A 576,716-nucleotide genomic window follows, 5' to 3' on the forward strand; every position below is an offset into this window, starting at 1 on the left:
TTAGGCCATGCCCGTTGAAAAGTACCTGGGCCCAGCAGGGATCTCTATTGCCCTGGCTGGGAGCCATGCCATGCTCTTCTGAGTGGGTGCTTCTCATATGCTAGAAATGCCCCAAAAGAGGTGTGGCCATTCCCCCAGCATGCTGTGGTCACCCGCCGGCCACGGGGAGCAGGGAGGCCCAGGAAGTTTTTGTACCCGGGCCCAGGATTTCTCTTGGCAGCCCTGTATGTGTGTTTACTATTACAAAGGCGGGTTCATTAATGACTGTGTTATGCAAGCTCCGCCCAGCAGTGCCTGTTAAAGCTATTATACCTGTTTCCGCAACTCACCTGCCTATTGTTATTGCTGGTTATAAGAGACTGTGCTATTGTAAAGACAACGCCAGCTTGCTTACCTGTTCCCGCAACTCACCTGTCTATTGTTATTGCTGGTAATACAAGACTGTGCTATTATAAAACAACGCCAGCTTATACCGAAGTTTTCTTTCCTGTTGTGTAGGTAAACAGAGTTCTAAATGTAAATGTTACATATTCTGTCACTGTCACCTTGAGCATATTAAAATAAAATGGATTTGGATCCTGATTTGTGTATTGTTATTGTGTCTGAGGGGTAAAGCAGGTCTGCCTCTCTGATCTTAACCGAACCAGGTTTATTTAATACCCACATGTAGTTTAGGTTCCGGCACCGTATTTGTGGGCGTTACACATGACTTACAGTACAGGACATCGCAGGACATGGACTCACAGCAGGATATCAGAATCCAAGGGTTAGGTGCCATTGTAGGCAGTAGGAAGTAGCTGATGGTATCAGTAAGGGAAAGAATAGCCCTGCTAAGAAATCCCTACTTGAGAGAATTTACTGTCTAAAATAGTTGAGGAATTGGTGAGGACTTTTTAAGTGAGTGTGAGAAGGTTGAATTGGGTTCTGAAATGGAAGGGGAACCAGTGTAGGGCTTGTAGTTAAGGGGTGTAGGGCAGATGTAGTACGTTTGGAGAGAAAGATGAAAGGATGTTACAGTAGTCCGATCTGGAGATGACAAATGAGTTAATGAGGGCCTTATTTGCTTACAGGGTGAGAAAGGGTCTGATCCTAGAGATATTTAAGAGATAGAAATGGCAGGACTGCAAAATGTAATGAATGTGTGGTTTGAAGAAGAGAGAGGAGTCAAGGATAACTCCAAGACAACACTTGGTGGTGCTATCAATAGATAATGAAATTGTGAGAATTGAGGTTCTTCATGAGGGTGAGAAAATGATCAGCTCAGTCTTAGACATATTAAGTTTAAGAAAGCGCTAGGGCATCCAGGAATTAGTAGCAGAGAGACAAATGGAGATATGAGTGAGGAGAGGTAGATCTAAGTGTCGTCAGTTTAGAGATGATATTGAAGGCCAAAAGAGCAGCTAAACTCACCTAAAGAGTATGTATAGAGGGAGAATAGGAGAGTTCCAATAACAGAACCTTGTCAGACACCTAATGATATAGGAAGTGGTGTAAAGTGGAGTCATGTGAGGAGACAGAGAAAGAATGGTCAGAGAGATAGGAGGAGATATAGGAGAGGGCAGTAATAGCGATATAAGCAGGGCGATTGTAACAATGTAATATATGTTTTGCAACAATTAAATGTTGCCAATGCTTTAGTGCAATACCTGTAGAAAAAAAGGGTTAGTTTAAAAGTTTACAGCCCTTTTGCTTTTTTGCAGTCCTTGTTATTTGTAAGGGTTCCAATGTTGCCGTTTTCAGGAGAAATGCTCTGCAAATGAGTTCAAGACCTAACTGTCCCTATTCTACCCACCTTGTTCTCACGGGCGGTGGGACGTTGACTTGTCTCCAAGCGGCTAGGTTCCCTCCTCGCAATGCCGCTCACTCCGGCCACGTCTCCCGTGTGCCGTGCTGTGCGCTGTAGCTGCTCGGGATCTCGGCTGAAGTGACGGCTTCTTCAGTGTGCTCTATATGAAAGAGTACACTCGGACTGTAGATCTGCTTCTGCGGGAAGCAGATCTACAGGTATTGCACTAAAGCATTGGCAACATTTAATTGTTGCAAAACATATATTACATTGTTACAAGCGCCCTGCTTATATCGCTATTAGTATCCATTTCTTTTTTCAGGGCTGCTCAAACACTCAAATCCTGGCTATAGCGCGGTCTTTCTTTTTTTTTTAATAGGAGAGGGCAGTATCATGCAGACTGACAGAGAGAAAGATTTGCAAAAGGAGAGGGTGGTCCACAGTCTTAAAGGCAGCTAAGAAGTTGTGGAGAATGAGCGGAGAGTAGTGGCCCTTGGATTTGGCAGCAAGGAGGTCATTGCTAACTTTAGTTAGGACAATTTCTGAGGAGTGGAGAGGACGAAAGCCAGACTGAAATAAGTCAAGCAGGGAGTGGGAGAGAATAAAATGTAGTACGGTGGTTGTAGACAATATGTTCAAGGAGTTTGGAGGCAAATGGAATGAGAGAGATGGGTCAGTAGTTGCAGAGCGTGTCAGAATAAAGGGTAGGTTTTTTTATGAATGGTGAGACAAGGGGAGATGTGGAAGGGAGGTAGGATCAGATTATGGCCATAACATCATCTCCAGATACTGGGGATTATGAAGTCAGAGTTGGTCAAATAGATGCAGTGGGGTAGTGTGGGGAAGGAGGGGATGGGATGCTGTGGGTCTGGTGCCATGTGATATCCCAATGTATGGAGTCAATTTTAGAATTGAAGTGGGTGGCAAAGAGTGAGACAGGGAGGCAAAGGGTGGGGCAGAAGAGGGAGTTAAAAGTGGCGAAGAGATGAAGGGAGTTGGAGGATCGGGACAGATAAGAGTCTTTAAAAATCAGTGATTATAGAGGTAAAGTGGAGTACTGTAGGTTGAGGACATAAAATTGAAATGGAGGAAGTTTGCATTGGAGCGCATTTTCCTCCACTTTCTCTTGGCGGTTCAAGAACATTGACTTGGTCAGGTCAGGAGAGAGAGACAGTGGGGGGGGGGGGAAAGAAGTGGTTTGAGCAGAAAGGATAAGGATACGATGTCGATAGCTTCAAGGTTACATTCAGTAATGGTAGCCTTATGAGGCCGTGGTACAGAATGAGCGAGGAACAAATTAAAAGTGACAAGATTATGGTCAAAGAGGGGTGATGAGAAATTGGTGAAATATCAGATATGATAATAATGTGAAGATAAGGCATTTAGAGGCAGAGGGGTCATCCTAAGGGACATTGAAGTCTCTTAAAATGAGGCAGGGAAGGTCTAAAGAGAGGAGGTGGGGTAGCCAGGAAGCAAAGTTGTCAAGCAATTTGGAAATGGGGCTAGGGGGAAGATAGATGACAGCTACATTAAGGTATACAGGATGGAAGAGGCGAATAGCATGAACCTCAATGTATAGAATGAAAAGGATGGTTCTGAGGGTATGGGTTGGTAGGAGTAACTGTAGGATAGAAGGACCACAACTACATTACCATGGCGACCCCTGGGTGGGGGGTGGGGGTTAGAAAATGTGAGGTCCCCATAAGTTTTGCCAATGGCTAGGAGACCCAGGGAGTTGGAGATTAATAGTAGTTAATGGGAGACATAGCTGTAGCATGAAGGTGAGATTAATTTAGAGGATAGAGATGAAGATAGTGTAGTGTAGTGATGGTGTGGGCTCTTAAGGTAGAAAGGAAAACTGCAGGCTGTGGGCAACAGACACAAAGGGATAGAGAGACAGCAGGGGGCTAGAGATACTGCAGGGCTAGAGAGACACTGCATTGTTGGAGAGATACTGCAGGGCTGAAGAGACACTGTGGAGGCTGAAGCTGCAGAAGACTGAAGGGGTTGAAGAGACAATAGGTCTGGAAAGACAGAATTGGATTGGAGAGACAATCTGGGCTGAAAAGACAATGCAGGCTCTTTTTGTAGAAGACAGAAGTGTGCTGGAGAGACACAAAAGGGCTGTAGAAACAGAAGGATGCTGTAAGAGACAAAAGGAGACTGCAGAGACACCAAGAGGTTGAAACTGAAGAAATCAAAACGGGTCAGAAGGGACATAAGGGGCTGGTGCAACACTAAAAGGGCTGGAGAGAAACAAGGGTGCTGGAGTTGTAGAGAAGGCAGAATGAGGCTGGAGAGACATGGGAACTGGAGAGACACAGCAAGGCTGGAGCTACAGAGATATGAGGTAATGAGGCTGGAAGACACAAGGGGGCCGGAAAGACCCAAGGAGGGATGAGGTTAAAGAGAAAATAGTGGCTGGAGATTATCCACAATTGGCAGGATTACAAGGAAAAAGGTTGGTGACAATAATCTTTATTAAGGCACCAATTCTAAAAAAGAATTACTGCAATTAGCAAATACAGTTTAATAATCTAAAATTGTTTGATCAGGGAAGTTCACATTTTGCCCTTCACCAAAACTTCTGAACTTCTGTTACTGTGTATTAGCTGGGCAAACCTTTGTTGGATGATACGTAGAGGCCCTTACAAGCTCTTGCCATGGGTCTTAGATTATATCTAGTTATGCCCCTGGACCTGCTCATTGTAATGTTGTATAAAGTGAACTGGAAGGCATTATAATGTCACATAATCAGGGGCGGATTGGCCATAGTGTCACCAGGAAGATTTCTGGTAGGCTTCACTCTGACATCCAGCGAAGCTGCCATGGCTACACAGTATGTTATAACTCTTGTGCTGATCATGTCGGGTCACTTCTACAAAATTTTACAGAGCCATTTTTAATTCCCATTCCACCCCTGGTCTCAGATACAACTTCAACAAAAGACACAACGAAGGCCCCAATTACAATCAGGCCCTGTGAGGAAGGATCCCACCAGCCTCAACAGACCACACGCCCTCATCAGATTTCATCCCCATTAGGGCTGCTTCCATAAATTTCCCATGCTGGTTTACCATCCCAATCCGCCCCTGCACATAATATGAAGTGGTGAGGCATAATATGAACTTGGGACACTGTTTGTAATAGTGTAAATTGGGAGCACTGTGTTATATGATGTGTACTAGCAGCCCTACAATGTGACATAACATGATCTAGGGCACTACAGTACTACATAAAGTAAACTAGGGCACTATTATGGGGCATAACATTAACTAAGGCACTGCTATGGTTGAGAAAATGAACTAGGATGTTATTATGGGTCATAAAATTACCAACTGCTATGGAAAAGTGTCTCTAGAAGCATTGGGACAGAGGCCCCTGCAAAATGTTGCTATGGGGTTCAGAAAGTTCTGGCTACACTCCATGTTAGATCCTATGCAAACAGGCATCTTCTGGACAATGTGTTCTCCTATGTGAATAGTGAATACCGCCTGAAGTCACCATCTGCCCACAGCGGAACAATTTCTTCAGGGGTTCCCCACTGCAGAGAAACCACATATGGGTAAGGCAGATACACAAGCAACTGGCCTGTACCTGCCAGTAACTGTGTTCCTGTTATGCTCCAAGTGTCAGCCATAAATACTGAGCACTTTCATAGTCTCCAGTGTGTTACTGCTGTGCTCCAAGTATCAGCAATTGCTACTGAGTGCAACTTTAAAGTCTCCAGTGTACCCTTGTGACAATCTAAGTACCATTACTACTATTGGGTGCCTTCTTCAGTTTCCAGTGTGTTTCTGTTATTTATCCAGCACCAGTCATTACTGTTGGGCATTCTACGATATTCCCCTGGGTACCTTCAGCAATAGTTCCACTCTATTGACACTCTACAAAAGTTGCTATACAGTATACAGCATGGTGCTGCGTTACTATTATCCAGAGTGACACCTGAATACCCACTGGCTACTATGCTACGATCAGCCATTATTTATCCTCAGAGACTTTCTATGTTTAATGTGTACTGGCCACTCTCTGCAGGTCCCTGTGTTGATCATATTCGCCAGTCCCTAGTGGTAATCAGTGACTGTATCATTGTGCCGTATCTCTACCTGTTCTGCCAGTATCAATAAACAAATTCCATTTAATCTATGAGGAGAAACCTTATTAAACCTTCTAGTTTTCATTACATTATTGTATTACCTAAAACAGGAAAGGACCCTAATCTCCCTGAGTCGTATAGACCCATTTCACTTTTGACAACGGATGTGAAGATAATCGCTAAGATATTAGCGATGCGGCTAAATTCAGTAATACTGTCAATTATTCATCCTGATCAAACGGGCTTTATGCCAGGGAAATCTACAACGCAGAACCTGCGTAGACTGTTTTCTCACTTACAGGGATGCGATGTAGAAGGGTCAGGAGCAGTGGTAATATCACTTGATGTGGCCAAAGCCTTTGACTCAGTAGAGTGGGGATATTTATGGGCAGTATTAGTATTAGAAAAAATTTCATTTGGGCCCAGGTTTATAAAATGGGTCCAAATATTGTATGCCCTACCAACAGCACGGGTATCCATTAATGGATATATGTCAGAACCTTTTCCCCTGTTCAGGGGTACACGCCAAGGGTGCCCAATGTCACCTGCATTATTTGCATTGGCAATTGAGCCCCTTGCCTGCTCTATAAGAACAAACGCAGGAATTTGTGGCATTAGGCTGGGACAGAGGGAGGATGTGATAGCATTATGGGGGTCATTCCGAGTTGATCGCTCGCTAGCAGTTTTTAGCAGCCGTGCAAACTCTATGCCGCCGTCCACTAAGAGTGTATTTTAGCTTAGCAGAAGTGCGAACCCATGTGCAGGATCAAAAACAGTTTGTGCAGTTTCAGAGTAGCTCTGAACCTACTCAGCGCTTGCGATCACTTCAGACTAGTCGTGTCCGGATTTGACGTCATATACCCGCCCAGCGAACACCCAGCCACGCCTGCGTTTTTTCAGACACGCCTGCCAGTTGACACCTTGAAACGCCCCCTTCCTGTCAATCTTCTTGCAGCCGTCAGTGCGACTGAAAACTTCGCTAGAACCTGAGAACAACCACAAAGGGCTTTGTACCCGTATGTCGTGCGTGCGCATTGCGGGGCATATGCATGCGCAGAAATGCTGTTTTTTCAACTGATCGTTGCACTGCAAAATTCGGCAGCGAGCGATAAATTAGGAATGACACCCTATATGCGGATGACGTTGCTATTTTTGAAAGATCCAGAGAGCTTGTTAGAAAACACGTTAAAAACGGTGAATACATTTGGGGCTTTTTCTGGCCTACTAACATTGGGAAAAGTCAACTATCTTCCCTATTTCAGGTCTTATACCGGAGAAGCGGCAGGATCATTGCCTGCTGTGGTGGACAGTAAGATTTAAATATCTCGGTATATGGATTACACCCCAGTCCATAGAAAATGTGCGGCAAAATATTGATCCAGTGACAATATACTTTAGAGCAAAGGCTCATGTGTGGAAAAAGTTACCGTTGTCAGTGATGGGGCGTATTAATTTGTTCAAAATGTGTATTCAGCCAAAGTATGTATATGCATTACAGCATGCCCCTGTGTATGTCCCAAAAAAGGTGTTTACAATAATTGAGAGTATAGTATCATCATTTATATGGGGAGAAAGATCAGCTAGAGTATCTATAAAAACACTGTACAGGGACAAGACTATAGGAGGGTTGGGGTTACCCAATTTGAGGCTGTATTATGTGGCTGCACAGTTGGCTTAAATAGGGGAGTGGACTGCTGATCCAACAGGACCAGCACTACATGGCCTATTGGCTGAACATATGGGGGTTGCCTCTAAGCCATTAAGGTTCCTATTGTCAGGGATAACGGATAAGAGTTTACCTCATTTGCTCCGACAAGCATTATTGGTTTGGCGATTCGCGCATATGCTGTTTGAATGGTCAGATATAGATGCAGAGTCACCACTGTGGTTTAATAAGGCTTATCCCGAGTTGCTTAAAATATCATGCGACAATATATGGTCACTGAGGGGGTTATGCACGATGGAACAACTGTATGAAGAAGGCATATTTAAAATGTTTCAACAACTGCAGAATGAATTCAATGTACCAAGGAATGCATTCTTTAGGTACCTACAGATGTGCCATGCTGTGCAAGCCCGGTTTCAAGAAATACCAGCAATATCGGCCTCTCCAATTAAAATGTTACTGGCTAAATTGAAACCTAAGGGTCGGATGTCTGCTGTGTATGCTGCTTTAAATGACAGATTGTTGCATGAGTTAATGGGACAGCTAAAAATAAAGTGGGAGGAGGATATAGACTGGATTCCAGATGAACAATGGGAACAGGTCTTGAGCTCAATAAAAATAGCTACAACATCTGTGAGGTATCAACAGGTGCATTTCTATGTGCTACATGGGGTCTATTATACTCCTTTGAATATGCAACTGGCAGGTTTACGGGACAACTCAATGTGCCCTAGATGCCAAGCTGACAATGCAGGATTTTGGCATTTATTATGGGAATGTCCACTGGTCTACTCCTTTTAGGATCAAGTTTGGAGGGATATTCAATATTCGGTTCCATCATTGCCGGGGATAAAGCCACAAATATGCCTATATGGAATGGGTGTGGTGGACACTCACTCGTATAGAATTTATAGCTATATAATAAGTCTCTCCACATTGGGGAAAGTAATTATAGTGCGCGGATGGTTCTCATGCAATCCACCAGAAATAGGTAGATGGAGGGTACTGGTTAATGAAACAATTAGGCATGAGAGGTTTATGTTTGCATCCAGGAATGCTTGGATAAATTCAATGACAAATCGGGTAGGTGGAGATACTCAAGGCTTGGCAAATTAGAGGAGTAAAATATGGATAAATAATTGCATGATGTGATCTCTATGTTGGAGAAGAGGAGGAGGAGAGAGTTTTAATTATTATTATTTTTCCTTTTTTTTTTTTTTTCTTCTTTCTTTCATTGTTTTGTGGTAGAGTTAAGGTGCATGCAAAATACACTGAAAATTAAATGATTATAAGAAACATATTAGAATGGATCAAGCAAAGAAAAGCTCAATGGAAAAAGCTGCACAGATCAGAAGAGAATAGGCATAAGGGTTTTTTTTTTTTGCACATAGTAAAGATTGCACTATAATTTATAATAATAAGGGGGAGGGAAGGGTAAGGGAGGGGAAAAGAAAGGTAGATGGGGAAGGGAAAGGCTGGTGAAGAGGGCAGGAGAATTATGTAAGATTAAGGAGTAAACAAGGACATATAAAATAATCAATGAAAATTTAAAAATAGCACTTGGATGGAATAGAAATACGCACAAGATCACTATAGATAGTTCATTTGCCTAGGATAGGCAGGTATGTAGAAGAATATGTCACCTGAACACAGGGAGGTAGGTGGATAAGGTGACGAGGCAAAGGTAGATGTTAGATGTACGGCTATTCTCTTTCCCTAGCATATATGGTAACTGATCAGTGCAAAGCAGCAAGAAATTAATAGTATGTAGAGCAATTGAGCATAATAGAAGTGCACAATCTGTCAGGTTGCTAAGAAATGCAGTATATATTCAGTGTATAGTATGAATGATTATAGGGAGAATGTATTGTAATTGTAAGGGTATAATGTTTGTCTATTATACAGTATGTATTGCAAATTGAAAATGTATAAATAAAACTCAATAAAAAAAAAACCTTCTAGTTTTCAATATACTACCTCTGGTCCTACTCCAAGTCCAGATAACTCACACATGGCGGGTTGTACTAAAGGGAAAATACGGCCAAAACCCCATTTTCGGACATAGGCTTTTCCCATATGCATACAGCATTTCCCATATACGGCAATCCAGGCTTCGGTGCACTGTGCACTGGTAAACGCTATATTTGGGTGGCACTGCGCTATTAAATCCTATGGGCTTTTTTCCACTTTGAGAGGGATCCAATTGGATCCCTCCCAGCACTCCACTGTAGCCGCTCTGTCCCAAAAACCGGACAGTATAGCTCTTATTGGAAGCACTGTCCTTTGCATTACTAATCGCATATGTTGTGTACATATGCGATTAGTATGAATGCAAATTGTGGAGGAATGTACCGCCATAGGTTAGTATATCCATCCCACATTCTGACAGTCAGGAGATTAAACTGTATACTGTGGTTGATGGCATAGCCATATTAAGGGGGGGATGCAGGGCATACGGTACCCCGGGCCCTTCTCTGTCAGGGGGGCCCCTGACTGGAGCACAGTGACATCATTAGCTCTCCTTATTGTGCAGCAGCAGAACCAGGCAGCCAGAATGTGAGGTGGACAGTATGCAGTGCAGGCAGAGACACATGAGCATCAGGTTTCATGAGCTACCAATGGAGCTTCCCAACCAAAAGCAGAGCTAGAAGGGAGGAGAGAGCTGTAAGTGAGCAAAGCGTCCTTACTTCTCCTCCCCACATGGGTCCTGTATAACCTGTTATCTAATGATAGCATTTGGGTTCAGAGAAAGACACACATACTGGTAGATTTACTAAGATGGGAGTTTTTTTTAGAACTGGTGATGTTGCCCATAGCAACCAATCAGATTGTACTTAACATTTACCTAGCTGCTTCTAGAAGATAATAGATAGAATCTGATTGGTTGCTATTGGCAACATCACCAGTTCTAAAAAAACTTCCACCTTAGTAAATTTACCCCTTATTCCTGTCCCAGTGTGTAAGTAGTACAGAGGCTGCTGCTATTCTTGCATGCGACTTGATAGTTAATAGAATTTATTTTTGTATGTGTATTTTAAGGTTGTTTAAGTTGTCTTTGTTGCACTATAAAAAAAAACTTTATAAAATAGTTGTCTCTCAATTAGATGGAGCTATAAGCAGCACCCAGGCATTGTTAAACTATTACTGTAAATTAAATCTGTTATACACCATTGATTATATTTAATTTACATAATCCATACATCCCAACATCACCCATTCAAGGAGGGACAAAATACTCTCTACTTGGTCTTCCCTCTTAATTTCTGATTGCAATCACTTGTGTTGAAATACCTTTCTTATCAATAGGTGAAACAGGTGACGCCAATCATGTATTAAAAGGAAAGTCCAGATAGAGAGCATTTTGTCCCTCCTGAAATGGGTCATGTTGGGCATTATGCACAATCTAATATATAATCCCCCATCCATTAGGTCCCACCTGTCTAAAGTACCCCGGGCTCCCAAAAGGCTTAATTCAGCCCTGGTTGTTGGAGAGTCACCAACTCAGTTTTCAGAGTTCTGAGGGGTCCTTGGTATGCGCCATTGTCTATGGAGGAGAGAATTGCCTGTTCTTGCAGAAGTGTAACTGTAACTGGGAGATAACTAAGAAAGTATTGCACTGATGAATATTATGACATTTTTGTCTCTTCCGAGATAGCAATGTGCTTTCTCATATAAGTACTTTCAAAAAATGCTAACACAAAATATGTTTTCACCTGTAATAGGGCATCCTTTCACAAACAGACTTCATTTTATATTTTTTACACATATATAGGAAACAGAAATGTTCCTCTTGCTGTGTATAGTCGGTGAGTGGAATTCGCATGGAGTTAGTTATTACTCATGTGGGTCCTTGGACTTTGAAATACGTTTGCTACATGTCTGTTCCGTCAGATACTTCTGACATATCCTAGTAAGAGGAAAACTACAGCTAGAATGCAGCTTATTCCAAGGACAAAGAGCAGTCTCCACATATCACACTGTTTTACTGTATATTGTTGTGGTTAAAGGAAAAGTTTAATTAAAATACTTGTTTTACAATGTTATGAAAAATGGAATTAAGTTGATGTTGCAATATCAGAGGAAATACATCATTTAGTTTCACAATAATACATCATAATTATAAGGCTCCTCTCTTTAACTTATACATTATTATTATTATTATTATTATTATTATTATTATTATAATTAGTAGAAGGGTCTGAGGTTTTTAATGAAATCTGTAAATGGGGTCATAGGTCACTTTTATCAAAAGGTGTAAGCAGGGCCGTCTTAACAGCAGTGTAGCACTGTGTAGGCCCCTGGGCACAGCAATGCACTGGGCCCCCTACCCATCCTCCAAGGTAGGGGTGGGCGGTGCTATCAGCGGAAGCTTTGATGTCCCGCGGGCAGTAGGGGGTGTTCTATCTTCCGCTCAGCATGTAGGACCTGGAGCAGTAATTCTGCTAACTACTCCTTTAGTACACAGATGGGGCTAAACAGTAGAAGGAGGCATTGGGCTGAATGAAGAAGCCCTGGTACATGACTTCCAGGGTGGTAGTTTCATATGTAGGGGAGGGGTGGATAGTGGAGTCGGCTTAATATTTATCATTTTCCGGTGGGAGGGCAGCTTGCTCGACTGCAGATATCTCAAGTTCCTAAAAATATATTTCTTAGCTTTGAATGGGATAAAAAAAACTAGAGAGTCCCACCTTCCAGAAGGTTCTGGGGACTTGGGGATCACAGTTCAAGAGCCAAAGCAATTCACCAATGAAAATCTAAAACTGCATATTAGGTGTATGGAGCTGGAGCAGGTTAATAAACGCACGTTATTGTGGCTGTAGCTGGTAAGTTTCAGGTGTCCACTGGAAAATGAAGTCTTTCAAAATAAGTAAACTTATTCCAGCACAATGGCAAATCCAGAGCAATTGGTTTACATAGAAATGCCCACACATCATCAGCGCCAATCTCGAGTGACGTGCAGTATTGCCCCCGCTGTTCACTGGTGTATTTATAATGGGTGCAGTATGTGCGGTGCACATGGGCCCCCGGGGGTCAAGGGGGGCCCACACCGCACACCCTTCACCCATTAATTGAAATAGTTACCCTGAAATAGGCTCGCGGCGAAGCATTAGCGATGCCAAAATCACTGGGAAAATGGTACGGCACCATTTTCCAGTGATTTAGGCATGCACAGTAGGAAAATCACTGGGAAAATGGCCATTGCGCCATTTTCCTGGAGATCTGGCATGAGCTGTAGACTCTGTAGACTGTGGGCACCATGGACCCCTAGGAACCCTAGTGCCCAGAGTCTACACAGCGCTGCTGGCTAGAGAGGAGGGGGCCCAGCCAGAGCCTGCACACGGGCCTCCTCCTCTCTAGAAAAGCCCCTGCCATCGTTGCTTCCGGTATCAGTAAGTGTGTATGCAGTTGCCGATGCCGCACTGCCCCCCCCCCTCCCCCCCACGCCGGGTCCCGTCGCCAGCGATGTCGCGGGGCACACATATCATGTAGTGTACACCCAGCTTTAAAATGTAACTTGTATGTGGATTATTAAATATTTTTAGGTGTTTGAGGCATATACCAGACTATTTATTTGACATTAGATATTGGTGATTTAAGGGCCCTATACACTAGAACGATATGTCTAGAGGCTGAAGTCGGGGCGATTTTCCTTGAACTCTCTAGGGAGCTTCCCGGGAGTGTTTACACACGATTCCAAACGATTTGGTACAATTTAAATTTTTTGAGAATGCCATACATCGCATACAATATGTCAAGTGCTTACATATTGCATGGAATGTATAGCATGCATTCAAAGGTACCATCAGATACATCTGATGGGCTGGATTAGGGTGCTTCAAACTTCCTACTATAGATCGCATGCGATATATCGTGAGCACAAAAACCACACTTTTTTTCCGTTTGATTCCATATAATTCCATTTGATCACGACAAATAACGTGTGCAGCACCAACGACCTGGAGGAGTCAACCCGACGCTCACGGGACCACGCATCGGATCGGATTGGATCGGATGCACAGCGAAAATGCACGATATCCCCCTATACATCTGCCGAATGACCGAATTGAGATGAAATTTAGCAAAATCGTTCTAGTGTATGGGGCCCTTTACAGACACAGGTCAGGCTAATTGCCTGTTTTTCTTTTTTTCTCTTACGTCCTAGAGGATGCTGGGGTCCACATTAGTACCATGGGGTATAGACGGGTCCACCAGGAGCCATTGGCACTTTAACAGTTTGAGAGTGTGGGCTGGCTCCTCCCTCTTTGCCCCTCCTACCAGACTCAGTTTAGAAAATGTGCCCGGAGGAGCCAGTCACAGCTAGGGGAGCTCTCCAGAGTTTTCCAAGTAAAAAGTTTTGTTAGAGTTTTTTATTTTACAGGGAGGCTGCTGGCCCCTACACTGGTCCAGAAGCCTGTCGGGGTCCTCGGATCTCAGCCAGCACTAATTCCTCAGGCCAGTATAATCCATGAAGAGAGCGGGAAGACAGCGCCATTAAGGGGGCGGAGCTTCTCCTCAGAGCAGACCCAGCAGCGTTTCAGTGCCATTTTCCTGCCTGCACAGCGCTGAGAAGGAGAATCAGGTCCCTCCTTAGCAACTCCAGCTATATGAAACGGTACCAGGGGGTTGTAGAAGGAGGGGAGAGGCTGTAATATGACTGTGTGTCCTATTAAGGTGCACAGTCAGCACTAAGAAGTCTCCCTTTGGTAAAAGCGCTGTGTGTGGGTTGGCTCCAATCTCTGTGTCTCTCTTGCCATTCTTGGGGGGGGGAAACTCTGTCTGCCCTCACGTGTGTGTGTGTGTGTGTGTGTGTGTGTGTGTGTGTGTGTGTGTGTGTGTGTGTGGAGTGTTTGCTGATCCCATTCCATGTAATCAGGATAGCACTGGTTTAGCACAGATACCAGCAAGGGAGCCTGAGTGGTTTTCCTCTATCAAATCTTGTATTTCTCAAATTTCTGACAGGGTTGCAAGTAATGAATCTGCAACCCAGGTATTACAGAACTCTATGGCAGTATGGCCGGTTTCTGGTACCTCAGGACGCTCCGCTATATACCCCCATAAGTGTGCGCTTGTGCATGTCACACAAGACGACACGGGTACTGATTCTGACACCACAGACGGTGATGGGGATGTGTCGCGGGGTCTGCATCTCTTGCAGAAGGGGTGCAATTGATGATAGAGGGATGTGTTGACTATTAATGCTACCACACCTGACAAGGTTGAGGAGGCCTTTTTCACTGAAAGTAAAATGGCCTCACTAACCTTCCCTGCGTCAAAGGAATTGAATGCTATATTTGAGAAAGCATGGGAAAACCCTGAGAAAAAATTCCAGATCCCTAAACGGGTACAGGTGGCGTTTCCTTTCCCTGAGGAGTATAGGAAAAAAAGGGAAAACACGCCGATTGTTGACGCATCTTTGTCCAGACTCTCAAAGAAGGTGGTTTTACCTGTTCCAGGATCTACCGCCTTAAAGGACCCGGCTGATCGGAAAATTGATAACACACTTAAATCAATATACACTGCTTCAGGGGCCATATTACGTCCCACTATTGCTAGTGCATGGATTGCAAAGGCTATAGCAAAGTGGTCGGCTACCTTACTTGAGGATTTGGATACGATGGAAAAGGATGATGTTGCATTATTTTTACGCAACATACATGATTCAGCAGGTTTTATGGTAGAATCCATGAAAGACCTGGGTTTCATGGCTGCGCAAATATCTTCCATGTCTGTTTCAGCTCGTCGGGAACTGTGGCTGCGTCAGTGGTCGGCCGACGCGGAATTCAGAAAAAGTGTGGAGTCCCCACCCTATACAAGTCAGGCTCCCTTTGGGGAAGCTCTAGACGCATGGATATCCACGGCTACAGCTGGTAAGTCTCCGTTTCTTCCCTCAGCAGCACCTGCTCTGAAGAAATCCTTCTCTTCATCTGCAACACAGTCCTTTCGGCCTAACAAGCCTAGAAAGGCCAGACTGAACAACACCTTCTGTAGGGTAGGTCGAGTTAAGTCCAAGAAACCTGCCGCTGCAGGTTCCCAGGAACAAAAGCCTGCTTCAGGTATGCCAAAGTTCTCAGTATGACGGTGGACCCACGGCCTGGAGGTGGGGCCAATGGGAGCGAGACTCAGACAATTCAGTCACGTCTGGGTATCGTCCAGCCTGGATCCCTGGGTGATAGATATTGTATCCCGGGGATACAGGCTGCAATTTCAAAGTCTCCCTCCTCATCGTTTTTTCAAATCAGGCTTACCAGCTCTGTTGGCAGGCAGCACTGTATTACAAGAAGCTGTCCAAAAGCTGGTGGAGGCACAGGTCATTGTGCCAGTTCCTCCTCCTGCTTAGGCCACAGGTTACTATTCGAACCTTTTCGTGGTACCGAAACTGGATGGTTCGGTCAGGCCCATTCTGAACCTAATATCATTGAATCCCTTTCTAAAGGAGTTCAAGTTCAAGATGGAGTCTCTCAGGGCGGTGATATCAGGTCTGGAAGAAGGGGAATTCCCGGTATCCCTGGATATCAAGGATGCGTACCTCCACATTCCGATATGGGGCCGCATCAGGCTCATCTCCGTTTCGCATTGCTGGACTGTCATTTCCAGTTCCAGGCCCTGCCATTCGGCCTCTCCACAGCACCGAGGGAGTCATGGTTGGATTCTGAACCTTCCAAAGTCACATTTGGAACCAACCCAGAGGTTGTCCTTTCTGGGAATGATCCTGGACACGGAAGTGCAGAAGGTGTTTCTTTCACAGGAAAAGGCATTGGTAATACAGGCTATGGTCCAGCATGTTCTGAAGCCAGCCCGGGTGTCGGTTCATCAATGCATTCGCCTGTTAGGAAAGATGGTGGCCTCTTACGAGGCTCTCCAGTACAGGAGGTTCCACGCTCGGACCTTCCAACTGGATCTTCTGGACGAGTGGTCGGAATCTCATCTCCACATGCACCAGAGAATTTGTCTGTGCCGAAGGCCAGGATTTCTCTCTGGTGGTTATAATTACCTCACCTTCTGGAGGGCCGCAGGTTCGGGATTCAGGAATGGGTCCTTCTAACCACGGATGCAAGCCTTCAGGGCTGGGGAGCAGTCACTCAAGGAGTAACTTTCCAAGGACAGTGGTCAAGCCTGGAAGCCGGCCTGCCCATCAACATCCTGGAACTAAGAGCTGTCTACGACGGTCTTCTTCAGGCGGCCCCTCTTCTAAGAAATCGAGCCATTCAGGTGCAGTCGGACAACGTAACAACAGTGGCTTACATAAACCTACAGGGCAGAATGAAGAGCAAAGCGGCAATTTCAGAGGTGACAAGAATACTCCTCTGGACAGAAAAACACACATTGGCGCTGTCATCCATCTTCATTCCGGGACTAGACAACTGGGAAGCAGACTTCCTCAGCAGACACAATCTCCATCCAGGGGAGTGGGGTCTCCTTCCGGAGGTGTTCAAGGAAATAACAGACCTTTGGGATTACCCCAAATAGACATGATGGCCTCTCGTCTCAACAAGAAGCTTCGGCGTTATTGTTCCAGGTCAAGGGACCCACAAGCAGTGGCAGTGGACGCCCTGGTGTCTCCGTGGGTGTTCGAGTCAGTGTACCTGTTTCCACCACTCCCACTCATCCCAAGAATCCTAAAGCTCATAAGGAGAACAAGGGTTCAATCGATCCTCATTGCTCCAGACTGGCCGAGAAGGACTTGGTACGCGGACCTTCTGAACCTACTGCAAGAAGAACAGAGGCCTCTTCCTTTCCAGGAGGACCTGCTGCAGCAGGCACCGTTCGCCTATCAAGACTTACCGTGGCTACGTTTGACGGCATGGAAGTTGAGCACCTGATACTTGCTCGGAAGGGCATTCCGAAGAAGGTCATTCCTACCCTGATACAGGCTAGGAAAGGGGTAACGTCTAAACATTACCATCGTATTTGGAAGAAATACGTCTCTTTCCTACGGTGGAGTTTCAACTCGGACGTTTTCTCCTCTTCCTGCAAGCAGGTGTGGATATGGGCCTGAGGTTGGGATCTGTGAAGGTCCAGATTTCGGCCCTATCCATTTTCTTCTAGAAACAATTGGTTGCCCTCCCTGAGGTTCAGACTTTTTTGAAGGGAGTTATGCACATCCAACCTCCCTTTGTACCGCGGCACCTTGGGACCTTAACGTTGTGCTGCAGTTCCTCCAGTCAGATTGGTTTGAGCCTCTACAGGAGGTTGTGGTCAAATTTCTTACATGGAAGGCGGTCACGTTGTTGGCCTTAGCTTCTGATAGACATGTGTCCGAATTGAGGGCTTTATCCTGTAAAAACCCATTACTTGATCTTCCACGAAGATAGAGCTGAGCTCCAGACTTGTCAGCAGTTTCTTCCGAAGGTTGTGTCTGCATTTCATATCTATGAGGAAGCTTCAATTGGAAGCGAAACGCGTCAGTTTAGTGCCCTATGTGTGACCCAGTTGACACCATTTGTTGGTCCATATTGATGTGCAGCGCTGCCTGAGATTGACAAGCGGGAGACGGGAGGACGCTATATGCGGCGGCTTGAAGACGGGAGCACATTCAGCTGTCTAGCGCCTGCGGTGTGCAGAGCTCCGGGAGCCGGACTGATATCTCTCTCTCAAAGCCAATAAAGGTGTGTGCACGGGAGCCAGCTATAGTGGGAGACGGAGGACGCCATTCGTGGTAATTGGAAAACGGGAGCTTCTTTCTACAGGTGCTTGCGGTGCACTGAGCCCAGGGTGTTATATCAATTCCTCCATGATTTCTGGACATCTCTCCCATGAGTAAAGAACCATCCGTTTTTTGTGAGCATCCGGATAAGTTCATCAATTGGTAAAAAAGGCTCCATTTATACCACACTATATGATATCTAATTCATGAAATATTTATAAGCACATCTAATGGGACTGTCCTATTTGGGAACAAAAGTAAGGACATCATCAATTTTATATGAGTATTGAGTAGCCTACTGTGGTCACTATTAGATACATGATCCACCTCTTATGCTCAATTAGTATTATTATTTTATTTTGATTGAGGTTTTATCTATATGCGCATATCAATTATTTCAATTTTGTGATGTGGTTTTTTTTGTGTTCTTATATGATTGATTTTATAGATATTAAAACTATCTTAAAACCACTATATTGACTTTATTCATGTCCTGTTGCCTCAAATTAAGTATATTAGCGCAAGGGGTAATAGAGTTTGCATTTCATATCAACCAACCTATTGTGGTGCCAGTGGCTACTGACTCCTCAATTACATCAAAGTCCTTGGATGTTGTAAGAGCTCTGAAGATATATGTGAGGAGAACTTCTCGTCACAGAAAGTCCGACTCTCTGTTTGTCCTATATGATCCCAAGAAAATTGGGTATCCTGCTTCTAAGCAGACTATTCTCGCTGGATTCGGTTCACTATCCAGCACGCTTATTCTACGGCAGGACTGCCGTGTCCAAAATCTGTTAAGGCCCACCCTACTCGTAAGGTGGGTCTTTCTGGGCGGCTGCCCGGGGTGTCTCGGCAGTACAACTTTGCCGAGCTGACACTTGGTCTTGGTCGAACACGTTTGCAAAGTTTTACAAGTTCGATACTTTGGCCTCTGAGGACCTGAAGTTTAGTCAATCAGTTCTGCAGGAGCCGCCGCGCTCTCCCTCCCGTTCTGGGAGCTTTGGTACATCCCCATGGTATTAATGTGGACCCCAGCATCCTCTAGGACGTAAGAGAAAATAGGATTTTGGTTAGCTACCAGTAAATCCTTTTCTCATAGTCCGGGGATGCTGGGCGCCCGCCCAGCGCTTCATTTTCCTGCAACCATTATCTGGTTCAGTACAACTTTGTTTAGTTATGTACTGCATTGTTACTTGGTAAGTAATGTTTCAGCAGTTGCTGAGTTTTTTAAGCTGGTTAGCTTGATGTGCCTTGTATGTGTGAGCTAGTATGAATCTCGCCACTATCTGTGTTAAATCCTTCTCTCGAAGATGTCCGTCTCCTCGGGCACAGTTTCTAGACTGAGTCTGGTAGGAGGGGCAAAGAGGGAGGAGCCAGCCCACACTCTCAAACTCTTAAAGTGCCCATGGCTCCTGGTGGACCCATCTATACCCCATGGTACTAATGTGGACCCCAGCATCCTCTACGGACTACGAGAAAAGGATTTACCGGTAGGTAACCAAAATCCTATTATTTCAGCATAATGGCATTAAGAGTCATGGTGTAACTGTAAACACAATACATTATACTTAACCTACTTTATATTTCTCCTATCCTGGAGAAGCCGGGCTCTGAAATCAAGCCCCCACCTTAGGGAAACACTGCAATTTGCAGGTCCGCGTGAAAGGAGCAGGGCTAAAATTATGCATTTCTCTACGGTTTAGTCTCTCCTCCCCACGGCCTCTGATTAACTGCATCTCGCCCACTTTACTAGGGTACAGGCAGGATGCAGGAGATCTGCCTGCTCTTCTGGGTGTGCGGGGGGCTTCCCAAAAATCGAGAGTAACTTCCAGGAGAGTAGGCAATTATCCAATACATACATGTAGGCTTACCATACTATTCCTTTAAACCGAGACACTCATGAATTACACAGATTATATGGTTAATTTAAACCAGGGGAAATGCTGACTTGAATTAAGACAGCCACAGAACCTCTGTAATTCATGAGTGTCCCAATTTAAAGGGAACGTATGGTAAGCCTACAAACAAGTAAAATGTTTAAGTAACATTACAATAGTAATAAGTTATGCACAACACTGTGCTAAAATGAACATACACACAACAACATACATACCTAAAGAAAAGTGTTATTTTGGGCTTCCGGTTATGGCTCTCCCACAGCTCCTGGTCCCCCTGTCCGCTATATGGACAGGTTTTTGGTCCCCCAGATGACGTCCGGGAAGAACTGCCAGCAAAAGGAGAAGCACAGCACTGACGCCAAAATGGAACAGGGCGCAGCCGCGGTCTCCTTTCCCTCTGCCTCCAGAGCGCATTGCAAGGAGCCTCCTCTCCGTTCCTCTCGGTGGGGACCCTCTGTGTTGAGTATATATATGTGTGTGCCAGTCCACCGGCGGTAACCATAAGAAGCAAAAAATGTGTTGTTTCTAGCTAAACTACTAGAGCCCTAAATGCCCTTATTAGAGCCCAATATGAAGAGGTTGAAGTGAGCCTGAACGGGGTAGAACTGCGATCCATCAGTTCCAATTGGAGACAGAATGTGAGCCCGGAGCCGCATGGAGATGCCGGGCGCCCACTGAGGTTGTGTTACTAGTGGGCGCTGGCACCTTCCCCTCAGCGGTAGCCGGAGCTAACACCTGAGCTCCAGCTTCCGGCTGTGTGCGGCGCTATGGGAGAGACGTCATGATGTCTCTCCCATACATCCGAGGAGCAGGCGGCCAGGCGGAGGTCAGCGGCCCGGAAGCAGGATCGGGGCTGGTGAGTATTGTGTTTTTTCTTGTTTCTTTTTTTGTGTGTGTGTGTGATGCGGCGCTACTAGGGGGCATCTGAACTGGGGACAGCTTCTACTGGGGGCATCTCACTGGGGGCATAACTACAGTGGGCATCTGTACTGGGGGCATAACTACAGGGAGCATCTGTACTGGGACATAACTACAGGGAGCATCTGTACTGGGGGCATAACTACAGGAGCATCTGTACTGGGGACATCTCAACTGGGGGCATAACTACAGGGGGCCTCTGTACTGAGGGCAGCTCTACAGGGGGCCTCTGTACTGAGGGCAGCTCTACAGGGGGCAGCTGTACTGGGGGCATCTGTACTGGGGGCATCTGTACTGGGGCATAATTACAGGGGGCAGCTCTACAGTGGGCAGCTGTACTGGGGGCATCTGTACTGGTGGCAGCTGTACTGGGAGCATCTGTACAGGGGGCATAACTACAGGGGGCAGCTGTACTGGGAGCATCTCTACAGGGGGCATAACTACAGGGGGCATCTGCACTGGGGGCATAACTACAGGGGGCATCTGTACTGGGGGCAGCTTCTACTGGGGCATGTGTACTGGGGGCATCTGCACTGGGGGACATAACTACAGGGGGGCATCTCTACTGGGGGCATAACTACAGGGGGCATCTCTACTGGGGGCATAACTACAGGGGGCATCTGTGCTGAGGGCAGCTCTACAGGGGGCATCTGTACTGGGGGCATAACTACAGGGGGCATCTCTACAGGGGCAGCTGTACTGGGGGCATCTCTACAGGGGGCATAACTACAGGGCACAAAACTACAGGGGCATCTCTACTGTGGGCATCTTTATAGGGGGCATAACTACGGGGCGATACTACACGGGGCATTACCAACAGGGGCATATCTACTGGGGGCACTACTGATGAGGGCATTGCATAGGGGGCTCTTAACAAAGGGAATCACTCCTGGGGACATAAGGGGCACTACTACTGGGGGCACTGTATAAGGGGCACTAATACCATGGGCTCTACATAAGGGGCACTACAACTATGGGCACTACCACTGCAGTGGGCATTGCATAAGGAGCACTACTACTGAGGGCATTGTATAAGGGGTGCTACTGCTGTGGTCATGTGTATTAGGGGTGCTACTACTGTGGGAATTATGTGTATTAGGGGTGCTAATACTGTGGGCTTTGTGTATAAGGGGCACTAATGTGTGTCATAACATGAATAAGGGACATTACTATGTGGTGTAATGTGAATAAGATTGTGCTACTGTGCGGCGTAATATAAATTGGGGATACTATTGGATGACCACGCCCCTTTCTTTTTTAAACCACGCCCCTTTTTTAGCCACGCGCTTACGGTGTGCACAATCCCTTTAGAGATGTGGGGGGGGGGGGGATGTGAGTTCCACCACCTCTCCAGGACCACTTTAAGCACTGCCTATATGTCACATATTGTATGCCAGTGATGGACTAACCATGGCTTTACAGGCAAGAAAAAAACATTTAACAAGTATCAAGGTGGCACTTGTGCCACTGCAATACGTTACATTACCTTGCAATTATTCACACTGTGCATACTCCGTAGCTGAGCAGACGCATCTACAGGTGATTGAGAAGAACCACTCGCTTCTCAGTCACAACTCTATATGTGGCTGAATTGGCGTTACTGGGTTATTCAGGGTGTGCAGATATTTAGGCGATTATCGTTGGTCTGCACACTACACATGTACTATGATGGTCCTGTGATGACAGTCGCAGTGAAGATTTATTCACAAAGCATACCTCCCAACTTTTATTGTAGGTGAATCGGGACTGTTCTGCGCGACGAAGCCGCGCCCACTCGTAATGGGGATGTGGCCGTGGGGAAAGGGGGCACATGCGCACAGCGTCTATTCTCTGGCGCTGCTCTGTTAAGAGCAGCAGTGACAGAAGCCTCCCAACTGCCCCTTCCCCCCACCTAGGCACACTATAGCCCGCGGGTGGGACAGTAACAAATAAAAATTTGACTGTCCCGCGCAAATCTGGAGAGTTGGGAGATATGCACAAAGTGAATGACAGTCATGGACCATTTGTGGGAGATAACGAGATCGGAGGCTAAAGACCAGGCATATTGAAACCATGTTTGTGGCATGTCGCAAAAGTAGTTGCGGTCTTATAAGCAGACAAAATGGCCACAGTGTTTCAGTTCCGTTAACCATTCTGTGTGGAAAAAGGCTTACTCAGAAGCTCAATGTTCACCTGTCCTACGACCAATGGCTGTGTCTCTGTACGAAAGCAGCGGATCTGAGACGCTGTCAGTGGGTGTCTCATTACAGATCCCAGCTGTGATATTTGCAAATTTTCACACATTAGCTGTGTACCAGCTGCAACTGCTATAGTGTACATCTCTGAATCAGGACCTGTGTTGACTTGTGCATATATAGAGCTCTACCAGATTTCACACAGGGCATATGTAAGTGTGCACTGATAGAGATGATGGCTGTTTCCAGAAGCAGATGAATAGGGGCAGCGCCATCACAATTCTGCACATCCCCATTTAGGCCCTCATTCCGCTTTTAGCAGCATTGCGCAACGCTAGGCCGCCGCCCTCTGGGAGTGTATCTTAGCTTAGCAGAATAGCGAACGAAAGATTAGCAGAACTGCTACTAAATAATTTGCTGCAGTTTCTGAGTAGCTCCAGACCTACTCCTAGACTGCGATCACCTCAGTCCGTTTAGTTCCTGGTTTGACGTCACAAACATGCCCTGCGTTCAGCCAGCCACTCCCCCGTTTCTCCAGCCACTCCTGCGTTTTTTAGCACACTCCCTGAAAACGGGCAGTTTCTGCCCAGAAAGACCCACTTCTTGTCAATCACACTACGATCATTCGAGCGATTAAAAAACGTCGCTCGAGCTTGTGTAAATCTACAAAGTTTTGTGTGAAAGTACTTAGCGCATGCGCGCTGCGTACCATGCGCAGGCACATTTTTGCCATTTTTTCACTTGATCGCTACACTGCGAAAATCGTCAGCGAGTGAACAACTCGGAATGACCACCTTAGTTCTGTGCACACAGTGGGGTCAATTTACTAACATAGGAGTTCTATTTAAGATGAGATGTTGCCCATAGCAACCAATCAGATTCTACTTCTAATTTATCTAGCACCTTCTAGAAGATAATACTTGGAATCTGATAGGTTGATATGGGAAACATTCCACCTTAAATAGAACTCCCATCTTAGTAAATTTACCCCAGTGAGAGACCAATTGGGGTTGTGGCTGGTCATGAAGTGGGGGGGGGGGAAATTCCAGCTAGTTAATAAATGTGATATTTTCTGATATACTCAGAGCTATTTACTAACATTGCTCAAAGGTGAAACACACTAAACAGATAAAATCTAGTTTTCTGACTGGTTGATAATGCTTTTACTGCAGATATGCACCTCTGAGCAATGTTTGTAAATCACACTCAATGTACTTAGGCCCAGATTTATCAAGCCTTGAAGAGTGATAAATTGCACAGTGATAAATTAACAACACACAGCTCCTTACTGTTATTTTTCAAACCCAGCCTGTAACATGGCAGGTTGGAGCTGGTTGGTTGATACTTTATCACCGTGCAATTTATCACGCTCCAAGGCTTCATAAATCTGGGTCTAAATCTAATAAAAAATACAATTTAAAACTGTTTTTTTTTCGTGTGTGTGTGTGTGTGTATATATATATATATATATATCCAAGATAGTCCTGCACTCACATCTACATTAATACAACGATGGGGGTGCGCCCAGTGGATTCCACCAAACGTCAGTGGGTCCACAAATATATACACACAGTTCCAGTAGTCCTGGGGGGCACTCTCCTAGACGAATAAAGTCCAATCAAGGTCTCATGTAGTCATAATTGGCTTTTAATTGGTCGACGTTTCAACTCAAAATCCAGAGCCTTTCTCAAGACAAGCCACAAATCGTTTTCAGAAGTTGAAATTCAGTCAAGCAGTCATTTACTGCTCAATTAATTAAAAAAAAAAGAAATACAATAATTACAATCAGCCTCACGGGCCCAAAAAGGATACAGCCACCAGTGTGGTATTGGAAATACATAAGTATAATTAATAATGGACTAGTGTAGACACCCAGTGGGGCACAAATATGTATAGGTATAAGAACCAACACCAACACAGTTATACCAATCACCTCTAGGTCAAATGACCATACTCACTAATGCAAAGTTCATGCAGCTCCACAGTATATTACTGTGATGGAAAGGACTAACATAACAGCCAAAGCTTACCCTTGTTTATAGGACTCTTTGGCTGTTATGTTAGTCCGTCGACCAATTAAATGCAGATTATGACTACCTTGATTGGACTTTATTCGTCTAGGAGAGTGCCCCCCAGGACTACTGGAACTGTGTATGTATATATATATATATATATATATTAGAGATGAGCGGGTTCGGTTCGTCGAGATCCGAACCCCCCCGAACTTCACGTATTTTACACGGGTTCGAGGCAGCCTCGGATCTTCCCGCCTTGCTCGGTTAACCCGAACGAGGCCGAACGTCATCATCTCGCTGTCGGATTCTCGCGAGATTCGTATTCCATATAAAGAACCGCGCGTCGTCGCCATTTTCACTCGTGCATTGGAGATTGAGCGGAGAGGACGTGGCTGTGTTCTCTGCCTGAAAAGCTCAATATCTGTGCTCAGTGTGCTGCAAATATCTGTGCTCAGTGTGCTGCATTGTGGTGACCACCAGTATATTATAGTAGTACAGTACAGTAGGCCATTGCTGTATCTTGAAGCCCCGTGTCAGACTCAATTCTAGTATCCTGATCAGTGCTCAATATCTGCTGTTGTGTGACCAGTATATACTACAGTATATAGTAGTACAGTGCAGCATTTTGGTGACCACCAGTATATAGTAGTACAGTACAGTAGGCCATTGCTGTATCTTGCTGCTCTGTGTCACTTCTAGTATCCTGATCAGTGCTTAATATCTGTGCTCAGTGTCTTTGCTGCATTGTGGTGACCAGTATACTACAGTACAATAGTCCAGTGCTGTTCTCGCTGCTCAGTGTCAGTTCTCCGTAGTATCATCAGTGATCAGTATAATCAGTGCTCAGTAAAATCAGTGCTCAGTATAATCAGTGATCAGTATAATCAGTACGCTGTTAGACGTGCGCCCGTTTTCCGCCATTAGTGCATTGGGATTTAGACAGTTGATGAAGTTATTGTGTCCCCGGTACAAAATCCCATCTAGATTCCACTTCACTAGGCAGGCGATAGCGAGATTTTACCAATTAATATCAGTGATTTATAATTAATTATTAATTACAGTGATCTTGCCAAATGATTCCAGTGATTTTGTCATTTTCTTCCAGTGATTTGGACCAATAATACCATTGATTAGAACGAATAATTCCTGTGATTTTGTCATTTTCTTCCAGTGATTTGGACCAATAATACCATTGATTAGAACTAATAATTCCTGTGATATTGAGGTGTTTGTGTCGCTTAGCTTAGCCGTCCAGCGACCACAGTGCACCTCTTTTTCTGTTTTCTTTGCATCATGTGCTGTTTGGGGCCAATTTTTTTAACTGCCATCCTGTCTGCCACTGCAGTGCCACTCCTAGATGGGCCAGGTGTTTGTGCTGCCCTCTTGGGTCGCTTTGCTTAGTCATCCAGCGACCTCGGTGCAAATTTTAGGACTAAAAAATAGGATATGAATACCTACCGGTAAATCCTTTTCTCTTAGTCCATAGAGGCTGCTGGGGACTCCAAAAGGACCATGGGGTATAGACGGGATCCGCAGGAGACATGGGCACACTATAAGACTTTGAATTGGTGTGAACTGGCTCCTCCCTCTATGCCCCTCCTCCAGACCTCAGTTATAGGAACATACCAGCTCACACCACACCACACCGTACAACATGGCATTTAATTAAACTCAGTTAACAGTGTGAACTAAAACAGATCAGCAACAGCCTGACCCTTACCAAACACAACCTTGTGTAACTTAAGCAATAACTATATACAAGTACTGCAGATAGAGTCCGCACTGGGACGGGCGCCCAGTATCCTCTACGGACTAAGGGGGTCATTCCGAGTTGTTCGCTCGGTAAATTGATTCGCATCGCAGCGATTTTCCGCTTAGTGCGCATGCGCAATGTCCGCACTGCGACTGCACCAAGTAAATTTGCTATGCAGTTAGGAATTTTACTCACGGTTTTTTCTTCGTTCTGGTGATCGTAATGTGATTGACAGGAAGTGGGTGTTTCTGGGCGGAAACTGGCCGTTTTATGGGTGTGTGCGAAAAAACGCTACCGTTTCTGGGAAAAACGCGGGAGTGGCTGGAGAAACGGAGGAGTGTCTGGGCGAACGCTGGGTGTGTTTATGACGTCAAACCAGGAACGACAAGCACTGAACTGATCGCAGATGCCGAGTAAGTCTCGAGCTACTCAGAAACTGCACAGAGATGTCTTTTCGCTATATTGCGAATCTTTCGTTCGCAATTTTAAGAAGCTAAGATTCACTCCCAGTAGGCGGCGGCTTAGCGTGTGTAAAGCTGCTAAAAGCAGCTTGCGAGCGAACAACTCGGAATGAGGGCCTAAGAGAAAAGGATTTACCAGTAGTTATTAAAATCCTATTTTCTCCTTCGTCCTAGAGGATGCTGGGGACTCCAAAAGGACCATTGGGTGTATACCAAATCTCCAAACCGGGTGGGAGAGTGCGGATGACTCTGCAGCACCAATTTAGTAAACATGAGGTCCTCATCAGCCAGGGTATCAAACTTGTAGAACTTTGTAAAAGTGTTTGACCCCGACCAAGTAGCTGCTCGGCAAAGCTGTAATGCCGAGACGCCTTGGGCAGGCGCCCACGATGAGCCCTCCTTCCTTGTGGAATGACTTCTGCTCCTGGGAGCCTGCCACAGCCGGCAATCTTTTTCCTCTACCCTTACCTCTTGCCGCAAGGAAAGATGACCCACGTCCTTTCCGGAATTTCTGCGACCGAAAGGACTGCATCTGATATGGGGGCGTTTTCTTTTGCTGTGGAGGAACAAAAGGCAGAAAAGAGGACTTACCCACGGTAGCTGTAGAAACCAGGTCTGCGAGGCCTTCACCAAACAAAACTCCACCCTTGTAGGGGAGAGCCTCCATAGCCTTCTTAGAATCAGCATCACCATTCCATTGATGAGTCCACAACGCCCTTCTAGCCGAGACCGCCATGGCATTGGCCCTTGATCCCAAAAGGCCAATATCTCTTGCCGTCTCTTTTAGATAGACTGCAGCGTCCCTGATATGACCCAGTGTCAAAAGCACGCTATCCCGATCCAGGGTGTCTATATCCGATGACAAGTTATCTGCCCACTTTTTAATCGCGTTACTCACCCACGCCGAAGCCACAGCCGGCCTGAGCAGTGTACCTGTCGTGACATAAATAGATTTCAAGGTAGCTTCCTGCCTCCGATCAGCAGGATCTTTAAGGGTTGCCATTTCAGGAGACGGTAGCGCCACTTTCTTGGACAATCGCGCTAGAGGGTTGTCTACCGTGGGTGTTGCCTCAACCCTATCCTGAGAAGGAAACGGGTATGCCATAGCAATTCTCCTGGGAATGTGCCACCTTTTGTCTGGCGTTTCCCAGGCTTTTTCAAAAAGGGCATTCAGTTCATGAGAGGGAGTAAATGTTACCTCTGGTTTCTTGCCCTTATACATACAGACCCTTGTCTCAGGGACAGCGGGGTCTTCCGTAATATGCAACACGTCTTTTATAGCCACAATCATGTACTGAATACTCTTAGCCACCTTAGGATGCAACTTTGCATCATTATAGTCGGCAGTCAGAATCCGTGTCGGTATCAGTGTCTGCTACCTGGGTAAATGGACGTTTATGGGACCCCGAGTGGGCCTGAGTGTGTGGTACCACCTCTCCCATGGATTGCCTCCATGCTTGGTTCTGAGACTCAGATTTGTCCAACCTCTTATGTAACAAAGCCACACTGTTATTCAACACATTCCACATGTCAACCCCAGTGCCGTTTCTTGCGGCGGGCGAGCTGTGCAACCGCACGGGGCGCCCGCCGCGGCACTTCCTGAGCACTTTCAAACCCCCCTCCCCTCTCCTCCCGAGTGCCCAGCTCGGGGGGCGGGATTTCGCAGAATGACGCGTTTGCGTCGTGACGTCACGACGCAATCGCGTCATTCCGCGAAACCCTGCCCCCCGAGCTGGGCACTCGGGAGGAGGGAGAAGGGGGAGCCAAGACGGCCAGCGCTGCGCAGACGAGGGAGAGGCGGCTGAAGAGCGGGAAGAACCGCTTCAAATGTAAGTCAGCCCCTCTCCCTCTCTCCCTCCCCCCCCCCCAACACCTGCCGTACTGTGTAAAATGGGGAGCCAAGACGGCCAGCGCTGCGCAGAAGAGGGAGAGGCGGCTGAAGAGCGGGAAGAACCGCTTCAAATGTAAGTCAGCCCCTCTCCCTCTCTCCCTCCCCCCCCCCCCCCAACACCTGCCGTACTGTGTAAAATGGGGACACTTGTCTGCCGGAATGTGTGAAATAGGGACACTTGTCTGCCGGAATGTGTAAAATAGGGACACTTGCCTGCCGTAATGTGTAAAATGGGGACACCTGTCTGCCGGAATGTGTAAAATGGGGACACTTGCCTGCCGGAATGTGTAAAATGGGGACACTTGCCTGCCGGAATGTGTAAAATGGGGGCACGTGCCTGCCGCAATGTGTAAAATGGGGACACTTGCCTACCATGCTGTGTAAAATATGAACACTTGCCTGCCGTACTGTGTAAAATGGGGGCACGTGCCTGCCGCAATGTGTAAAATGGGGACACTTTCCTGCCGCAATGTGTAAAATGGGGACACTTTCCTGCCGCAATGTGTAAAATGTGAACACTTGCCTGCCGTACTGTATAAAATGGGGGCACGTGCCTGCCGCAATGTGTAAAATGGGGACACTTTCCTGCTGCAATGTGTAAAATGGGGACACTTTCCTGCCGCAATGTGTAAAATGGGGGCACGTGCCCGCCGCAATGTGGAAAATGGGGACACTTGCCTACCGTGCAAAATGGGGACACTTGCCTACCGTGCTGTGTAAAATGGGGACACTTGCCTGCCGTGCTGTGTAAAATGGGGTCGCGTTTTTTTATCGCGTGGTGGCCGTGATGATGAGATCAGATGAGGCCACACCCATCTTAACAAAGCCACGCCCATTTTAACGAGGCCACACACCCTTTGGCGCGCGCATACTTTTCCTCTTTATATCTATGGGGGGGGGCACATTTTTTCTTATGTGAATGGGGGGGGGGGAGCGCATTTTTAAATCTCGCACTGGGAGCCAAATTGGCTAGAAACGGCCCTGGTCAACCCAATCAGCAGTCAGCGGTGCCGACAGAGTCACACCTTCATTCTGCTCAGCTCTCACACTAACCTCCTCCTGGGAAGAGCATTCAGTTTCTGCCATGTCGACACACACATACCGACACCCCCAAACACACTGGGCTAAAGGGGACAGACCCACAGCAAGGCCTTTCAGAGAGACAGAGAAGGAGTTTGCCAGCTCACACCCAGCGCCACACTTGTCTGAAAAGCACAATGCCCGAGACCTATCAGCGCTTGTAATATAATACAACCAACACCAAAATTAAGTGCCCCCCCTTTGTCTTCAACACCCTGTTACTTGTGACAGCAGTGGAAGGGCAAGGAGCAGAGTCTCTGCTGCAAGCTGTGGAGAGAAAATGGCGCTGGTCAGAGCTGAGGAGGAAGCCCTGCCCCCTAAAAGGCGCGCTTCGGTCCCGCTGAGATTATACTGGCGGGGGTCACAAATAATGCCTATGCACCTTAAAACAGCCAGATAGTGTATAAAAACGTTTTTTATTGCAGCCCAGGGCGCCCCCCCTGCACCCTGCACCCATGCAGTGCCTGTGTGAGCGGGAGCAATGGCGCGCAGCGCGACCGCTGCGCAGTACCTCAGGAAGACTGAAGTCTTCTGCCGCCTTCCGATGTCTTCTTTGCTTCGGTTACTCACCTGTCTTTGATCTTCTGGCTCTGTGAGGGGGACGGCGGTGCGGCTCCGGGATCGAGCAGCTAGGCGACCCAAGTGATCGGACCCTCTGGAGCTAATGGTGTCCAGTCCCCGAATCCGACAAAAAAATTTAAGGGAGGTTTTGATAAAAAACGCGTCTGATTCCAAAACACGGCCGCGGAACCGAATCCAAAACCAAAACACAAAACCCGAAAAATTTCCGGTGCACATCTCTCTCTCTATATATATATATATATATATATATATATATATATATATATAATAAGATTTTACTCACCGGTAAATCTATTTCTCGTAGTCCGTAGTGGATGCTGGGACTCCGTAAGGACCATGGGGAATAGCGGCTCCGCAGGAGACTGGGCACAACTAAAGAAAGCTTTAGGACTACCTGGTATGCACTGGCTCCTCCCACTATGACCCTCCTCCAGACCTCAGTTAGGATACTGTGCCCGGAAGAGCTGACACAATAAGGAAGGATTTTGAATCCCGGGTAAGACTCATACCAGCCACACCAATCACACCGTATAACTCGTGATACTATACCCAGTTAACAGTATGAAATATAACTGAGCCTCTCAACAGATGGCTCAACAATAACCCTTTAGTTAAACAATAACTATATACAAGTATTGCAGACAATCCGCACTTGGGATGGGCGCCCAGCATCCACTACGGACTACGAGAAATAGATTTACCGGTGAGTAAAATCTTATTTTCTCTGACGTCCTAAGTGGATGCTGGGACTCCGTAAGGACCATGGGGATTATACCAAAGCTCCCAAACGGGCGGGAGAGTGCGGATGACTCTGCAGCACCGAATGGGCAAACTCTAGGTCCTCCTCAGCCAGGGTGTCAAACTTGTAGAATTTAGCAAATGTGTTTGACCCCGACCAAGTAGCTGCTCGGCAAAGTTGTAAAGCCGAGACCCCTCGGGCAGCCGCCCAAGAAGAGCCCACCTTCCTCGTGGAATGGGCTTTCACTGATTTAGGATGCGGCAGTCCAGCCGCAGAATGTGCAAGCTGAATCGTACTACAGATCCAGCGAGCAATAGTCTGCTTTGAAGCAGGAGCACCCAGTTTGTTGGGTGCATACAGGATAAATAGCGAGTCAATTTTCCTGACACTAGCCGTCCTGGAAACATAAATTTTCAGGGCCCTGACTACGTCCAACAACTTGGAATCCTCCAAGTCTTTAGTAGCCGCAGGCACCACGATAGGTTGGTTCAAATGAAAGGCTGATACCACCTTAGGGAGAAACTGGGGACGAGTCCTCAATTCTGTCCTATCCATATGGAAAATTAGATAAGGGCTTTTACATGACAAAGCCGCCAATTCTGACCCACGCCAGGCCGAAGCCAAGGCCAACAGCATGACCACTTTCCACGTGAGATATTTTAATTCCGCGGTTTTAAGTGGCTCAAACCAATGTGACTTTAAGAAATCCAACACCACGTTGAGATCCCAAGGTGCCACTGGAGGCACAAAAGGGGGCTGAATATGCAGCACTCCATTAACAAAAGTCTGAACTTCAGGTAGTGAAGCCAGTTCTCTCTGGAAGAAAATCGATAGAGCCGAAATCTGGACCTTAATGGAACCCAATTTTAGGCCCATAGTCACCCCTGACTGTAGGAAGTGCAGAAAACGGCCCAGCTGAAATTCCTCCGTTGGGGCCTTCCTGGCCTCACACCATGCAACATATTTTCGCCAAATGCGGTGATAATGGTTTGCGGTCACTTCTTTCCTAGCTTTAATCAGCGTAGGAATGACTTCCTCCGGAATGCCCTTTTCCTTCAGGATCCGGTGTTCAACCGCCATGCCGTCAAACGCAGCCGCGGTAAGTCTTGGAACAGACAGGGCCCCTGCTGCAGCAGGTCCTGTCTGAGCGGCAGAGGCCATGGGTCCTCTGCGATCATTTCTTGAAGTTCCGGGTACCAAGCTCTTCTTGGCCAATCCGGAACAATGAGTATAGTTCTTACTCCTCTTCTCCTTATTATCCTCAGTACCTTGGGTATGAGAGGAAGAGGAGGGAACACATAAACCGACCGGTACACCCACGGTGTCACTAGAGCGTCCACAGCTATCGCCTGAGGGTCTCTTGACCTGGCGCAATATCTTTCTAGCTTTTTGTTTAGGCGGGACGCCATCATGTCCACCTGTGGCCTTTCCCAATGGTTTACAATCAGTTGGAAGACTTCTGGATGAAGTCCCCACTCTCCCGGGTGGAGATCGTGCCTGCTGAGGAAGTCTGCTTCCCAGTTGTCCACTCCCGGAATGAACACTGCTGACAGTGCTAACACGTGATTTTCCGCCCATCGGAGAATCCTTGTGGCTTCTGCCATCGCCGTCCTGCTTCTTGTGCCGCCCTGTCGGTTTACATGGGCGACTGCCGTGATGTTGTCTGACTGGATCAGTACCGGCTGGTTTTGAAGCAGGGGTTTTGCCTGACTTAGGGCATTGAAAATGGCCCTCAGTTCCAGAATATTTATGTGTAGGGAAGTATCCTGACTTGACCATAGTCCTTGGAAGTTTCTTCCCTGTGTGACTGCCCCCCAGCCTCGAAGGCTGGCATCCGTGGTCACCAGGACCCAGTCCTGTATGCCGAATCTGCGGCCCTCTTGAAGATGAGCACTTTGCAGCCACCACAGCAGAGACACCCTGGTCCTTGGAGACAGGGTTATCAGCCGATGCATCTGAAGATGCGATCTGGACCACTTGTCCAACAGGTCCCACTGAAAAGTCCTTGCATGGAACCTGCCGAATGGAATTGCTTCGTAGGAAGCTACCATTTTTCCCAGGACTCGCGTGCAGTGATGCACCGACACCTGTTTTGGTTTTAGGAGGCCTCTGACTAGAGACGACAGCTCCTTGGCCTTCTCCTCCGGGAGAAACACTTTTTTCTGTTCTGTGTCCAGAACCATCCCCAGGAACAGTAGACGTGTCGTAGGGACCAGCTGTGACTTTGGAATATTTAGAATCCAACCGTGCTGTTGTAGCACCTCCCGTGCTACCTCGACCAACAACTGCTCCCTGGACCTCGCCTTTATCAGGAGATCGTCCAAGTACGGGATAATTAAAACTCCCTTTTTTCGAAGGAGTATCATCATTTCGGCCATTACCTTGGTAAATACCCCGGTGCCGTGGACAGACCAAACGGCAACGTCTGGAATTGGTAATGACAATCCTGTACCACAAATCAGAGGTACTCCTGGTGAGGATGGTAAATGGGGACATGCAGGTAAGCATCCTTGATGTCCAGTGATACCATGTAATCCCCCTCGTCCAGGCTTGCAATAACCGCCCTGAGCGATTCCATCTTGAACTTGAATTTTTTTATATATGTGTTCAAGGATTTCAAATTTAAAATGGGTCTCACCGAACCGTCCAGTTTCGGTACCACAAACATTGTGGAATAGTAACCCCGTCCTTGTTGAAGGAGGGGCACCTTGACTATCACCTGCTGGGAATACAGCTTGTGAATTGCCTCTAGCACTGCCTCCCTGCCTGAGGGAGTTGTTGGCAAGGCAGATTTGAGGAAACGGCGGGGGGGAGACGTCTCGAATTCCAGCTTGTACCCCTGAGATACTACTTGAAGGATCCAGGGATCCACCCGTGAGCGAGCCCACTGATTGCTGAAGTTTTTGAGACGGGCCCCCACCGTACCTGGCTCCGCCTGTGGAGCCCCAGCGTCATGCGGTGGACTTGGAGGAAGCGGGGGAGGACTTTTGCTCCTGGGAACTGGCTGTATGCTGCAGCTTTTTCCCTCTACCTCTGCCTCTGGGCAGAAAGGACGCGCCTTTAACCCGCTTGCCCTTATGGGGCTGAAAGGACTGTACCTGATAATACGGTGCTTTCTTTGGCTGTGACGGAACATGGGGTAAAAATGCTGACTTCCCAGCTGTTGCTGTGGAAACGAGGTCCGAGAGACCATCCCCGAACAACTCCTCACCCTTATAAGGCAAAACTTCCATGTGCCTTTTAGAATCTGCATCACCTGTCCACTGCCGAGTCCATAACCCTCTCCTGGCAGAAATGGACATTGCACTTATTTTAAATGCCAGCCGGCAAATATCCCTCTGTGCATCTCTCATGTATAAGACTGCGTCTTTAATATGCTCCACGGTTAGCAATATAGTGTCCCTGTCTAGGGTATCAATATTTTCCGACAGGGAATCTGACCACGCAGCTGCAGCACTGCACATCCATGCTGAAGCAATAGCTGGTCTCAGTATAATACCTGTGTGTGTATATACAGACTTCAGGATAGCCTCCTGCTTCCTATCAGCAGGCTCCTTTAGGGCGGCCGTATCCGGAGACGGTAGTGCCACCTTTTTTGACAAGCGTGTGAGCGCTTTATCCACCCTAGGGGATGTTTCCCAACGTGACCTATCCTCTGGCGGGAAAGGGTACGTCATTAGTAACCTTTTAGAAATTACCAGTTTCTTATCGGGGGAAGCCCACGCTTCTTCACACACTTCATTTAATTCCTCAGATGGAGGAAAAACTACTGGTAGTGTTCTCTCTCCAAACATAATACCCTTTTTTGTGGTTCCTGGGGTAACATCAGAAATGTGCAACACATTTTTCATTGCCTCAATCATGTAACGTGTGGCCCTATTGGAAGTTACATTAGTCTCATCGTCGTCGACACTGGAGTCAGTATCCGTGTCGACATCTGTGTCTGCCATCTGAGGTAGCGGGCGTTTTAGAGCCCCTGATGGCTTTTGAGACGCCTGGGCAGGCACAGGCTGAGAAGCCGGCTGTCCCATATTTGGTATGTCGTCAAACCTTTTATGTAAGGAGTCGACACTGTCGCGTAATTCCTTCCATATAACCATCCACTCAGGTGTCGACCCCGCAGGGGGTGACATCACATTTATCGGCATCTGCTCCGCCTCCACATAAGCCTCCTCAAACATGTCGACACAGCCGTACCGACACACCGCACACACACAGGGAATGCTCTGACAGAGGACAGGACCCCACAAAGCCCTTTGGGGAGACAGAGAGAGAGTATGCCAGCACACACCAGAGCGCTATATAACACAGGGATGAACACTATAACTTAGTGATTTTCCCTTATAGCTACTTATATATATATATATACTGCTGCGCCTAAATTTAGTGCCCCCCCTCTCTTTTTTACCCTTTGTAGTCTTGAAACTGCAGGGGAGAGCCAGCGGAGCTGTGAGGGAAAAATGGCGCCAGTGTGCTGAGGGAGATAGCCCCGCCCCTTTTCCGGCGGACTTTCTCCCGCTTTTTTATGGATCCTGGCAGGGGTATTTTATCACATATATAGCCTCTAGGACTATATATTGTGAATATTTTGCCAGCCAAGGTGTTAATATTGCTGCTCAGGGCGCCCCCCCCAGCGCCCTGCACCCATCAGTGACCGGAGTGTGAGGTGTGCATGAGGAGCAATGGCGCACAGCTGCAGTGCTGTGCGCTACCTTGTTGAAGACCGAAGTCTTCTGCCGCCGATTTTCAGGACCATCTTCATGCTTCTGGCTCTGTAAGGGGGACGGCGGCGCGGCTCCGGGACCGGACGATCGAGGTCGGGTCCTGTGTTCGATCCCTCTGGAGCTAATGGTGTCCAGTAGCCTAAGAAGCCCAAACTAGCTGCAAGCAGGTAGGTTCGCTTCTTCTCCCCTTAGTCCCTCGTAGCAGTGAGTCTGTTGCCAGCAGATCTCACTGAAAATAAAAAACCTAAAATATACTTTCTTTTCTAGGAGCTCAGGAGAGCCCCTAGTGTGCATCCAGCTCAGCCGGGCACAAGATTCTAACTGAGGTCTGGAGGAGGGTCATAGTGGGATGAGCCAGTGCACACCAGGTAGTCCTAAAGCTTTCTTTAGTTGTGCCCAGTCTCCTGCGGAGCCGCTATTCCCCATGGTCCTTACGGAGTCCCAGCATCCACTTAGGACGTCAGAGAAATATATATATATATATTTATATATATATATATATATATATATATACTGTATTTTAAAGTACCTTGCATAACGCTATGGATTTCCAATATGTGCGCCATACTTGCCAACTTTTGAAAAAGCATTTCAGGGAGATGTGAAAGTATCACCTATCAGTGCGGACGTGTACTGCTACATCTGAGAGGTGTGTCATACAAATGACTTATATCTAAATGTAAATGAGCCCCAAAGTTAGTAAGATCTACTTGTTGAAGAAAAACAGGATTTTAATACCTACCGGTAAATCCTTTTCTCCTAGTGCGTAGAGGATGCTGGGGTCCACTTCATGACCATGGGGTATAGACGGTTCCACAGGAGCCATGGGCACTCTTAAGACTTTTCAATGGGTGTGAACTGGCTCCTCCCTCTATGCCCCTCCTCCAGACCTCAGTTATAGGAACTGTGCCCAGGGAGACGGACATTTCGAGGAAAGGATTTACTTTAAACTAGTGGTGAGATACATACCAGCTCACACTTCAACCATGCCGCACAACATGGCATTCAACAGAACACACGCCAACAGGCATGAATCAATTACAGCAACATGCTGAAACTAATATAACACAACTTGTGTAACTCTAATAACAAAAACTGCAGGTAAAGTACGCACTGGGACGGGCGCCCAGCATCCTCTATGGACTAGGAGAAAAGGATTTACCGGTAGGTATTAAAATCCTGTTTTCTCATACGTCCTAGAGGATGATGGGGTCCACTTCATGACCATGGGGTTTATACCAAAGCTCCAGTACGGGCGGGAGATGACCCTGCAGCACCGATTGACCGAACTTGAGGTCTTCATCGGCCAAGGTGTCAAACTTGTAGAATTTTGCAAATGTGTTTGACCCCGACCAAGTAGCTGCTCGGCAAAGTTGCAATGCCGAGACCCCCCAGGCAGCCGCCCAGGATGAGCCCACCTTCCTAGTGGAATGGGCCTTCACCGACGACGGTAACGGCAATCCAGCCGTAGTATGAGCGTGCTGAATCGTACCTCTGATCCAACGCGCAATAGTTTGCTTGGAAGCAGGACACCCAATCTTGTTGGGAGCATACAGGACAAACAAAGACTCTGTTTTCCGTATTCAAGCTGTTCTAGCGACATAAATCTTCAAAGCCCTAACCACATCTAGAGACTTTGACTCAGTGAACGTGTCAGTAACTACTGGCACCACAATAGGTTGGTTTATGTGGAAATATGAAACCACCTTTGGAAGAAAATGTTGACGAGTTCTCAACTCTGCCCTATCTTCATGGAAGATCAGGTAAGGGCTCTTGTGAGACAAGGCCCCCAATTCAGACACCCGTCGTGCGGATGCCAATGCCAAAAGCATCACCACTTTCCAAGTAAGAAACTTCAACTCTATCTCTTGTAGAGGCTCAAACCAATCCGATTGAAGGAACTGCAACACCACATTAAGGTTCCATGGTGCCACTGGAGGCACAAATGGAGGCTGGATGTGCAGAACCCCTTTCACAAAGGTCTGAACCTCTGGAAGAGAGGCCAAGTGTTTTTAGAAGAGCACTGACAAGGCCGAAATCTGGACCTTGATTGACCCCAATCGGAGGCCCGCTTCCACACCAGCCTGCAGAAAATGGAGAAAACATCCCAACTGAAACTCTTCCGTAGGAGCCTTCTTGGATTCACACCAAGACACATATTTTCTCCAAATACAGTGGGAATGTTTTGACGTTACTCCTTTCCTGGCCTGAATAAGGGTGGGGATGACTTCCTTGGGAATACCCTTTCGGGCTGGGATCCGGCGCTCAACAGCCATGCCGTCAAACGTAGCTGCGGTAAGTCTTGATACATGCACGGCCCCTGCTGCAGGTCCTCGCGAAGAGGAAGAGGCCGAGGATCTTCTATGAGCAACTCCTGAAGATCTGGGTACCAAGCCCTCCTTGGCTAGCCTGGGGCAATGAAGATTGCTCGAACTCTTGTTCTCCTTATGATCCTGAGCACTTTTGGGATCAGCGGAAGTGGAGGGAAGACATACACCGACCGGAACACCCACTGGGTCACTAGCGCATCCACTGCTATTGCTTGAGGGTCTCTCGACCTGGAACAATATCTCTGAAGCTTCTTGTTGAGACGAGATGCCATCATGTCTACTTGAGGAACTCCCCAAAGACTTGTCACCTCTGCGAAGACTTCTTGGTGGAGGCCCGACTCTCCTGGATGGAGATCGTGTCTGCTGAGGAAGTCTGCTTCCCAGTTGTCTACTACCGGAATGAAAATTGCCGACAGAGCCTTTACATGTCTTTCTGCCCAGAGGATGATCTTCGTCACCTCTGCCATTGCCGCCCTGCTTTTCATTTCGCCCTGCCTGTTTATGTACGCGACTGCTGTTACTTTGTCCGACTGGATCTGTACGGGATGATCTTGAAGAAGATGTACCGCTTGTTGAAGGCCGTTGTAAATGGCTCTCAATTCCAGCACGTTTATGTGAAGGCAGGCTTCATGACTTGACCATTTTCCTTGGAAGCTTTCCCCCTGAGTGACAGCTCCCCAGCCTCGGAGACTTGCATCCGTGGTTACCAGGACCCAGTCCTGAATCCCGAGCCTGCGTCCCTCTAGTAGGTGAGAACTGTGTAGCCAGCACAGGAGCGAAATCCTGGTTTTTGACGACAGGATTATCTTCCGGTGCATGTGTAGGTGGGATCCCAACCACTTGTCCAACAGGTCCCACTGGAATACCCTGGCATGGAACCTGCCAAACTGTATGGCCTCGTAGGCCGCCACCAACTTCCCCAACAACCGAATGCACTGATGGATCGACACACTTGATGGTTTCAATATCTGTTTTACCATTTTCTGGATTTCCAGAGCCTTTTCCACCGGAAGAAATACTCTCTGAACTTCTGTGTCCAGAATCATACCGAGAAAAGACAATCTTGTCATCGGTTCCAACTGTGACTTTGGATAATTTATGATCCAACCGTGTTGTTGGAGTATTGACAGGGAGAGTGTGATGTTTTGTAACAACTGCTCCCTGGATCTCGCCTTTATCAGGAGATCGTCTAGATAAGGAATTATATTGACTCTTTTTTGACGCAGGAGAACCATCATCTCCGCCATCACCTTGGTGAATACCCTCGGCGCCGTGAAGAGACCGAAAGGTAACGGCTGGAATTGATAATGGCAATCCTGAACCGCGAATCTCAGATAAGCCTGATGAGGAGGATACATGGGAACATGCAGGTAAGCATCCTTTATGTCTACAGACACTATGTAGTCCACCTCCTCCAAACTGGAAATCACTGCCCCCAGTGATTCCATTTTGAACTTGAATCGTTTCATGTAGAGATTCAGATTTTTTATGTTTAGGATCGGTCTGACCGAGCCATCCGGCTTCGGAACTACAAAAAGGCTTGAATAAAACCCCTACCCTTGTTGTGACAAAGGTACCAGGACTATGACCTGATCCTGACAATTTTTGGATTGCCGCTGTTACTGCTTCCCTTTCTGGAAGAGAAGCTGGCAAGGTCGATTTGAAAAATCGGCATGGGGGAACATCTTTAAACTCCAGCTTATATCCCTGGGACACTATTTGCAATACCCAGGGATCCAGGCCAGACAGAATCCAACCTTGGCTGAACAGTTTGAGACGTGCCCCCACCCGAGCGGCCCCCCCTTAAAGGAGCCCCAGCGTCATGCTGAAGATTTGGCAGAAGTAGGGGTAGACTTCTGCTCCTGGGAACCTGAAGCCGCTGTGGACTTCTTTCCCTTTCCCCTTCCCCTACCTGCAAAGAAGGGGGAACCTCTTGCTTTTTTGTATTTATTGGGCCTAAAGGACTGCATGTGCCGGTGATATGTCTTTTTTGCCGGTGCAGGCGCAGAGGGCAAAAATGTCGTCTTACCTGCAGTAGCCGCCGAGACTAACGCATCCAGTCCATTGCCAAATAAGGCCTCACCTTTATATGGGAGAGCCTCCATATTTCTTTTGGAATCTGCATCCGCGTTCCACTGGCGAATCCACAACGCCCGCCGAGCCGATACTGCCATGGTAGCGGCTAGTGAACTCAAAAGTCCAATATCTTTCATCGCTTCTAGCATGTATGCGGCAGCGTCTTTGATATTCCCTAACTTAAGGAGTATCTCATCTTTATCAATCGTGTCAATTTCTGACGACACGCTTTCTGACCATTTTTCAATAGCGCGACTCACCCACCAGCAAGCAATTGTGGGCCTGAGCAGCATACCATTGGCAACATAAATGGATTTCAATGTAGTTTCCATCTTTCGGTCTGCCGGCTCTTTTAGTGAAGCCGTGCCAGGTGCAGGGAGAATTACCTTCTTTGTCAACCTGGACAGTGCACTGTCTAACACAGGGGGTGACTCCCATTTTTTCCTGTCCTCCACCGGGAAAGGAAAAGCTATCTGAATTCTCTTGGGAATACGAAATTTCTTTTCGGGATTCACCCACATCCCTTCAAAGAGAGTATTAAGCTCATGGGAAGGAGGGAAAGTGACCTTAGATTTCTTTTCTTTATAGAAATAGGACTTCTCCTGAGGTACAGGAGTGGCTTCCGTGACTTCCAGAACTTCCCTTATAGCTACAATCATATATTGTATATTATTTGCCAATTTATTATCTATTTCTCTGGAGTCACTATCGTCGACACAAGAATCAGTGTCCGTGTCGGTATGAGTATTCACAATATTCGCAAATGATCTATTATGTGACCCAGAGGGGTCGCCTGCGGATGGAAGAACAGAGCCCTGAAAAATCACATCCTCCACAGATTTTCTCCAGCACTCAGCATGAGATTCAGACTTATCTAATCTCCTACTGATATGATGCATACTATCACGTATTTCTTTCACCCATGCAGGCTCTTGGTGTGCCGGCAGCGCGACCACATTACACTTCTGTGTCCCTAAAATGGCTTCCTCCGGGGAGGAACTCCCTGCCTCTAACATGTCTTACACACGTGTACAACACACACACAGACACACTGGGACTTATAGGGGACAGACCCACAGTAAAATCTGTCAGAGGGACACAGTTTAGGAGCAGCCAGTTCACAACCCCAGCGCCAGTATCTAATGCCTGTGAACACAGAATGCCCACTGACATGCAACGCTTTTTACACAGTAAAACACACTTGTAAAGCATCAAATTCGCATGTGCCCCCCCCCCCCCCCCGCCCCCGTTTTGCACCCTGATACTTGTAGTCAGAAGTGAAGGAGGACCAGCGGTGTCTCTGCAGCATGAGGAGAGAGAAAATGGTGCTGAGCAGTGTGCTGCTGCCTGAGGAAGAAGCTCCGCCACCACAATGGCGCGTTTTTACCTCAGAAACTTTTCATAATATTTATACTGGCAGGGGTAGGGCTGTGCTTTTTGCCAGTTTATAGAGGTGTTTTTGCTGCCCCCCCCCTCCCCCCGCGCGCCCTGCACCCTGCAGTGCCTTTGTGTGTGGGCAGCAATGGCGCGCTCCCACCAGCCGCGCTGTACCTCAGCCATCACTTTTCTTGATAGAAGATCTGTCTTCTTCTACTCACCTGTCTTCTGACTTCTGGCTCTGTGAGGGGGGTGACGGCGTGCTGTGGGAGTGAGCATCTAGACACGGCTAGCGTTTAGTACCCTTCAGGAGCTAATGGTGTCCTGTCAGCCAGAAGCAGAGCCATGAAACTCTTCAGGAAGTTGGTTCCTACTTCTGCCCCCTCAGTCCCACGAAGCAGGGAGACTGTTGCCAGCAGTTCTCCATGAAAATAAAAAACCTAACATAAGTCTTTTCAGAGAAGCTCGGTAGAGCTCCCCTAGAGTGCATCCAGTCTGCCTGGGCACATTTCTAAAACTGAGGTCTGGAGGAGGGGCATAGAGGGAGGAGCCAGTTCACACCCATTGAAAAGTCTTAAGAGTGCCCATGGCTCCTGCGGAACCGTCTATACACCATGGTCATGAAGTGGACCCCAGCATCCTCTAGGACGTATGAGAAAGACACTTATATTTTGCAGAAATTGTTTGTGTATTGTGCTTTAAAAAAAGAGGTTCCATATACTGTAAGTGGCCACGAGCAACTATATTTAAAATGCATGTAGCCATAGTGATCACTGGGGCAGATGAATTAACCTGGACAAGGCATAAGGAAGTGATAAACCAGTGATAGGTGCAAGGTGATAAACGCACCAGCCAGTCATCTCCTGTCAATTTGCATATTGGAGCTGAATGGCTGGTGCGTTTATCACCTTGCACTTATCACTGGTTTATCACTTCCTTATGCCTACCAGGTTAATACATCTGCCCCAATGTGCCTTATAACCAATGCAGGGAAATGGCACTGATGTTTCCATTTGAATATGTGTATCTGTGATTTATTTGTTTCCCCCAAGAATGTAACAGCGGCATAATGGGGTTAAGGTGCAATCAGGGAGATTGCTGGACTATTCAGGGAGTGAGGGAGATTGCTACTATATCAGGGAGTCTCCTGCAGAATGAGGGAGGGTAGGCAACTATGATGTACGTAGCTTCATCCCAATATAAACAATTATTTAATTAGTTAGCTCTATGTGTATCGTGCAGAGCAACTAGAAAACATCTAGATTCGGACTGAGACCTCCCGCTGCCACCTACTCATCCTGGTGATACGTGTCTTACTGCAACACGGCCACGCTCTCACCTTGGCAGCTACAAGCGTCATGTGAGTATACTGAACCCGAGGACGCTCGGTGTTCACACTAACACAGGATTCAAATAACTTTGCTACACTACATAATATTGTTCCTTACAGGAGCTTCCGAAGGTGTTACTTTTTATCTATTAACAGACTTACAAATTAACCCAATCGGGTCTGTGGCAATAAACTATTGTGATTATATAGTAACAAAATAGGAATGTTATAACTGCACACGGAAGGATTATTCCAGTCCATGGATTTTTATTTTATTTTGCTGTCGTCAGCTTTTTTATTTTTTTATTTTTCATTATTTTCTGTAGGTGAATATTAATTGTTTTGATACATTTATAATTGTATTTTTACTGTGTTCAGTTTTCCGGGCTCTTCTGACTGACACATTGTATTATAAGTGTGATGTTTATTGGTCCTATGAGCGCTTCTATTTCTTTTGTAATGTGTACAGTATCATAGTCTAATGAGGAGTAGACTACAAGCCCTCTATAGAGGCGAACGTGGGTCCAACACCACACTTTAATAATTTTTTATTCTAATTAGGTATTAATAATAGATACAGGCGCCTCAATTGCTCTTTTTATCCAACTAGAAAACTGGAAGGCGCCCCCTCCACCCTCCCCTCACAGCTCTCACTGAATATCTGCAGGGCAGTCATGCGTGCGCCTCAAGCAAACCATCATGCAGTCCAAAATTTAAATAGGGGAGCCACACCACCTGAACACCAACATTCCACCAATGCTGCCAAACATCACTGGCCAAGACACACTGTTAGAGTGGTCACCAGGAAGTAGCAGCAATAGACAGGTCATCAGATCGTCAGCCCGCCCCCTAGCCTCCATAGCCAACAAACTTGTATTGGTTAGCTAACTTTCTCCCTTCCCTATCTATAACACGTGCCTGGAACTGCAACTGCTTGCACCCCTTTTCACCCCACCACTAGGGGGCTCATGAGTCAGCAATCACGTTTCAGCACCACCCACAATACCACCCATATTCTCCCCCCACACACACACACACACTTACAGCCAGATCTGATACTGCGTGCTAGGGCTAAAATATGAGGGTGGTGGCTAGGGCTAAGACCCAGGGGGTGATGACTAGGGCTAAGACTCAGAGGGTTGGTGGCTACAGCTAATCCCCCCTTCTAGTGCCTAACCCCGACAACGGTTCCTAACCCTAAGGGCATTTATATTCCAACTGATTCAAAAAGTTAAATTCAACACATTATTGTAGGGACATATCTCTGGATACAATACCATAGGCAAACGCAGGGGGGGGGGTTCTGGTTGCCTGGAAACCACCCTCCTCTTGGCAAGTGGCTCAAATTATAACAATAGCAATGGTATATAATATGAAGGTAGCTGCCAGGAAGAAGAGACAGGAGCCTTTCCATGAGGTGGGAGAATGTGTGCTTAGAAAGTGCACTTCTGTCTACTACTGGTTCTATTATGTTTGTTTGTTTGTTTGTTTAATTAGTATGGCATGTGTAATCTTTTCCTGACCACTTATCTTATTTATATTGTTTAAATATGTTTGATACTGCCTATACTATAGACAATCTATAGCGTTAAATATTAATACTGTATTCCATACAGTATCAAATGTATAAAAAGTACCAATGTTCAGGGTCATTACTAGGTTCTTCTACCGCTCCCCCAGACTCGTGCACTTGCTCCGCAGAGTGGGAGATTATGGATTGCATTTTGGAAAACCCCCTCTAGAAATCCTGCGTTTGCCACTGAATACTAATGCAAGGTTAAGGTCAATTCACAACAGGCTTACTTGTTATTACCCCAGGGCCATATATGACAAATAACCATGTTTACCTGCAATATGAGGCAAGGGCAATTAATGATGTTATGAGGTCTGAAGGCATGGAATTAACTGCCTTGAGTGGTGCAGTTATCGTACAGATGACCAGGTCAATAAAGGTTATAAGCAGTGAGTGGGATTTCTTCAAATGCAGAGAATTCCAGCCAGGCAATATAAGAGTTGTTGTTGTTGTTGTTTAGTTCAAGGTCTGTTCATTTCTGTTTAAATTTAATGTAATCGTACCTCACTACCGTATGTCCCCTTTTTATATTGTTATGCAGATACTGTTATTACATTGAGGAATGAGGAATGGAGGGGTGCTGCGTATGCATATTGGATTAACTCTGCACATGGTAATATAACTTTTCTGTGCTAATATATAATATGGGAAACACACACACACACACACACACACACAGACACACACACAGACACACACACACACACACACACACACACACACACACATTCCATATAATGTTGGCAGCTGTCATGACAGAGGCCACAGAGATAGCCAATGGAGTAGGGATGGCAGCAGCAATGACAGTTGAACTCACTGGGTCCAACAGCAGAACTGAGATGATTTCAGTAGTTACCCCAAATGGGTTGGGTATGGGTGACCGGCACTTGGGATCCCGCTGGTCACCATACCGATGCCGGGTTCCAAGGGATTAGAATGCCAGCAGGGGGGTGGTGGAGCGAGCGCAACGATGCGCTCACCACAGGTTATATTCCCACTCTATGGGTGTCGTGGACACCCACGAGTGGAATAGTCCATGATAGTCGGCATACCGTCTGTCGGGATTCTGAGCCACCAGGCTGTAGTCGGAGGTATTGTGACAGGCGGTTTTTTGACCGCCGGTCACATAACTACATCCCCCAAATCACCCCGTTCTCGGTATAATTACTCCTCAGCACTAACATGTCATTTCCCACTAATTATTCACTGATGTCCTACTTGTATCACTGTGTAATCTCAGTGGGAAGATTATGCTAATGCCATCAGCAATGGCCATCACCAACTGCCGCCCACATGTCACATTTGAATTCTCCATGGCATAAAACCCCGGTGCACAGCAATGTCACTGGCATTTCTTGAGTTGAAGAAGCTGTTGCTGATGTATGAGAAAGAGCCTCCCAAAAGAGATCACGTTTGCTATCTAGAATTGGCTGCCAGCGATTCACCATTGACCGTTTCTCTGCGCACAATCACATCTGTGTGTTTTTGTTTTTTTTACAGCTACTGTCACCTGCTGCAATGAGCCGAAGGGAGTTAGCCCAGCTGCTTGGAAATGGCTGAAGAAACCATAACATCAATGAGACATGGCTGAGGTCAGGACGCCGCAGACCATCCAATGGAGGACCATCATCAGTAAGAGGAACAGCTAGCCCATCATCTGGAAAAACCTCACCATTATTGGGAAGAGAAAGTGCTGGACGGTCAGGAGATGCTGGTCGTCAGAAAGAAGGGGGGGGGAGCTACAAGTGAATGTAATTAAAACAGATAATTGACAAGTGCTGCCAACAGAGCCCCCTATCCTGCATTGCTGTGTGCAGTGGCATACTCCGCATACACCGAGTTACGTCCCTGGGTCCTGCAAATTAACATCTCCTGTATCCCCCATACCCAGAGGGGTCTTAAAATTTGGCACCTTCCATACCCCATTCTCCCTGCAGGTGAAGGGTCATCCCTGGATATGTTTGTCCACAAAACTGTCCCTATTATGTAGCTTTTACTATGTATTATTATGCTGACAAGACAAAGTGTGATTCTGCCACTCTGCCTGATCGTCCAGTTATATACATAAAAAGGGCAATTCCATTGTGCTCAATATCTTGTCTAAACTGACGGGAGATCAAGGTGGGATAGTCAATTGTTTTTAATTTTTTATTATTATTGCGCTGACCATGCCTAGCCAGGTTTAGATGTGTAAAATGGCTAAACCTGACCAAAGTGTTGGGTGCAATGCAAAAAATATGATTTTTTCTTGTAGTCCACAGAGGATACTGGGGTTCCATTTAGTACCATGGGGTATAGACTGGTCCACTAGGAGCCATGGGCACTTTAAGAATTTGATAGTGTGGGCTGGCTCCTCCCTCTATGCCCCTCCTACCAGACTCAGTCTAGGAAACTGTGCCCGAGGAGACGGACATACTTTGAGAGAAGGATAGATAAGGAAAGTGGTGAGATTCTGAACCAGCACACACAATAAGAGGAAAGCCAAGCTACCCAAACTTGAAACAGGAACAGCAACGGATGAACCAACATTACTTAACTAAGTAACAGTGCAGGAAAAACGAAGCACCGGGCAGGCGCCCAGTATCCTCTACGGGCTACAAGAAAAGGATTTACCTGTAGGTAATTAAAATCCTATTTTCTCTTACGTCCTAGAGGATACTGGGGATCCATTTAGTACCATGGGGATGTACCAAAGCTCCCAAACCGGGTGGAAGAGTGCTGAGTTTCAAGCAGAACTGATTGACCAAATTGAAGGTCCTCAGAGGCCAAAGTATCGAACTTGTAGAACTTAGCTCACATGTTCAAACCTCACCAAGTAGCTGCTCAGCAGAGCTGCAGAGCCGAGACACCCCGGGCAGCCACCCAGGAAGAACCCACTGACCTAGTAGAGTGGGCCTGTACAGATTTTGGAACCGGCAAACCTGCCGTGGAATAAGCATGCTGGATAGTGAGTCTGCTTTGAAGCAGGACACCCAATTTTATTGGCATCATAAAGAACAAAGAGCGAGTCCTACTTTCTGTGACGAGCTGTTCGCTTTACATACACCTCCAAAGCCCTCCCAACATCCAAAGACTTTGAAGTAGCAGAGGTGTCGGTAACAACCGGAACCACAAATGGTTGGTTGATGTGAAACACAGACACCACTTTAGAAAGAAATTGCTTTTGAGTTCTGAGTTCAGCTCTGTCCTCATGGAGAATTAAATAGGGACTTTTGTGACACAAAGCTCCCATCTCCGACACACGTCTTGCTGAAGCCAAGGCCAACAGTGTGACGGTCTTCCGCGTAACATATTTTACGTCCACCTCCTGTAACGGTTCAAACCAGTCCAATTGGAGGAACTGCAGCACCACATTGAGATCCCAAGGTGCTGTGGGAGGCACAAAGGGAGGTTGGATGTGAAGAACGCCTTTCAAGAAAGTCTGGACCTCAGGGAGAGAAGCCAATTGTCTTTGAAAGAAAATGGACAAGGCCGAAATCTGGACTTTTATGGAGCCCAGATGTAGGCCCACATCCACACTTGCCTACAGAAAAAGCATGAAACGTCCCGGATGAAATTCCACCGCAGAATAATTTCTGCTCTCAAACCAAGAGACGTATTTCTTCCAAATACGATGGTAAAGCTTAGATGTTACCCCCTTCCTGGCTTGGATCATAGTCGGGATAACCTTGTTAGGGATCCCTTTCCTGGCTAGAATCAGCCGTTCAACTTCCATGCTGTCAAACGTAGCCGCGGTAAGTTCTGATAGGTGAACGGGCCCTGTTGAGGAGCATCTCCAGAAGGTCCGCATAACAGGCCCTTCTTGGCCAGTCCAGAGCAATGAGTATTGCTTGAACTTTTTCCCTTTTTATTCGCTTTAGAATTCTTGGGATCAGAGGAAGTGGAGGAAACACATACACCATCTGATAGACCCATGGAGTCATCAGGGCGTCTACCGCCACTGCCTTTGGGTCTCTCGACCTGGAACAATACCGCCTGAGCTTCTTGTTGAGACAAGAGGCCATCATGTCGATCTGTGGATATCCCCATCGATGTGTCAAGCACCTGAACACTTCCGGGTGAAGACCCACTCCCCCGGGTGCAGGTCGTGTCTGCTGAGGAAGTCTGCTTCCCAGTTGTCTACTCCCAGAATGAAGACCGCTGACAATGCCACAACGTTTTTTTCTGCGCAGAGGAAAATTCTTGACACCTCCGACATTTCTGCTCTGCTTTTCGTTCTGCCCTGTCGGTTTATGTACATTACTGCCATCCCATTGTCCGACTGGACCTGAATGGCCCGATCTTGAAGAAGATGTGCGGCCTGCAGAAGGCCGTTGTATATGGCCCTGAGTTCCAGAATGTTGATTGGAAGGATGACTTCCTGACTTGGCCATCTTTCTTGAAACTGCACCCCCTGAGTGACTGCTCCCCAACCTCGGAGGCTTGCGTCTGTGGTTAACAGAATCCAGTTCTGAATTCTGAACCTGCGACCGTCGACCAGGTGAGATGTCTGTAGCCACCACAGAAGGTGTTAGGCGCGGCGGTCTTCAGCCGTGCCCTGACTGAGCAGCGGTCACGGCCGCCGCGCCTCTCTCCTTCCCTGTCCCCCGCACGGCGCCTAGCAACGCCAGGACGCCGTGCGCACTATAGCCGCCGGGTCCCTGGCAACGCAGGACGCCGTGCGTGCAGGGCCGCCGGGTGCATAGCAACGGGGACGCCACAGGTGGACCGCGTTCCCCGTTGCTAATAGTTAATTAGGTTGCTCGTGCAGCAGGGCAGCTGCATGGCAACTAGTAATTAGGGTCTGGGGGCTGGTCCTGCTGGCCCTCCTGTTATTGGCCAGCAGGGCCTTTTTATGTGAGCCAGCACACTGCAGCCCCGTCGGTGATAGCTTCTTGTATGCTGTTCCTGCCTTGCAGAACTCTGTTCCTGTCAGCCGTGTTTGGTGGATCTTGCTCCCTGCCCTTTGGTACTTTGGAGGTCCGAAGCCGGTCCTGGGAATCCTTCTAGTCCTTGCGAACCTGTTTGTCATCTGGGGTTCTCGCCCGGTTTCGTGAGTAGCGGCTTCTGCCGCGTGTTGCAGCCTATGCCGCTTAGTGTTTACTGTACTGTGAATTGGTGCATTTGCGGAGGTTTCCGCTTTCACTATCCTCCCCGGAACTCGGCGGTGCCGTGTAGGGGAGTGGACAGTGGTTTCTTTGTAGTTCTTTTTCCTTTGGCGGCGTGCCGCACATACGTTTAGTTTTTAGGTAGTTTATAGCCCCTAGCGTGGTTGTTTCAGTTAGAGGTCCCCTTGTTATTACCCTGTCTCAGTTCACGCCTTGTCTCTCTTTAAGACCTGAGGGGGCATCGGAGTTGGGCAGACCTAATCCGCCCTTCAAACGCGGCTGCCATGGGCCCAAGAAACCATAGTCGTTCAGGCGTGAATTGATAACACGGGTAAGACAACGGAGGTAGGGTGCTAGGGGCTATTTCCTTCCCATTTCCCAATCCCAGCATTCCATCTTGGTGCGCAGGACTCACTACATAAGATCACCCCTGTCCTGAGCATCAGGATCGTAACAGAAGGGAGATCCTGGCTTTTGCCGACAGACGGATCCTCTGGTGCATGTGAAGATGCGATCTGGACTATTTGTCCAACAGATCAAGCTGGAAGGGTCTTGCGTGAAACCTTCCGTATTAAATCACCTCATAAGAGGCCACCATTTTCCCCAGAAGGCGAATGCATAGATGCACCGATATCCAGGTTGGCTTCAGGACATCCCGAACCATCGACTGGATTACCAATACCTTTTCCAATGGAAGGAACACTTTCTGCGAATCTGTGTCCAGTATCATTCCCAGGAATGGAAGCCTCTGTGTTGGCTCCAGGTGAGATTTCGGAAGGTTCAGAATCCACCCATGATCCTGGAGGAGTTTGGTTGAGAGGCCAATGCTGTCCAGCAACCTTTTCCTGGACGGTGCTTTTATCAGGAGATCGTCCAGGTACGGAATTATGTTCACTCCCTGTTTGCGGAGTAGAAACATCATCTCTGCCATCACCTTGGTGAACACCCTTGGTGCCGTAGAGAGACCAAATGACAGGGCCTGGAACTGGTAGTGAAAGTCCTGCATAGCAAACCGTAGCTAAGCCTGATGAGGTGGCCAGATCGGAATGTGAAGATATGCATCCTTGATATCCAGGGACACTAGGAATTCCCCCTCCTCCAGACCTGAGATTTATGCTCTCAGAGACTCCATCTTGAATTTGAACACTCATAAGTACGGTTTCAACGACTTGAGGTTCAGAATCGGCCTTGCCGAAATGTCCGGCATCGGTACTCAGTGCCGTAACTACGTGTGGGCCAACGGTGCGTTGCCCACAGCGCATCTGCGCTGTAGGCGCATCCGCTGACCCACACATGTCGCACAGGGCTGCGCCGCAGAAGAGAAACCGATGTGCAGCCGACAAGCTGCAGCGCCCGGCAACCTTGTCAGTCTGTAATATAGACTGGTTGCCGGGCGCTGTAGCTTGTTGTCTCCATGCTGTGGTCTCCCTGGCACTGTTGAAGGACGGCGTAGCTGCTCCCCCGCTCCCCCTTCCCAGATGCTGTTTTCTCACGGCGCAGGCATCTAGGAGCAGAGAGGTGACTTTCTCCGCGCTGTGGACTCCCAGGAAGAGTGGAGTCCCCCCCCCCCCCCACTCTCTACGCTCCCTCTGCCTGTGTACAAAAAAAAAAATGGGGGACTGCCTGTTTAATGTCTAAAAAAGGGGAACTGCCTGTCTAATGTTTAAAAAAGGAGGACTGCCTGTCTAATGTGTAAAAAAGGGGGACTGCCTGTCTAATGTCTAAAAAGGGGGACTGCCTGTCTAATGTGTAAAAAGGGGGATTGCCTGTCTAATGTGTAAAAAGGGGGACTGCCTGACTGTGTATAAATGGGGATTCTGCCTGTCTAGTGTGTAAAAAAGGGGACTCTGCCTGCCTACAGTGCGCACTGGCACCATTTTGTATGGGGGGGGGGGGGTTATGCTGTGTCTTGCACACAGCGTTAAAATGTCTAGTTACGGCACTGTTGGTACTACAAACAGGTTGGAATAGTACCCCTTGTTTTGCAGATGAGGTGGAACTGGATCAATGACTTGAGTCTGTACCAGTTTTTGGATGGCATGCTGTAAAGTTATACTTGCCTCTTGTAAAACTGGTAAGCCTGATTTGCAGAATCTGTGAGGTGGGAGCTCTTGGAACTCCAGTCTGTAGCCCTGGGAAATAAGATCCATGACCCAGGTATCCTGGCATGAACGTGACCAGATTTGACTGAAGAATCGTAGTCGGGCTCCCACCTGACAGCCTTCCAGGCATTGCGGTCCACCGTTATGCTGAAGGCTTTGAGAAAACAGAGCCTGAGCCCTGTTCCTGAGCGCCTGCAGCTACTGGTGGTTTGCGTGGTTTACCTCTTGCACCGCTGGAGGACGCAGAAACACCTCTGGATTTGCCCTTGAACCTGGCCATCCGAAATGACTGCAAGTTAGAAGCTGAATAAGTCTTCTTGGTTGGGGGGTTGCGGAAGGAAGATATGTAGACTTACCCGCAGTAGCTTTGGAGATCCATTTGTCTAGTTCATCTCCAAACAAGGCCTCTCCTGTGAATGGTAGACCTTCCACGCCTTTCCTGGAGTCCGCATCAGCAGTCAACTGGCGTAGCCACAAGCCTACTCGTGCCGACACTGCCATAGCGGTGGTGCGTGCATTAAGCAAGCCTATCTCTTTTATGGCCTCCACCATAAAGTTCGCAGAGTCCTGAATATGCTGCAGGAGTAAAACAACATCCCCACTAGACAAGGAATCTAACCCCTCAATTAGGTTACCTGACCATTTAGCAACGGCTTTTGTGATCCACGCACATGTAATAGTGGGTCTTTGGGCCACCCCAGCAGCTGTGTACAATGACTTGAGTGTAGTCCCAATTTTACAATCAGCCATGTCATTTAGGGAGGCTGCACCAGAGACAGGCAATACAATCTTTCGTGACAGCCTAGAGACTGATGCATCCACTATGGGCGGATTTTCCCATTTTTTCCTATCTTCCAAAGGAAAAGTAAAGATGAGAGCAACATTTAGGGATGTGAAATTTCTTATCAGGATTAACCCACGGTTCTTCAGAGTATTCAATTCCTTTGATGCAGGAAAAGTGACTGAGGACTTCTTTTTTACATTAAAATAAGATTCCTCACACTCCTCTGACACCTTATCAGGAATATGCAGAACATCTCTGATAGTCTCTATCAGAGCCTCTATTCCCTGTGACAGAGCTGCAAGCCCCCCCCCCCCCCCCCCCCCCCCCCCATCCCTGAGTCCACATCCCCCTCCTCTATGTCTGACCTGTCAGCGTCAGAGTTAGACTGCAGGATATGGGCCAAAGATCGCTTTTGCAGACAAATGGGAGGAGATCGAGACGCTGTTTTAGGGACTGAGTCTCTGTTCATACACTCATCCACAGTCTGTTTTAAGTATTGCATGTCTTTCTCATTGCAGTACAATTTTGTAGAAAGAGTGGAGATCATTGCTTTAAGAGAATTAACCCACTCCGGTTCAGCCCTGCTATTCTGGGAAGGTGTACTGCCCTGAGTATCCAGTAGTGAGCCCTCTGTGATTAAATACACTCTGCTGTACATGAAACACACTCTTTGCCTGACATAATGTAAATATGACAGCACACACACACAGGAAAAGGTTAAGCACAATTAACCCACAAAGAGCCCTTCAGGGAGACACAGAGTTGTTGGAGCCAGCCCCCACCGAACCCTCACTGCTAATGCCAAGCTTAGCTGGGTCGCAGACTAAGTACCCTGATAGGGGACTTAGTACACTAATAGATGCCCACCCCCTGCTATGACTCCCTGGTACCGCTGAGGTAATCTGGAGTCTCTCCGGAGGAGCTGCGCGTCCCTGTCAGTCAGCGTCTGTGTCTACTGCAGAGGGAAAATGGTGCTGGTGAGCTGCGGGATCTTCTCATAGTGAAGCCCCGCCCCTTCAATGGCATGCAGTCTTCACGCTTTTTTTATACTGGCTGAGGTCATTTTTGTGCGCAGCAGCTTAAACATGTGTTTGCAAACATGTGTAAACTAATTCTCTGAATTTCTATTACCAGATAGGTTCAGGTATGGTTACAGGTAATTTTTTAGTGTGCTGAAGGGAAATGTAGTGATGGGATTTGCAACCCCTCCCCTCTCTGTCTGTTTGTCTGTGACCCCTCCCCCTTTCCAGCACCTGAAACATAATTATCTCCAGGAATGATCGAGCATTTACCATTGTCTGTCTGCTAGACTGGCACTGTGCCAGAGTCTACCGCGCATGCACATGTCTCTGAGTAAGGCGCCATTTTTACAGCAATTGCTCTATTAGCTAGGTAGCGACTAGAACCCTTTACTGAATGTAGGCTCTGATGTCATCAGACCACGTGACCTATGGGACATACCATTTTACCCACGATGGCAGAGGTATCCATGTCACTATCTGTTCCCTTTAGTAACCTGGTGTCGAGTGAATAGGAGCGATCCACTGAGCCCGAATCGTGGTGAGCAAAGCAAATCCGCGAGGGTACACTTTGGGTCCAATGTTACACTTTGGGTGCCATGTTGTGCACCTTGATCCTCCCCTACCATCGCAGTTTACATGTTATGTCCCATGGTTTAAGTGGTCTGATTCCCTCTGAGGCTACGTTTACTGAAGGGGAGATAGACACAACCATTATGCATATGTCTGGGAAAATGGTGCTAGCGACATTTTTCCTGAAACACAGAAAGTAAGTACACTGAATGGGTGCAGGTTGAAGCCAGGAGCACACCCTGCACCCACTACAGATCCGTCACTGATGCTCCCATTCCTCCTTTCCTGAAGATTTCTGTACAGCCTTGCATGTGCAGTTAGTAAGCCCCATAAGTGTAATGATATAACTGTTGCTTTCAATGTACTGAGACTTTTCACTAGAACAGCACCTTACCGGATGCACTATCCCTGCTAGTTTCTTTTTTTTGCATCAATAGTTTTTTTTTTTTTAAATTGCGTATTTTTTATTGAAAGTTTTAAATGAACATCCCAAAAAGAATAATATGAAATAAAAAAAATAAAAAGTATACATATAAAACAAACAATACCGGCAGGTATAGTAAAGTATGCAGGATGCAATCAGAAGTACGGTCAGACAGGAGACACAGAATATAACTGCAGTACACATCTAATAATACAGGATATACAATACGCCCCACATTATAGCAATAAGCAGTAAGAGTAAGAGCCCACAGGCGCCATGTGAGCTCACACATTGAGGATAAAATGATAAAATAAAATAAAAAAAGACTGACCCATGAGGCGTAGAAAAATACAAAAGTATTGGCACTGCAAACTATAGATAAAACACCTGCCTGAGTATACAGAAAAAAAAAGATAAGAAATAATTAAAATCCTAAGACCTCTGCTGCTCATAGAGATAAAACAAAAATCCCTACAATACAGAACAAAAAACAAAACCCCCCCCAAAACAAACCACCTCAAAACCCCCCACCCTGTATAGCCTATCCCCAACCTAGGTATATCTGGATCCCCAAACCCCCCCACCCCCACCCCCCATTAAACTACGTGACCTAACTGTCTAACACCCCCCTCCCTCCCTTCCCTAATACCAGAATAAATGAAAAAAATAAGTGACTGGGGCAAATAAAAAAAATAAAAAATATGGACAAACAGTAAATAGAGTAGATCTCCCTCATATGAGAATTAAAAATAAAAAATGAATATGCAAATATGGAGATTTGATAAGCGACCTGGAAATATAAGGAATAGTGCTGGTAGCACCCTACAGATACAACAGTATATATGGATATGTAACCCTTAAATAAGCGATGGTCAAATAAAACATATCTTAGAACCATCAAATAACGAAATTTTATCAATGGTAAGACATACAAAAAACAGAATAGAACATAGTATTTAAGAAAGTATCAACAATAAAATAGAACACAGCCAAGGACCGGTAACCAGTGAGGTATTATACAGACTTGGAAAGAAAGAAAATCAGTCCGGAGGATAAGCCCACTCTGGAATTAAGTCATTTAGCGGTACACGAACAGTAGTCAGGAAGGTAGTGGAGCCAGCAACCATAATGCACAGCATTAGCCAGATAGATAAGAGGATAGGCCACAGTTCTACGGTAAATGTAGAATGGAGAACCATCCCTCTCCCAAACATCACAATTAACTGCGAAATGATACAATACCGTTCTCCCCCATTATCAAGGAGGTCACACTGCGGACCCTCAAAGAAAATTGCAATGGAGGTCCATACAGTCACCAACGATGAGACGGAGGCAGTCACCGACATCCCACGCGCCATCACCCACTGCAAATAACGGTGAATATGCGCAGGAAGAATCCGCAACTCCCCCATTTTGTTCACAGTGCGTTCGTCGGAAGAACCTCCAGCATTAAGCATCGACTGTAGCAGAGCGGCAGGCCCCACAGATACAAGCTCCCCCAAAGGTTCCGAGGGTAGCAGCACCGGCGGGCAGGTGGACCCCACAGGAGAACCAGTTACTGCAACAGTCTCTACTCCAAACATATTAAGAACCCTTTGCTCGGATTCCGCGATAGCCTTCAGGATGATTGAGACCGAATGTCCAGAAATATGAACAGGATTAAACATGGCTGCAGGGAGAAGAAGCAATATACTGTAGGAGCAAGAGGAAGATCCACTGGTAGAAAGGGAGCAGAGTTATACACACAGGAGCTCGGCTCATCCAAAGAACACAGGCGTGTGAGTCCAGCAAATGTGTTCTAGAGGTGAGAGGGAGCCAGGCATACAGTGCTCTTCCCTGCACTACGGTTATAGTTAAAGCTCTGTCCCAAATTCACAGGGAGTGTTGTCTCTATAATACTATGTGCTCAGTAATATCCGCACCAGGGGAGAAGGGGACAGGCAGTGGAATGTGTGCTGTGTATAATACAAGCTCACCAGCCCTGAGCACACTGGCCTCAGCAACTGAGTGAGGGCAGAGCTGCAGCGGGAGCAACAGCCACACTGAGAGCAGAGTCTGCCTCAGGATCCAGTCACAAACTTCACCAGCCAGTAAGTTAGGACTCTTGGCACAGAGGATCCCCAAATTCACACTGCAGGAGCAGAGGGGAGCACTGCACTCTTGCAGAAATTTTCAGCCACAGAACACCAGGGAAACAGGAGATAGATCAGGATATTAGCAGGAGCTCTGGCAGGAAGCTGCCTAGACCATGCTGTGTCAAGCCACGCCCCCAGCATCAATAGTTTTTATTAAAAAACAACAACAAAGAAATATGTTTGTCAAAAGGGTACACAAAAGGAAAGGAAAGGAAAAAGAGGCAGGGGGGGGGGGGGGGGGTTTACAAATATTAGGAACAAGTATACACCCTTCCATTAGCATATATAAAATTACCGTACAATCATGATTGGTTATACATACAATAGGATCAGAATGCATACGATTCAAACAAACAAAAGGAGGGTTCAGTCACTTTAGGAAGAGTCAGACACTCTTTCGTTAAGACTGAATGGCATAGGGTCAGATTGGGAAGCTTTAGGGAAGCACAGGGCTACATCTCCTTCCGTAATAAATTCATGCCAAGATGACCAAAGCACTAAGGGAGATGAGGCCGAGTACGAATAAGGTAGATAGATATGTCGTCTCCATAGTGAAATGGAACTGGATTTTATGTATAACCTTCAATAAAGGAGAAGTTGATAGTTGCCATAGTAATATTTATGCCAAGATACTTAATTGAATCAGACTGCCAATTATACGGATAGCTAGCCTGTAAGGAGGAGGACATGTTAGCAAGATTTATAGGGTGAGGGCGTACATTTTTGTTGTTTTTAATTTATAATAGGAGGCCTTGCTGTAGTCATCTAAAATTAAGTGAAGATGTGGAAGAGTAGTAGAGGGGTTCGACACGAATAGAAGAACGTCATCCGCAAATAAACATAGTTTATGATGCTATTCACCAACAACTATCCTTGAAAAATTATCATCATGATGGATCGTAACTGCTAGGGGTTCAATAACTAGAACAAAAATTATGGGGGATAAGGGATAGACCTGCCTAGTTCCATTAGATATTGGAAAGACATCTGATAAAAAATCATTGCTGAACACAGAGGCCAAGGGGGCAGTATATAATGAAAAAATAGATGTTAAAATTTGATTACGAAATCCAAACTTATCAAGGACGTCTCTCATATATGACCAATTTAGACGGTCAAAAGTTTTTTTCTGCTTCAAGGGACAGCAGAAGAAGGCCTTGCTCCTGGACCAGGCAGTCTATTAAATTGAACACTCTCCGAGTGTTATCGGATTTTTGCCTGCCAGGAACGAACCCAGCCTGTTCCATGTGAATCGGCAAGGGCAAATAGGAATTAACAAGAGTGGCTATGAGCTTCACATAAAGTTTAATATCGCCATTCAATAAGGCTATGGATCAATAATTTTGGCAGTAGGAGGGTTTTTTCCTGGTTTGGGAAGGGTTACTATTTGTGACTCTAGCATTTCTTTGGGAAGAGTACCTAATGTAGAGATCGTATTAAAAAACTTAGTCAAGGAAGGAGTCAAAGTTTACCAAATTGATATGTAGAAATCGTTAATGAAGCCATCAGGACCAGGGGCCTTACCTTTGTGCAAAGATTTTATAGCTTCATTAACTTTTAAATTAGTCCAGGAAGCATTCAATGCTTCTAATTGATCATTAGTAAGAGACTGTAAATGTATCTTGTCTAAAAAAGAAGATATAGAAACCGGAGAAGGTTGAAAGGTAGAAGTATCTTGAGAAAGATTGTAAAGCTGAGAGTAATAAGTAGCGATTTGATTAGCTATGTCTTTGGGGTTTAGAATCTTAGCATTATGGGGGGAAAAAATATGCCTAATCCTGTTCTTTGCTTGTTGCATTCTTAGTTTTCGGGCCAACATTTTGCCCGACCTATTCCCGAATAAGTAAAACTTCTGACGAAGTCTATTTAAAGCTGACTGGGTTTGTGCCATGAGTAACATTTGTAATTGGCTACAAATATCGGATAGTTCTTTACGTAAAAACTTAGTAGGCTAGGTTTTATTCCTATCTTTCAGGTCTTTCAGCTTATTCTCTAAGTCAGACTGGCGTTGGATATTCTGTTTTTTAAGGGTAGCGCCCGCTTGTATAGCAGAAACTTGAATGACAGATTTAATGTAGATGTGTCTTGAGGAGCATTTGTGTCCATATAATACACTATGCTATCCGAGATAATTTCTTTTTGTCATGGCGTCAGATAAAAGGTGAGGAGAGAGATGCCAAGGGCATGGTGGAAATTCATGCGGAGTAAGTTCACAACACCATAGCAATGGGGCATGGTCCGACCATGTGATAGGGAGGATGTCAAGTGACTTAGAGTGTTGCAAAGACCACTTATTATCCAGAATCAGGTCGATCCTGGAGTATGTGTTATGAATAGGGGAATAAAATGTATAATCTCATCCGGATGGGTTTTGTGTTCTCCATATACTGTAAAGATCAAATTCAGCTTGTAAATTTCGAAACACGACAGAGGGGCGTGAGGTAACTAAGGCGGTGGACGATTTTACAGAAGTTGCCTTGAGGGTTTTGTCTAATTTCGGGTTCAAAACCAAATTAAAGTCACCCATAACAATTAATGAGCCCTTAGAAAACCTATGAATCAGTAGAAAAAGTTTACGAAGGAAGGGGCCTTGATTAGAATTTGGAGAGTATATGGATACCAATGTAACTAATTTGTTATTAAGAAGACCTGTCCGGATCAAGTAACTGCCATTTTGACAGAAATCTGGGAGTGGAGAACAAATGATGTTTCGCTACTAAAAAAGATAGCCACTCCATTACGTTTAAAGGGGCCATTGGCATAGTACCCAAGAGGATATTTACGGTCTTTAAACACGGGGGGACATAAGGAAGGGAAGTGTGTCTCCTGTAATGCTACAACCGTGGCTTTTTGCTTGGTAACAAAAGAAAGAGCTAACCTACGATTATTAGGAAAATTCAGCCCCTTAACATTCATCGATAAAACTCTGGTCATGATGTCTTAATATGGGCATATGATAGACAGACATAATGATACATTCTGAAGAATAGATTACAGTCAATAAGCCATAATAAAGGAACACGCTTTGGATTTGAGAACAGGGAGAATAAAAGAGAGGGAAAGACAAAATTAAAGAGGGAAACCAGAAAAAATAGGGAAGAGAAGAAAAATTTTAAAAAACAAAATTACCCAGTATATTGGGCCTGCATAACTACTGCAGAAACTTAACAACCATGATGTAGTATTGGAAGAACAGGGTTTTTTGTGGCCTAGCGCCACCACCCATATAACAGATATAGTAAGCAAGAACGGATGGATATATAAACCCACATAACTTATGATACTATCACATATATTAAAAAAAAAAAAAACAAGTCAAACATTATATGAAAATGATAAGAGCATCAAATATCTATGAAGGCACTTAAGCTGCAGTATATCAATATGCCCTAGTAAGAAGCAGAAAGCATAAAATGAGGTAGAGAAGAAAACCATGGCAATCAATACTTATCAACTCGCCCAGCACACAGTAACTGGGAGATAGTGCTTTATAGGAGTCCAGCTCACAGCAAACGGGAAGAAGATCACCAAGAAAGACATAGGGTCTCAAGTAGTAGACCATTCTACAGAGGGAGCAGGATTCTGCTTGGTGCCGGTTGTCCGTTTGACCGAGATGTTCCAATCCATTAACAACTTAATCCCAGCATCCAGTGAGAAGATGGTATAAGAGGAATCCTCATACGAGACTATGAGCTTCACTGAAAAACCCCACCGGTAGGTAATGTCATGGGCTCAGAGAGCCGTAGTGATTGGGGCAAATTATCTTCTTTTAGCTATAGTAAGGGTGGAAAAGTCTGGAAGATCTGTAGGCCTCCCAAAACATCCGAGTCTCGTCCGCGCAGCCCTAAGGATGCGTTCTTTGGTTGTGAAGAAGTGTACTCGAAGCAATGTGTCCCTCGGTAGTGAGGACGAGACTGTTCGAGGTCTGGGGAGACGGTGGATGCGGTCAATCAGTAGGACCCTCTCATCTGCTTTAGGCAATAGCTCTCGAAAGAGGTTCAACACATAATCCTCCAATTCGGAATTGGAGACAGAGTCCGGAATGCCTCTGATTTTTATATTATTTTTTCTCAACCTTTCCTCAAGATCCACTGTTTTGTTCTTGAGTGCTTCTAATTCGTTTTGCATTTGGTTGTGAGAAGAAATTTAATCGTTATGAGATGTCACCAATTCCTACACTTTTCATTCTAGATGGTCTGTGCGATCACCTATGGCCACCAACTCAGTTTTGACTTCTCGGATTGTGGATGTTAAGTCTTTAGTTAAATCAGCTTTGAATGCCGAGAGGATCTGGCATAATGATTTGACCGCGAGCATGGCCTCTGATTCGCAGTCAACTCCCGTGGCAGAGAAGGCACTCGTAGGGCAGCTTAAAGGTATAGTGTCAGGCAAGTGAGAGGCTGATACACCAGATAAAGGAGAGGCCTTGGAAGGTTTCTTCTGCGCAGGGAAGGACACACGGGGCGAGGGGGGGGGGGGGGGAGGACCCCTTTAGGATTTAGGAGGCAAACTATCAATGAACTCTGTCCAGAGAGCAATTACTGAACAATTAATGGACTGCAACACCCTAGAGCTGATGTAAATGAGTTGAATCTTGATCAAAAAGGCATACTGTATGTGGGTATGCGTTACATGGGTGGTAGATCTGGAGACATACCGTTACATTGTAGATATAGTGGAAGCCGGAAGGAAGCTGCACTATGACTGAGGGTCAGAACCAAGCCCTAATATGGAGAATTAAATGCTACAGTATATTATCCACCGAGATTGGATGAGCTGGTAGAAATCAGGTTAAATATCCGGTAAATATGAAGTAACTGTATAAGTCACTAGGAGGTGCATTTGCAGCTGTGACCACATGGTTAACAATGAGGTATATGAAAAAAAAATAAGATTTTACTCACCGGTAAATCTATTTCTCGTAGTCCGTAGTGGATGCTGGGAACTCCGTAAGGACCATGGGGGAATAGACGGCTCCGCAGGAGACTGGGCACAACTAAAGAAAGATTCAGGACTATCTGGTGTGCACTGGCTCCTCCCCCTATGACCCTCCTCCAGACCTCAGTTAAGATACTGTGCCCGGAAGAGCTGACACAATAAGGAAGGATTTAGAATCCCGGGTAAGACTCATACCAGCCACACCAATCACACCGTACAACTCGTGATATGAACCCCGGTTAACAGTATGATAACAACGGAGCCTCTGAACAGATGGCTCGCTATAACAACCCGATTTGTGGAACAATAACTATTTACAAGTATTGCAGACAATCCGCACTTGGGATGGGCGCCCAGCATCCACTACGGACTACGAGAAATAGATTTACCGGTGAGTAAAATCTTATTTTCTCTGACGTCCTAGTGGATGCTGGGAACTCCGTAAGGACCATGGGGATTATACCAAAGCTCCCAAACGGGCGGGAGAGTGCGGATGACTCTGCAGCACCGAATGAGAGAACTCAAGGTCCTCCTCAGCCAGGGTATCAAATTTGTAGAATTTAGCAAACGTGTTTGCCCCTGACCAAGTTGCAGCTCGGCAAAGTTGTAAAGCCGAGACCCCTCGGGCAGCCGCCCAAGATGAGCCCACTTTCCTTGTGGAATGGGCTTTTACTGATTTAGGATGCGGCAATCCAGCCGCAGAATGCGCCAGCTGAATTGTGCTACAAATCCAGCGAGCAATAGTCTGCTTAGAAGCAGGAGCACCTAGTTTATTGGGTGCATACAGGATAAGAAGCGAGTCAGTTTTCCTGACTCCAGCCGTCCTGGAAACATAAATTTACAAGGCCCTGACTACGTCCAGTAACTTGGAATCTTCCAAGTCCCTAGTAGCCGCAGGCACTACAATAGGTTGGTTCAAGTGAAAAGCTGATACCACCTTAGGGAGAAACTGGGGACGAGTCCTCAATTCTGCCCTATCCATATGGAAAATCAGATAAGGGCTTTTACATGACAAAGCCGCCAATTCTGACACACGCTGTTACGATTCCAGTACTTCTGACCAGAGGAGATCTTATGACAAAGGCCAGAGTACTGGAAGGGAATGCTGGTTACGGGAGCAGGAAAGCCTAGTAACCCCTGGCGCCCTAACTCCGTTGTCTCGCCCGTGTTATCAGATATCCCCTGCGAGACTATGGTTGCTTGAGCCCATGGCAGCCGCGTTTGAAGGGCGGATTATGTCTGCCCAACTCCGATGCCCCCTCAGGTCTTAATGGGAGACAAAGGGAAATCCGAGACAGGGTGATAACAAGGGGCCCTCTGACTAAACAACCAGGCCAGGGGCTACAAGCTAACTAGACTTAAACCAGAAGTATGTGCGGACAACCGCCAGGGAAAAGGACAACCAAAATCCACTAATCCGTTACTCCTACCCAGCACCGCTGGATACCAGAGTGGATTTGTGGGAGCGGAATCCTCCGCAAAAGCTCCGAGACTCAATATAACAAATAATAAATAGTAAGCGGTCAAGCCGCAACACACGGCTACGCCGCGACTCACGAACACCACAGGATGTTAAAGGTGCTCGGTCAGGACTCCAGGAACAGATGACAACTTCCGAGTACTGGACCACTGAGGACAGGAACGACCGGATAGAGCAGGACTGGAAACACTCTCTGCAACAGATACAGCAAACAGGAAACTCAGGAACTAGCAGGAACCAAGCTCAGAACTCAAGCAGACTGGAAAGCTAGAAATATCACCAGCCTCTGTGAACTGCAATCAGCCAGCATATAACAGAGAGGCCTAATAATCCAGAGCAGCTGGCCTATTGCATGATTCCAACTGACAAGATGCAATTAGCAGCCAGGTGAGGCTGAACACATGGAACAAGCTGCAATTACACAGACTAACCAGCGGCAGCAGACAAGAGCATACTAAAACAGAGCAACAGGAAATCCTGGCATGCAAGACAACTTAATAAACATAAAATAGAAATGAACCACTACCTGTGGTTCATAACAGTATCCCCTCCTTAAGGGTGAGCTCCGAGCACCCCATGATACCCACGGGGAACATAAACAGAAGTATAACATAAAATACAGAACCAAAATGCAAAACAGGAATGAGCCACAGCCGTGGCTCATAACATTACCCCCCTCTTGAGGAGGGGTCAAAAGACCCCAAAATTCAGACTATCCAGAACAAGGGATACAAAAAAAAAAAACCTGACACATTGGTCAAACAGACACGAAAACAGAAACAAGCTGCAACCACAGCTTGTAACAGTGCCCTCCCCCTGACGGTGGCCACTGGACACAAGATAAGGAAAAAAAATCTTTTTTTTTTTTTTTTTATCAAGGCAAGAGTCAAAAATTATTTCTTTTTCTTCTTCTTCTTTTTACAAAGCTCTTTAGGTCTGACCAAGGTAATTCCCCAAACATTGTCTGAACTGATGGTACCACCCAACAAGGCTGCGTTCAAATCAGAGACAGGTTTCTTACCCTTGGGAGCTGAACTTTCTGGCAAAGTACTATTATTAGAAGAAGAAGAAGTCAGAAAAGCACATCCTGCAGTCAAAACAACGGGCTGGGACTCTTGTGCCGAGTTTACAGTATTTGGTGGAATCTCAGAAGACAAGACGGGTGACTTAGAGGAACCTGAACCAATTTCTTTGGAACCATATCTTTTAATAATTGCATCACTGAATGCTGGGGGATCCTGAAGAATGGGATCTTCAGCTTTCATTAGGCTGGTCACCCACTCAAAAGGCTCTCCTTTAAAAGAATAAATAAGATAGAGCACAAGGTTCTCTGGAGTGTTGCCCAGAAATGGTCTAGACAACATAATAATGTAATAGTGTTTGTAAAGCGCCAGAAATTGGGCTAAGTCCCCATCAAAGATTATGGATGTTGAGATATCAGAGTCAGGATCTGTTTCCTTCCCATCTGACTGACTGAAGTGCTTTGCTAGTACCTGGTCACTATTGACCTTACTTGAGGCTGAGACTCTCTGAACCCCACCCAGGGCAGTGACTCTCTGAACCCCACCCGGGGCAGTGACTTTCTGAACCCCACACGGGGCAGTGACTTTCTGAACCCCACACGGGGCAGTGACTTTCTGAACCCCACACGGGGCAGTGACTTTCTGAACCCCACCCGGGGCAGTGACTTTCTGAACCCCACCCGGGGCAGTGACTTTCTGAACCCCACCCGGGGCAGTGACTTTCTGAACCCCACCCGGGGCAGTGACTCTCTGAACCCCACCCGGGGCAGTGACTCTCTGAACCCCACCCGGGGCAGTGACTCTCTGAACCCCACCTGGGGCAGTGACCTCCGGGAACCCCGCTGGGGCAGTGGCCTCCGGGAACCCCGCTGGGGCAGTGACCTCCGGGAACCCCGCTGGGGCAGTGGCCTCCGGGAACCCCGCTGGGGTCAGCACCTCGGATTCTTTTACTGGGACCGGACCGTTGGCCTCCCTGACTGGGATCGGGCCATCGGCCTCCCTCTCTGAGTCGATAATTATCGAAAGTTCTCCCGGGACTATGACTTCCGGGACTTTTGCTGAAGCCATAACGTTCAGATCCTCCACTAATGCTATGCTTCTTAAGTTCTTTCCTGGGGAAGCGACTTCTAGACCCTTCTTTGGGGCTGCGTCTCTCGAGACCCCACTTGGGGATATTACTTCAAAGATCCCTTCTGGGGTTTTGCTTCTCGAGTTCCCTTCAAGAACTATGGTTTTAGATACCCTTTCTGGGATTGCGCTTTTCAAATCCCTACCTGGGGTAACAGCTTCTGAGACCCCTTCCGGTATGGACACCTGAACTATAATATTTGATGTCCCTCTATAAGCTAGGGCATCGGGTACCGCTCCAGCACTCTGGGCATCGGGCACCGCTCCAGCACTCTGGGCATCGGGCACCACTCCAGGACCCTGGGCATCGGGCACCACTCCAGGACCCTGGGCATCGGGCACCACTCCAGGACCCTGGGCATCGGGCACCACTCCAGGACCCTGGGCATCGGGCACCACTCCAGGACCCTGGGCATCGGGCACCACTCCAGGACCCTGGGCATAGGGCACCACTCCAGGAACCTGGGCATCGGGCACCACTCCAGGAACCTGGGCATCGGGCACCCCTCCAGGAACCTGGGCATCGGGCACCCCTCCAGGGACTTGCAACTCCGCTTCCACAGGAACCTCAAGAGAGGAGAGAAACATTCTCTTTTGATTCCTGAATCTATAATGGGGCTCCCTTGCCCAAGGACCCCAATTATAGGACAGAGAGCTTTTTTGTGTGGGTTGTGTGACAAGTACCTCTGCCACAGTAGAGACAGGAGTAGGTCTTGTATCATGACTCAACTTGGCCAGAGGGCAAGACTCGTCACCACACTTTGGCTTGCGCAACTCACAGGTCTGCAGATAATGGCCTAAACCCCCACAATATAGGCATAAGTTTAAGTTTCTGCGACGCAGACGCTCCTCTTCTGAGAGCCTGGGCCGCAGAAAACTTTTAAACCTTTTCTCTTCAATTAAACCAGAGGATTCTCTTGTCACCATACTGTGAACAAGAGTCTCTTTAGAGATAGATGTACTCTCAACGACTTCTGGCAAAATGAGCAAGATTTTAGTCAGAAGGTTTTGCAGTTGCTTTAGGGATTGCTGCCAAACTTGTAGTCGCTCTGGTCTCAAAGCACTGAATACAGAGTTCAGGGCTTCGAGAGATGCCTGCAGGGCTTGCATAGTAGACATAGGAGGACTTAAAACTAGACAAGGCAAGACTAGACAAGGCAAGACTAGACAAGGCAAGACTAGACTGGAAAAAATTTTTTTTTTTTTTTTTTTTAAACACCGGACTGGATCTCTAAACACCGGACTGGATCTCAAAACACCGGACTGGATCTCAAAACACCGGACTGGATCTCAAAACACCGGACTGGATCTCAAAACACCGGACTGGGCCAAAAAAGAAAAAAAGTGTTTTTATTTCTTTTTTGTGGTATGGCTGGTGATAATGTTACGATTCCAGTACTTCTGACCAGAGGAGATCTTATGACAAAGGCCAGAGTACTGGAAGGGAATGCTGGTTACGGGAGCAGGAAAGCCTAGTAACCCCTGGCGCCCTAACTCCGTTGTCTCGCCCGTGTTATCAGATATCCCCTGCGAGACTATGGTTGCTTGAGCCCATGGCAGCCGCGTTTGAAGGGCGGATTATGTCTGCCCAACTCCGATGCCCCCTCAGGTCTTAATGGGAGACAAAGGGAAATCCGAGACAGGGTGATAACAAGGGGCCCTCTGACTAAACAACCAGGCCAGGGGCTACAAGCTAACTAGACTTAAACCAGAAGTATGTGCGGACAACCGCCAGGGAAAAGGACAACCAAAATCCACTAATCCGTTACTCCTACCCAGCACCGCTGGATACCAGAGTGGATTTGTGGGAGCGGAATCCTCCGCAAAAGCTCCGAGACTCAATATAACAAATAATAAATAGTAAGCGGTCAAGCCGCAACACGCGGCTACGCCGCGACTCACGAACACCACAGGATGTTAAAGGTGCTCGGTCAGGACTCCAGGAACAGATGACAACTTCCGAGTACTGGACCACTGAGGACAGGAACGACCGGATAGAGCAGGACTGGAAACACTCTCTGCAACAGATACAGCAAACAGGAAACTCAGGAACTAGCAGGAACCAAGCTCAGAACTCAAGCAGACTGGAAAGCTAGAAATATCACCAGCCTCTGTGAACTGCAATCAGCCAGCATATAACAGAGAGGCCTAATTAATAATCCAGAGCAGCTGGCCTATTGCATGATTCCAACTGACAAGATGCAATTAGCAGCCAGGTGAGGCTGAACACATGGAACAAGCTGCAATTACACAGACTAACCAGCGGCAGCAGACAAGAGCATACTAAAACAGAGCAACAGGAAATCCTGGCATGCAAGACAACTTAATAAACATAAAATAGAAATGAACCACTACCTGTGGTTCATAACACACGCCTGGCCGAAGCCAAGGCCAATAACATGACCACTTTCCACGTGAGATATTTCAGATCCACAGTTTTAAGTGGCTCAAACCAATGTGATCTCAGGAAACTCAACACCACGTTGAGATCCCAAGGTGCTACAGGAGGCACAAAAGGGGGCTGAACATGTAGCACTCCCTTTACAAATGTCTGAACTTCAGGCAGTGAAGCCAGTTCTTTCTGGAAGAAAATCGACAGAGCCGAAATCTGGACCTTAATGGAACCCAATTTTAGGCCCATAGTCACTCCCGACTGTAGGAAGTGCAGAAAACGACCCAGCTGAAATTCCTCAGTAGGGGCCTTCCTGGCCTCACACCCCGCAACATATTTTCGCCAAATACGGTGATAATGGTTTGCGGTTACTTCTTTCCTGGCTTTTATCAGCGTAGGAATGACTTCCTCTGGAATGCCCTTTTCTTTTAGGATCCGGAATTCAACCGCCATGCCGTCAAACGCAGCCGCGGTAAGTCTTGGAACAGACAGGGCCCCTGCCGTAGCAGATCCTGTCTGAGCGGTAGAGGCCATGGGTCCTCTGATATAATTTCTTGAAGTTCTGGGTACCAAGCTCTTCTTGGCCAATCCGGAACCACGAGTATCGTTCTTACTCCTCGCCTTCTTATTATTCTCAGTACCTTTTGTATGAGAGGCAGAGGAGGGAACACACAAACCGACTGGTACACCCACGGTGTCACTAGAGCGTCCACAGCTATCGCCTGAGGGTCCCTTGACCTGGCGCAATATCTCTTTAGCTTTTTGTTGAGGCGGGACGCCATCATATCCACCTGTGGTCTTTCCCAACGGTTTACAATCAATCGGAAGACTTCTGGATGAAGCCCCCACTCTCCCGGGTGAAGGTCGTGTCTGCTGAGGAAGTCTGCTTCCCAGTTGTCCACACCCGGAATGAACACTGCTGACAGTGCTAGCACGTGATTTTCCGCCCATCGGAGAATCCTTGTGGCTTCTGCCATTGCCCTCCTGCTTCTTGTGCCGCCCTGTCTGTTTACATGGGCGACCGCCGTGATGTTGTCTGATTGGATCAGAACCGGTTTGTTTTGAAGCAGGGGACTTGCTTGGCATAGGGCATTGTAAATGGCTCTTAGCTCCAGGATATTTATGTGTAGTGAAATCTCCTGATTTGACTACAGCCCTTGGAAATTTCTTCCCTGTGTGACTGCTCCCCAGCCCCGAAGGCTGGCATCCGTGGTCACCAGGACCCAGTCCTGTATTCCGAATCTGCGGCCCTCTAGTAGATGAGCCCTCTGCAGCCACCACAGTAGTGACACCCTGGTCCTTGCCGACAGGGTTATCCGCTGCTGCATCTGGAGATGCGACCCGGACCATTGGTCCAACAGGTCCCACTGGAAAATCCTTGCGTGGAACCTTCCGAATGGAATTGCTTCGTATGAAGCTACCATTTTTCCCAGGACTCGCGTGCATTGATGTACCGACACCTGTCCTGGTTGTAGGAGGTTTCTGACTAGAGATGACAACTCCTCGGCTTTTTCCACTGGAAGAACACTCTTTTCTGGTCTGTGTCCAGAATCATTCCCAGGAACAGAAGACGTGTCGTCGGGACCAGCTGTGACTTTGGGATATTGGGAATCCAGCCGTGCTGCTGCAGCACTTCCCGAGAAAGTGCTACCCCCACTAACAACTGTTCCTTGGACCTCGCCTTTATCAGGAGATTGTCCAAGTACGGGATAATTAAAACCCCCTTCTTCCGAAGGAGTATCATCATTTCGGCCATTACCTTGGTAAAGACCCTCGGTGCCGTGGATAACCCAAACGGCAGCGTCTGGAACTGATAGTGACAGTCCTGTACCACAAACCTGAGGTACACCTTTTGAGGAGGGTAAATGGGGACATGCAGGTAGGCATCCTTGATGTCCAGGGAGACCATGTAATCCCCCTCGTCCAGGCTCGCAATAACCGCCCTGAGCGATTCCATCTTGAACTTGAATCTTTTGATATATGTGTTCAAGGATTATAAATTTAAGATGGGTCTCACCGAACCGTCCGGTTTCGGTACCACCAACATTGTGGAATAGTAACCCTTTCCTTGTTGAAGGAGGGGTACCTTGCCAATCACTTGCTGTGAATACAGTTTTTGGATAGCCACCAACACTGCCTCCCTGGCAGAGGGAGTTGCTGGTAAGGCAGATTTTAGGAAACGGTGGGGGGGAGACGCCTCGAATTCCAGCCTGTACCCCTGAGATACTACTTGAAGGATCCAGGGATCCACCTGTGAGAGAGCCCACTGTGCGCTGAAATTTCTGAGACGGGCCCCCACCGTACCCGGGTCCGCCTGTGAAGCCCCAGCGTCATGCTGTGGACTTACCGGACGCGGGGGAGGACTTCTGCTCTTGGGAACTGGCTGTATGCTGCAGTTTTTTCCCTCTACCTTTGCCTCTCGGCAGAAAGGATGCGCCTCTAGCCCTCTTGTTTTTATGGGGCCGAAAGGACTGTACTTGATAATACGGTGCTTTCCCCTTATAAGGCAAAACTTCCATGTGCCTTTTTTCTGGCGGCAATGGACATTGCGCTTATTTTTTATGCCAGCCGGCAAATATCCCTCTGTGCATCACGCATGTATAAGACAGCGTCTTTTATATGCTCTATTGTCAGCAAAATATTGTCCCTATCCAGAGTATCAATATTATCCGACAGGGAATCTGACCACACAGCAGCAGCACTGCACATCCATGCCGATGCAATCGCTGGTCGCAATATAATGCCCGTGTGTGTATATATAGCTTTTAGGGTAGCCTCCTGCTTTCTCTCAGCAGGTTCCTTTAGGGCGGCCGTATCCGGAGACGGTAGTGCCACCTTTTTTGATAAACGTGTAAGCGCTTTATCTACCCTAGGGGGTGTTTCCCAACGTGACCTATCCTCTGGCGGGAAAGGGTACGCTGCCAATAACCGTTTAGAAATTATCAATTTCTTATCGGGGGAAGTCCACGCTTCCTCACACACCTCATTTAATTCCTCAGATGAAGGAAAAACTACTGGTAGTTTTTTCTCACCAAACATAATACCCTTTTTTGTGGTACCTGGGGTACTATCAGAAATGTGTAATACATTTTTCATTGCTTCAATCATGTAACGGGTGGCCCTATTGGAAGGTACACTAGTCTCATCGTCGTCGACACTGGAGTCGGTATCCGTGTCAACATATGTGTCTGCCATCTGAGGTAGCGGGCGTTTTAAAGCCCCTGATGACATTTGAGACGCTTGGACAGGCACAAGCTGAGTAGCCGGCTGTCCTATGTCGTCAAACCTTTTATGTAAGGAGCTGACACTGTCACGTAATTCCTTCCATAAGTCCATCCACACAGGTGTCGACCCCGCAGGGGGTGACATCACATTCACAGGCATTTGCTCTGCCTCCACATCATTATCCTCATCATACATGTCGACACAGCAGTACCGACACACAGCACACACACAGGGAATGCTCTGACAGAGGACAGGACCCCACAAAGCCCTTTGGGGAGACAGAGGGAGAGTATGCCAGCACACACCAAAGCGCTATATAACACAGGGATATCACTATACAGAGTGTTTTCCCCTATAGCTGCTTGTATTATATATACTGCGCCTAAATTTATTGCCCCCCCCTCTCTTTCTGTAGTGCAGGACTGCAGGGGAGAGCCAGGGAGCGATCCCTCCAGCGGAGCTGTGAGGGAAAATGGCGCCAGTGTGCTGAGGAAGATGGCTCCGCCCCTTTTTCGGCGGGCTTTCTCCCGCTGTTTGTGTAAATCTGGCATGGGCAATTTACACCTATATAACCTCTAGGGCTATATATGGTGTCAGTTTTGCCAGCCAAGGTGTTAATATTGCTGCTCAGGGCGCCCCCCCCAGCGCCCTGCACCCATCAGTGACCGGAGTGTGTGGTGTGCATGAGGAGCAATGGCGCACAGCTGCAGTGCTGTGCGCTACCTTGGAGAAGACAGAAGTCTTCAGCCGCCGATTTTCCGGACACTTCTTGCTTCTGGCTCTGTAAGGGGGACGGCGGCGCGGATCCGGGAACGGACGACGAGGTCGGGTCCTGTGTGCGATCCCTCTGGAGCTAATGGTGTCCAGTAGCCTAAGAAGCCCAAGCTACCACCAGTTAGGTAGGTTCGCTTCTTCTCCCCTTAGTCCCTCGTTGCAGTGAGCCTGATGCCAGCAGGTCTCACTGTAAAATAAAAAAACTAAAATATACTTTCTTTCTAGGAGCTCAGGAGAGCCCCTAGTGTGCATCCAGCTCGGCCGGGCACAGAAATCTAACTGAGGTCTGGAGGAGGGTCATAGGGGGAGGAGCCAGTGCACACCAGATAGTCCTGAAACTTTCGTTAGTTGTGCCCAGTCTCCTGCGGAGCCGTCTATTCCCCATGGTCCTTACGGAGTTCCCAGCATCCACTAGGACGTCAGAGAAATAAAAGTAATAATAACAATCAAGTAGGAGCAGAACCCTTTGGGGAGTATGCTGTGCAGACACCTTTGGGGGGTGGAAAGAGCTGAGCTAGACAAATACTGCGGGAGTAAGAGCTGCCGAAGTACCAGGCTGGGTGGCTCCACCAGAGGCGGAACTTGCGCCAGTGCAAGCGGTGCAGTGCACTGGGACCCATAGCCGGCAGCAGTATAATGAGTCAGACTGACTCATTACACGCTGCCACCGCTGAGCTGCTGCTGCGGGTCCTAACTGATGAAGCCTGTACGCGGTCCCCGGCACCAGTGATGTGAGAAGGGTGATCTCATCACCCTTCATCTCGGCTGCAGCTCTCAGCTTCCTGGACTGACTGGAGTCACTGCATACTGGACAGGGGGGGACAGGGGGGCAGAGGGATGGAGAGGGGAGTCACGGCAGCAGTGTGTCTATACAGAAGTGTGAGGACTGAGGAGACGTCACGTCAGTGCACTCAGCCCCTGCACAGTGAGGAGCCTTGCCGGAGCCAGAGCTAGCCTAGGAGGTGGAAATTGTGCAACTTGTGGAAAATGAAAACATATGTAAAGAGTTTGTATTTTGCTGGCAATGTGTGTGTTTAGCTATGGGTGTGTGTGTGGTTCAGTGTATACTCTATATGTATTTTCCTATGTCTGTTTTGCTGTGTGCGTGTGTGTTTCTGTATATACTGTATATGTATTTTGCTATGTCTGTGTAGCTGTTTGTGTGTGTGTGTGTGTGTGTGTGTGTGTGTGTGTGTGTGTGTGTGTATGTGTGTGTGTTTAGCTATGGGTGTGTTAGTGTGTCTGTGTATATATTGTATGTGTATTTTGCTATGTCTGTTTAGCTGTGTGTGTGTGTGTGTGTGTGTGTGTGTGTGTGTGTGTATGTTTAGCTATGGGTGTGTGTGTTTCTGTGTATATACTGTATATGTATTTTGCTATGTGTGTTTAGCTGTATTTATGTGTTGTGTGTGTGTGTGTGTGTGTGTGTGTGTGTGTGTGTGTGTGTGTGTGTGTGTGTGTGTGTGTTTTCTGTGGCTGTGTCTGTGTATTTGTGTCTTGATTTGCGTATGTTTTACTGTGTGTGTGTGTGTGTGTGTGTGTGTGTGTGTATATCCATATCTATAGATGTAGCCACACTCATCCAACCCGCGATGAGTTCGCATCACGGCATGGATGGCGCGACTAGTGTGCCCATGTCTATGAAGCGCGTGTGTGTGTACGCATGCAAGCCATAGACTTCTATGGAGTGAACGGAGGCAGCGACTAGCCACAGCATGGCGTTCACTGCAGCTTGCTGTGATGCGTACGCCAGTTCCAACACATCGCGGCAACGATAAGGCTGTCTTCATCTGTATCTGTCTCACATTCCTGGTTGTAAATGTTGACGTGTGCGTTGCTCTACTGTGTGGCGTACCGTGTATAAGCCTCTCTACTGTTTGGCGTACCATGTATAAGGCTCTCTACTGTGTGGCGTACAATGTATAAGGCTCTCTACTGTGTGGCGTACCATGTATAAGGATCTCTACCTCTCTACTGTGTGGCGTACCATGTATAAGGCTCTCTACTGTATGGCGTACCGTGTATAAGCCTCTCTACTGTGTGGCGTACCATGTATAAGGCTCTCTACTGTGTGGCGTACCGTGTATAAGCCTCTCTACTGTGTGGCGTACCGTGTATAAGCCTCTCTACTGTGTGGCGCAACGTGTATAAGCCTCTCTACTGTGTGGCGTACCGTGTATAAGCCTCTCTACTGTGTGGCGCAACGTGTATAAGCCTCTCTACTGTGTGGCGTAACGTGTATAAGCCTCTCTACTTGTGGCGTAACGTGTATAAGCCTCTCTACTTGTGGCGTACCGTGTATAAGCCTCTCTACTGTGTGGCGCAACGTGTATAAGCCTCTCTACTGTGTGGCGTACCGTGTATAACCCTCTCTACTGTGTGGCGCAACGTGTATAAGCCTCTCTACTGTGTGGCGCACCGTGTATAAGCTTCTCTAATGTGTGGCGCAACGTGTATAAGCCTCTCTACTGTGTGGCGTACCATGTATAAGGCTCTCTACTGTGTAGCGTACCGTGTATAAGCTTCTCTACAGTGTGGCGCAACGTGTATAAGCCTCTACTGTGTGGCGTAACGTGTATATGCCTCTCTACTGTGTGTGGCGTAATGTGTATAAGCCTCTCTACTGTGTGGCGTAACGTGTATAAGCTTCTCTATTATGTGGGGTATTCAATTTCGGCTAGCCGAAAAAATTGTATAATTCGACCATGGGTATTTAATTGCGGGCGTTTTCGCCCATTTTTGAATCCCTTTTCGCCCATGACTTTTCACTTTTTTTGTCGAATTGGCATGGGAGAAAACAGGCCCAAAAAACGGGCAAAAATGCCTGCAAATTCGTCAAAACACATGGCTCACCAGGAAATTCACAGATCCACGTGGCATTGAATAGGGGGAATGTCATTCGCCCTAAAAATAACCAATAATTGACGATTTTTAGACTGGATGAAAAATCCGGCAATAATTGAATACCCCCCTATGTGTTGTAACATGTATAAGCTTCTCTACTGTGTGGCGCACCCTGTATAAGGATCTCTACTGTGTGGCGCACCCTGTGTAAGGCTCTCTACTGTGTGGCGTACCCTGTATAAGGCTCTCTACTGTGTGGCGTACCCTGTATAAGGCTCTCTACTGTGTGGTGCAACGTGTATAAGGCTCTTTACTGTGTGGCGAACCCTGTATAAGGCTCTCTACTGCGTGATGTACAGTGTATAAGCTTCTCTACTGTGTGGCGCAACGTGTATAAGGCGCTCTACTGTGTGGCGCAACGTGTATAAGGCGCTCTACTGTGTGGCGCAACGTGTATAAGGCTCTCTTCTGTGTGGTGTACTGTGTATAAGCTTCTCTACTGTGTGGCGTACTGTGTATAAGGCTCTCTACTGTAAATTGGGAGTACTACTGTGTGGCGACACCCCTTGTTAGTGAGATAAAACACCGTATTTTGGGCGATGCCATTTCCCTGTTTTTAATATGGGAGGGGGCCCAATGCATATTGTTGCACCTGGGCCCACCATTCTCTAGTTCCGCCACTGGGCTCCACAATATATGAGAAGGCTGCTGTGTCACACTCCACACCTCTACTGTAATGACTGCGGTCCAGCAATCAGTCTGTACACAGCAAAAGTATAAGTCTGCCAGCAGGGCTGATATAGTGTGCTTACAAGACACTGCACTAACACTGCAGAGGAGAACAGCAGCTTCCTATCCTGCTCTATATGTATATACTGATTTACTGAAGGCAAAGAGGGAGGCGCACAATAGGCACAGCGTCTCTGTGCCCAGTGATCGCAAAAACGCGCTATGGCGCGTATTTTACCCCAAAACAGCCACCTGTGACCCACGTTTAGAAGATGAGTGGGTCCCACAGGATGCGCTCATATGTATCTATGTGTCATCGCCTAGCCAGTCATCGGCACACAGGAGGTGATTGGCTGTTTACCATCCTGTAGTCTCCAGCCAATAATAGCCTGCAGTGTCTCCCTTCAATGCCCACCAATCCGGCATGCTTGGAATACTCCTCCCCGCTGTATGCTGACCCTGGGCTCTGCGGGCAGCACCATGAGACTGGCCCCACTCACCCGGCACAGCATCACCTCCTCCCCGCTGCACGCTGACCCTGGGCTCCACCGCCAGCACCAAGAGACTGGCCCCGCTCACCCGGCACAGCACCACCAGCGCCCTCCTTCGCAACGGTGAGTGCATCTGCCCTGTGCCCCCAGCGGCATGTGTGCCCGCACTGCAGCAGGCTGTGTGGGGTGGTGGATGGGCTAGCTGTAGGGGGTTCCAGCATCACTGTCTGCGGGGGACAACTGAGGGGCTGAGGCTGCAATGTGTATAGCATGCTCTACCTGGTGCACTGTGTATAACATGCTCTACCTGATGCAATGTGTATAATATGCTCTACCTGGTGCAAGATATATAAGTACTCTACCTGGTGCACTGTGTATAAGTGCTCTACCTGGTGCATTGTGTATAACGTGCTCTACCTGGTGCATAGTGTATAACGTGCTCTATCTGGCGCAATGTGTATAACATACTCTACCTGGCGCATTGTGTATAACGTGCTCTTCCTTGTGCAATGTGTATAACGTGCTCTACCTGCTGCAATGTGTATAATGTGCTCTACCTGGTGCAATGTGTATAACGTGCTCTACCTGCTGCAATGTGTATAACATGCTCTACCTGCTGCAATGTGTATAACGTGCTCTACCTGGTGCAATGTGTATAACGTGCTCTACCTGGTGCAATGTGTATAACGTGCTCTACCTGGTGCAATGCGTGTAATGTGTATAATGTGCCCTACCTGGTGCAATGTGTATAAGTCCTCTACCTGGTGCAATGTGTATAATGTCCTCTACCTGGTGCACTGTGTATAATGTCCTCTACCTGGTGCAATATGTATAATATGATCTGCCTGGTACTAAGTGTATAACGTGCTCTGCCTAGTGCAAAGTGTATAACGTGCTCTACCTGGTGTAAAGTGTATAACGTGCTCTACCTGGCGCAAAATGTATAACGTGCTCTACCTGGCTCAAAGTGTATAATGTGCTCTACCTGGCGCAAAGTGTATAACATGCTCTACCTGGCGCAGAGTGTATAACGTACTCTACCTGGCGCAAAGTGTATAACGTGCTCTACCTGGCACAAAGTGCATAACGTGCTCTACCTGGCGCAATGTGTAGAACGTGCTCTATCTGGCGCAGTGTGTATAGAAGGTTCTACCTGGTGCAATCTGTATAGGAGGTTCTACCTGGTGCCATGTGTATAAGCTGCACGACTGTGTGGTGTAATGTGAATTGGCACTATTATGTGTTCACGCCCCTTCTCCACAAAGCCACGCCCCTAGATTTTTGCTGCGCGCTTTGGGGGCGCACTGTCTATGCTTTGAAATCTAGGAGGTGGAGCACCAATTCACTTTCTGCCAAAGGGCACCAAAATCTCTAGTTACAGCTCTGGTGCAAGGTGTCCTGCATGCTACACAGCCCAGCAGCATTGTCACCACCCTCCTCCCCTTGCAACACTTTTGTAATGTTCAAATCAAGTCTGTGTTTTTATATTTGAATAATTTAATAAGATTAATAAGAACCTTCATTCCGATGGGACCCAGAAAGGACAGGTAGGACCCCAATTTTTTAAAAGTGAGGGGTCCCTGGGACCCACCTTTTTTGGGCTCAGCGTGATCACTGTGTGCTTGTACCATTAGACAGGGAACTGTCTCTCACTATGGGGCAGATGTATTAACCTGGAGATGGCATAAGGAAGTGATAAACCAGTGATATGTGCAAGGTGATAAACGCACCAGCCAATCAGCTCCTGTTAACTTGCATATTGGAGCTGATTGGCTGGTGCGTGTATCACCTTGCATTTATCACTAGTTTATCACTTTCTTATGCCATCTCCAGGTTAATACATCTGCCCCAATGGTAGCTGAGACCCAGAACGTCCAGTGCAAGTATGACAGTCCAAGAAAACCAGTGCCCCACTAGCGTGGCCCATGCACCCAGATACCGCACTCCATCTGATCCTGCAGCCACGCGTCTCCCAGCAAAGATGGGCGCCAGATGCCAAGAAGAGCTCCTGTAAGCACAGTCTCCCAGCATCCCTGTATCACCTGAGGCTTGGGCGGGTCCGGGAGGTAGCTGGGCGGCAGGGCAGGGCTCTCAGGGCCCGCAGCCGGGGTTCCGCCGGGGGTCACACGATCGGCCGCACCGGCAGCACTCGAAGCTGGGTCTCCACACACACCAGGGGAGGCCGCAACCTGCAGAGACCTGAGAGCAGGTCCCCTGGCTCCGCGACTCGCCCCTCTGTACACGGAACGGTTCAGGGAAGGCTGGGGGGTACTTCGGGAGCACGGATGGGAGGGTAAGCACCCGTAATTTATATATTAATAGGGTAGCCGGCAAGAGCTCAGGGAGAGGACGTCCTTTCGCTGAGCCTCCAGGCCACGCCCCCCCCCCCCCCCCCGCTACAGTTACTTGATGCAGTGCCCCCAATTAGAATTGGAGCTCAGAGCGTCAATAAGCATTATTATTTATTGGGGCTAGTTATATAGCCCACACAGGGTGGCCTGCAGAGCATATAGATATAACATGTGTAGAGAGAGTTAGATTTGGGTGGGGTGTGTTTAAACTGAATTCTAAATTGCAGTGTAAAAATAAAGCAGCCAGTATTTAACCTGCACAGAAACAAAATAACCCACCCAAATCTAACTCTTTCTGCAAATGTTATATCTGCCCCCCCCCCCTGCAGTGCACATGGGGGGTCATTCCGAGTTGATCGTAGCTGTGCTAAATTTAGCACAGCTACGATCACTTACACTGACATGCGGGGGGACGCCCAGTACAGGGCTAGCCCGCCCCGCATGTCTGTCCGGCCCCCCCGCACAAGTACAAAAACTTGTACTTGTTGAGTAACTCCCGGCCAGCGCAGCTCCTGCGGCTGGCTGGGAGTTGCTCATCGCAGCCCCTGGTCGCAGCGGCTGCATGTGACGTCACGCAGCCGCAGCGGCCCGCCCCCCGCATGGTCCGGCCATGCCTGCTTTAGCCAGACCACGCCCCCAAAACGGCGGCCAAACGCCGCCACCTTCTGCCCAGCGAACACCGCTGCCTGTCAATCAGGCAGAGGCGATCGCTAGGGAATGACGGCCTTAGGCCGTCCGGCATGAGCCGTCGCACTGCGGCACTGGTGCATGTGTAGTTCCGACCCGATCGCTGCGATAAACTGTAGTGAGCGATCGGGTCGGAATGGCCCCCATGGTTTTCTCATCTGCTAACAAATTTGCTGCAACGATCAGGTCTGAATTAGGCCCTATATCTACAGCACACTTCTTCGTAAGGTGATGTCCAGGAGCGGATCCAGACTTTTCTTTTAGGGGGGGCAGTTTATGAATGAATCCTGACTCCTCCCCCTGCACTCATTACTCCTCCCACTTCTCGTCCCAGAGAGAAAGAGAGAGAGATATGGGTCAGAGAGAGACAGAGAGATCAGTGGAGAGACAGACGGGTCAGAGAGAGACCAAACAAATAAACAGTGTTCTCAGCGCTGTGCAGAAGAATTCCCAAATGACCATGCATGGGCCCTCATTCCGAGTCGTTCGCTCGGTATTTTTCATCGCATCGCAGTGAAATTCCGCTTAGTGCGCATGCGCAATATTCGCACTGCGACTGCGCCAAGTATCTTTGCTATGAAGATAGTATTTTTACTCACGGCTTTTTCATCGCTCCGGCGATCGTAATGTGATTGACAGGAAATGGGTGTTACTGGGCGGAAACAGGCCGTTTTATGGGAGTGTGGCTGAAAACGCTACCGTTTCCGGAAAAAACGCAGGAGTGGCCGGAGAAACGGGGGAGTGGTTGGGCGAACGCTGGGTGTGTTTGTGACGTCAAACCAGGAACGACAAGCACTGAACTGATCGCACAGGCAGAGTAAGTCTGGAGCTACTCTAAAACTGCTAAGTAGTTTGTGAGCGCAATATTGCGAATACATCGGTCGCAATTTTAAGATGCTAAGATACACTCCCAGTAGGCGGCGGCTTAGCGTGTGTAACTCTGCTAAATTCGCCTTGCGACCGATCAACTCGGAATGAGGGCCATTATCCCGTAGTCACGGATGCCTAGATTGTGACTCTTAGAAAAAGACTTACATTCGTGTTCTCACCCGTTAGTGTATGTGGCCCTTTAAAGTGTCACTTTGTGCAGATATGCCTTTAACCTTAACTAAATGATTTAGCCAATAACCTTAAACACTGTTTTAAGATCAGATTCTATTTAGAATCCTGCTTTTACTTTAAGCTTAGCATGCATGCAACTATTGCTAGCAATTAGTTTATTATGTCCATTACAGTTAGTGCACATAGACACTTGGGGGTTTATTTACTAATATTCGTGTTTGAGTCGGTTTGTGTAGAGTTTAAACTCATTTTTTATCGGGTGCATTTTCATGCAACTTTTTGAATCTATTTACGCTAATTTACGAAGCTGTCCAGTTATTGGTTTTCGTGCTTTCCGATGTCGATGGCATTCGTATTTTTTTGGCCCATTTACGGCCGTCAATGACGTTTGCGTTCGTGTTTGTGTTGTTTTTACTTGTTTTTTTCAATGTTAAACGCGGCAGGGTTTTTTAACAACCACGGCCGCATTTTCACTTTTAGTTTCGTTTTTCATCCACGTTCGTGATTGGTTGTGTTTCAGATGTAGGAGTGTCTGTGCGCAACCATATAAATACGCCCCAAACCGTCCGCACCTCGTGGGTTTAGTTAGTGGTGAGGAGGGAGGTTGTGCTGTGGAGGTTGGTGAGTAGTTGGTTTGGTGAGGAGTTTTGTTAGCGATTTCTGAGTGTGGTATTGTGTTTGAAAGTAGTCTTGTCATTCTTGTAGTCTTGTTTTTTTTGGTTTTGGCTCATTTTTTGTCCAAGTTTTTATGCTTTATGGTCCCTTGTCAGTGTGTGTGTGTGTGTGTGTGTGTGTGTGTGTGTGTGTGTGTGTGTGTGTGTGTGTGTGTGTGTGTTGTGCAGTGGTAGTGGAGGAGTGTGTTGTTTGTCTTATTTTTTTTCTGTGTTAATTGTTGAATCACACAATTATGTCTGACTCAGAGGTGGGTGAGGTGGCTGAGGTGAGTGAGGTGGAGGGTATGAGTGAGGGGGAGGAGGTTGGTCAGGTGGAGGAGGTGAGTGAGAGTGAGGTTAGTGAGGTTGAGGAGGTGGGTTAGGTTGCTGCAGCAGCCTCAAGTGACAGTGATAGTGACAGTCAGACAGCTCCGCAGCCACGCACCACTACTAAGACTGGGCGGAATGTAAAGTTAAGTTATGCTGAAAATGTGGCATTGGTGCGGGAGCTGATGAAGTATCAGCGGCAGCTATTTGGCCCTGAGTCCACCAAGGTGCCAACATGGAAGAAGACGGTGTTGTGGGCGAAAGTTGTTGCTGCTGTAAATGGTGAGGGGGTGGTCAAGCAGACGGAGGACACGTGCCGCAAACGGTACTATGACATAAAGCGACGTGTCAAGTCCAAAATGGCCAAGGAGGCGAAGTCGGCTTGCAAAACCGGTGGTGGACAGCCCTTTATTGCCAGATATCTGGACTATGAGGAGCCCATGCGGAGTTTAATACCTCCTGAAGTAGTGTCTGCAACCCATGTCTGTGATTCCGATCGGCCCAGGAAGGATGGTGAGCATGTGTATTTGTCTAAACATTCTATTACATTACTTCTGTCTTAATGTTTTTTGTAAATGTGTGTCATGTGACGTTGCATATTACTCACATCTTAAAAGTGTGCATCAGCAAAGACATCGTTTTGGATAAGGTTTTCAACAAAAGCCAATGTCACATAGTACTTTACTGTATGTCATGTGGTAGTTTTACAGTGCATTTTCCATGTGTAGTTTGGACTTGGTGTGTCATAGAATTGTCCAGCAATAATGTTTTCTTTAGCACATTTTCCAGTTTGAAAGTAGGACTATGTTTTTTATTTCAGTTATCCATGTGCAATGTTTACAAAACAGTGGTTGACATGTTAGAGGCTGGAGTAGTGCAAAGTTAATTTGAAGCCAGTTACATGTGTAATTTAATTAGTACTGAATGTAATCTTGTTTAAGGCAAACCCACTATTTTTTGGTTCTGTTTTAGGCTGTATTTGTACCCTGACACAACACTGCAGACTTAGTTTCCTTACTATTATGATGGCAGTTTATTTGTTTTTGTTTGTTTGTTTGTTTGTTTGGCTCATATTGTGCTAATGTGTGTTTGTAGTGCCACATCATAGAGCATTTTCTATATTGCATCTTGCAATAATTACATTACATTTGAAAATGAAGATGTGTGTGTTTTTGCTTGTTAGTGTATGTATTTGTAATTGTGTCCTATGTCTGTGTCCTGTACATTCTTTCCTGTGTTGCACTTACCATAGTGCATCCGGCTATTGGGCAATGTGTGTGTTTGTATTTTTTATTTTTTTTGTGCGGAATTGTTCTTCCATAAATAAAGAACAATTTTTGTAAGATGTAATGTTTATAAACATAATGGGTGGCTGTATCAACAATAGTATGAATAAATAAGTTATTTTATTTGATTCATGATTTACAGTGTTGAAAAAAATCAGTACTGCTCATCCTACAGTCACTCCCATGACATCTGATGATGATGACGCACCGGAAGCAGGTAAAGTGTCCTTTGTAGTATAGGTTATGTTTGTAAAGGAATGGCCATAACAACATTACACTTTAAAACCTAGGTCCATCAAAAGAAGTCTTCAGCAGCAGAAGGCGGACTCCTGTACCACACCAACAAATAATACATGTGGCAACAAAGAAAGCGAGGTCTGATGTCCAATCCCAACCACAGTAGGCTACCCCGCCACGAAGATTGTCTACAGTTTCTTCGGTCCCACCACTCCAAATTTTGGACACACCTCCAAGACGCCACCCACACTCCCCTCATCTTGATTGTGAGTAAGAAACTGTAATTAAAAAAAAAATACTCATCTCGTAGTAATCCATTTAATTAGACTAATTAACTCAAAATCCAACCAAATCTGCTATACTTACCGAAAACACTAAAACATCAATTGGAATCAGAGCAAAATGGCCTTGTCCACATCCAGTAAAGAATGTATGTCCACTTCAGCCATACAGTTGCAGATTGTGTGGAAGATGCTGCAACATAAACACATGTGTAAGCTTGGCAAATAGTAAGGTTGTTTTGCACAATTTCACATGTGTATTTGTCCTAACATTGGCACCAAAATGCAAAAACATGACTATGTTTTGGTTTTAAACACTATAAGGCAACACATTATGGTTTAAAGTGTGTTTTTATGGTGGAGTATGTGTGATCTACCATACAACTCATGTGCTTGCTTTAAGAATGAAGTAACCAGACACAGTTGCCACAAACAGGAATATGACTATATTTAAGTTCTGAGTGATGATGTTACTATGCTGGATATCTGAAAGCACCATTCAAATACATGTGTTCCATGTTTATTGATTTGTATTAATTTCTCTAACATATGCCTAACTAAAGGCTAAATGATTCTAATTCCAGATTCTAGTACTGGTAGCAGCTTACCTACGCAACAGCAGCAACACAGTGACATGGATGAGACAAACATTATACAAATGCAGCCAGTAATCGAAGGAATCAGCCACCCAGCACCTGTGAGTACACCACCACAGCAAAGCACACCACCACCACAACACAGCCCAACAACACCAGTAGCACAAGGCCCTGATCAAGTGTTTTGGGACAGTTGGGCTACACAGCAGGCCACTTATCAAGATTGCCTGCGTAGGCAGACCCAATTTTTTTCAAGCCTACCATCTCACCTCAGAAGAATCAGCAGAAATATCAGTCGCCAAAATAAACCAACCACCAGAATTGCCAATACCATGGAAATCATGCGTGCAGACATTACATATGTCATGGGCAACTTACAATGCATAATGGAAGAACAGCACAGACAACAGCAAAGCTATATCAACATCTTAGAAAACAATCAAATGATCAATGAATCTATCACCAGAATTTTAGAAAATCAAAATGCTGCAACACGTGAACTCAATGCCACCCTCACTAACCTCAATGAAACACTCAGATCCCAGCACCAACAGCAACCAAGCAGCAGTTCTGGTACGACTACTCCAATTCTATCGCCAGTGTCCTCACCACCAAGGCGCTCCACCAGAGCACGCCAACACGACAGTGGTAAAGGCCAGTCCAAGCAGCCACCCAAAAAAACATAAATATTATAGACACCGATTTCTGTATAGAGAAGAAAATAAACACAGTTAGTAAGTGTAGGATTGTCAGAATATATATAACATTTAGCACCTTGTCAATTTTAACAAAATCATTAATTATAACTGTTACAAACAACAACAGGATTTTTTGCCAAACATTTATTCTTTAACATCTTTGTATTTTTTTGGAGGAGGAAAATGTTCTTTGAGCTGCAAATTGATCTTAGCATGCAGTAACAATACCACTTGATTTTTTTCAATCATTACTATTTCTTGATTCCAATCACTCTCATATCCTGCAGACAGACTAATTGGCAGCCATGCAGAATGTCTTTAGCATGCAGAAACCAGACCACTTGATTTTTTTTTAAATCATTACTTTTTCTAGATTCCAATCACTCTCATATCCTGCAGACAGACTAATTGGCAGCCATGCAGAATGTCTTTAGCATGCAGTAACAATACCACTTGATTTTTTTCAATCATTACTTTTTCTAGATTCCAATCACTCTCATATTCTGCAGACAGACTAATTGGCAGCCATGCAGAATGTCTTTAGCATGCAGTAACAATACCACTTGATTTTTTTCAATCATTACTATTTCTTGATTCCAATCACTCTCATATCCTGCAGACTAATTGGCAGCCATGCAGAATGTCTTTAGCATGCAGAAACCAGACCACTTGATTTTTTAAAATATTTACTTTTTCTAGATTCCAATCACTCTCATATCCTGCAGACAGACTAATTGGCAGCCATGCAGAATGTCTTTAGCATGCAGTAACAATACCACTTGATTTTTTTCAATCATTACTTTTTCTAGATTCCAATCACTCTCATATCCTGCAGACAGACTAATTGGCAGCCATGCAGAATGTCTTTAGCATGCAGTAACAATACCACTTGATTTTTTTCAATCATTACTTTTTCTTGATTCCAATCACTCTCATATCCTGCAGACAGGATAATTGGCAGCCATGCAGAATGTCTTTAGCATGCAGAAACCAGACCACTTGATTTTTTAAAATATTTACTTTTTCTAGATTCCAATCACTCTCATATCCTGCATACAGACTAATTGGCAGCCATGCAGATTCATCCATGAGCAATACAACTTACAATGTGAATTTTAACTCTTTTACATTTCTTCTCTAGACGACATTACAAGAATAACACAATTGAGTTGGCTAAAAGTGTCCTAATATGTTGGCAAAAAATGTAGATAATTCAGTCCCAAAATGAATTACATTATTGTTGTGCCATGTTTGTGTGTGGTAAAAATGAGTAATCAGATTCTAAAACATGATGCAGAAACAAAGAAATTGGAAATATTTGAATTGAATAAAATAATGTGTGTAATAATGGATATATGTTGAAAACTGTGTATTGACTTACAAATCTGCAAGTTTACTCCAGCAAACATAACAAAATAATTTTTTTTGGATGAGACTAACTTTGTGTCCCTTAAATACAATGGAGCATCACACATAGGGACACATGTATTCCTCAAGGCTAACATATTATATGTGGAGAAGTGTTACATTAGTTCGTTACACACATTCATAAAGTAAAAAACATACTCAATTACTATGTGGCTTATGTGTGTTTTAAAGAAATTAACAGTAAAAGTTTATTAACACTTATCCAGACTTCATGCATGTCACTCATAATCTGTTGTTTAGAAAATTTAAAGAAACACAATACACATGCTGCATTTGTTTTGCATTAAGCGAGGGTATGTTTGTATGTCTCAAGGAGACAGACACATTCTGAATAATGGTTTTTAAATGAAAAATGGGCCAACATATATTTAGGCTTACCCAACAAATGAAAGAAGCAAAAAATACTTACCTTAAAAATAACTATTTATGAGGTCTTGCCTAACCTGCCACCCTACATCTGTACTCCAAGTGTCACCAGATGTCTCTAATTCCTCTGCTTGCTGGCTGCTTTCTTCATCCTCCTCGTCATCATCAACATGTGGCAGATGTTGTTCCAAACACATGTTATGAAGAAAGCAGCAGCAGAACACAATTTGAGTCACCTTCAAGGGACTATACAACAAAAGGCCACCAGACTTATCCAGACACCGAAACCTAGATTTCAGTACACCAAAACATCTTTCTATCACATTCCGCATGGACTTATGTGCATTATTGTAATTGTGTACAGCAGGGGTATAAGAAAAGAGAAACAGCCATATCCTCCATCACATGAAAGACAGATATAGTAACATGATTCATGTTAAGATACAGCAACACCTAAGTAACACACTGTATTTGGCCAAAGTAAACACAGTTCTACACATATCAAATTACATACCCAGCAGCCATCCATCTGGCATTTGTCCGTCCTCAAACTTATCAAAGAGGGATGACTGACTGAGGATGAAGGAGTCATGGCAGCCCCCAGGGTTACCAGCAACAACACTCATTATTTTGAGATTTGCATCACAAACCACCTGCACATTTGTGGAGTGTTCGAAATGGCGATTTGTATATATGTGCTGCCTGCCCCTAGGTGGTCTCAGCTGAATGTGTGTGCAATCTATGGCTCCAAGCACATTGGGCATGCCAGCCAGCTCATAGAAATCTACCCTGACGGCATGCCACTGAGACTCCTGGGTAGGGAAGCAGATTGAGGCCTCGATGTGGGGCTGCAAAACAGCCAACACCTGTGTGTATATTTTAAAGAACAATAAACATGAGATTTTAGGACAGAACTGGCCACCGAGAAATTAAAACAAACACAAAACAGAAGAGGTAGTTAGGTATACATCACCTGTGTTAAGATTCTGGAAAATGAGGGCTGTGAGATTCCTATGACATCCCCAGACACAGCCTGAAAGCTCCCAGTAGCCATAAAGTGCAACACAGCCAGGAGTTTGTGCAGGCCTGAGATAGGGCGAGAGCGTGCTGTATCAGGGTCTAGGCCCAGTTTGACAAGGTCATACAGACGGAAAATGTTGTTACAATTTAGATGGAACATCTGTATGACCCTGTCATTGGACAATGCGTTCAAGTTTAAACGCCCCCTAAAAAACGAGGCCTGCACAGCCTCCGCGGAACCTGTACAACCTGCTGACCATGTTCAGTTTCTTGGCCCTGGTTACTTACAGGCTGATGTCTGAGTCTGAGGAATCCCACAGCACACAAAAGATCACTGGTCCACAGTCCTGCAGCCATTTCTGAGTGTAGGTTGTTTGAAATGGCCCTAAGATCATTTTATAGGCATCTTAATTCAGGTAAAAAGAATAAAGCTGGCGCTAAATGTTTCTCCAATAATAAATAACTGTGGATAAGGCAATAAAATCACATATGGTTTATTATCTAAACATCATGTACTAAAAACAAGGAATAATAATCCAAATATACACACATGAAGCTTGGGGCATAAAATGAGCTGAGAATAAAATAGTAATGGCTGCTGATAAGTGTCCACAAAGGATCCCGGACTGAAAATGTGCAAAGTTCCCTGGGGAGGAGGAAATAAGTGCAGCTGGTGTTACCCGTGACGACGGAGACTTCCAGAGGCTTGAAGATTGACAGCAAGCAAGCTGTGCCGTTTGTGTAGAAACTGGGTCTCTCCAATCGGTGCTGTAAAGTTGAAAATCCCACAGAGAAAGTTCCAAGGCAGGTTTTAAAAGTCCATATCTGGATCCTTTAGAAGGTAGAACACTTGTAGTGGTAGCAGCTTTTACACTTAACGCGTTTCCCTGGGCTCAGTCACCTAGCTTCTGATGAAGCTAGGTGACCGAGCCTAGGGAAACGCGTTAAGTGTAAAAGCTGCTACCACTACAAGTGTTCTACCTTCTAAAGGATCCAGATATGGACTTTTAAAACCTGCCTTGGAACTTTCTCTGTGGGATTTTCAACTTTACAGCACCGATTGGAGAGACCCAGTTTCTACACAAACGGCACAGCTTGCTTGCTGTCAATCTTCAAGCTTCTGGAAGTCTCCGTCGTCACGGGTAACACCAGCTGTACTTATTTCCTCCTCCCCAGGGAACTTTGCACATTTTAGGTCCGGGATCCTTTGTGGACACTTATCAGCAGCCATTACTATTTTAATCACAGCTCATTTTATGCCCCAAGCTTCATGTGTGTATATTTGGATTATTATTCCTTGTTTTTAGTACATGATGTTTAGATAATAAACCATATGTGATTTTATTGACTTATCCACAGTTATTTATTATTGGAGAAACATTTAGCGCCAGCTTTATTCTTTTTATTTCAAATTCTCTTGGGACTGACAATCCCTTGCTGGCAGCTGTGACAGCGCGTCTGGATTCGCTTCCTATCTTAATTCAGGTGTGAATGATTTGTAAGTGGCAACACATGTAAACACGCCTGAAAAAAGCAGGTCTATTTTTTTTGCTGCTTTTTTTAACGAATCACCAAAAAATACGACCGCAATTGAGCACTCAGAGACTAACACCCAAATACAAATGAATAGTGAATACCCGTGTTGTATGAAATAACAGCCGCGTTTGACCGATGGTCTATTCATTCGTATTTCTGAACTTTGCCATTAAAACCATTACGAATATCCCAAACACTGCTGAGATTTGTGCTTAGTGAATTCCCGTGTTGGGACTTAGAAAAAAAAACACAAATCGGACAAACTCGGATTATTAGTAAATATAGGCCTTGGTGCTGTCTCTTTTGACTAGTCAATAGTAATGTAATAACTGCTGATATGAGCTCTCATGTAAATGGTGACCGGGTGAAATAAAAGGCGAAAGAATGTTTTTGCTATCTTGCATCCTGCAAAAATAGGATTTTAATTACCTACTGGTAAATCCTTTTCTCATAGTCCGTAGAGGATACTGGGGTTCCATTTAGTATTATGGGGTATAGACGGGTCCACGGGCACTTTAAGAATTTGATCGTGTGGGCTGGCTCCTCCCTCTTTGCCCTTCCTTCCAGACTCAGTCTAGGAAACTGTGCCCGAGGAGACGGACATACTTTGATAGAAGGATAGATAAATATAGTGGTGAGATTCCGAACCAGCACACACAAACAGAGGAAAGCCATGCTAATCCAACTTTAAACAGGAACAGCAACAGCTGAACCAGCAATACTTAACCAAGTAACAGTGCAGGAAGAACGAAGCACAGGGCAGGCGCCCAGTATCCTCTACAGACTACGAGAAAAGGATTTACAGGTAGGTAATTAAAATCCTATTTTCTCTTACGTCCTAGAGGATACTGGGGTCCATTTAGTACCATGAAAATGTGCCAAAGCTCCCAAACCGGGTGGGAGAGTGCTGAGGTTCATGCAGAACTGATTGACCAAACTGATGGTCCTCAGGGGCCAAAGTATCGAACTTGTAGAACTTAGCAAACGTGTTCGAAACTGACCAAGTAGTCGCTCGGCAGAGCTGCAAAGCCGAAACACCCCAGGCAGCCGCCCAGGAAGAACGACCTAATAGAGTGTGCCTGTACAGATTTTGGAACCGGCAAACGTGCAGTGGAATAAGCATGCTGGATAGTGAGCCTGATCCAGCGTGCAATTGAAGCAGGACACCCAATTTTATTGGGATCATATAGAACTAACAGCGAGTCGGATTTCCTGTGACGAGCTGTCCTTTTTACATATACTTTAAAATCCCTCACAACATCCAAAGCCTCCTCAGAGGCCAAAGTATCGAACTTGTAGAACTTTGCAAACGTGTTCGACCCAGACCAAGTAGCCGCTCCGCAAAGTTGTAAAGCCGAGACACCCCGGGCAGCCACCAAGGAAGAACCCACCTTACGAGCAGAGTGGGCCTTAACAGACGTAGGACACGGCAATCCTGCCACAGAATATGCATGCTGGATAGTGAACCTGATCCAGCGAGAGATCGTCTGCTTAGAAGCAGGACACCCAAGTTTCTTGGGATCATACAGAATAAACAGAGAGTCTGATTTTCTGTGACGAGCACTCCTCTTCACATAGATTTTCAGAGCCCTTAAAACATCCAGGGACTTTGATGAAAATGAGGAGTCAGTAGCAACTGGCACCACAATAGGTTGGTTGATATGAAATGCCAACACAACCTTCGGAAGGAACTGCTGACGTGTCCGGAGCTCAGCTCTATCTTCATGGAAGATCAAGTAGGGTCTCTTACAAGACAAAGCCCCCAACTCCGACACACGTCTAGCAGAAGCTAAGGCCAACAAAGTAACAGCCTTCCACATGAGAAACATGACCTCAACCTCCTGTAGAGGATTGAACCAATCCGATTGGAGGAACTGTAACACCACGTTAAGATCCCAGGGTGCCGTAGGCGGCACAAAGGGAGGCTGGATGTGCAGAACCCCTTTCAGAAAAGTCTAAACCTCAGGGAGGGAAGCCAACTGTTTCTGGAAGAAAATGGATAGGGCCGAAATCTGGACCTTTACGGATCCCAACCTCAGGCCCATATCCACACCTGCTTGCAGGAAGAGGAGAAACCGTCTGAGTTGAAACTCCACCGTAGGAAACTTCTTGGACTCACACCAAGATACATATTTTTTCCAAATACGATGGTAATGTTTAGATGTTACTCCTTTCCTAGCCTGTATCAGGGTAGGAATAACCTTGTTCGGAATGCCCTTCCGAGCTAATATCTGGCGTTCAACCTCTATGCCGTCAAACGTAGCTGCAGTAAGTCTTGATAAGCGAACGGCCCCTGCTGCAGCAGGCCCTCCCGAAGAGGAAGAGGCCTCGGCTCTTCTAGCAGTAGATCCAGAAGATCCACATACCAAGCCCTTCTTGGCCAGTCCGGAGAAATGAGGATTGCCTGAACTCTTGTTCTCCTTATGAGTTTTAGAACTCTTGGAATGAGTGGAAGTGGAGGAAGCATGTACAACGACTGTAACACCCACGGAGTCACTAGGGCATCCACTGCCACGGCTTGTGGGTCCCTTGACCTGGAACAATACCTCCGAAGCTTCTTGTTGAGATGAGAGGCCATCATGTCTATTTAAGGTACACCCCAAAGATCTATTACCTCCGTGAACACCTCCGGATGGAGTCCCCACTCTCCTGGATGGAGATTCTGTCTGCTGAGGAAGTCCGCTTCCCAGTTGTCTACTCCCGGAATGAAGACCGCTGACAACGCCACAGCGTTTTTGTCTGCTCAGAGGAGAATTCTTGACACCTCTGACATTGCTGCTCTGCTTTTCGTTGTGCTCTGTTGGTTTATGTACATCACTGCCGTTACATTGTCCGACTGGACTTAAATGGCCCAATCCTGAAGAAGATAAGAGGCCTGCAGAAGGGCGTTGTATATGGCCCTGAGCTCTAAAATGTTGATTGGAAGGACAACTTCCTGACTTGACCATCTTCCTTGAAACTGCACCCCCTGGGCGACTGCTCCCCAACCTCGGAGGCTTACGTCCGTGGTTAACAGGATCCAGTCCTGAATTCCGAATCTCTGACCCTCGACGAGGTGTGAGGTCTGAAGCCACCACAGAAGGGAGATCCTGGCTTTTGGTGACAGGCGAATCCTCTGGTGCATGTGAAGATGTGATCCGGACCATTTGTCCAACAAATCGAGCTGGGTCTTGCGTGAAACCTTCCGTATTGAAGCGCCTCGTAAGAGGCCACCATTTTCCCCAGAAGGCGAATGTATAGATGCACCGATATCCAGGTTGGTTTCAGGACATCCCGAACCATCGACTGGATTACCAATGCCTTTTCCAATGTAAGGAACACTTTCTGCGACTCCGTGTCCAGTATCATTCCCAGGAATAAATGGGAGCCTCCGTGTTGGCTCTAGTTGATATTTTAGAAGGTTCAGAATCCACCCGTGATCCTGGAGAAGTTTGGTTGAGAGGCCCATGCTGTCCAGTAACCTCTCCCTGGATGGCGCCTTTATCAGGAGATCGTCCAGGTACGGAATTATATTCACTCCCTGCTTGCAGAGTATAAACATCATCTCTGCCATCACTTTGGTGAACACCTTCAGTGCCATGTTGAGACCAAATGGCAGGGCCTGAAACTGGTAGTGACAGTCCTGTAGTGCAAACCGTAGATAAGCCTGGTGAGGCAGCCAGATCAGAATGTGAAGGTACGCATCCTTGATATCCAGAGACACTAGGAATTCCCCCTCCTCCAGACCTGAGACCATTGCTCTCAGAGACTCCTGAACTTGGACACTCTTAAGAACGGGTTCAAGGACTTGAAGTTCAGAATCGGACGTTCCGAACTGTCCGGTTTCGGTAACACAAACAAGGACTTCAGTCTGTACCAGTTTTTGGATGGCCTGCTGTAAAGTTATACTTGCCTCTTGTGAAGCTGGCAAGCCTTATTTGAAGAATCTGTGAAGTGGGAGCTCTTGGAACTCCAGTCTGTAGCCCTGGGAAATAAGATCTATTACCCAGGGATCCTGGCATGAACTTGACCAGACGTGACTGAAAAATTGTATAAAGAACGAGATTGATTCTGCACTCATATATAATGAACTCTGAAATTAATACATATAAACCAACATTTGATGAGATACCAAGGTATAATTCCTACAGTCCCTGTGTTGGTGGTGCACCAGGAAGTCAGTAATTACTTACTGTACACTGTTATGAAGAGAGAAAAAGAAAGAAGACTCCTTTTTTGGTGCACTATTTAAACATCAATAATGTGGAAATGTTAAATTATTCATGTTAAAACATAACTTTTATTTCTCAATTAAAATAGAATGAGTTCTCCTAAACATACATGGTACATTAAAAGCTGGCAAGATGGTTGGCACAGGAAATAATTGTTTAACAATAAACTGGGTACAGGTAAATACTGCCCCGCAGAGGGGTCAAAGATTGAACCTCTAATCCAGTGGTAACACTGGGTAGTATTAATTGTTAAAAAGACCCAACAAAAGAAGGTTGGAAAGTAGACTCTTGTGTGGGAGCACTCAATTCAGAGGATTGGATATATATTAATCAATTCTGATAAACATAATTTTATTAATTCATTTTTAAAATATAATTATAGGAGTAAATTGTACGTAAAATAATGTAGCTACGCGAAAATATAACACTGTATTATGTGCAATTCAGGTGGTCTTCAATACCACAATATAAACCGGAAATCAAAAATCAAATATTTGGACTATAGGTTTTACTGAAATCACAGTAACACCTTTGTATAATATATGACCATCATTTATTCTACAGCAATCCTATTCAGGATTAATTAGTCGTAGAGAATTAAATCATAGGTCATACAGAACCGGATGCCAATTGGTATTATTGAGGATCACTCGAGATCGGGCAGAAGAATTTTTTGCAGTACCAGGGTGTTCCAGGGTGGTCTCCCATCCGAGTACTGACCCGGCCCTCCACTGCTTGGCTTCCAAGATCAGACGAGATCGGGCATCTCCAGCGGGGTATGTCCGCAATTTCTTAATCTGCCCGTTCAGTCAATCCCAATACCCGTATCGCCAGAGTTGTATATCAGAGGTGAACTGAATCAGTCGTGTGTTCAGTGTTTATATTATGCCCATAGAGATGAAATCATAGCAATATTAATCAATTGCAGTAATTATACACAGGGGCGTCCACTGTGCATATAGACAAAATTACAATGCGGACAGTTAGCATATACAAAAATTCTATGCAAGGGCGTCCACTTGCATAGCCGGGATATGATGATGATAAATAATCAGGTGACAATTATAGCAAACCTGTTGCTGTAAACACTATATAGTATGTGGCCTCTAATAATTTATATCACACACACCACAGCAGAAGATAATGCACATAGGAATAATTAAGTAGCAATTTGCTGCAAGTTTACTACCAGTAAACCTCTTTGGGATTCTTCGTGCAATAGTCTGCACCTTTTGGAGCAGTCTGAATATGTGTATGCACTATGATAATCAGATAGCTATAAACTCAGGCTTATCATTGATAGACATATAGAAACAGTGCATGGAATTGGTTACATTATGTAATGCACACACACATATGTATAGGCAGCATCTAAATATTTTTTAAGACAAATTAATAGCCTATTTGGGCTGTGATTAATAAGCTGAAAAAAATTGGTTTTTTTGGGGGGTATGTTTTCTGTGTTAATACAATACCAATCCCAAGGGGTTGCCTGTGGAGAACTGCCGTTGGTAGTTCCTGTTAATAACAGGGCTCCGGAGGTGCAGTGAAGCCGAGTTCGTATGCTGGCTTCAGTAGGTGAGGTTTGAGGCGGTTGTCAGCTATTTCCTGCCGCTGGCAAGGTCCGCTGCTCCACAGCGTGTGGTAGCTGTGTGTCTCCCGGCTCTCAGCGGCTAGCCGGCGCCGCCGTTGCCCGGGTAACCGTCCAGGAGTTCCGGTTAGTGCGATCACGTGTGCGCACCACGTGACCGCATGGGGAGATGACGTACGTTTCGCAGTGTAGCTTGATCACAGAACGTAGTGTGATCAGTAGGAGTTTCTTATTTAAGGACAGTACTGGATACTCATTGGATATTACGTTATGATGGACACTTTGTTTCACCTATCCTTGAGTTTGTAAGGACGTCAGCCAGAGTAAGGGGGGAACGTGATAGTCTGCACACAAATATATATCCCCAATGATTGACATATAATTATTCAATGAAAAAAAAATATATAATATTATATATGCCGGTTTAATAGTTAATTGTGGTTATGATATTAAATATAATGATTAGTAGAGGTGCGTATTTCTAACAACATGATAAAAGATGGTGAGATTTAAAATCTAAATGCTGATAATTTAAAAGGTTATTTATCCTGGGGGTGTTAAGGAAATAACTATGTGCATATAATTGTACATACCTATATATCAAATGGATGGGCAAGGTGATATGTTAAAATATAAATAAATATAATTATATTTAAATCCCTATATAGTGAATAAGATGTGAATTATATGAGTTATGAGTATAATTATGTATTATTAAATAAATTAATAAATATATAAATAAATAATGAATTAATAAAAGTATAATAATAATAATAATACTGATAATATATTAGAGAGGACCTATATAATTGTGATTAAAATAAAATTGGAAAGAGGAGGGGAAAATACCTGGTGGGATGAAAAATGGAGAGGGGAAGAAATGTATATATATATATATATATACACTCACACACACACATGCATTTACATATACACATACATACACACATGAACACACAGACACATATACACATACATATACACACACACACACACATACACACACACATATACATGAGCCCACACATACACCCACATATATGTGTGTGGGGGAGAGGAAAATTATGTGGAGGGGGGGGGTTTGGGAGTGGAAAAAATCTAAGTCAATATTACCCCCTCCCTCATTTTCCCCCTCCCGCACCTACCCAAATTTCCCTCCCTGCCCCGCCCCCCCTAATTTTCCACATCAACTAAATTTCCCCCTTCCCTCACCCTTTTTCCTTCCCCCCCCCCACTCCCTCACCCCTCCCTTATTTTCCCCTCCCCCACCTACCCAACAAAACCCTTTCCCCTCCCCCCTGTTTTCCACATTAACCAAATTTTCCCCCCTTTTTTCCCCCTCCCATTTTTTCCACTCCCAAACCCCCCCCCTCCACATAATTTTCCTCTCCCCCACACACATATATATGGGTGTATGTGTGGGCTTATGTATATGTGTGTGTGTATGTGTGTACATGTATGTGTATATGTGTCTGTGTGTTCATGTGTGTATGTATGTGTATATGTAAATGCATGTGTGTGTGTGAGTGTATATATATATATATATATATATATATATATAGGAATACCAGATAGGGGTTCTAAGCGACCTAAGGTGTTTGTATATGACCAAATAAAATGTGTCAATATATTTAAATATATATAAAAATTTGTTTGTAAAATTTTTTTATTTTTTTTTATTTTTTATTTCACAACACTAAAAAATATATATTAAAAAATACAGTACCAATAAGTATAACATAATAAAAATACAGTTTCTCTAAAAAATGACTGTTTTTTTAAAAAGGGAAATGGATATGAATAAAAATCTCAAGTAAAGTGCAGATATTCTGTGCAAAATACGCTATTCAAAATGTGAGAAAAGTTTTAAGAGTCTTAACTGATGTAGCAGGAGGTCTCTGGGTAAAGGCCCAACGCGTTTCGTCTCTAGGACTTCTTCATGGGGTAAGTGACAGGGTATCACAGGGCTCCTATATATACCCCCTTAATTGGGAGTTAAGTGATGACATCACTTCCTGTCTATGCTAATTGGAAAACCTAACCTTGCTGGAGCAGGAGTAAAGTTGTTCTTACTAGCCACCATTGTAATATGTGGCACACGGTAAACAGTATAATTTGATTGTCAGCAGAGTTTAAACATCAAAACGGGAGAGCACGGAGAAGTGCGGTACTTCCGCCACACTTCCGGTATCTAAACAGTTCAAGTGCGCATGTGCACCGTCTTTTCAAGGTTCCCTGCTTCCGGGTTCGTTTCTGTATCTCCGTGGTGACGTCCTCGCGAGCCGTGGCCGTCTTCCTCTGATTGGTTAATCGCGGCACATGGTCTCTCCCCACCGGAACTGGTGTACTGTGGAACGCACCGGTGAAACGCATCACATGTCCCGGAGTCTTGGCTTCACCCTGTTGCCATGGAGACGTTCTCTCATGATGATGTTTTTTTGCCCGGCCGTAACCGCCAGAATTGCATGAATAAACAAAAACATGTTTAGGAATATGTTTAAAGAATATGTATATTATTACGTTTTTAGGGCGGATGTTAGTTATTAAAATCATGTATCTGGATTTGCGATCATTACTACACACATATATCTATATCATATATATTATTACAATCAGAAAATTGAATGGAGGGATAAATAGTATAAGTTATATGTACACGCCTGTGTATATATAAAAGTATATATAATCATATGTAGGTGGTGGATGGAGGGGGGGGGGGATATACATATACGCGAGCAGGTGATTCATGAGTTTTTACCTGTGAAACTCAGTGCTATGTTGACCATTATTTAAAAGTGCGAGTGCGTTAGGAAATAGTGATTTATTTCTTAAAGTGCTGTTACCTTAATATTAATATTAAAAATATATTAAAAAAGTTACCATTAATACAGTGAACCAATTGGTAAGGTGCGATTGCCTTAATATTGCATGCATTATTTATTTGTGACCATATATATATTTAGGGAATAACGTTATGTATTTAGGAGGCTTATACCTTTAATAAGTGATCATGTGATCTGTGGATATCTGTCGCAATTGGACATTGAGAAGTTGCCTTTACTTTCAGTACAGTACCTAATATTCCCAATGGGTCACCCCTTCTGGTACTAGTCAGGCCCAACACTGCTTCGCTTCCAAGTTCGGTTGAGATTGGGCCTTTCCAGTGTGGTTTGACTGTATTACTTTCGTATGCAACAAAAATGCCCACAATATATTAATTTTATTAGTGATTTTATTAGTGCAGAAGTGCATAGTTAACAATCATGTGAAATGATGGGGAGTGCAGGATAAAATCTGGATATATGCTAATAATTTTCAACGACACCTCACAAGAATGGAGCGATTTCGTAATTCTCATTCAGGCCGAGTGGATGCATGGTTTTTAGTTGGAAAATCCAGAACATTTCTCGTTGTGACAACTTGATTGCCAAGTCACCTCCTCTCTCTCCAAGTTTAACCAGTTCTATCGCCTTGAAGGTAAGTTCTTCCGGATTCGAGTTGTGTCTCTCACTAAAATGTCTTGAAATGGTGTGGCTTTCAACTTTATTCTTAATGTTGCGTACGTGTTCTTGTATCCTAAGTTTGAGTTGTCTCTTCGTTTTTCCCACATACTTTTTTCCACAAGTGCATTCCAAGTATAGCCCCAAGTATGTTGAAGACTCCAACAGGGGACGCAACGATGATGCCCAAATGCGTTGGATCTTATAAGTGCGGTCGGTGCAATGTCTGCAAGTTCCTACACCCCAATAGGAAAAGCTTCAGCGACGTCGAGAACCAGAAGGAATACAAAATCAAAGACTTTATTAACTGTAATAACTCATCGGTGATCTATTTATTGGAATGCACTTGTGGAAAAAAGTATGTGGGAAAAACGAAGAGACAACTCAAACTTAGGATACAAGAACACGTACGCAACATTAAGAATAAAGTTGAAAGCCACACCATTTCAAGACATTTTAGTGAGAGACACAACTTGAATCCGGAAGAACTTACCTTCAAGGCGATAGAACTGGTTAAACTTGGAGAGAGAGGAGGTGACTTGGCAATCAAGTTGTCACAACGAGAAATGTTCTGGATTTTCCAACTAAAAACCATGCATCCACTCGGCCTGAATGAGAATTACGAAATCGCTCCATTCTTGTGAGGTGTCGTTGAAAATTATTAGCATATATACAGATTTTATCCTGCACTCCCCATCATTTCACATGATTGTTAACTATGCACTTCTGCACTAATAAAATCACTAATAAAATTAATATATTGTGGGCATTTTTGTTGCATATGAAAGTAATACAGTCAAACCACACTGGAAAGGCCCAATCTCAACCGAACTTGGAAGCGAAGCAGTGTTGGGCCTGACTAGTACCAGAAGGGGTGACCCATTGGGAATATTAGGTACTGTACTGAAAGTAAAGGCAACTTCTCAATGTCCAATTGCGACAGATATCCACAGATCACATGATCACTTATTAAAGGTATAAGCCTCCTAAATACATAACGTTATTCCCTAAATATATATATGGTCACAAATAAATAATGCATGCAATATTAAGGCAATCGCACCTTACCAATTGGTTCACTGTATTAATGGTAACTTTTTTAATATATTGTTAATATTAATATTAAGGTAACAGCACTTTAAGAAATAAATCACTATTTCCTAACTCACTCGCACTTTTAAATAATGGTCAACATAGCACTGAGTTTCACAGGTAAAAACTCATGAATCACCTGCTCGTGTATATGTATATCCCCCCCCCCTCCATCCACCACCTACATATGATTATATATACTTTTATATATACACAGGCGTGTACATATAACTTATACTATTTATCCCTCCATTCAATTTTCTGATTGTAATAATATATATGATATAGATATATGAGTGTAGTAATGATCGCAAATCCAGATACATGATTTTAATAACTAACATCCGCCCTAAAAACGTTATAATATACATATTCTTTAAACATATTCCTAAACATGTTTTTGTTTATTCATGCAATTCTGGCGATTACGTTCGGGCAAAAAAACATCATCATGAGAGAACGTCTCCATGGCAACAGGGTGAAGCCAAGACTCCGGGACATGTGATGCGTTTCACCGGTGCGTTCCACAGTACACCAGTTCCGGTGGGGAGAGACCATGTGCCGCGATTAACCAATCAGAGGAAGACGGCCACGGCTCGCGAGGACGTCACCACGGAGATACAGAAACGAACCCGGAAGCGGGGAACCTTGAAAAGACGGCGCACATGCGCACTTGAACTGTTTAGATACCGGAAGTGTGGCGGAAGTACCGCACTTCTCCATGCTCTCCCGTTTTGATGTTTAAACTCTGCTGACAATCAAATTATACTGTTTACCGTGTGCCACATATTACAATGGTGGCTAGTAAGAACAACTTTACTCCTGCTCCAGCAAGGTTAGGTTTTTCAATTAGCATAGACAGGAAGTGATGTCATCACTTAACTCCCAATTAAGGGGGTATATATAGGAGCCCTGTGATACCCTGTCACTTACCCCATGAAGAAGTCCTAGAGACGAAACGCGTTGGGCCTTTACCCAGAGACCTCCTGCTACATCAGTTAAGACTCTTAAAACTTTTCTCACATTTTGAATAGCGTATTTTGCACAGAATATCTGCACTTTACTTGAGATTTTTATTCATATCCATTTCCCTTTTTAAAAAAACAGTCATTTTTTAGAGAAACTGTATTTTTATTATGTTATACTTATTGGTACTGTATTTTTTAATATATATTTTTTAGTGTTGTGAAATAAAAGAAATAAAAAAAAATAAAAACATTTTTACAAACGAATTTTTATATATATTTAAATATATTGACACATTTTATTCGGTCATATACAAACACCTTAGGTCGGTTAGAACCCCTATCTGGTATTCCTATATATATATATATATATATATACATACATATATACACTCACACACACACACATGCATTTACATATACACATACATACACAGATGAACACACAGACACATATACACATACATATACACACATACACACACACATATACATGAGCCCACACATACACCCATATATATGTGTGTGGGAGAGAGGAAAATTAGGTGGAGGGGGGGGGGTTTGGGAGTGGAAAAAATGGGAGGGTGAAAAAGGGGGGGGATTTGGTTAATGTGGAAAACAGGGGGGGGAGGGGAAAGGGTTTTGTTGGGTAGGTGGGGGAGGGGAAAATAAGGGAGGGGTGAGGGAGTGGGGGGGGAAGGAAAAAGGGGGAGGGAAGGGGGAAATTTTGTTGATGTGGAAAATTAGGGGGGGGCGGGGCAGGGAGGGAAATTTGGGTAGTTGCGGGAGGGGGAAAATGAGGGAGGGGGTAATATTGACTTAGATTTTTTCCACTCCCAAACCCCCCCCCTCCACATAATTTTCCTCTCCCCCCCACACATATATATGGGTATATGTGTGGGCTCATGTATATGTGTGTGTATTTGTGTGTATATGTATGTGTATATGTGTCTGTGTTCATGTGTGTATGTATGTGTATATGTAAATGCATGTGTGTGTGTGAGTGTATATATGTATATATATATATATATATATATATACATTTCTTCCCCTCTCCATTTTTCATCCCACCAGGTATTTTCCCCTCCTCTTTCCAATTTTATTTTAATCATAATTATATAGGTCCTCTCTAATATATTATCAGTATTATTATTATTATTATTCTTATACTTTTATTAATTCATTATTTATTTATATATTTATTTATTTATTTATTTATTTAATAATGCATAATTATACTCATAACTCATATAATTCACATCTTATTCACTATATAGGGATTTAAATATAATTATATTTATTTATATTTTAACATATCACCTTGCCCATCCATTTGATATATAGGTATGTACAATTATATGCACATAGTTATTTCCTTAACACCCCCAGGATAAATAACCTTTTAAATTATCAGCGTTTAGATTTTAAATCTCACCATCTTTTATCATGTTGTTAGAAATACGCACCTCTACTAATCATTATATTTAATATCATAACCACAATTAACTATTAAACCGGCATATATAATATTATATATATATTTTTTCATTGAATAATTATATGTCAATCATTGGGGATATATATTTGTGTGCAGACTATCACGTTCCCCCCTTACTCTGGCTGACGTCCTTACAAACTCAAGGATAGGTGAAACAAAGTGTCCATCATAACGTAATATCCAATGAGTATCCAGTACTGTCCTTAAATAAGAAACTCCTACTGATCACACTACGTTCTGTGATCAAGCTACACTGCGAAACGTACGTCATCTCCCCATGCGGTCATGTGGTGCGCACACGTGATCGCACTAACCGGAACTCCTGGACGGTTACCCGGGCAACGGCGGCGCCGCTAGCCGCTGAGAGCCAGGAGACACACAGCTACCACACGCTGTGGAGCAGAGGACCTTGCCAGCGGCAGGAAATAGCTGACAACCGCCTCAAACCTCACCTACTGAAGCCAGCATACGAACTCGGCTTCACTGCACCTCCGGAGCCCTGTTGTTAACAGGAACTACCAACGGCAGTTCTCCACAGGCAGCCCCTTGGGATTGGTATTGTATTAACACAGAAAACATACCCCAAAAAAACCCCCATTTTTTTCAGCTTATTAATCACAGCCCAAATAGGCTATTAATTTGTCTTAAAAAATATTTAGATGCTGCCTATACATATGTGTGTGTGCATTACATAATGTAACCAATTCCATGCACTGTTTCTATATGTCTATCAATGATAAGCCTGAGTTTATAGCTATCTGATTATCATAGTGCATACACATATTCAGACTGCTCCAAAAGGTGCTGGATTTATATGGTATTTAATAGGTATTGGGAGCAAACTAGTATATTTCTAAATACGGCAGACTATTGCACGAAGAATCCCAAAGAGGTTTACTGGTAGTAAACTTGCAGCAAACTGCTACTTAATTATTCCTATGTGCATTATCTTCTGCTGTGGTGTGTGTGATATAAATTATTAGAGGCCACATACTATATAGTGTTTACAGCAACAGGTTTGCTATAATTGTCGCCTGATTATTTATCATCATCATATCCCGGCTATGCAAGTGGACGCCCTTGCATAGAATTTTTGTATATGCTAACTGTCCGCATTGTAATTTTGTCTATATGCACAGTGGACGCCCCTGTGTATAATTACTGCAATTGATTAATATTGCTATGATTTCATCTCTATGGGCATAATATAAACACTGAACACACGACTGATTCAGTTCACCTCTGATATACAACTCTGGCGATACGGGTATTGGGATTGACTGAACGGGCAGATTAAGAAATTGCGGACATACCCCGCTGGAGATGCCCGATCTCGTCTGATCTTGGAAGCCAAGCAGTGGAGGGCCGGGTCAGTACTCGGATGGGAGACCACCCTGGAACACCCTGGTACTGCAAAAAATTCTTCTGCCCGATCTCGAGTGATCCTCAATAATACCAATTGGCATCCGGTTCTGTATGACCTATGATTTAATTCTCTACGACTAATTAATCCTGAATAGGATTGCTGTAGAATAAATGATGGTCATATATTATACAAAGGTGTTACTGTGATTTCAGTAAAACCTATAGTCCAAATATTTGATTTTTTATTTCCGGTTTATATTGTGGTATTGAAGACCACCTGAATTGCACATAATACAGTGTTATAATTTCGCGTAGCTACATTATTTTACGTACAATTTACTCCTATAATCATATTTTAAAAATGAATTAATAAAATTATGTTTTATCAGAATTGATTAATATATATCCAATCCTCTGAATTGAGTGCTCCCACACAAGAGTCTACTTTCCAACCTTCTTTTGTTGGGTCTTTTTAGTTGATACTCTTCTTGACTCTAGGGAGCACCACTGATAGCAACAAATATTTGCAAAAGGGATTTTTTCCATATGCACAAAGTTGCTGTATCCATAACGCAATTTAGTGTCATAAATCAGTCTTTCAGAGGGCATTAGAAATTTATTGCAAGACTAGTGCGGTCCCAAAAAAAGCTTTTTTCTCAAACTAGATACTGGCTGTTAATTCAGTCTTCGTGGGACACCAGCACAGTCACATTATCATCTTTTTCCTTGGGGCGGGACTTTTTCTTCTCTTAGGATACCCTGCCCCATTAACTTAATTTCAAACCAGGAGTTACTAAGCCCATTCTAGTATGAGTTTCAATCTAAAACAAGAGCTGAGTTCAAGACGGAAAAACAAGGACAACTTAGATGACATCTTTCCGAGTGATCTGGTAGACACTGGACCCCATATTAGTTGGGAGGAGGACTTTCACAAATTAGACTTTACATTACGCAAACAAATCAGAACGAACTGGGACTTAACTACTTTAGAAAATTACATCAAAAATAAAATATCCCCACGTGGTCTCCGCCCAAGGGTCTTCCCTACATTTGACCTTGCCAGTGAGAGCCTCAAGAAAGAATGGGAACACGCTCTCCTTAAATGTTCTAATGATCTGATGAATGTTTTAATTAAACATAATAATCTTATATTAGAAGAATGTGAACACAAATTAGAGGATCTAGGCAAGAAATTAGAGATTTGGGAAAAGGATTCTCAATTTCAAAGATGTTTTGAGAAAAATAAATCAGAACTTCAAGCCTATGAACAAATGATTATTGACAGGAAAAAGACCAAATACGCAAGAGATAAAAGAGACTTTGTGTCCGGGAAAATCTTTAGATGGCAAAAAACATCCTGGAAAAAAGATCCACCCAGATATACAAGTCTATACTCGTCTTCAGAGGCTGAGACGTCGGGAACAGAAGATATTCCAGATTATACTACAGAAAGATACACAAACCCTAGAAACGACATTACTGGTAATCCTCAGAATACGGCCACTTTTTTAGGGGATCCCCGAGGAGGAAGAGGCAGACAAAGAGGAGGAAGACAAGGCGGGGGAGCAAGAAGAAGAAGAGGACCATCACAATGGGATTCCTCGCCACCACTGACTTGCAACACGTACAAGAGACAACATCAACAGGATCGATGGTAACAGCAACTGGGGATAATGGAGATTCCAAATTGAAGATTATCAATCTCTCAGAACATGAACTCACATCAACACAGGAATCAATACTCAACAAAGGTTTGACATTTTCCCCCACAGAACACTTTGATAGATTTAAGTGGGAAAAGGATCTCAAACTCTTTGGAAGAAAGCTGCTACTCACAAAAATTTATACTGAGAAAGAAACTACTCCATTAATAACCGAGACCTACATGGAAGAGGATATATCAATCCCACTTTCCACACCGCAAATACTTTTGGAATCAGAATCCCCTAATTTATCTCAGATGGAACAGGATGCTCTCACCGCCCTACAAGAATTAGAACATGAACAAAATCCCAGGATTGGAGCTGAATCTTCCACCAGACGCATTTGCAAAAAGAAGTCCACGTACTTTCCACAAGAACACTTATGCCCTGATGTACAGGTCTTCACGAAGCTGGTAGCCAAAGAATTCGATCAAATCCATCTTAATAATAATAAAAAAAGATACCAGGGTCATTCCAACCTAACGTGGCAAGAAAGGAAGGCCATAAGAGAAATACAGACATGGCAAGATGTGGTCATAAAGCCCTCTGATAAAGGGGGAAACATTGTCATCTGGCCCAAAACAGATTACATCAAGGAAGCACAGCGACAACTTACTACCACTGATTGTTATAAAAGAATGTTACTCAACCCATTACCGAACTATAAAATTATCTATGAAAGAATTATCAATCAAGCACAAGCACAGGGTACAATTACCAAGCAGGAACATGACTATCTACAGACACAGAATCCCAGAATTCCGACATTTTACATGTTACCAAAGATACACAAAGACAGACAGACCCCCCCTGGGAGACCCATAGTGTCCGGCATAGGGGGACTAACTGAGAAGGCAAGTATCTTTCTCGACTTACACCTGAGACACTTTGTTTTAGATCTCCCCTCGTATGTTCAGGACACAACTGACATACTCAAGAAAATACACGATTTAAAGTTAGAAGATAACCAATACTTAGTAACTTTGGATGTCGAGGCACTATATACCTCTATTAGTCACAAAGATGGGTTGATGGCAGTAGAATATTTTTTGAACAACGATGGTAAAGAGGATTTTCATGACTTTCTCATCAAACTACTCCATTTTGTCTTGCATTATAACTTCTTTACATTTAACAATCAATCTTACCTCCAAACAAGAGGCACAGCTATGGGGGCTGCCTGTGCACCCACATATGCAAATATATTCCTTGGATGGTGGGAAAAAGAATGTGTTTTTAAAGATCATAATGACAACTTTACAACCCATGTCGTTATGTGGAATAGGTACATAGACGACATTCTTATGATTTGGGAAGGGGACTTACAACTATTGCATCAATTCATCAAACACCTGAATAAGAATGATCTTAACATCCGCCTTACTCATACCATAAGTCAAATGGAAGTACCATTCCTGGACTTATTGATCTACAAAAACCCAGAGGGAATGATTGCTACAAACCTATATCGCAAAAGCACTGCGACCAACACACTATTGCACCAAACAAGTTCTCATTTTCCCCCGACGATAGAAAATATACCGAAAGGGGAATTTCTTCGTTTGCGTAGAAACTGTTCAGACAATAAAAACTTCACAATACAAAGTGCAGATCTGGCACAGAGACTCTGCAATAGAGGATATAGTAAAACTTCTGTGAAAAAAGCATTGAAATCTGTTAAAGTCATCAAGAGAGAAGATATTATCTTCAAGGAACAGAAAAAAGAAGAAAAAAAAAAGTCTGAAAACACCATTCGCTTCGTTGGAAACTTCTGCCAAGAATGGAGAAAGATCAACGAAGCAATACAGAAGCACTGGCATGTCTTACATATAGACCCTACACTATCTAAGAAACTTGGTCCCAAAGTCTCTATGAGTTGGCGCAGATCAAAAAACTTAAAAGATCAACTGGTACGAAGTCACTTCCAGAAATTCCCTGACAAAAAAACAATAATTACGGGCACATACCCTTGCGGGAAATGCAAAGCCTGCAAATTTATTGTCCCCAGAAAAGAAGTAGAGGACAAATATGGTAATACAATTATAATTACGGATTACATGAACTGTCAAACGGAGGGTGTTATCTACTGCCTCAGCTGTAGTTGTAACCAGAAATATATTGGCATGACGACACGACCCTTTAAACAGCGTATCCTAGAACATATAGGATCCATACGCAATGCCATCACGGATAAGCAAAGGATGAAACAACTGACATCAGTTGCTCGTCACTTCTATACCTGTCACGGGAGTAGGTATGAAGAGCTAAAGATCTTTGGACTAGAAAGGATCAGACTTGGAATACGAGGAGGAAACTTAACTGAGAGTCTACTGAAGAAAGAAAGCGAATGGATCTTCAAGATGGGAACTATACATCCAGCTGGCATGAATGAAAATATCAACTTTGGTGTTTTTTTAAATTAATTAACTTACTGTTAGAGTCATGAAGAATCCCTTTCCTTTTTGATTGCACATATCAATGTTATAATATTGATATATGCCATTTAGTATTTAGTCAGTATAAGAGCACAACATAAAATATCAGAATAATTGTCATATATTTTACCTAACACCATCACATATCACATCTTCACTTCACCTCAACATGGGTTCTTAAGTTACGAATTGTCCACATACAAAGTAAGATACAGTCTTTGCACTAACTACCCTCCTAATCGTCACTTTACAATTAATCACAAATGGTATACACCATCAACTAAGTCAATATTACCCCCTCCCTCATTTTCCCCCTCCCCCACCTACCCAAATTTCCCTCCCTGCCCCGCCCCCCCCCCTAATTTTCCACATCAACAAAATTTCCCCCTTCCCGCCCCCTTTTTCCTTTCCCCCCCCCTTACTCCCTCACCACTCCCATATTTTCCCCTCCCCCACCTACCCAACAAAACCCTTTCCCCTCCCCCCATGTTTTCCACATTAACCAAATTTTTTCCCCCCTTTTTCCCCTCCCATTTTTTCCACTCCCAAACCCCCCCCCCCCCCCCTCCACATAATTTTCCTCTCCCCCACACACATATATATGGGTGTATGTGTGGGCTCATGTATATATGTGTGTGTGTATATGTGTATATGTATGTGTATATGTGTCTGTGTGTTCATGTGTGTATGTATGTGTATATGTAAATGCATGTGTGTGTGTGAGTGTATGTGTATATATATATATATATATATATATATATATATACATTTCTTTCCCTCTCCATTTTTCATCCCACCAGGTATTTTCCCCTCCTCTTTCCAATTTCATTTTAATCACAATTATATAGGTTCTCTCTAATATATTATCAGTATTATTATTATTATTATTATTATTATTATTCTTGTACTTTTATTAATTCTTTATTTATATATATATTTATTTATTTATTTAATAATACATAATTATACTCATAACTCATATAATTCACATCTTATTCACTATATAGGGATTTAAATATAATTATATTTATTTATATTTTAACATATCACCTTGCCCATCCATTTGATATATAGGTATGTACAATTATATGCACATAGTTATTTCCTTAACACCCCCAGGATAAATAACCTTTTAAATTATCAGCGTTTAGATTTTAAATCTCACCATCTTTTATCATGTTGTTAGAAATACGCACCTCTACTAATCATTATATTTAATATCATAACCACAATTAACTATTAAACCGGCATATATAATATTATATATATTTTTTTCATTGAACAATTATATGTCAATCATTGGGGATATATATTTGTGTGCAGACTATCACGTTCCCCCCTTACTCTGGCTGACGTCCTTACAAACTCAAGGATAGGTGAAACAAAGTGTCCATCATAACGTAATATCCAATGAGTATCCAGTGCTGTCCTTAAATAAGAAACTCCTACTGATCACACTACGTTCTGTGATCAAGCTACACTGCGAAACGTACGTCATCTCACCATGCGGTCACGTGGTGCGCACACGTGATCGCACTAACCGGAACTCCTGGACGGTTACCCGGGCAACGGCGGCGCCGGCTAGCCGATGAGAGCCGGGAGACACACAGCTACCACACGCTGTGGAGCAGCGGACCTTGCCAGCGGCAGGAAATAGCTGACAACCGCCTCAAACCTCACCTACTGAAGCCAGCATACGAACTCGGCTTCACTGCACCTCCGGAGCCCTTTTATTAACAGGAACTACCAACGGCAGTTCTCCACAGGCAGCCCCTTGGGATTGGTATTGTATTAACACAGAAAACATACCCCAAAAAAAAAAACCCATTTTTTTCAGCTTATTAATCACAGCCCAAATAGGCTATTAATTTGTCTTAAAAAATATTTAGATGCTGCCTATACATATGTGTGTGTGCATTACATAATGTAACCAATTCCATGCACTGTTTCTATATGTCTATCAATGATAAGCCTGAGTTTATAGCTATCTGATTATCATAGTGCATACACATATTCAGACTGCTCCAAAAGGTGCAGACTATTGCACGAAGAATCCCAAAGAGGTTTACTGGTAGTAAACTTGCAGCAAATTGCTACTTAATTATTCCTATGTGCATTATCTTCTGCTGTGGTGTGTGTGATATAAATTATTAGAGGCCACATATACTATATAGTGTTTACAGCAACAGGTTTGCTATAATTGTCACCTGATTATTTATCATCATCATATCCCGGCTATGCAAGTGGACGCCCTTGCATAGAATTTTTGGATATGCTAACTGTCCGCATTGTAATTTTGTCTATATGCACAGTGGACGCCCCTGTGTATAATTACTGCAATTGATTAATATTGCTATGATTTCATCTCTATGGGCATAATATAAACACTGAACACACGACTGATTCAGTTCACCTCTGATATACAACTCTGGCGATACGGGTATTGGGATAGACTGAACGGGAAGATTAAGAAATTGCGGACATACCCCGCTGGAGATGCCCAATCTCGTCTGATCTTGGAAGCCAAGCAGTGGAGGTTCGGGTCAGTACTCGGATGGGAGACCACCCTGGAACACCCTGGTACTGCAAAAAATTCTTCTGCCCGATCTAGAGTGATCCTCAATAATACCAATTGGCATCCGGTTCTGTATGACCTATGATTTAATTCTCTACGAGTTATTAATCCTGAATAGGATTGCTGTAGAATAAATGATGGTCATATATTATACAAAGGTGTTACTGTGATTTCAGTAAAACCTATAGTCCAAATATTTGATTTTTGATTTCCGGTTTATATTGTGGTATTGAAGACCACCTGAATTGCACAAAATACAGTGTTATATTTTCGCGTAGCTACATTATTTTACGTACAATTTACTCCTATAATCATATTTTAAAAATGAATTAATAAAATTATGTTTTATCAGAATTGATTAATATATATCCAATCCTCTGAATTGAGTGCTCCCACACAAGAGTCTACTTTCCAACCTTCTTTTGTTGGGTCTTTTTAGTTGATACTCTTCTTGACTCTAGGGAGCACCACTGATAGCAACAAATATTTGCAAAAGGGATTTTTCCATATGCACAAAGTTGCTGTATCCATAACGCAATTTAGCGTCATAAATCAGTCTTTCAGAGGGCATTAGAAATTTATTGCAAGACTAGTGCGGTCCCAAAAAAAGCTTTTTTCTCAAACTAGTATTAATTGTTCCTGTGTGTATCATAGGTTAAAATGTAAATGAGTGTATGTTAAACACCTGGAATAAGGTCTAGTAATAGAATAGAATCTAGAACATGAATCTGCTTTCAATGTTAGACTGTAGTAGAGTATGTACCTACCATACTGAATATTCCCTGGTGATCTCACACCAGGTACTGATTCAGCCCTCTACTGAATTGCTTCCAAGATCAAAAGGGATTGGACTTATACAGTATGGTATGATGGTAGGTCCCTCGCACACGCCTTCAGAATCGTTGATGAGAGTTCAGAAAAAAGATGAAAATTATAGATATAGGAAAGAGTTGTGATAGATAGATCTGCTTTTGGCGTTAGACAGTGTCAGAATTTAGCCCACCAGTTGGAAAACTGCCTGGGAAAGTATCACTGAATCACCAATGAGAGTCCAAGAAATAGAATAATGTTAAGATATGATTTAATCAATACACGGATAGATACATTGATAACCAGATACATAATACAGGATTTGTTCCAATGCTCCAAAAAAAAGTGTTTTGTTTTGCTGTGGAGGCAATAGATGGCGGTAAGGGAAAGAAGGTTTTAAACTTTCCCAAAAAAAACATATGTAACTGCTAGAATAATTCAACATTGGCTAAAGGAGGTTATTTACCTACAGTATATTCGAGTCAGTGTGATGTGAGGTATATCAAAGAGATCTGTGTTCAATATAATATATAGCAGATATCAAACAAGTCTGTGATGGCTAAATCAGTACAAAGCTACATACAGAAGAAGAAAAGATAAGGATATGTTTAGCAAGGATTCACTGTGAAGAAATATACCACATAAATGCTAAGGTTATTTAATTTTAGCTGTGCAAAAGCCCAACTAAGCATGTTGAATCACAGAAAAAGCATGATTAATATATTCTGTTCCTCACAAAAGCGCACTCTACTTTCAAAGGTAAGATTGAAACATATTTGCTACACATTAGCTAGAGAGAAATTTTTACTCCTTGTAACAATTTCTGTTACTAAAAATCAAAACAGCAAAAGTACACAAATACTGAGTGTATGTACTAGATTCTTTATGAATGATGTATTTCCCTATAGGTGTCACTGAATACGTGAATTTGCGTGGGGTTGGTGGTTATAGCTGTAACACAGAAAAATTGTATTTATAGAGAACCCCTAAGGACAGTCTCAGCTTTAGATTATTGTGTGTATAGATACCCTAAGGTAGATATTTAAGCAGGGGGAGGGGAAGGGGGGGAGGAAATATACATATATATATGATACCAGTCAGGACGGAAGCAGATGGAGAAAACTGGAAAAACTCTTTCATATATCTATAATTTTCGTCTTTTTTTCTGTACTCCCATCAACGATTCTGAAGGCGTGTGCGAGGGACCTACCATCATACCATACTGTAAAAGTCCAATCCCTTTTGATCTTGGAAGCAATTCAGTAGAGGGCTGAATCAGTACCTGGTGTGAGATCACCAGGGAATATTCAGTATGGTAGGTACATACTCTACTACAGTCTAACCTTGAAAGCAGATTCACTTTCAAGATTCTATTCTATTACTAGACCTTATTCCAGGTGTTTAACATACACTAATTAGCATTCTGACCTATGATACACACAGGAACAATTAATACTACCCAGTGTTACCACTTGTTGCCCTTGGAGGATTAGAGGTTCAATCTTTGACCCCTCCACGGGACAGTATTTACCTGTACCCAGTTTATTGTCAAACAATTGTTTCCTGTGCCAACCATCTTGCCAGCTTTTAATGTACCATGTATGTTTAGGAGAACTCATTCTATTTTAATTGAGAAGTAAAAGTTATGTTTTAACATGAATAATTTATCATTTCCACATTATTGATGTTTAAAGAGTGCGCCAAAAAAGGAGTCTTCTTTCTTTTTCTCTCTTCATAATAGTGACTGAAAAATTGTAGTCGGGCTCCCACCAGACAGACCTCCAGGCCTCGCGGTCCACCGTCATGCTGAAGGCTTTGAGGAAGCAGAGCCTGAGCTCTGTTCCTGAACACCTGCAGTTGCTGGTTTGCGTGGTTTACCTCTTGCGCCTCTGGAGGCTGTAGAAGCACCTCTAGATTTTCCCTTAAACTTGGCTGTCTGAAAGGACTGTAAATTTGAACCTGAATAAGCTTTCCTGGCTGGGGGAGATCCGGAAGGAAGATACGTAGACTTATCCGCAGTAGCTTTGGAGATCCATTTGTCTAGTTCGTCTCCAAACAAGGCCTCTCCTGTGAATGGTAGGCCTTCCACGCCTTTACTTGAGTCCGCATCAGCTGTCTACTGGCATAGCCACAAGCCCCTGCGTGCTGAAACTGCCATAGCGGTGGTGCGTGCATTAAGCAAACCGATCTCTTTTATGGCTTCCACCATAAAGTTTGCAGTTCTGTATATGCTGCAGGAGTAAAACAACATCCCCCCCCCCCCCCCCCCCCAGACAAGGAATCTAACCCCTCAATTAGGTTACCTGACCATTTAGCAATGGCTTCTGTGATAGACGCACATGCAATAGTAGGTCTTTGGGCCACCCCAGCAGCTGTGTACAATGATTTGAGTGTAGTCTCAATTTTACGAACAGCCGTATCTTTTAGGGAGGCTGCACCAGGGACAGGCAATACAATTTTTGCATGACAGCCTAGAGATTGATGCATCCACTATCAGTGGATTTTCCCATTTCTTCCTATCCTCCAGAGGAAAAGGAAAAGATGAGAGTAACCTTTTAGGGATTTGAAATTTCTAATCAGGATTAACCCACGGTTCTTCAAACAGGGTATTCAATTCTTTCGACGCAAGAAAAGTGACTAAGGACTTATTTTTTACATTAAAATAAGATTCCTCACACTCCTCTGACACCTTATCAGGAATGTGCAGAACATCTCTGATAGCCTCTATAAGAGCTTCTATTCCCAGTGAGAGTAGCACCCCCCCCCCCCCCCCCTTCAAATCCACCTCACCCTCCTCCATGTCTGACCCGTTGGCAGCAGAGTCAAACTACAGGATTTGGGCCAGAGATCGTTTCTGCAGACATATGGGAGGGGATTGAGATGCTGATTTGGGGACTGAGTCTCTATTCATCAACTCATTCACAGTCTGTCTTAAGTATTGCATCTCTTTCTCATTGCGGGATAGCTTTGTAGAAATATTTGAGATAATTCCCTTAAAGGAATTAACCCATTCCGGTTCAGCCCTGCTATTCTGGGAAGGTGCACTGCCCTGAGTACCCAGTAGTGAGCCCCCTGGTGAAGAGGAACACTCCGCTGTACAAGAAACACACTCTTTGCCTGATATAACACACACACACAGGAAAATGTTAAGCACAATTAACCCACAAAGAGCCCTTCATGGAGACACAGTGTAATTTGGAGCCAGCCCCCACTGTGCTAATGCCAAGCTTAGCCGGGTCACAGACTAAGTACCCTGATAGGGGACTTAGGGGGTCATTCCGAGTTGATCGTTAGCTGCTGTTGTTCGCAGCACAGCGATCAGGCTAAAAATCGGCATTTCTGCGCATGCGTATGGACCGCAATGTGCACGCGTGTCGTATGGGTAAAAAGCCCGTTGTGGTTATGCACAGGTTGTAGTGAATTTTTCAGTCGCACTGACGGCCGCAAGAAGATTGACAGGAAGGGGGCGTTTCTGGGTGTCAACTGACCGTTTTTCAGGGAGTGTTTGCAAAAACACAGGCATGTCTGAAATAATGCAGGCATGGCTGGGCGTTAACTGGGTGGGTGTATGACGTCAAATCTGGACACGAATAGGCTGAAGTGATCGCAAGCGCTGAGTAGGTTCAGAGCTACTCTGAAACTGCACAAACTTTTTTTGCAGAGCTCAGCTACACATGCGTTCGCACTTCTGCTAAGCTAAAATACACTCCCCAGTGGGCGGCAGCATAGCGTTTGCATGGCTGCTAAAAAACTGCTAGCGAGCGATCAACTCAGAATGACCCCCTTAGCACACTAATAGTCTCTCCCCCCTGCTATGACCCCCTGGTATCTGCTGAGGTTATCTGGAGTCACACTGGAGGAGATGCGCGTCCCTGTCAGTCAGCGTCTGTGTCCACTGCAGAGGAAAATGGCGCTGGTGAGCTGCTGGATCCTCTCATAGTGAAGCCCCCCCCCCCCCTTCAATGGCGCACAGTCTTCCCGCTTTTTTTTATACTAGCTGAGGTAATCTGTTGCGGAAAATGGAGAGAAAACCGTTTTAAGGCTGTTTTTGCAAATGTGGGTACTGTGTACAGTGTACTGAGACACAGCTGTGTACTGTGTCTGGAGACGCAATCCGCCCCAGTTAGAAGCCGCACGTCTCCGTACGCTCATGCCGCCATAATGGCCGGCGACCCGCTAGTTGGGACGCCGGCTTAGTACTCACCACTCTTCATTCTTCTGGCTCTGTTAGGGGTGGCGGCGTGCTGCGGGAATGTACGCTCGCCGTGGTCGGGCTTGCGAATAGTTCCCTCAGGAGCTTAGTGTCCTGTCAGCGGGACATGGGACCATTAACCCTTGAAGAGGTTGGGCCGTCTTCCCCCTAAGTCCCACAAAGCAGGCAGGCTGGTGCCAACCAGCCCTTCCTGAAAATAACAAACATTAAAAAAATGCAGAAAACTCTTCAGGAGTTTCCATAAGCGTGACCTGCTCCTCCTGGCACATTTTTTAAACTAAGTCTGGTAGGAGGGGCATAGAAAAGTCTGGTAGGAGGGGCATAGCCCGGCCACACGACCAAATTCTTAAAGTGCCCATGGCTCCTAGTGGACCCGTCTATACCCCATGGTACTAAATGGAACCCCAGTATCCTCTAGGACGTAAGATAAATGACTTATTTTCTTCAAGCGACAGTAGAGATCCTTTTTATGTCTGTATTGTAGCGGAATGCTTTCTCCTGCAATACTAAGAGCTCTCAACATCTGCTCCGCTATCTATCCTTGTAGCTGATGTAATGGAGGCTGCAGCTGACTCAGGGCGGTATGTTTCTTTCAGTGGGTAGTACAATAAGGACCCCTACCATTAGGGTCTGTACAGTTTTAATACACTCTATGAACTAGGGCTTAAGGTGCATACACACTGGGCGTTTTTGTCCAGCGCGTATGCACAGCGATGATCGCTGACATCGCTGGGCTGAAAAGCGCTCAGTGCGTACACACTGAGCGTTTTCCCCCCCTGCCCAGTGATGTCAGCGGGGGTGAGCGGCTTTTCATAGCAGTCAGGGCTGTGCTGGGTGGTTCATTCCAGACCTGACTCAGATATCGGTCTAGCTGGCCTATAACGTGACTGTCCCGCGAAAACCGGGATAGTTGGGAGATATGTATGTGGTATCAGGGTGTACAGATATGATACCTTTCCAGTAGTCTGTATGAAGCTTTGGGCTGTTAGTAATTCTCAAAGTGGGATCCTGTGTCTACTCCTGTGGGCTTTGCCCTCAGCTGCTGCCCACTACTAGCCTTATTTGAAGTTAGGAACTGCCTCAGGACTGTCCCTCACAGCACTGATGCAGTCTGAAAGTGCTGCAGTACTTCACAGCGCAGCTCCCACACTTGCATGCTCCCTCAGGAGTTCTGACAGGATGAATCACCCCCACACCAAATCACTCCGCCCCTCTCCTCAGAGACAGATCACACCCTGCACTGTATAACTCCGCCCCTCAATCTCCCCTCTGTGAGGGATACCTGTATATCTCCAGGAACTTTAGTGTCCTAACAGTTTTGTGTTTTTTTTTTTTTTTTTAAATAAATGTTCATATATGCACAATAATGTGAGAAACCAACTGGGGTGAGAGAGAGAGAGAAGGGGAGGGGGTCAGAGAGAGAGAGAGAGAGAGAGAGAGAGAGAGAGAGAAGTCTCCCATATCTGCTGGAAAGACAGAGCTGGCAGCTACAGTGTTCAGACATAGGGGGTCATTCCGACCCGATCACTCGCTGCAGTTTGTCGCAGCGCAGCGATCGGGTCGGAGCTGCGCATGGGCCGGCGCCGCAGTGTGCCGGCGCATGGTAGCTTTCGTTGCCTAGGGATCGCCTCTGAGACAGAGGCGGTCGCTGGGCGGGAGGGGGCTTAGGGATGACAACTGTTTTTTTTCGACACCCCTATGCAAAAATAGCGTTACAACAGTGCATATGTCCCATATAAAAACCCAGATATTTCTATGATCCCCTAAGCACGCTCACTAATGCTTTTCCACATGCGTCCAACTACATCTGTACCCTACTATACATGTCACATAATGCGGAATGACGGCTGTTTACTACAGAATTACAGGTATTTTATTCGCCACCCCTAAGCAAAAGTAGCATTAAATCAGTGCATATGTCCCATATAAAAACCCTGATATATCTATTATCCCTTAAGCGCACTCACTAATCCTTTTCCATATGCGTGCACCTATATCTGTATTCTGTACCCTACTATACATATAATATAATGCGGAATGACGGCTGTTTACTGTGGAATGACAGCTGTTTTATTCTCCACCTCTAAGCAAAAATAGCATTAAAACAGCGCATATGTCCCATATAAAACCCTGATTTTTCTTTGAGCCCTAAGCTCACTCACTAATGCTTCTTCATATGCATCCGCCTACATTTGTAGCCTACTACACAATATGCAATTGCGGTCGAATTCCCGAAATTGTCGAATTTCGGGTCATTTTCGACCAAAAAAAAAAATCGCCTATGCAATTCAGTGCTTTCCGACCAAAAAACGGACTTTCAAAATTCGACTTTTTGAAATTCGAATTTTTGCAAATTCGACTTTTCTGCAATGATACAAGTGCTGCAATTCGACCAAAGCATATTCAATTCAAGTTTGGAAATTCGACAGCAGGGCTTTTAGACAGCAAATTCGTCATTTTCAATCCGCTACACTTTGGAGGGTGAAAACAAATGAAAAAATTTTAAACATGTTTTTTTTTGTGTTTTTTTTTCTGGGAATAGAAGATCTATTTATATTAGAAGGGATTAGGTACTTTTTTTTTTTTTTTTTGGAGGCACAAATATTATTTATATATTTTTTAAAATATTATTTTTTTTTTATTTTTTTTTTAATGCTGGAACGGTAAAATCATAAAAAAAAATGGCGTGGGGTCCCCCCTCCAAAGCATAACCAGCCTCGGGCTCTTCGAGCTGGTCCTGGTTCTAAAAATGCGGGGAAAAAATTGACAGGGGATCCCCCGTATTTTTAAAACCAGCACCGGGCTCTGCGCCTGGTGCTGGTGCCAAAAATACGGGGGACAAAAAGAGTAGGGGTCCCCCGTATTTTTAACACCAGCATCGGGCTCCACTAGCTGGACAGATAATGCCACAGCCGGGGGTCACTTTTATGCCGTGCCCTGCGGCCGTGGCATTAAATATCCAACTAGTCACCCCTGGCCGGGATACCCTGGGGGAGTGGGGACCCCTTCAATCAAGGGGTCCCCCCCCCAGCCACCCAAGGGCCAGGGGTGAAGCCCGAGGCTGTCCCCCCCCATCCAATGGGCTGCGGATGGGGGGGCTGATAGCCTTTTGTGATAATAAAAAGATATTGTTTTTTCCAGTAGTATTACAAGTCCCAGCAAGCCTCCCCCGCAAGCTGGTACTTGGAGAACCACAAGTACCAGCATGCGGGAGAAAAACGGGCCCGCTGGTACCTGTAGTACTACTGGGGAAAAAATACCCAAATAAAAACAGGACACACACACCGTCGACAGTAAAACTTTATTTCATACGTCGACACACACATACTTACCTATGTTCACACGCCGACATCGGTCCTCTTCTCCATGTAGAATCCACGGATACCTGAAAAGAAAAGTTCAATATACTCACCTCAGCCATGGTCCAGAGATAAATCCACGTACTTGGCAAAAAAACAAAGCGAACACCCGCTCCATGCCGGACTGAAAGGGGTCCCATGCTGACACATGGGACACCTTTCCACGAATGAGACCTGTCAGTGACAGCTGTCACAGACAGGTCTCTAAGCCAATCAGGAAGCGCAACTTCGTTGCGCTCACCTGATTGGCTGAGCGCTGTCTGCACTGTGACAGCGCATCGCACAGCTCCCTCCATTATATTCAATGGTGGGAACTTAGCGGCTAGCGGTAAGGTCACCCGCCGGTCAGCGGCTGACCGGCGGGTGACCCCACCGCTACCCGCAAAGTTCCCACCATTGAAAGTAATGGAGCGGCTTTGCGAGGCGCTGTCACAGTACAGACAGCGCTCAGCCAATCAGGTGAGCGCAACGGCAGTAGCGCTTCCTGATTGGCTGAAGGGACATCAGTGACAGGAGTCACGTGATGTCCCGGCATTCGGGAGAAAGGGGTCTGATGTGAAAACATTGGACCCCTTTCTAGTCCGGTATGGCTCGGGTTTTTGCGTTTTCTTTTTTTTTAACAAGTACGTGGATTTATCTCTCTGGACGCTGGAAGGTGAGTATCATTTTTTCACAGGTACCCTCGGATCGTCGGAGACCGTGGCAGTCGGCGTGTCAACATAGGTAAGTATGTGTGTGTCGGTAGTGTGTAATAAAGTTTTACTGTCAAAGGTGTCTGTGTCCTGTTTTTATTTGGGTATTTTTTTCCCAGTAGTACTACAGGTACCAGCGGGCCCGTTTTTCTCCCGCATGCTGGTACTTGTGGTTCTCCAAGTACCAGCTTGCGGGGGAGGCTTGCTGGGACTTGTAGTACTACTGGAAAAAACAATATCTTTTAATTTTCACAAAGGCTATCAGCCCCCCCATCCGCAGCCCATTGGATGGGGGGGGACAGCCTAGGGCTTCACCCCTGGCCCTTGGGTGGCTGGGGGGGGGGGACCCCTTGATTGAAGGGGTCCCCACTCCCCCAGGGTACCCCGGCCAGGGGTGACTAGTTGGATATTTAATGCCACGGCCGCAGGGCACGGCATAAAAGTGACCCCCGGCTGTGGCATTATCTGTCCAGCTAGTGGAGCCCGATGCTGGTGTTAAAAATACGGGGGACCCCTACTCTTTTTGTCCCCCGTATTTTTGGCACCAGCATCAGGCGCAGAGCCCGGTGCTGGTTTTAAAAATACGGGGGATCCCTGGCCAATTTTTCCCCTGCATTTTTAGAACCAGGACCAGCTCAAAGAGCCCGAGGCTGGTTATGCTTTGGGGGGGGACCCCACGCCATTTTTTTTCCGGGTTTTTCACGATTTTTCCCGTTTTTTTAAATCGCGGCAAAATCCGCCAAATCGGCCGATTTTCGCCCGCGACCCTGGCGAATCCGTTTTTCATTGAATATGGTGAATTCCGGAAGCCACCTTCCGGAATTCACCTGGCGAATTTGGTCGAATTTGAAAAACGGCGAAAATTGCAGCGAATTCGACCGCAATTGCATATACCCCATAATGCGGAATGACGGCTGTTTACTATGGAATGACAGCTGTTTTATTCTCCGCCCCTAAGCAAAAATAACATTAAAGCAGTGCATATGTCCCATATAAACCCCCCGATATTTCTATGATCCCCTAAGCGCACTCACTAATGCTTTTCCACATGCGTCCACCTACATCTGTACTCTACTATACATGTCACATATGCGAAATTACAGTTGCTTACTATCAGGGGCGCTATATATAAAAATAAATTTGGGTGCTCCCCCACGATTATCCACCCCCACCCCACGTGGGGAGCACATACCCCCCCAGATCACCGCGGAGAATCTGATTCAATACTCCTGTGCCGCGGCATGCTGTCCTGTGTCCTCCTGTCCTAGCGGGCTCTCAGATGCATTACTGGGAGGAGGTGTGGCATTGCTGAGCCTGCTGGGACATCCCCGCCGCCTCCCAGTAATGCCTCTGTGAAGAGTCGGCTGGACACTGGAAGCACTTTTATCAGTCAGTAAAATAGGGAGGAGGGGGAACCATGCCCTCTACCCATGCATATATGGATAAATGATAATTATCTGTATAAATAGTCAGTTTTGACGTCATCACTTCAGCGTCCACTAGGAAGAAAAGTTTTATTCATTATTAGAGGCACTCTGCTGTTCAATTGTATTACACCTGTTTTCAAGGTGCTGCTGTGTGCAACCACAAGCACACTTTCCTGCCTTTTGCTCAGGTAACTGGGGAGATAATTACAATGTGTCTAACAGTATGGCGGTGCAATGGTTAGCTTGCTGCCTCACAGCACTGGGCTATATAGGTGTAGAGTTTGTATGTTCCCACACATACTGGTAGGTTAATGGCTTCTGACCAAACAAAATAGCCCTAATGTGTTTTTGTAGCCACCCCCCAGTTACCTTATACATACTTTTGTGCAAAGAGAAAGACCACCACACAAAGGCCCTCATTCCGAGTTGTTCGCTCGCTAGCTGCTTTTAGCAGCCGTGCAAACGCTAAGCCGCCGCCCACTGGGAGTGTATTTTAGCTTAGCAGAAGTGCAAACGAAAGGATCGTAGAGCGGCGACAAAATAATTTTGTGCAGTTTCAGAGTAGCTCCAGACCTCAGCGCTTGCGATCACTTCAGACTATTCAGTTCCTGTTTTGACGTCACGAACACGCCCTGCGTTCAGACAGCCACGCCTACATTTTCCCAGACACGCCTGCGTTTTTATCTGGCACGCCTGCATTTTTCCGTCACTCCCTGAAAACGGTCAGTTGACACCCAGAAACGCCCACTTCCTGTCAATCACTCTGCGGCCAGCAGTGCAACTGAAAAGCCTCGCTAGACCTGGGCCAGTATTTACTAAGAATCCGAGTTTGTCCGATTTGTGTTTTATTTTCTAAATCCCAATCCGGGAATTCACTAAGCACAAATCTCGGCAGTGTTTGGACTATTCGTAATGGTTTGAATGACAACGTTCACAAATACGAATGAATAGACCATCGGTCAAACGCGGCTGTTATTACATAGAATACGGGAATTCACTATTCATTCGTATTTGGGTGTTAGTCTCTGAGTGCTCAAATGCGGTCGTATTTTTTTGCGATTCGTTAAAAAAAGCGGCAAAAAAATAGACCTGCTTTTTTCAGTCATGTTTACATGTGTTGCAAATAAAAAATCACTCACACCTGAATTAGGATGCCTATAAAAGGATGTTAGGCCCATTTCAATACACCTACACTCAGAAATGGCAGCAGGACTGTGGGCCAGTGATCTTTTGTGTGCTGTGGGATTCCTCAGACTCAGACATCAGCCTGTAAGTACCCAGGGCCAAGAAACTGAACATGGTCAGCAGGTTGTACAGGTTCCGTGGAGGCTGCGCAGGCCTCTTTTTTTAGGGGGCGTTTAAACTTGAACGCATTGTCCGATGATAAGGTCATACAGATGTTCCGTCTAAATCGTAATAACATTTTCCGTCTGTATGACCTTGTCAAACTGGGCCTAGACCCTGAGACAGCATGCTCTCGCTCTGTCTCAGGCCTGCACAAACTCCTGGCTGTGTTGCACTTTATGGCTACTGGCAGCTTTCAGGCTGTGTCTGGGGATGTCATAGGAATCTCACAGCCCTCATTTTCCAGAATCTTAACACAGGTGATGTATACCTAACTACCTCTTCTGTTTTGTGTTTGTTTTAATTTCTCGGTGGCCAGTTCTGTCCTAAAATCTCATGTTTATTGTTCTTTAAAATATACACACAGGTGTTGGCTGTTTTGCAGCCCCACATCGAGGCCTCAATCTGCTTCCCTACCCAGGAGTCTCAGTGGCATGCCGTCAGGGTAGATTTCTATGAGCTGGCTGGCATGCCCAATGTGCTTGGAGCCATAGATTGCACACACATTCAGCTGAGACCACCTAGGGGCAGGCAGCACATATATACTGTTAGGTTCCTGGTGCTCAGAACAAGGGAGATGTTATGAAGTGAGTCCAGAGCACCAGGACGTAATACTGGATTTGGAGAAATGGAACAGGAATAGCCCCTGGCACCCTACCTCCGTTGTTTTACCCGTGTTGTCAATTCACGCTTGCAGGACTATGGTTTCTTGGGCCCATGGCAGCCACATTTGAAGGGCGGATTAGGTCTGCCCAACTCCGATGCCCCCTCAGGTCTTAAAGAGAGACAAAGCGTGAACTGAGACAGGGTAATAACAAGGGGCCCTCTAACTGAAACAACCAAAGCCAGGGGCTACTAACTAGCCTAAAACTAAATGTATGTGCGGCTTGCCGCCAAAGGAAAAGAGCAACAAAGGAAATGCTGACCACACGCCGACACAATACTTTTGTGTACCGGCGGTGACAGCATAAGCAGATATATAGAAAAAAAGAAACAAAAAGGTGCGCTACCAATAGCAGCTGATATGGGGATGGTAAGTCCCCTAAATAAAATGGAGAACAAGCAAAGGAAAACTACCAGCGCTGGCTGATCATGAAAAATGATAATAAAAAACAATCTAATATCCAAAAGGCTTAGTAGATAAAATATCACATTTATTTCACATGTGTAAATATAAAATGAAAAATAAAGGGTATAAGAATATAATTAAAAACTTCAATGGTAAATGCCACAAGGTGCCTGAATTATTAAAGAGTCCACATTTGGCGAATTATTGACACTCAGAGGGACCAGAATCACTGGAGATGTCTATCACTAATCGGTTATTTGTGCATAAACCGAAAAATTGCAGATGTGAGGTATTTACCAGTGATCCTAGAAGCAGATTGTGTCCACCTGTGAGGTACCTGGGTCGGTTGTCCTCTTTAGCATAGAGGAATACGTCCAGAATGGTGGATGCTGCAGTGATCCTGGAAGCAGATTGTGTCCACCTGTGATGTAACTGGGTCAGTTGTCCTCTTTAGCATGGAGGAATACGTCCAGAACGGTGGATACTGCTGGGTCAGTTGTCCTCTTTAGCATTGAGGAATACGTCCAGAATGGTGGATGCTGCAGTGATCCTAAAAGCAGATTGTGTCCACCTGTGATGTAACTGGGTCGGTTATCCTCTTTAGCAGGGAGGAATACGTCCAGAATGGTGGATACTGCTGGAAAAAGGTCCCAATTATGGTGTCACAGAGTGTCAGGAAAGCCTGTGGTGCTGTTGAGATGTCAGGACAAAGAAACGTCTCAACGCGTTTCGCTAGTTGAGATGATCCAGCTTCCTCAGGAGCAAGTAAAATAGTGGCTGTCATGAGGCCTTTTTATACTGATATGAGTGGCAATAATTGATTACACATGTGATTCACATATAGTTACAATCTAAAAGCCTTTTGGAGAAATGTACTAATAATACATATGCTAAAAAACCCATTGGTCCCACATACTAAATATCATATTATGCTATCAAAACGAGTGTGCACTGAGAAGATATATGTATTTTCGTGTCACGATACCGGACATAACTCCGTTTGGAATTGTCACCTAGCAACCTATCTCTGCTTGGGTCATCTGACATATCACATGACACGGATAATATATTTTTATTGGATGTGACGCCGATCACGTGATATCACTAGTCACGTGATTTGGGTCTTCTGCACTTATGTACACTTTTTTAAAATACATATATCTTCTCAGTGCATACTCGTTTTGATAGCATAATATGATATTTAGTATGTGGGACCAATGGGTTTTTTAGCATATGTATTATTAGTACATTTCTCCAAAAGGCTTTTAGATTGTAACTATATGTGAATCACATGTGTAATCAATTATTGCCACTCATATCAGTATAAAAGGGCCTCATGACAGCCACTATTTTACTTGCTCCTGAGGAAGCTGGATCATCTCAACCAGCGAAACGCGTTGAGCCGTTTCTTTGTCCTGACATCTCAACAGCACCACAGGCTTTCCTGACACTCTGTGACACCATAATTGGGACCTTTTTCCAGCAGTATCCACCATTCTGGACGTATTCCTCCCTGCTAAAGAGGATAACTGACCCAGTTACATCACAGGTGGACACAATCTGCTTTTAGGATCACTGCAGCATCCACCATTCTGGACGTATTCCTCTATGCTAAAGAGGACAACTGACCCAGCAGTATCCACCGTTCTGGACGTATTCCTCCATGCTAAAGAGGACAACTGACCCAGTTACATCACAGGTGGACACAATCTGCTTCCAGGATCACTGCAGCATCCACCATTCTGGACGTATTCCTCTATGGTAAAGAGGACAACCGACCCAGGTACCTCACAGGTGGACCCAATCTGCTTCTAGGATCACTGGTAAATACCTCACATCTGCAATTTTTCGGTTTATGCACAAATAACCGATTAGTGATAGACATCTCCAGTGATTCTGGTCCCTCTGAGTGTCAATAATTCGCCAAATGTGGACTCTTTAATAATTCAGGCACCTTGTGGCATTTACCATTGAAGTTTTTAATTATATTCTTATACCCTTTATTTTTCATTTTATATTTACACATGTGAAATAAATGTGATATTTTATCTACTAAGCCTTTTGGATATTAGATTGTTTTTTATTATCATTTTTCATGATCAGCCAGCGCTGGTAGTTTTCCTTTACAGCATAAGCAGAACCCTCTGCAAAACACCAGTGACAGATACAACCAAGGAATACAGCGGCCTAGGCCGACGGACGCGGCAAAGCCGCTACTCACGGAACCGGTACAAATACTGACAAACGGACAGGAACCCCCAATGCTGCCGACACAGACTCTCAGAACTGGAGGACAGGCAGAATCCCAAACGACAGACCGGTGGACACCAAGAAGCCAGAAACTCGACCAGGCATAGGCAAAGCCACAGGACTTCAGGACAGGAACGCTTCACGGCAGGACACGGGATCAGACACAGGAATTGACACAGGGACTGACACAGGAATCGACACAGGAAGCAGCTAGACAGACACTGCTAGACAGGAGCTCAGGAACTGGCAGGAACAAGCTCAGAACTCAAGCACTCTGGAAGACTGGAAACCTAGAAATATCACCAGCGTCTGTGAATTGCACTGAGCCAGCATATAACAGAGAGGCCTAATTAATTATGTCGTGCAGCTGCCCTGTTGCATGACTCCAAACTGACAAGATGCAATTAGCAGACAGGTGAGACCAACCACATGGAAACAGGCTGCAATTACACAGACTCACCACTGACAGCAAACAAATATCTTCTAAACCAGAGCAAAAGGAAATCCTGGCCTGCAAGAGAACTATAAACATAAAAATAGGAATGAACCACTACCTGTGGTTCATAACAGTATCCTCTCCTTAAGGGAGAGCTCCAAGCACCCCATGACACCCACGGGGAACCTAAACAGAAGTATAACATAAAATACCTAACCGAAATGCAAAACAGGAATGAGCCACAGCCGTGGCTCATAACATATACAAATCGCCATTTCGAACACTCCACAAATGTGCAGGTGGTTTGTGATGCAAATCTCAAAATAATGAGTGTTGTTGCTGGTTACCCTGGGGGCTGCCATGACTCCTTCATCCTCAGTCAGTCATCCCTCTTTGATAAGTTTGAGGACGGACAAATGCCAGATGGATGGCTGCTGGGTATGTAATTTGATATGTGTAGGCCTGCGTATACTTTGTCCAAATACAGGTGCAGATGTATTAACCTGTAGAAGGCATAAGGAAGTGAGAAACAGTGATCTGTGCAAGGTGATAAAGGCACCAGCCAATCAGCTCCAATATGTAAATGAACATTTAGGAACAGATTGTCTGCTGCCTTTATTACCTTGCACATATCACTGGTTTTTCACTTCCTTATGCCTTCTACAGGTTAATACATCTGCCCCACAGTGTGTTACTTATGTGTTGCTGTATCTTAACATGAATCACGTTACTATATCTGTCTTTTAGGTGATGGAGGATATGGCTGTTTCTCTTGGCTTCTAACTCCATTGTCCCGACCTGATACACCTGCTGAACACAATCACAATCATGCACATAAGTCCACGCGGAATGTGATAGAAAGATGTTTTGGTGTGCTGAAATCTAGGTTTCGGTGTCTGGATAAGTCTGGTGGCCTTTTGTTGTATAGTCCCTCCAAGGTGACTCAAATTGTGTTCTGCTGCTGCTTTCTTCATAACATGTGTTTGCAACAACATCTGCCACATGTTGAGGAGGAGGAGGAGGAGGAGGAAGAAAGCAGCCAGCAAGCAGAGGAATTAGAGACATCTGGTGATACTTGGAGTACAGATGTAGGGAGGCAGGTTAGGCAAGAGATCATCAATCGCTATTTCTAAGGTAAGTTTGGTTTGCTTATTTCATTTGTTGTGTAATCATAAATAGATGTTTTGCCTTTTTTTCCCAAAAACCATTACTCAGAATGTGTCTGTCTCCTTGACACATACAAGCATACCCTCGCTTTATGATAAACAAATGTTACATGTGTATTGTGTGTATTTTTATACTCAAAACAACAGATTATGAGTGGCATGCATTAAGTCTGGATAAGTGATCGTAAACTTGCAGTGCTAATTTCTTACAAGCCCACATAATCCATTTAGTATTTCACTTTATCATTGTGTGTAACGTCCTAATGCACAGGTTCACAAACTCGGCCCTCAGGACCACACACAGTGCATGTTTTTCACGTAACCCAGTAGAAGCACAGGTGTATGAATTACTCACAGACATATGTTAAAAGGTTCACAGGTGGAGCTAATTATGTCACTTGTGATTCTGTGAGGAGACCTGCAAAACATGCACTGTGTGGGTTCCTGAGGGCCGAGTTTGAGAACCTGTGTACCCAAAAAACACTCCTCAACATATAATATGTTAGCCTTGAGGAATACATGTGTCCCTGTGTGTGATGTACCATCATATTTAAGACACACAAACTTACTGTAATCAGGAATAATTTATTTCCTAATGTTTGATGCTGTAAACTTGATGATGTGTAAGTAAATACACAGTTTGCCACATATATACATTATTATACACATTCTTTAGGTTTTGTTGTAAAAGTACATATTTGTTTGTTTCAGCATCATGTGTAAAAACATTCTTACTAATTGTTAACACACACAAACATGTCCCAACAATACTGACATTAATTTTGACAATGTTTTTAAAACAAAACTAAGCCAACATATTACAAGCTTTTTACGCAACTCAATTGTGTTCTTCTTGTAATGTTGTATAGAGAAGAAAGCTAAAATATGTATCAATAACATTGTAATTTGAATTGTCTGCAGGAAAAGAGAATGATTGGAATCTAGAAAGAGTAATGATTAGAAAAAAATCAAGTGGTCAGTTTACTTCCTGCTAAAGACATTCTGCCTGGCTGGCAATTATTGTGTCTGCAGGAAAAGAGAATGATTGGAATCTAGAAAGAGTAATGATTAGAAAAAAATCAAGTGGTCAGTTTACTTCCTGCTAAAGACATTCTGCCTGGCTGGCAATTATTGTGTCTGCAGGAAAAGAGAATGATTAGAATCTAGAAAGAGTAATGATTAGAAAAAAATCAAGTGGTCAGTTTACTTCCTGCTAACATGTATGTGTGGCTCCATCAACATTTCCCTCCTCCAATACAAAAAAAATGGTAAAGAATAAATGTGCGTACAAATTTTATGTTGTTGTTTGTACCACTTATAATTAATGATGTTGTAAAAATTGTCAAGGAGCTAAGTGTTATATATTTTTTGCCAAAAATACACTTACTAACTATTTAGAGTTAATTATCACAAATGTCTAACTTGAATTTTTTTCACGTTTTTTTTGGTGGCTGCTTGTCCTGCCCTTTGCCTTTAGCACTGTCATGTTGTCGTGCTCTGGTGGAGCGTCTTGCTGGTGATGAGACTGGCGTGATATTTGGAGTAGTCGTACCAGAACTGCTGCTTGTTTGCTGTTGGTGCATGCATCTGAGTGTTTCATTCAGGTTAGTGAGGGTGGCATTGAGTTCACGTGTAGCAGCATTTTGATTGTCTACTATTCGGAATAAACTTTCATTAATCTTTTGATTGTTTCGAAAAATGCTCATATAACTTTGCTGTTGTCTGTGCTGTTCTTCCATTATGCGCTGTAAGTTGCCCATGACCTGTGTAATGTCTGTACGCATGAGTTCCATGGTATTGCCTATTCTGGTTGTTTGTTCATTTTGTCTACTCAGATTTCTTGATATTCTTCTGAGGTGAGATGGTAGGCTTGCAAACATTTGTGTCTGCTTACGCAGGCAATCTTCATTAGTGGCCTGCTGTCTAGCCCAAATGGACCAAAACACCTGATCAGGGCCTTGTGTTCCTGGTGTTGGGCTGTGTTGTGGTGGTGGTGTGCTTTGCTGTGGTGGTGTACTCACAGGTGCTGGGGGGCTCATTCCTTGGCTTGATGGCTGCATTTCTAAGACGTTTGTCTCCTCCATGTCACTGTGTTGCTGTTGTTGCGGAGGGATGCTGTTCCCAGGACTAGAAGCTGAAATGTTAAACAAATCTCCGTTAGCTATCCATGTTTGAGAAATGTAAACAAATCACTACACATGGAACACGTCATTCACTGTTGCTTTCAACTATTCTGCCTAGCAACATCATCACTCATAGTTTAAATACATACATATGCCTGTTTGTGGCAAATGTGTCTGGTTACTTAATTGTGAAAGCAAACACTTTAGTTTTATTGTAGCTCACACATACTCCACCATAAAAACACATTGGAATACATAATGTGTTACCTTATAGCTTTGTTCAAACAAACATAGTAATGTTTTTATATGTATTTTGCAATGTTACCTCAAACACACATGTGAAATTTGGAAAAACAACCTTACTTTTTGCAATAAAAACATGCTTTTTTGTTGCAGCATCTTACACACAATGTCATACTGTATGGCTCAAGTGGACATACATATCTTTACTGGATGTGGACAAGGCCATTTAGCTTGGATTCCATTTCAGCTTTTACTTACTGCGGTAAGTATTTAAGTTTTTGATGTGTTTTGACTTAATGCGGTTATGAAATATTTTGATTATGTTCTGAAATTTTTCAAATTTTTTTCAGTTTGATACTCACAATCAAGATGAGGGGAGTGTGGATGACGTCTTCGAGGTGTGTCCAAAATTTGGAGTGGGGGGACAGAACGGACGATAATCTTCGTGGCGGGGTAGCCTGCTGTGTTTGGGCCGGCACATACGACCTTGCTTTCTTTTCGGCCACAGGTTTTTTGTGGTGATGTCTTACAGAAGTGCCACTTCTGCTGCTCCATACTTCTTTTGATGGACCTTTTATCGAAAGTGCAATTTTGTTATGGCCATTCCTTTTACAAGCATACCCTATACTACAATGGACACTTTACCTGCTTCCGCAGCGTCATCATCATCAGATGTGATAGGAGTTACTGGGCGACGAGTAGTACTGCTTTTTTCTAACACTGTATAAAATAAAAAATAAAAATTTTTCATGCTATTGTGTATACATCCACCCATTATGCTTATAAACATTTATTCTTTTAGAAATGCTTGGTTTTTATTTATAAAAAACATAAGACCCGGAAATACAAAAATAAAAAACAAAAAACATTGGGGGTAATTCCAAGTTGATCGCAGCAGGAATTTGGTTAGCAGTTGGGCAAAACCATGTGCACTGCAGGGGAGGCAGATATAACATGTGCAGAGAGAGTTAGATTTGGGTGTGGTGTGTTCAATCTGCAATCTAAATTGCAGTGTAAAAATAAAGCAGCCAGTATTTACCTTGCACAGAAACAAAATAACCCACCCAAATCTAACTCTCTCTGCACATGTTATATCTGCCTCCCCTGCAGTGCACATGGTTTTGCCCAACTGCTAAAAAATTTCCTGCTGCGATCAACTTGGAATTACCCCCATTGTCCAATACACATATGCACTTTGGCAACATCAACACAGGAAAACATGTACAGGACACTGACATAGGCCACAAGTTAAAGTAAAAAAACAAAAACAAAAAACACACATCTTCATTTTGTATTGAAAGGATAAATATTACAGATGCAATATATAAATTGCTCTGTGATGTGGCACTCCAAAGACACATTACCACTATATGAGCCAAATTTTTTTTTGGCAATTTAAAAAAAAATTACACTGCAGTGTGGTGTCACGGTACAAAAACAAGCAAAAAATTAACAAAGAAATAGTGTTATTTTAATTAAATAATTAACATTATCTAATAATGACATTACATATATAAGTGGTTTCCAAACCACTTTCCAGTACTCCAGCCTCTAACATGACAACCACTGTTTTTTAAACATTGCACATGGATCACTTAAATATAAAACATAGTCACAATTTTAAAATAAAAAACGCCCAAAAGGAAAACATTATTGCAGGACAATTCAGAGACACACCAAGTCCAAACTACACATGCAAAATATCTGTCAGAAAAACACATGACATACAATAAAGTAAGATGTTACATTGGCTTTTGTATAAAACATTAACCAAAACAATGTATTTGCTGACACACACTTGAAGATGGGAGTAATATGCAACGTCACATGAAACACATTAAAAAAAAAAAAAAAAAAAAAAAAACAGAATGTAAATGCAAATACACATGCTCACCATTCTTCCTGGGCCTATCTGAATCCCGGACATGGGTTGCAGAGACAACTTCTGGAGGTATTACACTCCGCATGGGCTCCTCATACTCCAGATATCTTGCAATATAGGGCTGCCCACCACCGGTTTTCCGAGCCGACTTGGCCTCCTTGGCCATTTTGGACTTGACACGTCGCTTTATGTCATAGTACCGTTTGCGGCACGTGTCCTCCGTCCACTTGACCACCCCCTCACTATTGACAGCAGCAACAACTTTCGCCCACAACACCGTCTTCCTCCGTGTTGGCACCTTGGCGGACTCAGGGCCAAATAGCTGCCTCTGATACTTCATCAGCTCACGCACCAATGCCACATTTTCAGCAAACTAAACTTTACATTCCGCCCAGTCTTAGTAGTGGTGCGTGGCTGCGGAGCACTCTGACTGTCACTATCACTTGAGGCTGCTGCAGCAACCTCACCCACCTCCTCCACCTCACTAACACTCACCTCCTCCACCTGACCAACCTCCTCCCCCTCACTCACACCCTCCACCTCACCCACCTCTGAGTCACACATAATTGTGTGTCTAAACAGTTAACACAGAAAAAAAAAAGACAAACAACACACTCCTCCACTACCACTACACAACACACACACACACACACACACACACACACACACACACACACACACACACACACACACACACACACTGACAAGGGACTATAAAGAAAAATAACGGACTAAAAATGAGACAAAACCACAAAATACAAGACAACAAGAATGACAAGACGACTTTCAAACACAATACCACACTCAGAAATCGCTACCAACACTCCTCACCAAACCACAAATTCACCTACCTCCACAGCACAACCTCCCTCCTCCTCACCACTAACTAAACCCACGAGGTGCGGACGGTTTGGGGCGTATTTATGTGGTTGCACACAGACACTCCTACCATCTGAAACACAACCAATCACGAACGGGGATGAAAATCGAAACTGAAAGTGAAAATGCGGCCGCGGAAAAAAAAAAACCCTGCCGCGTTTAACTTAGGAAAAAACCAGCAAATACAACAAAAACACGTATACAAACGTCAATGACGGCCGTAAATGTGGCAAAAAAAACCGACTGCCATCGACATCAGAAAACACGACAACCATAAAGTCGACTGCTTCGTAACTTTGCGTATATGGGCCCTCATTCCGAGTTGTTCGCTCGGTAAAAATCTTCGCATCGCAGCGATTTTCCGCTTAATGCGCATGCGCAATGTCCGCACTGCGACTGCGCCAAGTAAATTTGCTATGCAGTTAGGAATTTTACTCACGGCTTTTTCATCGGCCTGGCGATCGTAATGTGATTGACAGGAAATGGGTGTTACTGGGCGGAAACAGGCCGTTTTATGGGCGTGTGGGTAAAAACGCTACCGTTTCCGGAAAAAACGCAGGAGTGGCTGGAGAAACGGGTTAGTGTCTGGGCGAACGCTGGGTGTGTTTGTGACGTCAAACCAGGAACGACAAGCAGTGAAATGATCGCAGATGCCGAGTAAGTCTGGAGCTACTCAGAAACTGCTACGAGGTGTGTAATCGCAATATTGCGAATACATCGTTCGCAATTTTAAGATGCTAAGATTCACTCCCAGTAGGCGGCGGCTTAGCATGAGCAAATCTGCTAAAATCCGCTTGCGAGCGAACAACTCGGAATGAGGGCCCTGGATTCAAAAAGTTGCATGAAAATGCACCCGATACAAAACGAGTTTAAACACTACACAAACCGACTCAAATACGAATATTAGTAAATATTGCCCCTTGTGTGAAACTACATCGTTTGTTGTAATAGTACGACAAGCGTGTGCATTGCGCCGCATACGCATGCGCAGAACTGCCTTTTTTTGCCTGATCGCTGCACTGCGAACGAAAGCAGCTAGCGAACAACTCGGAATGACCACCAAAAAGCGCACACAATGAAATACTTAATATAAAAGACCACAGTCCTCAACAGGTTCTTCACCGATGTTCTTTCCTTTGATTATTCCACAATACCTCAAAAAGGAGGGAATGAATAGATAATAGTGTAATACTGATCTCCCCGTACCAGGCATGGCTATGGCTCCGGGTCTACACCTGGCATCTCATATGCTGCACGTTGTCCTCAGGGATCTGGTAGCAGCCTCTCAGCTTCTTGGGAACAAGCACCAGCGACATCTCCCAGGGATCTGGCTGCTTCCAGTGCACACTGACCGCGTCAACCACCCGCCGGAAACACATACACGACGTCATCAATGTAAACCTGCACTGGTGTTATCACTGCCAGTATCGCCCAGCGCAGCCTGAGGTGGCACTACAAGTACCAGAATGCCCTATAGCCACAGCCTGCATCCCCCTCTGTGTCACCCCAATGCATGGTGCACCGCTCTCTGGGTATTAGGATCACGTAGCTGCTATGGGACAAGTACCAGCGTGTCCTATAGCCACAGCCTGCACCCCCTCTGTGTCACCCCTGTGCATAGTGCGCTGCTCTCTGGGTATTAGGGTCATGCAGCTGTTATTGGACTACAAGTACCAGCATGGCTGAGGGATACTGGGGCTATTCCACTGCTGTGGACCAGGTGAAAGTAAACCAGGAGAGAATTTATAGCGTGCTCATATCTCGCAGCACTGGACAGAGAACCAGGAATGGCCATCGTTGAGTCCTTCATCAATGGTGTCACTCCGATGGCGAGATTCCGCAGGAAACCAGTGATCACTTACACCGTCCGAGGCCATCAGTGGAGGTGGGCCAATGGGGGAAGGGGGCTCTCTGCAACAGCCATCCCTACTGAGGGTAGTCGCACGCATCACTGTCCTAGTGTGAGAGGTGCGGCTGCGGTACGTGTGGTGCCTGCTGCCGTGCAGGTGTAGACTCTGTACTCACCAGGCGCCGCTCTCTCTCACCTTCAGGTACCGGAACCTCCAACGGACCTGGAAATCTTCAGTCGGATCCGGACACGGCGATTCCCTCTCGGAGCTGACCGACGAGCGAGCTGAGGAGAGAAAGGTTTACCTTAAGGGGGGTATCGACCCTTCTTCCACTGGAACAGGGGATACCCCAGGGGTGACCGCGACCTTCACCGGTTGGGTGAAAGGTCATCACTGGCACAAAGCCTCAGCCACCCAGCTTTCACACACTCGCGCTCTCGCACGTAGTGTGATGAAAGGGATTCTCACGTCCGTGAGCAATCCTGACTCCGGCGCTCGGGGACAGACAAGGGACAAACGTACACGGATGCTACTCACCGTCACAAGTCTTGCACTCCGATCTTCTCCACTTACAGGTCCCTGTAAGGAGGCAAAGAGAAACAGCCGTGCAGGGCCTAACTCTAACCTAGTGTGCGTCCGCTACACTAGCTACATAAACAGAGCCCTCAAACTAGCTCGTGTGGGTGGTGCGACACAACTATGCACAACTTAAACAACACATACACTTTGCCCTGCACGGTAACAACATACATCACACTATCGGAATACAAGATCAAACGGTGCTGTCCCTTTTTAATCCCTACCTGCCGCTGGAAGGGGGTGGGCACCGCACGGCCTACCCACCTCCTGTGCCTTCCCTCATGTGGGCCTCAGCTCTGCCTTTCTAAATACCTCGGGGTGGCCTGGGCCTAGTGCCCAGGGCCACCTGTACTCACCTCGGGGGCTCTTATTCACTGGGCCTAGCGCCCCCTAGCTGCACACAGGCCGGAGGCCTGATTTCACCCACGGGCCTAGTGCCCGCCTAACTTGTTGCCCGTTGGGTGACCTGGGCCTTGTGCCCAGGGTCACCTTATATGTACCTACTTGGCCAAAATACACTAGGGCCTAATGCCCTCTATCTGTCCCACAGGCCTATTGCCTGCTTTGCCCCCGGGCCTAGTGCCCGCCTAACTGCGCACAGGGATAGGGTGGCTTGGGCCTAATGCCCAAACCACCTAATCAAATATTGGCCCCCAAACCTCCTATCTGCGCAACAGGCCTAGTGCCTGAATTGTGCCCTCGGGCCTAATGCCCGTCCCTGGTGGTCGAGGGAGGAAAAGGGAAGGGGGAAGGACAGCCTCACTGAGGCCTCACCTAATCCGGGGGCCTCCGGCACCGTCTTCTGCCGCTGACCCGTCCTGGCCAGCGGCGCCGCCTCCGCTGCTCCGCGTCCAGCCGCCGCTGGACATCTTCTTGCAGGAGCCAGACGTCTTCTGGCCTCTTCAGCGGCCGCCGTCTTCTTTCTCGTCCACGGCGCCTCGGCTCCCCGTCCGGCTTCTCCGCGCTTTTCCGCGCGCTTCGCCCGGCGTCTTCTTTCTTCTTCTCCCGCCCGTCTTCTTTCTTCGCGCTCTTCCGCGCGCCCCGTCCCTTCGGCTCCCGCCCGGCGTCTGACGTCAGACGCCGGGGGCGGGGCCTATGACGCGGCGAGCGCCGATTGGCTCGCCGCGTCCCTCTCTGACTGGCTGCCGCTCCGGGAGCCGCGATTGGCTCCCGGAGGGCGCCAACATTTGAATCCTCCAGCAGCCTCCTGTCCGGTGCAGGGAAAAGGGTAATCCCTGCACCGGACACCCGCCGCCACGCACCCAGCGCTGGGGACAGACAAGCTGCCCCAGCGCTGCCCCCAGCTAGGGACAGCAACACAGATGTGCCCACAGGGCACATCTTTACACTAGTACCTGCCCCGCGGAGCTTACAATCTATGCACCCGATTCAGAGGTGGATGCAACTCGCGTGCGTCACTATGGTCTTGTGACATGTTGTATGGGGGGTTAGATTGTAGAGTGGATGACAGTATGTAGGAGGTAACGGGGGGTGGCACAAAAACACATTAGGGCTTTTTTTGGTCAGAAGCCATTAACCTACCAGTATGTGTGGTAGGAAACTGAAGCACCCAGGAGAAACCACACAAACATGGAAAGAACAGACAAACTCTATACCTGTGAGGCAGCAAGCTAACCATTGCACCGCCATACTGTTAGACACATTGGAATTATCTCCCCAGCTACCCGAGTGCCCATAAACCTATGAATCAATCTCAATGTTAATAGTACCATGGTGGTCAGTCCGAGTTGTTCGCTCGCAAGCTGCTTTTAGCAGCTTTGCACACGCTAAGCCGCCGCCTACTGGGAGTGAATCTTAGCTTCTCAAAATTGCGAACGAAAGATTAGCAGAATTGCGAATAGACACTTCTTAGCGGTTTCTGAGTAGCTCGAAACTTACTCTGCCAGTGCGATCAGTTCAGTGCTTGTCGTTCCTGGTTTGACGTCACAAACACACCCAGCGTTCGCCCAGACACTCCTCCGTTTCTCCAGCCACTCCCGCGTTTTTCCCAGAAACGGTAGCGTTTTTTCACACACTCCCATAAAACAGCCAGTTTCCGCCCAGAAACACCCACTTCCTGTCAATCACATTACGATCACCAGAACAAAGAAAAAACCTCGTAATGCCGTGAGTAAAAAACCTAACTGCATAGTAAATTTACTTGGCGCAGTCGCACTACGGACATTGCGCATGCGCATTAGCGACTAATCGCTCAGTTGCGAGAAAAAAATAACGAGCGAACAACTCGGAATGACCCCCCATGTTTCCCCTGAGTCCGATGAGTTCAATTGTGGCATAATTGCTTTTGTTGCAGTGTTTAAAAGCCGGCAACGACAAGCAGTTTCGGCCGTCCAAATGCCCCATTTCTCTAAAAGTGCTCACTACCTATGGGGTAGCAAGCCCTTTTAAGCAAGAGCCCCGCCGTCATAAGCAGTGGTAGTGGCACTAGGATTCACCGGGAAAAACCATCCAGCACATAATTGAATTCCCCTCTATGCCTCATAGGGATGTAGTTGATATCCGGGAGGTCAGTATCCTGGCAGTCAGAATACCGACGCCGGGATCCCAACAGCTGCGCCAGGGCCATTCACACTCATGGATGTCCATGACACCTATAGAGTGGAAATAGAATCTGTGGCAAGCCACCGAGCCCGCTGCAGGCATTCTGGTGGGTGGCCATGATCCCAGCGTTAGTATTCTGACTGCCAGGATTCTATACTTAACTCGCCTCACATTACTTGAGAACCACATTATGGGCCAGATTCAATTGGCCATAGGCTCTGTTGTCTGTTCCATAGTAAGCAACTGTCATTCTACATTACGTGACATGTATAGTAGAGCAGAGCCGGCCCTAGGCACAGGCAAACTAGGCAACTGCCTAGGGTATTTGGCATACCTAGGGGCACCAGCAGCTTCTGCTGATTAAAATGATATGCCGCATGCTTATATTCTGTGTGTAGCATTTCATAGGCAGATACAGCCACAGTCTCACACAGTATATTGGCATGCCGCATATCATTTCAATTGGCAGAAGCTGTATGTGCATCCTAGCCACATAGCAATGCAAATAAGATGCATTTTCATCAAAATAGGCACCTGCCGTTAGCAGAGCTGCCAGCTGACTCACGCCAGGCATCTCCTGCTGCATGGCGTATTGAGGCAAGATGTATGAGGACACATCTGTATCCAAGCAGAGGCAGAGGTCACAGGGTTAGTGTTAGTGGCCATGTGAGTGATGTGTTTGTGTGAGTGGGTTGGTTGTGTAATAGTGTTTGGCATAAGTGTAAGGGGCAATAAGTGTGTCATGTGTATAAATGCATTAATAATATGTGGCATATGTGTAAGGGACATTGGGGGTAATTCTGAGTTGATCGCAGCAGGAATTTTGTTAGCAGTTGGGCAAAACCATGTGCACTGCAGGGGAAGCAGATTTAACATGTGCAGAGAGAGTTAGATTTGGGCGGGATGTGTTCAATCTGCAATCTAATTTGCAGTGTAAAATAATGCAGCCAGTATTTACCCTGCACAGAAATAAAATAACCCACTGCACATGTTATATCTGCCTCCCCTGCAGTGCACATGGTTTTGCCCAACTGCTAACAAAATTCCTGCTGCAATCAACTTGTAATGACCCCCACTATGTGTGTCTTTATGTGTATAAGGACATTAATAATGTGTGGCATATGTGTAAGGGACATTATGTGTATTAAGGCATTAATAAAGGTTGGCATAATGTGTAAGGTGCATTATGCTTACAAGGACATTAATAATGTGTGTCATATATGTAAGGGGCATTACTGTGTGGTATTATGTGTATAAATGCATTACTAATGTGTGGCATTATGTGTATAAGATGCTCTACTGTGTGGCGTAACATATTGAAACGGCACTACTGTGTGGTCTAGTGTGAATAAAGAGCAATATGGTGTGTAATGTGAATAAGGAGCAATTCAGTGTGATGTAATGTGAATAAGGGGCACTACTGTGAGGAGTAATGTATAGAAGGTAAAGTGGTGCTACTGTGTGATGTAACATGAATTAGGGACACTATCACATGATAAATTGTGAATAAAATTGCACTACTGTGTGGCATAATTTGAATTGGGGGCACTATTGTGTGGCAATAACCCTTGCCAGCAAAAACACACACCTTTTTGGGCTGTGCGCCAGATTTGCGCAATGTTCCTGTTTAAAATATAGGGGGTAGGAACACCAAAATAAGGACTGCTATGGGTGAGGGGTGATAGTGCTGGGAAAGGGGTGCAGGGTGAGAGGTGGAACTAACGGTGGTGCTAGGGGGCACCAGCCAAAATCTTGCCTAGGGCATCATTTTGGTTAGGGCCAGCTCTGTAGTAGAGTACAGATGTAGGCGGACGCATGTGGAAAAGGATTAGAGAATGCGCTTAGTGGATCATAGAAAAATCAGGGTTTATATGGGATATATGCACTGCATTCATGCTATTTTTGCTTAGGGGTGGTGAATAAAACACCTGTCATTCCGTAGTAAATAGCTGTCATTCCGTATCATGGGGGTAATTCCAAGTTGATCGCAGCAGGAATTTTTTTTTGCAGTTGGGCAAAACCATGTGCACTGCAGGGGGGGGGGCAGATATAACATGTGCAGAGAGAGTTAGATTTGGGTGGGTTATTTTGTTTCTGTGCAGGGTAAATACTGGCTGCTTTATTTTTACACTGCAAATTAGATTGCAGATTGAACTCACCACACCCAAATCTAACTCTCTCTGCACATGTTATATCTGCCTCCCCTGCAGTGCACATGGTTTTGCCCAACTACTAACAAAGTTCCTGCTGCGATCAACTCAGAATCAGGGGCGTATCTACCTATTGGCCAGGATGGCACTCGCCAGGGGAGCCAGCTGAGGAGGGGCGCCGCCCAGCAGTGCCACCCGCGCCCAGTATGTAGATTTAATATTAATTCAGCAACTGTCCACTCCCGCCCCCAAGGTGTTTCCTCCCCCCCTCCCCCCGGTAGTTCGTCACCCTGAAAAGACACCTGACTGCACTGAAGACCATAGCAGACAGCCGCAGCAGCGGAAGTCACTGTAATTGGCGTCGGGGTCCGACACCACGCTACAATCAAGAAACTACATAAACTACAGCTCCCAGCAGCCCTTGCTGTGGGAGGTCACTGCAGCAAGGGCTGCTGGAAAGGTGTAGTTTATGTTATTTCTTGATTGTAGCACGGTGTCGGACCCCGGCGCCAATTACAGTGACTGCCGCTGTTGCGGCTGCCTGCTATGGTCGATCCTGGGTGTCAGTGCGGGTGAGAAACTAACGGGAGAGGGGGGAGTGCTCGGGGGTATAACATATATAAAAAAATTATAATATACATGTGTATATATACTAGTGATGAGCGGGTTCGGATCCTCGGAATCCGACCTCCTCGGAATCCGACCCGCCCGAACTTCACCTTTTTTTTACACGGGTCCGAGCGACTCGGATCCTTCCGCCTTGCTCGGTTAACCCAAGCGCGCCCAAACGTCATCATCCCACTGTCGGATTCTCGCGAGACTCGGATTCTATATAAGGAGCCGCGCGTCGCCGCCATTTTCACACGTGCATTGAGATTGATAGGGAGAGGACGTGGCTGGCGTCCTCTCCGAGTCCGTTGTATTATATTAGAACTTAGTTAGTTATAATTGTGGGGAGGATTGGGGACGGGGAGCAGCTGTTAGGGAGTACAGTGCAGGGTTTTGAGTTTAATCCGTTGTTTCTCTGCCTGAAAAAAAACGCTCCACCATATCTGTGCTCACTCAGTGTGCTGCACTGCTGCATGATATATCTGTGCTGAGTGCACTGCTCACACTGCCTAATTGTGGGGACTGGGGAGCAGTTATAGCAGGAGTACAGCGCACAGTTTTGCTGACAGTGACCACCAGTCCAGTATACGTTTGTCTGCCTGAAAAACACTGTGGTGTTTTTTTTTTCTTTCTTCATGCTAGTTTGTTTAGCAGTCTGCTGACACTGCAGTGTCCACCAGGTCCGTTATACAGTATATTATATATATAATTAAGCACTAAGCAGCAGTACGGTAGGCCACGGCTGTACCTACCTCTGTGTCGACTCGTCACTCGTCGTCCATAAGTATAAGTAATACTATCCATCCATCTACATTGTATACCTGTGGTGTTTTTTTTTTCTTTCTTCATACTAGTTTAGCAGTCTGCTGCTGACACTGTCCACCAGGTCCGTTATACAGTATATTATATTTATATATAAGCACTAAGCAGCAGTACGGTAGGCCACGGCTGTACCTACCTCTGTGTCGTCACTCGTCCATAAGTATAAGTAATACTATACTATCCATCCATCTACATTGTATACCTGTGGTGTTTTTTTTTTTCTTTCTTCATACTAGTTTAGCAGTCTGCTGACACTGTCCACCAGGTCCGTTATACACACAGTATATTATATTTATATATAAGCACTAAGCAGCAGTACGGTAGGCCACGGCTGTACCTACCTCTGTGTCGTCAGTGCACTCGTCGTCCATAAGTATAAGTAATACTATACTATCCATCCATCTACATTGTATACCTGTGGTGGTTTTTTTTTCTTTCTTCATACTAGTTTAGCAGTCTGCTGACACTGTCCACCAGGTCCGTTATACAGTATATTATATTTATATATAAGCACTAAGCAGCAGTACGGTAGGCCACGGCTGTACCTACCTCTGTGTCGTCAGTGCACTCGTCGTCCATAAGTATAAGTAATACTATACTATCCATCCATCTACATTGTATACCTGTGGTGGTTATTTTTTCTTTCTTCATACTAGTTTAGCAGTCTGCTGACACTGTCCACCCGGTCCGTTATACAGTATATTATATTTATATATAAGCACTAAGCAGCAGTACGGTAGGCCACGGCTGTACCTACCTCTGTGTCGTCACTCGTCGTCCATAAGTATAAGTAATACTATACTATCCATCTACATTGTATACCTGTGGTGTTTTTTTTTCTTTCTTCATACTAGTTTAGCAGTCTGCTGCTGACACTGTCCACCAGGTCCGTTATACAGTATATTATATTTATATATAAGCACTAAGCAGCAGTACGGTAGGCCACGGCTGTACCTACCTCTGTGTCGACTTGTCACTCGTCGTCCATAAGAATAAGTAATACTATCCATCCATCTACATTGTATACCTGTGGTGTTTTTTTTTTCTTTCTTCATACTAGTTTAGCAGTCTGCTGCTGACACTGTCCACCAGGTCCGTTATACAGTATATTATATTTATATATAAGCACTAAGCAGCCGTACGGTAGGCCACGGCTGTACCTACCTCTGTGTCGTCACTCGTCCATAAGTATAAGTAATACTATACTATCCATCCATCTACATTGTATACCTGTGGTGTTTTTTTTTTTCTTTCTTCATACTAGTTTAGCAGTCTGCTGACACTGTCCACCAGGTCCGTTATACACACAGTATATTATATTTATATATAAGCACTAAGCAGCAGTACGGTAGGCCACGGCTGTACCTACCTCTGTGTCGTCAGTGCACTCGTCGTCCATAAGTATAAGTAATACTATACTATCCATCCATCTACATTGTATACCTGTGGTGTTTTTTTTTTCTTTCTTCATACTAGTTTAGCAGTTTCCTGACACTGTCCACCAGGTCCGTTATACAGTATATTACATTTATATATAAGCACTAAGCAGCAGTACGGTAGGCCACGGCTGTACCTACCTCTGTGTCGTCAGTGCACTCGTCGTCCATAAGTATAAGTAATACTATACTATCCATCCATCTACATTGTATACCTGTGGTGGTTTTTTTTTCTTTCTTCATACTCGTTTAGCAGTCTGCTGACACTGTCCACCCGGTCCGTTATACAGTATATTATATTTATATATAAGCACTAAGCAGCAGTACGGTAGGCCACGGCTGTACCTACCTCTGTGTCGTCACTCGTCGTCCATAAGTATAAGTAATACTATACTATCCATCCATCTACATTGTATACCTGTGGTGTTTTTTTTTTCTTTCTTCATACTAGTTTAGCAGTCTGCTGCTGACACTGTCCACCAGGTTCGTTATACAGTATATTATATTTATATATAAGCACTAAGCAGCAGTATGGTAGGCCACGGCTGTACCTACCTCTGTGTCGTCACTCGTCGTCCATAAGTATAAGTAATACTATACTATCCATCCATCTACATTGTATACCTGTGGTGTTTTTTTTTTCTTTCTTCATACTAGTTTAGCAGTCTGCTGCTGACACTGTCCACCAGGTCCGTTATACAGTATATTATATTTATATATAAGCACTAAGCAGCAGTACGGTAGGCCACGGCTGTACCTACCTCTGTGTCGTCACTCGTCGTCCATAAGTATAAGTAATACTATACTATCCATCCATCTACATTGTATACCTGTGGTGGCTTTTAGTTGTGCGCAAAATATGGAGAACAAAAATGTGGAGGTTAAAAAAATAGGGAAAGATCAAGATCCACTTCCACCTCGTGCTGAAGCTGCTGCCACTAGTCATGGCCGAGACGATGAAATGCCATCAACGTCGTCTGCCAAGGCCGATGCCCAATGTCATAGTACAGAGCATGTAAAATCCAAAACACAAAAGATCAGTAAAAAAATTACCCAAAAATCAAAATTAAAAGCGTCTGAGGAGAAGCGTAAACTTGCCAATATGCCATTTACGACACGGAGTGGCAAGGAACGGCTGAGGCCCTGGCCTATGTTCATGGCTAGTGGTTCAGCTTCACATGAGGATGGAAGCACTCATCCTCTCGCTAGAAAAAAAGAAAAGACTTGCGGCAAAAGCACAGCAAAGAACTGTGCGTTCTTCGAAATCACAAATCCCAAAGGAGAGTCCAATTGTGTCGGTTGCGATGCCTGACCTTCCCAACACTGGACGGGAAGAGCTTGCGCCTTCCACCATTTGCACGCCCCCTGCAAGTGTTGAAAGGAGCACCCGCAGTCCAGTTCCTGATAGTGAAATTGAAGATGTCAGTGTTGAAGTACACCAGGATGAGGATATGGGTGTTGCTGGCGCTGGGGAGGAAATTGACAAGGAGGATTCTGATGGTGAGGTGGTTTGTTTAAGTCAGGCACCCGGGGAGACACCTGTTGTCCGTGGGAGGAATATGGCCATTGACATGCCTGGTGAAAATACCAAAAAAATCAGCTCTTCAGTGTGGAAGTATTTCAACAGAAATGCGGACAACAGGTGTCAAGCCGTGTGTTGCCTTTGTCAAGCTGCAATAAGTAGGGGTAAGGACGTTAACCACCTCGGAACATCCTCCCTTATACGTCACCTGCAGCGCATTCATAATAAGTCAGTGACAAGTTCAAAAACTTTTGGCGACAGCGGAAGCAGTCCACTGACCAGTAAATCCCTTCCTCTTGTAACCAAGCTCGCGCAAACCACACCACCAACTCCCTCAGTGTCAATTTCCTCCTTACCCAGGAAAGCCAATAGTCCTGCAGGCCATGTCACTGGCAAGTCTGACGAGTCCTCTCCTGCCTGGGATTCCTCCGATGCATCCTTGAGTGTTACGCCTACTGCTGCTGGCGCTGCTGTTGTTGCCGCTGGGAGTCGATCGTCATCCCAGAGGGGAAGTCGGAAGACCACTTGTACTACTTCCAGTAAGCAATTGACTGTCCAACAGTCCTTTGCGAGGAAGATGAAATATCACAGCAGTCATCCTGTTGCAAAGCGGATAACTGAGGCCTTGACAACTATGTTGGTGTTAGACGTGCGTCCGGTATCCGCTGTTAGTTCACAGGGAACTAGACAATTTCTTGAGGTAGTGTGCCCCCGTTACCAAATACCATCTAGGTTCCACTTCTCTAGGCAGGCGATACCGAGAATGTACACGGACGTCAGAAAAAGACTCACCAGTGTCCTAAAAAATGCAGTTGTACCCAATGTCCACTTAACCACGGACATGTGGACAAGTGGAGCAGGGCAGACTCAGGACTACATGACTGTGACAGCCCACTGGGTAGATGTATTGCCTCCCGCTGCAAGAATAGCAGCGGCGGCACCAGTAGCAGCATCTCGCAAACGCCAACTCGTTCCTAGGCAGGCTACGCTTTGTATCACCGCTTTCCAGAATAGGCACACAGCTGAAAACCTCTTACGGCAACTGAGGAAGATCATCGCAGAATGGCTTACCCCAATTGGACTCTCCTGGGGATTTGTGACATCGGACAATGCCAGCAATATTGTGAGTGCATTACATCTGGGCAAATTCCAGCACGTCCCATGTTTTGCACATACCTTGAATTTGGTGGTGCAGAATTATTTAAAAAACGACAGGGGCGTGCAATAGATGCTGTCGGTGGCCAGAAGAATTGCGGGACACTTTCGGCGTACAGGCACCGCGTACAGAAGACTGGAGCACCACCAAAAACACCTGAACCTGCCCTGCCATCATCTGAAGCAAGAGGTGGTAACGAGGTGGAATTCAACCCTCTATATGCTTCAGAGGATGGAGGAGCAGCAAAAGGCCATTCAAGCCTATACATCTGGCCATGATATAGGCAAAGGAGGTGGAATGCACCTATCTCAAGCGCAGTGGAGAATGATTTCAACGTTGTGCAAGGTTCTGCAACCTTTTGAAATTGCCACACGTGAAGTCAGTTCAGACACTGCCAGCCTGAGTCAGGTCATTCCCCTCATCAGGCTTTTGCAGAAGAAGCTGGAGGCATTGAAGGAGGAGCTAAAACAGAGCGATTCCGCTAGGCATGTGGGACTTGTGGATGGAGCCCTTCATTCGCTTAACCAGGATTCACGTGTGGTCAATCTGTTGAAATCAGAGCACTACATTTTGGCCACCGTGCTCGATCCTAGATTTAAAACCTACCTTGGATCTCTCTTTACGGCAGACACAAGTCTGCAGAGGTTCAAAGACCTGCTGGTGACAAAATTGTCAAGTCAAGCGGAACGCGACCCATCAACATCTCCTCCTTCACATTCTCCCGCAACTGGGGGTGCGAGGAAAAGGCTACGAATTCCGAGCCCACCCGCTGGCGGTGATGCAGGGCAGTCTGGAGCGACTGCTGATGCTGACATCTGGTCCGGACTGAAGGACCTGCCAACGATTACTGACAAGTCGTCTACTGTCACTGCATATGATTCTCTCACCATTGAAAGAATGGTGGAGGATTATATGAGTGACCGCATCCAAGTAGGCACGTCAGACAGTCCGTACGTATACTGGCAGGAAAAAGAGGCAATTTGGAGGCCCTTGCACAAACTGGCTTTATTCTACCTAAGTTGCCCTCCCTCCAGTGTGTACTCCGAAAGAGTGTTTAGTGCCGCCGCTCACCTTGTCAGCAATCGGCGTACGAGGTTACTTCCAGAAAATGTGGAGAAGATGATGTTCATTAAAATGAATTATAATCAATTCCTCCATGGAGACATTCACCAGCAGCAATTGCCTCCAGAAAGTACACGAGGACCTGAGATGGTGGATTCCAGTGGGGACGAATTAATAATCTGTGAGGAGGGGGATGTACACAGTGAAAGGGGTGATGAATCGGACGATGATGATGAGGTGGACATCTTGCCTCCGTAGAGCCAGTTTGTGCAAGGAGAGATTGATTGCTTCTTTTTTGGTGGGGGCCCAAACCAACCAGTCATTTCAGTCACAGTCGTGTGGCAGACCCTGTCGCTGAAATGATGGGTTCGTTAAAGTGTGCATGTCCTGTTTTTACAACATAAGGGTGGGTGGGAGGGCCCAAGGACAATTCCATCTTGCACCTCTTTTTTCTTTCATTTTTCTTTGCGTCATGTGCTGTTTGTGGAGTATTTTTTTGAAGGGCCATCCTGCGTGACACTGCAGTGCCACTCCTAGATGGGCCAGGTGTTTGTGTCAGCCACTAGGGTCGCTTAGCTTAGTCACACAGCTACCTCATTGCACCTCTGTTTTTCTTTGCGTCATGTGCTGTTTGGGGAGTATTTTTTTGAAGGGCCATCCTGCGTGACACTGCAGTGCCACTCCTAGATGGGCCAGATGTTTGTGTCGGCCACTAGGGTCGCTTAGCTTAGCCATCCAGCGACCTCGGTGCAAATTTTAGGACTAAAAATAATATTGTGAGGTGTGAGGTGTTCAGAATAGACTGAAAATTAGTGGAAATTATGGTTATTGAGGTTAATAATACTATGGGATCAAAATGACCCCCAAATTCTATGATTTAAGCTGTTTTTTAGGGTCTTTTGAAAAAAACACCTGAATCAAAAACACACCCGAATCCGACAAAAAAAATTCGGTGAGGTTTTGCCAAAACGCGTCCGAACCCAAAACACGGCCACGGAACCGAACCCAAAACCAAAACACAAAACCCGAAAAATTTCAGGTGCACATCACTAATATATACGTATGTGTGTGTATATGTATGTATATGTATGTATATATATATATATATATACACTGCTCAAAAAAATAAAGGGAACACTAAAATAACACATCCTAGATCTGAATGAATGAAATATTCTTATTAAATACTTTGTTCTTTACATAGTTGAATGTGCTGACAACAAAATCACACAAAAATTATCAATGGAAATCAAATTTATTAACCCATGGAGGTCTGGATTTGGAGGCACACTCAAAATTAAAGTGGAAAAACACACTACAGGCTGATCCAACTTTGATGTAATGTCCTTAAAACATGTCAAAATGAGGCTCAGTGGTGTGTGTGGCCTCCACGTGCCTGTATGACCTCCCTACAGTGCCTGGGCATGCTCCTGATGAGGTGCTGGATGGTCTCCCTCTGGCGAGCACATGGAGGGCTGTGCGGCCCCCCAAAGAAATGCCACCCCACACCATTACTGACCCACTGCCAAACCGGTCATGCTGGAGGATGTTGCAGGCAGCAGAACTTTCTCCTTGGCGTCTCCAGACTCTGTCACATGTGCTCAGTGAGAACCTGCTTTCATCTGTGAAGAGCAAAGGGCGCCAGTGGTGAGTTTGCCAATCTTGGTGTTCTCTGGCAAATGCCAAACGTCCTGCACGGTGTTGGGCTGTAAGCACAACCCCCACCTGTGGACGTTGGGCCCTCATACCACCCTCATGAAGTCTGTTTCTGATCGTTTGAGTAGACACATGCACATTTGTGGCTTGCTGGAGGTCATTTTGCAGGGCTCTGGCAGTGCTCTTCCTTTTCCTCCTTGCACAAAGGCGGAGGTAGCGGCCCTGCTGCTGGGTTGTTGCCCTCCTACGGCCTCCTCCACGTCTCCTGATGTGCTGGCCTGTCTCCTGGTAGCGCCTCCATGCTCTGGACACTACGCTGACAGACACAGCAAACCTTCTTGCCACATCTCGCATTGATGTGCCATCCTGGATGAGCTGCACTACCTGAGCCACTTGTGTGGGTTGTAGACTCCGTCTCATGCTACCACTAGAGTGAAAGCACTGCCAGCTTTCAAAAGTGACCAAAACATCAGCCAAAAAGCATAGGAGCTGGGAAGTGGTCTGTGGTCACCACCTGCAGAACAACTCCTTTATTGGGGGTGTCTTGCTAATTGCCTATAATTCCCACCTGTTGTCTATTCCATTTGCACAACAGCATGTGAAATTGATTGTCAATCAGTGTTGCTTCCTAAGCGGACAGTTTGATTTCATAGAAGCGTGATTGACTTGGAGTTACATTGTGTTGTTTAAGTGTTCCCTTTATTTTTTTGAGCAGTGTATATATATATATAATCGCAGGGTGGTGGCGGCACTCATCAGACCTGCACAGGGTCCTTAAGACAGTGTCCGTTTATTGACCATTAGGCCGTCATGTTTCGGGGACATACCACGGACCCTGTGCAAGTCTGAAGAGTGCCGCCACCACCCTGCGATTATTTAGTGGCACTCAGAGACTCGAAAATAGTGAAATGTCCCAAGAGGGTGCTTTTATTAATTTATGTTTCGGGGGTGGTCTCCCCTTCTTCAGGACAGGAAAGGAAGACCATCCCCGAAACGTAGAATAATGAAACCACCCTGTTGGAATATTTTACTATTTAGGAGTCTCCGAGTTCTGCCTGTTCTTTCCTGCCTGCATATTTTGGGGCACATACCCCCTAGGAGTGTCCTGGAACACGTTACCCTAAGGGGATCCTGCAGTGCTTGGGAATATTGGCCCTCATTCCGAGTTGGTCGCTCGCAAGCGGATTTTAGCAGATTTGCTCATGCTAAGCCGCCGCCTACTGGGAGTGAATCTTAGCATCTTAAAATTGCGAACGATGTATTCGCAATATTGCGATTACACACCTCGTAGCAGTTTCTGAGTAGCTCCAGACTTACTCGGCATCTGCGATCATTTCACTGCTTGTCGTTCCTGGTTTGACGTCACAAACACACCCAGCGTTCGCCCAGACACTCCTCCGTTTCTCAGGCCACTCCTGCGTTTTTTCCGGAAACGGTAGCGTTTTTTCCCACACGCCCAGAAAACGGCCTGTTTCCGCCCAGTAACACCCATTTCCTGTCAATCACATTACGATCGCCAGAACGATGAAAAAGCCGTGAGTAAAATTACTAAGTGCATAGCAAATTTACTTGGCGCAGTCGCAATGCGAACATTGCGCATGCGCATTAAGCGGAAAATCGCTGCGATGCGAAGATTTTTACCGAGCGAACAACTCGGAATGAGGGCCATTGTGTGTGTGTGTGTGTGTATGTATATATACATATGTATATATATATATATATATATATATATATATATATCTATATTTCCTATATAATAGCCCAGATCTGTGACTTTGTGACTCATTTCCAAACGCTGGGCGGAGTCACAACACTGGGCGGAGTTAGTGAAATGAGTCACAGATCTGGCCAAATCTATAGGAGACTAGGAGCAGAAGCAGATAGTATGGGCATGGCACAGGCAGGGGTGCATATCTCCCAGCTTTCTTCAGGAAGAAGAAGGGACACACACGTGGCGAAAAGGGGCGTGGTCAACAAAAAGGGGGCGTGGCTTCACGGGAGGGCCCCCGTTATCGTCAGTGAGGGGGCATGCCCAGCGCTCTGTGAGCTGCTGGCATGCCCCCAGGGGCTGATTATGAGTCCGGGGGGCCCAGGGCACTTAAGACAGTGGAGCCCTATCTCATTGCTGTGCCTGCTGTGGGGTTGGGGGCATGGCCTAATCGCGGGTTGCGAGGCCACGCCTCCTTATGCAAATTCCAGGATTTTTTTAAATGGAATATTGGCCCCTCAGCTAGGGCTAAATCCAGAGGAGGTGGTCGCTCCCCCCTACACACCCGCACAAGCAGAAGAAAGCAGGGAGACTGCTGCCTCCCTGCAACACCACAGACCTGCCAATACGCAGCAGCGTGTGCTGACTGTAGCACAATGCTGCCGCTGTTGCTGGCAGGACGGGGGAGCTTCTGAGATGGGACAGAGCTACTCCAGCCAGGGGCCCCCTAAAACTGTGGGGCCAACGGTACGTACCCCCTGCCCCCCCCCCCCCTTAATCCGGCTCTGCTGCTGGAACCCCCCCTTAATCCGTACCCCCTGATGCCCCCTCTCCCTCTCTCTCCACTATTCACCGCTGCTCTGCTAAGCAGAACAGCGAGTACAGGAGCTTTCCAACTGCCCCCCCCCCCGCGCCCCCCACCGCGGGACACTGCGACCCACGGGCGGGACAGCGGGACAGACCCCAAAAAATGGGACTGTTCCGCGAAAATCGGGACAGTTGGGAGGTATGGGGGTGTGTGAGGGGGTATGCCATACAGACAGACGGGCACCGGCTCACTGTGTGCTTGACCCCCCACATCAGCATACTCAGCAGGGGCTCTCTGGCGTGGAGGAGCGTCACTTTCTGGCACACTCCACGCTTCTTAGCTGCAGTTTTGTGGGGCACCTGCCGCTGTGCAGGTTCCGTACTGCCTCTGTTATCTCCAGCCCCGGCAACCCCACCGCTAGCTGCAGCGCTGCCACCCGCAGTGGGGTGCGCCCAGCTCCTTCACACACTTTAGCCGGCGGCTAGCGTTGTAGAAGTCCGAGCTGCTTGCAGGCTCCGACCCCCTCCTCCCTCCAGCCGCAGCGTCTCCTGGGAGCTAACCAGTCACTCCCAGTCTCCCCTTACCACAGTGCCCAGCAGCCGCGAGGTCCGCGCCGCGTGCATGCTATAACCCCCTCCTCCCTCCAGCCGCAGCGTCTCCTGGGGGCTAACCAGTCACTCCCAGTCTCCCCTTACCACAGTGCCCGGCAGCTGCACGAGGTCTGCGGTGTGTGACTGAGATGGGGGGGAGGGATGCGGATGGGCAGAGGAAGCAGGACTCCAGCCTAAGAGAGTCAGCCATGCCAAGTCTCCACCAGCAGCAGATCCCAACAGGTTGGAGTGGAACAGCAGCAGCCAGCAGCAGTGACTCCGGTAAGACACATCTGTCTGTCACCACTGTTTTGTCCCTAATACCAATCTCTCCCGTGCCCTGTGTTCTGTCATGTCCCTGTCACCCTTATCCTGGCCTTGCCCTGTCACCCTTATCCTGGCCCTTTCACCCTTATCCTGGCCCTTTCACCCTTATCCTGGCCCTGTCACCCTTATGCTGGCCCTGTTACCCCTATCCTGGCCCTGTCACCCCTGTGCTTGCCCTGTCAACCCTATACTGGCCATGTCACCCCTGTCCTGGTCCTGCCGCCCCTACCCTGGCCCTGTCACCCCTATCCTGTCACTGTCATTTCTGTCCTGGCCCCGTCGCCCCTGTCCTGGCCCCGTCACCCCTGTTCTGACCCTGTCACCCCTGTCCTGGCCCTGTTACTGCATACCCTCCAACTACCTTTTTGGCAGGTACAGTACCCGCAGTGCCTCCAGACCCCTCCCCAATGCACCACACCTCCGCACCTTCCCCCCACCACATGCGGCACTCCACCCCTCCCCCACACGCTGTGACTCCAGACCCCCTACACTACCTACGGCTCACACTCCTCTGCCCCTTCACCACCCACAGCACCTCCAAACCCCCTCCACCATCCACCCCCCATATATGTCTCCCCCCACACCTGCCCCCCTCCACCCGCAGCATCTGCAGACACCCTCCTCCATCCACGGTCCCCCCCTCCCCCACCCCTCCCCCACCCATGGCACCCCCGCACCTGCCTCTCCACCACCTGCAGCACCTCCGGACCTCCTTCCCCATCCGCCACACCACCCGTACCTGCCCCTCCCCTACCCACGGCGCCTGCGGACCCCTACCCCACCTCCGACACCCCCGCCCCTTCCCATCCCACAGCACCTCCGGAACCCTTCACCCATCCGCAACATCCCCACACCTGCCCCTCTCCCACCCGTGGCACCCCTGCCCCTCCCCCACCTGCAGTGCCTCTGGACCCCTCCCCCATCTGCAGCCCCCACTCCTCTGCCCCTCCCCCACCCGCAGCACCTCCCGACCCTTCCCCATCCGGGCCCCCCCGCTTCCGCCCCCCCTCCACCCGCAGCTTCTACAGACACCCTCCCCCATCTGCAGTCCCCCCCGCACCCGCTACATTCTGTACATCGTGCCCTGCAGGTGCTGTTCACGCCGTCGCAAGGGGCTGCGCCTCCTTCACCATCGCACGCCCTTTCATTGTGCAATATTTAACCACTAACAAAGGTAATACTCCATATAATACAAATATTGAACCCCAGAAAAGGCATGCAAGGGTTAAGGGGGCGTAGCCCCTTGCGACGGTGTGAAGAGCGCCCGTAGGGCGCGATGAAGCACCTAGTATAATAAGAATTTACTCACCGGTAATTCTATTTCTCGTAGTCCGTAGTGGATGCTGGGTACTCCGTAAGGACCATGGGGAATAGACGGGCTCCGCAGGAGACTGGGCACTCTAAAAGAAAGATTAGGTACTATCTGGTGTGCACTGGCTCCTCCCTCTATGCCCCTCCTCCAGACCTCAGTTAGGGAAACTGTGCCCGGAAGAGCTGACACTACAAGGAAAGGATTTGGAATCCAGGGTAAGACTCATACCAGCCACACCAATCACACCGTACAACTCGTGATAACTATACCCAGTTAACAGTATGAATAACAACTGAGCCTCACTGAACAGATGGCTCATAACAATAACCCTTTAGTTAAGCAATAACTATATACAAGTATTGCAGAAAATCCGCACTTGGGACGGGCTCCCAGCATCCACTACGGACTACGAGAAATAGAATTACCGGTGAGTAAATTCTTATTTTCTCTGACGTCCTAGTGGATGCTGGGTACTCCGTAAGGACCATGGGGATTATACCAAAGCTCCCAAACGGGCGGGAGAGTGCGGATGACTCTGCAGCACCGCATGAGCAAACTCAAGGTCCTCCTCAGCCATGGTATCAAACTTGTAGAATTTTTCAAACGTGTTTGACCCCGACCAGGTAGCAGCGCGGCAAAGTTGTAATGCCGAGACCCCTTGGGCAGCCGCCCAAGAAGAGCCCCCTTCCTCGTGGAATGGGCTTTTACTGATTTAGGATGCGGCAGTCCAGCCGCAGAATGTGCAAGTTGAATCGTGCTACAGATCCAGCGAGCAATAGTCTGCTTAGAAGCAGGAGCACCCAGCTTGTTGGGTGCATGCAGGATAAACAGCGAGTCAGTATTTCTGACTCTAGCCGTTCTGGAAACATAGATTTTCAGGGCCCGGACTACATCCAGCAACTTGGAGGCCTCCAAGTCCCGAGTAGCCGCAGGCACCACAATAGGTTGGTTCAAATGAAATGCTGATACCACCTTAGGGAGAAATTGGGGACGAATCCTCAATTCTGCCCTGTCCCTTTGGAAGATCAGATAAGGGCTTTTACATGACAAAGCCGCCAATTCTGATACACGCCTAGCCGAAGCCAAGGCCAAATATATATATATGACCACTTTTCACGTGAGATACTTCAACTCCACGTTCTGAAGTGGCTCAAAACAATGTGATTTTAGGAAATCCAACACTACGTTGAGATCCCAAGGTGCCACTGGAGGCACAAAAGGGGCTGAATATGCAGCACTCCCTTAACAACGTCTGAACTTCAGGTAGCATCTTTCCTAGCCTTTAACAGCGTAGGAATCACTTCATCTGGAACGCCCTTTTCCGTTAGGATCCGGCGTTCAACCGCCAAGCCATCAAACGCAGCCGCGGTAAGTCTTGGAACAGACAGGGCCCTTGCAGTAACAGGTCCTGTCTGAGAGACAGAGGCCATGGGTCCTCCGAGATCATTTCTTGTAGTTCTGGGTACCAAGTTCTTCTTGGCCAATCCGGAACTACGAGTATAGTTCTTACTCCTCTCTTACTTACTATCCTCAGTACCTTGGGTATGAGAGGAAGAGGAGGGAACACATAAACCGACTGGTACACCCACGGTATCACTAGTGCGTCCACAGCTATCGCCTGAGTGTCTCTTGACCTGGCGCAATACTTTTTTAGCTTTTTGTTGAGGCAGGACGCCAACATGTCCACCTGTGGCCGTTCCCAACGGTTCACAATCTGCGTGAAGACTTCTGGATGAAGTCCCCACTCTCCCGGGTGGAGGTCGTGCCTGCTGAGGAAGTCTGCTTCCTAGTTTTCCACACCCGGAATGAACACTGCTGACAGTGTTAGCACGTGATACTCCGCCCATCTGAGAATCCTTGTGGCTTCTGCCAACGCCATCCTGCTTCTTGTGCCGCCTTGTCGGTTTACATGGGCGACAGCCGTGATGTTGTCTGACTGAATCAGCACCGGCTGGTTTTGAAACAGGGGTTCTGCTTGCCTTAGGGCATTGTAAATGGCCCTTAGGTCCAGAATATTTATGTGTAGGGAAGTCTCCTGACTCGACCATTGTCCTTGGAAGTTTCTTCCCTGAGTGACTGCTCCCCAACCTCGGAGGCTTGCATCCGTGGTCACCAGGACCCAGTCCTGAATGACGAATCTGCGGCCCTCGAGAAGATGAGCACTCTGCAGCCACCACAGCAGAGACACCCTGGCCCTCGGGGACAGGGTGATCAGCCGATGCATCTGAAGATGCGATCCTCACTTGTCTAACAGGTCCAACTAAAAGTTCCTTGCATGGAACCTGCCGAAGGGAATTGCTTCGTAAGAAGTTACCATCTTTTCCAGGACTCGCGTGCAATGATGCACCGACACCTGTTTTGGTTTCAGGAGGTCTCTGACCAGAGATGACAACTCCTTGGCCTTCTCCTCCGGGAGAAACACCTTCTTCTGTTCTGTGTCCAGAAACATGCCCAATATCAGCAGACGCGTCGTAGGAACCAGCTGCGACTTTGGGATATTCAGAATCCAGCCATGCTGTTGTAGCACTTCCTGAGATAGTGCTACTCCGATCAACGACTGCTCCTTGGACCTCGCCTTTATAAGGAGATCGTCCAAGTACGGGATAATTATAACTCCCTTCTTTCGAAGGAGTATCATCATTTTGGCCATTACCTTGGAACACACCCTCGGTGCCGTGGACAGATCAAACGGCAACGTCTGGAATTGGTAATGGCAGTTCTGTCCCACAACCTTGAGGTACTCCTGGTGAGGTAGGTAAATGGGGACATGTAGGTAAGCATCCTTGATGTCCAGTGATACCATGTAATCCCCCTCTTCCAGGCTTGCAATAATCGCCCTGAGCGATTCCATTTTGAACTTGAACTTCCTTATATAAGCGTTCAAAGATTTCAAATTTAGAATGGGTCTCACCGAACCGTCTGGTTTCGGTACCACAAACATTGTGGAATAGTAACCCCGTCCCTGTTGAAGGAGGGGAACTTTTATTATCACCTGCTGGAGGTACAGCTTGTGAATTGCCGCCAGTACTACCTCCCTGTCCTGGGGAGTAGCTGGCAAGGCTGATTTGAGGTAACGGCGAGGGGGAGACGTCTCGAACTCCAGCTTGTATCCCTGAGATACCACTTGTAGAACCCAGAGATCCACCTGTGAGCGAACCCACTGGTCGCTGAAGTTCCGGAGACGGGCCCCACCGCACCTGGCTCCACATGTGGAGCCCCAGCGTCATGCGGTGGACTTAGTAGAAACAGGGGAGGATTTTTGTTCCTGGGAACTGGCTGTCTGGTGCAGCTTTTTCCCTCTCCCCCTGCCTCTGGGCAGAAAGGAAGCACCTTTGATCCGCTTGCCTTTCTGAGGCCGAAAGGACTGTACCTGATAGTACGGTGCTTTCTTAGGTTGTGAGGGAGCCTGAGGTAAAAATGTCGATTTCCCAGCTGTTGCTGTGGATACATGGTCCGAGAGACCATCCCCAAACAATTCCTCACCCTTATAAGGCAAAACCTCCATGTGCCTTTTAGAATCAGCATCACCTGTCCACTGCCGGGTCCATAATACCCTCCTGGCAGAAATGGACATTGCATTAATTCTAGATGCCAGCCGGCAAATATCCCTCTGTGCATCCCTCATATATAAGACGACGTCTTTAATATGCTCTACGGTTAGCAAAATAGTATCCCTGTCGAGGGTATCAATATTATCTGACAGGGTATCAGACCACGCTGCAGCAGCACTACACATCCATACTGAAGCAATTGCAGGTCTCAGTATAGTACCTGAGTGTGTATATACAGACTTCAGGATAGCCTCCTGCTTTCTATGAGCAGGCTCCTTCAAGGCGGCCGTATCCTGAGACGGCAGTGCCACCTTTTTTGACAAGCGTGTGAGCGCCTTATCCACCCTAGGAGATATCTCCCAACGTGACCTATCCTCTGGCGGGAAAGGGTACGCCATCAGTAACTTTTTAGAAATTACCAGTTTCTTATCGGGGGAACCCCATGCTTCTTCACACACTTCATTCAACTCATCTGATGGGGGAAAAAACACTGGCTGCTTTTTCTCCCCAAACATAATACCCTTTTTAGTGGTACCTGGGTTAATGTCAGAAATGTGTAACACATTTTTCATTGCCGTAATCATGCAACGGATGCCCCTTGTGGATTGTGTATATGTCTCATCCTCGTCGACACTGGAGTCAGACTCCGTGTCGACATCTGTGTCTGCCATCTGAGGTAGCGGGCGTTTGTGAGCCCCTGATGGTCTTTGAGACGCCTGGGCAGGCACGGGCTGAGAAGCCGGCTGTCCCACGGCTGTTACGTCATCCAGCCTTTTATGTAAGGAGTTGACACTGTCGGTTAATACCTTCCACATATCCACCCACTCTGGTGTCGGCCCCGCAGGGGGTGACATCACACTTATCGGCACCTGCTCCGCCTCCACATAAGCCTCCTCATCAAACATGTGGACACAGCCGTACCGACACACCGCACACACACAGGGAATGCTCTGACTGAGGACAGGACCCCACAAAGTCCTTTGGGGAGACAGAGAGAGAGTATGCCAGCACACACCACAGCGCTATTTAATCAGGGATTTTCACTAACACAAAGTGATTTTTCCCTATAGCTGCTTTACATATACAGTTTTGCGCCTAAATTTAGTACCCCCCCTCTCTTTGTTACCCTTTGAGCCTGGAAACTGCAGGGGAGAGCCTGGGGAGCTGTCTTCCAGCAGAGCTGTGAAGAGGAAATGGCGCCAGTGTGCTGAGGGAGATAGCCCCGCCCCTTTCTCGGCGGACTTCTCCCGCTCTTATATTTATATTATGGCGGGGGATTTTTGCACATATATAGTTTTTTAGACTATATTATGTGCTATTTGCCAATGTAAGGTACTCTAATTGCAGCCCAGGCGCCCCCCCCCCCCAGCGCCCTGCACCCATCAGTGACCGGAGTATGTGGTGTGCATAGGGAGCAATGGCGCACAGCTGCAGTGCTGTGCGCTACCTTAATGAAGACCGGAGTCTTCAGCCGCCGATTTTAAGGATGTTCTTCTTGCTTCTGGCTCTGCAAGGGGGACGGCGGCGCTGCTCCGGGACCAGACGACCGAGGCTGGGCCTGTGTTCGATCCCTCTGGAGCTAATGGTGTCCAGTAGCCTAAGAAGCCCAAGCTAGCTGCAAGCAGGTAGGTTCGCTTCTCTCCCCTTAGTCCCTCGTAGCAGTGAGTCTGTTGCCAGCAGATCTCACTGAAAATAAAAAACCTAACAAATACTTTCTTTACTAGAAGCTCAGGAGAGCCCCTAGTGTGCAACCAGCTCGGGCCGGGCACAGATTCTAACTGAGGTCTGGAGGAGGGCCATAGAGGGAGGAGCCAGTGCACACCAGATAGTACCTAATCTTTCTTTTAGAGTGCCCAGTCTCCTGCGGAGCCCGTCTATTCCCCATGGTCCTTACGGAGTACCCAGTATCCACTAGGACGTCAGAGAAATAATAAGAATTTACTCACCGGTAAATCTATTTCTCGTAGTCCGTAGTGGATACTGGGTACTCCGTAAGGACCATGGGGAATAGCGGCTCCGCAGGAGACTGGGCACAACTAAAGAAAGCTTTAGGACTACCTGGTGTGCACTGGCTCCTCCCACTATGACCCCCCTCCAGACCTCAGTTAGGATACTGTGCCCGGAAGAGCTGACACAATAAGGAAGGATTTTGAAACCCGGGTAAGACTCATACCAGCCACACCAATCACACCGTATAACTCGTGATACTATACCCAGTTAACAGTATGAAATATAACTGAGCCTCTCAACAGATGGCTCAACAATAACCCTTTAGTTAAACAATAACTATATACAAGTATTGCAGACAATCCGCACTTGGGATGGGCGCCCAGCATCCACTACGGACTACGAGAAAATAAGAATTTACTTACCGATAATTCTATTTCTCATAGTCCGTAGTGGATGCTGGGAACTCCGTAAGGACCATGGGGAATAGCGGCTCCGCAGGAGACTGGGCACAAAAGTAAAAGCTTTAGGACTACCTGGTGTGCACTGGCTCCTCCCCCTATGACCCTCCTCCAAGCCTCAGTTAGGATACTGTGCCCGGACGAGCGTACACAATAAGGAAGGATCTTGAATCCCGGGTAAGACTCATACCAGTCACACCAATCACACCGTACAACCTGTGATCTGAACCCAGTTAACAGCATGATAACAGAGGAGCCTCTGAAAGATGGCTCACAACAAGAATAACCCGATTTTTGTAACAATAACTATGTACAAGTATTGCAGACAATCCGCACTTGGGATGGGCGCCCAGCATCCACTACGGACTATGAGAAATAGAATTATCGGTAAGTAAATTCTTATTTTCTCTGACGTCCTAGTGGATGCTGGGAACTCCGTAAGGACCATGGGGATTATACCAAAGCTCCCAAACGGGCGAGAGAGTGCGGATGACTCTGCAGCACCGAATGAGAGAACTCCAGGTCCTCCTCAGCCAGGGTATCAAATTTGTAGAATTTAGCAAACGTGTTTGCCCCTGACCAAGTAGCTGCTCGGCAAAGTTGTAAAGCCGAGACCCCTCGGGCAGCCGCCCAAGATGAGCCCACCTTCCTTGTGGAATGGGCTTTTACAGATTTAGGCTGTGGCAGGCCTGCCACAGAATGTGCAAGCTGAATTGTACTACAAATCCAACGAGCAATAGTCTGCTTAGAAGCAGGAGCACCCAGCTTATTGGGTGCATACAGGATAAACAGCGAGTCAGATTTCCTGACTCCAGCCGTCCTGGAAACATATATTTTCAGGGCCCTGACTACGTCCAGCAACTTGGAGTCCTCCAAGTCCCTAGTAGCCGCAGGCACCACAATAGGCTGGTTCAAGTGAAATGCTGAAACCACCTTAGGGAGAAATTGAGGACGAGTCCTCAATTCTGCCCTGTCCGTATGAAAAATTAGGTAAGGGCTTTTATAGGATAAAGCCGCCAATTCTGAGACACGCCTGGCTGAAGCCAGGGCTAACAACATTACCACTTTCCAAGTGAGATATTTTAAGTCCACAGTGGAGAGTGGTTCAAACCAATGTGATTTTAGGAACCCCAAAACTACATTGAGATCCCAAGGTGCCACTGGAGGCACAAAAGGAGGCTGTATATGCAGTACCCCCTTGACAAACGTCTGAACTTCAGGAACTGAAGCCAGTTCTTTCTGGAAGAAAATCGACAGGGCCGAAATTTGAACCTTAATGGACCCTAATTTTAGGCCCATAGACAGTCCTGTTTGCAGGAAACGACCCAGTTGAAATTCCTCTGTAGGGGCCTTCCTGGCCTCGCACCACGCAACATATTTACGCCAAATCCGGTGATAATGTTGCACGGTTACATCCTTCCTGGCTTTGATCAGGGTAGGGATGACTTCATCCGGAATGCCTTTTTCCTTCAGGATCCGGCGTTCAGCCGCCAAGCCGTCAAACGCAGCCGCGGTAAGTCTTGGAACAGACAGGGTCCCTGCTGAAGCAGGTCCTTTCTTAGAGGTAGAGGCCACGGGTCCTCTGTGAGCATCTCTTGAAGTTCCGGGTACCAAGTCCTTCTTGGCCAATCCGAAGCAACGAGTATAGTCCTTACTCCTCTCCTTCTTATGATCCTCAGTACCTTGGGTATGAGAGGCAGAGGAGGGAACACATACACTGACTGGTACACCCACGGTGTTACCAGAGCGTCCACAGCTATTACCTGAGGGTCCCTTGACCTGGCGCAATACCTGTCCAGTTTTTTGTTGAGGCGGGACGCCATCATGTCCACCTTTGGTTTTTCCCAACGGTTCACAATCATGTGGAAGACTTCTGGGTGAAGTCCCCACTCCCCCGGATGGAGGTCGTGTCTGCTGAGGAAGTCTGCTTCCCAGTTGTCCACTCCCGGAATGAACACTGCTGACAGTGCTATCACATGATTTTCCGCCCAGCGAAGAATCCTTGCAACTTCTGTCATTGCCCTTCTGCTTCTCGTGCCGCCCTGTCTGTTTACGTGGGCGACTGCCGTGATGTTGTCTGACTGGATCAGCACCGGCTGACCTTGAAGCAGAGGTCTTGCTAGGCTTAGAGCATTGTAGATGGCCCTTAGCTCCAGGATATTTATGTGAAGTGATGTCTCCAGGCTTGACCACAAGCCCTGGAAATTTCGTCCCTGTGTGACTGCTCCCCAGCCTCTCAGGCTGGCATCCGTGGTCACCAGGACCCAGTCCTGAATGCCGAATCTGCGGCCCTCTAGAAGATGAGCACTCTGCAACCACCACAGGAGAGACACCCTTGTCCTTGGTGACAAGATTATCCGCTGATGCATCTGAAGATGCGACCCGGACCATTTGTCTAGCAGATCCCACTGGAAGGTTCTTGCGTGGAATCTGCCGAATGGGATTGCTTCGTAAGAAGCCACCATCTTTCCCAGGACCCTTGTGCATTGATGCACTGAGACTTGGCCTGGTTTTAGGAGATTTCTGACTAGTTCGGATAACTCCCCGGCTTTCTCCTCCGGGAGAAACACCTTTTTCTGGACTGTGTCCAGGATCATCCCTAGGAATAGGAGTCGGGTAGTCGGGATCAGCTGAGATTTTGGAATATTGAGAATCCAACCGTGCTGGCGCAGCACTATCTGAGATAGTGCTACCCCGACTTCCAACTGTTCCCTGGATCTTGCCCTTATCAGGAGATCGTCCAAGTAAGGGATAACTAAAACTCCCTTGCTTCGAAGGAGTATCATCATTTCGGCCATTACCTTGGTAAAGACCCGGGGTGCCGTGGACAATCCAAACGGCAGCGTCTGAAACTGATAGTGACAGTTCTGTATCTTGAATTTGAACCTTTGTATGTAAGTGTTCAAGGATTTTAGGTTTAAAATTGGTCTCACCGAGCCGTCCGGCTTCGGTACCACAATAGTGTGGAATAGTACCCCTTTCCCTGTTGTAGGAGGGGTACCTTGATTATCACCTGCTGGGAATACAGCTTGTGAATGGCATCCAATACTGCCTCCCTGTCTGAGGGAGACGTCGGTAAAGCAGACTTTAGAAAACGGCGAGGGGGAGACGTCTCGAATTCCAATTTGTATCCCTGAGATACCACTTGAAGGATCCAGGGGTCCACTTGCGAGTGGGCCCACTGCGCACTGAACTTCTTGAGACGGGCCCCCACCGTGTCTGCTTGTAAAGCCCCAGCGTCATGCTGAGGACTTTGCGGAGGCGGGAGAGGGCTTTTGTTCCTGGGAACTGGCTGTTTGTTGCAGCCTTTTTCCTCTCCCTCTGCCACGGGGCATAAATGAGGCGCCTTTTGCCCGCTTGCCCTTATGGGGCCGAAAGGACTGCGCCTGATAATACGGCGTCTTCTTTGGTTGAGAAGCTACCTGGGGTAAAAATGTGGATTTTCCAGCAGTTGCCGTGGCTACCAGGTCTGATAGACCTACCCCAAATAACTCCTCCCCCTTATAAGGCAATACTTCCATGTGCCTTTTAGAATCCGCATCACCTGACCACTGCCGCGTCCATAAACCTCTTCTAGCAGAAATGGACAGCGCGCTAACTCTTGATGCCAGTCGGCAAATATCCCTCTGTGCATCACGCATATATAGAAATGCATCCTTCAAATGCTCTATAGTCAGTAATATACTGTCCCTATCTAGGGTATCAATATTGTCGTAACGAGCTGACACTGTCACGCAATTCCTTCCATAAGCTCATCCACTCAGGTGTCGACTCCCCAGGGGGTGACAACTGTATAATAGGCAATTGCTCCGCCTCCATCTCATTTTCCTCCTCAAACATGTCGACACAATCGTACCGACACACCGCACACACACAGGGAATGCTCTTATAGAGGACAGGACCCCACTAGCCCTTTGGGGAGACAGAGGGAGAGTATGCCAGCACACACCAGAGCGCTATATTTAAACAGGAATACCACTATAAAATGTGCTTTTCCCTTTATAGCTGCTGTTAGTATCAAAACTGCGCCATATTAGTGCCCCCCCTCTCTTTTTTACCCTTTTCTGTAGTGCAGGACTGCAGGGGAGAGTCAGGGAGACGTCCTTCCAGCGGAGCTGTGATGGAAAATGGCGCCTGTGTGCTGAGGAGATAGGCTCCGCCCCCTTCTCGGCGGCCTTTTCTCCCGCTTTTTTGTAAGTTCTGGCAGGGGTTAAAATACATCCATATAGCCCTGGGGGTTATATGTGGTGTATTTATGCCAGCCAAGGTGTTTTACATTGCTGCTCAGGGCGCCCCCCCCTAGCGCCCTGCACCCTCAGTGACCGGAGTGTGAAGTGTGCCTGAGTAACAATGGCGCACAGCTGCAGTGCTGTGCGCTACCTTGTTGAAGACTGATGTCTTCTGCCGCCGATTTTTCCGGACCTCTTCTTGCTTCTGGCTCTGTAAGGGGGCCGGCGGCGCGGCTCTGGGACCGAGCTCCGAGGCTGGGCCTGTGTTCGGTCCCTCTGGAGCTAATGGTGTCCAGTAGCCTAAGAAGCCCAATCCACTCTGCACTTCAGGTGAGTTCGCTTCTTCTCCCCTTAGTCCCTCGATGCAGTGAGCCTGTTGCCAGCAGGTCTCACTGAAAATAAAAAACCTAAAACTAAAACTTTCACTAAGAAGCTCAGGAGAGCCCCTAGTGTGCACCCTTCTCGGCCGGGCACAAAAATCTAACTGAGGCTTGGAGGAGGGTCATAGGGGGAGGAGCCAGTGCACACCAGGTAGTCCTAAAGCTTTTACTTTTGTGCCCAGTCTCCTGCGGAGCCGCTATTCCCCATGGTCCTTACGGAGTTCCCAGCATCCACTAGGACGTCAGAGAAATAGATTTACCGGTGAGTAAATTCTTATTTTCTCTGACGTCCTAGTGGATGCTGGGTACTCCGTAAGGACCATGGGGATTATACCAAAGCTCCCAAACGGGCGGGAGAGTGCGGATGACTCTGCAGCACCGAATGGGCAAACTCTAGGTCCTCCTCAGCCAGGGTGTCAAACTTGTAGAATTTAGCAAATGTGTTTGACCCCGACCAAGTAGCTGCTCGGCAAAGTTGTAAAGCCGAGACCCCTCGGGCAGCCGCCCAAGAAGAGCCCACCTTCCTCGTGGAATGGGCTTTCACTGATTTAGGATGCGGCAGTCCAGCCGCAAAATGTGCAAGCTGAATCGTACTACAGATCCAGCGAGCAATAGTCTGCTCTGAAGCAGGAGCACCCAGTTTGTTGGGTGCATACAGGATAAATAGCGAGTCAGTTTTCCTGACACTAGCCGTCCTGGAAACATAATTTTTCAGGGCCCTGACTACGTCCAACAACTTGGAAGCCTCCAAGTCTTTTGTAGCCGCAGGCACCACGATAGGTTGGTTCAGATGAAAAGCTGATACCACCTTAGGGAGAAACTGGGGACGAGTCCTCAATTCTGCCCTATCCATATGGAAAATCAGATAAGGGCTTTTACATGACAAAGCCGCCAATTCTGATACACGCCTGGCCGAAGCCAAGGCCAACAACATGACCACTTTCCACGTGAGATATTTCAATTCCACGGTTTCAAGTGGCTCAAACCAATGTGACTTTAGGAAATCCAACACCACGTTGAGATCCCAAGGTGCCACTGGAGGCACAAAAGGGGGCTGGATATGCAGCACTCCCTTAACAAAAGTCTGAACTTCAGGAAGTGAAGCCAGTTCTCTCTGGAAGAAAATCGATAGAGCCGAAATCTGGACCTTAATGGAACCCAATTTGAGGCCCATAGTCACCCCTGACTGTAGGAAGTGCAGAAAACGGCCCAGCTGAAATTCCTACGTTGGGGCCTTCCTGGCCTCACACCACGCAACATATTTTCGCCAAATGCGGTGATAATGGTTTGCGGTCACTTCTTTCCTAGCTTTAATCAGCGTAGGAATGACTTCCTCCGGAATGCCCTTTTCCTTCAGGATCCGGTGTTCAACCGCCATGCCGTCCAACGCAGCCGCGGTAAGTCTTGGAACAGACAGGGCCCCTGCTGCAGCAGGTCCTGTCTGAGCGGCAGAGGCCATGGGTCCTCTGAGATCATTTCTTGAAGTTCCGGGTACCAAGCTCTTCTTGGCCAATCCGGAACAATGAGTATAGTTCTTACTCCTCTTCTCCTTATTATCCTCAGTACCTTTGGTATGAGAGGAAGAGGAGGGAACACATAAACCGACCGGTACACCCACGGTGTTACTAGAGCGTCCACAGCTATCGCCTGAGGGTCCCTCGTCCTGGCGCAATATCTTTCTAGCTTTTTGTTTAGGCGGGACGCCATCATGTCCACCTGTGGCTTTTCCCAACGGTTTACAATCAGTTGGAAGACTTCCGAATGAAGTCCCCACTCTCCCGGGTGGAGGTCGTGTCTGCTGAGGAAGTCTGCTTCCCAGTTGTCCACTCCCGGAATGAACACTGCTGACAGTGCTAACACGTGATTTTCCGCCCATCGGAGAATCCTTGTGGCTTCTGCCATCGCCGTCCTGCTTCTTGTGCCGCCCTGTCGGTTTACATGGGCGACTGCCGTGATGTTGTCTGACTGGATCAGTACCGGCTGGTTTTGAAACAGGGGTTTTGCCTGACTTAGGGCATTGAAAATTGCCCTCAGATCCAGAATATTTATGTGTAGGGAAGTCTCCTGACTTGACCATAGTCCTTGGAAGTTTCTTCCCTGTGTGACTGCCCCCCAGCCTCGAAGGCTGGCATCCGTGGTCACCAGGATCCAGTCCAGTATGCCGAATCTGCGGCCCTCTTGAAAATGAGCACTTTGCAGCCACCACAGCAGAGACACCCTGGTCCTTGGAGACAGGGTTATCAGCCGATGCATCTGAAGATGCGATCCGGACCACTTGTCCAACAGGTCCCACTGAAAGGTTCTTGCATGGAACCTGCCGAATGGAATTGCTTCGTAGGAAGCTACCATCTTTCCCAGGATCCGCGTGCAGTGATGCACCGACACCTGTTTCGGTTTTAGGAGGCCTCTGACTAGAGATGACAGCTCCTTGGCCTTCTCCTCCGGGAGAAACACTTTTTTCTGTTCTGTGTCCAGAACCATCCCCAGGAACAGTAGACGTGTCGTAGGGACCAGCTGTGACTTTGGAATATTTAGAATCCAGCCGTGCTGTTGTAGCACCTCCCGAGATAGTGCTACCCCGACCAACAACTGCTCCCTGGACCTCGCCTTTATCAGGAGATCGTCCAAGTACGGGATAATTGAAACTCCCTTCTCTCGAAGGAGTATCATCATTTCGGCCATTACCTTGGTAAATACCCTCGGAGCCGTGGATAGACCAAACGGCAACGTCTGGAATTGGTAATGACAATCCTGTACCACAAATCTGAGGTACTCCTGGTGAGGATGGTAAATGGGGACATGCAGGTAAGCATCCTTGATGTCCAGTGATACCATGTAATCCCCCTCGTCCAGGCTCGCAATAACCGCCCTGAGCGATTCCATCTTGAACTTGAATTTTTTTATATATGTGTTCAAGGATTTCAAATTTAAAATGGGTCTCACCGAACCGTCCGGTTTCGGTACCACAGACATTGTGGAATAGTAACCCCGTCCTTGTTGAAGTAGGGGCACCTTGACTATCACCTGCTGGGAATACAGCTTGTGAATTGCCTCTAACACTGCCTCCCTGCCTGAGGGAGTTGTTGGCAAGGCAGATTTGAGGAAACGGCGGGGGGGGGGGGGGGGGGGAGACGTCTCGAATTCCAGCTTGTACCCCTGAGATACTACTTGAAGGATCCAGGGATCCACCCGTGAGCGAGCCCACCGATTGCTGAAGTTTTTGAGACGGGCCCCCACCGTACCTGGCTCCGCCTGTGGAGCCCCAGCGTCATGCGGTGGACTTGGAGGAAGCGGGGGAGGACTTTTGCTCCTGGGAACTGGCTGTATGCTGCAGCTTTTTCCCTCTACCTCTGCCTCTGGGCATAAAGGACGCGCCTTTAACCCGCTTGCCCTTATGGGGCCGAAAGGACTGTACCTGATAATACGGTGCTTTCTTTGGCTGTGAGGGAACATGGGGTAAAAATGCAGACTTCCCAGCTGTTGCTGTGGAAACGAGGTCCGAGAGACCATCCCCGAACAACTCCTCACCCTTATAAGGCAAAACTTCCATGTGCCTTTTTGAATCTGCATCACCTGTCCACTGCCGAGTCCATAACACTCTCCTGGCAGAAATGGACATTGCACTTATTTTAGATGCCAGTCGGCAAATATCCCTCTGTGTATCTCTCATGTATAAGACTGCGTCTTTAATATGCTCTACGGTTAGCAATATAGTGTCCCTGTCTAGGGTATCAATATTTTCCGACAGGGAATCTGACCACGCAGCTGCAGCACTGCACATCCATGCTGAAGCAATAGCTGGTCTCAGTATAATACCTGTGTGTGTATATACAGACTTCAGGATAGCCTCCTGCTTTCTATCAGCAGGTTCCTTTAGGGCGGCCGTATCCGGAGACGGTAGTGCCACCTTCTTTGACAAGCGTGTGAGCGCTTTATCCACCCTAGGGGATGTTTCCCAACGTGACCTATCCTCTGGCGGGAAAGGGTACGTCATTAGTAACCTTTTAGAAATTACCAGTTTCTTATCGGGGGAAGCCCACGCTTCTTCACACACTTCATTTAATTCCTCAGATGGAGGAAAAACTACTGGTAGTTTTCTCTCTCCAAACATAATACCCTTTTTTGTGGTACCTGGGGTAACATCAGAAATATGCAACACATTTTTCATTGCCTCAATCATGTAACGTGTGGCCCTATTGGAAGTTACATTAGTCTCATCGTCGTCGACACTGGAGTCAGTATCCGTGTCGACATCTGTGTCTGCCATCTGAGGTAGCGGGCGTTTTAGAGCCCCTGATGGCTTTTGAGACGCCTGGGCAGGCACAGGCTGAGAAGCCGGCTGTCCCATATTTGGTATGTCGTCAAACCTTTTATGTAAGGAGTCGACACTGTCACGTAATTCCTTCCACATAACCATCCACTCAGGTGTCGGCCCCGCAGGGGGTGACATCACATTTATCGGCATCTGCTCCGCCTCCACGTAAGCCTCCTCATCAAACATGTCGACACAGCCGTACCGACACACCGCACACACACAGGGAATGCTCTGACAGAGGACAGGACCCCACAAAGCCCTTTGGGGAGACAGAGAGAGAGTATGCCAGCACACACCAGAGCGCTATATAACACAGGGATTAACACTATAACTGAGTGTTTTCCCTTATAGCTGCTTATATATATATATATTACTGCGCCTAAATTTAGTGCCACCCCTCTCTTTTTTACCCTTTTGAAGCTTGAAACTGCAGGGGAGAGCCAGGGAGCGATCCTTCCAGCGGAGCTGTGAGGGAAAAATGGCGCCAGTGTGCTGAGGGAGATAGCTCCGCCCCTTTTTCGGCTGACTTTTCTCCCGCTTTTTTTATGGATTCTGGCAGGGGTATTTATCACATATATAGCCTCTGGGACTATATATTGTGATTTTTTGCCAGCCAAGGTATTAATATTGCTGCTCAGGGCGTCCCCCCCCAGCGCCCTGTACCCATCAGAGTGTGAGGTGTGCATGAGGAGCAATGGCGCACAGCTGCAGTGCTGTGCGCTACCTTGTTGAAGACCGAAGTCTTCTGCCGCCGATTTTCCGGACCATCTTCATGCTTCTGGCTCTGTAAGGGGACCGGACGATCGAGGTCGGGTCCTGTGTTCGATCCCTCTGGAGCTAATGGTGTCCAGTAGCCTAAGAAGCCCAAACTAGCTGCAATTAGGTAGGTTCGCTTCTTCTCCCCTTAGTCCCTCGTTGCAGTGAGTCTGTTGCCAGCAGATCTCACTGAAAATAAAAAACCTAAAATATACTTTCTTTTCTAGGAGCTCAGGAGAGCCCCTAGTGTGCATCCAGCTCAGCCGGGCACAAGATTCTAACTGAGGTCTGGAGGGGGGTCATAGTGGGAGGAGCCAGTGCACACCAGGTAGTCCTAAAGCTTTCTTTAGTTGTGCCCAGTCTCCTGCGGAGCCGCTATTCCCCATGGTCCTTACGGAGTACCCAGCATCCACTAGGGCGTCAGAGAAATATATATATATAGTTCTCAAAGTGGGCCGGTATACACTGGAATAGATTTCAAACGGTGACGCCACTGTCATAGGGACCGAAGGCAATCTCCACATAGCCGCTGCCCCGGGCTTCCTCCTCTTCATCGCTGCCGCCCACGTCCTCCACCGCTGCCGCCCATGTCATCCTCCGTTACGCTACCCCAGGCCTTCTCCTGGTCACCGCTACTGCCCAGGGCCTTCTCCTCCGCTGACTTCAGCCTCTGCACCTCCGCCAACCACAGCCCCATCAGCTGCTCAGGTACTGTCCCTCTGTCTGTCCCTCTGTCACTGCTGTCACTCTCCCTGTCCCTGCTGTCACTCTCTCTGTCCCTGCTGTCACTCTCAATCACTCTCCCTGTCCTGGCTGTCACTCTCTCTGTCACTGTCCCTGCTGTCTCTCTGTCACTGTCCCTGCTGTCAGTCTCCCTGTCCCTATGTCCCTGCTGTCACTCTCCCTGTCCCTGAATTTTGGATCATACTGTGTGGGGTAATGTGAATTTTGGATCATACTGTGTGGGGTAATGTGAATTTTGGCTAATACTGTGTGGGGTACTGTGAATTTTGGCTCATACTGTGTCGGGTAATGTGAATTTTGGCTCATTCTGTGTGGGGTAATGTGAATTTTGGCTAAGCCTGTGTTGCATAATGGCAATTTTTGATCATTCCGTGTTGCATAATGTGAATTTTGGCTCATTCCATGTTGCATAATGTGAATTTTGGCTCATGCAGTGTGGCATAATGTGTAAGGGGCACTAGTACTAGATGGTATAAGGGGTCCTACTATTGTGGTGCATAATGTGTATAAGGGGTATATGATGTGGTACACTACACTTAAGGACATGCCCCCTTTTGAGTGACCATACCCCATTTTGAGCCACGCCTCAATTTTTCTGAGTGCACACGCCTTTGGCGCGCACATAATTACAACCTTCACTTTTCCATATCCCCACTTCAAAATTTCCACTTCGACCACTATACATAATATATGTATGTGTGTCTCTTCTACTGGTGGGATGTCTTGAGAAAGGTTACGTTAAGTTTTTGTCTACACTGGTGATGTGAGTAAATAAAACCTGCTGAAAAGTCCCTGGTGAGTGCACCTCTTCTTATTGGAATGGATATATATTGTGGTATACTCGGTTAGCAATTTTTGGAGATATATAGCTATATATATATATATACAATCAACAACTGGACCCCGGCACTCCGGACTGACGCAAATACTGCTCCGGTGCCTTCCCTTCAGGGCTTACCACCTCTGTTAGCATATATTACCTTGGAGAGGGCGGCACTCAAAGATTTGGCAAAATGATGTAGGTGAAGAAAAAACCCAGCAGGGCAACCTTTATTGTGACGTTTCGGGGACTAGCCCCTTCCTCAGAGGAAGGGGCTAGTCCCCGAAACGTCACAATAAAGGTTGCCCTGCGGGGTTTTTTCTTCACCTACATCATTTTGCCAAGTCTTTGAGTGCCGCCCTCTCCAAGGTATATATAAACTATAGGCACTACTGTGTGGCATAATGTGTATAAGGGGTGCTACTGTGTAGCATAACGTGAAACAACGGACATTACTGTGCTGTGTAATGTTAGTAAGACATGCTGCTGAGTGGTGTAATTTGTATTTGAGTATCATTCCATAGTAAACAGACGTCATTTCACGTCATTCTCCATGTTAAATATGTAAAATCACCTTAGGAAGAAGTGTGCTGAAGATATAGTGCATAGGTTTAAGAGTTTTTTTAAATATACATAAAAATTCAATCTGCTCCCATTATAGTCAATCGGCATTCCGTTTATGCAGACCAGAGTGTCAATCCTTTTAGAACAGCATAGCTGTTGGTCTCATGTCTAAGGGGTTAATAATGTTTACATACTGTAGGCAATCCATCCTCTTCTGATCCTTTGCTGAGCAGATGGCCTGGAAGTGTCAGTGTGACAGCAAAGAGCTGGAAGCTGTCCTCCAATAAGACCGCACTGCCCCTTTAAGGAGTTTCCTTTCGCTGTTTGTACTGTCTCTTTAAAAGGCAGATTCAGCAGGCAGGAGGGGGTATATCCATTGTTTCTGGCAAAGGTTTTTTTTTTCCTCCCTCTCTGATCTGATTATTTTAACTCCAGTTAAAGGGAAGGCAAGATGGCTGAGATGGGGAAGGGAGTCACTGCGGGCAAGCTAGCCAGCAATGTGCAGAAGAAGCTCACCAGGGCACAGGAGAAGGTAAGCCGGGCATACCGCAGGAGGGGTGACAGAGATCGGGCTGCTGTGACAGAGGGCAGGAAGAGTGTTTGTGTGACAGCTCTTTAGAGTGTCAGCTCTGCGCTGTAATGCGATGCAGCCAAACGGCAGCAATTACATAAAGAAGTCCAGTAATCCTCCCTGCCTATTCCAGGACAGTGCAATGTAGTGACGGATGTGAATCAATGTGACAGCAGGGACTTCCATGAGGATCAGCTCTGCTGCTGTGCTGGATACATGCACCTATGAGAGCAGGATGTGTGTAGCTGCAGATAAGGCTCCCTGGACTGGGCAGGATATCTGGGCGTAACACCTGGTCTGTGAGCCGCACATTGTAACAATGTTGCATTTATTCAAACAGCAAATTAAGCTTCTTTGTATAAATAACACGTCACGTTGCAGAACCGGGAAGGAGACAAGACGTAGGTGTATCACTGGGAATATATTCTGCTGTCCTCTGCTAAATGCAATAATATGATGTGGTCTTCTAATATGGTTGAGCTTGGTGCAGTTTATATCTAATATGCTGCTGTTTATGGAGCTATCTTTAGTATAGTACTGATAGATGGAATTAATACATTGCAGCACATTATGTTAATGTAATAATATATGTCCCCTATGTAAAATGTGTATAAGGAGCAGTCCTGGATGGTCTATCCGCTTGCTTGCAACAAGAGGCATATGGAGGAGTCGCCTGCAGGTTACTGAAGAGGGGAGGGCTCCATCGTCTGCCAGTACAGGGGGAATTGCTGAGTCCTATTCTACTGGCACAGTCTTTTCCTGCATATTAGGGCCAACACTTGGCAGCAGGGGGAGCTCATAAATATGGTCTTCCTGGATCGTTCCGATTCCTGCACTACATATGTGCTTGCACAAAATTTGCCCATAAATCCATTCATCCATAGCTGTCCATCCATTTTTCCATCTCTTCACCCATCTACCAATCCAGTTATCTCCAAATATCCAACCATCTACCCATTCATTCATTCATTCATTCATTCATTCATTCATTCATTCATTCATTCACCCACTCATCTATCTCTCCATCTCCCCACCCACCCATCTATCCATGAATACATGCATGCATCAACCCAATCATCCATTCATCCATAATCCACAACCTAGGTCCTTTCATAGCTGCCACTTGTTGGAGTATGTTGGCACTATAGAAATTCCTCTCAGTTCCTCTGATTGATGTATGACAGACATGTGTGCTAGAAGCAGATCAGAGGTCACAGCTGGTTTAGGAGAAATGGAAGATTCTGGATATTTGAGACAGTTCTTTCTATTTTTAACCCATAAGTCACTAGATTGCATGCTGGGAAAATACTGAGCTCAGACTGATAAGCAGAGGAAGGCTTCCTGCACTAAAATGTAAATCTGATCTCTGCATAGCACATGTGCTGGGTTACCCTATAGAGGCTGCGAGTTTCTGAATGTCCTCTTCATTTCATGTGGTACTGGTTCACGTGGTACTGGATATGAAAACATGAATACAGATTTTATTGTAGACTTGAAGAATATTTGCAATTTGAAGCTAAGTTGTAGACTAATATAACTGATACGGAGAAGGGCGATTGGGAATTTTTTGTGTTTTGCTGTTCAGTGTCAGATCGGTATCTATCTGATCCTTAATGCAATACCTGGGGTATTGGGGGGTGAAATAATGGACATCATCATGTTTACTGTGAGCACTGTGCTAGCACATCTTGTGTAGAAGGCAGTATTCATCCATCAATCATAGAGCACAGATAAAGTACTTAAGCTGCAAAGTTCACATGACAATCAACAATTTTAATTTTTCACCAAACTCTTGGTTATACGTTGTGGTGATTCACACTTAGTGAATTCTGAGATTGTAGGAAATAGTGAATGCAGGGCTCAAATTTCACATGTTTAGGACATGTCCCCCCAAATCCATATTGTTAAATTATAGTGTTCAGAACTTTAGCATGCTCTTCAGTGGCCACCAAGAGTTACGGTTAGGCGTGGGATGCATCAAAGGTAATTTTGCAGTCAAACTTCAGAAAATGCTATCTGAGGTTTGGGCACATTTGTCCTGTGCACCAAGCACTGGAATGCAATACCTTCCGGTGTATGGACCCAGTATGCGATGCGCTCTGTAGATGGCATTGCTAATAGGAGTCTATGGGCTTCTTTTCGTGATGTGCACTGAGAGGGATCCCTCCCAGGGTATCCTGCGACGTACACGTCATCTAACGCACGTGCAAAAGGACTCCTGGGTCATAAACCCTGAAGTAAGAGAAAGCACTGCTCTTATCAGGCGAGCTGTCCTTTGTGATTTTCTTTTTCCAAGCATTACTAAATGCCGCTTTGCTTGTGATGCATTGCATCTCGCCCTATAAATTATGTTTAGCTTAGGCTTATATTCATTTTTGTTCATTTTTAGATTAGTGCCACCACCTGATAGCATGGCCTCAGTGTCACTACCTGATGTATAGGCCTCTGTGTGACCAGATGGGCTTAAGGCCAGTACACACTGGGAAGACGTGTATCACAGACCACTCGGCACACCTCTCCCCCGCTCAGCACACAGCGTAATGTGTGCTGAACAAGAGGGGGCGGACGGGGGGGCCGCTCATTTCAACCAGCGGTGAAATGAGCGACCTGCTAGATTGTGCCTACATGCAGGCCAATCTAGCACTGGCGATAGCGACGCGCGGGGCCGCGCAGAGCTATCGCTGGCACCCCTACATACGGAGCAATGTGTTCTAGTCAGATTGCTTAGAAATTAAGTGAACATCGCTCCATGTGTACCCTCCTTTACTACACCAGATGATCGCAGATAGGTTAATATTATTCTAAAGCAACCTTGGGTATAGGGATTTGCTTTCACTGCCAGTAACCAGCTGTTACTGATTCCTACCCACTGAATTGTTGTTGGGTAAGTCACTGCTTCCATAGACTCCTTAACCGGCACCATGGGTGAGATTTATCGAATCTTGGAGAGAGATAAAGTAACAACTAATCGGCTTCTCTAGGCTATGCTCATGAAATTACAGCTACAAACTGGTAGGTTGGCACTTAATATTTTTCTCTGACGTCCTAGTGGATGCTGGGAACTCCGTAAGGACCATGGGGAATAGCGGCTCCGCAGGAGACTGGGCACAAAAGTAAAAGCTTTAGGACTAGCTGGTGTGCACTGGCTCCTCCCCCTATGACCCTCCTCCAAGCCTCAGTTAGATTTTTGTGCCCGGCCGAGAAGGGTGCATGCTAGGTAGCTCTCCAGAGCTGCTTAGAGTAAAAGTTTTAAATAGGTTTTCTCTGACGTCCTAGTGGATGCTGGGACTCCGTCAGGACCATGGGGATTAGCGGCTCCGCAGGAGACAGGGCACAAAAATAAAAGCTTTAGGACTAGGTGGTGTGCACTGGCTCCTCCCCCTATGACCCTCCTCCAAGCCTCAGTTAGGTTTTTGTGCCCGTCCGAGCAGGGTGCAATCTAGGTGGCTCTCCTAAAGAGCTGCTTAGAAAAAGTTATTAGGTTTTTTATTTTCAGTGAGTCCTGCTGGCAACAGGCTCACTGCAACGAGGGACTTAGGGGAGAAGAAGTGAACTCACCTGCGTGCAGGATGGATTGGCTTCTTAGGCTACTGGACACCATTAGCTCCAGAGGGATCGAACACAGGCCCAGCCATGGAGTCCGGTCCCGGAGCCGCGCCGCCGACCCCCTTGCAGATGCCAAAAAGTGAAGAGGTCCAGTAACCGGCGGCAGAAGACTTTTCAGTCTTCATGAGGTAGCGCACAGCACTGCAGCTGTGCGCCATTGTTGTCAGCACACTTCACACCAGCGGTCACGGAGGGTGCAGGGCGCTGGGGGGGCGCGCCCTGGGCAGCAATGATAATACCTTGTTCTGGCTAAAAATACATCACATATAGCCCCTGGGGCTATATGGATGTATTTAACCCCTGCCAGGTCTCACAAACACCGGGAGAAGAGCCAGCCGAAATAGGGGGCGGGGCCTATCTCCTCAGCACACAGCGCCATTTTCCTGCACAGCTCCGCTGCGAGGAAGGCTCCCAGGACTCTCCCCTGCACTGCACTACAGAAACAGGGTAAAAAAACAGAGAGGGGGGGCACTTTTTTGGCGATATTGATATATTAAGCTGCTATAAAGGAAACAACACTTCTGTAGGGTTGTTCCTATATATTTATAGCGCTTGGGTGTGTGCTGGCAAACTCTCCCTCTGTCTCCCCAAAGGGCTAGTGGGGTCCTGTCTTCGATAAGAGCATTCCCTGTGTGTCTGCTGTGTGTCGGTACGTGTGTGTCGACATGTATGAGGACGATGTTGGTGTGGAGGCGGAGCAATTGCCGGTAATGGTGATGTCGACACCGGAATGGATGGCTTTGTTTATGGAATTACGTGATAATGTCAGCACGTTACAAAATCAGTTGACGACATGAGACGGCCGGCAAACCAGTTAGTACCTGTCCAGGCGTCTCAGACACCGTCAGGGGCTGTAAAACGCCCTTTACCTCAGTCGGTCGACACAGACCCAGACACGGACACCGAATCTAGTGTCGACGGTGAAGAAACAAACGTATTTTCCAGTAGGGCCACACGTTATATGATCACGGCAATGAAGGAGGCTTTGCATATCTCTGATACTGCAAGTACCACAAAAAGGGGTATTATGTGGGGTCTGAAAAAACTACCTGTAGTTTTTCCTGAATCGGAGGAATTGAATGAAGTGTGTGATGAAGCGTGGGTTAACCCCGATAGAAAACTGCTAATTTCAAAGAAGTTATTGGCATTATATCCTTTCCCGCCAGAGGTTAGGGCGCGCTGGGAAACACCCCCTAGGGTGGATAAGGCACTCACACGCTTATCAAAACAAGTGGCGTTACCGTCTCCTGAAACGGCCGCCCTCAAGGATCCAGCTGATAGGAGGCTGGAAACTACCCTGAAAAGTATATACACTCATACTGGTGTTATACTGCGACCAGCCATCGCCTCAGCATGGATGTGCAGTGCTGGGGTGGTTTGGTCGGATTCCCTGACTGAAAATATTGATACCCTGGATAGGGACAGTATTTTATTGACTATAGAGCAATTAAAGGATGCTTTTCTTTATATGCGAGATGCTCAGAGGGACATTTGCACTCTGGCATCGAGAGTAAGTGCGATGTCCATATCTGCCAGAAGAAGTTTATGGACGCGACAGTGGTCAGGTGATGCGGATTCCAAACGGCATATGGAAGTATTGCCGTATAAAGGGGAGGAATTATTTGGGGTCGGTCTATCGGATTTGGTGGCCACGGCAACAGCCGGGAAATCCACCTCTTTACCTCAGGTCCCCTCCCAACAGAAAAAGACACCGTCTTTTCAGCCGCAGTCCTTTCGTTCCTATAAGAACAAGCGGGCAAAAGGACAGTCATATCTGCCCCGAGGCAAAGGAAAGGGTAAGAGAGTGCACCAAGCAGCTCCCTCCCAGGAGCAGAAGCCGTCCCCGGCTTCTGCAAAGCCCTCAGCATGACGTTGGGGCTTTACAAGCGGACTCAGGGGCGGTGGGGGGTCGGCTCAAGAATTTCAGCGCACAGTGGGCTCACTCACAGGTGGACCCCTGGATCCTGCAGGTAGTATCTCAGGGTTACAGGTTGGAATTCGAGAAGTCTCCCCCTCGCCGGTTCCTAAAGTCTGCTCTGCCAACGTCTCCCTCAGACAGGGCGACGGTATTGGAAGCCATTCACAAGCTGTATTCTCAGCAGGTGATAGTCAAGGTACCCCTCCTACAACAGGGAAAGGGGTATTATTCCACACTTTGTGGTACCGAAGCCGGACGGCTCGGTAAGACCTATTCTAAATCTGAAATCTTTGAACCTGTACATACAAAAATTCAAGTTCAAGATGGAGTCACTCAGAGCAGTGATAGCGAATCTGGAAGAAGGGGACTTTATGGTGTCCCTGGACATCAAGGATGCTTACCTGCATGTCCCAATTTGCCCTTCACATCAAGGGTACCTCAGGTTCGTGGTGCAAAACTGTCATTATCAGTTTCAGACGCTGCCGTTTGGATTGTCCACGGCACCTCGGGTCTTTACCAAGGTAATGGCCGAAATGATGTTTCTTCTGCGAAGAAAAGGCGTATTAATTATCCCTTACTTGGACGATCTCCTGATAAGGGCAAGGTCCAGAGAACAGCTGGAGGACGTAGTAGCACTAACCCAAGTAGTGCTGCAACAGCACGGGTGGATTCTGAATTTTCCAAAATCTCAATTGACCCTGACGACACGTCTGCTGTTCCTGGGAATGATTCTGGACACGGTTCAGAAAAAGGTGTTTCTTCCGGAGGAGAAAGCCAGGGAGCTATCCGAACTTGTCAGGAACCTCCTAAAACCAAGAAAAGTGTCTGTGCATCAATGCACAAGAGTCCTGGGAAAAATGGTGGCTTCTTACGAAGCGATTCCATTCGGCAGATTCCACGCACGAACTTTTCAGTGGGATCTGCTGGACAAATGGTCCGGATCGCATCTGCAGATGCATCAGCGGATAACTTTGTCTCCACGGACAAGGGTGTCTCTTCTGTGGTGGTTGCAGAGTGCTCATCTGTTAGAGGGCCGCAGATTCGGCATACAGGACTGGGTCCTGGTGACCACGGATGCCAGTCTGAGAGGCTGGGGAGCGGTCACACAGGGAAGAAACTTCCAGGGAGTGTGGTCAAGCCTGGAGATGTCTCTTCACATAAATATACTGGAGCTAAGAGCGATTTACAATGCTCTAAGCCTGGCAAAACCCCTGCTTCAGGGTCAGCCGGTGTTGATCCAGTCGGACAACATCACGGCAGTCGCCCACGTAAACAGACAGGGCGGCACAAGAAGCAGGAGGGCAATGGCAGAAGCTGCAAGGATTCTTCGCTGGGCGGAAGATCATGTGATAGCACTGTCAGCAGTGTTCATTCCGGGAGTGGACAACTGGGAAGCGGACTTCCTCAGCAGACACGATCTACACCCGGGAGAGTGGGGACTTCATCCAGAAGTCTTCCACATGATTGTGAACCGTTGGGAAAAACCAAAGGTGGATATGATGGCGTCCCGCCTCAACAAAAAACTGGACAGGTATTGCGCCAGGTCAAGAGACCCTCAGGCAATAGCTGTGGACGCTCTGGTAACACCGTGGGTGTTCCAGTCAGTGTATGTGTTTCCTCCTCTGCCTCTCATACCAAAAGTACTGAGAATTATACGGCAAAGGGGAGTAAGAACGATACTCGTGGCTCCGGATTGGCCAAGAAGAACTTGGTACCCGGAACTTCAGGAGATGCTCACGGAAGATCCGTGGCCTCTACCTCTAAGACGGGACCTGCTTCAGCAGGGACCGTGTCTATTCCAAGACTTACCGCGGCTGCGTTTGACGGCATGGCGGTTGAACGCCGAATTCTAAGGGAAAAAGGCATTCCGGAAGAGGTCATCCCTACCCTGGTAAAAGCCAGGAAGGAGGTGACTGCACAACATTATCACCGCATTTGGAGAAAATATGTTGCGTGGTGTGAGGCCAGGAAGGCCCCGACGGAGGAATTTCAACTGGGTCGATTCCTACATTTCCTACAAACAGGATTGTCTATGGGCCTCAAATTAGGGTCCATTAAGGTTCAAATTTCGGCCCTGTCGATTTTCTTCCAGAAAGAATTGGCTTCAGTTCCTGAAGTCCAGACTTTTGTAAAAGGAGTACTACATATACAGCCCCCGGTTGTGCCCCCAGTGGCTCCGTGGGATCTTAATGTAGTTTTGGATTTTCTCAAATCCCATTGGTTTGAGCCACTCAAATCGGTGGATTTGAAATATCTTACATGGAAAGTAACCATGCTACTGGCCCTGGCTTCAGCCAGGAGAGTGTCAGAATTGGCGGCTTTATCGTATAAAAGCCCATATCTGATTTTCCATTCGGACAGGGCAGAACTGCGGACGCGTCCTCAGTTTCTGCCTAAGGTGGTTTCAGCGTTTCACCTGAACCAGCCTATTGTGGTGCCTGCGGCTACTAGCGATTTGGAGGATTCCAAGTTGCTGGACGTTGTCAGGGCATTGAAAATATATATTTCAAGGACGGCTGGAGTCAGAAAATCTGACTCGCTGTTTATACTGTATGCACCCAACAAGCTGGGTGCTCCTGCTTCTAAGCAGACGATTGCTCGTTGGATTTGTAGCACAATTCAACTTGCACATTCTGTGGCAGGCCTGCCACAGCCTAAATCTATCACGGCCCATTCCACAAGGAAGGTGGGCTCATCTTGGGCGGCTGCCCGAGGGGTCTCGGCATTACAACTCTGCCGAGCAGCTACGTGGTCGGGGGAGAACACGTTTGTAAAATTCTACAAATTTGATACCCTGGCTAAAGAGGACCTGGAGTTCTCTCATTCGGTGCTGCAGAGTCATCCGCACTCTCCCGCCCGTTTGGGAGCTTTGGTATAATCCCCATTGTCCTGACGGAGTCCCAGCATCCACTAGGACGTCAGAGAAAATAAGATTTTACTTACCGATAAATCTATTTCTCGTAGTCCGTAGTGGATGCTGGGCGCCCATCCCAAGTGCGGATTGTCTGCAATACTTGTACATAGTTATTGTTACAAAAAAATCGGGTTGTTATTGTTGTGAGCCGTCTGTTCAGAGGCTCCTACGTTTATCATACTGTTAACTGGGTTCAGATCACAGGTTGTACGGTGTGATTGGTGTGGCTGGTATGAGTCTTACCCGGGATTCAAAATCCTTCCTTATTGTGTACGCTCGTCCGGGCACAGTATCCTAACTGAGGCTTGGAGGAGGGTCATAGGGGGAGGAGCCAGTGCACACCACCTAGTCCTAAAGCTTTTATTTTTGTGCCCTGTCTCCTGTGGAGCCGCTAATCCCCATGGTCCTGACGGAGTCCCAGCATCCACTACGGACTACGAGAAATAGATTTATCGGTAAGTAAAATCTTATTTTTTTATTTTCAGTGAGACCTGCTGGCAACAGGCTCACTGCATCGTGGGACTAAGGGGAGAAGAAGCGAACTCACCTGAATGCAGAGTGGATTGGGCTTCTTGGCTACTGGACATTAGCTCCAGAGGGACGATCACAGGTTCAGCCTGGATGGGTCCCGGAGCCGCGCCGCCGGCCCCCTTACAGAGCCAGAAGAGCGAAGAGGTCCGGAAAAATCGGCGCCAGAAGACGTTCCTGTCTTCAATAAGGTAGCGCACAGCACTGCAGCTGTGCGCCATTGCTCTCAGCACACTTCACACTCCGGTCACTGAGGGTGCAGGGCGCTGGGGGGGAGCGCCCTGAGACGCAATAAAACATGTTTTAAACCTTATATGGCTAAAGAAATGCATCACATATAGCTCCTGGGCTATATGGATGCATTTAACCCCTGCCAGTTTTCCTAAAAAAAGCGGGAGAAAAGGCAGCCGAAAAGGGGGCGGAGCCTATCTCCTCAGCACACAAGCGCCATTTTCCCTCACAGCTCCGCTGGAAGGACGGCTCCCTGACTCTCCCCTGCAGTCCTGCTACAGAATCAGGGTAAAACAAGAGAGGGGGGGCACTAATTGGCAGAAAATACATATACAGCAGCTATAGAAGGGAGAAACACCTATATAAGGTTATCCCTGCATATATATAGCGCTCTGGTGTGTGCTGGCAAACTCTCCGTCTGTCTCCCCAAAGGGCTCGTGGGGTCCTGTCCTCTATCAGAGCATTCCCTGTGTGTGTGCTGTGTGTCGGTACGATTGTGTCGACATGTATGAGGAGGAAAATGATGTGGAGGCGGAGCAATTGCCTGTAATAGTGATGTCCCCCCTAGGGAGTCGACACCTGACTGGATGGTCGTATGGAAGGAGTTACGTGACAGTGTCAGCACTTTGCAAAAAACTGTTGACGACATGAGACAGCCGGCAAATCAGTTAGTGCCTGTCCAGGCGTCTCAAACACCGTCAGTGGCTCTAAAGCGCCCGTTACCTCAGATGGTCGACACAGACCCAGACACGGATACTGACTCCAGTGTCGACGGTGACGAGACAAACGTAATGTCCAGTAGGGCCACACGTTACATGATCACGGCAATGAAGGAGGCTTTGAACATTTCTGATACTACAAGTACCACAAAAAAGGGTATTATGTGGGGTGTGAAAAAACTACCCATAGTTTTTCCTGAATCAGATGAATTAAATGAGGTGTGTGACAAAGCGTGGGTTTCCCCCGATAAAAAACTGCTGATTTCTAATAAATTATTGGCATTATACCCTTTCCCGCCAGAGGTTAGGGCGCGTTGGGAAACACCCCCTAGGGTAGATAAGGCGCTCACACGCTTATCAAAACAAGTGGCGTTACCGTCTCCTAATACGGCCGCCCTCAAGGAACCAGCTGATAGAAAGCTGGAAAATATCCTAAAAGGTATATACACACATACTGGTGTTATACTACGACCAGCAATCGCCTCAGCCTGGATGTGCAGCGCTGGAGTGGCTTGGTCGGATTCCCTGACTGAAAATATTGATACCCTGGATAGGGACAGTATATTGTTGACTATAGAGCATTTAAAGGATGCATTACTATATATGCGAGATGCACCGAGGGATATTTGCACCCTGGCATCAAGAGTAAGTGCGTTGTCCATTTCTGCCAGAAGAAGTTTATGGACACGACAGTGGTCAGGTGATGCGGATTCAAAACGGCATATGGAAGTTTTGCCGTATAAAGGGGAGGAGTTATTTGGGGTCGGTCTATCAGACCTGGTGGCCACGGCGACGGCTGGAAAATCCACCTTTTTACCCCAGGTCACCTCTCAGCAGAAAAAGACACCGTCTTTTCAAACTCAGTCCTTTCGTTCCCATAAGGGCAAGCGGGCAAAAGGCCACTCATTTCTGCCCCGGGGCAGAGGAAGGGGAAAAAGACTGCAGCAAGCAGCCTCTTCCCAGGATCAGAAGCCCTCCCCTGCTTCTGCCAAGTCTTCAGCATGACGCTGGGGCTTTACAAGCGGACTCAGGCACGGTGGGGGCCCGTCTCAAAAATTTCAACGCGCAGTGGGCTCACACGCAAGTGGACCCCTGGATCCTGCAGGTAGTATCACAGGGGTACAAATTGGAATTCGAGACGTCTCCCCCTCGCCGGTTCCTGAAGTCTGCTCTACCAACGTCTCCCTCCGACAGGGAGGCAGTATTGGAAGCTATTCACAAGCTGTATTCCCAGCAGGTGATAATCAAGGTACCCCTCCTACAGCAGGGAAAGGGGTATTATTCCACGCTGTTTGTGGTACCGAAGCCGGACGGCTCGGTGAGACCGATTTTAAATCTGAAATCATTGAACACTTACATAAAAAGGTTCAAATTCAAGATGGAATCACTCAGAGCAGTGATAGCGAACCTGGAAGAAGGGGACTATATGGTGTCTCTGGACATCAAAGATGCTTATCTCCATGTCCCAATCTACCCTTCTCACCAAGGGTACCTCAGGTTTGTGGTACAGAACTGTCATTATCAGTTTCAGACGCTGCCGTTTGGATTGTCCACGGCACCACGGGTCTTTACCAAGGTAATGGCCGAAATGATGATTCTTCGAAGAAAAGGCGTCTTAATTATCCCTTACTTGGACGATCTCCTGATAAGGGCAAGGTCCAGGGAACAGTTAGAGGTCGGAGTAGCACTATCTCGGGTAGTGCTACGTCAGCACGGGTGGATTCTAAATATTCCAAAATCGCAGCTGATTCCAACAACACGTCTACTGTTCCTAGGGATGATTCTGGACACAGTCCAGAAAAAGGTGTTTCTCCCGGAGGAGAAGGCCAGGGAGTTATCCGAGCTAGTCAGGAACCTCCTGAAACCAGGACAAGTGTCAGTGCATCAATGCACAAGGGTCCTGGGAAAGATGGTGGCTTCTTACGAAGCGATTCCATTCGGAAGATTCCATGCAAGAACGTTTCAGTGGGATCTGCTGGACAAATGGTCCGGATCGCATCTTCAGATGCATCAGCGGATAACCCTATCTCCAAGGACAAGGGTGTCTCTCCTGTGGTGGTTGCAGAGTGCTCATCTTCTAGAGGGCCGCAGATTCGGCATTCAGGACTGGATTCTGGTGACCACGGATGCCAGCCTGAGAGGCTGGGGAGCAGTCACACAGGGAAGAAATTTCCAGGGCTTGTGGTCAAGCATGGAAACGTCTCTTCACATAAATATCCTGGAACTAAGGGCAATTTACAATGCCCTAAGTCAAGCAAGGCCTCTGCTTCAGGGTCAGTCGGTTTTGATCCAATCGGACAACATCACGGCAGTCGCCCACGTAAACAGACAGGGCGGCACAAGAAGCAGGAGGGCAATGGCAGAAGCTGCAAGAATTCTTCGCTGGGCGGAAAATCATGTGACAGCACTGTCAGCGGTGTTCATTCCGGGAGTGGACAACTGGGAAGCAGACTTCCTCAGCAGACACGACCTCCATCCGGGGGAGTGGGGACTTCACCCAGAAGTCTTCCACGTGATTGTAAACCGTTGGGAAAAACCAAAGGTGGACATGATGGCGTCTCGTCTCAACAAGAAACTAGACAGATATTGCGCCAGGTCAAGGGACCCTCAGGCAATAGCGGTGGACGCTCTGGTAACACCGTGGGTGTACCAGTCAGTGTATGTGTTCCCTCCTCTGCCTCTCATACCCAAAGTACTGAGAATCATAAGAAGGAGAGGAGTAAGAACTATACTCGTGGCTCCGGATTGGCCAAGAAGGACTTGGTACCCAGAACTTCAAGAGATGCTCACGGAGGACCCGTGGCCTCTACCTCTCAGAAAGGACCTGCTCCAGCAGGGACTTTGTCTGTTCCAAGACTTACCGCGGCTGCGTTTGACGGCATGGAGGTTGAACGCCGGATCCTGAAGGAAAAAGGCATTCCAGATGAAGTCATCCCTACCCTGGTCAAGGCCAGAAAGGATGTAACCACAAAACATTATCACCGCATTTGGCGGAAATATGTTGCGTGGTGTGAGGCCAAGAAGGCCCCTACAGAGGAATTTCAACTGGGTCGTTTCCTGCATTTCCTGCAAACAGGACTATCTATGGGCCTAAAATTAGGGTCCATTAAGGTTCAAATTTCGGCCCTGTCAATCTTCTTCCAAAAAGAACTGGCTTCAGTGCCTGAAGTTCAGACGTTTGTCAAAGGGGTACTGCATATACAGCCTCCTTTTGTGGCACCTTGGGATCTCAATGTAGTGTTGAGTCTCCTAAAATCACATTGGTTTGAACCACTCACCACTGTGGAATTGAAATATCTCACATGGAAAATGGTCATGCTGTTAGCCCTGGCTTCAGCCAGGCGTGTCTCAGAATTGGCGGCTTTATCATATAAAAGCCCTTACCTAATTTTTCATTCAGACAGGGCAGAACTGAGGACTCGCCCTCAATTTCTCCCTAAGGTGGTTTCAGCGTTTCACATGAACCAGCCTATTGTGGTACCTGCGGCTACTAGGGACTTGGAGGACTCCAAGTTGCTGGACGTAGTCAGGGCCCTGAAAATATATGTTTCCAGGACGGCTGGAGTCAGAAAATCTGACTCGCTGTTTATCCTGTATGCACCCAACAAGCTGGGTGCTCCTGCTTCTAAGCAGACGATTGCTCGTTGGATTTGTAGTACAATTCAGCTTGCACATTCTGTGGCAGGCCTGCCACAGCCAAAATCTGTAAAAGCCCATTCCACAAGGAAAGTGGGCTCATCTTGGGCGGCTGCCCGAGGGGTCTCGGCTTTACAACTTTGCCGAGCAGCTACTTGGTCAGGGGCAAACACGTTTGCTAAATTTTACAAATTCGATACCCTGGCTGAGGAGGACCTGGAGTTCTCTCATTCGGTGCTGCAGAGTCATCCGCACTCTCCCGCCCGTTTGGGAGCTTTGGTATAATCCCCATGGTCCTTACGGAGTTCCCAGCATCCACTAGGACGTCAGAGAAAATAAGAATTTACTTACCGATAATTCTATTTCTCATAGTCCGTAGTGGATGCTGGGCGCCCATCCCAAGTGCGGATTGTCTGCAATACTTGTATATAGTTATTGTTACAAAAATCGGGTTGTTTATTGTTGTGAGCCATCTTTTCAAAGGCTCCTACGTTTATCATACTGTTAACTGGGTTCAGATCACAAGTTGTACGGTGTGATTGGTGTGGCTGGTATGAGTCTTACCCGGGATTCAAGATCCTTCCTTATTATGTACGCTCGTCCGGGCACAGTATCCTAACTGAGGCTTGGAGGAGGGTCATAGGGGGAGGAGCCAGTGCACACCAGCTAGTCCTAAAGCTTTTACTTTTGTGCCCAGTCTCCTGCGGAGCCGCTATTCCCCATGGTCCTTACGGAGTTCCCAGCATCCACTACGGACTATGAGAAATAGAATTATCGGTAAGTAAATTCTTATTATCCAATATTTATAACTCTCCCCCTATATCTCTCCAAGATTTACTAAGTCTCTCCCCCATGTGTGGTCTTGTTTCTGCAACATCTCCTGGTTGGTTTTAGCTAATCGCCATTGGTCACTTAATATGGACTGGTACTGCCAGAGGCCTCTTTGTCCAACTGCAGAAAAGCTGGAGGACGGAATAACATTTTGCCCTATGCTGGTAGTCACAAGATGCAAGCATCTTGAAACAAGTAGATGTTTATTCACTCCAAATAAATGTCCTGAAAGGGACATTTTCAGTGGTGGCCATCTCAGTCAGGTGGGCTCAGATCCGATACCACAAAAAGCCACCCACGCAAGAAGTATAACATACATATTCAGATTGGGCTAAACTTGTTAATGCTGTACCATAGGGATTACTGTATGTTTTTTTGATGTTTGTTTCTTCTTTAATTAATAATTATAAATATGTTCTATGCGGTTGAGTTACATTATTATGACTACCTCCTACATTTGACTTTGGCAGCGCTTAGCCCATGAAGTACATCACGTGTCATGCGTTGGCTTGGTGGTTGTATAAGGTGTGCGATAGGCCATCTGCACACATATCACTCATTGCTGTCATGGGTAAAAGAGGTTATTTATCTGAGTTGCAAAAATGGATGATTATCTGCTTTCGGGCCAAGGGTGCAAGCATTTCTGAAACAGCGCTGTTTGTGAACTGTTCGCGTGCTGTTGTGGTGAAGGTGTATAGTGACTGGACAAATGGCAACATGTGAATAACCGGCGTGGAAACTGCGAAGCATCACATACCATTGATTTGAGAGGTGAATGTCCGCTATGAAGGTGCATGAGGGACGACCGACATGCTACAGTGGAACAGCTCCACAGTCAAAATGATCCTGGGGGCTACCAGACGTGTCTAAATGGGTGGTCTTCAGTATGCCGGCGGTCGGGCTCCCGGCGACCAGCATACAGGCGCCGGAGCCCAACAGCCGGCATACCGACACTTATTCTCCCCCGTGGGGGTCCACGACCCCCCTGGAGGGAGAATAAAATAGTGTTGCGAGCGCAACGAGCCCGCAAGGGGCTCATTTGCGCTCGCTACACTGTCGGTTAGCCGGCGGTCGGGCTCCCGGCGCCGGTATGCTGGTCGCCGGGAGCCCGACCGCCAGCATATCGTAGTGAACCCGTCTAAAATGACAGTTCAACCCGTCTAGCTGCTGTCCGTGCTGCACACGGCGGTTCCCCTGGCTATTAGCTGGTGGTCATGATAATGTGACTCAAAGTGTGTAATGTACTTTGTCCATTTTGCTGATGACATTAGGCCCTGTAAGGTTATTAACTCATTGCAGTATAGTTACTTGCTCCTAGGGCTAAGGTATTAACTGTACTACTTGTGGGAAAAGTGAAATTGAAACGTACTTGGGAACACTAGTTGACAGAAAGCTGAGTAGCTGAACAGTGCCAGACAGCAGCAGCAAAGGGAACAAAAAGTGTCATTAATGCATGTAATGCAAGCACAGTATTACCATAGTAGAAGCATATCTCCCAATTGTCCTAATTTTGGAAGACTGTCCACTATCTTGTGGCTTAGACATTTGTCCTGATTCGTGATCGGTTGGGAGGTGGTCTACTGCTGCAAGTCATGGACGTCGGTGCTTTCACTGTGAGCACCATAAAGAGTGGCATTTTTTTTTTATTTTTTTTATTTTATATATACCCACAATGAGCGTGGCCATATCTACACAGTGTGTGCGTGGTCACGTCTCCCAGTGTGCGGCCCTTGTCCTGCTTAGTAGACTTCTTATTTTGTATAATCTTGTATAAGTTATACATTGTGAATATGGAGAACAATTCTTTGGGAGCTCACTATAAAAGAATGCATGTTAGGACTAGGGGGTCTATTTACTAAGCCATGAATGGAGATAAGGTGGATGGAGATAAAGTCCGTCCCAACCAACCAGCTCCTGTCATTTTTCAAACATTGCCTGTAACATGGCAGTTATATTCTGTTTTGTTGGTATCGTCCACTTTATCTCCATTCAAGGCTTAGTAAATAGACACTTAGGCCTGCTAAGTTTGGGGGAATATTACTCCTTAGAGGTGACTGTATATACGTGTTTTTGCCAAAGCACGTCATTGGCCTCTGCGTTTCCGGGGGATACATATGATATCCCGGCAGACAGGATGCCAGTTGTCACTATACTGACAGCGGCATTCCATCTACCGGAATGTCGGCAGCAAGTCCCTTAGGGGGCTCGCTGCACTCGCCATGCATTGGGCACGGTGGCTCGCTTAGCTTGCTACAGGTTCTATTCCCACTCGAATGGTGGCGTGGACACACCAACCGAGTGGGAATACAAGGTGTTTGTTGGGGTAGCGGGCGTTGGTATTTTACTGGCAGTCGGGATCCTGACAGCCGGTATATTGACTGCATCCCATTTCCAGATAGCCATTGACACTTTCAACAGTTTCGGTTTTTGTTCACAATAGACTACACCAACATTCACAAATGACATTTCATGCCATGTTCTGCGTGTATTAGAGTGCATCTTCTACAGAAGCCGTAACAAGCTACATCGGTGGTGATGATGATGATTATTATTAGAAATGCTGTTTAGAAGTTGGTCACCCACTGTTTTCCTCCTCATGAGAAAATAACAGTTTGTTTGGAATGCAGAAATTGGTGGGAGCTGTTCTGGAACAAAGATGCATCTGATCTGAAGCCCTGGAGTGCGTGGGAAATTATCAGCCACCGATGGGTGCTTCGTAAGGGCAGCCAGAAAAGATTTTCCTATCTTTAATCCACCCTTCACCATTTCCTTTTCTTCATGTAGTGCCAGGACCTCAGGGTCACTGATAACCTGGCCTCCATGCCAAGTGCTGCCAGCTGAATATATTGCCACCTTTTAGTTGTAATCTTTTTAATTTGGCTCGGATGCTATTCAAATCACTTACTGCATGGGCATATTTATCAAAGGGTGAAAAGCCCTATCCCATTTGAGTAATAAGCAGCACTAACTACAAATCTGTATCACCACTTATTGTGGAAATACAGTTTTTGTTAGCATCACAATTTACCTATCCTTTTTGGAGCCCTGTGAAAAATCTGTATGTACAGTATGCGGGGGGTGTATTTCCTAAGGCCTAGTAGTGCTGGCAAAGGATCGGAATGCCTTTGCCCAGTGTTCTTTCCCAGTGGTGGTGAATTGTAGTACTGTAGTTTCTGCTTTACTGGTCCCCATTGCAGGATCGGGCGAGATGTGTTGCCACCCGAGTTCATCCAGAATCACGCTCATCGGCTAAAGTTGGGCGGCATTACGTCCCACCCATGGTGTCACCCTGCAAAGAAATGCTAATGTTTTTGTTGGTTGATGAATTGAGTAAACTCCGTCCCCATAAATATCTGTTTAATATTTTGGTCAACTGAAAACGAGTGTAGAAAAATCATATAAAAATGCACACACGCTGGATTTTTTTTTTTCAAGAAAAAAGGGACCAATGACCAGAATTGCTGTTACCCTACATGCTGCGATAAGTGGTGATTAAAGAAAACATCTGCCTTATTGACGCAATTTGGGATATTCTGATGTGTCCAGAACAAAACCACTGCCTGCATTAAATGTTGGGCACTGCTTGGTGGCTTGAACCAATATTTAGCACATGAATTCAGGAGGAACTAGTGATATTACTGATATTACTGAGCCCAGAGAGACATTGTGCCCGGCGGTCGGGTCATTGTACCAATGTCTCGCTAGTTCCTAGAGAAGCAGTAGGCTGCACTGTCATGAACATTGGATTAAACTAACAAAACAATTACTTTGTAATGCTTGCATTTACATTTGATGTCCTGTCTTCTCTGAACATGGCTTGGCTTTGTTACCTAAAGGGCCCCATACACTACAACAATATGTCTGAGCTGAAGTCTGAGGCGATTTCCCTTGAACTTCCCGGGCAGCAGGATAACATACGATACATTGTATGCGGTCCTTTTGCATACGATGTATCGTATGCGATCCCAGCCATGCCTGCAGGATCCGACATATCAGGAATGCAGCACTAACGACCTAGAGGCTCCGAACCGATGCTCACGGGAACGCAGATCGGATTGGATGTAAAACACATCCGATTTGCCACTTTTCATCTGATTTATCGGCCCCAAAGGTCGAAATCGGATGAAATTGGGCATTATCGTTCTAGTGTATGGGGCCCTTAAAACCTCATTACCTAGTAGCTATCAGAGGCAGTCTAACATGGCATTTTAGATCTTGTGGCAGTCCAGAGAATTGCTGTTTTTGCACCTCCTTCCATGGGATTGGTAGAAGGAAGAAGTACATATTTTGGTACTTTTGGGCAGTTATGCCACTAGTATATGTAGTATATGTACAATTTTGAGTGGGGGGATTTATCAAATTTTGCAGTGGGATAAAGTGGAGAAAGATAAAGTACCAACCAAACCGCTTCTATTGGTAATATTTCTACCTCAAGCTGTAAAATGACAGTTAGCAGCTAATTGGGTGGTACTTGATCTCTCTCCAAGAATTGATAAATCTCCCCCTAAATCTGGTTTCAGAATATTAGTCAGATTCATTGAGTTTCAGTCTAGACAGTATAGAGTTAACACGTGTGATCATCCTAACATGGCAACCTCTGACATGTTACATAGAATTCATTCCACTGACGACACATCCACGAATGCTAAGCGCAAATTACATGTTCCAGGATTGGCTTGAACAAGTTCTTCTTTGGAAATTAATTAAACAAATATTTTATAAATAAGCAGATCCTGCAAATTGTCTGTCTGTCTGTCTGTCTGTCTGTCTATATATCTATCTGTCTATATATCTATCTGTCTGTCTGTCTATCTATCTAAAAAAGTTCCAGCATATTAAGACCATTTACTGTAAGCATTGCTGAGCAACAAGACCGTGTATACTGTACATTACCCATTCTGCATGTAATACATGCCAAACATCCATGTGAAGAGCAGGTTAATGACTTTTCGCCAAACCCACTCTTATGTAGTTTATCAGTTGATATGGAGCTACAAGTCCAATACTTCAGATTATTTTGAGACTTTTAGTTCCACATTAGCTGCTGAGCCATACGATAGCTTCTGATAAGTTACTATGAATCCTTCTTGTGAAAAGTCATTTTTATCTGTTAAATGATAGTAGACAGTGCATATAAACGATGCAATCACTTTTCATTTTTAGATGTTTGTGTCTGTATTGCATTATAATTAACAACAACAAAAATATTGTGTTGTGAGCGGCGCTGACAGCTGCATTTCTTAAAATGAAATGAGTCTAGTTTTATTTAAAGTGACCATCACAACTGTTTCTGCAGATCAAACAGACATCTAATCTGTGACACAGCCTTTCAAGGCCTCTTCTCGCCTGTCTCTCTCTCGTGACTTCTTCAGTCCCAACTCTTGGGGCTGAAAGTGTCGGGGTTCACACCTGTTTGGAGGTGTTGAATGAGCATTGGCAACTGAATAAACTGCAGCACAGTCCATAGGATCACCTTTTTGACTATGTTCTGTTTATTACATGGGAAGTCCACCTAAATACAGTATATAGGGGTATCAGGATTTGTGAAAATAGAATCCAAGATTTTCCACTTTCCAAAGATGTCCAGTTTATGAGGCAATTAACAGATTTGTGTTCTTTCCAGTGCATAACTCCTCTGTTTTGTAGCAATAGAAGACAGATTGGATAGACAAGGTTTAATGAGAGTACCAGCTAGATTATTGCATTTCAGTATGAATAACATAGCTAGACCTTTGATTTTTAAATAGAAAGTCATTATTTTTTTTAACATTTTATTGCAATCTAACCCCTAAAGTGTCTATGTTCACAATATAACCCCTATGCCACATCTTATAATTTATTGGAGCCTAGTCTTTAAGCTTCAATGAAGCAGGGACTGTATATAGCTGATACTTTGTTCAGTGTTCATTATAAATTGGAAAATGGGGAATTGATGCTAGGGACGAGAGTATTATACTCCCGTTATATAAATCACTTGTGAGGCCACACCTTGAATACTGTGTACAATTCTGGGCACCTTACTACAAAAAGGATATCCTGGAGCTAGAAAAGGTTCAAAGGCGGGCGACCAAACTAATTAAGGGTATGGAGACGCTGGAATACGAGGAAAGGCTTGCAAGACTAGGCATGTTTACACTGGAAAAGAGGAGATTAAGAGGGGACATGATCAACATTTACAAATATATAAGTGGACAATATACAGATCTTGCGCAGGACCTGTTTTTGGTTAGATCAACACAGAGAACTCGTGGACACTTGCTCAGGTTAGAGGAGATTCCACACAATACGGCGTAAAGGCTTTTTTACGGTAAGGACGATACGTGTTTGGAATTCCCTACCTGAGGGAGTTGTAATGGCCAACTCAGTCAACACCTTTAAGAATGGGTTAGATAAATTCCGAATCGATAAGGATATCCAGGGTTACGGGGCATAGTCACGCGCTATGGTTATTATAAAAAAGAGGGGTTAATCGGAACGGCAGTCAGCAACTTCAGTCAAAATTTTATACAAAATAATCGTGCTTAGGAGACCACAAATAGGTTGAACCCGATGGACAATTGTCTTATTTCAACCTTAGATACTATGCTACTATGTATGTGTGTGTGTGTGTGTGTGTGTGTGTGTGTGTATATGTATATATATATAATATAATTACCAATTGCAAGATGATGGGGGCACTCGTAGGTCTTTGCAGTGAAAAGACTTAAGTAGCAGCAGTCAGACGACTTTCAGCCAGTCAACGTTTCGTTTATTTGAATAAATTTCGTCACGACATAGTAAAATTAGAACATAATTTTACCTTAAGTAGCAGTAGAGAAAAGAGCCCCTCCACTATGGCTTCTGCTATGTGCAGCATCCACGCTGACCCGGGATGATGAATGTCACACAGCTGTGACATGTGCATGTCCGCGCCGTTACTATGGTAACCCGCCCGGTCAGTGGCGCTGCCTAGAGATAGAAAATCTTAAGCACCAAGTGCTATATACTAAAAGTATAAACGTTGACTGGCTGAAAGTCGTTTGACTGCTGCTACTTAAGTCTTTTCACTGCAAAGACCTGCGAGTGTCACCATCATCTTGCAATTGGTATGTACAATCTACTGGATGGCACCTGGGCAATCATTATTTTCAAATATATATATATATATATATATATATATATATATATATATATATATATATATATATATATATATAAGAACAGAAAGTATGAGCGCAAACAGACGGTAATATACTTTCTTAAATATGTGTATACATATATATATAAACACACATAGAAAGTCCAGTAGAACTAAAATGTCCACAGAATTAAATGAGAAGCAATGTTCCTTAGGTTCACTGACAACCAATATCGTTTGGAAAGGAAAATTTGTCAGTGTGCACTTCTGGAGCTTCCAGCTGTCGCCTCCCCAATGTTACCCGATCCCGAACGGGTGATAGTCCTGACAAAAAATTGAAGAAACAGGGAGCGCCAATAGTGCATTAAAAGAGTACAATGGTTTTTATTTTTAAAAAATCCAGATCGGTCACAAGTAAAAAACCCGTACCATAAAAGGCGGTCAAACCACCGCTTGTATAACCAGCATAAGATTTTACCCCACTGTGCGAAGCAGTATTCTCGATTTCAAATCCACGACGTCAGACCACGCCCATACGCGTTTCGTCATTCGACTTCGTCAGTAGGCTTGGTCTTTGTCAATCACAGCACTCGCAAACACTTTAGCGGCCGACAATGGATGTCTCTCCCTCCGCTCTCTTCAGCGTTTTTTCAAAACGCTGAAGAGAGCGGAGGGAGAGACATCCATTGTCGGCCGCTAAAGTGTTTGCGAGTGCTGTGATTGACAAAGACCAAGCCTACTGACGAAGTCGAATGACGAAACGCGTATGGGCGTGGTCTGACGTCGTGGATTTGAAATCGAGAATACTGCTTCGCACAGTGGGGTAAAATCTTATGCTGGTTATACAAGCGGTGGTTTGACCGCCTTTTATGGTACGGGTTTTTTACTTGTGACCGATCTGGATTTTTTAAAAATAAAAACCATTGTACTCTTTTAATGCACTATTGGCGCTCCCTGTTTCTTCAATTTTTTGTCACATATATATATATATATATATATATATATATATATATATATATATATATATATATATATATATATATATATATATATTATACAATTAGCTGAAGTACCTGGGGATGCCTGGGTTTAAATTTACCAGTAGTTAAGTTATCAATATGTTGGATATAATGGTCAACATATTAAAAATAATTGGTAGCTTTTCCAACACACCCATGAGGTGGCTGCCTGTTTTTTTTTTTTTAGGGTGTCGCCAGTAGCCCCCCGATCAACTTTTCTTTCTTTTTCATTGCGAGATAGGTTAAACGTTTTACTTGTGTTATAAGTATTGCTATTCTCAGGCTTTTGTGTACAAAATATATTTTTTCTTCCCACCTCCATTTCTGTCAGTTATTTTAGTTCTTTGAGATATGGTCATTTCTGTCAGTTATTACAGCTCATTAAAGTTTTTATTCTAATCCAGCGGAATGCCCAGAACAGGCACTCTGTATCAAAGTTCTGCCCAGCGTACACCAACCAGTTCAACCAGTATCCCAACGCCCTAGTACTGTATGTCTTCTTAGATCCAATGTTTCCACCGTGAGAAATTTTCTTACAAATCCATACAGTAGCAGTCTCAGAACAGGGTCAAAGTTCTGTCCAACGCATTCCGCCGTGAGGTCCGACTGGGACCCTATCTCCCCTAAAACCTGGCCAGGATCCAACTGGACCACCTCGCGTTGAATTCATCCCAGTCAGTACAGGGGTATCCGAATACATAACCGGACAGACAAACAAACAAACAAACAAACAAACAGAGCAATGGCTTTTAAATTGCTTTACCACCTCTGTTGGGAGGCTATTTCCACTTGTCCACTACCCTTTCTGTGAAGTCCTTTTTCCTCCAAGTTTCCACTGTACCTAGAAGCCATGGACAATGTTTTGAGAATGACACAAGAATTTGTTTTCACAAAGTTTGCTGCTTCAGAGTTTTCAGACCTTTTTTGTTACTATGGTATACTGAAGTATAATTACAAGCATTTCATAAGTGTCAAAGGCTTTTTTTGACAATTACATTAAGTGTATGCAAAGACTCAATATTTGCAGTATTGACCCTTCTTTTTCAAGACCTCTGCATTTCGCCCTGGCATGATGTCAATTAACTTCTGGGCCACATACTGACTGATGGCCGCCCATTCTTGCTAATCAATGCTTTGAGTTTGTCAGAATGTGTGGGTTTTTGTTTGTCCACCCGCCTCTTGAGGATTGACCGCAACTTCTCAGTGGGACTAAGGTCTGGGGAGATTGCCGGCCATGGACCCAAATTTTCAATGTTTTGTTCCCCGAGCCACTCAGTTATCACTTTTGCCTTATGGTAAGGTGTTCCATCCTGCTGGAAAAGGCATTGTTTGTCACCAAACTGTTCTTGGATGGTAGGGAGAAGTTGCTCTTGGATGATGTTTTGGTACCACTCTTTATTCATTTCTGTGTTCTTAGGCAAAATTGTAAGTGAGCCCACTCCCTTGGCTGAAAAGCAGGCCCACACACGAATGATCTCAGAATGCTTTACTGTTGTCATGACACAGGACTGATGGTAGCGCTCACCTTTGCTTCTCCGGACAAGCGTTTTTCCAGGTGCCCCAAACAATCTGAAGGGGATTCATCAGAGAAAATTACTTTACCCCAGTCCTCCTCAGTGCAATCCCTGTACCTTTTGCAGAATATCAGTCTGTCCCTCATGGTTTTCCTGGAGAGAAGTGGCTTCTTTGCTGCCCTTCTTGACACCGGGCCATCCTCCATAAGTCTTTGCCTCACTGTGCTGCAGATGCACTCACACCTGCCTGTTTTCATTCCTGAGCTAGCTCTACACTGGTGGTGCCCCAATCCCGTAGCTGAATCAACTTTAGGAGACTGTCCTGGCACTTACTGGACGTTCTTGGGCGCCCTGAGGCCTTCTCCTTAACTATTGAACCTCTCTCTCCTTGAAGTTCTTGATGATCTGATAAATAGTTGATATAGGTGCAATATTACTAGCAGCAAAATCATTGCCTGTGAAGCCCTTTTTGTGCAAAGCAATGATGACTGCACGTGTTTCCCTACAGATAACCAGGGTTAACAGAGGAAGAACAATGATTTCAAGCACCACCCTTCTTTTGATCAGAGTTATCTCCAGCCTTGTCCTCGTCAATACTCGCACCTGTGTTAACGAGAGAATCACCGACATGTCAGCTGGTCCTTTTGGGGCAGGGCTGAAATGCAGTGGAAAATAAGAATTTACTTACCGATAATTCTATTTCTCGGAGTCCGTAGTGGATGCTGGGGTTCCTGAAAGGACCATGGGGAATAGCGGCTCCGCAGGAGACAGGGCACAAAAAGTAAAGCTTTAGGATCAGGTGGTGTGCACTGGCTCCTCCCCCTATGACCCTCCTCCAAGCCAGTTAGGTACTGTGCCCGGACGAGCGTACACAATAAGGGAGGAATTTTGAATCCCGGGTAAGACTCATACCAGCCACACCAATCACACCGTACAACTTGTGATCTAAACCCAGTTAACAGTATGATAACAGCGGAGCCTCTGAAAAGATGGCTCACAACAATAATAACCCGATTTTTGTAACTATGTACAAGTATTGCAGATAATCCGCACTTGGGATGGGCGCCCAGCATCCACTACGGACTCCGAGAAATAGAATTATCGGTAAGTAAATTCTTATTTTCTCTATCGTCCTAGTGGATGCTGGGGTTCCTGAAAGGACCATGGGGATTATACCAAAGCTCCCAAACGGGCGGGAGAGTGCGGATGACTCTGCAGCACCGAATGAGAGAACTCCAGGTCCTCTTTTGCCAGGATATCAAATTTGTAGAATTTTACAAACGTGTTCTCCCCTGACCACGTAGCTGCTCGGCAGAGTTGTAATGCCGAGACCTCTCGGGCAGCCGCCCAAGATGAGCCCACCTTCCTTGTGGAATGGGCCTTAACCGATTTAGACTGTGGCAGGCCTGCCTCAGAATGTGCAAGTTGAATTGTGTTACAAATCCAACGAGCAATCGACTGCTTAGAAGCAGGCGCACCCAACTTGTTGGGTGCATACAGTATAAACAGCGAGTCAGATTTTCTGACTCCAGCTGTCCTGGAATATATTTTCAGGGCCCTGACAACTTCTAGCAACTTGGAGTCCTCCAAGTCCCTAGTAGGTGCAAGGCACCACAATAAGCTGGTTCAGGTGAAACACTGACACCACCTTAGGGAGAGAACTGGGGACGAGTCCGCAGCTCTGCCCTGTCCGAATGGACAAACAGATATGGGCTTTTTTGAGAAAAAACCACCAATTTGACACTCGCCTGGTCCAGGCCAGGGCCAAGAGCATGGTCACTTTTTATGTGAGATGCTGCAAATCCACATATTTGACTGGTTTTAAACCAATGTGATTTGAGAAATCCCAGAACTACGTTGATATCCCACAGTGCCACTGGAGGCACAAAAAAGGGGTTTGTATATGCAATACTCCCTTGACAAACTTCTGGACTTCAGGAACTGAAGCCAATTCTTTCTGGAAGAAAATTTACAGGGCCGAATTTGAACCTTAATGGACCCCAATTTGAGGCCCATAGACACTCCTGTTTGCAGGAAATGCAGGAAACGACCGAGTTGAAATTTCTTTGTGGGGCCTTCCTGGCCTCACACCACGCAACAAATTTTCGCCACACGTGGTGATAATGTTGTGCGGTCACCTCCTTTCTGGCTTTGACCAGGGTAGGAATGACCTCTTCCGGAATGCCTTTTTTCCCTTAGGATCCGGCTTTCCATCGCCATGCCGACAAACGCAGCTGCGGTAAGTCTTGGAACAGACATGGTACTTGCTGAAGCAAGTCCCTTCTTAGCGGCAGAGGCCATAAGACCTCTGTAAGCATCTCTTGAAGTTCCGGGTACCAAGTCCTTCTTGGCCAATCCGGAGCCATGAGTATAGTTCTTACTCCTCTACGTCTTATAATTCTCAGCACCTTAGGTATGAGAAGCAGAGGAGGGAACACATACACCGACTGGTACACCCACGGTGTTACCAGAACGTCCACATCTATTGCCTGAGGGTCCCTTGACCTGGCGCAATACCTGTCCCGTTTTTTGTTCAGACGGGACGCCATCATGTCCACCTTTGGTATTTCCCAACGGTTTACAATCATGTGGAAAAAACTTCTCAATGAAGTTTCCACTCTCCCGGGTGGAGGTCGTGCTGAGGAAGTCTGCTTCCCAGTTTCCATTCCCGGGATGAAAAACTGCTGACAGTGTTATCACATGATTTTCCGCCCAGCGAAAAGTCCTTGCAGTTTCTGCCATTGCCCTCCTGCTTCTTGTGTCGCCCTGTCTGTTTACGTGGGCGACTGCCGTGATGTTTTTCCCACTGGATCAATACCGGCTGACCTTGAAGCAGAGGTCTTGCTAAGCTTAGAGCATTATAAATTTACCCTTAGCTCCAGTATATTTATGTGGAGAAAAGTCTCCATACTTGATCACACTCCCTGGAAATTTTTCCCTTGTGTGACTGCTCCCCAGCCTCTCAGGCTGGGCTCCGTGGTTACCAGCATCCAATCCTGAATGCCGAATCTGCGGCCCTCTAGAAGATGAGCACTCTATAACCACCACAGGAGAGACACCCTTGTCCTTGGATATTGGGTTATCCGCTGATGCATCTGAAGATGCGATCCGGACCATTTGTCCAGCAGATCCCACTGAAAAGTTCTTACGTGAAATCTGCCGAATGGAATTGCTTCGTAGGAAGCCACCATTTTTACCAGGACCCTTGTGCAATGATGCACTGTTTTTAGGAGGTTCCTGACTTGCTCGGATAACTCCCTGGCTTTCTCTTCCGGGAGAAACACCTTTTTCTGGACTGTGTCCAGAATCATCCCTAGGCACAGCAGACGTGTCGTCGGGATCAGCTGCGATTTTGGAATATTTAGAATCCACCCGTGCTGATTGTAGCAGTATCCGAGATAGTGCTACTCCGACCTCCAACTGTTCCCTGGACTATGCCCCTATCAGGAGATCGTCCAAGTAAGGGATAATTAAGACGCCTTTTCTTCGAAGAAGAATCATCAATTCGGCCATTACCTTGGTAAAGACCCCGGGGTGCCGTGGACAATCCAAACGGCAGCGTCTGAAACTGATAGTGACAGTTCTGCACCACGAACCTGAGGTACCCTTAGTGAGAAGGGCAAATTTGGGACATAGAGGTAAGCATCCCTGATGTCCCGGGACACTATATAGTCCCCTTCTTCCTGGTTCGTTATCACTGCTCTGAGTGACTTCATCTTAATTTGAACCTTTGTAAGTGTTCAAAAAAAAATTTTTAGAATAAGTCTCACCTAGCCTTCTGGCTTCAGTACCACAATATAGTGTGGAATAATACCCCTTTTCTGTAGTAGGAGGGGTAATTTAATTGTCACCTGCTGGGAACACAGCTTGTGAATTTTTTCCCATACTACCTCCTTGTCGGAGGGAGACTTGGTAAAGCAGACTTCAGGAGCCTGCGAAGGGGAAACGTCTCGACATTCCCATCTGTACCCCCGGGATACTACATGTAGGATCCAGGGGTCCTGTACGGTCTCAGCGCCATGCTGAGAACTTGTCAGACGCGGTGGAACGCTTCTGTTCCTGGGAATAGGCTGCCTGTTGCAGTCTTCTTCCCTTTCCTCTATCCCTGGGCAGATATGATCTTATAGGGACGAGAGGACTGAGGCTGAAAAGACGGTGTCTTTTTCTGCAGAGATGTGACTTAGGGTAAAAAACTGTGGATTTTCCAGCAGTTGCCGTGACCACCAGGTCCGATGGACCGACCCCAAACAAGTCCTCTTCCTTTATACGGCCATACTGTGCCGTTTGGAATCTGCATCACCTGACCACTGTCGTGTCCATAACATCTTCTGGCAGTTATGGACATCGCGTTTATTCATGATGCCAGAGTGCAAATATCCCTCTGTGCATCTCGCATATATAGAAATGCTCTATAGTCAATAAAATACTGTCCCTGTCAAGGGTATCAATATTTTTAGTCAGGGAATCCGACCAAGCCACCCTAGCTCTGCACATCCAGGCTGAGGCGATCGCTGGCCGCAGTATAACACCAGTATGTGTGTATATACTTTTTATTATATTTTCCAGCCTTGTCAGCTGGTCCTTGAGGACGGCCCTATCTATAGACGGTACCGCCACTTGTTTTGATAAGCGTGTGAGCGCCTTATCCACCTTAAGGGGTGTTTCCCAACGCGCCCTAACTTCTGGCGGGAAAGGGTATACCGCCCATAATTTTCTATCGGGGGGAACCCACGCATCATCACACACTTTATTTAATTTATCTGATTCAGGAAAAACTATGGTAGTTTTTTCACATCCCACATAATACCCTCTTTTGTGGTACTTGTAGTATCAGAAATACGTAACACCTCCTTCATTGCCTTTAACGTGTGGCCCTAATAAGGAATATGTTTGTTTATTCACCGTCGACACTGGATTCAGTGTCCCTGTCTGTGTCTGTGTCGACCGACTAAAGTAAACGGGCGTTTTAAAAACCCTTGACGGTGTTTTTGAGACGTCTGGACCGTACTAATTGTTTGTCGGCCGTCTCATGTCGTCAACCGACCTTGCAGCGTGTTGACATTATCACGTAATTTCCTAAATAAGCCATCCATTCCGGTGTCGACTCCCTAGAGAGTGACATCACCATTACAGGCAATTGCTCCGCCTCCTCACCAACATCGTCCTCCTACCTGTCGACACACACGTACCGACACACAGCACACACACAGGGAATGCTCTGATAGAGGACAGGACCCACTAGCCCTTTGGAGAGACAGAGGGAGAGTTTGCCAGCACACACCAAAAACGCTATAATTATATAGGGACAACCTTATATAAGTGTTTTCCCTTATAGCATCTTAATATATATATAAGCATATCGCCAAATTAGTGCCCCCCCTCTCTGTTTTAACCCTGTTTCTGTAGTGCAGTGCAGGGGAGAGCCTGGGAGCCTTCCCTCCAGCCTTTCTGTGAGGGAAAATGGCGCTGTGTGCTGAGGAGATAGGCCCCGCCCCTTTTTCGGGCGGCCTCGTCTCCCGCTCTTAACGGATTCTGGCAGGGGTTAAATATCTCCATATAGCCTCCGGAGGCTATATGTGAGGTATTTTTAGCCAAAATAGGTATTCATTTGCCTCCCAGGGCGCCCCCCTCCCAGCGCCCTGCACCCTCAGTGACTGCCGTGTGAAGTGTGCTGAGAGGAAAATGGCGCACAGCTGCAGTGCTGTGCGCTACCTTTAGAAGACTGAGGAGTCTTCTGCCGCCGATTCTGGACCTCTTCTTACTTCAGCATCTGCAAGGGGGCCGGCGGCAAGGCTCCGGTGACCATCCAGGCTGTACCTGTGATCGTCCCTCTGGAGCTGATGTCCAGTAGCCAAGAAGCCAATCCATCCTGCACGCAGGTGAGTTCACTTCTTCTCCCCTAAGTCCCTCGTTGCAGTGATCCTGTTGCCAGCAGGACTCACTGTAAAATAAAAAACCTAAGCTAAACTTTCCTAAGCAGCTCTTTAGGAGAGCCACCTAGATTGCACCCTTCTCGGCCGGGCACAAAATCTAACTGGCTTGGAGGAGGGTCATAGGGGGAGGAGCCAGTGCACACCACCTGATCCTAAAGCTTTACTTTTTGTGCCCTGTCTCCTGCGGAGCCGCTATTCCCCATGGTCCTTTCAGGAACCCCAGCATCCACTAGGACGATAGAGAAATGTTGTTTTTGGGATTAAGTTCATTGACATTGCATTTCATTCCAAAGTCTTTCTTTGCCATTAATATGATCACTCATCATTACATTCTGGAGTATATGCAAATTGCCATCATAAAAACTGATGCAGCGGATTTTGTGAAACTTTAATATTTGTGTCATTCTCAAAACTTTTGGCTATGGCTGTACTTCCCAATTTCAGTGCGTGTCCTCGTTCTATTACTTCTCTTCCTTTGAAAAATGTCTCCCTTCTGTACCTTGTTAGAACCCTTGATATATTTGAAAGTTTCTATCATGTCCCCCCTTTCCTTTCTCTGCTCCAAACTGTACATGTTAAGATCTTTTAGTCTTTCAAGGCAAGTTTTGTGATATAGGCCATGCACCATTTTATATCACAAAACTTGGTTGGATAATGTAGGGTATGTGTACAAAGTTTGGTTCAGATCCATCAAGCCATGTAGGAGCATGTGAAGGAGAAACATACATACATACATACATACATACATACATACATACATACATACATACATACACTTCCAGTATGTATGTGTGTATTTGTTTGTATGTGTTTATTATTTGGGATGGGGATCTACACTCTGCTACACAGTTTATTCAGTCACTGTCACACAATAAGTACAACCTCACCTTCACTTCCACTTTTCACACCACCAAAATTAATTTTTTAGATATTGATATAGAGATCATTAATAATAAAATAGTCACGTCCACATTTAGTAAAAAGACCAATACTAACTCCTTTTTACACTTTACCAGTGCACATTTCAAACCCTGGAAGCAAAATATTCCTAAGGGACAACTTATCCGCCTTAGAAGAAATTGCTCTAATTTTGCCACTTTCACTGAACAAGCTGATACCCTACTCACTTCTTTTAGAGAGTGTGGGTATCCAGACAACATTCTACAAAAGGCCCTCATGGAGGTTTCTGATTTGGATAGAAATAGCCTCCTACAATACCATCCTAAAAAAAGAAGAAGACCTCACCAAAAAAGATAGGAGTTCTGCATTTATATGCAAATTTAATAGTTGTGCAGGACAGATACGCAGTATAATAAACAGAAACTTTAAAATTTTGAAACAGGACCGTATCTTGGTGGAGACACTTCCCGAGGTTCCACAAATCATTTATAGAAAAAAATAAGTCTTTAAAAACCCTTTTAGCTCCGAGTCTTTTGAAAAAAGTAGAGAATAAAGACCGCACCAGAAAACAGGAATCAGGTTCTGAATGGCGGACAAATAAACCATCTGGTTTCTTTCATTGTGGCAAGAATAAATGCCAAGTTTGTTTCCATACACCGAGGAAAACAGTGTCTATTGAATTACCAAATAAAATAGATACTTACTTTATTAAATCATTCATGAACTGTGATTCCTCCTATGTAATTTATCTTCTTTGGTGCAGTTGCCACTTATATTATGTGGGCCGCACCACTAGAAAATTGCGTACTAGGTTTATGGAACATAAAAGAAATATTGCCAAAGGCTTTCTCAAACACAGTGTGTCTCGACATTTCTATTCTATACATCAGAAAGATCCTGGTTGCCTCTCTATCTTAGCATTGGAACATATAGCCCCTACGGGGAGAGGTGGTGACAGATTTTCGCTATTATGTAAGAGAGAAATTTACTGGATGCTTCAGTTCAACTCAGTACACCCTTCTGGTCTAAATGAGACAATGGAACTGAATGTAGTGGTCTAAAATTCAGAGAATTTATGAGGAAATACTTTATTTGATAATTTTTCTATGATAATCCCCTGTTATCAACCACCCTCGAACCCAGTAGGTACAGGTGACAAATCCGTGTCACCAGTGTGTGGTCTGCATGGCCCTGGAGGCTTCCACGCAACCCTTGACGGGACAGTGGTCACACCTGTCAGCACGCTCAGGGTGAGCGGTCATTCGAATTTTATCCGATTGTTTAGGAACTCCTGTCAACTGGAGTCACTCCACGGCTGTACAGCCACCCTCTGCTTTCGTCAGGGTTGGGATAACTTGGGTTTAATATGTCCAATGAATACTCCCAGTATTGAAATGTGTTTATAATTACCTCCTAAGATTCGATATGAGCCAGTTTTCTCCATATACTGAACATCACTAAAGATCCATTGCTGTGACAAGCTCGCTTGCAACTACAATGAATGCTATTATTCTATCAATTATAACTGTATTTACCCCTTCTAGCGATCCTGAGGGTTTATTATGAGATAAGGACATCTACATTTAAACGTCACCGATAGGGGTTAAATAATAAATAATAAAAAACACAAAAAATAAAAAATAATAAAAAATAATAAATATCTAGTTGTTCCCTCTCTAAGTGGGATGAGTGTTATAATACTTGCTACAACTTATTATGTAATGTATCCTGTATTCCTAGTAAGATTCTAATATATGACTAATTCCGGTCATGGGGGCTGTGTAATAACATATTCCAGATCGATATACTTAATAGCAAATGGTTTCTAGTAACTGTCGGTATAATGGTTATATTATATTAAATGTATATGTTTATTTTTAATTTGTGTTTGATTAGCCCATTAGTGGGAATATGTGTCCATTGTTATATAACTGTAACCCTCTGAGGATTGGTCACATGACAGCGGGACGAAGGTCACGTACACCACATTGGTGCACGTTCAGGTTGCCTAGCAACCGGTTTTGTCAATTTGTTTCCACTGCACCATACCTACAGCTCTCCGGAGTCCCGGTCACGTGACAGCGGGACTACGTTCTCGTGCACCACGCTGGTGCACGCACAGGTCGCCTAGCAACCAGGGCGCCCCTCTAAACCAATTTCATTGGATACCACCTGTCACGTGACCCGGAAGGAGCGCACAGTGCTCCACGGAGTCCCGGAGATCAACCTCCCTGCCTCCACACATCAGATTGGGGATATTCCTGTAAGTAATATAGATTGCAGGGATACTAGAATTCCGGAAATCGGGGGAGGGAGTGTAAGGAATCAATGTATCTGATTAGAGGTTGATGTCCATAATACTCAGGGGGCGAGTCATGTGACTATATTGACCTCTGACCCTCCTGATTGTGGATATATATTTTATTGATTTGCTGTTTTTTTAAGTTTCTTTTTAATATGGGTTTGCCTCCCAATGATCTCTATATATATAAGTATACTGTCTATAGAATTTCTTTGTTTTTAATATGACTGTGGATGATTAAATAGTTTTACATCACACCTGCGGGGCATCAGGTCATTAAATGGGGTTTAAATAGATCCCAAAAATCAGATTGAGCTATACTTCTGATGAAGCTAGGTGACCTAGCCTAGGGAAACGCGTTAAGTGTTGAAGCTGCCACGACTACTACAAGTGTCCCACTTTCAAGACGGATCCAGATATGGACTTTTAAAATTTGCCATTGGAACTCTGAGGGATTTCATCTATACAGCACCGATTGGAGAGACCCAGTTTGTCTAAACGCCACAGCTTGCCTGCTGAAAAATTTCCAAACTTCTGGAAGTCTCCATCAATACAGGTAATACCAGCTGTATTTATTTCCTCTCCCCAGGGAACTTTGCACACGGCATTCAGTCCGGGATCCTTTGTGGACACTAAAAGCAGCCATCTTCAAATATTTCTCAGCTCCATTTATGCCCTAATTTTATGATCACATCTGATTTTCATGTTTCTGATGTTTTTAGTTTGTGATGTATAGGTAATATATTCTATGTCATTTTTATTGAAATTGATCCACAGTCATTTATTACTATTGGAGAAACACATAAGCGCCAGTTTTCACTTTCATGTATGTATGTATATATGTGTATGTATATATATGTATATATATATATATATATATATATATATATATATATATATATATATATATATATATATATATATATATATATATATATATATATATACTAGGTGCTTCATCGCGCCCTACGGGCGCTCTTCACACCGTCGCAAGGGGCTACGCCCCCTTAACCCTTGCATGCCTTTCTGGGGTTTAATATTTGTATTATATGGAGTATTACCTGCATTCCTTTGTTAGTGGTTAAATATTGCACAATGAAAGGGCGTGCGATGGTAAAGGAGGTGCAGCCCCTTGCGACGGCGTGAACAGCACCTGCAGGGCACGATGTACAGAATGTAGCGGGTGCGGGGGGGGGACTGCGGATGGTGTCTGTAGATGCTGCGGGTGGAGGGGAGGCAGAAGTGGGGGTGGGGCCCGGATGGGGAAGGTTCGGGAGGTGCTGCGCGTGGGGGAGGGGCAGAGGAGTGGGGGATGCAGATGGGGGAGGGGTCCGGAGGCACCGCAGGTGGGGGAGGGGCAGGGGTGCCACGGGTGGGAGAGGGGCAGGTGTGGGGATGTTGTGGATGGGTGAAGGGTTCCGGAGGTGCTGTGGGATGGGAAGGGACGGGTGTGCCGGGGGTTGGGTAGGGGACCGCAGGCACCATGGGTAGGGTAGGGGCATGTACGGGTGTTGCGGCGGATGGGAAAGGAGGTGCTGCAGGTGGTGGAGGGGCAGGTGCAGGGGTGCCATTGGTGGGGGAGGGGTGGGTGAGGGGGGGACCGCTGATGGAGGAGGGTGTCTGCAGATGCTGCGGGTGGAGGGGGGCAGGTGTGGGGGGAGACGTATAAGGGGGGTGAATGGTGGAAGGGGCCTGGAGGTGCTGTGGGTGGTGAAGGGGTGGAGGAGTGGGAGCCACGGGTGGTGTAGGGGGTCTGGAGGCACAGCATGTGGGGGAGGGGTGGAGTGCCGCATGTGGTGGAGGGGAAGGTGCGGAGGTGTGGTGCATTGGGGAGAGGTCTGGAGGCGCTGCGGGTACTGTACATGCCATAAAAGGTAGTTGGAGGGTATGCAGTAACAGGGCCAGGACAGGGGTGACAGGGTCAGTACAGGGTTGACGGGGCCAGGACAGGGGTGACGGTGCCAGGATAGGGGTGACGGGGCCAGGACAGGGGTGACGGGGCCAGGATAGGGGTGACGGGGCCAGGGTAGGGGCGGCAGGACCAGGACAGGGGTGACGGGGCCAGTATAGGGTTAACAGGGCAAGCACAGGGGTGACAGGGCCAGGATAGGGGTAACAGGGCCAGCATAAGGGTGACAGGGCCAGGATAAGGGTGAAAGGGCCAGAATAAGGGTGGCAGGGCAAGGCCAGGGACATGACAGAACACAGGGCACGGGAGAGATTGGTATTAGGGACAAAACAGTGGTGACAGACAGATGTGTCTTACCAGAGTCACTGCTGGCTGCTGCTGTTCCATTCCAACCTGTTGGGATCTGCTGCTGCTGGAGACTTGGCATGGCTGACTCTCTCAGGCTGGAGTCCTGCTTTCTCTGCCAGTCCGCATCCCTCCCCCCCCTCCTCAGTCACACACCGCAGACCTCGCGCAGCTGCCGGGCACTGTGGTAAGGTGAGACTGGAAATGACTGGTTAGCCCCCAGGAGATGCTGCGGCTGGAGGGAGGAGGGGGTCATAGCATGCACGTGGCGCGGACCTCACGGCTTCCGGGCACTGTGGTAAGGGGAGACTGGGAGTGACTGGTTAGCTCCCAGGAGACGCTGCGGCTGGAGGGAGGAGTGGGTCAGAGCCTGCAAGCAGCTCGGATTTCTGCAGCGCTACCCGCCAGCTAAAGTGTGTGAATGAGCTGGGCGCACTCCACTGCGGGTGGCAGCGCTGCAGCTAGCGGTGGGGTTGCCGGGGCTGGAGATAACAGAGGCAGTATGGAACCTGCACAGCGGCAGGTGCCTCACTAAACTGCAGCTAAGAAGCGTGGAGTGTGTCAGAAAGTGACGCTCCTCCGCACCAGAGAGACCCTGCTGAGTATGCCGATGTGGGGGGTCAAGCACACAGTGAGCCGGTGCCCGTCTGTCTGTATGACATACCCCTCACACACCCCCATACCTCCCAAATGTCCCGATTTTCGCGGGACAGTCCCATTTTTTGGGGTCTGTCCCGCTGTCCCACCCGCGGGTCGCAGTGTCCTGCGGTGGGGGGGGGGCAGTTGGAAAGCTCCTGTACTCGCTGTTCTGCTTAGCAGAGCAGCGGTGAATAGTGGAGACAGAGGGAGAGGGGGCATCAGGGGGTACGGATTAATGGGGGGGTTCCAGCAGCAGAGCCGGATTAAGGGGGGGGGGGCGGGGTATACGTACCGTTGGCCCCACAGTTTTAGAGGCCCCCCCGGCTGGAGTAGTTCTGTCCCAGCTCAGAAGCTCCCCCCCCCCGTCCTGCCAGCAACAGTGGCAGCATTGTGCTACAGTCAGCACACGCTGCTGCATATTGGCAGGTCTGTGGTGTTGCAGGGAGGCAGCAGTCTGTCTGCTTTCTTCTCCCTGTGCGGGTGTGTAGGGGGGAGCGACCACCTCCTCTGGATTTAGCCCTAGCTGAGGGGCCAAAATCCCATTTAAAAAATAAAAACAAAAATCGGAATTTGCATAAGGGGGCGTGGCCGCGCGGTCCGCGATTAGGCCACGCCCCCCCAACCCCCAGCAGGCACAGCAATGAGATAGGGCTCCCCTGTCTCAAGTGCCCTGGGCCCCCCGGACTCATAATCAGCCCCTGGGGGCATGCCAGCAGCTCACAGAGCGCTGGGCATGCCCCCTCACTGACGAAAACGGGGACCCACCCGTGAAGCCACGCCCCCTTTTCGCCGAGTGTTTCCCTCCTGCCTGGAGAAAGCTCCTGCAGAAAGCTGGGAGGTATGCAGCCCTGTCTGTGACATGCCCAATGTCCATGCTATCTGCTTCTGCTCCTAGTCTCCTGTAGATTTGGCCAGATCTCTGTGACTCATTTGAATAACTCCGCCCACTGTTGTGACTCCGCCCAGCGTTAGCAAATGAATCACAAGGTCACAGAATAGGGCTATTATATAGGAGATAGTGTGTGTGTGTTTAATAAAAGACACATGAGACGGCACGCAGCAGAATGCTTTTATTGCACATTATTTTCTATCTTTTTGCATATTTCGCAATTGATTTTGGAATTGCGTAAATTATTTTAAAGGCAAACTAATAAAAGCTAATTTTTAACATGGCTATCCTTTGTTTGTGCACCAAATCAGATTCTTCTCTCCTTTCTTTTGTTTCTACATGATAAATATAAGTCTGAGGCAGTACCCCCTTTGATATACTATATTGGGAATACATTTAAATACAGAGGTACGTTTATGATTGATACCACTAAGTGCTGGGCTGGTGCTACAGAATCTTGTCTCTCTCTTTTCACTGTGGAGGCAGCAGGAAGATCTGCATTGATACCTCTTCACAGCCCCAGACCTCCTTCCCATAGGAAGGAGCTGGGCTCCGGAAATCCACGCGATCAAAAGATGGCATTGGTTCCTGCAGGCAAAATCAAAACATTTAGATTTTGGTAGTTTGCTGAATATTCTGTGACCCCATTGGGCCCCTAATAATGAATGGACCTATTACTTAAAAGATGCAGAAACTAGCATTTCCTCATGTGTAACTGGCTCATTAGTGATAATGGACCCCTAGGTCTGATGACTTTGCATGGAGCTCACCTGTTTATTTTATCTCCCCTCTTTGTGTCATCTCTACCAGGCATGGCCTGTTCTGCACAGTGTAATCCTTTTGTAGCACACCTAAAATGGTTGCCTCACTAAGGGTGGGATGTACTAAATGGAAAATGCGGTAAACCCCCTTTTTTCCCCCCGCATTTTCTGAATGTACTAAGCCCCAGCCGCTGGGTCAGCACTGCAAAAGGGGTCGCCAGCTTTTGCTTGTGGTGCCCCATAGAAGCCTATGGGCTTCTCTCCGCATCGCTGGTGTGAGGGATACGATCGTATACCTCCCAGCATGCCCTGCGGCCGCCCCCATCACTCTGCAGATGGGCAGAATGACTCCGGGGGCCGAAACACAGAAGTCGGGGGGAGCGGCCGGGGATCGCGAAGGACAGCTCTTATCTGAAGAGCTGTCCTTAGCAATGCTAATCGCATATGTAAGTACATGTGATTAGCATTGTGGCGATGTCTCTTAGTACATCCTGCCCTAAGGCCCAAATCAATTAAGCCTTAACAAGAGATAAAGTGGAGATGGATAAAGAGTGATAAATGACCAGCCAATCAGCTTCCTAACTGCCATGTTACAGGCTGTTTTTGAAAAATGACAGAAGCTGGTTGGCTGGAAATTTATCACTCTTTATCCATCACCACTTTATCTCTTGTTAAGACTTAATACATTTGGGCCTTAAGGGCCCCATACACTACAACGATATGTCTGAGGCTGAAGTCTGAGGCGATTTCCCTTGAAACCGCCCGGCAGCTTCCCGGGCGGCAGGATCACGTACGATACATCATGGGGGTCATTCCGAGTTTTCCGCTCGCAAGCTGCTTTTAGCAGCTTTGCACACGCTAAGCCGCCGCCTACTGGGAGTGAATCTTAGCTTATCAAAATTGCGAACGAAAGATTAGCAAAATTGCGAATAGACACTTCTTAGCAGTTTCTGAGTAGCTCCACACTTACTCGGCATCTGCGATCAGTTCAGTGCTTGTCGTTCCTGGTTTCACGTCACAAACACACCCAGCGTTCGCCCAGACACTCCTCCGTTTCTCCAGCCACTCCCGCGTTTTTCCCAGAAACGGTAGCGTTTTTTCGCACACACCCATAAAACGGCCTGTTTCCGCCCAGAAACACCCACTTCCTGTCAATCACATTGCGATCACCAGAACGAAGAAAAAACCTCATAATGCCATGAGTAAAATACCTAACTGCATAGCAAATTTACTTGGCGCAGTCGCACTGCGGACATTGCGCATGCGCATTAGCGACTAATCGCTCCGTTGCGAGAAAAAAATAACGAGCGAACAACTCGGAATGACCCCCCATATGCGGTCCTTTTGCATACGATGTATCCTATTCGATCCCAACCATGCCTGCGGGATCCGACATATCACAAGTGCAGCACTAACGACCTAGGGGCTCCGATCCGATGCTCATGGGAACGCGCATCGGATCAGATGTAAAACACATCTGATTTGCAACTTTTCATCCGATTTATCAGCCCGAAAGGTCGAAATCGGATGAAATTGGGCATTATCGTTCTAATGTATGGGGCCCTTTAGGTCCTTCATGGGTAGGAACTGATGACCCAAAATGGCTGTCTCACTTGGATCCTTCATGGGTATGATACTTGGAACTGATGACCCAAAATGGCTGCCACTCCTTTATTTGATATTCTTGGTTTCTGTATTTTATGCAAATCTTCTGTATTATGTTCGTAATATTTGTAATGCACCTTAAGTCATATTGGAGAAAAGTGCTATGTTAATAACATGCTTCTTCCTATTACTATTAATAAAGAACTTAGAAGACAATGGCTCTCATTGAGTAGTACTGGATAAATAGCAGTGTTACACTCTTTTCACTATAAATCCTCAAGTGTTCATGTTGTCATGACAGTAAACTCCTAAATATTTTGTTTAGTAAATGAGACACAGGTGACTACAATAGTAGTCCCAGTGGACTGAGCTGGGCAGCCATGTGCATGATAATCAGTCTTTCATTTTCATTTAGTATCAATGGACCTTGCAGTAAATCCTATGTCAGTAAATTGTTTGTGCATTTAATGGGTCTATTCATGAAGCAGTGAAAAGAGTGGAGAAGTTGCCCAGCACAGCTGCTGCTCACGGCAGTGTCCACCCGGCTCCAGCAAGTGAGGTCCCGCTTGCTGGAGCCGGGTGGATGCTGCCGTGAGGTCTGGTGGCTGTGCCACATCCTCCTGCAGCGCTGCTGTCCCCGTCTGCCCGCGGCTGTCCCCCCGTCTCCCCGCTGGTCACCCCCCTCTCTGGTCCCTCATCTCAATTCAACTTTTTTAAAGTCTAATTGAGATGGGCATTGAATAGCCCTTGTCGGATCCATTCCGACAAATGCATGTCGGAATGGATCCGACCTCAATTGACTATACCCCTATGTGTGAAAGGTGTATATGAAACACAAATATTACAAAATATGGAAACATCCCTAATCCTTTTGGCCCAAGCATTTTGTATATGGAAGACTCCAACCTGTATTACATACTTTTTAAACTCCATTACAATTCACCTTGCTGGACCAGTTACTTTGTGTTTCTGATACTGTTCATCTGCCTTTGAGTCTGTGCCTTATTATGTTAGTAATTATTTGTCCTCTATACATCCTAAAGTGCTATGGCTGTAGGTGGGTGCCTTTTTTTTTAATTTATTTTCTTCTTTGGGGTTATCTGAACCTGTTTTGGTATCTGTGTGTGTGTGTGTGTGTGTGTGTGTGTGTGTGTGTGTGTGTGTGTGCATATATATAATATGAAAAATAATAATACACGTGTTGGGGCTGGGAGACTGGCGCTCTGGATCTCGGCAGTCAGCATACCAACCTCGGGATCCCGGCAGCAGAATGCTGGCTGATAGGGCAAGTGCAACAAAGCCCCTTGTGGGCTTGCTACGCTCGCCACAAATCGGGCTCAGTGGCTCGCTGCACTCGACACAGGTTCTATTCCCACTCTATGGGTGTCGTGGACATCCATGAGTGGGACTAGTCCCTGTTAGTCGGCATGCCGACTGTCGGGCATTTGATCGCTCGAGATCCCGACGTCTGCAAGGTGACCACCGGGATCCCAAACGCCGGTCACATGACCACTTCCCATGACAGACAGCTTATCTATTGCTGCTCCTTAGCAGTGCATAGGTCAATCTTTTGTATAATAAGAAAGATGAGGTTATCTGTGGTGGACAAACTTTTCAGTGCTTGGTAAACTGGTCCAGATGACAAGTCCCCGTTGAGATTTATGGGGACTGCTGTCTTCAGCGTTAGTTGGCTTAATACAGGAGAAATCTCTGATACTCATTTGTTAAATCGGCATGATAATCATATCAGAAGGCGTTTCATATGCCTGAAGAACAATTAAACCCTAGGCACTGGATGGGCTTCAACAACTCTTGACAACAGCAGCATTAATAGGTGGTTGGTTGGATTTTTATTGATCAATAGTGTATCTATCAGGTAGTTTAGGGCTTTAGGGAGAGGGTTGTTACGGTTGTGTATGCTGCCAATCAGTCTTTCTTCAGGAAATATGTCCCTCTCTGTCCTTCATGTTGACAGGAAAGGATGGCAGTCAGTTATATGGCCTATACCTTGCTGTATTAGATGTAGAGGGCACTCCCTTCTGATGGTTCAACTGATTTATACCCTACTGGAGTCAGCGGCACCATGTGTCCTGATAGGCCTCTCATGATGGTAGTTAGAGGGAAGTTATGAGATTTGAGGTTAAAATGGGCTGGCAGAAGTTCCCCATTTCTTAGTTTGATTGAACTCTGATGGTATGGTAGAGAAGGCCCCAAATTTGGGATGATGGTCAGGCAGAAGGCCCCCATTGTTGTCCCAAATTTTTGTAATTATCTAGGCAGGTAGAGTTTTTTTTTATATTATTAGTGTAGTAGCTGGCCATTCTTTCTTTCACAGTATACATGTGAATTTACTGTAATAGCATAATTTAATTAAATTAAATACAACCTGACCTTTTAGCTCGCCAATACATGACTATTTTAGATAAGTAGTTGTGGGGCTAATTCAGACCTGATTGCTGGCGATCAGGTCTGAACTGCGCAGGCGCCGCAGTGCGCCGGCACATGCTAGAGATGCTATCAGCATTTCAGCCCAGCAATCGCCTCTGCTTGATTGACAGGCAGAGGTGTTCGCTGGACAGGAGGGGTGGGCCTGCAGCATTGGGCATTCGTTTTGGGGGCGCGGTTCGGGCAACGCAGGCAGGCCCGGACCGTGTGAGGGGCGGGTACGGACCATGTGGGGGGCGGGCCGCGGTGGCTGCGTGACGTCTCATGCAGCCGCTGTGACCCGGAGAGCAACGGGTAGCTCCCTGCCAGTGCGCAGGAGCTGCAATAATAGGGAGCTACTCTTCAGGTACAAAAGCATTGCCGCCATGCAATGCTTTTGTACCTGTGCAGTGGAGGGGAGGGCCACACATACGAGGCGGACTAGCTCTGTGCTGGGCGTCCCCCTGCATGTCAGAGTGGCTGATCGTAGCCGTGCAAAATTTTGCACGCCTACGATCAGGTCTGAATTAGGCCGTGTTATGTAAGTTGCTGCTGCTGGTGGGAGGGGTTGATGGAGGGTGCCATCGGCCATGAGGAGTTTATTGAAGGCAGAATATACTTAATAATAGGCCCCTTGAGGACATGTTTATAAAGGGTCAGCATTTTAGTCTAGCTCAGAGATTTACCAGCTTTGTCCCATCTGGTCTCAAAAACACAGGGTCTGCAGGAACTTTTGCACAAGGCAGAACTTAACTGACTAATGTTGTAAATATTCTATAGAGACTAGAAAAGGGAAACCGCATGTTATTCACCTCAAACCCATGTGCAGATCAGATTTCACACACGTTCTTCATTACTCATTACGCTGCGTTTCCTGGGAAGAAAACTTCACATCAGACTGTTTGCTTTGTTGTGATGTGAGGATGTTATCTGTCCGACATCAGCAGAAAGGATCTCCCAATGTAGCAGTACTATGCCTTGTTTTGTTGTATTTTGTGTTGGGTTAAATACCTGAAGAGCAATTCACTAGTTTTGGATTATTTTGAGTTTATCCTGCAATCTCTGTATGGGGGCATATTGATCAAGCATTTGATTAATGAAATTATGTAGAAACTGCAGTTTTTGCATAATGTAATGAATTGTTGCTATGTGCTAACAGCCTACTGCATTAGATGTCACAGAAATATGGGTGGTCTTCAGTATGCCGAATGTCGGGATCCCGGCGCACAGTATGCCGGCGCCGGAATCCCGACACCCAGCATACCGACAGATATTCTCCCTCGTGGGGGTCCACGACCCCCCTGGAGGGAGAATAAATAGCGTAGCGCGCCACCGTGCCCGCAAGGGGCTCCTTTGCGCTCTCCACGCTGTCGGTATGCCGGCGGTCGGGCTCCTGGCGCCGGTATGCTGGTCGCCGGGAGTCCGGCCGCCGGCATACCATACTACACCCCAGAAATATCCTGCAGAAGACTCATTAGTGCTGCAGACTGCAGTCCCCATTATTATCAATGGAGACTACGGACATACCTAAGTACCAAACTCCCCCAAATTTAGCTTTTTAAAGATGGGCCTCGATGGTTTACGCCATCCTCAGATGGTGTAAACTGCTTTATGACTATGGCCTTTATATTTATGCCTTTTATATTCACAGGAGAGAGATCTTACTAACTTTCTCCCGCAGTCTCCAGCCAACCTGAGAAACTGACAATGTGCACATGCTCATACTGTATGTGAAAAGCTTAGATGATACAACTGGAATCTAAGTTGCTGGGACAGCAGTTACCGCTACCGCTGTCCCTGCTAGTTTTCTTTAGTACTGGGGTTATTTAGATTAAAAGGTCCATCATGATACGAGCTGTCAATAATTGCGGTATTACCATGATTATTATTAGATAGGCCCTTAGGCATTGCATTGCACTTACTGTGGATGTACCATTCGGTGGGTCCATTGGGACATCCTTTGGCTATACCTGTCTGACAGTGACCCCCCTCCCGGTGACCAGACTGAGCTCCCCAGTGAGCAATCTATTAATGAGAATGGGTGTGCTGCAACAGCTGCTCATCCTGCATGAGACAGGCCTAGTGGTAAGGGAGACTGTCACGATTCTCCGCGCTGCGATTCTCCAGATACGCCAATCCGAGAACGCTGTCCCGTGACACCTTTACTGATTACCTCAGTTTGTGGTAAATCCAAGCGGTAAACTGCCACCAGCAGGAGTACCAGTCGCTGCGTCTGCCAGGCTAAGCGACTTTGAGGGACCACGCCCAGGGCGAGCTTCTGCTCTCACCTGCACACAAAGTTATTAATACGTAAAAAGGTAGGTAACCTGACCTCGGCCGAGGCTTTGGGTTTGGAAAACAAAGGTAACAGAACTAAAATTAAGTATTTTTTAATCCAAGTATAAACTTCAAAGCTTAGTGTTACAGAAAAAAGAAAGTTACAAGAATATAATAGTTGTAAATAGTCACACACGTAAATACAATAAAAAAAAAAAAATAGGAATAAACACAGCCTCACCTGAAGTTGGGTGGCGGATTGAGGCCTATCCTTGATTGATTTATTGGAACATCTGTATCCTTCGATAGCCTCATGCAGAAGGAACACCTTCCAGCCTGTGTTACTCATATTTAAAACCCAGGTTGCACTCACAGGCCCCCCTCCCTCTGGATAGTTTGTTTTTAACCCTTCCAAAGCCAGAGAAGGTATTGAGTGTGTGCTCATACTGGGCTTCCCAGCCACTCGTTCAGGGGCGAATGACCTTATCTTCTAATAACCTTTGAAGCACTGGCCTTGGTTCTTGTGTAAACAAATGGCTAGTTCTGAGAGGACACAGATCAGGAAGGGCTTAACACCTTTCTGGCCCTAGCTCTGGTTCTGGGGTAATTAAACTAGCTCTGGTCACAAGGAATTTCACACCTGAGCAGTCAGTGTGTCTCTGAGTTCTGTGGCTACAATGAAATGCCAGCAGATCAATCAAGCTTCTACCATTTGACATGCAAAGACAGTTATCACATACTGGTACATAGATACATCGATCAGAATATTTATATCACATTCATTATTTTAACAGGCCTATTTCTACTTGAAATAGCCTGGATCATGACACCTTCCCCTTTAAGATCAGCATGAGAGCAGTGGCATGTCAGGCCAGTGCTATCCTTCCATTTGTCCTGTGAAGACCTTTACAACACATACAATACAATAGATCACATACAGTACTTAATATAGTTTTTATGGACATAGAGAGGAAGGGGTTACAATATGCTTCCCTGCCTGACTTATCAAAGAGCTTGGCTACCTTGACACATAGCAGAGTTCCTGCTGTGAAGGGGCTGTTAGAATGACCTTTTCACACAGGATTTATACATAACCACACAAAGGGCATTTGCAGAGATTGATCAGTTAAATATTATTTGCAGTTATGCGTCAGAATGGCGTCCAATCATGACAAAGACGGACCATAGTTAGATGTGGGACCATTGCAGCCACTAAATACCCTGAAAGAATTTTGTTTTTCCATATGGCTGTTATTGCTTCTTCTTAAATGATTTTCAGCAAAAGGGATTTGGGAGGATCTTGCGTTTTGTGCGTGTGTGTGTGTGTGTGTGTGTGTGTGTGTGTGTGTGTGTGGCTTGTGATTCTTCTTCTTATAATGCAGAAAAGCTATAGTACAGTAGTACTGAATATACCTGTGATGGACAATCTGATGTGCTTCAAGTGCCATTAGTTTGGCACTCTGGGGGTCATTCAGATGGGATCGCTGCTGTGCGTTTTCGCACAACGGGTGATTAGATCCGAACTGTGCATGCACCACAATGCGCAGGTGTGACGGACAGCTGCAACGGGGATCGCTGGTCAGCGACGGGATTGTGCGAAGGATCCATTCGCACGGGCATTTGCAAGGAGAATGACAGGAAAAGGCCACTTGTGATTGGCAACTGACTGTTTTCAGGGAGTGTCCGGAAAAACGCAAGCGGGATCAAGCATTTTCAGGGAGGGTGTCTGACGTCAAATCCGGTCTTGAACAGCCTGATGTGATCGCAGCGGCTGAGTAAAGGGTGTGTACACACGGTGAGATTTTTTCTTAAGATTTTGACTATATAGTCAAAATCGTAAGAAAAGTTAGTGCAGATCGCAAGGTGAAAGTCACCTTGCGATCCCGATGCGCGGTCCCGCCAGGTCGGCATCGCAAGAAAAGATAGGCTGTGCAGGCAAGTCAATCCTTGCTAGATTGGTGTCCTATCTAGTTCATCTCACATGTCAATGACATCTCACATAAGCCAAAATCTCACATAAGCCAAAATCGTAAGCACACATAGTACAGATCTCAAGAAAAGTTAGTCAAAATCTGTCCTATCTGGCCTCCGGGGAGTTCAAGGGAAATCGCAAGTAAAAATAGGACATAGCAAGGATCTCACCGTGTGTACACACCCTTAGTCCCGGGTTGCACAGAGACTGCACAAAATCAGTTTATGCAGCTCTGCTACACAGGCTATCGCACACTTGCACAGCAAAAATACACTCCCCCCATAGGCGGTGACTATCTGAACGCAGGACAGCAAAAATCTCTGCCTAGTGATCAGATCTGAATGACCCCTCCTAACCTTCCAAGGTCCGCATGTAAGCTTGCAAGCAGGATCCTCGTACCTCTCTGTCAGTCTTGTATTCTTACTATTCTATTACTGTTTTGTTCCCAATTGTAAAGTGCAACTGCATATACTGGTCTATTTAAGTGAATGTTAATTAATACTTCGGGAGGCATTTGATATGCCGGCTGTCGGGATCCCGCTGCTCACCATACCGACGCCGGAATCCTGACAGCCGGCAAACTGACAACTATTCCCCCTCTTGGGGTGTCCACGACACCCCTGGAGGGAGAATAAATAGTGTAGCGCGCCACCGTGCCCGCAAGGGGCTCTTTTGCGCTCACCCCGCTTCTGGTATAACGTACTACACCCAATACTACTACTACTACTACTACTATTGCTACTACTACAAATAATTAATGAAGATAAAATACACTTAAAAGAAAAGCAAATCTGTAATAACATAATAGTGTTGTACAACAAAATACAGAAAATAAATGTTACATGATTTCCCCTACATTCCCTTCCTCCTCACTTCCCTCTGCATGTCCTGCCATCCCATAAAACTTCTGCATCCCACTCCATTGTCCCAAAATGCCCCACATATGCCACCAAATGTTCAGACTTGCCAGCAAAAAGTACCACTAACACCAAACACTTCTCAGACACCTACATTCAAAACTCCACTTACCCCCATACTGGGAGTACCACTACTTATCATCCACTACGGACAGACACTCCAGCGTGACCTCTTCCATCAGGTACAAAATGCTCTGCTCCCTAACTTCCCTCTTAATTTATTATTGCTGTCATCTATGTTGAAACACCTTTCTCATCAAACTAGTTCAACACGGGTGACAGCAATCATAAATTAAGAGTGAAGTACAGGATAAGAGCATTTTGTATCTGATGGAAGGGGTCATGTTGGAGGGTCTGTGTACCATAGCCAGATTAAGGGGGGATGCAGGGCATACTGTACCCTGGGCCCCCCCTTTTTCAGGGGCCCCCCGGCCAGAGCACTCTGATATCACTAGCATTCCCTCTTAATGCGAGAGCCAGAATGTGAGCAGGACAGTATGTAGTGCAGGCACAGACACAGGAAAATCATGTTTCATGAGCTGCCGATGGAGCTTTTTGACCAGAGAAGAAATAGGAGGATGGAGAGAGCTGGACACAAGGATTCTTATGAAAGTGACTCAAGGATCCCAGCTTCTCCTCCTCCCTGCCTGAGTGTCTGAGTCCTATGTAAACTGCAACTAAATCATTTGGGTCTAGAGATACAGACACACACAGTCCACCTGACTCCTGTCCCAGTGTGTCAGTAGTACAGAGGCTGATGCTATTCTTGCATATGACAAGATCAATTAATTTATTTTTCTATGTGTATTTTAAGGTTAAGTTATCTTTGTTCCACTAAAATAAAATAAAATAGTTTTCCTTCAATTAGATGGAGCTACTGTATAAACAATACCCAGGCATTATTAAACTATTAGTTTAAAACTAATATACACCACTGGTTTCAATTTAATATACACAATCTATTCTTCCCACCATGACCCATTTCAGGAGAGACAAAATGTTCTCTACCTGGACTTCCTCCTTAATTTATGATTGCAAACACCTGTGTTGATATACCTTTCTTATCAAATAAATATTTCAACACCAATTATATATTAAGTGGGAAGTCCAGGTAGAGATAATATTGTCCCTCCTGAAATTGGACATGTTGGGGGGGGGGGTGGTATGCACACTCTAATATACATACTCCTCCTTCCACCAGGGTTCCCCTGTCTTTAGTGCCCCAAGGCTTAATCCGGTCTTGCTGTGTACTGCTATAAGAACTAATACCACCTATAATCAGGATTGGGAATCACAATAACAGCTCTTTGTTGTGGAAGCTGCCCACGTGATGCAGACTCTACTTCCTCCTCTTATCTCCAATGTCTGTGAGATGGATGGCCATCGGTGGGTTATCCATCGATAGTACCATTTAAGGATAACCTAGGTGGTGGGAAACCATCTGTAAGGTAACGATCTATGGTTTCGTCCATCGATGGTCAGCCCTACTTTAGTATTAGGCACAGCGAGGACCAGTCGGGGCCAGGGGGCATAGCTTCACAGTTGTTGGGGAGTGGGGCTATGCTCCGTGTCCCCAACACCCTGGGGAGAAAAATATAAAAATACTCAGTAGCTTCTTACTATCAATGGCGGGAAACCATCTGGTTCTCCCCCATCAATGGTAAAAGTAGTTACCATCGGTCAGAGACCATCGATAATTTTGAATCATCGATGGTCGATGGCCATCCCTAGTCTGTGACCTCCCTGCTCACTGCAAAGGAGATAACATGACTGCTGTATGACCAGTGAGATTCACCATTGTGAAGATCACCTAAAAACCCTTGCCTGTTGCCTATCACTGGATAAGTCGCAGTTGAAGCGGCAGTGCATGCAGTGTTGTGCTATACTATAGTAATCAATGAGACATTTGTTATCATTGATTACTCTGCACTGTATCGATCGATCAATGTAGGTTGCTGCATTTGTGTACTCTACAATCTGTATTACTAAACCACATTTTAATAATTTAGTCTTGATAATTAATTGTAAGAGTGTGCTGCTGCCGCAGTAACCAGGGACTTGCTCTCATTTTGTAAACTGCACCAGAAACTTCAGTGTAGTCCAGCTCTGATTTGATGAGGTGTCACAGCCCTACTTTTTGCAATGTTATGTTAGGGGAATTTCTGACATGAAAGGTTCTGGGTCCTACTGGTGTATCTTGTGGCATTGAACACAAGCCCCTGGGTCCAGGGGGGCCCTCACTCCGCATACCCTGCACCCATGTAATTATACTTGCCACTCTGTTGGCCCAGCGCTGGCTGCAGAATCAGTGGGAAAATGGCTGCTGCGATGATATGAGCATGAGCACTAGAAATGTTCCCTTGTGTTGGTTTTGTTATCCCAAAAGTACCAGTACCTGCAAAATATTTCCACTGTACCATATGCCATCTTGAATGGAGTGTAAACTGGTAGGACATGCACAGACTGCCTCTGTACGCAGTTCCACTTAGTAAATATGTATACATAATACAAAAAAATAAACATAATAATCATTGTGGCTTTTTTTTATTATTCTATTAAATTGGCTGTCATCAAATGAGGGCTTATAACCAATCAATAAAATGAGGTGGGGGAAGAGGGGGGGGGGGGGGGGGGGGTGCAGCCATTAATATTGTGCCAAAGGGTGCAATCACCCCTAAATCCACCCCTGCTGGGTCCTTTTATTAACAATTAATCTGTAAAGCCTGACCATGGCCTATTCCACATATATTTGTAAACTGATGCTAGACTCTTTTGAGCGCTATCCCCGAGATTAAATGTGGGGCCTATTTATCAATCAACGCTGCCCTTAAAGTATGTGTAAACTGCTGTTTCTGCATGCTTAAGGGCATAATTAAGTATTGTTGGTATGTACCCAGTATATAAGGCCATCTTCTGCTTTCAGTTCACCCAGCACAAGCATCAGCCAAAATTTTCTTTGGGGACAGTATTGAAAAAGAACTGGAAAGCGAAGCATGTGTGGGGGCGATACTGACATGCGTGGCGGACTAGCCCTGTGCTGGGCGTCCCCCCGCATGTCTGAGTGCCTGATCGTAGCTGTGCTAAATTTAGCAGTTAGGTTCAACTCGGAATGACCCCCATTATTCCCAAACGACACAATATAGCTGATACTTTTTATTCCCTGATTTATCGAATTATATATTTAAAATGTAAAAAATATAGATTATCAGACTGTAAACCTGTAATGCTCTGAGGTCTGCTGATACGGGTTCACTACGATATGCTGGCGGTCGGGCTCCCGGCGACCAGCATACCGGCACCGGGAGCCCGACTGCCGGCTTACCGACAGTGTGGCGAGCGCAAATGAGCCCCTTGCGGGCTCGCTGTGCTCGTCACGCTACGGGCACGGTGGCGCGCTACGCGCGCCACACTATTTTATTCTCCCTCCAGGGGGGTCGTGGACCCCCACGAGGGAGAATAAGTGTCTGTATGCCGGCTGTCGGGATCCCGGCGCCGGTATACTGTGCGCCGGGATCCCGTCAGTCGGCATACTGAAGACCACCCTGCTGATACAGTGTCACTTGCTTAGATGCTCTGGTTTAGGAGCAAATTTAGGGCCTAATTCAGAGTTGATGGCAGCAGCAAATTTGTTAGCAGTTGGGCAAAACCATGGGGGTAATTCCAAGTTGATCGCAGCAGGATTTTTTATAGCAATTGGGCAAAACTATGTGCACTGCAGGGGAGGCAGATATAACATGTGCAGAAAGAGTTAGATTTGGGTGGGTTATTTTATTTCTATGCAGGGTAAATACTGGCTGCTTTATTTTTACACTGCAAATTAGATTGCAGATTGAACACACCACACCCAAATCTAACTCTCTCTGCACATGTTATATCTGCCTCCCCTGCAGTGCACATGGTTTTGCCCAACTGCTAACAAAATTCCTGCTGCGATCAACTTGGAATTACCCCCCATGTGCACTGCAGGGGGGGCAGATATAACATGTGCAGAAAGAGTTAGATTTGGGTGGGGTGTGTTCAAACTGAAATCTAAATTGCAGTGTAAATATAAAGCAGCCAGTATTTACCCTGCACAGAAACAAAATAACCCACCCAAATCTAACTCTCTCTCTGCAAATGTTATATCTGACACACCTGCAGTGCACATGGTTTTGCCCAACTGCTAACAAATTTGCTGATGCCATCAACTCTTAACCCCCTTAACCTGTAAAGTATGTGCAAATCTTGGCAACTATGCTATCAGGTATAGATAATGTGCTTGATCTGCCTGAAATAGCTCCTACTGATTGATAGGATGAATATGTTTGCCACCATTGTGTGTAGGAACACAACCCAATGTGAGGACCTGCAGTGTACGGGTCAGGAAGACAAGATTCTCCCCTGTACCTGGTCTACTGTGTCATTTTCTGGTCCTGATGTTTTACCTACTGTCAGGACCAGATTACGGGTGGTGGAGGCCCAGGGGCAATGAAGTTGTGGGGGCCCCCAGTTGTAAAATACGGGGAGACGGGGGGGCCCACTCATTTCACCCGCTGGATGCAGGCCAATCTAGCGCCAGTGCATCGCTATCATTGTGTGGGTACACACGGAGTGATCACTGCTTAAAATCTAAGCAATCTGACTAGATTGCTTAGATTTTAAGCAGTGATCATTCCGTATGTACCCCCACAGCGATAGCGATGCACATCGCTGGTGCTCAATCTAGCAGGTCGCTCAGCACACATCTCTCCCCAAATCAGGCCGTGAATACGGCCCTTTAGATTTTAAGCAGCGATCGCTCAGTGAGTACCCCCCTTTAGTGAGACAAATTATTAAATCAGAGTCTAAATGCATCTCAAAAGCCAAAAAGCTGAGTCGCCTATAGCAATAATCTATAGGTATTATATAGACCACTAACAGTCTGTTTAGAAAGTAATTGGAATCTTAACTCCAATTTAAGTAAATATTTTGTAGCTTTACTTTCTTTTTCATGGGTGTGAGAAAAATGTGAAATATTATTCCTAAACAGTGATCTTTCCCCTATAATGTACTATCGGAGTCACGCCGAGAACACTGACTGCCTACTGATGACTAATTGTTGGGTCATTTTGAGGTTAATTGTGACACACCTTAGAACAAGGGATTACATTTGTTTCTAAATACCCATTAACGTTTGGGGCTTTGTTATTCATATTGGTTATTGTTTGACAGTTTCTTAAAATGATTTGCTGATAAAATTATAAGCTCTGGTCTTGCTTTGGAAGCACTGGCGTGCGCAGCACGTTTTATTAGGGGGTGCACCGTCGGAGGGGTGTGTCTAGCACAGCCTTTTGGGTGTGTCTAGCACCATCTATTGATGGTCAACGCATATAAAATATCCACCTTTGTACCAATCCTAATAAAGCAGATACATTGGGGTATATTTACTAAGCTCCCGATTTTGACCGAGATGCCGTTTTTTCTTCAAAGTGTCATCTCGGTTAATCTCGGTCATTTACTAAACACTAATCACGGCAGTGATGAGGGCATTCGTAATTTTTTGCTAGTTCAGGTAAAAAATTACGAATGAATACACCATCGGTCAAATTACGCCTGTTTAGATATGAATCTCGGTCATTTACTAAGAAGTGCAAAGCAAAAAAACACAAAACACTGCCGTGAAAAATTACAACTCGTAAAAAAGTCCTAAAAAAAAACAGACCTGCTTTTTTTTTCCGTGATTTGAGATGCATGCAGGGATCCATGAGATCCGTGCATGTATATCAGTGGGAAGGGGTGGGAAAGTGCTTATTTTTGCCAAAAAAATTGCGTGGGGTCCCCCCTCCTAAGCATAACCAGCCTCGGGCTCTTTGAGCCGATCCTGGTTGCAGAAATATGGGGAAAAAAATGACAGGGGTTCCCCCATATTTAAGCAACCAGCATCGGGCTCTGCGCCTGGTCCTGGTCCCAAAAATACGGGGGACAAAAAGAGTAGGGGTCCCCCGTATTTTTAAAACCAGCACCGGGCTCCACTAGCTGGACAGATAATGCCACAGCCGGGGGTCACTTTTATACAGCGCCCTGCGGCCGTGGCATCAAAAATCCAACTAGTCACCCCTGGCCGGGGTACCCTGGGGGAGTGGGAACCCCTTCAATCAAGGGGTCCCCCCCCCCCAGCCACCCAAGGGCCAGGGGTGAAGCCCGAGGCTGTCCCCCCCCATCCAATGGGCTGCGGATGGGAGGGCTGATAGCCTTTGTTGTAAAATAAAAGATATTGTTTTTAGTAGCAGTACTACAAGTCCCAGCAAGCCTCCCCCGCATGCTGGTACTTGGAGAACCACAAGTACCAGCATGCGGCGGAAAAACGGGCCCGCTGGTACCTGTAGTACTACCACTAAAAAAATACCCAAAAAAACACAAGACACACACACCGTGAAAGTATAATTTTATTACATACATACACACATACATACATACTTACCTTATGTTCTCACGCAGGTCGGTCCTCTTCTCCAGTAGAATCCAAGGGCTACCTGTTGAAGAAATTCTACTCACCAGATCCATGGGTCCAGGCTCCTCGGCAAATCCAGGGTTAATCCACGTACTTGAATAAAAAAAAAAAAACGGTGTCCCGACCACGAACTGAAAGGGGACCCATGTTTGCACATGGGTCACCTTTCCACGAATGCCAGAAAGCCACTCTGACTTCTGTCTAAGTGGGTTTCTTCAGCCAATCAGGGAGTGCCACGTTGTAGCACTCTCCTGATCAGCTGTGTGCTGCTGTCCTCACTGACAGGCGGCACACGGCAGTGTTACAATGTAGCGCCTATGCGCTCCATTGTAACCAATGCTGGGAACTTTCTGCTCAGCGGTGACGTCACTTTAGGTCAACCGCAGGGCAGAAAGTTCCCATCATTGGTTACAATGTAGCGCATAGGCGCTACATTGTAACACTGCCGCGTGCTGCCTGTCAGTGAGGACAGCAGCACACAGCTGATCAGGAGAGTGCTACAACGTGGCACTCCCTGATTGGCTGAAGAAACCCACTTAGACAGAAGTCAAAGTGGGTTTCTGGCATTCGTGGGAAGGTGACCCATGTGCAAACATGGGTCCCCTTTCAGTTCGTGGTCGGGACACCGTTTTTTATTTATTTATTCAAGTACGTGGATTAACCCTGGATTTGCCGAGGAGCCTGGACCCATGGATCTGGTGAGTAGAATTTCTTCAACAGGTAGCCCTTGGATTCTACTGGAGAAGAGGACCGACCTGCGTGAGAACATAAGGTAAGTATGTATGTATGTGTGTATGTATGTAATAAAATTATACTTTCACGGTGTGTGTGTCTTGTGTTTTTTTGGGTATTTTTTTAGTGGTAGTACTACAGGTACCAGCGGGCCCGTTTTTCCGCCGCATGCTGGTACTTGTGGTTCTCCAAGTACCAGCATGCGGGGGAGGCTTGCTGGGACTTGTAGTACTGCTACTAAAAACAATATCTTTTATTTTACAACAAAGGCTATCAGCCCTCCCATCCGCAGCCCATTGGATGGGGGGGGACAGCCTCGGGCTTCACCCCTGGCCCTTGGGTGGCTGGGGGGGGGGACCCCTTGATTGAAGGGGTTCCCACTCCCCCAGGGTACCCCGGCCAGGGGTGACTAGTTGGATTTTTGATGCCACGGCCGCAGGGCGCTGTATAAAAGTGACCCCCGGCTGTGGCATTATCTGTCCAGCTAGTGGAGCCCGGTGCTGGTTTTAAAAATACGGGGGACCCCTACTCTTTTTGTCCCCCGTATTTTTGGAACCAGGACCAGGCGCAGAGCCCGATGTTGGTTGCTTAAATATGGGGGAACCCCTGTCAATTTTTTCCCCATATTTCTGCAACCAGGATCGGCTCAAAGAGCCCGAGGCTGGTTATGCTTAGGAGGGGGGACCCCACGCATTTTTTTTGGGGATTTTACATTGTTTAATTAAAAAAAAAAAAATAAGAACCCCAGCACGGATCACACAGATCCGGCCGAGATTGATTGTAAAAAAAAACGGCAGTGTTTTGCTAATCACTGCCGTAAAAATAGGTAAAAAAAAAACGAATGACATCGACATCGGAAGCAAAGAAAAATACGAATACGACAGCTTAGTAAATCCATCGTAATCAATTCAAAAAGTTGCAGTTTTACACTGTCGATGTCATTCGTGATTGAACTTTGACCTATTTTCGGAAATTACGAATCTTAGTAAATATACCCCATTGTCAGTTGTTGTGGTGTGCACCAAACAAACACCCCTGATGGCACTCACTGCAATTACACACTGCTCCTCCTCAGCCTGGTCTGGCTCCCCCTCTCTTTCCCCTGCAAGCTGCAGCAGCTTACTTACAAGTCAGTCACTCACTGACACTGACAGTCACAGACTAGTACTGCTGCTGCTGGAAAAATAAATGACGTGTCAATGCTGCTGCCGGCCGCCTGCCAGTATTTAATTTGTCTTCCTAAGAGGAACGCTGGCTGCATGCTGCTCCTCATCAGTGGCTGGTGTTGGCATAGCATACAAGGAGAGAGGTGTATATGTGGCAGGTGTGACGGGTGGGCATGCGAGCAGCATGACGTAATCACGTCACATCACACTGTTTTGTACATGGAGGTGGAGCTGGGAATTTGAAAGCCGGTGTCAGTGGCACCCTTGATTAACCCAGGCGTCCGGTCAGTAATGCAGTTCTGACAGGGTGCAGCGCAGAGGGCACAGTAATCAGCCTGCTCGGCGATTGCTGCATCAGGCATGTGAGATCGAGGTGTCAGACATTAGGGGGTGCCTGTGCGCACCAGGCACCACCCCTGCGCACACCTATGTTTGGAAGGCTCATATTTCTCCTTTTCTGCTTGATAAATAGAGACAGAACATTGGAAGATTTGAGTAATATGTTGTACATCAGAATAAAGTCACTTTGCTTGACTGACTCCGCATGGTTTCATTATAGAGATGAAATGTAATGAAACATATTCTGGGAGATGTTGTTTTTATTGTTATACAATCCTTTTTTGTTAAAGTGGGGACATGGGTGGTCATTCCGAGTTGTTCGCTAGCTGCATTCGTTCGCTGTGCAGCGATGAGGCAAAAAAAGGCACTTCTGCGTATGCGGCGCAATGCGCACGTGCGGCGTATTATTACAACGAACAATGTAGTTTTACACAGGGTCTAGCGATGCTTTTTAGTGGCACAGGCAGCGGCAGAGTGATTGACAGGAAGAGGGCGTTTCTGGGTGTCAACTGACTGTTTTCAGGGAGTGTTCGGAAAAACGCAGGTGTGGCTGGGCGAACGCAGGGCGTGTTTGTGATGTCAAATCAGGAACTGAATGGTCTGAAGTGATCGCAAGTGCAGAGTAGGTTTGAAGCTACTCTGCAAATGCACAAAATTATTTTGTAGCCGCTCTGCGATCCCTTTGTTCGCACTTCTGCTAAGCTAAAATACACTCCCAGTGGGCGACGGCATAGCATTTGCACGGCTACTAAAAACTGCTAGCGAGCGATCAACTCGGAATGACCACCATAATACACTGAGGTGATCATGGTACAAACAAATGAACTACAATGACCTAAAACAGAAGATGGACCTGTCCTAATGAGCTTACAATCTAATACCCCTTTTAGAAGGTATAAGGCGGGTCGCACTCGGGAGCCGTACACGCGTGCTTCCTACCTGAACCATTATTTGCCGCTGCCCCAATCCAGCATATTGCCAGGTGGGTGGCGCGCGCTTGAGATCACATGATCTCCAAGCGCCGCCTGTCCCTATGTTAGAACGGGAAACAGGTTGCATCGACCCGTCTTTCCCGTTCACACGGCACAGCGAGCCGGGTTGAACACATGTTCAACTCTGCTCGCTACCCGAGTTGAAATACCGAGTCGCTGGACCCGGATTATTTAAACTGGCCCCTTTCAGACTGCACAGCAACACTGGTTATGCTCACTTATGTGCAGTAACCCATGTTAAAAGCAGGTGGTCTGAAAGGGGTATTAGTGGTGTGCGGGACACCTGAGGTATAAGGCAACTGTATCTGTTGGACAGGGTACTTGTTAATGGTCACAGACACTGTGCCTGCTCCAGTCTCTGGACATTAGGCGTATACAGAAAATAATTGTTGTTATAGCTCTGTGTGTTCCTGACAGCTATATTTTACCCCTGTGCTGCGCTGGTCATATTGTTAAGCTGGTGATAGGGTTTTTGTGCTATTTTGGTTAGGGTTATGGAAAGGCACTTTCCTCTTTCTCCTGGCTTCTGCAACTGCAGTTCCTTTTTCAGTTTCATTTTATTGTAAGTGGTTGGGCAATGCCACTTGCAATTGTGCAGTGTAATACTGTACGTACATACAAACCCCCCCCCCCGGAAAAAAGCAACTTTTACATCTATTATTAAATTATAACCTCGATTGGTCTACCCTTCAATGCTACCTTAACCATTAAAGCCTGAGGCTAAAACCCTTATTCATAGCTGGCAAATGATCGAGGCTAATTCAATTCCCCCCTAAATGTTCATCCTGAATGGGTGAACTGCTGTGTTTTCAGATACCTGCTGCATTCCTGCGCATAACTGTCAAACTGACTCCTTTTTATAGTATGATAATATTGTTTTTTCCCCGAAATTTTTTTAGTTTCTGTTACATCCTAGAGGATACTGGGGTTCCATTTAGTACCATGGGGCATAGACGGGTCCACTAGGAGCGATGGGCACTTTAAGAATTTGATAGTGTGGGCTGGCTCCTCCCTCTATGCCCCTCTTACCAGACTCTCAGTTTAGAAAATATGCCCGGAGGAGCAGGTCACGCTTATGGAACCTCCTGAAGAGTTTTCTGCATTTATTTTATATGTTTTGTTATTTTCAGGCAGGGCTGGTTGGCACTAGCCTGCCTGCTTTGTGGGACTTAGGGGGGGAATGGCCCAACCTTTTGAAGGGTTAATGGTCTCGTTCCCCGCTGACAGGACACTAAGCTCCTGAGGGAACTATTCGCAGGCCCCACCACGGCGAGCGTACATTCCAGCAGCGCGCCGCCACCCCTAACAGAGCCAGAAGAGTGGTGAGTACTAAGCCGGCATCCCGGTTAGCGGGGCGCCTGCTATTATGGCGGCATGAAGGTACGGAGACGCATGGCTTCTAACCGGGGTGGAATGCATCTCCGGACACAGTACACAGCTGCTTCTCAGTACACTGCACACGGGCCCTCATTCCGAGTTGTTCGCTCTGTATTTTTCATCGCATCGCAATGAAAATCCGCTTAGTACGCATGTGCAATGTTCGCACTGCGACTGCGCCAAGTAACTTTGCTATGTAGAAAGTAATTTTACTCACGGCTTTTTCATCGCTCCGGCGAACGTAATGTGATTGACAGGAAATGGGTGTTACTGGGCGGAAACACGGCGTTTCAGGGGCGTGTGGCTGAAAACGCTACCGTTTCCGGAAAAAACGCAGGAGTGGCCGGAGAAACGGTGGGAGTGCCTTGGCGAACGCTGGGTGTGTTTGTGACGTCAACCAGGAACGACAAGCACTGAACTGATCGCACAGGCAGAGTAAGTCTGGAGCTACTCTGAAACTGCTAAGTAGTTAGTAATCGCAATATTGCGAATACATCGGTCGCAATTTTAAGAAGCTAAGATTCACTCCCAGTAGGCGGCGGCTTAGCGTGTGTAACTCTGCTAAATTCGCCTTGCGACCGATCAACTCGGAATGAGGGCCACAGTACCCACACTGGCAAAAATAGCCTTTAAAATGGTTTTCTCTCCATTTTAAGCACCAGATCATCTCAGCCAGTATAAAAAAGGCGGGAAGACCGCGCGCCATTGAAGGGGCGGGGACTTCACTATGAGCGGATCCAGCAGCTCACCAGCGCCATTTTCCCTCTGCAGTGGACAGATGCTGACTGACAGGAACGCGCAGCTCCTCCGGATAGACTCCAGTTTATCTCAGTGGTACCAGGGGGTCATAGTGGGGGGGAAGGGGGGGGGGAGTGATTATTAGTGTTCAAAGTCCCCTATCAGGGTACTTAGTCTGCGACCTGGCTAAGTTTGCCATTAGCGATAAGGGCGCGGTGGGGGCTGGCTACAAATAACACTGTCTCCCTGAAGGGCTCTTTGTGGGTTAATTGTGCTTAACCTTTTTTCGTGTGTGTGTGTGCTGTCACATTTACATTTTTTCAGGCGAAGAGTGTTTCTTGTACAGCGGAGTGTTCTTCACCAGGGGGCTCACTGCTGGGTACTCACGGCAGTGCACCTTCCCAGAATAGCGGAGCTGAACCAGAGTGGGTTAATTCCATTAAGGGAATGATCAGTCCGCAAAAACGATCTCTGGCCCATATCCTGCAGTCTGACTCTGACAGGTCAGACATGGAGGAGGGCGAGGTGGATTTGGAGGGGTGAGATAATACTCTGTCACAGGGAATAGAGGCTCTTATAGAGGCTATCAGAGATGTTCTGCAAATTCCTGATAAGGCGTCAGAGGAGTGTGAGGAATCTTATTTTAATGTAAAAAAGAAGTCCTCGGTCATTTTTCTTGCGTCAACGGAATTGAATACCCTGCATGAAGAACCGTGGGTTAATCCTGATAAGAAATTTAAAATCCCTAAAAGGTTGCTCTCATCTTTTCCTTTTCCTCTGGAGGATAGGAAAAAATGGGAAAATCCACCGATAATGGACGCATCAGTCTCTAGGCTGTCACGAAAAATTGTATTGCCTGTGCCTGGTGCAGCCTCCCTAAAAGACACAGCTGATCGTAAAATTGAGACTACGCTCAAATCATTGTACACAGCTGCTGAGGTGGCCCAGAGACCCACTATTGCATGTGCGTGGATCACAAAAGCCATTGCTAAATGGTCAGGTAACCTAAGTGAGGGGTTAGATTCCTTGTCTAGGGGGGATGTTGTTTTACTCCTGCAGCATGTACAGGACTGCAAACTTTATGGTGGAAGCCATAAAAGAGATAGGTTTGCTTAATGCACGCACCACTGTTATTGCAGTGTCAGCACGCAGAGGCTTGTGGCTACGCCAGTGGACTGCTGATGCGGACTCTAGGAAAGGTGTGGAAGGCCTACCATTCACAGGAGAGGCATTGTTTGGAGATGAAATAGACAAATTGATCTCCAAAGCTACTGCATCCAGAGGCGCAAGAGGTAAACCGCGCAAACCAGCAACTGCAGGTGCTCAGGAACTTGGCTCAGGCTCTGCTTCCTCAAAGCCTTCAGCATGACGGTGGACCGCGATGCCTGGAGGACTGTCAGGTGGGAGCCCGACTAAAATTCTTCAGTCACATCTTGTCAAGTTCGTGCCGGGATCCCTGGGTCATAGATCTTATTTCCCAGGGCTACAGATTGGAGTTCCAAGAGCTCCCACCTCACAGATTCTAAAAATCAGGCTTACCAGCTTCACAAGAGGCAAGTGTAACTTTACAGCATGCCATTCAAAAACTGGTACAGACTCAAGTCATTGTTCCAGTTCCATCTGCAAAACAAGGGGTACTATTCCAACTTGTTTATAGTACCGAAACCGGACGGTTCAGTACGACTGCTTCTGAACCTCAAGTCCTTGAACCCGTTCTTAAAAGTGTTCAAGTTCAAGATGGAGTCTCTGGGAGCAGTGATCTCAGGTCTGGAGGAGGGGGAATTCCTAGTGTCTCTGGATATCAAGGATGCGTACCTTCACATTCCGATCTAGCCGTTTCATCAGGCTTATCTACGGTTTGCACTAAAGGACTGTCACTGCCAGTTCCACGGCACCGAGGGTATATAACAATGTGATGGCAGTGATGATATTTATACTCCGCAAGCAGGGAGTGAATATAATTCCGTACCTGGATGATCTCCTGATAAAGGCGCCGTCCAGGGAGAGGTTGCTGGACAGCATTGGTCTTTCAACCAAACTTCTCCAGGATACCGGGTGGATTCTGGACATTCCGAAATCTCACCTAGCGCCAACACGGAGGCTTCCATTCCTGGGAATGATTCCGGACACGGAAGCGCAGAAAGTGTTCCTTTCGTTGGAAAAGGCATTGGTAATCCAGTCGATGGTTCGGGATGTCCTGAAGCCAACCCAGATATCGGTGCATCAATGCATTTGCCTTCTGGGGAAAATGGTGGCCTGTTATGAGGCACTTCAATACGGAAGGTTTCACGCAAGCCCCTTCTAGCTCGATCTGTTGAACAAATGGTTCGGATCGCATCTTCACATGCACCAGAGGATCCGTCTGTCACCAAAAGCCAGGATCTCCCTTCTGTGGTGGCTACAGATTTCTCACCTCGTTGAGGGTCGGAGGTTTGGAAATCGGGACTGGATCCTGTTAACCACGGACACAAGCCTCAGAGGTTGGGGAGCAGTCACCCAGGGGGTGCAGTTTCAAGGAAGATGGTCAAGTCAGGAAGTCATCCTTCCAATCAACATTCTGGAACTCAGGGCCACATACAACGCCCTTCTGCAGTCCTCATATCATCTTCACGATCGGGCCATTCAAGTCCAGTCGGACATTGTGACGGCAGTGATGTGCATAAACCGACAGGGCAGAACTAAAAGCAGAGCAGCAATGTCAGAGGTGTCAAGAATTCTCCTCTGGGCAGAAAAACGCTGTGGTGTTGTCAGCGGTCTTCATTCCGGGAGTAGACAACTGGGAAGCAGACTTCCTCAGCAGACACGACATGCACCCGGGGGCTGTCCTCTCTTCTCAACAAGAAGCTCAAGCGGTATTGTTCCAGGTCGAGAGACCCACAGGCAGTGACAGTAGACGCTCTGACGACTCCATGGGTCTATCAGATGGTGTACGTGTTTCCTACACTTCCTCTGATACCAAGAATTCTTAAAAGAATAAAAAGGGAAAAGTTCAAGCAATACTCATTGCTCTGGACTGGCCAAGAAGGGCCTGGTACGCAGACCTTCTGGAGATGCTCCTCTAAGATCCGTGGCCTCTACCTCTTCGCGAGGATCTTCTGCAACACGGCCCGTTCGTCTATCAGGACTTCCCACAGCTACGTTTGACAGGATGGAAGTTGAACAGCTGATTTTAGCCAGAAGGGGGATCCCTAACAAAGTTATCACTACTATGGGGGTCATTCCAAGTTGATCGCTCGCTAGCTACTTTTTGTAGCACTGCGATCAGATAGTCGCCGCCTATAGGGGAGTGTATTTTAGCTTTGCAAGTGTGCAAACGCTTGTGCAGCTGAGCTCTGCAAAAACATTTTGTGCAGTTTCTGAGTAGGTCTGAACTTACTTCAGCCTGTCTGGTCCCAGAATTGACGTCAGACACCAGTCATGCAAACGCTTGGACACACCTGCGTTTTTCCATTCACTCCCATAAAACGGTCAGTTGACATCCATAAATGCCTTCTTCCTGGAAATCTCCGTGCGAATGGATTCTTTGTTAAATCCATCGCTCAGCAATGCTCTGCTTTGTACCCGTACGACGCGCATTGCGGTGCATATGCAGTAGTGACCTGATCGCTGCGTTGCGAAAAACGGCTGCGTGCGAACAGGTCGGAAGACCCCCAATGATCCAAGCCAGGAAGGGGGTAATGTCTAAACATTACCCCCGTATTTGGTGTGAGAGCAGAAATTTATTCTGTGGTGGAATTTCATCTGGGACGTTTCCTGCTTTTTCTGCAGGCAGGTGTGGATGTGGGCCTATGTCTGGGCTCCATAAAAGTCCAGATTTCGGCCTTGTCCATTTTCTTTCAAAAATAATTGACTTGTCTCCCTGAGGTCCAGACGTTCTTGAAAGGTGTTCTGCACATCCAACATCCCTTTGTGCCTCCCACGGCACCTTGGGATCTCAATTTGGTGCTGCAGTTCCTCCAATCGGACTGGTTTGAACCGTTACAGGAGGTGGATGTAAAATATCTTACGCTGAAGACCGTCACACAGTTGGCCTTGGCTTCAGCAAGACGTGTGTCGGAGCTGGGGGCTTTGTCTCAGAAAAGTCCCTATTTAATTCTCCATGAGGACAGAGCTGAACTCAGAACTCGTCAGCAATTTCTTCCTAAGGTGGTGTCCGCGTTTCACATCAACCAGTCTATAGTGGTTCCGGTTATCACCGACACTTCCGCTACTTCAAAGTCTTTGGATGTTGTGAGGGCTTTGAAGGTATACGTAAAGAGGACAGCTCGTCACAGGAACTCCAACTCGCTTTTCGTTCTCTATGATCCCAATAAAATTGGGTGTCCTGCTTCAAAGCAGACAATTGCATGCTGGATCAGGCTCACTATCCAGCATGCTTATTCCATGGCAGGTTTGCCAGTAACAAAATCTGTACAGGCCCACTCTACTAGGTCGGTGGGTTCTTCCTGGGCGGCTGCCCGGGGTGTCTCTGCTTTACAGCTCTGCCGAGCGGCTACTTAGTCCGGTTCGAACACGTTTGCTAAGTTCTACAAGTTCGATACTTTGGCCTCTGAGGACCTTCAGTTTGGTCAATCCGTTCTGCAGGAACCTCAGCACCCTCCCACCCGGTTTGGGGGCTTTGGTACATCCCCATGGTACTAAATGGAACCCCAGTATCCTCTAGTAAGTAAGAGAAAATAGGATTTTAATTACCTACAGGTAAATCCTTTTCTCGTAGTCCGTAGAGGATACTGGCCGCTCGCCTGGTGCTTCGTTTTTTCCTGTACTGTTACTTGGTTAAGTATTGTTGGTTCAGCTGTTCCTGTTTCTGTTTAAAGTTGGGTAAGCATAGCTTTCCCCTGGTTTGTGTGTGCTGGTTCGGAATCTCACCACTATCCTTTATATCACTCTCTCAAAGTACAGTATGTCCATCTCCTCAGGCACATTTTCCTAGACTGAGTCTGGTAGGAAGGGCATAGAGGGGAAGCCAGCCCACACTATCAATTTCTTAAAGTGCCCATGGCTCTTAGTGGACCAGTCTATACCCCATGGTACTAAATGGAACCCCAGTATCCTCTACGGACTACGAGGAAAGGATTTACCAGTAGGTAATTAAAACCCTATTTTTATCGGATACCCATTTCAGACCGCCACCTACGAACATGGGTTATCGGCACATGAGCACGCATAACCCGTGTTCATCCAATCTGAAAGGTGCAAGGGTTGAAATACTGAGTCGAATGACTCAGTATTTCAAACCTGGTTGTGAGCATGGTTGAACACGTGTTCAACCCGGCTCACTGTGTGGTGTGAATGGGAGCTGGGTCGATTCGACCTGTTTCCTGTTCACTCACTGTGTACGGGCAGTGCTTGGAGATAATGTGATTTCCAAGCACCACCCCTGCCGCGTCACCACCCCAGCAATATGCCGGGTTGCAGTCAGCGGTAGCGGGCAGCCTGAGGTGGGTCGCACAGTGGGAGCTCTCGTGTCAGGCTCCCGTGTGCGACCTGCCTCAGTCGCTCTGAAAGGTGTATGAGTTTAAATACTTTTTCCACATAATTTCAGCAGGATTATTGCACTTGTGGAAACGTGTTAACAGCAGAATCGGGCTGTTATCACACTGTATTGTAAATTGGAATCTGGTTGGCTAAACCTGTTATGCATGTATTATGGAACTATTGTAACAACATTACAGTTATATAACATATGTATTTAATTTAAACTCAGTTAAATGCTTAACGCCAAGTTTTGTTTCATTGCTAAAAGCAGCCAATGTGTTGAATATGTTGGCTTAATATAGTAGTCCCACATACTGTAGCTAGATCTCTTCATGACCTCATCCTATTAATTGCCAATATCCACTATATGGAATTGTGCTGAGGCCAATGTTGAGGACACTAGGATCCCATTCACATCTCCGGATAATCCCCCACTCTTCTTTTCCTGTCTCTTGTGAGTATCACATAAGAATGTGGAGCAGCTGCTGGTAACTCTACGTCACCGTGTCAGCCTCCTGTGCAGCTGTCATACTGCAACTCTCTCCTAAGTGTCACCTCTCCAGGGCTGGTGATATTACTGTACTGCGCTACACGTAGAAATGACAGACGCCTGCTGGCTTATATCGGGGATTGGCTGCACCCTGTTTTTAGGAATTAGACACTTACTGGTTTTTATGAGTCACTTCTTGCTGAGTTTTTGCCAGCTTGGCTTTAGTGCAGTTTAAAAAAGTGATCAGTAGCAATTATTTTCCCCTACCACAGATAAAGTCATACACAGCTGTCTCTCACAGGCATATTTCTCCTGATAATCTCTTTCAGAATAGTGTCAGTATCTGAGCAGGTGCTGAACTTAACCTTTCTTGTAACATAGTATCATTCCACAAAGTCAACGAGTTAAAGAACAGCTGGGATTGATGAGTATTGCACAGGTCTCACAAGCATCATTGTGCTGTTGTATTAATGGGTGCTTAGCGGGCATGGCCCATTAGCAGATAGGAAGAGATCACTGGTAATCCAGGCAATGGCGCTTAGTGTGCATGAGCCATTAGCAGATAGGAGGAGGTGACTGCTAATTCATGGAGGGGTGCTCAGTGCGCATGGGCCCATTAGCAGATGGGAGGAGATCATTAATAACCCTAAGGTGGACGCTCAGTGCGCATGGGCCCATTAGCAGATGGGAGGAGATCATTAATAACCCTACGGTGGACGCTCAGTATGGGCCCATTAGCAGATGAAATATTACTAAATTAATTGGCTACATCCTCATACAGTTTATTCAGCTCACAAACTGGCTTTCACCACTTTGTACCTCAGTGGTGTGTTTAGTTCCTAGAGAACCGATTGCATTGCCAGGATTAATGACGCCCCTAAAATGCCTGCCTCTCATCAGCATGGAAATGCAAAAAGACGCATATAGCAGAATTACAAGGACGCCAGATTGTTTTATTAACTGCGTCAGGGGCGAAACTAGGATTTTTGTCACCCTGGTCATGGTAGTTTTTGAATTTTTGGTCGCATTTTCCCTTTAGTACATCCTGCCCTGCATATGGTATATTCTACCAGGGCAATCTAGTATCAAACACTCTTGAAAAATTAGAAACCAATACAATTTTGCAAATAGACACTGGTTTTATTCAACAGGAAATCAACATATCTTTATTTGTATTCATAATTATGGTTATTGCTGTAGAACTGTTATATAATCTTTATTCACGAACCAAATGCTGTAATGTGCGGCTGCAGCACTGCTGGGAGATGTCCCAGAGCATTGAGTACTGAATGATGGCTGTTTGATGTCACAGTTTGTGGATTGCAGAGTTTGCTGTATTGCAGGGTGACATCGTTTGTGGAATTGATGACTAGAGAGCCACAGCTGAGAATAGACTGCACATTTGGTAGTGGAGACAGCTGGAAATGCTGCGTGATACAGGAATACATCCCAGGCCTGACATTTGACTGGCAGGGACCTCATCGTCTGCCCACCCTCTTGCTTTATTTTGAGGAGTCAGACCTGGTGACATTTTGAGAATGGCTGCTCTCCGGCCGGCTAATTATAGATGTTATTCATATTCCTTATTCTCAATGGAAAGAGACTGTTAGACTTCTACTGTAACAAATCATTTTCCCTTTTGAGTAGCTCAGCAGCAATTACCACAGAATTGTTTAACAAATGCAAGAACTGCACTATTGTATTTGTAATTGCAGTCTGACTGCACCTAGATAGACAGTAAAAGCTATTTCCACCAAAAAGTGCTCAAGCGTGTTTTTTTTTGGGGTGGGGGGGTTATAAAGAAGTAAACATAAACCCAAAATATAATCTACTTGAATTAATTTTCCACCATATGCGGGGGCAGTAGGGTGGTTCTCATTCCACCAGTTTGATTGGACACTGCTGTCAGGAGTCAGGACATGAGTCAGTAGTCAAATCTATGAACTGGTAGTGACATAATATTATTTATTATTATTATTATTATTATTAAAATTATTATTAATAATAATAATAATATTTAATTAGCGCTCTGTCTCCAATAGGACTCAAGGCGCTTAACATAACATAATACTGTACAGAAACACATGGGGATACTACAAAGGGTGTAGCAGCTACTTTGGGTCATCAGTTGTAGGATTATTCATCCTACCAATGCAGGATCCAGGTGAGGCAGTGATTTTAGGCGCACTACATAGGATTTTACTGGGCAGATGAGGGAATGCCTGGAATAGATGACACATGGTGGGAGAGATAAAATACTCGGCGAGATCCTTGTAAGTATATCAGAACCATGTCTTTTTCATTCTTCGCAGAGTATCAGAGGCAGCCATGATGGGTTACAATGCGCAAATAATCATTGCATGAAATATAGGCTATAGAAGGATACAGTGAACTAACAGGATACTCCCTGCCTGAGGAATTCCATGGGTAGCTCAGTACAGGAACCAGGGAATATCCCCATAGACACAACTGGAACGAAGTCCAAAAATGAGCCAGTTTTGCGTTATTTAGCACATTAGGTATTTGGCTATTGGAATTTTTCTAGAGCCATTATTTAAGTCTTGTCATAGTCTTCTTGCTAGTTATGCTAAATAGTACATGACAGAACACAGCACAACATGTTTGAGGACCAAGAAACCACCCTTTCTTTAGTGCAAGTAATGTAAATGGTTATGTTATTGGCTCATCTATTAAAACATTGCTCATAAAATAATTTTATTTGGTGCTTATGTCGCTCAATCCATAATTGCACCCACCACAGTTTTACCAGTATAGGATGTTTTTCTAGGTTGGAAAAAGTCTGCTAAATGGAATGTATTGGGGCTTCCACTCATTCTGAGAGTGGGTACACATTATACGATATATCGGAGAAACATATAGTCCACATCGTCTAGTGTGTACCCCCAATTGCGCGCTCCAATGAGTCGTCGGTGATATTGTCACATCTGATGTTCTCAATGTCAGATGTGATGACCCGGCAGAAGCTAGCATGCTCCTACAGCCACTGAATGATACATCACACGTTATCGTTTTGTGTGTATGGGTGACAATATCTTTACATCGGTCATCTTGTCGAACACACAATCCAGGTCGTTGTATTGTGTGCCTGGCCTAAGAATGAAGGCCTCGAGCCTATGCACCATATCACCGCTATACACCAAATATGAGTCCCAATCCTCCTCCCGCTACTCAGTATTTGTGTGTTAAGGGCCTAATACAGTAAGAGTAGTAGATTCTGATTTTTAGCAGAATCTGCTACTCGTGCAATCGCATGCTAGGGGCCCCCCATCGCAGGGCAAGGCCACCCAGCAAACTACCCATTGCCCACCAACAGCGATCATGCTCTAATTGTGATTGAGCCGTAATTAAGAGTGTGGTCGCAGAAACTATGGAGGCCTTCTGCGATGGCAGGAGTCCTGCCACCATTTTTTCGACCAGGGTGGCTGCGCGTGACGACACGCAGCTGCCCAGAAATTGCCACCGACACGCCCCCGTTTCCCTCGTGCCTCCCAACAAATGCTCTGTCTCCGCCCCCTGCCCAGCCCGTGAACGCCTCTATCAATCGGGCAGAGGCGTTTGCAGTTAATGCGGGCCGACTGCATTAACTAGGGATGGGACATGCACGTTTGCGTGGAGGTCCCGTCTCTTAAATTGCAGTCACAACGCGTTTGCGATGCGACCTGAATTAGGCCCGAAGTGCAGAAGCAGATAGTATATTTTCCCCCTTGCATTGCTACATGGTTTGTCCTAGTAAAAAAGTTGCCCCTTTTAGTGGTATTTCCTTCTAACCCTAAATGAGGCCCACACTGAGCTGCACTCCAGCTATTATAAACTGTCCATGGTTTTCATCCTAGAAATATTAAATGAATGGAACATTCTTGAGGGAATTATCTAGCTTTGCAACAAGATAAATTTTCTATGGAAAGAGTTTGAGCCAGTGATGTTCTGTTTTACTGGCCCCAAGGTCAAGCTTCTGCTTTCTAAAGATTGAATATGATTAATTTCACCTTCCAGAGTCTGTAATAAGGAAGCATGTTGCTATGCTCGCACTGTGCATGCTTTCGAGCTGAGCACTGCATGTATGAGCGACTGAGTCAAACGCAACTCAATCACATCTACTCTTGCAGCTGAAGGGGCATAAGCGGGTGATAGCAGGACACTCACATCTAGGGAAAGTTTAGAGAATTCATATTGTTGGAATTGTGCACTATGCAGCATTGTATTCTTGGGTAATTAGACCTGTTTTCAGATGAATCTTTTGTACCAGGTTAGGGCTGGAGCAAGTGTAGGTTGAAGAAGATGACGGCTATGAAACAAAGGGTTGGGTATGATATGTCAGCATTATCTGTTATAATGTTAACGTTCATCATGTTGACATGAGAATGTCAACATTGTCATAATGTTGGCGTTGACCATGCCGGCATTCATCATGTAGATTTTGATGAAATGTTGACAAGTTAGAATGTGAGCATATAGTGCCTGGTGGCCCTTCTCCTGGCTGCTGCAGCGGCACAAGCATGTGTCCATAACTTCCTGGTCAAACTTCTGAGCCTCCAGGGTCCTGGTAAGTATTTCTCTGCTATCCCTAATCCCTACACCTAACACTCTCTCTAGTGCCTAACCCTAATCCTCCTGCCCGCAGCCTAACTCTAATCCTCCTGCCGCAGCCTAACCCTAATCCTCCCGCCCTCAAAATACCCTTATCCTCCCGCCCTCAGAATACCCTTATCCTCCCGCTTGCAGCCTAACCCTAACCTCCCCCCACAAACCTATCCCTAATCCTCCCGCCCACGGCCTAACCCTAATCCTCCCGCCCTCAGAATACCCTTATCCTCCCGCTTGTAGCCTAACCCTAACCTCCCTCCACAAGCCTATCCCTAATAGTCCTGCCCGTAGCCTAACCCTAATCCTCCTGCCCGCATCCTAACCCTAATCCTCCCTCCCTCAGAATACCCTTATCCTCCAACTTGCAGCCTAACCCTGACCTCCCCCCACAAGCCTATCCCTAATCCTCCCGCCCGCAGCCTAACCCTAATCTTCCCGCCTGCAACCTAACCCTAATCCTCCTGCCCGCAGCCTAACCCTAATCCTCCCGCCCTCAGAATACCCTTATCCTCCCGCTTGCAGCCTAACCCTAACCTCCCCCCACAAGCCTATCCCTAATACCCCTGCCTGTAGCCTATCCCTAATCCTCCTGCTTGCAGCCTAACCCTAATCCTCCCGCCCTCAGAATACCCTTATCCTCCCGCCCTCAGAATACCCTTATCCTCCTGCTTGCAGCCTAACCCTAACCTCCCCCCACAAGCCTATCCCTAATCCTCTCGCCCACGGCCTAACCCTAATCCTCCCGCCTGCAGCCTAACCCTAATCCTCCCGCCCTCAGAGTACCCTTATCCTCCCGCTTGCAGCCTAACCCTAATCCTTTTGCCCGCAACCTAACCCTAATCCTCCTGCCCACAGCCTAACCCTTATCCTCCTGCCCTCAGAATACCCTTATCCTCCCGCTTGCAGCCTAACCCTAACCTCCCCCCACAAGCCTAACCCTAATGCTCCTGCCTGTAGCCTATCCCTAATACTCCTGCCTGTAGCCTAACCCTCCTGTCCGCACTCTACCCCCTAATGTTGACATTTTGACAAGGTCTACATTTCATCTGAAGACATTCTGAGAATGTCAACACGTTGCATGTTGACATTGTAACACTGTCGACACCATATATGTCAACATTGCTTTTGCCGACTTTTTGGTTACACCCTGAAACAAAGTATATCCATAGGGGTGGTCTGGCTGTGGAGATGTGTAAAACGCATGTGGAAAAATGCAAATTTGTTTGTGTGCAAACAATATGGAAGCAGTAACGTTCTACTTGTGCTTAACCCTGCATCTGCCCCAATGTGTTTGGTGCTAATATTGCAAGTGTAGTAATGTCGGGGTTCATACTGTTTCTTAGTTCAGTAAAGCTGGGAAAGTTATCAGTAGTAGAAATGAGACTGTGCAGAGATGTAATGAGTCCTGTGCAGTGACCCTTTTCTCTTCGGCATACTCTGTGTGATATCTTTTTCATTTGCCAGCTCAAGACCTCAACCTAAGTAGAGAGTGTTTGGATCCACAGTCTTGTAACCGAATCCAGATGTTAAAAATAAAACTGCTGAGGCTCAACCTGATCCTGATATCTGAGAGCTGGGAATCTATAAGGGCCAAATTGAAGGCGGTCATTTGGCAAGGGAAGAGAAAGTGGAATTTAATGCTGCCTGTATATTAAAGGCCCACTATCATGAAACTGCAAACAGTATACTACCTAAAAGAAGTTTCAGGGTTTGAAACTTTTTACATGCAGAATAGTTAAACAATTCCACATAATTAACTACTGTTTCTTTTTATATTCCGGGAAATCCCGGGAGGGTGGAGGGGCGTGAATGTGACGCTACAAAATGCAGAATTTGGGCCCAGTCTTCTCATCATAATGCTGCAGCTCACTGTATTAAATCACGGGGGGGTGGGACTGGGATGAGACTGTTCTGACAGCCTCACCCACCCACTTCACTGCAGAATTCCAAGAGAATTAGCAAGTATGCAATCCAAGTACAGAAACATATATTGATTTACTACAGGCATAAACACTGGATGTAGTTTTCACCTCCAAACCACAGGATTTACTAGGCTGAAAACTAACACCGCAAATGATGTGTCTCTGTTTGCAAACCCCTAAACCACATTCGGTTCAGAATGGTAAAATTCAATTAAACTTCTGGTTTGTGCCTTGCTCTTTCTACCAGCCAAGTGCTATGCAACCTCCAGCCTATGTAAGTGGAGACATTAACAAACAATTGGACAAATGGGCCTGATTCAGAGTTGTACACAAACCCGATAGTTTGTGTACAGCTCACATGGCGGGTGGCCTGCGCAGGACTTGTTCTGCGCATGTGCATAATGGGTCCTACATCATTGCATGAAGTGCCCCCTAAGCCGCAGCCTGTTTGGCAGTCTGCAGCCGATTTGGGGTGGTGAGGAGGCAGCACTGCATATTGTTCCCATGACAGGGGGGTGTTTTGCCACAATTTTCTGGGAGTGCTGAAGCCATGGTCTGCACCTCTTAAGTCCCTCGCAGAGGCATTCCGGATGTGCCATTCTGAGTAAACTTAGGTCCCCAATGTCTGTGACCATCCAGAGTGACTGAGAGGGATCTGGAGGACCACGTTAGCTGCAGGGGTCAAACTCTGCAATGCTTCACATTTCAGAGCGTGGTAAATCCTGAAAGTTTAGCAGCCACACTAGAAACTTATGGGGTCAGAAATGAAGTAACTATGGCAGATATCAGACATATGCCAAATCTCAGGTGATTCTTCTTAACCCTGGGAAGAATAGGCAATTATCCAAGAATCTGTGCTCTGCTGGCCACTTTACTCCGGGCTGAATCACACCATTGTGGTCCTGCCCCCCACTTTTCAAGGTTGGGAATCACTGCGTTATTTAGTGGGGAGTGTGGCCATGATTATGTGATTGTGACATCACACTCCATGCACTGCCCACTTTGTACCTCCCACTTCCAGGAGTGGGCAATAAGGAAGTCTGCACGTATGGTGTGTGTATGTAGGGATAACACAATTATTATGCTGGGCATACAGTACAATTATTTGAGCAATCTGTCAGATATTGACGGATCACCCAGATTATTTTACTGTGCCCAAAAAGATCAATCGGTAGGACCTGCCAGAAAAAATGTCTCACAGTATACCGGCGCCGGAATCCCAACAGCCGGCATACTGACAGATATTCTCCCTCGTGGGGATCCACGACCCCTCTGGAGGGAGAATAAATAGCGTGGCGCGCCACCGTGCCCGCAGCTTGGCGAGCGAAGCGAGCCCGCAAGGGGCGCATTTGCGCTTGCCACCCTGTCGGTATGCCAGTGGTCAGGCTCCCGGCGCCGGTATGCTGGTCGCCGGGAGCCCGGCCACCGGCATACCATACTACACCCCTGATAAAGGGCCCCTCCACAATCCCGGCAGTCAGTGCGAACACTGACATATCAGGAGTCCGATATCAAAATGTGAGTGGATGCTCAGTTATAGAGTAGTGGATATTCTTCATATGCCACTAGCTAGATAATCATGATTGCAGCCAGCTCTGAGTTTGCAGTCCTGTCCTGTTCTCAGATCATGTCCTCATGTTAATCAGTGCACGCTATACAGTCTGCAGATGAAACGAAAAGCAGCTGCCGGATTACTTGTCAGACCCACACGCAGCAACGTCCTTCTCACCGTATAACCATTCTGCTCTTTTTCTGTTAGTGACAAATCTTCATCTATAAATAGATCGTTTCCATGGCGAATGGATAAAAAGGATGAGCATAATAGGCATCTCCCATACTTCATTTGTATCCCTCTACATATAATGTTATGTCAGGCTGTGGACAGGCCCCCACACTTCATAAGAATTGCTGTAAAGAACTGTATTTTATTTGTTATACCGACGTTTTGCACAGTACTACTTTTGCTCTGTATGATATTAATGTTATCTTCTGTAAATCCACTTTACCGTACACTTCTGTGACGATGCGCGATTACTATTCTGCACCATCAGTTTACAGATTGGGGCAGGTCTTGCGTAATGCAGATCAGTTGCATGAGTGCACCAACATGCCATTGCAAGTTCCTGTGCTATGGGGTAAGATTATTAAGTGTAGACAAAGAGGGGGACACACACTCGCACACATGTATACAGTTGCGTCGTTCCTCATCTAGCCTCCATTCATAATGAGTCGTGGCACACAGGGCACATGAGAGCCACCAGCTACCATGCGACTAGCTTCTTGCATGTCTTCGCAGCTGTATCTGCATACGAAATATTACGTTACAGTGTTTTCCTGTATCGTAGTCTTTTGTAGGCAGATACAGCTGCAGTTGTACACAGAATATACACATGCCATGTATCGTTGTAATCGGCAAAGCCTGTTTGTGCATCTTATTTGCATAGCGATGCGAGTAAGGCATATTATGGGAGAAAAGTGGGCAAAAAGATGCTCTGTGTTTGTAAACACGTTTACGACTAGGCACGACTAGAAAAACTGTTAAACATGAGTGCAGCAAGATGAGGGAGGATAGATGGATATATACTGTACCTCTATGTCTGTCTGTTTTTACCCAGTTTTGTTCTATTACTGTTGTTCTAATTGTAAAGCGCAACGGAATATGCTGCGCTATATAAGAAACTGTTAATAAATAAATAAATACTGTAGATATCTATATATATATATATATATATATATATATATATATATATATATATATATATATATATATATATATATATATATATATATAAATCTATATCTATGTTCAACATTGCTGGGCACTCACCAGACTTAGGGAATTAACAATTGAATCCAGCGGCTGCTGCATATTTGGGGTTGTACATCCTACTGTACATCACACACACGTGTGAGGAGCCCGCTGCCAGAAAAAAAGTATGATCTATATCAGCTTAGAAGATGTTCAGAGAAGATTTATTATTTTCACACATATTTGTTACAGGTCCACACAGAGCACACTTTGTTTTTTTTAATTGATATTAAAAAATAAATAAATAAATAAAAGGTACCTGCTAGTGGAATATTTCCCTATTTATTATTCTTTTACCACATTCTAGAATTTACACCTTGATACAGCCCCACAGATCCTATTAGGATTTGTGTAGATTATATATTTTGGGTTGACTACAAGCACCACCGCTGCAATAATTCTTCACTGCTGAGCAGAGCTGTATGAATGTAAAATTGTGTACAAAGTGCTATTTGTAAACTGTGTTATTTCTGGTAGTGTGATTACCACTATCTTACTCAGAGAATCAGTGTTTTGTCAGGTGTGTATTTCTATAAAAATAGTCTGCACATTTTGCAAGAGAATTAAAATGAAGCAGTCTTGAAAACTGTGGACCTCATTCAGGTTCAGTAGCAGATTCTGCTTCCTATCGCATGCTAAGGGCTGCCCAGCACATGGCAAGACCGCCCAGCATGCAAAGTGCCTCCTAGCGATGCGATCCCAATTCAATTGCGATCGCATCCCAGACCAGGCAAACTAAGGAAACCCCCCCTGCATACAGCAAAATTTGTTGCATTTGATAAATGATGCTCCAGTCAATCGGCTCCCAATTGTCATTTTTCAAACAAATGGCCGGTAGGAGCCGATTGGCTGGAGCACCATTTATAATACGCAATGACTTTAAAATAGCAAAAACTCGACTTCCGGTTCCGGCGCCCATGTGAGGAGAAGCTGATTGCTGCAGCTCTCCTGCACCCTCGGCAACCGGAGCACACAGCGCCTCCCGTCCGCGGCTTTTCTCCGCGCCTGCTGCACACTATCAGTGGGAAGGTGTAGAGAGCTGGATGGAAAGATTTCTGTCCTCCCCTATGCCCCCTAAAGTCCAGAGATCGAGGTCTGAAAAACGGCCGGAAGAATCCAAGATGGCCGCCGCACCTAACACACAAACGAGCCTGCAGGCTGCTGGCAGCATCAAACAGGCTTCTGCAAAACACACTTCTCCCTCAGGTGAGCCTGACTGTACCCCTGCCTCTCCAGTGACTTATGCTGATGTAGTAAGAGCTGTTAGGGATGCCATGGAGCCAATCATGGATGCACATGCTGCTAAAATGCAGCAAGCAGTAAAAGATCTAAAATCCCAAATTAAGCAGCTATCTAAGACTGTTCTTACAAACGAACAAAGGCTGGGGGAGACTTTTCAGGATGTTGGGGATCTCAAACACAGATATGATGAGCTCCAGAAATCTCACTTTCAACTGCTGAACAAGGTTGACGACCTTGAAAATAGATCGAGGAGATCGAATCTTTGGGTGCTGGGGCTCCCTGAATCATTGAAAGGTCCTGATTTGACTCTGTTTTTGCAAACGTCCCTCCTCGATTTACTGCATATCCAGGATGAATGCACTGGCTTAGTTATTGAGAGAGCTCACAGACTGGGTCCCCCGCGTTCTGCACCTAATAGCAGACCACGTGTGGTCATATTTAAATGTCTGAACTTTCTCCATAATGAGGCAATATGGTCGGCATCCAGGAAGCATAGGAATTTACAATGGGAGGGAGCTCGTTTGGCCATTTTCCAGGACTACTCCGCGGAGGTTTCCCGGGCACGTCGAGAATTTACCCCCCTTTGCTCCCGTTTGGTAAAGGCGAATAAAAAATTCGCTCTGCTCTTCCCAGCAAGACTACGTCTGTTTGATGGAAATTCTTTTCGAGACTTTACAAATCATGCAGATGCAGAAGCTTATGTCTCCGAGGCCTCCCAGGCAGATGACGACTCCTCTCAGGTGGACGACACCCTGGAGCGAGATGGCTGAGTATTGCTCCTGGACTTCTCTGTTTCCGGCTATGTCCGCCAATCTTATTTAAATTAATTATTGCTGTAGAAGCCGCTGCGGGTGTTTTCTCCCCCCAAAAGAGCCTTTGGTCCTATACAACGGGCCGAACCATTTTGCTATGTTTTATGTTCTAGATTTTTCTTATTCATCTGTTGTTTTTTCCTGGATGCGCAATCTTTCTAGAATGCCTATATATGCTTAGCGGAGATATTTCCCCCTTCTACTTATGTGACAGGCTGCACTTTTCTTTGTTTGTAACAAGCTGTGTGCTCTGATATTTTCTGGTTATTTTTCTTATGTATATTTTCATATATTATGTTGCCGAGGGTGGGTAAGGGCGCCCCTCCCCTCACTTTTTCCTCAGGTTATCAAATTCTGGCTGGCTCAGTGGCGGTCAAAGACGGCCTCTGTGCTTGCTCGGACTGGTTGTTCTCGTTTTCTGAAGTTATGATTGTCCTTAGCAGGACTTTCTTTCACAATGTTACTGTTATATTTTATGTGTTTTCTTTGTTCTTGTCCTTCTTTCCTTCTCCCCCTCCCCTTCTTCTCCTCATGTGTCCACCCTGGTATGATTGGTACTCGTTTCTCGGCGACTGTAGATATTATGGTTACTGTGTAGGTTTTTAGGTGCTCCCAGTTCATTTGATGCATGGCTAGTCTAGGGGTCGGCACGTTGAATGTGGGAGGGATCAACTCCCCAGCTAAACGCAGGAAGATTTTACTCTATCTCCGGAAGGTGCGGATGGATGTCGTTTTCATTCAGGAATCTCACCTCATGCTAAATGAGGTGGTGAAACTGAACACTATGGGTTGGTTTGTGGTAGCCTCTTCCTCCTTCTCTTCTAAGGCTAGGGGAGTGATTATATTAGCAAGACACATGGTCCCTATCTCTGTCCAAGCGATTTTAGATGACACTCAGGGTCGGTATGTACTGGCAGAGGTCACATTGTATACATCCAGGTTCCTACTCTGTAATATCTATGCTCCCAATCAGTACTCTAAGCAATTTTACACGAACATGGTCACTAAGCTACTAAATTACTCTGAAATTCCCATAATCCTGGGTGGAGATTTTAATTTATATTCTTCTTCGACCATGGATAAATCCCCTCCCCCTCGCGTTCCCCCTTCGTTACCACGTATTGGTATCCCCTATATCTGCTCGCAGTTGTCCTTAGTAGATGTGTGGCGCGCATGCTACCCATTCGAAAGGGAATTTACATGTCTCTCAGCTGCGCACCACACGTTCTCGAGGATTGATTATCTGCTGTTATCTGACTCCCTTTTCTCAAAAGTAGCTGACTCTAAAATCGAGGATATCTGTATTTCAGACCATGCTTTATGCTGGATGAAATTGATGCACCTTTCAGAAAAATCCCCTTTTCGCTCCTGGCACTTCCCTTCTCATTTAAGTGGCTCTCTGAAATTCCGCTCCTCATTAGATGCAGCGTGGCTGGATTATCATACGCACAATGGAGAAACTCTGAGCGATGATCCTGCTCTTTTCTGGCAGGCATCAAAATCAGTTATACGGGGACACATTATTTCCTATAGCAAAAAAAGGGATTTAGATTTAAATTCACAATACTTGGAAACCCAGGCGGCCCTTACTCACTCTTTCCAGGAATTTAAATCCTCCCCCTCCCCTTCTACTAGAGAACGATACCTTACACAAAAAACACTGTTTGATACCCTCCTTTCTCAAATGGAAGCGAAATATTCATTTGCAAGGGACTGTAGCATTTACAGATATGGCAACAAGTCTGGCAAACTGTTATCACGTTTGTTAAAAGGCAGGCACCCTAAAGTGGTCATTCACTCTCTGATCACCCAAGGTGGAGACAGAGTGCGGACCTCGGCCGAGATTGCTGAAGTGCTACAGTCTTTTTATACCACACTGTATTCACGTCCTCCTATTAACCAGACACACAAGTCTAGCTTTTGGTCTTCTACTGATCTGCCTCAAATGTCAGAGTCGCACTGTACCTCTGTTCTTGCACCTATCACCACTGAAGAAGTTTCTCTAGCAATAGCTGGGCTGAAGACTGGGAAGACTCCGGGCCCTGACGGTTTCGCCAATGACTACTATAAAATTCTATCTACTAGACTGAGCGAACCTCTCTCTGTCTTATTTAGTTCTTTTATGCATGGTGCTTCCTTGCCCCAATATTTTAATTCAGCCGTCATAAAGGTTATACCGAAACCTGGCCGGGATCCTGAGTCTCCCAGTTCTTATCGTCCGATCTCCCTTTTAAACACGGATTATAAATTATTCACTAAAATCCTCTCTAATAGACTCAAGTTCATAGTCCCTGATATAGTGCATACCGACCAGACTGGATTTATCTGGGGTCGGCAATCAGTGAGCAATATCCGAAAGGTCTTGACTGTTATGCAGGCCTTCCAGCTCTCCAAGCCCACTGACACTAATGTACTATTGTCCATTGATGCCGAAAAGGCATTCGACCTAGTCACTTGGGACCATTTGTATGAAACGCTCCATCGCTTTGGTGCACCTGAAGACTTTGTCTCTCTTATTTCCCGGCTTTATGAATCTCCCTCCACACAAGTTTTAGGGAATAATATTCTCTCTTCCTCTTTCCTTATCCAGAGTGGCACACGACAGGGCTGCCCCTTGTCACCTTTATTGTTTGCCTTAGCTTTAGAACCCTTAGCTGTTGCCCTGAGAAATTCTTCCGACTTTACAGGCATAAAAATCATGGACACCACGGTAAAATTATCACTGTATGCCGACGACATGCTTCTATTTATTTCTCATCCGGATACGTCCATCCCTGCGATTGTCTCCCTGATTGAACAATTTGGTTCCTTTGCGGGATACAAGATTAATATATCTAAATCCGAGCTTCTCCTCCTTTCAGGGGACTCTTCCCTCTTTCCATTACACCCGGTCCTGTCCCGATTCCCAGTGACCCGAGATAGTCTTAAATATTTAGGAGTTCAGATCCCTACTTCCCTCCCGGATCTATATGCGATTAATTTTGGGCCTATTTTGTCCAAAGTGTCTAAAATACTTACTGACTGGGCGTCTCTGCCCCTATCTCTTATGGGTCGCGCAGAAGTTATTAAATCTGTGATCTTTCCCAAGATTGCTTATTTTCTGCTTATGCTCCCTATTGCCCTCGTTGAGAAAGATGTCCTTTTCCTTAAACAATGTTTCACTAGATTTCTATGGGCCGGAAAACGACCAAGGGTCCCCTACGCTAGGTTACAGCTATTACGTGAAGAGGGAGGTATGGGAATCCCGGATCCTGTTCTATTTAGTAGAGCAGCGATGTACCGGTATATCACAGACTGGCTTTGGGGCAGATCAGTATTTACGAACCTGACACTTGAACTAGCCGTATTCCATCCTTTCTCCCCTGCTGCACTCTTACACACCCCAAACTCCCGTCTCCCATCTGGGATAAAACATAATATTTTATTTTGGCATACATATCGAGCATGGCAGGCCACACACATTAAAGCACAGAGAAAACCTGACACCTCTCTTCACACTACGTATTGGGGTAACCCATGTTTCCTTCCTGGCCTTGATAACACACTTTTTTTGAGCTGGAGAGAAAAGGGGATCGCAGCTATTAGAGACATATACGACCCAGGAGGAAACGTAGTGCTTTCTTTCTCTGATATCCAGACAAAATGTGGTATTTCCCACCAAGATTTTTTTATGTACCTGCAGGCTAGACATTTTGCTCAATCCCAGTCTCATCCTATGATTTCTGAGGCTACCACAGACCCGCTGCGCACCTTAATGGTGCTCACTAAAGACTGTCCTTACCATCTCAGCTATTTCAGAAACACCTTTAGGGTCTCATATAGGGACCGGCTCTGGGACCCTGCGTTGTCCTCGTGGTCCAGAGATATCCCCAATATGGGATCGAGTGCTGAATTGCTAGATAACATTTTACCCACTTTTAGATTTTTACACTCTGCCTCTTTGCAAGAGGTACACTTGAAGACGCTCCAAAGGGCATATATAGCACCTAATCAGAGGGCACACATGGTCCCAGACGACACTGGCTGCTGCATCAAATGTACTGCGCAGAGTGCCACCTTGTACCACAATATGTGGTCTTGCCGAAAAATATCTAAGTATTGGTACAAGGTGGTCGCTTATCTCAACACAGTATTTAACTTACGGTTAATAAAACGCCCGAAGGCGTGTTTGTTACTTGATTTTAGAGAGTGGTCTCTTGGGCCTGAAGATAGGGACATTGTTCCGGTACTCTCTGTTATCCTAACAATAGCCAAGAAACAAATTCTTAACAATTGGATCAAACCGTCTGCCCCTTCTTTGATGGCTGTGAAGCACATGACCCTCCGGATTATTTATTTTGAGAGGCGTGCTACTCTTCCTGATATTGAATTAGGGGTCAGGCGGTTTGCCAGGAAGTGGGAAAGGTATATTGATACTCTAGACCCGGATATTCAAACGTTCATCTATAAACTTTTTGAGACCACAACGTGGTACCTATATAGACAAATCGATAGAGCCTCTTGACAACTTAGGCCCATGTACTGTTCCTTTGAGATCTCTTGTTCTTTTCCTAGAAATGTAAATATATTAATTTTTAATACCCCACGCTGTATGTTCAGTCTGATGCCATTTAGGTACTGAACCTTCTCTTTGGTTAGAGTGGCTAAACATGCCTGAAATGCCTTTTCACTAGTCTTACTTAAGATGTCCTTGGACGCCACTCATTCATGAGCTGATTATACTTGTATTGTCTTCCCCATTTGTCCCCCCCCCCCCCCCCCCCTCCTCCTGTTTGTCTTCTTTACTGACCTCTCAGGTATATTGATGTTCTGTAAATCCTCAGGTAGAACTGGGTGCTTGGCCTTAGGTATATGATGATTTCTTATGTTGAAACGCACACCGGTACAGTCTTTATCATTTCCTAGACCTCATGTAGGTTAAGATTGTTCATCCTCTGCCTCTTACCCAAGCTTACAGCTACCGACTATGTATGTATTTGTTGATTTCACTGATGTGACTTAAAAACACCTTATGTTGAAATATTGTGACTATACCGGGTTTTTCTCCGGTTTTTGGTTTGTCTATATCATGAAGGTCCTCCCTGTTCTTGTCTTACTATATAAAAAATCTAATAAAAATTGTTGAATTAAAAAAAAAAAAATAGCAAAAACTCATTGATAAATGGGCCCCTGACAGTGCCGCTTTGTGCCTTGTTAATTGATCTGTTGATTTCATTTCCTGTTTGGTATAAGCGCCGGAAACTTTCGCTTTCCCGAGCTTGATTCATATGGGGAATGTGGCAAACCTCTGAAAACTACAGTTTTGTTTAGATTTGATTGCATTTTACCCTTAGTACATCTAGTCCTAAATCTGGGTACACACATACCTGATCCCTGGCTGATTGGGTTAAATGCTCCCGTTCAGCTGAGTGGTATGTGTCCAGCATGACCCCCCTCTGACCCCCTGTGTGGCGGCAGTGCTCATTGAGGTAAACAGCTCCACTATGGGGATCAGAAAGTCTGCTGTGCAGAACATAAGATGCGACCTCCTGGTCCCGACCGTTGCAGGAACATTATAACGCTCCTGCATCGGTACTGCATATACACCTATACAGTCGTCGGCCATTCAACCATTATCGGGAGAACGGTCAGACGATTGTATAGGTGTGAACCCAGCTTAAGGCTGAAGCCTATATTCCTTAATAAATTGTAGAAATTGCTGTGATAGTCATTGTCCAGTTTTGCCTGCCAGGATTTTAATACACAGAATTCTAAGTTATACTTTTATAGACTACTTGGCATCTTTTTGTCATTTGTTAGTGAGCCTTTACTGGAGTAGCATCTCCCTGAAATGCAGCATGCAGATTTCAGTTCTAGAAGAGACTAACCCTACATCAGAGATGTTATAAAGCGGAAAGTTACATCCATTCTGTAGGTCTGTGGTAGAACATCTGTTTTTGCAATGAGATGGAATCAAGGCTCTTAGGGAAAAGAAAGTATTGCGGTTTATATTAACTATTTGCGTGTTGTGAGTTGTTTGAAAATATGGTTTCATATATTGCTCAAATATATTTACCCAACGTTTATTATAAGCTTTACTTCTAGAACATTTGAACTATGTGTATGTGTGTGTGTGTGTGTGTGTGTGTGTATATATATATATATATATATATATATATTTATTTTTTTATATATATATATATATATATATATATATATATTTTATTTATTGTGGTGAGAGTGCTTGTGTCTCACCAAAATTGCTCATATTCTGGTGGGATCAGCTCCCTCCACGGAAGAAAACAAGGCATGCACATTATGTATCTGTAGTGGAGGTCTAGATTTCTGGGCTTTCTGGACTCCACAGCTGCAACTGGAGAAACGGTGGTCCAGGTTTTCCAGCTCACCCAGAGACAGCAGGAAATCAGGTGTAGGAGAGGGGTTTAAAACCCCCAAACACCCACAGTGCATTGCACTGATGCCTGTAAGAGGCCAGTGAGCAGGGAACAGTTTGTAGTGCAAGGGACTGTGGACATTGGCCGTGCCAGGAGAGCATGGCATGTGTGGCTGCAAGCCACTGCAGCAGAATAACTATTGAGCACGTGAAGTGCTAGGACCTTTTTATGTTCATTTGTTTATTCTCTGTATGTACCTGTGTGACCAGGCCCAAGCCAGTGGATGCTGTTCTACAGAGTCTGATGCCAGTAAAAGCACTGTTGTAACTGGAAAACCTGCCCGAGAGTCCTTATTTCAGTACCTGTTTTACTATACATATTTACTGTGATGATTTTGAGGCAGGAATGCTAGTTCAGGGTTACTCTGGCTAAATATGCCCCTCAACAGATGCTATACATTCACACAACCAGAAGCTACACACACAGAGGCAGAACTCTGGGAGGCAACGGAGTCATCTGCCGCCGGGCTCCTGCTCTGAAGGGGGTACCTCTCCTCCCATTCTGTGACACCATTGAATTAAGTTAATTGATAGCTGTCTTCTCAGTGGCCGACTTCCTCACTGGTCCCTGCACCTTACAAATCACACCCTCTTTATTATACCGAATATACACATTTTACAAATGTCACACCCAGTATTAGAAACCACAACCTATTTACACTGGAAGCAGACACCTTACTGATAAAGCTCCTGTTTAGGAAATATGAGAATTTTAACTATATGAAGATACTTCTCTGACAATTACATGTAACTTCATATAGCTAGAATTATCATGCTTCCTCTACAGGAGCAAATAAATCCATCAGTAAAGTGTCTGCTGTTAGTGTAAAAGGTCATGGGTTCTAATCCTGGGTATGACTGCTAAGAAATGTGTGATTTAAAATAAAAGACAATCAAATGTATAAATACAGTATATACATTTTTTTTCAGAACACCACACACACACACACACACACACACACACACACACACACACACACACACACTCGCGTGTGTGTGTGTGTATATATATATATATATATATATATATATATATATATATATATATATATATATATATATATATATATATTTATTTATTATACACACACACACAGTGGAAGGTTGGCGAAGCTGGGAGACAGATGTCCACTGACCCCGTATCACAAAACCAGGCGGCACTCCACGGATTTAGGTAAAAGAGAAAAATCTTTATGTGGAAAACAACATGGTGGCGGCCAGCGATGATGCGGGAGCGCGCATCAGTACACACTGGCCGAGTTTGAGCTCAAAGTAGCTCAAAATGCCAAAAGTGAGCTACTTTGAGCTCAATCGTCTAGTGTCTTTGGGCCTTTAGTGATATTGGGCTTAATGTACAGTTGGATGGAAACATTATATTTGTGATTCTGAATTGTGGGCCTGATTCAGAGATGGTTGGTTTGTGCTCCAACGTGCAATGAAATGTATGAGCCCTGAAATGTACACTTTTAGGCTCTGTGGTCTGTGCAATTGGGATGTAGATTGTAAACATCCCAACGTCAACCCAACATCGGTCACATCATTCACATTTGTGGTAGCCCAAGGTATAACCTAGCTACTCTCTTCAATTCCAACTAAACATGGCCTCTGAAGCAGTGGATTTGCAATTGGGAATGCATTAGTATTCCCAGACACTCCCATGACACACCCATAATCAGTGGCGCCAAGAATACTCAGGCTGCTGAGGGGGCCCAGGTCCGCTTCCCCCCCTTTCCAGTATACCTATACTTAAGGCCAACGCCATCTTCCCAGTGATATCTTTGGCCTCTTCATGCATTCACTTTAGTTCACTTCCCTGGCTCTACCCTGAAATGCCCAGGTGTTGCAATCTGCTTCTCAAGTGTTAGTGATGTACCTGTGATACTGTAACTGCAAACACATTCAGACTGTTGGTTTTGTAGCACTCACCTCCAGAATCATCGATTCTACAAAGTTATGTGCACCTTGCACCTCTCCTATGTGTATGTCTTTTTGCTACTAGTCTGCATCAGCAGTTTTTTATCCCTTTGCAGACAGAGCGAAAGTTATTCAGAGTGATTAGAGAGATTTATCGTATCGGAGCCCCCCACTCCCCATACACAAGTCTATTTTCTCAGAAGCCGGTTAGACCGGGGCCACCCTTACCGGGACCCGCTTGGCTGGAAGGAGGGATTTGTGTTCACACGGATCCTGTTCTGCCGGATGCCCCAGATCAGGATCCAGCCAGTGCCATGACGGGATTTCAAATAGAACACAGTGCGGAACAGCCACACTGTGTGAACACATACATTCAAATGTACAGTATGTGTTCAATTTGAAATCCCATTGCTTTGTCATCTGGCAGCTGCGGCACTGCCGCATATGCGTAGAGTGCCGCATAGGAGTCCTTGTGCAGACTCCATCCAGCCAAGCGGGACCCGCTGTACCGCTATGTGTGGCCCCAGCCTTAACCTACTAGTAAGTGTTTGAAACTAGAGCACATATAGGAGCCATCCAAAGACCTTTGTATTCACTGATATTCTAACTATCATGCTGTGCTTTGTCATGTGAGCTTTTTGTCCTCTATTTGGTTGTGTCTTCCTTATTGCAATAAAGGGGGATTAAATGTTCTATGTCAGTTTAATTTTTCCACAAAGTTGCAAGTGCATTTTTCTTCTGTGATTATGAAAAGTAAAATTTGTAGGTATAGAAGCTGCTGCATCACTGACTTTGAGTTCTTATCGTTGAGCAGACAAGAACCTTACTGCATTTGTTTTAGTGTATACTATATTATCCTAAAAACACAAAGTTATTGGATTAATATGATCATAGCAGGTTGATCTTGAATTTATGTGTTGGCTGTCATGCATTTATACTAAAGTGCAGGCTCATCATTCTCTCCTGCCAGAAAGCGCACACTTGTTACTTATCTGCAGTTCTGCAATGACTATGGCCCTCATTCCGAGTTGTTCGCTCGGTAAAAATCTTCGCATCGCAGCGATTTTCCGCTTAATGCGCATGCGCAATGTCCGCACTGCGCCAAGTAAATTTGCTATGCACTTAGTAATTTTACTCACGGCTTTTTCATCGGTCTGGCGATCGTAATGTGATTGACAGGAAATGGGTGTTTCTGGGCGGAAACAGGCCGTTTTATGGGCGTGTGGGAAAAAACGCTACCGTTTCCGGAAAAAACGCAGGAGTGGCCGGAGAAACGGAGGAGTGTCTGGGCGAACGCTGGGAGTGTTTGTGACGTCAAACCAGGAACGACAAGCACTGAACTGATCGCAGATGCCGAGTAAGTCTGAAGCTACTCAGAAACTGCTACGAGGTGTGTAATCGCAATATTGCGAATACATCGTTCGCAATTTTACTATGCTAAGATTCACTCCCAGTAGGCGTAGGCTTAGCGTGTGCAAAGCTGCTAAAAACGGCTTGCGAGCGATCAACTCGGAATGACCCCCTATGTTAGACTATTCTCACTGTGCCAGAGATTTGGTCACAGCACTGAGACAATGTACAGAAATAGAATCACCTGTGATCACTGGCTTGTCCCTGCAAGGAGTCTACCAGAGAAACATAGGTGGACATACTGTAGCTGTTTCTGCATTAGTCATTTAACGTATTCCACACAACGCTGAGGTGGATAAGTTCATGTGACTTGAGGTGACTGGTTCTAGTTCTCCCACACACTGCATGATTTTATTTCCTTCCATTGTTCAAATTTTAGGAGAGTCATAAAATAGGGGCCTGGACTATAGGTCGACAGTGTCTAGGTTGACAGTCAATAGGTCGGCCCCATATGGTTGACATGCTTTAGGTCGAGATTGACAAAAAGGTCGATGTGGACAAAAGGGTGACCTTTTGTCCATGTCGACACTGGAAATGGTGGCAATTGTTGACATGCATATGATCGGCAGGGCTGCCAAGAGAAATCCTGTGTCCCGTTACAGTAACTTCCCGAGGCAGGGTGTGGCATACTTGCCTACCCTCCCGGAATGGCCGGGAGGCTCACGAAAATCGGGTGGCCCTCCCGGCCCCCTGGAAAGGTGGGCAAGCCTCCCGCTTTCCGTGCTGCCCCTCCACGACCCTCCTCGGCCGACCGCAGCAGAGAACAAGTGGGCGGTCCGAGGGGGTATGATGACGCGATTCGCGCTGAATCGCGTTATCGTAGCTCCGCCCCCCGCTATAGAGCGCCTCTTTTCTCTGCACTGCATAGCGGGGGCGGAGCCATGGTGACTCGATCCTGATGCCACGCCCCCGGACTGTCCACTACCCTGTTGGCCACGCCACCAAAACGCCCATCCTGCTGCCAGCCACGCCCCCATGCACCTACAGAGCTGCCTCCTCCCGGAGGAGGGGGCAGCAAAGTAGCTAAGCATGGGGTGTGGTCACACCCTGTTAGTTGCATGGCTGCACCACTTTGGGGACATGTCTAGTACACGAGAAGTACCCACTCACAGGAGCATGACATTCTGTACCTCCCAGCAGTTGGGACAAAAAAGTGTTCACTGTTAGGCTGGTGGGACAGTCACATAAAGGCTGCATTGGTTGCAGAGCGCATTCCCTGGAACACCATCAGTTTGTGAAGGCGGATCCTCCATTGTAATTTTGGGATAAAGGATGCACTATAGCGTGTAAGTGCAATCACTGTATACACACACACATATATAAACACACAAACATAGTATATGCAGTGTTGCCTTATAGGTAATTGTCTGCACTTAGTATAATATTAGGGCAATGGATATTGTCTGAATCAAAATATAATTCATTATAAATAGGCGATGTTACCATAGTGGACAGTATACTGGATATATATAGTAAGGAATAGATATGAAATAAGTTTGAATGTATGAGGTAATGTTTAGCTGATTTAAGAGATTAGGTTTGTGTATGTGTTTATATAGATATACTGTATATTTGTGTTTTACAGCAAGATGGTAAAAAATAGTGTAGGGAACAGGTTTATTCTGCTCTAGTCATAAATAAGGCCAGAGAGGTTACAGTAAGATCAAGAGTCATTGTAGAGAAAAGGTATTAGGCCATAAATGATAATAGGTATGTGACAGAGCTCTGTTGGTCATTGGAATTCACAGGTGTGCTTACAGTAGATCAGAATCTACTGGTTTGTCTATTGTCCAGTGAAGGTTAAAAGCTAGGGAGTATAAATTAACTACTATGAAAAGAGATCACATCCATTGATAAAACATTGTGTAACCGACCCCAGGAAAACTTGTCAATACAACAGAACTTTGGATGAAAAGACATTCCAGATTTTACAATACTATACTTGCTTAAGGCAGTGTGGACACCACACTTTTATGACACCATGCCTCCGTGAACAGGACACGACAGCCCAGTTCAATGTTTGTTTTATTACACCTTGGAATCTGACAAACCTATAATTACCTATTCCATTGGAAACTATGAGAATATGATAGTTTGAATTGGTAAAATATGAGATAAAAGGACCAGACTTGTAGTTAGGAGTTAGAAGGAAGAGGGAGAGGGAGAAGAAGAAGGAGAAGGAAGGAAGTCAGTCAGGAGGAGAAGTCATGGAGAACATGCAGAAGGAATGATTCTTGGGATGGCAATCTTTAACTTGCAAGTATAAATATGATAATAATTGAAACTGTTTGTGAAACTTATGTCATGTTGTTTTATGTTATGTAACGAAGGAAACATAGCATAGCTTAATATAATTATAATTAGTATATATATCACTACTGTGTATATCTTATTCTGTACGATTTGATCTGCCTGTAAATAAAGAATCATATAAAAAGAGCGGTAATATTCAAGCTTGAACTCTCTTTAAGGAATCTTAACTTCATAATTTCATAAGTCATATATATATAAAAGGACTGCATATATTTATCAGCCAATTAATTTGTAAGCCTGACATAATATATTTGCAGATATATATGATAACGCATATTAATTTAAATATATCCATATATTAATAACCATATATGTTATATTAAATATTAATATTCATAAATAAGATTCCATAAAGCAATATTGGCGACCACGAATTGGACTTGTTATTACTGAATCTGATTATCTGATCTATAATATTTATGAGGAGTAGCAGATGCTATAAGCTGGCTACCAAATCTGCAGAATCACGGTGGGGATGTATCTATGAAAATTTATTACCATTGTGTAATGTCAATTTTGTATTCTGTATAACCTAGGATAAATGTGTTAGTGCAATATACGTTATTTTAACTAACATAATATCTATTAGGAAGCAGCACCAAAGGCTATAAGCCTGCTGGCAAAATACAAGATCACAGTGGAATAGGTTACAAATGAGAATAAAGAATTTAAAGGCCTAGAATAGAAAATGTGCACAGTGGAAAAGAGTATTTCCAAATAAATGTATAAATGTACCAGGTATTAGAGTTTAACCTTAAGACACCGGTCAATCTTAAGGAGAGGATACCTTCAGTACTAAAAACAAAGAATATATAAATTTAGCATTGAAATGTTAAAAATGCAAAAGTTTTCTGTAGCATTTAGAAAAATGCGCAGAACTGCGGCTCTAGAAGCCAAACAGAAATGTAAAGAAGAATCAGGTTCACGTCTTCGTAAGGCGTGCCTGACCATTAATGCAAAAATGCATTCGTTATTTAAGTCCCTTAAACAGAAAAATAAACAGAAAAAGTTTGGGGCAGAAGCGAAAAGCCTGACAGTTTGTAATCAAATTGTCAAGATCTCTGATGAAGAGATAACATCCAGCAAGCAAGCTGAGATAGAAACACCAAACAGGAATAGTGTTGAGGTATGTGAAACTCTGTACACAGAGTCTACAGGAGTCAGAAATGACTTAATCAGTCAAGATCCTAAAATTAAGGAAAGTTACATGTTGCAGGACTGCATCAATGTGCAGCGCATGGAGTCTGCTATGGTCACACAGACCACCAGCAGAACAGCCTCTGTGGTAAAGGAAGAAAGTAGCAATGTGCCGGATGTGTCTATCATCAGACAGCACATTAATGTAAAGGAGGTAGCAGCAATAGGAGATGTCCCCTATACTGTGTCTAGTAAGGGGGAAGATCAGTGTAATTCAGATTATGAGTATTCTGCTGAATACACTCTCAGAGTTCCCAATGTAAATGAAGAATTTGTTATGCCCTTAGGCAAAGGTGAATTGTCAGCAGATTTAAACACTGATAGCAGCAGTACAGTGCACACAGGGGTGGGGAAGTTCCCCATGGTGAAAACTCCCATGGCAACCAGAGTTGCAAACCTTGAAATGTATTCACCTGGAAACATGTTTAAAGGGAAAATCCATGAAATTAATTCAGGAATGCATGTTTACAAACAAAGTTCCCAAACTTATGTAACCCCCACAGAGCACTCAGAGACTTCTAGTGATGGTGCAAATGTTTGCATGCTCTCAGAGAGACCACATGCAGAGTGTCATTCTGCAAACCACACACCAATTAACAATGACAAAAAGGATCACCAGGATGAAAATGTTTTTATGCCCTGGTGCCATAACCATTTTATTACAGGTGTGGAAAGACAGAAAGCCCTGGGACCTGCAATACATATTTGGCAAAGTTTAACAAGTTTCTCTCCCCACAAAAGTAGGTTTTTTCAGAAGCTCCAAGATTCTTCCAGACTAAGGAGCCATGCCAAGCAGCAAACGCTATGGTTGAAGACAGTCTGGGCCCAGGCTGCATCACAAGGGAGTATGGTCACAAGTGAATACGGTAGTATCATTCCTTTACTTGTTAGATCCAATGTAGCCATTGTTTGCTTTGATGTTCAAACAGCCACAGTTTCCAAATTAAACCAGCATCATATCTGCAGCGACAATTGTGCTGTCATTGACACACAATGTGACAGGAAAGATTGGCACAGGCCAGAAACAATTGTTTGTTTGTTATTCAATCTTTAAAGACACATTTGTAAATTCTGTACCTGATAACATGCAGCAGATAGGACAGAATGCATAGCACGGTATGTTAAATCACTGTATAAATATCTGTGATATTCATTGTATGTCTTTTTGTTTGATTCATAGTAATCCTGGCAACCTGTATACAGAATGGTGCAAGACTCCAAAAAAGACTCCAATTTACAAGGGAAAAGGTCTTCATTAACCCTTTCATCGCTGCTATCCAGCAAAATCTACATAGCATCCCTAAAGACTGATATATGGACAAATCCTCAAGGAGTTTTCCAGTTTCACAAGAAAGGGGAAGGTTTTCATTAACCCTTTCATCACAAGTAATCATTACTTGTCTTTCAAACTACATGTACACCCCCACAACAGTGTACAGCACATCTCATCACTGTGATTATACAGAACTGTCTCATCCCTTCATATACCTTAATCAAATATATGTAAACATTTGTCTGATATATATATATATATATATATATATATTATGTAATTGTATTATATACCTTGTAAATATTTTATGTTTTTTTTTATATTACACAGTAGATACTATCTATGCTTCCTTCGTAAAAGCTTCAAAAGTAATTAAATATCTAATACTGGATGGAATTAGATTTAGTTAAAGCCATTCCTAAATGATATTTAATATCTGTTTGAAGCAAAATTATATTCATTTATTGTATTGATAGGATGTTACTATATACACATCAAAAGCATTTTAAATAATTATTAGTCAAAATATAGGTAGGATAGAAAACGCCTTTATATGGGTTAAACTGGTATAAGGTTATGTAAGATTGAGATGTATAAATAGGTACAAGGTAGAATAAGGAGATTTAAGACTGCATGGTAATTTATTCAGTGAGGAAATACAGAACAGAGTAGGTGTACTACTCACAGCCATTTGTGGTACTATTGCCCGAAGACAATTAAGACCTACTATTAACAAGCAAGGAAAGAAAGAAAGAAAGAAAAAAAAAAAGACTGTTTCATATATGCCTGTTCTATTCAAAATCACAACCTGTTTGTGCAAAAGCAATATGGACACTGGTCACAACTGCGGCATTGGATAAACGCAAAGGAAACAGAACTGCTAAAGACTGTATAAAGACTATTACTATTACTGAGGGTCGTCACAAGTACTGAATGTTCAAGACACAGCACTCGACGTACACAGCCCTCTGCCTCAAACAGCGAAATGGCAAGCAAAGGAGCAGCTGCTACGAAGAATTCTACTTCTAGTAATGGTGCAAATGTTGCAAACGCAAGGCCATAATGCAAACGCAAGGCATCTCCAATTGCAAGCAAACCACGCAGATGACAGTCTTATCTCAGTAAATTGCTACATACAAGAACAGCAAAAATGTCCAAACGTACTGATCCAGATACAGAAAAAAGGTCTACAATTGGGCTATGGTATTCCAAATGTCTGTAGAAATTAGTTTTCCTCATGAATACTGAATAAAAACCTCAGTTTTGTCTGCTTTAGTTAAAAAGTAGAATAAGGTTAGGTAAGCTAAGAATTTTTATAGATTTTTAAAATCACAATGGTTATTATTATTACACTTATGGTATATATTAGGGTTACAACAAAAGTTATGTTTTGAAGAAATATTTTGAAATGTATTTGGAAGCAATTACGCTAGTTTAATGTGTGGCCAATCAAAATAATTTCTCATGGCCACAAGGGGGCGACTGTTGCCTTATAGGTAATTGTCTGCACTTAGTATAATATTAGGGCAATGGATATTGTCTGAATCAAAATATAATTCATTATAAATAGGCGATGTTACCATAGTGGACAGTATACTGGATATATATAGTAAGGAATAGATATGAAATAAGTTTGAATGTATGAGGTAATGTTTAGCTGATTTAAGAGATTAGGTTTGTGTATGTGTTTATATAGATATACTGTATATTTGTGTTTTACAGCAAGATGGTAAAAAATAGTGTAGGGAACAGGTTTATTCTGCTCTAGTCATAAATAAGGCCAGAGAGGTTACAGTAAGATCAAGAGTCATTGTAGAGAAAAGGTATTAGGCCATAAATGATAATAGGTATGTGACAGAGCTCTGTTGGTCATTGGAATTCACAGGTGTGCTTACAGTAGATCAGAATCTACTGGTTTGTCTATTGTCCAGTGAAGGTTAAAAGCTAGGGAGTATAAATTAACTACTATGAAAAGAGATCACATCCATTGATAAAACATTGTGTAACCGACCCCAGGAAAACTTGTCAATACAACAGAACTTTGGATGAAAAGACATTCCAGATTTTACAATACTATACTTGCTTAAGGCAGTGTGGACACCACACTTTTATGACACCATGCCTCCGTGAACAGGACACGACAGCCCAGTTCAATGTTTGTTTTATTACACCTTGGAATCTGACAAACCTATAATTACCTATTCCATTGGAAACTATGAGAATATGATAGTTTGAATTGGTAAAATATGAGATAAAAGGACCAGACTTGTAGTTAGGAGTTAGAAGGAAGAGGGAGAGGGAGAAGAAGAAGGAGAAGGAAGGAAGTCAGTCAGGAGGAGAAGTCATGGAGAACATGCAGAAGGAATGATTCTTGGGATGGCAATCTTTAACTTGCAAGTATAAATATGATAATAATTGAAACTGTTTGTGAAACTTATGTCATGTTGTTTTATGTTATGTAACGAAGGAAACATAGCATAGCTTAATATAATTATAATTAGTATATATATCACTACTGTGTATATCTTATTCTGTACGATTTGATCTGCCTGTAAATAAAGAATCATATAAAAAGAGCGGTAATATTCAAGCTTGAACTCTCTTTAAGGAATCTTAACTTCATAATTTCATAAGTCATATATATATAAAAGGACTGCATATATTTATCAGCCAATTAATTTGTAAGCCTGACATAATATATTTGCAGATATATATGATAACGCATATTAATTTAAATATATCCATATATTAATAACCATATATGTTATATTAAATATTAATATTCATAAATAAGATTCCATAAAGCAATAAAATGCCACAGAACTTTCAGGACTTACTATGATTAAAGTTGAATAAAATAAAATGTTGACTTGCACATTAGTGGTCGTCACTAGAATATAATGTTATATTAGTAAGTCCTGAGAGTGCCACAGCATTTCTGCTTATACTACCTGTCATCCCACTAAGGGCACCCAGGAAACTGCGCAGTATTTTGGACAGAGTGCCAGCCATGGCATATACAGTATAGATATACACACACACACACACACACACACACACACACACACACACACACACACACACACGTATGTACTGTATATATTACACATACAGGGTCCGTGGCCTATTCACAGTAGGCGTAGTCATGCGCCCTTTGAAAAATTACAGAAAAAAATTGCATTTTAAGCGCCACCATGGCCGCACTCCAGCCCAGCAGTCAGCAGCGTGTGCTGGGCTTAGGAGAAGAGCTGTAGCTGCTGCTGCCAGTTAAGGGGGAGTAAGCTTGGGTCCCCACTGGGCCCCTCCATCAGACATGGGCCCAGGTAATTTGTACCATCTCCCCCCTCTCTCAGCACCACTGATGATCGGCACAAGTGTTTGATTTTTTTTTTTTTTTCATGTCTTTGGACTTTGTCCATTCTTGACTATCCCTGTCACATATATTAACCTTTAGTGGCCTTGTGTTGTGCAGAGCGAGACACCGCACCCGAAGCGTGGCGAGAGAAGCAAGCCCGCAGGGGGACAGATTTGTACAAATGGTGGTCCCACATGGAAAAACTATCCTCACGAACACCAAAAATGAAGAAAAAAAAAAAAAAGCATGTTGACCATGTTTGTGTCGACCATTGCCATGTCAACCTTTTGATTATGTTGACATTTTGTCTTTGTCGACTTTTTGTCAATGTAGACCTAAGGGATCAGTATGCTATCCTGGCTGTTGGGATCCTGGCGGTCAGCAGACCGACCCTGAAATCCTGACAGCTGGAATACCGGCGGCGAGCGCAGCGTGTCCCCTACTCGGGGGTGGTGTGGACCACCACCCAAGTGGGGATTCTGGGCGGCGGGTGGGATTTTGACTGCCGACATTTCACCGGGTGTTGGGATTCCGGCATCTGTATCCTGACCTCCGGGATCCCGACAGCCAGCAAATTGACCGCATACCTGACCTAATGCATGTCGGCCATATTAGGTTGACCTAATGACTGACGACCTAAACATTGTAGATCTTGTATACCACCCCAATAAAATAGAAGACATTTTTGGAAAAAGGCAGAAACCGGTTTAACTCTATGCACATCAGACATCATGGGCATTATTCAGAGATATACCACATACCACTTTCAGACAGAAAAGTCTGAAAGACCCGGCATTTCTATGCTGGGTCGTTTTTTGCCGGGACCTGCCTGAACCCCCCCTTCCCCTTTCACACAGACATGCAAATTACCGGGTCGAGAATTTCGACATCGTAATTTGCAGATCAACATATGTAAGAAAAAGGACCCGTGTGTTTAATGAAATTACCGAGTGGAACTGCTTAACCCAGTCATTTCATTTTCTGTCTGAAAGGAGTATTAGGAGTAAAAGAAAAAAAAAAAAAAGAGCACCTTGCTCCTGAGTAAATCATGCTGCAATGCATTTTATTGCATGCAGGATAAATGCTGGCTGCTTTTGCATAAGCCTGCAGATACTAGGCAGCTTATTTTTTACACTGACATTTAGAATTATGGGCCTAATTCAGACCTGGACGCTGCTACAACAGCGGTCGCAGGCTGAAGCCCGGTGAGGTGTGCGCACGTGCAGCAGTCGCACTGCACGTGCGCACACAGTGAGATGCGAAGGCATCTCACTTGTGCGATCGCCCCTGCCTGATTGACAGGCAGAGGCGGTCGCGGGGCGTGTCATCTGTGTTGCGACTGCGTCTTCGGGCGTGGTCCACACAACGCAGGTGTGTCCGGAGCGTTTGCGGGCCGCGGCGGCTGCGTGACTTCACACGCTACAGCCAGAAGTATGGTGTGTAGCCGCCTGCCTTCACAGCTAGACTGCGTAGGCAGGGAGCTACTCGGCAGGTGCGAAATCATCGTTGTCGTGCAATGTTTTCGCATGTCAGCGAGAGGGGGCAGGACCTGGCATGCGGGGCGGACTAGCCCTGTGCTGGACGTCTCCCTGCATGTCAGAGATTTGATTGTAGATGTGTTTTTTTTCGCACATCTACGATCAGTTCTGAATTAGGCCCTGTTTTACATCTGCCCCACCGGAAGTGTAGCATGGCTTCACAAAGGTGCAAATTGCTAATTATTTTCCCTCCTACCAGTGCTGTAACTAGACATTTTAACGCTGTTTGCAAGAAACAGTACTGGCGCCCCCCCACCCCCACCCCCCATATATAAAACAGGGCCGGTGCCAAAAATATAGGGGAATGGGCATGGCCACAGAGCTCCCTTTTGCACATTACAGTAGGTAGAGCTCCCTTTTACACATTACAGCAGCAGAGCCCCCTTTTTACACATTACGGCAGCAGAGTCCCCTTTTTACACATTAGGCAGGCACGCGCCAAAAGTATAGGGACGTGGCTTTATGGGTGCGGGGCATAGCCACAGATTTGTACCAGTTCACATTACGTCATGCAGTAGCATCCGTCAGTCACATTACCGCACACAGTAGCGTCAGTCAGTCACGTTACACCACACAGTAGTGTTCGTTAGTCACATTACACTGTACAGTAGTATCCAGTAAACACATTACTCTGCACAGTAGCATCCGTCAGTCACATTACACAGTGCAGCAGCATCCGTCCGTCCCATTACACAGCGCAGCAACGTCCGGCAGTCCCATTACACAGCGCAGCAACGTCCGGCAGTCCCATTACACAGCGCAGCAGCGTCCAGCAGTCCCATTACACAGCGCAGCAGCGTCCGGCAGTCCCATTACACAGCGCAGCAGCGTCCGGCAGTCCCATTACACAGCGTAGCAGCGTCCGGCAGTCCCATTACACAGCGCAGCAGCGTCCGGCAGTCCCATTACACAGCGCAGCAGCGTCCGGCAGTCCCATTACACAGCGCAGCAGCGTCCGGCAGTCCCATTGCACAGCGCAGCAGCATCCGGCAGTCCCATTACACAGCGCAGCAGCGTCCGGCAGTCCCAGTACACAGCGCAGCAGCGTCCGGCAGTCCTATTACACAGCACAGCAGCGTCTGGCAGACCCCATAGAAGAGCCCCTTATATACATTACGCTAGCTAGGTAGAGGGGAGAGAGAGTTTGTATGTGTGTGGAAAGAGAGTGTGTGTTTTACACTGCTTACTTATCTATTCAGCTGGCGGCTTCTGTTCTGTCTTCTCTCCCTCTCCATATATTGCAAGATGGGTGGAGCGGTAAGCGCATGGGAAGAAGCTCTTTCACTGCCTGCTGCTGTAATTTACATACAGAAGACAAACATTGGGGTGGAGGTCACGAGGAAGTAAGGGGGCGGGGGTTTTCTTGATTTTTCTCATGTTGTCTTGTACCTTCAAAAACATAAAAGGTGTGTTCTCTCTGTCTCTCTCTCTCTGTCTCTGTCTCTCTGTCTCTGTCTCTCTCTCTCTCTCGATTTCAATAACTTTCCCCACTTCCAAGAGCCACGTAGCCCATAAGGTAGCCTCATGATGGGGTTCTCTCTTCTTTTTTTCTGTCACTGATTCTTTAGGTGCATACACACTTGCCGAGAAAATGAACGACGTTGCTAATTTTCACCCTTTCTGAGCGACTTCATTAATTTCCCAGCAAGTGTGTATGCCGGCAATGACGAGTGATGCGTGGCCCCACGTGTCTTTAACGACCCTCGCTGTCGACCGTGCATGCAGCTCAATTATTGACGGTCTTCCAAGAGCTGCCTGCAGCCCCTGCCGTGGCGTGATGTCACTGAGCGATATGGACCGCCCGGGAGGGAGAAACACTAGGTGTCGTCGCTCATAGAGCACCCAGTGTGTACCCATCTTTTGTGCTCACTTTTTCTCTCTTGGAGGGATGTATTGAGTGTTGGGGGTATATTTACTAAAGGCCGGTTTTGCGGTCTAATTGAAACTGTTGGGCATTTATTATGATTGTAATTTGTCATCTGCCATTCGATACCCGTCTGATTTTGCGGCGGAATATGGAGTTGAAATCAATCTGCGGCAGAGTGAAAGCACAGCACAGAATACAATAATATGTGCAGGTTTAATTTTATTAATACGGTGGGGGGTTGTTTCAGGGGATGGTATTGGAAAATAGGGGGAAAACAATGGAATCTGCCAATTTTTTATTTATTTTAAACTTTAATAAATTGCTTTATGCATTTGTATCAAAACAGCAGCTGATGATTTTCTTTGTGCGCCCTCATTTATCTCATTTGTCTATTCACATATTGTAGGTGGATTTCCAGGTCCACATTGTGAAGGCAGCCAATTAATTGTCTTTTCATCCAAATTTACATTGGCACAACTGTATTTAATCTAGCGCCTGACACACATTGTATGTTGTTGTTCAATTTTCCAATAACCAGCACTTGACAGAACCAGCCAGGGCAGCTGACTCTAGGATGGTGAGACACGGAACCAAAAAAATAGGATTTTAATTACCTACTGGTAAATCCTTTTCTCGTAGTCCGTAGAGAATGCTGGGGTCCACATTAGTACCATGGTGTATAGACTGGTCCACTAGGAGCCATTGGCACTTTAAGAGTTTGAGAGTGTGGGCTGGCTCCTCCCTCTATGCCAGTGATTTTCAACCTTTTTTCACTCACGGGACACCAAACAATATTTTCAAATTCCCAAGGCACACAATCAGTTCCCCACAGAAAAAAAACAAAAAACACACATTGGTCCTCACAGTAAAAAAAAATTAAAAAAATCCACACATACATTGGCATACACAGAAAAAACTATCACATTGCTCACCACATAAATCATATTGCTCCCCACATGAATTATTCACATTGTCCCCCCATAAATCCTTATTCTCCCCACATAAATCCTATTGAAATCTTATTGTTCCCCACAGGAAAAATAAAATAACAAATATTAGCCCCAGCTGTCCTCGTCCCTAGCCCTCATTGGCGGGAGTGGTTCATAGTGGAGTGCTGCAAATACCGAGTAGCGGGCAGGTGTGGATGTGGGTGGGCAAGGAAAGCTGTGTATGCAGGCGGGAACTGGAAAATGTGTATGCAGGCGGGTGGGCTGGCTGGGTGATGAGATGCGGCGGCCGTGACCTATGATATCACACCGCCGCATCTTCAAGGCCAGAGCACGACGGCCAGAGCACGACTGATCCTGTAAGAAGAGCCCGGGCCAACAGTTCACTCTGAAGGTGCCGGAAGCTGCTCTGGCTCCGCGGCACACCTTGCAACTAGTCGCGGCACACTGGTTGAAAAAGCCTGCTCTATGCCCTTCCTACCGGACTCAGTCTAGAAACTGTGCCCGAGGAGACGGACATCTTCGAGAGAAGGATTTTACACAGATAGCGGCGAGATTCATACCAGCTCACACATACAAGGCAAACCAAGCTAACTAGCTTGAAACTCAGCAACCGCTGAAACCTTACTTACCAGGTAACAATGCAGTACTCAGCTAAAAACAAAGTTGTACTGAACCAGATAACCACAGCAGGAAAACGAAGAACTGGATGGACTACGACACAAGGATTTACCGGTAGGTAATTTAAAATCATATTTTCTCTTATGTCCTAGAGGATGCTGGGGTCCAGATTAGTACCATGGGGATGTACAAAAGCTCCCTGAACCGGAGGGAGAGCACGGAGGCTCCTGTAGAACTGAATTATCAAACTTTAGGTCCTCAGAGGCCAAAGTATCGAACTTATAGAACTTTGCAAACGTGTTCGACCCAAACCAAGTAGCCGCTCGGCAGAGTTGTAAAGCCGAGACACCCCGGGCAGCCGCCCAGGAAGAACCCACCTTACGAGTAGAGTGGGCCTTAACAGATGTAGGACATGGCAAGCCTGCCGTAGAATACACATGCTGGATAGTGAACCTGATCCAGCGAGAGATCGTCTGCTTAGAAGCAGGACACCCAATTTTCTTGGGATCATACAGGACAAACAGAGTCCGATTTTTCTGTGACGAGCAGTCCTCTTCACATAGATTTTAAGAGCCCTTTCAACATCTAAGGACTTTGATGAAATAGAGGAGACAGTCGCAACTGGCACCACAATAGGTTGGTTGATATGAAATGCCGACACAACCTTCAGAAGGAACTGCTGAAGTGTCCGGCGCTCAGCTCTATCTTCATGGAAGATCAAGTAGGGGCTTTTACAGGACTAAGCCCCCAACTCCGACACACGTCTGGCAGAAGCTAAGGCCAACAGAGTGACAGCCTTCCTCGTGAGAAACTTGACCTCAACCTCCTGTAGAGGCTCAAACCAGTCCGACTGGAGGAATTGCAATACCACGTTAAGATCCCACGGTGCCGTAGGTGGCACAAAGGGAGGTTGGATGTGCAGAACTCCCTTCAAAAAAGTCTGAACCTCAGGGAGGGCAGCTAATCGTTTCTGGAAGAAAATGGATAAGGCCAGAATCTGGACCTTCACGGATCCCAGCTTCGGGCCCATATCCACTACCTGCTTGTAGGAAGAGGAGAAACCGTCCCAGTTGAAACTCCACCGTAGGAAACTTCTTGGACTCGCACCAAGATACATATTTTTTTAAATACGATGGTAATGTTTAGACGTTACTCTTTCCTAGCCTGTATCAGGGTAGGAATAACCTTGTTCGGAATGCCCTTCCGAGCTAATATCTGGAGTTCAACCTCTATCCCGTCAAACGTAGCCGTGGTAAGTCTTGATAAGCGAACGGCCCCTGTTGCTGCAGGTCCTCCCGAAGAGGAAGAGGCCTTAGATCTTCCAGCAGTAGATCCAGAAGATCCGCGTACCAAGCCCTTCTTGGCCAGTCCGGAGCAATGAGGATTGCCTGAACTCTTGTTTTACTTATGAGTTTGAGAAATCTTGGAATGAGTGGAAGTGGAGAAACACGTACACCGACTGGAACACCCACGGAGTCACTAGGGCGTCCACCGCCACGGCTTGTGGGTCCCTCGACCTGGAACAATACCACCGAAGCTTCTTGTTGAGACGAGAGGCCATCATGTCTATTTGAGGTACACCCCAAAGATCTGTCACCTCCGTGAACACCTCCAGATGGAGTCCCCACTCTCCTGGATGGAGATCGTGTCTGCTGTGGAAGTCCGCTTCCCAGTTGTCTACTCCTGGAATGAAGATTGCTGACAGCGCCAACGCGTATTTTTCTGCCCAGATGATGATGATTCTTGTTACCTCTGACAATGCAGCTCTGCTCTTCGTTCCGCCCTGTCGGTTTATGTAAGCTACTGTCGTTACATTGTCCGACTGCACTTGAATGTCCTGGTTTCTCAGAAGATGGGCCGCTTGGAGAAGACCATTGTAGACGGCTCTTATTTCTAGAATGTTTATCGGTAGGCCAGCTTCCAGACTTGACCACCTTGCTTGGAAGGTTTACCCTTGAGTGACTGCGCCCCAGCCCCGGAGACTTGCATTCGTGGTTAGAAGGATCCAGTCTTGAATCCCAAACCTGCGGCCCTCCAGAAGGCGAGGTAATTGAAGCCACCAGAGGAGTGAAATCCTTACCTTTGGCGACAGACGTATTCTCTGGTGCATGTGTAGATGAGATCCCATCCACTTGTCCAGGAGATCCAGTTGGAAGGGCCGAGCATGAAACCTCCCGTACTGTAGAGCTTTGTAAGAGGCCACCATCTTCCCTAGAAGGCGAATGCACTGTTGAACCGAGGCTGGCTTCAGGACATCCCTGACCATTGTTCGTATCACCAACACTTTCTCTACCGGAAGAAATACTCTCTCTGCACTTCCGTATCGAGGATCATTCCCAGAAAGGACAACCTCCTGGTCGGTTCCAAATGTGACTGCGGAAGGTTCAGGATCCAACCGTGGTCCCTGAGCAGACAAGTCGTAAGAACAATGGACTAGAACAGCTTCTCCTTAGATGATGTCTTTATCAGCAGATCATCCAGATACGGGATTATATTCACCTCATCTCCGCCATCACCTTGGTGAACACCCTCGGTGCTGTGGAAAGGCCGAATAGCAAGGCCTGGAATTGAAAATGACTGTCTAACAGTGCGAATCGGAGAAAAGCTTGATGCGGCAGCCAAATCGGAATGTGGAGGTACGCATCCCTGATATCCAGGGACACCAGGAATTCCCCCTCCTCCAGACCTGATATCATCGCCCTCAGAGACTCCATTTTGAACTTGAACTCCCTCAGAAAGGGGTTTAGCGATTTTAACTTCAAAATGGCCCTGACCGAACCATCCGGTTTCGGTACCACGAAAAGGTTCAGATAGTAACCTTTGGTTTGCAAATGGGGTGGAACTGGTACAATATCCTGTGACTGTACCAACTTTTGGATGGCTTCCTGTAAGACAGCCCTCTCTGCCAGCAGAGCTGGCAAGCCTGATTTGAAGAACTGGTGAGGTGGGAGATCTTGAAACTCCAGCCTTTACCGGACGACACCCAGACGTGGCTGAAATGCCTGAGTCTCGCCCCCGCCGGCCCTACCTCCAGACCGTGCGGCCCACCGTCAGGTTGAGGACTTAAGCGTACCTGAAGCAGGCTTCTGTTCCTGGGAATCCGCAGCAGCAGGTTTCTTGGATTTTTGCTGACCTCCCCTAAAGAAGGTGCTGGACGGCTTGGTCTTTCTTGCTTTAGCAGCCCGAAAGGACTGTGATGCAAGAGGAGTAAAAGGTTTCTTCGTAGCCGGTGCAGCAGAGGGAAGAAAAGGTGACTTACCCGCGGTAGCCATAGAAATCCACGCATCCAATGCCTCCATAAATAGAGCCTGACCTGTGTAGGGTAGGGTCTCCACACCTCTCCTGGATTCCGCGTCGGCAGACCACTGGCGCAGCCAAAGTCCTCTGCGAGCTGAGACAGACATGGAAGATATCCCTGCAGCCATCGAACCCAGGTCTTTCATGGATTCCACCATAAATCCTGCAGAATCCTGAATGTTACGTAAAAACAATTCATCACTTTTATCCGTTGTATCCAAATCTTCAAGTAACGTGCCTGACCACTTTACTATAGCTTTGGAAATCCATGCACAGGCAATAGTAGGACGTAGTACCACCCCTGAAGCCGTGTATATGGATTTGAGCGTAGCGTAAATTTTGCGATAAGCCAGTTCTTTTAACGCTGTGGATCCTGGGACAGGTAAAACCACCTTTTTTGAGAGTCTGGATACAGGTGCGTCAACTATGGATGGATTTTCCAATTTTTTCCTATTCTCAGGGAAAGGGACAGCAACCAGAGCCCTTCTAGAAATCTGAATTTTTTTCTCCGGGTTTTCCCAGGCTTTCTCAAAAATAGCATTTAATTCTTTAGACACAGGGAAGGTTAGCGAGGCTTTCTTATTGTCTGTGAAGTAAGCCTCCTCAACCTGCTCAATATTCAACACATCTCTAATGGCCTCTATCATCAACTGCACCCCTTTTGCAAGAGATGCCGCCCCCCCCCCCCTCCAGTACATCACCGTCTGCCGGGTCAGAGTCAGTATCCGTGTCATCCTGCATAATTAGAGCAAGAGCACGTTTTTGGGAGCGTACGTCAGGGGGCCCTGAGGTAACAGAACCGGACCAAACAGCCATAGAGTTCTGTAAAACCTGAGTTGCAGACTCATTTTGTGCAACTCTAGTAGAAATCTGAGAAATCATGCTTTTAAGAGAGGCTAACAACTCAGGCTCCCTTGCTGGGACCCGTGCCAACACAGTGCAATCCTGATTACATGGAATGGGATCCTCCTGAGAGGACATATCCTCTGCAGCATATGACACAGAGTCCGATTGGAACCAACGCACACACAGCGCTTTCTGGATTGTCAGCGGAGATAGTGGCTCAAACCACTTAGGGCGGAAACTACTCCCCCCCCCCCCCTTCCCCTTAGTCCTGCGAAACAGGTAGGCTGTTGCCAGCTGCCTCCCTGTAAAATAATAAACTCTAAAAAAAACTTTTACTAGTGAAACTCTGGAGAGCTCCCGTAGCTGTGACTGGCTCCTCCGGGCACATTTTCTAAACTGAGTCTGGTAAGAAGGGCATAGGGGGAGGAGCCAGCCCACACTCTCAAACTCTTAAAGTGCCAATGGCTCCTGGTACTAATGTGGACCCCAGCATCCTCTAGGATAGGGGTGGGCAACATGCGGCCCGCGGGCCGGATGCGGCCCGCGGACCGATCCTGCCTGGCCCGCTGTACCCCACCAGAGTGCAATGACAAGAGGCCCGACAGGCCGCTTGTCATTGCACTGCTCGCAGACGCGGCGCCGCTGAGGAAATCCCGGTCACGTCACATGGTCAGCTGACCGGGATTTCCTCTATCTCATGCGCTGGGCGTCACGGGGGGCGGCGCTGGGCGGGCACTGCAGAGTGGGACTCTGAGCAGAACGAAGCGGCCAGTGGGGAGCACAAGCGGAGGCCAGTGGGGGAGAAGAAACGGCGGCCAGCGGGGAGAAGCAGCATCGGCAGCAGCAGTGCGGATCATCACTGACAGTGGGGATCGTCACTGACAAATAGGTAAACCCCCTGGATAAAGCTAAAGCTGCCCTATAAGTTATGGGGAGGGGAGTTAAAAACGGTTGTATGGGTTTAGGGGAGTGTGGGGGTGGAGAGGGTAAGGACTGCTATATAGGTTTAGGGGAGGGTGGGGAAAGGGGGGTAGGGACTGTCTGCCGTAATGTGTAAAAAACGGGGGCCCTGTCTGCCGTAATGTGTAAAAACGGGGGCACTGTCTGCCGTAATGTATAAAAACGGGGGCGAAGTCTGCCGTAATGTGTAAAAAGGGGATGCTGTCTGCCGTAATGTGTAAAAAGGGGATGCTGTCTGCCGTAATGTGTAAAAAGGGGATGCTGTCTGCCGTAATGTGTAAAAAGGGGACGCTGTCTGCCGTAATGTGTAAAAACGGGGGTGCTGTCTGCCGTAATGTGTAAAAACGGGGGCTCTGTCTGCCGTAATGTATAAAAACGGGGGCGATGTCTGCCGTAATGTGTAAAAAGGGGATGCTGTCTGCCGTAATGTGTAAAAACGGGGGCGCTTGCTGCCGTAATGTGTAAAAACGGGGGTGCTGTCTGCCGTAATGTGTAAAAACGGGGATGCTGTCTGCCGTAATGTGTAAAAAGGGGACCCTGTCTGCCGTAATGTGTAAAAACGGGGGTGCTGTCTGCCGTAATGTGTAAAAACGGGGGCACTGTCTGCCGTAATGTATAAAAACGGGGGCGATGTCTGCCGTAATGTGTAAAAAGGGGATGCTGTCTGCCGTAATGTGTAAAAACGGGGGTGCTGTCTGCCGTAATGTGTAAAAACGGGGATGCTGTCTGCCGTAATGTGTAAAAAGGGGACCCTGTCTGCCGTAATGTGTAAAAACGGGGGCGCTTGCTGCCGTAATGTGTAAAAACGGGGGCACTGTCTGCCGTAATGTATAAAAACGGGGGCGATGTCTGCCGTAATGTGTAAAAAGGGGATGCTGTCTGCCGTAATGTGTAAAAACGGGGGCGCTTGCTGCCGTAATGTGTAAAAACGGGGGTGCTGTCTGCCGTAATGTGTAAAAACGGGGGCGCTGTCTGCCGTAATGTATAAAAGCGGGGGCGCTGTCTGCCGTAATGTATAAAAGCGGGGGCGCTGTCTGCCGTAATGTATAAAAGCGGGGGCGCTGTCTGCCGTAATGTATAAAAGCGGGGGCGCTGTCTGCCGTAATTATAAAAATGGGGGTGCTGTCTGTCGTAATCTGTAAAAAGGGGACGCTGTCTGTCGTATAGTGTAAAAAGGGGGACACTGTCTGCCATAATGTGTAAAAAGGGCACGCTGTCTGCCGTAATGTGTAAAAAGGGATCTCTTTTTGAGTATTTTGTGTGTTGCCCTCGAATATTCGCTGGAAGTGTTAAGCGGCCCCCCAGCTGAAATAATTGCCCACCCCTGATCTAGGACGTAAGAGAAAGATTGCATGGTGCATGCGCTTCCGTGACAAGGTTTAAGCCAAGCAAGAATAGTCACAAGTACCAGTTTGCCTGGAACTCAAGATTCTGATGACATTTGTAAAAAAAAGATGGTACACACATACCGAATTTGCTATTATCTTATTAATAAAAACGCCCTCACATAGCACTCACAATATAAAGGGGTCACATGCTCTTCTATCCATATAGCTTTCCGGATCTTGGCAACACAGAAAAAAAGCCGCTACTGCTCCTCAGGGAGCCCATCGTAAATGAGAGGCCAGTCGGGGACACGCTGTTTGGTCAGTTTGCTGCAGTTCCAGTGCTCCTTGAGTGACCTCTGTCAGAGGAGGTCTATTATTTGTGCGGATTTACTATTGGCTTTGCAGTGGGTTCTGAGTCTGATGCAGAGTAAATCTGTGGTTACTATACTTGTAACTAAAAAAAACATTGATTGTGATTTGTGAGCCAATGTTCTATTGTCAGTCATTTGGTCTTTCTTGGTTTCTCACTTTATTACTTTCTTTCTTCATTTTCTTTGCTGAGGGTGTAACGTGTGTTTGTTCTTGCATATCCTCCAACATTTTACACATAAAAACGGGGACAAATTAGGAAAGGGGGCGTGGCCACAGATAAAGGGGCGTGGCATTGCCCCCTTTCCTATACCTTCAATGGATATTTGGAGAGTCAAAAATTGGTACAAAGCACTTTTTGGCAGGTACAAACCATAAAAAAAGGTACTATACCTGCCAAAAAGGTACAGTTGGAGGGTATGTTCTTGTGGGCAGATTAGAGATAGTGAGACTTCAATTGAACCTTATCTAAGCAATGAGAGAGTTAATGCTGCTGTGTTTCCAAGCTTATCCCATTGCTGAAACTCATCTGGCAAATCCTACACTGGAAGATAATAGAGCAGATTCAACTGGGAGCACGGCTTAAGGGGGGTACGCAGGGAGAGATCCGTGCTTAAATTCTATGCAATCTGACCAGATTGCTTATAAATTAAGCACGGATCTCTCCGTGTGTAGGGTGCCATCGACAGTGATGTGCGGCCTCGGCTCTAGATTTGGCATGCCAAATCTAGTGAGATTGCTCATTTCACCCCTGGGTGAAATGAGCGCCCCTCCCCCCTTGCTCAGAACACATCTCGCTGAGTGCTAAGCGGGGGGGAGAGATGTGTGCTGAGCGGTCTGTGCTAGGTCGGTCAGCACACATCTCCCCGTGTGTACGGGGCTTAAGTGAGGTAACAAACCTTGCTTACCTTATGCCCAATTTTAAATTACCATATTTTTCTTATTGGATTCTGCGGGTATCGGGAGCATGCATAACAGCGGTATCCAATGAAAATAAATGGTTGCGGTGTTTTCAACACTGGAAAAAAAATAAAATACATTCAACGGTCTGGAGGTCTCTGCGGCTCCAGGTGGTCTCCCCTCCATCTTCTGACTGGGGAGGTGGCTGCTGTGAGACCTGGTGGTGCTGGGAGGAGCAAGGGCTGCTGGGAGATGTAGTTCTCCCTGTAGCCAACTCCTGGAGGGTGACACAATGGTGAGGTGAGGTCACAACTCATAGTGGTCATTCCGAGTACTCAGACAGAATGGACGGGCAGTAGTGTATAGTATGGCCGCAGAGCAGCTTCTCTGTGTCAGACAGACAGCGTGGGCAGGCAGGAGCGACGGCAGAGGACAGCAGCTTCGTGTCATCGCAGTTGGCAGAGACAGACAGTGCTGAAGAGCGTGAACGAGTGCGGCGTGACATCATCACGTCACGTTGCGCTCATTCAATTGGGATTCAATTGGCTATAACACGGGGGAGGCGGTGCTGGGGAGCTACAAAGCAGCCATCATCCTCCGAGTCAGTAAATGCATTCCTAATTGAATGTATAAATCGATGTTCAGGCTAATAGGTGGTCCGATGCAACCACCGGACCACCCTGCAGTTTCGCCTATGACCCCAGGATTGTTTGAGTTTCCTGTCTGCAATTGGATTCTCCCCTATAGATCCTTTTATTAAAAGGATTTCTTAATCTAATTCCACATAGAAACATTCTAACAGTTCTCCCTAAACTGAGGCAAGCTGCTGCAGCAAAATTAATAGTGCAGTTTTTTTTTTAAATGAAATCCCACTTTTTTTGATCAAACTGTATATGTAACTGTTTAGTTACGGCACCCTGATTATTAGTGTTATTAGTCCTAGACTGTTCATATAACTATCCGTGGACATGTTTATATTGTTATCATCACAATGCTTTTATGGCTGATCCCACTGGTGGTCCTTAATCAACCAGCTTTATTTGAATCAATGCTTTTAAAATACATTACACAATTTGATGGAAAAAGGTTATAAAACTGCAACATAATACTAAGAAACGCAAGTAATAATGCAAATAGGACCGTGTGCATTGAAAAATGTGTTCCATTGACCTGTTTACATGCTTGTAATTGTAATACTGTTGAAAATGCTGTTGAAATTAATGTAATTTATCATTAATGGGTATGTGGCTTTAATGACCTGTGTGTCTATTTATTAATATCTGTTGAGTATGATTGAGAAAGATGATTTTCAACTATAGGCATTGTTTTAAATGGTGCAACGCACATTGCACCCCCCACACCTGAACCAGGCTGTAACATTCCCTGAGATCTCCATTTTCCCACAACTATCTATGACTCACTGACCTTCATACATCTCCCGGGAGCTGGTCTCTGTCATCACCGGGAGGTGTGTTAGATTTACAGGGTGATTTCATTATCTCTCTTATGCTGGCACTGGGTGTTGTCATTCACTGTGCTGCAGCCATTTGGACTATGTATGCTACAGCAATAGTAACTTTCCCTATAGTTATGTAAGTTTGTTATCTGATACCTTATATGTTAGACCGATTTCCTGCACTATAGGTCTTAACATGTTACCCCACCTCTGTTCTTAATTTCTGATAAACCAGATTAACTAGAAGAGAGCTCTGGGAAAGCTGAGGTAGGGCAAGGAGATGGGTGCGGTCACGGTGTGCTGTTGTGGAACAGATGATGGTCTTCCATTTTCCAAATACTGTAATAATATTGGTGATTAGTACATACCTCCCAACTTGACCCTCTCCAGGAGGGACACAATGCTTTGCTCCTGGACTTCTCTCTTCATTTATGAGTGCCATCACCTGTGATGAAACGCCTTTCTTATCAAGTAACTAGTTCAACATGGGTAACGGATATACTGCATTTAGAGGGAAGTCCAGGAACTGAGCTTTTAATATATAAAATTAGACTTTTCCTTTAAAGTTTAATGTATGCCTACAGTAGTTCATATGGTGTAAAGAAATCCATCCAATAGGCGAGTACATAATCTAGCATATCGGGACTTGTCTGATGCCCATTTTGGAATTCAAGATTAGTGTTGTCATTTATTTTGCACTAGAAGTTTCTACAGCTGAATTCTGTACCAGTTGCTGCACTGGCAACACACTAGGGAAGGCCAATTACCATCATTGCTTCAAAATATCGGCAACACCCCCTGTTACTGGGAACGCCACAGCTTGTCAGTCAGGCTGTGGCTGGGAAACACTGCAAGCAGATTTACAGATGGAGGGCAGCACATGAGCAGTCTTCCCACCATCGCAAAGGTGCACTAACCATTGGGTTAGCGAACATTTCTGAAGCAGGTCTTATGGCGGCATCTCATGAACAATTACAGCACAAAATCCTGTTATGCCATTCATATTAGCAGAAGTTAGGAGCCATAATTTAACCCTTTGTTAACCATGCAGGTGTAAAGCTTTGCGTTAGTCTGTTAATCCTCCAAACTTGTTAAATGTTAACCCTTTAACTGTCAGGCTCCTTAACCCGCAAAATTTAATTCTGCTGAACTCTGACGCAGGAACACCCGACCTTTCCAGAAATGGCCACTTCCAGATTTTTAAATATCCACTGCAAATAAACAAGAAAGGTATAACCAATAAAAATAGCAATGCACAAACTCCCGATAGGCAGCACACATCCAGTGGTGCAAGTAGAAAAAATGTTTTATAGGTACTGTGTGCGCGTGCCGAAGGCGTGCGCACAAAAAAATAGGTGTGGCCAAATGCCACATGGGGCGTGGCCAATGAAAATGGGGGCATTATACACATATGGGGGAGGGGCAGATACACATATGAAACCAATAGTGCCAGATACACATTGCCCCCACAGTGCCAGATACACATTGCCCCCCAGAGTGCCAGATCTGCAAATGCCCCCAGAGTGCCAGATCTGCAAATGCCCCCAGAGTGCCAGATCTGCAAATGCCCCCAGAGTGCCAGATCTGCAAATGCCCCCAGAGTGCCAGATCTGCAAATGCCCCCAGAGTGCCAGATCTGCAAATGCCCCCAGAGTGCCAGATCTACAAATGCCCCCAGTGCCAGATATGCCCCCAGTGCCAGGTACACAAGCCCCCCTTCCCCTGCTGCTCACCGCTGCTGCTGTGCTGTACTGTGTGTGAGGGGAGGAGAGCGCAGCCTGCGCCTCTCCTGACCCTCAGTCTCCGGCGGCGGTGCGGGTCTCTACCTTCAATTCGGCGCCGATCCATGAGCCAATCAGGAGCCTTGGCTGCCGGTCCGCGAGCTCTGATTGGCTCACGGCCGGCGCTGAATTGAAGGCACTGAGGTGCAGGAGAGGCGCAGGTTGCACTCTCCTCCCCTCATGCAGCGGCGGTGAGCAGCGGGCCCGATAGGCAGCACGCATCTCACCCGTGCGGGCCCGATAGGCAGCACGCATCTCACCCGTGCGGGCCCGATAGCCCTCATCTCACCCGTGCGGGCCCGATAGCTCTCATATCACCCGTGCGGGCCCGATAGCACCCATCTCACCCGTACGGGCCCGATAAGCAGCCCTCATCTCACCCATGCGGGCCTGATAGGCAGCAAATATCTCCCCCGTGCAGGTCCGGAAGGCAGCCCACATCTCACCTGTGCGGGCCCGGAAGCCAGCCCACATCTCACCCGTGCGGGCCCGGAAGGCAGTCCCCAGAAAGCAGCCCACATTTCACCTGTGCGGGCCCGGAAGGCAGCCCACATTTCACCTGTGCGGGCCCGGAAGGCAGCCCACATTTCACCTGTGCGGGCCCGGAAGGCAGCCCACATTTCACCTGTGCGGGCCCGGAAGGCAGCCCACATTTCACCTGTGCGGGCCCGGAAGGCAGCCCACATTTCACCTGTGCGGGCCCGGAAGGCAGCCCACATTTCACCTGTGCGGGCCCGGAAGGCAGCCCACATTTCACCTGTGCGGGCCCGGAAGGCAGCCCACATTTTACCTGTGCGGGCCCGGAAGGCAGCCCACATCTTACCTGTGCGGGCCCGGAAAGGCAGACCACATCTTTGCCCTTTCATTAAAATTTAGTTATAAACACAAGCTCCTAATAATGCTGCGGACTCTCCTGTATCTCTGGTAACAATCACCACACGCATTGGCCGTAGCCATACATGCAGACATTTGTGACAGTCAGTTTTTATGTGTATTAAGGATAAGCAGGGGCAGAATAGCATAGCTCACTACCCCTTAATTTGCAGACCTCAAAAGGGGAAATATTTAAACAAAAGAGGATAGTGTTTTGCAGATGGGTGAGGGTCTATTTTGTCTCAATTTCATATGTCTGAGTGTTGTTATATATGAAACAGCCGTTTCCAGTCCTGGGTAGGAGTCTGGCAATGCTGCCCTAGCCTCTCTGGGCCTACGCTCAGCTATCAAAAGACCAGAGGAGATTCCTATTCTGATTATGTGCCGTTCAGTACATGCCCCGGCTCTGATCAGTCACCCACTTTACTCTTCACTGTAATTGTAAGAATTTGCTGTAGTAATAATAATAATAATAAGTATGTGGCCTATGAATTGTCCGTTTTATACACTCCACTGCTATATGCAAATGCTGTAGAGAGCTTTTTTTATGTATAGTTTGCAAATGAGATAATTTTAATGTTAAGTGCTTGGAATATTACCACGCACATAGGGCCCAATTCAGACCTGATCGCTCCTCTGTGAATTTGCAGAGGTTTGTGATCACGCTCCAACAGAGTGAATACCTGCTCAAACAGTCGCTGCTCAAACAGAGTGAATACCTGCCCCGTGCAAGTCTGCGTACGCCTTGCAAAAAGCTCTGCGTACGACAGTCGGCTGCAAATCCCTTTGCAACTCACTCACCATAGAATTTTTTTTCCAGTCTGTGCATAGCCCAGGACTTACTCCTACAGTGTGATAGCAGCAGGCTGTTCGGGGCCAGAGCTGACATCACACACCCTCCCTGAAAATTCTTGGGCACACCTGCACCACAACGATCTGGTCTGAATCGGACCCATAGAGCAGGGGGAATAGTAAGTGCTCAATCCCTGCACCTCAGCAAAATGGGAAGGGGCAAGAAAATACTTGGCAGAGTGGACTGAGATACAGCATACACAAAATACAAATAGCAACTGTGAGATCACTTGGCTCTTACACCATGTGCTAGGTGCTATACATGTAGCAAATAGCACCCAATTTTGTTCTTCATTTTATGTTGCTTTGACTTTGTGCAGCCGTTCCGTGTGAACATTTTTATTAGTGGTCCCTAATTCAGAAACTTGGAGAACAATGCAAATGAATCACTACTGATAAATGGAGAGTCGCTGGAAGTAGCCACTTTGTTGCTGTCAACACTGGGATAAGATAGGACTGAGGGTTAAACCAAACAAGAAAACAGAGGAAGATCTTTTATTTCCTGCACTGTTTGTGATTTTTTTGTAACCAGTATAGCTCATACATACACCGTACAGCTCATACATACACCCTACAGCTCATACATACACCGTACAGCTCATACATACACCGTACAGCTCATACATACACCGTACAGTTCATACATACACAGTACAGCTCATACATACACAGTACAGCTCATACATACACAGTACAGCTCATACATACACAGTACAGCTCATACATACACCGTACACTTCATACATACACCGTACACTTCATACATACACCGTACACTTCATACATACACCGTACACTTCATACATACACCGTACAGCTCATACATACACCGTACAGCTCATACATACACCGTACAGCTCATACATACACCGTACAGCTCATACATACACCGTACACTTCATACATACACCGTACACTTCATACATACACCGTACACTTCATACATACACCGTACACTTCATACATACACCGTACAGCTCATACATACACCGTACAGCTCATACATACACCGTACAGCTCATACATACACCGTACAGCTCATACATACACCGTACAGCTCATACATACACCCTACAGCTCATACATACACCCTACAGCTCATACATACACCCTACAGCTCATACATACACCGTACAGCTCATACATACACCGTACAGCTCATACATACACCGTACACTTCATACATACACCGTACACTTCATACATACACCATACAGCTCATACATACACAGTACAGCTCATACATACACAGTACAGCTCATACATACACAGTACAGCTCATACATACACAGTACAGCTCATACATACGTACATTGTAATTGTGTGTTTTCTTTTTTTTTCTTTTTTTTTTTTTCTTCCAGAAATTAATTGCTATTTTAACTTGTATCTGGGAGCATATACACATTGTGTAGAGTACTTATTACATTGATGCTGTCTGTAGATGGGGCCGAATTAAGGTTTGTGGGGGTGCCTGGGCAACAAACTTGTTGGGGCCTCTATCAATATAAGAAGGGCTACCAATCTAGAGGTTGACAGTCAATTCTGTAGGTTGACTCCATATGGTCGACATGCATTAGGTCGACATGGTAAACAGTGATAGGTAGACTGCTCAAGATCGACATGGTACAAAAGGTCGATATGACAATGGTTGATAAAATGTTTCTTTTTTATGTGGGGGGGGGGGGGGGGAGTGTTTATTTAATGTTTTTCCAACTGTTGCTTGATTTACTGTCCGTGTGGACTATGATTGGGAATAGTAACCTTGCCTGAAAATTGGCAAGCATGTGAGGGTACATGTTTCCACTGATTATGCTTAAATATGGTTAAAATAAAAAAATTACACTATTTTTTATTTTATTTTTAAACCTTGTGACAACTTTTTTTGGTATCCGGACTCCAGGTCGACAGCACAAAGGTTGACACACCTTAGGTCGACGCCAATTGGTCGACACACCTTATGTCGACATGGACAAAAGGTCGACATGGACAAAAGGTCGACAGGAACAAGGTCGACATGAGTTTTTCACGATTTTTTCTTTTTTTGAACCTTTTCATACTTAACGATCCACGTGGACTACGATTGGAACGGTAAAGTGTGCCGAGCGAAGCGAAGGCACCATGCCCGAAGCATAGCGAGCGAAGCGGTGCACTAATTGGGGTTCCCGGTCACTCTACGAAGAAAACGACACCAAAAAAACATAAAAAACTCATGTTGACCTTTTCCCATGTCGACCTTGTTCCTGTCGACCTTTTGTCCATGTCGACCTAAGGTGTGTCGACTAATTGGCGTCGACCTAAGGCGTGTCGACCTTTGTGCTGTCGACCCTCAGTCCCAGACCCATTTTTTTTGTCTTAATCATTTTCATGTCGACCTTTTGACTCTGTTGACCTAATGCATGTCGACCATATGGGGTCGACCTAATGACTGTCTATCTAGACAATGTAGATCTTCTACACCACACCCTGTAATTAGAGGGGAAGGCTGTGTGGTTGCAATGCTTACCTCCAGCGCAGGGTGGGCCGGGGTTGAAGTGCAGGGGTGCCAAACCTGCAAAAATACAGCATCAGGACCAGGGCCAGTTCTAGACTTTGTGGCGCCCAGGGTGAAAGTTTTCTTTGGCTCCCCCCCATATTCAAAATAAGGACAGTGCGCGAAAACAAAGTGTCACATTACACCACACAGTAGTACCCCTTATATACATTATGCCATGTTAGAGCCCCTTACACACATTACACCAAAGTAGAGCAAAGGCTATAGTTTATATCTTTAAATATCACTATAAGGAAACAGATTACAACTTGTTTTGATCCATAGCCCTTCTGTGTTCTTGCAGCCTGGCCACCCACAGACACACCCTCCACACACTAGCCGGCTTTCTCTATTTTCCTGACATTTCCGCCTCTGAGGCCTCCCCCCACGGCACAACTTCCTCTGTTCAGTAACGTGTGCCAGGGCATCCCTGGTCCCTGTGGTTCCGGAAGCTGCATATCCTGGCGGTATGGCTTGGTGTAACCGGAGCGTGTCTCAGTACAGCTGGTATCCTCGCCCTGCCTACCGCTAGTAATCTCCCAGTGCGCTGCTGCGGTCAGTGCCACCACCAATATGGAGCTGATGAGGTGAGCGGGCAGGCAGCACTGGTGGGGTGACTGCAGCCGCTCCCTGATGCCGCAGCAATCCAGGCAATTGCCCTGCTTGCCCATCCCTAGATCCGCTCCTTATCAGGATTGGCTGCAAAATATAGCATTATACATGTGTGTATTACGCTGGCTGTTTTTTTTTTTTTGGTTGTTGTTTTTTTGCAGGGGACTGATTTATTCCCTTTTTATTTGGAGTTACTTCTAACTGTAATGCCCTGTGTGTGTGTGTAGTCATGAAACTCCTCCCTGTGAAATACTTTTAAACTTTTTGCCCCGCCCTTCCAGTAGTGAGTAGGAGGGGTCAAGAAAGGTGTAAATCATATCTAAACCTGCCTGGGGAGGCATGATGATGCGACACCATCACTGCCCTCTGCCCTGTTCCATTCCCTTTACAAGGATAAATGGGATTCAGAAGAATTGCTTAACTACCTGGGATTACTGGAAAACTATCCATAATTTAGGATTCTCCCAGGCATTCCCGGAGAGTAAGCAAGTATGCCCTGTTCTGATATACTCCAGAATGAAATATTGCAGAAATCTACATATAGAAAATCAGTAATAAAAAAATGAGTAAACAAATTCTTTTTTTCCTAAATTGTTTAACGTTCTGTTTTTGTCCTCACTAGGTGCTACAAAAACTCGGGAAAGCAGATGAGACAAAAGACGAGCAGTTTGAACAATGCGTGCAAAACTTCAACAAACAGTTGGTAAGTAGCTTCTAAACTGCTAATTTTACACCTCCACTGTCAAAACAGTGTAATGTTATTGTTTACTAGAATATAAATGGAGATGCTGTTTATACATACCTAGATTTATAATTTCCATATTTAATGATTAATTGGTGTCTTGTATTTTTAGCACTCCTCTCTTTGTACAAAATAACATAACAATTTGGAAAAATATAGTATTAGCAAAGGAACACCCACAGGAAATTTTAGTGTAACTGAGCTGCTCCTTCACATTATTGAGGGCCCCCAGAACGTCTGGACTGAAGCAGTATTCCAAAAGGCTCAAGGACTGTCCCATGCTGTGCTCACAGCCTTTGGGGTGTGGCCATTCTGCAAGCAGCTTCCTATTGGTACATAGATTCACATCCCCATCTGGCAGACACCCACTTTTTGTCATCCAATAAGTTTGGGACCCACCCATATCACAGACATGGAGGAACTTTGGGTACTAAGGAGCACCTCATTACAACTTTAATGCTTACCTGGGATTATGCCATTAAATAAGAGCTTCAAGCAAACCACATGTCACCAATAAACCTTCCTCTCCCCAAAAAGGGATCTAGGGGCGTCGGTATCTGCTCACCCCCTTTCCAGTATTGGTTACATCTCCTTTTCTCATGAATTCTCAAGAATTCTTGGTATGTAGTCATTAAGCCAATGCATTCTTTGCAGAAAGATGGTGTATAAAAGCTGAGAATGCAATGTGACTATTTTAGTTATAGATACTGTAATCCAATATGTCTTATATTTTTTCTTTCTGTTATGTCCAATGTTAATATTTAGCAATGACTAAACCGTATAAAACATTCTTATTATAGGTGTTTACTTAATTTCAGTGCTGAGCTGCTTATAGAGATCATAATTCACAAATATCTTCCTTTGTATTCTCCATTATGTTATCTCCTTCCAGATATGTTATATAATGGGGAAAGAGTATAACTTAAATAGAGTGTGGATAGGTTTGCACAGGACCAGTGGCAGCTCCAGAGGTGAAGCTGTAGCTCAATCCAAAATTCAAATAGGGGAGCCACACCAACTGCCAGTGAGTCCCAGAAAGCGATGTTTGGGGAGGAAGTTGGTGTGGCTCCCCTGTCTGAAATTTGGGCTGCGCTGCAGCCCAACCTCGGAAGCCGTCACTTGACAGGACTGAAAATATAACAGGACAGGCAAAGAGATTGCAGAAGTGATATTACTATGAAATAAACATTTATTATTTTCACATATATGAAAGGATTTATGCTTAGGGGCCTATTAATCATTTTAATTAACAGGGGCCGTATGGCCGATAATTAAGTATCTAATGAGCACTGGAGCAATTCAACATTGCTCCGATGCGGAGACAGCTGATCTGAAAGTCTGCTTTCCCTGCGAATCCTTTAACCACTACTTCAGTAGTGGTTAAAGTCAAGCTCTAATCATTTTGATTCGGAGTGAAAGGTAAGCAGGAGATATACATGATATAGGCCTCTATAAGTTTTCTTTAAAAAACAAAACAAACTTAAAACTTAAAATTGTTTGAAAATGTAAAGGTCTATACACACGGTGAGATTCTGGCTATGCCCGATTCTCGCTATGCGACATGGACTGGGGTCGGTATCGCAAGCAAAGATTACTGTGCTTGCGATACCGATTTTGGCTAAGTGACAATTTTGATTATCTTTTACACGAGAGTCAAAATTGACTTGCCTATTTTCGTAAGCTGTGTACACATGGTGCAGTATGCACTAACTTTCCGTACGATTTTGACTATATAGTTGAATTCTGGGTATTCTTGGAAACTGGTGCTGTGTGTTCTAGGAAGGGTTAAATAGGCATATAGTTTGGAGCAGAGAAAGGAACATGATAGAAACTTTAAAATATATCAAGGAGGGAAACCTTCTCCACATAAAGAGAAGCAATAGGACATGAGGACATGCACTGAATGGGGGGAGGTTCAGGGGAAATTTGAGGAAAAATTATTTCACAGAAAGGGTAGTGGACAGGTGGAATAGCCTCCAATCAGAGGTGGTAGAGGCTAAGGGTATCTGGACTATAGACACTAGAAATAGGTCAACATGGCCATTAGGTTGATATGAACAATGTCGACATGAAAAAAGGTTGACATGAGTTTTTCACACTTTTTAAAATGTTTTACTTTTTCATACTTTACGATCCTCGTGGACTACGATTGGGAACGGTAACCTGTAGCTCGCCATGCAAGGTGACGCGGTGCACTAATTGGGGTTCCCGGTCACTTGACGGAGAAAACGGCACCAAAAAAACATAAAAAACTCATGTCAAGCTTTTTTCATGTTGAACTTGTTCAGGTCGACCTAATGGCTGTGTCGACATGTTTCTAGTGTAGACCTATCCACTGTCGACCAATGGGTGTCGACCTAGAGTCCCATACCCGAGGCTAAGACAGTAGAGCAATTTAAACATGCATGGGATAGACATAAGGATATCCTTACAAAGAAATAAGGATCAAATAAAGTTTGGGATAAAAATATGGTAAACAAAAGGGGCAGACTAGATGGGACAAGTGGTTCTTATCTGCCGTTCAATTCTATGTTTCTATGTTTCTATTAGGCCCTACACACATGCCGATTTGTTTGAAAGATATGAACGATCTCGTTCATAAATGAACGAGAACTCGTTCATATCTTTCAGTGTGGAGGCTCCAGCGATGAACGATGCGCGGCCCCGCAAGGGGATAAGGCTCTGGCCTGTAGCCCCTCCCCTAGTCCCAGGGCGCCATTTAGAGTAAATGTTCCCGCCCTGGAGCTGCATCTCTCTGTCTCCATCACTCCCTGTAAGCGTTTGGGCGCCATTACACACAGCTGCGCTGATTCTGGGACTGCTGGGTGATGCCTCCTCTGTAAGGCCGCCTGCATCATCAGCGCTGTGCATTTACAGGACACTTAAGTATTCTACATGTTGTTTAGACCGTGTTAGTTAAGAACAAGTGCATACTTCAGGGTTATTTTGTACAAGTGCAATAGTACCCCTGTTTGGGTGAGTGCAATCGTACCTGCTTTCTTCAATCGACGCCTGCGGTTCGACGACTTCTCCCGACTTCCTCTTCTGGAGCCTTTGGCAGAAGAATGATCACCCCAAGAAGGACCCCACCGGTAAAAGGAAAGGCAAATGAGCGGTGACAACACGTTTATTTACACAAAAAAAGGACAATCACCTTTAAATGACCCCGCGTGTCGTTAGCAAGCCAATCGGGCTTCAAAAGGCACACTGCGGCACATCACATAACATTGGCATCATAACAGCAACGTGATCTCATATCATTTGCATAATCAGCATAACCCTTATCATATACCATTTGCATAATCAGCATAAATGCTCTTTACAGCTCAGAAGAAGTCCCGAATGTCCTTTAACTAGGAGAGTGCAGGAATGTCCAAATGGTATACTAGTGCGCCACTAGATGGCGACAGGAACTCAAATAAAAGGCAATTTTTAATGTAATACACAATCCGGAGAAGTCTGTAAGTAATGGTTTAGGCAGAATATAAAAGTCACCTCATGTGGAGAACTGGTTGCGGATAATCAAAAGGGTAATTAGCAATTAGCATAAGTCGGTATAATAATGACTGAGAGGGATGGTACCAGGGCACTGTGATTATCTCTTTGGTAGGCAAGGCCTGGGGGCCGAGTGTCCTGGTAATGGGCTGGGCAAACTTGGCACCAATAGGGCTTGACAGGGTGCAGGCACCGCAACACAATACTGACAGGTGTTTAAACGGGCGCCAATGAGTATCACTCAATCAGGGTCCTCAGGACTTATGTTCGTTAGTGGGATTGGTGGGGCTAACAGTCTTTTCACCACTTCGCAGTGATGGGTGGCGGGCCAAGGTTTGACTATTCCTGGTCTGGCCGGCCTTTTCTATCCCCAAACCGTTGGTGATACAGTGTAGGTGCAGACTACTTGCCAGCCCCTCCCAGCCGGATCCAAATCTCAACTCCCGTCACCTGTTTGCGGCTGCTGGGCTCCCCCTCGGTGCTGCTGCGGCTGACAGCCCCTCTCTCGCTCGGCTGCGGCTGGCGGCTCTTCTCCCGGCTCAACGGCAGCGTGTCCCAATGGCCGATGTGTTGCTGCGTCGGGCGGCTCTGTTCCCTGCTGGCTGATGGTAACGGCTGGTCGCCCCTTCTCTGCTCGGCAGCGGGTCCCGTCTCAGTGTGCGGCTGGCGGCAGTGGTCAGCGGTTCTTCCTCCGGCGGTACCTGTCTGCTCACCGCGCGGCCGCTGCTCTCCTCTGTGTCACGGGCAGGCGGGTGGTAGCGGTCGGGTCTCGGTCCTCCCTTCAGCGTGGCTCCGTCCCCTCCGCAGCCGCGTCTCCCTTCTCCTCGCAGCGCGTTCCTCTCGCGCCAGACCTGTTGCTCCACCCCTTATTTTCCCGCTTCTCCTCGTCCAATCCATGACGTTCCAGGGGCTCCCGCTCTCCCCAGAACAGCTGTAAACTGCTGGGTCCTGGTGCCCGCCTCAGCTCCCCCCTCCGTGCATTGTTGCTAGGCAACCGGGAGCAAAGGTTTGAATACTGCCCATGCCCTTCAACGGTAACTTATCAGGCAACATTAGTTGTACCTGGGGGGGTTAGGATGCAGCAATGATACCCCCAAACGAGGGTATCACACAAGTACCCTGTGATATTCATCCAGTTTTTACTGTGCATTGATATATCTGTTTATATACATAGCCTTACTCAGTAATAGTATTGCTAGTCCAGTGCAGTTTAATTGTTTGTCATAATTCCTGCATAGTACATGTGACTGTGTGTGTGTGCACAGTGGCGGATTTAGGGGGGGGGGGGGGGCACCAAGGCACGTGCCCCCCCTGTCATTTTAGTTGATTTTTGTATTTTTTTTTTATTTTCTTTTGTGCGCACGCCACGGCGCACCCACCCGACATGAGGCTGCTGCTGCTGGTCCTGAAGGATGTTTTACAGTGGCGTAACTCCTGCCCCCGCAGCCCTCGCGGTGGCTTGGGGGCGAGGGGCTGCGGGGGCGCCACTGATTTAGTGCAGACTGACATGCGGACGAGCGTCCGCATGTCAGTCTGCGGTCTCGTTTCCTCCGCTGCTGTTAGGAGGGACACGGAGGGCACAGCGCACGCCTCCCTGTGTCCCTCCTGGGTCTCCGGCGGCCGCGGGTCTCATAAAGGAAGTGCCGTTCGTGAGCACTTCCTTTATTAGAGTGACCCGCGGCCGCCGGAGACCCAGGAGAGACACAGGGAGGCGTGCGCTGTGCCCTCCGTGTCCCTCCTAACAGCAGGGGAGCGGGGGGGAGCGGCGGCGGCGAAGGAAGCGGGGGGGGAGGGGACGCACTGAGGGGGCATATCTGGCACTGGGGGGGAATATCTGGCACTGGGGGCATATTTGGCAGGGAGGGGGGGGGGGGGAGAATATCTGGCACTGGGGACATATATGGCACTGGGGGGAATATCTGGCACTGGGGGCATATATGGCACTGGGGGGGGGGAAATATCTGGCACTGGGGGCATATGTGGCACTGGGGGGGGGATATCTGGCACTGGGGGCATATGTGGCACTGGGGGGGGGAATACCTGTATCTGGCACTGGGGCATATGTGGCACTGGGGGCATATATAGCACTGGGGGGGGGGGATATCTGGCACTGGGGGCATATGTGGCACTGTTGGGGAATATCTGGCACTGGGGGCATATGTGGCACTGGGGGGGTATATGTGTACCTGGCACATGGGGGGGGGGCTATATTTGGCACTGGGGGCAGGTGAGTACCTGGCACCGTGGGGGAATATCTGGCACTGGGGACATATGTGGCACTGGGAGCACAGCCCTAGCAACAAGGACTACCTCCTAGCAACGAGCATGACACCCAGTGCATGAAACCCCTGGCAACGAGCATGACACTCTGAGCATGAAAACCCCTGGCACCGTGCATGGAACCAAGAGCATGAAACCACTGGCAACGAGCATGACACCCAGTGCATGAAACCCCTAACAACGAGCAGGTATTTGAAAAGTACTTAGAAGCCTTACTGTAGGACTTAATGTGTAACGGGCATTACGGTGTGTGGCATAATGTATCACGGACATTGCGGTGTGTGTCATAATGTGTCGCAGGCATTACGGTGTATGGTATACTATATCGCTGGCATTGTGATATGTGGTATAATGTCTCAGGGTCATTGCAGTGTGTGGCATAATGTATCACGGACATTGCGGTGTGTGTCATAATGTGTCAGGCATTACGGTGTGTGGTATACTATATCACGGGCATTGTGGTATAATGTCTCAGGGTCATTGCAGTGTGGCATAATATATAACGGGTATTGCGGTGTGTGGCATAGGGTATAACGGGCATTGCGGTATGTGTCACAGGCATTACGGTGTATGGTATACTATATCACGGGCATTGTGGTATAATGTCTCAAGGTCATTGCAGTGTGTGGCATAATGTGTCACAGGCATTGTATGTGCTATAATGTATCGGGCATTGCAGTGTGTGGTATAATGTATCACGGACATTGCAGTGTGTGTCATAATGTGTCACAGACATTGTATGTGCTATAATGTATCAGGGGCAGTGCAGTGTGTAGCATAATGTATAACGGGCATTGCAATTCCTGTCATAATGTGTCACAGGCATTATAGTGTGTGGCATAATGTGTCGGGGGCATTACGGTGTGTGGCATAATGTGTCGGGGGCATTACGGTGTGTGCATACTGTGTCATGTGCATTATTGTGTGTGGCATAATGTCTAAGGGCCATTGCAGTATGTGGCATAATGTATACTGGGCATTACTATAAGGAGGAAAAATGACAAATAATGTAAGGGGCATGAATCAGGATTATTTTTCTTTCCTGTGGTGGCCAACGTCTGGGCGTGCAGGTTGCAAAACTGTGGTATAAGGTAGTCTTTTCCTGCAATGCCACGCCCATCCCAACGAAGCCACGCCCATTCCAACGAAGCCACGCCCCTTATGGTGCTTACCCTGTAATTTTTTTCTGGATCCGCCCCTGTGTGTGCATATAGCTGCTGGGTGATCTCTACTCCGTGTATCTCACTCCTACTGCCAGGGCCGGACTGGGACTAAAAATAGGCCCTGGCATTTTTGAAGCACACAGGCCTACCTCGGTGACTCCTCCCCTTACTGTTCCTGACTCCTCCTACTTCTTAGTCTTTGTGCTCTTACAGATAAAACTAATATTATAACACATACAAGTGTACATCATTCTCTATTAAAATATACAGAACCAGTGGTTGAAGTGGGGGTATGGAAAAGTGTAGGATGTAACTAAGCGTGCACCGAAGGCGCGCGCGCACCGGCAAAGGGGGCTTGGTCACTCAAAAGGGGGCGTGTCCTTCAGTGTAGTTTATCACACCATATACCCCTTATACACATTATGCACCACAATAGTAGGACCCCTTATACTATCTAGTACTTGTGCCTCTTTCACATTATACCACAGTATGAGCCAAAATTCACAATATACCACACGGAATGAGCCGAAATTCACATTATAGCAGAAGTGACCTATTATGAGAAATTCTAGCCTAATATACATTGTTCACTTCATATAGCAGAAATGTGGTTTGCAGGTATTAGTACTAATTATGCAATTCCTTAAAAAAACACAAGTGACATAATCAAAAAGCAAAGGGCATCAAAACTATAAAGAAAGTACAGCAGTGGCAGTACCTGCCCATGGACTGTGAAGGGAAGAAGCAGTGCACCCAGCAGGTGAGCAAAGAAGGCTGCAGCCAGTGCACGCACTGCTTGCAGCAGCAGAAGTCTGCAGTGCAGTGCATGTAAAGACGCTGAGCTCCCCCCGCCCGCACCTTTTACACTCAGGCCGGCTTGGTCGCGTCCCTCTGTCTGCTCAGCTCCCCCCGCCCGCACCGCTCCGCTCGTACTCCGGAAGGCTCAGTCACCTTATGACGTCATGACGTAGCCGCGTCACTATGCAAATTACTCAGCCGCTCAGCACAGTGCCACCCAGGAGGCGGTGCTGCCAGTCTCGTAATGGATGGACAAATCGGCCCACCTGGCCATCGGCCCTTCTGGCATATGCCAGAAGTGCCAGATGGCCAGTCCGGCCCTGCCTACAGCTATCCCTATATTCTGTAACCTGAGGGGGCTCTGTGAGTCAGAGTTATTAGATAATGTAGGTATTTCACAGGATATACGTATTTTATATTTTTCTGTGTTTTTCAGTCACATTTTACCTCCGAAATCCTCTGTTTGTGCTGTCACACTGCATAGGGGGTTTGTGTTAGGTATTATATCTGCTGATATTGGGGGTCATTCCGAGTTGATCGCTAGCTGCCATTGTTCGCAGCGCAGCGATCAGGCTAAAATTCAGCATTTCTGCGCATGCGTATGCACCGCAATGCGCACGCGCGATGTACGGGTACAAAGTCCTTTGTGGTTTTGCACAGGTTCTAGAGACGTTTTCATTCGCACTGGTGGCCGCAAGAAGATTGACAGGAAGGGGGCATTTCTGGGTGTCAACTGACCGTTTTTAGGGAGTGCTTAGAAAAATGCAGGCATGCCAGGGAAAACGCAGGCGTGGCTGGGCGGGTGTGTGACGTCAAAAGCCAACCCTCCAATGTTAGAATCAACGGATAGTAGAGTAAGTTCAGGGCTGGTCTTGTTTTGCACAAAATGTTTTTGCAGGCGCTCTGCTGCACAGGCGTTTGCACTTCTGCAAAGCGAAAATACACTCCCCAGTGGGCGGCGACAATGCGTTTTCACGGCTGCTAAAAACTGCTAGCGAGCGATCAACTCTGAATGACCACCATTGTACTGTGCCGCCCATGGTTTACGCTTTCATATCATGTCAGCTACAGGGGGCGATGGGTCTGGGGCTGATTCTGCCATGCGCGGTTATGATGTCCCAGATGAATTTGAGGATAACATGGCTGCGGAGGGTTCAGGTTTTGGGTGTTCTGTACCCCCCAGTCAGTTTTTAACAACGGGGGCACATCTGGGCCCGCCTTGGTCTGCCTTTTCTAATTTACTGACAACGCTGGTAACTAGACTTGCGCCCCCTATGGGACCTCCTGTGCTTTATCAGCCTTATATGGTCCCTGCGGTTAATCCGCCATGGACAGATGGTCTGTCCACTCAGTTACAGCAATTGAATAACTCTTTGGATAAACGTATTCCTGACCCTCGCCCGCCTAAGACTAAACCTTAGACGTTCTCTAAGCGGGCTGTTATTTCCTCTCAATTAATGCATGTTCCGGATACCTCTTCCGATGAAGATGGCGTGTATACTGACCCCACAGACTCTGATCATGGATCTGATGGGGACTCTGTTTCACAGGTGGATGTTCCTGATCTATTAGAGGCTATCAGGCTCATTCTTCAGACTGTAAATTTCCAATTATTCCTAAATCATTTCAAATGCCAGCGTTAATATATGCTGCGGATGCAAGGCGCATCTTATTACCATATACGATAAAAGTGCGCTGTACGTCACAAACACTACATCTCTTAAGAGAAAACAAGTACTCGCACACATTGTAGGCTGAGGTCCAACGCTCAGAGATGTATATATTTGGTATTAAAAGGGTATGCATACAATGTAACATATGTACAATATATCATTCAGTCATAACATATATATATATATATATATATATATATATATATATATATATATATATACAAACAAAGAACCCAGCACTCACCAAAGTAAACTCACTTATCCTCAACAATTCAATAAATAAATGATGGGGGTTTAGTTGGTGGATTGGCCAATGCACGGAAGCCTGCATACCGATTTTCAAGGTACCCCACCTTCATGCAGGTCCTACACTATCACAGAGTCTTAAAACCTGACTACTTCACTGCTGTTACACACATCATCTGCCTGCTAGATTTAATGAGTACCTGCCACACCTTTATGGCTTTTAAAGGTACACTAGTCACCTTTTGCACTGGCTCAAAGATGATTGCTAAGGAACAGCTGAGACAGGTTCAGGATAATAAAGTCCACACAGGGGTGCATGAGAAAGCTAGTGGCCACGGTTAATAAGAGCTAACCATAGATTAACCCCATCGTATATACAAAGAGAAAAAACCACAGCACTCACCACACCAGAAGCGGGGCACAGCTATGCACTTACCACTCACAGGGTGGGGTGCATGTAACACAGCACTCTCCACCACAAAAGCGGGGTACACAGCTGTACTTACCACTCACAGGGCGGGGTGCATGTAGCCCATGACCACATCGCTCTAATAAATACAAACAAAAAACCCAGCACTCACCAAAGTAAACTCACTTATCCTCAACAATTCAATAAATAAATGATGGGGGTTCAGTTGGTGGATTGGCCAATGCACGGAAGCCTGCATACCGATTTTCAAGGTACCCCACCTTCATGCAGGTCCTACACTATCACAGAGTCTCTGACTACTTCACTGCTGTTACACACATCATCTGCCTGCTAGATTTAATGTGTACCTGCCACACCTTTATGGCTTTTAAAGGTACACTAGTCACCTTTTGCACTGGCTCAAAGATGATTGCTAAGGAACAGCTGAGACAGGTTCAGGATATATATATATATATATATATATATATATATATATAGTTACAGAGTTACAATTACATAAGAAGCAGTTGTAGTTTCATAAGGATCCGTTACAGCCAGCATACTTCACCCTATTTGCTCAATGCACAGTCCTCTCCATCTTTGAATCTGCACCAACAGCAATGAAAACAGAGCTTCCTGGGTGAGGGGAAATACCTATATACTGTGTATTGTAGGAGGTACATGTCTGGGACTGAGTCTTCTGTTATTGGTCCAGGGGAGGGAGATATCTCATTCATGATGCGTTATTGGTCAGTTTGAGGGCTATTGTCCTCTGTTTCTGGCACATGTCTCTTCAGGAAATCCTTTGTATTTATACATTTGGTCATAACTAATCATTTCAATGTTCTACAATCTAACCATAGCTATCCAATTAACACACACATTCTCCTGATCATTTTGACACTAAGCATGATATGTTTATCTTGTTTCGTTCCAATAATACATATATATATATGATGTTATAACTCTCTTATATAAATACATTATAATGTCTGGTGCTTGACATGTTTAATTTATGTGTTGTATGAAAATACGTGTTGAATATATCTTTGTGGCTTGTCTGTGTGAATGCGTATGCTACCATATATCGCTGTGCACACTGCGTGTATGCGCACGCACAGAGACCCACAGAGTTTGTATGTGGTGTGTATGTAATATTTTTGACTTCGACAAGATCGATGATGATCCTGAGCCTGCTACTACATCTAAGAAACTGGACAGGTTCAAACGTCAGAAGGTTACTAAATTGGTTTTACCTCATTCTGACCATTTGGTTGACAGGGTGGTCTTCAGTATGCCGACTGTGTGGATCCTGGCGCACAGTATACCAGCGCCGGAATCCCTACAACCGGCATACCGACACTTTTTCTCCCTCGTGGGGGTCCACGCCCCCCCCCTGGAGGGAGAATAAAATAGCGTGGCGTGCCACCGTGCCCGCAGCATGGTGAGCGCAGTGAGCCCGCAAGGGGGTCATTTGCGCTCACCACGCTGTCGGTATGCCGGCGGTCGGGCTCCCGGCGCCGGTATGCTGGCCGCCGGGAGCCCAGCCGCTGGCATACCATACTACACCTGGTTGATATACGTCAGGAATCCTGGGAGAAACCAGGAAGGAAATTCACCTGCACAAGAAGATGCTATCCCGCTATCCCCTTGTGGCAGAATTGAGTAAAAATTGTGAAACGCCACCGCCGGTGGACTCGCAAATCGCTCGGCTGGTGGTGTAATCTGCTCTGCCTATCATTACCGTCACTTCTCTCAAGGAGCCGACGGATAAGCGTATGGAGTGCTGCTTAAAAGCTATCTCTACCCTTGCAGGGGCTGCGTATAGGTCCACATTGCTGCTACTTGGGCCGCAGAAGCTATTGAGGCGTGGGCTCAGGAAATAGAGGCTGAGTTTCCTTCCAATTTTTCTTAGCATGCCAGACAATGTCTCTCTTATATTGTCACAGCATCTCATTACATAAAAGAAGCCGCTTCAGATGCAGGTGTTCTGGCGGCCAAGGTTGCTACGACATCCATTTTGGCTCACCGTATTCTCTGGTTGTGGTCCTGGTCGGTGGACTTGGACTCTAAGAAAACCCTGGAGGTGCTCCCGTTTAAAGGAAACATCCTCTTTGGTGAGGATCTCAACAAGATTGTCGCTGACTTGGCGTCTGCTAAGACTGCATGTCTACCTAGTACTACTCCTTCGGCCCCGAAGGCTAAGAGTACTTCCTTTCGTTCCTTTCACCCTTCGGATAAAGCAAAGGGTCAGGCGCACCCGAAACAGTCTTGCACTTCCAAAACCTCCAAGCCTAAACGTGCCTGGGCTGCCCATCAGCCAAATCTGACAAGCCTGTGACATGGCGGGATAGCATCCCCCTGGGGGATCCCAGGGTGGGAGGCCGACTTCTACAGTTCACCCAGGAATGGTTGAAGACCACTTCAAACGCTTGGGTACGGGAAGTCGTCACTCACAGATACGCTATATCCTTCAAGACACGTCTCCCTCCTTGCTGTTGCCTGATGGACATCCCTTCAGATCAGTTGAAGGCAACAACTCTCCGTTTAGTGGTACAATCTCTCCTCGACACCGAAGTGGTAGTGCCGGTGCCTCTGGCTGAGAGTGGCAGGGGTACTATTCAACGCTGTTCCTTGTCCCCAAACCGAATGGTTCCTCCCTGCCCATTCTCAACCTCAAATCTTTGAAGTTTGTGAGGGTCTCCAAGTTTCTTATGGAGACCCTTTGCTCTATTGTCCTGGCTTTTGAACCAGAGGACTATATGGTATCCCTGGATATACAGGATACTTCCCTGCATATTCCTATTGCCATGTCACATCAGTAATATCTGCGGTTTGCTATTGGCAATCTCCATTACCAATTCTGGGCCTTAATGTTTAGTCTAACCATGGCTCTGCAAATTTTCACCAAGGTCATGGTAGTTATGACGGCTTCACTCCGCCGTCGGGGCATCCGGATCCTGCCGTCTCTGGACGACCTGCTGATCCTGGCCAATTCCCCAGAAGTTCTCCTTCGTCATTTGGATCTGACAGTCCAGTTTCTGCAAGCCCACGGGTGGCTCATTAACTGGAAGAAATCATCCCTGGTCCCTGCTCAGTGCATGTTGCATCTGGGAGCATTGTTGGACACACACAACCAGAGGTTGTTTTTGTCACAGGAAAAGTCCTGAAGCTTCAGGGCAAGATACGTTGCTTCCTCTCTCGTCCGCGTGTGTCGATACACTCGTGATGCAAGTACTAGGCCTCATGGTGTCTGCTTTCGACATGGCGGAGTATGCTCAATTTCATTCCCATCCTCTGCAGAAACTGATTCTTGCCAAGTGGGATGGCCTTCCTCATCGGATCAGGTCTCAAATGATCTCCTGGTCTCCGGAGGTCCGTCTGTCACTGACCTGGTGGCTACAGGACCAACGATTGAGCAGGGGTCATCCCTTCTGGATCTCCAACTGGGTCCTTCTGATGCCAGTCTGAGGGGTTGGGGCGCGGTGTTGGAGCAACATTCTCTTCAGGGTCGGTGGACCAGGGAGGAGTCTCTCCTCCCGATAAACATTCTGGAATTGCGGGCAGGGTTCAATACTCTGAAACTAGCCCGGCATCTGGTACAGAACAGGTATGTTCAAGTACAGTTAGACAACGCCACCACGGTGGCGTACATAAATCATCAAGGCGGCACTCGAAGCCACATGGCAATGATGGAAGTGTCAAGGATTCTTCAATGGGCGGAACGCCATCTGCCAGCCATATCAGCAGTGTTCATTCTGGGGAACCTCAACTGGGAAGCGGACTTCCTCAGTCGTCAGGACGTACGCGCCGGAGAGTTGAGCCTTCATCCAGAAGTATTTCAACTCCTAGTGGACAAGTGGGGCCTACCAGATGTAGACCTGATGGCGTCTCGACACAATCACAAGGTTCCGGTCTTCGGAGCAAGGACAAGGTATCCTCAAGCGGCATTCGTGGACACACTGGCAATTCCATGGAACTTTCGGCTGCCATACGTGTTCCCTCCGGTGTCACTCCGGCCCAGAGTAGTGAGGAACTTCAAGCAAGAAGGCGGAATCCTTCTTCTAATAGATCCAGCGTGGCCCAGACGGCATTGGTTCTCAGACCTACAGGGTCTCTTGCTAGAGTGTCCTCTTCTGTTTCCGCAATGACCAAACCTCCTGGTTCAGGGCCCTTGTGTTTACCAGGATTTGGCGCAACTGGCTTTGACTGTGTGGCTCTTGAAGCTTCCGTACTGAGGACCAAAGGATTTTCTGAGTCGGTCATTCAAACTATGTTGAAGGCCTGTAAGCGGGCTTCTGCTCGGATTTACCATAGGGTCTGGAATTCTTACTTTGCTTGGTGCGAATCTAACAATCATGGTTACATGTTTAGTACGGCCAAACTTTTGGCCTTCCTACAGCAGGGCCTGGACTTGGGCCTTCGGCTGGCCTCCCTCAAGGTTCATATTTCTGCCTTGTCGGTATGGTTTCAGAGAAAAATTGCGACTCTGCCTGATGTTCATACATTCACTCAGGGTGTTTTACGGATTCAACCTCCCTATGTCCCACCTGTGGCTCCTTGGGATTTGTCTGTGGTTCTGGAGGCTCTGCAAGAGTCTCCGTTTGAACCTCTCGAATCTGCGGACCTTAAGTGGCTTTCCCTCAAGGTCTTGTTTCTGCTGGCTATTGCCTCTGCTAGACTGGTATCAGATTTGGGTGCTTTGTCTTGTAGGTCCCCTTATCTGATTTTTCACCGTGACTGGGCGGTTCTTTGAACGCGCCCTGGTTATCTACCTAAGGTAGTGTCTTCTTTCCACCTTAACCAGGAGATTTTGGTTCCGGCCTTTGTCTTTCCGGATTTATCCTCCAAAGAGCGGTCTTTGGATGTGGTACTGGCTCTCCGTATCTGTGTGAAGAGGACAGCCTCCATTGGGAAGTCTGATTTCTCTCTTTGTACTGTTTGGTTTTCACAAACGGGGTTGGCCTGCTAACAAGCAGACCTTGGGGAGATGGATTAGAATGGGGATTGCACATGCTTATGTACAGGCTGCTCCTGCTGCCATCAAAGCCCATTCTACTCGGTCTGTTGGACCTTCTTGGTCGGCCCGCCGTGGTGCGACCCGTGAACAATTGTGCAAGGCGGCTCCGTGGTCCTCAGTGAACACGTTCATAAGGTTCTATGCCTTCAATACTTCCGCCTCCCAGGATGCTTCCTTTGGACGCCGGGTTTTCGTGCCCGCTACAGTGCATCCCCTCCCATAAGGAACTGCTTTAGGACATCCCCAATGTTATTCCCTGTAGAATACCAGTGTACCCCGCTGCAGAAAATGAGATTTATTGTAAGTACTTACCCTTGTTAAATCGCTTTCTGCGAGGTACACTGGATTCCACAGGGCGCCCACCCTGACGCACTTAGCTTCTTTGGGTTGGTATGGCATTAGCCGCTGATACCTTCTGCTGTCATGAGAATGTGGTGTCTTTGGCTACTAACTGTTGTCATCTCTTTTACCTGCTACTGCATTGGACTGGTTGACAAAACTAAGCTCCTGTGCACGGAGGCGGGGTTATAGAGGAGGCGGCGCTGAGCATCTTGGGAACAGTCAAAGGTTTTAGCCTGTTGGTGCCTCGGCTCAAGATCCTACTCTACACCACGATGTTATTCCCTGTGGAATTCAGTGTACCTTGCAGAAAGATTTAACAAGGGTAAGTTCTTACCATAAATCTCCTTTTTCCAGTGGGAGGGCATGGGGCAGCTTGCTTGACTGCAGATAGCTACAGTTCCTGGAAATAGATTTCTTAGCTTTCAGTGGGAAGTACTGGGGACTTGGGGATAAGAGTTCAGGAGCCAATGAAATCCACTGACGAATATACAAAACCGCATGCCAGACATGTGGAGCTGGATCAGGGACAAGTTACTGGAAGGCTGATATTTAGCTTCTTGGCATAGTAGAGACAAGCTGCCAGTGTCCACCAAAAGGTGAGAGTCCCAGCATTTGGAGTATAAAAATCTAATGCCGGGTACACACTAAAACGATGGGGATTCGTCCCGATGTTGGAACGAATCCCCATCAGCCCTTGATCATGTATACACACTGGGGCGATGTTAATGAAGGTCGGAACAAACACGTTCCTTTCTTCATTGGCATACTACAGGACACTAGCGACAACGCTTGGTTGGACGTGCAGCACATCCAACTAAGGGGGTCATTCCGAGTTGATCGCTAGCTGCTTTCTTTCGCTCTGCAGCGATGAGGCAAAAAAAGGCACTTCTGAGCATGCGTATGCGTCGCAATGCGCACGTGCGTCGTACTATTGCAACGAAAGATGTAGTTTCACACAAGGTCTAGCGAAGCTTTTCAGTCGCACTGCTGGCCGCAGAGTGATTGACAGGAAGAGGGCATTTCTGGGTGTCAACTGACCGTTTTCAGGGAGTGTTCGAAAAAACGCAGGCATGCCAGGAAAAATGCAGGCGTGGCTGGGCGAACGCAGGGTGTTTTTGTGATGTCAAAACAGGAACTGAACAGTCTGAAGTGATCACAAGCTCTGAGTAGGTATTGAGCTACTCTAAAACTGCACAAAATTATTTTGTAGCTGCTCTGCGATCCTTTCGTTCGCACTTCTGCTAAGCTAACATACACTCCCAGTGGGAGGCGGCATAGCGTTTGCACGGCTGCTAAAACTGCTAGTGAACGAACAACTCCGAATGACCACCTAAGCGTCCGTCGCTGGCATCTGCAGGAGCGCGCATTCCCTTGTACACACTGAGTGATGTAGGCAATATGTTTTAAAAGGGCATATTGTGCCGACATCGCTCTAGTGTGTACCGGTTAAGTCAGACAGAAACCGAGATATATAGCTGGGAAGAGCAATAAACAGGCTTGGATGGGGACCATTGCTTTGAAGTCTGATATCTCTGGTTCCCCAGGGACGATTTAAAAAATCTGGTACCCCTGGAAGAAGGGGACCCTCGGCAATCAGCCTAGGGCCTTTATTCTCTTTGGGCCCTTGGTCAACTGCTCACTGAGCCCATTCGAGAAAGACGACCCTGCTGTGTGGCGGAGCTACACGGGACCAGGCTGCTGTGTGTTAGAGGGAGAGGATGAGCTGCTACAGACCCAGCAGCCAGACTTTGGGGGTCATTCTGACCCGATCACTCGCTGCAGTTTGTTGCAGCGCAGCGATCGGGTCGGAACTGCGCATGCGCCGGCGCCACAGTGCGCCGGCGCATGGCAGTCGTCATTGTCTAGCGATTGCCACTGAGGCAGAGGCGGTCGATGGGCAAGAGGGGGCTGGACAGCAGCGTTAAGCCGCCGTTTAGGGGGCGCTGTTGGCCAACGCAGGGTAATTTCCGGGACTTTCAGACTTTTCTGTCTGAAAAGGGTATCAGTGTGCCCATATAGTGTGTGTGTGTGTGTGTGTGTGTGTGTGTCAGTGTGCCCATATACAATCTATATGTCAGTGTGCTCCTGGTCCCTGCGTCTGTCAGTTGGGGTGTATTTGTGTGACCGATGCCGGGATATATATATTTATAATTAAATTATTGATATTTTTTTATATATATAAATTTATGCGGAAACCCCCCTCATTTGCCGCTGTATTAATATGTGTGTTTGTGTATTCATTAACCTTTGGTATCACAGGCGACTGGAGGCAACCACTTTGTGCTTGAGTGGCTGGGGGGGTGTTAGGTTTTCTCCATACAGGAAAGCAGTTTGTGTTTTTTCAGATGAAAACATCCTTTAGGGCAGCAATATAGAAATGACTCAGCCTCTGAAAACACAGACAAGACGCTGAGCGTGGCATTATGAGGAGACACTGGGTGCAAAACCTGCTGACTAAAACAAAAATGTACTCCAGATGAAAGCCTAGAAAGAGTGACTGAAGTAACAGACATCAGAAGGTCATATGGTAAAAGTGCTGAAAATTAAGTTTGGTGCTGGGTAATCTTTAGTTAAAATAGGGAATATTGACCTGATAAATTCACATCATCCTGTGCTGGAGATGACTGCACTTTGCATGGAAAGGGATGACATTAATGTCGTGAGACCACTTTTACACAATATATTAATAAATCATTGTTTTAGATTAGTCATATGGGGTATATTCAATTCCTGTTGGATCCTTTCAATGACTCGGCCAAACTCGACAGGTTTTGTCTGTTCCGATAACCTGTTGAGTTTGGGCACGCTTCTGACAAAATACGGGGATTCCGACAACCCACGTGTCTTCCGACATCTCGGGAATTCCCGACTTGTCGAAAAAAAAACCCAAGCCTTTCCTTCCCTCCCCTTCCGACCTAAAACAGTTGGAAACTGCCGTCTTTCCGACAAGATGGAGGTTTTAGACAGGAACTGACTATACCCCTATTCAATTCTAGTCGGAAACTGCTGTCTTGTCGGAAAGACGGCAGTTTCTGACTTTTTTTAGGTCGGAAGGGGTTCCGACCTAGTCAATTGGGCTGCTTTTTTTCCAACAATAATAGCCGCGGATCCACATGCTTTTGTCGGAAATGCAGCTAAATCTGACAGGTTTAAAAAGTCTGATTGAGGAGATGAAACGGGGGAGTGGGGACATGTCCGAGGGGGGAGGGGACATGTTTTGAGGGGTGTGGGGATGGGGAGGATTATGAGGAAGAGACGACGTTGTGACCTACATTCAGCGCCGGAGCCTGAAGCCAGGTGGACGCCAAGTGCCGTGAGGTCTGGCGGCGCACCCCATCCTCCTGCCACGATGCTGCATGAGCTGCGGTGTTCCCTGCTGTCCCTGCTGCGATGACCTGCTAGCGGAACTCAGTGCACAGGAGCATATATAGGGACATTTACATGCTGGGATTCATATCTGTGTCCTTTCCGACAATGTCAATCCGACTTTAAAAGTTGGATTGGCATTGTCGGGAACGGCCAAATCAGACAGCTCATTGAATACTGCATTGTCGGATCCTTTCCGTCGTAAAGGATCCGACAAACACTGAATACACCCCGTAGGGGATATCATTTCAGTAGAGGGACCAGAGATACTTTTGTTCCAGGACTGTATGAGTCCAACCTGACCTCACTATTGGGGTTAAGGGAAACAAATTCTATTGTATCCTAAACACCACCCTGTGATAGACGTTACTACCGTATACGCACTCACAGAAAGAGTCAAAGCTGGATCATCCATTAGGCAACCTAGGACCCGCACAGGGAACACTGAGAGACCCTGATTATTCAAACGTAGAGCGTAAAGGGAGGCCACACCAGTATATTAGCTTGGGTCTCAATAAGGGCCTAATTCAGACCTGATCGCTGTTGTGCGAAATCGCACAACGCCCAATTATCGAACGATTGCGCATGTGTAAGGATCGTAATCTTTTTTGATGCTAGGTGAACGCAGGCTGATTGACAGGAAGTGGATGTTTGGGGTGGTAACTGGCCGTTTTCTGGGAGTGTCAGGAAAAACACAGGTGTTCCCAAGCGTTTTCAGGGCGGGTGTGTGACGTCAGCTCAGGCCCAATCAGCCTGTTTCTTTTGCATGTGTAGGAGTAAGTCCTGGGCTACGCACAGACTGCACATACTGGAATAATCATTCGATGGTGAGTGAGTTGCGAACCGATTTGCAGCTGCACAGTGTTTGCAAAGCTTTTCACACGGCGTATGCAGACTTGCACGGTGCGGATTTTCACTGTGGCTGGGCAGCAACTGTACGATTGCAAATCTCTGCAAATTCGCAGAGGAGCGATCAGGTCTGAATTAGGCCCAAAGTATCTGACACGATACTCTATACAGACCCATATAGAGAGGGTTTACATATGTTTCTCTGACGTCCTAGTGGATGCTGGGACTCCGTCAGGACCATGGGGAATAGCGGCTCCGCAGGAGACAGGGCACAAAATGTAAAAGTTTGACCACTAGGTGGTGTGTACTGGCTCCTCCCCCTATGACCCTCCTCCAAGCCTCAGTTAGGTTTTTGTGCCCGTCCGAGCAGGGTGCAATCTAGGTGGCTCTCCTAAAGAGCTGCTTAGAAAAAGTTTGTTAGGTTTTTTATTTTCAGTGAGTCCTGCTGGCAACAGGCTCACTGCAACGAGGGACTTAGGGGAGAAGAAGTGAACTCACCTGCGTGCAGGATGGATTTGCTTCTTAGGCTACTGGACACTAGCTCCAGAGGGACGATCACAGGTACAGCCTGGATGGGTCACCGGAGCCGCGCCGCCGACCCCCTTGCAGATGCCGAATAGAGAAGAGGTCCAGAAACCGGCGGCAGAAGACGTCTCAGTCTTCATGAGGTAGCGCACAGCACTGCAGCTGTGCGCCATTGCTCTCCGCACACTTCACACCAGCGGTCACTGAGGGTGCAGGGCGCTGGGGGGGGCGCCCTGGGCAGCAATGTAATATACCTATTCTGGCTAAAATATATCACATATAGCCCCTGGGGCTATATGGATGTATTTAACCCCTGCCAGGTTCCAAAAAAAACGGGAGAAGAAGCCCGCCGAAAAGGGGGCGGGGCCTATTCTCCTCAGCACACAGCGCCATTTTCCTGCCCAGCTCCGCTGCGAGGAAGGCTCCCAGGACTCTCCCCTGCACTGCACTACAGAAACAGGGTAAAAACAGAGAGGGGGGGCACTTATTGGCGATATTTATAATATTTGAGCTGCTATAAAGGGAACACACTTATTAAGGTTGTCCCTATATATATTTATAGCGCTTGGGTGTGTGCTGGCAAACTCTCCCTCTGTCTCCCCAAAGGGCTAGTGGGGTCCTGTCTTCTATCAGAGCATTCCCTGTGTGTCTGCTGTGTGTCGGTACGTGTGTGTCGACATGTATGAGGACGATGTTGGCGTGGAGGCGGAGCAATTGCCTGTAATGGGGATGTCACCCCCTAGGGAGTCGACACCAGAATGGATGGCTTTGTTTATGGAATTACGGGATAGTGTCAGCACGCTACAAAAGTCGGTTGACGACATGAGACAGCCGGCAAACCAGTTAGTACCTGTCCAGGCGTCTCAGACACCGTCAGGGGCTGTAAAACGCCCTTTACCTCAGTCGGTCGACACAGACCCAGACACTGACACTGAATCCAGTGTCGACGGTGAAGAAACAAACGTATTTTCCAGTAGGGCCACACGTTATATGATCACGGCAATGAAGGAGGCTTTGCATATCTCTGATACTGCAAGTACCACAAAAAGGGGTATTATGTGGGGTGTGAAAAAACTACCGATAGTTTTTCCTGAATCAGAGGAACTGAATGAAGTGTGTGATGAAGCGTGGGTTACCCCAGATAGAAAACTGCTAATTTCAAAGAAGTTATTGGCATTATACCCTTTCCCGCCAGAGGTTAGGGCGCGCTGGGAAACACCTCCTAGGGTGGATAAGGCGCTCACACGCTTATCAAAGCAAGTGGCGTTACCGTCTCCTGATACGGCCGCCCTCAAGGATCCAGCTGATAGGAGGCTGGAGAATACATTAAAAAGTATATACACACATACGGGTGTTATACTGAGACCAGCAATCGCCTCAGCCTGGATGTGCAGTGCTGGCGTGGCTTGGTCGGAGTCACTGTCTGAAAATATTGATACCCTGGATAGGGACAGTATTTTACTGACTATAGAGCAGTTAAAGGATGCATTTCTTTATATGCGAGATGCACAGAGAGATATTTGCACTCTGGCATCAAGAGTAAGTGCGATGTCCATATCTGCCAGAAGAAGTTTATGGACGCGCCAGTGGTCAGGTGATGCGGATTCCAAACGACATATGGAAGTATTGCCGTATAAGGGGGAGGAATTATTTGGGGTCGGTCTATCGGATCTGGTGGCCACGGCAACGGCCGGAAAATCCACCTTTTTACCCCAGGTCACCTCCCAGCAGAAAAAGCCGCAGGCTTTTCAGCCGCAGTCCTTTCGTTCCTATAAGAACAAACGAGCAAAAGGACATTCCTATTTGCCCCGAGGCAAAGGAAAGGGTAAGAGACTGCAACAAGCAGCTCCTTCCCAGGAGCAGAAGCCCTCCCCGGCTTCTACAAAGGCGTCAGCATGACGCTGGGACCTTACAAGCAGACTCAGGGGCGGTGGGGGGTCGCCTCAAACATTTCAGCGCACAGTGGGCTCACTCGCAGGTGGACCCCTGGATCCTGCAGGTAGTATCTCAGGGTTACAGGTTGGAATTCGAGAAGTCCCCTCCTCGCCATTTCCTAAAGTCTGCTTTGCCAACGTCTCCCTCCGACAGGGCGACGGTATTGGAGGCCATTCACAAGCTGTATTCTCAGCAGGTGATAGTCAAGGTACCCCTCCTACAACAGGGACAGGGGTATTACTCCACGCTATTTGTGGTACCGAAGCCGGACGGCTCGGTAAGACCGATTCTAAATCTAAAATCTCTGAACCTGTACATACAAAAATTCAAGTTCAAGATGGAGTCACTCAGAGCAGTGATAGCGAATCTGGAAGAAGGGGATTTTATGGTGTCCTTGGACATCAAGGATGCTTACCTTCATGTTCCAATTTGTCCTTCACACCAACGGTACCTCAGGTTCGTGGTCCAAAACTGTCATTATCAGTTTCAGACGCTGCCGTTTGGATTGTCCACGGCACCCCGGGTCTTTACCAAGGTAATGGCCGAAATGATGATCCTTCTTCGAAGAGAAGGCGTCTTAATTATCCCTTACTTGGACGATCTCCTGATAAGGGCAAGATCCAGAGAACAGCTGGAGGTCGGAGTAGCACTAACCCAAGTAGTGCTCCAACAACACGGGTGGATTCTGAATTTTCCAAAATCCCAACTGATCCCGACGACACGTCTGTTGTTCCTAGGGATGATTCTGGACACTGTTCAGAAAAAGGTATTTCTTCCGGAGGAGAAAGCCAGGGAGTTATCCGATCTAGTCAGGAACCTCCTAAAACCAGGAAAAGTATCTGTGCATCAATGCACAAGAGTCCTGGGAAAAATGGTAGCTTCTTACGAAGCGATTCCATTCGGCAGATTCCATGCACGAACTTTTCAGTGGGATCTGCTGGACAAATGGTCCGGATCGCATCTGCAGATGCATCAGCGGATAAAATTGTCCACAAGGACAAGAGTGTCTCTGCTATGGTGGTTGCAGAGTGCTCATCTGTTAGAGGGCCGCAGATTCGGCATACAGAACTGGGTCCTAGTGACCACGGATGCCAGCCTGAGAGGCTGGGGAGCGGTCACACAGGGAAAAAAGGACAGGTATTGCGCCAGGTCAAGAGACCCTCAGGCAATAGCTGTAGACGCTCTGGTAACACCATGGGTGTACCAGTCAGTGTATGTGTTTCCTCCTCTGCCTCTCTTACCAAAAGTACTGAGAATTATACGGCAAAGGGGAGTAAGAACGATACTCGTGGCTCCGGATTGGCCAAGAAGAACTTGGTACCCGGAACTTCAGGAGATGCTCACGGAAGATCCGTGGCCTCTACCTCTAAGACGGGACCTGCTTCAGCAGGGACCGTGTCTATTCCAAGACTTACCGCGGCTGCGTTTGACGGCATGGCGGTTGAACGCCGAATCCTAAGGGAAAAAGGCATTCCGGAAGAGGTCATCCCTACCCTGGTAAAAGCCAGGAAGGAGGTGACTGCACAACATTATCACCGCATTTGGAGAAAATATGTTGCGTGGTGTGAGGCCAGGAAGGCCCCGACGGAGGAATTTCAACTCGGTCGATTCCTACATTTCCTGCAAACAGGATTGTCTATGGGCCTCAAATTAGGGTCCATTAAGGTTCAAATTTCGTCCCTGTCGATTTTCTTCCAGAAAGAATTGGCTTCAGTTCCTGAAGTCCAGACTTTTGTAAAAGGAGTACTACATATACAGCCCCCGGTTGTGCCCCCAGTGGCACCGTGGGATCTTAATGTAGTTTTGGATTTTCTCAAATCCCATTGCTTTGAGCCACTCAAATCGGTGGATTTGAAATATCTTACATGGAAAGTAACCATGCTACTGGCCCTGGCTTCAGCCAGGAGAGTTTCAGAATTGGCGGCTTTATCGTATAAAAGCCATATCTGATTTTCCATTCGGACAGGGCAGAACTGCGGACGCGTCCTCACTTTCTGCCTAAGGTGGTTTCAGCGTTTCACCTGAACCAGCCTATTGTGGTGCCTGCGGCTACTAGCGATTTGGAGGATTCCAAGTTGCTGGACGTTGTCAGAGCATTGAAAATATATATTTCAAGGACGGCTGGAGTCAGAAAATCTGACTCGCTGTTTATACTGTATGCACCCAACAAGCTGGGTGCTCCTGCTTCTAAGCAGACGATTGCTCGTTGGATTTGTAGCACAATTCAACTTGCACATTCTGTGGCAGGCCTGCCACAGCCTAAATCTGTCAAGGCCCATTCCACAAGGAAGGTGGGCTCATCTTGGGCGGCTGCCCGAGGGGTCTCGGCATTACAACTCTGCCGAGCAGCTACGTGGTCAGGGGAGAACACGTTTGTAAAATTCTACAAATTTGATACCCTGGCTAAGGAGGACCTGGAGTTCTCTCATTCGGTGCTGCAGAGTCATCCGCACTCTCCCGCCCGTTTGGGAGCTTTGGTATAATCCCCATGGTCCTGACGGAGTCCCAGCATCCACTAGGACGTCAGAGAAAATAAGATTTTACTTACCGATAAATCTATTTCTCGTAGTCCGTAGTGGATGCTGGGCGCCCATCCCAAGTGCGGATTGTCTGCAATACTTGTACATAGTTATTGTTACAAAAAAATCGGGTTGTTATTGTTGTGAGCCGTCTGTTCAGAGGCTCCTACGTTTGTCATACTGTTAACTGGGTTCAGATCACAAGTTGTACGGTGTGATTGGTGTGGCTGGTATGAGTCTTACCCGGGATTCAAAATCCTTCCTTATTGTGTACGCTCGTCCGGGCACAGTATCCTAACTGAGGCTTGGAGGAGGGTCATAGGGGGAGGAGCCAGTACACACCACCTAGTGGTCAAACTTTTACATTTTGTGCCCTGTCTCCTGCGGAGCCGCTATTCCCCATGGTCCTGACGGAGTCCCAGCATCCACTACGGACTACGAGAAATAGATTTATCGGTAAGTAAAATCTTATTTTTAGTAATAAATATACTTTACGAGGATAAGGTTCCTTGTCTATTTCTATTTCTCCATTCATATACATACTGTAAATAAATTTCGGAAAGAAAAAGTCCATCTGTCTGCATCATATCAGGATTGCCCTATTTATCGAAAGGAACACATAATTTTATTTTAATTAAGGAAGAAAAAGAAACCTTTGAAAACTTCATGCTCACTTACTGATGAGTAGATATTATACACATTTGGCCTGATTCTGAGTTGGGAGCAGGCTTGCCTACCCCCCCGCATTCAGTGGGAGGCTCCTGGTTTTTTGATTGAGCCTCCCGCTGCCCTGCAAACCTTGCCAATCTTCCCGGTTTTCACAGGTCCCTCCTGAAAATGTGAACTGCGCATGCGCCCCTCACATAGGCCCCACCTCTCCCACGGTCCAGGATCCTCCTCCTCCTCCCCTCAGAGACCGGAAAACATTTGTTTTCCTGATACAGCAGCTGCATCATCCAGAATAAAAAACAAAAACAGAAGTGGGTGCTAGTGTATTGGTTGTGAGCCACTCCATATTACAATTGCAAGTACTTAGCATGGACGGCCGCTTCAACTCTGAGGAGCTGAACCTCAGAGCATTGTAAATGTTCTCAGAAGGAACAGCCCCTCTCCAGAGGCTGAGAAACGCTTCAAGCACCGCTGTATTCTGATGTCTGCAGATTGATTCACAATGGCAGTGACTACAAGCTCCCGTCAGTACACTGTATCTCTGTCAGCTTCGGCACCGCTCTTTATGTTCAAGGCCAACCGGCGCCCACACGAGGAGGACGTACCGTTCCTGTCAATCTCGGTCTCCGCTCCGTACGTGCTGGGACAGCCGGCGCCAGCAACAGGAGGACGCACCACTCCCATCAGCTCCAGTCCCCACTATATGTACCAGTGACATGCAGTGAGGTCAATGGCTGGGGAGGCACTGGCTAGTATCAGAGCCAGATTTACGCACACATGATTCGTGTGGGCATTGGGGGTAATTCAGACCTGATCGTAGCAGCAAATTTGTTAGCAGTTGGGCAAAACCATGGGGGTAATTCTGAGTTGATCGCAGCAGAAACTTTGTTAGCAGTTGGGCAAAACCATGTGCACTGCAGGGGAGGCAGATATAACATGTGCAGAGAGAGTTAGATTTGGGTGGGGTGTATTCAAACTGAAATCTAAATTGCAGTGTAAAAATAAAGCAGCCAGTATTTACCCTGCACAGAAATGAAATAACCCACCCAAATCTAACTCTCTCTGCAAATGTTATATATGCCCCCCCCCTGCAGTGCACATGGTTTTGCCCAATTGCTAACAAACTTGCTGCTGCGATCAACTCAGAATTAGGCCCCATGTGCACTGCAGACGGCCATGTGTAATGTGTGCAGAGAGAGTTAAATTTGGGTGGGATGTGTTCAAACTGAAACCTAAACTGCAGTGTAAAAATAAAGCAGGCAGTATTTACCCTGCACAGAAACAAAATAACCCACCCAAATCTAACTCTGCAAATGTTATATCTGCCCCACCTGCAGTGCACATGGTTTTGCCCAACTGCTAACAATTTTGCTGCTACGATCAGGTCTGAATTACCTCTATTATGCAGAGGTGCAGCAATATACTTTGTTATATATATATATAAAACAATCTTACGTCCTAGAGGATGCTGGGGTCTCTGTAAGGACCATGGGGAATAGACGGGCTCCGCAGGAGACACTGGCACTAAGAAGAACTTTAGATATGGGTGTGCACTGTCTCCTCCCTCTATGCCCCTCCTCCAGACCTCAGTTTGATACTGTGCCCAGAGGAGACTGGATGCATTACAGGAAGCTCTCCTGAGTTTCCTGAAAGAAAGTAATTTTGTTAGGTTTTTTTATTTTCAGTGAGCCTGCTGGCAACAGACTCCCTGCATCGAGGGACTGAGGGGAGAGAAGCAGTCCTACTTAACTGCTAGGCTCTGCTTCCTAGGCTACTGGACACCATTAGCTCCAGAGGGAGTCTGAACGCAGGTCTCTCCTAGCTGTTCGTCCCGGAGCCGCGCGCCGTCCTCCTCACAGAGCCGGAAGATAGAAGCCGGGTGAGCATGAGAAGAAAGAAGACTTCAGAGGCGGCAGAAGACTTCGGATCTTCACTGAGGTAACGCGCAGCGGTAACACTGCGCGCCATTGCTCCCGCACAACACACACACGGCAGGCACTGTAAGGGTGCAGGGCGCAGGTGGGGCGCCCTGGGCAGCAATTAAACCTCTGGTCTGGCAAAATCAGTGCATATATGGGCTCTACATTATATATAAGGGATCCCCCGCCAGTTTTTGAAATAAATCGAGCGGGACTGAAGCCCGCCGCTGAGTGGGCGGAGCTTGATCCTCAGCACTCACCAGCGCCATTTTCTCCACATCACACCGCTGAGAAGCTGGCTCCCCGGACTCTCCCCTGCTGAACACGGTGACAGAGGGTTTGAAAGAAGGGGGAGCACATAATTTGGCGCAGGGTTACATATATATATATATATATATATATATATATATATATATATATATATATATATATATATATTTATTAAAAGCGCTATCTGGGTAATTTTTTTTCCTGGGCCATTGGCGCTGGGTGTGTGCTGGCATACTCTCTCTCTGTCTCTCCAAAGGGCCTTGTGGGGGAACGGTCTCCAGATAGAGAATTCCCTGAGTGTGTGGTGTGTCGGTACGCGTGTGTCGAGCACGTCTGAAGCGGAAGGCTCTTCTAGGGAGGAGGTGGAGCAAATGAGTGTGGTGTCTCTGTCAGCAACGCCGACACCTGACTAGTTGGATATGTGGAATGTTTTAAATGCAAATGTGAATTTATTGCACAAAAGGTTGGACAAAGCTGAGTCCAGGGAGTGTACAGGGAGTCAAACCCTGCCTTTCACTATGTCGCAGGGACCTTCTGGGTCTCAAAAGCGCCCACTATCCCAAATAGTAGACACTGATACCGACACGGATTCTGACTCCAGTGTCGACTACGATGATGCAAAGTTGCAGCCAAAATTGGAGAAAAGTATTCATTATATGATCATTGCAATAAAAGAGGTGTTGCATATCACAGATGACCCCTCTGTCCCTGACACGAGGGTGCGCATGTATAAGGAAAAGAAACCGGAGGTAACCTTTCCCCCATCTCACGAGCTGAACGAATTATTGGAAAAGGCTTGGGAATCTCCAGACAAAAAGCTGCAGATTCCCAAAAGGATTCTTATGGCGTATCCGTTCCCGGCTAAGGACAGGATACGGTGGGAATCCTCCCCGAGGGTGGATAAAGCGTTGACTCGCTTATCCAAAAAGGTAGCGCTGCCATCTCAAGATACGGCAACCCTCAAGGATCCTGCTGATCGCAGGCAGGAGACTACCTTGAAGTCTATTTACACACATACTGGTACCTTACTCAGACCGGCGATAGCGTCGGCTTGGGTTTGTAGCGCTGTAGCAGCATGGACAGATACATTATCTGCTGATATAGATACGCTGGATAAGGAAACCATTTTATTGACCCTGGGTCATATTAAAGATGCTGTCCTGTATATGAGAGATGCTCAGAGAGACATTGGCCTACTGGGTTCCAGAGCCAACGCTATGGCGATTTCGGCTAGACGAGCCCTATGGACCCGACAATGGACGGGCGATGCCGACTCGAAGAGGCATATGGAGGTTTTACCTTACAAGGGTGAGGAATTGTTTGGGGAAGGTCTCACAGACCTTGTTTCCATGGCTACGGCAGGTAAATCAACTTTTTTGCCTTATGTTTCCTCGCAGCCTAAGAAAACACCACATTATCAGATGCAGTCCTTTCGGTCGCATAAACCCAAGAGATTGCGGGGACCTTCCTTTCTTGCAAGAGGTAAGGGCAAGGGGAAAAAGCTGCCAACCACAGCTAGTTCCCAGGAGCAGAAGTCCTCCCCGGCCTCTACAAAATCCACCGCATGACGCTGAGGCTCCGCTGAGGGAGTCCGCCCCAGTGGGGGCACGTCTTCGACTTTTCAGCCACGTCTGGGTTCACTCACAGGTGGATCCCTGGGCAATAGAAATGGTTTCCCAGGGTTACAAGCTGGAATTCGAAGAGGTGCCTCCTCGCCGGTTTTTCAAATCGGCCCTACCGGCTTCTTCCCCAGAGAGGGAGATAGTGTTAAATGCAATTCAAAACTTGTGTCTTCAGCAAGTGGTGGTCAAAGTCCCCCTGCTGCAGCAGGGGATGGGGTATTACTCAACCCTGTTTGTAGTCCCGAAACCGGACGGAAGGGGGGGATTATATGGTGTCCCTGGACATAAAGGATGCATACCTTCATATCCCCATATATCCGCCTCATCAGGCGTTCCTGAGGTTTGCTGTACAGGATTGTCATTACCAATTTCAGACGTTGCCGTTTGGGCTTTCCACGGCCCCGAGAATTTTCACAAAGGTAATGGCGGAAATGACGGTGCTCCTGCGCAAGCAGGGTGTCACAATTATCCCGTACTTGGACGATCTCCTAATAAAAGCGAGATCGAGAGAACAGTTACTGAACAGCGTATCCCTCTCCCTGAGGGTGTTGCAACAGCACGGCTGGATTCTCAATATCCCGAAGTCACAGTTAGTTCCAGCGACTCGTTTGCCTTTCTTAGGCATGGTTCTGGATACAGACCAGAAAAGGGTTTATCTTCCGACGGAAAAGGCCCAAGAACTCGTGTCTTTGGTCAAGGACCTATTGAAGCCAAAGAGGGTGTCGGTGCATCACTGCACTTGAGTTCTGGGAAAGATGGTGGCGACTTACGAGGCCATTCCATTCGGCAGGTTCCATGCGAGAACTTTTCAATGGGACCTTATGGACAAGTGGTCCGGGTCTCATCTACAGATTCATCAGATGATCACCCTGTCCCCCAAGGCCAGGGTATCTCTCCTGTGGTGGCTGCAGAGTGCTCACCTTCTGGAGGGTCGCAGGTTCGGCATTCAGGACTGGGTTCTGGTAACCACGGACGCGAGCCTCCGGGGTTGGGGAGCAGTCACACAGGGAGAAACTTCCAGGGTCTCTGGTCAAGCCAGGAGGCTTGTCTTCACATCAACGTACTGGAGTTGAGGGCAATATACAACGGCCTTCGTCAAGCGGAGTCTTTCCTTCGCGACCCACCGGTTCTGATTCAGTCAGACAACATCACCGCAGTGGCTCATGTAAACCGCCAAGGCGGAACAAAGAGCAGAGTGGCAATGGCAGAAGCCACCAGGATTCTTCGCTGGGCGGAAAATCATGTAAGCGCTCAGACAGCAGTCTTCATTCTGGGAGTGGACAACTGGGAAGCAGACTTCCTCAGCAGACACGATCTCTACATCCAGGAGAGTGGGGACTTCATCAGGAAGTCTTCGCAGAGATTGCAAGTCAGTGGTCGACGTGCGGTTTTTTTTTTTTTAAATCATTTTTTAAAATTTTTCCATACTTGACGATCCACGTGGACTACGATTGGAACGGTAACCTGTGCCTAGCGAAGCGGCAAAGGAGCAAGGCACCTTGCCCGAAGCATAGCGTGCCATGCGAGGGGACACGGTGCACTAATTGGGGTTCCCCATCACTTTATGAAGAAAACAACACCAAATAAAGTCCAAAAACTCATGTCGACCTTTTCACATGTCGACCTAGTGCATGTCGACCTAATGCCCATGTCTACCTTCAGTGGTCAACCTAATTACTGTCGACCTAAGTTGAGTCGACCTAATGACCCGTACCCATGCTGGCCATGCTCTCTGGCTCCTTAAATATCCTAACACAGGGGTCAGGGAACTTTTTACCTTTTTACCTCAAAATATATTTAGTTACGGCGACGTTACCCCCTTGATTTGAAAGGAAGGAAATCCTATATTATTGTGCATATATACTGGTTATCACTGTTTATGTGGCATTTCTGAGATACTGTTTCTGAGATACTGTGTGTGTGTGTGTGTGTGTATGTGTGTGTATATATATATATATATATATATATATATATATATATATATATATATATATATATATATATATATATATATATATACACACTGCTCAAAAAAATAAAGGGAACACTTAAACAACACAATGTAACTCCAAGTCAATCACACTTCTGTGGAATCAAACTGTCCACTTAGGAAGCAACACTGATTGACAATTTCACATGCTGTTGTGCAAATGGAATAGACAACAGGTGGAAATTATAGGCAATTAGCAAGACACCCCCAATAAAGGAGTTGTTCTGCAGGTGGTGACCACAGACCACTTCTCAGCTCCTATGCTTTCTGGCTGATGTTTTGGTCACTTTTGAAAGCTGGCGGTGCTTTCACTCTAGTGGTAGCATGAGTCTACAACCCACACAAGTGGCTCAGATAGCGCAGCTCATCCAGGATGGCACATCAATGCTAGCTGTGGCAAGAAGGTTTGCTGTGTCTGTCAGCGTAGTGTCCAGAGCATGGAGGCGCTACCAGGAGACAGGCCAGTACATCAGGAGATGTGGAGGAGGCCGTAGGAGGGCAACAACCCAGCAGCAGGACCGCTACCCCCGCCTTTGTACAAGGAGGAACAGGAGGAGCACTTCCAGAGCCCTGCAAAATGACCTCCAGCCAGCCACAAATGTGCATGTGTCTACTCAAACGATCAGAAACAGACTCCATGAGGGTGGTATGAGGGCCCGACGTCCACAGGTGGGGGTTGTGCTTGCAGCCCAACACTGTGCAGGACGTTTGGCATTTGCCAGAGAACACCAAGATTGGCAAATTCGCCACTGGCGCCCTGTGCTCTTCACAGATGAAAGCAGGTTCTCACTGAGCACATGTGACAGACGTGACAGAGTCTGGAGACGTCAAGGAGAACGTTCTGCTGACTGCAACATCCTCCAGCATGACTGGTTTGGCAGTGGGTCAGTAATGGTGTGGGGGTGGCATTTCTTTGGGGGGCCGCACAGCCCTCCATGTGCTTGCCAGAGGTAGCCTGACTGCCATTAGGTACCGAGATGAGATCCTCAGACCCCTTGTGAGACCATATGCTGGTGCGGTTAGCCCTGGGTTCCTCCTAATGCAAGACAATGCTAGACCTCATGTGGCTGGAGTGTGTGAGCAGTTCCTGCAAGACGAAGGCATTGATGCTATGGACTGGCCCGCCCGTTCCTCAGACCTGAATCCAATTGAGCACAAACAAAAGGGAGAAAGAAGAAGGCTCTTGTGTGGGCGCACTCATTAATGGTAGTTAAATAACTAGAATGAATAACACTAGGTTGATTAGTCAGCAGATAAAACAAAATTTATTTGGAAATATTAAGAATATAATTGCCCCTGGTTGAGGAGATGTGAATGATCCCAGATAAAAATGTTCTGGTCCTGCCTCAGGAAATGAGATGGAGAGGGGTAGAGACACTGCAAGTCATAAACCCTTTCTCACCCGGCCAGTACAGATGATCTGTGTTAATGAGATCAATTAAGTCAATTGATTTTAGATTCTGTCATAATCCTAATGAAGGAATAACAGCTATTATGGCAATGAGTAATAATAGAAACAAATCAAAGGATATACCAGGGTAAAGAAAGAAAAGGATAGGAACAAATGGTGATGCTGCTGTTGGAGTCACATACCACACATCATATGCAATGATTGATGTTCTACAACACTGAGTATTCCCTGTGAGTCTCCACCTCAGGTACTAACTCAGCCCACACTGTTTCGCTTCCAAGATCGGACGAGATCGGGCATTAGCAGTGTGGTTTGATAGTAGAAGGATTTGGTCAGACGTCCAATGAGAGTGCACCTATATAGGGGGGGATAATTAGCTGGGTCTTATAGATACAGTGTGGATCTGCTTTTTGTGTTAGGCAGGAGACATCAAGTCCCACACCGGTGGTATTGTGTCCCTGGATCACAAATGAGAGTCCACGAAAAAGGAAGATATATAGATTTATGAAAAAAACGAAGATATATTGGGCACATCTGGGACATCATGTCTCGCTCCATCCACCAACACCACAGACTGTCCAGGAGTTGGCGGATGCTTTAGTCCAGGTCTGGGAGAAGATCCCACCTCATCAGGAACATGCCCAGGCGTTGTATGGAGGTCATACAGGCACGTGGAAGCCACACACACTACTGAGCCTCATTTTGATTTGTTTTAAGGACATTACATCAAAGTTGCATCAGCCTGTAGTGTGTTTTTCCACTGTGATTTTGAGTGTGCCTCCAAATCCAGACCTCCATGGGTTAATAAATTTGATTTCCATTGATAATTTTTGTGTGATTTTGTTGTCAGCACATTCAACTATGTAAGAACAAAGTATTTAATAATAATAGGATGTGTTGTTTAAGTGTTCCCTTTATTTTTTTTGAGCAGTGTGTGTGTATGTATATATATATATATATATATATATATAACTTGTGGTGGGTCCGGCACTCCAATAACTGAAGAGAATGTGTCCTGTTGCCTTCACTGTCCAAATGGATAAATACAATCAAGCGATGTGCGGCACTCAGGTATTGAAATAAATAGTCACCACTATCTGTCCGTCTTCAACGTTTCAATTTTTACTCAAAAAATTGTCATCAGGAAGCATGTACATACAAAAACTACTCACCTTATATCCCCCACCATTGTGCTCGTGTGATGCGCCCGTCCGGCGGAATCCGTCCGGCGCCTGTAGCGCTGAATGATGACGTCATCGCGTATAGCGTGATGCACGTCCAAGTGCGCCCATCACCATGGTAACCCGGTGACACTCTCCTGTATACATATAAACAAAGTGATGTGCTGCTGGCAGTGTGAAAAGTGCAGACATCTGGTCCAACAACAGTAGCTTAAGTAAAATAAACTATGGAAGCAATGTATGAGAAGGGGATCATGGTATCCGTCATATATAAATAATGCATTACAGCACCTATAATGCAGGGAAATAGTAAGCTAGCTCTGCCCGGATACATGTAGTATTTCTGTGATATTCCCAGATATTAGGTACATTATATATAAAGCTGACAGTAAATAAAGGAATATCCTCCTGCAGTCTATATGCTGTGTAAATGCTCCTTGTGGGCTATAAGCTGAAATGATGGTGAGAAAAATATAGTTATAATTGGCTGAGAATCAGAATAAGCATAACGAAATAGCTAATAAATTAGAAAATGCAGGTGGGGCCACTACTCAATGGTGGAAAAACCATAAAGTCAGATCAACAAAATCAAGTAATCAAAAAAATCAAAAAAATAGGAAAAATATTCAAAAAAATATATATAATGAATTTTCAAAAAAGTTTTTTCAGAAAAAACATGCTAATGATACAGCTTCATTTAGTCCTCTTGGTGTGATCACATCCATCTTTCTGATCCATCTGATCTCACATCTGAGTAAGGCCTTGTGCCTGTCCCCGCCTCTGGTTCTCATAGGTATATGATCGATCATTCGATACCTTAAACTAGCTAAGGAATGTTTCATGGTGGCAAAATGGCGTGCCACTGGTTGATCACTGGTTCCTTTGGTTAAGGCCAATCTAATAGCTGATCTATGTGCCGTCATTCTTTCCTTGAACTTCCTCATTGTTTTACCAATATAGCTTAAGCCGCAGGGGCAAATTATTTGGTAAATCACGTATGTCGATTCACACGTTAAATGATGTTGAATGCGGATTTTATAGCCAAGGTGTGGATGGCAAAAGGTGTCCCCAGTAATGAGGTACTGGCACGTCGTGCAGGAACAGCGGAAGCAGCCCATCTTGCGTGTTGGTAAAAAGGTGTTGCTGGGCGGTTTCATTTTCTCAGATATGTCCGTTTTAACCAAGATGTCTCTTAGGTTTTTAGAGCGCTGATAACACGGCATAATGTCAGTATCTTGCATGTTAAGTTTTTTGTCTGTTTGAATAAGGTTCCAATATTTTTTAGTTGCTTTATCTGTCTCTTGTGATGCGATGTTGAATACACTCTTCCAAGGGAATTTAGATCTTGATGTATCTGTGGTTTTCTTCTGTAGGAGTTGACTTCTTTCCATTGATAACACCTTAGATTTAGTAATGCTGAGGGTTTTGGGATCATAGCCTCTCAAAATAAAACGGTTGATCAGTTCGTCTATTTGGGCAGCTGCTGTAGAAACATCTGTATTTATTCTGAGGATCCTAATCATTTGTGAGTAAGGCAAGCCTCGTTTTAGCCCTTTAGGGTGACAACTCGTGTTATGAAGGAATGTATTACGGTCTGTTGGTTTTGTAAAGACAGTAGTATTGATAGATGAGTTAATAATGGATATCTTGACATCCAAAAAATCAATGGTGTTCTGATCCATTTTATAAATGAGTTTCACGGGGCTACTGGATGCATTATGTGAGTCCAGCCTGCTCTGAAGTAGCTCTGGTGGTCCTCTCCAGATGATTAAGAGGTCATCAATAAATCTTTTATACAGAATGATGTTTGATGAAAAATTTTCATTTGAAAAAAATAAGTCTTGTTCCACGTCGAACATATATATGTTCGCGTATGTAGGGGCCACAGCTGATCCCATGGCACAGCCTCTGTTTTGGAGAAAAAATTTATTATCAAACAGAAAGAAGTTTCTGGTTAATACCAGTTCCAATAGATGTATCAAGCTGTCCACCTGGGTCGGATCCATACTCATCATATTGGAGAATACCTTCCTTGTGGATTTCAAGCCCTCATCGTGAGGGATTACCGTATACAGGCTAGACACGTCTGCTGTCACCAGCCATGCATCCAAGGGTAATTGACCTAACTTATTTAACTCATTAAGAAGGTCTGTGGTATCCATCAACGCATGTGGATGTTGTTGGACGTAAGGTTGCAACAAGGAGTCTAATAGCACTGAAGTGGGTTGAAGCAGTGAACCCCGGGCCGAAATGATCGGTCTTCCTGGAGGGGGATTTAACCCCTTGTGAATTTTTGGAACCGTATATAAAATAGGTACCACAGGGTGTTCTGGGAGTAGCAGTGCTGAGACTTCTTCAGTGATGATGCCAGAGTCCTTGGCCCTTAGTAAGGCTTCCTTAAGGTCTTTGGTGAACATCACTGTAGGATTGCCGCTTAATTTGCTGTATACTCCAGGTTCCTCTAATTGGCGGTAGATTTCACTCCGATAGTCAGTAATGTCCTGAAGGACTATTGCACCGCCCTTGTCTGCCGGGCGTATAATAAGTTGAGTATTATTCGCCAAATTTTTAAGGGCAGCCTGTTCTGGTTTGGTCAGATTATGTTTGTAGGACTTGTTCAGTGCCGACAAATGTTCAGTTTCCTGGTCCAGTAATCGTATATAGGTCTTAATGCTTGCGTTGTTTGATAAGGGATCAAAGGTGGACGGCTGTTTGAATTGTAATAGTTTTTCCGGTATTGTGCTAGAAGTTGTACTTGGATTGTCTGTGAAGAATTCTTTGTATTTTAATTTACGATGAAGTTGGTTTTTAGACACCTGCCATAGTAGATCATCAAAAGGAGCTGACGGTATGAAGGATAGTCCCTTGGATAAGACACTCTGTTCACTGGATGATAATTCATAGTGTGATAAATTTATGATTACTTCCGCTTGTTTTTTGCGGGTTGCTTCTTTGTACCCGTGCTGCCGCTTGTACTGGCCCCCTCGGCGAGTTGTTTTCCTTTGCCTATTGCTGCCGTACGTGTGGTGACCCCTAAAGGGATGGTACCCTTGCGTCTTCTAGATGGTTGTTCTTGGTCACTATTGGTGCTGTGACCCTCATTTGAAGTCTCCGTGTCGAGGTCTGTCCTTGGGTATTGGCGACGCCTAAAGAATGGTTTTCTCCTGTTTTCTTGGGGGTTATTGCCAGATAGCCACCTGTACACCTGGTGGTTTTCATAATCCTGGTCCACCTTGTCAAATTTGGCCTTTTTGAACTTAATTAAGTCCCGCTTGTATATTGCTAGTTGGTTCTCCAATTGGACTAGCCAATCGTTTTCTGTGTCCAATGTCAGGGTGGGTAGATGTATGGTTTCAAACTTGTTGATTTTCTCCTTTGTTTTATCTACCTCTAATTTGGCCTGCTCAATAATCAATAGCATCAGGTCTGCTGAGCATTTGTTGAGTATTGAAACCCATTTGCGGCAAAATGCAGGATTAAATCTGCCAATAGTTGGACAATTTCGCACTCTGAGACCCCTAGGGATCTTCTTTGCTCTGAAGTAATCGCTTAGTGTTATAGCATGATATGTAAAGTCTATCTCTTTCTTTTTCATGCGGAGTAAATCTCTATAAACACTCTCAGGGGTTAATGCCTCAGCTTGAGTCAATAATTTCTCTGTGTGCAAAATTGCCTCAGTATCTGTTTCTGAGTAGCTGAAATATTCCTGTAAGGGAATCAATGCCGGATTAAACAACTCCTCCTCCTCCTCTTGTTGTGGAGTATCCATAATGTAATGGAGAGATAAGCGTGCTCCCGGGGTGTTATATCACCAGGTGTTGGTGAAATGTATAAAAACAAATTATTGCGTGGGCACAATAATACACAATGATTTCCTGGATCCAGGTGGTTTAACTGGAATATTAAACACCGTTGGTTGCCATGACCTGCTATAGTTCCCGTGGTGTGGAAATGTAGCTGATATAACTTGTGGTGGGTCCGGCACTCCAATAACTGAAGAGAATGTGTCCTGTTGCCTTCACTGTCCAAATGGATAAATACAATCAAGCGATGTGCGGCACTCAGGTATTGAAATAAATAGTCACCACTATCTGTCCGTCTTCAACGTTTCAATTTTTACTCAAAAAATTGTCATCAGGAAGCATGTACATACAAAAACTACTCACCTTATATCCCCCACCATTGTGCTCGTGTGAAAATTCATTATATATATTTTTTTGAATATTTTTCCTATTTTTTTGATTACTTGATTTTGTTGATCTGACTTTATGGTTTTTCCACCATTGAGTAGTGGCCCCACCTGCATTTTCTAATTTATTAGCTATTTCGTTATGCTTATTCTGATTCTCAGCCAATTATAACTATATTTTTCTCACCATCATTTCAGCTTATAGCCCACAAGGAGCATTTACACAGCATATAGACTGCAGGAGGATATTCCTTTATTTACTGTCAGCTTTATATATAATGTACCTAATATCTGGGAATATCACAGAAATACTACATGTATCCGGGCAGAGCTAGCTTACTATTTCCCTGCATTATAGGTGCTGTAATGCATTATTTATATATGACGGATACCATGATCCCCTTCTCATACATTGCTTCCATAGTTTATTTTACTTAAGCTACTGTTGTTGGACCAGATGTCTGCACTTTTCACACTGCCAGCAGCACATCACTTTGTTTATATGTATACAGGAGAGTGTCACCGGGTTACCATGGTGATGGGCGCACTTGGACGTGCATCACGCTATACGCGATGACGTCATCATTCAGCGCTACAGGCGCCGGACGGATTCCGCCGGACGGGCGCATCACACGAGCACAATGGTGGGGGATATAAGGTGAGTAGTTTTTGTATGTACATGCTTCCTGATGACAATTTTTTGAGTAAAAATTGAAACGTTGAAGACGGACAGATAGTGGTGACTATTTATTTCAATACCTGAGTGCCGCACATCGCTTGATTATATATATATATATATATATATATATATATATTTATATATTTTTTGGCAATTATTTTTTTGGCAGTTAATGGGTTAATTAACATTTTCTCCCCAGAAACCAGAATGAATGTAAGAAAGATGGATAAGAGGGGGGAGGGGGGGGGGGGGGAGCACACTACTTTTAGGAGACAGATGATCACATCCTCACCTCAGTAATGTCAGTTGGAATTTCCCACTGTTAGGTGGGCCACTGTCTGATCCTGCGGAACTCCGTCAGCGGTCAGCCACAGAACACTTCAAGTTCTGTGTCTTGGTTGGCGGGCCGCGGGCGGGAATACAGGACAACGCAGGGCGGGCGGGCATGAGGGAGTGCGGTGTGACGTCAGCACGTCACAACGTGGCCAGGAACACAGCACAGGGCAACCAATAGCACAGCGCAGGGCGGGCAGGAGGGAGTGCGGTGTGACATCAGCACGTCACATCGTGAGCCGGACGGGGCTGTGTATCGGCAGCGCGACCGTCCATTACCCCCAGGAATTTAATTTTTACCCCTGTTCCCTGACCACTGTCCTAACATGTACAGAATTTGGATCCAAAAGCATTACTTACGTAATTTCCTAGTGTAAAATAATAATGTTACCACTATAAAAATATTAAACCACCAACAAATTGCAAAAGTGTATTAGGGTGCTGCGGGGCCTTCAGGCACACCACATCTACACAAAAGATCAATCACGTACCACTATAAAGCTCTCCTGTTCGCCGGCCACACTGGCTGGGCTCACGGGTAGCGCCTTACTTCCACGTTAAAGCTGGTCATATCTGGTATTCAGATCAAGTATGTAGTCAAAACAGGAGTGTGCAGCTTCTGCATTAGATAAGAGATGCAGAGCGTTAGTTCCAGCAGCCTACACAATATTACAATGGGACCAATGTTTAGGCACCATACTGTTGGCAATCATAAATACAAGAAAATTATACCAGGAGGTAATGCTCAAGTATAGTACAGACTGTGAAGTTCGATTATTTTACAAGGAAAAACAATACAGTATCAGACTGTGGTTCGGGCCGCTAAACGTAAGCAAATAACTGCTAAGATATGTATACACGCTGAGTATGCGCACAATGCAGCGACACGTGCGGCTGAATACACCTTATCCCCAAACAAGAATGGAATGCGACACCAGTAGTTAAATGTAATGTTGTGGTCCAACGTAGCAACAGTATTTACTCAAAAGATACAGATAAAAGATACAACAATATTACAGAGAAGAGCCAGAGGCGTATCTAGGGTGGGGCGAGTGGGGCACGTGCCCTGGGCGCCTTGGCAGGCCCATGAGAGGGGGGCGCCGCCGGCATCCAGGGCATCATGCCCCACTCGCCCCCGTCAACCCTAAATGTGAGGGGAGGAGAGCGCAGCGTCTCTCCCTCCCCTCACCGCCGCTGCCAGCAGCGCTGCTGTGTCCGTTCTCCGGCGTTAGCCAATCAGATCTTGCGGACCGGCTCCTGATTGGCTGCCGGTCCGCGAGCTCTGAATAGCTAGCGAACCGGCGCCAGACAGCCGCCGGAGACCTGGAGCAGCGAGGGGAAGGAGAGGCGCTGCGCTCTCCTCCCCTCACATAGCAACAAGAAGCCACCGACTGGTAAGTGACGGGGGGGTCCGGCGGCACCGGGGGGGGGGGGGGGTCCGGCGGCACAGTGGGGCATGTATCTGGCACCAAGTGGGGCCTGGCACTGTGGGGCATGTATCTGGCACTGTGGGGCAATGTATCAGGCACTGTGGGGCATGTAACTGCCACTGTGGATCAATGTATCTGGCACTGTGGGGCATGTAACTGGCATCAAATGGGGCATGTAACTGGCACTGAGTGGGGCCTGGCACTGAGGGGCATGTAACTGGCACTGAGGGGCATGTAACTGGCACTGAGGGGCATGTAACTGGCACTGAGGGGCATGTAACTGGCACTGAGGGGCATGTATCTGGCACTGTGGGGCATGTATCTGGCACTGTGGGGCAATGTATCTGGCACTGTGGGGCAATGTATCTGGCACTGTGGGGCAATGTATCTGGCACTGTGGGGCATGTATCTGGCACTGAGTGGGGCATGTATCTGGCACTGAGTGGGGCATGTATCTGGCACTGAGTGGGGCAATGTAACTGGCACTGTGGGGCAATGTAACTGGCACTGTGGGGCAATGTAACTGGCACTGTGGGCCATTTTCAGTGGCCACACCCCTTCTGGAGCGTGACCACACCCCTTCGGGTGTGTGGCCACGCCCATTTTTCACCGCGCGCGCACATGCTTCTTTTTGTATGTTTTTTTTTGGGGGGGGGGGGGGGGGGGGGCGGGCGCCATTTTCCATCTTGCCCTGGGCTCCGAAAACCCTAGTTACGCCTCTGAGAAGAGCTACAACCAATAGTACATACGTTTGTTCGCGAGCGCTCCCGGATCCAGGACTCAGTCAGTCTTAGCAAGATGACCTTCAGAGAATAGACCGAGCCTGGCCAGGAGGACTCTTTTATACAATGTGTCTAAATGCAGTACAATGGGAAATGTAAGCTTTTCTTTCATAGGTCAAAGGGCAGGTCATTTACAGTACATGAGGGGTCATAGGTTGGTTTGAATGAACGGGCGATGCTTGGTCCAGGTGTACTTGCAGGTGTTCGCCACTGGGTTCCCGCCGAATATCCTGAGTACAGTATCATAACAGTTTGCTAATATTATATTTCTGCGTATATCTACATGCAGAAACATGCGATCAACTGTAAATAGCAACCGGAATGTAGATCACAAAATACTGCACATCTGTATACCAAACACTAAGTCCTAACCTTGCTCCATCCCCTCACATCCTGTAACCCTGAATAACTCTGTTGTTCTATCTTTTAAGTGTATGTAAGTTGCTGGCAAAGTGTGTGGAGACTATGGGGGTCATTCTGACCCGTTCGCTCGCTGCGTTTTAACGCAGCAGAGCGAACGGGTCCCTGCTGCGCATATACCGGTGCCGTAGTGCGCCGGCGCATACCAGACGGCCGTAGCAGGGATGCGATCACCTCTGCCTGATTGACAGGCAGAGGCGAACGCTGGGCGGGAGGGGGCGGAACGGTGTCGTTTAGCAGCCGTTTTGTGGGTTTGGTCCGGCCAACGCAGGTGTGGCTGGACCGAACGGAGGGCGGGCCGCAGCGGCAGCGTGACGTCACATGCAGCCGCTGCGGTCCGGGGAGCGAGGAGTAGCTCCCGGCCAGCACGCTAAAGCTGCGCTGGTCGGGAGCTACTCTTGAAGTGCAAAGGCATCGCCGCTGTGCGATGACTTTGCACTTCTGCGAGGGGAGCCGGACTGACATGCGGGGCGGACTAGCCCTGTGCTGGGCGCCCCGCCCCCCCCGCATGTCAGGGAAGATGATAGTAGCTGTGCTACATTTAGCACAGCTACGATCAACTCGGAATGACCCCCTATGTGTAAATTATGCACTATGGTGGTCATTCCGAGTTGATCGCTCGTTATTTTTTTTTTCGCAACGGAGCGATTAGTCGCTAATGCGCATGCGCAATGTCCGCAGTGCGACTGCTCCAAGTAAATTTGCTATTAAGTTAGGTATTTTACTCACGACATTACGAGGTTTTTTCTTCGTTCTGGTGATCGGAGTGTGATTGACAGGAAGTGGGTGTTATTGGGCAGAAACTGGCCGTTTTATGGGTGTGTGCGAAAAAACGCTGCCGTTTCTGGGGAAAACGCGGGAGTGTCTGAAGAAACGGGGGAGTGTCTGGGTGAACGCTGGGTGTGTTTGTGACGTCAAACCAGGAACGAAACTGACTGAACTGATTGCAGTGGCAGAGTAAGTCTCGAGCTACTCAGAAACTGCTAAGAACTGTCTATTCGCAATTTTGAGAATCTTTCGTTCGCAATTTTGCTAAGCTAAGATTCACTCCCAGTAGGCGGCGGCTTAGCATGTGCAATGCTGCTAAAAGCAGCTTGCGAGCGAACAACTCGGAATGAGGGCCTATGTGAATAAAGTATATAATATGTCTTTGTGGCTTTTCTGTGTTTATTCGAATGCTACTGTATATACTCATACCATGCGCCAATAAGCAAGGCTTGTGAACCAGTGTACGTAGCGTGCGTGTATGTGTACGCACGGCGACCACGTGCATGCACAGAGGCCACTCTGTTTGGTGTTTGCATGTGGTGTGTATGTAATATTTTTGACTTCGACAAGACCATAATAGAAATAAATAAACAAATAGAAAAGTAAATGGAAGGGTACCTTTATTCATTTGAGCCCTAGGGAGCAGGTAACTGCCTCAGCAAAAAAAATGGACAGGTCCCTTGTCCCTGCTGTGCACCTAGGCTTCAGTCTAGTGAACCTTATGGATAATATGGCCCTGACACTGCACGCAACAGTGTGTAGAGGATGAGCACCTATTTGTAACTTTTGACTGCTAGGCAGAGCTCCGCCTTACACAGTAACTGGGGTTCTGCAGACCTAAAACGTGGATAATCTGCGTCCTGTATTGAATCAACACAGGATGCAGCGGGATGCAGTTAAAATACCAGCTGTTGGGATCCCGGCGTTCAGGAGACCGAAACAGGATCCCGACAGCCAGTGAAATACTGCCTGATGGAATCCTGACATCCGCAGGGTATTCCCACTCGGTTGGTGGGTCCAGACCACCAACCGAGTGGGAATATAACCTGTGGTGAGCAAAGCAAACCACTGTGCACGAAGCGCGGCGAGTGCATGGAGTCCGCGAGGGGACTCTCTGCCGGGATTCTGACAGACTGGATGCTGCTGTCGTTATACTGACAGCTGTCATCTTGTCATGTTGCCTTCAATTTTTGGATGATCCTGTACTAGGTATTGTACCTTGTGTGTGCACTAGTACAGTGAAAAAGAGTGGTGCATTCCCGGAGAGTAGGCAAGTATGCTTTGCGCCAATGCCCTATTTCTATGGGTACACCTTTTAGTTAATGCCTCCGATTTGGCAGGTTTCCCCCATGTGATGGGAGTAGCAGAAGTGGGTTAAGGAGTGGGCTGTCCTTAAAATAAACTTTCTATAAAACTTTGTGTCCAAATGTATTTATTATATTCTGCAGCGTTTTTCTGAGAGATTTTGGCCATTCACATCAGTCCCTGCCCTAGTTGACCTTACAATCTATATTCCCTACCACATGTACACACACTTGGGATATTTTTGTCCCTTATCAATTAACCTACCAGTATACATTTTTGGAGTGTCAGAGGAAGCCTACACAAAAATAGGGAGAATATACAAATTCCACACAGGCCCGTCACTGGTATATTTATAAAGGGTGCAGTGTGTGCAATGCACACAGGCCCCTGAGTTTCGGAGGGCCCACACCTCACACGTTGCACCCATTTCTTGAATACTTACCCCTCCGGAGTCTCACGCCGACGGCAGCAGCCCTGCAGAAATCATAGGAAAAATAATGCAGCAGCTGCCATTGAGTTTTGCACATGCACAGTACAGAGCCATTTTCTCAGATATACGCATTCGAGTTTGAGCCCTCTAGTGCGGAGACTCTACAGCACCGCCAGCAAAGAGGAGGGTGCCCCGGATGCAGGAGCCTGCACACTGCCTTTCTCCTCTCTTAAAATGCTTCTGAGGACCATGGTGGGCATTAAAAGACCTCAGTGCTGTTAGGCAGTGATGCTAACCATTACACCATCCATGCTGCACACATTGACATTGATCCAGACGCTAGTCATCTTCTATCTGGCAAAACTATTTACAGATAGTCTGTAATTTACATCAGGGATTCAAACTTTCAATGCAAATCCTATTCTTATAGGAGGTTTCAGCAGTCACTTTCTGTTTAAGCCACTTGATAAAAGGTGAGTTAATATAGACAATTTTGACAATTTGTATTTCCTGTCATAAAATATGATAGAACGGTCGGCACAGGTGCCAGTACCCTGCTCCAAGATAATACTAGTGATGTGCACCGGAAATTTTTCGGGTTTTGTGTTTTGGTTTTGGATTCGGTTCCGCGGCTGTGTTTTGGATTCGGACGCGTTTTGGCAAAACCTCCCTGAAATTTTTTTTGTCGGATTCGGGTGTGTTTTGGATTCGGGTGTTTTTTTACAAAAAACCCTCAAAAACAGCTTAAATCCATAGAATTTGGGGGTCATTTTGATCCCATAGTATTATTAACCTCAATAACCATCATTTACACTAATTTTCAGTCTATTCTGAACACCTCACACCTCACAATATTATTTTTAGTCCTAAAATTTGCACCGAGGTCGCTGGATGACTAAGCTAAGCGACCCAAGTGGCCGACACAAACACCTGGCCCATCTAGGAGTGGCACTGCAGTGTCAGGCAGGATGGCACTTCAAAAAAATAGTCCCGAAACAGCACATGATGCAAAGAAAAAAAGAGGCGCAATGAGGTAGCTGTGTGACTAAGCTAAGCGACCCAAGTGGCCGACACAAACACCTGGCCCATCTAGGAGTGGCACTGCAGTGTCAGACAGGATGGCAGATTTAAAAAATAGTCCCCAAACAGCACATGATGCAAAGAAAAAAAGAGGTGCACCAAGGTCGCTGGATGGCTAAGCTAAGCGACCCAAGTGGCCGACACAAACACCTGACCCATCTAGGAGTGGCACTGCAGTTTTCTAGCGAGAGGATGAGTGCTTCCATCCTCATGTTAATCTGAACCACTAGCCATGAACATAGGCCAGGGCCTCAGCCGTTCCTTGCCACTCCGTGTCGTAAGTGGCATATTGGCAAGTTTACGCTTCTCCTCAGACGCTTTTAATTTTGATTTTTGGGTCATTTTACTGAACTTTTGTTTTTTGGACTTTACATGCTCTCTACTATGACATTGGGCATCGGCCTTGGCAGACGACGTTAATGGCATTTCATTGTCTCGGCCATGACTAGTGGCAGCAGCTTCCTTTTTTTAATGTGTGGAATTATATGCCAGTATCCGTAGCAATGGCCTACTACTATATATGCTGCGCACAACTGAAATGCACCACAGGTATGGATGGATAGTATACTTGACGACACAGAGATAGGTAGAGCAGTGGCCTTCTGTACCGTACTGCTATATACTATATACTGGTGGTCAGCAAACTGTGCAAAACTGAAATGCACCACAGGTATGGATGGATAGTATACTTGACGACACAGAGGTAGGTAGAGCAGTGGCTTACTGTACCGTACTGCTATATACTATATACTGGTGGTCCGCAAACTGTGCAAAACTGAAATGCACCATAGGTATGGATGGATAGTATACTTGACACAGAGGTAGGTAGAGCAGTGGCCTTCTGTACCGTACTGCTATATATTATATACTGGTGGTCAGCAAACTGTGCAAAACTGAAATACACCACAGGTATGGATGGATAGTATACTTCACGACACAGAGGTAGGTAGAGCAGTGGCCTTCTGTACCGTACTGCTATATATTATATACTGGTGGTCAGCAAAATTATGCACTGTACTCCTACTATATACTACAATGCAGCACAGATATGGAGCGTTTTTCAGGCAGAGAACGTATAATACTGGTGGTCACTGGTCAGCAAAACTCTGCACTGGACTCCTCCTATATAATACTGCTGGTCCCCAGTCCCCACAATAAAGCAGTGTGAGCACAGATATATGCATCACACTGAGCACAGATATGGAGCGTTTTTCAGGCAGAGAACGTATAATACTGGTGGTCACTGGTCAGCAAAACTCTGCACTGGACTCCTCCTATATAATACTGCTGGTCCCCAGTCCCCACAATAAAGCAGTGTGAGCACAGATATATGCAGCACACTGAGCACAGATATGGAGCGTTTTTCAGGCAGAGAACGTATAATACTGGTGGTCACTGGTCAGCAAAATTCTGCACTGTACTCCTCCTATATAATACTGGTGGTCCCCAGTCCCCACAATAAAGCAGTGTGAGCACAGATATATGCAGCACACTGAGCACAGATATGGAGCGTTTTTCAGGCAGAGAACGTATAATACTGGTGGTCACTGGTCAGCAAAACTCTGCACTGTACTCCTCCTATATAATACTGGTGGTCCCCAGTCCCCACAATAAAGGAGTGTGAGCACAGATATATGCAGCACACTGAGCACAGATATGGAGCGTTTTTCAGGCAGAGAACGTATAATACTGGCGGTCACTGGTCAGCAAAACTCTGCACTGTACTCCTCCTATATAATACTGGTGGTCCCCAGTCCCCACAATAAAGCAGTGTGAGCACAGATATATGCAGCACACTGAGCACAGATATGGAGCGTTTTTCAGGCAGAGAACGTATAATACTGGCGGTAACTGGTCAGCAAAACTCTGCACTGTACTCCTCCTATATAATACTGCTAGTCCCCAGTCCCCACAATAAAGCAGTGAGCACAGATATTTGCAGCCACCTGAATAAAACTGAGAGGACGCCAGCCACGTCCTCTCACTATCATTTCCAATGCACGAGTGAAAAATGGCGGCGACGTGCGGCTCCTTATATAGAATACGAATCTCGCGAGAATCTGACCGCGGGATGATGACGTTCGGGCGCGCTTGGGTTAACCGAGCAAGGCAGGAAGGTTCGAATCTGCCTCGGACCCGTGTAAAAAGGGTGAAGTTCGGGGGTTTTGGATTCAGAGGATCCGAACCCGCTCATCACTAGATAATACTGACATAAAAAGTGCTATTTCCCACAGGAAAGTCAATGAGATGGCATAGGGTTGCTGGTAGTGGAAACGCTATCTGAGGCGCCGTTCCAGAATATCCCATAAATGCTAATTTGGGTTCCATGTCTGGATACTGAAAAGGCCATGATATACAGATACATCACACTATTGGGCAGCCACAACAGTTTTCATGATGGGGACAATTGTCATTCTGGAAGACACACCTTAAGTCAACAAATAATTCTGCAATGTGTGGTGTTGATGTGTGATCATCATTGACCTTGTTTTCTAATGGAATGACTGCACCCAAACTATACAAGGAAAATGCTCCACAACATAGCAGAACCACCAGAACTCTTCACTAGTTCTGTGGAGATCTTTAGTGTTCTGTCAGTTTGCCATTTTTTATCTCCTTCCACTGCTCAGTAGCCTATTGCCTTCCCTCACTGAACTCAGAAATCTACTTTGCCAGGTGAGATTAGTGGTTCCTGTCCGGTATCCAGAATACAATATCCTGCTCTGCAAAGTTTTCATCAGACTGTTTGATGAAACTAGCTGCTTGCGCCACAGTTTAAAACTACCATCTATGGCTATCATGTCAATGGCATAATTGATATGCCATTGTTCATCTATTTTGCCTTGTCATTTAAATGAATACATGGATATCACAATCCTGGAATGTGAGCTTCTGCCCACCATTTCCCTTTGCTAATGATATTTTTCCCATTGCTGACATCACATTAGACTCCATGCATGGCAAATACTGTATTAGTTAGTTGAGCTGTCTTGGTATCTGAAGCTCCTGCCTAATGCACACCAACAATTGCCCTTCCTACAGAATTACCAAGGTGAATTTTCAATAATGCTAGGCAAGTCAAACATTTATAGAAATGTTCCTGCCAATGCTGGGCTGTTATTTTCATAATGAACACATGAGCAGTATATTGGAAGCCCTTGATTTCACATCCAGTAGTTGGCGTTCCTCATTTACCGAGGTATTTACCTTTTTATATATCCACTATTTGTGCTACATATTTTTATGAGAGATATATTGTACTTTAAAGAAATTAATTAAGCAAAAATCCAGATTACTCTACCATGTAAATACATACACATTTTATTTATTGGTTATGTGTTTACAACAGAGTTTACACTGCTTGCATAGAATTGCATCTACTGTAAAAGCCCTAATGTAGAAAGAAACTAGGGGGGCAGCCTCTGTAGTGGTGATTAGTTCCTAGTGATTGTAGGTTATGCTAAGAAAGTGGCCCCCATGTATGTGACATATGGTTTAAAGCTGTACAGTCAAGGGTGTATTGTTTAATTTTTGCTACTGAAAATACGTTTTCGGATACTGAGAATATGATATAGACTGAGATTGGTTTCTTATCTTGACTGATAACCCTCTGACCTTTCTTTACAGACAGAAGGCAGCAAACTTCAAAAGGACCTCAGGACGTACCTGTCTTCTGTAAAAGGTAATGTGTCTGCCTGTTTATACAGAAGTTCTAACATATGCGGAATTACTGTATACAGTTAGGTCCATATAGATATATATATTTGGACAATTGTCCTACTTTTGGCTCAGTAAGCCACCACAATGGATTTGAAATTAAACAATGAAGATGCAATTGAATTCAAGTGCAGATCTTTAGTTTTAATTCAAGGGGTTGAACAAAAATATTGTCTGAAATGTTTAGGAATTGCAACCATTTTTATACACAGTCTCCTGTTTTCAAGGGCTCAAATGTAGGGCCGTAACTACGTGTGTGTGGAAAGTGCCACTGCACATAGCGCTGCAGGATTGGGAGTGCTGTTGGCAGCACTTATCAGTTATCTGCTTTAATGGGTTCAGCATGATTTACCAGTGGACTGGATGCCGGTGGTTAGAATACATCCCATTCATCAGAATCCCGACAGCGCCCACTAAAGTCTACTAACCCTCCTCTGCCCCCTAACCCTAACCCTGCCTTGTGGGTGCCTAAACCTAAAACTAACCCACTCGGGTGGTACCTAACCCGAACCTTCCCTTCCCCGCTGTCTAAACTTAACCCTCCCCACTTGATCCCTAACCCCCCTTCTCCTGCCTAAACCTACCCACTGCATGTGGCATTGCAGTTAGACACTCTATTCATTGAGCTATCTGCCCTAAATATTTGACATTTTCAAGTACTTAAGTTATTAATGAGTTGGATGTAACTGTCAACATTTTAAAAAGTAATTAGCAGCTCTTCCAACACATCTAATGTCGTTTTTTTTATTGGTGTGTCGCCAATAGCCCTAATCCCCAGCTTTCGTTTCTGTTTAGTTATATTGGGTTATACTTCTGTGCAGGGTAAATACTAGCTGAATGTAATACTGTACTGTATGTTTGGGAAGTGTAAATTTACAGCTTTATTTAAAGAGAAATTTATGAATTAGGTTCTAATTAGTTTAGAAAACTTATTATGTTTTGAAACTGTGTGTGTGTGTGTGTGTGTGTATGTATATATATATATATATATATATATATACACACACACACACACACACACACACACACACACACACTTATTGATCTTGATGCAAAGAAAAAAATAAGGGGCAAGCTAAGCTCACCGCTATATACTTTTGATGTTTAGATTGGGTCCTCTGTTCCTGCTTCTGTTTGGTGTCCTTCAGATAAGATAGGAAACAATGTCAGGCAAGGGCCATGGAAGGTATGGTGGCAGAATGATACAGCCATTTCTATTACAACTTCAATGTCAGACATCTAGATGGTACAGTACTCTACGTCCTCTCTTTTGGCAACATTGCGTCTGCTGTAGGTGGGAATACTGCGCAGAATGGGCCCCAGGATGTTCTCCAGCCTTAGGAGTGCTGCCCGATTGTCACTGGCACTGGGCTCATTTCTTCCTCTTTCTGATGATGGTCCAGCTCTATCTTTTTCCGATGATGATACAGCACTTTCTTTTCCCGATGATGGTGCCATTCTTCATGATGATGAGCCAGCTGTTCCTCTTCCAGATTATGGTCCAGCTGTTCTTCTTCCTGATGAGTCCACCATTGGATGGTCTGCGGCATCCTGACCTCAGCCATGTCTCACTGATGTTATGGTTTGTTCCTCCATTTCGAAGCAGCTGGGCTAACTCCCTTCGGCTCATTGCAGCTGCTGACAGTAGCTGTAAAAAAAAAAAAGGAGAGTAAGAAAAAACATAGATGTGATTGTGCGCGGAAATCCAGTCACTGGTGAATTGCTGGCAACAAAGGCTCTTTCTACACAGCTTCAACTCAAATGCCAGTGATATTGCTGTGCACTGTAGTTTTATGCCATGGAGAATTCAAATTTGGCATGCGGGCGGCAGTTGGTGATGGCAGTTGAGGAAATCAGTGGGAAATTACATGTTAGTGCTGAGTAGACATTACACCAAGAACAGGGTGATTTGGGGCGTCTACTGAAATCATCTCAGTTCTGCTGCTGGACCCAGAGAGTTCAACTGTCAGTGATGCTGCCATCCCTACTCCTCCATTGGCTATCTCTGCAGACTCTGTCATGACAGCTGCCAATATTATAACATTATATGGGATATATATGTGCATATGTGCGTGTGTTCCCTATATTATATATTAGCACAGAAAATATATATACCATGTGCAGAGTTAATCCAATATGCATATGCAGCACCCCTCCATTCTCTATTCCTCAATGTAACAACAGTAATATAAAAAAAAGGGGATGCACAGTAGTGACGTACGATTACATTAAATTTTGTGAACAACACAAATTAACATACTTTGAATTAACAACAACTCGCATATCATATGTCATAGATTGCCTGGCTGGAATCCTCTGCATTTTGAATACCCCACTAACTGCTTATAACCTGTATTCATCTGTCTGATATCTGCACCAGTTCGTTTCATGCCCTCAGTCCTTGTAACATCAGCCCTTATGGCATCATTAATTGCCCTTTCCTCAGGACCACATATTGCATTTAAACATGGTTATTTGTAATATATGGTCCTGGGGAAAGAACAAGTAAGCCTCATGTAGAGTATATTGACCTTAACCTTGCATTAGTATTGTATCCAGAGATCTGTCCCATTAATCATGTGCTGAATTGAACTGTTTGAATTGCCTGGAATATATATGGGTTAGGCCCCAGGAGGGTGGGGGGCTTCGGGTTAGGCACTAGAGAGAAGGGGAGGGGGTTAGCTGTAGCCGCCACCCCCTGGGTCTTAGCCCTAGCTTTCACCCCAATATTTTAGCCCTAGCCACCACCCGAGGCAGGTTAGGGTTTGGGGCTGGGGAGCGGTCAAATAATTACCCTGTCCCCATTTCCATAGTTGGGATACCGGCATCGGTCATATGACCACTGACATCCCAACCACCAGCATCTTGTATCACACCCCATATAACAAACACTAAGGTGGTGCCTATAATGTTGTAAGTCTTGTACTCCTTCATTGGGCAAAATTGGCATATAATAGGGTCATTCAGTTGCGGTTGGAGTTGCTGTTGTTTACATAGAAGAAGCAGCGATAGCACTAATGTGGTAACGCAGCATGAGGCGTCATGACTCCGGCATACATTACTGCTCCGAGCTGCATCCTAGGATGCAGTATCAGATAATCTCCGACATTATGAATTGGCTGTCTGACCCTTGGGGTCACACAAGCCGGCCACCACAGCTGCAACCTGGAGGGCAGAAAATCTCCATCCTCTGATGGAAATCCTGGAATCTTCCCTCTCCTGCAACAGCGGCGACATGCCTGAGTTTGGAGAAAAGGGGGCCATCATCGCCCCCTCTCTTGCCCTAAATGGCATCAGAGTGTCAATCCCTGATAGGCTGATGCCGCTATGTAAAAAAAACTTTGGCCTAGGTGTGCCATGAAAAAAATTCTGATACTCTAGAGCACCGTGATTCAAAAACGTTTGTGAACCACTAGTCTAGACTTTGACTTGGCCATTCCAAAACTTTAAATGTATTCTTCTTTAACCATTCTTTGGTCAAATTACTTGTGTATTTTGGGTCATTGTCTTGCAGCATGACCCACGCTCTCTTGAGATGCAGCTCATGGACAGATGTCCTGACATTTTCCTTTAGAATATTCTGGTACAATTGAGAATTAATTGTTCCATCAATGATGGCAAGTTGTCCTGGGTCAGGTGCAGCAAAACCAGCACAAACCATGATACCACAATACTGGGCCAAACCATGATACCACAACCACCGTGTTTCAAAGATGGTATGATGTTTTTACTCTGGAACGCAGTATTCTCCTTTCTCCAAACACCGCTAGGTAGTTGCAGCGCCCGGCTACTTCTCACATAGGTAGCCAGGCAGCACTGCAGCTTCCCATCCCTCGGTATGTTCCGCCCCTCCCGGCTTCCCCTTCTATGTCTCCAGCATCTGAAGAGCTGCAGTGTTTTGGTGGGAGTAGGCTGGTGGTAGCTGCTCTTGAGCAATGTAAGTATAACCTACTGTAGCACAAACACATAGACACACACATGGCCCCCATCCTTCCCCGGTGTATTGTGTAACGGGCTCTGTCTGGACTAATGTGTAAAAGGGGCTCTGCCTGGTGTAATGTGTAAAAGGGGGCTCTGCCTGGCGTAATATGTGAAAAGGGGGCTCTCCCTTGTGTAATGTATAATAGAGGGCTCTGCCTGGAGAAATGTGTGAAAGGATGCTCTACCTGTAGCAATGTGTAAAAGGGGCTCTACCTGGCGTAATTTTTATAAGTGGCACTAATGTACAGCGTAATTTGAATAATGGAGGCTACTGTGTGGCATAATATGAATTGGTATTATTTTGTGACCACGTTCCTTCCTCATGAAGCCATGTCCCTAGATTTTTGTACTGTCCCTATGTTATTTATTTGGAGGGGGGCCCCAATTCTCTCTTTGTCACAGGACATCAAAATGTCTAGTTACAGCTGAAATGTAATTGAACAAATTGACATACAGTAATCGTAAATAAAATGTTCATTTTAATTCTTTGCAAATAATCCTTTGCAGGCAATCACTGCCTAAATCCATGGGCATCACCAAATGCTGGGTTTCCTCCTTTGTTGTGCTTTGCCAGGCCCTTACTGCAGATGTCTTCAGTTGTGATGGGTTTGTGGGTCTTTCTGCCTTTAGTTATGGCTTCAGCAAGTGCAAGGCATAATCGATTGAGTTGACATCAGTTGAATGACTCAGCCATTAGAATATTCTACTTCTTTGCTTTAAAAAAGAACTCTTGTGTTGCTTTCGCAGTGTGTTTTGGGTCATTGTCCATCTGTACTGTGAAGCACCGTCTAATCAACTTTGCAGAATTAGACTGAATCTAAGCAGACAGTATATCACTGTACATTTCAGAATTCATCCGGCTGCTTCTATCTTCTGCCACATCATCCATAAATATTAGTGACTCAGTGCCATTGGAAGCCATGCAGGAACATGCCATCACACTGCCTCCACTGTGTTTTACAGATGATGTGGTTATGCTTCAGATCATGACCCATTCCAAGCCCTCTCCATCATTTTTTCTTCCCATCATTCTGGTACAGGTTGATCCTAGTTTCATCTGTCCAAAGAATACTGTTCCAGTCTGCGCTGGCTTTTTAGATTTTTTTTGTTTGGCAAAGTCTTTGTAAGTTTGAGGCTTATGAATGGTTTGCACCTTGTGGTGAACACTCAACCTATTTATGGTGTACAGTACTTGGATAATAATATCCTTATCTCCAGGAGATTGCACAGCATCCAGCCAAGTGAAGAACACTGTTTTTTATTTACAATGGAAAGGATACTGCGATCACCCACCACTCTTGTCTTCCAAGGTGGTCAAGACCTTTTTGTGTTGCCAAGCTCACTAGTGTGTCTTTGTTTCTCAGACTGTACCAAGCTGTTGATTTAACTACTCCTAATGTTCCCGATATCTATCTCTCGGGTGGATTTTTTTTTCCCCCGACAGTCAATAGGTCGACCCTATATGGCCGACATTCATATTAAGGGTCAAATCCCCAAAGAGAGGGGAAAGAAAGGAGAAATCAGTTACTAATGCGGTGCATACTACCCAATGTACATAGAATTTTAAAATTAAATTCTTTATTATAAATTCATTAAAACCCCTGTAATATTCACAAATATTGGCAAATTGCCACTATGGAAGTTAATTAATTTTGTGTATAATTAAATTGATTTACTGGACTAATATTGTCCTTTATTCAGAATCAAGCGAAGTATTTAAAAAAATAGTAAGGAAAGTGAACAGACTAGAAAATGAAGTGAATAAAGATTAAAAACAAGGCTAGTGTGTCATGTTCATTATGTACTATTGATATTAAATAGTCCTAATATGTATGGACCGTTTTGCTCTCTCTATGATATGCCAAAGCTAAATATTCACAGAGAGAGGTCTATGGGTGAACAGTTTATAGTAGACTTTCAAGAGGATATAATACCAGAATACAGCATGACAAAATGTTACATGTCGTAATAAATATCGACAATTAATACTTTATATCGTCTTCCAAATAGCTTGACATGAGGGTTGCTGTATTACAAGAAATTATCAAGTATCTCTAGTAATCCTCCCCATAGAATATAAAATACTATGCCAGCATCGTATTAATGCTTAAAGTGAGCATGTGTGTTTTGCTGTTATAAGTAAATCACATATAATGTGAACAACAGAGACACTAGATATGTCTGTTGGAATTCTTATATCCAGGTCATTCGTGACTGTTGTGAACGCAGACTGTCAATTCTTACTTGTGGTATTAATCATGCGGTCTCATATTAATAATAACTGTACACTGTTACTACGAGCAGCTCACACCGTCAGACCGTTAATATGCTGGGGTGGTTCTAGTGTAATAGCATATATGGTATAGCCAGAAATATCCTATTATATAACCATGTATTGGAATGTAATTTTAATAGTCAAGGCCACCATCCCTTAGACAGCCTGCCGTGGCAGATCCTAATGACAGGGTGTCTAAGTATGCTACGCAACTCTGCAAGATACAAACACTCTCAGTTTGCTAGATACTTCTGTCACTGTATCACAGAGAAGTGCAATTACACAGGATACGTAATGGTGCTTAATTTTTATGGTCACTGTGATATAATCAAAGATGCCGTGATAGGTATGTATTGTCGGATACCCGTATATAATTTACGGCTGTACGCGGCACCTCCGTAATCAAATTATTAAGCTATTGCAGCCAATGCCGCAAGGTTCACAGTGCCATAATAAACATCTAACTTAACATATCACTGTGTACTGTGCGGCTGAACGAGCTGTTAAGCCGCTCGTCTGGTACGATGCTAAATACTGGCTATGTCTATCTGCATAGTATAACCTATATCAATCGGTACAATGCATATCTTGGTCGGACATTAAAATTTGTATTAGACACATAAAACACACTAGCTAATAGCCAATGCACATTTCGCTCATAGGCTTCCTCAGGGCACTATAGTAAACGGCGCCCGCCGGACATGACATATTTATAAGGGGCCATAGACGTGAGTGAACCTATTGTTGTCCAGACATTCATATTAAGTTGACACGTACAAAAGGTCAACATGTAAAAGGTCGACAGGTACAAAAGTTCGACATGACAATGGTCAACAACACATATGATCAACACAAGTTTTTTTTTTTCCCCAACCTTTATCATTTACCATCCACCTGGACTACGACTAGGAATAGTAAACTGTACCAAGCACAGCTATAGCGGAATGAGGCACCTTGCCCGAAGCATGGCAAGTGAAGCGATACACTAATTGGGGTCACATGTGCTTTAACATAGAAAATTACAACCCAAAATACAAATAAATTTGTGCCGACCTTTTCTGTGTCGACCATTTTCATGTTGACCTTTTGAATGCGTTAACCTTTTGTACCTGTTGAAAAGGTCAAGTGTTTACCTTTTAACCCTGTTGACCTAATGACTGTAACCCTAATTCAGGTCGACCTAATGATCCACACCCCTTTTGAAATGGGGATTATCCATGTCTACAGTTAGTACACCTGTTTGCAATACTGTAGATTAGGGGGTTTTCTCCCTATGATAAATAGACCCCTGAGTTTCTGTAGAAATGCTTCATATCTCACACACTTTTAGTCAGTATAACAGACTGATTCAACATGCGACCCTCCCACTATTGTAGTACTACACATCCAAGAAAAACCCTAATAGTAATACTGTAGCAGAGAATGCTGGGATGTAGTTCCACAACAACTGCATGGCCGCATGTTGAATATCGCTGCTGTACCGTATACTATTAGAGGGTAATTCAATGAATGCCGTCAGAATGGTCGGAAAAGCGACACTTCATGGCCACCAGCATCACCAGTTGGTGATGTTGGGGCACAGTATTCTGCAGCGTTGTGTTTAGCAAAGGGTTGAGTATGTGAGGCCGGCACTTAGATTGCCAGCGGTCACATGACCAACAACGGCATTACAACGCTTATGGGTATATTTACTATAGTGCAGGTTTTTAGAAGTGCCCTTCGCAACTAATCAGATTCTACTTTCATCATTCATCTAGCATCTTCTAGAAGATAATTACTAGAATCTGACCCTAACTTTAGTAAATATGCCCCTTAGAATCCAGACACCTGGTAGGTAATAAGTTAATACTGTACCCTCTCCTAACCCTAACCTCCCTTCCCGCAGCCTAAGCCTAACTCCAGCATTGGGGTTCTGGCTGGTGTCTGTATTACGGCACTGGTTTTCTGACCACCGGCATTTTAAACATCCGGATGCCAACTACATCCTGCAGCAAAAGCCCAAATTCATTACCATACACATTCATCTCTAGGTGGAGCCTATATTATCAAATGAAAGTGAAATTCTGCTAAATAATGTGTCTGTCGATCTATGACTGCCTCCATAGGCAAAATAATTTTACACCATCGCAAAAAAAAGTTCTAGGGCCTTATCACTATGAGGGCAGAAGATGATAAATGGGTTTTCCGAGTTCGGAATACCAGGTGAATTATTGGAACTGTAACTATGTAGCAAGTTATCCAAGTGATAATTACAGTTGACCTCATTGATTAAGTGTTAATTAAGACAGCTGAAGATCTCATAGCCACAAAGAAACTAGATTTAGCCACCACTGTTTTCTTGTGTGAAATGAACACAGACACAGGATAGCTGACAGAGTTAACAATTTACATTGAAAACAACAAATTTGTTAATTAATGATGAAAATTCTGGAATATTTTAGGACTACATTTACTGTAAGTATGGTTTTTATTATTGAACTGGTACATTAAAGATACTGTATCTGTGATAGATATTAATGGCAGGCCTGGCCAGCCTTTGGCTCTTTAGCTGTCACTGTTTTAGCATTCCCTGATAGCAAAACTGTGGCATGGCGTGCTTGGACTTGCAGTGTACCCACAGCTGGAGAGCTACAGGTTAACTGGGCCTGCACTATCGGCAGGGCTGGATTAAGGGTGGTGGGGGCCCAGGGGCAATTAAGTTGTGGGGCCACAAGTAGTATAATTGGTGTGTTTCACCTCTCCCCCATGTGACACACACACACCCTTCCTCCCTCCCGCTACCTGCACCAGCCGAGTTTGAATCGGCGAGCTGGCTCACCCCCCCTTGTAAATGTATGTACTGACTATTATTGGAGATGGGTATAAGAATTCAGACATCTGGATTTCATTGCTTGTGTTAGTGGGTGAGGCTCTGACAGCAGGAGATATTTTCATAATGTTTTCGTTATCCTCTCTGCAAATTGTGAACCAGCCCTGAGTTCAGACTTCAGATAAATATCAGCAGAAGTTCTCTCTGTTCCCTGACAGCTATGCATGATGCCTCCAAGAAGCTTACAGAGTGTCTGCAGGACATCTATGAGCCAGAGTGGCCTGGAAGAGAGGAGACCGAAAAGATAGCAGAGGTGAGGAACTGTCATTTTGCCTGCAGATCTCTGTGACACCCCGCCGCAACATTGCCTGTTTTTTAAAACCGTGTGGAAAAGTGTGTACATCATGACTGTGTTTGTTCTACATTATTACAACTTAAGGTGGGTACACACTAATAGATATATCTGCAGATCAATTGATCTGCAGATATATCTATGGACGGATCGAGCAGTGTGTTCAGCATACACACTGCCCGATCCGTCGGGGACTGACGTCATGAACTGGGCGGGCGTGTACACCCGCTCGCCCAGTTCAGCTGTCAATCACCGCCGGCCGCCGCAACATGTGTACGGGTGGTCGGCCGACCGCCCTGGTAGGGGGCACAAGAGGTCACACTCCCAGGGTGAGGGGAGGGAGGGTCACAGCCATTTTCAGACATACAGTATCTGTGTGATGTCCTGTACAGCAGCAAGATGTACTTTGAGCTGAGTCTGCAGTGCTTGCAGCATTAATCCTTAGCCAGTACATAAAACGACTTCATAATAATTTAGGAAATTGTACACTTTTAGTGCAATAGACCAGGAGGTGGAGGTATTAATAGCACATTTTGGCCAAGGTCAGGCATCATGGCTGCTCACTATCTAGAAGTCCTGCACTCACATTTGTAAATGAAATAACCCTAAATCTGATATTCATTTTTTGACTTTGGAAGTGAGACCCAAATGGTACTGTTACTACTGCACACTTATGTATGGAGTTATCTGATAAGCCGTGTAATACTACACTAGAAAAACAACAAAATGCCTTCAGTACACTGTAATGGACTAGAAAAGAGACATACTGTACATTCAAAATGTTATTAGTAATGCAGAGATCTCAGTTACATACATTTGCAAATATAAACAACAAGGTATTTCTGCTCTGGTGGTCCTATGCTACATGATAATAGCACATACCTTGGATTATACTTTTATCTATTTATAAAAATTGAGAGCAAACTCACCAGGAGGAACCTATAAATCGTCCAATATGGCACTACAAGGATCACCATGCCCTCCAACTACTGGGGTGGGATGTAATGCGGTCCGAGTTCGGGGCAGTCACTTACAAGGCAACAACAATGAGCATGGCTACATCTGCACAGCCTACATACAGATGTAGCCACACTCATCATGGCTACATCTTATCTCAATCATGCAATGTTAGATGCAACTGCCTGTATGACTGGGGCACGCACGCTTCCTAGACGCGTATGCGCCTCATTTGCATGAATGGGAGCGGTAAATGCAACAGCTCAACACGGCTACTGCGGATGCGCCTAGCCACGCCGAGTGTGCACGTTTACCGCAGATGTAGCCACGATGAGCATGGCTACATCTATAATAGTAGTAATGCAGAGAACTCTGTTACATATATTTACAAACATACTGTATGGTAAGCCACCCACCATGGCAAGATGTCTCTGCCCTGGTATTCCTACGCTGTACCTACTTTGGGTCATAAATTCACTGTATGTGTTTCTACATTTTTTCAATATGGCACTACAAGTATCACTATATCCTACAACTACTGATCCAATCCTTGCCTCTCAGAACAGCTCATCCTTGTAGAGCCATATTGTATGATTTTGGGGTGCATCTACGTGACTTGGCTCTTAATTTAGAAATACACAAATATATAACACAAAGTAGGTGCTATTATCGTTTAGTGTAGGACCACGGGAGTAGAGACACCTTGGTGAATTACCAAATGTTTACATATGTATGTAACTGAGATCTGCATTACGATTATCATGTACGATGTATGTCTCGTTTGCTTGTTTATTGTGTTGTGCTGGGTAAATCGGTTAAATTGTTCTTTTATAGTCTAGACAGAGACCGTGGCTAATATTTTAATGTTTGTATTATGTGTATGATTTTAAGGCTTTGAGGCGTCTGTTTATCGTCCCTTAATTTCTACATAAGTAGGTGAACCTTTCAGTCCTTATCTGGCCTGCTGTCTCCATATACTAGTATGGGGTCCTAAATTTATCCAGCTCCGGAAATACAAAATATTTGGAGCTTGACTGCAGAAACCTTTGCCATCTTCCGCCAGAAGCAGGGTTCATGTGCGCATGTGTGCACTCCAGTTCACGCATGCACACTAGCACTGCTAAATCACCAAATCGGTGATAGGAATTGCAGGGATAGATGATCTTTGGATCAGCTGTCTCCACATTGGAGCAATATAAAATTGGTCCAGTTATTTTGTATCTACTGCCGCTACATGCACCAATAATTACCATGATGAATGGGCCCCTGAATGAGAATATGGTAAGCACAATGTACTTAGCTTCCCACCCCCTGCACCTCTGACTCCGTAGACTCCACCTATGCGGCTTTTCCATGACCCCAGTCCTGGCTCTTGCAATTGGCACACAGAACCAATAAACAAGTGGTTTCAGAAAAAATCCAAACTTCAGATAAAGTCACATGTTTCTTATTCTAGGAATTTGATCATTTCACTCCATAAGTTCTGTTTTAAACATTATTGTTTGATAATTAAATCCTGCCTGTAAATAAAGTTAATGTATGACAGAGAAGTTTCTGGAGATTCCATAAATGACTGTGGTATATTAAAAAACATCTGTTTTCATTATTTTTGTGGGGAAAAACATGATGTAAAGAATAATTAATTGAAAAACAGAATGATGGATAATTACTAGAACATTTTATTGCACAATTTCTCATTTCTTTGATAGAACAATGACTTGTTATGGACAGACTATCACCAGAAGCTGGTAGACCAGGCTCTCCTGACGATGGACACCTACCTTGGGCAGTTCCCTGATATCAAGGTAAGATGCTACGAATAGTTTTCTGCAGCTCTGCCGAAACATGGAGCCACCCTTATAAAACATATTTCAGTGTTGTAGAGGATTGTGAGGTGCATTTCTTTATTTCCTTTACTATCAGAACATTTGTCACTTTATTGAATAGGACCAATAATCAATAGCATTTTTTTTATTTTTTTATCATGAACGAGGGTCATTTTAGAATATATCCTTTCACATTTATGAATAGATATATGTTGCTTTGTAGAGTTTTATCATCTACTTCACGGTGTAGACAAACATTTTGCAGCCTGCATATCCATATGAATCCATTGACATGATTAAGTTCATTGAGAACTAGTGATATCACAAGCATGATTTAATCTTTTTTTTTTTTATATATATATTTATTGAGTTTTGTAAAGAGAAAACCGGAAAAAAGCAAACATAGTTTCTGAGTCATCTGGTACATACAGAAATGCAGAATGAGGGTTAATCAGAGCAAGTCCAATTATCGTTAACCGGAACAATCCTAAATTGTCTAGCACATCAGAAGACAACCTCTCACACAAAACACTTTAAAAATAGTGTGAATCAGAAAGTACAAAATAAAAACATTAAAACAGTGGGGGTCATTCCGAGTTGTTCGCTCGTTATTTTTTTCTCGAAACGGAGCGATTAGTCGCTAATGCGCATGCGCAATGCCCGCAGTGCGTCTGCGCCAAGTAAATTTGCTATGCAGTTAGGTATTTTACTCACGGCATTACGAGGTTTTTTCTTCGTTCTGTTGATCGTAATGTGATTGACAGGAAGTGGGTGTTTCTGGGCGGAAACTGGCCGTTTTATGGGTGTGTGCGAAAAAACGCTACCGTTTCTGGGAAAAACGCGGGAGTGGCTGGAGAAATGGAGGAGTGTCTGGGCGAACGCTGGGTGTGTTTGTGACGTCAAACCAGGAACGACAAGCACTGAACTGATCGCAGATGCCGAGTAAGTGTGGAGCTACTCAGAAACTGCTAAGAAGTGTCTATTCGCAATTTTGCTAATCTTTCGTTCGCAATTTTGATAAGCTAAGATTCACTCCCAGTAGGCGGCGGCTTAGCGTGTGCAAAGCTGCTAAAAGCAGCTTGCGAGCGAACAACTCGGAATGAGGGCCAATATCAAGAAGACCGGGACAACAAGAAGACAAATGGGGAAGGACAAGAGAGGGAAAGGTGGAGGTGGGAGGAGAGACAGGTATAACAGCCCCAACTGAGATGGAATATATAATAAGTCAGACCAGAGCCTGCAATAATATGTCAAGAGACATCAATAAAGTATACGCATCCAATATAGGTCATTATGAAGGATAAAGTCTCCTATACAGGAACCAGTTGGTTGATTCAAAAAGTCTCAGAACATGCTGTTGGTGTGAGTCATCCAAGCTCTCTATATAAGGACCCCACTTACCGTATTATAAAAGTGAATAACATTTCTTTCAATATCAGTAAAGTAGACAGACGTTCAAAATACATTGTGTGGTTAAGAGTATATCGTGAAGACTGAGAGGGTACCTTTTGATCCAACTAGTGAGGATCAATTTTTTAGCAATAGTTAAAAGTACATATAGCAGAGGGGTGAGATTATTATGGTGTGGGAACAATCCCCACTCCCGAAACTGAAGTCCCACCTTTAGGATGTAGACCCAAGTTAAGTTTGAACGTGGTGTTAATAAACCCCAACACCTTGTTCCAAAACGTTCCTATTTTTGGGAATTGCCACCAATTATGATACAGCAGGGCATTGGGAAGTCTGCACTTAGGGCAACATCAGGTCTCAGTGGATACCATATATTTCCTTTGACCAGGTGATATGTAATCTCGATGTAAGAATTTTATATGAATCTCCTGTAATTGTGCTGAGTAAAGGGCCTTCCAAGTTTTCACCAACAGTATGTTCCACAGCAGAGACCCCTTTAGCCAATTGTTTACACTGGCTCTTTATGTCTAAAACAGCTTGCTGTAGTGCTGCAGCATGAGCCTGGGCTTAATCAGCCAGCAATGGTTGCAGTCTCCCTTACTGCCTTTACCACATCATCATAAGACAGCATAGCAGGGTCAGGATGAGACGAAGGAACAACACTACCTGACTTTGCAGGAGAAGCAGTCCTCAACAGTTTTTTTATTTTATTGTGTCTGCGCATCAGATCCCAGTGAGACAGCGTGAGAGGGAGCCCCTGCATCAACGTGTGCTGCAGCGGCCATCTTGGCTGCAGCACCGCGCTCAGCGTCAGTCCGGAGCTTGGGAGGTTTAGCCACCATGCCAGGGGTAAGAAATTTGTCCATAAAGGACAAGCGCGTGCCCAGGGAGGTAAGGGAGCAAATGAGCCACAAATGGAAAGCCGCAGTGGGCTTTTAGCAGGGTAGCAGTGGCTGGACACCGGAGCAGGAGACAGGAGTGTCCTACTCCATGCGCAACTGGAACTGGAAGTCGTTCCAATCATTTTTTAATCGGATTACAAAGGTGATACCTTGGTTCCCTGTGGATGGAGGGAGCAGTCTGGTATACTGTATATCAATTAATTCCACAACATGGCTGCCCCCATTTTGTGTGACAGGCCCGCATTTGCACATAAAATCATCATTATAAATCAACCAAGTAAGAAAAAGAGTCATACCTGTGGATTAGGATCAAATCATGCTTTATTTCTTTATTTCAGTCACGTATTGCTAAACGGGGTAGAAAAATGGTGGATTACGACAGTGCAAGACATCACTTTGAATCTCTACAGAATGCAAAGAAAAAAGATGAAACCAAAATTGCCAAGGTAAGTCTATCATGGTGCTCTGGGGTTAATTGGCAGGTGTGTCATACTGTAGGTTTCTGTCCTTGTATACATCTTGGATATGTTAGACAAATAAAAGCAAATATCGGATGGGATTATAGTTCACTTTTGCTTAGTGCACCATGTGCCATGGAGCCCTATTTATTGGTGCTATTGCACATGCACCGCTCATCAATAACCCCACACTTTGTTGCATATGCAGGTGAGTGAGTAGGTGGGACTTAGAAGGTGTAATTGCACCTGCTAGTGCTGGATATCAAATATTTTTTGGAAGTTGGTAACCTGGCGGGGTGACTCTGTCACGCAGTGCTCTCCTGAGACACTGACTGGTTTTACTGTGTTTTGGTGGTCCACCTACTGATAGAGGACGTCTTCTCATTGCATCAATTCTGATTGGAACCCTGTTGGAAGATTTGGCTGGTTTTAGAGCCACGGACACTTACTGTAGATATTGGGCCAGTTGCCTGATTTTTCTTTATTGCTTGACCCACTTAATTGCCTGTGTTTTGATGATTGAATGAGCGACTTACATACAGTAGGACAGTTTGCATAGGAAGTTATTTCTCGGCCAATAACTTTTTACAGTTTAGGTATTATTGATTTTCCTGCTCTTCTACTAATATGTTAACATTTTGTTTTATAACAGACTGTGTCAATTTCTTAATTTATTACAAATAACTGATTTTAAGGCCTAAACCATTAGGTATATATGATGCTGTCAATACTTGAGGTTTTTAGTTGTAGAACTGCATACAGTATGCATTTAGGACTCCTTTTTCTAAAGAAGTGTATATTTTATTGTTAGTATAATCTGTAGGTCATAATTTGTAGGTCAGTGAATGTGATCATTGTAGTTTATCAATTTAGGTGTGAGTTGGATCCTGCGAGCTGATCTCACTGCGAATTCGCACTGCAAATTATATTTGCAATATAGTTCCAAACTCGTATTGATTTTCTCAATAAAATTGGCATTTTTTATGCTGACCCTCAGGTGAAAAGATCAAGAACTCGGATTTAAATAGTATAATTTTGCCACTGAAAATATTTAATGGCTCAATAAAGGGATAAATGATGTGGGGCAGCTACCTGGAGGTGTTGTAGTGATGAGATAGGGCTTTTTGAACTTGCAGGTGGGAGGTTACCGTGTTTATTCCAACTTTTTACTATTTTGTATAAAAACAATGAAAAATTACTATTCGGACATTTTCCTATACCCCAAAATGATATAAAGACTTTCATTTGATGTGCAAAAATCATCCATTTGACACCTTCTAAAAACCTCCAGTACTGTCCTTATGGCTTCTAATAGCCTATATATGGTCCTGCTATCTCAGTTGTCACTTTTTTGGGTCCATGATGATTTCCACACTTTTTATAAATGTCTCCCATACCACATTTTGTAAAAAAAAGTCATGTCGACACGCAGCGTATACCACAAATTTTAATTTCTAGTTGGATCCCGCATTTCTAGGGTGCGTGCATTCATGCGATGTATGCGCGTTTCATGAAACAAACTTGCTTTTGCAAACTCACACCTAATTGGATTAACCCTAATGTGTTAATTCTGTTATATATACTGTTTTCTTAACATCTATTTTATACTGGTTTGTTACGCTTTATGTTAACAGTTGAGGTTTTCAGATCCTTTATAATACCAAGTGCAGTATGATTCCAGTATCAAGTAATAACGTAATATTTAGACATCACACTGCAGGACGTCATGGGTACATAAATGTTTATTTTCTTCATATTTTTCTGTCTAGCACATTCCTGAAATGTTTACATACAAATTGACACAATTATTATTATCCCCTCATTGACATACCACAGCTTACCTTTCAGGTTGTTTCTTTTTGGAATTGCATTCTTACTTATTTTTTTACTGGGCAAAATCTCAGATTCAAATTTCTAAAAAAACAAAAAATTAAAAATTGCTACAATGTACAAAATGTACTCATTTAGTTACTTATTTGTCTTGTAAAATTGTGCGGTATTTTATTGAATTGCTGGTGTGGGGCTGAGTAAACGGTAGGGCTTGTACTGTTTATGCTACAATTTGTTGCTCGGTAACAGCTAAAGTGTTCAGATAGTTAAGTTCTTAAGCCAGACTTGAGAAACCTTTTGGACGAATGCAGTTAAAATGCCTGCTGTCGGGATCCAAGCATTCAGGATAGCGACACTGGAATCCCGACAGCTGACATTATACTGATGGCCAGAATCCCAACACCTACCCAAAATTCCCACTCGGCTGGTGAGTCCACACCACCATCCGAGTGGGAATAGAACCTGTGGCGAGCGAAACTAGCCACCGGGCCCAAAGCGTGATTGCTGCAGACGGGATGCCGCTGTCGCTATACTAACAACCGGCATCCCGTCTGCCGGTATATCACACCGGATCCCTTTTGGCACTGTAGCTGTTGTGGCACAACATATCCCATTATGCAGAGTCTGTCAAAGTATGTTGGTACTTCTAGTTGCATAATTGCTGGACAGCGACACGTTCTCAAAACCTCTTTTTAAGAGTCGATTTACATATGTATAATTCAACAATATTTTTGCAACGAAAACTGTAGTCTGGTCGTACATTTAACAGCTATAATAGTCATGACACAATAGTGGGCCTGATTCAGAGATGGACAAAATGCAAAGCCACTTGCAAGGTGGGACATGAAGGAGACGACTCAGTAGAAGAGACGCCTTCTTCATGTAGCTGTGATCCCAGCTCTGCGACCGATGTTGCAAGTAGTGCCACGCAGAGGGCCAGCTGAAGCTTACTCAGCTGACTGATGGACATGGAGGCTTCGAGCCCAAGAAGATGCGCCCCTGTTTCTGGGAACGCAAGCCTTCCCCCATCTCTTCAAGCGCAGCGGCAGAGGGAAACTACAGGAGATATCGCAAGGCCCGTTCCATGCATGTGCAAAATCTGTCGTCCCACTGTGGATTAGGTGTTTGTAAGCATGGCAGAAGATGCTAGGTGGTGTGTAATATTTGGGAATTTTGGATATTCTTCTGGATGGCGTATATAAAATAATAAATGATGCTATAAAGTAAAATGTAATTACAACTGGCATATTATTATTATTATTATTATTATTACTATTATTTTATTTTGTTATTTTTTTTAATTTTTTATGAAGTACATTTACCACCATTTTATAGAAGCCAATCCAAGGTTTGCCATTTAGATCTAACAGTAACACTGTTTAACTGGGATTCTTTTTTTCTCACCAAAGCCTTCAGTGTCATAGCACCGGTCTCCTGTATAATTGCTCTGATGCACTGGTGTATGTATAATGGGTGCAGTGTCTGCGGTGCACACGGGCCCTAGAGGCACCCATTAATTGAAATACTTACACTTCGGAGTCCCGCAGCGCAGCAGCATTGATGCCAAAATTACTGGGAAAATGGAGCGGCGCCATTTTCCCGGTGATTCGCTCATGCGCAGTGGGAAAATCACTGGGAAAATACCCGCTGCTCCATTTTGCCGGAGCTCCATTTTGCCGGAACTCTGCGCATACACTATAGACTCTGGGACAGCGCTAGGGTCCCCTAGCACTGTCCCAGAGTCTACACAGCGCTGCCGGCTAGAGAGGAGGGGGCCCAGCCGGAGCCTGCACATGGGCCTCCTCTCTAGAAATGCCCCTGCTCTGATGACCTGATTCTTATAGGCACAGTTAGTTGTTGATGCCCCACCCTTGTGAATATCCAAATACATGTCAAGTTCATTAAGGGGTGGCCACCAGAATCTGACAAACACAGTAAATATACATAAGGCTGGAACATTAATGGGATCTCTGCATTTATAGAATGGCACATAACTCGTAAGTAAAATTCAGGATTCTTTCTTAATATAGTGACCCATAACCCATATTATATTTATAAGTTTTGAATAAAGTCCTTATTGATGTCAGTTTACCTTCATATTCCATTTACACCTCTTTAGTACATCAGTTAGACGCCAGCTGTATGGGAGCACCCCAATAATTGTGCTGCCGCAGTAACTAATCACACATTGCATTTTGCAGTCACGTGGGTATACGGTTCTCTTGAGCACTGAGCAATCATTTTAAAACGTTGGCTCCTGTATTGTTCAGTGATCCACATTCTGTGTGTCTCCATCCCAAACAGAACAGAGATACCTGTAGCTCAGTCAGGCTAATTAGGTCTATGTAGTTATGCATGTACAGTAACTAACACAAAGGTGGAACTACAATCCAAGATAAAATCTTTTTAAACTGAGTACGTCCAGCTGTTCTTAATTCCTGATCTGTGACTAATTGTTCTTGTTGCTCTTTGCAGCTGTGATTTTGTCAGCGCCAGTGGCCCAATCTGTGTGGAACGCTATTTGCTTATCTTTTGGCATGCAACAAAGGATGACATAACACTGATTGCTCCTCGGTACCTTGCTATTTCCTCCCTCCTTGTAATTGTCAGTATTATAATCTCTTCTCTTTCTGTGCCTTTTCTCTTTCTTTACCTGTGCGGAAACACTGGCAGCCTGTGTCGCTGCTTGAGAAGGCTGCACCACAATGGTGCCAGGGAAAAATCCAAGCTCATCTGGTTGCCCAAACTAACCTGCTCCGAAACCAGGTGACTCCCTGGCTGAGCCCTAACAGTGCATGAGCTTCTGCTTCCAGTCTGTCCTGCAGCCGTGCTCAGTCTTAATAGCTCAATGTTATGCTTTTTGTTTATGCTTACTGTAGTTTACAAAAGTGTAAACTGATTTTTACATGCCTGTCTTCATTACAGAAGCCATTTTTCTGTAGCCTAAGCTGTATCAGTCAATTATTATTATTATTATTATTAATAATAATAATAAAACATTTTATATTTGATTCTGTGATGTTAAGAGTAACTGTTTTCGAAGAAACGTAGTAATTACTTTTACAAATGGCTTCCAAGTTGCATCACTAATGTTACTACAAGAATCAAGGTGTTGCAACAGCTATATAAATATATATATATATATATATATATATATATATATATATATATAAAAAATATGTTTGCACACTAGTACACTATACCACTATACAGTGGATAATTTTATTTGGAAAAATTCCCTTAAATAATGTCTTTAAATAAATATTGTTCCATTCTTATAACTGATAAGATATAGTCATTAATTACACTATTATACTTTCTTTTATTTCACGGTTGATGTTATAAAGACATTTCTGGAGGATTAACAATGGTTTGACTTCATATCTTATCAGTTATAAGATTGGGACATTTGTGTGCCGACTCATTTAATGTATTTTGTGTACATATGTTCTGTGAGAATCAGGTGGTTCTTATATTGTACATGGGTGGCTGCACATTTATTTTGCATTGAAAACCTATCCATTTTTTTCCCTATATTAAATAAATATTGGTCTATAGGAAAATGGCCACTGCCTTGATATATGTAAAGCAGTTGGAAGTTTCATCTCTAGAATTTGCAACTATATATCATGGTGGCAATTTTTAAGAAATAATAATTTTTTTCTTTTCTTAACACAATAAATAGAAATATGCAGAGACTTTGTGATAGTGTTGATGACGATTCTCTCTGACATAAGAACTTTTCCCAGTAGATATTTTGTGCTTTGCTCCCATGATTTGATGCCAGACCTGTCACACAAGTGCAGACGAAGATGTTGGTAGGAAAATTGTTTCTTTACACAAAACAATTGGTTAATATTAGGAAAAGCACAAGTTTACTTCCCACAATCAAAATACAATACATTGTCGAAACCAATGTGAAAGCCAAAAATACTGGAACTCAGCCAATGCAATAAAATAGATGCTTGGAGACTGAGCACGGACTGCTCTCTGTAACATTTATTATTGTACTGCCATAGGAATGTCACATTATGTGCAGTTCACATATCTCACAGCTTCCAAGGTGCCTTCCTCATCAACCAACGGCTCTTTATAACTGACTACCACATTGAATCAGATATAACTGCAATGTCTGACTCATTTGCTGCAAGTAGATCACTATTATTCCTGGTACCTAATGTAAATTGAATTTTTCTTTGTGTCACACTAATAAGCTAATTAATTTTCCCCTTCGGCATATCACTGTCTGAAATGCCAACTGTCCGATTCTTATTGAGAGATTTTGGTAATTATACTTGAAATAAAATAGAATAGCTCCAAATATAGATTTATATTGTTCTTCTAAAGTTCCTCAAAGCATTATTGCTCCTGATAATTTCTCATAGCAACTCTGAGAGCGGCTTGGAAATAGTGTATGAATACTGTGCAGTTGTGACATTCCTAGCAGTTATGTGGTAACAATGTGTTTCTGTAAAATTGTGCATGTGTGTCTTCCGGGATTGCTGGATCTCTAATTTCTAATATCATTGTATAGAAGCATGACAATGTGCCAATCACATGTAACGTGTGCATTTAGATTTGTAGGACACTGTGAAAAGATGTGTAATTCCAGATCTGCCTCTCCATAGTACTGTAGAAGACATAACCACATGGGAGCAGAGGTGCAGATGCAAAGGGGCCCATCTATGCTGAGGTCCACACACAACTGACTTAAGTCCTATTGCATTAAAGACGGTGGATTTTATTACGGCTGATATACAGGAGAAAGTGGGTGTTGCCCAGAGACTTAAGTTCCCATTGCCATTATGCAAGATAATGGCTTGTGCTGCCTTCACCCACTCTGTAAAAATAACTTTGAGTAATCCAGGCCCCTTAGTAAAAAAAAAATTGACATTAAAGTGGTTTAGAGTAATCTGGGCCTCCTAGGTAGGAGCCTAGGTTGCCAGTGGATGAACCGGATTTACCTAGAGACAACAGTCCCATTCTGTCATTTTCTTGGCTAGTATTGAAAATGGAAACAAAATTGTAGTTGCTGTGGGTGATATCATCTTCCTCCTGTGCGTCACTTTCCACGTTCTCTAAATGTCTGAAATTGTTTCTCCCTGTTGCAGTAATAGTTGGATTTAGAACAAATAAAGTTATATACACTAGTACATATCATATTATATAATGGAAGTATTAATCATTTACAATATAATGCACATAAAACATAAGACACAACAAGATGTGGTACAACATGAAGAACATTTCACGTAAGCAATTTTGTGTTAACTATAATATGTGAGTAGTATTAGTAGTGTAATCTACTGTAGAGTATATTGCTGTAATTGGTGCTTTAGTTATAACAAATGCTAATAATTTACTATTAGGAACACTTTATTATATAAATATTAACTACAGAATAATATACCTCCAATGTAGGTTGTAAGGATATTACAAGTAACTGCAGAATAACCTCCTTACAACATTACTTGGCAGCCATATTGCATTCATGGTATAAGTAATGTCCTGCACTTCTAATATCCTTCTACTCTACACCATGGCATCAACCATTCATATTTGCTTATACACAGTGTTCTAACATTCTTCTCTGCCTTGTTCTGGTCAGGCTGAGGAAGAGCTGCTAAAATCACAGAAAGTGTTTGAGGAGATGAATATTGACCTACAGGAGGAGCTGCCATCATTATGGAACAGGTACGTAAATGTCACATTCCGGGATTAACTAAACTAGCAGTAGAGATCGATGGAAAACAAAATATGGGATTCAGTATGGGAGCCCGGCAGTCAGGAGACCGATACCAGAATTCCGACAGCCGGAATCCCGGCAGCGAGCACAGCGAGTCCCCTCGCGGGCTTGCTACGCTCGCCACGCTTTGGGCCCAGTGGCGAGCTTTGCTTGCCACACTATTCTATACCCGGACCAAGCCCCGAGGGGGAATACTGGGATTCTGATGGGATTCCGTCCGTCGGCATTTACACGCCTGTCTGAATTCTGGCATCGGGATCCTGAAAGCCGGGATCCCGACAGGCGGTATATTGACCGCATCCCAGCCACAGTAATGGTTTATATTGTATGTAGCAGTGGGTAGCAGCTGTGCATACTGGCTTTACCTTTAGGCTTTAGTAATGTCCCTAGAAAGTAGAATTGTTGATGAGAACTAGAATTAATACTGTATCTGGTATTGGCTAGAGACAGAGATGAGGTGGGGCTGTCCTGCAGTTGTGTCCACCCTCATTGTTTCCACAATGTGTTTAGTAGCACCTGTGATCACACAGTGCATTTCCTATGGATTGCAGGTGTGGCTAATCACAAGTGCCCGTACATGGGCATGCTAATCACAGCAAACCAGTTGCCCCCGTGAATAGTAGTGGGTGTGATGAGGCTGGACATATCTGTATAATAAGGGCCAATCCTGCATGTAGGTGTAAATTTGGGTTATATGAGTCAGCACCATGGATCATTTATGAAAGTCCCAACATTTTGTATAATGACCCTTTTGATATAGAACACAATGACTTCCTGTGAGTCCCCTCTTCAAATATTGACATTGATAGGAAAAAACAGGTGCTGGCTATTCCATTATAAAACTGATAATTGTCAACGGTTTTTAACAGTTCATATAAAATAATTTTATCAGTTGGAATTAAATTTTATATTAGGCATAAATTTGCCATAAACCTCTTCATTTCAGTACAAACATTGCCATATACGACAGAGGCATACATGTTAGATCTGTAGGAAAGGCCCCAGTAGTTTTTTGATTTTGATCACGAGTTGTCTCATCTTGAACTGATTACATAGTAAATCTGACTTGCCACTGTACATTGGCCCTCATTCCGAGTTGATCGCTCGCTAGCTATTTCTCTAACGTCCTAAGTGGATGCTGGGACTCCGTAAGGACCATGGGGAATAGCGGCTCCGCAGGAGACTGGGCACAACTAAAGAAAGCTTTAGGACTACCTGGTGTGCACTGGCTCCTCCCTCTATGACCCTCCTCCAGACCTCAGTTAGATTCTTGTGCCCGGCTGAGCTGGATGCACACTAGGGGCTCTCCTGAGCTCCTAGAAAGAAAGTATATTTTAGGTTTTTTATTTTACAGTGAGATCTGCTGGCAACAGACTCACTGCAGCGAGGGACTAAGGGGAGAAGAAGCGAACCTACCTAACTGGTGGTAGCTTGGGCTTCTTAGGCTACTGGACACCATTAGCTCCAGAGGGATCGACCGCATGGAACCGGCCATTGATGTTCGGTCCCGAAGCCGCGCCGCCGGCCCCCTTACAGAGCCAGAAGCAAGAAGAGTCCGGAAAATCGGCGGCAGAAGACATCAGTCTTCACCAAGGTAGCGCACAGCACTGCAGCTGTGCGCCATTGCTCCTCATACACACTTCACACTCCGGTCACTGAGGGTGCAGGGCGCTGGGGGGGGGCGCCCTGAGCAGCAATAAAAACACCTTGGCTGGCAAAAATATCACAATATATAGCCCCAGAGGCTATATATGTGATAAATACCCCTGCCAGAATTCATTAAAAAGCGGGAGAAAAGTCAGCGAAAAAGGGGCGGAGCTATCTCCCTCAGCACACTGGCGCCATTTTCTCTTCACAGTGCAGCTGGAAGACCGCTCCCCAGGCTCTCCCCTGTAGTTTTCAGGCTCAAAGGGTTAAAAAGAGAGGGGGGGCACTAAATTTAGGCGCAATATTGTTTATACAAGCAGCTATTGGGGGGAAAAATCACTCAGTTATAGTGTTAATCCCTGCATTATATAGCGCTCTGGTGTGTGCTGGCATACTCTCTCTCTGTCTCCCCAAAGGACTTTGTGGGGTCCTGTCCTCAGTCAGAGCATTCCCTGTGTGTGTGCTGTGTGTCGGTACGGCTGTGTCGACATGTGGGATGAGGAAGGTTACGTGGAGGTGGAGCAGAGGCCGAAAATGGGATGTCGCCCCCTGTGGGGCCGACACCAGAGTGGATGGATAGGTGGAAGGTATTAACCAAACAATGTCAACTCCTTACATAGAAGGCTGGATGACGTAAAACAGCTGTGGGACAGCCGGCTTCTCAGCCCGCGCCTGCCCAGGCGTCTCAAAGGCCATCAGGGGCTCAAAAAATGCCCGTTACCTCAGATGGCAGACACAGATGTCGACACGGAGTCTGGCTCCAGTGTCGACGAGGTTGAGATATATACACAATCCACTAGGAACATCCGTTACATGATCTCGGCAATAAAAAATGTGTTACACATTTCTGATATGAACCCAAGTACCACATAAAATGGGTTTTATTTTTGGGGAGAAAAAGCAGCCAGTGTTTTGTTCCCCCATCAGATGAGTGAATGAAGTGTGTGAAGAAGCGTGGGTTCCCCCAATAAGAAACTGGTAATTTCTAAAAAGTTACTGATGGCGTACCCTTTCCCGCCAGAGGATAGGTCACGTTGGGAGATATCCCCTAGGGTGGATAAGACGCTCACACGTTTGTCAAAAAAGGTGGCACTGCCGTCTTAGGATACGGCCACCTTGAAGGAGCCTGCTGATAAAAAGCAGGAGGCTATCCTGAAGTCTGTATATACACACTTAGGTTCTATACTGAGACCTGCAATTGCCTCAGCATAATAGTGCTGCTGCAGCGTGGTCTGATACCCTGTCAGATAATATTAATACCCTAGACAGGGATAATATTTTGCTAACATAGAGCATATTAAAGACGTCGTCTTATATATGAAGGATGCACAGAGGGATATTTGCCGGCTGGCATCCAGAATTAATGCAATGTCCATTTTGCCAGGAGGGTATTAGAAACCCGGCAGTGGACAGGTGATGCTGCCTTTAAAAGGCACATGGAGATTCTGCCTAATAAGGGTGAGGAATTGTTTGGGGATGGTCTCTGGGACCTCATATCCACAGCAACAGCTGGGAAGAAATTTTTTTACCTCAGGTTCCTCACAGCCTAAAAAAGTACCGTATTTTCAGGTACAGTCCTTTAGGCTTCAGAAAAGCAAGCGGGTCAAAGGCGCTTCCTTTCTGCACAGAGGCAAGGGAAGAAGGAAAATGCTGCACCAGACAGCCAGTTCCCAGGATCAAAAATCTTCCCCCGCTTCCTCTGAGTCCACCGCATGACGCTGGGGCTCCACAGGTGGAGACAGGTGCGGTGGGGGCGCATCTCGGGAACTTCAGGGACCAGTGGGCTTGCCCACAGGTGGATCCCTAGATTCTGCAAGTAGTATCACAGGGATACAGGCTGGAGTTCGAGGCGACTCCCCCTCGCCGTTACCTCACATCAGCCTTGCCTGCAGCCCTCGGAGAAAGGTAGTACTGGCGGAAATTCATAAGCTGTACTTCCAGCAGGTGAAATCAAGGTACCCCTCCTTCAACAAGGCCGGGGTTACTATTCCAAAATGTTGTGGTACCGAAACCAGACGGTTCGGTGAGACCCATTCTAAAATTGAAATCCTTGAACACTTATATACGAAGGTTCAAGTTCAAAATGGAATCGCTCAGGGCGATTATTTCAAGCCTGGAGAATTTCATGGTATCACTGGACATCAAGGATGCTTACCTGCATGTCCTTATTTACCCTCTTCACCAGGAGTACCTCAAAATTGTGGTACAGGATTGTCATTACCAATTCCAGACGTTGCCATTGGTCTGTCCCCGGCACCAAGGTATTTACCAAGGTAATGGCCGAAATAATTATCCCGTACTTGGACGATCTCCTTATAAAGGCGAGGTCCAGGGAGCAGTTGTTCGTCGGAGTAGCACTATCTCGGGAAGTGCTACACCAGCACGGCTGGATTCTGATTATTCCTAAGTCGCAGCTGGTTCCTACGACGCGTCTACTGTTCCTGGGTATGGTTCTGGACACAACAGGATAAAAATGTGTTTCTCCCAGGGGAGAAGTCCAAGGAGTTGTTGTCTCTAGACAGAGACCTCCTAATACAAATACAGGTGTCGGTGCATCAATGCACGCGAGCCCTGGGAAAGATGGTAGCTTCTTACGAAGAAATTCCATTCGCCAGGTCCCATGCAAGAATCTTCCAGTGGGATCTGTGGGACAAGTGGTCCGGGTCGCATCTTCAGATGCATCGGCGGGTAACCCTGTCTCCAAGGGCCAGGGTGTCGCTGTTGTGGTGGCTGCAGAATGCTCATCTTCTAGGGGGCCACAGATTCGGCATAGAGGACTGGGTCCTGGTGACCACGGATGCCAGCCTTCGAGGCTGGGGGGGCAGTCACACAGGGAAGAAACTTCCAAGGCTATGGAAAAGTCAGGAGACTTCCTACACATAAATATTCTGGAACTAAGGGCCATTTACAATGCCCTAAGTCAGGCTAGACCCCTGCTTCAACACCGGCCGGTGCTGATCCAGTCAGACAACATCACGGCGGTCGCTCATGTAAACCGACAGGGCGGCACAAGAAGCAGGATGGCGATGGCAGAAGCCACAAGGATTCTCCGATGGGCGGAAAATCATGTGTTAGCACTGTCAGCAGTGTTCGTTCCCGGCGTGGACAACTGAGTAGCAGACTTTCTCAGAAGACACGACCTCCACCCGGGAGAGTGGGGACTTCATCCAGAAGTCTTCCAAATGATTGTACACCGTTGGGAAAGGCCACAGGTGGACATAATGGCGTCCCGCCTCAACAAACAGTTACAAAGATATTGCGCCAGGTCAAGGGACCCTCAGGCGATAGCTATGGACGCTCTGGTAACACCGTGGGTGTACCAGTCGGTGTATGTGTTCCCTTCTCTGCCTCTCTTACCCAGGGTAATGAGAATAATAAGAAGGAGAGGAGTAAGAACTATACTCATTGTTCCGGGTTGGCCAAGAAGAGCTTGGTACCCAGAACTCCAAGAAATGATCTCAGAGGACCCATGGCCTCTGCCGCTCAGACAGGACCTGCTGCAGCAGGGAGCCTGTCTGTTCCAAGACGTACCGCGGCTGCGTTTGACGGCATGGCGGTTGAACGCCGGATCCTGAAGGAAATGGGCATTCCGGAGGAAGTTATCCCTACGCTATTTAAAGCTAGGACAGAAGTGAACGCAAACCATTATCACCGCATATGGCAGAAATATGTTGCGTGCTGTGAGGCCAGGAAGGCCCCAAAGGAGAAATTTCAGCTAGGTCGATTTCTGCACTTCCTACAGTCAGAGGTGCCTATGGGCCTAAAATTGGGTTCCATGAAGGTCCAGATTTCGGCTCTATCGATTTTCTTCCAAAATAGAACTGGCTTCACTGCCTGAAGTTCAGACTTTTGTTAAGGGAGTGCTGCATAGTCAGCCCCCGTTTGTGCCTCAAGTGGCACCATGGGATCTCAACGTGGTGTTGGATTTCCTGAAGTCGCATTGGGTTGAGCCACTTAAATCCATGGAGCTACAATACCTCACGTGGAAAGTGGTCATGCTGTGGGCCTTGGCGTCGGCCAGGCGTGTATCAGAATTGGCAGCTTTGTCATACAAAAGCCCTTATCTGTATTTTATATGGATAAGGCGGAATTGAGGACTCGTTCCCAATTCCTTCCTAAGGTGGTAGCAGTTTTTCATGTGAACCAACCTATTGTGGTGCCTGCGGCTACTTGGGACTTGGAGGATTCCAAGTTACTGGACGTAGTCAGGGCCCTGAAAAGTATATGTTCCAGGACGGCTGGAGTCAGGAAAACTGACTCGCTATTTATCCTGTATGCACCCAACAAGCTGGGTGCTCCTGCTTCTAAGCAGACTATTGCTCGCTGGATCTGTAGCACGATTCAACTTGCACATGCTGCGGCTGGACTGCCGCACCCTAAATCTGTAAAAGCCCATTCCACGAGGAAAGTGGGCTCTTCTTGGGCGGCTGCCCGAGGGGTCTCGGCTTTAAAACTTTGCCGAGCTGTTACTTGGTCGGGTTCAAACATTTTTGCAACAGTCTACAAGTTTGATACCCTGGCTGAGGAGGACCTAGAGTTTGCTCATTCGGTGCTGCAGAGTCATCCGCACTCTCCCGCCCGTTTGGGAGCTTTGGTATAATCCCCATGGTCCTTACGGAGTCCCAGCATCCACTTAGGACGTTAGAGAAAATAAGATTTTACTCACCGGTTAATCTATTTCTCGTAGTCCGTAGTGGATGCTGGGCGCCCATCCCAAGTGCGGATTGTCTGCAATACTTGTTTATAGTTATTGCTTAACTAAAGGGTTATTGTTGAGCCATCTGTTGAGAGGCTCAGTTATATTTCATACTGTTAACTGGGTATAGTATCACGGGTTATACGGTGTGATTGGTGTGGCTGGTATGAGTCTTACCCGGGATTCAAAATCCTTCCTTATTGTGTCAGCTCTTCCGGGCACAGTATCCTAACTGAGGTCTGGAGGAGGGTCATAGAGGGAGGAGCCAGTGCACACCAGGTAGTCCTAAAGCTTTCTTTAGTTGTGCCCAGTCTCCTGCGGAGCCGCTATTCCCCATGGTCCTTACGGAGTCCCAGCATCCACTACGGACTACGAGAAATAGATTTACCGGTGAGTAAAATCTTATTTTTTTGCAGAGCAGCGATCAGATAGTCACCGCCCACGGGGGAGTGTATTTTCGCTTTGCAAGTGTGGGATCGCATGTGTAGCCGAGCGGGACGAAAATGTTTTTTTGCAGTTTCTGAGTAGGTCTGAACTTACTCAGCCCTTGCAATCACTTCAGCCTGGTCCGGTCCCGGAATTGACGTCCGACACCCACCCTGCAAACGCCTGGACACTCCTGCGTTTTCCCTACCACTACCAGAAAACGGTCAGTTGACACCCATGAACGCCTTCTTCCTGTCAATCTCCTTGCGGTCGGTTGTGCGAATGGATTCTTCGCTAGAAGCATTGCACAGCAACGATGCTGTTTGTACCCGTACGACGCGCGTGCACATTGTGGTGCATGCGCAATAGTAACCTGATCGCTGTGCTGCAAAAACCGGCAGCGAGCGATCAACTCGGAATGAGGGCCCTTGTGCCTCCGTGATAGACAGCAGTGGTGGTGGATTGGAGTGAGCTAGAGATCATAAAATATAAATCAATGTATTTTTTGTATTGTTCATCTTTGCTTTGGACTTTGAGTACTTCTGAAATTGCAAGCCATAAAAAAGGTACAGATTAAAAGGATTATTATTATTATATTAGAAACTATTAAATAGTAATGACAGGTGACCCAGAGATGACACAAGTAATGATCCTGAACAGCCGTAAACGCTCAGAAATTTGAGGATCAGCCATTGGGGAGAAATGACGGATAATGTTTATGTTTGTTTGGCAGCCGTGTTGGTTTCTATGTCAACACATTCCAGAGTATTGCTGGATTGGAGGAGAACTTCCATAAAGAAATGAGTAAGGTAAGGAGATTGCAGCTGTTTCTAAGCTTAATGCATTCTGTGTGACCTGTTTATTGGGTAGAAAATCTGTGGCAGTCATGGGCTTTGTGGAAAGGCTACTGCCTCTAACTACAATGTGGCTTATATAAAAGCAGTACTGTACTACGTATGTTTGCAAACATGGAGGTAAAAGCTATTGTATTGCACTACTGACATTTTGTGACAATTTATAAATAAAAAAACAATACTAATAATAATAATATAGGGCATATAAAAAAAATGTAGCTGTTTAAGATAAAAAGTTGTGATTGTAGAGAATTTCAATATGTACATTAGGTTTTGGGGAGGAATTCAATTAGAGATGAAGGGTGCAAATTGCAATTGCTGCAGCGTTTAAACACCAGAAACAATACCACATCTTGCAGCCTTCGCAGGGCCGAAACCCAAATTCGCACAAAACTGCTTGCACCCAATCGGCTCTATTCAATTGATGTCGGATCCTTTTCCGACAGAAAGGATCCGACCGTTCAGTATTCAATTTGAGGCCAAATCCAACAGGTTTTGGCTGTGTTCGACAATGTCAATCCGACTTTTTTTAAAAGTCAGATTGATATTGTCGAAAACAGACCAAAAATCTGTCGGATTTGGCCACTAATCTGACAAAACACGTGGATCCACATCTAATCCGCCGATCCACAAGTCGAAAAAACGGCAACCCCGTTGAATAGGTTGAATTATGATTCAACCTAAAAAAATCGGAAACTGCCGTCTTTCCGACTAAATGGCAGTTCCGACTTCAATTGAATAGACCCCTATGGAGGTGCAAGCAGTTTTGTGCTGCTGTGAAGTGCAGATACTGTTGAAAAATCATTTGCCCGTAATGGATTCCCCCCATGGACTCTATTAATAGCTAATAAAATACTTTGTAATTTCTAAAAGGGATTGTCAGTAATAACATGCTCTGTGTGTAGTAAGCATGACATGAGAATTACCTGTGCTATTGAGGTCGGGCTACAGCCTGTTCACTTTCTTAGAAGCACCAAATGAAGTCATTACTGCCTATAAAAGAGGTGCACCTCTGCTTCCAACACTGTCCAGTCACAAACTGTGAAGTTTCTTTTAAGGGTATGTCCTCGCATAATAACATTATAAATAAACTTGTCTCAATCTAAAAAAAAACATACTTCTTATAAAATATTTGTCGCAACTGAGCGAACGGGTCCCTACTGCGCATGCGCCGTAGTGCGCCGGCGCATGCCAGAAGGCCGTAGCAGGGCTGCGATCGTCTCTGCCTGATTGACAGGCAGAGGCGATCGCTGGGTGGGAGGGGGCGGAACGGCGGCGTTTGGCCGCCGTTTCGTGGGAGCGGTCCGGCCAACGCAGGCGTGGCCGGACCGAACGGGGGGCGGGCCGCAGCAGCTGCATGACGTCACACGCAGCCGCTGCGGGCCGGGGAGCGATGTGTAGCTCTTGGTCAGCACGCTAAAGCTGCGCTGGCGGGAGCTACTCTGGAAGTGCAAAGGCATCGCCGCTGTGCGATGCCTTTGCACTTCTGCGGGGGGGGGGCACTGACATGCGGGGCGGACTAGCCCTGTGCTGGGCGTCCCCCCGCATGTCAGTGTGAATGATCGTAGATGTGCTAAATTTAGCACAGCTATGATCAACTCCGAATGACCCCCATTATTGATAATAATTACATCATCTGCTGTGTAAGGTGTCATTGATAGCTGCCTTTGCTGTGTGTTGGCGATGGGTAAACATTAAAGGTTGCTTTCGTATGAATATGTGTTCAGGCCACAAATTGGATGTATACTATTTGTAAACAATGGGTGAAATTCTAGAACCCTTGCTATAGAGGATCTGTGCTAAAGCTGTATTCTCTCATTTTACAAGCACTGCAGAATGTTAAGGGGTTGACAGTAAGACATAAAATCACTGTATGCAAAAGCCTGGCAGGGGTATGCAACGTTTGACTCTCCAGCTGTTTTGAAACTACACTTCCCAGCATGCCATGCCACAGTCTTGCTGATAGAGAATTCTAAAACTGTGGCAGAGCATGCTGGGATGTGTAGTTCCACAACGGATGGAGGGCCGCATGTTGAATACACCTGTTAAAGGGGTTGGGTTTGTGTGACCAGCAGTTGGGAGACCGTCTGTCACCATACCGACGGCGGGATCCCGGCTTCTAGATTACCAGGACGGGGGTTTATGGGTGTTCTGTCATCGTTCGGGATCCCGGCGTCAGTATAGTGACAGGCATGTTACAGACTATGGGGTCTTTTTACTAAGCCCCAAATGGAGATAAAGTGGCCGGAGATAAAGTACCAGCCAATCACCTCCTTAACTGTCATTTTTCAAACCGAGCCTGTGGCATGGCAGCTAGGAGCTGATTGGCTGGTACTTTATCTCTGGCCACTTTATCTCCATCCAAGGCTTAGTAAATAGACCCCTGTGTGTGAAAAAAGACAGGAGCTGATTGGTTGTTACTTTTACTCTGTCCAGTTTTTCACTTTCCCAAGCTTGCTTACTACAAGCCCGTAAAACACTAGCATCTTCTCTAGCTCTGTGTACATAGAACTTTTTACTAACTAGAAGCCACACCAAACACATGTATAAGATTAATGTTCTGTGTAAGAGGTTCCAGCTGTACATTTTCGGGTTAAGAAAATGAAATGACAAGGTCTGTGGCTGTTGGGTGCGTTTGTTTTAGAACAATATTTTGTGACTGACATCAGTCAGGACTTTATACACGATCTGTAATCGGATGTCTTAGATGTCTATTCCAGCAGAATAAATATGTTCATTTAATGGAGTCATGGGTGACCTATGGGTCTCCAGCTGGTGAGAAACGGCTAGTGTCTGGCAGGCCAGAACATGATGGAATATTACTTCCTCATAAAAATTAGGTCCGTTCTCGACAAAGGCCTTATATGCAGAGGACAGAGAGGGGAGGGGGCAAATCCCCACCCTTAAATTTCCCCCCAGCACACTAAGAATTACTTGTAACCATACCTGAACCTATATGTATGGTTACAGGTAATTTTTAGTGTGCTGGGGGGGAAATTTAGGGGTGGGGATTTGCACCCCCTCCCCTCTCTGTCTGTTGTTTGTCTGTGACCCCTCCCCCTTTCTAGCACCTGATATATAATTATCTCCAGGAATGACCGAGCAACTGCCATTGTTTGTCTGCACTTATATGCAGAGGGTTTGTATGTTCTCTCCATGTTCTCTCCATGTTTCTGTGGGTTTCATCTAAAAAAAAAAAAGAAATTTCTGGTGGGTTTCTCGGCTTCTGGCAGAAATGTACTCTACTGTGTATGTGTGTCCATGTGGTAGGGAATATATATGGTAAGTTCCACTGGGCAGGGATATCAATTCTCTGTAAAGTGCTGCATAATGCAGATGTGTCCACTTACTTGCTATTTTGCTCAATTTGGCACAACATGCAAAACACGGCTAAGCTGTTTATCACGAGTAGCGAGTGGATGGATTTTAACATTTTTGTTTGCCATAATAGAATATGTATAAAGTAACATATTAAAGAAGCAAATTAAGAAAAATCACAAGGCATGGCTAAATCTCTGAGTCTATGGCATGCAAAACCGTGCCATACATGGCGGGATATAGCCAAGATGTATGTGAACACATCTGTATGTGTATGCTATAGAAATAACGTAATAAATAAAATATAAATATATACTTTAAATTAATAATGTAACCTTTTGCGTCTTACTCAAGCTCATGTATATGAGTGAAGTGATGTACACAATGACGATGTTTACGCAGTTACGTGATTATCATCCGACTACACATGCTTCACACTGCACATGTGCCAAGGTGCCTGTGCCATGTCACTTGCAGTGAAGATTTATTCACAAAGTGATTAACAGTTGCTCCGATTGGGGGTGGTTAAGGGGTGTGGTAACAAAACACAAGTGTGTTTGTGGTGTGTCTCTGACTGCAGCTGCGATCTCGTATGCAGAAAACATGGCTCCAGTGTCTCGGTTCTAATGTTCTCTCTGCATGATGGTAGATTATTGGAGGTTCTGCAAGCATCGCTGCGTGTTTGTATGCAGATGTTGATACTTGCAAGCCCGCTGCTGGTGGACGTCTCAGTCCATTTCCAGGCAGCTACATTTACCATATTTTCACACATCCACTGTGTACGGCAGGGGTGGGGAACCTCCGGCCCACCCGCTTCTCTCAGTGAGACACGCCGCCGCTCAGTCCGGCGGCAGCGTGTCTCGGCTGTCAGGACAGGGAGGAGAGCGCGGCTATGTCGGGTGGCGGCGTCGGCGTGCAGGACTTGAAACCAGCCGCCGGTTCGTGAGACAATCAGAGCTCGCGGACCAGCAGCCAATCAGGAGCTGCGGCTGCCGGTCCGCGAGCTCTGACTCTCGAACCGGCGGCTGGTTTCAAGTCCTACACGCCGCCGCCCAACATAGCCGCGCTCACCTCAGTGTCCCGCCGAAAGGAGCAGTAAGCAGCGGTAAGCAGCACGGGGGTGGGGGGTGGGGGGGGGGCATTTGTATACCTGGCACTGTGGGGACATCTGTATACCTGGCACTGTGGGGGCATCTGTATACCTGGCACTGTGGGGGCATCTGCATACCTGGCACTGTGAGGGGCATCTGTATACCTGGCACTGTGGGGGGGGGGGGCATTTGTATACCTGGCACTGTGGGGGGGCATTTGTATACCTGGCACTGTGGGGGGGCATTTGTATACCTGGCACTGTGGGGGGGCATTTGTATACCTGGCACTGTGGGGGGCATCTGTATACCTGGCACTGTGGGGGCACCTGTATACCTGGCACTGTGGGGGCATCTGTATACCTGGCACTGTGGGGGCATCTGTATACCTGGCACTGTGAGGGGCATCTGTATACCTGGCACTGTGGGGGGGCATTTGTATACCTGGCACTGTGGGGGGGCATTTGTATACCTGGCACTGAGGGGCATCTGTATACGTGGCACTGTGAGGGGCATCTGTATACGTGGCACTGTGGGGGCATCTGTATACCTGGCACTGTGGGGGGGCATTTGTATACCTGGCACTGTGGGGGGCATTTGTATACCTGGCACTGTGGGGGGGCATTTGTATACCTGGCACTGTGGGGGCAATTGTGGATCTGGCACTGCACTATTGGGGGCATATGTGTATCACGTCCCATTTTAACTGGCCACACCCATTTTTTTGGCGAGCGCGCCTCTGGCGCGCACACACACAGTACCTCTTAGGGGCAGACCTACTGGGGGGCAGGGTAATTTCTCTAACGTCCTAGTGGATGCTGGGAACTCCGTAAGGACCATGGGGAATAGCGGGCTCCGAAGGAGGCTGGGCACTCTAGAAAGATCTTAGACTACCTGGTGTGCACTGGCTCCTCCCACTATGACCCTCCTCCAAGCCTCAGTTAGATTTTGTGCCCGGCCGAGGTTGGATGCACACTAGGGGCTCTCCTGAGCTCTTAGAAAGTTATAGTCTTAGAATTTGTTCTTTTCAGTGAGACCTGCTGGCAACAGGCTCACTGCAGCGAGGGACTAAGGGGAGAAGAAGCGAACTCGCCTGCTTGCAGCCGGATTGGGCTTCTTAGGCTACTGGACACCATTAGCTCCAGAGGGATCGACCGCAGGCCCAGCCTTGATGTTCGGTCCCGGAGCCGCGCCGCCGTCCCCCTTACAGAGCCAGAAGCAAGAAGATGGTCCGGAAAATCGGCGGCATGAAGACTCAGTCTTCACCAAGGTAGCGCACAGCACTGCAGCTGTGCGCCATTGCTCCTCTCACACACTTCATACTCCGGTCACTGAGGGTGCAGGGCGCTGGGGGGGGGCGCCCTGAGGCAGCAATAAAAACACCTTGGCTGGCAAAAATACCTCAATATATAGCCCCAGGGGCTATATATGAGGTAAATACCCCTGCCAGAAGTCCATAAAAAACGGGAGAATAGGCCGCGAAAAAGGGGCGGAGCCTATCTCCTCAGCACACTGGCGCCATTTTCCCTCACAGCTCCGTTGGAGGGAAGCTCCCTGGCTCTCCCCTGCAGTCTACAAGGGTTAAAAAAAGAGAGAGGGGGCACAAAATTTAGGCGCAGTATACATTATATATATAGATATAAAGCTATAGGGGACATAACTCAGTTAGTCCCTGCAGTATATAGCGCTCTGGTGTGTGCTGGCATACTCTCACTCTGTCCCCCCAAAGGGCTTTTGTGGGTCCTGTCCTCGTTTAGAGCATTCCCTGTGTGTCTGCGGTGTGTCGGTACGGCTGTGTCGACATGTTGAATGAGGAGGCTTATATGGTGACGGAACAGAGGCCGATATATGTGATGTCGCCCCCTGTGGGGCCGACACCAGAGTGGATAGAGAGGTAAAAGGTATTAACCGACAGTGTCAACTCCTTACATAAAAGGGTGGATGACGTAACAGCTGTGGGACAGCCGGCTTCGCAGCCCGCGCCTGCCCAGGCGTCTCAAAGGCCATCAGGGGCTCAAAAACGCCCGCTCTCTCAGATGGCAGACACAGATGTCGACACGGAGTCTGACTCCAGTGTCGACAAGGTGGAGACATATACACAATCCAATCCGGCAATAAAAAAATGTGTTATACATTTCTGACTTTAACCTCTAATAATGGGTTTTAGGTTTGGGGAGAAAAAACAGGCAGTGTTGTGTTCCCCCATCAGATGAATAAATGAAGTGTGTGAAAAGCGTGGGTTCCCCCGTTAAGAAACTGGTAATTTATAAAAAAGTTACTGATGGCGTACCCTTTCCCGCCAGGAGGATAAGTTACGCTGGGAGATATCCCCTAGGGTGGATAAGGCGCTCACACGTTTGTCAAAAAAGGTGGCACTGCCGTCTTAGGATACGGCCACTTTAATAGGTACCTGTTGATAAAAAACAGGAGGCTATCCTGAAGTCTGTATTTACACACTCAGGTACTAGACTGAGACCTGCAGATAGTGCTGCTGCAGCGTGGTTGGTGACCCTGTCAAACAGGGATAATAGTTGGCAAACATAAAAACATATTAAAGACGTTGTCTTATATATGGGGGATGCACAGAGGGATATTTTGCCGGCTGGCATCCAAAATAAATGTAATGTCCATTCTGTCAGGAGGGTATTAGAGACCTGTCACTGGACAGGTGATGCTGACTTAAAAAGCGCATAGAGAGCCTTATAAGGGTGAGGAATTATTTGGGGATGGTCTCTGGGACCTCGTATCCACAGCAGCTGCTGGGAAGAAATAATTTTACCTCAGGTTTCCTCACAGAAAAGTCCTTTCGGCTTCAGAAAAGCAAGCGGGTCAAATGGCGCTTCCTTTCTGTACAGAGACAAGGGTAGAGGGAAAAAGCTGCACCAGTCAGCCTGTTCCCAGAATCAAGATTCTTCCCCCGCCTCCTGTGAGTACACACCATGACGCGGGTGCTCCACAGGTGTAGCCAGGTACGGTGGGGGGCCGCCTCAAAAATTTCAGCAATTAGTGGGCTCGCTCACAGGTGGATCCCTGTTTCTTCCAAGTAGTATTTCAGGGGTACAAGCTGGAATTAGAGATGTCTCCCCCCAGCCGTTTCCTAAAATATGCCTTGCTGACAACTCCCTCAGGCAGGGAGGCTGTGCTAGAGGCAATTAATAAGCGGTATTCCCAGCAGGTAATACTCAAGGTGCCCCTACTTCAACAAGGACGGGGTTACTATTCCACACGGGTTGGGGTACCGAAACCGCATGGTTCGGTGTGACCCATTTTATATTTAAAATCCTTGAACATAAAAAAATTCAAGTTCAAGATGGAATCGCTCAGGGCGGTTATTGCAAGCCTGGACGAGGGGGATTACATGGTATCCCGGGACATCAAGGATGCTTACCTGCATGTCCCCATTTACCATCCTCGCCAGGAGTACCTCAGATTTGTGGTACATGATTACCATTACCAAGTCCAGACACTGCCGTTTGGACTGTACATGGCACCGACGGTGTTTTATCAAGGTAATGGCCGAAATGATGATACTCCTTCAAAAAAAGGGAGTTGTAATTATCCCGTACTTGGACAATCTCGTTATAAGGGCGAGGTCCAAGGAGCAGTTGGTAGTCGGGGTAGCACTATTTTGGAAAGTGCTACAACAGCATAGGTGGATTCTAAACAGTCCAAAGTCACAGCTGGTTCCTATGACACGTCTACTGTTCCTGGGGATGGTTCTGGACATAAACCAGAAATAGTGTTTCTCCCGGAGGAGAAAGCCAAGGAGTTGTCATCTCTAGTCGGAGACCTCCTGAAACCAAAATAGGTAGCGGTGCATCATTGCACGCGAGTCCTGGGAAAAATGGTAGCTTCTTACGAAGCAATCCCATTAGGCAGGTTCCATACAAGAACTTTTCAGAGGGACCTGTTGGACAAGTGGTCCGGATCGCATCTTCCGATGCATAGGCTGATAACCCTGTCTCCAAGGACCAGGGTATCTCTACTGTGGTGGCTGCAGAGTGCCCATCTTCAAGAGGGCCGCAGGTTCGGCATACAGGACTAGGTCCTAGTGACCATGGATTCCAGCCTTTGAGGCTGGGGGGCAGTCACATAGGGAAGAAACTTCCAGGGACTTTGGTCAAGTCAGTTTATTTCCCTACACATAAATATTCTGGATCTGAGGGCCATTTACAATGCCCTGAGGCCAGCAAGGCCTCTGCTTCAAAACCAGACGGTACTGATCCAATCAGACAACATCACGGCAGTCGCCCATGTAAACAACAGGGCGGCACAAAAAGCAGGATGGCGATGGCAGAAGCCACAAGGATTCTCCGATAGGCGGAAAATCATGTGTTAGCACTGTCAGCAGTGTTCATTCCCGGAGTGGACAACTGGGAAGCAGATCTTCTCAACAGACACGACCTCCACCCGGGAGAATGGGGACTTCCTCCAGAAGTCTTCCAATAGGATTGTACACAATTGGGAAAGGCCACAGGTGGACATGATGGCGTCCCGCCTTAACAAAAAGCTATAAAAGATATTGCTCCAGGTCAAGGGACCCTCAGGCGATAGCTATGGACGCTCTGGTAACACCGTGGGTGTACCAGTCGGTTTAGGTGTTCTCCCCTCTGCCTCTCATACCAAAGGTACTGAGAATAATATGAAGGCGAGGAGTAAGAACGATACTCGTGGATGGCCAAGAAGAGCTTGGTACCCAGAACTTCAAGAATTTATATCAGAGGACCCATGGCCTCTGCCACTCAGTCAGGACCTGCGGCAGCAGGGGCCCTGTCTGTTCCAAGACTTACCGCGGCTGCGTTTGACGGCATGGCGGTTGATCCTGAAGGAAAAGGGCATTCCGGAGGAAGTAATTCCTACGCTTACTAAAGCCAGGAAAGAGGTTACAGCAACTCATTATCACCGCATATGGCGAAAATATGTTGCATGGTGTGAGGCCGAAAGGGCCCCAACAGAGGAATTTCAACTAGGTCGATTTCTGCATTTCCTGCAAGCAGGAGTGACTATGGGCCTTAAAATTGGGTTCCATTAAGGTACAGATCTCGGCTCTGTCGATTTTCTTTCAAAAAAGAACTAGCTTCAGTACCTGAAGTTCAGACATTTATAAAAGGAGTGCTGCATAGTCAGCCCCCGTTTGTGCCTCCTGTGGCACCTTGGGATCTCAACGTGGTGTTGAGTTTTTCTTAAAATCACATTGGTTTGAACCACTAAAAACCGTGGATCTGAAATATCTCACATGGAAGGTGGTTATGTTATTGGCCTTGGCTTCTGCCAGGCGAGTATCAGAATTGGCGGCTTTGTCTTGTAAAAGCCCTTATTTGATTTTCAATATGGATAGGGCAGAATTGAGGACTCGTCCCCAGTTTCTCCCTAAGGTGGTGTCAGCGTTTCACCTGAACCAGCCTATTGTGGTGCCTGCGGCTACTAAGGATTTGGAGGACTCCAAGTTGCTAGACGTTGTCAGGGCCCTGAAAATATATGTTTCCAGGACGGCTGGAGTCAGAAAATCTGACTCGCTGTTTATCCTATATGCACCCAACAAGCTGGGTGCTCCTGCTTCTAAGCAGACTATTGCTCGTTGGATTTGTAGTACAATTCAGCTTGCACATACTGTGGCAGGCCTGCCACAGCCAAAATCTGTCAATGCCCATTCCACAAGGAAGGTGGGCTCATCTTGGGCGGCTGCCCGAGGGGTCTCGGCTTTACAACTTTGCCGAGCAGCTACTTGGTCAGGGGAAAACACGTTTGCAAAATTCTACAAATTTGATACCCTGGCTGAGGAGGACCTGGAGTTCTCTCATTCGGTGCTGCAGAGTCATCCACACTCTCCCGCCCGTTTGGGAGCTTTGGTATAATCCCCATGGTCCTTACGGAGTTCCCAGCATCCACTAGGACGTTAGAGAAAATAAGAATTTACTCACCGGTAATTCTATTTCTCGTAGTCCGTAGTGGATGCTGGGCGCCCATCCCAAGTGCGGTTTATCTGCATTACTTGTACATAGTTATTGTTAACTAAATCGGGTTATTGTTGAGCCATCTGTTGAGAGGCTCTATTGTTTCATACTGTTAACTGTGTTTCATATCACGAGTTGTACGGTGTGATTGGTGTGGCTGGTATGAGTCTTACCCGGGATTCAAAATCCTTCCTTATTGTGTACGCTCGTCCGGGCACAGTACCTAACTGAGGCTTGGAGGAGGGTCATAGTGGGAGGAGCCAGTGCACACCAGGTAGTCTAAGATCTTTCTAGAGTGCCCAGCCTCCTTCGGAGCCCGCTATTCCCCATGGTCCTTACGGAGTTCCCAGCATCCACTACGGACTACGAGAAATAGAATTACCGGTGAGTAAATTCTTATTTTTTTACGTTGAGAATTTTTGTATGGCCCCCGAAGGATTTTAATAAATATCCAAATGGCCCTCGGTAGAAAAAAGGTTCCCCACCCCTGGTGTACGGGATCGGAGCTGTGAATGCTTTAGAGCACATCTCTGAATCAGGCCCTATATACATTTCAATATTTGTTATAATCGGCAAAATGTATGAACAAAGATTTATGTATTGATCTCATTTATTAATCCCTAAACCATGCACATATTTTAACTGTTTTGTGTTTGTTTTTGCTCAGATTTTCTAGCAATAAAATATTTCCAGTACACACTAGGCGATTCGCTCCAGAATCGATATAGCATAGTTTTTCCCCTCCTGGGCAGGGCCGCCTAGAGTGTGCAAACACACTGGTGCAAATGTATTAAGCCTGTAGAAGGAATAAAGAAGTGATAGGTGCAAGGAGATAACGCACCAGCCAATCAGCTCATAACTGTTAATTTACATATTGGAGCTGATAGGCTGGTACGTTATCACCTATTACTGCTTTATCACTTCTTTATGCCTTCTCCAGGCTTAATACATCTGCCCCACTGTGCAATATCGCTAGCATACACACTAGGCAATATTGTAAACGATATCGCTCAGGAGGGTAAAAATTAGCTATGTCGCTCACAAAATCGCCTAGTGTGTACAGACCTTAAGTGCCCTTAGCCAAACTTCTCTCACATTTCCACATAATGCCCTGTAACTTAACCCATGACAAAGAAATCATCTTTTATCTGCAGCAATAACTGGATATTAAGATCAAATGTGTTTATTTTTCTTTCAGCTGCATGAAAACCTCAGTGGAGTAATGACAACTCTTGATAGTCATCAGGGAAAACCATCTACAAACGCCTACACTGTGAAAGCCCAGCCTAGGTGAGTATTGGCACAATCCTGCAGTAGATTAGAGGTTCTCAATCATAAAAGCTGCCGGGGTTCCACCCAGATGTATTCAGCCATCTGTGTTCTCAAGGGCTGGGATGATGGCAGTCAATATAGGGGTCTATTTACTAAGCATTGGATGGAGTTAAAGTGGACGGAGAGATAAAGTATCAGCCAATCAGTGTTTAACTGCCATGTTACAGGCTTGGTTTGAAGAATGACAGTTAGGAACTGATTGGCTGGTACTTTATCTCCGTCTACTTTATCTCCATCCAGGGCTTAGGAAATAGACCCCATAGTTTGTTAATGTTGCCAGGGAAGGAAAGGGCCACAAAAAAAAAAAAAAAAAAACCTGTTGGAGAATCCTGGACTAAATCAATCATGCGTTATAATTATTATGTTATTGTATGTTCTGTCTAACGTGCTAGAAATTAGTTATTCTTCCCAAATCTGGTCATTCTCCATACATAGAGCAACCAACTGACTCATCCACCTATACTCATGACAAAACCTAGACCTTGGCAATCACCAATTGAATTGTCATGATTTCTAGACCTTCGAGATGTCCGGCCAGTGAATCTGGAGCTTGATTGTCTCCCAATGCCCTATTCCCTGTGGCATTCCTTGACTGGGTATTATTAATTATTGCTCACTTGCTCTTTGTGGACTTGTCTCTTTCTTTACCGGGAATCTTGGTCATAATGGGGATTCACAACTAGTAACAACAATTAACAACTCTGGTATTATACAGATTATCTCACAACTCATTCAGAGGTTTGTAATCTGAATTCTCCAACTACATATGGTACCATAAATATATAGTTTCTGATGTAATATTTGCACCCTGTTAATATAAATGACTCGCATAAAACCAGGCACAGTAATTCTCTTTAAAAGCAACTTTGCAAACACCAAAAAGACAATGATTTAAACTTTTCCTAGGGATGTCTTGTAGTAATTCCTAGGGATGCCCTGTAGTAATTCCTAGTGCTGTAGTAATTCCTAGGGATGCGCTGTAGTAATTTCTAGGGATGCCCTGCAGTAATTCCTAGGGATGCCCTGCAGTAATTCCTAGGGATGCCCTGCAGTAATTCCTAGGGGTGCCCTGCAGTAATTCCTAGGGGTGCCCTGCAGTAATTCCTAGGGATGCCCTGCAGTAATTCCTAGGGATGCCCTGCAGTAATTCCTAGGGATGCCCTGCAGTAATTCCTAGGGGTGCCCTGCAGTAATTCCTAGGGGTGCCCTGCAGTAATTCCTAGGGATGTGCTGTAGTAATTCCTAGGGATGCCCTGTAGAGGGCTGCTTCTCTAGTGTATTATAGCTGGCAAGCTATATGTTCTACTAGAAGTTTGACTGGCCCCGAATTTTTTATATATTCAGTTAGAATGATGAGGCTTTTAGAATGTGACAACCCTGCCATAACTATTTGTAAATATGAATGATTAGTATCGTTATTTACTCTGCATTCATATATCACTTTCTACAAGTCTTATATTTTATGCAGACGCTAAAGTCATTCTGTAACTTTGCTACATTTGCTGTATTCTTTGTAAGGGAATAGGGGGGTCATTCTGACCCGATCGCACGCTGCACTTCTTTGCAGCCGTGCGATCGGGTTGGAACAGCGCATGCGCCGGCGCATGGCAGTCATCGTTGCCTAGCGATCGCCTCTGAGACAGAGGTGGTCGCTAGGCGGGATGGGGCTGAACGGCGGTGTTTACCCGCCGTTTAGGGGGAGCGATCCGGCCAACGCAGGCGTGGCCGGACCGTTCGGGGGCTGGCCGCGGCGGCTGCGTGACGTGTCACGCAGCCGCTGCGGACAGCCGGAGCGACAAGTAACTCCCGGCCAGCCGCAGGAGCTGTGCTGGCCGGGAGTTACTCCTCAAATACAAAGGCATCGCCTCTGTGCGATGCTTTTGTATTTGTGCGGGGGGGGGGGGGGGGGCACTGACATGCGGGGCGGACTAGCCCTGTGCTGGGCGTCCCCCCGCATGTCTGAGTTAAGGATCGTAGCTGTGCTAAACTTAACACAGCTACGATCAACTCGGAATGACCCCCTATGTGAGGCTGAATCTTCGTTCTCTCCTTGTGTAGGGTCATGTGTAGAATTAAACCTTTATATTCATATCTCCTCTCTGTCATATGGTAAAGTAGTTTATAGAGGTATTTCTATAATCTGATTATATTAGTGATATGTAAAGCTGACCCTAGAAATTATCTTCTGTTGTCCAAGATTTGCACAGACTTCACAATTTCATTAATGATCTACAAAATATTGCACAAGGTTGAGTTGGAAATAAAGTTGACTTATTTCCTATATTGAAGCAATTATTTTTATATGGGTTTGAAGTGCAGTATAGAGATTCTAATTATTGAACAAATTAATATAACAGGACTGATATGAGCAAAATGGGCATCGGACTGCTGCATAATGGATCATCTAACTCCTGTCTACCTGGTGAAATCCGAACTTGTTCAGATTGGCAAGTGGTTCCCAAACGCGGTCCTCAAGGCACGCCAACGGTCCAAGTTTGAGGGCTGAGCACAGATGCAAAATCAAAATGATTGATGTACTGATTAATTCACCTCTGATCAATCATGGATATCCTTAAAAACTGGACCATTGGGGTGCCTTGAGGACCGCATTTGGGAATAACAGAGTGAACCATTCTCTCGGCATTGTGGGTGAATACACACACAATTAATACTTTTACCATCTATGTGCTCTTGTTTCTGTTCAGGACCTCCTACTCCATTATCTTTATCTTTATTAGCATTTTTGCAATAGAAAATCACAACGGAAAATATAAATGCAGTTACCATGATTACATTTCTATGCTGATCCCTGAACGTTAGTTACAAATTTGTCTAGTGTGCATGTTCAGTAAATACAACCCTTCATGTATATGAGATTCAATATGTGGTTGTACTGTATACTTTACCTTATTCTTCCTCCAAAATGTTGTGTGCAACAGTACCACCCTCTACATACAATCACATTGTATCTGATCACTAGACCCAGAGGATGACGAACTTGTCACAGTGGTAGTAATAAATGCTAACAATGACACTACTCAAATCATACATAATATAGTACATGAATAACTATTAAAGTTCTATTTACAGTACAGTACAGTACAAGGAAATTAGATGCAAATACAAAATGAAAGCACTTAACAAGTATTTGCTGCAGAACGACTGCTAATACTATCTAATAAAACAAATTGGTGGCCACATCAACATTACTATGATATTAGCAAAAGTGGGAGGGATTCCGATGCATTCAGCCAATCATAAGCATCTGCTGACTGTCATCATTATCAATTCGCATTTTGCAACACGGGGCGAATACTTGCAAGTCATACGCCTATAAATTGAGCCCTATTGGAGAAAGAGCACTATATAAATAATAATAATAATAAATTATTATTAAATAGGTGCATTTGCTTCTTTTTTTATGGTCAGTATTCCACATGTTTTTCATGAACACACCCGTACTATGCTTTAGCTGTGCCCCTTCTAACCTCCACCCCATTCCCCTTTATGCAAGGTGCCAAAAACCAGAAATCTCTTTGATTTGGCATGGCTTCATGGAACAGAAACACAAATTACACTTATGTCCAAATCTACTTCTTCAAATTATTTGCGCTCTGCTTCTAGGACCAGTTAGTGTTTTGAAAAGCATTTTAGTTCTTTAATGATGTAATTGTATCCTACCACCTTCAACAGAAAGAAAACTAATCTTTTCTCCAGACTGAGGCTAAAGAGGAGCAGGTAGCGGTAGAAACGGCATTGTGCATTAACGAAGGGTGCAGAGTATATAGAATTAATGTGTGACACCAGCATGTGTTTATTTCCAATGTCTCTGTAACTTGTCACTAATACCTGCTAATTTGTCATGTATTCCTCACCAACTACCATTTGACCTCTACGTTGGTCTTCTGATTCTTGTAATCCAAGTTCCGTCTCAGATTGTCTGCTTCCTAGATAAATGGGCAATTTAGTAAACATTTTATTTTCTTTGCATGACTGTATGTGGTTGAAAGTTTACTGCCTTCTGCTTATATATAATGGAGGCTGCCATTTTCTGGGTTGGGCCAAAATTCATGACAGTGTAGCCTATCAAATTATTAGGAGATACATGATGTTACGAGGTATTGGGCACTCAAGGTGTCTCATTCCTAGGGGTTTATTTACTAAAGTGCAGGTTTATATAAGTGGAGATGTTGCACATAGCAACCAACCAGATTCTAGCTATTATATTCTAGAAGGTGCTAGATAAATGAGAAGTAGAATCTGATTGGCTACTATGGGCAACATATCCACTTCTATCAACCCACACTTTAGTAAATACACCCTCTAGTGTCACAGTTTGATCACAGATAGTTTGTTGGTCAGTAACATATAATTTACTTTTATAATTGTGTTTAAGTATTAAAATGTGCATTTATGAGTACCTGTGGTGTGACGGGAAAGCCAAGATGAGATTTGTATACCACAGCTCGGTTGGTATTTCTTTTTCATCCACTAGGGGTCACTGGAGTACTCTTGGGATATGGACGGCTTAGCAGAAACAAAGGCACTGAATATTTAAATTTAGAACTCTCCACCCCTCCATATCCCCGAGTACCTCAGTGTAGTACCTCAGTGTTTTTTCTGTGCTCACAGCACTAACCAGGCTTGTGTGGAGTTCCCACACTTTGTGGAATTTTCATTTTTACTTTTACACTTAGCACATCCCTTCCCAGTTTCTGGAAAAACATGTGTCCGGGATAGTGCCTCTGCACGGACAGCGCATGGTGTGTCGGTCCTCACAAAGAGCACCCTCACAGCCACAGGCAGCCCACTGCCTCCTGCAACAGCTGGACGGAGCTTACAGATAGAAGCCCCGTCGCAGCCATGACCTGAAGAGCTGGACGGAGCTTACAAATAGAAGCCCCGTCGCAGCCATGACCGGAAGAGCTCGGAGCTTACAGTTAGAAGCCCGTCGCAGGCCTCCCTACAACAAGGTATGCTGGGGAAACGGGGCGGTCAGCGCAGGCCAGCCGACCTCCGCTGCTCGGCAAGAAGTGTCCCTCGCCTCCCTGCAAAGACTTCCCGGCGCTCCCCGCTGAGACACAGCGCTACAGGGAGTACAGGGGGAAGGGGGGGGGGGAATCTGGCTGATTACAGCGCGGCTACAAGGGAATGTAAAGGGCTGCCATACCTATATAAACAGCAGGCAGAGTTAATGTATAATAGGCTATTGAGCCTATATTAATACTGGAGGCATGTATTGTAAACTGCCTGTGATTTTCACTGTGTAATAGACTATTGAGCCTATATTAACACTAGAGCATGTATTGTGGCCTGCCTGTGATTATCACTGTATAATAGGCTATTGAGCCTATATTAACACTGTAGCAATTGTAACCTGTCCTGTGATATCAGTGTAAGCATGGCATGGGGGCCATTTTAACCATGCTTCCTGCTTCTTCCAGTTTGTAATTCCAGAACATTCCTGCCCTACATCTCTACTCCACCGGAGGCGCAGGGGTGTTAGTGGGAATTTTGGTTCAGGTTTCACATAGGCTGGCCATGTGAACTGCATTTCGGCCATAAATAGATAGATATATATTACACACCTTAAGTAATAATTTTACTGAGTCGTGCAAGTGTCTGTCCTTTGGCTATTGTGTTGTCTGTCTGCATAAGGAGTAAGGCTCCAGCACAGACTAAAAATACTTTTAAACAATGTCTGGACATAAATCTACCACATGTTCAGTATGTTTTGTAGGTTTCCGCTCCGGAAGCCGGTTCATTCCCAGATCCTATGTTAAGCATTGGCAATTCAAATTGACTCCGCTCGACAGGAGTGGTAAGATCGGAGTCTCGGAAGTGACTCCGCCAGCTTGAACGGAGGAGTCTCAGCCTTTCCAAAGGTCCAACTTCACTTTGGATACCAGGGGGTTAATTTAACTGGTCTTAGAATTGTCAGACTGCAACATAGAAGAAAATGTTTAAATTATATGTCAAACCTCACAGCGCTAAATACGAGTGAGGAGGGCACATTAGACAGTCAGATAGTGCGGGTTTTGACAACCATACATTGCTAATGACCAGTGAGTCAGTCTCTGAAATTTACAGAGACTAAGGAGCCTCTAACATCTAATCCGTCGTATTTACTAAACGACAGATCTTCAATGGGTTTCTTATTTAGGATATCTTACTAAGATTTAAGGCTATTTACCCGTTTCCACACAGTGACATCTAAATTGGAGAATCCGCCATTGGTGAATTCGTCTGTGTCAAACCTTATAAAGACCCAAGATACATTTGGGTCACTAGGGCGCTCTGTGTATGGAAACAATGACGATCACGTTATACTTATCGTTAATAAGAAGCTACTGAGTATCTCTGTACAGCGTCTGCTGCCGCCTGTTACCTCGCTTCTCGTTTTTCATCGTCGCTAGTTTCAGCACGACAAGGCCAGAAGTTGTTTGGTCCTAAATTTGACAAATGCATATTTCAGGGAAAAGTCTAGCCATTGCCTCCTCCGGTATCAAGACGGAAATACTCTGGTCCGGCGTTTAAAGCCTTTAGACTTCAGTCTTTTCAAGGCTGTGGTACAAAAACAGCACGCCTTGTAACGCCAGGGCGCTAAAGTCACAACAAGCCAGTGGCTTGACGGGCTCTCAGCCCATCTCGAATTTTCAATTGTGGTAGCGCCTTTACACGTTACATTTGCCGGGTTTCCAGCCATCCACTCATGGATGTAACCGCTATTTAGGGTTAAAAGACAGGACTGCCTCTGTCGGACGAAATAAGGCGTTTTGGCAGGTTGCCATTCAGTCTCTGCTGGTTTCAGCAGTTTTTAATTCCAGGCCTGGTACACCAACAAAGTCAGGGTTATTATTCCCGTCTGTTTGTGGTACCGAAGCCGGAGGGCTCCGTCGCAGTCTCAATCAGCAAGTCACTTACTACAGATTGAAAATGGATTTTCTGCGGTTAGTATTTGCATATTTGGAGCCACAAGATTGCATGATTGCGCTTGATCTCCAGGATGCGTACTTACACATTCCGGTTTGGTCACCTCATCACAGGTTCTTGCGTTTTGCAATACGCCACAACCATTAACCGTTTCAGGTTCTACCGTTTGGCCTCTTGTCAGCGCCTCGGGTATTCACCAAAGTGATGTTTGTGATGATAGCTCATCTCAGAGCCCTGGCAGTGACAATCGTTCCATACTTAGACGATCTGCTCATAAGAGCTCCGTCTCAACAGATGCTCCTCCGACTTGCGCTGCTAACGTACACCACGGTTGCAGTGTCAAGTTCAAAAACAATCGCATCTAATTCCGTCTCAACGACTTCAATTCCTAGGTATGTTTCCAGATACGGTAAATCAAAGAATTTACCTACTACACCAGAAAGAACAGATTATACGCCATCTGGTACAATTAGTGCTCAAGCCACGCACACTATCGGTACATTTGTGTATTCGCCTATTAGGAACAATGATGGACTTTCGAAGCGCTTCAGTTCGGAGGTTTTCACTCGCGTCCATTTCAACAGCAGTAGTCGTCCTCACATAGGCAGATTTCCCACAGGGAAGCGAGGGTGTCTCTACTCTGGGCGAGAGTCTCAGAGGTTGGGGAGTTGTAGTTTAAAATGGTCAGCGACAGGGTTTCTAAACGGATCACGACAGATTGCTGTCTATAAATGTCCTGGAACTCCGTGCAATTTACATTGCACTACATGCTTCGCTCTCAGACTGTCCAAGTGCAGTCAGACAACGCGACAGCAGTCGCATACACAACAACCAGGGAGGAACGAGAAGCCGCATGGCAATGCGGGAAGTAGCTCGAATCCTCAATTGCCCAGAATACCACAAGGTGATATTGTCGACTGGGTTCAATCCGGGAGTGGACATCTGCTAGACAGATGATCTCAGCCGTCGGGATTTTCATCCAGGAGACTGGGCATTAAATCCAGAGGTGTTTCACATGTTGGTCCACAGGTGGGGTTACCCTCAGGTGGACATGATGCCATCTCGCCACAATTACAAACGCCCAGTATGTGTCCAGAACGACAGATCCCAAGGGCAGTGGCGGTGGATGCTCTCACAATCGCGTGGCCGTACAGCCTCGTGTATCTGTTTCCACCGTTTTCCGCTGCTCTCTTCGTTGCTAAAACGGATCATAAGAGAGTCCGTCACAGTCATACTAGTGATATCTCATGGGTCTCGGAGATCTTTCAAGTTACCCGTATTCTGTTATTTTTACAGACGGGGTTGGATGGAGGACTGCGTTTATCTATACTGAAGGTGCAGGTATCTGTGTTGTCAATTTATTTTCAAAGATGATTGGCTCTATTGCCGTCGGTACACACCTTTCTGCAGGGTGTCCTCAGAGTACAGCCTCCATTTATCCCACCTACAGCGCCATGGGACTTGAATCTGGGTTCAGATTTCTTACAGTCTTCATATTTTGAACCCTTACAGCAAGTGGATATTAAGTTTCTCACTTGGAAAACGTTTTTCAAATTTGGGTGCCTTGTCATGCAAGCCACCGTATTTGGGGTTTCCTGATGACAGAGCAGAACTTTGGACGAATCCCGATTTCTTACCAAAGCTAGTGTCATTTTTTCACATCAATCAACCAATAGTGGTTCCTGTGTTGACAGCACATTCTAGAATTCTGAATGTGGTACGCGCATTATGCGTTTATATGTTCCGAACGTCTACGGTTCGTAATGCGGATACGTTGTTTGTTCTCTATGATGCTGCCAAGTGGGGTGGGTCAGCTTCTCAGCAGACCTTATCCAGATGGATAAAACTGACTATACGTCAGGCTTATCTTAAGGCTAGGTTACAGTCGCCTACATCAGTAATGGCTCATCCCACAGGTTCTGTGGGAACGTCATGGCCAGCTGGTCGTGGAGCTTCTACGACGCAGCTTGACCGTGCGGCTACATGGTCTTCAGTGCACACGTTTGTGCGCTTTTACAAGTTTGATACGTTTGCGGCATCAGCATCTAGCTTTGGCCGCCTAGTGTTACAGGTGTCAAACAGCTCTCCCGCCCACGGGGGAAGCTTTGGTACGTCCCAAGAGTACTCCAGTGACCCCTAGTGGATGAAAAAGAAAATAGGATTTTGGTACTTACCAGGTAAATCCTTTTCTTTGAATCCATAGGGGGCACTGGACGCCCACCCAGAGCAGTTTTACCTGGGTTGTATTAAGCTCAGGGGATCTTATGGTAACACATTTTCACCGACTGGTTCAAATTATAAGGTTCTATCGGTTATAGTGTCAACTGTTTCGTTGTCAGTAACGTTATGTGTCAACTTTGTTGTTGTCCGTTAGGTTATAGGAATTCTCCATTGTCAACCTCTCTATAGTTCCTGTTCGGCTCAGTAAAAAACACTGAGGTACTACACTGAGGTACTCGGGGATATGGAGGGGTGGAGAGTTCTAAATTTAAATATTCAGTGCCTTTGTTTCTGCTAAGCCGTCCATATCCCAAGAGTACTCCAGTGCCCCCTATGGATTCAAAGAAAAGGATTTACCTGGTAAGTACCAAAATCCTATTTTGTGCAACACACTCTGCTTATCTGAAGGTGCTGTCTGTCACTGAGCCACTTACTGCATATTCTGCATGAAGTGTTGGGACGAAGGAAGGGCTTGGCAGGGCAACCTAGCACTTTGACAGGGAGTGTGGCCATGTCCATTATGACCTGGACATGTCCCTAACTGGACGTCACCACTAATTTACTCAGACATGTCCCAATTTTGAATTTTGGGGGCGGAAAAACCAGGGTTATGTGATGCTGTGGAGGTCTGTGAGTTGGAAGACCAATCAGAAGCCACACAAGCAGGGATTGAAGCTCCCCATTGGTTCGCCCTCTCACAGCTCGCTCTGCAGTCATATTAAAAAGGTGAACACAAAAATGTAGCCAGTTCTTATTACAGAATAGAGGAACCCCAAGACAAGCAGCTGCCAGGAGCAATTAGATTGGGTAATACAGCTTTAAATGTAGTCATGTATGTTTGTTTTTTTTCCTGTTTATTTACATTTTACATGTGTCTTGTTGGGTGTTACCTATACTGCAAAAGTGTTCAATAAATTAGGGTTTAAACTACAGTACCGTAAGTATGTTTTGCATGTTTGTTGTGCACTTAAACTGGGAATATGGAATATTATTCTTATAGAGGTTAATAGAGATTAAAAAATGCGTCTTTGTAGCATTTATCAGCGCTGCAGTGTGGTGGAGACATCACACAGCTTAATGTTGTTAAAAAAGATGTAGTTTAAGAACAGGAAATGACGATAAATTATAGGGAAAGTCCACCTGAGACATCAGGTTAGGTTCAGGTTTCACTTGAGTGACATCTCTTTCTTTCCTTAGTGATTCCAGCCCAGCAAAGGCAAATAAAACTCCATCATCCGCTCCTGATATAGCGCCTCCCACAACCACAGAAGCTAAGACCGCCAACCATGACTCTGAAGAACCCATCGTGCCCCCATCTGCTACTGCAACAGCCACATTTTTTGCAGACACCCCATCTGTGGTTATATCCAAGTCACCTTCTCAGGTACCCATTACTGCAGCTCATGAGCACTATAAAATGGCCTTAGTCTTTTCTTGTAGAGTCTGATGGATGAAGAAGCTTATGATTTCCTGATTGCTTACTGTAGAACTGGGAGAAACTGGGGGTTCATCTCGTTAGTCAGTTTGTCCTGTAGTTGTCTCTAATGGTTGTAGACCTTCAGGATTTCACTTGATTATCTCAAATAATCAAGTTCTGACTTTACTTTATCTTGACTTCCTTCTAGATTACATTCTGGTTAATGATCTGTCTGTTCCTCTCCATTTACATTCTGTACTTCACCAAGGACTTTGTGTTTCTGTATATTATGTTCTTCCTATCTTTTGCTATATATAATTGATATTTCTGTAGATATGAATTCCTATTGATACTCCTCTCAGCAGTTTATTTTTAATTTTTTACAAGTTGTATATTGTATAGCTTCTGTAAAAATGGGGCTTGAAGAAGAGCCATTTTTTTACCTACTAACATAACCATGAGGTTATTTAATTGGTTGATCTTGGAGAACTCGCAATTTAGCACCAGAGGTGTATTGTGGGGGCTCTGGATACTGAATCCCATAAATTATACAGGATACAGAATCCCATAAGGTATACAGCCAAAAGGTTGTCAGTTGTGATGTTGCACAATTTTAGTAATTTTTTTGGCCTTCAATAAATTATATCACAAAGTAAAACATAAATATATGTGTAAGCTTTGGTTGCAATAAAAGAATTCCGCTCTAAGATTATTGACAGCGAGATATGAGCCCATAGGCAGAATATTCAGTGGCGATAATAAAATAATTCATATGTAAATTGCTAAAACTATTACAGATTATTTGTTGTTAATACTCCTGCAGATATGGCCTTGTTGTGTGTCCACCCTGAATAAAGAGAAGGCTGTCTGGTTTATCTTGTACTAGCTGCAGGCAGTTACTAATTTGCTGAACACATTCTATGCATTCTCCCTTCTAATATCTCTAGAAATCCTGCTCTCTGCAGCAATGAGTGTGAGAGAGAGAGAGATGAGTTCCTAGCCTTACAGTGCACACTGCATTAATAACCTAGTACTGTACAGTAACCAACATCCATTGTACCTTACTATTATTTATTTAATCATCCCTAGCTTATTACTGCATATTACTGCTTTGCAAAATAAGCAAACTCTTCAAATAAACTAAACTATTTTAAGTATGACATTTATTGTAACACATGATATGATTATTTAGGGTATATATATATATATGTGTGTGTGTGTATATATCTATCTATATATATATATATATATATATATATATATATATCTATATATCTATCTATATATATATATATATATATATATACATTCATTCATACATACATACATACATACATACATACATACATACATACATACATACATACATACATACACACATACATGTCCAGACCCGGCACTCACCCCGGGCAGCGTAACCCTTGTAGTAGATATAGCTTACTGGTGTGCCATGCTAGGGTGGTTTAACCCATCTATGCTAGGTAACAAACTAGGCGGCACTCCCAGATTTCAAAAGAGAAAAATTCTTTAGTGGTATAACAACGTTTCGGGGACTTTCACCCCATCATCAGGTTAACCAGTGAATTGTGCAAAACAAACATTTATACTCACCAGGTACTACAATCCCCACTGGAGTACCTGGTGAGTATAAATGTTTGTTTTGCACAATTCACTGGTTAACCTGATGATGGGGTGAAAGTCCCCGAAACGTTGTTATACCACTAAAGAATTTTTCTCCTTTTGAAATCTGGGAGTGCCGCCTAGTGTGTTCCCATGCATAGATGGGTTAAACGGTAACCACCCTGGGATTGCACACCAGTAAGCTATATCTACTACAATATATATATATATATATATGTATATATATATATATATATATATATATATATATATATATATATATATATATATATATATATGTATATATATATATATATATGTATATATATATATATATATATATATATATATGTATATATATATATATGTATGTATGTATGTATGTATGTATGTGTATATATATATATATATATATATATTACATTTAACTGATCTTTAACTTTGCTGCAATAACTAAATACCAATGTGTTTCTAGAAGTACAACAGTGCCACCTGCTGGTATTTGCATGGCATTACAAGTGTGTGTGTGTAATATGAAATGGCCATCACACAACAAAGTTTTGATTAATTGGAATAGTGACTTTTTTAAGATTAATATCAATTAAAGTTAACAGTTGTGAAAATTATATTATAATACAATTGCACCCAGCCATTGCATATACTAATAATACACTCATGATATTCTCTGTAAAGTTGGAGATACTGTTACATGAATTTACCATGTACACTGACCTTGGCTTGGTAGTTACCTGAAGTTGTTTTATTGCTTTGTTTTTTTTTTTCCCCTGTGCCCACCTGTGTATGCTCTGTCTGTGTATAATAATATATTTTATTTATTTGTATAAGGTTCATCCATTGCTGTGGTGATATATCACTGACACATGATCTGATGGACTCTCTCCCTGTCTGTGTTTTGCTAATCTGTTTCTGTATGTTTGTGTTTTTTTTTTCTTTTGGGTGGGTGGTCGTGTGGATTGTCTGTGCTGTTATTTTACCTGCATGTAGCTGAGGAGAGGTCCTCCAGTTCCGCCACCACCTAAACTCACGCCCTGCAAGGACATCAAGCAGGAGAATATCATCGGTCTGTTTGATGACAATTTTGTGCCCGAGATAAGTGTGACCACCCCCTCACAGGTCAGCAGCTGCCGTCCTCTTTCCTTGCACTCACTAACACCTGCATGAGACAATTACAGGAGGTGTCACTTGAGGAGAAGACCAGGGGACCCATAAGCAGAGCAGAATTATCCTATAGAGTTTTGATTTCTTATTATCCTAGAGACTAGATGTTACTGACAGTCCCTGTTTTTATGTGTTTTGTTTTTTTTACAAACAAAATGGGTAGGGGCGGGAGGTTTGAGACCTATATCTTACTTTGGGCATCTTGAGGTTTTAAGCAGGCTTTCACAAATGGATGCATATCAGTTTTTTCAATGTTTAAATGGATACATCAATATGACCCTTTAAGATAAAGTTGTGTATTACTGCTGTTTGCTCATGGCCTTTGCCAATTGATATCTTATCACAGTTTATATCACGGCAGTTTCTGGTAGGGTATTTTTCTACACAGAGCGGCCCACTTCATTTTTCTTTGTTAGTGCCGTTTTGGTCATTGGAACTGTTGAAGCGTGGAGGGAGGGATGATTAGTAGTAGTGGGCGTGACAAATCTATAGCATGATTCCTTAATGTAAGAATTGATTATGGCTAGGGGACCGTTGTTTGGCTTTTCTAAGAAGTGACACCTCTAGGAAATATTCTTTCTTTTTTACCCTCTTCAACCTGCTCCACCAGCGGACTCTGGCTGCCAGAAATGTATACTCCTATAAGCGAGAATCCATATGACATGGTAAAATGTCTCCATAACCTGCATGCAGCAGCCGTCTGTTAGGCTGAATAGTTGTTCACGGGAATGCCCTTCTTAGTGACTTAATGAAGTAATAATTTAACAGAAATGACACAAACATGCCCCGTTATCTTATATACCAGGATGATGATTCTACATGGACCATGTTTATGTAGAGTTTGTGTCCAAATAAATGCATTTTTCAGATGGACATAGGAAACAAATAAGCGAACAATAATAGCTACCGAATTATAGAAGACAGATTTTGATTAGAAATCTGTTGAGCATAAACATTCATTTTACTGGACATTTAGGGAATGATTTAACGAGTGATATTCTTTTTTTCACTTGTGACGAATGATAAATGGTGTTCCAACCAATCAGGTTCTGTCATTTTTCAAACACAGGAGCTGATTGACTGGAGCACCATTTATCATTCATAACGAGTGATAACAAGTATATCACTCATTGTTAAATCTGCTCCATAGTTTAATTATTCTTTTACAAATGTAAGTTGTTGATAATAAGAAATTAAATTAAACAAAAACAAACATAAAGTAACATTTGCGGGACTAAAAGGTGATAGCAAGCATATAAATATTTACTTGAAAATGTCACTGAAAGGCTTTAGTATTACAGTTAATCTTCCTGTAGCACTTTCTCGCACACTTCACATAACAAGCGTTGTTTACAAAGGTCATCTGGCTATATGTGAAGTCTATGGCCTATTGGACTTTGCACTGTTATATAAGAAAACGTGATTGCAGAATAATCCACAAGTTTATTAACGGCTGCAAACACACAAGCTTCAATGATCCTCTCTCAGAACAGATCTAGAACAATAAAGAGCAGCCACGGTCCGCTGGACTCTACAGAAGAGTATCTGTTATGTGTGCATGTGTTATGTCTGCTATGTTTGCATGCTACCAGTTATTGTACTCCGCTACTTTTATTGTGCATGTTTTTGTTTAATGCTGATTGTATCCGATTAAAGAGTCTCAGTGATAATGTGGCAGGTGCCTCACAGTTCAAGTTTCTGTTGGGTACTGGTGAGCTGTTAATCCATGTAATACACTGTGCTTCACTTACAGAAGGCGTGCACTACATTACTACATTTAGCTTAATCTGCTATATTAATATAATTTTCCATTAATGCCAGAGGGTGTGCACTGTCAGAAATCTGTTCAGTTATACCGCTTTCACATTGCAAGTTCAGGTCGCACCCGGGAATTGTACATGTGTCTTTCCCGGGTGCGACCCACATGAGACCCCTTTCAGACTGACAACGCGACCCAGCAATATGCTGGGTCATGTTGCCATCAGAGGCAGAAGTGGCGATGGCGCTGGGAGATGAGATGATCTCCACACCGCCTCCTCCATACTGTGAACAGATCCCAGATCGCTTTGACGCGGGTTACCCGTTCACAACGCACCTGACCCGGAAATAACTCTGGAATAACCCTGCTTTATTCCCGGGTTGAAATACCGGGTCAGGCCACCCAGGAATTTGGGTCTTACTCCTTTCACACCACACATTTGACCCGCGTCGACCCGGCAATGCACTGGGTTATTTGTGCAGTGTGAAAGGGGTATTAGTACACTGACATTACACTAGACCTAAGGGTTGTGGTATAGAAGACCCACAAGATTTAGGTCAAAAGTCAGTTGACACCAAATGGTCGACATGCATTAGGTTGACAGGTTCAATAGGTACAAAAGGTCAACAGATAAAATGTCAACACTGATTATGGTCGACGGGGTCAAAAGACCAACATGACAATGGTCGACACACATGGTCAACACACTTTTAATTTTTATTTTTTTTAGATCAAATTTTGTAATATGTAACTACCATCAGTAGAACCGTATACCCTCGCTTCAGACAAGGTGGCTCGCTCCACTACCGATGTGCTAACCACAGGTTACTATTCCCAATCGTAGTCCACGTGAATAGGAAATCAAGCAAATGTTGGGAAAAAACATGTCGACAATGTGTATATCGACCATTGTCATGTCGCCATTTTGTACCTGTTGAATGTATGTTGACCGAATAGTGTTGATCTATTGAATGTCTGTCTAAATACTCTATCATCCGGATACCAGACCTAAGTGCTCTATAAGGTAACTGTTTCTCTGCTGGATTGGGGTTTACGTACTCTGGTTGTTTTCTTCTGGGTCCATCATATGGCATAGTTGACTGAAACCTAACTTAAGAAATGTCCTTAAAAGCATGGTCTATAATGAAATGCCTATATCGCAAATACAACAACACACAGTCAACTGAAGGCTGTACATATTATAATTCAAGTTGTATGGAGACATATTTGTATATATGTCTCTTACCATGTACTTAATGTATCACTTAAATCCAAGGAACATGGACAATCCCGAAGGCTTATTTTAGTAACTTTGTACCCAATGGATCAGTAGCAACATAAATTTAAGTTTCTACCTACCTTTCACTGACGGTTTTTATACTGTATGAAATCCGAAGGCTCAACGAATTAGATTTCAAGTTGTGTGGAGACATTGTATTGATTTAAGTCTTTTGTCATGTACTTATTATATCACTCCCTTAGGTACTCTGTATTGTAGATTGAACAGTCTCTTGGTTATATTACATAGGCGGTATTCTATTTTCCTGATCACTCCTATATGCTATCCGATTCCATATCATGTTCTACTTATCCCCATTAACTTTTATCTAACTTTCCCCACTAACCTTTCTCTCCGTGCTGCCAAGTTTGAGGCTGTGTGGCCCCAAGTGGAAGAGCCCAGCCTGTTGGATCTGGATTTTGATCCCCTCAAACCTGACTCCAGTTCGACCACAGCTGCAGCCCAGGTGTGTCAGTCCTTCTGTAACTGAGCAACAGTCAATGGTCACTGTAACGGCACACAATATACTGTGGCGAGGACAGAGGCGTTACAGTAGTTAGTACCAGCATCAACACTGACATGAATAATAATACCGTAACCTGCCTGAGGGCAATAATAATTTATATATAATTTATAATTCTCAAATACACCTATTTCACTGGATCAGTTCATCAGATTTGTAACCCAAGATGACATTTAATCAGAAAGATATTGTAACAGTGACATGCTTAGTGTGTCCATTATATATATATATATATATATATATATATATGTATGTATATGTGTATATATATATATATATATATATATATATATATAACAACGTATCGGGCGGCACACCACTTTATCATACATGCATAATTGCCGGTGTCCTCCAGGTGAAATAAGGAGACTCCTCTCCACATATATATAGCATCTGTTAGGCGGCACTCACGGCGACAAAAAGGACAGGAGCCTCGTGGAGCTCCACAAGGCTCCTGTACTTTTTGTCGCCGTGAGTGCTGCCTTACAGATGCTAGCTATATATATATATATATATATATATGTTAATTAGGGATGCAAAAAGAGCGCTTCCACCTTGCGTGTTTACAATAAATAAATAGTGCTTACAGTATGAACTATAAAATACACTCATATAGTGATGACAGCACTCCCAACTGTAGTGGCAGCCATAGAGATTTTCTATTGATTCATATTTCGGTGAGCCACAAATGAAATGTTCGTTAGGAATAAAACCTCTGCGCCTTCAGTGCTGTAACAAATATTAGTCTTTCAGTGTAAATCTTTACAGATTATGTGCGTACCAGACAAAAGGTAAAAGAGTGCCCGTAACGATATCTTTATGGAAACTCCTTTCTTCTGTCCTTCGTTTCTTATGTGGATGCTCTCATCAAGTGGTGCAGTCACATGGGCAGAAAAATAGGTTGTATCAAAAAAGTGCTCTGCTTATCATAAAGTGACCAGTGATATTGTGCAAATTTGCAATAAAAAAGTGCAATGAAAAAAGTGCTTTGTGCAAATTTTGATTAAAAGCCACTATAAAAAACCATGTGACTTTATATTTAAACGGTCAAAAAGATCACCCTTGTGATACAGGCTGGTTTTAGAGAGAAACGGTAACTTACTCTTTTGAGGACACTGCTCTTGCTGTGCGGTCCTCAGTAGAAAGTAATACCTTAAAACCAAAGTTTTTTTCCCATCGGGAAAAAGAAAAATCTAATAGTGTGATACCGTTTTTATCAGTTTTATTCACAATAACACACATATAGATGGATTTGTACAATTAAAAAATAGAAACAAGCTTATCTGGCAATACTCGTCATTCGAGAGGGCTACCTACCGCTACCTCTCCAATGACGAGTATTGCCAGGTAAGCTTGTTTCTATTTTACTAAGGTGGGAGATTTTTAGAACTGGTGATGTTGCCCATAGCAACCAATCAGATTATAGCTATTATCTGCTAGAAGCAGCTAGATAAATGGTAAGTAGAATCTGATTGGTTGCCATGGGCAACATCACCAGTTCTAAAGATCTCCCACTTTAGTAAATTTACCCCATAATCTGTAAAGATTTACACTTAAAGACTAATATTTCTTACAGCACTGAAGGCGCAGAGGTTTTATTCCTAACATATATATATATATATATATATATATATTTATATTGATAAAGATCTATAGATGTTTACTCTAAAGGTGGGTACACACTAGAAAGATATATATCTGCAGATAAATTGATCTGCAGATATATCTATGGACGGATCGGGCAGTGTGCTGTGCATACACACTGCCCGATCTGTCGGGGACTGACGTCATGAACTGGGCGGGCGTGTACACACGCCCGCCCAGTTCAGCTGTCAATCACTGCCGGCCGCCGCAGCATGTGTACGCACGGTCGGCCGACCGCCGTACACACACAGCAACGCGCCAATATATCAGTAGATATATTGGCCGTCGGCTGTGCTGCAGGGCCTACGCGATACGTCTGTGAACGATGGAGTTCACCGACGTATCGGCCGTACACACTGCCCGACGGACCCGCGATATATCGGCCGTTCAAGAGAACGGCCGATATATCGGCCAGTGTGTACGGGCCTTAATACTCAAATAGACATCTATCTACACATTGGCGTTTCTATAATGGATGCAATGTGGGTGGTGCTCACGGCCCCCTGGGTCCAGTGAGCCCACACCGCACACACTGCACCCAATACTTACATTTCCAGAGTCCCTCGTCGGGCACTGCAGTTGCAGCAAAACTCGCAGCCAAATTGGACGCAGCACATGCGCAGTAGAAATTAGGTGCCATGTTTCTGGACACCTACGCATGCGCAGTAGGCTCCGGCATAATGCCGTGGAGAAGAGGGAGCCCACCTGGAGTCTGCACACGGGCCCCCTTCTCTGTTAAATGCCTCTGTCTATACCGATGTGTCCTCCTAAGTCTAGCCTTAACATGTCATGCAGAAGGAGAGATGCCTGGTGTGAGTGAGTCACCAGGTCCCATGCAATTCTGCTAATGTTGGGCATCTCTTGTTTGCAAAAAATGTGTCTTACAGTAGTTGCAACACATACAACTAGAAGCAGAACAGAACTCGTATTGGAAAAAAATCTGCAGCTGCTACTGTACATTGTAGCACATTGTGTACAGGTTCAGAGACTCAGTCGCACAGAGATATACAAGTGTCATCATATTAATCAGTCTCCTTGTGCAACCTAGCCACATTGCGTTGCGTCAAAGATGCATTTTCGGCAAAAAATATGCTAAACAGACACCTGATCTAGAGGATTCTCACGTGACCTGGTGTGACAAGAGGGGCTGTTTGGCGTGACTGCAGCAAAGATTTATGAGGACACATCTGTATATATTATCTGTGTGCACAATTGAGGTTTATTTATTTTGTCTGTTGAAATATAACTTCTATATTTTGAAGAGTGTCGATGTCCTTCTGGAAAATCTAAATCTATATTTGAAGAGTAGTGATGTCACTTCTATAATATGACTAATTTTAAATTCAAGATGGTATGTAGGTCAAGAGAAAATGTTACTGGATTGCAATGTGCATATTATAAGGAATCTATATTATAATTTAGAGCATTGGGTATTGTCTTCTTTCTATGCTTATAGAAGATTTAAAAGTGATGTAAATATCTGTTCTTTGTGTCCTTGCTGCGCATTAGTCTCTGCCGTGGGATTTGTGGGAGGTAAGAAAAGTCACTGACTCACAATTGTATGTACAGTGCATTCTGTTCCCATATTCATGATTACAGTGCTGTGAGTCATTTACAGTCATACTACCATTTGTGTCCATACACCCACCCATATTACTATCACATAGAATTAATTTTAAGACTGAGATCAAAATGGTACAACCCCCGGCTTAGGGAACAATGAAGCAAAACTTTGCAGAGTGATCTAAATTGCTGATTATCATGATTGTTGATGTGTTTAAAATGTACTTATTGTCTACACAAACGCTGAGCCAAGACAACTATAGTGTAGCCCAATGGTTCCAAAACTTTTTGGAATCACGGCGCCCCAGAGTATCAGAATTTTTTTCATGGCACCCTGAAGCCAAAAGTTTCTTATTGAGAAGTTAAGAAAGAAATATTAAATATTAATTGTGTTTATAAGTCATCCTTGGGTACAATTGTGTGGTAAGGGACAACATTTGCTTCTGTTTGTCCACATACTTTATGAGTTTTGCCTAATAAATTGACCATGAATAATTTGAATTGGTCTTGGACCACCAATCCACAACACCCCTGCAAGTGTCCCGAGGCACCCCAGGGTGCCACAGCACACAGTTTGAGAACCACTGGTGTAGGCTGAACCAGTATTCCTCAGTTTTTGCAGCCTGTTGGTAGTCCTGGAACTGATAACATCACTGAAACAGTCCTCAGTCATATTATTAGCTCTTAGATAACGGATAGTAGGGTAGATATTGGGTCATATATTGGATGAGCATACAGAATTGCTGAATCCACTGTGTAGATGTTAGGTCATTAGTTCTCAAACTGTGTGCTTATGCACTCTGGAAACTTTTGGCCTAGGGGTGCCGTGAAAAAAATTCTGATACTCTAGGGCGCCATGATTCAAAAAAGTTTGGGATCCACTGGGTTAGGCGCTTTTTATGTATTGGTGTATTTTTTTATTTTATAAAATGGGATTGTTTGTAAACAAATATCAGTTTGCAACCCTCTGTATATCTCCTCTCTTACTGGTTGTTCTCCATCTTGGCTGATTGCAAATAGAGAAGAGTGTAAAGATGAGGTAAGGCATCTATGATGGGTGCACACATCTCATTGCACAGGGTGAAGGGACTTTGTCACTTGTAAAACAGGTTGTCTCCGTTGAATCCGTAAAGTCAAAAAAACCTATTTGGCAATACAAGATGGTACCTGTGCTCAGGGGCTGGCTAGCAACTTTCAGCCTGGGGGGCAGACTGAAGAAAGCGGACCAGCTTTTCGCAGGGAATCTGTAGTCAGGGGGCCCTGGAACACTTAAATTACACTGCCCCCGGGGGAAAGGGGGGGGGGGCTTTGATGGCACCCTGCCCAGCCAGCCACTGTCTGTGCTAAGTTAGACAATATTGAAATAACTTGCCTCCATTACAGTCAGTAATATTGTTTCGCTTGCTCGCACTGGGTAACAGAAATTTCTGTGTAATCTTGGGACTGTTTGGACTGCCTCTCCAATTTAAAGATACATTCAGTGTTATCTTTTCTGCAGATATTAAGAGAGTTTGAGTAAGATTCAAACCATCCAGCTATGGGGGGCGGTGTCACAAGGGAGAGACATATCCTGCAATACTTGCACATGTAGTTCCCTGCTGCAGTCATTGCACACACTGCTGCAGTGTCACTGATTGCCCCTTCCAATGCAAATACATTATGAGATACAGTAAACACTCCAGTGACAAGTGTCTACAAAATGTATTTTTTGGGCCACAAGAATAAAAGAAAACACATACACTGTTCTTGTGTAAATATTAGGTTTATTATAGATTTTATTTAAAGATTGAATTATCCTTTAAAACAGATAGCTTATACAGCATGACAAAAATCTTGATTTACATAAACTATTCAGCGGTCATAAAGATAGGAGGTCCATATTTCCCCCCCAACATATATGACACTAGGAACCTTTACAAAAGTCTACCAATGCTAAATTTATCGTTCCTGTTGCAACACTTCTCTGTCTTTTGGAACCCTTCTGTCATGATAAAACCAGAAAGTATGTTCCTCTCTGGAGGTTATGGTGGTTGGTAGTGAGAGCATGACTGGGCATTGAATTATGTACGGTAATATACTGTATAACCCATTAAAGGGAAACTAACATCAACTCTTATACTGTAGGATGCAGGATCAGGGTAGATTCCCCAATGCATACTCTAAAGCTCCTGACACTGCCTTAAAGAGGAGGTATAGACTGACACATGATACTAAGTGGTTTTTAATAGCTCCATTTGTGTACAAAAATGGATAGGTTAAAAAAGGGTGTCAATAAATATTCCTTTTTTATTTAGATCCAGAAATAGATCTGGCAATATCACCAAATTTTAGATACAAACACACACACACACAAAATCGTACCTGGCCAACATTCTCGATTGGAAGGTCGGGACAAAATTAGTTTACACTCTTAATAACCCTAAACCATGCACAGACCCACCTAAAATACTGAAATGTGCCCAAACCTGCCCAAAGCTCATCGATATAACCTAAGGCTGCACACAGATTTGGTAAGGCCATGCCCCTTTCCATGACGTAAATGAGGATTGTCCATGGACTGTTAGTGGGTATGACACGGCTTGATATAAATATTCAATAACCTATTCTAAAAACCAAAGAGACCACTGCTGTCATGTGATAGCTATGACTCAGAGCCAATCAGTAAGCTCAAGCTCACATCTGGTAGACCTGAGCGCAGGCCACGTGTCCTCTGCAGTATCCAGTTGACCTATTGACCATGTGCATGTCAACAATATAGGCTCGACCTGTTGACTGTCGACCTTTACTGGTCGACCCAATGATTCACATCCATCCTCTGCTGCTTATAATGCTGTTGTAGTAGAAATGAGACCGTCAGCATTCACATTTCTCTCTCCTTCTTTGTCACTTTGTCAGCGCTGTATTGGTAAGAGCTTTGTCTAGAATAACAGGGCATAAGCTTGCCAAATACCTCAAGTTTAATGCAAAGTACTAAAGTTTCCACTGGTTTATTTTGAGGGATCTTTGGACCATAACTCTAATGGATAACTTTGCATTTTTGAGATGCGCAGTCTGTAAAATCCATAATAAAATTTACATAAATAGTCATTTCTTTGCCAAAAAAGAATATCAGATGTTTGGGCTGTTGACATAAGACTGTGTAATTAGACTCTGTTTATTATACACAGGTCACAGGAATTAGGAGAGTCAAAGTTCCAAACCTCTGCTCAACATGTGCCTTGCATAATTAACTGATTTAAAAAGCGTGCTCAGCCAAATGGATATTAGCTGTGTTTGGCTTGTGTCCCAGACAGAGGGACCATTGGATGGTAGTGTCAGATGACTTCAGACAGTGTCTAATTAGACATGATTGAATGAGTCTTGTCTGCCGGCACACCTGTATGGCTGTGATATAGACGCCAAGCTCAGCTCAGATACAGCATGTAAAGATCTGTGTCCACAATTGTTTTACATTGGATAGCTGAACTGCAAAAAACATCAAAGAAAAAATGTGGTCCTGGAGGAAAGTTGCTCCAGTTCTGTCCTGTATATATGAATAAGTTTGTGCACCTTTAAGTTAGTTTAATTGTAGAGAATCACTGCAATATTGTTGTCTTCTTGTCTATTCCTGGTACACTGTGAATAAATGGAGCTTGCAAACTCCCATAATAACACCTTACAGTTGACCCTGATTGCATGGTTCAAATACTGTACATACCCTGGGAGGCACATGACCCATAATTACATGGTTAACTAATTATAGCTGCTACCTGAGCTATGTAAAAAGTTGTGCGGGGTACATACACAGGTGGATTGCTCCACAGGGCTAATCCACGGTGGGCCCCACTGACTGAGGCCCCAACCCCTCTTCTAATGTCAGGTTCCTTACAATGCACTCACATTATACATTCTTACTCTGTTAGAGGGTTAGATACATGGGGGCAGATGTTTTAAGCCTGGAGAAGTGATAAAGAAGTGATAAAGGAGTTACAAGTGCAAGGTGATAATGCACCAGCCAATCAGCTCCTGTCATTTTTCAAATCTGAAATGATTGGCTGGTGCGTTATCATCTTTCACTTATCACTACTTTATCATTTCTTTATCCCTTCTCCAGGTTAATACATCTGCCCCACGGTCTGTAATGGTTGTCCAGACCTCTGTTGCCGTCTGGTCTCACCCAGTGGTAACTGGCCATACCCCTTATGCACTGCTTTTCCCCAGTGAGCCCTCCATGCCCTAGTCTGACACTGGGCACATGTGTGGGTATTTAAGGGGTACTTAGCCTGATATTGCCCTGGCTGTGGCTTCAAAACCATATAATAATACAGCCTGAGTTTACGTTTTATTATTGTGTATGCCAATAAATTAAGTTAGACAATGACGGCTGTCGGCAACAGTGTGTAGTCACCTTCTGGCTGTACTAAGTAGTTCCACTACGATCCAGAATTCTTCTGATAGCTGGGCACAAACTCCAAACAGCTGGATCACAGGCAGTGTGACTAGATTGTGCAGTGATACTGTTTGAGGGTAACCCTCAGTTGCCAAGTTTAGTAACGTAGCTGTAGCTGATGAAGTTGTTTCAGAGTTCAATGTCGTATTGTACAACCGTAATTGGTAAATATGTTAAATTAGGCAGCTAGTTATTCTCGGCCAACACCATTTTCACATTACTAGCGCTCTACTAAATACATAAAACTTTACTCAGCAGTATTAGCATATACATGCGGAACTAAAGGGTGTTCACCATATCTGTACTTTTGTTTGTGATAACTGTGTGTTATTTAATCAACTTTCAGATGCCATTTTGGCTTATAAAATAGATTAGTCTTAAGAAAGGTCTGTACACGTCATAAGTGCAAAAGCCATATAGTGGAAAGGCACAACAGAATATGCTGACGCTATATAAGTAACTGTTAATAATTGCTACTGTGTTTAGCTTCCTATAAAGACAGCAGTGACAACCGCTTTTGTGTTGAACCTGTGTTCATGTGAATGCTTTACATCCGTTTACCAGGAACCAGGCCCTAAGGCACTCTGGGCCTAATACAGGTTTGGTTGGAGAGTGCATGACTGCTGCATACTTGTAAGCAGCAGAAATGCACTAGAATGGTAATACAGCAGGAGGCGTATGGTGTAAGTAAATGCCACCTGCTTGCATTAGTGATCCGTGCTGCATCCTAGGATGCAGCATTGGATAACCTACAACACCATTGGCTTACCCATGGCGTCACGCAAACCAGCCACCACAGTTTCTACAAAGAGGCCAGGAAATCTCCATCTTTCAACAAAGATCCTGGCTTCGGCACTCTCCCAAACCGGTTTTGGGAAATGGAGGACATCGCTGCCCCAAAATGGCAGAAGACTGTCACTGATAGTCTGCAGCCAATCTGCTACCGATGTTGCTGGACCCTTACTGCATATGCGCAATATGTGTTCTTCCATGTGCAATGTACCGAACATCGGTACTTTGTGTCATGAAGCTCCTTTGTTGGAACCTGAATCAGGCCCTTTCTTCCTGGCTGTGAGTGAACGAATATTTTAGCTGGCCATATGCTTAAAAATTATCTTTCCAATTATGGGAGCAAACAACTATTGGTTTATTGTCATTTGCTTGTATACATTACCAGATTTTCATTCCAACCAGCCAACTATTTGGCTGGTTGGGAAGATAATCTTTAGGTGCATGGCCAGCTTTTGCATTCTCCAGAATATTGGTTCAAGCTACAAAATATCTGCCTTCAGTGTGTGTAAGTGACAAAAACAATTAGGTACAACCATGGCCACTAGTCTTGTATCTGCATTTTAGCAATGTAGATGAAATAGGCGTTAGGGGATCAATATATATCCACTTGGGTTTTACATGTATGGTGACATGAAGGATGTACTGTTGTGTAGGAGGTGAGTCCTATGTTGAAATGTGGCATCCAGTTCATAATCTAGATTTTTGTTCTAAGCTGCAAAAGTTCTATAAGTACCTCTGAGCCCTGATTCCAGTAAATAAATACAAGAAGAGATATAAAAACAAGATTTCATTTTCTTAGGAACTGTCCTAGGAATAAGACTTGTTAGCTATCCCGCCATACATTGGACCTTCTTTCTGTGATGTATCTGGTGACTTCTCATGAAATCTTTTGTCTATTCTTATCTCCTACCCCGACACATCCATCATTTCTCTCTTTATCTGTCTCACTGGCTGCCAGCCTGAAAAGAAAGAGCCTAGCAGCGCAGACCTTGCTGATAACACTGCTGATGCCACTTTTGTAGTAGACTGGTCCAGTCAGCCCACTGAGGCTGCCCAAGTAAGTAGCTTCCCGATCATTTGGTATCGGTCCTGTCTACATGGCCAGGATACTGTATTTGTATTACATTTATTTTATAATGTTACTCATCTGAAGTGATGTAGCCTTAGGATATAAACTATTGCTCTGGTTTTTTTTTAAAGGAATGTTATACTGCAACACTAGTTATACTAAAAACAAAGTTTCTCACTGAATAAAATAATTTCCCATAAGTCCTATTCTGGGAAAAGACACGTTGTTTCCAATTTTCCAGCAATTTTCCATTTATTAGAGGCACTCTCCCAATGGCGCCTATGGTCTATATTACATCATCTATCTGGGAAAGTTGTATGGAAGCTACTGTAAGGGCCCCATACACTACAGCGATATGTCGGACCCTCAAGTTGCATAAGATTTACCTTGAACCGCCCGGAAGCTTCCCGGGCGGCAGGAATGCATACGATACATTGTATTTGGCAATGGCGTTTTAAGAGAGGAGGAGGCCCTTGTGCAGCCTTCTGCTTCAGGGGCCCCCTCCTGTCTGACTGATGCACAGCATTTAATACTTACCTCTCCGGAGCCCCCCGGCAGTGCCATCCTTCTCCGCGGCAGCGGCAATAGAGTCTGAGACCAGACTCTATTGTACATGCGCAAACCTCCGGGAGCACGGCGCGGCTGCCATTTTCCCAAAGATTTTGCTAATGCGCATGCGCAAAACTCCGGAAAAATGGCCTCCGTGCCATCTTTCCGGAGTTTTCAGCAGGCGCAATACAGTTATTTCCCCCTAGTGTTAAAACTCTATTGCGCTGCCGGAAAGGGATGGCTTCGACGGGGGACTTCAGAGAGGTAAGTATTAAGCAAATGGGTGCAGTGTGTGCGGGGTGGGCCCCCTGGACCTTGGGGGCCTGTGTGCCTCGCACACACTGTACCCATTGTAGAAACGCCAATGGTATGTATCATATGTGATCCCAGCCATACCTGTGGGATCCGAGATATCTTTAGTGCAGCACTTCCGGTCTAGGAGATCTGATCCGATGCTCACAGGACCACGCATCGGATCTGAAGTAAAGCACATGCAAGTTTCCTGTTTTTATCCAAGTTATCGGCCCAAAATGTCGGAATCTGATGAAATCGGGCATTATTGTATTAGTGTATGGGGCCCTTATGGGAGCTGAATCTTCCATTCATCAACAATTGCTTTGCTGCTTGTTTGTGGAACACATACTGTACACACACACACACACACACACACACACACACACACACACACACACACACACGGGAAGAGAGAAAAAAGGAATTATTTTTATCCTCTTCAATGACAATGTTGATCTGTGCTACTATATTTAAATGCACCCTAGAGAAAAGTCTTCTTTCCTTATTTTGAGAATGGGTAGTGATATTTCATAGGCTCCTTGGCCAATATTTACAAAAAAATCGAGTTTGTCCGATTTGTGTTTTTTTTTTCAAAGTCCCAATCCGGGAATTCACTAAGCACAAATCTCGGCAATGTCTGGTGTATTCGTAATGGATTTAACGGCAAAGTTCTGAAATACGAATGAATAGACCATCGGTCAAACGCGGCTGTTATTTCATACAATACGCGTATTCACTATTCATTCGTATTTGGGTGTTAGTCTCTGAGTGCTCAAGTGCAGGTCTATTTTTTTGCGAATCGTTAAAAAAAGCAGCAAAAAAATAGACCTGCTTTTTCCAGTCGAGTTTGGATAACCATGCACGGATCAGTGAGATCGTTGCATGGTTATCTATGGGAAAGGGTGTGTTTAGTGTAAAAACAGAAAAAAAAATTGTGTGGGGTCCCCCCTCCTAAGCACAACCAGCCTCGGGCTCTTTGAGCCGGTCCTGGTTGACAAAATATGGGGGGGAAAATGACAGGGGTTCCCCCATATTTCATCAACCAGCTCCGGGCTCTGCGCCTGGTCCTGGTTCAAAAAATACGGGGGACAAAAAGCGTAGGGGTCCCCCGTATTTCTTAAACCAGCACCGGGCTCCACTAGCCAGGTACATAATGCCACAGCCGGGGGACACTTTTATTGTGGTCCAGGCGGCCCTGGCATTACATACCCAACTAGTCACCCCTGGCCGGGGTACCCTGGAGGAGTGGGAACCCCTTAAATCAAGGGGTCCCCCCCTCCAGCCACCCAAGGGCCAGGGGTGAAGCCCGAGGCTGCCCCCCCCATCCAAGGGCGGCGGATGGGGGGCTGATAGCCTTGTGTAAGAAATGAGAATATTGTTTTTAGTAGCAATACTATAAGTCCCAGCAAGCCTCCCCCGCAAGCTGGCACTTGGAGAACCACAAGTACCAGCATGCGGTGGAAAACCGGGCCCGCTGGTACCTGTAGTAGTACTACTACTAAAAAAATACCCAACAAAAAAACAGGACACACACCGTGACAGTATAAGTTTATTACATACATGCACACCTCCAAACATACATACTTACCTATGTTCACACGAGGCTCGGTCCTCTTCTCCATGTAGAATCCTCGGGGTACCTGTGAAAAAAATTATACTCACATAATCCAGTGTTGCTTGTCTTCTTTGTATAATCCACGTACTTGGCAAAACAAAAAAACGGAAACCCGACCACGCACTGAAAGGGGTCCCATGTTTATACATGGGACCCCTTTCCCCGACTGCCAGGACCCCTCCTGACTTCTGTCAAAGAGGGTCCCTTCAGCCAATCAGGGAGTGCCACGTCGTGGCACTCTCCTGATTGGCTGTGTGCTCCTGTAGTGTCTGTGAGGCTGCACACGGCAGAGATACAATGTAGCGCCTATGCGCTCCATTGTATCCAATGGTGGGAACTTTGCGGTCAGCGGTTGACCGAAAGTAACCTCACCACTGACCGCAAAGTTCCCACCATTGGATACAATGGAGCGCATAGGCGCTACATTGTATCTCTGCCGTGTGCAGCCTCACAGACACTACAGGAGCACACAGCCAATCAGAGTGCCACGATTGGCTGAAGGGACCCTCTTTGACAGGAGTCAGGGGGGGTCCTGGCAGTTGGGGAAAGGGGTCCCATGTGTAAACATGGGACCCCTTTCAGTGCGTGGTCGGGTTTCCGTTTTTTTGTTTTGCCAAGTACGTGGATTATACAAAGAAGACAAGCAACACTGGATTATGTGAGTATAATTTTTTTCACAGGTACCCCGAGGATTCTACATGGAGAAGAGGACTGAGCCTTGTGTGAACATAGGTAAGTATGTATGTTTGGAGGTGTGCGTGTATGTAATAAACTTATACTGTCACGGTGTGTGTGCCCATCTGCTGTTAATTGAGAATTGTGGTCACCCATAAGAATCAATAGTTATTATGGACGGGTTACGAGTGGGAATAGTCCCTGCTAGACGGCATGCCGACTGTCGGGATTCTTAGGGGGCAGGATGTAGGGGGAGGTGTTGTGACTGGCGGTCTCCTGACCACATCTCATTATGGACTGCTCTGTTTATAATGTGGATGCAGCATGATTCTCTGCAAACTGTAAAACTAGTGAGAGATTTATCAGATCTTTTAAAGAGGACAAGTAGAGGTGTTCCCCATGGAAACCAATCAGCTTCTAGCTAATATTACTGGCAAGTGATATCTAGAAATTGATTACTTGCAATGGCCAACACATCCACTTTTGGAGAAAGTTATAATATCTCTACCACTAAAGGATAATTTTTTTTTTAAATATATATAACAAATTGCTTATTAACTTGTGATAGATTTCCACTAAGCTGATTTAGATACATCATATAGTTTATTAAATGGAAAATCTGCACTGATCATTCATGCTGTAAATGACAGTACCTGTACTGTGTAATAACTCAGCAGATACCGGACTAGGAAGTCCAGTTACCTTTACGCTGGTAGGAATTTTCTTATTTGTTCCATGTAGTCTGGGTGAGCAATTACCTTGGGTTGGGTTACAGTTCTACTGGCTCATTTTCCAGGTACTGTACTTATGATGCTTATTCCTTACTCCTGACTAGTGGAACTTGCTCTTTTTCCTGTAGTTCATCTTAAGGAGCATACACACGGTGCGATGCAGGAAATGGCCGACATTGACTATGTGATGTGGCCAGAGACCGGCACCACCAATATAGTCAATGTTGGACTGCCTGCACAGTCTATTTTCACTATGGACTATGGGGGTTATTCCGAGGTGATTGTAGCTGTGCTAAATTTAGCACAGCTACGATCATGTTCCTAGACATGCGGGGGGATGCCCAGCACAGGGCTAGCCCGCCCCGCATGTCTGTCCGCCTTTCCCCCCCATGCACAAGTACAAAAGCATTGCTCAGCAGCGATGCTTTTGTACTTGTTGAGTAACTCCCGGCCAGCGCAGCTCCTGCTGCTGGCCGGGAGTTGCTCGTCTCTGCCCCTGGTCGCAGCGGCTACGTGTGACGTCACGTAGCCGCTGTGGCCCGCCCCCCGAACGGTTCGGCCACACCTGCATTGGTCGGACCGTGCCCCCAATACGGCGGACAAACGCCGCCGTGCCGTCCCCTCCTGCCCAGCGACCGCCTCTACCTGTCAATCAGGCAGAGGCGATCGTTAGGGAACGACAGCATTCAGTCGTCCGGCATGCACCAGCGCACTGCGACACCGACGCATGCGCAGTTCCAACCCGATCGCTTCGCTGCGATAAACTGCAGCGATCGATCGGGTCGGAATGACCCCCAATATTGTCCACATTGCAACGAGAATCCCACTGTGTGTATGCACCTTTAGAAATCACCTGTATTTAGCTTGATTCGAAGCAAAGATCTTGGCAGCCTTGTTACTGTATTTGTATTAGATATGCTTTTAGGTACCTTCAATGTCTGCGATTTCATAGTATAGCATCTGTAATGTTTTATGGGGAGGTGGAATTCTGAGCTGTAAATTGTACCTGGACAAAGCATTTTATTCTCTCGGTAACATCGCTTCGCTGTTTTTTCACCTGTGTCCACATAAATAAATAAATTACATTTAAATGTCAGTCAGTATTTATATATTGCAGGAACTTAAGCTTAAGATCAGTTTTAGAAAGCAAAGGTACCCCTAGGGTTGAGGCTATGCCCTTTTCATTCTGTCACTTCTGTTATTTCTTTATGTGAGAATCCAGAAACAAAATACCATATTCTTGTTAGTTAATGACTACTTATTAATTAATGAATGTTGTTTCGCAGCCATCAGAACCAGCTCCTGTTGCCTCTCCTAGGAAGGAAACGGAGGCTAAACCTGTCACTGCTGAGAAAGATACAAATGTAAGCGGTTTCCTTCTGGGATCACTATAGCAATAGATAAACGATACAAAGTGTTTGTCCTCATAATTGTGTGGCTCCAACCTCCTGACTGATAGTGAGGAGTCATTACACAAAATATATGCAATGTTTTTCAGCAGAAGTGAACACTATACTGGGAGGAACACCACCTTAAACTGTTCGGGAAAAAAAAAAGCACTTTGGACCCCTGCACCAAAGCGCTTCCAGTCTAATTATTGTAAATGTATCATGTATTACACTCGTAGGATTTATGCAATATGCAAATAGTACTTTAACAAAAACACTACAGGTTGAGTATCCCATATCCAAATATTCCAAAATACTGATTTTTTTGAGTGAGAGTGAAATAGTGAAACCTTTGTTTTCTGATGGCTCAATGCACACAAACTGTGTATTAAACAAAGTTATTAAAAATATTGTATTAAATCACCTTCAGGCTGTGTGTATAAGGTGTATATGAAACATAAATGCATTCTGTGCTTAGACTTGGGTCTCATCGCCATGATATCTCATTATGGTATGCAATTATTCCAAAATACGGAAAAATCCGATATCCAAAATACTTCTGGTCCTAAGCATTTTGGATAAGGGATACTCAACCTGTATTTATAACATGCTTTCACACATAGGGGTTTATAGTCGGGGACTAGCCAGTTATCCCCTATGTGGCATGCTCCTCCCCCAATGCCGCCACTTATCAGGGACTAAGCATAATCTGCGATAAGTGGAGTGCCGGATCCGCGGTAAAACACATGGCCTTATCCCGGTTCCCATGTGTTATCACATGATCACAGGTCCAATTCCGGCCAATTAAAAATTACTTCTAATTGGATACTGCAATAATGATCATCGTTAATCGCAATAACCAGATGTTTTTATCGGCCGAAGCGGCATTGGGTCTAATTGGATACCCCCAGCAGGTGGCTGTAGTTACCGGCAGCCGAGTAAGCCTAATTTACTACCTTATGCTAATGTGAGAATATGCAGGGCTTGGTGTGTATGCAAGGAGAAAGCCATGCCGTCCAATGATTTTATTCCGGCCGCCGCAACTGCCATCATTATATGCACTTATACCAGCCCCATGATAGGTGCAGGAGATAGGCTTCCCTTCCCCGTGTACGTGACTCAGAATTGTATGGAGTATTTGATACATGCTCATGACTCTTCCACAAGAGTGTATACTGTACATGTGATTGCTTAGTCACTGCTCTGTTCTCACTACAAAATGCCCTATTTCACGTAAAGACAGATCTAGCCAAGTTTCACTAAAAAATCAGAATAGGACAGACATATGTAAAGATGTGTAAATTTACATCTATGCATGCGTTGTATGCAAAAACTCGCCATTTACATCTATGAACAGAGATTTGTGCGAATGGTTCCCAAGGTGAGTAAACCTTATCTCCAAAACAAGAAGAATAAAGGCGTAGTTTGATGACTTCACCATACCCTTCAACATGACCCTTCCACCAGGTACCAGCATCCGATGTCTAGTGGAAGGGGTTATTCTGGATAGTCTGCATCACCCATAGTCACAGAGACCACTGGTAAACACATAACATAAGAAAAACCCAGGACAACCATGAAATACATAAAAGGTGTATATGTCTTCCCAGTCTGTCTGGCTCTTTTTATTTTTTTTGTTTACATCAGATTTGGGAGCAAAACTTGGTTGTGTTAAGTGACAAACGTACAGCGCCATGTTAGATTATATTTTTTTATATGAATGTAGTCAGGTGTAAATAAATTACTGTGTACTTATATATTCTATTTACTAAGTGTATTCTGTATATATTCTAATTACTAAATGTATTGTACTACTTGCAGAAATCCAGCTCGCTCCCAGCTGTCGTTGTTGAAACTTTTTCTGCTACAGTGAATGGTACAGTAGAGAGTGCACCACCTAAGACGAACATGCCCCCTGGATTCCTGTATAAGGTTAGAACAGAGACACTGATTATAATTGTGTATTCTAATATTAAGCTGTTCATAGAGGCTCACCTTCTTATACATGGATGGCACGTTAGTTTGTGTTGCCAGTATGACAGAGTTGCATTTGGGAAGACTACAACAATCCAGTCAGGTGGGTTTTTTGTCCTAAAATGGACACTAGCCAATGCATTATCTCTATTTGTGTGTTGTCCCTATCCTAGCACATGCTGCTGCAATCTCCTCTTCCTGCCCAATGTGCCACTGTATACAGTAGGGAGGTGAGAAGTATTAGGGGTGGAGAGCTGTCGTGCCAATGTCGCTCCTACTAGAGGGGTCTCTTATCTGTGTATGTCCAGTTGCCACTCAGAAATGCCCATTTCAAGGTGGGTGAGAAGCGGGGGAGATCAGCCTGAGTTGCAAGTGTCTATATAAATTACATAAAGTAATATCAAATAATGAAAGATGATATCCTAATTTCGGATCAAAAGCTATCACTCACCCGCATATGAGCCCTACTAACCGTATTTGGAGATTCCCGTATTACTTGGCTCGCTCCTCTGATTTCAAAGCGTACCTTATATATCATTGGACTAATTTTGAAGATGACAATCTAGAACATTGGGACTGCCATGCTTCCTTTTTGGGTGCCTCTAAGGCACTAGTGAGGGGCCAAATTTTAGCTATATCTCCCAAAAAAGGCAGTAGGCCAGGGAGGAGTATGAAGCGCTGTGGTCCACCATGTCCGATGCTTTCCAATTGTATACCACCGCCCCCTCTGAGGAAACAAAAGAAGGGTACACACAGGCACGGCGCCTATTAGAGACATATTTGGCTACCCGACTTCCATTGAATTTACCAAAAATAAATGTTATAGATGGGGCAATAAAGCAGGCAGACTATTGGCAGCTATATCCAGACCGCAGAGGCGCAGGCATATAATCAACGCTATAAAACATCCTTCCACTGGCACACTCTAGACTAAATCTCAAGACATTGCATCTCAATTTCAGCATTATTTTATGACCCTGTTTAGCCCCTCACCTGTAAAATCGGATGTCCAAGAAAGGTTATTCAGTGAGACTGTATTGCCACTATTGACTCCTGATCAAAAAGCAACGCTACCAGGTGATATCACTGTGGATGAGGTGAACAGGGCCATATCACTACTACCCCGTGGCAAATCCCGAGGCCCAGATGGGTTTTCCGGAGAGTATTATAGATTGTTACAACCTCAGATTGCACCTAAATTTTTAGAACTTTTTACAGCTATTCACGAAAGAGGGTTATGTTACCCCTCCTTTTAATGAGGCTTATATGACCCTCTTAACGAAACCTGACAAAGATCCTAACCGCCTTTCTTCCTATAGACCCATTAGCTTGCTTAATGTGGACTATAAACTCCTAGCTAAGATTATGGCCCTCAGACTTCAAAATATACTCACATCGAGTCTTACAGAAACACAATTTGGATTAGTGCAAGGACGTCATGCTGTAAAAGCAATTGTTGTGGCAATAGCGGCAGTGGTGGAGTCCCATAATTCTGTTGCCAATCATAATGTCCTTTTAAGTCTTGATGCCCATAAGGCATTTGATATGATTTTATGGCCACACTTGTTTAAAATATTGGAGATGAGAGGCTTTGAGACTAACTTCATTAACCTGATACGGTACATTTATCAAGACCCCTACACTTCCTTACTGATTAATGGGATTGTAGGCACTCGCTTCCACCTGGAGAGGGGTACCCGACAGGGTTGCCCCTTATCCCCCCATCTGTTTAATATTGCGTTAGATCCCCTATTGCGCATTTTGCAAAATAGCCCATCATTTAAGGGTATAAATATTGGCGGTCAGGTGATTAAAATATCGGCGTTTGCCAATGACGTTCTTTTCTTTATTGCCAATCCTGAACATGCCATCTGCGAAATTCTAGATACGACCCATTTATATGATTCTATTTCAGGCTTCCGCATTAACCTGGAGAAGTCCACGGCTATGTTACCCTGTGGTAATTGTACATGTCCCAGGTGGGCTACGCAGCTCTCATTACAATGGGCTCACTCACACATACCCTACTTGGGAATCTCTGTGCCTCGTAATCCATCAAATTTGTATAGACTTAATGTGAGTCAAGCTATTAATTCTTTAACCAGGGATATTAAGGGATAGGAGCGCCTTCCATTATCCTTTCTGGGCAGGGCCAACTTGCTTAAAATGGTGGCTATCCCTCGTCTATTATACCTACTACAATCCTTACTGGTATTATTAACAAAAACTGACATTGGCCACATAAATGCGTCAGTTCGCAAATTTATTTGGAAAGGGGGTCGCTCCCGTATAGCTTTGAGAAAACTTCAACAGACAAAATCCAATGCTGGTATTAACTTTCCAGATATAGTGGCTTACAATCACGCTGCATTATTAAGGCACCTACGTGACTGGCTTCACAATAGTTCTGTATACACCAACACCTCTCTAGAACAAGGTTTTTTTACCTACCAAGGACCTAATTTGCTTATTTGTACCAGCACGATCGAGAAATACCCGAAACTTTAAAGTTAAACCCACTTTTATGGACAACTAGAAAAATCTGGCATATCATACGTCACTCCGCCGGTTTAAATCCCTACAATTCTTTATACCTGCCCTCGATTGGGAATTCCAACTTTCTTGATGGCATTGCTGCTCACCCCTTTACTATGTGGAGACTGGTGGGGATTACCAGCATTAGGCACTTAGTACTGTATGGCTGATAAATGACTTTTGAGCTTTACGGAGGTTTCCTTAAACTTCGCTATGATTAGCCCATACCATCTAGCTTTCTTACAAGCATGATTTTATGTATCACATGTTGTAGGGCATGTTTCGGAGTTGGACTGGACTGGAGCAATGGAACGTCTCTTAGAATATCCAGTACCTACATCTAAAGCCATTTCAGTTCACTACACTTTTTTGAGGAAAAGTATAGACCGTAGTACAATAAATGGTATGTCCAAGTGGTTGACCCACTTTCCTAATCTGTCCATGCCTGCTCTGTAAAAGGCCTTATTATATTCTCAAAGTGTTACCAGCCAGTATGTACCTTGAAAAATATTGACCACAATACTTACCTTTCCCCACTTCGGCGCTTTCAAATGTGATCCTCAGAGACTCATTCACGCCCCAAATGTCACCAGGATGATGCAGACACTTACCATTGCCTTTGGGCTTTCCCAATTACCCAGTATTTTTGGCACCTAGTCCGCCGATACGTGGAGACCAAATTAGTAACCTTTGTCCCTTCACTCCTTTGTTGTCGATTTTAGGGGTCTTTGACCCAAACCAGCGCATGACTCCAGAGAGTAAGAAACTGTGACTGGCCCTGAGTGCAGCTGGCAGGAAAACGATCCTTCAGGGATGGATTGACAGATATCTTTATTTTTAGTAAAACTTAATTTCTTGTTTAAAATGGATTGGGTGGAAGCAATAGTAGAAAAGGAAAAACAGGTGGAACGCTTTTTCACATTGTGGCAGTCATACATAGATACCCTCCCCCTTACTACCAGGCATCAGATCCACCATAGCCTAAAAAACACTACTTGGTATCTGACACAAATGGCAATACAAGACCCACCCATTTCACTTAGTTAATAGAGGGAATTACTTTGGCGTCTCCCTTCCGGTCCTTTATTCAGGTGTGACCTGGCGATTGCCATAATATCTTTTCTGTGTTATATACCAATGTGTGTTTTGGGTATACTAAGGTTCTACTATTGGTTGCCACTGTTTGATTGTTACACTGTGTATCCCTTTGCAAATGCTTTGTTGCGATGTCCAAATTTCCAATATGTATTTGATTCATGATGTCTTAATAAAAAGTATAAAAGAATAAATAAATAATGAAAGATGGATGATTTTTTTCCAGTCCGTATGAAGGCAACGTAGGAAGCTGTATCAGGCCACAAGTTGTGGGACACAGCAACATGTAGGAAATTAGTGAAAAAATATACTTTACATTTTCCTCCTACAAAAGAGGATGTTGAGCTTGTTGATATATTCGTGTTCAAACCAAGAATATTTGACTCTTAAAGTTGCACCCAACTCATTAAATAAATTATGATAGTTTGTGTTGTGGATGAGAAGGCAGACTTCAGGTTTCCCCATTAGCCAAGTGAATATCTAGGCCCACACCTGCCGTGTGTATAGATAAACATTTCCTGTGGCTCTCTTGCTCCTATATTGAAAATAACACGTTTTGCGTTTTGATATGTGATTTGTTTGTGGCTGTGTATTATAACAGTGGTGGTATATAAAGTTAATATAACATATTATATCGCTCTATGACCATCCCAGTATATTGGGTTGTGTGTATTATATCTGCCCAGTGCTTTTCATAGATCAGATCTGACATGCTCTGCACTCTGCATTATTTAGCAAACCTTTATATTGTTTCAGGTTCGGGCCCAACATGACTATGGTGCAACGGACAGTGATGAGTTAGACCTGAAATCTGGAGATATTGTTCTAGTAACTTACTTTGATAACCCAGACGAGCAGGTGAGTAAAATAAAACCTTGGCCCTTCTGGACTGGAAATGAGCAAACATGGTATCACACGACAATATCTGACGATTTTAGGACCACTAAACCTAAAATACTGTACATACATACATACATACATACATACATACATACACACACACACACACACACACACACACACACACACACACACACACACACACACACACACATTTTACATGTTCACAGACTTAATGCACATAGTTGTCTGAGGAGCTTTTCAGATATTGCATTGATGACTGAAGACATCTACATTAGATAACAAAGTTACAGATGCGTTCTCATACACTATTGCTGAGGTCGCGCTAAACTTCGTTTCTCAGCATGTGTGTTCCTGTGCGACTTGGCTGGTGCAGGGCGTCTTTTTTTTAAATTAATGTTTGTCTTAATCGCAATGCGATGAGTCAGAACTGCTTCATGAGACCGCACTGATTAGTTTGGCATACAATATATGTGTATCTGTGCGCGACTGAGTCTAAATCTGTATACGAAGTGCTATAATGCAGCGGCTTTACTCACGCCAAGTTCCATTGTGCTTCGTATACAGCATCAGACTGAGTTGCACACAGATATAGAGGTGTTTCATGTCAAATCAATCTGTGCAGTCTCATGAAGTGGTTTTGTTGCATCACATTTTGATGAAGACACAAGTCCAGGCAAAATAAGCCATGGAAAAACCGCTACACCGCTGTGCGCAGCTCACTTGTGCCAGACATCTCGTGCTGCATGGCATATTGGGGCTAGGTGTATGAGGACACATCTGTAGCTATCATTGCCACTACAGCAATCTTCTTGGTTAAGATTTGGGAAATTTTTTTGTACTTGTTGGCAGCTATAAGAAAATTACAATTTTGTTTTCCTGTTTGTATAGCACATTGCATTATATTTAAAAATGTTGCACTAATCTACACAATTTTACTTAAGGCAAGGATTGTATCATCTGCGCTGGATTTATAAATGTTGCTCATCATGTGTTCAGTGCGAAGTCAGTGCGAATTCAGAGGGCCTGATTCAGAGATGGATGCAAAAATATGCTCATTCCTCAGGAGGCGTCTGAGGGGCAAAGATATCTCCTGCCTGCATCGCAGTTCCAAGTGCTACATCCTAAAACTCTGCATCGGATAATCTGCGTGACAATCAGTCATCTGAGTAACCCTGAGATTATTCGGATCGGCCTTCGCAGCTCTGTAGCTGAGGCTAGGAAGTCTGCACTGAAAGACACAGACACTGGCCACAGCACTCCCAGACATGGGGGCGACAGGCCCCTATTTTTGGGAATGCTGCCCAACTCCACCACCACTCCCTGCACCCAATTGGCTTCAGCCTGTCAATTAGGCTCTGGCTCTGGGGACACTGCATGCAAAGACTCAGGACCTGATACAGTTAAAGTGCAGCCAGTCGGGATCCCGGTGGTCAGGATACAGACGCCGGAATCCCGACTGCTGACAATGTCGCCTGCCGGAATCCAGTCTCACCAGGGCTATACCCACTAGTGGGTGTCCACAACAACCATAGAGTGGGAATAGAACCCGCAAGGGGTCTCTCTGCACTCGCCCCGCTAACATTAAGTTTGCGTACATCTCCAAATTAGGCCCTAACTGCGTGTTTTATACCTTATTTGGTGTATCTTATTGTGCTTCACTTCTTGCTATTATTATTGAATTTATGAAACTTAAATGTTCTGTAACTTGTTTGTTAATCCTCTAGTATTTGTTATATGTTCTATGTCCTGACTGTTGGTTGCCGCAGAATTTTGTTACGTCTTATAAATAAACGCTACATTACTGTAACAGTACTCATATCTGGATCATCTGTAATTGTATCCCGTTCAGGATGAAGGCTGGCTAATGGGAATTAAGGAGAGTGACTGGCTTCAGAATAAGGATTTTGAACAACATAGAGGAGTCTTCCCGGAGAACTTTACAGAGAAGAACCAGTGAGGAGCAGCGACCTTTCAACTCGGGGATACAAAGCAAATTTTCTGTGAAAATTATAAACCACGTCTATCCTATGAACAGTTACCCTACAAGTGTCAACTTAAAGGTTCCGTTCTCTTATAGGTGCAAGGTTAGATAGTAAATAGATACAGTTCCTGGAATGCTAAAATGTATGTGTGCCCCAGTTTCACAACTAGAAGTGATTGGATTGATCTTTGGTCACTTACAAATTGATTTACATCTGGGGGAAGGGGGTCACCGTGTATAGGTTGCTCTGTAAGAATGCCAAATACTGTAGTGTGTCATTTTATACTATACATGTCCCATCAGAGGGAGCTATTATGTGTCCTGAACAAGTATTCAACCGATCATTTCACTAGGAACTAGTGACATCACAAAGTGCCTCCTGCTCCAGTGATGTCACCAGTTCCTAATGACCTCATCGGCGGCATTCTCCTGGTAACACGGCTCATTGTGGTGTAGCGTGTTTCATGATTATCATCTGCAGACATTGTGTGCAATGCCAACAGCATCATGCTTGGAGAACAGATATGGAATTTGTAATACCTTGCAACACTTAAATCATATGAGTTACTTAGTCATAGCAAATCATGTGCATTGCATTTGTCCCAAGTTTAATTTGTCAGTGGGCAAAAGAAATCCTGAAATAGTTTCCTAGACCTCAGAGCAGATTCCTTTATTTTTCTTCCACCTACTTCTACATGTAGACCTGCCCACTGCTATGGGATTCAACCAATCCCATTAAGAATTTGGTCAGTACTTCAGGAGATTCTAGGGTGTGCTTTTAGCAGTGGGCTCTATACTGACTGTATGCTTGTCATGCAGTGATGTCTGCCAGCGGCGTGTAGAGAATTCCACAGTTTCCCTAAGGAAAATGTGGTACAAGTGCCCCAGTGATCATATCTGCTGTCTCCTCTGACCTTTGTTGAGTCACAAAAGTACATAATGGAGATGCCCCTGATCTTAAGGAAGCAATGTCCTCCAGATTGCAACTTACACAGGTAACTTACACAGTCTCCATTTGGGATGTATGCTGTATTTCCACTATCAAAAAACCTGTGACAGGGGAGGTGACTGTCTCATAATGATTGTCTACCTCTTATAAAGTGTTAAATGCATTAAAAGTATTACAATTATTTTTTCCAACCATCTGAATGATTGTTATAATACCCTATCCGCCCAGTCATTCTGTTTAATGCTTTTGATAAAGGCGTAGTTCTGGGGTGTTACATTGTGACATATAATAATATATCTTCAATTAGATTGATCTTTACAACTGTTAATCTCTCATGAATTGTGGTGATATTTGCAATTAAAATATATCCATTTGTGCTATCACTATATGGGTTTGCCTGCATTTTGGATATGGATGAAACTTTGGTCTTATAGTCAACATACACTAGATTAGAATAATTGAAAATACCACGTTTATATAAAAAATGTATATTTGTGGGCTGGATCCCATTTGAAAAGTAGTATTTATACAATAGTGTTTAGGAGAGTTCTAAACCAAGGTCTTGGCCCTCAAGCAGCCAGTTAGACAGCCTCGTTCTACGCCATCTGGTTGTAAATTTCACCAATAAATAGCGACAACTTTTTTATTTGAGGAATATAGAATAACGTTTCCAATGAGTAGAGTAAGAGGAGCAGCAGATACTGTACATGATCTACTGGATTCTCCAGCATAAATTCTTAAGTGTGGATAATAACAGAGGCAAAGTATGCCATATCTGATCCCAACAACAGTTGGAACAATCTGTATGATGTATACATCAAATTAAATACAAAGTGTATTTGTTCTTGTCGAGGTATAGAAACTTTTCATATATAATTGTATTTATTTGTGAATTCCGTTAACTGCTCTTTTAAAGTAAAAAAATAATAATACACTGTTCTTTTATTGTACCTATGATTCTAAGTGAATGAGACTGAAGATGGCTTATTGCATTGACTTTACGGTTACCTTTAATAGAGTTTAAAGTTTCTGAAATGTTGATCATTTCATCTGTTGTAGACACTGCCTGCATTTGCATTATGAGACGAATATAAGGCTTTAATGCGCTGTTCAGCATATACCCCCCTGAATTTGACCAGATCTTCCATTACTAAAAGTCGCTTGCAAACTGAGGCACATAGCCCTGGGAAGTCAACAGAAATACATTTACTCTTGTGTTTTTATAAGAAATGTTTTTGTGTGTGTTCATTCAAATAGCTAACAGAACTGTGATTTTATACTGTAACAAGGTGACCTGTGAGTGATGTTCTGAGCATGTTATGTAGATTGATCCATGAATGAGTTACTCAGAGCTTAGTAACCCTCTCTACTGCAAAGGCTGCTGTGATACATTTTAATACATGCTATTTCTTAGATTGGTCAGCATACATATATATTTTTTTGTCAATTATTATTTTGTAATGAACACTATGAAGTTTGATAGATGGTGATATAAAAAAGTGGGTGCACTAAATATATTTATGGCATGTAGTACCTATTAGCTAATGGATTTTAAAGTACAGTATACAGTCGCCTAGGTACAGTGAAGTCAGACATTTTGTAGGCGGGACCTATACTCAGCTCATTGTTTTACTTGGAACTAGTGATGTCATCGAGACATGAGTAATTTGATAGGCTGCAATCTTTTAGGTCCTTCCCACAAAATGGCCTCTTTATTGTGAGTAGGTGAACGCTACACTTTAAACTTGAAGTAAGACAATGAGGTGTAAAGTTTACAGGTAAGAATAAGTTCCTCTGATTACTGGTCATGTATCCTTTAGTTGTCAGCCTCCCATCAGTGATGTCAGTGACATAAACTTGTTCAGTTTACTGGCATCACTCATGGTTACTGGTTTTATCTATGAAAGAGCTGGCAGACATTTTTTTTTTACTGAAAAGTGGTGGATAAGTGCTAATTTCAAGGGGATTTGTGTCTGTGTTTTTACAGCTCAGGTAAAGGCTTGTCCTGAATACATTGTTACACCTGTTACATTATATCTAATAAAGAAATATCCCCAAGGCATGGTGTTTTTGTTATTACATTGAATAGTAGGAGAATGTGTAAGTGATTTGCTCTAATAATCAGTCTGTCTGTATAGTTCAGTCATAAACAATCTATAGTTACCCAGATGCTGGCAGGGCGAGCTTTAACTTGTAGTTCCACAGCACCTGGAAAGCTACAGGTATCTCATTTATGCTAGCTATATAATCATCTGTGTTGGGAAATAGCTACTCTGACAACTGTAAGAATTGGTTCCATAGCTAAGATACAAATTGCTCAATCAGTATCTACACCTGCAGCCAGCTTCCTTCAACCTTGACCAGCTCAGATGTGGTAAGTGGTTGTCCTGCTTGTACCCAAGGGTAAATGCTGGATTTAATACCAGTGGAAGGGTTGAAAAGTTTGGCTTGCGGGATGGGGACACAAATGCTAGTAGGTGTCAGAGGCCCATCTCCCACAAACACTGTACAGGCTCATCTGACTACTACAAGAGTTGGGGACTAGTGACTAGTTCTAGTGTACATGATGAAAGTGGTATATAGTGCGTGTGCACACATCACCTCATGCGACTTTTTGCAGAAGCGCACACTAAATTACAGGTGCGATCACACCGTGCATTCCCTATGGGCATACTACGCAAGCATACTTTTCTTGATCGTTGTGCACATTACAGCAAAGCTGAGGATGTCTACATTTGTATGCAATAAAAAAGTTACTCACATTAACACAGTAGCGTCCTCTGACAATCTTCGGGCCTAATTCAGATCTGATCGCAGCAGCAAATTTGTTAGCTAATGGGCAAAACCATGTGCACTGCAGGGGGGCAGATATAACATGTGCAGAGAGAGTTAGATTTGGGTGGAGTGCGTTCAAAATGAAATCTAAATTGCAGTGTAAAAATAAAGCAGCCAGTATTTACCCTGCACAGAAACAAAATAACCCACCCAAATCTACTGTAACTCTTTCTGCAAATGTTATATCTGCCCCCCCTGCAGTGCACATGGTTTTGCCCATTGCTAACAAATTTGCTGCTGCCGTCAGATTTGAATTACCCCTACAGTTCTCTGGTCTGAAAACTAAATGGGTCAGTGGTTACCTGGTAGTGTCAATGGGGTCTCTCCTTGTGGTCATGTTCTCTTCTTATGAGACCCTGATCAATGAGAGAGAGTATGGAAGCTGGCTGATCACTTCCCATTTCTTATTGCTGACATAAAGTGGCCCCCAGGATGTGGGGCCATGAAATGGGTGGCCATTTTAAAGCACTAGACCAGAGGTTCTCAAACTCGGTCCTCGGGGGCACACACAGTGCATGTTTTGCAGGTAACCCAGCAGGTGCACAGGTGTATTAATTACTCACTGACACATTTTAAAAGGTCCACAGGTGGCGCTAATTATTTCACTTGCGATTCTGTGAGGAGACCTGCAAAACATGTACTGTGTGTGCCCCCGAGGACCGAGTTTGAGAACCTCTGCACTAGACCATCCTCCAATCTCCTGGAAAATACTGGTGGGCTTAGCTGTCCTGTGGTGCTTATCTGTGTTGCAGGGCAGTGTGAACAGAGACCTATCACAATCCTCCACAATTTGGACCAACTGCTGGCTGCTTGGAGCAATGGGTAATTCCCCCCAAATGAAGACTACTTGGGTGGTTGGGGTGCAGTGCTTAAATACTTCATTCTCCTGGAGTAGGTTTACTAAATCTATAAATAAACCCTGTTGGTTTACTTACGAAGAGTCAGCACCCGATGTTTAACAGGCCAATGCTTTTACTAGCTGTATCCTGCATGGGCATAAATATGCTCAGAAGTGTCAGGTTTTACATCCCGACTCTTCATAAATAAGCCCCATGATGTGGTGCTAGGAGGACTGAAGATTCCTTGTCTGAGGGAGGGAATGGTTAGCTGGATGGGGGATACAAGACATTATGTTGCGAACATATGAATTGCATTGTACAGACTATAAACATTGGGGAACTTATCACAACACAGAATATGTGACTTTCAATAAGTGGATTAAACATTGTAGCCAAGACGTAACCATAGTCATTGCAGTTGTGTTGACATAAACGTTTACATGGGATTTAGTGCATGATATGGAAACCACAAAATATAACAGTTTCTCACGTGACCGGATGGCTGGAATCAAAGGATGGCACACACTGGACGAGATTTATCAAATCTTATAGAGAGATAAAGTACCAAGCAATCTGTTTCTGTCATTTTACAGGTTGTAGTTGAAATACTACAGCTAGGACCTGATTGGTTAAAACTTTACAGCTTCTCTATCCACTTTATCTCTCTCCAAGATTTGATTAATCTGCCCACTGTGAGGATACTGGGCACTTGTTCACGGATCAGGGCATTCTTGGGGGTACCAAATGGCATACTATGGGAGAATGCTGGGGGAAGAGAGATGCAGATGCACACTCTTAGCACTAAGAATACTGGTAATAAAAATAATTTAAATAAACCCTCACAATTAACATGGAGTATAATTGAAGTTCTTAGCACACATTTGCGCAAATATGCGGGCCCATGTACCGCGGCCAGGTGACTTCATCACATGGGTCCCTAACATCCCTAATACTATCACATTCTATACATTTATACAGGACTTACCTCTAAATAGGGCCTTATCAATGTGTGATCTGAAATGCAGGAACGCAGCTAATTAAAACACCTGAGGGTGAATGGGAGGAGTGCCAATCCAGAGGCAGGAAGCCTTGCCTTCCAATGTACAATATATACACAAATATAGTGGGAAAAAGGGGGGAACCTGGATTTTTCCCACTATATTTGTGTATATATTGTACACTGGAAGGCAAGGCTTCCTTCCTCTGGATTGGCACTCCTCCCATTCACCCTCAGGTGTTTTAATTAGCTGGGTTCCTGCATTTCAGATCACACATTGATAAGTCCCTATTTAGAGGTAAGTCCTGTATAAATTTATAGAATGTGATAGTATTAGGGATGTTAGGGACCCATGTGATGAAGTCACCTGGCCGCGGTACATGGGCCCGCATATTTGCGCAAATGTGTGCTAAGAACTTCAATTATACTCCATGTTAATTGTGAGGGTTTATTTAAATTATTTTTATCAGTGTTCTTAGTGCTAGGAGTGTGCATCTGCATCTCTCTTCCCCCTGCATAGTATTAGAAGCCTCGGCATGATAGCACCTCTTGATATCTTTAGTAATAGGATGTGCAATCCAGGTTCCCCCCTTTTTTTATACTATGGGAGAATGCATGTATTTGTTTGCCATGGCTTACTTAATTATTTGTTAACATTTTATACATTTAAAAGTAGAACATTTTACTTTACAGTGACTATTATAGAGGACTTCTATCATCTTTGGGGGGTGCACTGCATTGTCTGTGTGTGCTACTCTAATCACCATTTTATCATATATTATTTCATGCATTTACTAAAATGACTAAAAAATAAATAGGAAATAATGGAAGCTCAACATAAAAGAGCAGAAAAAAGGGACTATAACATTCCAAATTCATTTACAGATGAACATAATGGAATACATTTTACCCCATGTTTAAAGAGGGCCTAGAACTAATTGAATGATTAAAAAGAACCTTCAAATGTAGGTTACTATTGGTGAAGTTTACTGCCATTGTTCTGTACCACCAGATATGTACTTTTGTAAATTCAGGCACAGAATATGGAGGACTGCATTAAACGCAGGAAAACAGAGGAGAGTTTTTGAATATTTTGGTAATGGAAAAGACAAGGACACTTCTAACAAGGCAGAATGTACAATCCCCAAACAACTCTTTATGTAGAGGCAGAGACTGTTTTGAGATTTGTTATTATTACTAATTACTAATAGTTTATGAATACATTACATACATGTCTAATATTAAATGCACAAATCAGTAACTTCAAATTCTAGGTTTATGGGGTGTTGAATAAGTTTCCAGATGCACAAAAAGTATTACATTTACAAACAGTGAACATTACATTTTTTCAAAGTATTCACCAGAGGAGTCTTTGCAAAGTTGCACGCGCTCAAACCACTTGGTGAAGCAGCTGGACAAATATGAAGCAGGCATGTCTTCTACATGCTTAATGATGGTCTCCACTGCAGCTTCCGGTGACTCAAAACGAATCCCACACATCTTGAGCTTGATTTGTAGGATCACCAAGAAGTTGCAGGGGGCCAGGTGTGGACTGTAAGGTGAATGACAAAGCACCTGGTTACGTTCTTGGGCCAGAAAGTCCAACACTTTTCACGACTTGTGGGCAGGTGCATTGTCGTGATGGATAAGGGCACCACGAGTGCGAGTTCATGTATGGCACCTAGAAATAGCTTTCTAGCACAACTGGTACAGTAGCTACATAAACAGACTTGGCCACAAAAACAACCACCATCCTCTCGGTCAGCTGCGCTCATGTCGGAACTTCTATGGTGGTGCACCTCTTACTAGGGTCCACTGGGCTGACTGTTTGGTCTTGGGGTCGAAACTGTAGATCCAAGATTCATTACCACTGATGGTCTCCCAGGCAGAGTTTGAGTTACCGCCATCAAACCTGGCCCACATGTTGTGGCACCAAGTCACCCAAGCCTCTTTCTACTCTCGAGACAGCCGATGGGGCACCCAGCATGCAGAAACCTTGCTCAGGCCAAGCTTTCCCTGACGTCCAGCTCAACTACCGTCTGCACGGCAGCAACCTTATACTCTGTAATGGTGGCCACAGGTTGGCCACAGCACTCCTCAACTTCCTGGGACCGTTTCGAACTGCGAAATTCTGCAAACCACTCAAATATTGTGGTTCAGTCCCCAAAAGCAGCTTGCAGTTAGTCAAAATATCTTGGGGGGAGGACACAAGGTCCAAAGGACAATGCACAGGTATAGAGAAATTATTAGAAGGGTATTAGTGTGAAACCAACCAATCAATCAGGATAGCAATAACCAGGACCGGAGAGGGCCCTTAGTGAAATTGAATTAGGGTTGGAGGTGCGCCACTAAGCTGGGTTACAGTGTTTTTTCTCTAGAGGTTATTTAGTGTAAGCCACTAGTGGACCTGTCACTAAAAGAAGGGCTTACACACACTAAGCCCTTCTTTTAGTGACAGGCCCACTAGTGGCTTACACTAAATAACCTCTAGAGAAAAAAGTCAGTCAAAATACTCTTGTAATCTTAGAAGATCATGGCTCTCCAGTGGCCTCTGTTGAACTTCTTAATGAGTTTGTGAAGGATTTAGACATGCTGACTTTGTTGTGCAGTGCTGCTTATATATACGAGTCTGTGCCTTGACAATTTACAATAATGTTGGTCAGAGATTTACAGTTCAAAGTCAGATTGTGTTTACATTGTAGGTACGGCAGATTTAAAATCTGAAAAAATTTAGGGGTCTATTTAGGGGTACACGCAAATATTAAGGATCCCCCCAAATGTAACATAGATGATATCCAGCAGATATCTCAGATATCTTCTGTGGTCCCCCCATTTCCTACAGCAGAAGCAGCTCCTATAAGTTTCTATGGTGGCTGCTAGACTGTTGTATTTACCAAGTTCTGGAATGACGTTAGCCACTGTAGCTTAAGGGCTACAGATGGCAGACAATGCATGCACACTGATACTGCTGCATCCCAATAGTGAAGTGTATCTGCAATCACTTCACTTCTTAAATATTCGGAGCCTCTGTCCTTGCATGTGTATTTTAACATAAACTTAACTAAAATCACAACACAAAGGCAAAAATTGGAAGAGAAAACTTTTATGCAAATTATTATTTTGGAGAAGTAAGGTAGTTACGAAAAAATGGCTCTACTCACAGTATCATCACCTGCCAAATTAACACCACAGGTCTAGATGGGAGGTCTTCTGCCAACCCTTCATACTCCACTCAACGTATCTAGCTCACCTTCCAATGACACAATACATAAGCCCCACCTGTTAAGGTGGAGCCACTGGCACTAAAAACCAGAATAACCTGTGTATTGGTGAGGAAAACACCTTAAGAACTATACCAGGATGGTCACTGCAGTAGTTCTCTCTCGCCAAACGTGGTTTACAAAATCGAAGTCGCCACCATACTAAATAACCAGCACCTTTAGGACACTCTTCCCTAAGTCTTCTGAAAATAAAAAGATACATTCCTGACTAAGATGTACCCCATAAGATGAGCGTTGTTTAATATAATTAGGATATGACTCACCTTAATACTACCTAAAAAGTCCACACAATGACTCACCACTGCATTAAAGCTCCAATGCACTGTACACTACACAACAAAGAAAAAGGGCAAAATTAAATGCATACGGGGATTTAGCCACTCAATGAATAAAAGAATGACCAGCAAACCAGACAAATGTATTATCTAATCTTGCACCCATAAGCAAACAAAGGAAAAATAACATTAATACCAAACGAAAAAAAAAAAAAAAACAACAACCGCAACCCAAGATCTAAAAAAATAAAAATGTCCAAACATTAAATTAAAATTAGAAGGTGAGGTGGGGGGAATGTCGTATCTTGACCTGAGGCAAAACACAAAAACATGTCACTGGAGCATAAATCAGTAAGTTAATTTCAGCAAGGAAAAAACATTCCTCATGGACCCCACCAAAGGTGACGATTAGATGATTCGCTGATCCTCAAGTTAGGAGATGAAAGATAACAAAATCTAATGTAGCTTTTAAAAGCGGTAGATTTCAATCAGCCTATCGCCTTAATTTGGGATACAGAGAAACCTGACAAAGCTTACGACGTAGCTGTACCAATTCTTAAGAAATGTGTGCCAAAATCCCCTGGAGATAAACTTAAAAGCAGAATACAATATTTCAGGACCCAACCAAATTGTTATTTCTTTTTCTTACTTCATGGCAGCCCTCACAATGGGTTAAAATCCCAATCCCCAGATCTAGACAGGAGATTTTTTCTTGCAGGACCCGCCCGCTTTGAGTATATAGCTGTACGCCTCCCCTTCCTCCTTTTATCTTTTTTCCTGTCTCCTAAAGCTAGCTAGACAGAGGTAGCTTTTTTTGTTTTCAGATATGGCTTACAGTTCAAGAGAGAAGAGCATTTGGAGAAAGCTTAGAGAATTTGCTCACTTCAGGAGCAGTGGAAATAGTCCTGTCAGAAGAGAGAAAGAGAGGCTTCTATTTTCACCTTTTTCTAGTAGAGAAGTCATCGGGAGGATTCAGAACGATATTGGACCTCAGGAATTTAAATCAACAAATAAACAAAAGGTAGTTTCATATGGAAACATTGAAAACCATCATGTCTCCCTTTCAGCCTTACATCTTCTCCAAGGGTGTCATGGGACCACTGCAAAGCAAAAAATGGCAGCGGTGTGCTTGCCTTCACAACTGTGATGCACAGGTAAGGGGCTACCTTGTTATGTGGGGGTCAGTGTTGCGATTGCAATTGAATTGCGATTGAATCGCTTGTGTCCATTAGCATGCTGGGCATCATTGCCCTGTGCTGGTCAGCTCCCAGCATGCAATTCTAGCCAGGTGCAGCTTTGCTAAATTAGCAAAACTGAAACTGAATAAGGATTGCAAATTCTGATTTTTAGCAAAATTTGCAATCCTTTGACTCACATGCTGGGGGCCACCCATCGCAGGTCAAGGCCACTCAGCATGCTACCCGCCGCCCCCCATTTGTGACCACGCACTAATTGTGATCACGCCGCAAGTTACTAAGTCATTGTAACTCTTATAGCTTGTCTCAGAGAAAAAGGAGTAACTATTTGACCTTATCTCGACGATCTACTGATTGCAGGAGAATCTGGGAAGTTAGTACAAGGAATGATGGAAGATACCGTGCAGTTCCTTCAGTTACATGGTTGGCTGGACAATTGGGAAAAGAGTCAGTTAAAACCAACCCCAAAACTGCAATTTTTAGGCATCCAGATAGATACCTTGAGTTATGTCATTACGCTTTCAAAAGAGAGGTGCGAAAAATTCAGAATCTTGTCTCCTTCGTTCAAAGGAAGATCAGGTGGCAGTACGACTGCTAGGGATGATGTCATCTACCATAGAAATAGTTCCATGGGCAAAGTGGAGAATGAGAGTGTTGCAATGGGACACCCTGAGGTACTCCAAGAGGGGAATTACCTTAGGTCATCAGATAAAATTGACGAGGAAAACCAAGGAGTCTCTATCCTGATGGAAGAAAGATCAAGTATACTATACAAGGAATTTCTTTGATGGAACCTCCATTTCTGGTCCTAACAGATGCAAGTGCAGTAGGATGGGATGCGCAACTGGCACATCAATGTCGTCAGGGAATATGGTCCCCAGAAGAAGCAGAACGATCCTCAAACCAATGGGAAATAAGAGCGGTGTGGATGGTGATACTCCAAGATCAGTTAAAAGGAGGTCATTTGAGAGTGTTTTCTGACAACTCGGCGGTGGTGGCTTTTTTAAACCACCAAGGGGACACAAGGAGTCAAGCTCTAATGTTAGAAGTGTCGTACACCATGAATTTGGCGGAGAAATATCTGAAGTCCCTGACAGCCTTGCATATTCCCAGAAAGTACAATATATTAGCAGATTACCTGAGCAGGAGTCAGGTGCGGTCTGGAGAATTGTAGCTGGATACGTGAGTATTTCAGGACATAGTGAGGAAATTCGGGCAAACAGAGATAGATCTCATGGCTACGAATCAGAATGCAAAAGTACCCCGGTTCTTCAGGTATCATCTGCCACAGACAAGTGGGATAGACGCATTATCCCTGAAATGGGAGTTCCATCTGGGTTGTGTGTTGCCTCTGTTTTCATTGATAGCTATAACGCTGAAGAAAATCAGAGAGGAACGGATAGAAGTGATTATGATAATTCCTTACTAGCCAAGGAGAACATGGTTTCCGATGGTGCTGAGGATGGCACAAGGTTACCAGTAACTGCAGAGCTATTACATCAGGGGCCCCTGTTATATCCAGATCCACAAAGGCTTCAATTGACTGCGTGGAGATGGAGCGGAAGTTATTGAAAGAAAAAGGGGTATCTTCCGACATATATTATAAGATTTGGAAGACTTTTATCATTTGGACGAATGCTAGACTTGATGTAATAAAGGAAGAGACAAGCCAGATATTGCAATTTCTTCATAACGGTTTTATTAAGGGGTTGGCAGTGTCAACTTTGAAGGTTCAAATATCAGCCTTGAGTATTCTCTTGGGCAGAAAATAATCAGAAGATGAGCTGATTAAGAAATGTTGTCAGGCCATAAAGAGGATAAGGCCATGAATTAGATCTCTATTGCTGCCCTGGGATTTAAATTTAGTACTCAATATGTTAATGAAACATCCATTTAAACCGTTGGATCAAATCGTCTGCAAGAAGAGTGGGTGAGTTACTGGGCTTATGGGTGGAAGAACCCTATCCGAAGATTTTGCCTGATTGTGTAGTCTTGAGGACAAATCCATCTTTTCTTCCTAAAGTGGTTTCAGCCTTTCATATCAACCAGGAAGTTATTCTACCATAATTTTTTTCCTCAACCAGCAAACAAGAAGGAGGAAAAGTTGCATACGTTGGACTTGGTTAGAGCAATCTCGGTCTACCTGGAGAGAGTTAAGTAATTCAGGAAGACGAATCTTTTTGTCATACCAGTTGGGGCACGGAAAGGTCATACTCTGACAAAGCAAACCATTGCAAGATGGATTAAAGAATTGATTACGTATGCATGCCATGAGAATGGTCGTAGAGTTCCAAATGGCATTAAGGCATACTCGACTAGGGCAATATCTGTTTTGTGGGCCAAGAAAGCGCAGGTACGTGGTCATTTATTCATACTTTTTCTAAGCATTACTCTTTGGATGTTGTTAAAGCTCACTTTGGGAACCAGTTGCTTCAACAGGCCTTGGTATAAATAAATCATTAAGCATTATTATTGTTGTTGGTGGTTATTGTTCCTCTCATATTAGCTTAGGTATATCCCATTGTGAGGGCTGCCATGCAGTAAGAAAAAGAAAATAATGAATTATAGTTACGATAATTCCATTTCTTTGAAGTACTTCATGGCAGCCCATGATTTGCCCTCCCTTTCGTGAGTTTTTTCTTACAGGACTTATTATGGAGACAGACAAAGGAGGAAGGGGAGGAGTACAGCTATATACCCAAAATGGGCGGGTTCTGCAAAAAAAAAAACCCTTCTGTCTAGATCTGAGGATTGGGATATTAACCCATTGTGAGGGCTGCCATGAAGTACTTCAAAGAAGTGGAATTATCGTAAGAATGATTCATTATTTCTGTGACTGGGAAGTCATCTACATGCATTTACCATGCTCCATCGACTGTAGGTCAATGGTTAGTGCAATTTAAAGCTAACGCCACTGGACAGGTGAGAACATCTGTGCAAGCCGCTAAAGACGCCCAACGTTCTTTACCCAACTGGAGAACATGGAAAACGATATAAACAAAAAAGTACAGTTTTGTCAATTGCAAAATGACTCGACTGCCAACAACAATTGGGGAAGCAGGTGGATATCGTTAAGCTGATGAGAATTTGGTGCTGTAGGGACCAATCTCACGAAACTGTTAATGCCAGAACACAAGTAAGAACTTTGTAAAATTGTAGGCACCCTGTAACCATAGGAAAAACAAAATTTTCTAGCGTCCTAATCACAACCATCCTGGATTTATCACCTAAATACTACCTAGATAGAGACCCTACATTATTACCTTTATTATTACCTTTATTGCACTCACGGTTCTGAAACCGCTACCATTCAGTCCAGGATGTATTGTATGATAAGCCCTAAAAGTTGCAGGTGCAATTGCATGGTAAACTAAGCCCTCCATGCCAGCTTGATGATCTGCCAGACTTAACAGGGCAGAATTTACCAGCGGAATGTGTGTATGGCGTCACTTTGGTAAAAGTGCACCAATCAAATCTCGACAAAGGTTTGGCAATACTATTTGCAATGCCAGGAATGTGTTGTCTAAAATAAATATTGTGATGCAAGTACTGTACGTATAGAAGTACAAATCTGGGCCAAAATCTCAATCTCAGAAAGGGAAGACGAATGCTGTCTGTGTTGATCGCATGAACCACCCCTAAATTATCATACCTAAAAATAAATGTAATAAATATTTTGTCAGTTTAACACCCCATAACTCTGAGGCCACCATGATATGGAACACCTCCAGGAGGAGAAGATTCCTTGTCAAAACAGCAGATTCCCAGTCGAAGGTTCATGGAAGGCACACCAAATTCTCTCTACTGTATATAAAAGCGGAAACCCAAAGACTTGGTGGCATCCGAGATCAATTGCAGTTCACAGTTATCCACCGATGGGGCAGGCCAAATGCCAAGGCCATTAAATTCTGACAAAAAAAAAATTCTCCGAGACTAGATTGTTCCTCTGGATCTCCGATGAAAGGAGTATAAAATTGTGTTGCTTATGAACACCAGCTGTAGCTCATTCCTGCATACTGTACAACAAAAAAATCAACACATGGGAATAACCTTGTATGTGATAAAGACTGGACAAAGTGACATCACACACAGCCGCTCCGATCAAAAAGATGGTGGTGGCCCTCCTGCCGTCGCAGCCAGGCTGCGCCAGCAGGAGGCTTCCCTGATTTCTGCGACCGCGCACTACTTGCGGCGTGATAACAAATAGTGTGTGGTCATAGATGGGGGGCGGCGGGTAGCATGCTGAGTGGCCTTGACCTGCGATGGGCGCCCCCCAGCATGCAATCCTTATTCAGTTGCAGTTTTGCTAATTTAGCAAAGCAGCACCTGGCTAGAATTGCATGCTGGGAGCTGACCAGCACAGAGCAAGGACGCCCAGCATGCTAATGGGCACAAGCGATGCAATCGCAATTCAAATGCGATCGCATCGCTGATCCCCACATAACAAGGGTAGCACCTTACCTGTGCATCTTGTTGTGAAGGCAAGCGCACCGCTGGCATTTTTTGCTTTGCAGTGGCCCTATGTGACATCATGTATGCGGCCCGGAACCTCCTGCGTTCCCGATGACACATGTCCGCAACACCGCATTGTCGCCCCAGTCTGCTCTACGAATGCCTCTGCCTGTCAATCAGGCAGAAGTATTTGCATCAATGCGATGCAATTGCATTTCCTGGCCCGCACATGTGCAGAACGGGCGTGTGCACTGGCCTACGGATTGGGAGCATGCGATCGCATCTCCAATCCATGCTGAATCCATGCTTTTTTCCATATTGATCCATGCTTTTTTCCATATTGTCTGTATTCTTCAGGAGTGACTCTCCTGTTCCTCTAGCAGCTGCTTGGTGCAGCGACCACATATTGAGCGCCTGTCTCTTCTTAATAAGAATTTTTTTGCATTTCCATGCTGAATAAGGCCCATTGTCTTGATTTATACAATCAGTAATGTTGGTATGGGTTAAATCTACAGAATAAGTGCTGTGTTTATTCAATGTGTATACTTTAGTGAGTTCAAGCAGTACTGCGGCACTAAAAGAATTCCACGAGGGGGCAGCTTAATGCACGGAAAGCAGTCCTTTATTACAGTTGTTTCCCCCACTTAGTTATACTCCTTTCAGACTGACTAGCAATACAATACAATACAGCTTTATTGTCATCTGCAAAAAAACAAGTTTCACAGACAAAATTACTTTGTACAAATACAGCAATTACAGTAAAAGAGCAGCGTCCCTAATTATAAAAATAATACATACTGTATACAATTCAGATATTCAACATTCGCACTGCTGTTGGGAGAAAACTGTTATGTAAACGCCCGGTGCGTGCCCTCAAAGTCCTAAACCGTTTTTGGGATGGTAGTTTCACAAACACCTTTATAAAAGGGATCAGTACTAAATGCCGCCGGCCGGAATCCCGGGGGTCGAAATACCGACGCCGGAATCCCAACCACACAATCCCGAAAGGGGTGGCGAGCGGAACGCAGCCCCTTGCGGGCTCGCTTCGCTCGCCACGCTGCGGGCACGGTGCCTTGCTACGCTCGGCACACTATTGTATTCTCCCTCTATGGGTGTCGTGGACACCCACGGAGGGAGAATATGTCGGGGTTGTGGCGGTCAGGATTCCAGCGTCGGTATTTCGACCGCCGGGATTCCGGCCGGCGGCATCTTGACCACATCCCTTATAAAAGGATGGCTAGGTTCTAGTAAGATGTATATCTAAATCTCTTTCGAACTCTAGATTCGTTGAGATCATTGATGGTTGGCAACCGCACTCCAATGATCTTACCGGCGGTCCTTATTGTGCGTTCCAAAGCACTTTGTTCGCTTGCAGTGCAGCTGCCATACCAAACTGTAATACCAAAAGTCAAAATGCTCTGAATAGAGTATCTGTAAAAATTATACATACTGGCCCTCATTCCGAGTCGTTCGCTCGGTATTTTTCATCGCATCGCAGTGAAATTCCGCTTAGTGCGCATGCGCAATATTCGCACTGCGACTGCGCCAAGTATCTTTGCTATGAAGATAGTATTTTTACTCACGGCTTTTTCATCGCTCCGGCGATCGTAATGTGATTGACAGGAAATGGGTGTTACTGGGCGGAAACAGGCCGTTTTATGGGAGTGTGGCTGAAAACGCTACCGTTTCCGGAAAAAACGCAGGAGTGGCCGGAGAAACGGGGGAGTGGTTGGGCGAACGCTGGGTGTGTTTGTGACGTCAAACCAGGAACGACAAGCACTGAACTGATCGCACAGGCAGAGTAAGTCTGGAGCTACTCTAAAACTGCTAAGTAGTTTGTGAGCGCAATATTGCGAATACATCGGTCGCAATTTTAAGATGCTAAGATACACTCCCAGTAGGCGGCGGCTTAGCGTGTGTAACTCTGCTAAATTCGCCTTGCGACCGATCAACTCGGAATGAGGGCCACTGTAATTAATTTACTCACTCCTGCAGCCCTTAACCGCCTCAAGAAAAAGAAACGCTGCTGTGCTCTTTTCATCAGACACAGTGAGTTTGCCGACCAAGTCAGATCCGAGGAAATCAAAGTCCCTTAAATTTTGAATGAATTGACAACCTCAACATCCAAACTATTAATGGATACAGCAGGGGCGGATTGGGATGGAAAACCAGCCCGGGAAATTTAGTGAGGCAGCCCTAATGGGGGGACGGGGGTCTGTCGAGAGGGTGGGGTCTGTCAAGAGAGGGGTAGGATCTCTCATCATAAGGCCTAATTCTGAGTTGGATGCAGTTGGGCCTTTCTTACATCTTTTGCTGCAGTTGCGTCTGCACCTTTATGCTAATGTCCAGTGCCAGATTAAGGCACGAATGGGCCTAGAGGTGACAGCTCACACTTCTCACCTCGTGTCTCTTCAATGCTTCCCTCACACTACTCCGCTCATGCCCTGGACTTCTCAAAGTACCCCAATCTATTTCCCCCACTTTTTCAACCACCCTCCCCACCTACACAAACAGAAGTCTATTGATGCAGTGCTGATCCTGATGAAGCCTGCGGAGACAGGCAAAACTTTATTGCAAAGATATTGATAGGCCGCCCAACTCATGGTAGCCATACATGCTCGGATTGTACCTAAAAAGGTGGGTACACACTGGCCGATATATCGGCCGTTCTCTTAAATGGCCGCTATATCGCGGGTCCGTCGGCCAGTGTGTACGGGCGATATGTCTGTGAACTCCGTCGTTCACAGACATAACGCATTGGCCCCGCAGCACAGCCGAGGGCCAATATATCTACCGATATATTGGCGCGTCGCTGTGTGTACGGGCGGTCAGCCGACCGCCCGTACACATGCTGCGGCAGCCGGTGGTGATTGACAACTGAACTGGGTGGGCATGTGTACATGCCCGCCCAGTTCATGACGTCAGTCCCCGACCATAGATATATCTGCCGATCAGTTGATCAGCAGATATATCTATCAGTGTGTACCCACCTTAAGTCTGCCGGCAGACACTTTGCTCATCTCCTACTACATGCCACATCAGATGTTAGTGCACAGCACTACACCATTAGAATTTATCTGCCAAAACTGGATGGACAAGTGACTGCACTAGTAGGTGGTCCCCCACCACCCAGCTACAGTAGATATTTTGTGGACTTCATGTTACCATACTGGTGGTCAGTGCATAGCACAAACTATTATTCCTAAGGGACCCTCTATTGCAACATGGACAGAGAGACAGACAGCAGAGACACAGGGTGACAGAGAGATAGTTGCAACAGGGACACAGAGTGGCTGCAGGGGCAGAGACAGACAGCAGGGACACAGAGTGGCAGCAGGAACAGAGAGTGAGAGTGGCAGCAGGGACACAGAGTGGTAGCATAGACAGAGAGAGACAGCAGGGACAAAGAATGGCAGCAGGGACAGAAAGAGACAGTAGGGACACAGAGTGGCAGCAGGGACAGAGGGAGTGGCAGCAGAAACAGGGAGAGACAGTAGGGACACAGTGGCTGCAGGGACAGAGAGAGAGTGTCAGCTTGGACAGAGAGGGAAACAGCAGGGACAGAGAGAGACAGCAGGGACACAGAGTGGCAGCAGGGACAGAGAGAGACAGCAGGGACACCGAGTGGCAGCAGGGACAGAGAGCAAGAGTGGCAGCAGGGACAGAGAGAGGCAGCAGGGACACTGAGTGGCAGCAGGGACAGAGAGAGACCGAGTGGCAGCAGGGACAGAGCGCAAGAGTGTCAGCATGGGCAGAGAGAGACAGCAGAGACACTGAGTGGCAGCAGGGACAGAGAGAGAGACAGAGTGGCAGCAGGGACAGAGAGAGAGTGGCAGCAGGGTCATGTATAGGGAGAGTGGCAGCAATGTAAGATTACCGAACTCATAGGTAAGGATTTGACGTGCTGCTTATAGCTCAAGTCTCCCAGTCACAGCTGAGCGAGGTGGACACTGTGAAGAAGGAGTGGGTCCCGCATCAGCCTGCTTCCACTGCACTGTGAACCTGTGAGGTGGAGGAGCCAACAGTGCGGAAGGAAAGGGCCATGCATTGTGTGCTGTGGCCATACAGACTGTGCCCCTGCTGCTGCAGCATGGCCCACTCAGCAAACATACCCTGCCCCGTGCCTCCACTACCACTTCCAAATATGGAGTTGTCACCCTCTGGCTCCAAACCCCCCCCTAAAAGTGTTAATAAAGGGGGATGCATGGTGCAGTGAGGTAGCTTGCAGGGCTTATGGGTCACCCTAAGGGTCAGGCCCCATAGCAAGCACACCCTTTGCACCCATGTGATGCAGCCGCAGCCAGCCACAGGCCCTAAAGTAAAATTGTAGCAACATGAAGTCACACACACACACTCATGCATGTGTCACACACACACACGCTCACATGCAAGTCACTCACATACACACTAGTTCACATGCAAGTGTCTTATCACACATTTCCTTCCACTCCCTCTTACCATACAAACATTGGCCCTCATTCCGAGTTGTTCGCTCGTTGGCGAATTTCGCTATATTGCGATTAGTCGCTTACTGCGCAAGCGCAATGTTCGCAGAGTGCATGCGCTTAGGTATTTTACTCACGGCATTTCGAGGATTTTTCTTCGTTCTGGTGATCGGAGTGTGATTGACAGGAAGTGGGTGTTTCTGGGCGGAAACTGGCCGTTTTATGGGTGTGTGTGAAAAAACGCTGCCGTTTCTGGGAAAAACACGGGAGTGGCTGGAGAAACGGGGGAGTGCCTGGGCGAACACTGGGTGTGTTTGTGACGTCAAACCAGGAACGAAACTGACTGAACTGATCGCAGTGGCAGAGTAAGTGTCGAGCTACTCGGAAACTGCTAAGAAATTTCTGTTCGCAATTTTGCGAATCTTTCGTTCGCAATTCTGCTATGCTAAGATACACTCCCATAGGGCGGCGGATTAGCGTGTGCAATGCTGCTAAAAGCATCTAGCGAGCGAACAACTCGGAATGAGGGCCAGTGAGCAGAGTCGGAGAGCAATCTCACTGGCTGGGCCAGCCGGCCCTGGACCTGCAGCAGCGTCTCCTGTCCCTGCTCAGTTTGAACCAAAGTCCCATGTAGCCCCGCCCCCTGCGAGTCCCGTATAGCCCCGCACCCTGCTAAGACCCTGACTCACTGTAACCACCACTGGAGCCACACTACAGCCACTGCTGCTTCCAGCTAGCGGCACCCAGAAGTGTGCGGCTGCAGGCCAGCTGGCCGCCCATGGGAGCTAATAAAGAGCCAGCTTAGGGGAAACCTACCTGATGTCCCGGTGGACCAATGCACCCCTGGGTTACAGGCATTTTAGGCACTAAGGCTCTCCTTCTGAAACCAACCACCAATTCTTTAGTCTTTGATTCGTTTAAAATCAGATAATTTGTCCTACTCCAGGCGACTAACTCGCTGATCTCATATCTGTACTGGGTCTCATCATCTTCAGAAATCAGTCCCACGACCGCTATGTCATAAGCAAATTTAATGACCTTAACAGAGACAGAGGACTATATGCAGTCATGGGGGAACAGTGAGTACAGGAATGGACTGAGTACACAACCTTGGGGAACACCTGGCTTCAACATCACCTATGTAGATATACAACCACTCCCATTCTTACCACCTAGGGTCTGTCAGATAAAAAATGTAATACCCAATTACAAATAAAACCGCTCAGACCTAGATCGAACAGCTTAGCCGTCAAAGATACAAGGATAACGGTATTAAATGCGGAACTAAAATCTATAAAAAGAATCCTAACAGAGTTTTTATTCAAATCTAAATGGGATAGAGTGCAAAAATAGGATTTTAATTACCCACCGGTAAATCCTTTTCTCATAGTCCGTAGAGGATACTGGGGTCCACATTAGTACCATTGGGTATAGACAGGTCCACTAGGAGCCATGGGCACTTTAAGAAATTGATAGTGTGGGCTGGCTCCTCCCTCTATGCCCCTCCCAGTTGAAATTCCACCGCAGGAAGTCTCCTGTACTCACACCAAGAGACGTATTTTTTCCAAATACGGTGGTAATGTTTAGACGTTACCCCCTTTCTGGCTTGGATCAGGGTTGGAATAACCCTATCCGGGATCCCTCTCCAGGCTAGAATTTGACCCTCAACCTCCATGCCGTCAAACGTAGCCGTGGTAAGTCTTGATAGATGAATGGCCCCTGTTGGAGAAGGTCCTCGCGAAGAGGTAGAGGCCACGGGTCCTCTAGGAGCATCTCCAGTAGATCCGCATACCAGGCCCTTCTTGGCCAGTTGGGAGCAATGACAATTGCTTGAACCTTTTCCCTTTTTATTCTTTTGAGAATTTTTGGGATCAATGGGAGTGGTGGAAACATATACACCATCTGGTAGACACATTGAAAAGTCAGTTGGGTGTCTGTTTTTTCCTGTCTATTAGATAGGAAAAAACAGACTCCCAACTGACTTTTCAAACATTTGAATCTCCCCCATGGAGTCACCGGAGCGTCCACCACCACTGCTTGTGGGTACCTCGACCTGGAACAATACCGCTGGAGCTTCTTGTTGATACGAGAGGCCAACATGTCGATTTGTGGCATTCCCCACCGACGTGTCAAGCACCCAAACACCTCCGGGTGAAGGCCCCACTCTCCTGGGTGGAGGTCGTGTCTGCTGAGGAAGTCTGCTTCCCAGTTGTCTATTCCCGGAATGAAGATCACGGACAACGCACAGCGTGTCTTTCTGCCCAGAGGAGAATCCTTGTTACCTCTGCCATTGCTGCCCTGCTCTTCGTTCCGCCTTGTCGGTTTATGTAGGTTACTGCCATCACATTGTCCGACTGAACCTGAATGGCTTGATCTTGAAGAAGATGCGATGCCTGTAGAAGGGCATTGTATATGGCCCTTAGTTCCAGAATGTTGATTGTAAGAATGGCTTCTTGACTTGACCATTTTCCTTGGAACTGTTCCCCCTGGGTGACTGCTCCCCAACCTCTGAAGCTTCTGAATCCAATTCTGAATCCCGAATCTTCGGCCCTCGGTCAGGTGAGAAGTCTGAAGCCACCACAGAAGAGAAATCCTTGCTTTTGGCGACAGACGGATCCTCTGGTGCATGTAAAGGTGTGATCCGGACCATTTGTCCAACAGATCCAGCTGGAAGGGCCTTGCGTGAAACTTTCTGTACTGCAGCGCCTCATAAGCGGCTACCATCTTCCCCAGAAGGTGAATGCATACATGCACCGATGTCCGGGTTTGTCTTAGAACATACCGCATCATCGACTGGATCACCAATTCCTTTTCCAATGGAAGGAATACCTTCTGTGCCTCTGTATCCAATATCATCCCCAGGAACAGAAGCCTACGTGTTGGTTCCAGATGAGATTTTGGTAGGTTAAAAATCCACCCGTGATCCTGGAGTAGCCGGATTGAGAGGGCAATGACGACTAACAACCTCTCCCTGGATGGTGCCTTTAGCAGCAGATCGTCCAGATACGGTATTATGTTCACTCCCTGTTTGCGGAGGAGAAACATCATCTCTGCCATTACCTTGGTGAACACTATCGGTGCCATAGAGAGGACAAATGGCAGGGCCTGGAACTGGTAGTGACAGTCCTGTAATGCAAACCTTAGATAAGCCTGGTGAGGCGGCCAAATCGGAATATGAAGGTACGCATCCTTGATATCCAGAGACACTAAGAATTCCCCCTCCTCCAGACCTGAGATTACCGCTCTGAGAGACTCCATCTTGAACTTGAACACCCGTAAGTACGGGTTCAACGACTTGAGGATTAAAATGGCCCTTACCAAACCGTTCAGTTTCGGAACTACAAACAGGTTGGAATAATAACCCTGGTTTTGCAGCTGAAGTGGAACTGGACCAATGACTTGAGTCTGTACCGGTTTCAGAATTGCTTCCTGTAAAGTCATACTTGCTTCTTGAGAAGCTGGTAAGCCTGATTTGAAGAATCTGTGAGGTGGGAGTTCCTGAAACTCCAGTCTGTAGCCCTGGGCTATAAGATCTTTGACCCAGGGATCCTGGCATGACATTGCCCATATGTGACTGAAGAATCTCAGACTGGCTCCCACCTGCCTGTCTTCCAGGCAGTGCGGTCCACCATCATGCTGAAGGCTTAGAGGAAGCAGAACCGGGGTTCTGTTCCTGTGAACCTGCAGTTGCTGGTTTTCTGGGTTTACCTCTATTGCCTTTGAAGGCCGTAGAAGAACCTTTGGTTTTGTTTTAAAATTTTTCTGCCCGAAAGGACTGCAGAGTTGGAGCAGTGTAGGATTTTCTAGTCAGGGGAGCTGCGGAAGGAAGGTATGTAGACTTACCCGCCGTAGCTTTGAATATCCACGTATCCAGTTCATCTCCAAAAAGGGCTTCACCTATGAAAGGTAGGCTTTCCACGCCTTTCCTGGAATCCACGTCCGCAGTCCACTGGCGTAGCCACAAGCCCCTGCGTGCTGACACTGCCATGGCAGCGGTGCGTACATTGAGTAAACCAATTTCCTTCATGGCCTCCACCATAAAGTTAGCAGAATCCTGTATATGCTGTAAGAGTTAAATTATCTCCCCCCTGGATAAGGAATCTAACCCGTCAATTAGATTACCTGACCATTTTGCAATGGCCCTAGAGATCCATGCACAAGCTACTGTATAGTGGGTCTCAGGGTCACTCCCGCAGCTGTGTACAGAGATTTGAGAGCGGTCTCAATCTTGCGGTCTGCAACATCCTTCAAGAAAGTAGCCCCAGGAACAGGTATAACTATCTTACGTGACAGCCTAGAAACCGATGTGTCAACTATCAGTGGGTTTTCCCATTTTTTCTTATCATCCTGAGGAAATGGGAAGGATGTGAGTAACCGTTTTGGGATCTGAAACTTCTTGTCAGGAGTTACCCAAGTCGCTTCAAATAGGGAATTTAATTCCCTAGATGCCGGTTTTTATTTTATTATTAAAATAAGATTCCTCATCTTCCTCTGTCACTTTGTCAGGGATGAGCAGGACATCTCTAATAGCTTCTATCAGGGCCTGTATTCCCTGTGACAAAGCTGCATCCCTTCCTCCCGAGTCCACCTCACCCTCCTCTGGGTCTGATACATCATCATCATCGGTATCAGCCTGCATGATTTGGGCCAGAGTACGCTTCTGTGGACAAATGGCAGGGGTCTGAGACACTGGAATAACCACTGAATCTCTATTCATCAGGTCATCAACAGATTGCCTTAAGTATTGCGTCTCCTTCTCATTTTGGGATAATATATTCAAAATATTTGAAATCATCCCTTTTTAATGAATCTAACCAGACCGGTTCAGATCCACTAGCCTGAGAATGTGTACTATCCTGAGTACATGGCAGTGATCCCCCAGATTGAGAAAAACACTCTGCTGTGCATGATACACACTCCTTTGACATAGTAAATGTGAAAGAAAACAAACAAACACACACACACACACACACACACACACACACACACACACACACACAAATAAATAGAGTAAAACACAGTTAACCCACACAGGGAGAAACAGAGTATAATGGAGCCAACCACACAGCACCCCTATAGCTAAAGTACAAGTTCAGCTGGGTCGCAAACCAAGTACCCTTAATAGGGTTTAGTACACCAAATATTGCTTACCCCCTTTGCTATGACCCTCTGGTACTGCTGAGGTGCTCTGGAGTCCTTGTGGAGGAGCTGTGCTTCCCTGCCGGTCTGCCTGTGTATAGCTGCAGAGGGAAAATGGCCCTGGTGAGCTGCTGGGTCCACTCATAGTGAAGCCCCGCACCCTTAATGGCACGCGGTCTTCCTGTTTTTTTTTTAAATAATGGCTGAGGTAATTTCTGTTCTACAGTGGGTTAAATCCCCTGTAGAATTGCTGCCAGTGGGGGTATAAGTTTGTTGTGGCTTTAGCTCGCCCCTCACAGCGGAACACACAGCACCCTGTATGCCTCTGAAGCCTGGAGCCGCAGCCTGCTTGTCAGCGCTGCGCTCCTACCCCTTGTGCAACCATTAGAGCCGGCGACCCGCTAACCGGGACGCCGGCCACCTACTCACCACTCTTCTTACTTCTGGCTCTGTTAGGGGTGGCAGCGGGCTGTGGGTCTATACGCTCGCCGTGGTGGGGCTTGCGAATAGGACCCTCAGGAGCTCAGTGTTCTGTCAGCGGGGAACGGGACCATTAACCCTAGGGAGGTTGGGCCCCCGCTAAGTCCCACGAATCAGGCAGTCTGGTGCCAGACAGACCTGCCTGAAAACAACAAAAAAAGAAAATAAATGCAGAAAACTCTTCAGGAGCTTCCCAAATGTGACCGGCTCCTCCGGGCACATTTTCCAAACTGAGTCTGGTAGGAGGGGCATAGAGGGAGGAGCCAGCCCACACTATCAATTTCTTAAAGTGTCCATAGCTCCTAGTGGACCCGTCTATACCCCATGGTACTAATGTGGATCCCAGTATCCTCTAGGATGTAAGAGAAACGGTGTTCACCGCGTCATCAATGCAGCGAATATTCTTATATGCAAATTGGAATTGGTTGAATTCTGCTGGGATAAAGGATTGAATGTATCTCAAAACTAAGCACTCAAAACATTTCATCACCAGCGAAGTTAGACACTTGGCCAGAGGCAGAACTCTGGGAGGCAATGGAGTCATCAGCTGCCAGGCTTCTGCTCTGAAGGGGGGCACCTCTCCTCCCATTCTGTGACACCATTGAATTAAGTTAATTGATAGCTGTCACTGTCTCTTCAGTGGCCGACTTCCTCACTGGTCCCTGCACCTTACAAATCACACCCTCTTTATTATACTGAATATACACATTTTACAAGTATCACACCCAGGATTAGAAACCACTACCTATTACACTGGAAGCAGAAACCTTACTGATGAAGCTGTTTGTTCCTGTATAGGAAATATCAGAATTCTAACTATATGAAGTAACTTCTCTGACAATTACACATAACTTCATATAGTTAGAATTCTCATGCTTCCTCTACAGCAGCAAATAGCTCCATCAGTAAAGTGTCTGCTGTTAGTGTAACAGGTCATGGTTTCTAATCCTGGGTATGACTGCTAAGAAATGTGTGATTTAAAATAAAAGAGAATTAAATGTATAAATACAGTATATACTTTTTTTCCAGAACACAACACACACACACATGTATATATATATATTCGCACACATACATACATACATATATTTATCTTAATATAGGAAATAGGGGGCACCAATATTTTTCTTGCCTCCGGGGCAACTGTGATGAACTTACGCCACTGCACTTGGCTAAACCTTTCTTAGGTACTGGAACAATATTTGTAGCCTTAAAACACTTGGGACCACGCATTAAAAATAAAAGTAAGTATCCCCCCTAATTGGTCAGCACATTCCCTGAGGACTTTCCCAGGAACACCATCAGGACCAGCACATTTACTAGGATCAACACCCCGTAGGCAATTTATCACGGCTTTCTCTTCAAGCAGAAGAGGAAATTCACCATCCTGAGGGATATGAAACTTGATGGGCACACCATTATCGTTATCAAACCTCGAATAAAAAGAATTTAAATCCTCATCCAGCTCTCTACTAGCCTTACTCATATCAGCTTTCTTTGTTTTACATCCAGTGATTTCCTGAATCAACTGCAATAAATATCTGGGATCTTTATTTTGACTACTTTTGTCCTCAATTTTAGCACCGTAAGCAGTTTTAGCCCTTCTAATACCTCTACGCAAATCAGCCCTAGCATTCCTAGGTGCCACTGGATTTCTAGATTTAAATGCCCCATCACAGGCTTCAGGCAAGAAGCGGACTTCTGCGTTCAGCCACGGCTTCTCATTTGCGAAGACTCTAATATGTTTCCTAGTGATAACACTCTCCGTGCAACAATTAACGTAACCTAGAACCAGTGATGCTAGAAAATCAAAATCAATTGCATAGTGTACCACACTTTCATCAATAAACATATCCCAGTTAGTGAATTCTAATTTATCCTGTAACTTAATCAAAGCACCTTTCCGGCCAAATAGTAACCGATCTTCTGACCGGTTTAAATCTCTTTACCAGAGATTTATAAATCGGTATTAGAAACAAGGACATATGGTCAGATTTACCAATATGGGGGCTAACAACAGTTTCATAACCCGATTCAAAATTAGTCTTCCTGATTAAAATCACCTGCAGGATATGTACACAGGTCCTTCCCAGGTGTGACCCGGCTGAGACCCCTTCCAGACTGGTGGCCCGCCCGACCCAGATTTATTGCCGGGTTGGTGCAATCACCACCGATGCGTGTGGAGGCGGCACTTGGTGATGAGATTATCACTAAGCCCCGCCTCTTCCTATTCAGTGAATGGGTGCCAGGTCGCAATGACCCGGCTTACCTGGTCACACTGCACGCAAGCTGGGTTGAACACATGGTTAACCCTGCTCGCTACCCTACTTGAAATTAGAGATGAGCGGGTTCGGTTTCTCTGAATCCGAACCCGCACGAACTTCATGGTTTTTTTCACGGGTCCGAGCGACTCGGATCTTCCCGCCTTGCTCGGTTAACCCGAGCGCGCCCGAACGTCATCATGACGCTGTCGGATTCTCGCGAGACTCGGATTCTATATAAGGAGCCGCGCGTCGCCGCCATTTTCACACGTGCATTGAGATTGATAGGGAGAGGACGTGGCTGGCGTCCTCTCTGTTATAGTAGAAAAGAGTAAAGACTGAGTGACTTAGTTATAATTGTGGGGAGGATTGGGGACGGGGAGCAGCTGTTAGGGAGTACAGTGATTTAGATTAGGAGAGAGAGAGAGAGAGATTGACCTGATTTACTGGAGCTTAGGAGTACTGTAGAAGAGAGTGCAGAGTTTACTAGTGACTGACCACAGTGACCACCAGACAGTGCAGTTTTATTTAATATATCCGTTCTCTGCCTGAAAAAAACGATACACACAGTGACTCAGTCACATACCATATCTGTGTGCACTGCTCAGCCCAGTGTGCTGCATCATCTATGTATATATTATATATCTGACTGTGCTCAGCTCACACAGCTTATAATTGTGGGGGAGACTGGGGAGCACTGCAGTGCCAGTTATAGGTTATAGCAGGAGCCAGGAGTACAAGACAGTCACATACCATATCTGTGTGCACTGCTCAGCCCAGTGTGCTGCATCATCTATGTATATATTATATATCTGACTGTGCTCAGCTCACACAGCTTATAATTGTGGGGGAGACTGGGGAGCACTGCAGTGCCAGTTATAGGTTATAGCAGGAGCCAGGAGTACATATTATATTAAAATTAAACAGTGCACACTTTTGCTGCAGGAGTGCCACTGCCAGTGTGACTGACCAGTGACCTGACCACACTGACCACCAGTATAGTTAGTAGTATACTATATTGTGATTGCCTGAAAAAGTTAAACACTCGTCGTGTGACTTCACTTGTGTGGTGTTTTTTTTTTATTCTATAAAAAACTCATTCTGCTGACAGACAGTGTCCAGCAGGTCCGTCATTATATAATATATATACCTGTCCGGCTGCAGTAGTGATATATATATATTTTTTATATCATTATTTATCATCCAGTCGCAGCAGACACAGTACGGTAGTTCACGGCTGTAGCTACCTCTGTGTCGGCACTCGGCAGTCCGTCCATAATTGTATACCACCTAACCGTGGTTTTTTTTTCTTTCTTCTTTATACATACATACTACGACATCTCTTTATCAACCAGTCTATATTAGCAGCAGACACAGTACAGTACGGTAGTTCACGGCTGTGGCTACCTCTGTGTCGGCACTCGGCAGTCCGTCCATAATTGTATACCACCTAACCGTGGTTTTTTTTTCTTTCTTCTTTATACGTACATACTACGACATCTCTTTATCAACCAGTCTATATTAGCAGCAGACACAGTACAGTACGGTAGTTCACGGCTGTGGCTACCTCTGTGTCGGCACTCGGCAGTCCGTCCATAATTGTATACCACCTAACCGTGGTTTTTTTTTCTTTCTTCTTTATACATACATACTACGACATCTCTTTATCAACCAGTCTATATTAGCAGCAGACACAGTACAGTACGGTAGTTCACGGCTGTGGCTACCTCTGTGTCGGCACTCGGCAGTCCGTCCATAATTGTATACTAGTATCCATCCATCTCCATTGTTTACCTGAGGTGCCTTTTAGTTGTGCCTATTAAAATATGGAGAACAAAAATGTTGAGGTTCCAAAATTAGGGAAAGATCAAGATCCACTTCCACCTCGTGCTGAAGCTGCTGCCACTAGTCATGGCCGAGACGATGAAATGCCAGCAACGTCGTCTGCCAAGGCCGATGCCCAATGTCATAGTACAGAGCATGTCAAATCCAAAACACCAAATATCAGTAAAAAAAAGGACTCCAAAACCTAAAATAAAATTGTCGGAGGAGAAGCGTAAACTTGCCAATATGCCATTTACCACACGGAGTGGCAAGGAACGGCTGAGGCCCTGGCCTATGTTCATGGCTAGTGGTTCAGCTTCACATGAGGATGGAAGCAATCAGCCTCTCGCTAGAAAAATGAAAAGACTCAAGCTGGCAAAAGCACAGCAAAGAACTGTGCATTCTTCGAAATCCCAAATCCACAAGGAGAGTCCAATTGTGTCGGTTGCGATGCCTGACCTTCCCAACACTGGACGTGAAGAGCATGCGCCTTCCACCATTTGCACGCCCCCTGCAAGTGCTGGAAGGAGCACCCGCAGTCCAGTTCCTGATAGTCAGATTGAAGATGTCAGTGTTGAAGTACACCAGGATGAGGAGGATATGGGTGTTGCTGGCGCTGGGGAGGAAATTGACCAGGAGGATTCTGATGGTGAGGTGGTTTGTTTAAGTCAGGCACCCGGGGAGACACCTGTTGTCCGTGGGAGGAATATGGCCGTTGACATGCCAGGTGAAAATACCAAAAAAATCAGCTCTTCGGTGTGGAGGTATTTCAACAGAAATGCGGACAACAGGTGTCAAGCCGTGTGTTCCCTTTGTCAAGCTGTAATAAGTAGGGGTAAGGACGTTAACCACCTCGGAACATCCTCCCTTATACGTCACCTGCAGCGCATTCATAATAAGTCAGTGACAAGTTCAAAAACTTTGGGTGACAGCGGAAGCATTCCACTGACCAGTAAATCCCTTCCTCTTGTAACCAAGCTCACGCAAACCACCCCACCAACTCCCTCAGTGTCAATTTCCTCCTTCCCCAGGAATGCCAATAGTCCTGCATGCCATGTCACTGGCAATTCTGACGAGTCCTCTCCTGCCTGGGATTCCTCCGATGCAACCTTGCGTGTAACGCCTACTGCTGCTGGCGCTGCTGTTGTTGCTGCTGGGAGTCGATGGTCATCCCAGAGGGGAAGTCGTAAGCCCACTTTTACTACTTCCACCAAGCAATTGACTGTCCAACAGTCCTTTGCGAGGAAGATGAAATATCACAGCAGTCATCCTGTTGCAAAGCGGATAACTGAGGCCTTGACAACTATGTTGGTGTTAGACGTGCGTCCGGTATCCGCCGTTAGTTCACAGGGAACTAGACAATTTATTGAGGCAGTGTGCCCCCGTTACCAAATACCATCTAGGTTCCACTTCTCTAGGCAGGCGATACCGAGAATGTACACGGACGTCAGAAAAAGACTCACCAGTGTCCTAAAAAATGCAGTTGTACCCAATGTCCACTTAACCACGGACATGTGGACAAGTGGAGCAGGGCAGGGTCAGGACTATATGACTGTGACAGCCCACTGGGTAGATGTATGGACTCCCGCCGCAAGAACAGCAGCGGCGGCACCAGTAGCAGCATCTCGCAAACGCCAACTCTTTCCTAGGCAGGCTACGCTTTGTATCACCGGTTTCCAGAATACGCACACAGCTGAAAACCTCTTACGGCAACTGAGGAAGATCATCGCGGAATGGCTTACCCCAATTGGACTCTCCTGTGGATTTGTGGCATCGGACAACGCCAGCAATATTGTGTGTGCATTAAATATGGGCAAATTCCAGCACGTCCCATGTTTTGCACATACCTTGAATTTGGTGGTGCAGAATTTTTTAAAAAACGACAGGGGCGTGCAAGAGATGCTGTCGGTGGCCAGAAGAATTGCGGGACACTTTCGGCGTACAGGCACCACGTACAGAAGACTGGAGCACCACCAAAAACTACTGAACCTGCCCTGCCATCATCTGAAGCAAGAAGTGGTAACGAGGTGGAATTCAACCCTCTATATGCTTCAGAGGTTGGAGGAGCAGCAAAAGGCCATTCAAGCCTATACAATTGAGCACGATATAGGAGGTGGAATGCACCTGTCTCAAGCGCAGTGGAGAATGATTTCAACGTTGTGCAAGGTTCTGATGCCCTTTGAACTTGCCACACGTGAAGTCAGTTCAGACACTGCCAGCCTGAGTCAGGTCATTCCCCTCAGGCTTTTGCAGAAGAAGCTGGAGACATTGAAGGAGGAGCTAACACGGAGCGATTCCGCTAGGCATGTGGGACTTGTGGATGGAGCCCTTAATTCGCTTAACAAGGATTCACGGGTGGTCAATCTGTTGAAATCAGAGCACTACATTTTGGCCACCGTGCTCGATCCTAGATTTAAAGCCTACCTTGGATCTCTCTTTCCGGCAGACACAAGTCTGCTGGGGTTGAAAGACCTGCTGGTGAGAAAATTGTCAAGTCAAGCGGAACGCGACCTGTCAACATCTCCTCCTTCACATTCTCCCGCAACTGGGGGTGCGAGGAAAAGGCTCAGAATTCCGAGCCCACCCGCTGGCGGTGATGCAGGGCAGTCTGGAGCGACTGCTGATGCTGACATCTGGTCCGGACTGAAGGACCTGACAACGATTACGGATACGGACATGTCGTCTACTGGCACTGCATATGATTCTCTCCCCATTGAAAGAATGGTGGAGGATTATATGAGTGACCGCATCCAAGTAGGCACGTCACACAGTCCGTACTTATACTGGCAGGAAAAAGAGGCAATTTGGAGGCCCTTGCACAAACTGGCTTTATTCTACCTAAGTTGCCCTCCCACAAGTGTGTACTCCGAAAGAGTGTTTAGTGCCGCCGCTCACCTTGTCAGCAATCGGCGTACGAGGTTACATCCAGAAAATGTGGAGAAGATGATGTTCATTAAAATGAATTATAATCAATTCCTCCGCGGAGACATTGACCAGCAGCAATTGCCTCCACAAAGTACACAGGGAGCTGAGATGGTGGATTCCAGTGGGGACGAATTGATAATCTGTGAGGAGGGGGATGTACACGGTGATATATCGGAGGATGATGATGAGGTGGACATCTTGCCTCTGTAGAGCCAGTTTGTGCAAGGAGAGATTAATTGCTTCTTTTTTGGTGGGGGTCCAAACCATCCCGTCATTTCAGTCACAGTCGTGTGGCAGACCCTGTCACTGAAATGATGGGTTGGTTAAAGTGTGCATGTCCTGTTTATACAACATAAGGGTGGGTGGGAGGGCCCAAGGACAATTCCATCTTGCACCTCTTTTTTCTTTTATTTTTCTTTGCGTCATGTGCTGTTTGGGGAGGGTTTTTTGGAAGGGACATCCTGCGTGACACTGCAGTGCCACTCCTAAATGGGCCCGGTGTTTGTGTCGGCCACTAGGGTCGCTAATCTTACTCACACAGCTACCTCATTGCGCCTCTTTTTTTCTTTGCGTCATGTGCTGATTGGGGAGGGTTTTTTGGAAGGGACATCCTGCGTGACACTGCAGTGCCACTCCTAAATGGGCCCGGTGTTTGTGTCGGCCACTAGGGTCGCTAATCTTACTCACACAGCTACCTCATTGCGCCTCTTTTTTTCTTTGCGTCATGTGCTGATTGGGGAGGGTTTTTTGGAAGGGACATCCTGCGTGACACTGCAGTGCCACTCCTAAATGGGCCCGGTGTTTGTGTCGGCCACTAGGGTCGCTTATCTTACTCACACAGTCAGCTACCTCATTGCGCCTCTTTTTTTCTTTGCGTCATGTGCTGTTTGGGGAGGGTTTTTTGGAAGGGACATCCTGCGTGACACTGCAGTGCCACTCCTAAATGGGCCCGGTGTTTGTGTCGGCCACTAGGGTCGCTTATCTTACTCACACAGTCAGCTACCTCATTGCGCCTCTTTTTTTCTTTGCGTCATGTGCTGTTTGGGGAGGGTTTTTTGGAAGGGACATCCTGCGTGACACTGCAGTGCCACTCCTAAATGGGCCCGGTGTTTGTGTCGGCCACTAGAGTCGCTTATCTTACTCACACAGTTAGCTACCTCATTGCGCCTCTTTTTTTCTTTGCGTCATGTGCTGTTTGGGGAGGGTTTTTTGGAAGGGACATCCTGCGTGACACTGCAGTGCCACTCCTAAATGGGCCCGGTGTTTGTGTCGGCCACTAGGGTCGCTTATCTTACTCACACAGTCAGCTACCTCATTGCGCCTCTTTTTTTCTTTGCGTCATGTGCTGTTTGGGGAGGGTTTTTTGGAAGGGACATCCTGCGTGACACTGCAGTGCCACTCCTAGATGGGCCAGGTGTTTGTGTCGGCCACTAGGGTCGCTTAGCTTAGTCATCCAGCGACCTCGGTGCAAATTTTAGGACTAAAAATAATATTGTGAGGTGTGAGGTATTCAGAATAGACTGAAAATGAGTGGAAATTATGGTTTTTGAGGTTAATAATAATATGGGATCAAAATGACCCCCAAATTCTATGATTTAAGCTGTTTTTTTAGGGTTTTTTGAAAAAAACACCCGAATCCAAAACACACCCGAATCCGACAAAAAAAATTCGGTGAGGTTTTGCCAAAACGCGGTCGAACCCAAAACACGGCCGCGGAACCGAACCCAAAACCAAAACACAAAACCCGAAAAATTTCAGGCGCTCATCTCTACTTGAAATACCAGGTCACTCAATCCATTTTATTTCAAGTGGCCCCTTTCAGACAGCGCCACAACCTAGGATGCTGTGCGTTCAAGTGCAATAACCCATGTTATTGCTCACGGTCACAACAATTGGTGAAAAGTTCATACCGTAAGCATGCAGATCTCTTATGCCAAGGCTTTTATTCAGTTTACTGTCTTTTCCCATGTTGGAGTGTTTAATTATCTATTACATGTGCTTAGAAAAAAAATACAATTGGAGAAAGGAGTTTTACATTTTCTGTCTGTGAAATATCTATTATTTTCTTGTCTTAATTTATTATTTATGTAATTGTCTCCATGCTGCATAAAACAGAATTAATCCAGGTACCTAGAAAGAGCAACAAATTCAGAATTATAGACTGAAAACTTTATATATCATATCTGTTTATTAGGCAGCTTATAAATAAAACTAAGTGTTTGCGGAAAGGTTGTCATTTACTATTGGTGATTTGTAATATAGTATTAAATTAGATTGTCATTTATGTTGTTGAAGCACAGTAAAATTTGGCTGAATTGATGTATTTCCCCCCACTAAATGCTTCTCAGTGAGGAGGCCTGTGCAAATTCTGCTGTAGGGCCTCAATTGTTTAAGCTATGTCCCTGAGGCTAACAATTCACTAGAAGTGACATCACTGTGGATGCAGTGTATGCATTCACTAAGAGCCTGTGAAATTATTGTAAATGTAGCCTATCCATTCACTAGGTAGTAGTGACATCACTGAGAATGCAGTCTATTCACTCACTAGGAGCAAGTGACACCACTAAGAATGCAGCATACCCATTCACTAGAGGTATGTGTCAAAATTGTGAATGCAGCCTATCCATTCACTAGGTAGCTGTGACACCACTGAGAATGTAGCCTATAGATTCTTTAGGAAACTGTGACATCACTGAGAATTCAGCATAAGAGAACGTGAACATTATTGTGAATGCAGCTTATCCATTCACTACAGTAGGAACCTGTGACATCACTGAGAATGTAGCCTTTTCATTCAATGGAAAGCAGTAACATTACTGAGAATGCAGCATCATTAGGAACCGGTGAAAATGTATTTTTGTTGCAATGCAATGTGACTAGGACGCACCAGGAGACTGTGCTGATTAATTTGATATGCGATATTTATATACTGCATCTGTGAATCTCTGAACCCGTATAGCAGGCAAACTGTGGCCCTCCAGCTGATGTGAAACTACATATCCCAGCATGCCCTAACACAGTTTTGCTGTCAGAGAATGCTAAAGATGTGTCAGGGAATGCTGGGATGTGTAGTTTCTCAACAGCTGGAGGGCCGCAGTTTGGACATGCCTGCCATATAGGAAGTGCTACAATGCAATAGGCACAGCATTTTTCCATGTCAAGTTCCTTTGTGCTTCATATACAGATTCAGGCGGTATCCAGTTATCAACAAAAAACCATTGGGTGCGGAAATCAGATTTTTTTTTTTGTGATGCTTCCCAATTTTCACCGATTATTTTGTATGGGCAGTCCTATTGGGACAAACCTGTGCGTTTTCACGTTGAAGTCTCCGAAAAGCCGGCACTTATTGGGGATTTTCCGGTGCTTATCAGGGATTTTGTTTCACGCGTCGGCTTTTCAGGGACAATAGCCCGGGATAATTCCATTACCAGGGCTAATTGGATACTCCCCTCAGTCACACACAGATATTGCATATCAAATTAATCAGCATAGTGCCCTGGTGCATCCTAGTCACATCGTTGCAATGAAGATGCATTTTCATCAAAAACAGATGCCCGACGCTAGCAGAGTTGGACAGGACCTGGTGGCTCACTCACACCAGGCATCTCACGCTGCATATTGAGGCTAGATGTGTGAGGGCACATCTGTACACTTTCATACCTCCCAACTGTCCCGATTTTCGCGGGACAGTCCCGTTTTTTGGGGACTGTTCTGCTGTCTCACCCGCGGGCCGCAGTGTCCCGCGGTGGGGGGGGGGGGGGCAGTTGGGAGGCTCTGTCTCTCGCTGCCCTGCTTAGCAGAGCAGCGGTGAATAGACGCTGTGCGCATGCACACAGCGTCTATTCATTGGAGACAGAGGGAGACGGGGCATGCCAGCAGCTCACAGAGCGCTGGGCATGCCCCTTCAGTGACGAAAACGGGGGCGTGGCTCGCGATCGTGGGTCCTCCCGTGAAGCCACGCTCCCTTTTCAACAGGCCACGCCCCTTTTCGTATGCCAAGTCTCTTTTCATAGGCCACGCCCCCTTTTCGGGAGCGCGGCTTCACCGCGCGTGTGTCCCTCTTTGAAGGAGGGAAAAGTTGGGAGGTATGCACTTTGTCTCCAATTTTCTTCTTTACAGCATACAAATGGCTAACTGCACTGTGCTATTTAAATGGATTATATTAGAAAACATGCAGTTGCTGGCACTAAGCATGTGATTTATGTAAATACAAAGTGCTGGCTACGGTATGCAGTCAGTGGGTGGTATTCAATTCTTTTCACCCCCTTCCACAGCCGTTTTGTTTCTATCTTCATGGGTGTGGTATCATTATTTCAGCTCGCTACCCCGGGCTAGCGAGGCACCCAACCCTTTACACAGCTAAACCTGATTACTATGGGCGCGATATGAACGATAACGGGGATCATTTTAGAAAGGAGATTGGGTGTGATATATTGAATACCACCCAGTATGTCAACATTCAGAACGTAGACAGCCACAATGTCAACACTGACATAATGTCAACATTGTAAGAATGTCGGCAGCCAGAATGTCAATACCCAATTTTAGGGTTAAGGTTAGATTAAAGCTTGGGTTAGGCTGAAATTAGCGATAGAATTAGGCTGCAGTTAGAGTTAGAGATAGGCCTACATTACAAGTGAATGGAAAATCGCAGTGTCGTCATTCACAATGTCAACATGTATGTGTGAACATTGTGGATGTAGACATTCTATGCATGTTAAAATTCTGAATGTTGACAGTCAGACCATGTCGGCATTCTGATGTTGATTAAATCTACCACGCCCATGTCTACAAACAGCTAAACCTGATTACTATGGGCGCGATATGAACGATAACGGGGATCATTTTAGTACAGTATATTTTATTTGCCAGAAATTGCCAAAGACTTTTAAGAATTCTGGAACTTTCCATATTATTCTGTTGCCATACATCACAAGCATATCTGTATTATGCCGCCTGGTAATAGTGGCTCCAGCTACTATAATTATATAATGCTAACTAGGATTCTTATTTTTGGTAATATTGGCAGAGTCTCTGATGCACTGGTGAATCAATAATTGGTGCAAGGTGCACGGGGTCCAGAGGGGCCCGCACACCCTGTACCCATTTAATTATACTCACCTATCAGTCGGCCCAGCGCTGGCTGCAGAGCGGCAAATATCACTTGAAAAACAGCCGCAGCGGCTATTTTACAGTGATTCGCGCATGCACATTACAGATGTCCCTGGGAACCCGGCACAGGCACCATGCTCCCGGGGAACCGCGCATGCACATTACAGATGTCCCTGGGAACCCGGCACAGGCACCATGCTCCCGGGGAACTGCGCATGCACATTACAGATGTCCCTGGGAACCCGGCACAGGCACCATGCTCCCGGGGAACTGCCTGCACATGCACATTACAGATGTCCTTGGGAACCTGGCACAGGCACCATGCTCCCGGGGAACTGCCTGCGCATGCACATTACAGATGTCCCTGGGAACCCGGCACAGGCACCATGCTCCCGGGGAACTGCGCATGCACATTACAGATGTCCCTGGGAACCCGGCACAGGCACCATGCTCCCGGGGAACTGCGCATGCACATTACAGTTGTCCCTGGGAACCCGGCACAGGCACCATGCTCCCGTGGAACCACGCATGCACATTACAGATGTCCCTGGGAACCCGGCACAGGCACCATGCTCCCGGGGAACCGCGCATGCACATTACAGTTGTCCCTGGGAACCCGGCACAGGCACCATGCTCCCGGGGAACCGCGCATGCACATTACAGATGTCCCTGGGAACCCGGCACAGGCACCATGCTCCCGGGGAACCGCGCATGCACATTACAGATGTCCCTGGGAACCCGGCACAGGCACCATGCTCCCGGGGAACCGCGCATGCACATTACAGATGTCCATGGGAACCCGGCACAGGCACCATGCTCCCGGGGAACTGCGCATGCACATTACAGATGTCCCTGGGAACCCGGCACAGGCACCATGCTCCCGGGGAACCGCGCATGCACATACAGACACCATGCTCCCGGGGGAACCGCGCATGCACATTACAGATATCCCTGGGAACCCGGCAGAGGCACCATGCTCCCGGGGAACCGCGCATGCACATTACAGATGTCCATGGGAACCCGGCACAGGAACCATGCTCCCGGGGAACTGCACATGCACAGTACATTTTTGCACAGTGCCAGAGTCTACTGCATAGTCAGAGAGACTGCACACGGGCCCCCTCCTCCATACTTGCCTACCTGTCCCTCTCCATGAGGGAGAAAATGCTCTGTTCCTGGACTTTCTTGGCAATGTATGATTGCCATCACCTGTGGTGAAACACCTTTCTTATCAATTACCTAGCTCACCACAGGTGATGGAAATCATACATAACCAGGAAAGTCCAGGAACAGAGCATTTTCTCCCTGGGTCAGGTAGGCAAGTATGCCCTCCTCTCTTAAAGTGCGTCTGCTCTGATAGTGGAGCTTTGGATCAGATTATCATCAAAGATAGGCTTAAAAATAACAAGCTTCATTTGCACATAGTTCACCAAACTGCACATGCTGTAAATTTTATTTTAACGCCTGTCAAAGCATTTGAACTCCAACCAAATATTCTATCATTCCCTCAAAAAACACTTAAAAGCAGAAAGAATTTTTTTTAACTACAGATTATCCAGAGCCAGAAGAGTGATGGAGAATGTAAGAATTTTCCACATTGCAATCAATCTGATAAAATAGACTTGGTAGTGTTGGCATGCTGTGTTCTCCATACCTATCTTCGTCAGAAAGCCTCAGCTGTGTGTAGTACAACAGCCTGTTGTCATGACATTGCAGAATACCTAGAGGATGGCATAGGATGGACACCACTGGATCCTTGTGTAGTGCAAAATATCAGTGTTCAGGCAAAATTAAACAAGGATCAGTGTTTAAATTACTTCACTGGTGAAGCCGCTGTGAAGAGGCAGAATGATGGTATCTAACTACTGCTCCTGATCTTGTAATGTTTTTACTTATTACATAAATCTTGTATATTATTTATTTAATAAAAAGTACATATCAAATTGTCATTATTGTTTTAATACTTACTATGCCACTACAAGCTATTTCTTGCATCTCTGCTGGTATATTCGAAGACATGGATGCATGTAGGCCTATTAAGTAGAATGTTGATGACATCTTCTGTATGTACTGTATATTGGGGTCACTATGGAGTTCTCCTTACATTTTGGGAATGCAGGGTTATAAGAATGTACTTCCATGACCAGCTTGCAGTAACTGCCAGGGACATAGCCAGAAGTTTGTGGGCCCCATAGAAACATTTTGTAGGGGCCCCTGACCCAAAGCTTCTAGAGAGACATTCTCTGCTCCATAGTTGTGTCTTAGTTAATATGTTGCCCCAAAGTAGTGCCCTAGTTTATTTTATGAACCGTAGTTGTGCCCTAGTTCACATTATGTCACATTATAGGAATTCCAGTACACATTATGCAGCACAGTACCCCCAATTCACATTATGATATACAGTGCTCCACTTGATATTGTGGCAGTTTTTTATATATTGACAAGACATTTGATTTTACTAGAACATACATAGACTGTCCTGGATGTAGTTGGGATCCCGGCAGACAGAATGCCAACGCTGGGATCCCAACACCTGTTAGAATGTTGACGATGGCATCCCAAACGTAAGAATCCTGGGGAGGTTTGGGTTAGGCTGCAGGGGGAGGGCTTGGGTTAAGCTGGGGGGTGGGGTGGGGTTGGGGGTTAGGGTCAGGTTGCAGGCAGGGGAGGTAAAGGTTAGGCTGCAGGGAGGGGGGGTTAGAGCGAGGGAGCAGGGCTGGCTCCAGACCTACTAGCACCTTGAGTGAATAATTTAGAAGCACTCCCTACCCCTATAATGCGCGCACCTTTGGCGCGCGTGCTCCTGGGAAAGTGGGCGTGGCTTCGCAACTTTATTTTATCAAACTCTAAATATATATTTAATTTCACTCCCCCTCTACAAACACAATTAGCAACCTTACACATAATGCCCACAGTAGTGTTCCTTACATATAATGTCCCCAGTATAGTGTCAGATACACAAAACGTTCCAGCAACATGCTACACACACGCCCCCAATAGTGTAGTGCCAAATGCACACATGCCTCCAGTAGTGCCAGATACACATTATATGCCCCCAGCAGTGTCAGATACACGTTATATGCCCCCACAGTGCTGCCAGATACACATTATATGTCCCCACAGTGCTGCCAGATACAAATTATATGCCTCCACAGTGCTACCAGATACACATTATATGCCCCCACAGTGCTGCCAGATACACATTATATGTCCCCACAGTGCTGCCAGATACACATTATATGCCCCCACAGTGCTACCAGATACACATTATATGACCCCACAGTGCTGCCAGATACACATTATATGACCCCACAGTGCTGCCAGATACACAAATGCCCCCACAGTGCTGCCAGATACACAAATGCCTCCACAGTGCTGCCAGATACACTAATGCCCCCACAGTGCTGCCAGATACACTAATGCCCCCAGTGCTGCCAGATACACAAATACCAGATTATGATACACTGTGCTGCCAGATACACTAATGCCCCCACAGTGCTGCCAGATACACTAATGCCCCCAGTGCTGCCAGATACACAAATACCAGATTATGATACACTGTGCTGCCAGATACACAAATGCCCCCACAGTGCTGCGCTGCCAGATACACAAATGCCCCCACAGTGCTGCGCTGCCAGATACACAAATGTCCCCACAGTGCTGCCAGATACACAAATGCCCCCACAGTGCTGCGCTGCCAGATACACCAATGCCCCCACAGTGCTGCACTGCCAGATACACAAATGCCCCCACAGTGCTGCGCTGCCAGATACACAAATGCCCCCAGTGCCAGATAACTGGATCCCAGTGTGGCGGGGATGGGCGGTGCGTTCCTGGCACCTCAGCTTCATGCAGGCAGAGAGCTACGGCAGCAGGGACAAGCGTCCCGAGCTGCCGTACACCCTTCCCGCCCTTCCCGTACACACTTCCCGATCATGATGTCTTAGCGCGGCGCTCCCCCGTTCTCGGCAGCCAGTCATCTCAAATATGGCATCGGTCCATGAGCCAATCAATCGGTCCGCAAGCTCTGATTGGCTGACGGCCAGCACCTTATTAGAAATGGGCAGCCGCCCTTAAATAGCCAGCGCCCTGCGCGGCCGCTCCAGTCGAAAGTGTCTGTAGCCGGCCCTGGGAGGGAGAATATTAGGGTTTGCTGTCTCCTGCACCCCTGTTGGAATTTTAAACAGTAGGGAGACCGGACCCATCCCTGACTGTCCACAATAAACTATTGATAACAAAACAAGGACAAGCACTGAGACTGAAGGGGGGGAGGTTCAGGGGAAATTTGAGGAAAAATTACTTCACAGAAAGGGTAGTGGGCAAGTGGAATAGCCTCCCATCAGAGGTGGTAGACAGTGGAGCAATTTAAACATGCATGGGATAGACATAAGGATATCCTTACAAAGAAATAAGGATCAAACCTGGTTAGAGAAAAAAATAATGTAAAAAAAAGGGGCAGACAAGATGGGCCAAGTGGTTCTTATCTGCCATCAAATTCTATGTTTCTATGTTTCTAAAATGAACTAATATAGGACATAGTTTAAGTAAACAACGTGGAACACTTTATCAGATCAATTGCATGCAGACATTCAGCGAGATAACGTTTATACACTCTATTGGAAGACAACATAGGAGAGATCATTAGAGATTTACAATATACACGCCTAGTAGTGTCTGAAGATCTGTTGGTCAGATCGGTCATCAACGCGTAAATAGATTTATCGCATCTTATGTGAATGTGAAAATATGTTATCATGTGATGAGACCGATTTACATAAGATCAATGGAGATTGTATGGGCGTATACATTATACAATCCTATGTCATATAATAAAACTCTCAGATTATCTGCCAGATAATTGTATAGTGTGTGTGTACCAATTTAAGTGAAGTCACTGGTTCCTAATGAACTGATAAACTGTATTATCAGTCCCTCCTACAAAGTGTCTGCTTCCACTGTGTAGGTGAAAACTAACTTTAAGTTATGTTATGGCAAGAGAACGTTTACATTATCATGTGTTACAGGCTATCTCATCTATTATTTTAGCTCTTGTGACTGTATTCTCTGATCTACAGTATTCTGCCTGCTGGTTCCTCACACAGTTTGGGGATAATCAGAAGACAGTAATTTATCCACCTGTTTCCTGTGTCAGGGTATAAATATAACACAAACATCAAACCAACAAGCTCAGAGGCCAGACACAACCAAGCCAGCACGATTTTACCTGCAGTTACAGGGCAGTCTCTCTCCAATTATCCTCACACAAGAGGAAAGAACCTGTCATACTAGGGAACCTTCTTTTTTCCAGCAGTTTTTAGAAGTGACATTTATTAGCTCTTATTTCAGATACCTGCTGACATTTTTATTGCTCTACCTAAAGTTTTTATGACCTCCTTCAAAATGTATTTATTGCAGCGAGGGATGGCAGACGTGGCACCAAGGCTGAGTTTACATCTCAAGAATCAAGAAATAAATGTCAGGGATGGAAAATATCATTGCTGGGGGTTCCATGATGAGGATACTGCACCCAAGCGTGCTTAAACGGATGTAACTGACGTGTAAACTGAACCTGGTGATTTCTGCAGTTCCAGAATTGCAGCTTAATTAGACATTTCTCACGTAAAGTGGCATTACTGCTGATAAGCTTAATTTCACTCACCTGGAGAAATCAATAAAAACCACTCCGTTAAAAAAAAACAAAAATTAAAACTACTCATCTGCTTTGGAACCTCATGGGTTGTACCATTTTTCCACTGGACAACTCTGTTTTTGTATTATGGGGCCTATTTAAGAAACATTACAAACCCCAAAAAGTAACTTTCCTTATCACCACATATGTTGATGATTTGTTATCTACAGTACTTTTGGGTCTATGTATCATTTGTGAGAAGCTAGGACACTGGATCTGAAAAGAGCCCATACCAGAGAATGTTAAAAAAACAAAAAAACGTGACCACTTATGCTGTCAGTTTACTTCCAGATTCAGACCCAACTGAGGTACTAACTGAGCATGTGGATCCCTCTCCCAAAAATCAGTGAAACAATAGCCCGGGCAACACAGTGGATAACACCATCTAAAGTTGGCATTAGCTAATGGGGCAAGCTAACCTTTTTTTTTTAGGGTTTGGTAAATAGGATGTTTTCAGTCCCCATTAGACAGCTTTGATTTTGTGTATATGAAAGTTCCTCTGTTTAGTGACACTGATACTAAAAAAATGTTTAACTCATTTTTTTATTTTGATAAATAGGCTGCTTGGTCTCTTGCCTGTTGGTGAAGTGTGTGTGTATGATCAGCACTCCACTCAACACAACAGCCATGTGGATGCCTTCCCAGAACATGCCAGCTCATAAACAAGTACAGGTGAAGGCAGCACTCCATGGATTTATACAGTAATAAAACTCACAGCAGATGCTGACTATATATACATATATAAATGTTATATGTATATAATATATATATACTAATACTAATTGTGTTCAGTAACCATATTGCCCAATTTACTTATCAACACTGACCGATAGTTGATTGGGATAAACTCTGAGGCTGGTGGAGGCAAGAATGGTCCAGCCTCATTTGGAATGTGTCATGTAGAAGGTGTCCAGTATTTTTTAAGATGAAGACAGATAACTCCTTTCTAACCTAAAATAGCTTGTTATTGCCTCCTATGGTAATACCTGCTCACCATACCTATCAACTTGTCCCAAGCACAGACAACATACTGAATGGTGGGACAGTCCCCTCAGATCAGGATTATTCCACCAACAACTAACATTATGAAACATTTATAGATGCACTACGGTTGAGATAAATCAGGGCCAATGCCGTGTATAATAAATGATAATAAAAAAATATGTTATGTGTCCTGACCAACTACCTTCAATGTATGACAGTGTGAGGGCCATTTATGCTGAAAACCTGGCTGTGGAGTCATCTGTTATTGGGAAGCGTTCATGTTGTCACTGAAAAAACAATTGTATTGCGCCAACTGCCAGCCTCCCTGTCTTTTTGCCCGTGTCCTGTTGAATAGAGCAGCGACACAGGCAATGGGATACATGAACTGGACTCCTGAGGTTCCAGAGCCCATCGGAATCACAGGGCATTGTGCAGATGTTACCATTGTACTCCCCCCCCCCCCCCCCCCCCCCCTTCGCTGGGCCTGAAAGCTGGTTTTCTTATTCTCACCCTATATGTTTGTTAGTGGAGTTTCCCTCTCTCTCCCCTATCGTGGAAATGTAATAGCCCTTGAGATGCAGGCATTGGCTTAATTCTGGCAAGTCTGCCTATTATTTATAAAGCAGCAATAATTTAAAAGGAAAAACTCAGAACCAGGCCAATGCCAGCATTTTGCAGGCTTTTACATTTCGCCCTATAAGTTTTTTTTAGCGGATTCTCCTGTTTCACTCAATGGGGCAGATGCAGCGGAGGATTTACTATAAGGTAACCAATGTGGCTGCTTAGGGCCCCGTTGGTCCCAGGGGGCCCTGCTGATCCCAAGGGGCCCGCCAACAGGGCTCTATAAAGGGCATTTCCGGCGGACCACAAGCTTCACCGAAATTGTCAGAGAGCTGGGCTGGCTGAATACTCCTGGCAGGCTGTCAGTGATTAGGCAGCTGTTGGGTGTCGGCTCCAGCGCATGCCTGTGTTTCCAGTACTGCAGTAGTGTGCATGTGACCAGTCATGACACACGTGTGTATAAAGTCAGATGCTTAGAGAGACGAGCCGGGATGTTCACAGAAAAAACCAAGAAGTATTCCAGCGTAATTTATAACAGTATTTTTAAAATTTTATATAACATCCACCTACTTCAGGGTTGCCGACTTTCTGGCTGTCCCCTCCGGGGAAGGGCAGCCAGCTCAGCGCAGTAGGGGGTGGGGGAGGGTGGGCGTGACGTCTCATGGGGGCATGGCGGGGTGTTACTATGTAGCTGATGCTGCACAGGGGGCATGGATCTTACGGTCGCGTCACTGTGGCCAGTTCCGATATTACCGGCACTGTACAGTGGGGGGGCAGGGCTGCGATGACGTGATTCAGCAGGAATCGCATCATCGGGTTCCCTTGACTGCCCACTTGTACTGGGGAGCTGCGGCGCTGCGGTAGACTTGCTCACCTTTCCAGGGGGCCGGGAGGGCACCCGATTTTCAGGAGCCTCCCGTCCATTCCAGGAGGGTAGGCAAGTATGACTTACTTCAAATTCCACTCAGGTGGGAGTGAGGGATCGGTGGTAGACAGTGTTATTTTAAGTATAGTGTCTAACATCCCCTTTTAGCAGGTCCCCCCCCATCCTTTATACTATCCATTATTGCACCCCTCAGTCTGTATTGACTATACAGATGTAGCCACGCTCATTGTGACTACATCTGCGCCGGCACATCTCAGGTGCATGTGCGTCATAGACGCACATGCACCCCATTCACATGAATGGGGGCGTCTTTGCGCGCTGCCTTGATGCAGCTAGGCGCCGGAGCGCAGTGCACGTTTGTGATGTAGCCACGCTGGATGAGCTTGGCTTCATCTGTATATCACTGCCTTTAGTGTGACTCCATTATATGAGGTCTGACAATTAAGTTAGCAAACTCACCATTGTGCAGTATTGGATTTACCACTAGCAGCTGCATGACCCGGCAGGTTCCAGTGGGCTCGCCGACAAATCATGGAGTTGGGAGGGCATTTTTGATTTCCAACGAAAATGTCCAAGTGCTGGGTGGGCTGGCTGAATACTCCCGGCAGGCTGTTAGTGACTAGATAGCTGCACAGTGCCAGTTGCCTGCACCTGCCTGTGCTCAGTACTTACAGTGTGATTTAAGTACACTAATACAACTACCATCCGCCTGTTATAGATTGGGGAGTATACACTGACTGGGGGCGGCGCAATAAGCGGGGGCCTATCTGCTACAATTGGTGGGGGCACACTGAGGATTGTTTGAGGAAGAGAGGCCCATATCGGTGTCTTGCTTAGGGCCCCATGAGGTCTAAATACACCTCTGGGCAGATGTACTAAACCGTGAAAAGTGGTATTTCAAACCCAGCCTGTAACATGGCAGTTAGGAGCTGATTGGCTGGTACGTTATCTCTGTCCACTTTATCTCTCTCCAAGGCTTAGTACATAGACCCCTTTATCTCTCTCCACTTGATCGTTCTCCGAGGCTTAGTAAATCTGCCCCTGGATGCTTATTAGTGGAATATAAGGCTCTCATCCAAACATGTTTATTACTATTAGGGAACTCTACTGTTCTCAACCTGTATATTTACTAGTGGACTCTCCTGTTCTCACCCTGTATGTTGATATGTTGGCACTTGGGATCAAGACGGTCAGAATCCTGGCGCTAGGATCCCGAAGCCTGCAGTGCCGACAGGGGTGAGTTGGGGCTGTTATCCCCCTTTCCCTTACCCCCTTACCCTCCATTCCCACAGCCTAACCCTAACCTTCCCTGTGGGTGCCTAACCCTAACCCCCGCCTCGCCGCAGCCTAATCCTAACCTCTCCCCCCGCAGCCTAACCCTAACCTCCCAGGGTGGCGACTAAGGTTACCGCCCCGGCCCTAAACCAGGCGCTATACTTACAAAGGTCGGGATGCCGGAGTTCAAGATACCGGCATCGGTGTCCTGACCATTTTGGGGTTCCGGCGAAGGCATTGTGATGGGAATTCAGCGTTGGTATTTCGACAACCGGGGTCCCGACATCCAGCAAATTAACTGCATCCCCTGTATGTTTATTAGCACTAATGCTATAACAGCTGATATCACATCCCACATAGTCAAAACCTTAACTATAATAATGAAAACAGAGATGTATGTGGACAGGAAAAAGGATCAGCCCTATTTCTTATTTTATCTAAATCAAACTGAAAGTAATAGAAAGTATGAGGGAGAAGCAAAAATGGCTCCGCTCACTGGCCCTCATTCCAACCTGATCGCACTGCTGCGATCAGGTAGTCGCCGCCTACAGGGGAGGGGGAAATCGCTGTTCAGGGCTGCGCTCGCTTGTGCAGAGAGATGCACAAACAAAAGTTTGTGCAGTTTCTGCACAGTTCAGGACTTACTCACCCGCTGCGATCAGCCAGGTTGGAGCTGACGACAGGATCCCTCCCTCGAAACAGCTGGGCACGCCTGCGTTCGGACGGACACTCCCTGAAAATGGTCAGTTGACGCCTCCGGCCGGCCTCTTCGTGTCAATCCTCTTGCGGTCGCGGGTGCGATTGCTTTCTTTGTTAGTTCTGTCGCTCCCTGGCGATGGCTGTCGCCAGGGAGCGACAAGCCTGCACATTGCGGTCTCGGCCCATGCACAGTGCAGATCCGATCGCACCGCTGCGAAAAACTGCAGCGTGCGATCGGGTCGAATGACCCCCCAGTATTGCCATCTGACAGGTCTACTCATCGGACCTAGGGGGTAATTCAGACCTGATCGCTAGGGTGCGTTTTTGCATCCCTGCGATCAGGTAGTCGCCGCCTACTGGGGGAGGGTATGGTGTGTGTGCAGGTGTGCGATCGCATGTGAAGCAGAACTGCACAAACAAAAGTTTGTGCAGTTTCTGCTCAGCCCAGGACGCTGCGATGATCGGGGCCGGAGCTGACGTCAGAATCCCTCCCTCCAAACGCCTGGTCCCGGACATTCCTTTAAAACGGTCAGTTGCCACCCACAAATGCCCTTTTCCTGTCAATCTCCTTGCGAACGCAGGTGCGTTTGGAATTTTCAAACCATCCCGTTGCTGACTGGCGATCCCCGTTGCTGTGGACCGTTGCGACTGCACATTGCAGGCTGTGAGAAAACGCAGCCAAGCGATCAGGTCTGAATCGGCCCCCTAGATGGGAAGACAACTGCCCAACCCATCGCACAACACTCAAGGTTTCCAACTCCCTGTTATGCACACCAGTGCCAGCAGGAATGTACTGGTGTCTGAACGGAGAGGGATGCAAAACAATTGAACTCACAGACAGACTGGGGAATATGACATTACATACATAGAAGGTGATAGGGTAACAAAATAAACACAAAGTGAACAGAGAAGCCCAAAGGCTAAGAAACTGGGTGTCTCCCTAGTATTAGGAATGCTCAGATGGAAAGAAGCGAGATGTTGTGATTTAATACGTAGAGAACCCGAAATACTGTTGCTAAGGGCAACAGCAAAACCCTAAAGGGTTACCAACGGGTGTGGCAGTAAACTCCTTGGTCAGAGATGGAATAATAGACACAAGGAGAGTCTCCACAATCCTAGTCCTCACTTGCAGTGCACTGGTTCAGCTTACTGCCACTAAACTTACACCTGAACACCTTGCACAGTGAGAAAGGATTTTGGCAGGCAAGTCTGAGAATACAGCCGCAAACTTGCTAGGTTCACAGAGTAGCAAAAGAACCCCAGCAGGTTAAACGACTGACTCCAGTCTTACTGCTAGGTCTGGATTGGCAGAGTGTAATACCAAATCCCAAGGCCTATTTGCAGTAAGCAACAAACAAATACAAAGTTTACACAGTACTAGCTAGCTTTCAGGAACTGACTAACCAACAAAGATTCAGCAGCATCTGCCTAACCTGAGAAGAGGGTTTATATAGCAGGTGCTGTCCACGCCCCACTCAGACCTCACAGACTGTGAGCACAAAAACCAGCACCGGATCCCCTGCCGTGCACAGAGCCTGTAACCACTGCACAGCAAAAGACCCGAACCGGAGTATCAGCTACGCTCAGGTTACTCCGCTAGCACTTGTCTCCCAGTTGCCATGACGACGTGGCAGCACAGAGCAGGAGACCCTAACAGTACCCCCCCTCTGACGAGGGGTCAAAGAACCCCTACCACCGGGATTATCAGGGAACTGCGAGAAGAAAGAGCGTAACAGTCTGGGGGCATGAAGATCACAACTGCGCACCCACGACCGCTCCTCTGGGCCATACCCCTTCCAGTGCACCAAAAATGACAGCCGACCCCGAACCATCTTGGAGTCAAGAATCCTTTCAACAACAAACTCCCTCTGGCCACGTATCAGAAGAGGGGAAGGTCTTCCACTGGAAGAAGGATTACTAATCGCCCGTTTTAAAAGGGAACAATGAAATGTTTTATTGATACCCAAAGAACGTGGTAGATCTAACTGAAATGCCACCGGATTGATAACCCTAGTGATCTTATAAGGACCGATGAACCGGGGGCCTAACTTATGAGATGGCTGTCTCAACTTCAAATTCTTGGTAGACAACCAGACGAAGTCTCCTAATTTGAAGCTGCAGGGTCTTTTCCGCTTATCAAAAACCCTTTTGGTCACTAATGACACAGACACAAGGGCTTTCTTCACTTTCCTCCAAATACCTCTAAGGACCGAAACCACAGAGGAACCACCAGGCGTGGAATCCAGGGGGTCAAAAGAATTGGCCTTAGGATGATGCCCATACACACAAAGGAAGGGAGAGATCCCTGTAGCAGAGTGAGCCGCATTGTTATAGGCAAACTCCGCCATGGACAGATGAGCAACCCAGTCAGTCTGACACCTGGAGACATAACACCTGAGGAACTGCTCCAAGGACTGGTTCACCCTTTCAGTCTGCCCATTAGACTGCGGATGGTAGCCTGACGACAAGCTGACAGAAATCTGGAGATCGGAACAAAATGCCCTCCAGAATTTGGCCACAAACTGGGATCCGCGGTCAGAGGCCACATCAAGTGGCAACCCGTGGAGGCGCACAACATGCAGCATAAATAATTCAGACAGGCGTCTGGCCGATGGCAGCCCAACCAATGGAACGAAGTGCGCCATCTTCGAAAACCTGTCAACGACAACCCAGATGGCTGTCATCCCCGAGGATTTGGGCAAGTCCACCACAAAATCCATTGAAATGTGGGTCCATGGCTTAGATGGAATAGAGAGTGGATGTAATGGGCCAACAGGAACCCCTCTAGGAGTCTTATTTCGGGCACAGATGTCACATGCCCGAACCCACTGATCCACATCCCTAGCCACCGAGGGCCACCACACCGCCCTAGATAGCAACTCCCGAGTTCTGGCAATACCCGGGTGACCTGCCGACTTCTTGGCATGGAATTCCAGGAACACTCGCTGTCTTAACCTAGGAGGCACAAACAAAAGACCTACCGGAAGGTCTGGAGGAGCCTGCTCCTGCGCTCTAAGGACTAATGACAAGAGGTCCTGGGTAATGCCCACTTTAATACATGATGGGGACACAATGGGCAATGGCTCCTCGGTGGTCTCCTGGATTGGAGCAAAACTCCGCGAGAGCGCATCAGCCTTGATGTTTTTTGACCCAGGGCGATATGTTATCAAAAAATTAAAGCGAGCAAAAAACAAAGCCCATCGTGCCTGCCTGGCATTGAGGCGCTTCGCTGACTCTAAATATGCCAAATTCTTATGGTCGGTGAGAATTGAGACCACAAACTTAGCCCCCTCAAGCCAGTGTCTCCACTCCTCGAGTGCATCCTTAATTGCCAACAATTCCCGGTTACCCACGTCATAATTCATCTCGGCAGGCGAAAATTTACGGGAAAAGTAAGCACAGGGATGAAGGCGATTATCAGACACCCCCATCTGAGAGAGCACTGCCCCAATACCCATCTCAGAGGCATCCACCTCCACCACAAAAGGACGCTCTGGATCTGTGTGACCGCAGCACCTTGGCCGAGACAAATGCCCTTTTGAGACGGGCAAAAGCCGCTTTGGCCTCACAAGACCAGTGAGCAACATCCGCCCCTTTCTTAGTGAGTGCCACCAAGGGCGCCACTATAGACGAAAATCCAGCGATAAATCGTCTATAAAAATTCGCAAAGCCCAGAAAACGCTGAAGCGCCTTCAAACTAGTGGGCTGCACCCAATCCAGGACTGCCTGTACCTTGGAACCCTCCATTTGGAAACCTTCTGGGGAGATAATATATCCTAGAAATGCGATTTGCTGAACTTCAAATTCGCACTTCTCCAGCTTCGCCCCAAGCCGGTGGTCTCTGAGTTTCTGGAGGACTAAGCGTACATGCTTCCGATGTTCCTCCAGGGAATGGGAGAAGATTAGGATGTCATCTAAGTATACAACTAAGAATCTATCCAAATATTCCCTGAGCACATCGTTCATGAAGTCCTGGAAGACTGCCGGGGCATTACAGAGCCCAAAAGGCATCACCAAATATTCATAATGCCCTGAGTGGGTATTAAAGGCAGTCTTCCATTCATCCCCCTCTCTTATTCGGATTAGATTGTATGCACCGCGTAGGTCAATCTTAGAAAAAATGGTGGCAGTACGAAGCTGGTCAAACAAGACCGAAATGAGAGGCAGTGGGTATGAGTTTTTAATCGTGATACGGTTCAATTCCCTGAAGTCGATGCAGGGTCGCAACGAACCGTCCTTTTTACCCACGAAGAAGAACCCCGACCCAACTGGAGACTGTGAAGGTCTGATAAATCCCTTAGCCAAGTTCTCCTGAATGTACTCTGCCATAGCCTGAGTCTCAGGACGTGACAGGGAGTACAACCTGCTCTTGGGAAGCTTAACATTCGGCAACAAATCAATGGCACAGTCATAGGGGCGATGGGGAGGTAGTACCTCTGCAACTCTTTTGGAGAACACGTCCGCAAAATCTGCATAACATCCTGGCAATCCTGGCAAACTTAGCTGCGAAAGCCTGACTGGAAGGCTCAAGCAACTCCTGAAACAATCAGTACCCCAACTAAGAATCTCCCCAGAGACCCAGTCAAATTGAGGATTGTGGGCCCTTAACCAGGGTAACCCCAACACCAATGGGGCAAAAGTACAGACAGTCACATAAAATGACAATTTTTCAGAGTGTGTGGCTCCAATAAACAAAGAAATCTGGCTAGTGCAAGAGGTAATTTTACCCTGGGATAATGGTTCCCCGTTTAACCCACAAATCTCAATTTCCGATGCCAAGGGTACTAAGGGAACAGAGTGTTTCAGGACGAATTGGCGGTCCATAAAAACCCCGTCGGCCCCACTGTCCACAAAGGCCTCAGTCTTGACAGTTTGACCGAGGATCTTCAAGGTCACCGGAATGATAAAAGTCTTCTTGGAAAATTCTGACTTCTGGCCTGACAGGATATTTCCCATCACCCTCAGGCCCTGAAGTTTTCCGGCTTTTCTGGGCATGATACTACCACATGACCTTTATTCCCACAGTACAAACATAACCCCTGCTGTCTCCTCCGCGTCTTCTCACGCGAGGAGAGGCGGGTAGCCCCAATCTGCATAGGCTCCTCGGAAAATTCCTCAGAGTCTGAGGTTCCCTTGGGAAAGAAGGAAACCTCGGTCTCCCTTTCAAGCCTGCGCTCTCTCAGCCATCTATCCACCCGAATGGATAACTGCATGAGCTGATCCAAGCTATCAGGCAAGGGATATTGTACCAGTTGGTCTTTTAACTGGTTAGAAAGACCTCTTCGGTACTGGTGTCTCAGGGCTGGGTCATTCCACTGGGTATCATGGGCCAACCTCCGAAACTCCGTACAATAAACCCTTGCTTAAGGATCGAAATCTGAGCCTCGGCTGAGGCCGTCTTGTCAGGGTCATCATACAACATGCCCAGTGCCGTAAAAAAAGCATCAACACTTTTAAGCGACGGACAGTCAGGCTGCAACCCATATGCCCAGACCTGTGGGTCTCCTTGTAGCAAGGAAATCACTATGCCCACCCGCTGAATCTCCGACCCAGAAGACTGAGGCCTAAGCTGGAAATATAGCTTGCAGCTCTCCTTGAAACAAAAGAACTGCGAGCGATCTCCAGAAAAACGATCCGGGAGATTTACTTTCGGCTCCTTAACCCCTGAAGGCACTGCTGCTGCGGGAGCTCCGCCAGCGGCCTGCGAGGTGTGCATTTTAATGGACAAATCATTAAATTGTCGAGTCAGGACCTGCACCTGATCGACCACCTGTTGCAAAGTATTTTGAGGGGTATGCTCCATATTCCCACAAAATTTCAACAGGAGTATTAGGCTGCTGAATATGTTATGCACACCAGTGCCAGCAGGAATGTACTGGTGTCTGAACGGAGAGGGATGCAAAACAATTGAACTCACAGACAGACTGGGGAATATGACATTACATACATAGAAGGTGATAGGGTAACAAAATAAACACAAAGTGAACAGAGAAGCCCAAAGGCTAAGAAACTGGGTGTCTCCCTAGTATTAGGAATGCTCAGATGGAAAGAAGCGAGATGTTGTGATTTAATACGTAGAGAACCCGAAATGCTGTTGCTAAGGGCAACAGCAAAACCCTAAAGGGTTACCAACGGGTGTGGCAGTAAACTCCTTGGTCAGAGATGGAATAATAGACACAAGGAGAGTCTCCACAATCCTAGTCCTCACTTGCAGTGCACTGGTTCAGCTTACTGCCACTAAACTGACACCTGAACACCTTGCACAGTGAGAAAGGATTTTGGCAGGCAAGTCTGAGAATACAGCCGCAAACTTGCTAGGTTCACAGAGTAGCAAAAGAACCCCAGCAGGTTAAACGACTGACTCCAGTCTTACTGCTAGGTCTGGATTGGCAGAGTGTAATACCAAATCCCAAGGCCTATTTGCAGTAAGCAACAACGAAATACAAAGTTTACACAGTACTAGCTAGCTTTCAGGAACTGACTAACCAACAAAGATTCAGCAGCATCTGCCTAACCTGAGAAGAGGGTTTATATAGCAGGTGCTGTCCACGCCCCACTCAGACCTCACAGACTGTGAGCACAAAAACCAGCACCGGATCCCCTGCCGTGCACAGAGCCTGTAACCACTGCACAGCAAAAGACCCGAACCGGAGTATCAGCTACGCTCAGGTTACTCCGCTAGCACTTGTCTCCCGGTTGCCATGATGACATGGCAGCACAGAGCAGGAGACCCTAACACTCCCCTGCCAATGACACAAATAAAAGGCCCACCTCGGACAGTGGTGCCACTAACCCTAGTAGGGTAGAAATCAGCTTAACCCATGTATTGGTGGGGAGACTGTCTTAAGAACTATAGCAAGATAGCCTCTGTTATCATTATTTCCCCCAAATGTGGTTCAAAGAACCAAAGGCGCCACAGCAGTATTAGACCAACACCTATCCTAGCACTACCGTAACTAGATCTTCAAAAAAGCATCTTCCCAATCAGATCTATACAGATGGGGAGCCATGAAAGCGGGACATGGGACAACAACTGAAATTATAGGAATCCATGAAAACAGGACACAAATGACACATGACATTACCACCCAAGTCTAAAACCAAAATAGCCACTAAAGGCCCAATCCAAACCCATCACACTCCAAAGCACAAAATCCTGCCAGAGTAGTGTGAAGCTGAAAGTTAATTAAATCCAGCAGGGAAAATCAAAATTCCTCATTGATATCCACCAAAAGTGATAAGTGGCTACTCCTCGAGTAAGGACACAAAATTAAGCTAGTGCAATCTAACGTAACATTAATAAAAATTATACTTTACAATGCCCGACATTCTGTCGCAGTTGCTGCCATAGCAGCACCTACTTTAGAAGAATGAGTACCAAAGACCACAGGAGAAAGGCCAAGCATGAGGATGCATTATTTCAAAACAGACCGAAATTGGAAGGTGTTAACGGGGAACCATTAGAGTGCTCAAGCCACAAACAAGACCCATGAACCCTTCCTAACTGTTTGTCTCAGAATGTGGAATCCTGCAAACAACCGAGCACACACCACCTAACATTGTAAAACGGCAAGTATGAGATACCAGCTTTTTCACGGCTATCAACTTGGAAGTCTAGAAGGCTCAAATTGGGCCACAAAAAATGAATGTGAAAGCAAGCAACTGAGGATACAACAAGTAACCAAGAGTTACTGTGCAAAAAGAGTCCTCATTCAAACAATAAATGCCAGATAAGCTAGGCCTTTTGTGCCCAGTGACATGCGGTGGGGTGAGTCAGTGCCTTACCTGTCATACTTACGTATACACCAAAGTTTTGACTATATAAAGTATATGAAAAATACAAATTATTTATTATCAATATCTTCTTTGTATTCTAATCACTTTTATAGTCAATGACAGGTGAGACAGTAACTCTCCTGCCTATCTTTTCTGCACATCTCTGATCAAAACTCATCAAATTTACAGCAGTATGCTGTATACTGCTGCACAGGGGCGTAACTAGAACTACTGTATACTGCTGCACAGGGGCGTAACTAGAACTTTGTGGGCCCCATATCAAAATCTTAAAGAGACGCCCCCTGCCGTTGTCAATACAATCTTCCTTAGGGGATCAGGAAAGAGGGAGTGAGGGGAGTAAGAAACCAAAAAGGTGTCAGAGAGAGAGAGAGAGAGAGAGAGAGAGAGAGAGAGAGAGAGGCGCTAGAAGAGTTCATAGCACCCACAGGAAGCAAGGTAGGAGGCCTAATTAAGACCATTGTGCTGGGCATGACGTGGTGGGACCACTCAACTGCAATCTTAGATGGGGTGGGTTCATCCACAATGGATACAGAGGTGTTAAAAATAAAACTTAAATCCGTGGGAATGCTGTCTGTTAATTTGCTTTCACAGGACTGGATAGATGCAGATGCCCAAGCTGCTGTGGCATAACAAGGATGCGGCGAGCAGGGCACATGCCCTGGGTGCCTTGGCAGGAGGAGCAGAGGGGCCACTACTGGCCAGGACAGCATACCTGTACTGCCCGCCACTGTGTTGCTGGCGTAATTGCACCTCCCACTTTGTTAGGGCTGCTGCTGTGATCACAATGCTAGTGTCGCGTCACGCTCTATGTCCTGCCGGGAAGAAGAGCCTTAGTCTGCTTTGTTTTTTTCTTCCGGCACCTGCCTGACCTCACTGTCTGCCGGCTCATCCACACAGATGGCAGAGGTGTGGGCGGCTGGCAACTAACAGGGGCAATGTTAGGAACCTTGGACTTGCTTGACATCGAGACTCTTGGACTTGATTAGTGGTTCTTAGATTAGTGGTTCTTGGACTTGATGAGCGTGAAAGTACTTGGACTTGCTGAATGTGAAGACACTTGGACTAGGTACTCCTGGAAGGAACTTAGGGGGAGATGTACTAAACAGTGATAAAAATGGAGAAGCGAGCCAGTGGAGAAGATGCCCGTGGCAACCAATCAGCTGCTCGATATACTTTTATAGTATGCAAATTATAAATGTTACGTTAATGCTAATTGGTTGCCATGGGCATCTTCTCCACTGGCTCACTTCTCCACTTTTATCACTGCTTAGTACATCTCCCCCTTAGACTTGCTTGGAGTCGTGAGGAACTCCGGTACTATTGGGGTGGGACTCCTAGAGCCCTCAAGAGGGTTTTCACCAATAGCAACCCCTCACTATTCCCTTAGTGCTTGTTGCATACACAGGTACTTAGGCCCCCCTGGACTTAATTCCTCCAGAAGTAGGAACTCACCATATAGACTGAAGATCCTTAGAAGCACTGAGTAACAGCTGTGAGGCACACGGCTGCCCGAGGTATGAGGTATGAGCTGGATAAACCTTTGTGTCGGCTGGTGTCTTATCAGTGGTAGTACCAGGTATGGCAGATTACAGGACACAGACAGGCAGGGATTCTACAGGACAATAACTAAGACAGAAACAGCGACCAGTGGTTTACACAGCAGGGTAAACAATAACCAGCACAGAGGGAGTGGAAAGGAAAGAATATATAGGGTAGCTGCACCAATCAGCTACCAAAGATCCAGGAGCAACAATGATTACTGAAGGACGTGCAGCTGCTCAGCTGCACATCCTTACTGGCCGCTAGTACTGGCTCCTTGATTGTCTAGCAACCAGGAACGCCGCCTGCGTCCAGCATCTCAGTTGCTAGGCATCCGATGGCTCCCTGCATGCAGAGCGGCCGCCGCGTCAGACGCCTTAGGCGGCTGGAAGAGACACAGTGCCCAGGGTGCCTGTCAACAACCGAGACCTGCATCAAACATGGCCTGTCCGGGGGGTTGTAGCAGGCAAACACAGAGAGACACACAATGACTGGAGAGGGAAACACAGAGAGACACAATGAATGGAGGGAAAAACACAGAGAGACAGCAGGAATGGGAGGGGACTTGGACACAGAGACACATAATGAAGGGGGGGAGAGAGATATAGAATGAAAGGGGGACACACAAAGAGATATAGAATGAAGGGAGGGAAGCTGTTTGACACAGAATGAAGTTAGGGGAGACTGAGAGACACAGAGTGAAGGGGGATGATAAGAGATGCAGGTGGAATATGATAGTGTGGCATAGAGACACAGGTGTGATGGTGTGGCTGAGAGAGATACGGGGGGAGATGATGGTGTGCTGAGAGACGATGCAGGGGGAGATGATGGTGTGCTGAGACAGATGCAGGGGGAGATGCTGGTGTGCTGAGAGACAACGCAGTTGTGAGGTGATGGTGTACTGAGAGACAATGCAGGTGTGACATGATGCAGGGAGGAAATGATGGTGCCATTGCAGTAACACAGGGAGGATATGGTGTGGCTGAGAGACAATGCAGTGGAGAGATAATGACATGGCTGGTGTGACTGAGAGACACGGGCAAGAAGGGACACAGGGAGCACGAGTCTGGTCGAGTCACTGTTGTATGATTATAACCTTGGCAATATTCCTACACACACAGGCATCTTCAGGATGTGAAATCCTATGTGAATAGTGACTGCCATCTGAAGATACCGTCTGCCCAAGAAGGATACATTTATTCAGAGGTTCCCTATTGTGAGAAAGCACCATGTAGGTAAGGTGCATATGGAATGGAAAGGAATGTTTCAAGAATTATGAGAAATGGGTGGCGGGTCATGTCTACATGCCCCCATTTTCGTTGGCCAAGAGCCTTGAGGCATGTGGCCACACCCATTTTTTGACACACACACAGTTGGTGTGGGGCGTCGTTTTTCGTCTTGCCCTCGTCACCAAAGACACTAGTTACGCCTCTGCCAGGCAGTAATGGATGCTACTGAGAAGAAGGTTTCCCAGCAGCCTGTTGAGGTTGAGTGATGTCTAGGCAAACCTCGACATCCTTGCAACCAAAGGCCAGAAAGGTACGCCATGCAGTTTCCACTTAAAATCCTCGTCATAGGCCCTCCAGACAGTACCCTTTGCCAAGCTGTGCAAAGAATGTATTCTTCTAGATATGTATTTAATGTATTCTTCCAGATATGTATTTAATGTATTCTTCCAGATATGTATTCAAATTGCACACAGCAAACATGCCCACTAAACAAGCGGCATAAGATTTATGTGTCCTCACTCACACCCCTTTTTATTACAACTGCCACCAAAGCTTTATGCACATGGCTGGTTAAGGGAAAGATGTTGACCTTGTCAGTGTTAGACACAGAGGTACTGCTGCGTGATTCATGATGCGAGTTCCCCTGCTGAGCAGCCTACCTGGCCTTCCCACCGGTTAAGAGTAAAGCATTGAGGAATACACAGAATCACCAGATGACTCCCTTTTCTATGTGTGCCCAGCCCTCCTATGAAGCTTGTGCGACCTGGCAGTAGCCCCATCACTACTACCCGCCACCAAAGAATACATAGAAGAACTAGTGGTAAGCTCCAAAACCTGACTACCCATGCTCCAATCCAGGGAACATTTGGCAATTTACTGCACATGCGCAGGTCTCTGGAAACATGACGCATGCATGGCAGGCATTTTTGCCATGGCTGCTGCAGCTGCAGCGCATGTTGCGGGACTCCGTAAAGATAAGTATTAAAAGAGCATGGGTGCAATGTGTGCAGTGTGTACCCCCCTGGACCCAGGTGCCCGTGTACACTGCAGACATTGCACCCATGCTAGAAACGCCAATGCTACAATCCTAATTTGATACAGACTCACTGGATGGGCCCAGAAAAGGGTCAGAATCCAGATGGTCAGCCCACTAACATCCTCAGCAATGCTGACCGTGCTGACCCAACCTGAAATAGAAATGGAGGGAGCAGAAATAAAGGGCCTAATTCAGACAGCGGTCTTTGCTGTGATAGTCACCGTCTAAAGGGGGAGGGTATTTTAACTGTGCAAGTGTGCAAACGCATGTGTAGCAAAGGTGCACAAACTGATTTTGTGCAATCTCTGCACAGCCCAGGACTTACTCAGCCGCCGCGATCACTTCAGCCTGTCCGGGACCGGATTTGACGTCAGACACCTTCCCTGAAAACGCTTGGACACACCTGCGTTTTTCCAGACACTCCCTGAAAACGGTCGGTTGCCACCCACAAATTAACTCTTCTTGTAAATATCCTTGCGATCGCCCATGCGATCACTTTTTTCACACCATCCCGTCGCTATGCACTGATGCGCGGTGCAGGTGTCGGACGCACCTGCCCATTGCGGTGCATATGCATGCGCAGTTCGGACCTGATCGCAGGCTGTGAGAAAACGCAGCCTAGCGATCAGGTCTGAATTACCCCCAAAGTACATGGCCCAGCGACTGTAGGAGAAAATTTACACATCAGATGAAAGCAGTGTCAAAGCAGACATCATTGGATTGAGCAGTAAGGGATCAGATGATGTAGCACTGCCACCAGGGGCGTATTTACCCCTTGGCCAGAATGGCACCATCCACGGGGAGAAGGTAGAATCACAGTTCTATCCAGGGATTCCTGCGTGCACTGTTCTCTGAGCCTCGCATTTCCCCTGGCTCCCCCCTTGTGTGCACTCCCAGCTGCAGAGCCACAGACACCGTGTGCCTTGCTTCCGCTCACCGTCCAATCACAGCGGGCCCACAAGTGATGGCTGACTAATCCATAGCCCTGTAGCACCTGAACATGCTTATTTGTTAATTTCACCATTTAAGCCTGGCTGTTGGCACTGGCTCAGGCTGTTGGGGCTTTATGCCCATGTTCATGATCTCATCTACTTTTATTGTGACAGTTCTGAACTGAATGTGCCCAGATCACACTGACTCTCCCTACGTGTATGCTGCACACTGCTTATATAGAATATGCTACATGATTGCTGCCAATGTGGCAATAATTATTCACAATAATCAATGGCATTGTAGTTTTGCTGTTTCTGCTGGTTGGGGCGTTACCGGTGGGTGGGATCCAGGCAGATAGCATCCCAACGCCAGGTTCCCAGCCACAGAATGGTGGAGGGCAAGCCACAGGTACTATTCCCACTCTATGGGTGTCGTGGAATAGTCCCTTCTAGTCGGTATGCCGACTGTCTGTTTTGTCAGTGTTCAGGATGCAGGGGGAGGTTATATGACCGTTGGTCACATAACTACATCCCATTTCTGTCCCATGTGCATTGCTGCAATGGTTCATGTGATCCTTGGATCTTTTACAAAAAAGTTTATTATGATAAACATACTTACACAGTGCAAGAATGTTCATCATAATTATTTTGCCCAGGCCATAATGCATAAGGGCATAATGCACTGTGGGCATAATGTGTAAGTTGCACTACTACAATGTGACATAATGTGTAAGGGGTTCTACTACTGTGAGCATAATGTTAAGGGTCTCTACTAATGTGGACATAATGTTAAGGGGCACTACTGTGTGGGCATAATGCAAAAGGGGAACTACTACAGTTTGGGAATAATGTGTAAGGGCACTACTACTGTGTGGCATAATGTTTAGGGCCCCTGCATAATGTTAAGTGGCCCTACTACTGTGTAGGCATAATACATAAGGGGCACTAGAATTTTGTGTGCATAATGTGAACAGGGCACTACTACTGTGCGGCATAATAATTCTCTGGGGTAGTATGTGGTGTAACATGTTTTTGACATGTATAAGGGGTACTACTGTGTGGCGTAATGTAAATAAGGCACACTACTGTGTGGTGTAATGTGAAAAAGAGACACTACTGTGTGGTGTAAGGTGATTAAGGGGAGTACTATTGTGTGGTCACTTCCCTTCCACAAGAGTCCATGCCCCATTTTGGCATGCAACTTTGGTGTGCACCTATTTAGAATTTGGGGTCCACCAGTCCCTTACTTTACCAGGGGCACTCAGACCCCTGGATACACCCCTGACTACCACATCTACCACAGATGAGCCTGCAGGCTCTTGGGAACAGTGGTGGGAAAGGAAATTAGAGAGTCCACCAAGCCTGTAACCAGCTGATTGCCCAAAGCAGATGCAGTAGTCCCCAGAGCTGCAGACAAATCCAAACCACTAACAGCACCAGTCCGAGCAGAGACAGTCTGGGAAGCAAGTAACCCAGATCCTTGTGGACCAGGATTGAGACCAGCCTGGATGACACTTGCATGGGTCCTAAAAATCCCCAAGGGGCAGCTGCTCCAGACAGCTTTGGCTCCTGTTATCCCTGTGGAGACTTAAGGGAGCCAACATGCCACAAGATGCCACTGGCTCCCCCAAAATTGCTGCAGAGTGAATGTCCCATGATCCATGCTGTAGGGCACCTGCAATCAATAAAATTACCTACCACCTATCAGCAGACCCCCTGCCATGCTACCCATGGCAGAGTTCATAGATTCAAGCCCCATCAACATGGCATGAGACCTCCATCCTGCGCCACACATACCACCAGGAGATACTCCATGTGCATATATGTCTGAGCAGCAGTGTCCAGCTGGGGGTTCTGAGGCAGTCAGTGGGGAAGCCCCATGGACGGAGGCTATGATGAGCAAAAAAACCCACCTACAAAGCACCTCATCTAATCAAGGGAGCACCTTTGTCAACCTCACTACTACAATCTTAATCCCTGCTTTGCTAGTGTAAAACATAAAGTACTTGCCTACGCTCCCAGAAGGTGTGTCAGGCTCTAGAATTTGTAAGTCCATTGGACTACTGAAAAAGCAGTCACCTCTCCCTGCCCAGTTACTAGTGAAATGGACAGGACTGGGAAGCAATGCTGGAAATCACGGGTCCTCGGGGGAGTGGGCAGGATCAATATGACCTGTTTCTATAAGAACACATCAGTTTTACCACACCCCTCCAAATTCATGGCCAGACCCATAACTATACTCCCATAATGGGTGTAGTCTCACAGGGAAGGGGTGTGACCACACAATAGTACCCCCAATTCAAATTACGCTACATAGTAATGCACCGTATTCACATTACACCACACAGCATTGCCACTTATTTACGTTATACCACACAGTGATGCTCCTTATTCACATTACATCACACCACACAGTAGTGTGTTATTCATGTTACAACACACATTAGTAACCCTTATACACATTACACCACACAATAGAGCCCTTTATTCACATGATGCCATACAGTAGTGCCCCATATAGGATATTATACCACACAGTAGTACCCCTTATACTCATTATGCCACACAGTAGTAATGCCCCTTATATACCTACTGCCACAAAGTAGTAGTGTCCCTTATACACATAATGCCACACAGTAATGCCCCTTACAAATTATGCTACACATTATCAGTGTCCCTTACACATTATGCTACACAGTAATGCCCCTTGTACATTACAGATCGCAGTGGTGGCAGACAGTTCAGCCCATAGGACATCTAACACCAGCCATATCACCCTAGTTTCCAGCCTCAGTGCCGAGTGTCACTTCCAGCCCTCATTGTCAATTCTAACCCTAGCACCACTTTCAGCCCCCAGTGTCTCTTCCAGTCCTAGCTACCAGTGTCATTTCCAGTTCAAGCCCCCAGTGTTTCTTCCAGCGCTAGCTCCAGTGTCACATCCAGCCGCAATGCCCACTGTCACTTGCAACCCTAACTCCCAGTGTAACTTCCAGCCCCCAGTGTCAGCGTCTCTTCCAAACCCCAGCACTTACCTTCCCAGTCCGCAGCTCCTCTGCTTGAGAGATGTGATGCCATGTTGTCTCTCTGCGTGCACTGCAGGAGATAGAGGACAGGAGGACAGTCACTGCCAGCTCCCCGCTACATTGTATATTAATAGCGGTGCACCTGGCAAAGAAGGAGCCAGGCGCACCACTACTAATATACAATGTAGTGGGCGCTGGCAGTGGGGTCACTTACAGATCGCTGTGGTGGTGGCTGGTTCCACCCACAGGGTATCTGCTCTCTGTGCAGCAGCACCAGCCATACCACCCTAGTTAAGTTCTGTACACGTCATTAAATCACAAAGAAGTGGGGCTCAATGATTTGAAGCAGCACCGATTGACCAAACATGAGGTCCTCATCAGCCAGGGTATCAAATTTGTAAAATTTCACAAAAGTGTTTGAACCCGACGAAGTAGCTGCTCGGCAGAGTCGTAATGCCGAGAACCCCCGGGCAGCCACCCAGGACAAGCCCACCCTTCTAGTAGAATGGGCCTTCACAGATTTCGGTAACGGCAATCCAGCCGTGGAATGAGCATGCTGAATTGCACTACAGATCCAGCGCGCAATGATCTGCTTGGAAGCAGGACACCCAACGTTGTTGGGACATACAGGACAAACAGAGTCTCTGTTTTCCTAATCCGAACCATCAAGGCGACATAATTTTCAAAGCTCTAAACACATCCAGAGACTTTGACTCAGCAAAGGCGTCAGTAGCCACAGGCACCACAATAGGTCGGTTCCTGTAGAAAGAGGACAACCCCTTCGGTAGAAAACACTGATGTGTCCTCAATTCAGCTCTATCTACATGGAAGATCAAATAATGGCTCTTGTGAGAGCCCCCAACTCAGACCCCTGCCGAGCAGATGGCAAGGCCCACAGGATGACCGATTTTCAAGTGAGAAACAGCAACTCCACCTTCTGTAAAGGTTCCAACCCACGTGATTGAAGGAACTGCAACACCACATTAAGAACCCAAGGTGCCACTGGAGGCACAAATGGAAGGTAGATGCGCAACACGCCTTTCACGAAAGACTGAACTTCCGGAAGGGAAGCCAATAGTTTTTTTTAAAGAAACTTGCCAATGCAGAAAACTGGACCTTAATGGAGTCCAATTACATGCTGTATTCCCTCCAGCCCGTAGGAAATGGAGAAAACACCCTAACTGAAACTCTTCCAGTGAAGCTTTCTTAAATTTATGGCAAGACACATATTTTCACCAAAGACGGTGGTAACGTTCAGACGTTACTACTTTCCTGGCCTGAATAAGAGTGGGGATGACTCCCTTGGGAATACCCTTCTGGGCTAGAATCCGGCGTTCAACAGCCATGCCGTCAAACGTAGCCACGGTAAGTCGAGGCACACGCATGGCACCTATTGTAGTAGGTCCTCGCGAAGAGGAAGAGATCCAGGATCCTCTTTTTTTTTTAGCTCCTAAAAAAAAAAAGCAGGCCCCCAAGCCCTCCTTGGCCAGACTGGGCAATTAAATTTTGCCCGAAAACTCGTTCTTCGTATGATCCCGAGAACTTTTGGGAACAGTGGAAGTGGAGGGAATACATATACTGACCGGAATAGCAACTGGGTCACCAGTGCGTCTATTGCTATTGTCCGAGGGTCTTTTGACCAGGAACATTATTTTTGAAAGCCTCTGGTTGAGACGATATGTCATCATGTCTATTTGAGAAACCCTGCAAAGACTTGTCACCTCTGCAAAGCCTTCTTGGTGGAAGTTCCACTCTCCCGGCTGGAGATCGTGTCTGCTGAGGAAGTCTGCTTCCCAGTTGTCCACTCCTGAAATGAAAATTGCCAACAGGGCCCTTACATGTTTTCCTGCCCAGAGGAAAGCCTTCGGCAGCTCTGCCATTTCTGCTCAGCTTTTTGTTCCACCTTGCTGTGACATTATCTAACTGGACCTGCATGGGATGATCTTGAAGAAGATGTACCGTTTGTTGAAGACCTTTGTAAATGGCTCTCAATTCCAGCCTGTTCATCTGAAGGCAGGCTTCCTGACTTTAGCCTTTTTCATGGAAGTTTTTTCCCTGAGTGGCAGCTCCTCAGCCTCGGAGACTTGTATCCGTGGTTACCAGGACCCAGTTCTGAATTCCAAACCTGCTTCCCTCTAATAGGAGCGAGCTGTGTAGCCACCAGGAGTCAACAGGACTATCTTCCGGTGCATGTTTAGGCGGTATCCACTTTATCAACAGGTCCCACTGGAATACCCTGGCATGGAACCTGCCAACCTGTATGGCCTCATAGGCCGTCACCATATTTGCACTGATGGATCGACACTCTTGATGGTTTCAAAACTAGTATTACCATTTTCTGGATTTCCAGAGCCTTTTCCACCGGAAGAAAAACACTCTGAACTACCCTGTCCATAAACATCCCGAAAGACAAAAAACTTTCCTGGAAAATTTATGATCCAACCGTGTTGTTGGAGTATGGACAGGGAGAGCGCGATGTTTTATACCAAGCGCTCAATGGATCTCGCCTTTATGAGGAGATCTTCTAGACAAGGAATTATATTGACTCCTTCTTGAGGCCGGAGGACCATCATCTCCACCAACACCTTGGTAAAAACCCTCAGTGCCGTGGATAAACCGAAAGGTAACGTCTGGATTGTAATGGCAATCCTGAACCGTGAAACTCAGATAAGCCTGGTAAGGAGGATAAATGGGAACATGCAGGTAAGCATCCTTTACGTCAACTGACCCCCTGTAATCCCCCTCCTCTGGACTGGAAATCACTGCCCCCAGTGATTTCATCTTGAACTTGAAACATTTCAAGTAGAGATTCAGATCTTAGGTTCAGGATAGGTCAGACCGAGCCATCTGGTTTCGGAACTACAAAGAGGCTTGAATAAATCCCACCCTTTGTTGTGACCCAGGCCACAGGACTATGCTCTGGTCCTGACATAAAATGTGAATCACCTTTATACGTGCTTCTGTCTCTGAAAGAGACGTTGGCAAGGTCAATTTTAAAAATCGGCATGGGGAAACGTCTTGAAACTCCAGTTTGTATTCCTGGGACACCAATTGTAACACCCAGGGATCCAGGTCAGATTGACTCCAATCCTGACTGAGCAGTTATTTTAGACGTGCCCCCACCCGAGCTACCTCCCACGAGGGATCCCCAGCGTCATGCTGTAGACTTGGCAGAAACAGGGGTAGACTTCTGTTTTTGGAACCTGAAGCTGTTGTAGACAACTTTTTGTCTCCTCCCCGTCCTGCCAATAAGGGGAAACGTCTCGCTGTACTTACTGGGCCTAAAAAGGACTGCATGTGAGAGTGATCTTTTTTGCCGGTGCCGGTGCAGAGGGCAAAAATATCGACTTACCTTCGGTAGTCCAGTTCATCGCCAAATAAGACGTCCCCGTTATATTGGAGAGCCTCCATATTTCTCTTTGGAATCTGCATCCGCGTTCCACTCGCGAATCCCCAACGCCCGCCGATCCGATACTGCTATGGTAGCGGCTTGTGAACTCAAGAGTCCAATATCTTTCATTGCTTCTAGCATATAGGCGGCAGCGTCTTTGATATTCCCTAACTTAAGGAGCATCTCATCTTTATCAATCGTGTACAATTCTGAGGACACGCTTTCTGACCATTTTTCAATAGCGCGACTCACCCACGCGCAGGCAATAGTGGATCTGAGCAGTGGACCATTAGCAACATAAATGGATTTTAATGTAGTTTCCATCTTACGGTCCGTCGGCTCTCTTAGTGAAGCCGTGCCAGGTGCAGGGAGAATTACCTTCTTTGTCAACCTGAACAGTGCACTGTCTAACCCAGGGGGGTGACTGCCGGGAAATAATATATTAACCCCGAGGGAGGGAGTTGATCTATTCCCCTGGAGTCCCCATCGTCGACACAGGACTCAGAGCCCATGTCGGTAACAGTAGTCATAACATTTAAATGGACTTTATTTGACCCAGGGTCGCCTGCAGATGGAAGAACAGAATGCTGCCAAACATATCTTCTACATATTCAGCATGCAGCATTAGATACAGCCTTATATAATCTCCTATTGATATGATGCATACCACCACGTATTTCATCCACCCATGCAGGCTCTTGGTGTGCCAGTAGCGTCACCACCTTACAACTCTGCGCCCCCAGGCGGTTTTCGTCCGTGAAGGAACTCCCTGCCTCAGATATGTCACCCACGTGTATCACACACACACCTACAGACACACTGGGACTAAAAGTGGACAGACCTCTGTCAGAGGGACACAAAAAGGAATAGCCAGCTCACACCCCAGTGTAAACACACAATCTGCGATATATATCATACACAGACCTGCAGCGCTTTATAATATAACATAATACAATACAAGCACCATATACCTCGCCCCCCCCCCCCCTTTTTTGCACCCTGATACAAGTCAGTAGTGAAGGGAGGACCAGCGTTTCTCTTGAGGAGAAAATGGCGCTGAAAAGTGTGCTGGCTCAGTGAGGAAGAAGCCCCGCCCCATAATGGCGCGCTTCTCCCGCTCTTAATTAAATAATTAATCTCACTGGCGGGGGAAGGACAGAGTGTGTTTATGCCCCTTTTGCCAAAAACGAGTGTTTTATCTGCCCAGGGTGCCCCCCCTGCGCCCTGCACCCTGCCTATGTCTAGCAGTGCATTGTGTGGGCTGTGAGGAGGAAGCTCCGGCCCCTCAATGGCGCGCTTCATCACGCTTTTTTCCAATTAATATTTATACTGGCGGGGGTTAGGACAGTGCCTTGGCACTTATGTCCCCTCTTGCCAGTGCCTTTTTTGAGGATTTATATGCTGCCCAGCCAGGGCACCCCCCCTGCGCCCTGCACCCTACAGTGCCGCTGTGTGTGGGAGCATGGCGCGCAGCACGATCGCTGTGCGGTACCTCAGAAGCCGTCACGGAAGTCTTCTTTTCTTCTTCTACTCACCTGTCTTCTGACTTCTGGCTCTGCCAGGGGGGTGACGGCGGGCTCTGGGAATGAACCCCTAGGCGTACGTAGTGTTCCAAACCCTCAGGAGCTAATGGTGTCCTGTAGCCAAAGAAGCAGAGCCTTTGAACTCACTAGAAGTAGGTCTGACTTCTCTCCCCTAAGTCCCACGAAGCAGGGAGACTGTTGCCAGCTGTCTTCCCTGAAAAAACCTAACATAAAGTCTTTTCAGAGAAACTCAGTAGAGCTCCCCTGTGTGTGACCAGTCTCCCTGGGCACAGATTCTAAACTGGAGTCTGGAGGAGGGGCATAGAGGGAGGAGCCAGGTCACACCATTTGAAAGTCTTAAAGTGCCCATGTCTCCTGCGGATCCCGTCTATACCCCATGGTTCTTAAAGTGTCCCCAGCATCCTCTAGGACGTATGAGAAATATGCTTTTCCCAATATGAAATAATAATAATAATAATAATAATAATAATAATAATGTGGTGATGAGAAGAGTGATGAAAAATACAATTCACTTTTACTGTCTATATAGTCCTAGCTTTCCCTAGCAAGGATTTTTCAATCTTCACAGGTTGGAGCTCTCTCTAAATCCTGAGGTGCCACAGTTTGCAATAGGGGATGATGGCACATGTGAATATGATGAATCCTGGGTTAATAAGAATGTCACTATAACCATACTTTCCTACTCTCCCGGAATGGCCGGGAGGCTCCCGAAAATCGGGTGGCGCTCCCAGCCCCCCGGAAGAGTGGGCAAGTCTCCCAGCTGAGCGCCTACCACCCGCAACCCCCCCCCCCCCCCCCACCGCATCCCCTAGCAAACCCCCAGCAGTGCAGTTCAAAGTGGGCGGTCTGGGGGTCAGATGACGTGATTCGCATCATCCTGGCCCTGCCCCCTGCCTTGCAATGCCAATATTATTGACATTGCTAGACAGGGGGCGGGACCACAATGACGTGATCATGCAGCCACGCCCCCAACCCCACCCCTAAACATCATCCTGCATCATCGCCACGCCCCTGCTGCTCCAACCTAGCTGCCTCCTCCCGGAGGGGGCAGCCAGATTGTTGGTAAGTATGCACTATAACTATGCAAAGAGGATGAAATTAGCAAAGGTATTTTAGTGTCTCTCAACAAATACAGCTTACTTAGTAGTAAGGGTTCCTTGGGCAAATAAATTCAGTCCTTTCAATACAAAGCAACTCAATTTCACTTGCATAAATGAACCAGTCTCTTTCTCCTTAAAGGTCACCAAATATGTCTTTCAGCAGCAGGGTTGTATCTAGGGGCCCGAGCGCCCATGGCAAAATAAGTGACTGGCGCCCCCCCAGAACATAGAGGGGAAGTTACAGGGGAGGGTAGGGACACTGAGGGGGAGTTGCAGGGAGGCTGAGAGCAGGAATGCTGAGCGGGAGTTATAGGTAGGGTGAGGGCAGGAGCACTGACGGGTTGTTACAGGGAGGCTGAGAGCAGGGATACTGAGGTGGAGTTACAGGGAGGGTGAGGGGCACTGAGGGGGAGTTACAGGAGATGGTGACGGCAGGGACACTGAGGGGGAGTTACAGGAGAGGGTGTGGGCAGGGACACTCCAAGCAGCAAAATTCCTCCACTGGGCGCAGGCTGGCTCCACAAGACGCAGGCAGCTACTCTACAGATTGACAGCTGAGCCTGGAGGTGTTTTATAATGCATTGGGGAGGAGGGGAGCCGTGAGCCGCCTGGGACAGTTGTCACTCAGCTGCCCCTGCGTGTGGCGCGGCTGGCGTCGCTGGTGTTTGGCAATACAGTCGGGAGGCGAGACCGTGTGTGGTGCGGCTGGCGTCGCTGGCGTTTGGCAATACAGTGGGGAGGCAAGAGCGGGAGCGCAGCACAGAGATCCAATCTGTGGAGGTGGCGCCGGCTGGCAGAGAATTTGATGCCCTAGGCAAGATTTTGGCTGGTGCCCCCTAGTACCGCCACTATCTCCTCCTCTTACCAGCACTCTATCTCTCCTTATTCACATTACACTGTACCATAGCACTCCTTATTCACATTACATTAGGCATAAATTTGTTGTGTAAACAAATTTTTAAGAAAAGAAGATTCCCAGCAGGGAGGGATGTACCTGTTAGGCACATGGCAGGGAGGACTAGGACAAAGGCAAGTGCAGGACAGGGAGGACTGGATCTAATGGGCATGAGATGACTAAACTTGGTGTGAGGGTGTCACAAGGAAGTAAAGTCAGGTCTTAAATGGGGATGCACAGGGCATGGAAGGTTGGACCTGGGGGGTGGGGCAAAGAACAGAGAAGGATGGAGTGGCAGGGACACAGAGCAGGGAAGGCAGAGGACCTTGGCATGGTGGTGAGGGCCATCCACGAGATACGCACCTGGGGAGGGAGGAGGACGTTGATGCTGCTGCATCTGCTGCCTCCGAGGACCCCCTGCTTGCGAGTAACACCAAGGTGACTGGTTGCCGATCGCAGACAGCATCCAGCTATGAAATTAAAGACAGTGGTTGCTGGTGGCATTTTGAATTCGGCGCCAGACGCAGAGCCGTCTTAACAGCAGTGTGGGCCCCTGGGCACAGCAATGCATTGGGCCCCCTACCCATGCTCCAGCTGTAGGGGTGGGAGGAGCTATCAGCAGCAGCTTTGATGTCCCGCGGGCAGTAGGGGGTGTTCTATCTTCTGCTCAGCATGAAGGACCAGAAGCAGTGATTTCTGCTAATTACTCCTTTACTGCACAGATAGGCTAAACTGTAGAAGGGGTCATTGTGCTGAATGAAGAAGCCCTGGTACATGACTTCTAGGGTGGTAGGGGGTGTTTAATACGTAGGGGAGGGGTGACTAGTGGAGTGGGCTTAATATCATTTTACGGTGGGAGGGCAGCTTGCTTGACTGCAGATATCTCAAGTTCCTGAAAATATATTTCTTAGCTTTGGAATAAAATTGTTATGCACACCAGTGCCTGCAGGAATGTACTGGTGTTTGAACTGTTATGCAAAACAAATGGACTCACAGACAAACTGGGGAATATGACATAACGTACATAGAAGGTGATAGGGTAACAAAATACACACACAGTGAACAGAGAAGCCCAGAGGCTAAGGAACTGGGTATCTCCCTTGTATTAGAACTGCTCAGATGTAAAAAGCAAGATGTTGTGTTTTAATACGTAGAGAACCCGAAATGCTGTTGCTAAGGGCAACAGCAAAACCCTAAAGGGTTACCAACGGGTGTGGCAGTAAACTCCTTGGTCAGAGATGGAATGATAGACACAAGGAGAGCCTCCACAATCCTGATTCTCACTTGCAGTGCACAGGTTTAAGCTTACTGCCACTAAACTGACCCCTGACACCTAGCACAGTGAGACAGGATTAGACAGGCAAGTGTTAGAATACAGCCGCAAACTTGCTAAGTTCACAGAGTAATAACAGAACCCCAGCAAGCTAAACGACTGACTCCAGTCTTACTGCTAGGTCTGGATTGGCAGAGTGTAATACCAAATCCCCAGGCCTATATGCAGTAAGCAACAAACAAATACAAAGCTACACAGTACTGGCTAACTTTCATGAACTGACTAACCAACAGAGATTCAGCAGCATCTGCTTACCCTGAAAAGAGGCCTTATAAAGCAGGTGCTGTCCACGCCCCACTCAGACCTCACAGACTGTGAGCACAAAAACCAGCACCGGATCCCCTGCCGTGCACAGAGCCTATAACCACTGCACAGCAAAAGACCCGAACCGGAGTATCAGCTGCGCTCAGGTTACTCCACTAGCACTTGTCTCCCGGTTGCCATGACAACGTGGCAGCACAGGGCAGGAGACCCTAACAGTACCCCCCCTCTGACGAGGGGTCAAAGAACCCCTACCACCGGGTTTATCGGGGAACTGCGAGAAGAAAGAGCGTATCAGTCTGGGGGCATGAAGATCACAACTGCGCACCCACGACCGCTCCTCCGGGCCATACCCCTTCCAGTGCACCAAAAATGACAGCCGACCCCGAACCACCTTGGAGTCAAGAATCCTTTCAACAACAAACTCCCTCTGGCCACGTATCAGAAGAGGGGAAGGTCTTCCACTGGAAGAAGGATTACTAATCGCCCGTTTTAAAAGGGAACAATGAAATGTTTTATTGATACCCAAAGAACGGGGCAGATCTAACTGAAATGCCACCGGATTGATAACCCTGGTGATCTTATAAGGGCCGATGAACCGGGGCCCTAACTTATGAGATGGCTGTCTCAACTTCAAATTCTTGGTAGACAACCAGACGAAGTCTCCTAATTTGAAGCTGCAGGGTCTTTTCCGCTTATCAAAAACCCTTTTGGTCACTAATGACACAGACACAAGGGCTTTCTTCACTTTCCGCCAAATACCTCTAAGGACCGAAACCACAGAGGAACCACCAGGCGTGGAGTCCAGGGGGTCAAAAGAATTGGCCTTAGGATGATGCCCATACACACAAAGGAAGGGAGAGATCCCTGTAGCAGAGTGAGCCGCGTTGTTATAGGCAAACTCCGCCATGGACAGATGAGCAACCCAGTCAGTCTGACACTTGGAGACATAACACCTGAGGAACTGCTCCAAGGACTGGTTCACCCTTTCAGTCTGCCCATTAGACTGCGGATGGTAGCCTGACGACAAGCTGACAGAAATCTGGAGATCGGAACAAAATGCCCTCCAGAATTTGGCCACAAACTGGGATCCGCGGTCAGAGACCACATCAAGTGGCAACCCGTGGAGACGCACAACATGCAGCATAAATAATTCAGACAGGCGTCTGGCTGATGGCAGCCCAACCAGTGGAACGAAGTGCGCCATCTTCGAAAACCTGTCAACGACAACCCAGATGGCTGTCATCCCCGAGGATTTGGGCAAGTCCACCACAAAATCCATTGAAATGTGGGTCCATGGCTTAGATGGGATAGAGAGTGGATGTAATGGGCCAACAGGAACCCCTCTAGGAGTCTTATTTCGGGCACAGATGTCACATGCCCGAACCCACTGATCCACATCCTTAGCCACCGAGGGCCACCACACCGCCCTAGATAGCAACTCCCGAGTTCTGGCAATACCCGGGTGACCTGCCGACTTCTTGGCATGGAATTCCAGGAACACTCGCTGTCTTAACCTAGGAGGCACAAACAAAAGACCTACCGGAAGGTCTGGAGGAGCCTGCTCCTGTGCTCTAAGGACTAATGATAAGAGGTCCTGGGTAATGCCCACTTTAATACATGATGGGGAAACAATGGGCAACGGCTCCTCGGTGGTCTCCTGGATTGGAGCAAAACTCCGCGAGAGCGCATCAGCCTTGATGTTTTTTGACCCAGGGCGATATGTTATCAAAAAATTAAAGCGAGCAAAAAACAAAGCCCATCGTGCCTGCCTGGCATTGAGACGCTTCGCTGACTCTAAATATGCCAGATTCTTATGGTCAGTGAGAATTGAGACCACAAACTTAGCCCCCTCAAGCCAGTGTCTCCACTCCTCGAGTGCATCCTTAATAGCCAACAATTCCCGGTTACCCACGTCATAATTCATCTCGGCAGGCGAAAATTTACGGGAAAAGTAAGCACAGGGATGAAGGCGATTATCAGACACTCCCATCTGAGAAAGCACTGCCCCAATACCCATCTCAGAGGCATCCACCTCCACCACAAAAGGACGCTCTGGATCTGGGTGTCGCAGCACCTTGGCCGAAACAAATGCCCTTTTGAGACGGGCAAAAGCCGCTTTAGCCTCACAAGACCAGTGAGCAACATCCACCCCTTTCTTAGTGAGTGCCACCAAGGGCGCCACTATAGACGAAAATCCAGCGATAAATCGTCTATAAAAATTCGCAAAGCCCAGGAAACGCTGAAGCGCCTTCAAACTAGTGGGCTGCACCCAATCCAGGACTGCCTGTACCTTGGAACCCTCCATTTGGAAACCTTCTGGGGAGATAATATATCCTAGAAATGCGATTTGCTGAACTTCAAATTCGCACTTCTCCAGCTTCGCCCCAAGCCGGTGGTCTCTGAGTTTCTGGAGGACTAAGCGTACATGCTTCCGATGTTCCTCCAGGGAATGGGAGAAGATTAGGATGTCATCTAAGTATACAACTAAGAATCTATCCAAATATTCCCTGAGCACATCATTCATGAAATCCTGGAAGACTGCCGGGGCATTACAGAGCCCAAAAGGCATCACCAAATATTCATAATGCCCTGAGTGGGTATTAAAGGCAGTCTTCCATTCATCCCCCTCTCTTATTCGGATTAGATTGTACGCACTGCGTAGGTCAATCTTAGAAAAAATGGTGGCAGTACGAAGCTGGTCAAACAAGACCGAAATGAGAGGCAGTGGGTATGAGTTTTTAATCGTGATACGGTTCAATTCCCTGAAGTCGATGCAGGGTCGCAACGAACCGTCCTTTTTACCCACGAAGAAGAACCCCGACCCAACTGGAGACTGTGAAGGTCTGATAAATCCCTTAGCCAAGTTCTCCTGAATGTACTCTGCCATAGCCTGAGTCTCAGGACGTGACAGGGAGTACAACCTGCTCTTGGGAAGCTTAGCATTTGGCAACAAATCAATGGCACAGTCATAGGGGCGATGGGGAGGTAGTACCTCTGCAACTTTTTTGGAGAACACGTCCGCAAAATCTGCATAACACCCTGGCAATCCTGGCAAACTTAGCTGCGAGAGCCTGACTGGAAGGCTCAAGCAACTCCTGAAACAATCAGTACCCCAACTAAGAATCTCCCCAGAGACCCAGTCAAATTGAGGATTGTGGGCCCTTAACCAGGGTAACCCCAACACCAATGGGGCAAAAGTACAGACAGTCACATAAAAGGACAATTTTTCAGAGTGTGTGGCTCCAATAAACAAAGAAATCTGGCTAGTGCAAGAGGTAATTTTACCTTGGGATAATGGTTCCCCGTTTAACCCACAAATCTCAATTTCCGATGCCAAGGGTACTAAGGGAACAGAGTGTTTTAGGGCGAATTGGCGGTCCATAAAAACCCCGTCGGCCCCACTGTCCACAAAGGCCTCAGTCTTGACAGTTTGACCGAGGATCTTCAAGGTCACCGGAATGATAAAAGTCTTCTTGGGAAATTCTGACTTCTGGCCTGACAGGATATTTCCCATCACCCTCAGGCCCTGAAGTTTTCCGGCTTTTCTGGGCATGATACTACCACATGACCTTTATTCCCACAGTACAAACACAACCCCTGCTGTCTCCTCCGCGTCTTCTCACGCGAGGAGAGGCGGGTAGCCCCAATCTGCATAGGCTCCTCAGAAAATTCCTCAGAGTCTGAGGTTCCCTTGGGAAGGAAGGAAATCTCAGTCACCCTTTCAAGCCTACGCTCTCTCAGCCGTCTATCCACCCGGATGGATAACTGCATGAGCTGATCCAAGCTATCAGGCAAGGGATATTGTACCAGTTGGTCCTTTATCTGGTTAGAAAGACCTCTTCGGTACTGGTGTCTCAGGGCTGGGTCATTCCACTGGGTATCATGGGCCAACCTCCGAAACTCCGTACAGTAAACCTCAACTGGCCTTCGCCCTTGCTTAAGGATCGAAATCTGAGCCTCGGCTGAGGCCGTCTTGTCAGGGTCATCATACAACATGCCCAGTGCCGTAAAAAAAGCATCAACACTTTTAAGCGACGGACAGTCAGGCTGCAACCCATATGCCCAGACCTGTGGGTCTCCTTGTAGCAAGGAAATCACTATGCCCACCCGCTGAATCTCCGACCCAGAAGACTGAGGCCTAAGCCGGAAGTATAGCTTGCAGCTCTCCTTGAAACAAAAGAACTGCGAGCGATCTCCAGAAAAACGATCCGGGAGATTTACTTTCGGCTCCTTAACCCCTGCAGGTGCTGCTGCTGCGGGAGCTCCGCCAGCAGCCTGGGAGGTGTGCATTTTAATGGACAAATCATTAAATTGCCGAGTCAGGACCTGCACCTGATCGACCACCTGTTGCAACGTATTTTGAGGGGTATGCTCCATATTCCCACAAAATTTCAACAGGAGTATTAGGCTGCTGAATATGTTATGCACACCAGTGCCTGCAGGAATGTACTGGTGTTTGAACTGTTATGCAAAACAAATGGACTCACAGACAAACTGGGGAATATGACATAACGTACACAGAAGGTGATAGGGTAACAAAATACACACACAGTGAACAGAGAAGCCCAGAGGCTAAGGAACTGGGTATCTCCCTTGTATTAGAACTGCTCAGATGTAAAAAGCAAGATGTTGTGTTTTAATACGTAGAGAACCCGAAATGCTGTTGCTAAGGGCAACAGCAAAACCCTAAAGGGTTACCAACGGGTGTGGCAGTAAACTCCTTGGTCAGAGATGGAATGATAGACACAAGGAGAGCCTCCACAATCCTGATTCTCACTTGCAGTGCACAGGTTTAAGCTTACTGCCACTAAACTGACCCCTGACACCTAGCACAGTGAGACAGGATTAGACAGGCAAGTGTTAGAATACAGCCGCAAACTTGCTAAGTTCACAGAGTAATAACAGAACCCCAGCAAGCTAAACGACTGACTCCAGTCTTACTGCTAGGTCTGGATTGGCAGAGTGTAATACCAAATCCCCAGGCCTATATGCAGTAAGCAACAAACAAATACAAAGCTACACAGTACTGGCTAACTTTCATGAACTGACTAACCAACAGAGATTCAGCAGCATCTGCTTACCCTGAAAAGAGGCCTTATAAAGCAGGTGCTGTCCACGCCCCACTCAGACCTCACAGACTGTGAGCACAAAAACCAGCACCGGATCCCCTGCCGTGCACAGAGCCTATAACCACTGCACAGCAAAAGACCCGAACCGGAGTATCAGCTGCGCTCAGGTTACTCCACTAGCACTTGTCTCCCGGTTGCCATGACGACGTGGCAGCACAGGGCAGGAGACCCTAACAAAAATACTACAGAGTTCCACCTTTCAGAAGGTTCTGTGGACTTGGGGATCAGAGTTCAGGAGCCAGAGCAATTCACCAACGAAAATCTAAAACTGCATATTAGGCATGTGGAGCTGGAGCAGGGACCAGCTGCTTGAAGGCTGGTATCTCTGGTTCTGGGCATAGTAGAAACAAGCTGCCAGTGTCCACTAAAAGTGGAGAGTCCCGGCTTTTGGCTTATACCCTTAGAAATACTCAAAGTCAGACAGAACCCGAAATATCTGGCTGGGAAGAGCAATTAACAGGCTTGGATGGGGACCACTGCTTTCAAGTCAGATATCTCTGGTTCCCCAGGGCCGATTTTCAAAAATCTGTTACCCCTGGAAAGAGGGGACCCTCAGCTATCAGCCTAGGGCCCTTATTCTCTTGGGGCCCTTGGGCAAGAGCCCATTGAGCCCATACGAAAAGACGGCCCTGGCCAGACGCATGCCAATCACAGCTCGCAGACCAGCCGCTGTTGTTTGGCTGCTGGACCACATGCTGCGATTGGTTTGCAGCCAGCACCGAATTCAAAATTACAGTGCTGTCTCCATCCATGTTTGGCAGAAATAGGTTTACATTTACTTGACCACTAATACTTCCATATTTACTTGACACATGGTAATGCATTTGATTTTTTTAATTAACATATTTAATACTATTATCAATTAATTGACATAATAATTTCAGCAACTCGCCATTTTTGCTATAGAATTCATTTTTTTATACCTTTGACAAACAAAATTATAAAATCACAGAATAGTACATTACTTTTGTGTCTCAGCTTAAGCATTGGTGAGCAGCTGCTCCGCCGGTGACAGTGCAATTAGGGGTAGTATCACTGGACTGGGGCAGGGAGTCCAGGTCACTGGGGGCTGCAATACACACTCCTTTTCCTCCCCACGTAGTAACACCCAGTGCAGCGCTCACTCGAGACAAGCTCCCAGACGAAGACCAGTTCTCACACAAGACACGGGCTGCTTCCCTGTCCCGGAGACACAGCGTCCCCACATTGCCCCAACCGGGAGACCAGCAGCAGCTGAAGATACCTTAACGCGGCTCTCTCCTTCTGTATAGGGCTCTAACACAGCAGCTAAAGGAGCGGGAGGTGCTGGTGGGCGGGCAGCCATAGATGAAACAGCCTGACAGGTCAGTGAAACAGGCAGCAGCAGGAGGTGGCGCTATATGTAGCTGCATACGGCGCCATCTGTTGCCGCTACTCGCTTCATTGACCTGTCAGGCTGTTTCACATGCGGATCCATTCCCTGCCCGCTAGTGTCTCCTTGTCCCCGTGCTCTGCAATCCACAGCTGCGCTGCTAAGGTGAGCCGGCTGGGACCCTTTTAAAAAGGGGGGCCTGGGGTCAGAGCCGGCGCTTCCACTAGGCAGCTTTAGGCAGCTGCCTATGGGCGGGGGACATGAAGGGGCGGCCCACTGAGGCTGCATTGAAAAGAAAGCAGTGGTTTCATAGGTGTGCAAAACGGGCACACACTCTAATGTAGAAACATAGCCGCCCAGTGGAGCAAGTATGCGGGCGGGTACGCTCGGGTACCGTGGCGCCCGCCGCACACTTTACACCTGTGTCCCGGTCAGAGCCGCCGTCAAGGGATGACGTCGTCCCGCCCCGACAGAGAAGGGGGTCCGCCCATGTGCACAGTGACAGGACCATCCTAGTCTGCATGTGACGATCACCCTCATCCCCGGATCGCACACAGCGCAGCTGAAGAAGGTAATTCATAGCAGAGTATAGGCCGGGAGAGCGGGCGCTCCTCCCCTACCCTATCTTCCCAGCAGCACGTGCGGCGGGCGCCACGGTACCCGAGTCTGTAGTCCTTCCCCCATGTGAAAGGCAGCCAAGACTGAGAAGAGGCTGCGGCGTTGATTATTCGGACAGGTTACCATCCTTGACAGATTGGTCTTATGCAGTTGGGGACAGCTCAGGTACTTGAGGTGTTGAAGAACAGGTAAACAGTCTAGGGGAGTAATTTGATTGCTGACTGCGTCTCTCCAGATGTAGTGGGACTACAAGTCCCAGCAGATCTTGTCAGCTAAATGTGCTGGGACTTGTAGTGTTATCAAAGCTGGAGAGGCCATATCAAGCCAAGCACAGCAACATATCATGGTTTAGTTTTATATATATATATATATGGCGTGGTGAGAGTATGGCGCCACAAGTATAGGTGTATAGACCGGTTATAAAATTAAAAGTGTATACATAAAATGTATTAACCAGAGGTGTAGTCACTCCTTTACGAATAAAAGGTGTCAGCTGACCCCAATAGATAGGCAGTGATAAGCTGCCTGTTAGTTAAAAATGTGCAAGGGAGGGTAGGGGTAATAGCGACTCACAGTGTCTACACATTAAAGGATATATATGTGAAGAAACGATAAAATACGTATTTTTCTTTTTAAAAAACAGGGGGGTATTTATTATTAAAAAACATATAATAACAATAAGAAAAATGTGTATTTTTAGGGGTGGTATAAAAAGTCAAGAAAAAATAAAAAATAAAAAAGGATTGAAGTTAAAACATGAGTTTAAACCAATTAAAACATAGAAAACATAACTGGAACTATAAAAGTATATAAAAATATTTTTAGATAAGAGAAGGTGCTTATCTTAGAAAAGGGAGGTCACTTGAGGTATACCCAACGCGTTTCGTCCATCTGACTTCATCAAGGGGTAAAGGGCTACTGAGCAGACATTCTATTTATAGCCAGGGTGATTAGAAATGTAACTATGACATCACTTCCTGTTAGGGACTATTTAGTTAAGCAATTAACTAAGGCATCATAAAAAATAAGATCTATATATAGCCAGAGACAGATCTAGAGGGCTTAATCTACATAGGATGAATTTAATTAAAAAACGAGTGTCTCAACCAGTGTTATAACATGAAGTGAAGAAAAATATGTCCAGGAGCGCTTTTTGCCCCACTTCCGCCCCGCTTCCTGTGTCCGATTCCGCGTACTGCGCATGCGCGCGATGCCCCGTTTCCGGTCCTCGCGTCTCTTTGCAGGCGCTGCGCTGCCCCACTTCCTGTGTGTGTAACAGCGCATGCGCACGGCGTTCCGTTTCTGACAACAGCATAACTGTGTGGGCGCTGTGTTGCTTGTGTCTTAGTGGTGATTGGATCGATAGTGTTGTCAATCATCACAGGCGGCCATCTTTAAGAAGCCATATTAGGCAGGACACGTTCATTCAGTGGTGTTTTCAGCTATTTGCCGAATTACATAAAAAACACAAATAAAGCAGAGATTAATAAGTTGTTTAAGTTCATTATAGAATTGGAGCAAAAGGAAGGTTATATTGAAAGGAGTTCATGCTGCTTGATACTTGATTTTTAGAAATCTATATATGCATAGAAAGAGAATTAAGCCTCTAACTAGGCTATTTACATATTAGTGAAGCATTTAAATATATAATTATTTTCATTAGTATAAGGCCAATATATTAAACGGTGCAAAGTACATTTATTAAAAGCATTGTGCATTTAATGTATTTAACCAGTGAGGAGTGTATATGAGTACAGAGTGCACATGCCACAATAGGGAGAAGAAGTGTTATTCCGTGTGCACTGGTGTATAATAATTTAGCGTGTAATAACGTCGGTAATAGACAGAACGTAGGAAAGCGATACATATATTGCACAGATTCATCTGTGCAACATGATTAAGTGTGTTACGTGAGGTTAAACGATAATAAAAGCGGTGGTCAATAAGCCTGTATTTATGTCAATATTTAACATTGCTGGTATGTCATGGGCTAATTGTATCTCACATTGTACAGTACCCAGTCTTCCCAAGTGGTTCCCCGCTTGGTACTATTTGGGCCCTACACTGCTTAGCTTCCAAGATCGGGCGAGATTGGGCGTCCGCCAGTGTGGTATGACTGTATCTCGTGGATAAATAACTGAGTCGTACAGCAATCTGAATTTATTAACATGACAGGCAATTTAAACCAGTGCTTCATATTGTGATTTTAACAAGTACTAAGTGTATAAGGGTTCGATATGCCCCTGAAAAGTGAAGAGAGAAATAGAAGTGAAAATAAAACTGAAGGAATAAGACCAGGCAATGGCTCCTCATCATAGAAACGGTGCGATCTCATATCCTTCGTTAAATCCTAAGGGATGAGTAGTACTCAGCTGGAAGATCCAGTACATCTCTCTCTGGGATAACTTCTTCGCTAGATCTCCACCTCTTTCGCCGCTTGTGACGTGTTCAATCGCCTTAAAGGACAGTTCTTCCGGATTAGACTGATGTTCTTGTTTAAAGTGTCTGTAGAGTAAGTGTGTATCCAATTTATTCTTTATGCTACGCACATGTTCTTGTATCCTGATTTTCAACGTCCGCTTTGTTTTGCCTACATACTTTTTGTGACAGGTGCATTCCATAAGGTAAATAATTGACGTGCTATTACAGTTCATAAAGTCTTTAATTTTGAATTCTTTAGTACCATCAGTGTTACTGAAAGTCCTCCTATTCGGGTTCAGGAATCTGCAGATATTGCAATGTCCACATTTATATGCACCAACGCATTTTGGAAGAGAGCGTTGATTATCTTCTGGTGGTAGTGCTTGTAGCATACTAGGTGCGAGGATGTCCTTAAGATTTCTAGATTTACGGAAGATCAGCTCAGGTTGTGGTTTAAACTCATGTTTTAACTTCAATCCTTTTTTATTTTTTATTTTTTCTTGACTTTTTATACCACCCCTAAAAATACACATTTTTCTTATTGTTATTATATGTTTTTTAATAATAAATACCCCGCCCAGTTCATGACGTCAGTCCCCCGACGGATCGGGCAGTGTGTATGCACAGCACACTGCCCGATCCGTACAGAGATATATCTGCAGATCAGTTGATCTGCAGATATATCTACTAGTGTGTACCCACCTTTACAGTTTAATACATTTGTTCCAAACCCCTGAGCCGGAGGTACTGGTTAGACACTTAAATGTCACAAATACAATGATTTATTGGCGTAGGAGGGCAGGGGGTGCTGTTCTGGCAATGGATGCAGAGGGTTGACGGCCAGGTGGCCATCCCATTGAAGGCATATGACGTCATCTGGCAACATCAGCGGACTGAAGTGTACACATGCTAGTGAGTACGTGTATGTATGTATATATATATGTGTATATATATATATATATATATTATGGGGGAGCATAGTGCAGTCAGTACGTACAGATGAGGTGGGGGCCAACACCACAATGCAGCACACACAGACGTGGAGAGGGCGGTCAGCACAATGCAGAAAATACAGCTGGAGACAGGACAAACAGCTCAATGTAAAACATACGGATGGGGGGTCAGCGCAATGCAAGACAAAGAGATGGGGGCACAGACAGCACAATACAGAACATACTTATGGGGCAGATGGACAGCACAATACAGAATACATATGGGGACGGACGGACGGACAGCACAATACAGAACATATACTGTATATGGGGACGGATGGACAGCACAATACAGAACATACATATGGGAATGGATAGATGGCACAATACAGGAAATATAGATGGGGACAGCACAAAGCAGGACATACATATGAGGACAGTCAGACTGCACAATATTGGTCATACAGATGGATGGGACAGCACAATGCAGAACATATAGGTGGTGAGAGGGATAGACTGTACAATGCAGGACATACAGATGAAGAGGACAAAAGGCACGGTACAGAATATACAGATGAGGGGGTAGCACAATACAAATCATATAGAGGTGGAGTCATGATACTAATAGAATTGATACAGACAAAATGGAATATACATACTCCATGGTACAGGCCACACCCTCTAAAAGGGGTCCCTGCCTATTTTGTCAGTCCCATACCCCACAATTTCTAATGGCAACCCTGGTCCCTGTCCACCATTACCACTGCCTCCCACTTTGTCAAGCTGCCGGAACCGGGGAAAGCGACGCCGACATTACAGTCCACTGCGCCCACGGCTCAGAGACACACATGTTAGACAGAGTAGCTGTCAGTGAACAGGGGGAGGGATGCTGAGAGACATAGTGAAGAGGGGGGGGGGGGAGGGGAGGTGCTGAGAGGCACAGAATAAGGGGGGGGCTGGCAGTTTGAGTAACAATGAAGGGCATATGGCTGAGAGACACAGAGTCGGGGGGGGGGGGTGCATAAGTTTTGCCTAGGGTGCCAAATTACCTTGCACCGGCCCTGTCTGGGGTGCTTACCCCCAGGCACCCCCACCCCCACCTTAATCCAGCTCTGGGCTGCGGGTGGCACAGCCACGTTTCGCCCCCTCTTGGATGGTGCCCCTGGCGAGTGCCATCCTCGCCAAACAGTAGATACACCCCTGTTCAGCAGTTCTTGAACAGGGTGTGTTTGTCTTAAAAGCCATACGTAAGCAGGGGCTGGATGAAAGATGCTGCTTTGTATTACAGTACACTGCTTGTTCCATTTACAATGTGCAGTGTGTGACAAATGGACACCAGGGCATGGCACTCTGCCTGTTTCTCGCAGCAATTACAGTCTCTGACTCAGAACTTCTGTGGTAGAGTTACTCACTAGCTGGACCTGTCTCAGCGGTTCCTTGCTGCACAAGATGGCTGCAGCGCCCGCGCCTGGCAGTGTCCGGCTGCGACATCTCACACTCGCTAACAAGGTTCTCTGCTCTCTGGAAGGACCCCGCTGCTTCTGCTCTGCAGCGCTGCTCTCACCACCCAGCGTGACCATTTGCATCCGTTACTCAGCTCCAGCTCCGCTTCTCACTCAGCGTGTCCAGCACCTCCAATCATTTCCATTAGAATCCAACGTCTTCTTCCCACAAGGCTCCTCTACCTTGTCCAATCCGCTCTAATCATCTGGAACATGTGACAAAGCCAGGGTCTATCCTTAACACCTGCTACACCATTTCACCTTCTCCGGCTGCAGACACTGTAAATCAGCCTTAAAGGGGCACACCACACACTTTCCGGGGTGCCACATCCCTACTTTTCAGGTACAGTGTCAGTTTTCCTCTTCAATGTATTGTCTCTTTAAACGTCACTGTGTTGCAGTTACAGTCTTACAGACAAATGTAATTTTTTTTAAACAATTTTTTGTCGTTCATTGAAACAATTTATGCTATCAAATCTAATTCTCTGGGTTGCATAAAAAGTGCATGTTTTTTATGTTGTACTCCACAATACATTTCTAAGATAAAAATTGTACATACAGTACTTAAAAAAATTAGGAAAACAATTAAATATATGACACAGTCGAATTCTTTGAGGCAAGGGAGTAGCTACTATAGGCAGGGACGTAGAGAGGAAGGCTGGGCCCAGGTAATGCAGGGGGCATGTCCTAATCATGGGAGCAGTGGCCAAGCTACCTTTAAAAAAAGTAAAAAAATGATACTCAGCCAGAGGCAAATCTATGGGTGTGCGATCAGTATGACCGTATCCCCTCACACCCCTTCCTGCTGTAGCTCAGCTGCAGCAGTCTCCCAGAAGCATGCAGCACAGCACACAGCAGTGTGTGCTGGCTGCTGGGAAGAGAAAGTGAGGTTGCTACCAGCTGACATGAGGAAGGAGGGGTGGGTGGACCTGGGTTCCTACCGAGCGCCTCCAGCAAGCTAGGCCCAGGTAATTAGTTCCCGCTCCCTGACTCAACAAAAACAGTGTTACACAGGCTACAGTCCCATCAGTTCCAATTCCCCACCACCATAGTCGTGTGCACGGGGGGGGGGGGGAGGGGTTTGGGGGGGGGGGTGCCAGATGCGCACAAGCACACCCTAATGTCCTGCAAACCCCTCAGAGATGCCTGCTGCAGCAGTGAGCTTCGAGCGGCTGATCCCTGCCCCCCACGGCGCCCGGTCAGGACTGCATTACTGCCTGGCCAGCAGCTGCCCGGGTTAATCACGGGTGCCAAGCCACTCACTGCCTATCAACCCCCGAGTCTCAGCTGTGCCTCATTATACCGCGCGATGACGTCACACTGCATGCTAGTCTGCCCTGCAGCCTGTGTCTGATTTCTGTCCTGCCGCGAAGAAGATGAAGGGAGATGATAGTCTGGTTGAGAGGTGCAGAGGGCAGGAGGTGACACGAGTTTGGTTGAACCTCTGTTGCATGATGATGACATTGGTTATATTCCTACTCAAACTGTCATCTCCGGAACCATGTGATATCCTACATGAATATTGAATACCGATAGAAGATGCTGTCTGCCCAGGAAGGATACAGTTCGTCAGAGATTCGCCGTTGTGAGAAACCACCACGTAGGTAAGGTGCATATGGAATAGAAAAAAATGCCAATAGGTGGCCTCTCCGACAGTGCACCCCCTAATAAAATGTGCTGCTCATGCCTCTAACCACAACCACTATACTGCTGTACTTAGAGAACCAGTGTGCACACTCCAGTGCAACCACTGTATGAACAGACAGCGGTGTGTGCTTCACTTTTCACATACCACCTTTACTCCCCTATACAGTCATGGCTAGATCTGGTACACACATATCCAGCTTTATATACTGTACCTATTATATTCATGCTGCATTAACTCTGGGTCACTGAGTACTTCCTGGTTAATAAACCTAAGACCTGGTTAAGTGATCTACTGAGTGAACTAACCTCCATCACACACCGCTACCATCTATAGCACCTGACCATAGGTCATGGCCCCAGTCACAAGGCTCCTAACCAATCGGCTTGTGCAGATTAATGATACCAAGAAGAATATGACTACAGTGACAAAGAATCAAAGGGTCTGAGTGAGTACAGAAAAGTCCTTTATACCGGTAATAATCCCAATCCAGACAATATGGATAGAGCCATGGGAACAATAGGCCTAGCTGTATGTACTGCATATTCAATATGTCACAGGACAGTGACAGCACATGGAATGTGGATAGCATTGCAGTTGTTTTATGAGGACAAACACCTAATGAGATGGATAAACCTAAATTACACTAATGCTAACTTCATGCAAAAATCTGAATGAATATATTGTATGGATAGGATGCTATTTATATTTCAGCAATTTTACTTCAGTAAGTGTCTAAGTAGACAATGAGGAGGTTGCAATGATGATGCTGCAAAACCATACGCCAGAGTATTATTTCCTAATAGTAGCTTTGGAGTAACGCGCTACGAAGTTATCAACACAAATTGTACAGACCAAGATGCTGCATTCAATAGCACATACCTACTGTACTCAGACTAATGCTGAGAATTCAATTCTATTGACGAAGAGCGCAAAACCTGAAAGACCCAAGTACAAGTGTTTTAAAAGTTGCATAAAGGGACATAAGGCCGCAGAATGTAAAACGAGTGAACCTGGTGGTATTTAATCATGCAATTGCTGCGACAAGAATGAGTCAATGATAATTGTAGCAGACACTCACTCCAAAGCTTGGAGAGAGATACTGGCCAGTCAGCTCTTAACTGTCATTTTACAGGCTGTGTTTGAATCTCTCCACTTTATACATAGTCAAGTTTTGATACAAATCCACCAAAATTCTAAATGCCACAAAAGTCAGGGCAATTGCTGTACAGTGCACTTGAGAATAAAATGTTAACGTTGACACAGATATAGACGACTACTACACTATAGTAGTACTATACGTGTTCCTTATAAATCACTGTATTTAAGGCCTTATCCAGCATTGTACGCATCTGAGATGTGATCGCATTTCCCCATTTTCCAGGGCAGTGCGCACTCACAGGCCCCGCTCTGAGTGTGCATGGGCCAGGAGATGCTATCGCATTTCAGTGATACGAATGCCTCTGCCTGATTGACAGGCAGAGGCGTTCACGGGCATTGCAGGGGCAGGATGGCAAAAACAGGGGGTGGGTCTGGGCTGTTTTTGGGGCAGCCGCTTTACATCATACGTGATGGAGAAGATGGCAATGCTGCGCCTGCAGGGGGCTTCACTTATTTTGGAGGGCCAGCAATGCAATCGCAATTCAATTGCGATCGCATCTCTGGGTGGCCATTAGCATGCTGGGTGGTCTTGTCCTATGCTGGGCGGACCCGAGCATGCGATCGTATGCAGTAGCAGATTTAGCTTTTTACTGAAGCTGAATAAGGTCCTTAGTATAGCAGCCTTCAAATATGTATTGCAGAAATATAACACCTGATATATCAAAAAACAAAATATCAAATTTGCTAGAAGTATGTAGTAAAAAAAGTCACACTTTAGTCCACATAAAAGGTTCCATACAAAAAGACACTCACTTTGGGGGTAATTCAGAGTTGATTGCAGCAGCAAATTTGTTAGCAGTTGGCCAAAACCATGGGGGTCATTCCGAGTTGATCGTAGCTGTGCTAAATTTAGCATAGCTACGATCATGTTCCCAGACATGTGGGGGGGACGCCCAGCACAGGGCTAGTCCGTCCCGCATGTCAGTCCGCACCCCACCCCCCCGCACAAGTACAAAAGCATTTCACAGCGGCAATGCTTTTGTAATTGTGGAGTAGCTCCCGGCCAGCGCAGCTCCTGATTGTCACTGCCCCTGGTCGCAGCGGCTGTTTGTGACGTCATGCAGCCGCTGCGGCCCGCCTCCGCACGGTCCGGCCACGCCTGCGCTGGGCAGACCGCACCCCCATTACGGCGGCCAAACGCCGACGTGCCGCCCCCTCCCGCCCAGCTACTGCCTGTCAATCAGGCAGAGGCGATTGCTAGGGAACGACGGCGCATGCGCAGTTCCGACCCCGATCGCTGCGCTGCGATAAACTGCAGCGAGTGATCGGGTCGGAATGACCCCCCATGGGCCTAATTCTGTATTTACCCTACACAGAAACAAAATAACCCACCCAAATCTAACTCTCTCTGCACATGTTATATCTGCCCTCCCCTATATCCCTGTGGGCCAGTCCAACTCTGATCACACTATAGGCACTGCGCACAGGCAGGTGCAGGCAACTGACACCTGGCAGCTATCTAGTCACTGACAGCCCGCCGGGAGTATTCAGTCAGCCCAGCACTCTGACATTTTTGGCAGAAATAGGAATTTCCTCCGGACTCCATGATGTTGGCAAGTCCCCTGGGACTGTGCAGCTGCTTTGGTTGCCTAGTGGTAAATCTGCTACTGCACGGTGGTGAGTTTGCTAACTTAATTGTCATATCTCGTATAATGGAGTCACACTAAAGGCACTGATATACAGTCAATACAGTCACTGACTAAGGGGTGCAGTAAAGGACATTATAAGGGATGGGGGACCTGCTAATGGGGATGTGGGATGTGCTTCAATCAGTAGAGGGGGGCACTGATATACAATGCAGGCACCAATACCTTATAATACTTGTTATTATTACACACAATTACATTAGTATACAATTACTGGGATTATGTACATGCATTATATAGGAGAGCTGATTGTAGCAGCCTAGCAGGTCCCCTGTCCCTTATAATAGCCATTATTATACCTCTCAGTGTAACTGTATTGATTATATATCAGTGCCCCGCTGTTTATAGCAGGCATCTCCTATACATGGTAGTACTTAAAATAGAGTATAATATAATATCATATTGATATACCACCAGTCAGTGTGTGCCTCCTCCCCAGCCGTGACTGTAGCAGGCGGATGTTAGACACTGTACTTAATATAACACTATCCAAATCCCCCACTCCTGCATGATAGGAATTTGAAGTCGTTTTTTTTCTGTGCACATCCCGGCTCCTCTCTCTAAGCATCTGATGTCATACACACGCGTGTCGTTGCTGGTCACACACACAGTACTGGCTGCAGGACTGGAGTCACAGGCATGCACTGGAGCCAGCACCCAACAGACATGTAATCACTGAAAGCCTGCTGAGAGTATTCAGCCAGCCAAGCTCTCTGTCAATTTTGGTGAAGCTAATAGTGCGCCAGAAATGCCCTTTATACAGCATTGTCATTGGGCCCCCTTGGACCAAAAGGGCCCTAAGCAGCCGCTTTGGTTGGCTTGTGGGAAATCCTCTACTGGATGTACCACTGATGAGAATCCTAACTAGTTAGAGGTTGGAAGTGGAAATACTCATCTACATTGTACTTATATAAACTGCCTACTACCTCTTAACAATACCCTCAGCTAGAACTCAGTTGAGCTCTACTGGGAGTTTTTGAAAAAGTTATATTATATATTAACCAGATATGTGGTTTTACTAAAGCTCTAACGCTAACAAAGCAGGGTTTGCACTGAATTTAATGTGAATCAACTAATTAAAAGGCTTGTATCCATGCCATGGACTTGAAGTAGCTATAGTGTATATTTAGGGGCATATTTACTTATAGTTTGAAGGGATTTTATATTTATGACTTTGCATAAAGTTTTGCACTTATGTCTTATTGCACTGCACTGAATGTCTTGCAATCACCAGACAATAACGATAAGGGGGCACTTTTGAAAGAGGTAGTTTGGGCCGGCACAGGTGTATTGAAGCACAGTGTACCCTCCCCCATCTATGGAAAACATAATTGTTTATATATTTTGTTGATGACAATATGTGGTCTCCAGACAACAGCTGCTAAGGGTCCACATTACTGTGTTGAGAGGGAACTCCTTTCTGTGTGGGTGCCCCATGAATGCAAGTACAATTACTGGGATTTATAAGGCTAATAGGCCCTACACACATGCCGATTTTTTGAAAGATATGAACGATCTCGTTCATAAATGAACGAAAACTCGTTCATATCTTTCAGTGTGGAGGCTCCAGCGATGAACGATGCGCGGCCCCGCGCTCGTTCCTCGCTGGTCCCCCGTCGGCTGTGCATGCAGGCCAATATGGACGATCTCGTCCACATTTGCCTGCACTTCAATGGAGCCGCGTGACGGGGGGAGTGAAGAAACTTCACTCCCCCCGTCACTGCCCCCCCGCCGCCGGGTCGCTCGTCGGCCGTATCCGCCGTCGGGCAGCTCGGCGGCGGATCGTCATGTATGTAGGGCCCATTAGGAAAACCTACATTTTCAATAGTGAGTGGTAATATTGATCACCAGATAATAACTACTGAGTGAACATGTCATTTGAAAGACAAACGGCAGCACTCCCACCTGTCTTTGTGCCCATATGGCAGAGATAACTTACAGTATTTATAAAACATTATTTTTGTAGTGATGGGGATATTATCTGGTGATTATACACAGCCATCTTTCAAATGTGGGTACCTTAATTTTATTGCCAGTTTGGGGTAGCCTTTCTCCCATCCCTGGACTCCATTATTTTTTGGTACTGTAGCTGTTTAATGCCTGATTATCACATAGATCACCAGACATTACTGTTCAGAGAGTGTCCCCATCTATGTTGCTCAATGGGGGAGCTAGAGGTACTTAAAGTCCCTATGCACAACTTTTCATTTATTTTTTCATTTGCGGCAACTGTGAGAAGCAATGTTTGCAATCACAATATAAATAATACTAAATAATGAGGTTCTTTTATATCTAAAATATACTAAATGAAACAGAGAAATACACATTGCCCACTGGTGCATTTATTTTAGAACTGTAGAGGACGAGTTGAATGTATATGAGGAGGATGAAACCCTCTGCAGCGAAGGGTTTAAATTGCTTTCGATCTTTGTTAAATGTTTACATTGACTGTCATAATTTCACATATTCAAATGTGTAATAATTAACCATAGGGTATGCTGTGTTTGATTAGACTTTATTCTTAAAAGTATTTCAGTTGATATACAGCATGTAATTATATATTTTCCTTTGTGGTAGCATTCTACACAAAGGCCACAAGGTGGCACTGTGACAACACAAAACAGGGAAGATTGAAATAGTTGCATTTCGCCATCATCTCTCTTCACTGATAAAATCTCTGAAAAACTGAAGGCAGTATGAAAAAGCTGCATCTATCTGCCAGTGGCCAAACACATCCTTATGTATTCCTCATTTTACAGTATGGTACTTTATTATATGTCTGTTAATTTTTATAAATCTTTTTTTTTATAAGCAAGAGTTTTTTATAATCAGTCACAAGTTATATGGTCACAAATCATGGGTGTAGGACTGCAAAATGTTAACCATTAATGGTCTCTAAAACAAAACTACAAACAAGCATATTTAGCTACAGTATATGCCCCAAAAATGCATTATAGACCTTACTCAGAGTTTTAGGTTAACAATACTTGCAGCTTTTCCCACTGCAACTTGCTCTCTGGAAGTGGAAACTCATCTGCATTTTGCATTTATGGATCCTGGCACAATGGAATCGGGATGGGGTTTGGAGGGGGCATTTAGACACAGCCAACATACAGTACAGTAAGAATGTGTTCATGTGAAAACTGAAAAGCATCCAAGACGGTCACATGAAAGACTTTGGAAGGCCAACATTGATGTGTACGTAAACTCTGCTGCAAGCTGTTAGCTAATGACAGAGTTCATTTTGGCAATGAAAATTTTGACAAAGCTTTCATTGACTACAGTTTATTTCAGGACTAAAATTAGAATAAAAAGATAATTGAGATTCACTGACTTAATATTAACTAAAACAAAGAAAAAAGTGACTAAGACTGAAACAAAATGTTAAATTCTTCTCAAAATTAACACTAGAAGTAGGATATTACATTTTTAAAGAACAATTATGTGTTATAGATATTTTCAGAAAATAAATATGACCTGCTGTGAGGGAAATAGGATTGTGTATTGAACTTGTTTGTTCTAACAAATTTAAGGCATTCATTTATATATGATATATGGGAATACTATTGTAAGTCAGACTCAGTATGTAATACATTCTCAGCCTATTGAGCCTAGATTACTGAAGACATAGTTAAAGGTATGCAAACTTCTGAGGGGAGTTTTAGAGAAATGCTCTTCAGCAAAATCTGTTACAGTATCATTAAACTATTTGCAAAAGTTATGACTAAAACGGTGACTAAAATGAGACTAGAATGAAAACAGATCCCCTGACTAAATCTTGACTAAAACAAAGGATAAGAAAAGAACTTTAAACCAACTACAAATTTAAGTAACCAACTCAGACTAAAACTAAATTGAAAATCTTTGTCAAAATTAACACTAATGATGATGACAGCTATGGGGTGCATGTTTAGCATTACGAGACAAACAGAGATATGCAAATGTAGTATGATTGCTGGGGCTGCAACATAGTAGCAAGATTACAGTGTACTGAGCACTACACTAAAAAAAAAAAAAAGCATGTCCCTACTCTGTGTGGGAAGAGGAAGTCCGCTGTTATGTTTATTAGCAGTGGTGGATTTTACCTATAGGCTGCAAGGCTGCAGGCCCCCCAGTAAAATCCACCACCCTCAGAGACTGACTAGCAGTGGCATTTACTTCCTTTTGGAAGCACTCCCTGCTAATCACATCTGGACTGTCAGTCCCAGGTCGGAGGTGTTTTCTGTCCCTGAGACTGCCAGTCCAGACTGCAATAGCAGAGACAGCACTTCCCATGGGAAGACACTCCCCTACTATACCGTCAACTTTATCAGGCCTTTATATGCTGCAGCTGATGCAGTCCCTAGAAGTCAGTCTGTTCAGCAGTGCCGGAGTTAAGGTCCGCCTCTGCTGCTGTGGACCTAAAACCCACTTCCCGGTGACATCAGCCATCAATCACCGGGAAGTCAGGTACTGCAGATGGAAGGAGATCTGCCAGCCCCTCCGGCCAGACAGGTAAGCAGCCACTGCTGTTTATTAGTGTGGGTTTTTAAAACATTAACACTTTATGCTTACATCGTATTTAATTTGCATCTGTTAGGTTCCAAACAACTTATTATCTACAACTTTATTTCCATTTACTGTTATATGTAGGAATTGTGTAATGTTTTATTTGAGCATCTCTTGTGTTCACAGTGAAGGGACACCTGGGAGATGATTCATTAAGAATTGTGTTTGGTCAATTATGCGTTTTTCAGTGATAAAGCAACAATTTTGCAAATCAGGACTTTACTAATGTCCAATTTGCATGGAATATAAACTTTTTTTGCACGTAATAATACATAATAAGACTCTTGCTACAGAAATATAATCCCTTTAACATATAAACACAGCACAGTGAGGTTTCATACCGTATTTCATATGATGAGAAATTGCTTTTTAATATGGCTACAAAAATCATTATTTAAATCCACAGTGACAATTGGAGCACTGCGCCTACAAGAATTCTTAATGAATCTTCTCAGGGTAAAAGATCCAAGATGGATGCAGTTTATACAGCAGCTACATCTTTGGATGCAGGTGCTGTACAAAAGTATGCTAATGCCACAGGAGACATCTTGAGTAAATAGATGCTTCTGTTGGCTTCTCTGATCCGCTGCTGCATCTTCCTTGCCCCCAAATGGCTGCAGCATGTTAACCATGCTGCGGTCTAGGGGGCACTACAACCATTGTCACATACACACATCTGCACGTGCACAGTGTAGATCCTGCATGTGCAGATCTGTAACCATCGGAGATGAACACAATGGGGGTAATTCAGATCTGATCGCTAGGCAGCGATTTTTGCTGTCCTGCGTTCAGATAGTCGCTGCCTACAGGGGGAGTGTATTTTCGCTGTGCAAGTGTGTGCGAACGCATGTGTAGCAAAGCCGTACAAACTGATTTTGTGCAGTCTCTGCGCAGCCCAGGACTTACTCAGCCGCTGCGATCACATCAGGCTGTTCGGGACCAGATTTGACATCAGACACCTTCCCTTCAAAGTTACACCTGCTCCCGCCTGCGTTTTTCCAGACACTCCCTGAAAACGGTCAGTTGCCACCCACAAACGCCCTCTTCCTGTCAATCTCCTTGCGAACGCCCGTGTGAATGGATCCTTCGCACAAACCTGTCGCTGACCGGCGATCCACTTTGCAGCCGTCCGTCACGCCTACGCATTGCGGTGCATACGCATGTGCAGTTCGGATCTGATCGCCCGCTGTGAGAAAACGCACAGCAGCAATCAGATCTGAATTACCCCCTATGTTGGAAATATGTGTGTAAAGACGTGGGGATGTAGCAGAGTTTCTGTACACACCAGCGAATGCCTTACAACTATGAACAGACCAATACTCATTGCTATACACACTGGTAAAGTGGACTACATCTAAGTGGAGCTGATTGTTCTGGGAGTTGAGGAGTAAACTTTCCTAAGAAATCATTCCCAGGGATCTTCATACATTATCATTGTGGTTTGGATGTTCCATATTCACTATGGCTGATATTTGCCTTGGTTCAGGCTTCATACTGGACCACGAAATGAGACCATATTGACAATAAAGTTACTGTAAGTGTTTTTACACCAAATTCACATTTGTTCTTGTTTAGTTTTAGATTCACTTTTCTGGTAAGTTTTATCACTTGTCTAAGGGGTATATGCAATTCCGGATGAATTGCGCCTTTTTTTCGTCCGTTTTAAAATTCGCCTATATTCGACAGCCGCAGCCCTGCCGCCGGGACCATGAATTCACCATATGCAATACAAAACACATTCGACACTCCCCTTGGCGGATAACGGACCAATCGGCGAGTAGTGGGCGTCCTGAATTCGACTTCCCGCCGTTTGCAGCCCTTTATTAGGGCTTGTTTGCTGCGTGCTCAGCAGCCATTTTGTGAACCTGCAGAGAGGTGTGAGGAGGTGCAGAGCTAGCAAATTGGTTGTTTGCTGTGGTATCGTTTGGACACCCAGCAGGCTTTAATCCAGGACAGACAGGAGGATACCTATTACCCCGGAGGAGAGTCGTTTTTGGAGCGATTTCTACATTTTTAGGTAAGTACCACATGTGGGTCTGGTGTTGCATGTATGCGTTTGTGTAGTGGGGGTTGCCATGAGGTGTACATGGGGTGTTTGGGGTATGTCTTTGGGGTGTTTGGGGTATGTATATATATGTGTGCAGGTATGTGCATAGCTCCTGCTTGTATTGCTGCATTTTTTGGGGGAGTTTTGTGTTTTGGGGTAGTTTTTCACATTTTTTTTTCTTAAAATTACTTTTTGGCTCATGCTTTTGCATTGGTGTACCTCCAGCATGTGCAGGGATGTTTTTTGTCTTGTTTGGGCTGATTTTAGTGCGTGTCGGTATCAATGTGGTCGACATGTGATGTTGTTTGTTTGCTAAAACAGTTTTTTTACCTCCTATTTTAGCAGTGGTGTACCTCCAGAATGTGCAGGGATACTTTTTGGCTAGTTTGGGGTGATTTGGAGCAAGTTTGTGTCAGCCATGCGGTCGACATGTCTTGTCGTTTGTTTGCCAAACATGTTTTTTCCCTCCTATTTTAGCACTGGTGTACCTCCAGCATGTGCAGGGATGCTTTTTGTCTTGTTTGGGCTGATTTTAGTGCGTGTCGGTATCAATGTGGTCGACATGTGATGTCGTTTGTTTGCTAAAACAGGTTTTTTACCTCCTATTTTAGCACTGGTGTACCTCCAGAGTGTGCAGGGATGCTTTTTGGCTTGTTTGGGGTGAATTGGAGCAAGTTTGTGTCGGCTATGCGGTCGACATGTCATATTGTTTGTTTGCCAAACATGTTTTATTGCTCCTATTTTAGCACTGGTGTACCTCCAGAGTGTGCAGGGATGCTTTTTGACTTGTTTGGGGTGACTTGGAGCAAGTTTGTCAGCCATGCGGTCGACATGTCGTGTCGTTTGTTTGCCAAACATGTTTTTTTGCTCCTATATTAGCACTGGTGTACCTCCAGAGTGTGCAGGGATGCTTTTTGGCTTGTTTGGGGTGACTTGGAGCAAGTTTGTCAGCCATGCGGTCGACATGTCCTGTCGTTTGTTTGCCAAACATGTTTTTTTGCTCCTATATTAGCACTGGTGTACCTCCAGAGTGTGCAGGGATGCTTTTTGGCTTGTTTGGGGTGACTTGGAGCAAGTTTGTGTCGGCCATGCGGTCGACATGTGATGTTGTTTGTTTGCTAAACATGTTTTATTGCTCCTATTTTAGCACTGGTGTACCTCCAGAGTGTGCAGGGATGCTTTTTGACTTGTTTGGGGTGACTTGGAGCAAGTTTGTCAGCCATGCGGTCGACATGTCGTGTCGTTTGTTTGCCAAACATGTTTTTTTGCTCCTATATTAGCACTGGTGTACCTCCAGAGTGTGCAGGGATGCTTTTTGACTTGTTTGGGGTGACTTGGAGCAAGTTTGTCAGCCATGCGGTCGACATGTCATGTCGTTTGTTTGCCAAACATGTTTTTTTGCTCCTATATTAGCACTGGTGTACCTCCAGAGTGTGCAGGGATGCTTTTTGGCTTGTTTGGGGTGACTTGGAGCAAGTTTGTGTCGGCCATGCGGTCGACATGTCATGTTGTTTGTTTGCCAAACATGTTTTATTGCTCCTATTTTAGCACTGGTGTACCTCCAGAGTGTGCAGGGATGCTTTTTGACTTGTTTGGGGTGACTGTGTCAGCCATTTTGTTTGTGTCAGCCATTTTGTGTTAGCACTGGTTGACCTCCAGTATGTGCAGGGATGCTTGTACAGGGGTTTTGGCTTATTTGGCTTTTTTTTTTTTCTATTCTTTTTTTTTTAGTTTTATTTTGTGTGTTTGGTCCTGCTTGAGAACTGGGGTCCCAGCAGCATGACGTGTGGTTGCATGTAATTTTGTAATGTGTGTTAAATGTGTAAACATATATATTTTTTTCTTTTTCCAACAGAGATGTCCAGGGACAAGCGGGCCCGATCCCCCCCTTCCCCCCACCCCTCAGATCTTTCCCTGCATAGCAACGAGGAGTGGGAGCCGACCCAGGAGGAGGATACGACCGACCAGGCATGCAGTGACCAGCCGCGGTCGTCAAGGGACCAAATGGAGAAGTCAAAGAAAAAGAAAAAGCCTAGACAGGTAAATACTGACAACACCTGCAGACACAATAGCATCCAACTTGACACACCCTAGTTTGCGCACTGCCATGAAGACCTACAGGTATCTTTGTGCACTGCCAGGGATACTGACACTCACAGGTACATACCGATCTTAGTAAATGCATGTTTTTTTTTTTTTTTTTATCCCTAAAGGCAAGAAGCCAGCCAGAGGAGCAGTCGGAGGAGGAAGCCTCTGGTGAAGATGTAGGACCGAAGAAGCCGCGTGGACCCAGATACACTGAGGCGGAAAACTGTGCCCTAGTGGATGGCGTCGACAGGTCCTACGACATTCTGTATGGATCAAGGGCATAGACCACAGCAGCTAAGACCAAGCGAAACATCTGGGATGCCATCGCGAGACAAGTCACTGCAGTATCTGGAAACCGCCGGAGCACCAGAAACTGCATGAAGCGGTACAGTGATTGCCGCAGACAGACCAAGAAGAAGATGGGGATTCAGCGCCGACATGAGACAGCTACGGGAGGTGGTCCAGCTCTCAATCTGAAGTGGCTACCCTGGGAGAACGTTATCAAAAGGCGCATGAACCCTGCCATGGTCGAAGGAGTTCGCGGAGGTGTGGACTCTAGCCGTCCTGCTGGCTTTCCCGAGGAGGAAGAACCGCCCAGAAGACGGAAGACGGCGGGAGACAAGCAGTCCAAAAGGAGGCCTGATGGTAAGAATACATTCAGATGAGCTGTACTAAAAAAATTTATTTTTGTATTTGCTAATGTGTTTTTTTTTTCAGACACGCCTGCCCAGAGGACATCACCTGCGCGCAGGACATCGCCAGTGCGCGGACCATCACCTGCGCAGCAGGCATCGTCAGCAGCGCGCGGACCATCACCTGCGCAGCAAGCATCGGGAGCGCGCAGATCATCACCTGCGCGCCACACATCGTCATCGCGCAGTAAGTCACCTGCACACCAGACGACATCAGCACGCAGACCATCACCTGCGCGCCAGACATCAGCGCACAGAACATCACCTGTGCGCCAGACACCGTCGGCGACCACACCACCAGATGGGCGCCAAACTACAGCACCTGCGCGCAGGCCATCACCAGATCGTCATCTCTCCAGGAGCTCTGGGACTGTGACCGAAGAGCCTCAACAAGACACTACCCTTGTGGACCCATCACCCGAACTGTTTGAGTCTACAGGGTTAACGGACGAGACTTTTCTTGGGTTTGAAGACAGCCGTGCAGACGTATCCAGCCAGACCCTAGAAAAGTCTCCAGAATTGAGGTCAAGTGAAGCTCCTGGAGCAGCGGCACCACCGGATGGAGAAGGTTTGTATTTTTTTTTTTGGGGGGGGGGGGGGGGGGGGATGGGAGAGGTACCATTTTTGTATAGTTTATTAACTTACATTTTTTTGTTCTTTTGCAAACAGTGGTGCCACGGACCAGCAGAGGACTTGCGTCGGGGATTGGTCCCTACTACAGGCCGGATCTCAGACAGGATTCGTCAGAGGATGACGAGGTGGAAGTGCAGCAGCCTGCTGTTTCTACATCCCTGTGTGAGTAAATATCGAATTGTGAGCCTTCAAACAAATGTATGATGAATGTGTATAATAATTTCTAATTTTCTTTTCAGCTGCACAAATGCAATTGGTGGCAGACGTACAGGAAGGGCAGGATCCCTCAAATGTTCAGAGGGTACACACCCTGGCAACAGAGATGAATGTCAGCCAGGATAGTTTTCGGAATGTCGTTGGAAGCAGACTGGATGCCATTGAGAGGACAATGGATAAGATGGTAAACGGTCTGCTTGAAATGCAGAAGGCTCATGCCGACAGCACGGCCGAAATTCAAAAGACCAGACGAGAAGATCACAGGGAGACTATGGACATCCTTTAACTTCTGGCCACATCCATCAACCGGCTGGTGGAGAACACATCATGCCTGGCACACAGCTCTAACAACATGTCGGAGAGCCACCGACATTCCGCATCCAGCCAACAGATCATCGCAACCACACTGCAGATGATGTACGATAAGCTCCCAGAGCCAGCTCGTCAACACGCTGGTGATCCACAACTTCCGCCATCACAAGCCACATGGACGCCTCCTTCCCTTCCTCCACCACAATCCTGGTATAGACAGTCACAGCTGTACCAAGGATATACAGGGATGTACCCCACCCACCAGATGCCTCCACCACCAACACCGGCCGCAACATCTACACTCGCACGGGCACCGAGGCTAAGTCAACCCACTACTCAGCCGCCCAGGACATCGACGCCCCATCAGGAGGAAGACGAGGATCCGGACAGACATCCACCATAAGCCCGGTCGTATTGTTTTATTTACTGTTATGTTTTTCATGTATCCCTTTCTCCCCCTCCCATTAGTTTTTTTTTTCTTTCTTACTATTGTTTTATATGTGTTGGGCTCCCCCACCCGTGACCGGGTACTACCAAGGAGCTTTATGTCTAGGCATACATGCGCGGGCATGTATGCGGGCGCGTGTGGTAACGGATGAAAGCTCCTTGTGGCTACATGTATGATGTGCCAAAGAGCTATTCTGATACCACTTTTTTACCCTAAAAATCCTTTTTGTATTGGTGTACAATAGGCTTTCACTGTTGTGTGAATTTACTATTCACTAGTGTTTGTTTTTGGCTTATTCATAGGATTGGGTTGAAAATTGAAGTGGACTGCATAGTTCGTGTTGTGCATACCAAGGTGAGTAGAGCCATGTTTCAATGTATATTTTCAAGAAACTTTGGACCGCCTGCCTTTGTGGAACCACACAGCCCAGCAATGGGTCATGCTGGGCTGTGTGGTTCCACAAGTGCAGGCGTGTCAAAGTGCTGACCACTGACACCACTATTCCACTTTGGACCGCCTGCCTTTGTGGAACCACACAGCCCAGCAATGGGTCATGCTGGGCTGTGTGGTTCCACAAGTGCAGGCGTGTCAAAGTGCTGACCACTGACACCACTATTCCACTTTGGACCGCCTGCCTTTGTGGAACCACACAGCCCAGCAATGGGTCATGCTGGGCTGTGTGGTTCCACAAGTGCAGGCGTGTCAAAGTGCTGACCACTGACACCACTATTCCACTTTGGACCGCCTGCCTTTGTGGAACCACACAGCCCAGCAATGGGTCATGCTGGGCTGTGTGGTTCCACAAGTGCAGGCGTGTCAAAGTGCTGACCACTGACACCACTATTCCACTTTGGACCGCCTGCCTTTGTGGAACCACACAGCCCAGCAATGGGTCATGCTGGGCTGTGTGGTTCCACAAGTGCAGGCGTGTCAAAGTGCTGACCACTGACACCACTATTCCACTTTGGACCGCCTGCCTTTGCGGAACCATACAGCCCAGCAATGGGTCATGCTGGGCTGTGTGGTTCCACAAGTGCAGGCGTGTCAGTGCTGACCACTGACACCACTATTCCACTTTGGACCGCCTGCCTTTGTGGAACCACACAGCCCAGCAATGGGTCATGCTGGGCTGTGTGGTTCCACAAGTGCAGGCGTGTCAAAGTGCTGACCACTGACACCACTATTCCACTTTGGACCGCCTGCCTTTGTGGAACCATACAGCCCAGCAATGGGTCATGCTGGGCTGTGTGGTTCCACAAGTGCAGGCGTGTCAGTGCTGACCACTGACACCACTATTCCACTTTGGACCGCCTGCCTTTGTGGAACCACACAGCCCAGCAATGGGTCATGCTGGGCTGTGTGGTTCCACAAGTGCAGGCGTGTCAAAGTGCTGACCACTGACACCACTATTCCACTTTGGACCGCCTGCCTTTGCGGAACCACACAGCCCAGCAATGGGTCATGCTGGGCTGTGTGGTTCCACAAGTGCAGGCGTGTCAAAGTGCTGACCACTGACACCACTATTCCACTTTGGACCGCCTGCCTTTGTGGAACCACACAGCCCAGCAATGGGTCATGCTGGGCTGTGTGGTTCCACAAGTGCAGGCGTGTCAAAGTGCTGACCACTGACACCACTATTCCACTTTGGACCGCCTGCCTTTGTTGAACCACACAGCCCAGCAATGGGTCATGCCGGGCTGTGTGGTTCCACAAATGTTCTTGGGAAAGGAATGAACATGACATTAGTGTCTTTACTTAATATGCTTTTTTTCCCCCCCCCACAGATATCTACACAAGAAAAGAATGTAAAGAAGAACAAACTATTTTTTTGTTTTATTACATTTCATTTTTTATTTCAAAAATAAAATTAAATTTTTCTTCAATAAATTTTTAAAATGAGAAGTTTTCTGTGGTTTTTATTTAAATTATTAGTAAATACAATGTTAAATATGAGATGCAGTGGAATTGTTAGGTCGCCCATGGTACATCAGGGGAACTGTCGTGTCCCTTTTCATCCATGATGATTCAAGCAACTTGGGAAGGATACTCCGCAAGACCTGTGGAAGAGAATAGTATGAGGTTCCAGCTATTGGTAATAGTGTCACCCTGGAATGGAAAAGACGAGGTACAAGCAACACGACACAAGCAGGTTACAGTGGGCCCAAATGCAACCCCCCGGCACTTGAGAAAGTACACATCCAAACATTCCCTGACACACAGTGTAAGCATTGCTGTGTCAGGGCATGATTGGATGTGCAGTTTTGCAAATGCCGGAGGGCTGCACTTTGGACATGCATGGGTGACTTTGGACAAGAGGGAGTTTTGGGCAATACATCTCACCTGAGGGGGGTTGTCTGCTACATGGCGGAGGTTCAGGTCCACATCACAAGTAGGTCACCCATGGTACATCAGGAGAAATGTCGTGTCTCTTCACCAGTGGTGCAAGTGGGCGGGTACGGGTGGGTACGGCGTACCCGTAAGAATTTAGCCGTGGGTACGCCGTACCCACACCGACGGGCCGCCGCTCCTCTTCCTTCCCTCCCCTGCTCCACGCCGCACCCGCCGTCCCCGCCGCACACGCCGCACCCGCCGTCCCCGCCGCTGATGTGAGGGAAGGAGAGCGCAGCCTGCGCCTCTCCTTCCCCTCAGTCTCCGGTGGGTGTCTCAGTTTACTTCAGCGCCGATCCGTGAGCCAATCAGAGCTCTCACCCGCGAGCTCTGTTTGGCTCACGGATCGGCGCTGAATTAAACTGAGACACCCGCCGGAGACTGAGGGGAACGAGAGGCGCAGGCTGCGCTCTCCTTCCCTCACATGACAGACAGGACGGCGACGGCAGCGGTGAGTAGGGGAGGGGGGCATGTTTACCTGGCACTGGGGGGGGGCATGTTATACCTGGCACTGGGGGGTCATGTATACCTGGCACTGGGGGCATATCTGGCACAGGGGGGCATATATACCTGGCACTGGGGGATATCTGGCACAGGGGGGCATGTTATACCTGGCACTGGGGGATATCTGGCACAGGAGGGCATGTTATACCTGGCACTGGGGGATATCTGGCACAGGGGGGCATGTTATACCTGGCACTGGGGGATATCTGGCACTGGGGGGGCATGTTATACCTGGCACTGGGGGATATCTGGCACTGGGGGCATATCTGGCACAGGGGGGGTATATATACCTGGCACTGGGGGATATCTGGCACAGGGGGGCATGTATTGTATACCTGGCACTGGGGGCATATCTGGCACAGGGGGGCATATATACCTGGCACTGGGGGATATCTGGCACAGGGGGGAATGTATACCTGGCACTGGGGGATATCTGGCACTGGGGGGGCATGTTATACCTGGCACTGGGGGATATCTGGCACTGGGGGGGCATGTATACCTGGCACGGGGGGATATCTGGCACTGGGGGCATATCTGGCACAGGGGGGCATATATACCTGGCACTGGGGGATATCTGGCACAGGGGGGCATGTATACCTGGCACTGGGGGATATCTGGCACTGGGGGCATATCTGGCACTGTAGGGGCATTTCTGTATCTGGCACGGGGGGCAATGTATATCTGACACAGTGGGGGCATTTGTGTATCTGGCACTGTGGGGCAATGTGTATCTGACACTGTGAGGCAATGTATGGCACTCTGGGGGCATTTCTGTATCTGGCACTGTGGGGCAATGTGTATCTGGCACGGTGGGGCAATGTGTATCTGGCACTCTGGGGACATTTGTGTATCTGGCACTGTGGGGCAATGTGTATCTGGCACTGTGGGGTTATGTGTATCTGGCACTGTGGGGCAATGTGTATCTGGCACTGTGGGGCAATGTGTATCTGGCACTGTGGGGCAATGTGCATCTGGCACTGTGGGGTTATGTGTATCTGGCACTGTGGGGCAATGTATATCTGGCACTGTGGGGCAACGTGTATCTGACACTATTGGGGTCATACGTGTATCTGCCCCTCCCCCATATGTGTATCACGCCCCCATTTTAATTGGCCACGCCCCATGTGGCATTTGGCCACAGTACCCGTAAGACATTTTTTCTACTTGCACCACTGCTCTTCACATCCACGCAACTTGGGAAGGATACTCCGCAAGACCTGTGGAAGAGAATAGTATGAGGTTCCAGCTATTGGTAATAGTGTCACCTTGGTATGGAAAAGACGAGGTACAAGCAACACGACACAAGCAGGTTACAGCGGGCCCAAATGCAACCCCCCAGCACTTGCGTAACTACACATCCAAACATTCCCTGACACACAGTGTAAGCATTGGTGTATCAGGGCATGATTGGATGTGCAGTTTTGCAAATGCCGGAGGGCTGCACTTTGGACATGCAGGGGTGACTTGGACAGGAGGGATTTTTGGGCGTACATCTCACCTGAGGGGGGTTGTCTGCTACATGGCGGAGGGTCAGGTCCATATCACAAGTAGGTCGCCCATGGTAGAGTTGGATAAACGGGTCCAATATTTGCGGCAACCCAACAACAGGAGAAAACAGGGGGTAACAGGTCGTCAACAGGACGAAACTTTGAAAACAGGCCTGGGAAGGTGCGTCAACAGGACGTAAAACTCTGAAATACATAAATAAAGATGTTTTTTTAGAATATTACAATCTCAGTTTACACAATAATACAAATGTTACAAGTATACTCACAGGCAATGGAAAAAAAGTTTTGAATCAATGTCCGCCGGGAATCATCTCCTTCGTCCATACCCACCGGTAGAGCAGAAGAACGGTTCCCGCGTCGGAAAGCACTGTGACGAAGAGTCACCGGCAAACGGTTTGCGACACATATGTTGTGTAAAATACAACATGCATTTACCATGCCGCAAACCTTTCCCGGTGAATACAAAAGAGCACCGCCGGAAGTGTCTAAACATCGAAACCGGCTTTTAAGGACACCGAAGGCACGTTCAATTATTTGCCTCGATGCTTTGTGTGTCTCTTGGTAACGTTTTTCTGCTCTACCAACAGGATTAGACAATGGGGTCAAGAGCCACGATTTGTTGGGATAACCCGCATCGCCTATAAGAAAATAAAAAAAATGGTGGGTAATATAAAAAAATAAAATAAATTAAGAAAATAATAAAAAAAATAAAAACAATTAAAATAAATACCTAACAGCCAGCCACCCGGCATGTTTCCTGTTTCGAACTTCTCAAACAGCGATGACTGACTTAGGATGAAGGAGTCGTGAGACGATCCAGGAAATCCCACAAAAATATTCAAAAATTTCATGTTGACATCACAGACCGCCTGTACATTCATGGAATGGAAATGTTTTCGGTTCCGAAAACATTCTTCCGAATTCCGTGGCGGTCTGATCTGCACGTGGGTACAGTCAATCGCGCCCAGAACATTGGGAAATTTGTATTTGGTAAAAAGCCTAATTTGATCTCACGACATTCGCTGTCCGTCTCTGGAAATGTGATGAACTGGATCGTCAATTTGCGGAAATCCCTAATGACCTGGGTTATACAGCGCGACAGTGTCGACTGTGAAAAACCGCATGTTTGAGACAGTGTAGGCTGGAATGTGCCTGACACCAAAAAACGTAACGTACCCAGCAGTTTCTGGAAACCGCTGACTGCGCGATTGGTCCGTGCCCGAGGTTCCAGGTCGGCCTCCAACAGAGCGTACAGCGAATATATGTCGTGAGTCGATAAGCGATAATTTTGAATCACCTCGAACTCGCTGAGATCCTCCAGTTCACGCCTAGTGCGATACTGGCGTGGACGTGGAAATAAAACCCACAATACTGGCTCACCCAATGCAGACATTTGCTGATCTTGATCCTGATGTCCACCAACCCTTTCTTCCTCCATGCTTGCAGCCAGCATGCACATCACAATCTGGTCAGAAAACGGCTCCATTATTGTAGTCAGTACAAAAATAGGATATAAATGTGTTTTAAACGCAGGGATTGTCCTAAAAAAAAAAACGATTCCACAAGAGAGCTGACTGTAATGGCTCCTTCTCCATAGAAGTCTCAAAAAACCGGGAGTGAGGAGATAGGAGGGGCTTTGCAGAAGTGTATCCTGGGTAAAACTGTGGAATCATGGGTACATTTCCCTCAGCAGAGTGAAGAAAAAAATATTCTTTTAAAAAATCAATTAAATAATACTTGTGAGTCAAAAAAAGACAAACCAAGTAGATAATCCCTTCAAATATAAATAGATATGCTATTAGCAATCCAAAAAGCAAAAAAAAAATAATTGTTTACATTTTTTTTATTAGATCCCGCCAGCAAACTGAGGCGGACTGAAAATGACGAATTTGCTGTCGAAAAGCACTGTTGTCGAATCGTCATTCTTCAATTGAATATACTTTTGTCGAAAAGCCGCATTTTGACCATTGCAGACATGTCGAATTTTGAAAATGTCGATTTGCAAAAAGTCGAGTCTGAAACAGAAGATATTTTGTCGAAAAGTACTGTATTGCATTGACGAATCCAATTCGACATGGTTTTTTTGTCGAAAATGTCCCGTTTTTCGACTTTCGCGTCAATTCGACCGCAATTGCATATACCGCTAAATCTGGAATCATGTTCTTCCTTTGTAGAACTCCAGATAATAATGTCATCCATCTTTATTTCAACAACTGGAATATGTCAAAATCATGACATTCTTTTGTGGCATACTTTTATAGTTTACTGTATCCCATATGGTAATCAAGGACTCTGTATCAACCTTTTGGTGTATTAAATGTACGCAGCCTTGAGCTGGCTTCGTCTAGCTTCTTTTGTCAGAATCCTGTAGATGCGTCCAATTTAATAGACCATTTTGCTCCCACAAATTGCAACATAATTTAATCTTTAGTTAGTAGTTTGAAATGTTCCATTTTAATAGCTTTACTTAACTCTCTTGATTCCAGACATATTCTGAGTTATCCATTTTTCTTTTCCACATTTACTAATGAGCTCAACTATTCTCTAGGCTCATTGACTTTCTTCATCACACCCAATGCTTCTAAGTTGTTTAGCTCTTTTTATTTTCATTTTCTCAAATGGCACTTTTCTATAGGGGTGTATCACCACTGGAACTTTTGTGCATATTTTTATCTTATGTTCAGCAAGCAGACAACCTAAGCCTTCAAACACATCACTGTATTCCATAATCACTGATTTGCCTCATCTTCTACTTGTGATATCAACATAAAAACCTTCTTTATCATGTTAAACTTCTCACAAGAGCTTTATCCTAAAATTGATTGCACATCTTTGTACATAATAAGTAGATGTTTCGCACTATATTTCAGCGTCATTAGGCAGGTACTTTTTATAGGAATATTCTCAGCAGTATAGCCTGCAACTTTCACGTTGGCTAGATTGTTTTAGGTTTTACTCTAAAAGTCGTTTGGGTAAATTTACTAAGAATCATGTTTGGATAAGATTGCATTTCTGTGGAAGTATTGCCTGATTTTGCAACTCAGAAATTTACTAAAGGCAAACACGGGTGTAAAAACATGATTCAGACAGCTAGGCTGCACATGCAGGAGGTCCGCCGCTGCCCCCTGTCCACCCCGCAAATGCTTCTGCCTGCCCAAGGCGTTCGCACCCACTGCTAGCCAAATGCGTTCGGTGGCCGTGCATGCGCTGGAAGGTACCTGCGCATGCAGCACTGGTGCTGGTGCCGCCAGCGTGGTTATTGCGATGATGTGACCTGAATTACCCCCATAATGAGCAGTGTGTTTGTGATTTCTCCTACGTGTCAGCCAATTAAATGGCTTTAAAACACCTGCAGCAATCTTGCTGGCTGAACCATGGCTGGATTCATGTCTGTGGCTTATGTAAGGTAATACTGGATAGGTTGTTATAGGTTACAGCACATTCCCTAAATTACCATCTTCATTAGATAATCCCTATGTTTTACAGTGCAGTCTAAGTCAGTTATCCTATACAGTACAATACCATTACCCATTCTATCCAGAGCGTCACAGACATGAATTATCTTATCCCTCAGCCGTCATTTTTCATGCACCTGTGTGACAGCAGGAGCCATAATGTAGTCCATTGATTCATTTGAGGCAGGCAGCACTCCACACCCAAAAATCATATTATGAGGAAATCCATTTATCAATTTCTACTGTATTTCCAGGTCTATCCTGACACTGTTAACACACTGAGAGACGGTCTTACGCCATATAAAAATGAAAGATGAGGGATGGTCTGATTTGTAAAATTTCTACAAAGTTCTTGTTATAAACACTTGCAGTTAAATTCAATGTAGAAAGTAACTGAAGGATAATACAGCTTGTTGTCTTTTTATACAGAAATGTGAAAAAAAATCTATTTTATAATGCAAGCCCATTCTATATTTAATCATTGGTCAGATTCTAACATAATGCTTCTAACAGATGTTTCTTAATGTGAGATTTCCATCCTCAGAGGCCCTGATATAGCACTTATCACTGCTAAGCCCTCTTCAACACATTTGACTTAAGGCCCATACACACTTGGCGATTTTGAGCTGAGAGCAGCTCACTTTTGGTGTTTTGAACTGCTTTCAGCTCAAAAAGCACCCAGTGTGTATGCCCCGGAGATGAGCGATCAGCGCTAATGCACACCCCTGCTTCATCGCCGGCGGCCGCCGTTCATCTGCTGGTATCCCCATAGCGTCCTGCTATGGAAAGCCGCTCACCCCTGCTGACATCGCTGGGCAGGGGGGAAAAACGCCCAGTGTGTATACACCTTTACATTATATCGATTGAATATAACATTACTGTTTAGTATTAGTCTAATAATTATACATTGAGCATGAAATATACCTTCTAGATTGTTGGGCAGTGAGATATCCTGATGGTTTAATAAAGAAAACGGAGTGAAATAGTATTAACTTTTTTTTTAAACAAATGTTGCAGTGGAATAGAGGATCAAAGTTCTGGTGATACAATCTTCAAATTCAGCTTTTGCTTCACTATTCCACAAAATGTCATTTTGGCCCTGTATTTGAAAATTAACATTTGGTGGAATTCTTAGTCTATAATAGAGCAGGCACAATGACAGTCAATTCATTCTGCTATGTGAAGTGTTTTGGTTAGGAATGGGAAATGGGAAATTCTTTAGAAAACACTGTAGAATTGAGTAGAGATAAAATGGGATAATCTTATTGACTGGCTGGAGCAAATAAAGGGGCGAGGCTACAAGTGCAGTGAGACCAACATCATTTAACCATTTACTGGCACAAGTCTGTTATGCCTAATTTTACATCCTTCACTAACACCAAGAGATACATTTACTAAGCAAAGCTTTGCTCAGCTACTGTGTCATCAATGATTTCAGCAACAGGATTAAAAGGGCAATAATATTAAATACAAAACAATCCTGGCTTTGTATTGAATAGTAATGCCCCTCTAATTCCAGTGGCCAAAACCACTGAAAATGCAATGGCTTTAAAATTCAGTGCTAAGTAAATTTAGCTCCGGAAGTCTTAGAAAATCTTTTCAGAAGGTTACAGAGTAAGTGGTTCTATGTAGCTGATCCCCTCCCCTCCATATTATCTGCAGCAAGGTGTTATGATTCTGTTGGTGCATGTATTCCCTCTGTTCAGAATGCACCTGGGGTCAGCTGACTAACTATTCAGTATGCACCTGGTGTCAGCTGACCTTAACAATCCATCAGTGTCTTTCCTGTGTTTTCTTATCCTTAGGCTCCCTGTGTACATGCAGCTCTGCAGGTGCACAGGGTTTGTAATTAGAGTTAACACTCCCAGTCTGGCCTTTTCATTGGTTAGTGTGGCTGTTATAAACCAGCTAGGTGAGCTCCCCACACCGGTTATATTATTATGATTATTTTCCTGCCAGCACTATCGGAATTGCTTGGTGTCTTTAGTGCAAGCTCCTGTTCATGTTATCCAGCAACTCCTGTTTTTGCCAGTTTGTGTTTCTAGGACTACCTTAGCTAAGTATTATGGCCTTTCACTGTGCTTTGTGGATTCTCTAAGCATTCATTACTTTACATACAGTATTACTGTGGACTTCTTCTATGCCTGCATTCATTTCTGATTTATTGTGCAAGTCCTGCAATCTGAGTTCTGTGGATTATAACTCTGGATTCCTGTTCAACTATTTCATTACTCTGCTGCAAATCTCATTCTGGACAACCATTTACAATCTGCTTATGTTGTACTTTGGATTGTTACTGTGATTCCTCTGCTATACATTATCTTACCACTGCTTCAATAAAACACTTAGTATTCCCTCACTTCTGTGGACATTCATTATCTGCAACAGTGATTGTGATACATTCTGGTCCTGTATTCAAGCCCTGGCTCATAGCTGTGTAACTACACTGATGATAAACAGCAGATGAGTAAAAGTATGGTGATGCACATTACAGTCTTAAAGGTAGAGTCCATAGTCTGCTAAATATTACACCTTGCTATACCTTGCTCAAGACTATTCAGTATTCCAAAGTCAAGTCTGGTTAACCATTTCTGTGCCACTCTGCATCTGCCTGCACCTCCAGCATTTATCCTCTTCTCGTAATTCACCAGCCAAACATTATAGGCAGGTGAATTGTTACACAAGGCTATTCAGTCAAATGATCGACAGTAACCATGTCGATGTTCAGAATGCAAAGTGGCAGGGGGGAGGTTTAGGGTTAGGCATGAGGGCTATGGGTAGGAGGAGATCTACTCACCACAATACCGATTCTTGGATGCCTGCGCCAGAACTAAACCTAAAATGAACGCTGGAAGCCAGAATAAAATGATGGAGCTGCCGCCGCTGCTGGGTGAAGATAAGAAACCACTAGTCCACCAGGGACGGTTGGTCGACTGTTCATCATGTCAACATTTCATCCGGATAGACATGATGAATGTTGACATGGATACTGTCAAGATGCTGAGCAAGCCGCCCTGCTACATAGCGACAGTTTACCACTATCGACATTCTCATGACTACCTGATGACTGTGGATAAGTCACACCACACCTGCAGCCAGGATCCATGCTGTATACTATGTGTACAATATATGCTTTAGTTAGCATTGTTTAATAAACGCATTGATCTTTTCTGTACTGTGTGTTGCCTTAACATATATAGAGCACCTCAAGATTCTGAGACCTACAATCTCTTTATACAGTGGAGAGGACTTACAGAACTCCAAAAACAATGTCTTTAGTGGTATAAGGCAGATCTATTCAGCAATATAGTAATACTAGAAAATCTGGTCAGATAAATCCAGTCATCTTCTTAATAACATGATGAGCTATTTCTTTTTTGGAAAGACAACAAAAATATTTAAGCATAAAATAAACAAATTCAATTTAAAATTGGAAATGAATAAGCATCTAACAGTACATGTGATATAGAATATTTCTAGTAAAGAGTTACACTGGCATTCAGTATTATGTACACTACTTCCAGCTATAATTCTAACTATACATCATGAATTTGTTCAATATATGCATTGTTCCCTCAAATGCGAAAATCATAAGATTTATTCATTAGACTTTGAAATAGAATTTTCAGATTGTAAATGCATAAAGGGCGCTAAAACCCATATTTATCAGAAAAAGAATGTTTTGCTGATGAGTTAAGAGAACGTCTGATTGTGAGTGTCACCACATATTAGGGAACACGTCAGTGGGAATATTTACCAGGTCTTCAAGGTACCAATAAGAAATGGTTATCTCAGAATAAGGATATAAAGCAGAATATATTTTCAGTGATGTTACTGGTACCCTGACATTCATGGTATATATACAGTATATATATATATATATATATATATATATATATACATATATATATATATATATATATATTCAAATCAAAGATAGCATTAAAGAAACAGAAAGAAATGGGACTCCGCAGCACATCTAATGGTTTAGAAATGTACCAATTTGTTCATCTAATGCAGTAATTGCTTCCTACTTTTATTTTACTTTTGAGAACTTTTACAATCCAGTAATCAGTAAGAATATGTGTGTAACTCTCAGATGGAAGTTTTCATCTTCATTAAAATGTAACCCTTTTCTCATACACCACTTCTTAATTAAACCTCATCTCGCCCCGTTTTCACCCTGGACTCGCAGATTTTTGTTTGCAGCCCTATCTCTTCCAACTGCATGAAATCTTGTACTGTATGTGTGCCTAGTCTACATTCGGTATGTAGTGCCATGACAACCCCAGGCTGAGCAGTCAATGCCCTGATGAACCCAGGTTCAGCTTGCAGTGCCAAGATATGCTCATTCAGGCTAAGCATGTCACACCATGATGCAAGCAGATTTCCAGAAATTGGCCCAGAACTTTGTACTGTGGTCGTTCAAGAGAGGAGGGCTGATCTGTGTGCCCTCCTCTCTCACCAGCGCATGTGTCAAGCAGAGTCTGGCATTCACAAATCTCAGGGAATATGGTGATGGCACCATTCTCCAGGTGATTTCTCTATTGTGCATGCAGAGTCAACCTGAGCATATTTTTTTTGATAAGCGAGTAGTGATTGTGGCGCCCCTTGATGGGATAAACTTTTTAAAGGGACAGTGCATGTCGCAAAAAGCGGTTTGATTTCATAAGGAAGGGGTGTGGCAACATAATAGTACCCCCCAAGGGTCCAGGGAGATAGTGGGTAACTGAGAGATAGTCGATGACTGGGGATGCAGAGGTGATGGTGAAATAATGAGTGACAGGGGACGTAGGGGTGATGAGGAGATAGTGGGTGACTGGGGAGGCAGGGGTGATGGGAAGTTAGTGGGTGACTGGGGAAATAATGCAGTTAGCAGCCAGCTGTAGGATTGGCAGTGGGAGGTGTCCCATTGGGATAGGCCCTGGGAATTTCTTCCCATGGCCCGGTGCTGTTATAGTTGGAACTGATGGCAGAAGCAGGCAGTAGGTGGCAAACTAGGCTGGGCTGGTAACATCTACTCCCAATATAGCATCTCATGCAGTTACCTCATCCCCCCCCCCCATATTACACATCACACACAGTAATATCATACTCCACAGGGGGAGAGATATGGAGAGAGCAAGTGAGAGGCACACAGGGGGAGTGATAGGGGGAGAGCAGGCCACGCACACAGGGGGAGAGATAAGGAGAGAGCAACTAAGAGGCACACAGGGGGAGAGATGGGGAGAGCAGGTGAGGCACACAGGGGGAGGGCAGGTGAGGCACACAGGGGGAGAGATAAGGAGAGAGCAAGGTAGAGGCACACAGGGGGAGAGATAGGGAGAGAGCAAGAGAGAGAAGATGATGCACACAGCTTGGGATAGAGCAGAGGAGAGGTGTATACAGGGTTCATATCTCCTTGCTTGAAATGGTGAGTGCAGCACTGACAGTGACAATTGCTGCCAATGCATGGCTCCCCAGTCCCCAGTCCGTCTTTATACGTCGGGGCCGGCTGATGGTATTGACCATGTGAGCGACAGTCTGAGCTTGGTGAGTGGAGTGCTAAAAGGTCCCAGCTCTGTGTGTGTACAGCAGTGTTCAGGTCGGGCACTTGGTATTGGGTGGTAGGCAGGATGTGAACAGCCGGGCAGAGCGGTGGGAAGTCAGGTGTACCCCAGAGCAGCATGTGGCCATTTGAAATGTGGTGCTGGCTCACATACCAATCATTAGCCATTACTGCCTGATTGGCTGCTGGTCCGTGACCCCCGAGTGGCTTGCGACTGGCACCAAATTTCAAATGCCGAAGGTGGCGCTGTTTGTTTCCATGGCTGTCTGGTGCCCTCCTCACTGTGGAGCCTTACTCAGCCGTGTACCCGGCGTAATGGTCGGGCTGGCACTGTTTGCATGTGCAGATACCTTGGTAAAAGGCAGCAGTACCAGTGATTTCTATGACTTTCATCAGAGAAGTAAGTGTAGTGTATGGGTGCTGGGTACACCTATGGATATGCACATGATTTCATATCATTTCCTTTACACTGCAGCCCATAATTTTTCTAGTTTTGAAGATTAATGTTTCTTTATGTCTGTATGTTAAACTTAGCAGTCACTACAATTACTACTATTCAGTTTCATGTATATTATGGTGGAAAATGTACACACACAGAAGCTGTATTACTTGTCTGCAGGATAATCCAGCATACCTCTTCAGTCCGGGCTCTCACACCTCCCTTTTATGCTGCTAATCCTCATTCATTCTTAGAAGCCAGACAGCTCTATGAGTATAGGGGAGGGTTAGGGTGCGAGGTGGGGGTGGCCCGGTGGGGGTATGGGTTAGACTGCCGAAGGGGATGGTTAGGGATAAGGCGGGAAGGGGGGGGGGGTGTTTGGGGGAGAAGACAGTTAGGATAGGCTGTGAGGCTGTGGCAGGGGTGGGTTAGGGTCAAGGTTAGGGTGAGCGTTGAAAAAACTATGTTAATGTAGACTGTGGGGTGAGGGTTAGCCCTCGAATAATTACCAAAAAATTGCCAGCATTATCACCATCGTGATCCCGTTGCAAGCATTCTGACCGTCGGGATGCCATGCCCAACCAGTTTTCTTCACATAGAAATATGTTCTACAGTTTGTAAATTATACAAAGTAAATTTCTGGCACACAGTGTAGAAAACAATAAAAGGCAGGAATATAACAAAAGTACTAACTAACTATTTAACTAACTACCTAGCTATCTGACTAATAAGTAACTATATAACTCATTTTAGGCATGATGTTAGTCATGTCTGAAGAATTGCAGGGGCTGCGCTGAAAGCAGTGAACATTCCCTCTGTAAACGCTTCTCTGGTATTTCCAATTCAGGGTTGTGAGAATTGATGATTGTCATTGTTATCAAAGCTGACAGACCTGCAGCAAGTTCTACAGATCAGCACATCCTTCTCCAGTCTCTCATTATCCCCGCACAGCACTATCTATCTCTCTGTTTATTTTATTTTTGCGCTCATCTCATTGCTGCCAGCTCAGATAAAACGTCTCTTATGGGAGAGGAGAAAAGGTGCAATTCCTTTTGTCTGGGTGAAGTTTTACCCAATGGAGCGCTCACAGTATTATTGTTTTAATACAAAATAAAAGCCTATTAAATACTGCAAGCAAATGTCAACATGCAGTTGAATGTGTATTTTATTATTCGCTGGAGGTTTGTGTTAGCTCATGTTATTTTTTCTTTATATAATTAAAGCTCCAGACACTCAGCATTACAGGAAATATTTAGAACATGGAATTTGGAGCAAATAGTTCTGATACAGTGTCTGCTGCTTTCCATACATTTCTGAAAGTAAAAGAAGCCCCCTTAGGTATCTATGGGGACTGCTAAATGATCAGATTTACCAAGCTTGTACAGGCCGATGGGGGCACATCTGCAGTATGCACAGTCAACACGGAAGCCAACTAGGGCGTGGGTAAACGCCGGAAACATAGTAAATACATTGAAAAAGCCGGAAACCATGTAAAGTGTGTTGAAAAAGCCAGAAATCATATTAAATGTATTGAGAAAGCCAGAAATTGTAGTAAATGCATTGAAAATGCTGGGAAATCATAGTAAATGCACTGAAAAAAATGGAAACCATGTAAAGTGTATTAAGCCAGAGTTCATAGTAAATACGTTGAAAAGACGGAAACCATGTAAAGGGTATTGAAAAAGCCAGAAATCATATTAAATGTATTAAAAAAGCCGGAAATCGTGGTAAATGTATTTGAAAATGCCAAATGCCGGAAATCATACAAAGTGCATTGAAAAAGCCGGAAACCAGAGTAAACAGGAAAGTGTTGAGTTCATTTTTGAAGGATGCCAGAGTGGGGGCCTGTCAAACTGTATGAGGAAGAGAATACTACAGAGTTGGAACCACATGTCTAAAAGCTTGACCCCCAGATGAATTGTGCGAGATTCTAGGTACTGCTAATAGTCCTTCATCTACAGATCTCAGTAGATGGTTTCTGGCTTTTTCAATGAATTTTCTATGATTTCCGGCTTTTTTTTAATACACTTTACTATGATTTCCGGCTTTTCCAATATACTTTACATGATTTCCGGCTTTTTCAGTGCTTTTACTATGATTTCCGGCTTTTTCAATACACTTTACATACTTTCTGGCTTTTTTAATGCACTTTGCTATGATTTCTGGGTTTTTTTTCAATACATTTACTATGATTTACAGCTTTTTCAATACGTTTAGTATGATTTCTGTGTTTTTTTTTTAATGAACTTTACTATGATTTACGGATTTTTCAATACACTTTACATGATTTCTGGCTTTTTCAGTACATTTACTATGATTTCCTGCTTTTCCAATACACTTTACATGGTTTCCGGCTTTTTCGATGTATTTACTACTAGCTGGAGTACCCGGCGTTGCCTGGGATTTTAAGAATGTCTGGTTACAATAATAAATGTAAATATTAAACACACAGTATAAATAACATTGTAGATAGCTGAATACCTGTGCTTTGCTATGGGATGAGGATGGTAAATTAGAATGATAGTTGTTCGTTAATTTACATTGGTTGGAGATCTAGTATATAGGCATATCTTGCTTCCCTGATGCACTTTGTGTAGTGGCCGGAGCACTTTTTGGTCCCCTAAGGGACCCTGCTCATCCCACTATACAGCTCTCAGTCTGTGATTTCCTGCTGCCTGCATTCCCCTCCTCACATCATGTCACTGGCCCTGTGAAATTATCGATTTTTTTAACAGTTTCTTATATAGCACAGAACATTATGTATCTCCTGATATATTCTATGCTGCTGGGGGACCGTGCTACTTCCACTATATAACTCTCATTGTGTGGGTTTGTGCTACCTGCATTCCCCTCCTCACATCATGTCACTGCTCCTGTCACATACACTCCTATCATCACTGGCATATCATGCATGTCCTGATATAGTGTGTGTTGCTGACCCACTCCTAGGGGTGCTAGTGGTGTGTTACCCCCACAGTGTTTGTTTCCATAGTGTAAGTCATATGTGTAGCAAGTTTGGTTTAAATTGCTGCAAGCATGCCAGAGTTATGCTGCATGCTGAAAAACTCTGTGCTGCTGCCTCAACCCTAGGGGTGCAAGGGGTGTCTTACCCCCACAGTGTTTGTTCCCAGCTTGTAAGTTATATGTGTACCAAGTTTGTTGTAAATTGGTCTAGGCATTCGGGAGTTATGCTGTCCCCTGAAATACTCTGTGCTGCTGTCCCACCCCTAGGGGTGCTAGGGGTGTCTAACACCCACAGAGTTTGTTCCCAGAGTGTAAGTCAGATGTGTGCCAAGTTTGGTGTAAATTGCTCCAGGCCTTCCACAGTTTTGCTGTGTGCTGACATATTCTGTGCTGCTGCCTCACCCTTAGGGGTGCTAGGGGTGTCTTCCTCCCACAGTGTTTGTTCCCAGATTGTAAGGCATATGTGTACCAAGTTTTGAGTACATTGCTCTAGCAAATCTGGAGGCCTGCTGTCTCCCCCTTAGGGGTGCTAGGCAGGGATGTGCAGTCAGGGGAGGCAGGGGAGGCAGTGCCTCCCCTGTCATAATGATTAAAATAACACTAAGAAGATACTTATGACACAGAATATCTTCTTAGTATTATTTTAATAATTAATCCTTTATAATTTATATTATTTTTCAATGTATAAACAGTTATTGATGTATGTTGGAGGCACTGCTCTTGGTGCCTCCCGATGTCAGTGTGGATGGGCCGGAAGCGGGGGGCGGGGCCAAGCATTGTGCAGCAAAACTCATGAAGAAAAACCCTGTAAGCGGCACCTAATAGCAGTGCCTCTTTGACAGGGGCGTGCTTTCGACTCATATGAAAGCACGCCCCTGTCCCTGATCTTATGTGATTGGGCACTGAGCTCTGGGGGCTGTGATGTGAACTGCCGAGGCTTGTCTTCCCAGCCACCATGTGTTGTGTGCTGAGCAGTGCAGGGGAACAGGCAGCCCTCCTCCTCGGCTCCAGACTCCGGACTTCAAGAAAGCACATGTGCCACCAGTACACAGGTACCAGCTTCCACCTATAGCATGGGAGTGGGGCAGGCAGAGTTTGTGTGTTGGGAATGGGGGGGGAGACAGCCTGCAGACACATTGTGTAAGCTTCAGTACGAGTGTGGGGGGTGGGGGGAGGAGGCCAGCTTGCAGTCACAGTGTGTGTGTGAGCAGCACTGTCCTAGTGCGTATGGGGGAGGTGGGCAGCCTGCAGTCAGTGTGTGTGTGTGTTTGTGTGTGTGTGTGAACAGCACTGTCCTAGTGTGTATGGGGGAGGGGGGCAGTCTGCAGTCACAGTGTGTGTGTGTGTGTATAATCTACAGTCCAGGTGTGTGTGTGTGTGTGTGTGTGTGTGTGTGTGTGTGTGTGTGTGTGTTTGTGTGTATGTATGTGGGAGGGCAGTCTGAGTGTGTGTGTATGTATGTATGTATGTATGTATGTATGTATGTGGGACTGCGACAGTCTACAGTCGGAGTGCGTATGTGTATTCTGCAGTGAAAGTGTGTGTGGGGTGTGGAGACAGTCCGCAGTCTAAGTGTGGTAGGGAATGCGGCATTCTGCAGTCCAAATTAGGAATAGACCTATACTGAGATGCGGTCAAGATCTTTGCAGTCGGGATCCCAACAGTCAGTATACCAGCGGAGGGTTTGGGTGAGGCTGCAGGGGTGGGTAGGTTAGACGTAGGCTGCGCATGGGGTGTGTGTGTTAGGGTTAGGCTGTGGGAGGAGAATTTATATGTGTGTGTGTAACACACACGGAAATTCCCCCTCGCAAATTTTACGTTTGCCCCTGCGGGATTACTGCAGCAATGGACAAAATTGCATTCAAGTACTCCTCCCCCTTCCTCCCCAGTCCCAAACACTAATATTTGTTTTTTATTTTATAAAAATGTACAACATATTTGCCTTTAAAAAAAGGGGGAATTACCGCGCTGTTGCCGGGATTTAAGTGTTTGAGCTGCCCTGATTAAAAGGAACAATTTAAATGGATGCTAACATTATGTTAAAACAAGGCGCTTGTAACAATGTGTATTCTATTTTGCAACAATTAAATGTTGCAATACTGTGGTGCAATACCTGTAAAAAAAAGGATTAGTAATGTTTACAGCTCCTTTTATGTTTATTTTCAGTCCTGCCGGATTTTTTATAATACCGGCTCCTTATCCCATTAAGATCTCTGTACGGGGTGATGGATACCCTATCTTTCCCTATACTACCCACCTTGTATTCAGCAGTGGTGGGATGAGATCTTTACTCCAAGCGGTGAAGTGTTTCTTCTTCGTGACCGCTGCTTGTTTCAGCTCCGTCTCCAAGTGCCGTGCTGTGCTGCGGCGGCTGTTCGGAATCCCGGCTTGTGAAGCGGAGGGGAGAGAGGTTGTTTCTTCTATGCTCTCCGTCTCCGTCTCCAGTGCGCCGTGCTTTTCTGCTGCGGCCGCTCGGAATCCCGGCTTCTAAGACGGACGTGAGGGATGTTATTTCTTATTGTGCACTCTTGTAAGGCTAAGAGTGCACGGACCGTAGAAAAGCTTCCAACGCGTTTCGGACTGCACGTCCTTTATCGAGGATGTCACTGGTTTAGCCTATCTTCTTATTTATAAAAAAACTTTATTAAACAATTGTTAAAAAAAACGGGGTAATCCCTCCCCGGAAATGATGTAAAAAAAGGTGGTTTACACATGGCCCAGTTAAAAGTATCAGGTATTGCACTTAAAAAAACGTATTGCACTTGAAAAAAATGTAATAAAGGTGTATATAATATTGTGTAGGTATATATATTATTTTAAATAAAATTGTGTGGCTGTTCAGTTATTCTATATGAAAAAAGAAAAATACTTTCATCAAAAAACATTTTATTATTAGTTAAAAAATGTGTTCTTAAAAGTATATATATATTTTCTAGAAGTGCATATGTATTTTTTTATTTTTTTTAAAAAACATTAAGTTCTATATCCACATTGAGTCCTGCTGGTTGAAGTGTCTGGAGATTGAAGATCCATTCAGTTTCTTTCTTTTTTTAATGAATCCGAGATGTTTCCTCCTCTCCAAAAAGGTTGAATTTTTTGGATTCCCATGAATTTTAATTCACTAGGGTTTTTATTATGATAGTCCAAAAATGTGTTTGTAGTCCTTTTTTTATGTTATTTATGTGTTCCATAATTCGGGTTTTTAATTATCTTTTGGTTTGTCCTACATATTGCAGATGACAAGGACATTCCAGTAGATATATAACACCTTCTGTATTGCAACTAATAGCGTCTTTTATTTTATATTGTTTTTTTGAAACATAAGATGTGAAAAGTTTTTCTGAACGTGTAGATGTGCTGTTGGTTGTTTTACAAGCTGAACAGTTTAAACAAAAGCTGTGCCCCACATTTCTCACTGTTCTTTGATTTGTTGTAGTGGAGGGTATGTAGCTTTTGGTCAATTCTTGTTTGAGATTTCTTGCTTTTCTGTATATTACTTTAGGCTTCTCCGGGAGGAATTCTGCAAGCTGTGTGTCTAATTTTAATATATGCCAATGTTTATGTAAGATGTTTTCAAAACAATGATGTTGACTGTTGTACTGAGTAATAAAAGCCATTTGAAACTCATTTGATTCCTGTTTTGATTTGTACTGTATTAGATCTTTTCTTTCTATGTTTCTGAGTTTTACTATTTCTTGTTGAAGAGTTGCATCTTCATATCCTTTTTCTGCAAATTGCTGTTTTAATTGATCTACTTGTATGATGAAATCTTCCTCTTTTGAGCAGTTCCTTTTCATGCGTCTAAATTGGCCTCCAGGGATGTTCTTGGTCCAATTTCTGTGATGATTACTGTTTACCGGAAGAATGCTGTTGCTGCTCACAGTTTTTCTATGGGTCCTCGTGTGCAATATGTTCTGAGATATGAAGATTTCTAAATCCAAGTAAACTACCATTTCTTTGCTGAATGTGGAGGTAAATTCCAAACCATATTCATTCTTCTCCATGTATTCTAAGAAGTTCTGTAATTTTTCTTCAGTTCCATTCCAAATGAACAGTAGATCATCTATATATCTTTTCCAGATGATGAGATTCTCTTTATAGGGATTATTTCTCCAAATGTTTTCTTCCTCCCATTGTGCGACAAAGAGATTCGCATAACTTGGTGCCATTGAAGAACCCATTGCTGTGCCTTTTACTTGATTGAAGAAAACGCCTTCATTCCAGAAGTAGTTCTTATGTAGAATAAATTCTATACTGCTCATAATGAAATTAATCTGTGCATTTTGTAAGTTGGTGCTGGTAGATAAAAAATGCCGGGTGGCTTCTTGTCCGATGTCATGGGAAATACATGTATACAGGGATTTGACATCACATGTGCATAATATATAGTTCTCACTCCATTCCATATCTTTGATTAGCTGGAGTACTGCCATTGAGTCTTTCAGGTAACTTTGTTGTTTGCACACTAGATCTTGTTAAAAGGAATCCACATATTTGAAAAGGTTTGATGTTAATGATTCTATTCCAGACACAATTGGTCTTGCTGGTGGATGAGTGGGATTTTTATGTATCTTTGGGAGTCCATAAAAAGTAGGGATTTTTGGATGTTGAATGTGAAGGTAATCGAACTCCTTTTTTGTAAGTATACCTAATTGTAGCCCTTCCTCAAGTAGATCATGTAATTCCGCTAGGTAGGTTTCAGTGGGATCCGTGATGAGTTTCTGATAGGTGTTTGAATCTGACAGTAAGTTCCGGATTTCTTTCATGTATTCACCTTTTTCCATAATGACTAGGCCTCCGCCTTTATCTGCGGGTTTTATGATTATGGTTTCATCCTTCTTAAGGTCTTCCAAAGCCTCTTTTTCTTTCTTGGTCAAGTTGTATTTCTTTTTTTCTTTTCCTGTTAGTTTCCGTAGGTCCTGTTCTATCAGTTTTTCCAATGTCTCAATGTGGGGTCCCTTGATGTAAGAAGGAAAAAATGTCGATTGCGGTTTCAAATGGCTGTGTTGAAATTAATCTTCTTCCATGATATTATGGTTATGCTGTTCTTTTTTATTAAAGAAATTTTTCACACATAGTTTGCGGATATATTTCTGAGTATCTATATATAAATCAAATTGATTTATGTTGGAATGTCCAGCAAATTTTAAACCTTTTTGGAGCAAAGTAATGTGTGCCCCTGTCAATGTCTTTTTACTAAGGTTGTATATACCAATTTCCTTAAGATCTGAAGGAATTTCATTCTCTTCCTCATGTGTTATAACTTTTTTCTTCTTGCCCCCCCGGATCCCCCTTCTCCTGGGGAGTCTTCTATCCGGGTTTTTTTCTGTGGTGCATTTTTTCCATCTGGTGGCTTTCCCAATCTTCGGGGAGATCCTAAAAAATCCTCCTCTTCTTCACAGGAATCCTCATCCATTTGTGTTTTTATCTACCAGCACCAACTTACAAAATGCACATATTAATTTCATTATGAGCAGTATAGAATTTATTCTACATAAGAACTACTTCTGGAATGAAGGCGTTTTCTTCAATCAAGTAAAAGGCACAGCAATGGGTTCTTCAATGGCACCAAGTTATGCGAATCTCTTTGTCGCAAAATGGGAGGAAGAAAACATTTGGAGAAATAATCCCTATAAAGAGAATCTCATCATCTGGAAAAGATATATAGATGATCTACTGTTCATTTGGAATGGAACTGAAGAAAAATTACAGAACTTCTTAGAATACATGGAGAAGAATGAATATGGTTTGGAATTTACCTCCACATTCAGCAAAGAAATGGTAGTTTACTTGGATTTAGAAATCTTCATATCTCAGAACATATTGCACACGAGGACCCATAGAAAAACTGTGAGCAGCAACAGCATTCTTCCGGTAAACAGTAATCATCACAGAAATTGGACCAAGAACATCCCTGGAGGCCAATTTAGACGCATGAAAAGGAACTGCTCAAAAGAGGAAGATTTCATCATACAAGTAGATCAATTAAAACAGCAATTTGCAGAAAAAGGATATGAAGATGCAACTCTTCAACAAGAAATAGTAAAACTCAGAAACATAGAAAGAAAAGATCTAATACAGTACAAATCAAAACAGGAATCAAATAAGTTTCAAATGGCTTTTATTACTCAGTACAACAGTCAACATCATTGTTTTGAAAACATCTTACATAAACATTGGCATATATTAAAATTAGACACACAGCTTGCAGAATTCCTCCCGGAGAAGCCTAAAGTAATATACAGAAAAGCAAGAAATCTCAAACAAGAATTGACCAAAAGCTACATACCCTCCACTACAACAAATCAAAGAACAGTGAGAAATGTGGGGCACAGCTTTTGTTTAAACTGTTCAGCTTGTAAAACAACCAACAGCACATCTACACGTTCAGAAAAACTTTTCACATCTTATGTTTCAAAAAAACAATATAAAATAAAAGACGCTATTAGTTGCAATACAGAAGGTGTTATATATCTACTGGAATGTCCTTGTCATCTGCAATATGTAGGACAAACCAAAAGAAAATTAAAAACCCGAATTATGGAACACATAAATAACATAAAAAAAGGACTACAAACACACAGTGTTTCAAAACATTTTTTGGACTATCATAATAAAAACCCTAGTGAATTAAAATTCATGGGAATCCAAAAAATTCAACCTTTTTGGAGAGGAGGAAACATCTCGGATTCATTAAAAAAGAAAGAAACTGAATGGATCTTCAATCTCCAGACACTTCAACCAGCAGGACTCAATGTGGATATAGAACTTAATGTTTTTTTAAAAAAATAAAAAATACATATGTACTTCTAGAAAATATATATATACTTTTAAGAACACATTTTTTAACTAATAAGAAAATGTTTTTTGATGAAAGTATTTTTCTTTTTTCATATAGAATAACTGAACAGCCACACAATTTTATTTAAAATAATATATATACCTACACAATATTATATACACCTTTATTACATTTTTTTCAAGTGCAATACGTTTTTTTAAGTGCAATACCTGATACTTTTAACTGGGCCATGTGTAAACCACCTTTTTTTACATCATTTCCGGGGAGGGATTACCCCGTTTTTTTAACAATTGTTTAATAAAGTTTTTTTATAAATAAGAAGATAGGCTAAACCAGTGACATCCTCGATAAAGGACATGCAGTCCGAAACGCGTTGGAAGCTTTTCTACGGTCCGTGCACTCTTAGCCTTACAAGAGTGCACAATAAGAAATAACATCCCTCACGTCCGTCTTAGAAGCCGGGATTCCGAGCGGCCGCAGCAGCAAAGCACGGCGCACTGGAGACGGAGACGGAGAGCATAGAAGAAACAACCTCTCTCCCCTCCGCTTCACAAGCCGGGATTCCGAACAGCCGCCGCAGCACAGCACGGCACTTGGAGACGGAGCTGAAACAAGCAGCGGTCACGAAGAAGAAACACTTCACCGCTTGGAGTAAAGATCTCATCCCACCACTGCTGAATACAAGGTGGGTAGTATAGGGAAAGATAGGGTAACCATCACCCCGTACAGAGATCTTAATGGGATAAGGAGCCAGTATTATAAAAAATCCGGCAGGACTGAAAATAAACATAAAAGGAGCTGTAAACATTACTAATCCTTTTTTACAGGTATTGCACCACAGTATTGCAACATTTAATTGTTGCAAAATAGAATACACATTGTTACAAGCGCCTTGTTTTAACATAATGTTAGCATCCATTACAACATATTTGCCGCCTGTTTGGTGAGCAGCCATGCTACTGGCATTGGTGGTATCGGACTGAGATGTGAAATGGCGGCAAGGGCAGTTGATGGCGGCAATTTTGTAGGCCATTAGCGGTGGTGGCAGCATTTAGCGGTAGCAGGCATCAGGGGCAGTAGCAGGCATTGGCTTGGGGGCGGTAGCGTGTATCAGCTTGGCGGCGGTAGGGGTCATCAGTGGGATTCAGCGGACATTGTGGCTGCAGTGCCTCACCCGTCACTGACCTCACCGCACGCCACTGGTGCTAGGGATTTCTAATTGTTTTAGTTGCCTCCGCTGTGTTTTAATACGCTCGTATGCCAAATTTCACAATTTCACAATCTTCGCTTGTAAACTGTGGATTTGTATAGAAAGACAGAAGAACAAATTTTTGCTTTTATATAGTAGATGTTTCCGGCATTCAAGGACACCAGTTTGATACAACAACCACATTTTATATGCAGATATTGGTAAATATGACCCTAATGAGGTTTTAGTGATCAGTCATTAAATAGAGGAAAATAAAGTTGTGATTTATTAACACTTTGTGGCTGGTCAACATTTTTGTGCAAAATACAATTTCTTATTTTCTGCATGTGTGTGAGTTTGTAAACAATCTCCTGTGACTTCCTCCCAGCGTATAACAGAGGGAGAATGAGGAGGTTCCAGAGCAGCTGCTATCCTGGTAATTATGCCCATGCTTCTGACAAAAAGGTCTCTGTTGCAAATAATGTCACACTATGGGGGTAATTCCAAGTTGATCGCAGCAGGAATTCTGTTAGCAATTGGGCAAAACCATGTGCACTGCAGGGGAGGCAGATATAACATGTGCAGAGAGAGTTAGATTTGGGTGTGGTGTGTTCAATCTGCAATCTAATTTGCAGTGTAAAAATAAAGCAGCCAGTATTTACCCTGCACAGAAATAAAATAACCCACCCAAATCTAACTCTTTCTGCACATGTTATATCTGCCTCCCCTGCAGTGCACATGGTTTTGCCCAACTGCTAAAAAATTTCCTGCTGCGATCAACTTGGAATTACCCCCTATAAGCAGTTCTGCACCTGAGCTAAGGATAAAATATGCAAACAGAAGGTGATTTACTAGAAAACATGAAACATTTCCGGGTATAAAGCCCAGTAACTGATCAGGAGACTACAGAGTTCCACTGGGTCTTATGGAGTTAAAGGGAACATCTTGCAGAGGCTTTCAGCAAAGCCAGAAATAAAAATACACAGAATGCGATGAAAGGAAAGGAATTGAGGCACAACAGCCAAACACGCTCTCCACTGCCAGAAACAAAACAGACGCAGTGACTGCAAAAATTAGCAATAATTGGTTGATTTGCTATTTAAGGGAATCACATTTGTTATATATGTCTAATTACTGTCAGCTCAGGAAGTTCTGTAAGTGTTGAGGTCTCATTGTTCTTTTTTTGGTCAGTGAAGGTGAAGCAGAATTTTTTTATGCAGGATTAACTGAGGTCTGCTCTGAATTGTAAGTGTGTAGTGAGCCCGCAACATGTTCTCTCTCAAGGGAGGACACAAGGCAGCCATCTACATCAATACCCACAGTGTGATACATACATTGGTGGTTATCAATCAGAAGGAACAAGCGGGATAGGAGAATGGTTACAGTGTATGAGGCCAGAGGAGGTTCAGGTTGGTGTCAGCGGCATGGAATATTTTATCTAGAACTCACCCAGGTTTTTTTTAGGGATGTGCACTTGAAATTTTTCGGGTTTTGTGTTTTGGTTTTGGGTTCGGTTCCGCGGCCGTGTTTTGGGTTCGACCGCGTTTTGGCAAAACCTCACCGAATTTTTTTTGTCGGATTCGGGTGTGTTTTGGATTCGGGTGTTTTTTTCAAAAAACCCTAAAAAACAGCTTAAATCATAGAATTTGGGGGTCATTTTGATCCCAAAGTATTATTAACCTCAAAAACCATAATTTCCACTCATTTTCAGTCTATTCTGAATACCTCACACCTCACAATATTATTTTTAGTCCTAAAATTTGCACCGAGGTCGCTGGATGACTAAGCTAAGCGACCCTAGTGGCCAACACAAACACCTGCCCATCTAGGAGTGGCACTGCAGTGTCAGACAGGATGGTACTTCAAAAAAATACTCCCCAAACAGCACATGATGCAAAGAAAAAAAGAGGCGCAATGAGGTAGCTGTGTGAGTAAGCTAAGCGACCCTAGTGGCCGACACAAACACCTGGCCCATCTAGGAGTGGCACTGCAGTGTCACGCAGGAGGGCCCTTCCAAAAAACACTCCCCAAACAGCACATGACGCAAAGAAGAAAAAAAGAGGCGCAATGAGGTAGCTGTGTGAGTAAGCTAAGCGACCCTAGTGGCCGACACAAACACCTGGCCCATCTAGGAGTGTCACTGCAGTGTCACGCAGGAGGGCCCTTCCAAAAAACACTCCCCAAACAGCACATGACGCAAAGAAGAAAAAAAGAGGCGCAATGAGGTAGCTGTGTGAGTAAGATAAGCGACCCTAGTGGCCGACACAAACACCTGGCCCATCTAGGAGTGGCACTGCAGTGTCACGCAGGATGGCCCTTCCAAAAAACACTCCCCAAACAGCACATGACGCAAAGAAGAAAAAAAGAGGCGCAATGAGGTAGCTGTGTGAGTAAGATAAGCGACCCTAGTGGCCGACACAAACACCTGGCCCATCTAGGAGTGGCACTGCAGTGTCACGCAGGATGGCCCTTCCAAAAAACACTCCCCAAACAGCACATGACGCAAAGAAGAAAAAAAGAGGTGCAATGAGGTAGCTGTGTGAGTAAGCTAAGCGACCCTAGTGGCCGACACAAACACCTGGCCCATCTAGGAGTGGCACTGCAGTGTCACGCAGGATGGCCCTTCCAAAAAACACTCCCCAAACAGCACATGACGCAAAGAAGAAAAAAAGAGGCGCAATGAGGTAGCTGTGTGAGTAAGATAAGCGACCCTAGTGGCCGACACAAACACCTGGCCCATCTAGGAGTGGCACTGCAGTGTCACGCAGGATGGCCCTTCCAAAAAACACTCCCCAAACAGCACATGACGCAAAGAAAAATGAAAGAAAAAAGAGGTGCAAGATGGAATTGTCCTTGGGCCCTCCCACCCACCCTTATGTTGTATAAACAGGACATGCACACTTTAACCAACCCATCATTTCAGTGACAGGGTCTGCCACACGACTGTGACTGAAATGACGGGTTGGTTTGGACCCCCACCGAAAAAGAAGCAATTAATCTCTCCTTGCACAAACTGGCTCTACAGAGGCAAGATGTCCACCTCATCATCATCCTCCGATATATCACCGTGTACATCCCGCTCCTCACAGATTATCAATTCGTCCCCACTGGAATCCACCATCTCAGCTCCCTGTGTACTTTGTGGAGGCAATTGCTGCTGGTCAATGTCTCCACGGAGGAATTGATTATAATTCATTTTAATGAACATCATCTTCTCCACATTTTCTGGAAGTAACCTCGTACGCAGATTGCTGACAAGGTGAGCGGCGGCACTAAACACTCTTTCGGAGTACACACTTGTGGGAGGGCAACTTAGGTAGAATAAAGCCAGTTTGTGCAAGGGCCTCCAAATTGCCTCTTTTTCCTGCCAGTATAAGTACGGACTGTCTGACGTGCCTACTTGGATGCGGTCACTCATATAATCCTCCACCATTCTTTCAATGGTGAGAGAATCATATGCAGTGACAGTAGACGACATGTCCGTAATCGTTGTCAGGTCCTTCAGTCCGGACCAGATGTCAGCATCAGCAGTCGCTCCAGACTGCCCTGCATCACCGCCAGCGGGTGGGCTCGGAATTCTGAGCCTTTTCCTCGCACCCCCAGTTGCGGGAGAATGTGAAGGAGGAGATGTTGACAGGTCGCGTTCCGCTTGACTTGACAATTTTGTCACCAGCAGGTCTTTGAACCCCAGCAGACTTGTGTCTGCCGGAAAGAGAGATCCAAGGTAGGTTTTAAATCTAGGATCGCACACGGTGGCCAAAATGTAGTGCTCTGATTTCAACAGATTGACCACCTGTGAATCCTTGTTAAGCGAATTAAGGGCTCCATCCACAAGTCTCACATGCCTAGCGGAATCGCTCCCTTTTAGCTCCTCCTTCAATGCCTCCAGCTTCTTCTGCAAAAGCCTGATGAGGGGAATGACCTGACTCAGGCTGGCAGTGTCTGAACTGACTTCACGTGTGGCAAGTTCAAAAGGTTGCAGAACCTTGCACAACGTTGAAATCATTCTCCACTGCACTTGAGACAGGTGCATTCCACCTCCTATATCGTGCTCAATTGTATAGGCTTGAATGGCCTTTTGCTGCTCCTCCAACCTCTGAAGCATATAGAGGGTTGAATTCCACTTCGTTACCACTTCTTGCTTCAGATGATGGCAGGGCAGGTTCAGTAGTTTTTGGTGGTGCTCCAGTCTTCTGTACGTGGTGCCTGTACGCCGAAAGTGTCCCGCAATTCTTCTGGCCACCGACAGCATCTCTTGCACGCCCCTGTCGTTTTTTTAAAAAATTCTGCACCACCAAATTCAAGGTATGTGCAAAACATGGGACGTGCTGGAATTTGCCCATATTTAATGCACACACAATATTGCTGGCGTTGTCCGATGCCACAAATCCACAGGAGAGTCCAATTGGGGTAAGCCATTCTGCGATGATCTTCCTCAGTTGCCGTAAGAGGTTTTCAGCTGTGTGCGTATTCTGGAAAGCGGTGATACAAAGCGTAGCCTGCCTAGGAAAGAGTTGGCGTTTGCGAGATGCTGCTACTGGTGCCGCCGCTGCTGTTCTTGCGGCGGGAGTCCATACATCTACCCAGTGGGCTGTCACAGTCATATAGTCCTGACCCTGCCCTGCTCCACTTGTCCACATGTCCGTGGTTAAGTGGACATTGGGTACAACTGCATTTTTTAGGACACTGGTGAGTCTTTTTCTGACGTCCGTGTACATTCTCGGTATCGCCTGCCTAGAGAAGTGGAACCTAGATGGTATTTGGTAACGGGGGCACACTACCTCAAGAAATTGTCTAGTTCCCTGTGAACTAACGGCGGATACCGGACGCACGTCTAACACCAACATAGCTGTCAAGGCCTCAGTTATCCGCTTTGCAACAGGATGACTGCTGTGATATTTCATCTTCCTCGCAAAGGACTGTTGGACAGTCAATTGCTTGGTGGAAGTAGTAAAAGTGGGCTTACGACTTCCCCTCTGGGATGACCATCGACTCCCAGCAGCAACAACAGCAGCGCCAGCAGCAGTAGGCGTTACACGCAAGGATGCATCGGAGGAATCCCAGGCAGGAGAGGACTCGTCAGAATTGCCAGTGACATGGCCTGCAGGACTATTGGCATTCCTGGGGAAGGAGGAAATTGACACTGAGGGAGTTGGTGGGGTGGTTTGCGTGAGCTTGGTTACAAGAGGAAGGGATTTACTGGTCAGTGGACTGCTTCCGCTGTCGCCCAAAGTTTTTGAACTTGTCACTGACTTATTATGAATGCGCTGCAGGTGACGTATAAGGGAGGATGTTCCGAGGTGGTTAACGTCCTTACCCCTACTTATTACAGCTTGACAAAGGGAACACACGGCTTGACACCTCTTGGCCGCATTTCTGGTGAAATACTTCCACACCGAAGAGCTGATTTTTTTGGTATTTTCACCAGGCATGTCAACGGCCCTATTCCTCCCACGGACAACAGGTGTCTCCCCGGGTGCCTGACTTAAACAAACCACCTCACCATCAGAATCCTCCTGGTCAATTTCCTCCCCAGCGCCAGCAACACCCATATCCTCCTCATCCTGGTGTACTTCAACACTGACATCTTCAATCTGACTATCAGGAACTGGACTGCGGGTGCTCCTTCCAGCACTTGCAGGGGGCGTGCAAATGGTGGAAGGCGCATGCTCTTCACGTCCAGTGTTGGGAAGGTCAGGCATCGCAACCGACACAATTGGACTCTCCTTGTGGATTTGGGATTTCGAAGAACGCACAGTTCTTTGCGGTGCTACTGCTTTTGCCAGCTTGAGTCTTTTCAGTTTTCTAGCGAGAGGCTGAGTGCCTCCATCCTCATGTGAAGCTGAACCACTAGCCATGAACATAGGCCAGGGCCTCAGCCGTTCCTTGCCACTCCGTGTGGTAAATGGCATATTGGCAAGTTTACGCTTCTCCTCCGACAATTTTATTTTAGGTTTTGGAGTCCTTTTTTTACTGATATTTGGTGTTTTGGATTTGACATGCTCTGTACTATGACATTGGGCATCGGCCTTGGCAGACGACGTTGCTGGCATTTCATCGTCTCGGCCATGACTAGTGGCAGCAGCTTCAGCACGAGGTGGAAGTGGATCTTGATCTTTCCCTAATTTTGGAACCTCAACATTTTTGTTCTCCATATTTTAATAGGCACAACTAAAAGGCACCTCAGGTAAACAATGGAGATGGATGGATACTAGTATACAATTATGGATGGACTGCCGAGTGCCGACACAGAGGTAGCTACAGCCGTGGACTACCGTACTGTACTGTGTCTGCTGCTAATATAGACTGGTTGATAAAGAGATGTAGTAGTAGTATGTATGTATAAAGAAGAAAGAAAAAAAAACCACGGGTAGGTGGTATACAATTATGGACGGACTGCCGAGTGCCGACACAGAGGTAGCTACAGCCGTGGACTACCGTACTGTACTGTGTCTGCTGCTAATATAGACTGGTTGATAAAGAGATGTAGTAGTAGTATGTATGTATAAAGAAGAAAGAAAAAAAAACCACGGGTAGGTGGTATACAATTATGGACGGACTGCCCAGTGCCGACACAGAGGTAGCTACAGCCGTGGACTACCGTACTGTACTGTGTCTGCTGCTAATATAGACTGGTTGATAAAGAGATGTAGTAGTAGTATGTATGTATAAAGAAGAAAGAAAGAAAAACCACGGGTAGGTGGTATACAATTATGGATGGACTGCCCAGTGCCGACACAGAGGTAGCTACAGCCGTGGACTACCGTACTGTACTGTGTCTGCTGCTAATATAGACTGGTTGATAAAGAGATGTAGTAGTAGTATGTATGTATAAAGAAGAAAGAAAAAAAAACCACGGGTAGGTGGTATACAATTATGGACGGACTGCCCAGTGCCGACACAGAGGTAGCTACAGCCGTGGACTACCATACTGTACTGTGTCTGCTGCTAATATAGACTGGTTGATAAAGAGATGTAGTAGTAGTAGTATGTATGTATAAAGAAGAAAGAAAAAAAAACCACGGGTAGGTGGTATACAATTATGGACGGACTGCCGAGTGCCGACACAGAGGTAGCTACAGCCATGGACTACCGTACTGTACTGTGTCTGCTGCTAATATAGACTGTTTGATAAAGAGATGTAGTAGTAGTATGTATGTATAAAGAAGAAAGAAAAAAAAACCACGGGTAGGTGGTATACAATTATGGACGGACTGCCCAGTGCCGACACAGAGGTAGCTACAGCCGTGGACTACCGTACTGTACTGTGTCTGCTGCTAATATAGACTGGTTGATAAAGAGATGTAGTAGTAGTATGTATGTATAAAGAAGAAAGAAAAAAAAACCACGGGTAGGTGGTATACAATTATGGACGGACTGCCCAGTGCCGACACAGAGGTAGCTACAGCCGTGGACTACCATACTGTACTGTGTCTGCTGCTAATATAGACTGGTTGATAAAGAGATGTAGTAGTAGTAGTATGTATGTATAAAGAAGAAAGAAAAAAAAACCACGGGTAGGTGGTATACAATTATGGACGGACTGCCGAGTGCCGACACAGAGGTAGCTACAGCCATGGACTACCGTACTGTACTGTGTCTGCTGCTAATATAGACTGTTTGATAAAGAGATGTAGTAGTAGTATGTATGTATAAAGAAGAAAGAAAAAAAAACCACGGGTAGGTGGTATACAATTATGGACGGACTGCCGAGTGCCGACACAGAGGTAGCTACAGCCGTGAACTACCGTACTGTGTCTGCTGCGACTGGATGATAAATAATGATATAAAAAATATATATATATCACTACTGCAGCCGGACAGGTATATATTATATAATGACGGACCTGCTGGACACTGTCTGTCAGCAGAATGAGTTTTTTTATAGAATAAAAAAAAAACACCACACAAGTGAAGTCACACGACGAGTGTTTAACTTTTTCAGGCAATCACAATATAGTATACTATACTACTAACTATACTGGTGGTCAGTGTGGTCAGGTGGTCACTGGTCAGTCACACTGGCAGTGGCACTCCTGCAGCAAAAGTGTGCACTGTTTAATTTTAATAATAATATGTACTCCTGGCTCCTGCTATAACCTATAACTGGCACTGCAGTGCTCCCCAGTCTCCCCCACAATTATAAGATGTGTGAGCTGAGCACAGTCAGATACGAGTGTTTAACTTTTTCAGGCAATCACAATATAGTATACTATACTACTAACTATACTGGTGGTCAGTGTGGTCAGGTCACTGGTCAGTCACACTGGCAGTGGCACTCCTGCAGCAAAAGTGTGCACTGTTTAATTTTAATAATAATATGTACTCCTGGCTCCTGCTATAACCTATAACTGGCACTGCAGTGCTCCCCAGTCTCCCCCACAATTATAAGATGTGTGAGCTGAGCACAGTCAGATATATACATAGATGATGCAGCACACTGGGCTGAGCAGTGCACACAGATATGGTATGTGACTGAGTCACTGTGTATCGTTTTTTTCAGGCAGAGAACGGATATATTAAATAAAACTGCACTGTCTGGTGGTCACTGTGGTCAGTCACTAGTAAACTCTGCACTCTCTACAGTTCTACAGTACTCCTAAGCTCCAGTAAATCAGGTCAATCTCTCTCTCTCTCTCTTCTAATCTAAATGGAGAGGACGCCAGCCACGTCCTCTCCCTATCAATCTCAATGCACGTGTGAAAATGGCGGCGACGCGCGGCTCCTTATATAGAATCCGAGTCTCGCGAGAATCCGACAGCGTCATGATGACGTTCGGGCGCGCTCGGGTTAACCGAGCAAGGCGGGAAGATCCGAGTCGCTCGGACCCGTGAAAAAAAACATGAAGTTCGTGCGGGTTCGGATTCAGAGAAACCGAACCCGCTCATCTCTAGCATTAATAACACCTGTATGTACCTAAGATTGTGATTCAAATCTCCCAAAAAGAGCTGTTGCTTTGCGAAGATCGGACTTTTGGGTTTATGACCTGGGAGTCTTTTTGCGCATGTGCCGTATGATGTGCCCATAAGAGGGACTTTAGGAGGGATCTGAAGTATATGAAGCTCATATACTTCTATTGGGCAACACCATCTAAAGATGGCGTTGCCCACTGGGTCCAAGCACCGGAAAGTATTGCATTCTGTAGCTTGGTGCATGCATACTGTATACGGCCAAAACTCTGAAAACAGCAGTCTCTGGATTTTTGCCCGCATTTTCCTATTAGTACATCTTCATGGTTTGTAATACATTTTTTTCATCTAAATCTGTATACCATCACATATTCACTATTAGGGGAATATGTACTAGGCAGTGATAAAGTGGAGAAGTAAGCCAGTGGAGAAGTTGCCCATGGCAACCAATAAGCTGCCCTGTATACTTTTATTGTATGCAAATTACAAATGTTACGTCAATGCTGATTGGTTGCCAAGGGCAACTTCTCCACTGGCTCACTACTCCACTTTTATCAGTGCTTAGTACAAGTCCCCCTTAGTTTTTTATGGAAAGTTTTCTGTCAGTAATTTAATTATTTAACTTTCTGCAGTATGTCACATTTTTTAGTAAACTTAATTACTAAAATACATGTATTAGTGTATATGCACATCATGATGTCTCTTCAGGAGTGCAAAAATAGTACATCCCGCCCTCAAGTTGATAAAAAAAAAAGAGCACACTTTAACATTTGTAAACGTAGTCCCATTCCTCATGTTAAATCTACTCCTGTATGTAACATTTACTGCACATGTGTTTTCAATTTTGTCATTTACCTATTATAAAAACAGGTAAATCTAAAAATCCCTATTCTCTTTGATAAATGCTCTGCACAGGGGATGAAATGTGTTAGTGGTGTGCTAACAGGTGTGCAGGACTGGATAGTACATACTGCAGGGTTGCCTACCCTCCCGCATTCAGCGGGAGGCTCCCGTTTTTTAAGTGACCCTCCCGCTGCCCCGTAAAACCACCGGGTCCCTCCCGTTTTTTCTGTACAGCTCACAGAAAATGCGGACTGCGCATGTGCGAGTCCGGAATGCTGTTGGGCAGGCCTGTCCACATCATGACATCACCCGTGCAGTCCCCGCCCCCGGCATTTTCGGAATGTCGGGGGCGGGGCTTCACGGGCGACGTCATGATGTGGACGTCATTTTATGTAAATGCCGGCCACTGCGGGGCTCTGTCCTCCATGCACTGGGCAGCGGTGGCCGCTTAGAAGAGGATTTTCTTGAAAGCGGCAGTGGTAATCTGTTCCTTCCCCCCAAGTAGGGCCGGCTCGCCCATTACGCTAACTACGCAGCCGCTTAGAGCGCCACATGTGGACGACAGCACCACTGCCTTCTTGGAGAAGAGTGGATAGGTGAGGGACGGAGGAGAGAGTGGATCAGCGGCAGCGCTTTGGAGCGGAGGAAGCCAGGGGAGTTGCGTGGTGGTAAGGGACCACAGCTGCTCGGTGTAAGAATGCAGCAGAAGGTGCGGGCAGGCTGCTGCTCTGTCCTGGGCAGGAGGGAGGATTAGGATCACAGAGTTGGTGTATGGAGGGTCACACAACTTGCACAGTAATTGGTTACTTATTGCATACAGTGTGGCCAGTCTGCAGTGTCTACTATATATTTTGAAAAGTTCTATTGTCCCTAGTCACCCTCCCTCTTCTGTTCCCTAGTCATCCCCCCTCCCTCTACTGTTCCCTAGTCATCTCCCCTCCCTCTACTGTTCCCTAGTCATCCCCCCTCCCTCTACTGTTCCCTAGTCATCCCCCCTCCCTCTACTGTTCCCTAGTCACCCCCCCTCCTCCCTCTACTGTTCCCTAGTCACCCCCCTCCCTCTACTGTTCCCTAGTCATCCCCCCTCCCTCTACTGTTCCCTAGTCATTCCCCCCTCCCTCTACTGTTCCCTAGTCATCCCCCCTCCCTCTACTGTTCCCTAATCACCCCCCCTCCCTCTACTGTTCCCTAGTCATCCCCCCCCTCTACTGTTCCCTAGTCATCCCCCCTCCCTCTACTGTTCCCTAGTCATCCCCCTCCCTCTACTGTTCCTTAGTCATCCCCCCTCCCTCTACTGTTCCCTAGTCATCCCCCCTATCTCTACTGTTCCCTAGTCAACCCCCCTCCCTCTACTGTTCCCTAGTCATCCCCCCTACCTCTACTGTTCCCTAGTCATCCCCCTCCCTCTACTGTTCCCTAGTAACCCCCCCTCCCTCTACTGTTCCCTAGTCATCCCCCCTCCCTCTACTGTTCCCTAGTCATCCCCCCTCCCTCTACTGTTCCCTAGTCATTCCCCCCTCCCTCTACTGTTCCCTAGTCACCCCCCCTACTGTTCCCTAGTCATCCTCCCTCCCTCTACTGTTCCCTAAGTCATCCCCCCTCCCTCTACTGTTCCATAGTCATCCCCCTCTACTGTTCCCTAGTCATCCCCCCTCCCTCTACTGTTCCCTAGCCCTTTGCTAACTAGATGTTGCCTCCTTCTTGTTCCAAAGTTGTCATCCCCGCCCCCTCTCATATCTACTGTACCGGTCGATTTAGAAACTGCGTCGACTGCTTGTCCAGAGCAGTGCACTTTCGAAATAAAAAAATGATCAAGACACCCCTTCCCTCCAAAGTTACCGCTGTTCCCCCTGGTCATGTGCTGCGTTGCACATATTAGTAACGCAACATAATTATACTTTGTGCTGCACCGCCATCCCTTCCATGTTCTGTACCTGCTGTTGTGCCCTGGACCACCTAATGGGTGCTGGAACCGCCGTCTGCCAGAGGTATCAGTGTGCTGACCCTGCCTCCTCCATCCTGACTGCTTTCCACTGCAGCCTCCCGAGATGTGCTCACATCCCTGCTGCCCTGTCCACAAAGAGAGCCAGGACCGTGAGATGAGGTAAGTAGGGAACCGGTGGTGAGAGAGCACTGGGACAGGGTCACATATAGTGGGTGCCATCTTTCTACAAGCACACTCACTATCCCCCTGTCACCCCTGCCTCAGTCACCCACTATCTCCCTGTCACCCCTGCCTCATCAGTTACCCACTATCTCCCTGTCCCCCTGCCTCATCAGTCACCCACCACCTCCCTTTCACTCCTGCCTCATAAGTCACCCACTATCTCCCTGTCCCCCTGCCTCATCAGTCACCCACCACCTCCCTTTCACTCCTGCCTCATCAGTCGCCCACTATCTCCCTGTCGCTCCTGCCTCATCAGTCACCCACTATCTCTCACTCCTGCCCTAGTCACCCACTATCTTCCTGTCACCCCTGCCTCAGTCACCCACTATTTACCTGTCACCCACTATCTCCCTGTCACCCCTGCCTCAGTCACCCACTATCTACCTGTCACCCACTATCTCCCTGTCACTTCTGCCTCAGTCACCCACTATCTACCTGTCACCCACTATCTCCCTGTCACTCCTGCCTCAGTCACCCACTATCTTCCTGTCACTCCTGCCTCAGTCACCCACTATCTCCCGGTCAACGCTACCTCATCAGTCACCCACTATCTCTCTTTCACTCCTGCCTCAGTCACCCACTATCTACCTGTCACCCACTATCTCTCTTTCACTCCTGCCTCAGCCACCCACTATCTCCCTGTCACCCCTGTCTCCCCAATCACCCACTATCTCCCTGTCACCCTTATCTCCTCAGTCACCCACTATCTCCCCATCACTCCTACCTCCTCAGTCACCCACTATCTCCCCATCACTCCTACCTCCTCAGTCACCCAGTATCTCCCTGTCACCACTGGCCGCGATATGAGGTAAACAGGGAGCCGGTGGTGGGAAAGCACTGGGACAGGGTCACACACTGTGGGCGCCGACTTTCTGCAAGTACACTCACTATCTCCCTGTCATGCGCCAGTCCAGAAGTGCAGGGGCGGGGCCAGCATGGACTGTGACATTGTGTTACTTAAATGCAGATGGGGCTATGGGTAGCGGTGGCTGCATAGCAGCGGCAGGAGAGGCTGTGTGCATGGCAGAGGTGGCAGTTGCGGAGGAGGAGGCAGCAGCACAGAAGTGGTGACCTATTTAAAATGTAAGAAAATCACATAAAGCAGCTGGCATCATGGATGGAGGGCATGGCTTGGCTGGAGAAAAGGAACAAAGTGGGTGCTGAGTGTCAACTCAGTGTGTTACCAACATGAGCCAGTGTTTACTGACAGACCTCTTTCTGTGTTGCTGTGATTATTGGTCACTCATCCTAGGAGGAGAACTGCCAGTGTTACAGTATAGTGTCAATGTCATAGGCATAGTGTCAATATTACAGCATTGGGTCAGTGTTATAGTATAGGGTCAGAGTTATAGGGATAGTGTCAGTTTTACAGTATAGAGTCAGAGTTATAGGGACAGTGTCAGTGTTACAGTATAGAGTCAGTGTTACAGTACAGTGTCAGTGTTACAGTATAGGGTCAGAGTTATAGGTACAGTGTCAGTGTTACAGTATAGAGTCAGTGTTACAGTACAGTGTCAGTGTTACAGTATAGAGTCAGTGTTACAGTATAGAGTCAGTGTTACAGTACAGTGTCAGTGTTACAGTAGAGAGTCAGTGTTACAGTATAGAGTCAGAGTTATAGGGACAGTGTCAGTGTTACAGTATAGAGTTAGTGTTACAGTACAGTGTCAGTGTTACAGTATAGGGTCAGAGTTATAGGTACAGTGTCAGTGTTATAGGGATAGTGTCAGAATTACAGTATAGGGTCAGAGTTATAGGGACAGTGTCAATGTTACAGTATAGAGTCAGTGTTACAGTACAGTGTCAGTGTTATAGTATAGGGTCAGTGTTATAGTATAGGGTCAGTGCTATAGGGATAGTGTCAGTATTACAGTATAGGGTCAGAGTTATAGGGACAGTGTCAGTGTTATAGTATAGGTCAGAGTTATAGGGACAGTGTCAGTGTTATAGGGATAGTGTCAGAATTACAGTATAGGGTCAGAGTTATAGGGACAGTGTCAATGTTACAGTATAGAGTCAGTGTTACAGTACAGTGTCAGTGTTATAGTATAGGGTCAGTGTTATAGGGACAGTGTCAGTGTTATAGGGATAGTGTCAGTATTACAGTATAGGGTCAGAGTTATAGGGACAGTGTCAGTGTTATAGTATAGGTCAGAGTTATAGGGAGAGTGTCAGTGTTATAGTATAGTGGCAGGTGCAGGTAACTGCTGCCCCCTGAAATCCATGTTTTAAGTATAGTCCTGCTTGAGCACAGGTGATCTAATAGTTTTGGGGGTTAATTTAGAGCAAATGTGATGTCACGGTCTGTTTTCAAGCATGGATATCCCTAAACATGGCTTATTTCATCCCTTGCATCGATTTTATGTCAAATTGCTCTTCAATGGTTGTGTAGGCCGATGTGATTACATTTTAAATGCTGTTTTTTTTTGTTTTTTTGTTTTTTATGGCCAGTTATTTATATAGCGCACACATATTCCGCATCACTTTACAGAGAATATTTGGTTTTACGTAAGTCCTTACCCCAGTGGAGCTTACAATCTATATTCCCTACCACATATACAGGCACACACATTCACGATAGGGTTATTTTTACTTGGAGCCAATTAACTGTGAGCCTAATTAAATATACTACCAGTATATTTTTGTATTGTGGAAGGAAACCGCAGTACCTTGAGGATATGCACACAAGCACAGGGAGAATATACAAACTCAACACAGGGCCATGGTACAAATGGAACCCACAACCTCAGTGCTGTCAGGCAGTAATGCTAACCATTACACCATCCATGCAGCTCATTTTGGGGGTTGTTTGGCATTGTTTAGACTTGTCATGTGTTAGCAGGTCTGCTGTGAAAGCTAGATTCACTATAAATGTTGCCCCCTGAAAATCCATGTTTTAAGGATTGTGTCCCATATGGAGATGGCCATTTTGGGTGAGACAAAACAATTAAAACATATTAATTTGCCTATAGTCACTGGAGTGTGCACCTGCCACTGCAGGACACACCTCTTAGTGGCAATAGATACGCCCATAGGTGGAGCTAGACACACCCTTTGGGTGGACTGTGACGTGCTGCACTCTGCTTACACCTACAATCTCCCTGAAACTAGTTTTCAAAAGTAGGCAAGTATGACATACTGTCTGTGGTATTGGATGTTCTTGGTGATCTGTACATCTCTGACCGACACTTGTGATTTACGCTGATAACACATCAGAGAACAAAGTTGTACCTTGTTGACATGGGTGGCATAACGGCATATGGGAAATTTACACTGCATTCACCCACAGTCTATATAAGACATCCTGGGGTTATCATTCATGCCAGTCCCTACTACATTGTCAGAAAGACTACTAGCATTCTAGCTACTTTGCTACTAGGAAACAAACATCACATACAGTAAACCAGCCTGATACCATCAGTTTTTCTTATACAAAATTGGTATCTATTTACAGTCATTTATAAATGCTAATTGGTTTACATGCTAGCAAAACATCACCTTATTACTATTAATACAGTACTTAAGTGTTGAAGGGATTCTTTTTTACGCCCATTGTTCACACTTGTTTTTTTTAATGTTATTATGTGTTATAGATTTTATCACAAGTTGTATTCTTGAAGAAATACATGTTATATTGTTATACATATTGAATGAAGCCTGCTCTGCTATAAGTCACCCATATGTTTTATTATTACGCCACCACTTAAATAATTCAACCAATAAATAAAAACACGGACAACTGTATAGATTGGAAAATGAGGTCACAGCCAAATTTATTTAAATTCGAATCTGGAATTAGAAATCTTAATCACTGGTGGCGAAAAAAGCAGTGCCAACTCGGCCATGGCTTAAAAACTTTTAATCATTAAACAAATGGGGCAGAGTTTCTGCCCCTTGCGCAATCCGTCTTGGGTAGAACCATCTCCCCTTAACTAGCACAGTGCTGGTCCCTCCTTAAGATGGTGACCTGGTCCTCCCCTGAGGTAGTGACTGACTCGCCTTTTCTCAAAGGGGAAATGCTAGCCAAGCTCTACTGCGCTAAATTGAGCCGCCGATGAGCACTGCTTTCCGCCAAATTCGAGGGCTTCCAGACTTCGATACCGCCACCACCAAAAAACTAAATGCCTCACACTTCCTTCAAACCATCCACCAAGGCTGTGACAAATAGCTCCATACCAATCTTAGACAAATGCACCCCGTCCAATCTATAAAATTCCACTTTCTCGTAATGTAACTCTTGGTGCTTTACCACCTGACCTCCTAAACTAAGGACATACCTGGAAATCGCAGCATTAACCTTTCTCCTCACTCTATCCAAAGCTGCTCCACCTTGAGTGCCCCTCCAAAATCTACGTGGTATAATTTCTGACCATAACAACTTAACCAGAGGCCAAAGCTCCGCAACCAAACTAAAATATCTTTTTATTTCGTTAATTAATTCAATACCTTTACAGGTACCCAAGTCATTACCACCTAAATGCACAACTAAACAATCTGGGGCACCCCATTTCCCTTCACAATCCGAAAGTAAACTCAATAAACCACTCCATCTCATACCTCTTATACCTATCCACCTAATATCGAAAGGAAATGTCTTAGCCACCTGATGTCTACCGGCCCAATAGACATAAGAATGACCTACAATCCACACCCGGCTTGATAATGTCAAAAAACCTGCAATAAAAGGTAAACAATGATTTGTTTAATAATATAAATTCCATTCAATTTCGCAGGGAAAGGAAAAACTTAGCTATTTGGGTGACCCAGATGGAGGTGAACAACACCAAACCTCAATCGTTTTGTGAGGAAAAAAGGTGAAAAGAACTCCAAACCCCCTTTAACGGCGGGTAGCTTAAGGCCCTGGGATTCCCAAATAACAAACTCGCAGGAAGCTTCTCTTTAACGCAACTTATCACCGCGAATGTAACCCTTATAAGCATCTGACTTCCAACGCCCTAAACTCTTAATTTCCTCGCCCGAAGAACCTGCCGCTGCTGCACAAGTCGCTGCTCCTATTTTAAACGAATGCGTCCCATAATGTTCTAAAGGAAGGTCCAGTGCTATCAAACATTTTTTTAAAACGCTGGTAAACTGAAATCTAGATAAAGGAATAAGATCCCTATGAACCAACCATTGCATCCCCCCACTTGGACGATTTTGGCAATAAATTTCTGCCAATTTTACTGGGCAAATACTCGGCTCCGCATGCGCAGGAACAGATATCCATTTTCCTTTCCCTAGCTGATCCATTTTAGAACGCTAAATTTTAACAAGTAGCATATCTCTCTTAACAACAACATTCCCTGCCATAATACCCGTCTCTGCTGACCTTTTACTCTTTGCCACTAATTCCCCTATCCTTAAAGCACCGAAAAATGCTAATGCGAATGCTAAACTAAAAAGATTGATTTCATAATCTCCTAACGCAATACCTGAGACTGCAGTTATCAAATCTTTCAACAGACCTATATCAATTGGTCTACGATCATCGCTAAATCTTATCTGCTCCCTAGCCCATCCTCTCAACGTTCTTGCAAGAATAAAGGATTTAGTGGGATCTATTAAACCTTCTAATCGCGAAAAATAAGATATTCCTGCTAAAGCGCTTGACATCGCCGCCTTGGAACGACCTCTCTCGTGCCATGACCATACGAACTCTAAAATCGCATCCTGCCAACTCTTACCCCTACCACTGGAGGCCATGTACTCCTGCCAATCACCCCAAGCTGCAGAATAAGCTCTCAACGTTCCAGGGGCCAGTGCTTTCAACGCCAATGCCTTCATGCCGGCTTGATTATCTGCCATACAAAATCAGGACATGACAAACCATTCGCCTTAGCTGAAGGCGCTAATCTCCTAAATCTATCCCATTGAAAACGAGACAAAGCATCCGCTATCTCATTCTCAACCCCGGGCATATGCTTAGCATTCAATTCAATGTTTCTCTGCAGACACCTTAAAGTTAAATGCCTCAGCAATCTCAGCGCATGCGAGCATGAGGTCTTCTGGTTATTTATCGCCTGAACTACCCCTAAATTGTCGCACCAAAAAACAATTCTTTGATTACTAAGCTTAATTCCCCATATCTCGATCGCTACAATTATCGGAAAAAGCTCAAGCAAAAGCATACTGCTAGTAAGACCCCTTACTCGCCATTCCTCTGGCCAAGTCTCAGCGCACCACTCGCCCTCCAAATATGCACCAAAACCTAACGAACCTGAAGCATCGGTGAAAAGTTGAAGCTCACTATTATTGAGTTCTTCATGTAACCAAATGCGAACCCCGTTAAAATCTTGCAGAAAAAGAAGCCAAATCCTACAATCCTCTTTCAAATCCGCTGATATACGGATCTATGATGCGACCTCTTAACACCTGCGGTAGCTCTTTCTAACCTACGACTAAAAACCCTTCCCATCGGCATGACCCTACAAGAAAAATTTAACAATCCTAACAGCGACTGCACTTGCTTCAAAGACATCTTTTTTGCCGAAATAAAGTTCTCTAACAAATTCCTTAAACGATTCACTTTTTCTGTAGGCAATCTACAAAGCCCTGCTTCAGTATCGATTTCTATACCTAGGTAAGATAAACGTGTCACTGGTCCTTCAGTTTTATCCTTCGCTATAGGTACTCCCATGACTGTAAATAATGATTGAACTGAAAAAAGCAATTCCTGACACTCTGAGCTATCTGCAGGACCAACCAATAAAAAATCGTCCAAATAATAAGCGACTCCCGCCTGCCCAGTTCCTGCTACTATGCACCACTGCAAAAATGAACTAAAACATTCAAAGTAAGAACATGAGACTGAACAGCCCATAGGCAAACACCTATCCACAAAAAATTGACCGTCCAGTTTAAAACCCATATACCTAAATGAATCAGGATGCAGCGGTAACAATCTGAAAGCAGATTCTATGTCCACTTTTGCCAATAGAGCTCCAAAACCATAACTTTGTACCAAAGCAATAACATCCTCAAACGATTGATATTTAATGCTACAAAACAAAGCATCTAACGCTTCGTTTATTGAGCCCCCTTCCGGGTAAGAAAGGTGCTGAATAATCCAAAATTTTCCAGGCTCCGTTTTCGGAACTACGCCCAATGGAAAAATACAAAAATCACCCAAAGGTGGGCTCTTAAAAGGCCCACACATACGACCTAAACCAACCTCGGTCGCAATTTTAGCCCTTACCACCTCTGGCAGCTCTCTAGCCGACTTAAGATTCCTCCTGGCTAATACTAAAACCGGCCTAATTACTGGCAAATTAAAACCAAACTTAAAACCTTTTAACAAGAAAACCGCTTCCTCCCTGAGAGGATAGCAGCCCAACCAACGCTCTAAGACTTCTAACTTTACTGGTGACTCTGCCTTACCTAGGAACTGCTCTATGTTCCCCTCTACCTGCTGACTGACCTGTGGGCCTATTGCAATCTTTCGCTGCGTGTACCCCTCCGCACAGCAAACATGCGTGTCTGTAACAACATGTTGTTCCTCTACTACATTGTGTGTTATTAAACGCGTAACATTTCCCTCTTCCCGCTGTGCTAACACCGGATCTTGCCTGAAAGGGCTGCTTGCGTACCGCCAGATCCGTGGCTGTCCTACTGCCTTGGGTCACCTCCAACCAGACTTCAACGTCTTTAAAACCCAAACTTAAAATTTTTTGACCATCTTGCTCTATATAACAAGCTGCAAATACATGCATACCTGAAAGCCAATTAGAATAACTCTTCCTTGCTTCTTCGGCTGCTGGCCCACCAGCCTTTGCCGTATTCAATGCTTTCTTGGCGTCATGCGTGATTGCAAACATGTCTACAAAACGGCCCTTCCTAATTCTCTCCTTCACCTTAGACCTAACCCCCCTCAATATCGCCGTATTAGCGCAATGGACACTATCTCCTGAAGCATCAGGAGCCGAGCTGGATGCTACACTACACGCTCTCTTAAAACTTTTACTCTTCCCTCTGAGATGCTGAACAAATGTTCGCATGAATTTCCGCGGATTCTCTAGCGAACTAGATGAATCCGATAAATCTTCGGAATGGGATAAAGTTGCGCTAAGCTGCACTTCTACGCTTTTCTCACCGGCTCCTGACGTGGAAGGGCCTGCATCCAGATCTCCTGTACTCGCTTGTCCCTCGTTGCGTGGCGCGCCCACCGCATCTTGACTCGTTGCTTGTGGACCCACCGCCGCCGACGCCTCCACCGACACTGCCTGAGGAGGTACAACCTGCGGGCTTAATAAAACTGCATTAATCCCTGCCTGAACAGATGAATCTGAAACCGTAGGTGCATCCAATGGCGTCTGCACCCCCGGAAGCAATAGAGGCCGGATCACAGGTGACTGCATCGGGGACGGAGGCCTAACCGGGGAAGGGGCCTGAGGCAAAGGTGGCAAACCCGAATGCTGCGAGTTTGCAAATTGGCCCGGTATTGTTTGAACTAATTGCCCGAATTGATTATATAACTGCGGAGCCGCTGCAAACTGTGCAAAATTTGGAATGATATGCGGCTGTTAAAATTGGCCTATGCCCTGATGCCATTGAGGGTTAAAAAACTGCTGTTGCCCTGAGAAAGGCAAATGCATTAAATGCTGATCACCTTGATTAAAATACGGTGACCAAGCTACCTGTGGGGGCTGCATACCTCCTATGGCTTGATAATGTATAGGGGACGGCATTCTATATAATGCCCCTGTGGCGTCTATGTCTGACCTAATCCCCCTGCGCTGGCTAGCAATGCTAGGAGCATTCACTGAATGCCTCCCAACATTACCAACACCCCCAGTTGTGGGGGAGCCTAATAAATTTGCTCCCCCTTGCCCAAATGTCGGTGATTGCACAGTGTCTCTGCCTGCAATCACCCCCCCAGCTCCTGAAGCTGTGGGAGAAGACCGCAAGGCAGGGTTGGAGATTAAAATGGAGTCGGGGGCGAGGATTATCGCCGCTGCCGCCGAGACCCCTGACTCACTAACTGATACTGAGGATGGCCGGCGGGGGGTGCCTGCGGGGCTAGCGGCCGCACTCGCCAGCCATACCCACAGCACCGAAGGAGAGGGAGGCACTGACGCGCCAGCCGCGGCCGCGGCTGACGGAGCTCCGGCGGCGATGACTGAGCGACGAGACCCGCGCACAGTGAAGCGCCGGGCTCCCCTCACCGCCGGAGAAGCAGCAGCGGCTGCAAGCGGTCTGGCTGCCTCAGCCAAACGGCGAGGGGGGGGGGGAGCACTGCGACGGGGACGGGGCATGCTGAGGTAACAATATACAAATGTAACACAACTACCTGACAGGAAACTAAACACAAACTTTTATGCAAGCTGCAATATTATTGATTTTAGCAAATTGTAAGTTAACCCAACAATATTAAGGAATTTAACTGAAAATGTTTTATATCTAGCTAATTATCTGACAAATTGAAAAACCTGACTGAATGATACAAATACAATACCACATCCAGGGATCCCAAACTGGCAAGAGGAATTTGAATTCCTCAGCCCTGCCCTATATAATCTCAAACAAACCCGCCTACCAAAACCAATTCCATTGGCTAAATGATTGATTGACGGCGTTGACCTCCTATTCACCCCTAACAACCTAAAAACCAGTTCCAGTCAGTTTAGCTTCATAACAAACAGGGTGCTTATATTCTCTCTATCCTATGCAGTCTCTCGTTCATTTTTTTCTTCTGCATATTGGCCCTCATTCCGACCTGATCGCTAGCAGGCTACTGTTAGCACTGCTGCGATCAGGTAGTCGCCGCCTACAGGGGAGGGGGGATTAGCTGTGCAATGCTGCGATCCGCTGTGTAGAGACTGCACAAGCAAAAAGTTTGTGCAGTCTCTACACAGCTCAAGACGTACTCACCCGCTGCGATGATCCTTCCTGGAACTGACGTCAGGATCCCTCCCTGCATTCGGCCTGCGTTTTCTTCGGTACTCCCAGAAAACGGTCAGTTGTTACCCCCGGCCGGCCTCTTCCTGTCAATCTTCTTGCGTTCACCGCTGCAAACGCTTTCTTCGGTATTGTGGTCACTGCCCGCTACGTGCCTGCGCATTGCCGCCCGCGCAGTTCTGACCCATTCGCACGGCTGCGAAAAACTGCAGCGTGCGAACAGGTCGGAATGACCCCCATTGAGCATTCAAATATAACACATAAATGCACAGATCCCATCACTGGTGCTTTCTAGTTGTTGATTAAAAAAAAAAAGGATCATAGAACAGAAATACAAACCAGGAAAACAAAAGCAAGTAGGGTTTTGTGATATATGGTAAAGAAAATAAGTATGGAACAAGAACATTTTTAAACAGCAATTGATGTCCCAAATACATGCAAGGTGTAGGATGCAACATACAGGTATAATAATAATAATAATAATAATAATAATAATAATAATAATAGTAATAATAATAATAATAATAATAATAATAATAGGTTTTATAAAGCTCAAAGGTTTTAAAAGGTGGAATAGACATCCGATGGAGATAAAGTGATATTACCGGTGGCTCTCTGAATACTGGTGCAGCTAGGCAGGCTGGAGGGCCTATACAGTGACTGTACACAAAGCCTCTTGATCATACGGAGAACATAAATAGTTTCAGCCTAGAGTGAGACCAACCAGACCAAACTTTTTAAAATCTCTCAAGGGAACCTCTACTCGCATATGTAAAATAATTGTAATTCTTCCCAGCACTCGATCTCACTCTTCATCTGAAATCCAAGGTTGAAATTCTGCATTACAGGAAACCTGTTCAGGATTCAGCTCTCAGAGTAATAGACTGGTCAGTGAGAAGGGAAATGACCAATGTGCTCTCTATCACAACACTTTTAAACAATCCACAGAATCCTGCAAACATTGAAAGTGCACATTGTTATTATTGACAGAACTTAGAGGAAATACAGTATATCTTATTCTTGGAGAAACTAACAGACATGATTTAGCTGGGAAAATAAAAAAATAAGCAATCTATTTATGATTGATGCTAGCAGTGCTTAAAGTGGTCCTAGAGAAATGGTGGAACTCCCCCCCCCCTCTCCCCGGTGCCCAGGTAATAAAGGTATTGCGCAAAAAAGGGTGTGTGATCTCAAAAAGGGGCATGGTCACACAACAGTAATAATGCCCACAGTAGTAGCACCCCTAATACACATAATGCCTACAATAGTAGCACCCCATAATACACATAATGCCCACAGCAGTAGCGCCCCTTATACAATGCCCACAGTAGTAGTGTGCCTTATGCTTGTCCACTGTACTGGTAGTGCCCACAGTGGTAGTGCCCCTTATATAGAGCCCATAGTAGTGGTGCCCCCTATGCAATGCCTCCAGTAGTAGTGCCCCTTATGTCCCCAGGAGTGATGCCCCTTAAGAAGTGCCCCCTTTACAATGCCCTCATTAGTAGTGCCCCCATTAGTAATGCCCTTAATGTTAATGCCTCTGTGTAGTATTGCCCCCAGTAGTAATGTCGCCTGTAGTAATGCCCCCAGTCATTTAGCCCCAGTAGTTATGCCCCCAGTAGTTTAGTCCCCAGTGGTAATGCCCCTGCAGTTATGACCCCAGTAGTTTACCCCCCTTAAGTTTAGCCTCCCAGTGGTATTGCCCCCAGTAGTTTAGCCCCTGTAGTTTAGCCCTCATGTAGTTTGCCCCATGTAGTTTAGCCCCCAGTGGTAATGCCCCCTGTAGTTTAGCCCCTTCAGTTATGCCCCCAGTAGTTTAGCCCCCCAGTAGTTATGCCCCCAGTAGTTTAGCCCCTCTAGTTTAGCGCCCATGTAGTTTGCCCCCAGTAGTTATCCTCCGTTTGCAATGCCCCCAGTAGTTTAGCCTCCAAGTAGTAATGCCCCCAGTAGTTTAGCCCCTGTAGTTATGTCCCCAGTAGTTTTGCCCCCTTGTAGTTTGCCCCCTTGTAGTTTAGCCCCCAAGTAGTAATGCCCCCAGTAGTTTGCCCCTTGTAGTTTGTACCAAGTAGTAATGCCCCTAAGTGGTAATGCCCCTGTAGTTATGCCGCCAGTAGTACTGTCCCCCTGTTTGTTTGCTCCCAGTAGTTAGCTCCCTTGTAGTTTGCCCCCAGTAGCTTGCCCCCTTGTTGTTTGCCCCCATATAGTTTGCCCACAGTAGTTTGCCCCCATGTAGTTTGCCCCCATGTAGTTTGCCCCAGGTAGTTTTCCCCCTTGTAGTTTGCCCCCAGCAGTTAGCCCCCTTGTAGTTTGCCCCCAGTAGTTAGCTCCCTTGTAGTTTGCCCCAGTAGCTTTAGAAAATAAAATAAATCAACACCCAAGGCGCAAACACACTTATGCAGCTAATCGAGTAAATGAGAGCCACCTAACTCTCGTATAGACAACAATGAACAGAAAAAAAACTCAACAGTAGCGCTCAGTGTGGTTTCATAAAAAGTAACTAAAAAGATGATACTTATAGTCCATATAAATAATAGAGGTCTGGTCTCAGGACAGTTCCTCCTGTAGTGATCCAGGGACAATCTTCTACTTCAAACGACGTGTCAACAGTATATGTGGACAGAAGAAATATATATCATGGTGTAGTACTTCATAAAAAATGCTAAGAATGCACAAAGCTGCCCAGATAGACTCTCAAATAAGATGGATGGCGTACCCCACTCACAATAATGGGGATCGTTCTCCACACATAAGGGTATCTTTAAATCCACCAAATGGTCACAAGTGGGATATAGGGTGCAATGCGTACCATTACTCACTCAGAATCAAATGCGAATCCTCCCGTAATGGTTTCTTTGTGTCGAGCTCCAGAAATGGCACCAGGAGTAGAATTGAATAAAATCACTTTAATAACATGCAAATACAGATAGTGAACCTTTACACATACATGGTATAGGGCGGATAGTGAAAAAAATGCTGATGGTTGCTGCTGGCCGAAAACAGCACCACCCAGCAAGATGGTATAACCACAAATGGATGAGTGCATACAGGTGGTTCCTGCACGACTTGGTTATTGAGGTTGGATTTGTGGTTATACCATCTTGCTGGGTGGTGCTGTTTTCGGCCAGCAGCAACCATCAGCATTTTTTTCACTATCCGCCCTATACCATGTATGTGTAAAGGTTCACTATCTGTATTTGCATGTTATTAAAGTGATTTTATTCAATTCTACTCCTGGTGCCATTTCTGGAGCTCGACACAAAGAAACCATTACGGGAGGATTCGCATTTGATTCTGAGTGAGTAATGGTACGCATTGCACCCTATATCCCACTTGTGACCATTTGGTGGATTTAAAGATACCCTTATGTGTGGAGAACGATTCCCATTATTGTGAGTGGGGTACGCCATCCATCTTATTTGAGAGTCTATCTGGGCAGCTTTGTGCATTCTTAGCATTTTTTATGAAGTACTACACCATGATATATATTTCTTCTGTCCACATATACTGTTGACACGTCGTTTGAAGTAGAAGATTGTCCCTGGATCACTACAGGAGGAACTGTCCTGAGACCAGACCTCTATTATTTATATGGACTATAAGTATCATCTTTTTAGTTACTTTTTATGAAACCACACTGAGCGCTACTGTTGAGTTTTTTTTCTGTTCATTGCCCCAGTAGCTTGCCCCCAGTAGTTTGCCCCCTTATTGTTTGCCCCCAGTAGCTTGCCCCCAGTAGTTTGCCCCCAGTAGAAGCACTCACACATATTAAAAAACAAAACAAAAAACACACCATACTCACCAAGCACCGCTCCCGCGTCCGACCGCTGCAGTCTTCCTGGCGTCCGCTCCTCGGCACTATGGGAGAGACGTCATGACGTCTCTCCCATAGCGCACAGCACACTGGCAGAGCCGGGAGCCGGAGCTCAGTAGTGAGCTCCTGCCGCCGGCTTCACCTGTGGAGAGAGAGCCGGGCGCCTGCTGGTAACACAATCTCAGCGGGCACCCGGCATCTCCCTGTGGCGCTGGGCACACATCGGGTGAGGTGAGCCGGAGGAGGAGGAACTGCGTTCTGACTCCAAGTGGAACTGATGGAACGCAGTTCCGCCCCGTTCCGGCTCACTTTAACCCCTGGATGCTAGTGACAGAGATAACTATCATTATGCATTGCTGCATCTAGTGATACATAATGTAGTATCACTGTTATTTACCATTACAGGTTTGCTCTGCTCTGAAATGGACTGATTTTCACAAACGGCATCCATTGAGGTGGTGTGTAATTCTGTCCACTCTGTGCAACTAAAAGGGCGCATCAATGCAACAGACTATCTATCATCTGCATGATAAAGAAGATTTGATCCATTAGATCTAGGGTGTTTGTATATACCTACAGCCTCTTGCCTTTTGCATATCTCCCAACATGACCTCTTCAGGAGTGACAGAATGCTCTGCTACTTGACTTCTTTCTTAATTTATGATTGCCATCACCTGTGCTGAAACATCTTTCTTATCCAGTAACCTGTTCAAAACAGGTGCCGGTATTCATACATTAAGAGGAAAGTCCAGAAGCAGAGCATTTTGTAACCCCTGGAGAGGGTTATGTTGGGAGGTATGCTTTTATCTGCTTATTGGGATGACCCCCCTTTCCCATGCTATCATCTCCCAAGGCTCAAATTCTGTGACATTCCATTTGTCCTGATCTGAAGTTCCAATTCTCGCACTTGGAAAACCCAGGACATTCTGTCCTTTAATGGATTCTGAGCCTAACAGGATCAGGGAGCAGTGTTATTGAGCATGGTATACTTACACCTTCCCCACGTATAGCTACAAACTGTATATCAGGGGTGTGCTACATTGCGACTCTCCTGCTGTTGTGGAACTACACATTGCAGCATGTCCTGCAACAGTTTTAGCATTCGCTAATAGTAAAACTGTCAGGGTATGCTGGTATGTGTAGTTCCAAAAGAGCTGGAGGGCAGAATGTTGAGTACCCCTACTATCTATCACATAGTAACATAGTATCTAAGGTTGAAAAAAGACAATTGTCCATCGAGTTCAACCTATTTGTGGTCTCCTATGAAGGATCATTTTGTATAAAATTTTGACTGATGCTGATATCAGCCGTTGCGTTTTATCCCTCTTTTTATAGTAACCATAGTGCGTTACTATGCCCCATAACCCTGGATATCCTTATCCATTAGGAATTTATCTAACCCATTCTTAAAGGTGTTGACCGAGTCAGCCATTACAACTCCCTCAGGCAGGGAATTCCAAACACGTATCGTCCTTACCGTAAAAAAGCCTTTACACCGTATTGTGCGGACTCTCCTCTCCTCTAACCTGAGCGAGTGTCCACGAGTTCTCTGTGTTGATCTAACCAAAAACAGGTCCTGCGCAAGATCTGTATATTGTCTCCTTATATATTTGTAGATGTTGATCATGTCCCCTCTTAATCTCCTCTTTTCCAGTGTCAACATGCCTAGTCTTGCAAGCCTTTCCTCGTATTCCAGCGTCTCCATACCCTTAATTAGTTTGGTCGCCCGCCTCTGAACCTTTTCTAGCTCCAGGATATCCTTTTTGTAGTATGGTGCCCAGAATTGTGCACAGTATTCAAGGTGTGGCCTCACAAGTGATTTATATAACGGGAGTATAATACTCTCGTCCCTAGCATCAATTCCCCGTTTTATGCATGCTAATATCTTATTAGCTATTTTTTGCTGCAGTCCTACTTTGGGTACAACTGTTTAGTTTGCTATCTATGAGGACACCTAAGTCCTTTTCCAGTACAGAATTCCCTAATTTTACCCCATTTAGTAGGTAGGTGTTATTTTTGTTCTTGTTACCACAGTGCATTACATTACACTTGTCTGTATTGAAGCGCATTCTCCACCCTTTTTATTTAGTCTGTCTCTCCTAAACAGTGTATAGCCCTCTAGATTGACTGTTCAATCATGAGATTTGTCCCACCAAGTTTCAGTAATGCCTATAATATCATACTGTTTGCTTGCTGCAAGTATTTCTAGTTCGCCCTTTTTACCACTATCTATCTATCTATCTATCTATCTATCTATCTATCTATCTATCTATCTATCTATCTATCTATCTATCTATCTCTGCTTGATTTGAGCAGGAGTGCTATCAGCTGAGTTTTCAATTTACAAATTGTATGCAATTTTCAATTTGTTAACCACAAGATAAAGGATAAAGAGTGAAGGTGCATGAATTATTGCTATATATTAATATGTCTGTAGTGCTGCCAGGGCCCCCAGAACCTGCACAGTAATTATGGCCAGGGTTTAGCATTAATGGGTGAAATTGCTATGTCTTTTAGCTATTTTGTAATTTGTTTTCTCATTTCCACGTTAGACTACAGAATGCTTCTATTTTTATTTTATTTTTTTTCTCCTCTCTAGTTCTTTAATTACTTTTAGTTCAGGTTGAGTTGTCTTATTCCATGTAATGAAACTTAGATGAAACACATCGAACCTCCGTCTAAACTCAATCAGTCTAGAAGCTGGAGACGTTGAATATAAAGCAGACACTTGTGGCAACATACAGTAGGTGTAGAAGAAGAAATCATTTGAAAAATAGATTATTTTGCTTAATAAATTGGTTGTTTTGTTCTTGGCCTCAGGGTCTTATAGCATTTTGCTATTTTGGACAAATGAAAACAAGTTGACATTACACGATGACCATAAACAACTGGGAGGTGTGATGGAAGTCAGTATAAGCGCTTAATTGTTTAGAAAATCACATAAAAGTCATTTATTTAAGCACAATGACATACCTTCTATTTTTACTGGTCAGGGCATATACAGACTGTAACTTCAAAAACCAATATGGGGGGGGGGGGGGGGGGAGTTTGAACTTGATTCTGCTCATTATAATGAGTGGTATGATTGCCAGAGGGGTTCAGAAGAGACAGAGCAGTGAAAGTGTAAAAATGTGGCGAGTAGTTAAGGATGGAATGAAGAGGGGCTAGGTGACAATGGGGTAGGCCAGAGAGGAGCAGGTTACAGGTCAACAATGGGAGGGTCGGGAATTTTGGCGCTTCAATAATATAGTTGCTGCCGCTTGGATAGATTCACTCAGGATCTATCCCAGTTATTCTCAAAAACTAAAATAGGAAATGTGTATGGTGTTAAAGAATAGCACTACCAAGGGTGTCCCTTGGTATGGATGATTTATAACTTTTACTGTAAGTACAGTGTCAGATGTAAAATTTGACTAACTAAATTGTACTTTCCTTATTAAAATATTTGGAATACTAATCCAGGATTCTTGGTGTTCTTTTTTCTCTCTCTTTCTTAAAGGCATGCTCTCTAATAGTAGTTTATTGTTACAGGTACATGAAAAAAATAAAAGGATTCAATATGGAGTAATTTCCACGAGGATGTTACAGGTTACCTCGCTGTGATTTATCAAAATAATAGCAGGGTGATGAGTACCATCAACAGGATAAAATATCAAAGATAATGGAGGGTGCATACCCCAACTCACTTAGAAGAATTGGATGTGCCTCTTATAAAGGTATCTTTAGACAATCATTGATATATACATAGAAGGGGGGGGGGGTATTACTAATTAATCACAGGCATGCATGTTGACAGACGGGACATCACTGGGGTAATTGACCAGAAAGGGGGCATAACCTCATGGGAAGGGGCTTAGCCTCGCAGCCCAATCCCCCATTTTGGTCACCATGGGGTGTGCCCAGCATTCTTGGAGATACTGGGCTGCCCCTGATAACTTGTCTGGTTTCATTGCTGGCTCCTACACAGTCACTGCAGAGGAGTCAGCATTTTGGTGTCACCCCGTGGAATGTGACACCTGGGTATAGCCCACTTCACCTTTGTGATGCCACTGTTGACAAGTATACTTGCAAAGGTATTTGGATTTTGAGAAACGATGCCTAGTCTTCTGGAATATTGTAGATTATTGGTATGCCTTGCTTTCCAGACTCCAGACAATTATTTCAATTGCCTGCAAAGTGGGCTAGATGCAATTGTGTTATCAGACCAAACCCACCTCAGTAATCATGAGATGAGTGGCATCGTACATCTTGCCTTGTCCTTTGGATGAAGAAAATCACATGCCCATAAAGAGCCCTGTGTTACATTAAGAGACATACAGATGTGTCCACATGCAACTTTCCCCATTTAAGCCGTATGGCCAAAACAGCCATGCAAAGGAATCTGCATCATAGCCACACCTTGTGATTTTTCTTAAAATATGCTACTTTAATCTGCTACGTTATACAAATTATTTTGTGGCAAAAAAATTTGGGAATCCATCAAGTTACTACTTGTCGGAGAGCGTCTTGGCAATGCTAAGCATTTTGTGTCAAATGAAACAAAGACAGAAAGATGTATAATGACACATCGGTATGTCTCTGTTTTACAAAGAGATTCCTCTTTTTTTCCCACCTATAGAAACCTATAGGGGTAAGTACAGGTTTGACTGCAAGTTGGTTTTGTAGCTGTAGCTTGTGTGTTTTGTAACAACTTAATTTCCTGAGCCAAGGTTACACACTTATGGCCAATGCAGAGTCATACACAACTCAGACACATTTTCACTTATGGCTCAAGGCAGTGGTTCTCAAACTAGGTGCCCTGGGTTGGTGGTCCAGGACCAATTCAATTTATTTACAGGCAATGAAATAGACAAAACCGGTGCTTGTGGCTTCCAATCATAAAACATGTGGACAAACAGAAGTGAATCCTGTTCCCTCACCAAATAACTGAACCTAGGCATGACATATAAACACAATTTACTTAATTTAATATTTTTAGCTGAATTTGTCAATAAAAAACTTTTGGCCTATGGAGTGCCATGAAAAATATTGTGATACTCTAGGGCGCCATGATTCAAATAAGTTTGGGAACCACTGGCTTAAGGGGTGGTGCTTACATGATGTTAGCGTGGCAGTATGGATGGTTAGCATCACTGCCTCACAACACTGAGGTCATGGGTTTGAATCCCACCATGGTCCTAACTGTGTGGAGTTTGTATATTCTCTCCGTACTTGTGTGGTTTTCCTCCGGGGTACTCCAGTTTCCTCCCACAATCCTATAAGGGATAAAAAGGTAAGGAGAAAGGGAACATGGTGGAAAGGGGAAAGCAGCAAAGATCAAATTTAAAGGGAGGAAAGGGAAGTGAGGGATAAGTTGAGTAAAAGTGGATCTGCAGCAGATTGTTCCATGTTGCAGCCTAGTATTAAACTGGCATAAACAACAATATGTAATGATAATCAAATGGCATTTTTTTAGATAGAGGTTATTATAACACTTAAGGTGCGATTCTGGCTAAAGGACCATTTTGACTTTGCGATTTCCCTTGAACTCCCCCGAGCCCAGAACCACCCATATTAACTGTACACACAGTGCGATTTTGGCTATGTACAATTTTGACTATATACATTTTGACTATTCTAGAAACTAGATTGTACACAATATAGTCAAAATTGCCATGCCTGCACAGTCTATTTTTTTCTTGTCATACTGACTCCGCGGGCCCGTGCATCGGTATTGCAAGTTGTATACACACGGTGCAAATTGTGCAGGCTTTTCTTATGATTTTGATTATATAGTCAAAATTGTAAGCACACATTACACAGTGTGTATTGTATGTAACTTTAATTTCTTGTGCTGAGTTCTAGTGTGCATATTATTACTATTATTACTACAGTATATCAATGCTGGGTTACATACATTGTAACATTGATCATGAACAGTGTAGCAAATTATATGATGTAGCAGATCAAAGTTAGAAAAGGGTCATAGTCATGTATAATGTAACACAATATTATGCACATTATAGCAACATGGTAGTAAAATATAACAATATCATATGCAATGTATCAGAAAGTCATGTCCAATATGGCGGCTGATTCATCTACCTCTTTTATACACAATGTCCATGATGAAGATCATCATTTAACCGCCTGGGGTCGTAACTAGGGGGCAAGTGGACTTGGGGGACACTGCGAGGTCACCGCTAACAACCCCTTGCTCTGCCTCCTCTCTGTCCACTCAGCCCTAAGGGGGTACCTGCTGCCAGGTCTCACCACTACCCATATCCAGCTCAGTGACAGGGAGAAGCCCTTACCTCGGGTGTCTCCAGCATATTGTTTGTCTCTTTGTCTCCAGCGTTCCCTGTCCCGGGTCGGGAGTTGGGCGACCGCTGCTTGGTAATGGGAAGCTCAGACTCAGACTCCTCCTGCTATTCAGGGAATGAGACTCCATCTCACTACTTGCTCTGGCACCTGCTCTCCCTGCTGGAGACCCTGGGTGACTAGGGAGTCAAAACAGGTATCTACTCCTCCAGCCCCTGGCACCCTCCGCTGTCAGTGAGAGCAGCATCCCCAGAGGCAGGGGGTGGGCCAAGGAGTGAAGATGCATGGGTGAGGGTGAGAGGGTCACTAACAGAGGGGTCAGGAGGCCTGGTGGGGGTGATAAGGTCACCAGAAGATTGGTGAGGAGGCAAGTAAGGGGGTGACACAGTCACCAACAGCTAGGATTTGTGGTCTAATAATAAAAATGACAAAACAGGGAGGTGCGCCAAATTACTGCCTTGCCCTAGGTGACAAATATCCTAGTTTTGGCCCTGAACTGATGATAGTGATGTGTATGACACAGGTACAGCTAAATCAACAGGGGATATTCCTTCTAAAAATATGGACATGGGCTTATCCATGCTTAGTGTAGAGCCTGAGTGCGCTTTCTCTGCAGCCGGGTTTCTGCTTTTTCTTTGGTCATTCTTTCAGCAATTTTTTTTTTCTTAACCTCAATCCCAAATTTAAACCCAGGATCCTGGTATCTGAAAATCCTAAAATTTGTAAATAATTTTGGGACGGGAATAGCTAAATGAATAAAATAAGCTTCTTTGCAACCAACACGTTTCACCATTAGAACATGAGCTTCCCTAGAGATAAAGAGGAAAGCTTTCTTATATATATGTACAGGTATATGTATAGGGTCTATGTTTTGGGTAAGACCACCAGTGTGCCTTCATGACCTCAATTCCTTCAACAGTGGTCCAACGTCAAGAGGGGAGGATAGTTTTGTTGATATACTGTATAGCTATTTGGAGTAGTCATCAGAACAGGTGCATAGCGGATGTGACAGTGATTTTTTTGACAACACAGTGAGTCCTTAACCATAATGCCTGGTTTATTGGTAAACAGCAGGTATAAGGTAATGCAGGAACACAGTGGTTAACAGCAATGGTATCAAACACCGGGTATTGCAGCAAATAGGTGTCTTACCTCAGGTGGTACTTACTGCACAATTGTCCAGTACCGTGACACTATTACACAGTACAGATGGCTGCAGTCCACACATTTTCAGTAGCACATCAGGTCAGAGGTTGCTCTCCCAGCAGACTCTTAGTCCTAGTGCCCTATATGTTCTAGTACAAGTGCAGAGGCAGTGAGATATCTTTTAACAGCAGTCCACGGTTCTCGCCCAGTATTTACCGCAAATTGGCTAATTCAATTTACGACACGTGTAATGTCAGGTCGAGTTCACATACTTGCACAGATCAGACTTCCAGCAGCACTTTGATGAGGAACTTTACTAATTTCCTGTTTCTCTTTCTTGTTAGTGACATAGCTTTTGTGAGTTTAGTGTCTTTGTTAGCAGAAGTAGTACAGTAACTGACATTGCCTTTTGGATATTATGGGGTTCACAGATAGCTACAGTATATTTGCAAACTTGTGTGCAGTAGCACATCAGGTCGAAGGTTGCACCTCCCTGCAGACTCTGGGTCCTTCAACAGGTTTGAAGTTGGGCAGGGTCGGACTGGACCACAGTGGTAACTCACGGTGGGCCCCACTGTTTGAGAGCCCACCACTTCATCTAGGGATCCAATTGTAGACTGTGCACTTGAATTATACATTATACATATGTTACATTATACTGCACAGAACTATGGTGTATTTTCCACAGTGCATTAATCTGGTAAATAATCATGCATGGAATTTAGTTATAAAGGGGTCCAGACCATACACTCTAATAGTTAGCCAAGCCTCTGTGTTGTCTGGCCACACCCCCTCTTTAGGGGGCCACACCCCTATGTACGGGCCTCTAACAATGTATCTCCCCATTGGGCATTTCATGTCTCAGTCCAACACTGAAGTCGGGTGTGAACAGGTATCACCTATATGTGTTTTCCTTGATTCAGGCACATGGGTTATTTCACAGATCTCTCCCTAATTTGGGTTCAAACTGCTTGGTCCAACAGGCAAGCTTATGTGGATTTATTTTAGTTAATTGTGACCAATAGCGAACTATATAATAACAAAATAAACCAAGTAGCAGATAATCTGAGGTACATGTGAATGAGGTAACACCAGCACTGACAGTGTAGAGCATGAAGCAGCAAAAGAGACTCAGGTGACCTGAGATGGAAAGTCCCATGTCATAGTCAGTCTGTGAAGTTTAGCTGGCAACTTGTACTTTTTGCCCATACTGCTACGGTAATTCATGGGATAGGGGCTATGACAGTCCTCCCTCTGCTGGAGGCTCCCTCTGCTGTGAGGTGGGCCAGGGGAGAAGTATTTTGATGAGCTATCCGGAGGACAACAAGTGCTGGAGGAGACACAACACTGAAAGCACTGTAACCTGCTTCACTAGACCTCCCTAACAGACACAATGCCTCTACAGGAGAACAGAGGGCTAGAGAGATCTTACCATTAACTCTCCCTTTATAAGCTGTTATACCACCACATCAGCCACTGTTGGTGAGACTAATAATATACAAACCTTGCACAACTAGTTCTCCACTATTCTACTTAAGTCACCACCAGCAAGATAAGATGACTCTTTCATTCTACCTGCTTACTGGAGACTTTTTATCAAATGAGTCATTAATAGGGTATTAGATAGCACAATTACGCCCATCATTTCTTCACCAAGATGTTGATATCTGTACTGCAGACATACCAAGATTCATTATACAGACCTATGTGATTTTTGCTTAAAACCTAATATGGTTTATTGGTATACCCTGCACAGAATAGGAATTGCATAAGCTATCTGGTACCATTAACAGAGATAATTGAGTGTGTACAGTATGTGTGAGGTGGATGAAGGGTGGAGTTTTGGGGGAAAAGAGATAGGAAGTAGATAAATAAATTAGATAGAGCAGTGGTTCTCAAACTGTGTGCATTAGCACCCTGGGGTGCCTCAGGACACTTGCAGGGGTGCACTGTGTTGGTGGTCCAGGACCAATTTAAATTATTTATGGTCAGTGTAATAGATAAAACCAATGCTGGTGGCTGCCAGTCTTAAAATATATGGACAAACAGAAGCAAATCCTGTCATTCACCACACAATTTAACCTAAGGATGACATACAGTGCATTCAGAAAGTATTCACAGTGCTTCATTTTTTCCACATTTTGCTACAATATGTTACAGCCTTATTCCAAAATGGAATAAATTCATTTTTTCCCTCAAAATTCTATACACAATGGTAGTCATTCTGAGTTGTTCGCTTGCTAGCAGTTTTTTTGCAGCTGTGCAAACGCTATGCCGCCTCGCACTGGGAGTGTATTTTAGCTTAGCAGAAGTGCGAACAAAAGGATCGCAGAGCGGCTACAAAATAATTTTGTGCAGTTTCAGAGTAGCTTCAGACCTACTCAGCACTTGCGATCACTTCAGACTATTCAGTACCTGTTTTGACGTCACGGACACGCCCTGCGTTCGCCCAGCCACGCCTGCATTTTTCCTGGCACTCCTGCGTTTTTTCGAACACTCCCTGAAAACGGTCAGTTGACACCCAGAAACGCCCTCTTCCTGTCAATCACTCTGCAGTCAGCAGTGCGACTTTGTTAATGAACCTTTGGCAGCAATTACAGCCTCAAGCTTGGCACACCTACAGTATCTTTGGGCAGTTTCACCCATTTCTCTTTGCTTCACCTCTCAAGCTCCATCAGGTTGGATGGGAAGCGTCGGTGCACAGCCATTTTCAGACCTCTCCAGCGATGTTCAATCGGATTCAAGTCTAGGTTCTGGCTGGGCCACTCAAGGACATTCACAGAGTTGTTCTGAAGCCACTTCTTTGATATCTTGGCTGTGTGCTTAAGGTTGTTGTACTGCTGAAAGATGAACCGTCGCACCAGTTTGAGGTCAAGAGCGCTCTGGAGCAGATTTTCATCCAGGATGTCTCTGTACATTGCTGCATTCATCTTTCCCTCTATCCTGACTAGTCTCCCAGTTCCTGCTGCTGAAAAAAATCCTCATAGCATGATGCTGCCACCACCATGCTTCACTGTAGGGATGGTATTGGCACGGTGATGAGCGGTGCCTGGTTTCCTCCAAACACGACACCTGGCATTTACGCCAAAGAGTTCAATCTACGCTCATCAGACCAGAGAATTTTGTTTCTCATGGGCTGAGAGTCTTTCAGGTGCATTTTGGCAAACTCCAGGCAGGCTGCCATGTGCTTTTCAATAAGGGGTGGCTTCCGTCTGGCCACTCTACCATACAGTCCTGATTGGTGGATTGCTGCAGAGATGATTGTCCTTCTGGAAGGTTCTCCTCTCTCCACAGAGGAATGCTGTAGTTCTGACAGAGTGACCATCGGGTTCTTGGTCGACCTAGAGACCAGATACCTAAAATTATAAGGAGCAGCTGACTCACTTCTCCACTTTTTTCACTGCTTCATGAATAGACCCCACATTTATTAACAGTTTCTTATATAGCGCAGCATATGCCATTGTGCTTTACAATTGGAACAACAGTAATAGAACAAAACTGGGTAATAACAGACAGAAACAGTGGAGGGAAGGCTCTGTTCACAAGCTTACAATCTATAGTACTTAATCTACAGGTGAAATAAGCAAATGAGGCAGTAAGAAGATTGACAGTAAGGATCTCTTTGTGAAGCAGTAAAAAGAAAAGAGTTGCCCATGGCAACAAATCAGTGTTGAGGTAACATTTAAAAAGTGCATTCTATAAAATTATACGTAGCAGCTGATTGGTTGCCATGGGCAACTTCTCCACTGGCTAACTTCTCCACAGTTTTCACTGCTATATAAATCTGCTTCAGGTACCTTGTACCCGTGTTATATAAACCTTTGAAAGTCAGTAAGCCAACCTTAAATCATCTTACAGGCAGCCAGTGGAA

General features: G+C 45.6%; 1 protein-coding gene and 6 pseudogenes across 6 annotated transcripts; 4 read left to right on the top strand and 3 right to left on the bottom strand.

Moving 5' to 3' along the window:
• Positions 1-93,673: 93,673 nt before the first annotated feature.
• Positions 93,674-93,793, bottom strand: LOC134946079 (5S ribosomal RNA; annotated as a pseudogene).
• A 3,864-nt stretch (positions 93,794-97,657) lies between these two features.
• LOC134947113 (5S ribosomal RNA) lies at positions 97,658-97,776 on the bottom strand (annotated as a pseudogene).
• A 1,106-nt stretch (positions 97,777-98,882) lies between these two features.
• On the top strand, positions 98,883-99,001 carry LOC134947114 (5S ribosomal RNA; annotated as a pseudogene).
• A 3,947-nt stretch (positions 99,002-102,948) lies between these two features.
• LOC134946080 (5S ribosomal RNA) lies at positions 102,949-103,068 on the top strand (annotated as a pseudogene).
• Positions 103,069-109,624: 6,556 nt separating this feature from the next.
• On the top strand, positions 109,625-109,744 carry LOC134946396 (5S ribosomal RNA; annotated as a pseudogene).
• A 60,170-nt stretch (positions 109,745-169,914) lies between these two features.
• Positions 169,915-419,411, top strand: BIN1 (bridging integrator 1). 6 transcript variants are annotated; one of them, XM_063933973.1, is made up of 20 exons: positions 169,915-170,068; positions 285,479-285,559; positions 334,324-334,378; positions 343,697-343,791; positions 346,497-346,592; positions 349,264-349,371; positions 353,887-353,979; positions 356,822-356,907; positions 364,462-364,537; positions 376,141-376,232; positions 379,968-380,012; positions 386,625-386,811; positions 389,470-389,598; positions 393,049-393,147; positions 396,358-396,381; positions 402,591-402,689; positions 407,852-407,929; positions 409,775-409,885; positions 414,314-414,415; positions 416,271-419,411. In XM_063933973.1, exons 1-20 carry the CDS (start codon positions 169,988-169,990, stop codon positions 416,376-416,378), a joined length of 1,845 nt encoding a protein of 614 aa, XP_063790043.1. In that variant the 5' UTR covers positions 169,915-169,987; the 3' UTR covers positions 416,379-419,411. The 6 variants fall into 6 exon arrangements, with proteins under 6 accessions (XP_063790043.1, XP_063790044.1, XP_063790047.1 ...); XM_063933974.1 differs by lacking the exon at positions 379,968-380,012; XM_063933977.1 differs by lacking the exon at positions 389,470-389,598 and having other exon boundaries at positions 169,917-170,068.
• Positions 419,412-496,692: 77,281 nt separating this feature from the next.
• LOC134946199 (5S ribosomal RNA) lies at positions 496,693-496,811 on the bottom strand (annotated as a pseudogene).
• Positions 496,812-576,716: the final 79,905 nt, after the last annotated feature.

This window comes from Pseudophryne corroboree, chromosome 7, assembly GCF_028390025.1.
Source record: "Pseudophryne corroboree isolate aPseCor3 chromosome 7, aPseCor3.hap2, whole genome shotgun sequence".
Lineage (NCBI taxonomy): Eukaryota > Metazoa > Chordata > Amphibia > Anura > Myobatrachidae > Pseudophryne > Pseudophryne corroboree.

Excerpts from the sequence above, each read along its gene's own strand:
- BIN1 (XM_063933973.1), top strand. The coding sequence starts at position 169,988 with ATGGCTGAGATGGGGAAGGGAGTCACTGCGGGCAAGCTAGCCAGCAAT. Across the intron at positions 170,069-285,478 it reads TCACCAGGGCACAGGAGAAG|GTGCTACAAAAACTCGGGAA; the intron begins GTAAGCCGGGCA and ends TGTCCTCACTAG. Across the intron at positions 380,013-386,624 it reads CTGAGGCTAAAGAGGAGCAG|TGATTCCAGCCCAGCAAAGG; the intron begins GTAGCGGTAGAA and ends TTCTTTCCTTAG.